At 44.0% G+C, this 482,158-nt stretch overlaps 3 protein-coding genes, 3 long non-coding RNA genes and 1 pseudogene across 40 annotated transcripts; 3 read left to right on the top strand and 4 right to left on the bottom strand.

Annotated features, from left to right (window-relative positions):
* Positions 1–2,473: 2,473 nt before the first annotated feature.
* ZMYND8 (zinc finger MYND-type containing 8) lies at positions 2,474–105,707 on the bottom strand. Of its 25 annotated transcripts, none has more exons than XM_073236496.1 (23): positions 105,577–105,705; positions 104,689–104,922; positions 95,955–96,025; positions 72,127–72,275; positions 65,572–65,790; positions 62,485–62,598; positions 60,370–60,462; positions 59,152–59,239; positions 56,460–56,515; positions 54,525–54,602; positions 53,373–53,488; positions 48,152–48,633; positions 41,377–41,517; positions 33,411–33,563; positions 30,344–30,853; positions 24,552–24,917; positions 22,421–22,611; positions 17,716–17,796; positions 15,878–15,956; positions 14,198–14,437; positions 11,951–12,111; positions 10,844–10,910; positions 2,474–4,016 (listed from the first exon to the last, which is right to left on the bottom strand). In XM_073236496.1, the coding sequence occupies exons 2-23, from the start codon at positions 104,700–104,702 to the stop codon at positions 3,880–3,882; spliced, it is 3,606 nt and encodes a 1,201-aa protein (XP_073092597.1). In that variant the 5' UTR covers positions 104,703–104,922; positions 105,577–105,705; the 3' UTR covers positions 2,474–3,879. The 25 variants fall into 25 exon arrangements, with proteins under 25 accessions (XP_073092597.1, XP_073092604.1, XP_073092592.1 ...); XM_073236503.1 differs by having other exon boundaries at positions 65,572–65,715; positions 105,577–105,704; XM_073236491.1 differs by lacking the exon at positions 10,844–10,910 and adding an exon at positions 23,216–23,257 and having other exon boundaries at positions 105,577–105,703.
* Positions 105,708–203,911: 98,204 nt separating this feature from the next.
* Positions 203,912–336,849, top strand: NCOA3 (nuclear receptor coactivator 3). Of its 4 annotated transcripts, none has more exons than XM_073236477.1 (23): positions 203,912–204,115; positions 278,518–278,599; positions 305,861–305,965; positions 306,822–306,994; positions 307,491–307,591; positions 308,858–309,032; positions 309,406–309,594; positions 309,764–309,865; positions 312,808–312,948; positions 313,238–313,385; positions 314,147–314,535; positions 314,722–315,590; positions 316,360–316,492; positions 317,482–317,676; positions 318,072–318,326; positions 318,447–318,573; positions 319,771–319,942; positions 328,845–329,138; positions 330,010–330,114; positions 331,394–331,625; positions 332,471–332,645; positions 332,986–333,127; positions 333,427–336,849. In XM_073236477.1, exons 3-23 carry the CDS (start codon positions 305,877–305,879, stop codon positions 333,436–333,438), a joined length of 4,218 nt encoding a protein of 1,405 aa, XP_073092578.1. In that variant the 5' UTR covers positions 203,912–204,115; positions 278,518–278,599; positions 305,861–305,876; the 3' UTR covers positions 333,439–336,849. The 4 variants fall into 4 exon arrangements, with proteins under 4 accessions (XP_073092578.1, XP_073092574.1, XP_073092576.1 ...); XM_073236473.1 differs by having other exon boundaries at positions 331,391–331,625; XM_073236475.1 differs by lacking the exon at positions 278,518–278,599 and having other exon boundaries at positions 203,955–204,115; positions 331,391–331,625.
* Positions 309,872–312,626, bottom strand: LOC140849424 (small ribosomal subunit protein eS1-like; annotated as a pseudogene).
* Positions 336,850–337,283: 434 nt separating the features above from the next.
* SULF2 (sulfatase 2) lies at positions 337,284–448,523 on the bottom strand. 8 transcript variants are annotated; one of them, XM_073236479.1, is made up of 22 exons: positions 448,385–448,523; positions 448,168–448,233; positions 420,354–420,627; positions 402,651–402,890; positions 374,148–374,299; positions 365,242–365,411; positions 360,136–360,286; positions 358,881–359,056; positions 355,329–355,457; positions 353,831–353,887; positions 353,194–353,323; positions 351,262–351,454; positions 344,212–344,440; positions 343,992–344,091; positions 343,378–343,472; positions 342,422–342,463; positions 341,738–341,907; positions 341,415–341,557; positions 340,172–340,295; positions 339,450–339,483; positions 339,162–339,215; positions 337,284–338,208 (listed from the first exon to the last, which is right to left on the bottom strand). In XM_073236479.1, exons 3-22 carry the CDS (start codon positions 420,526–420,528, stop codon positions 338,178–338,180), a joined length of 2,595 nt encoding a protein of 864 aa, XP_073092580.1. In that variant the 5' UTR covers positions 420,529–420,627; positions 448,168–448,233; positions 448,385–448,523; the 3' UTR covers positions 337,284–338,177. The 8 variants fall into 8 exon arrangements, with proteins under 8 accessions (XP_073092580.1, XP_073092581.1, XP_073092582.1 ...); XM_073236480.1 differs by lacking the exons at positions 448,168–448,233; positions 448,385–448,523 and adding an exon at positions 447,976–448,128; XM_073236481.1 differs by lacking the exons at positions 448,168–448,233; positions 448,385–448,523 and adding an exon at positions 447,789–447,806.
* Positions 361,856–364,645, top strand: LOC140849451 (uncharacterized). The gene is made up of 3 exons (XR_012131297.1): positions 361,856–362,510; positions 363,535–363,714; positions 364,507–364,645. It is a non-coding gene; the product is annotated as an uncharacterized lncRNA (long non-coding RNA).
* LOC140849452 (uncharacterized) lies at positions 420,644–449,772 on the top strand. The gene is made up of 5 exons (XR_012131298.1): positions 420,644–423,283; positions 434,035–434,196; positions 444,592–444,674; positions 445,953–446,124; positions 448,522–449,772. It is a non-coding gene; the product is annotated as an uncharacterized lncRNA (long non-coding RNA).
* Positions 449,773–459,650: 9,878 nt separating this feature from the next.
* Positions 459,651–463,838, bottom strand: LOC118970329 (uncharacterized). Its single transcript, XR_005058261.2, has 3 exons — positions 463,185–463,838; positions 460,269–460,363; positions 459,651–459,831 (listed from the first exon to the last, which is right to left on the bottom strand). It is a non-coding gene; the product is annotated as an uncharacterized lncRNA (long non-coding RNA).
* Between the last annotated feature and the right edge of the window lie 18,320 nt (positions 463,839–482,158).

Genomic DNA, 482,158 nt, shown 5'->3' with positions numbered 1-482,158 from the left:
TTATACAGATTTTAAACTGCTTCCCGATGGGAATTTCAGATGACAGAGGCCGCACCTCTCTGTTAGTGTTGTGTCCCAGTGCGTGGCCCACACACAGTGCTCTGTAAGCAGCAGCCGCCTGAACAGACTTTGGCCCACCTTCTCTCCGGCCGCCTGGTCCTGCTCCAGCTCCGGGGGCTGCAGTTCTGCAAGGGGGCCACCAGGTGGCGAGAGTGCCCGATTCCCTTACAGGCCACCCCAGACCAGACCCACACCGACTGTGAAGGAGCTACGGCGTGGCGGACCCCGTGGTGTCCTCTCCCTTCTCATCCACAGATTCAAAGTCACTGGGCATCTGAAAACACTCGACCCTGGCTAAAGTCAGGGGGAGAAGGCCCTGCAGCCCTGTTTGGAGCCTCAAGTCCTCTTTGGCCATTTGGGGACCCCACACACAGCTCCTGACTTGCACATGAGCACACCGCTGGTCTGTTTTGCGAGGCCTCAGTTGGGAGACAATTTGAGGATCCATCCACTGGGGGGTGACGTGTCTTCTTCCAGGTAACAGGATCTCACACCTCCAAACGGGAAGGCAGCGGGTGACTTGTACCGGTATGCGGTACGCAACAACGCCGCAGACTTCAGGTCACGTGGAAAGGGGGACAGGGCAGAGGGGTGGGTATCCGACGCAGAAGGGGGTAAGCCAACTCCCTCTGCAGGTTCATAACTGCACAGGCTCTGACACTTAGCAGTCTGACCTGAGGGGACCAGGTGGCTGGGAGGGGCTTCACACTGGGGCCCTCTCCTTCCCTTTTCAAATCTGAGGCACGTGACTGGATTACTTAGTCAAAGAGAGAGAGTAAAATCCAGCATTTTTTTAAGAGCATCTATTTCTCTACTGCTGAGAAAGCCTCTTCTCTTCAGTGACCTTGTCTGGGAGACCACAGCTCAGACCAGCAAGGCCGGGGGTCGGGCGGGGTGCCAGGGACACCTCGCAGGGGGACGGCTGAGGCCGCCCCTGCTGGCACGTTGCCCCACCACTTAGGAGCTGTGTGACCTTCACCGTCAACTCTTCCAAGCCTGTCCCCTCACACAGCTCACATTCGAGTGGGACACACACACAGGATAAAGTCATAAATATGTATGACTTTTGCTCAAGGACATGAAAACTAGAGGGAGGCTGAGAAAGAGGATGGGGGAAGGGTGGCTACTGCAGAGGTGACATCTGAAGGGGAGCCTGAAGTGCCAGCCACAGCAGGGCGTGCCAGCACCGTCAGGGGCCGGGATGAGGAGGCTGGCACATGGGGGCTGCCAGCCAGCCACCAGGCAGACGGTGCTTTCCCTGCAGAGTTGGCCTCTCCCCCTAGAACAGCGCTGGATCCAAGGAGAAGACAGGGAAGGGGCACACGCATGCCCAACATAAGGAAGCTAAAAAAATTTTAACAAAAAAATGACAATGCCCCATCAATTGGAAAAAGTACGTCAATACAACAGAAGTCTAATTAGAATCTTTCACTAGCTCCGTGGCCTTGAGCTTGTCACTTCTTTAGGGCCCATTTCTACAGCAGCCACTGGGAGGTCACACTGGGGTGGTCAATAGCCCTTTCTGGGTCGGCTCATACCTGAGGATCGAGGGGACTATCACATCCCACCCTGTGAACGCCAAAGACCATGGGCCCTGGAACACCCTGTGCCCTCTCCACCTCACTCCCTCCTCTTAGCTAAGTGAAGCATGTCAAACTCAGTCGCCCAGGGCCTTTGCACCTGCTGGCCCCTCTGTATGGGACACCCACCCACTTACCTTCCCACAACCAGCTCTTCACTCAGGTCTCAGGTCAAATGTCCCCTACTGAGAGAAGCCCCTGCATGGGCCCCGTTAGAACTGCCACCTTCACCCCTTGGTCCTGCTCTCAACCATCCCTGTTTTGTTCCTTTCACAACACTGGTCAGCATGGCCGGCAGCCATTCCCTGCCTTTTGTATTAACTCGCGAACTGAGACAATGTTTGTTTTTAAGTGGCTAAAAAATTATTTTGTGATACATGAAAATTAAGTGACGAGGTGTGCCTGGGCAGGGCTGATGTCACGTGCTGCCCATGCCAGTCCTGTTAGCTCAGGCTTCCATCCTGGCCGCAGAGACACAACTCCCTCCCTCCCACTGACCCAGGATCTCCCTCCTGTTCTCTTCTCTGTCATAAAGTTCCAAGGAACTGCACCTCCCAGGAAAGTGCCTACCGGGGCCCTTATTTACACAGTGCCCACCACCGTGGGATGTTCTAAGCTTTTCCGGGCCAGTCTCCTGGGTTTGGTCGTGCCCACCTGACAGAGCCACCCTGACCAAATGGAAAACTCCACATTCGAGGACGACCAAGCCATTTTGCCAAAACAGTTTAATTAAAAAAAAGATGAAGGATCTGAAAAAATGGGGGGGTGGAGAGGGAGGGAACCCAAAGAGCATACTGTGAGTCTACTGGCTCAGTCACAAAGAAACACCATCATCAAAAAAGATATTTAAGTTTAATACAAATTTTATACAAAGAAAATGTGAAAAAATACTTCCATATGCTAAAAGCAATTATGCTTCACAAATAAGGCCAGCTAGGCTATTTTTTTTTTTGACAACTGCAATTTTCACAAATGTTCTTCCTCTCCTGTTTTCTTCTAATACCCTCTCTATTTCTTCTCTAATATGGGTAACTAGCTGGAAACTGTACAGTTCGCATTCTCTTATCAACAATGAAGAGAAAGTAAACAAGACTAAAATGTACAACAGAATGTACTGGAATGGTATCGTACAGTTAATTTTCTCATATACATACATCACCTTTTGCTTCATTCAATGCTTTTTGTTTTACACAACATACAAAGTGGTACTACAGCATACGTAGTGTGACAGACAGCACGGCGGCTGTCTTTTCTCTCATACTGCCTTTGTTTCATGCTTACATAAAAACGTAAAATTCCATCATATAAATAATACATACATGCTTCATCCCAGACTCCAGTGTCCTCTGCGTGCATCCTGCCTCCACGAAGCACAGTATCGTTTACCAAGTATGTGTGAGTGTGTTTAAAGGAACCACAAAGCAAAGCAAAGGCTTCTCTCTCTGTTGCAGAGCTTCTGACCGACGCTCTCTGGGTTCTTCTCTTCTGCAACTCAGCTGAGCGGAGCTTCAGTTTATCTTCTGTAAACAAGGACCTTATTTTTTTTCCCTTTTAGGAGTAGAGTCATCTTTGAAATCCCACAAAATAAACTAGCTTCTCCATGTGTCCTTCTGATCCAGAGAACTTACATTTATTAACAGAGTAACGTAGCATTTGAAAGGGGCCACTGACTTGACGTGATGTGCCCACGACAGCACAGGCTCTGTGCCGAAACTCCTGAACCTAATGTACGGAGTACAGACATATGAATGCAAACGGCTCACTCTCCCCTGGGCATTCAAGGACGAGGGCCTGGGTGCAACAGCATCGCTGGGCCCAGTCCCCACGCCACGGTGTGACATGTGGGCTGCCTGACCGTCCCTCCTCCAACACCAAAATGTTTCTGGTTGGGTTTTGTTTTTCTTTTTCTTTTTCTTTTTTTTTTTATAAGTTAAAGTCAATACAAATATAAAAAGGGGAAGGTACTCTAGGTTCAATGACATCCACAAATTGTACATTATTTACATCTGAAGCATAGATTTCATGTAGGTGGAAGAATCCTCAGTCAAAGCTAATGCTGGACACTATGTAGTGTGGGCTGCTCCTGGCGCCAGGGGCAAAGGCCAAGTCCGAAGGTGTGGAGTTCTCAAGTCTGCAGGTGGTGGTTCTCCCATCTCATGTTTCTTTGCTGTTTCCTGTTTTCTTGGTGTCTGGTTTTTTTTTCCTCCATGGGGTGGGAGGCTTATGTCGCCATTTGTCCCTAGTCCCAGAAGGTGTCCAGCCGAGACTCTTTCGGGATGAGACTCTTCGAGCTGGTGCTGCCGTTGTGCTCAGAACGTGCAGATCCTCGCTTCTCGTCGCTACTCCAGCTGCTGGATTTACTGCTCCGGGAATGGTCTGGGGAGGAAAACCAACAGAAAGGGATGATGAGAATTCCTGCCAGCCTCCCCTGCAGCAGAACCATCCTCACTTGATCCGCACCTTCTACCTGGGAAGCCACCTTCCCCTCCCCGCTCCAGACCACTGCTGGGCAACATACTGCCCCCGCTGACTTCCCCAAATGCGTGCGACTTGTCGAATACAAAGGGCAGAACAATTTACTTTTTTAGGGTAACAACAGCTGGATGGAAAAACAGTGGGGTGTCATGCTCACAGAGAATACAGACGCGTGAGAAAGGTACTTAACGGCCAGGGCAAGCATTTCTTACGAGGTACCTGGAACTGTGTACCCTCACTACATGACCAAACGACACCGAGCACCCACACACTTCCACGTCCAACCTTGGCCACTGGACAAAGGCACCAAAATTTGGCATTCAATCTACTTCCTTATATTAACAGAGTTTCTTTAATCCATTTACAGACAACTTGAAAAACAGACCTATCACAAAACCATCTGAGAGCGAATCACCAAGGAGAAGTAAGGGCAGGAATAGTTAAGTCCATCTGAGAACACAGCCCCCGGGGTCCCTGGTAAGGAGGGGGGTCACTGAAGGATGCAGGGCCAGAGTAAGACCTGAGATGGCTTCAAAGATGCGTGAACCACAAGGAGCTGGAGAGTGGCCGAGCAGGAATGACAAGTGGAAGGGAGAGCCAGAGATGTCTGCAGACCTGTCAGAGAGCTTGGGCCTGCGGGCTCAGCCGGACCCTTGTCTGCAAGAGACCCAGCAGCTCACCACCAAGACCCCGCCGCACCTTAGAGCACTTACTGAGTGGGACAGATGGGACAAAGCTTTCTCATTTCTACTTGATTAAAAGAAACTGACTGTTAAGCTTAGAGACAGAATCCGAGTGAGGAAGGACCGTGTCACTGTCTAAGGGATGACACTTCTTATCGGCACGCGCACGTGTTTAGTCCTGGATTCTGTTTTCAGAAGGTAAAAGAGAAGAGGACCATGAAGATGTCCAAGGTAATGTGTTCCCTCAGGAGAAAACTCTTCTTCGGGCTGCACCAGTGACCCAAGGGAGGTAGTGTTCTGGTAGGCAGAGCTGGCTGGGGTGTAGACAAAAGTCTTCTTAGCAATCCTGAAAGCACCTCTTACGCATTCTTCCCTATTTGTGATGCCTACACGGTTGGTTTTTCCGAAGGTCTCTGGTGAGAGGTGTATGAAGCTATCTTTTTCACATTGAGAAAATCCTCCAACAATGTAGTCAACCACATTAAGCCCCCCAACTCTGGAATAGCAACCAGCTGGGTACATTGGGAGGCATGGGAAGAGAGCTGAGCTGGGGCACAGAATCTGCAGCAGAGCCAGGCTGGCCGACCAAGTGGATCTGCAGGACCTACCTCCCCTCACACGGATGGGACATGGGGCACTGGCTGCTACAGCCAATCACAGCAGGGGAGGGTCAGGGTCCACCTAGGGCCCTCTGCTATGCGGGAGGAAGAGCCCCTCCCCTCAAGGAGTCAAACCCACCCCCTCTCGTGCCCTCACTTCCCACTGCAGCTTTTGATGGCCACCAGAGGCACAGCTAAGAAATGCTACAAGGCAAAGCAAGAGCCACTATTCAGAAGATTAGGAGACATGCCCACAGGGAAATACACACACGCACACAAGAACAGGCCTTCTGCAGGCCTGGAATAATATGCTGGCAGCTTCCGCGGGACAGGGTCATACTAACACTTCTGGGCTGGGTGGCTGGGGTGTGGCCGGTGGCCTGTGGCAGGTGTTGCTAACTGAAGAGACAGCACAGGCACCTCAGAGTCTGTCGGCTCCAATCTGAACAAATCCATGCCCCTGTGTTTGCTCGTCAATAGGCTACCCTTCTCAGACCTGCTGGGGGCTTCGTTTATGTCACCATCCTGCAACTTAATGCATCCCCAGGAGAGTAAGGCTTTTATAAAAAGGGATCCCTGGACACAGCATGGCATTAAGGGTGGGAAATGATGTATATGATGACATAAAGCTTTTGTGTAAGCCACAAATTCTCAGCATTTGAAAGCACAATTCTCAGAACCAGGAAGACAGAGGCTATTCAACCACACAAGGCACTGCGCAAGGAATCCAGATTATTTAGAGCAAATAATAACTAATCTACGGCCACGGTGAGAGTAATTTGGTGGAGAGTATAATTAAGGTGCATGAGGTGAGGACTGGGGAAGGGGCCACAGACAAGACACCAAGTGGGCGTCCCCCTCAGCTACAATGGTTGGACAGCAACACATCGTATCTGAAACAGAAGAGCTAAAAACTAGTGGTATGGAAGGAGTCTCCACATAATAACTGATGCACGGAAGAGTTTGGTAGGGGAAGGACTGAAGATAAGATAAAGGGGAAAAAAATCGAAACTCCAGGAAAAAGTAAAGCTATACAAGAACAGGAACGTAATCACAGTACACCGTTGGACTCATAACAAATGGCACAGTGTCCTAAGGATAGAGAGACAGATGACGGCATGTCAAGATTTCTTGGACTCGGCTGACAGCCGAAAGCGAGATGGCCCAGCTGCATTTACAGAGCAGTGTGCACAAATGACCTCAAGCCTGATGACGGGGTGGGCCTCATGGAGGAGGTGGGAAGGTGGGAAGGGCCAGAGGTCGGAGAGAAGCCGAGGGCATGGGCTGCCAAGAGGGGTCAAGAGACTGCCTCTAGGTGACAGAACAAGAACTAGAGAGTGCGCGATTTATCTGGCCATGGAAAGCCACACAGGCCCGTGAAATCGTGACATAAGCAGTTTGGGGGAGTGGGAGAAGAGAGGTCACCCATCACCCCAATTCAGATGCGCCAACCAGCAATGTCTAAAGATGAAGTCCAGAAACAGAAGCCGAGGGAAGTACACTACTTGTTGGTACAGAGCAAAGAACCAGACACATGGAAGGCAGCAGTGGAGGCTGCGACTGTTTTTCCAGGTACAACTTCACTTTCTCTAACTATATGCAGGTATTGCTTTAAAATTTTTAAATGAAAACACAGCAAGCAGGAGAGGCCCAGGCCACACCCAGGAAGCCCATGACCCCTACTCCTTCCTCCTTACAATTAGACTCTGCGTCTTACCACTCCGTGCCTGCTGTATACTGGCACCCCAGAAACCCCACTGTTTTTTAAAAACCCACCTTCCTCCACAAGATTTCATCAGTACTGTGACCAACAGCAAGAGCTGGCGGAAGTCAGGTTAGAAAGACAGTTCCACACGGGATTGAACGCGTGTCAGTCTTTCTGCTTTGACAAGACCATGGGCACAAATGGCTTTGGTGAGAAAATGGGGGCAAATCAGAGACTGGAGATGGCCTTCCGCCCAGGCCTCAAGGGACCTCCCACTCATCTCCCCCTCCCGCTCTCTGGGGTGTCCCTGCCACACTGCCCAAAACACTCTTTTCCAGCGGTTTCTGACAGGGAGCTCCATGGTGCCCCTACTTTGCTCATGCACCTCCATCAGGCCTCTTCCCAAGTCCTAAATGTGGACACCTCCTTTCACGTGGTCCCTGGTCCCCTTCTTTTTCTACCCAAGACCTTCGAGAAGGCCCCTTCAGATGTGGAAATTCCATGATTCTACCAATGAAGGCGGTCTTCTTCGCGAGACAAGTTTCCAAAACAGCCTTCAAGAATTTTAAATGTCCATGATCCTTCGTGACTGACGGCTCCACGCTGACTGTGCTGAGGCGTCAAGGTTGCGGTGAAGAAATTGGAAACCACTGCGTGAGCAGAGGAGCATATGAGAAGTGGAAAACCAGGGCCGGCCTGGAATGAATGGTCACTCTTAAAGACACCCACCTGGCTTGAGGAAGGTTTCAGGTTGTGCTGTTCAGTACAGTAGGCACTAGCCCTGTGTCGCTATTTAAATATAAATAAAGCTAAAACAAAATGTTAGCTTCGATTCCTCAGCCACACCAGCCTCAGTTCAGGGTCCACAACCACGTGTGCCAGTGGCTCCCACAGTGGACAGTGCGGATATAGAATGCTGCATCGCGCAGAATGTTCTAGGGGGAGATGCAGGGTGTCAAGGAAGGAGTGTGGAGATAGAGGAGGATGTTTACATGCCAAGGGAGGGAAGCGGCTGAGAGCACAAAGGCTTGCATGCCTAGGGGAGGCGAGGGGGACAGGACCCGGCCAATGCGCCTCTGACAGCACAGGCGATGCTGTGAGCTCACAGGGGCGATGGAGGGAGAGCTGGGAGGTCAGCCACCGAGCAGGGAGCTTGGAAATCACCCTATGGCGAGTGGAAACAGAGGCTGCCGAAAGCCATCTGGTACGATGACCGGGCTGGTGAGGGCCTCTGCTTCTGAGGTTAGTGATTAAGACTTTTGTGCACTGGTGAAACGAGTGTAACCTCTTGTGTCATTTTCTCCAGCTGAGCTGATGCTTGACTGCAGGTGAGTAAAAAGTGGGGTTCATCCAAGGTCTTGCCAAATCGACATGTTGAAAAAAAAGGCATGGGAGACTGAGTTATGTCAGCAAGGGTGCTGATGGCACGAGCCACAGGAACTAGGCTGGGGAAGGAGGGAGGGGAGTGGAAACAGGCGAGCTTGCAGGTCTGGAGGGAAGAAAAGGTCCACACTGGCAGCCCTGACTTTCTGCGGTGACCGGGGCCTTAGCTGGGCCACACAAAGCGGCCAGCACTCAACCAGTTCTGACTTACGGTTTCATGCAGTGAACCTAAGTATTCGGCACAGTGGCTGAGGGCATGGGCCTGCAGTCAGAGACCTGGACTGAGGCCCTGGCTCCGACAACTCCTCTCTGAGTTAACTGGGCCTCAACTACTCATCTGTATAATGGAAAGAGTAACTCTTCTCTCAGAGGTGCTGGGAATAAACGCAGTAAAGGCAAGTGAGTACCGCACACTCCTTAGTCAGCCCTAGTAAGTGCCCTTCTGACTCCCCTGGAGGCTCCATGAAGACAGGATCTTGAGCCTTGTTCACCTCTAAACCCCCAGGTCCTGGCACTCAGCAAACTCTTGTGCACCTCCAGCCCTCTGCAAAAAGCCCAGGGCCGTGCACCCTCTGAGAATCTAAAGCAGAACTGAGGATCTTGCCCCCCACACCCATCCGGTCACCAGACTCCTCCGGACCATTTACCCCTCCCCCACTCGCCTCGCACCAAGTCACTGGCCTGCTCTCTGCAATTTGATTCTTTCCAACCCCCTTGGGCACCCGTGTTTTTCAGGTCAGGGGGCAGCCAAAGAAGGCCTCCTGGCCAAATCCAGCCCAATGCCTGTTTCCTCAAATACATTTCACTGGAGCACAGGCAGACTTGTTTATTTATATATGACCTGTGTTTGCTTTCATCCTTTACCAGCAGAGTTACGCAGTTGCAACAGAGACCGTGTGGCCCACAAAGCTTAAGAGATTTACCATCTGGCCCTTTACAGAAGGTTTGCTGATCCCTGAGCTAAGTGATACCTCATTCACCTCAGAACTGGAATACGACGCCATCTCCCAGCCACCTTCCCGCACGCAGTCCATACAGCATCCCACACCCTGCAACTGCCCACCTTCCCGGGGCCGTGCTGACCCCACCCCACCACTCTGCGGCTCCCAAACCTTAACGGCACCTCCATCCGAAGCAGCATTTCCCCCACTTGGGCTCTTCTTAAACCTTTGCGATTCTGACCCATTCACAATCTCCCTAATGTATTTCTGATGTTTTTATTTAAGCTCACTTTAAGCGTAAACAGAACAGAAACTTTTATATCACCCCCAAAAGCACAAGGTAACCCTTTCCCTACACACAGGGAGACTCTACCACCAGACAGAATGGACACCAGACCAGACTGCAGGGTTAAGTTCCAGGCAGGTGCCATGCTGCTGAAAGCCTCAAATCTGCTCTGCCTTTGTTAAAAAGAGAAACTGGGGAATACCAAACGGCTGCAGAAGGCACCTAAGTACCAAACCGAACTTGTTCTCGGGAGGTGGAAGCAGAGGGCTGAAGGGAAGTAAGAAAGGAGCGACCTTTTCAGTAAGTGGTTCACCTTCTCTCTACAGTCAGTAAATGCCACTCCCTCTTACCTACGTCTCAGTCTGAATCTCTCTCCAGCCACCCTAAGGACACCCCATTTTCCTCTATGCACTTCATTCGCAGAAACGAAATAAAATTTTCGGTTTTCAGCTAAAGAACCATCCGGCACAGAGAAAAGATCCGGGAGCTCAGGGACCCTAATTAAGCAGAATGGTCCTCAAATAAGGACACCTTCTTTGAACCCTTCAGGAATGACCCAAAACTGGCTTAGGAGGGTACCGGAAAAAGACCCTTTGGACTAGAAAGGAGGACAGCTCACACCCCACAAGAGAAAAACTGAAGGTGACTCTCTGAAAATCCCCCAAAACAGCCTACCAGGTTATTCCCTGAGAGCAAAGATTCTTACAGAAAGATCACCTGCCTAGAAATTTTCTTCTTTTCTTTCAAGGCTCAAATGCGGGCTGGGACCCAACAAATAGAGTTTCCTGGGTTTCGTGTGCCGTGGTCATTTCTCTGAGGGCACAAGAACTGCCCGTGCATATCTGGCCCACCCCAGGTCACCTACAGGACCCTTGGTCCAAATCAAGGTTTATGTGGAACCCTAATAAACAAAGCAAACATAGGTAAATGCGGACTTGGAGAGGTGCCTGTAGGCTGCCTTACCCAGCCACTCCCTCTCACCCCGCAGTGACCCGCCCAGGGTACCCCCAAGGATCCCTAAGGATCCACAGAAGTTTGAAAACCATAAACCCTTAAGGTTCCTGAGAAAATGGCTTCCCGCTGCCCACATGGACTGTGATAGCACCATTCAACCACCAGGGGGCAACATACCCGAGCCTTGGTTGGAGCCTAAGAGAATGGAGGAGGGCGTCTCCCTGGAGCCAGAAAGGTCGAGGGTCTAGAAATACAAAAAGAGAGAGATGGATGCAAGGCACTGGGGCCAATGTAGCCCCCCAGAGAAGCCCAGAGATCCATGGGGATGCTCATCACTGCCCTCAAGGCGCCTCCGTGCCCTCTGTCTCGTGCACTCAGCCAGGGAAGGCCAGGTCGGCCGGGGTGACCCTACACCTGTCCTCTCCTGCGCTCTGGCTCCCAGAAGGAACAGGCTCGAACACAGCACTGGGGTGGTCCCGTACTGAACGCTACAGCCTCAGCTTCTAGAATATTCACTGCTTCCTCAACTTACAGCACTGACCTACCTTCCCCTCCAGATTTTGCCACATCCAAAAAGGAAGTATATTACATCAAAATTAGATCATTTCACTTTTATTCCACATTAACCTTTCTCTAGGCAATAGCATCAATAAAATCAAAGGGTTTTGACTGATGGGACAATGACTTTATTTTTTCCCTACTACACACTGAAATAAATACATATTAACAAAAATGTAAAAAATTATCAACACTGCCACCTAAAATAAGTTTTGCACACAATCCTTGTTACACAGACCAAGACACTGGGCAACCAGGAGACCCAGCCTTCCCTGTACAATACGGCAGCCACAAGCCACATGTGACTACTTGAGTTTAAATTAATTAACATTAAATAAAAGTAGAACTGCAGGTCCCTCTGGTCACATTAGCCACAGTTTAAGTGCTCAACAGCCATATATGGCCAGTGGCTACCATCATAGGTAGAGCAGATACAGAACCAGATACAGAACATTTCCATCACCACAGAAGCTTCTACCAGACAACACTCTTTTAAGCCTCAAGAGTTCCCAAGGAGCAGCTGCCGAGCCACACACATGCCACGCCCGCTGGTGATCAGGAGCCCTAAGAGTCTGTCACCCTCACTGCAGTCCACCTGCCCCATCCTGAAGACACGCAAACCTCCTACAACATGAGACTTACAGGGGTGGCAGGAATGGCTGGGGAAGGTCCTGAGACTCTGCTCAGCCCAAAGGCAACACTGGCCAAAGGCGAACGGATACTCACGGAGCCACTGTCCTTGCTTTTCTCGGCTGTCGTCTCCTTCTCTTTCGAGGCGCTGGCTGTTTCCGAAGAGGCTGGCTGTGTGCTGGAGGAGCTCCCCTGGGATGACTTGTTTAGTGTTTCCGAGCTCACCTCGCTGTCTGCTTCCTGCTGAGGCGCAGTAGCTGGGGGCAGGCAATGGGGGAAAGCAGCCTTGTAGAGTACAAGCCGAGTGCAACGGCTTCGGGACCTGCAGGGGAGCCCCACTCCGCACGAGGCGGTGTGCCGGCTCAGGACACCTCTGACCCAGCCACCATCTGTAACAGGCAGCTGCTGCTCAGGTACACCCAGGGCACAGGTACAGGCCCAAAGTGGCCAGTACTCCGAAGTTTTCCAGAAGCTGGAATTCCAGAGTGTGGGTGAAAATACGTTCACTTTTAATGATTAGCAGTTCCAGTTTTAATAAATCATTCTGGAGACAAAAGCATGTTCACGGAACAAGAAGCCCATCAGCAGAGCCAGCATATAACTGCCGACCTAGAATTACTCATTTTATCATTTTTCATTTTAGAACCATTTCAGCCCCACGGACTTGCTTCCTTCTGAAGAAGAGCAGGGAAATCCATGTGAAAAGCAAGCACCACAGACAACGAGCATCTGGAGATGACAGAAACTTGGATAAATTCAGAAACAAGGCTTTTGAGAGAAATTTCAGAAGGACGGACAATTTGGTGCCACAAAGACAGGAAAGCAGAGGGACATTTTGGCCACCTTGCAGTAACAGCAAAAGGGTCATCAGACACATTTCAAAACTTAGGGGAATTTAACTCTACCGCAGGAAGGGATTTAAAGGAGCTTTTAAGAAGATAACCTCCCTCAAGAAGGTTGAAGGACCCAGTCATGCGTGTTCACTATTGCCTTTTTAAAACTAAAATAACAAAAAGAGCTCCTAAAGCAGAAGTTGGCAAACTAGTGCTGCCCTTTTTTTTGACACTTCCCTGTGCCTTTATTGTCTTGTAAATGAATGTCCAAGTATACCACAGGTTCATCTGAGTAACACAGCAAGGGTTGGTTATAATAAATAGATGACCATCAAATGGCATGTAAAGAAATGTGAATATTCCTAGACTCCCAGACCTGCTTGGCCAAGGGAGAGACAGTCAGAGGCATGGCTAATAGGAATGGTTTTGTCAGGGGCTCTATTTAGAAGTATGTCTGCAACGTAAAGCCCGAGGGCTCCTCCCTTTCCCTTGACCATTTCTGTGCTGCTGCCCGTGCGTGGCTACTGCTTCCATCTGTTGCTGCCAGTGCTCTTGTAGTGCCGCCTATTTTTGTAAATGAAGTTTTATTGAACAGAGCCATTTACATATTGTACGGCTACTGTCAGCCTCCCAGGAGTCTAGCAGTTTTGACAGACCACATGGCCCAAAATCCTCTGGACCTTCACAGAGGAAGTCTTAGTCACTCATACATTGTCTTCGGAAATTCTGCCGATCCACAGACACACTACCTCATCCTAGTATTTATGTAGTTTCTATTCAAGTAAGTTCTTTAAGATGAGGACTCTCAATTTTAACCATCTAAAGTTAATATTATTTGTGATAAATGAAAGTGAATTATAAAAGTGAACTTTGAAAGTATTAATAATAATTCTAAATTAGACAGTGTGTCCTGAGGGAAGCTTCCAGTGTGAGGCGTACTTGCTCTGTGTTAGAGGGTACAAAGATTAGTCCCAAACCAGTATTTTTTCTTTCACGTAAGGATTGAGAATCCATTTAAGTAAGCCATGAGTTCAGTATTACCTAAAAAGCAGGATTTCTCAGCTTCAGTACTGTCGACATTTGGGGCCAGATCATTCTCTCTGTGGGGCCATCCTGCACACTGCAGGGTGCTTGGCAGCAGCACCCCCTCTGCCCTCTGGTGCCAGAGCTCCCCTCCTCCAGATGTGACAATCGCAAATGTCTGCAGTCACCACCAATGTCTTGGGGTGGCAGGGGGATCGCCCCCTAGAGGGGAACCACAGCAACTCCCAGGAAGCTGAGATCTCCTGGGCTGTCGTGACAAGCCATGCTCTGGCAGAGAACGCAAAGGAGACCAGAGGTTTGAAACGCCCATGCCAAGTCGCAGCCATGTGGCTACATGCTGCTCTCTGATGTGCAAGAGACACAGCTGTTTGTGCGTGAGATGGGCAATGGCCTGGCTGGGCAGGCCACCCTTGGGGAGCCCCCTCTGCGGCCCACGCCCACCCACGGCAGCCTGGGCCCGCGGTACCTGACTGAGTGCAGGACTTCATGTGCTCAGGCCAGTGGGCCTGCTGGCAGGGGTAGTCACAATAGCTGGTGTTCCAGCAGCAGTAGAAAATGGCCTCCTTCTTGCAGTTGGCGCACCACTGTTTCTTCTTAGTCTCATCCACCGCCTGCTGCTTCTCCAGCTCCAGCTGCTTCTTCACCTCGGCGATGAGCCGGTCCCGCTCCTGCTCCAGGCTCTGCCGCATCTCGGCCATGGTCAGCTCTGGTGGAGGAGGGAAGAGACACCGGCCTCTTCACCTGCCCCCCTTCCGGGGCATGGAGTTCTTCACACCGATCAGATCAGCGGGATGGGGATTCCGACAGACCCAGCTGTGTGACCCCGAGTGAGTAACCTCACCTCCCTAGGCCCCAGTGTCATCTGTGAAAATGGGCATGTTCATCAGACTGACCTGAGGGGGCTGCTTGTGACAGTGAACACAGGTCCCTGGCAGGGAGAGAACCACAGCCCCCGGGGATTCTGTGCAGAGACCTCAAACCCTCAAAACAATTTCCACTGAACTCTGAGTTTTATCCATCAAATACTTACATAACACCTACTATACGCAGGTGCTCTCCTAAGCACCTTGTATTAACTCACCTCATCCTTACAGCAATCCTATGAAATTAAATTACAGCAATCATGAAATTAAAAAACAAGAACAACAGGACACCTCCAAAAACCACCATGGAAGAAAAATAACCCCTCATGAACAAGACCAGCCTTCCTGCCAGTCATATCTGCCTAGGAGACTACAAGCCATGGCAAGTTATGGACAGTCTACATGTATTTTTCAAATGTACGGCCAATTATTTAAAAATGGAGAGATTTGCATAATAGATTCTTCGACTTTACTAGAGACACAAGAAGCAACAATATCCTCATCAACTTCCTGCACAGCAACAGCTGAAGAGAGGAGGGCCCCTCTCCGTCAGCTAAAGGGCTGGAGTCTGCAATGCGTGATTAAACACACATCACCTGTGAGCAGGTGGGCACACCTGGGCATGCCTCCCTCACAAAAGACCTGACAGTTTCCAGCACTCTTGCTTCTGGAGCTGATACTGCAGGTTCAAGTTTCTGCAGAAACCACTCTAGCTTCGGGAAGAAAGCTTTTAACAGCACCTACACAGAATGGTGGACCTAAACAGCAGTCAATCCAATCCAGGGACTAAGAAAGCAGCTGTGTCCACAGTGTGAGCCACGCAGGAAGTCTGCAGGAATTTGTTAAAATGCCTGATACTCGATGGTTAGGAGGGAAAGTCTGAACCTGTGTGACTTTGAGAAACTTCCTTAACATGTCTGTGCATCAGTTTCTTCACCTGAAAACTGGGATAATGGAGCCCTTTCTCAGAAGGGCTTCTGTGAGAATTAAATCAGTGAGTGCATGAGAAAGTACTAAAAACGGTTCCTGGCACCATGTGGGAGTTCCGCAAGTAGGAGCTGGTACTCCCACCATCACCCTGTTGCTGAAGTTCGAATTTCAAAGAGAGGAAAGGAGGGTTCCAGCTAACCCCTGCTTCTACACCAGTTTCTCCAGCTCAGAGTCTCCAGGACTCTGGGGTCTCCCCAGGAGTGGTCCATGCCCCTAGCCTACTTCTGACTCCAGAGGTGCAAGAAGTTCACATCCCAAACCTTCCTCCATGCAAACCAATCCACCAGCCTTACCCAAGTTGTGTTTCATCTCAGAGAGCTCTTGCTGGTGCAGCCACTGAAGCTTCTCTATCTCGATCCTCAGCCTTCGAATCTGTAACAAGGGATAGTAAGATTCTGAGAAAGAGTGTCTAGGGGGTGCTGCTGCTCACCAGTGGGGCTCACCAGTCTGAGCTCTGCCTGGCTGTGAGGGTCAATGCCACGTGGTGAACTGAGGAGCACGCAGGTGACCTGGGCCCCTCTTCCACAGCTGCTGTCCAGAGAGGTGTGCACCAGTGTCTTAAACCAAATCCAGGAGAAATTCTGCTTCAGAAAACAAAATACAAGCAGCCCGTCTTTTCCAAGAAATACTGGCTCCGGGAAAAGCCACTGAAAAGTGCAAACAAGGGCCAGGTTTTCAAAAACAAAAAAGTTGGGATTAGGACTTTGACCCCCAAAAATGAAACTAAAACAAACAAAAGTAACTTTATTCTATCTCTTACCTACCAGTTTAGGTAGGGTCCATAGGCAGTCACCTGAAATTCCAAAGCCTAACATAGGTATTTTTTGGCAGAGGGTGGTAAATTCATTTGGAGGGGGAAACAAATAAACTCAGCCTGAACCAGTATGAGGCCATTTGCAGTGTTTAATAATCGCAGTGGTTCTCAGCTGGGGTGATTTTGCCCTCCCCTCTCTATGACTCTCAATGTCTGGAGACATCTGGGGTAGTCACATCTGGAGGGGGTGCTACAGGCCTCTAGTATTCAAAGGCCATATTGCTGAACACATTACTATGGACAGGAGAGCCCCCATGACAAAATATTATCTGGCATCAATGTTAGTTGAGAAACCCTGACTTACCCCAGGTAGTATCAACAACTGTACATTTCACTGCAGAAATGCTGCATGTAGTGGGGGCAGTAGGGAGGGCTGCATATCACTTCTTTAAAATGTGAAAAATCCCAGCATGCAACTGGATTCAAAGTTTCAAGTGAGACCCTATGGATCCCCACTTTCAACCCTATGCCAGTTCTTCAACTGAACAAAGAGAAATGAAGTATGGTAGCAGGGAGGGAGGTTTTCCAAAGTCCACATTTCCCCTTCTCATCTGACATGCCCAGCATAACTGTACAAGGGTCACATGAGCAAAAATATGTGAGGGGATTTATTGATTTCTCTCTGGGCCCCTCTCAAACCTTTATAGTCATATTGTTCTCTGCTGATAGCCCACGAGGACTGCTTCCTGAAGATTTTCTCTTGTTTATCTGAGTGGCAGCTTAGCCCTGCCAGGCCCCCTCACAGGTCAATGGCTTTATGTGCATGAAATTCCCACAATTTTCCAACATCATTTCCAAAGACCTCAAGAAATCCTGCCACATGTCATTTTACCTGGCGACCTGTTTGCATATGGCTGCCAGTGAATATGCCGAAGAGCAAAGTTCAGGGAGGTCTATTTCCATAAATGGTCGCTTCATATGGACATTTTAATGTTTAAATGTTTAAGCACTCCACTCCCCAGGCAATCCCGTAACTGTGGAGGGCCAGTATACAAACTCTAAAGATAACAAATACACCTTACACAGAAAGGCCCAGGCTTAAGGAGATCAAGCAGCAATTTTACATGGAGCCGAAGAAATGGTTTCTGGTTTCACCAGAGGGGTAACTCAGGCTCTGGTTTGGCTCTTTTATTAGAAGTGAACCGAACACACAAGCCTGAGAGTCAGCCTTCAACTAAGGGCAGAAATCCCCTCACCAGCACCACCATCAGCAGAGCATGTGTGGCCTAGTTCCAGAGAAGCTTCTCCACGGCACCATTTTACAGCAGCCCATAAAACACCCTTAAGCAGGGAAGGAATTCACGTGTCACCTCTGACCTCAGCTATTGTGCTTCCAGTAGTGTTTTTAGAAAGATCATTGTATATTTCTGTCATGGTTCCTTTTATTGCATCCATCATCTGAAAGATAAAAAAAACAGAAGAAACAGTTCGGGTGATCACCTCCCTGAAAGCTTTTCTAAGCGAAACACATATAAAACCCATCTATATAAAGCAGTGGTTCTCAACTGGGGCAATCTGGTCCTTCACACGCCATGTGACATTTTTGGTTGTCAGACTGGTCAGGGAGGAAAGGGGGCGCTAGTGACATCTAGTAAGGTGGAGGCCAGGGACATGCTAAATATCCCACAGGCCCAAAACAGGCCCCACAACAGAGAATTATCCAGCCAGTGCTGAGGCAGAAACACCCTGGAATGAGCCAGGGTAGGCATCACCTATCCATTCCCTGTCTCTCACGGCAGGAGTAGTTCACAAGCACAAAGCTCACTTCCATGGCCACAGGCTAACTAGGGAGGCCAAATCTGGCCCCCAGATATGTTTACTTTGTTTTGGCCAGCACAATGGGTTCAAGGGAGGGACTGTTTTATAAATCTTTCCCCTTAAAAAAACAACTGTTTTTATTGTGATGTTATTCATATGCCACACCATTCCCGCATTTACAGTGTACAGGTCAATGGCTTTTCGCATATTCAGAGTTGTACATCCACCCCCATAATCAATTTCAGAAGCTCTCCCTGGCCCCAAAAAGATCCCTCATCCCCCAAGACTCCCTTGGTCCCCCTACCAAATCCTGGCAACCAATGATCAGCTTTCTATCTCAATGGATTTGCTTCCTCCAGGTATTCCATACACGGAATCCCACTATCTGGTCCTTGTGACGGCCTTCTTGGATTTAGCACAACGTTCAACACTCATCTGTGCTGCAGGGTATATCCGGACGTCACTCCTTTTTATGGATGACACTACAGTCCACTGCGTGGATACAGTTGGCACGTTACTGGAAGGCCTTTTCTCATTCACTGCCCTGCCAGTTAGTCTCCCATCTTCTCTTCCTTTAACTCTCTGACCACTGGAGGCATCAGCCAGTTCATGCTTAGGTCCTTGCAGCAAGCATCCGGATGTCTGCTGCCCCGATGGGTCTGAGCATGACTTTCTCTTCTACCAGCTGACCCTCCCCCACCACAGGAGAGAGGAGGGGACAGGAAACCAAACCAGATCTCAGGCCTGGCCTGGCTGCTACGTCTCCCCTGTGCCTTGGAGTTTGTTACAATTGACTAACTAAGAAGGCAAGACAAAGCGCATGTTACATCTGAGCCCAAAATTTGTTCCCCCCATTACCTTACCACCCAATACTCTCTGAGCCTCAGTTTCCCCATGTAGAAAACAAGGCTAATATCGGGGTGCCTACCCTCTTAGGATGTGCTAGCCACAGGAAAACTGTGGCTCAGTACCTTCCAGAGTAGATGTTCAGAAAGAAATCCCCATTCATCTTAGTTTTACAGAAACTGAAATTCACATGAGCATATAATTGCAAAACTGCAAACCTCCAAAATAGTAACCTAAATGCACCCTAAATGGGAGGAAAATGAGTAAGAGATCTGTTCAGATTTCCACCCCCAGGTTGTCTCAGGGGCTGCACAGGGACCTGCCAGGAAAAACACTTTGTGCTTTATGCAGCTTTCCAGTCAGCCATGCTGTATGGGCCTCCTTACCCGACTACACCACTGCATCAATTTAAAATATTAGAACTAAATTGCTTTACAAGAAAATTTTAGAAAGTGGGTGAAATTCAATATGTTACTAATGCAACGGTTATATTCTATTTTAAAGAAATCACGAATTTGTGGACTGACATTCCCTCTTATTTCCAAAAATAGCAAGGAACTCAATACTAATAAAGAGCCCTCTTCTGCCAAAACACACAAATCATGAGTCTTCAACTCCAGGTCACCTTGGAGACAGCGAAGTTCATCAGCTCCAAAAATATGTCACTGTGTTCATTTTCTTAAACTGCAAAGAAAATGTCCATCAAACAAAGTTCATTCCACTATTTGCCTCAAAGAGTAAAGGGGGCTGCAGAGGTAATGCAATAAAAATGGCTGCAGGGGTTGAGAAAACTAGCTCCGCACAAACCACTAGCCACAACTACGCAGCTGGCCTCAGTTTTCCCACCTGTAAATAGACAGCTTGGAGCAAATCAATGGAAAACTGATACAGGGGTCATTTGCAAGCAGAACAAGAGACCATTCAGACAAGATATCTCCTATCAATAATGAAAAAAGTATCCCCTCCCTTTCAATTCTCTTGTAAACCCACAGATCACGTTAGGAAGAAAGTCTCAAATGTTTGATACTATCCTGTAACAATTTTCATGACAATCTCTCTTCAACAAAAGGAGTGTGGTCTTGGGCTTTGAGCCTTGACAGTAACAGGATCTGGCAAGGTTAAACTTAATTCTTCTTTGCATCCATTTAAGTAAAATTTAATTTAAATAAAAATATTAAATCAATACTAGTTCAGGTGGTGAGCAGGTAAAGGCAAAAAGTCTTGGGAATGGCATTATTTTTATATAACTTTTAATATATAACATATACTGTGTATAGCAAATCTATATAATATATAGATTATAGATAGTCTATTATATAGATTATATTATATAAAAAATAATTCTAAGTTGATGGTTATAATATATATTTTAAAATATATTATGTATTTATTTATATTTTTTAATATATAAAATAACTGACACCTGACTCCTACCTGTTCTGAAACTCGGTAACTCTGTAACAAGTCATGCATTTTATTCAAAAGGGAAACAGACCCAGTAAATAAGGGACAAAGTTATCCCCAAAACCAGTTCTGATTCTCTCATAGGCCACACTTAATCCTAAGTGGGGTTGCTTTAAAAAGCCACAAGTAAGAACATTCGGTTTGTGGACACTGCACATCTACGATCAGCAGGCTTTGTGTAGATCCACAAATCAGCTCAAAGCCACACTCTCTAGATCCTGGCTGCTGCCAATTCCAATCCCCGTTCACCCATTCGCTGACTGTGGCCCCAGTGCACAACCCCCTGGAGCCTCAGTTTTCTCATCTCTAAAATGAGGATGATACTAGTATCCACCTCATCAGGTTGTCAGGAAGACTGAGAAATTACCAAAGTGCTTAGAGCAGTGCCTGGCCCAGAGTAAACGCCATGCACACTTTAGTTATTGCTGGCATCATCTACCCAGTGTGACAGGCAGACCGTCTGATGGCCTCCCATGATCCCAGTGCTCTGGTGCTTGTGGCCTTGTGTCATCCCCCACCTGTGGCGTGGGCGGGCTTAGCAACCTTCTTCTAACCAACAGAATACGGCAAAGGATTCGTCACTTCTACGATCAGGCTGCATGACATCCTGACTTCCATCTTCCTATCAGACTCTTGCTGGCTCTGATGAAGGCAGCTGCCATGCTGGGAGGGCTCATACAGCCAGGAACGGAGGGCAGCCTCCACCCAGCTGGGAACTGAGGCCCTCATCCCAGCAGCCCTGCTCATAATCACCTAAGTGAGTCAGGAAGTGGACCCTTTCTCAGTCCAGCCTTTAGATGAGACCCCAGCCCCACAGACACCTGACTGCAGCCTGCAGAGGCCCTAAAGCAGGGAACCCAGCTGAGCCAACCCAGACTCCCAACCCACAGAAACTGTGAGGTAAGAAACGCATGTTGTTTAAAGTTACTACACTTTGTGGTAATTTGTTATGCAGCAATAGATACCTAACACACCTAGATAAAAGGAATAAAAAGAAACTGGTAAAAAAAAAATTATATGTGTATGTCTCTCACCCTCCAGAACTAAAAAAAGAGTGTACCTTTAACACAATAAAGCAACTCTTAATCATGAGACTTTAAGGGATTCTAAAAACAACTATTCTCAACTACTATCACCCATTCTCTTTATAAAATTGAATTGTTTATTCATTAGTAAACAATTAGTAATCCACTCATTAGTAGAGAGGAAGTTACTATTATTCTCTACTTAGTAATTTACTAAACACTTTTAGATTGTTACTCATTAGCTATTAATAGTTACAGACAGTAATAAGCCCAATGGAGATAAGTTAGGGAGCACCATGCATTCACTTGGCAACTCTGTCTCCAGTACCTACTGTGTGCCAGGCACTTTTCTAGGCCCTCGAGGTGAACAAAACAGATGGAATCCTGCCCTCACGGGGCTGACATTCTGGGGATCCTTACTAGCGAGTGTTCTCTTTAGAGCGCCCTCACGGGACTCGAAGGATAGCGGCAGGATTCACTCCCCCCATATTCAGCAACAAGCACTGCCTTCAGTCCATCTTGGTTCCTGGAAATAACTAGCTACCGGCATCATACCTTGCAAGTTGTTTCTGTCCCATGTGGCTTTTAACTAACCATGTGGCTGCAAACTAACCTCTCGGTCTACTGTTCACCAATGGAGTGGTATTTGTGCTAGCACTTAAGGAAAATCTGTCCTTGATTGAGTGACTTGCGTTCTGAAGGGTGATTTTCACTCTTATGTCATGTTCCTGTTACATACTGACTTTAGAATCTAAGGCCTCTCAGACAAAGATTCAGCCCATTCTATGTTTCACTCCTTAGCTCTGACTTCAGACCCTAGTGGAAGGATTTGGTCATGGGAGATCCTCCAGAAACACAAGGTAGGCCCTCCTCAACACCCCCTAAAACTGCGAGGCCCTGCTCCCAACCAGGCCGCCACCAGCACTCACTTTGCTAGTGTACTTGGCAATGTCCGCAGCAACATCTGCCGAGGCGGTGGCGATGGGCAGGTCGGCGCTGACTGAGGATGCGAGGCTGCTCGTGGTCCCTGAGCTGGTGACCAGGGGTGACGACTGAGTGCTGGTCACCAGGGTGATGGTGGAGGTGGATGGGCTCTGTGTGATCTCCTTCTGCTGGACAGCTAGGAAAGCAAAGGGTCCTGGTCACTCACTGCCATGGGAAGGGCCCACCCAGCCCTAAGCCGTGGGGAGGGAGTAGAGCCCGACACATGTCCTTCAAACTTTTCTACTCTCCAGGGATGAGGATGCCCCCGTTGACCGAACTCCAGCCAGGCCCCTCTAAGCGCTTCCTCGAGGAGGCCTCAACCTTGGCTGGCAAAGACTTGAACAAACACTACCGTGACCTCCAACAGCTCAAGGCCACACCCCTGGGATGACCCCAGTCCCCCTATTAAATTTCCTGAGAAAACTCAAGACTGCACAGGGGTTTACTGTCCAGCGAACACCTGAGGATGCACCCCTGACTCCCAGCCTCTGGGAGGGGAGGAGCCTAACTTGTACAGTTACCAGTTAGCAAACGCAGCTGGGTTTCAGTGGACCAACTCCAACTTCTCATTTTGGATAATTTTTCATTTCCCTGACTCAATACTGAGTCCCCACTCACGTCCCTACTCACTATCTCTTTAAAGTGCCCAGGCCCCTGTACACAAATCAGAATGGACTTCAGTTCATGCTGGACTTTTTCCCTATTGCAACAGTAAATTACTGGTTAAAATTTGTCCTTACCACTTGAACTAGAGTCGAGCTTTATCTCTGACGAAAGACAGTCTGGAAATTGAGAACCATTCCGTCAATGAGCATCCTCTTACCCGCACCGACATCCCCCTGGGGAAGCTCATAATGCTTTCGGGCTATGAAGAAGACTGGGACGGGTCACCCCTATCTCAGGTACCCTGGGTTCAGTTCTGCTCCACCAACTCTAAACAGCAAAACCAATCTAGCTGTTGGTCCCCCAGCCAATCTCTGAAGGGTTTCATTGGAGGCCAATTCAAGATCTGGTTGCCTTTCAACCTCGTTATTCTGCTGCTACTTTTTAAGAGTTCCACTCTCACTGGAGTGCACTCACCATATGAGTTTCAACCAAGGAGCCCAACCTTCAAGGACCTAAAGGCAGATCTCCCCATGGAACAAGATCTACATCAGCATCACAGAAGTTGTGCACACCGGCACCCATCAGGTGGGCTACCTGTCTGGCCTTACGTCAGCTCCAGATGGAACCTCCCCTCCCATGAGGCTGGTGGGAGTTTTGATCTGCAACTTCAGCAACTGGGTTTCGATGCTGATTCTTCTTGTGCATATGGGTAATCCCAAGTTATTAAGGTAACCTTTCTACCAACTTCTCACACTGTATTCTTTCCAAAATAATACCAAGAGGTTCGCAGATATACACAGGATATTTTTGATACAAAGGTATTCATTGCAGCACTGCTTACAAGAAGAAAACATTGGAAGCAACCTAAATGTTCATTAGTAGGGGAATACTTTAAAATAAACTATGGAATACTATGCAGCAGTCCAAAAGAACAAGGTAGAACTCTATGTATTGACACAGACAGACCTCCAAAACATGCTGATGGGTTAAAAACAGAAAAAAAAAAAAAAAAGGAAGGCAAGTATGGTACCATTTTTATGTTTTAAAAAAGAAAAAAGAAAAAGTAATATTTTTATGGAATGTTATATATACATCAAATATATATGCACACATGCATAAAAAGATTTTACAGTTAACAGCAGTCCCTGCGAAAGGGTGCAGAATGAAATGGACGGTCAATCAAGACAATAGATTTCTGTGTAAGTATTTCACCCCCTTTCTCAGAAGAACATATGCATGTAGTTTATAAAACGAAAAATAAAAAGATAAAAGTAAAAAAGCAGGTCCTAGAACAGTTTTTAAAAATAACGTCAAATGGAATGTGTAAGGCCTTCAGGTGACCCACGGCCAAGAAACAAAGGGGAACCAAAAAATAAAAATAAAAAAATAAAAAAAAACACTCGTTTTTCTCCTGTGGATGTGGCCACAAGGGAGTGGGCACCACGGAGAGCAGAGGGGGAGGCTCGGTACCTTTCACAGCCTGTCTGGTCTGATATCTTGTCCCCTGGGAAGACAGCGGCTGCTGCTGGTTTTGCTGCTGCTGATGCTGGCGCTGCATCTTCTGCATGTGCCACTTTTGGGAGGACGTTTGAAACTTACTTGCTGAGTTCCACACGACCCGCTGCACGGCCGGGGCAGTCTCCTTCGGTAAAAGTGGCCTCTGCTTTTTCACCGGGCTTCCCGTGGCGGCGGCGGCTGGGGCCGTGACCGTGGACGTGGTGCTGGTGGCGGCCGTGACACCAGCCGTGGGAGTTTGGGAGGAAGAACGGGTGAGGACCGGCGTTTCGGTGGGAGACTGGCTGCCCGCCGTAGTGGCTGGTGGAGCTTTACCTACAACTAAAGCCAATGCATGAAAAAAAAATAAACAGAAAGAGGCTCGGACTGGGGGTTGCCTGCAGGGTCTCTAAGCCAGCAAGTTCTGGTTGCTGGGAACTCCAAATAAATTCAACTGGGTATCAACAACCAAAAAACAAATAACCTGATTAAAAAATGGGCGGAGGATATGAAGAGACAATTCTCCGAAGAAGAAATTCAGATGGTCAACAGACACATGAAAAGATGCTCCACATCACTAATTATCAGGGAAATGCAAATTAAAACCACAATGAGATATCACCTCACACCAGTAAGGATGGCCAGGATCAAAAAGATTAAGAACAACAAATGCTGGCGAGGATGTGGAGAAAGGGGAACCCTCCTACACTGCTGGTGGGAATGTAAGCTAGTTCAACCATTGTGGAAAGCAATATGGAGGTTTCTCAAAAAACTAAAAACAGAAATACCATTTGATCCAGGAATTTACCCAAATACAAGTTCTCAGATTCAAAGACACATGCACCCCTATGTTTATCGCAGCACTATTTAAATAGCCAAGATATGGAGGCAACCTAAGTGTCCATCAGTAGATGAATGGGTAAAGAAGATGTGGTACATATATACAATGGGAATACTATTCAGCCATAAGAAAAAAACAACTCCTACCACTTGCAACAACATGGGTGGAGCTGGAGTATATTATGCTCTGTGAAATAAGCCAGGTGGAGAAAGACAAGTGCCAAATGATTCCCCTCATTTGTGGTGTATAACAATGAAGCAAAACTGAAGGAACAAAATAGCAGCAGACTCACAGACTCCAAGAAGGAACTAGTGGTTACCAAAGGGGAAGGGTATGGGAGGGTGGGTGGGGAGGGAGGGAGAAGGGGATTGAGGAGTATTATGTTTAGTATACATGGTGTGAGGGGTCACGGGGAAGACAGTATAGCACAGAGAAGGCAAATAGTGACTCTGTGGCATCTTACTACACTGATGGACAGTGAACTGCATTGGGGTATGGGTGGGGACTTGATAATATGGATAAATGTAGTAACCACATTGCTTTTTCATGTGAAACCTTCATAAGAGTATATATCGATAATCTTAATTAAAAAAAATCATCTGGGCAAGTACGCATCAGGGGAGGAGCCCACACTCGCCTTACACACTCAGGCCACGTCTGCAGCACCTACCTCCTGGTATCGGCATCCCTGAGCAAGCACCCTCTTGCCTCTGAGACCAGTACCAAGGCCTCAGGGGGGAATGAGGCCGCCGCCCCCGACCCCTGCCCTCAAGCTGCCCACCAACTACTGGATGAACATGATCACTGCAGGCATCTTGGTTTACCGTTACAACTGGGTAATAAACACTTTGAGGAAGGCTCAGTCAAAATCAATCCAGAGATTAAGAGAAACCCTTTGTCAAGGGAACCTAGAAAGCATGCACTCCAAACAACTAGATGGCTTCCTAAGGGCCAAAGCATCAGGTAACATTAAGTGACCCACAAAGAAAAGAGTCCCTTTAATCTCTTCTGATTCCCTGCAAGACAGAGTCTCAGCGTGATGCCGATAACCTGGACACCTAACACTAAAGGGAATTCCGACCCAAGGCAGTACGTTCCCGACACAATGCTATTTATCTAGCATTTAGGGGCTTTGCTTTTGTTCTGACTGTATTTAGTCCTGCCACCACCTTTTATGTACAGTAGGCAATCTGGTTTACCTATTGTGTGGTGGTCAAATTTAAGTCTAAAATAAATGAGTTTTGTTTTTTTCAAGAGTGAGTTGCTTTAAATAAAAATATTCAGTGAACCATTAAACAAGCAAGACTTGGGAACGGCAAAAATAATGAATGTGAATGACACCAGTTTGGTAAAAGCTGCCTTAGGGAGAATATCTTGTGGGAGGACCCTGGCTACTGGGGTGAGGGGTGGGATTTCAACAGGCAGAAGTGGGAATGTGGAGGGCAACAGCATCAGCCAAGACCCATCTAAGAAAGGCAGCGTTCGGGTAAGTGAGGGTAGGCAGTACGGAGGAGGGGCCCGAAGGCAGATGAGTCAGAAGCAGCAGCGTGGAGGGGTTGACCGCGTGACTGCTCGCTTGTAAGAGGCGGGTGGGTTTTACTGCAGAGGTCCCAGCCACCAGGGAGGTGAGCTTGCCCCAGAGAGGATCACACACGAAACACGGGTGCAGGTCAGCACCCCAATCTTAGGCGACATGCCTTGATGTCTAGCTCCTTTTAATAAGAATTGCGCCTATCTTTTCAGGTTTATATAAGCCAGAAGGACATGCGAGCTTGATTGTTCCAGTGAGGATTTTTCAGTAAGCTGTGGGTTTTGGGAAGTCAAGGCAAGTGAGAGCAAAAGACAGGCCGACTTCTGCCGCAGGGGCTTTCCTGATGCTTATCACATCTGGCTGGCCTCCTGCTCTGCTGGAAAGGAGAATTCAGCCAAGTTCATGGGCAAGAGCACGGGGTGCGGCTGGAAGGAGGGCTCTTCCTGCAGTGAAGAGCCCTGATACTTCCCTGGGATGACCTGCCAGACACTGGATAGCGCCCACCCATCCCAGTGCAGAGGCAGCCTTAAACCCAGCTGCCACCCTGGCAGGGTTTCCAACCTGCAGAAGCACCATGGATGCCTCCCTTTTCTGTCATGGGACCAAAAGTACAGCATTATTTTCAGTGAGCTGGCCCAGCCACCCCCCCACACACACACCCCGCACCCCCCACCCCTGCAAAGGGCAACCACACCAAGGTCATTTTCACTCGCCTAATTTGCAAAACCAAACAGCTGGTTTGCGGAGGGGTTACTGCTGCACAGTAGTCAGGGCTGGCCCTCTTTTCCAAATAAAACACCGGAGGGTGCATCTGAAACAATTCTAGGTTCAAAGCACTCCTTGGGGTTATCATTTAGACACGAAAATATCTTGATTTCTAGGGAATTATGATGGTTTATGGAGGGAAAAAAGGCTCTAAGAAATTCCATTTGTCCTAGAAATTCAGGAGTGTATCATCAATCACCTACAGCCAAAAAGAAAGGGTGAATGCCTTAAAGGCCAACAATCCAGAAAGTACCCCATCTAATAACCCTTCTTATTCCAAAGTTTGCTCACTGTCTAGAAACCTAAAGGGAGGACTTTAGAGGAGGACAGAAGTTATTCATGCTACAGGGCAGGCATAGCAAAGGTCTCTAAGCACACTCCCTTCGCTCCTGGTCTGAGATCACTAAGCTGCTCTGCTGAGGAGCAGGACATATTCATAATCTACACGTAAGCTACATTCCGAGCTGCAAAAGGTAAGTTGGAGGTCACAACAGCAACACTCCAAAATGCCCTTTACTTAGTAAACCCCTAAGTGAAAGCACATCATTGGAAAGATGCTCTACTGCCTCTGATACAAAGCCCATTCCTCAAGACCAATCCTCCATCAGGGGGTTCTGGATTTAAGGAGAGTCAGTCTTGCCCAATCCCTGGGATGCTGCTCTAACTGAAGTATATTTTAGAATCATCTGCAGCTTAATTGCCCACCGTACACTTACGATCTCCTGGAGAAATTTCCTTCAGACATCAGTGTGAGGAACAGTTCTGTCTCATTTAATCTATCAACTGGAATGCTTTTATTTTTTGGAAAATATGAGACCTTTTAAGAGGCTGTTTTCCTTTTGCTTTGACTGCTAGGAAGCCCAAAGCCAAAATGGAAACCCAACTTCACTAACTCTGAAGACTGGAACAGTATGTATTTCCTGAGATATCTCACTATTCTACCTTCATCTTTTACCCTGATTTACTTGCATTTTATGGTTATATATTGTGAACGTGTCACAAATCCTTTCTGGAAGAGCAAGGGACCTAAAACCAATCAATCAAAAGATCCGCTCCAGAAAAAACGAGCCATGTATCATTCACAGGAGCACTACCATCTACACCCAATGTTCCCTTAAACCTCATGGAATAAACACTATTACTCCTATAGTTTTCTGCAACATCAGACGCAATCCCTCATACTCCAATCCACAACATAATCAGGTTTCTCGGAGATCACCATAAATCTAAGCGATGATTCAGGGATGGTACGGTTCTATCCTTCCTATACACTCAATTGCTTCTCTTCTCCATTGCACCTTTCAGATACATTCCATCCTCTTTTGAAGAATCGTAGGAATTCTCTCTCCCTAACAAATGAGACTCCAGGGCATCCCAGGTTGACACAACACAGAGGGACATTCCCAAGGCCCATCACTAACTTGATTTAAGCAGCCAGACTAAAAAAAAATCCCCAGGAGCACATAGGATCGCACTTTACTTTTAAAGGTTTGGTTGAGAAATTGGCTCCTATCAAAAGTTAGGCACAGTCAAAAGTTAAACCTGGGCATCCCTAAGTTGCTCACCAAGTACATAAGGTTTTATGGCTGCAACCTCTAATCTGTCCTTAGGCAATGTTTCTCCTGAGCCCCTCAGTTCATTATCTCTCCTGGGCATGTGAAAATCCTCTTATACCCACTTGCCAAACCAACTGAAAAATGTGCTGACCGCTTTGACAATGGGAAGGACACCCTTCCTATCGTTCACACACGTTCCTTCCGGCGGGCCTGCCAACATGCCTGGGCTGACAGGCTGGAGGGCAGCCACTGCTAGTTCCAGCCGACAGAAGCGACAGAGGCACCGCTGAGGTCAGGCGGCAGCTCTCTACACCAGGGGAGATGTCTGCCTCCCAGGGGGACCTCTGGCAATGTCAAGACATTTTTGATTGCCACAACCAGGCAGATGCTACTAGCACCCAGTGGGCAGAGGTCAGGGATGCTGCTGAACCACCTCTAATGCACAGGGCAAAGAAGTATATCCAGCACAAAATGTTGGTAGTGCCAGGGCTGAGAAACCCTGGACTCAGGTCCATGAAATGCAAATACACGGAATGCCAGTTCGGGTACCCACCTGATCAGTACCTTCGATTTCCAGTGCCCCAGGAAGCACTCAGCATTCTGGTATCACCTGACCCAAGGGCTCTCGTGCTCTAGTGATAAAATTACACTTTGAGATGCCTGGAGAGCACGAAGGGAGGAAGGGGGTGCTGAATTCATCAACATCTTTGAACTAAACACTTCTTGACAATTTCAGCCTTGTCGCATGTCTAAATGTTGACAAACACATTAGAAAAATGAGTGACATATTGGGAAGGAAGTTGCTCAGGCACTGACCGCTAGAAACACCTACTATTTTCTATGAGACTTCTTTTTCTGTGCTCAAAATCAACCACACTGGCTACTAAGCAGGTGAAAAGGCAGGTAAGCCCAGGTCCTAGTCCTGTTCAGTAAGTAGAAAGGTGACTGTGACGTAACGGAAGCTTTGCTAGGCCTCCCTTCGTGATGTCAGAGGGTCACAGAATTTTGGATGACACCAGTGCAAGGAGGCATTCAAAACTAAATCAAGAAACTGGAAGCTGGTACAGTCACTTACCATCCTGCTTGGGAGATGGCTCTTTGGGCTCCTTCTTATTTTTTCGACCCTCCCGCCCAGAATGGTCTTCTCCTAAATCTATGACAAGTTCGCTCTCTGAATCGGAGTCCAGGCCCAAATGTACTGTTGGGGAATCCATCTCATCTTTTCCCTTCAGTTTATCCTTTGTGGGATGAGGTGAGGGTTTTGCTTTTTCCGCAAAGTCCTTCTCAGGCTGGGGACTTGCCTTTTCTTTGACTGAGCCTGGATCCGCTTTCTCACCGGTTGGAGATGTGCTTTTCAGCTCCTCTTTAGTCTCCACTGGGTTTGCCAGTTTGGGCTTTTTTTTGACAGCAGATGGCTCTTTGTCCATCCGACCACCCTCTTTGTCTTCCGCATCCTCTGGCTCATTCTTGGACTTCTGCTCGTCATCACTGATATACTCGCTATCGCTACTGTCTGACTTCTCGGAATCCTCCGAATCGCTGTGCTCTACGGCCGTATAAACATCTTCTGAGATTTCATTTATGCCTAAATTCAAAAAGAAAACCCAGCATGTGGTGCAGTCACAAAATAAAAAGCAGGACCCAAACCACAAACATTTCCAAACCAAATGCTGGAGTAAAAAAACATTTCAAATCGCATCACGGTGGCCTGGTGGGGTGAGCCATGAACTAAGGTTGCAACTGACTACAGCAGAGAAATGGGACTTGTGTTTGGAGAGGGTTTCAGTTACTAACAAAGACAACCTGGGGCCCAGCAACATAAATTTAGAATTTATCTGGAGCTAAGTTCTTTGCAACACTGACAACTAATTGGGATACAGAGAATGGGAGAGGGACAGGAGAGAACACCAGAGATGGGCTGTTAAAATGGATCCATTTTACAGATTGCAAAATAGAGGCCCAGAGAATGACCCAAAGGAAACCAGACGGAGGCAAAGCCAGAACCCTGGGCTCCTGACTCACTCACCACTGGCACCCTTCCCACAAACTCCCAAAGCATGAAAGGCCATTACCATTTGTGTCCAGGGCTCAAAGCAATAATCCAAACTCTTAAAGCAGGAGTTGCAAATTCACAAACCACAAGCCATATCTGGCCAGCAGACATGTTTTATTTAGGAAGCCGTGGTTTGGCCCACAGGGCGTTTCATCATTCGCTTTTTGTTTTTTAACTTAGAAGCTGCTGCCCAATTCACAAGTCAGGAGATTTCACACAGAAATTAAGATGGCAGCCCTGATCTGCCCACTCTGGTCACAGGCCCACAAGGCAGAAGCCACCAGGCCCCTTCGGCAAGGAGGCCCCACCTCCAGTGAGCCAAGCGTTTCACCCCACTCCTGCTTTCTGCACTGATGCAGAGTCATCTGCCACTGCATCTGCAATGCTCTTCCACGTACAATGGAGTCAAGAGGAAAGGGGCACGTTTCCACGTTGCTGTCAAAAAGGGAAGAGAACAGCAGATGTTTTGCACACAAACAAAAATGGGCAGAAGCTTATTTCTAACAATAGGTCCATTTAGCTCATTTACGATTCCTGCTCCCAGTAATGAGCACCATCGGCTGTAAGTGAATAACAGTGCACCCTAAAATTCTGAAATAAGGAAAACCCGATCTGGACCATCTTTATTCTAGAGAAATGGCCACCATGAGTGTGAGGTCACTGCCCTGACCCAGACATACTGAAGGCACACTCACAAAAAAGATTAAGAGCCATGAAGAACCCAAGCACTGGATACCAGCAGAATCATTAGTGAATTATATCCACCTCCACCAGGGCTCAATCAGAAACAGAGGTCAAAATACAAAAACCCAGATCTGGTATAATGTCTGGGTCCTAGGGCTTGTGCTACTCGTCAGACTCAAGATGGACAAGTAGGACCACACATGTGTTAGGAAAAGCCTGGGTAGTAGAGCCCAGAGAAATCTAATTCAAATCTTGCTCCTCTGTTTTTATTAGCTGTGTGACCCCAAAGGAGTGTTCTACCTCTCTGAGCCTCAGTTTCTTCATCTGCAAAATGGGACTGATCATAGCATCAACCTCTCAGGACAATCTGCACAGTGTTTAGCACAGCGCAAGGTGCCCAGCAAGTACCTGGTAAATGGAAATAACTAAAATTCTCATTAACAATAATACTGAACCAAGGAGTTAGGCTAGCTGTGTAGAGGGACCCAAGGGGGATATTTAAATGGCCTGAACAATTTCACCCATGCCACTCAATGTCCTAACCAAACAGGAAACCCAGTAAGGAATACATTCTGGATGACTCCCAACTAAGCTCCTTTCTCACCCACTGAGAATGTAACCCTATGTCACCTGAGACTCAGCCATCTCCTACTCTTTGGTAAATCCTCTCCTGGCTTTGTTTACTTATTCCACAAATATTCCAGAGCATCTATTACATGCAAAAGACCATGTACCTTGGTGAAGGCAAATGCTTATAAAGCAACCTCCCTGCCCTCAAGGAACTCTCAGTCTAGAGGGCTACTACCCCCACACAAAGGGACCACTGAGGCTTCTGAGCATTTAAGTGCCACAGGAAGGCAGGCAGAAGGGGAGGGCAGTCAGAGGAGACTTCCTGGAGGAGGTAACACTCATCTCAGCCTTAGGGGCAGGGTTCAAGTAGGCAGTGTGCAGGCAGGCAGCATGGGGAAGAGGAAGGGAGGCAGCAGGTACAGAAACAGGATGGGTTTGCCAGGTGGGGAGCAGCCCAGGCTGGCGGGAAAGAGTCTGTGTCGCACACTTGTGGGACACACTTGATCCTCATGTGGAAACACTGCCAGGTACTTGGAGGGAGCACAGAGGCAAATTCTGGAGGGTCTCTTTCAAACCTCCTACAACCTGCACCTCACGTCTGCAGGCTGCCCCAGCCAACAAATAAACCCTGAGACATTCAAAGAGCCCCTCTGGACAATGAACTAAGAATCTGAAATACTTTGCCCTGAGTGGAATTATATTTTAATTGAACAACACAATTCAAGGTTAAAGCAGCTGCTAAAAGCAACCAGGGTCCAACTCCGATTTCATCCAGCTGGTCTTCCTGTACCTAATGATGCCGATGACGATGGTGCCAACAAACCAAAAGACATACCTAATTGTGCTTTGCAACTCTCTATCGTCTTGTCGAGATTGAGCTGGAACCTGCTGCGGATCTGCCGCTTGGGAGAGATGAGAGGAACGGGGGCAGACTGCTGCTGGACCGACTCGCTCAGCTCCTTCAGGTCCATCTCGGCCTTGCTCCGGTCTGGAAGACATCATACCCTCGTAAGACGAGGAGCTGGAGGGATGCACCAACAATGCTCATCACTTAGATTCCTTCTCAAAAATACACATTTGAGAACACGGGGCAGAAAAAAAACCTGAAAACGTTTCCGTTGTCTGTCCCAACAATGTCATCTGCTCCACACAACAGTCTGACTTGGAGATAATAGCCTGAGAAAACATTTGGCAGATTTTACTCAGTCTACTGACAGCCTGGGCTGCTGTCAATATTTTAAATGCACAGTCCCAGCCAGATGATTGTCTGTGGAACTCAGTATCATTAGGGGATCTCAAAAGCCAAAGGTTATAGTAATATGCTCAATCTCAATCTCAGCAGATAAAGGGATGCCAAGGCTGCCCAGAGAATGCTTTTAACATCAAGCCCACATCAGAGAGGGCTTGTAACCAAGACAGAGGCTGAGCCCCTCAGAGACCACACCGAGCACACAGCTCCTCATTTACCATGGAGGCTGCATTTTTCATTCTTCACTCACCTAGTCTGGAGCTGAAATGAGAAAAGGAGGAAAAATACAAGACAGGCAGACCCTCATGCCAGTCTGCTATACCTCCCTTTGCTTCACAGCTTCTATCCAAAGAAAGGTGAGTGGATTAGCCCTGAACATTAAAACCTGCATCTTCCTGCTCAGATACAAGTCCAAAACCCTCACCTGAATCCCGGGCAAAGGCCTCTGACAAATGACCCACCAGGGGTCCTGCCCCCAGCTTCTGCCACAGGCTCTTTATACAACCAACTGGACCAGATTCCAAGGGTCTGCTAGCTTACATTTCTGCAATTCCTTTCCCACCTCCTCCAGTGCCCCCAAAACCTAAGAATGGGACAAAATGAAGGCAGCTTCAAAGGCCCTGGTAACAATGAGAGACTTTGCAGGCACGGAGCACATCTTTCACCCCACCTGCCACCCTCTGGTACCTGCTCCGCTGACCTCAAGTGGAAACTATGGGGTGTCTTCTTTACCCTGGCCAACCCCAGAAAACCAGTCAGAAAGCATGTGGCATCTATCAAAGACAAAGATGAAGCCACCTTGAGCCTGTTCCTAACAGCCGTGAGCTCACTCCCTGCCATCCCAGGCCCCCACGCCAAAAGCCACCTCCATCCACCAGGCTGTTAGAGGCCCCGGATACAGACCAGGAGCAGGACTGCGAAAGCTATTCCAAGCCAACTTCACTATCTTCCCTCGTTTTTGTTTTGCTCTCCGACACGAGCCACACACCTTCTCCTTTACCCAGGAGGGGACATTGTCTTACACTGCGCACCTAGAGATTCATTCCTTTAAAGTGACCAGAGGTGGCCTCCCAAAAAGTCACACCCAATGCAGTCATAGGTGACCATTGCCAACAAATTACTCCAATTTGATTTTATCACCGTAACAAGGTCCCCACCAAGGTAAGATTAGGAAGGGCCTTTGACCAAACACACACTTGGGGCAGCCGCCAGGGGAGATTCCAGAAATGAGTACTCAAAGCAAACACAGACACCATCTTATACAAGAAGAGCCTCTAAAAACATATCCACGTGTGAGCATGTGCATGCACATGCATGCGTCTGTGCCTGTGGTGTGCGCATGCATGTGCCGATTCGGGGCTCCCCAGGGAGCCTATCAGAGCCAGGTTACCAGGTGCCCACCAAGAGGCTGGTACAAATGCACAGCCCCTTCAGAGGGGGAAGAATGTTTGCTCAAATTTACTGGAGAAGCACTTTCCAAAAAAGTGAAACAGTGATAAAACCAAAAAGAAAAGGAGGAGGAGGACCAAGGCCACAGAGAAAAAAAGAAAGTTCTGATTTAAGAGCAGTACAAGTAGCATTTAGGGACTTCAACAGCTGAGCTTTATTTGAGTGTGGCAGCAAAAGGGGAAGAATATGAAGCCTGTCTCCTAATTTCCACTTTCAAAACTGAAGCAGCATACTGGATGGATTTCCAGAGGGAAAAGAAGTATCTCACAAAAATACTCCCCAGTATGTGGGGCAGGAGGGGGAATGTTACCCAGTGATGTGCTCATACTACCCTCAATAACATTCCCGTATGTTAATAGATTCCACACCGCAGTTACGGAAAAACACCCTCTACTCTACACCAGGAATCAACGAACTTTCTCTATAAAGGGCCAAGAACAAATTGGGCTCTTCGGGCCCTGTAGGCACTGCTGCAAAAACAGCTGTAAACATTGTGTAAATAAATGGGGGTGGGTGGGTGCCAATAAAACTTTATTTACAAAAATGGGGAGGGACACCCCAGTGACTGCTAACCTTAGCTACATACTGATACAGCCTATAGAGCTTTAAAACAATCCTACTGCCTTAGCCCCACCCCCAGAGATTCTGAACTAACTGACAAGGGGAAGGCCTGGACACTAGCTTTTTACAAGGTCCCCAGGTGATATGATTGGCAGCTCAGGTTGAGAACCCCTGTATTAGATCAATCTTCTGTGTGGGTAAGGACAGCCCCTCATGGTTTGCCTTAACCCTTGTATATCTGTGTTAATAGTATCACTCCTGTATACTTAGGGTTCACAAAGGACATCTGAACTTCACCAGAATAATCTTCACCAGAAAAACCATGTGTGCGTGCATGTATACCTGTGTGTGCCTACAGCAAATTCAATCTCTTAACTTTGGCCTAAAAAGACTGAACTCAGGATTATTCATCATCGAGTGGAAGGAAAAGAAGGTAAAGCACCTCATTTTAAAAACTAAGGTTTGTCTGGCCAATAACCTACCACAATGTTTATTCTAACAAGAAACCACCAAAAGCCAGGGGCTGGGATCAGGTCCCTCTGGAAGCGGACCTTCAGGAGTTCAGCCAAATGTAATTATCTTTCTGGAACTTTCAGTTGTGTTTGACTTTCCTCTTCTCTGCAGAGAGAAAAAAGGAGCTTCTCTTTCTCATTTATTAGCTCACAGCTTATCACCACCCCTGCCCTTCTATATCAAGAATATCTTCAGAATCTACCCTTGCTGCCAACATTTTGAACTTTTCAGGTGATAGGAAGACAGCTTAGGCTATAAATGGAAACCAGGGATAAAAAAATATACCCAAGCTTAGAGGAAGAGGCACAGACCTACATTTCTGGAGGGAGCATAAATCAGAACCACCCCTTTAGAGGGCAGTTGGGCAGTATCTCTCAAAACGTCAATCACACATGGCCTCTGACCCAAGATTCCACTTCTAGGAATTTATCCTATGGATATACTCCCACGTGAGCAGAAGGGTCTTCAACTGCAGCTGTTTTTAACAGCAAAAGTAGAAAACAATCTACACTCAATAAATAAGGTGCCTGGATAAGTAAGTTCTTGAAATGGAATAAAATACAACTGCTAAAATAAAAGTGTAGCAGATCTTTATGGCTGATAGGGAGAGCCAATACAAAAGAAGGTGGCATTCAATAAAGTGTGGTAGCCTTGATATGGGGAAGGAAAGAAGGAAATGGATGAATATGTGTGGTCTTGGGGTTTTTCAACACTGGCCTACTGACATTTGGGGCTGGGTAAGTCTTTGTTAGGGGATGGGGGGCTAGTCCATGCACCACGGAATTTAGCAGCATCCCTGACCTCCACCCACTAGATGACAGGGGCACCCACATCCCTGCTGTGCCAATAAAAATGTCTCCAGATATGGCCAAATGCCCCTGGGGGATGAAATCACCCGGGCCAAGAACCCCTGGTGTACCTGGAAGAGCTCTCCAAATACAAAAAGAGGCACATGGTCACCACCGGAGAGGAGGCGCAGGGACTGGGGATCAGAGGCTGGAGACAGGCTGGCTTCTCATTAAATGTCTTTGCACCTGTTTACTAAATTTCTCTTACCATGCGTCCTCACTACTTATAAAAACAAAAACGTTTTAGAGAAAAAATGTTAAGTACTTCTTTCTCAGTTAAAAAAAATATAGATCTTTGTTCAAAAGCTGCAGACTTCCAGGAGCCACAAAAAGGGGGTTCCTTCAAAGGAACAACGTTCAGACAAGAAACCCTGGCAGATGCTCTCTTATCAATCAAAGGTAAGCAGAGATCTTCCTCACCTCATACACTGTAAAAAAAAAAAATCAAGACATCAGGGAAACCCAGGGCCCCCAGGTCTGCATCCACGTTCTCAAAGAATGCCTCGCTTCCAAGCTACCACTTGATGTGGAGAAAGAAAGGAGGCTTCCCATCAGTGACTGCAGAGGGCTAAACAAGCAGAAATGCGCCAGGTCTGACAGCTTCCCATTGCTCCATCGGCATCTTCGACAGGCACGTTTTTGCACTAACAGGACTCTGAACCGCTGCGTTTGTTCAGCCTAAAGCAAACTGTGTGAGATAAGAGGGATTCCCAGAGAAAGCACACACGAGTCTGGAAGCAAAAGGCAACTGGGCCTTCCTCCTCTCTCCTAGTGTCACAAACTCATTTTTACTTATGACGTCTTTTCTCTATAGTCACAGAAGAGGATGTTGAACGCATTTAGAGAGACAAGGCCCAAGACAGCAAATGAGGGGCCCATGCTTCAGCTAACAGAGCAAGAAGGGTCGCTGCAGAAGCCTTCCCTTCTGCCATGCACCGAATTATAATATAAGATTGAGTGTCCAACTGATGACCCATGAGCTGGTTTCTGCATTTTTGGTTGTTAAGTGTGTGGCCCCAACAGTTTTTGTTTTTAATGCAACTGATTGGCAACTTTTAAAAACTAGTGGAGTTCACATGAAAAATCTGGGTTTCTCTTTTTCTGGAAAAATCAGTCTGACAATACGGTCTTCAACTGGTGGAGCTGCTTTCTTTAGGAAAGCACTTTTTCCTCCATGTGACAGCCCATTCCAGATCGTCACCTTACCCCCTGATCTCTGTAGCCAGGCCAACTTATCAACAGCGTGGGAGGCCTAGAGTGGGGGGCCTGCTAAAGTTACAGCAAGGCCCCGTCTGGTAGCATATCAGCTCATGTCTCTCCGGTAAGAGCCAGAGCCACTGGCACATAGGCCTGAGTCTAAAGGTCAACCTCCAACACCAACTGTGTGTGTGTGCAAGCCTGAGCAGGTGACTTTGCTTCTCTGCGCCTCCCATTTCCACTTCTTTGAAATGGAGCTATTACCTACTTTAAAGATTGTTGTATTTAATAATTTTAATGTCCAGAGGGTAAAATTCACATTTGGGGGAAGACAGTTCTGTGAGTTTGAACACCTACACAGATTCATGTAACCAGCACAAAGAGAATGCACAACTCCATCAGCCAAAGAATTCCTTCGCGATATGTCAAACTCTCCCCCATCCCCCGACAATCATTCATCTGTTTCCTACCTCTGTAATTTTGCCTTTTCGAGTTTGGGTTTTTTTTAAGTGAAATATTGTATTAGCTATGTCATCACTATCCCTAGCACTGCCTCATTTCTGTCTGCTTAGTTACGTGGGCACCAGGCATACTCAAGCCCTATAAAGCATTTGCCCCGTCACTGGGCAAGCACTTGAGAATTATTTGGCATTTCCCTCCACTCCCCGATTTTTCTACCAGGGAAGGAGCTATTCTTGCCATACATGACTGGCAGAGAGGAACCGGGCCATGAGAACACCCCCACATGGCGTTTCTTTTCAGGGTGTGGAGGTGGGAGGAGGGCGTGAAAAAGCAAGCCACTGTGTTGAGAACAATGAGTGTTCCCCAGGGTAGCCAACGGGTCCCTTTTTGTTTAAGTGAAGAATTCCCACCAGCCAACCTGGACAGAAGTCCCTACAGCTACGCACTGGCCATCCCACCACATCTGGCTGCACTACCAGGTGACCCGGGGTGAACAGGGTACTGGCCTCTTGGAGACACAGGGCTTCTCCAGCCCTGCTACCTTTCATCCTGCGACCGGAACACATGGAGCCTCCTCTCCAGGCCTCAGTATCTCCACCTGAAAGTGGCCCTGCAGGACAGGATGAACCCAGAGGGCACTGAACAGCAGAGGCTCTGAATCTCGGTCAAGCATCACTCTGCAGGTGGCGGCCCCTCCCTCTGAAGAACCTGCACATGCCAGGCTCTGGACAACACATTCCCTGAGCCTTCTCCTTGTCCACCTCTCCTTTTAGCCTCCTCTGCCTGGCCTCTCCATGCTCAAAGGTCCCAGGCCCCTTGCCCTTTCTCCATTCTATAGACCAGGGTCTCTCATCCCCAGCACTCACCTACCAGGGCCACATCATCCTCTGTTGAGAGAGGCTGTCCCTGCACTGAGATGGTCAGCAGCATCCGTGGCCTGTCCCCACTAAATGCAAGCAGCACTCCTGCTCCCCGCCCCACCCAACTGTGAGAACTACTATTCTAACCTAATCCTATGTAGAAATCAAGATTCCCAGAATTACACCTCCTGACCTGGCCTCAGGGCACCCTGACAGGTGCCTCCAACTGCCCTCTTAACCTCCCACCTAGGAGCGCAGCAGGTATTCTAAATTTACAGAATCAAAAACTGAACTCCTGGCCCCTCTTTCTCCTGGCACAGCCAAATCTCCCAGCACAGTTACTGGCCCACCCCAACAACTGTTGTGGGTGCCTCATCTCTGTGCTGTTCCCACTAGACTCCAGAAGCAACACCCCCTTCCCAAGCTGTGACAACCAAAACTGTCTCCAGACATTTGCAAAACATTCCCTGGGGTCAGGGAGGAACTGGCCCCCGTTAAGAATGGCCGTTATGGGCTGTTTTCAACACAGCATCCCGAGAGGTCTTCCAAAGCACGAAGTCATTTTCCATCCCCCCCTTAACCACTCCACCCAGGGTCCACAGGCCCCTGTGCTCTGTGACCTCATCTGCTAACCTTCTGCTCCTTACCCAGTGGGACACACCTGGGCCTCCATGCCATTCCTGTAACACACCAAGTTCACCCTTATCATCAGGACTAAACATTTTTGTTCCTTCTAGATTGTTCTTCCACTTGATACTGGCACAGCTGGTTTCTCCTGTCATGCAAACCTATGGTTAAGTATCGCCTCCTCAGAGCCCTCCCTAACCACTGCTTCCTGCCCACAGACCACACCCTGCCAATCTCTCTCCTTATCACATTAACACATTTTACCTTCTATGATGGCATCACCAGTCTCATTTATTTACCTTGATCATTATTTCTCCCTCTCTAAAAACAAGCTCTTTAAGAGCAGGGCCCTTGTTCACCACTCTTCACCCCATGCCTAAAGCAGCATATAGCATGTAATAGAAGCTCAATAAAAATCAGGGACCACAATGGAATGAACTGATAAAATAACTCAACAGTTGTATCTATAGTATTTCTGGTGCCAAATTTTGCTATAGACTTTGGTCTAAGGTAGTGCTTTTCAAACAGCCAACTGAAACCCAACAGGTCAGAAAAAAGCTACCGAGTCAGGGACAAAGACTGGCATTTTAAGTAAGAATTAGGAGAGAATTAAGGAAACAATACATCGGAATATACTGCACACAGGAAAGGTAAATACTGATTCCTAAAACCAATTTCTATCAATTGTATATCAACGATACTTCAAGGAAAAAAAAAACCTGATACATATCAAGTGTGTATGTATAAAACTTTATAAATAGATGTATATTTACATATACAAGAGGTAGGTTACTACAGTTAAGGGCAAGTAAGATCGTTAACACTGGCCTAAGATACTTCAAGATAAACAGCTTTGCATGTTAACAATTCCCAGAAAAATCCCTTATGTTCCTTATCTTCGGCCCACTGCACGTTGTAAATATTTTGCACAGAGAAAAGAGTTCAGAATTCAAGAACCACACAAAAAGAGAACATCGCAACTTGCAGAAATAGTCACAGGGGCCACAGCAAGAAACTTCAAACATTCCAACTGACCCAGGTTAAGATTGAGGATGCTCCCGGTGGTGGGCGTCTTGTCCGCCTTCGTGGGGGCTGGCGCTGGCGCCTGCGGAGAGAATGGTTTCGGGCTGCCGGATAGACTCCCTGCTTGTCCCATCTTTGTGGAAGTCGGTGAAGCTGAAAAAGTATGTTAACTGTTAAAAGGCAGATGTACAAATAAACAAAGCAAACTTCTATGTGTGGTGCAGGGGAGAGTAGAGAAATACTTGATTTCCACAAGGCCTCCAGAACCCCACAGATGGGACAGGGCGGGAAGAGCTGGCCATTTATTTCAAGCAAAGGGCTTGAACCCAATGTTAAACTGTTAAAAGGGACGAAGAAGGAAGGCCTCCCGATCATTCTGTTCAACACAAAGCTCTAAGACAAATCGGCTAAGCTGCCACTGAAATTGGTTTGGCCCATTCACGGGTGTAAATCTCAAAATAAATAGCGATTCAACTGGCCCCCACAACGGTCCAGATGCGAAGACCAGAGCCAGGCTTACAAATGGCATGTCATCCGTTTGTGGGAGACGCAGGAGCCGGCTCACACAGTTACTGCACCTGCCAGAGGCCAATGTGACCCCTTGGGAGCTCTCCGGCTTCCCGTTTCAAAGGTCTGTAATGCTGAATGGGGTCAAACTCAGCACCAGATGGAGGGAGGGAGTCGTTGGTAAAATATCTCCTTCCTAACTGGGCTTCAAACTTTTACAGGAGGATGGAGAGTAGCCACTATGCCCGAGTCTTTTAAAAATACCTTAAAACTACCTCCTCCCCTAGGCCTCATCCAATGGGGGGGGAGGGAACAAGGACGGAAACCAAACCATTTAACGAAGTCTTCAGATGGGCCAACTAGAGCCTCCCAGAGATCCTTCAGATCCTACCACTTTGCCTGAACTACAGCTCAGGATGTGGGGGCAAAAACTTTACTTTTTATTTTTCATCCTTCTATACTGCCTAAATATTGCTGGGTTTTTGTTCTGTTGTCGTTTTAACCATGTGGATATAGTACTTCCACCATTGAAAAAAAAAGGCCCATTTGAGGCATTTAGATCAAGGGCTGTTTTGCCCTTTTCAAAATACTTTCACTGTTGTTTTGTTGTGGGGAGGAAGGGAGAGGTCTTTAAAACAGGTGCGAAAATATATTTGTTAACAGGAAATGTAAATGAAGGGAGAGGAATTCGTTAATTGTATGATTCCAGTCAAGTTTAATGAACATACTCTTAGAAACTTCTCTCACAGTGCATGTGGCCACCTGGAGGAACGCATGAAATTATAGGCTGGCCACCGTGTGTTCAGCACTGGGGCTTAGCAAGTCGGCAAAGATGGATACATAGAGTTTACACTAAAAAAACAAATCAATGTATCCGTTTAAAACATTTGCATTTATATCACTTCATCTAACCAGGTTTCTTCCCCAAGAAATGTTTCCCAGACTGCAGTCATTCACATGCCTCCACCATCTTCATCTTCAGGTACCATTTCTCTACTCCTGAAAATTAGCACTATGTGGACTAGCACAGAAAGCTGTCAAAGAAACAATGCAAAGTTTAAAGGAGAGGAAATCTTATTCCGATCCCATTCTAACACAAAAAAATTAGGATGATGACTATCAATGTGATTACACACATTTAAAAAACCTGAAGGAACATGGGTGTCTCAATTGCTGTCACCTCCTAGGGTTGAATTCTGTGCAAACTTTGTCCACAATATTAAATCGGAAGGAATATTTTCTATTCATTGGAAAAATGACACAAAATGAAATGTAAATACTAAATAACTTCAAACATGAATGTTACACAATCAGAATTTTGTTGTCTGTGCTCAAATTCAAAAGCATGGTACAGCAAATCAGGGGTTCTCAACGGGGACTGGAGGGGTGACTATGCTTCCAGGAGACACGTGACAAAGCATGCAGACACCTTTGGCTGTCATAATTGTGGGCAAGAGTATGCTACCGGCAGCTAGCAAGGTAGAGACCAGGGATGCAGCTAAACGTCCCACGGTTCACAGGACAGCCCCCCACAACGGAGAATCACCAAGCGCAAAATGTCAATAGTGCCGAGATGGAGAAACCCTGTTTTAAATCATGCTAGACATTTTCAAAAGCAGAAAGGCATTTGGAAATGCTCATTTCAATTAAGCTTTGAAATGAATGCCGATCCTTTTATAAAGCCATATATCTTGCCCAAAGGAAGAACTAATTGCCTTTGAAGTCACAAATAATTTAATCAGATTTTATACTTCAATGTACCGCTCACAAGTAGGCTAAAACAGATCATTTATTATCTATATTTACAAAATCCAAGCCTGTGTTAAGTACCATTCTGACGGCAGGAAACATGAGTCCTAGAATTAAATTAGGAAAAATGCCCCTTCCCTCCCACACACCCTAGCACTCTGGGTGGGGTGGGAGTGGAGTTAATGATTCCTATTAAATTTCCTCTAATTATAAAACCTTGGAAACAACCTCTATGTTCAAAGGGCTGTGTCTTTCATAACTCCTGGAGGCATGCATAGATGACTCCTCAGCACAGCAGCAATGCACGGTCTCTGACAAGACAGAAATGCTGCTTTAAAAGGTTATTGACTAACATGGAAAGCATTTGAACACAAGTTAAAAAATAAATACTCTGAACAGTCCACAACAGACATTGCAAACAAGTGATCCACGAACCAAGTAGTTCACAGATGCATCTGATGCAGCATTCGGATATAATTTGAGCCAATACGTAAACACTGGGGCAGTTCACATTTTCAAAAACATTTGAGGCTTCTTTTGAATAATCAGAAGAAATCTGGCACCAGAGCCTACATTTCCTCTCAGCTAGACCCCGCAAAAGGAAAAGGCTCCCCCAGGGCCCTTCAGAAAAAGCGTGCCAGCTCAGCATTTTGACAGGTCCAAGGTATGACCTCCTAGTGGGTTAGAAGCAGCTTTTTTGTAAGAAATACAAGAGTGGAAATGCTATAACGCATCCTGTATTGGAAGAGTGGGCAGTTTTGGGAAGGAAGTGTTACATACTGAAGCACATGAGTATACATACTTGGTCATGAGAAGAATGTGTTTCCGATTTAGCTCACCCTGGTCCCTGCACCACTTCCCAGCCTTGCTCGTTTCCAGACCTGCCTGTTCCCTGGAAGTATCTGAGTTTTCAATTTACTAATGTGACTTATAAACCAACATAGAAAAAGTCCTGGAAACAGTATCTAAGGGCTGACTGTGAGAAACAGGAGGATCTGTGACTTCAGTTTTTATCAACAATTATTTCATGACAAATATATATTTGATTTCACAATACGTAAGGAATATATGAAAACGATTTTACTTCTCCCTATACAATAAGCCACAGTAGAGCGGTAAGGCCCAAAGGAGGTCAGAGTGTGGGAAAAGCCAGGACCTAGGACTCTTTCCCTAATACATATTAATGACTTAGATCAGGATCCCACAAGCAAATATTGGCAAAGGCATTGTTTCTGGCCAGGAGCTCTAGATAAAGGGGGAAGCAGAAAAATCACTGAGAACACAATCTACTCCGACCATTAAGATGACAGCAATCCAGGCCACCCCGAGTGAAAGGCTTCTGGCTGAGCAAAGTCATTCTTAGAAAGCTAAATCTAGGTCTAAGGATTAGAGGCGCATGATTCTGAGCTCCTCAATGCCCCCCACCCCCAAACAAAAGGAAAGCTTCTAAACTCTCGTAGAACTTTTATTTAATAACTTATTATGTTACAGGCTACAAAATTATTGCTGAAACTAATATGGCTTTTCTATCCTACGACAGTCTTTTTTTCACACAATTCTGTATAATCACAGTCTGATCTCAATTATACACTTGCTGTTTGTGGGAAATTTCAGTATTCCACTTTTTCTATTAAATGCTATTATCACTGCTAACAGCAGAGGGCACTAGGGTGCAGTGAAAAGAAAAAGGGTCTAGATTCAGGCTCTGGCGGTGAAAACGTCCATACACGCTCCACAGGGACCTCAACTTGCCTTCTGCAAAATGGGGAGACTTAACTCAGAGTTTCTTCTGACTCTCTTGGTCTATAGAGGCTGGCAAACTGACCCACGGGTCAAATCTAGTACACCACCTGTTTTTATATTGGCCTGAAAGCTCAGAAGGTATTATATTTACCATGTTTTAATGGTTGGGAAAAGAAAAAAAATCAAAGATTCATAGTTCATGAAATATACAATTATAATGAAATTGCCATTTCACTATCACAGGCACATACTGCCTATGGCTGTTTAGTAACGCCAGTGTTAAAAATTGCATAATTGTTAACAGAGAGCCAAAAAGCCTGAGATATTTACTATCTGGCTCTTGAAAGGGGGCAATTTGTAAAATTAAAGTAATATTGAATAGCATCTTCTCTTACTGTACTACTCATTAGCAAGGTAACTCATAATTAGCAAGATGACCCAAGCACATACCGGCAAGGGGATTATGCGTCTTGGGAAAGGGACTTTAAAGTCTACTGAAATGGGGGATCTACTAACTTACTGCTTAATTTTTTTAAAAGCAAATGATGAGGAGTGTTGCTAGGAATTCTAACGTCATTCAAATGTCATTTTGACCTCTGTCTGTCCCAGGGAAGAGAGCTGCTTAATTAAACACATTATACATGTTCTCACATTTCTATAAACTATGTTTCCTGAAATATGGTACCGGAAGGATTGCACCGTATTTGGTGCACAGGCAAACATGTTTTATTTTAAAATTATGTATTAATTTCATGTATATTAGGAAAAAATACAAGTAATTTACAAACACAAATTTATATAGAATTTTATTTAGCTTATGATGAAGCTAAGTTGCAGATTCAATGTTTAAGAATATAATAAAATAGGTGCTTCGAGAACACAGCAAAGATCATGGCGATCAAAGTTCAGTCAACAGTGATTCACAGGATCGCTGCTGGTTAAAACTTTATCTGAAGTGTGTTCTCTATGGGAACTAACAGGCTGTGATTATATGCTAGCTTTGTTAACTTGGCTTAAATGGACTCATACCATGGAATATAAATTCACTTTCAAGGAGTGGTCTGAAACTAAGGGGCAAAAGGGAAGTTCTCCCTGAAACCTGGTCAACACAAGTTACATGTGAACAGAGCTCTAAACTCTTTAACTGTACCTAAGCCCACTGGTTCTGGTAGAACTGGAGACAAACTGCATGCAGCCTTTATTCTGAAGAAATGAAAGCCCCTGGTACTTAACTCTCTCTACACCACCCATCGCCGTATTTGGAAGAGCTAGTAACAAACCAGAAACTAGAAACAGTAAGAGTCAAAATGGGTGGAATTCTTTTGAGTTCAAAATTGACCCAAGACCCCATCATTTTATCTTCTGGCAACGTCTGGGGTCTCCTGAAGAATTGGTACCTGCTCTTTAAAGAGTTCTTTTGTAAAGGAAGCGAAGGAGGAGGGAGAAGGAAGGAGAGGGGATGGAGGAAGGGGTCCATCTGAAAGGCTATTCAAGGTGAACGCTTTGAACAGAAGTCTAAAAGTGATGGTCCAACCTTTAGATGTGTTGTATTCATTCTGGAAAACATTCTAAGACATTCTGAGTTGACATTTAATAACTGGGAGATTTTACATAAAAACGTAGATTTCCCATTTCTCTGAAAGAATATTATGATCTGAAAACCATTGAGTCCACATTCCTGCATGACAACCATGGGCTGCAGCCCGTGGGCTGGGGCCCGTGCCCCGAGGTTTACCAGTCCCTGCCCCTCAACAGTCTCCCCAGCCCAGAGTCTGCCAACTGGCTGCCTCTGACTCATCACAGAAGCTTTATCACCAAGTGGGCGCTTCTCTGTGCCCACGTCTCTCAAAGGCAGAACAACGAAGAGCAAACAGGGACGGGCCATGTTTCAAGAAAAATGAGAGTAAACCCATTTTCCTGTGGAAGTAATAACCTTCTTAAGCATTTCAAATGCAAGCCAATTATGTTTGGGCAGAAAGAATTCAATTTAAGTCAGTATCCCCTTTCTTACACTCAGCCGGCACCCCTCATTTACATCACCTCTCAGAATCCCTGCAGGCATTTCGACTAGCAACCATCCTAAGTAGTACCAGAGAAGCCACCACCTTCACCACAGTATTTCAGACCCTGCCCTACACCCTTTGTGTGTGGAATAAGTCACTTAATCCTTACAAGAACCTCTGAGGCAGGTCCCATTGTGCTGTCCTGGCCCAGGTGAGGAAACTCCAGCACAGGCGAGGTTAAGCATCTTGCTAAAGCCCCAAAACTGGTGAGCAGCAGCATCCTCTCCTCATCCTCAACCACGTCTCTTACGTGCAATACAACTAGCTGTTGAACGAGCGGGACCTCCAAGGAGTGGGACTATTCTGGGGAGCATATTACTGTTTACCTAATATTTGAGCATTAATATGGATGTATGGTTTTAACAGAAAAATGTTTCAATGAAAATAAAATTCTTGGAAGAGAAAAAAAAAACTATTGCACGAAGTTGTGAATAATCTAAGAGGCATTTAAACTGAACTCTGAAAGATTTCTGGCCATCTCTGCCCAGTTCTAGGAATGACCTCCCAGCTGGCCTCTGGGGACCAATTTTCTCATCCTTTGGTCCCTCACACCAAGGATCTGTTGGGTTATTCATTTAAAATGTCAAATTTTCCCCACTGGAGGGAAACCCCCACAGCTCTCTTTGACTCTGTGACACTGGCCGGGTGAGGCCCGACAGGTATGGCATGATGGAAACCCCGTGGTGTCCCGGGGCCTCCTCCCTCCTCTCCCACACGGGGCTGACCTGTGCTCTTGTCCAGGAAGTCCATGGACTCCTCACTGGCACTGAAGTGGCTCGACGTGGCCTTCTTCTCGGCATCCTGCTCCACGTCGGAGCCCGTGTGCACCGAAGAGTTTGTACTCATGGGGGAGCGCGGCATATCCGACAAGGAGATCCTGCGGCCCGAGCCCCCGCTCAGCATGGGCTTGCTCATCAGAATCTTGGGGGATGCCGTCATGTCGAAGTTGAGCTTGACCTTCTCCTGTTTGTCTACCTTGGCGGCGCCAGCACTGGGGTTGGCGGGATCGAGCAGCATCTGGTACTGGCTATTGGGCGTGTAGGGTGTCCTGAACGGAGAGTAATTAAAAACCCCGAACTTCCGCCGGATGTTCTCCACGTAAACCTCCATCTCTTGCATTGCACTGTTGAAGATGCTCTTCGTCTTTTTCACAGAAAAAGGAATTTCTTTAGACATGAGGTAGCAATTATTTATTGGAACCCAGGCCCTACAAGTGCAAAAGAGGGAGTTTAAGTCAATTTGAGTCTTTTCCAAGATTTTTTCTTTTGTAAGTTTTCTAAAAATTTATTTTATTGGGCTAAGTAAGCTTAACACAAACTCTACCCTTGAAACCTACGTTTCAGTGTGTAATACAGTATTGCTGACCACAGGTACAGGGTTGTACAGCCAATCTCTAGAGCACACCTTGTTTATAATTGAACCTTCGTGCCTATTGATTAGTCACTCCCCATTTTCCCCTCACCCCAGCCAGCACCCCTAGCAATCACCATTCCACTCTTTGATTCAATGAATTTGACTATTTTAGGTAGCTCATACAAGTGGAACCATGCATGCAGTATTTGTCTTTCTGCAACTGGCTTATTTCACTTAGCATAATGTCCTCAAGGTTCAACGATGCTGTCACATACATTTTAAGACTGGATTGTATTTCATTGTATGTACATACCACATATTCTTTATCCATTCATCTGTCAGAGGACATTTGAGATTTCCAGAATTGTCTTATTCTTAATGCAAACCAAATTAGCACAGTATGTTTGCCAAGATTCTTAAATAGGTATTCCTTTTCTAGTTTTTTTAATGACTTGGTTTGAATGGCTAGTAAATGGCTAGTAACACTCAACAGACACGTTCTGTCCTAAGGACAGGACACAAACAACAAATTTAGCTAAAATAGTAAAAGGCTTAATAGACTTAGTCATTTTTATGCCATTAAAAAATAATAAATCCCTTTTGGCTTTGCGATGATAGAAAGTGAAAGTCAGAGCGTCCTCAGCTACCCCTTGGAAAGGATAATTGCTCCACATCTTTCTCTTCTGCACTGAGACATAAAGAACTTGCTTTTCTCTTTCAAAATTAGGATTCTACATGGGAGTAGAAGGAAACAATGGAAAACTATAACCCTAAAAGGAGATACATGGTTTTGAATGTGAAGATAATTCATGTGGGAAATAACCCAAGAACAGCAACAGCCCTTTAGCCTTTGGGTATGTGTCCTTCCCATGCCATTCCAGGCCGGTTCTCTTCCGACCTTCAATATCCCACATCTCAGTGCGCTCTGCAGAAATTTCATGAGAACAGAGCTGCTTTTCTGGAATTATCGAGGCAAGTGACTGCAGGCAGGAGACAGGAACACAACTGCCCTACTCCAGGTGGAGGCCGAGGCCGTAGGGGAACAGGAGGAGGTAACTTTGTGGCACCTGATTCCCTAGCCTCGATCCAGATTACAGCTGAAAACCTGGTGGGAATCAAGGAGGCTGCGCGGATTTCAGACCATAAACTGAAGCCAGGTACAAAGCCACACGGAGCCAAGTAGACCGTGGGGAGACAGACACCCCACAGCCAGTCTGACGCAGGCACCACCTACCCGGGGGCTATCGGAAGGGCCCACGTAGGAATTTGACCCAAATCTTCCAACATTTTAAAGAGAAGCAGAAGATATGGACTTCCTGTATCACATCTTACCCAAAAGTTAACAGCATTCTATGTTTAACATTCCTAATTTTTAAGAGAAAGCGGCCCAGGAGAAATAAAGCATGTGCAGGGGGCACAATTCAGGGCACAGGCTGGCTGGCTGCAACTCGTGGTGCTCCTAGCTTATGACACGAACTAAAGCTGAACACCCCCAAAACACCCCACTCAGTGCTCTCTCAGAGTACTGGGACTTACCAGCTTCTCAGCCATTCCAACTCCCGGCTGTCATTCTGCAGACATCTGAGGAACCACACCTGCAGCCAGGTGAGCCAGAGCAGAGCGGGGGCCAAACACCCTCAGGGTGAGAGTCTGCACGTGTTACAACTGGGCGGGCAGGAGTCCAGACCAGACAGGACAGCAAAGAGGAGCAGTCAGGATCCCCAGGCTGTCCTTGGACAAAGGACTCCCCGTCCCTAAGCCAGTGTCAGCTCGTCACTGGTAAAGTGGAGGATGACCCCCTAACCCGGAGGGCTGCCCCAGAAATCAAATGAACGTACCTATGCCAATCCAGGCACCACCAGGAGCTGACCTGTTGGTCTCTGTGACTGCATTTCCCCAACACTTCTGCCCACTACCAGGGCCTCGAGTGTTCCCTCCCAGGTTCTCAAGTGCTTTCAATTAAGTTGCTTGGCAAGTAATTTCGAGAAAGTGTTTCTTTTCCTTGCTTAAAGCAAGCCCAGGAAACATTTAGAGGGAAATTAGGTTTGCTACACAATATAAAATCTCTGGGGGGTAATGTAATGAGAGGTCACATAGTCATTCAGCTGAACTACTTCCTAGCTCTGGTCCTCAGTTTTCTTATCAGTAAAATGGGGATAAAAGCAGCCTTTGCAAAAAGCACTTAAAACAATGCCTGCTGCGTGGTAGGCAATTAATGCCAGCTATTTCTTTTTTTTAACTCTGTGGGCATTTAATAAAATATTTTCTGTATTTTTATGTAATATTGTGTGTGTCTATAAAACAAAGCCAAAAAAAAGCAAAATCTTCTGAAGGACTAAAAGCACATGGTGAGACTCTTCAGAACATGCCTTGATTTGTGCAAGAGCCTCTCCAAGCTCTCTCTGGTTTATAAGCTTGACAATAAACATATGACGATCTGTGATATTTCTCATACACTCTCTGGCCTGTTTTGCTTACAAGTGTCCAGGCTTACGTGTTGGCTCCACGACTGCAAAGTGAGCTTCCCTGAGAAAGGGACAGTGTGTCATACCTCATCAGTCCCCCTTTACTCTCTGTGGCACGTTCCTGGGTCTGGCCCAAGAGAGGCTGCTGGCAAACCAGTCCCACCCTTAAGAACACCCTGGGAGGAAGGGGCTCTCTGGCATCACAGCACAGCCAAGAGTGACTACTTGTCCACAGCTGACTGAAACATTCCAAGAACCCTGCATGGTTCCCACACCACTGTGGAGGCCCTTACCAACTCCCCAATACCCTCCCTCACCCCAAATGAGCCCAACAGCTTGGTGGGGGTTAGGAAAACCTCACGGGCCTCAGACAGGTGCTGCTGTCTTCCACAAACAATGGGGCCCAGCTTTCACGAGAGCCAACCTACATCAGCAAGTTGGGGGCAAACAGCCTCCGGAAACAGGGCTCACAAAGTTCATGCCCCTCAGCCACCTTCTGTGACTGTCTGACAGCAGCTAAGAGGCTGTGCAGGGTGGGCCCCGCTGAGAAAACAACATCAGAGACTGTTTTAGAGTCTGGGAAAGTTCGGTGCATGGGCGCAAGCAGTTTCTCCCCCACCCACGTGTATCCTAAGGACAGCCACACTGTGTCACAATACAGAATAAGAATCCCAAATCATCACGACGGCCAACACCTGCCAGGCTCTAATGAAGGGGCAGAAAGATGTACAACCTGCCACTAATTCCTCTACTTTTCAAATAAAAGCTGAACTTCTGACCACAGCCAGTGTGAGCCGGGCCCAGCCACCCCCTTGAACCCATCTCTTACCACCTTCACCCTGTTATTTCCTTCATCTTGTTCAAAGCACGTTGTGCTCTTGGCTTCTCCTGAACATACGAGGCCTGCTCTCTCTACACTCTCTGGTTCCTCTGCCCGGATCTTTACTTGGCCCCTGCCATTACCTCCTGGTCTGAGATTGCCCCGCCTGTTTGTTTATTTGTGTATTATCTGTCTTCCCCACCAGGATGTCGGCCTTCAGACGGGGATAGACAGTGTCTGCCTCCTCACTCTTGTATCCCCAGCAATCCAGGACTCAGTCTGGCCCACGGCAAGCACCAGACACATTTCTTTGAATGAATGAATAAATGGATTTCTGAGAGATTTCCAGCAAAACACAACAGAACCAAACAAACCATACTTCCTATCAAACCCAGGCTCATCTCAGCTAATTTCCATTTTACCTCCTGACAATGGACTACTGGGATTACTAGTATATGATTTTACAGATTACTTTAGAATTCACTTTTTTTTTTTGCAAGATGACAAGCAAAACTTAACAGAGAGAACACTAGCTCAGATTCTGGTGTTTAAAATTATAAACTATTTCCTGTATATCCTGTGGGTGATGTCTAATTTTTAAAATTTGTATTTTAAATATTCTCCCCCCTACACACTCACACTTTTTCAAACTGCTTGGTAGGGCTTCAAAAGGATTTTTGCCTCGTTTAATCATAACAAATTGCTAAAAGATATCAACCACCGCTCATCTTCATTTACCTGTTGTTCTCAAGCACACGGGGCTGTACTCTAAAGGCGACCGCTAATAGCTGGAATAATTCACTTCCATGTGGGCGAGGGAAAGGGGAGGGCCGAGAGGCTGGGAGGGAGGGCTCACACCTGTCAGAACACCACCCCCTTATAATTTCCCATGTTAGCTTCAGAAAAAAAGGGAACTACCCAGCATAATGACAGGAGATTCATTTACTGGTGATCTAGGGATATACTTCTGATCCTTGAAAGCATTCTTCTGAAAAGCCATTTATTTGCACAGCAGTTTAATTTACTCCAGAAAAGTCAAAGAAAGAACAGCAGCCCTTAAAATAAACATGGAGCCTATTTCAGTGCTGGTTTCATCAACAAAACCATGAAAGCAAGAGTCTTTTCTAACCTACCTGTAAAAACCGAAGACCACATACGAAGGCTTAACACAGCACAGAACAATACTCTTGAACTGCAAAGTCACTGGTTGGCATCACAACCACAAACAAAATGACAGCCATACCTCCGCCCCTTCTTGTAATTAATCAATGACAGCATCGAAGATTCAGTTAAAGCTTTAACGCCCACCTGTCATGTTGTCCAAAGAAACGGGCATCAACCTGCCCATCTTTATCCCTCAGGGCTTTTGCAGGCCAGAATGGAAACCCCTTCAGTTTTGCCCAGACCAAAGGATGTGGATTGCTCTAGGAAAAGAAAAACAAAATCCAAGAGTTTGTACCTATCGGACAGCGAGATATGCACATAAAGCGTAGCAGGAAGATAAAGCAACGCAGAGGTGATACAGGCCGCAACGGTTAAATGGTTAAAAGAACAGGTTCAAGCAGTCTCCCCAAGTGGTGTTCCCTAGAAGGGGTGGCATGACCGGTAAGTCTGGGTGAAGGTGGAATGCGGTTAAGTAGTAAAGCTTAAAAGAATGAGTGCTGACGAAACTCGGTTGGAATCCTGGCTATGCCCCTATCGCTGTGATCAAGAGCTCCCGCCTTTCTGTGCAACACAGGGACGGTGATCCTTACACCCTCGGTCAAGCTGGAAGATTAAATGTGCATTGCATCTACCATGTAATAGGAGGCAGTATTAACCACCCTTACTCTTTCCTGAAGGCTACGCAGAGCCTTATCTATTCAGGTATTAATCTCCAAAGGCAGACAGAGGTAAAACTACATTTTGGTTCTCAACTTGACTTACCCATTCTTGCCTCCAAGTACTTGACCACCCCTCAGCCCACCCCAAAAATGTACTTCTCCCTGCAGAACACAACTGAGAAAAAAGGCATATTCATGGGAAAATCAAGGGGGATTTTTCTCCTCCAATCTCCACCATGTGGAGAGCCCATGATGTTAGTATTTCCAAACTTCATTTCCAAACCTCTTAAATACATTTGTAAGTAATACACTCATTTAACAGTCACCCCATTAGCTGCAATACTTTTGGTGTGGCCCCTCCTTCTCTAATGGGCTCCTTGAATTCTGCATCCTACAGTCTGCCCAGGACAATAAATCCACCAACTCATGACAGTACCTCTCTCTGGTGAATTTCCAGTCAAAGAGGTTTATCCGACCTGGATTACTTTCACTCTGCAGTGATTTCATCACTAAAGACTTATTTTACAACTTCATCCAAAGTTTTGTTGAGTGAGCCACCTGGACACAGCTGTCTTAGGTGGTCACCGAAGGCACACAGAGTTCAGAAAACAAAGTAAGGAAAGGAAACCCAACTTACACAAGGCTCACAAAACCAGTTATCTCGTTTTTGGCAAGCAGCTAGATAACATTCTGGACATACTTCGATTTCATTCATCTGAAAAGCAAAAATATATTAGATTGTGTCACCCCAGGGGCCCTACATCTAGAGGCCTCAAGCACTTCATTATGATACTGGCAGACAATGCTCAGCTGAGTCCTACAGTGGGGAGCACCTCAGAGGTGGATTCAACCAAGGCTCCCCAACCCAGAGCTTCCACCTATTCCGAGCCCCATCCTCTATCTGAACCATGTCTCCCAGCTTCTATGGTTTACTCTCCACACAGACATCTATAACCTTAAATCTCATCTTGTCCCTCCTTCCACCTGTGGTCCCCTATCCGGACAGTTTAACCCCTCCGGGAACACTTGGCAATGTCTGGAGACACTGTTGGTCATCACAAGAGGGAGCAGGGAGGCGTGACAGATGCCACTGGAATCTCGGAATGCAGGACAGTCCCTCAACAAAGAACTATCCAGCTTCAAATGGCAGTAGTGCCAAGGGTGAGAAACTAACAATGAAGTCTAACCCCCTAATCGGTTCCTTCAAGGCCAGGTGTGACCTGGCCACAAGCTCCCCCAATCCCTGCCAGCCACTCTGGCCTCCACTTGCTATGCTCAGTTTCTATGCATCTCTAACCACACCATCCAGAGCAGTCAGTCAATGTCACATTGCCTTATTTTATTTCCACGGACAACAATCCGAAAATTCTGTAACTCGCTGTCCTTCTCCCCCTTAAGAAAGCGTATTCATTCCCCTACAGTGACATCACGCCACAGAACCAAGGGCCCCAGGAGCTCCCTTCCTGGATCTCAACTCAGACTCCATTCATTTACTGGCTCTGTAACGCTAGGAGAAATTGCTTATCTTATCTGAGCCTCCGTTCCTCATCTACAGAATGGGGAGGAGAGCAGTACCTACCAAATAGGACTATTATAAAAGTCACATGAGATAAATGTAAGTATTTCAATCAGAACATGAGCTCACATTTATCAGAGATTCAGAGTATGCCGGTATCACTGTGAAGTGCTCTGTAGATAGTAATTCAATTATTCCTCACAGCCCCTCTGAAGTAGCACTGTTGTTATTCCCACATTAACAGAGGGTGGAAATGAGGCTCCAAGATGTCAAGTAACCTGCCCAAGGAAAGGTCTCACTGCAGCGAAGTGGCAGGCCCAGGGTTGGACACACATACTTCTAAAGCCCACATTTCACCACTAGCGTTAGTTGCTATTATCTTCCCGTTAACATGATACAGTCCGCTTTATATCCTCTATCATGCACGACTCCAGATAAGCAGCAGGTGCTCAATTAATACTAATTTTATAATTGTAACTTATAATTATTATCATTGACTAGCTTAACAGGTTAATGGATAAATTAATGAATGAATGGATGGTGGAATATACATCCCCCTTCTACCCACCCTACTTCTGGGCTATTATTCTAGACACAAGGGCAGAACAAAGTGGTAACATCAGGTCTAGGGCAGCCCTGGCAGCAGTGTGTTACCAAAAGGTATATTCAGATGTCCCAGAATATCTGGCTTCAATAAATTTCACCTCAGGCAATCCCCCAATTAAAAGCCTAGTGTTTTGCCCCCAAATTCAGGAAAACAAATGTATCTCCAAGGGGGAACTATCTGGACAGCTCACCCATACAATAAACTCCAATTGCTAATGAACGTATCAAAAACAGTCCATCACCACTTGTCATCACAGAAACACAAACCAAAATCACAGTGAGGTGCCACTGTTTTTACCGATCGCACTGGGGGATCTGAGTCTGTGCCTCAACCCATGTCCCAGTCACCAGTCACCACAGCTGGCCTGGTGGGAGATTCTGCATGGAACCTTCCACCGCACCAGCCCTCAGTGTGGGCACATTCACAACAGGACAGTGGGGGACACATACCTCATGCTCACAGATTTTGATGACTACTTTCGCTATTTGTGTCAATTTGTGATTTCCTAAGGGAATAAGAAAATAGGATTAGTTCAAATGGAAATGTTTAACACCTGGCTTTAGGATTAGTCTTTTACTAGTAACCTTCTAACTTGCCTTCCCCTAGGATTAAGCTTTTAAAGGCTAAAAACCCAAAGGTTTTCTGGTTTCTCATAACCGTTCGAATTATGTGATTTCTCCCATGAACATTGACAATGATATCATTGTCTCCGAGCCTGAGCAATCTGTATGAGTTTCTTACAGCTCATAGATTAATATTTGTGTGAGTTTCTTACAGCTCATAGATTAATATTTGAAAGATGCTTGTATATTCAAAAGGCTTAAATTAGTTGGAAGGAGCCTTATTCTGCCCATTGTTCCAAACACCAACTCATGAAGGGCGCAGGGCAAAGAAGCCAGGTAACTGAGTACCTTTAGTGCACCTGGTGCTTTGAAATACATTTTCTCACTAACACCTCAAGAAGCCATGTTAGGAAGCACGTATGAATGTTCCCTTTTCGTTAACAGGTAAGCTAAGGCTCAGGAGTCAGTGCTCATATGAAACCACTCGGCCAATGAATTGAGGATCTGGCCCCAGATCTTGCTCTAAATTCCTCACCTTTGCAATAAACCAGAAGACAAGATGGTCAAAAATCCAGTTTCTTTGAACATTATAGTGTTTTCAGAAATCGTCAATGTGCTGGCAAAAGGATCTCACATACACACACACACAATACCTAAATTTGTGCCTTGGCTTGAAAACTCTGAAGATCTTCTAACACTGTACCCAGAAAACCTGTAGAGTGTCCAGGGGTGACCCCTCCAGACCAGGTAGGAGCTCCCATTCTTGTCCCTAATTCTCTCCATGGCCAACAGCCATCCTGGCTCATGCTGCTTTTTTCTGCCCCCTAACATCAGTCACTTGTTTATATGATCTTATTGGCCTTTCTATATATTTCTGTTTATAATCTTCCCACAAATTTTCAATACCTAATGCCTCTCTTCGGCCCCTCCTTGTGCTTCTGGTTCTGCTACGGAGTTAATGAATGCAAACCATGTGCTTTAAACAGACATCCATCCATTTATACACCTTCCCTTAAACATTAGCCAACAGACTATGCTAGGTCCAGGGATTCACAGGAGTAAGATGTAGCATCTGTTCTTAAAGAGCTTACAGCCCGGTAAGGAACTCAAATAAATAAAGACAGCACCATCCAGAAAGTGTGATAAATGCTACCAGGGGGAAGCACAGGTACTGGGAGAGCCCCTAACAAGAGCACCTTGTATGGTCTGGGTAATGAGGAAGGCTCCCCAGAGGACAGAGTGGCTGGCACTGAAAGACAAGGAGATGGCATCAAAGCAAAGAGGAGACGAATATTCCAGCAGGAGAAGAGGAATAGGACAGGACAGGACAGGACAGGACAGGACAGGACAGGACAGGACAGGACACTGAAAGATCTACCTGGCCAGAAGGCAGACAGAGGATTGTGAGAAAGGTAGGGCAAAGAGAAAGGTTCCATATTTAATGGAAATTCTCCTCCATTCTGAAAACACAGCTGACAACTCTCTATCCAGAAAATCAAAAACTCCTAAAACTCGGTAATTAAAAAACAAACAACCCAGTTTTTGAAATGAGCAAAAGATGTTATTATTTTACCAAAAAGAATATACAAATGACTAATAAGCACATGAAGACACCCAATACTGTAAGTTATTAAATAAAGGCAAATTAAAACCACCATGACATAGTATTACATACTTTCAAGAACAGCTAAAATTGAAAAGGCAGATTAACACCCAGTGTTAGTCAAGGAGGTAGAGCAACTAAGACTGTCTCATACCCTCTACTAGAAGGAATGCAAAATATACAACCACTCTGCACAAGTTTGACAAAATACAATTATAAACCTACTCGACAATCCACCGATAACCACTCCTAGGTATTTACCCAGGAGAAATGAAAACATGTGTTCACAGTGGCTTTACTCCTAACAGCCAAAAGCTGTAAACAACCCAAATACCCATCAACATCAACAAAGGGCATAGATAAATTGTACATTGCTACAATGAAAAACACTCAACAATAAAAAGAAAGGAACCACTGATACACACAACATGGATGAATCCCAAAAATGCTACACCTTGTGAAAGTAGCCAGACACACAAGAGTACGATCTGACTCCATTTATATGAAATTCTAGAATACATTAAACTGATCAATAGTGATAGAAAGGTGACAGTAGTTCCTTTAAAAGGATGAATTTACTGAGAAGGGGCAAGTGAGAATTTGATAGGGTGATATAATGTTCTAGATCTTATTTGGGTTTATAGTTACACAGATGCTTACACTTTTGTCAAATTCATGGAATGTATGTGTAAAATGCAAGCTATTGTACATAATTATTCCTCCATTAAAATAGGGCTTCTAAAAAAGACAGGTAAGCAGCATCATATACCCATGAGCCACTTTAGATGTCAGCTCATATCTTAAAATGTACATAGTCACTACTCTCGTTCACACATATTAGCAATCATATACAAGGATTATCCGTCAGCTACTGGACCTGATGCATGAAAAGAGAGCTTGATTTTTTATGAAAGGTGGAGAATGCACAACACACATAGCATACTCTCTTTTATAGGAGTCGTCTAAGCCACTCACCCCCATTATAAATGATGCAGTTGTGCAAAATCCATTTTGCATCAGCCAAGAAGGCTTCTGTGCAGCCATACATTTTCTTTTTAGCATTCTGGGGAGGAAAGCCACAGAGCATAATCACTAGTGAGTCTATATGAGCCACAGCCAGTAACACCTGCGTCCCCACATAATTTTCTTAGCAGTCATTTGCCAAATTAATTAATGCTTTTACTCATTTCCCAAGATGCTATTATATTTGAGATCTATAACTCTATAAAAATGCATTCACTGAATTCATCACACTAACCTGAATTTTCTCACCTTATAGCAGCTGTCATTAATCAAACAGCCCCTTCCAATGAACCAGGATATTTTATATATTTATGCATTTATTATTAGCTGTAAGTCTCACATAAGCCTTATGATTGAAAACTCAATAATAATATTTATATGACTATAAATATTATCATCATTTTACAGACAGGGAAACCAAGGTATGGTAATGTTAAGGAACTTATCTGAAGTTTCAATGCTATTAAGTTATGAAGCTAGGATTCCAACCCTATCTTTTTTGAATGCCTTCTTTTTTTAATACCCTGAGTGTGTGTACAATTTTCCAAAGCAGGTTTGATATATTGTTTGAGAGTCACCAGTGCAGACAGTATGAAGTAGTGTTTTCCCCTTATCCATTCTTTTCTTTACCCATATTTTGATGCCAACAATTTAAAACTCAGCACTAGTCTGACATGCACAATCTCAAGTGTTACAAGTATAATTTTCAGCAAGGATATTTAGCCTAAAACTTTTAAAAACACCCTCAGGCATTAAAGAAATAGCTTTATTACTAGAATAAGTCAAGTTCTAAGAAGCTACACATTTACTGCTAATCTGGAGGCTTCCCACACTTAATTTTCTCTTCCTGCTGCTCTCATTAGCACCTCCAAAAAGAAAGTGAAAAGGACGTGAGGCTCAAATCAATCAAATCACTAATTCTTAGAAGCTATGATTATTGTGGACACCAGCAGAATTAATATCTAATTTGTGGATTTTAAGACTCCACTGCAGTCCTTGGAAGAATGTTACAGAAGTTAATGGATCAAGAGCCTTTCATCCAAATAAAAATGGTTGGAAGACAGAGAAACCATTTAACTTGAGCTGGGGCACAGGAAGTGAGGGAGGGAGGGCTTCAGTCATCTTGACAAATGCAGGCTACAACAGCGAGGTTATCTCACTTAAGCCAACCTTTTCCAATGTACAAAGGTCCATAGGATGGAAGATGTATTCCGCGTAGTCAGGATGCTGTTCCAATGGAACAGGCTTCTGGAATGCATCTGTCTATAAAAGAAAGAAAAGATGCACATACACAGGCCAAACCCATCACTACTATGGAGGACACAGCATTAATACCAACAAAGTACTTTAAAGATGGAGAGAACTCATCATCAGACAATAGTTCTAAAGGTTCCCACAAAGAATGACCTTAGTGAGCTCCAAATTTGGGTTCACCTGCTAATTCTGCCTGGTTATCAATAATCGTGGGGAGTGTTCTGGTTTTTGTTTGTTTTATTTTCAATACATACAGGTCCTGCCCTCTTCCATTAAGACTGACAAGAACAACACATGATGGGTTACCTTAGACCATATCTCTGAATAAGGCTTATCTATTGACAGCAAATGCCCAGAGTCAAAACTGACAGAGGCTTAAAGTTAGCTACACCTAGAGAACACACATGAAGTCTACTTCCCCTAAATGCCAACAGATACTGTGTACATAGGGGGAAAATTTAGAGAGTGAGATTTTGCTCCTCTGAGAAGCCAAATTACCCTCAACACAGGTACTGCATAAAAGCTTTCGTCCTGATCCATTTTCTTAAGCTCTACTTAAAGCTGCTCAAAATGCCAGGCCCAAGTTTGCTGATGGACGGTGTTACCAAAAAAAAAAATCTCAAATATTTCATTAAACGAAGTATACCCAAACAGAGCATCTACAAAGGTTACTGTATGCAGTCATGGGTAACGTTTTATCCACAATGAAAATGCAGCAATTTGAAGTTAAAAAGATGCTTCAACAAAAATCAGCAACTTTCTGCCTTGATTTTCTATCATACAATTTATGTGACAAATGAACACCGTCTCCAATTTTTCTTTTTGGGTTATAATTCTACAGTGTTGGCCAGTCCACATAAATCTATTCTTTCTATAAATAGTCCTCAGCAGATACAATTTAGCCTATGAAAAGCAGGAAGTTAATTCCTTGTCACTCAACATAAAAATGGCTCTACAGTTTAAAACAAAGTTTGTGTTTTACCAAACTGAGGCTATCTTATAGACTTTTGCTTCCATCAATGGAGATTTTGTTAAAGAGACAAGTAGCTTTCTGATTTAGCAACACCCAAGTGGCATGCTCATGCCCTGAATTTTCATGGTCTCATATTTCAGACTATAATTTCAAAACTAGAGCTTGTTTTTTTTTTCCAAGAAATTAAACCACACTAGCTACTAAATGCCCTGAGAGTCTGCATTTCTATGTATTTATTTGACTTAGAAAAGTAAACTCTGCAGTTTCACAAAGTATCACCACTGGTTCATATGGATGCCTCTGTGCAAATCCAAAAAGGAGAACTGCATCCTCAAATTTCCTTAAATTGATCTGTAGAAAAATGGCATACCAAGTTGATTATGTTGGCATAACACATTATTTTTTAAAACAAGATATCTTACTGCCATCCACCTGAATGCTGTCACAAAAAAACTAAAAGCACCATGGCTCTGATAAGGCTGAGACTTTGGGGAGGGAAACACTGTTTAGTAGAGTTGAATGTGGTGGGCCTGCTTTTATGTGCAGATTTTCCTTAAGGGGCACAGGTTAAATCCCATTTCAAAATGGGAAGCAACTAACCAAATTCTCACCTTCTATGGGACTCTCATTGGTTGAGTTTTACTTACGGTTCCGTCATCAGACCTTGATCATAAATAAACTGGGTTGTACTCAGCTCTCCCTATGAAATGGATTTTACTAACTCCCATGGAAGGGAAGCACAAAACTCCCTCCTACCCAATGGGCTATGAGATTTCACTTTACAGCCAACTAGAATCTTAATTCCCTCCTTCACTTTCTACTCTGTATCATTTCCCAGTTAATCTCCCTGGGGACACAAAATGCTCACTATCGAGAATTGACTGAATATCATCATACCACATGTTTAACTTACAGATATTTGAATTCAGGCACATAAGCAGGCCCAAAGGCCACAGGTGTCCACCAAGCTAAGGCCACACAGAACAAGAATGTTAACCGAACAAACCCAAGCTCACTGTTTCCATTTACGCACACACCAAGAGGAACTTGCTTCTTACCCCTGGCTGCTTCATTTTCTGAATGGCAAACTTGAGCAGGTAGGATAACTGTTCGATGGTGAGCATTGTCATGGCTTTACTCTGGGTCTCGATGCATTCTGCTACTGTAATCTTCTACAAGTCAAAATTACACAAACGCCCAGTTAGAAAAAAAAATTACTATCTGTGTACTTATTCTTATTTCCCTTTCCTCCTGGTTTTCCAGTAAGCTCACATATAAAAAATGATTTCCATCCAAAGGACACTAGTTATTTCACTTGAGAAGGACTCCAATCTACTTGACCGTAGATTGTATTGGCCTCAACCATTCTGTGGGTTCAGCAGATAAAAATTAGGACACATACCAATCCACTTGATCACCTTATTAGGAAGTGGTTTTAGCTCATGAAGATAATGACATCTCAGAAATGTACAGGTAGGCAGGCCCCTGAAAAATTGTTGTTTTTACCACATTGTTGTTTTTACCACGTGGGGCTTCAAGAGTGGAATATGAAAGGAAAGGCACTTGTGGTTTCAAGGTGGTCTCTTCACACAATTCATCAGCCACCTCACTCAATTCTCCTAAGATTCTGGGCTATCGTTCAGGAAACTGACCAGGCATTAACTCAATGATATCAGTGATGGAAAGGGACAGTCTTAGTCTTAGTCTTCCCTGCAGAAAGAATCCTAGGGATGGCAGTGAACTAATAACAAGTATGACTTCACTCTCCATCACCCCTGATGTGAACCGACGCAGGACACTGTGGCAAACTGCACCAGAAGCACAGGCTGGCTGGCTGTCTCCATGCACAATCAGTATCATTTTGTAAGGGAAATTCCCATCAAAGACAAATGTCTGAAACCGGATTCTGCTATGCAAATCTGGTACTGCATCTCAGAGTTTCAGAATCCTTATGCAGCAGCTACAAAAATAGCAAGTTCTGATGATGTCAGGAAATACTCTTTAACCATCTGTGTAGGGAGAGCTGAGAAAAGTTTTCTCCAGTTAATCTGGATTTCATTTCCATTCTTCGTATCTCTAGGGCCTCCAAAACAAACTTTCCGATGTGCCTGGTTGGTTGTCAAGGAAAAGGGCAACACAGGAGCCATGCAGAAGCTGAGGAACAGCACGTGACACATGTATCAAATTGCTCAATGACTACAGCCTGAAACAGCTAGCCCTCCCAATTGACTGTCTTACCAATTCACCCCTGGAAGAAATTCGGGGCTCTGATTCTTAGACATTGAACACCTGTTTGTTTGAATTCTGCGTCATGTGCAGGTTTGGATCCATGGCGAACGCTTGGGTTGTTTGCTCAACGATCAGTCATTTCCTCTTTCCCCATCCTCAACCCTTTCCTCCTCGCTGCCAGCACTGGTTTCCACAATATGAATGAAGAGTGCCAAGACAAGCATTTTCAAGCCTTTTTGTATGGAGACTGGTGATCCTATTCTAGCCAATGAGGCCAAGAGGCAAGGTTGCAGGAAGCTTGGTAAACAGCCTTCTGCTTGATAAAAAGGGATGTGAGGAGAGCCACTCCCCCACTGAAGGGAATTTTTGTCTAGCCACAAAAATCTTATGGCCTTGGGGACACATCACCTCAACAAGGAAATGGGCATCAGTCCGGCTCTGAACAAAGTCTGGCCTGGCCTGGCCCAGTCTCTGGGTTCTTTCTATGCATGATAATAAATTCCTATTGTTTCAGCCACCTTTCATCAAGATCTATTATGTATAACAAGAGCATCCTATCAGAGCTCTTTTGCAAATCAATTACACAATTGGGCAGGACTGCTCAAGGCAAAAGGAAACAGATGAAGGTTACAGTACTGACCGTAACTACAAACAGAACCAGGTGGGGCTCTGAACAAGAGGGCACGTGGAGCAAAGCCCATCCTACAGTCTCTCCATCTTGAGTAACCCCAAGAGAACTGGCGGCCATATTTTGCAATTTTAGGGGCAGAGCACCTTTAAGATGTCATCCCCATTTCGATTTGATGTCTAATTTCTTTTCATATGTTTCTTATTTTCCTCCTTTCCCTACACAAAAAAGCAAGCGTCCTATAGCTTGCTTTTTCCCACTAGAGCTGTCCATTTCATACACAGAAAGCTTCCTCATTTGAGATCTAATTCCAAGAAACCTCTGAATCCATGTGATATTCTCTATTAAACAATTTTCAGTGTTTTGAAAAAAAGCACCACAGTTGGAACTTGCCAAGAAGAGAAGACACCGCAGGATAGTAGAAACTAATGTGTTGCAATGAAGAAGGTTTAAGCTTTGCTCTCAATGAACTACACATGTTCCCTTCACGATGCCAGCATGCTTCTGCCTCCTCCATACCTGCAGCCCCCCTCTGCCTGGTAAGTCTTCCCCGTGGCTGCCTGGCTCCCTCCTCCCCTTAAAGTCTTTCTCAGCTCTCCTCGGAAACCTTCCCAGTTCTTCATTTAAAATGGAAATACCCTGCGCCTGCCATCACTTCCTATTTCTTGTCTTCAATTCCTTTTCTCTAGAACACTATCTTTCAGTATATTGTAAGTAACTCCATTTTTTCCTGGGGGAAAAAAGAGAAAAGAACATGACTCATGCTTCTTTTTTCGTTCACACCAAATCCCTAGCCATCGAATCAGCGCTGGAGAAGTAGTTGTTGCATGAGTGAAGCATCAGATGGCAACCACATGGAATATATGACCAAAATTGCTCTTTCCAGCTTGGCCATTCCCGATGATTTGGTGATGGAACAGAAGACAACGTCCAGGAAGGGGGAAAACAGCATGCGATCTTTTCAAAATATGCGAACTATTTAAGGTCTGTAAGTTAACTTCTGAAACGTTCATTACAGGAGAAGCAGAGAAGCCTGCAGATCTCAAAGTGATCCAAACACCCAGGAAGAATCGAAACCCAGATTAAATGCAACGGTCTTTCTAAGAGCTGCAGTGCTGAGGCCACAGCCAATGCTGGTCCAAAAGAGGGGTGACCAGGATAGAGTAGGGGCAAGGCAGGAGATTTCTTTTTTCCCTGGATTATTTGAAAAATTAAAAATAAAAGGAAGAAAGAGAAAGGAGAGGAAGAAATGAGGCAGATAATGTGCATTCATTCATCAGGAACTAACCTCACATTCAGGACAAAACCAGTCCCCCTCTGGTTCCGATGTCAGTCTCAGACACTTAGCGTGATAAACCCGGGGACAGAGCTCACAGCAAAGGACTTGGCCTTCCCGGTGACAAACCCAGCAGTAGAAATCATTTCGTCCGTCCTGCGGTACAACATCAACAGGGTCTGTGGTGAGTGGCTGCTTCATATAGTAAAACGGACCATGTCTTAGTTCTGACTGAAATGTAGGCAAGAAAGACAGGTTTGGTTTCAAAACAAATGTGCATTCTCAAAAGGAATTTGAACAAATACATCAATAACAGCAAAAGAAAATTACAGCATTTCACACATTCATTACAAAGCCATCTGGGGTTATGCTACTAAATACAGAGTTTGCAGGTCTTTAGATACTAAGATTCTTTTCTTCTATTTTAAGAGGGCACGGATTAAAAAGCTGGTGTCTAAGAATTAATATGCAGCCCCAGCAGAGCAGCCTAATGGCTATAACCCAGGGAACACCAGGTTCGAATTTTTGCTCTACTGTCTGTATGACCCTGGGCGAGTCAATTAACCTCTCAGCTTCAGTTTTCTCATCTGTAAAATGGGAGTGAAAATATTTAACCTCATGACATAGTGGTTGGGATTAAATGGGATGATACAACATATGCATTTAACACAGTACTGCCATGACTGATATTGCTAATACGGTTAAGAGCCCAACATAGGAAAATCTAAATGTATTAAGTCAACAAAAGTATGGCACTTTGCCCTGGGATTCCTTCAACAACAGATTTTTGGAAAACAGATCAACTGGGTTTGAGCCACCAAAAAATGATCATCTGTTTTTTAAGTCTATCCCTGATGCATCATGTGCCTTAAATAAAAGGCTTCCTAAAGCCATGATTCTTGAACACACTAGGTCCTCATATTCGCAGGAGCCACATTTCCTATTTAGTACCAACAATGGCAGAAAGAAAAGAAGAGTGGCCAATTCAAGGGAAACAGACCCCTTCTCATCCCAAAATTCAAGAGAAATGCTTCTCTCGTGACATATGATAGAATCCAAGGAAGCCACACTCCGAACACATAAAATCACTCAGAAGAAAGTCATTAGGACAATGTCTAAGTAACCAGTAAGAAATCCTGTTTAGAAGTACCATGAAAAAGGCTGCTAAATGTCAAAATGGCCTAGTAACCAGCTGTGTGACCTTGAAAAAGTCACTCAACCCACTCTGAGCCCCACTTCCATGGATGAAGACTTAGCTATAACCTGCACATACCACTGAATAAACCTCCTTGTATAATCAGCATATTTTTTCCTTTCCGTCAGCAAACAATACAGTTCCCTCCATAAAAATCTCATGTTGTTGGTCAGAGACCGCCTAACTTTTGTTGATACTGGGAATGGGATCATTTTGTTCTATTTTCTAGTTATTGTTGGTACATAGAAATGCTGTTAGAGTTTTAATACTGACCTCCTATATTAACAGTTCTAAGAGTTTACTGATTAGAAATATCATCTCTAAGGAACATCGGTTTTTGTATGTTCACGTCTAATATTGTTACACTACTCTTCTTTTCCCTTATTTTAATGGTTAGGACCCCCAGTATAATGGGAAAGAGTGGCCAAGATGGCATGTCTTGTTCCTGGTTTGAATTATGAGGTTTTGATGCTCTCAAAACACCTGCTATTTCCACACTCCTTGACAGAGAGCCTTACGAGTGTTTATTGAGCAGATGTTTGTTAACCAGTCCTTAAAACCTCCCTATTCTCATTTTCTACTATGAAAACAACTAAGACTTTTAAGGGTGATTGCATAATTCCTGAGCCCAGTTATTTTCCTGCTTCGGATCAGTGTTTAAGATAGAGGGCTCTGTGCTGGGTTTCCAGAAAATAACATCTTTGTTTAAGATAGTCTTTCCAATACTGTCAACGCACACACCATATTCATTTTATCCTCACAATCACCCAGAGACACTAACCTCACTTGACAGATGAGAAACTAGGCTTAAAAGACTTTTCTGACCCCTGAGCCAAGAGCAGAGACTCAAATACGGGTCTCCCGGCACTTTCTCTTGTCCTATCTATGCCCCGTGTGAGACGTTGACAGATGCAGAGATCCTGATGATTAAGTGACCCCCTCAGAGAACATTCTCTGTAGTTCAAATTAACTTCTGCTTAATGCAAAAAGCTGGAGGGGAAAAAAATATGAATATTGGGAAGACAACTGGAAACAGACTAGAAGGGGACATGAAAAGATGACAGCATCTAGAGAAGGGTTCTCAACCTTGGCACCACCGCCATTTCTGGCCAGAAACTTCTTTGTTGTGGGGCACTGTCTTGTGCACTGAAGGATGTATAGCAGTGCCCTTGGCTAGGCAGCCCCCCCACCCCACCCCCACAAACTGTGACAACCAAAAATAGGTCTCTGGATATTGCCAAACGTCCCTTGGGGGGCAAACGTGCCCTCAGTAAGAAGCACTAATGTAGAGGGTCTGCTGTCTGCCTAGGGAGATGGTTGGTGTTTGTTGGGGGTGGATTTTAAGGGGGGCTTGGAGGAAAGGGGAGGAGACGGAGGAGAAACTCCTACTGAAAGATAAACGGTACATATCAAGCAAGCAGAACTATTTCTAACCTGAGTGGGGTCTTCCAGGATGCTTTTGCGGCTTTTACAAGATACCAGTAAGCCGTAGTTCAGTTCCAACTTCCTTCCAGAAAGTTAATAATAGGACAGGAAGAGTTCATCTCAATGAAACTGGAGGAATTGAATATGCCAGCTCATCTCCTTAACTGGCAACCCAAGTCCTCTGCATCTAACAGAAGTCAGGGTAGTGCCACGTCAGAAGTCAAGTCACGCCGCCACCCACACCTGGTGCAGGAGGGCGTTTGGGGGAGGACCACACAGAGGGAGTGCCCGCCTGCTCCCTGCTCTTTTTAGGTTTCATCCTTTCCTGCAACAGCAGTTGTTGCCAAAGACTAGGCTCCTGGTAATCTTGGCAATCAGATACCTGCCTTACCTGCTGCTTCTAAGTGTTTCCTGCTCCATAAAAATAACCAGATTACAAATATGCAACATTTATGAAAGGGAAAGCGAATCATTTCAGGTAAAATGAGTTATGTTTTTCACTCCCACATGAATAAGGTGCATTACCAGCCTGCTGGCAAAGCGAACAAGTTGTAACCTGTGTTATTACAGGATCATTGCAGGCTGCGGGAGCAAATATTCTCATTTCCCTGCTTCTTCCACAGGCTGACTTAACAAGCAAACAGACAGGCTTGCTTATTCACTTCTGGAATACCTGTCTGTACGGGGAGCCAGACACCTTTTTCTGTAAAGGGTGCTATAAAGATAGTAAATGGTTGAGGCTTTACAGGTCATGTGGTCTCTATTGCAACTACCCAACCCCGCCATTGCAGCAAAAAAGCAACCACAGACAATATGTAAATGAATGAATGTGGCTGTGTGCCAAGAAAACTTCATTTGCAAAAACAGGCTCCGGGCTGCTGTCTGGCCCATAGGCTGTAGTTTGCTGGTCTGTGCAAACCAGGGCATGGGGGTGGGGAGGATGCTTTGGCTTGTGTGTGAGCACAGGGTATGTGTGCGGAGGGGTGGAGGGGCCACAAACTCAAATTCCAAAGAACCTGAACACCCAAGAGACTCATAGACAGAAGGGATGAACAAAGCAGGCAGAGTGTGGTACTATAAGGAGGAGTGGGGAGCACAAAAAACTAGAGCACACAGGCCCTGCATCTAACGAGACAGGTTCTACTCAGCTCCAACTGTTCCTGGGTTCGTCCGAGTTTTTCTAAGAAATCAGAAATCCAATTGTTATTTGAAATCTCATGATCTTCAAATATTGATGACTAATAGTTACATTACATTGGTAAAACTCAGAATTTGCAGACCTACAATTTGCTTTTAATTCCACCATTTTTCATTCCACAAGTCTAAAAGAAAGGAAAGGACAGGAAAAGTGTTCAAAATAATTTTTTTAAGGGGATTTATATTCCCCTTAGGAAAACACATTGTAGGTAAGGGAAGTTGCCCCTACGATGCAAAAACATCATATACCAAAATGAATATGGGGTCAAGGAATTTCTTTTCTTTATAGTTAAGGCTATTTTTCCTTTGCCAACTCTTGGCTTTCAGCCCCAGGGAGTTTCAGATCTGAAAAACAGACCTGCAATCAATGTTGTAATGTTCCCAGTCCGAAGCCCTATTTTCCAACCTAACTGAAGCTCAGAGATGGAAAAGCAACAAGGTCACACAGCTCGTCTCCCAGATGCAGCTGGGCTAGAAAGAGCCAGGGCTGCAGGTCTGGAACATATTTCTTCCAGTGTCACAGTCCTGAAAACACTTCTCTCAATACTGAAGATGGCTGATTATTCAGGAACACAATCATGCCCTGTGTCCAGTCACTGACGCGCTGCTATTTTCCTCATCCAGAGAGTCCTCTGCATCCTGAGCTCCCCACCCTGTGTCAAATTCTGGAGCAACAGCAGCCACTGAACGCTGGCCACATTCTGAAGCTGCTTGTCCAAGGGGGACACAGACTTAACAGAACGTCATCGTGGTCATGAGGCTTACGTGTTACAGAAATGGTATTAACCCGTGGATGGAGGAGGGAGAGAACAAAATGGGTGGACTGCCCAAGCTGATCAGCCTCCAGAAAGAGATGGGAGCCAATTTTTAAAGGACAGGTAGGAACTCACAAAATGTGTGTGCATCTGTGCACACACAGGGAACAGGCATACAAAGACAACTTTCTGCAAAGAGAAGGCAGTATCTGTTTAATGACTTAGTGCTGATGAGGAGAGGGTTTGCCCAGGAAGTTGAATTACTGAATCAGTGAAGGTTTGGGGATTATCTGTGGCCTTCTTGTTTCTTTGTCTTTAATCCCAACAGCTATAGGACAGCTACTGGGTGACAGGGGTGGGTCATCACCAACTTTAAGCCAGAGAGGCAGATCTAAACTCAAATGCAGCTTCTTACTAGCTGTGAGGCCTTGAGGAGGCAATTTAACCTCTCGGAATCTCTGTGCTTTTCATCTGTAAGATGGAGACAATTAGAGCCCTTCCTCACAGGGTTATTATAAACATTAATATCAATCCAGGAAAATGCTTCCAACAGGACGTGGCACACTGCAAGCACTGCTTTTAATATTTATTATCTCCAAAACAATTATGTATGCTTTTCAAATTGCAATCCCTCCAGAAATTTATTTGCGACCCACCAATTTCTTCTCCTGTACTAAGATTCCCAATTCATTACTGTCCAAAATAGTAGCTACAAGCCACAGGTAGTCACATAAATTTAAATGAAAATGTCCTTTCTTCCATCACATTTGCCACTTGCAAGTGATCAACGGCCACACGTGGTTTGTGGCTATCATACTGGGGAGCTCAAGTCTAGAACATTCTTACAGCTGTTGCTTAATTATTTCAAGTACAGACTGTGGTTAGAGTAGAGCCTGGCTTCATCCGTATTATTATTATTTAAGTCATTTAGCTCAATTCATCTTACATCAGCCCTATGAAATTAGTAGTAGCTGTATCTTTATTTCCACTCCAGGAGATAAGAAACCTAGGCACAAAAAGGTTAACTTGCCCACAGCCACGTAGCACAAGCAGAGCTGGCATTCAGCTATGTCATTTTGAGAATGAAAATAGGTTAGCATGCAAAAAGGTACCCATCTCACAGTGCTGGGCATTTAACCGTTGCTAGGTTTCTTCCCAAGAAAGCAACAATCTCGTTTTATTCAACCTCCCATCCCCGGGGCCCACTTCAATGCTCCATAATGCGCAAAATGGATGATTACATCCCGAGGAATCCCTGAAGTGGTATCAGAACCACAGGGGCATCCTGTTTCCTCCGATGCTAGATTTGACCTCACGGTGCACTACAGGACCTCTCATTTTTTTGTTTAAAGCAGAGGAATTTCTAGCCTGCTTCACAGAATTTTAAAGCAAGAAGTCTCCTTAAACAAGATCCAAGATGGTGAATAGGTTTTTGAGTGTAATTGAATTGGTCCAAGATGCCGAGGGAGGGTGGGACCTGGAATGCCCAGAATGCCCAGGGTCTACGCACAATGAGACGGAATGACGACAAATGACCAGAACAGCTGTCTCTCTTCCCGGACCTAAACCCACCATTTTACAGATGAGAAAACTGAGACCAGAAGGAGCCTCCCTTGGCCATGCAACCACCTCCAGGCACAGCCCAGAACCATACCACTGGTATGGCCTATGAGGAAAAAATCCTCAGGCCACATGGGGAAACAGTCCTAAAGCCTAAAAGACAAAATCCAAGGAAAATCTCGAAATCCTAAAGCACAGTATCTTCACCCTATCTGAGTCATTGCCCTGTCCCCAAAACAGATCTGCAAACCCTCTGGAAATTTCTTCACAGGCCCCTATTGAGCTGCCCTTTTTGTCCTATGCAAATAACAACCAGAGCAAGGCAGCTTGTTAAATGCCCAGAATACCAGCTATGAGAAAAATCCAGAAAGCTGCCTGCTTCTCACTAAGCACTTGTCCTGCTGGTGAAGACACCATTCCCAAGGGCCCTTTTACCTGTTCCTTATTGTTATTGTTCAGTAAGCCAGGTTTCTTTTTCTTTTTAATGGGGCTTGTTGATGTGTCCTGTGGCGAGTGGCCATTGGAAGAATGTGGAGGACTGGGGAACTTTCTTTTCTGGGCTGTTCTCTCTGTGGAGCCAGGATCTGAAAGAGACACACAGGATCACATATTTTAACGCCATCAGGGAGGCCTAGGCCCTGCAGGGAGTGCGGGTGTGGCACACAACACATTTTGTCCCTAAATCCAATGCCATTTTAGTGTTTCTCCTCCTATAATATATTTACCCCCCTCTCTTCGTTGACTGCCTCAGAAGTTAAACAATCTTTCTTCAGTCTATATAACATTTTTCTAAAAATTTATTTCACTGCCAAGATATAAAAATCAGGAGACTTCACATAATAACCCAGATTTTTGGCTTCTCTTAAAAAAACAGATCAGGGCCTGTAGGGCCTTACGGCATCAAACAGATCTGCATACCAGCCAGCCACTTTTAGATGGAAATGTACCCTTCATTTTACCACAATCCCCACCCATCCTTACTGTGTCCCTGTTGACAGGGTCATGACCCAGCTGCCATGCACTGTCACACTGACACTGGTATTATCCTCATCTCAAAGAAGTATTTCTTCTCCATATCCATGCCAATGACAAAAGCAGGAAACCATGTAGACCAAAAGGCCACACACTTCAAGAAATCAAGAAAACATACCTCTTTGTGGAAAACAACAACATTTATTCGTGTTTTTCAGGCTAACAAAGTGTTAACTATGTAAAAAGAATATACCCCCTGACTCGAAAGTTCTCATTCCCAGTCACTGGTACGCATCATTTGTGCCTCTCCTGCATAGAGACTGACACAAATTCCATTCTCACTGATTTTCACCTGACAGATGCCAAACCCCCCTTATCAATTTATTCCTTTATGTTTATTTCCCCAGCATCTCATTGAAACACAGATACTGCCACCACCATCCAAGCTTCACCTGCAGGGACGTGGCTCCATTCCATGCCCGATGGCCGTCTTGTCAGCTTAAGGACGACACAGTGGCACGGCTCAGTGCACATTACACCCTGAGAAACGGAACTTACAGGCACCAGGAGGGGAGAGAGCTGTGCCAGGAGCACAGATGACAGGCTGGGATGTGGAATGTGGGATCCGGGAAGATGACTACCCCCAAAGATAACCTGACGATGTTCCTCCTCCAGTCTGAGTTCTCAGGCAAGTTCCAGCATGCAGGCTGTGTGTGTGTCTCCGTCCTCTGTGTCTGGACAGGAGCCGCTCGGGCAGATGAACAGGATCCAATACGGCCTATGCAAGGCCGCCTGGTGCTGTACCCTGACCAAAAGGCAGAGATCTTCCTGCAGCTCATAAAGGCAGGCATGAGCTGCTTTCGCGAACTCCAGTGCACATGATGGACCTCTCCAGTCTCACTGGGCAGGCTTCAGAAAAATCCCAAACAAATGTTCAGGGTGCTGCATGGGGACACAGCCCTGAGAGGAAATTAAATGCTAACCACAGGCACCCTGAGGGGGAACAAACCCCAGAGTTCTGGGGATCATCCCACAGACATCCAAACCAAGGCACCCAGAGCCCCACGGTGGGCCCAGAGGCACACAACAGCTTGTTAGTGAGAAAACGCACTTAAAAGGTGCAGCACTGGGTTGGTGCATCCCCCCGGAGAAAAACTCCTCCCGTTCCCTTGGGGATCCTCACCCCACTCCACCATCATCTGTGAAAACGCTCACTTTGTCCACATGGTCTTTGACGACAATCTCCTCCTAGAAACATTCTACAGATGCAGTCAGTCGGGGGCAGAGCACGCACAAGATGATTCACTGTAGCACATGTATCACGCCTGAGACTGGAAATGACTTAAATGTCCACAAACTGAGGACGGGGCTAGTAACACCCTAGAGCCACACAGCAGGTCTCTCTGCAGCCAGTACAAATACAGGCCACCTCCACCCCAACTGAGGAAGAGCACCCAGGCTTCTGCACCAGGGTAAAAAAGCTGTACCTCTAACACCATTAACAGACCAACACACACACCCCAAAAGATGTCACATATCCAAGTCAGCATGCGCCTAGAATATTCTTGGATGAACACATAAGTATGGTGGCTCTAAACTGGGACTAGTGGTTACCTCTCGGGAGGAAAATTTGCAGGAGGTCAGGGAGAAATTATTTTTCACAGTGTGCCTTTTGTGCGTGTTACCATGTGCCTGGACTACGTTACCAAAATAAAATAAAAATGAAGTATCCAGGAGGCTCTGTTCCACACCAAGCAGCAAGCATAAAGCAAAGCCAATAACAAGGCAATGACAGAAGCCTGTTTCAGGATAAAAAGTGTCACCAGATGGACGAAGTTGGGGCTGATCGCCACAGGCTTGTGGGCCATAGGAAGGAGTTTGGGATTTATTCTCCATGGAACCGATAAGCCCAAATTGCTCTGCTGATGTGTTGGGAGTATGGATGTTCAAGAAAGGTGTTTTGGGGTCTCCAAGGAGGTACATCCTGAACAAAATGCCATCCTGGCCAAGCAAAAATTGAGAGCAACTGGGTAAAGGTTCTGAGTTCATATGCTTTGTTTAGTTTGCAGGTCAATTTTGGAAGAAGAAAGTACATGAGCAAAAATGCACCAAAGGAAAAGTTAGGGGAAGATTCAGGGGAAAAGCAAGCATTGTTTTTTTCCACGTTTCTCAATGGAGCAACCAGATTTTGGAAGGGACAGCTCTTGCCCATTGCAGGGACAACCTAAGGACCCTCCCACTCAAGGCCATCAGTACTTCCACAAAGTGTGAAGAACACACACCCCTACATACTTCCCAAATACTCCCAGACCACTGGTAGCAGCACCTCAAAGACCTGCTAGGCTGGGATATGGGGCAGGGTGGCTAAGCACACAGCCAGTCCAATGCCTACTCGACCTGCACAGCCAGGAAGGGCCCCAGCTCTCAAGTTCCCACCTGTGGCTCAGATCCCTGGGATGAAGGTTCCCAAAGTGGGGTCCCCCATACGAGCAGCCGTGGCACCACCATCTGGGAATTTGCTAGAAAGGCACAGTCTCAGGCCCCATGCCAGGTCTACAGAATCCAAGCTCTGGAGTAGGGCCTGGAGATCTGTGGTGTAACAAGACCTCAGGATTTGGATACAGGCTAAGTTTGAGACCCTTTAGGGCATGTGACTGGGGGATGGAGTCTGAGGTCTCCAGCCCAGAGAATCTGGTTTTGTGCTGGGAGGCCCATCTCCTCTCCTTCTCCACTACTTCCTGCAGGGCTGGTTGGAGACTGAGAAAACAGAAGCCAAGAAGGCAAGGAGAGAGAATAAAGACTGCTAAACAGAAGATGACCCCACACAAAGTCTCCTACTTCTCAGGGCCTCATCTGTAAAATGGGACAAGAGAGAAAGAAGCCAGACCTGAACTTTAACCTGGAGTCCATCACCGTGCCTTGGGGACCCACAGTCCACATGCCACGGTTCTGTACATGTCGGCAATTTCCTGGAACGAGGGGCCGTGCCCACTGCACCCTCTCAAAGGTGCCATCAATGCTCAAGATGAACAACTAGAGGACGAGAGGTTCTACGGTCCCTTTTGAACTTCCAAATTTTTTTAATTCCATGGGAAAGGAGGGGGGTGGAAATCACTAGAAATAAACACTCTCAAAACCAATTTAAGCTGGGGAGGGAGTCCTGCCCAAGCTGACTGGAAAACAAAAGGGGAACTGAGGGCCCTGCTCCGCGACAAGAAGGGTTGGCCCAGGGCTGCCACCACCTAGGAGGATGCCAACCTGCCCCTCTCGGCCAGACATCAAAAGCCAATTCTGTCCCTGGTTACAAACACACCGACTCCCTCCAGAGTTCCCGAGAGCTCGGCAGCTGTACCCAAGGGGTAGGAGCTTAATAGGTTCCAAACAACAGATGTATCTGTCAACAGCAAAGGTTCAATGAAGACTCTTAGGGAGAAAAGTTGGGAAATGCAGGCTGGATTCAATGTCTTTTGGAGGTATGAGACGGCAGGTCAGTATTTTGACTTAGAAACCTACCCACTCCAGTGGGGGCCAGGCCTCTGCTGGGGATAGAATGGTGGGTGTGGACCCGCTGTTGTCATGGTCATGACGCTGCCTTACAGGGCTTTTCCAGAAAGCTGAGTCAAGGGTTTTTTTTTCCTTCTTTAATCATTTAATTCTAGTGAGGACATATTGCTAAACGCCATTTCTTCTATAAATGCAAAAGATGACAACAGGCCCTACAGACTGTATCACCAGGGAATTGATCTGGAAGACCTTTCTGTGAGAAGGACGTGCCAATTCTACTGCCCTGTCCTGCCAGGACCCTCTGCTTCCTACCCCCACCCCCCAGCACTAAATCTGGTTCTGAAGGAGTTAACGTGGGTGACAGGAGAGCTGGCTAGAGGAAAGGACAGAGCAATGACTCAGGAAAACAGCTTGCGTGGAGCAGGAAGCAGCAGAATCTTCCCCTCCTGACATTTCACTGAGATCTTTAATATGAGAAAGTCTACTGGGTATTAGGAATCAAGCATGTGATGCGACCCTGCCTGAACCTGTCTTGTGAGCCACCAGAAGCGATCCCACTCAGCCCTTCCTAGATGTCTCTTGACTTAAGGGACACCTTCCTTCAAGATAACCCGGCCTCTAAGCCTTCCTGAGCCACGGGTGTTAACAGCTAAGACTTTCTTTTATTGCATACAATGTACCAGGCACTATTCAAATTGCCTTTGGTGTCCTTCCCTCTAGGTCACCTGCCCAAAATCACACAAGCAGCAGGGCTGGGATTTGAACCGCAGCAGTGCGACCCCTAGGCCCAAGCATGGTCTCAGCCCAGGGAGGCCTGTCCTGAGCCGTGCGGCAAGACAACATCCTAACTCAGGGGTTATGTCTTAAGCATTAGGTGTACACTCTAATTTTGCCTTTATCTTTCTCAACTGCAGGTGATGGTATGGAGGGGTTAGGGGAAGGGCATTTTGGAAGATCCCCAGGAACTGGGCAGAAGGCAGAGAATTTGTGTGCATGTGTGTATGGGACTTAGTGATGATACACCCCATTTTTTCAAAATCAATCCACAACAAGCACAATTATTACCTCCCAATCTTCTGATGGTAGCACCTGAATCTGGCGTGCGCCACAGAACAGGCTGGGGAGTTGTCCGTAGCCATCTCCCTCCCTCTGCCCAGTCTCCATCCAGGCCTCCCCCACACCAGGCTCCCCACCTCCCACCCACATCCGGCGCCTGAGTCACACCACCGCTGGTCTCCGGAGTCTAGGAAATGACACACCATTCCAGGGAATTGTCTTCTCCAGAGAGGGAGAGGGTCGCAGCTGAAAGGCTGGGTGAATCCCCGCAAGGACCAGCCCTGTGGTGTTTTTGTGGGTGTTAAATTTCCTTAACGATATTGACAGCAAGCCTACTGGGGCCTGAATGAAGAGAGAAACTCAGTCAACAGGTCCAGACAAGCATCACAGGCCACAGGCGCAGGTGACCAACTGCTGCCTGGCTAGAGATAGTTGCACACAAACTGGGACAAGCTGGTCGCCTGACACTTGGGGTCACAGATACAGGCATGGTACCTAGTTCTGTTGCTTCCAGCAATGTGGCCTTAAGGAAGCTACTTAACCTCTCTCTGTGCCCCCAAGATGGAGCTCATAGCAACCTACCGAAGGTCCGCACAAGTTAAGTCATCTGAAGTTCTTTGTATAATGCCTGGCAGAGAGTAAGCATTCAACTAACGGTAGCTATTTCTTTAAACCAAATCACTCCTCCTCTTTTTCCTCCTGGCCTTCAACTACCACTCTGCTCTGCTCCAAAAACAGAGCTTGCTTTCCCAGAGGAGCATGTTAAGTCAATGCCACAAGTTCAAAGTGACAGGAACGCCAGCCTTTATAAAGTGGAGACCGAACTCGGCCCAGGACAGGATTTCTCCATTGCAATCACACTGTGCTAAGTCCAGGTTTCCTCCAGTAACTGCGAAGTCAGGGTCAGAAACAGAGGCCTGTGCTGGCCCGGGGCTCCCAAAGCAATCACAGGCAGCCCTCGGGGTAATTCCAGCCTCTCCACTGCCTACTTCAAACATGACCACACGCTGCTCTCCAGAAAACAGCAAAGCAGAGTGCAGTTAATCATTTCAAAGCCTTACCCAAAAACACAGAGCAGGTACCCAAATACGCCTCCTTCGCCAGGATTTAGGCCCCTCTCCAGCCAGTAATCACATCATAATGAAACAAAAGCCTGGAATTTCCTCCAAGCCCAAAGCAGAAATGAGAAATCAGGAGCAAAGGATGGGGGCTGGGGAGAGGGCAAAATGTTCCTTACAGCACAGCGCCCAAGCCACGAGGAGCACGCCCGAGCGAATCATCTGCTCACACACTGAACGGCCCCTCGACCCGGAGGATCCTGAAGACGAGGCCGCGGGCCCTGCCTCCTGGGGCCTGCCACGGTCTCCCCCACGGAGGCTGCACTAGCTTAGGCCCGGCTTCTAAAAGGTCTCTGGCGTGTCAATGTGAACTCCTCATCCAGGCCAGGAAAAGCAGAACTGGAATGGAAATGAGGCAGTGGAAGGAGAGGGTCATTTGCAACTTGGGGAAAATGTCACCAGGAGCCTCAGAGGCAAACCAAGTGAGGGGCAGGTCATCCTGGGAAGGGGTTGCTTACCTGCCATTGAGAAAGCTCTGCTGCTCAGAGGGCCCAGCCTCTCTTTTAAAGAGAACAGAGGCTCACACACGGCAGACATTCCTGCTTCCGGATCCTCAGCGGCCTCTCCCAGAGGGAGGAGGAAGAAGCAAAGAGGACAGGCTAAGAGTCACCACTTAGCAGGTCAGCCCCGGTCTCGTACACACTAGGCCATCCAGCGGGGCAAGGACACCCTCACCTCCCAGAACTCAGGCAGTCGGAGGCAGAGACGTGCCTTCGTGTCCCGGGGCTATCGGCTCTAATTTAATTTATCACCGTCGACAGACAGCAGTTCGGCTAAGCTTTAAGACTCCAGCGCACAGCACCCAAGAGCCATTTATTTCACCGGGTGTGAACAGACGCAGCAAACTGCAGTTGTTCTGCCGGCTGGAGTGGGATCCTCAGAGGGGGGTTCTGGCGTTTTGCACTTTGTAGGTGTTTTTAAGGTTTTTAGTAATTGTTTCAAATTATCTTTAGTTCTAATGTGCCTCCTAGAAACAAGAGAGCCATCTTCCCACCATACACTCACCGTCAGTGTCTGTCCATCTGTCAGTCTGTCTCTGTCTCTGTGTCTCTCCCTCCCTCCCGCACACAAGGGGTGAAAACTCAAGTGGTCATTAGCTGGCACATTCATATGTAAAAGCTGGACTTCCACACTCTGCAGGCAGGACAGAAATCACTTCAATCTCAGGAAAAGAGGCTCATTTACAAATGAATCCACTATTTAGCCCTCAACAACTAGAGGCAATTGGAGCCACACAGCCCTTTCTCCCCCTCAGCTGGGATGGGGCCTTCTGGAAAAAACGACAACATCTCAACAGGAATTTCCTGGTTCAAGAATGCCAAGCTCTTTCAAATTTCACGGGGAGGAGAGTAAGGGCCCAATTCCCCGTAAGAAACCACAGCACCTCACCCACCCCCTCAGCAGGTCCAAGCCCAGAAGTCTGCGTCTGACTTCTGTGCATATTTGAGGCCTTAAAACTCCACCTAATCACCACAAAGTATAGAGTAACTGGTTGCCTTTGGCCTTTACCTCATAGCAGGCTGAGGAGAGGGTTCGCAGGGGGAGCTGAAATCCGTTTGCATTATTGACCCAGGCTTCAGGGGCTCTGTGTGGTGGGTCCCACCCGTACCCGGCCCAGTCAGGTTCTGGTGGGTGGCTTTGAAACTGGAATGGAGAATTGCAGCATCAGAGAGCCATTTCCGAAACAAAAAGGGGACTCGGCCAGCAGCAGCTGGAGCAAAGAAGTGGGCTAGGAGAAGAAAAAGGAAATGAAGAGGCTTCAAGGAGGAGGTAGATGAAGGAAGGGGCACCACTGGTAATCAGGCAACACCCCCCATATGCCCCAGGCCGGGGGTTTGGCCTCTCTAGAAGTCACCTTAATGGAGACAAAATTCTCTAAGACACCAGGGAGGAAGGGTCCAGCCTTCTCATTTTCCTTTGGGGAAGCAAAGATCTCAGACCCAGAGTGTCAGCTGAATTATCCTGGCCAAAAGGATGCTTAACTTCACTCCAATATCAGTGGGGGGATTCTAAGCATGTGTCCTGTGGCCCACGGCTCAGAAGTGCACAGAAGGTTGGACTAGCAGAGAGCCACTGCAGTAGGCCTGTGGAAGCCAGAGACGGCAAGCAACTTCCCAAGGCCATCAGCAGGGGGGTGAGATGCAAAAGATCATGGTGCACGTCATGAGGTGGAATAAAGAAAAGAGCCACATTTTCACATACAGGCATGGAAGAAAATCTAAGTGAAAAAAGGCCAGAAATAGACCTGGGTGAAAGATACATGGGCTATGGGGGCTCTGGGTTTGCAAAGCCTGAAGGAACACCCAGGAAATGAGTAAATGCACAAATGCACAACTCCTCTCCACTTTCTCATCACATTCATGTATTTAACTGAGATCTTTTTAATGACTATGGAGAAAATGGACGGTAACAACGCTATGTATGGAACTCCCACTACATTCTGGGTACTGCTCCAGCCAGGGGCCGCACCACTGCACCCCTGCACCTGCCACAAAGGTGAGCTCAGAACATGCCTCCAGCACCAACATTAAAGAGGCTCACTTGTTCAGAACAATATAAAGTAGGTCTCAGCCAAGGTCCCCCCAGAGATATCTGGCGATGTCTGGGGACATTTTTGGTCATCACAGCTAGGCAAAGAGGGGGTGCTACTAGCATCTCGAGGGTGAAGGCCAGGGGATGCTGCTGCCCACCCTACAAGGTGAGGATGGCCTACGACAGAGAACAGGGAGGCCCAAAATGTCAGCAGTGCTGAGGTTGAGAAATCCTGGTGTAAAGAAATGTCCAATAAGCGGCCAGTCAGGTCTAACTTTGTGTAAATACACCACCCACAGAGGCATCTGTCCCCAGTAAAAAAGAAAATGATGCCCGATGTTTCACCTGGCAGCTCTGGCTGCAAATTTCAAAGAGAAGAAAACCAGTCAGTCAGCAAAGAGTCACCAAGGAACTACTGACTTTCTCGGCTACCACAGAAACTATCAGGGGAAGGTCCCTGCCCCGGGGGAAGCCAGCCAGCAAAGACTAATAGGAATAATAGCTGCCTTCTGTTGACCACTTATCTGCGAGGCACTGTTCTAAATACAAACAACAATTTATTTATTCCTCTCCACACTTCTACAAGGAGGTAGGTACTGAGTATCTCCATTTTAGTAATGATGAAGCTGAGACCCTGAGAAAAACAGGCCCAGGATGAAGCAGCTAGAGAGCATAGAATGAACGCGGAATAGGAAACTGATTACAGCAGAGAGACAAAAAGCAGAGCAGGAGAAATACCAATAGTGTGCGAAGACATATTAGGGAGGAGGATGCAGCCAGGAAAATATGTGTCTTTCCTTCTCAAACTGAGCCCATGTGACTCACAGTTACTGTTTCCTGAGAAGCTACTTTGTGAATCCTCCCAAGAATTCTGTGAGATAGGGATAGTGGGGGTGCACCCATTTCATAGGTGAGCCTCAGATAAACAAAGTCGTTTATGCGCACAAAGGCACGCAGGTCAACGAAGCAGACTGGGCCCCACTCCAAAGCCCCTAACTGCCCCTTAGGAAAGTTGTGGGTGCCGCCCTGTAAATCTCTATCACTAAGGGCATGTTTGGCCTGGGCCCGAGTCAGTACAGCACTGTTGTTCGCTGCGCGTGCGCTCTAGAGCCATACCACCAAGTCTGATTGCAAGCGCTGCCTACTAGCTGTGTGTCCTTCAGCAAGTTAATTAGCCTCTCTGTCTCAGTCGATTCAGCTGTAACTGTTCGTCTCTTCCTAAAAGCCTTGTTAGGATTAGATGAGAATGCATGACAAGTGTCTGACCGGTCAAAGCACCACCAGTTGCTATTATTATTATTCCAATGTGGGGAGAGGAGAAGCCAAGGCAGGGGGGAAGACATTAACCCGGAAGTCTCCTCTGCCCAAATCCTTTTGTATCTTCACCTTGATTTACACCAGACTAGCTCTTCTCAGCCTGTGTCTGAAAAAGGTTCAATGACAAAAACACAAATTTTCACAGTGAGGGCTCTTAGGCTGGCAGAGGTTCAAGCGAACCCGGTTCAAAATCCCTTTAGGGCTCAGGATTTCCTCCCAGATCAAAGCAGGCCACTCCAGGTGGCCCCCGGTCCCAACGCCACCAGTCCAGATTGAACTTGTCCGTAAGATGCCTCCAAATACATGCTCCTCCCTCTTCAAATGAAGTTCACGAAGCCCAGGAAAGGGCTGGCCTCAGAATCCTAGGCATTCGCGACATGCATCAAGAATGCCAAGCCTTGCAGGTAAGGGGAGAAACGCCCACATGGTATGTGGCTCATGATGAGTTGCCACCTTGATCAGCCTCCTTTACACTTAAAACAAGCAGTCCCCTGCTTAGAACCTGCCAACGGGCTTACTGTAGACACCCAACATCTTATCAAGTCCTACAATGCCACCAAGGATCTGGGCCCGCTCACCTTTTCTCCATTCCCTCAACCCTAACACAATGGCCTCAAACAAGCCAATCTCGTTTGCACTTGCTGACCCTTCCATCTAGAAAGTTCTATGACTAATCTTCCCATGGCTCAACAACTTCATCTTTTGGCTCAAATGTCACCTCCCCAGAGAAGCCTTCCCTGACCACCCCAGCCTCCTGCCCCCTTAGTGCATCATCCATTAGTGTTGTAGGGCTTTTTGTCCCCCTTCATGGCAGTCATCTCTACCTGAAATTACCAGAAACTATTTTCTTCTTTCGCAGGTCCACTTGTTTATTGTGTCTCCCCCAGAATGTGAGCTCAGTCTCAGTTTATCTGTCCTTCTTTGCTGTAGCCTAAAACCTAGCACACAGCCTGACTGAAATGCTCCCAAAACGTACATCTGATCAGCTAAATGAGCAACAGAAAAGCTTTGAGGTGTGCCAGACCTGATTCACAGGAAACTCCAGTTTTTCTTCCCCAGTCTAAGAATTTCTCCCAGCAAACCAAGAAGGCAGGAGGGTTGTGACGTGAACAGGGAAGATTACCCAAAGGGAGCTTGGCCATTTGAGGGCCTGAGAGAAACTAGGGCAAGAAAATTCTTTTCAACAGGTACTCAGCCATTCTTGCTTCTTGCCTAAAGAGCCCATTTCCCCAAAAGTAGGAGATTAAGTATGGTTTTATATCCTGAATGTGATGGGGCCATGCAGCTAAAACCTATTACTGAAAAGCCAAAGAGGGGAAATTCATGAGGTTTTCTCCAGCCACCTATTTCCTAGCTCTCTCCATTCTTCTGGGAAACAGCTACTGTTTCAGAACCATTCAGCCTTAAAAAAGAGGAATGACTTTCTCCAGGGAAAACACACGCCCCACTGGGAGACACGCCCCCCCCACTGTGGTGACTACTTAACCAAATTTTTTAGTCCTTATTTTCTGCCCTTTTTCTTATCAGACTCGTTAAGTCTGAGGATCTCTTTTAAACACCTCCTTTAACCTGCACCCAGATTCAATTCTGTCCCTGCGCTGTGATACAAGGGCCCATCTATGTGAAGGCCTCAATATGGGCTCAGCCTCAAAAAGGGAAAGTAGAACAATTATTTTCCAAGTGCATTTTCCCTCCATCCCACTCAGTGGGCATGAGTCAAGAGAAATTAAATCTGCTCTTTCCTGTCTCCATCTTCCTAGTCTTGGGCCTCTCAGATTGCCAGCGTTTCTCCAGGCTGGAGATGAGTCTAGATTTTAAAGATACGTATTTGTCAAGAAACTCTCACCAACTTCTAGCATATCTGGGCCCAAACCAAGAAACAGCAACCCGGTTTGAAAGACAGTCCCCAAACTGCTGCTGGGGATAGGGAGTTACTGAGGTTGGTTCTGAAAGAGGACAAATCCAGGTCAGCCTTATTAGGAAGAGGGCCCTAGTGACAGCTGATGGGATGACCCAGTGATCTAGAGGGGAAGCGATCCCCAGGAAGACAGTCGAGGGGAACCTACAGCAACGCCCTGGGCCAGAAGCGACCCACTGAAGGACTGCAGCCCACAACTAGGTGGTACTTTTCAAATTTTAAGTTAGTTGTCAATATTTCCAAATTCCGAAAAATCTCCGTTTAGAAATCCAGATTATTAGCTTCTCTTAAAGAAAAAAAAATCAGAAGATCCATCCACACAGTCCCCGTTTCCACGTGGAACAGTCCTCCAGGCTTCCTCTCCGAAGGATGGAATGCAAAATTCCCCCAACGCCAAGGTCTCCATTCTTCTCAACTGTCAATGTAATTAAATCTAACCTTGAAAATTCCTTAAAAGCAGAGGAAAGCCAAGAAGGGCAAGAAGGTAAATAGATGAGATAAGGAATGCTTTGCTAGGAATGCCCCATTCTAGACAGTTCAACCCCATCACGGTATGGTAGGGGAACAGAATATGCCACCCCAAAAATACGTATCTGGCATAAGGATTATTTTGGCTAGTTTTTAAAACTGCAAACACAGAAGCTCAGAAAACCAAATAAGAGTTAGCCTTTTGCAAGACATATTTACATGTGTAAGAGGAATCTCCATTTGTACGGTTGTCCCTCTTTGTACCAGGAAAAGGCAGCTGACTCTAAATCTCTAAAATCTCTTATCAATGGAGAAGAAAGCAACAAATCTGCATTAACAACCTCACCCTTGTTAACTGTGCTTTTCCTGGTCTCTACGACTGAGACCCCGTAACTTAACCCTATAACGGCCGGACTACTCCCATCATCTTTTGTTGTTGAAGATGCTGCTATTTAAGGTGCTGGCTTTGGTCACTGGGGGGATTACCCACTTTTCCAGGGTCTCTCCCGTGGATACAGGAGGTATTCGTGTTATTAAACTTGTTTGTTATTCTTGCTGATCTGTCTTGTGTCAATTTAATTATTAGACCAGCCAAAGAACCTAGAAGGCAGGAAGGGAAAACTTCCTCCCCTACAGTGTAAGTTTGTTTATATTTTTATAAGAGAAGGGAAACGTACAAATGAGAACATACCAACTGTTAACCCTGGTGACCTGCCCAGAAAGGGTTTTTAGGTGTTTCTTTGCACACTTTAGCTTGTAGCAAGAGCAAGAAGATGCACTGATTTTATCATTTGAAAGGGAAATCCAATAAACCATTTTCTTCCCTTAACGTTAATTATTTTGTTAAATTCAACAAAGTAAATGTGAAGCTCTAACTGGCTTTATTAAGCGATTCATGAGCCGGGAAGCACCACCCACTAGCCAAGCAGAGATGCTCCAAAGGGCTACAGAAAGGGAGAGGTTTTTATGACTTCCCTGTCCTGCCTTAAAAGAAAAAAGGTGGAACCACCTTCATTTGGGGACAGTGGGTCTCATTAGGTGGATGACCTCATTTTGGGGATGGAGAGGGTACCTGTGACATTACCTTATCAATGCTGACCAGAAAATTCCTGACTGACGACATTTCTGGAGGAGGTTGAAACTGCAATTAGGTGAGGTATTATAAGCCCTGGCGTGGTGACTTAACCCAGCAGAAGTGACCCTACGGTGGGCCTGTGTCTTTCTTTTTGACAATTTATATTTCTTGAAAGAGATTCTTCACTCAAAAACACTTACCAAGCAGCTACCTATAAATCACTATCTCTGTGTTGGTTAAAGGTGAGAGAGACTTAGTCCCCTATCAGTCTAGGGGAAGACACACAGGTAAATGAATTATACGACAGAACATTTTGTGAGGCTGGAGAGAGGGGGACCAGCATATCCTGTGCTTTTTTCCCCGCAGCCAGTGCACCAAGATACCAATGGCAGAAAGGCAGTTCAGTGGGGCTTGGGTTCGAAATGCCGAGCTGGGAAGATGGCAAGATAGCTGTGTTCCCTCCTTGCAGAATTTTTCAGAAAAGAGCAGACCCAGGACACCTGAGAATCCCCCACCCATTCCTATTCGAGGAATCGGGCAGTTGCCTCATGGGGTAGAAGGCATGATGATTTGATGCCCAGAAATGGGCATATGGACTAACCATTAGCCTAGCTTGGAAAGTCTCAAACTTTTAGTATGCATAAGAATATCTGATCAGAGCTGATTATGTACATTTGAGGACAATTTAAGGGACTTTCCAGGGTGATTTTGCCTTTGGAAGCTAAGACTCCACTGTCGATGTAAATGAAGGCTCAGAAAGAGGGAGGCCTGAGTCCCCAGAGACGTGCAGAAAGTGGTCCTCAAGGACAGCGGTCTGGAAGGATCTGCAAAGGTGTGGCTCAGTGAGGAGCAGAGGGAACTGGCATTATCACAAGACCAACACGCAGGCCTGGCAGGCTGGACGGGAGGGACACGTCCTGCAGGGACCATGTTGAGAGCCTGGAAAGGTCAGGCAGCAGGGCCCTGAGTTTCTGCTCAAGACTGGTCTTCAGGAGCCAATGGAAACATAAAGCAGGAGAACAGGACAATCGGACTTAGGCTTTGAAAAGGGCCTGCTAGAAGTGGTATTAATACATCAGGAAAGAAAGAATCAGAAGGAAGGGGGCCATTTCAAGGAGCACTTTGTCCCTGGTGGGAGAGAAAGAGACAGGCCACCAGTCGTTTTAGAGAAAGCAGACATCTGAGCTTGGGTAATTATTTCCAGGCACAGATTATTCTGGAAACAAAGCCATCCTTTCTGGCTGAAAGGATGCTTTCACTTCATTCTCCAATATGAAAGTTCCATCTATCTGATAAAAAAAAAGTCAAGTCATTCACTCATTTGAAATAAATATTTATTGCGCACCAATAGAACAGGCACCATGGTAGCTAAATGGGCACCAGGTGAAAAAGGACCCAAAAACCAAAGGCAGGCCTGACCCTCACTGGGAGCCTCAGGCCCAAGGGGGGTGGAGAGTTACAATAAAGAGAAGGGAGGATCTCCCAGGTATTAGCCGAGGCCCACAGGCCAGAGATGGCTCTTCTAGGGCCTGCAAGATCGGGGTGGCTGAAAGGTAGGCAGGGGCCAGCACGTGAGGATTTTAGGGTTTGGACCTTCATCCTAAAACCAAGGAGAAAGCACTTAAGAGTTTCAAGTGGGAAGTGACAGCCAGGAGAGATAGTCCTTTCATCTGGAAAGGGAGGGTGGGGCAGACAGACGGTGAGACTAGCTAGACTAGAGCAGTTCAAGAGTGATAATCTGAAGCACAGTGATATCGGGACATAATACCAAGAAAATGGTATGAAAAGGCAAAGGGCAGAAACATCAAGAATAAAGGCCCATACCCCTGGCCTAGCCAGCTAGCACAGTACTGCCTTGTTCATCCTGGAGGAGAAGCAGGTGCTGTTAGGGGGCAGGGGCAGCAGGAGAGAAGGTTGAGCTGTGAAACTGATTTTGGACACCTGAGGTTTGAGACACCCATGAACAACAGGTAGGCCGCTGGCCTTCTGCATCATGACTCAGGAAATATCTAGGTTGGAAGTCAAAAATGTGAGTCATAAAGCTACAGATGTGGGTGAGATCAACCAGGGAAAGAACATGCTGGGAGAAATGAGAGAGCAAAGCTTCCAGGGACTCCAACATTTAGTGGCTGGAGAGAAGAGAAGGCGCCAGGGAACGAGGTGGGAAACCAAGACCGCAGTGGCAAAAAATCCAAAGGAAGAGATGGTTTCCAGGAAAAGAATGATCATTAACATCCAATGCCTGTTGGTGGAGCGAGGTGCGCACGGCAAACCTCCACCAGAAAGAGCAGCATGGAGTCTGCAGGAAGCTCGGGGAGAGCAGTTCACACGGAGAGGCTGGGCGGAGGCTGCAGTGGCGCTAGCACGACAAAGCAGGGGGTGAGGAGACCAAGACATGAGCACAGACACGTTTCCGAAGAAGTGTGGCTTTGAAGACAAGGCCAGAAATGGGAAGAGTGGCTAGTAGGAAAGACGCAGGGGTCAAGAGGGTAGCTGTGGGACAGACTTGGGTGTTATTCAGAAGTCCATGAATTCATCAAAAGGTTCGAGTTACGCTAGGACAACCCCAGAGTTCCACTCCGTCTACACCCTGAGAAGTGAAAACATACATTCACATAAAAATTCATACACCCATGTTCACATCAGCAATATTTGGAAGAGCCAAAAAAGTGCAAACAACTCAAATGTCTATCCACAGATGGATACACACAACATGAATATCCACAATAGAGCACTATTCAGCCATAAAAAGGAATGAAATACTGACACATGCTACAACGTGGATGGGCCTTGAAAACATCATTCTAAGGGAAAGAAGTCAGACACTACAGGTCACATACTACATGAAACGTCCAAAATAAGCAAATCCACAGAGACAGAAAGTAGATCAGTGGTTATCTGGGGTTAGGGTAAGGGGACAATGGGGAGTGATTATTGACAGGTATGGATGGGGTTTCTTACTGGGATGATGAATATGTTCTAAAATTGATCACGGTGATGGCTGCACAATTCTGGGAACATACTAAAAACCACTGAAGTGTATACTTCAAAATGGAGAATTGTGCAATTATGTGAATTACATCTCAGTAAAGCTGTTTTGTTTTGTTTTTAAAAGGGTCTGTGAAATGCTGGATCTCAAGGTTCCCAAGAAAGTGGGGCAAGGACATGACAACACAGGGTAGGGGTGGAGGGCTGTCTTGATGGCCTTATAACAGCATCACACTCATCCCACAATGAGGTGTGCGCTTTCCAGCCCTGCTCCCTTCAAGTCAACTGTAAGGGATCCACCACCGATAGAGAACAATGCACTTTACTCCTGTTTGAAACTTTCAGGCAAAAAAAGTGCCAGGATCTCGAAGAGGCCTCTGACCTAGTATGTTAATTCTACAAACATTTAGAGGAAAAATAGTTCTTTTTAAAACTAAGGTTGAGGATGGTCCATTTTAGATCACAGTTTTCTAGAATGATAGACATATAACGCAAGTCAGGCTTCAAAAAAAGGGGCAAACAGGTTTTCCCAAAGGGAACTACAAAGCTAAATTGCGTGGATGGTGCCGACAGGATTCCGTGAACAGATGTACAGTGGATGCTACAATGGCCAAGAGAAGGTAGAAAGTTTCTCCTTTAGAAAGTCGTTACCCGACATCCTCTGAGTTCCGGGACATTTTAAACCTTGTTGGGAGAGGAACAATCTGGTAGCTATCTAACTTGCCAATAAATTCTTTCCATTGCACAGTACACGGATGGCACTTCTTAGTCTGCAGAAGAGCCAAAATGGAGTTAAAAATACTGATGCTCATTTTTTTTTTAAAGAAAATTTCTCAGTATTTCTGCATCACTCTGTGATTTAAGAGTGTTTATGGCTATATTTTCTTAAAGAGTTTCCTTGAAAAATATGACAGAAGGTCTCTCTCTCAAAGCCATCCTCATAAACAATCCCTTTGTGAAACAGTCTTAATTTACATACAACAGTGAGAATGAGGATCCTGTACTAATTAAGGTCTGGGGCTGGTTAGCAAATTGCTGTAATTGTATATTCTCCAGCATCCTGTCTCAGAAAGCATTTCCTACCCAGGCAATTCTCAGCAAGAATGATACTGTTCAAGATTTTAATATCTTGGGCTTCCGCTGCATCTGTGCATGGTTTCCAAGTGGCTCGTTCCCTTGTGCGGGTGACATTACACAGACATTTTTAAAAATGGTTTCAGCTTTGGCAGCCTGGCATCCGCACACCACAATCATTACTGCAAAATGCACACATGGCAGAATCAAGACGAGAACAGCCCAAACAGGGGAGCCTTTGTACGGAGACGTGAACTCAGAGTACATCATTTTTCAGACTTCAAGTTCCTGGCCTTGGAGGGGTTTGTTCTGACTCATGCATAGTATAGCCACGATCCTCCATGGAACTGAGCTGTGACCCGTCTCATGCAGAGAACACAAACTGACAACGCTCGCCCACTTCTGACCTGGAGATGTGTTTTGCTGGGTTCGTGCAAAGTCTTTGAGAAAACAGGTCTGCACAGCTCACATTTCAAAACCAGGAGTTTTTGTAAGGGAAAAAATCCCAGTTGGCAACACCGCCTAACCCAAACTCCTGCTAGCTGGCAATCAGATGGGAGGCAGCCTCCCCTTTTGGTGCAGGCACTCTCCGTTCACCAAAGGCCTCAGCACACCTGGCCTATCTGCTGGCCCTGCAGACAACTGACTTGGAACCCTTAGGGTGGTGATTATGGCTAAGTGCAGAGATTTAAAATCAAAGATAAAACCTGACCCCAGTTCTCCACTTTGTCACTTCATTAATCCCTCTGAACCTCAGTGTCCTTGACTGTAAAATGGGAGTAATGACACACCTACATCACTGTATTATTATGAGAAACAAATAAAGTAATTTGCATATAATACCTGGCACCTAATAAGTACTCAGAAAATATTAGGCAAACACAACGGTACTTCCGATTTATGTTTGAGCATCTTTCAGCAGATCATTACCCTCAAATACAAATGTCAACCTGACATCTTGAAAGCCCAAAAGCTTTGCCTCCAGAGAACTAAAACGCCCCGATAAATGCCAAAGCTGGTGTAATGGCAATGACTGGCTTGGGAATTACTCAGTGAATAAGTAAGCACGTGTCAGGGAAGGGGACATATAAATTGAAATTTAGTTAGAGAACCTGAAGGGTCACATGGACTAGATGGAGGAATAGGATTAAAGAATTCTGATCCAATTATTGTCAGAGTTTCTAAGTTTCCCAAGTATATAGTACAAATAGGACCTGTTCTCTGCCTGCAAGTATGAAAGCTTCCCAGTTTCCCAAATGCCTGAGTGGTCACTTCATCTTTTAAGGACTTCTCTCTTCCCTGATAAGAGCAAGGTTGGTGGGTCCAGGTGTCCAGACACCAGCCCTTCCCCTGGGCAAAGGGCAGACACACGACACAGGTGAGGGACTCTCCCTGGAGACTTTGCCCTGTTGATCTTGAGTAGGCTGTGCACTAGCTCTGCTCTCCAAGCAGCCACGAACTTCCAGCCCCCCCATTGACCCCATCAACCAACTGACCACCTTCCAGCTCATCCCCTTCCTACTCCAATTAACCAGAACTAGCTTCTGTGGCTCACAACCAAAGAACCCTGACTGGAATGGTGCCATCTTGGGACTGAAGCACTGAATTTCCCAAACCACAAGAAAAGCAGGCTGGAGGAATAAATACATGTTTGCTGAGTACAGATCCTCACACTTGAGATGAGTAGGACTGAAGGGCGAAATGAGCCTTCATCCCTGTCAGCCTCTGCAAACATGCCTTTGGATCATGCAGACTTCAGCTCCCAGAGCCTCAGCAGCCCAGTATCACAGCTCCAGGCCTTTGCCAGCACTCCCAACCTGAGCAGCTCTCTCAGAAAGGACCCCAAGACACAGAAGCAGGCAAGTCACCTGGCCACCTGACCCTGGAAGAAGAGCTCAGATACACACAAAGAAAGCCACCCGAGGCAGGCCCTGGGGAGAGAAAGGTCTCCCTCAAAACCAGGTGACCCCTTCTGCTGGCAGATTCCCCACCACAGCAGGCACTCCAATGCTCTGGGAAAATCAATGCAAACAGCTGCTGAGAGGCTTTCTGCACATGTCGTAGAGGTCAAAGAGGCCAAGAGGGCGGGAAGCAGGGCCCAAGCCTGCCTGTCAGGTTGTCCTACACAGTTTCTCAAGATCTGGCCATGGTTTCCGTATCCATCTCCCTGTCCTCTTCTTAGAGGTCCTAGAAGTAGCAGAAGTATGGGTAGAGCTTCCATCTGACAGGTTTATCAATACAAGCTCATCCTCTTCACGTCAGTTCTACTCATGGTTCACATTTCTGAACACTCACCGTGCTCCAGTTCTACACACTCTGTCTGTGTGAGCAAATTCTATCTTCATCATAATCCTCTATCCTTATCCCATGTTTAAGGGGAAACTCAGCCACAAAGAATAACCCACAAGGTGGGGAGCAAGCCAGAATGCAAACTCGGGGAATCTGGCTCCAGAAGCCTAGTGTTTTCAAACCTCTACGCCGTCCTGCTTCCTGAATGGAAGGGAGGAGTTAAGCACGGGGTCTAGGGCCTGGAGAGAGAAGGAGCCTGCATTCTGGCAGAGGAGACCACCAACAAACAAATAACAAGTACAAGGTTATGAAGAAAATCTGGAGTGAGCATAAAGGAACCTTCTGGAATGCCTCAAACATTCAATTTTCTTGATCTGGATTGTGGTCCCACAAGTCATGTATTAAAGTTCATCAGGCTATATACACTGAAGTGAAGATTTAAAATGTACCAGAAAATAGTAAACAAATGGCAGATGGGAGGAGCCAGCTTTCTCACCATGGAGTTTACAGATAAGTGAGGGCAGAAGGGTGCAATGATCCATGTGGTACTGGATCATAACTGCCAACAAATGCATGAATGCATGTTTAGTCTAATATAGACACAGACAGCAATGTGTACACATATTTGTATACATGTGGTTGGAATATACATGTATAGTTTCCTTGCTCTTCAGCCAAAAAGACCTAGAAGCATCTCAGCAGCAATGAGCACACTGTGCATCAGATTTGGTTTCTAATGCCATTCGCCAATAAAAGGAACCAGGACTCCTTGGGGAAATCACTAATTCTAGGGCTGAGGCAGAAAATATACAAGACGAGCCTAGAGCATCTTATCGTGGCAGAAAATAAGAAAGTGTTCAATTAATCAGTCCATCAACCAACTCCACAATGATGTCAGGGACACAGGAGACAACTGAAAGAGCCCCCGGTGGCCAAAGCTACAATTTGAGCAATAAAATAAATAAGTAGTATTAGACTATAATTCAAAGTTTCAAATAACTGGGTCCATGCTGATATAAATGATTAGATAAATAAATACGGGAAGGAAAAGAGACAAATCTCCCACCAAAAGAATTCGAAACAATTTATGTAGACGCTCTGGTCTCAAGAAGGGGGACTGAGACTTCCTTCCAAAGAGGACAGTGCGGGAGGGGAGACGCCGGACAGACACTGCCTGCCAGGGAATGACAGTCCCCTCCCCGTTACCAGTGATAAAGCACCTTGATAATATGTATCCTCGTTCTGATGTGATGGATAGGGCACTTCGCTCTCTGCTCTTCCTCCCAAAACCCATCATCTCCATCTACCCTCCACCCGTCCAATCATGAGAAAAACAACGGATGAACCCCAGTTGAGGGACTTCCTACAAAATACCTGACCAGTATTGGTGCTCCTCACAACTACCAAGGTCATCAAAAACAAGGGAAGTCTGAGAAACTGTAACAGCCACGGGGATTCAAAGGAGACATGATAACAACTACATGTGATGAGGTCCGAACATACCAGTATCGGTTCCTTATCTGGGACAAACGTACCACAGTCTGGGATGTTAATAATAGCGGGGAAAACTGTGGGGAGGGGCAGGGCAGTGGAAAGGGGAGATAGGGGAACACTGCACGACCTTCACAACTTACCTGGAAATCAAAACTGCTCTAAAATTGGAAGTTTATTTTTAAAAATGTAACAGAAAATGATGGAATGGCTCCTATGGACTGGGTGGCCACCAAAGGCCTCGCTGAGATGACGTCTGAGATTAATCCGAGAGATGAGAAACAGGCAGCAGGGCCCGGGACAGCATGTCCCCAGCAAAGGGCACAGGACACATGGGGCCCTAAGAGGGGAAGGAGGAGGAGGAGGAGGCGGCGGCAGAGGCAGGCGGAGTCAGGGAGAGCTGTGGCTAGGTGACTACAATGTCACAGGTGAACAAAGGTGAGTGAAGCAAGGGTCAGCTCAGGTGGGTAGGTCACAGTGACTTCAGACTTGAGCCTCAGGACACTAGAAGGTCCTGAGTGGAGGGAGACAGATAAGCCAGATCTGATCTACATTTTTCAAGACCGCACTGCTCAAGGGAGAGGACTGGAGTAGGACAGATGAAAAAGAGGAACGCCAGTCACCCCAGAGTGGCCCCACGTCAGGTGGCATTCAGAGGGAGATGCCACCTGGTAAAGAGCTGGGAGCATCCGGTGGGTCGCGTGAAGTAGGCAGCCTTGCACAGGAGTTGGGGGTGCTGAGCAAAGCAGGCCTCCCGCTCCGTGTGACTCCCTGAGTTCAGTCCTTTTGGAAGAGTCTCCCCAAGGAAGCTACTGGGCACTCCAGGCGCAGGAAGGAAGCGGCTCCTTAGAGACAAAGCCCCCATCTGATCCGATTCTACACTTACCACCTGTGAGACAGTACCCTTTGGAGTCTCAAGTTTCCTCATCTGTAAAGTGGGAACACCTCCAAAAGGGGATCAAAGAAATTCACTAAGAAAAGGCTCCTGGTGTAAGCACAGCCTTCACAAATACTGTCAGGGTGTGTCATATTTTACAAGAGAATCTTAAGACTCTAATCCAACAATTGCCTTATAGATAAGCATCAGAGGGACAGAGACAAAGCTTTCAGGTGAGTGACAGTCAGGACAAAGACCTGTCTCCCATTCTTTGGGCATTCTCTCTATACTTAGTTCTGAGCACAAGTAGGCTAGGACACACTCCCTCATCAGCAGGTGTCTCAGAACACCTCTTAGGGACGGTTCTTCCCGTGCTCAAATCTCCGTGTGGCTCTCCTTAGCATTCCACGTGCTGATGGCCCCACGAGGGCTCCAGGCGCTATGATGAGGGGCCCCAACAGCCTCTCACTGCCACCCCAGGCACAAACCACTCACCCAGGTGGCCTGGCCTTCCCACCCAAGGTGCCTCGCCCTCCTCTGAACCATGCTGGACCCCATCTGTGCCAGCTCCCATTTCCCAGGTCACCCTCACTGTCTGCCCTGCATCTTTGCCCAAAATGACACGTTATCATATAAAAGCCTCAAAAAGCTTCACTGCTTCCCACACCTTTAGGGAGCCAATTTGTGTGAAGCCCTCTTACCAGATGGGACTCTTCCTGGTGGAGTCGGAGTAACCCTTCCTGGCCCTTCTTCCCACCTCCCCCATGACCCCGGCACGGGCCGTGGGCTCGGAGTGGCACTCGGTGACTTGTGGAAGAAATACCACCACATAGGTACAAACATTATGTATGGAGAGAAGCATTTTCATCAACCAAAGGTATGAAAAATGCCCCAGTAGCTCATTTTGAAAAGCACCCTGAAGGCAAAAATGAGTAATTGCTTCCTCTGGGAAGCCTCATAAAATCTGAGACCCAACAAAAGGTACTGATCCCACAATTCCAAGGTTTTGAGGAGTCTAATACATGATTCTGAATACAAATATAAACCACGTTTGCTCTGATTTGCTAACTTTTGTCCTAAATGCAAATGCTGTCCCCAGCATTCCAGAAAGCCCTACATTTCCTTTTGATCTCCAACCAAGACACCATTTTCTAATGAGGTGGGCCAACTTCATATCACTTCTATAAATCATTCCAAAGAGGCCTCTTACTAAAATCAGAAATCCAGCAGTGGCTGGAGACTCTGGTTGCTTCTAGAACATGCTTTCTTTAAATTTTGATTACTGAAAGTTACCCGGCAGAGAGGTAGCCAGCTGCCTTCAGCCCTCAGTCATGATACTCATATAAATACTGTGGAGAAAATCCCCAACAGGTCAGTACATCTACACAAACACAAAAGGGAAAGAAAATCAAAGGGAGATTTCTCCATAAATTAGACTCATCCATCACAGGTTCCACATCTCACAACGAGAGGAGTGTGGCAACCTCAGCTCACAGAGCCACACTTCGCTGCACTGCAGCAACTCCAAAGAAATTCCAATTTCCTCCTCTGCTCTGGAATAGATAATAAAAGATTTTTACTCACCTTTGGAGCGAGTAGAGATATCCATGCCCTCTACCACCTCCTGTTCTGTTTTTATTTCCTCTTCAGCCAAGCTGAAACAGAGCATATTATGTTCAAGTTTAGGTAGTCTGGGAGAACTTGCCCCATGGGGGCAGCTATTTAGAAGTTCTAACAACAAACCCACATTTAAGACAATTCTCCATCCTTATGCAGGGGTGGGAGGAGAGAAACCCACACTTGATTTCAAAGTGTTAAGACTCCTAAAGGAGTTTTTTAAAACACTAGGTTGTTCTTTTTTTAAGTCAAATTACTATTCCAGTTGTCATGCTATTATTGGGGGATGAAAAAAGCATTTTAGACACACAGTTACAATCTGCCCCTGTGGGCCAATGAGAACCCAGCCATTAAGTAAACAAGTTTCTCATTGTTAACACCCAATTCAGGTTGGAGGTGGATCACTGGGTACCCACAATTCTGATCTCTGAATTCTGCAAGGCAAAGAGTCATTTCTCAGACCTCTCCACTAAATCTTACAATTTCCCCATGAGGCAAGGACATGGAAACATATTTAGGTTGAATTACAAAGTAGAAAAATATGCCCAGGCTAAAAGCAAAAGGCCTGGTCTCAAACCATTCACATCTTGAGCACCAGCATTCATTCCAGGAATTAGGATTGGGGTCTCCATACTTCCCACCCCCTGGACATTTCCTCTGTACAGCAGGCACTGCTTAGAGAAAGCGTTCAGCACTCTTTTGAACTGTGACTGATTATCCCCCACCACAAAAATGGAATGAGGAAGGATTATTTAAAAGACAGACAGAGTTGGGGGATGGAGAGACAAGCGGGGACAGCAAGGCCCCCTTTGCTGGGAAGGTCCCCGAGAATCCTCCCTCTCTCTGCTAAAACTCCCATCGAGTAAGTGCAGGCCATTTCATATTTTCCCCACACACACCTCCCAAGCCAAGCCAGTTGAAGTTCTATTTTTGTAGGTGCAAAATGTTTGAGGTTCCAGAACTTTCCAAACATTCTAACTGACAATGAAGTGGTAAAATCTGAGCAATTACTCTAGATGCAATTCCATCAGATTGTGGTTCAATAAAAAGAAATGGGTGCATCACCAATTGATATGGCTGGAATTTTCCATTGGATAGAATGAAAGCCCGGGCAGGAGGGAGGCTGGGCAAGAGCGGATGGATGAGAATGTCTCTTCTGTGTTCCGTGATCTGGGACTGTGACAAGATAAAAGATGAGTCAAAAAAGGCCTGGAATGTCAGGGTCAGATGGAGATGTGTGTTTAGGAGAATTCCATGTTTGCTAGGGGAAGAGGATTCAGGATGGGAACGGGATCAAAGGAAGCAATTATAGCTCAGAATTAAATCAGAACTTGGATGCCTCAAACTTAACTAGTCCCAGCAAAAAGAAAGGTAGTTTGGTTTAAAATCAGGATATTAACACATTTAGCTCTCCGATACTGAACCCCATTAACAGTTCCATTTACACTACATCTGTCGAGAAAGCTGGTGACACAAATCACCGAACAAACAACAGACAGGTTGTCACAAACGGTTTTCATCAGAAGAAAGCAGCCTCTTCAATCTAAGCACATCCTGAGCACACAATAATACAATGGTGATTTGTGGAAGGTGGTTTTAGCACCAGTACTTTTTTCTCAAACTTGAGGCAAACATTCTCAACTCAAAAACACAACTGCCTACAACACACACAGGTTGTCCAAATGACTGCTGCAAATGGTTACTTACTTAGAGTGATGGGAAATAATAAATTTTAACAAAAAGCCTCATGCGGTCCTCAGAGATGGTCAACTTTATAAGTACAAACAGCAACCTTGATCCTTCCTACAACTAGAATCGTTTCCCTCTCTAGCATAAAGTATGTGAAATTCTGAAGTTCTTGAAACCGATCCTGTATTTTGAGATGTGATGGAGAAAAAAACTCATTTGTGATCCAACCAAAACATACGGTGGTGAAAGGAACAATTATGCGTATCAGAGCCCCAAAAACCCACTTGAAGGATTCTGCAGCAATGAAAACATTCAAAGGTGTATTGATCACGGAGGAGGGCTGCATTCCAGAGAACAATTATTTGGCTTGTAACAGCCCAGAGGAGCTGAATACTTCAGGCAGGGATGCTGCTGAGAGGCTAAGAAAATGCAAACTAGTTATGTGGTGGCTATTTGCTGCTGAGTTTAAGATAATCAATTCTGGAGCAGAAAGGAAGGGGAAAAAAAGTTAAGCTGTTTTATCTTTCCAAGTATTACAAGTGGGCACCATAATCACCTAACTTTAGCAATAGCACCACCAAGGATTTCAAGCACAATTTCAGAAAACCATCTTTTTCAGAGATCAGCAAGCCATCATTTCAAAGGGAATCCATTCATGCACATGCATACATACACACACACAACTTGTATTTGACTAAAGGAAATTGCAGTGGCTATGCATTAAAAGGGGGAAAAATTTCATTTACAAGACCAGAATGCAGAATTAGTCATTTTGAATAGCCACATCTAAAGGGACTTCCTCTTTTCTACACCACTGATCTCGGCTGGTTTTTGTTGTTGTTGTTTGTTTAGTGTTAAGTACAGGTATGTTATTAGGGAGAAAACTATGAATGCTACATCAAAAGTAGTGGTAAGAAAAGACTTGTACAATCTGAATGCCCTATGGATCATGGTCAATTTAGATAAAGAACTGTTCAGTCATTTGGAGGAAAAAAAACAAGTAAATAACCATAATTGTTACAAAGAAAAGGCTGCTGCATCTGGAAAAGACTTTGAACTCTTGTCATTAACACATTAAAGTCTTAGAAAATATACAGCATCTTTCCTTCCCTATCTGCTAGCTTCCAGCCGATTATTTAAATCAAAAACAATGGAACAACAAGCCCTTGTTTCAAAATGACATTACCTTTTTTTTTTTTTTTAGGTCTACTGAGGAGGCTGGGGGACAGCTAAAGGAAAAGGGTAAAATTAGCTGAAAACAAAAAACAACAGCCTCTCACCCCAACAGGAAAATATACCATCAACTAGTTGTATACATTGTATGTTCCCATCACCACCTCTTGCACTCACATTTACCCTACCTCACTTGCCTCTGGATTTCACACGCTGATACATTTCAGGCAATTAAAGAAGAAAAAACAGCGCCTGCAAATACAACCAAGACCATCCCATCCCTTCCCAGAAAGAATAAAAGATTTCTCCCCCCCAATGCCTGAACAAGAAAACCTATGCTTACTTCTTAACCTGCATGCACTGAAAAAGAGCAATTAAAAGTTACAGATGAACTGCAGCACCTCCAGGATGTTTTAAGCCTTCTGATTATTAATTCTGAGGATCCAAGGCTGGTCCGTAATTCCCAGGAATGCCATCTCCTCAACACTTCCAAAAGAGAGAGGAGGAGAAAAGAGAAAACATCTAGTTTTGAGAGAAAAATGCCTAGATACACAATGCCCAGCTATTTCCTTTCCCCAAGTGCTCCTACTATTTGACTTTTAACCAAGAATATCTAACCCATCCAGCATATATAACCAGCATGCACAAGACTCTGGTTCTACAGAGGATCATCGCACAGCAATTCAAGATTCATGCATCATTCGAAAGCACTTTTCCTTCAGAGTTTTTTTACTTTCATTCAAAATACCAAACTGGTCCAGGCTGTAAGAAATACTTAATCCCCAAGACACAACATCTTCCTCTTCTAGATCACAAAATAGTGAACATCAAAACAAAAAAAAAAACATGCTTCCCTATATCTGCAATTAAATTTTTCTTAAAAATTGGGGGGGAGGGAATGGTTAGCAGAGCAGCTTTATATAAGCACTCACCTAAAACAGGCAGAGTCATCGGTAGCTAAGCTATTTATGCAGGATTCTTAAAATGGCGTCTGGCAACACTGCCTCATTCCTGTATTGAAGCTAAAATGGTAGCAGTTTGTTCAATAGCTGTAGCTCTTGTTTAAGCAGCCCTGCTAGTTTCAAAGCCACCTTCCTAAGTATGAGAACTAGGAAATGCTCAAGCAAAGGACACGGACAACCTAACGTTTAGAAGCTTAAAAAAAAAATCTGCAATGACAGGGGGAGTTTGTGAAGTCACAGGTTCCTAAGGAAAACCCTTCCTTTTTAGATCCTGAGCCTTCAACATGAAGCTCTGAGATGAGGCCCCCTTGCCCTCAGATTAGGTGGGTGAAAGGGTAGGAATCACGCAACCCTGTGGCATAGACTACAGACAGACAGGTGTCTGTGCAAAGAAAATGTTAAAAGGAGCTGGCTGAGGAAGAGGGCAGCCCATTCCCCCTTCTTGGTGTATTAGAAACCAGCTTTGCATCCATACCAAAAACGAGCTAGGTAAAATGAAAGTACTTCAAGGAGAGCAGGCATTTGGAAAGCCAAGCTAGAGGGCTGCACCCCAGTCTGAGGCCAAGGTAAAATAAAAAGGCTGTTTGTATGCCTGCAAACGGCCACCACATACCCAGCCAGTCCTAAGGCAGTTCACATCAAGGAAAGACAATCCCAGTCAGCAAAGGAGAAACAACAGTAAAACAGTCCCTTAGCCAATGCACGGGATACTCACAAATTAGATTTTTGTCCACCCCCAACAGGGCCCTGAAAATTAACAATGGGTTTTGCAAAACCCGCTTTCAGAGGCCGAACTAATAGCCACATGGTGGCTCATGTAATTTACTGTTACAGGTCTGAGAATTGGCCTCAGAACTGTTGTGGTGCTGTGAATGGGGGAGCTGCAAGGTGACTGCTTTTTAGCTCCAGGGGAGAAAGGAGGGCATGGTGCCCAAGGCTGTGCCAGAGCCAGGAAGGGTGGCTGGCTCCTCGCCGGCTGGTAGGTAGGTAATCTTGATGAGGAGGGAGAGCCTGGCAGCAGAGCTAGCTAGCTGCGTGCTGAAATGGCTCCCGCTTGCTTGTTTATCTGGAAGGAGAGTGGGGTGGAGGGGGAAGGGCAGCCATAGCCTTAGCAACCTGAAGCCAAGGGTGAATCCTTACTTGTTTCTGCATTTAGGAGCAAGGAGAGGGCTTCTCAACATATTCCCTTACTAATCTCTGCTGCGGGTGGGGAAGGCACTTTCGCATGTATCTTTCTTTTCAGGGTCAACCAGAGGCAAAGCCAGATCTAGGGCTTCTCAGCTGACAAATGGTTGCTGCCTCTGCCACAGGAGAGAAAAGGGGAAAGAAGGCAAAAGAAACAAAGAGATCACACATTTGAAGTGGTTGGACTTTTAAAAAACCTACCTTTGCCTTCAGGGTTTTCTGGGTTACTGTCACCCTGCCTTTTTACCGAGTGACTCATTTCCCCCTCTCTCCTATTTAAGACCTGAAGCAGTTTCCCCACTGCTCTCTCAGGAAAAGGGGGGGAATGTTTTGTTTAAAGAAAAAGGGGTTACAAGAAAGAAAGGAGAAGAAAAAAAAAAGCTATTGTTTTCATCCCTAATTTATAATCCAAGATGCCTCATTGTTTCGTTCTTTCTGACTCAAATCTTTTGAGCTGTTAATTATAAAAGTAACTGGACTCTGCTCCAACAGGCTAGTTCATATGCGGCAATTAGAAAAACTCTGTAGAAAGTTTACTGAGTGATTATATATAATTAATTTCTAGTTACAGACAGAACACTGACCATTTTCTGGAGCTAATAAAGGCAGCTACTCCCCCTCCCCCATGTGAATGCCACTTAATTTCCCAAAGCAGAAAGTGAATCCATCCTGGAGGGTCCTGAAGGGAAGGGAAAAAAAAGAGAGAGAGAGAGAGAGAGAGAGGAATCAAAAGCTTCAGTGTGTCTGTTTGCTCCGTGCAGCTGTGCATCCTCTTTGGGGACTGAGGAGGCAGAAGGAAAAAGGAAAACAGCCCCACATTCTGTTCCTCCCTCTGCAATTTATAAATGTGGCAGAGAGACCTTTCTACCTTTAAGCAAAAAAGCCAGGGGGGAGGGGGAAGACGCCCTAGGAATGGAATGCAGGAGCCTCTTCAGCTTGGCAGATCTGCTTTTCCTAAAAGAAACAAAGATGGTAGAAATTTCCAGAAGGCCCATTCTCACTCCAGCCACTGCAATTGTCAATCTGTAACCTTTCCTCCAAGTCTATTGGTTCAAAAGCTGGAGAGAAGAACCCCATTGGGCTGCTCTGTGGGCCGGTACTGCTGTCTCTGCTTAGTCCTGCTGCAATGCAGAGATTTATTTTTTACCCCTTTAGTGAAACTGGAAAATAATGCTTCTTTGAAAGCAAATTAACTTTTTACAGACTCATGATTAGTGGTGGTCACAGTACCAGAGAAGAAAGTAGCTACCTTGGTCCAGGGCTGGGAACTTGCTGGGGCCAGACGTTTGAAAACAGACCTTGGCTTTGCAAACCTGTGGGAGCCATTTTAATGCAAGCTGTTCAGAGGACAAATGCCTTGCTTGCCCTTAAGGTTTCCTACCAGCCTAACAAACACACCATTATGCAAACGTTGAAGGCAACAAACCAGTTGTCTTGTGATTAGATATTGCTTCTAGGGAGGCCACAAGAACCTCAATATGTAATTTCCATTTACAGTCAAGGGATAAGAACAAAGAAAACAGCTAAGTGTCTGAACTTACTTGTATGGGATAGTGGCACTGTTCAATTTTAAGTATACAACCTCATTAACTGACTATACTTTTACTCTAAGACGCTGGCATTAGACGTCTTTTTCTTAAGAGTTTAGTACATTTCTTAGTATTAAATGAGCCTTTTGCCAACTGGTGCTGAAAGGTGGGCAGGTGGACACTAATTTAAAAGAAAAAAAAAGATTATTGATTTCAGAAAGTTTACCTAACACAGCAACTGAATATATTTCCAGCATTTACAGTCATGCTGACTGGGTCTCCAGGCTAGAAATGCATGTAATGAACTTCTAGGTAAATTATGAAGCTAATGCTAACCATGAGTCTACTTTTTTCCCTCTTAAGTTCTAGCCTACAGCATTAAGAAATCAGGGGAAACATAAAATGTGAGAAGTAAATCATAAGTAAAGCAAGCGTGCATACAGATGTGTGGCTCAGGCTTGGAAAAAGGCCGGATCTCTGGTGCAGTGAGTCCTGAATCAAACCAAGTTTGGTGGTGGGTGGGATTTTGCACTAACATGTAAGTGTACTAAAACATAAGTACTGACACCCCCATCCTCACATACCACCTCCACCACCAGGCTTCTGCCTCACCAGTGTTTAAGACTGTGACTGTTAAGAAGCAGCACTTTCGTTGTATTTCACAAGCAGATCACCTACCCAGAGTTCTAATATCCAAACAAACCCAATTCAAGGTCCCCAGTCAAGCCACAATGAACTGAACATTTCTCCCCTGTCCCAGGGTAAACAGGAAGTGCAATCTTCAATCCTAGCTGCAGGTTATCAGGAAAAACAGTGGATTCAAACAGCCACCTAAAATCAAAATACTATTAAAAAGCCCTTATATGGTTCCTGCTAATGAAAGCACCCCCTCCCACAACTGCTGCAGCCACGACCCCGTGTTACAAACAGACCCCAAAATGTTCACCAAAGTCTTTATACATGGTCACAGAGGAAATGGATTGCTTTACTTACCCAACAAATGCTCAAGCAACCGTCTCATTTTTCCACAGTTAAGAAGAGAGAACAGGCTGGCAGATTTGGGACTTGATCAAAAAGGAAATTTTTTTAAACAGTTACATGGGATTATTAAAAACACACACACACACACAACAACACAACATAACAACTGAATATGGAATGCTGTCATGAGCCACAGACATGATTTTATTTCCTCTGCACTCTATCACACAGGACAGAGGATGATACAATGTAAAAAAGGGAAAGGAGAATGAAAACCAGGATAAAAGGTACATTAGTTCATTGAAAACCATGCAAGAGTAGAAAGCTAAGGGATTCAAAGAGTCCTCACAGATTTATTGCAGGATGTTGGCCAGCGTCTCTCCCCCCACTGCACCCCCCTCCCCCAAATCCCCATCCCTACTCCAAAAACTTCCTCCAAAGCCTAGAAAACACTTTCAGAAACATTTGCTGGCTGTAGGCTGCTTGCAGAAGAACACTGTATCAACAGAAGTCAGGAAAAAAGGCTGAACAATGTAGTTGCAAGTGAAGAAACCCTGTAGGGAGAGAAAAGACTATGTAGAGACACCACCACCCACCTAGGCCCCAGGAGCTAGGATCCCTCCTTAGCACTGCTCTGCTGAGGGCTTGGTTCTTTTTAAAACACACGTCCTCTCTTGTCAGAACTTAGTCCAGCCTTCCCAGAACCTCTTTGGAGAGGTAAACTTGCCTGCTTTGCTGTCTGCCATGAGCTCTCCTTGGAAAGGAGCCTGCTTCCTTACCTTCCATTTTCTTCCCCCAGCAAGCATGTGACACAAGAGAAGACAATAGTGCAGGGGGGGAAACTGCTGAGAGAGAGAGAGAGAAAGAAGAGAGGAAAAAAAAAAAAAAGCTTCTTTTTTGGCATACCAGGATCTAGCTTCAAACTATTCCAGAAATACCATGTCCTGGTGGAAGAAAAGGTGTGCCAGGCCCTTGCCAGTTTGCAAAATCAAGCTATGGCTAATGGCTACTTAGCCATGTGACCCAAGAAAGCAAAAAAATTCTCTCTAAACAGTTTCAAGTTAACCTAAGTGCTGTGGGGTGAGTGTGGCACGGCCAGCCACAGAGAAATCACACTGCTCGCCCACAATTCGGATGTCTCAGAGGGAGGGGGAGAAAAGATGGTTAAAAAGTCGAGCTTACCTCTGTGGATGCATTGTTAACACTGTGTAATGTCAATACTTATAAAACATGGAGGACAGGCTCCTAGTTCTCACAGAAAAAGGGTTTGGCACTTCGGCTTGATGATCTGGCCGCCTAATAAAAGCTCATCCCCGATTGGCTGCGCCGGCAAATCGGAGTGTAAGGCCGCCCGGGATTGGCTGAAACACTTCCTGAGCGATTATCTTTGTGAGGCTCTGGTGAGCAAGAGCCATCCTGTGCATAGAAAAAGACAGGCTAAGCTAGGCCTTTTGCAGCAAGAAAAACTTGGGAAAGGGGCCCCCAGACGCACTTCTCCCACACCCTGGCTAGATTTCCCAGCACAGGCGAGCCAGTGCAGCCAGCCTGACCTGCTCCAACACAGCCTGAGGCCCGGATGCCACTGGGAAGAGAGTTTTTGGGGCGAGCTGAGAGGCTCACCCTCACCTGCCCCCACAGAAACGGCTCTTTGCTAGGCGGCAAGCTGGCCCTTTGCTAGAACAGTCCAGCTGAATGGTTCTCCGGGAAGGGTTGGGAAGAGAAACTGAGAAATGGGGAGTCCCAGGAAAACAGCCAAGGGGCCAGAGAAAGGGGCTTGAGGCAGGCCTCTGAGGAGCTGAGGAAAGAGACAGCACAGGCAAGCCCCAAGAAGTCGCTAAAGGGCAGCCGTGGCTTCTCAGAGGAAAGAGGATTTGGGCTGCTGAGTGGAGGAGGGGAACAGAATGGTCAAGTTTGCATAGTCATTGTCAAAATGCCTCCTGGAACAGCAGGCCAGACAGCCATTTGCCCAGCCTAATATCTAGCCCCCCTCTGCCAGTACTCAAAAGAAAACTAAAATGGGTTCCTGCCTCCCTGCCAGGGTGCCAAGGTGGGGCCCCAGTCCGTCCTTACCCTAAGAAAAGCCAAATGCGCTCCTAGCAGGCCACATGCCTAGATCTACAAACTTCCCTTCCCCTCCAGGTACCCTCCCCCACCACTGAGGCCTGCTAAACCTGTCAGTTAAACAAAAATCTGACTTCCGTATTAGTCTGCAATGCCTTCAGCTTCCTGCCTATTAACCCTCTCTAGGACTCTGGGCCTGCCTGGGAAAAACTAGGCCCTGAGATCGCAGAAAAGGCCTGTGGAAAAATACCAGCTGCAGCTCTGCCGGCAGATGCAGGGAGAGAGAGAGAGAGAGAGGGAGCCGCTGTCTCTCCCCTTTGCTTCCCAAGGAGGCGTGTACCTTCTGAATCCAGGGCACAGGCAGTGCCTCTCCGTCTGAGAAGCCATTTAAATCCAGAGGGAGAAAGAAAGATGTCAAACTCAGCGAGGGAACAAGAACCCCCATTATTAGGCCTACATCCACTACTTAGCCCTTCCTACTACAATCATCCCTGTATGCATGTTCTTGGGGAACTGGGCCCTCGGTGGGCAGACAAATCCCATGAGCTTTATAAGGATTCTTGCTTACATTTATTTCCACAGAGAACTGCTTCTTTTCGTCCCCTAAGGCAGATGGAAGAGTTATTTTACACACAGCCCTACACTTGGCAGCCCCCCACACACACCCATCTCTGGCACTGCTCCCCAGTAAAATATTAACTCGTTTTTCAAAGCTGCTTATAATTCCATCCACTTCACTAGTATTAGGAGGTCTTTGCTACTTCCTCCCTGAAGATGCTTTTGTAGTTAGTCTATGTCCTGAGAAAGAAAAGGCAAATCCAAATGCATCCTAAAATGTCCATGCTTGCTTGCTTGCTTCTTTTTGTTTTCAAGACAAGGTGCTTCATTAACAAGATTTTTTTTTAAACAGCAAGCTGGAACAACAGAGGCTGAACAAACACCATTCTTTAGAGGCTGGATAAAGCTTCAAGAGGTGAGGCAGCCATATGCCAGGAGCTAAAACTATGGCCCAATAAAGGCACTCCACTCCTCCTAAAATTAGGGCTTGTGGGTTTTCTTGTCCCACAGGGTTCCCACAAAGAAAACGTAGAGCTGATGGCCTGCTCTGCCAGCCCCCGCACACCCACCCCCACGGACAACAGATGCCCACTGCATCTACATAAAATTCTTCCTGGCTGGGAAGCTTACATCAAAACAGGAATAAGCCAGGAATCCAAACAGACTCTACTGCAGGGGCAGGGCCCAGGCTTTAAGAAAAGGGAGGTCTTTTGTTGCTGTCCTCATTGTACAGGAGGCTGAAGAGGCCAAGATGCAGGAGGGACACCCCCACTAGCACCTGGTCTGACAGAGAGATCCAGCACTCAGGACAACAGGCCTAGGCCTCACCAGGAAGGAGGGGCTTCCGCTTCCTGGGGGTAGGACCCTGTACAGGGAAACCTAACGCAGGTCAAGAGGCGGAGGCCAGAGCTAATCACACTATGCGCTCTCTCTCCCAGCTCTGCGGGCTGCAGCCCTCCACCAGCATCCCGCGGGGAATACTGTTTGTCTCTGTGGCTGTCGTGTTTGGAAGGACAAACACGACTGGGTCAGTGGTGGATCTCATGTGCGACTAACTTCACGACCCCGAGGAGGAAACGAAGTATGTCGCCGGTGTGCACAGTGGATTTTAACCCGGGATTAAAGTTTGTTGCATAAGCAGCTGCAGCATCCTCCCCCTCCCCCCCGCCTCTCTGATCACTTGATCACTTGAAATGTTTTCTGGGGCAAAGAGCAGGAAGCTGCTGGCTTATTCTGGCAGCTCTGCTCTGCTTGAGGAATGCTATTGGCATTCGGGTAGGTCTGAGGTTATCTGGTGGGGTGGCAATTCGGCTGGGGACAGAGACAAAGGTATGGTGGCATATGGAATCCTGAGAGAGACACAGATTGGAAAGGGAGCCTGGGGCAGGCCTACTAAGGGCCAATCCTGGGCTTTGGTGGAATGTGGCCGATAAGTAGGAAATAAAGACACCAAATGTCGGTGGCCTCGATCTAGAAATCATTCCCTAGCCCTTTTCAAATCCCTCTGCAGGGTGGGTCCAGGCAGCTACTGCCTGCTTGCTGTGGGCCAGGCACTGTGCTAAATCAGCACTTTTGCACAGACTGACTCCATGAGATAGGGAAGATTGTTAGTGACCTGGAACCGAGCCCAGAGAGGTCAAGTGAGCTGCCCAAGGCCCCACAGCTCACTAGTGCCAGACACCAGACTTCCAACCTAGTTATGACTCCATATCCCTAAACCCTTTACCTTCACCTGCCTCTAAAGAAAGAAACAACAGAAAAGCCAAACCAATCAGAGTAGATACAAGGCTAAAATCTACCAAAAGCAACCACATGATCTGTGTTTTCTTTTAGAAGGTTAACTTCTTTGAGAATGTTTGAAGTACTGAATGATGGAGCTGGGAGACCCTTAGAACAGATTTATTTGATGGCCGAGAAAGCTCCTCTCTCCCTACAAACCTCCAGCAAGATGTCAAGGGGAACTTTGCCATCTCTAAAGTTGGGCTTTTGTATTCCTGAAGATCAGCGGTTCTCAACCTAGGGCAACTTTGCCCCCAGAGGACATTTTCAATGTCTGGAGACACCTTTGGTTGTCCTAACTGGGGAGGCTGCCCTAGGCATCTAGTGGGTGCAGACCAGGGATGCTGCTAAACACCCCACAGTGCACAGGACAGCCCCACAATAAGGAATTATGCAATCCAGAGTGTCCACAGTAGGGAAATCTTGGCTTAAATAAAAAGGAAGAAAAAAATCTAACCACTGTGGCACTGGAGAGAAAAGCCAGCACAGGCCTAAACAAGCAGGTTCCATGGTGATATTAATAAACAGTGAGCTAATAAAAATAGATTAAAACATGTCTTCTCTTAATATTCCCAGAGGACAGAGAGAATTGGCGGACAGGATCAGGCTTAGGGAAGCCAGGCCGTGTCTCAGTGACAAAGCTGGCCTCAAAGGGGAGGAAGGGCTGACCCCTTCCTCAGGCACCTGACTAGCTGGGGACTGGCCTCACTGAAATGGCTCTCGGCTCCCGCTGGCCTGCAGCCAGGCAAGCAGCGGGAGGAGCAGCCTCGGCAAGCTGCATCCCCAGATAGCCCGTTCAGCTGACTATGAAAATAAGCACACTTGGAGTTATCTGCCTCAAGCTAGCAGCAGGCCTTTCTGTCCGTTATGTGAAACGGATGGGATTGAGGCAGGGAAGTGTTTTAAATATCTTACTTTGTTTTGTTTTGTTCCTTTTTGGCCAACTGGAACCGAGGCCAACTTTGGGTATGGCGACAGAAGGGCTCACCTTCAGAGCACGGAGCTGCCTGGGTCATATTACAGCCACAAAGAGGCATTAGGAAGAGGTATGCCCTGGAAGGCCTTTTTTTCCCTCCTTCTTTCTAGGAGGGATTGGCAGGATTAGGCAAATGGAGGAGGGAAGGGCAGGTGGAAAGGAGGGGGCAGGATGGTACATGACCGTCAGACAGATGGCTGCAGCGTGGGTAGGGAGAGACGTAAGGGAGGCAGGGACAAAATGAGCATCGAAAGGAAGAAGATTCAGGGCTTCCCCCCCTTACCTTCGTTACTTCCTAGCAATGCTCACTTATGAAAGGAAGAGCACATATTTATTTGCCGTATCAGTTTGTTTCTCCCTCCCACCAGACTGGTGGCAATGTCTGGAGACATTTTGGTTTGTCACATCTGCAGGAAGGGGGTACTCTTTCTATCTAGAGGTTAGAGACCAGAGATGCTGCAAAGCACCCTGCAGTGCACAGGAGAGCTCCCCGCAAGGGAGAATTAGCCAGCCCCAAACGTCACTTTTGGGTGGAGAAACCCTGCACTGGACAGAAAGCTTCAACAGACCTTGGCTGGATCTTCCCCATTGACCCCAGAGACCAACACTATGCCCGATATACACGAGGCCTCGGGGAACATCACCCCCCACCTGGGGGGTGTTTGCAGTCTCCTACCTGAGCCCCCTTCAACGCCCTTGGAAACACTTGGGGGTGGGGAGGAGGTGACTAGAATAGGGAGAAACTCACCCACATGCATGCACACACCCACGGGCAGCCTGCTCCTCCTCCGCTCAGGACCCCTTTATCTGACTCCATGCTGGACGGCCCCATCTCCCTCTATCAGAAAAGCTGAGGACTATGTCCCAGGAGGAGCCACCATGGCTTGTCCTCCCTGTATCCCTTCCAATCCCAGCTGCCACCTCATGGCCAGGGTGTCCCTCCTGATTTCTCAGCTGGGGGGTTTCCTGGCTCCTGAACTTCTACACCACCAGAGAACATCACCCCTGCCTGTGACTACTCAGTGTGGGGGTTACTGGAACCTCTCTCTCAGTGAGCAAGGCAAACTCAACTCCCTCACACCAGCTCCTCCGCAGGGCGCCCCCATCTCGGGCAACAGAATTGTCCTTCAGCTGGTTACTTCCCACCACAGTCCCTGACTCCCCACTCTCACTCACGGCCCTCATCCGAACCACCAGCAAGCCTGGGCGCTCTGCCCTCCCGCTTCCAGTGTGTTCTTCTGCCTGTCACCTAGTCCCTTCAATGGGTGCCCACAGCCCCTGCTCACCCATAGCACGTAGGTTACCGCCTTCTCCCCAGTGGCTCCCAATCCTCTCTTCTCCTCCACTTTAGAATCACCTGGGCCTGGGAATTCTGCTCCAGTCCTGCTGCATTGCTTAGTCTTACCTCGGAGGGAATCACACTGTGCAGTCAAGGCTAAGAATCCTGTTCCAACTGGTCTCCCACCTCCCTTCCTGCCCTCTCTGGGCTCTTCCCCACACACAGCCAGAGGGACTCTGTAACAGGTGTCACCAGCCTGCTCAAAACTTTCTAAGAGCAACACTATTCAAAACAGCCAAAAGGCGAAACAACACAATTGTCCATCCATGGGTGCGTGAATAAATGAACGTGGTCTATCTACACAATTGACTATGATTCAGCCATAAAAAGGAGTGAAGTACTGGTGCAAGCCACGATGTGGATGCACCTTGAAAACTTGTGCTAAGAACATGGTGTGGGGGATCACGGGGAGAGCAGTGTATCACAGAGAAGGGACATAGTGGATCTCTGGTAACTTGCTGCACTGATGGACAGTGACTGCATTGGGGTATGGGTGGGGACTTGATAATATGGGGAAATATAGTAACCACATTTTTTTTTCATGTGAAACCTTCATAAGAGTGTATGTCAATCATACCTTAATAAAATATTTAATAAAAAAAAAGAAAGAAAGAAAACTTATGCTAAGAAGCCAGACACAAAAAGCACATTTTTTGTGTGATTCCATTTCTATGAAATATCCAGAAAAGGCAAACCCATAGACACAGAAATTAGGACCGATGGTTGCCGGGGACTGGGGAGAGGGAATGATAAGTAACTGCTTAATGGGTACAGGGATTTTCCTTTTAGGGTGATGAGAAAGTTCTGGATCTAGATAGGGGTGATTATACAATATTTTGAATGCACTTAATGCCAGTGGATGTATGTTCTGGTTAAAATAGTAAATTTTACAATATATGTATTTTCTGTCAGTTAAAAAAAAAAAACCTTCCACAGCCTTCTCATCTCACTTAGGATAAAATTCCAATTCCTCCACATGCCATCCCCTTAACTTCTACCAGTTTCCTCCAGCTCACTCAACACCAACCACCTGTGTCTGTCACCTTGCTCATTTTCAATGCAACTTTTGCTTTTTTATATCTCTGTTTTAACCTTGAGGTTTATAGATATCTTTATCTTCCTCTCGAATCTCTCCTGCTATGTCATAAACTCCAAGAGCACCAAACTGTGCATTACAGACTATAGGTCCCCTCTAGCAGTACTATGACTGCTATGGGAACTCAGTGTTTGTTGAATGACTAAACAATTGTTCAATTCCACAGGGCTACATCCACTTTCTGGCATCATGCCATGTAGTCATATCTTCCCATCTTAAATCACATCCCTTCATTCCCCTGCTCAAAACCCTCTGATGGCTTCCCATGCCTAGCACACTAGTCTACAAACTGCAGCTTGGCAGCCAAATCCAGCCCACCACCAATTTTTGTCTGGCCTTCTAGTTAAAAATGGCTTTTTACATGTCAAAATGGTTGGTAAAAATTAAAAATACAAGTAATTTGTAACATGCCTGAATTACATGAAATTCAAATTTCAGTGCCCTGAAGTAAAGTTTTATTGGAACACAGCCACAGACATTCACTTAACTGTTGTCTCTGTCTGCTTTTGTGCTATAATGACAGGGTAGAGTAGTTGCAACAGAGCCCACATGTGGCCCTCAAAGCCTAAAATATTTGCTATCTGTCCTTTACAGAAAACCTTTGCAACCACCCCCCAATTCAGATGAAAATCCTGTCTCTGAGCAAGGCCTGCAGAGCCCTGTCATTTGTTGCTTACTCCCTGATCCCATCTCAAATGACCCCCCCCCCCCCCCCCCCCCCGCCCTCCAGGTGTTCTGGAAGCACAGGCCTCCTTCCTCTGCTCCTCCTCAGCCTCTCCAGGCTGTCTCACCTTAGGTCCTCTGCACCCACAGTCTCCCCCTGGAATACCTACATTCACATCATGACTCAGGTCCTACTGAGACAGGGACCGGGGGTGTAGTCAGAGCAGGGTGAGGGCCTGGGGGGTGGGGGGAAGCAAGGCAGGATATTTGCAGTCAGAGCAATGTAACTGCATGCAAGGAAACCCCCTACTAAAACTCTGTGTTAAACAGTCAGCTCTAGAGTCACTCTTCAGCGAGATCAGTTGGTGTATCCCAGATAAAGAAGAGTAGCACATGTTTATTTTATGCTAATCACTTATAATCATGTGTAAGATTCACTTTAACATGTTAAAAGGCCCAGGCCTATGTGCTGTCTTTCCTCCTTCAGATCTGATGAAGTGATTTTGCAAACTGGGCAAACTAATTTAGCTGCAGGCCCAGCCAGAACACAGTAAAAGGGTAAAAGGCTAGATAGATTCCACCTTAACAGATAAGATTGCACTTAACTTACTCTTTAGGAAACAATGCCTCAGCCCACCTTGAGGGCTGAGCAGGTGGCCTTGTTTCATATACCCCTAGACCAAGATGCTGGTATCTCAGGGAGAAATCAACAGAGCAGGAGGTTACTTGTATCAAGTTAATTGTAAATATCCTGGGACCACTTAATAAGTCCACACCCCTAAGCTTTTTTTCATGTTCCGGAAAAATCCTCATCTGCCTATAAAACCCCTAGATAATGCACCACCCCTGACTCTCTTGTCATGCCAGGAGCTCTGTCCTTTCACTTTATCTCTAAATAAAAGCCTGTACCTTGCTCTCCTACCTTGAGTGTTTGTGAAGCTCATTCTCAGCTTCGTGAACAAGAACCCTGGTATCACTACCACAATGTCACTTCTGAGAGTACTTTCCTGACCACCCATGACGCCAATTCCCATACATTTTCTGGGACATCACCCTGCTATTTTTTTCCTAAGCACGACATACACTCACCTTATTTCTTCGTTACTTAATTTTTGTCTGTGTACAAAGGCAGGGACTTAGTTGTCCCCCAGGCTACCACGGACCTGGGGCATAGTAGTTGTTCAACAAATAATTGTCCAGTGATGGCATTTTCTTCTTACCTAAAGTAGATTCTATACAAGATCTCCAGTAGATCAGCCATGGCTAATCTAGATTTTCACCTTTTCACACAATTTGTTAGGTTGAGCCATATGAAGGTACAATGCACATATGGATTTAAAAAGTTGAATACCAGTAATTTCATCTATGGCACTAAGTAAAACTATAGATCAAATAATTCTCCCCTTCAACTGTTTAATGTACTCCAGTCACCTTGACCTGCTTTGGGTCCATGGAAGCATTCCAGTCATCCCCTGTCAAACTAGATCTCACCCCCATGGACTTTGCACTTAACTCCTTCTGCTCCAGGACCAAATGCCACCTCCTCTAGGAGGCCCCCTGGAATGACATCATGTCTTGAAAGCAGTTTCATTTTCTTCCCAGCACTTACTCCAAAGTAAAATCAGGTGTTGTATTTGATTTTTAAGGCAGGAAACTTGTTGTTTTCATACATACTGTTGTAACCCCCAGAGTCTAGAGCGGTAGGTCCAGCACCAGGGGGTCCCTCAATGTTTGTTCGTTTGAGTGCCTCTAATACCTTGAGCATAAGTACATGCTCTTTAAGTAGTCTGCTTATTATTACCAGATACAAAAAGATACTTAGTATGTACTTGCTAAGTAATGGGCTTCAGCCTCCTTTTGCAGCCACCCCTGCCCCAGCCCCCTCTCCATTGTCATGACAACATTAACAGCATTACCTTCTTTAATTGAGGCTTACCACGCACCAGGCACTGTTCTGATCACATTTTATACATTAACTAACTTAATCCTTCCAATAACTCTCTGAGCCGGGTCCTATTATTGCCCTCATTTTACAGATGAGAAAACTGAGGCACAGAGCGATTAAGTTATTCATCCATCTGAAAACAAGACATTCATAAGAAAAATTAAGTGTAATCCGTCTTGGCTTCTTAATTTCCAAGAAACTAATACCATGGAGAAAGGGAAACAAAATAGCCAGGAAAAACTCAAACAATCAGGAACCAATTTAGCAACAAAAGACACACCAGAGATGAAAAGAACCCCCAGATAGAGGGCGATTTGATCAAAACTTCAACTCCCAGGTGCTCTCAGGTCACCAGACTCCATCCTAGTATTTCCCATACAGTTCTGCAAACCTCAAACCTGGACATTACCCCTGACCTCTCCCTCTCCCACCTCCCATTCCAGAGCCCTGTGGGATTTACCTTCTGAGCGTCTTCCACTGTCGATTCCGGCCACGTAGCTCCATTCTGCAGAGCTGGTGGCCTGCTCCGGAGCCACCATTATCTGTTATCTGGGAAGGAAGGGAACAGCCTCCCACCAGCCCCCAAGCCCCAGTCTGCTCCCATCCCCCACCCTCAGCAGCCAGAAGGATCTTTTGAAATTTCAATTTAGGCCAGGACAAACCCCCCTACCCACCCCCCACCTCTAAAACCCTTCAAAGGTTTCCCATTGTTCTCAGGCCAAAGTCTCAAATTCTTAAGGGAGACTTCTGGGGGCCTGCAGGATGCCCTTCTCCAACTTCAGCTCAGGTCTCTGAGCACCAGCCAGACCCCCAAGCCAGCTTAGAAGGTCCTGAAGCCAGGCTAGCTGGCTTCAAATCCTAAGGCTGCCATTCATTCACTGTGTGATGATGTGCAAGTAATTTATTCTCTCTGGGCTGTAAAATGTGGATAACAACACTTTCCAGGGAGTCATCAGGATTAAATTAGTCCTATAGTAAAAGTGGTTATTTAGCAGCGTCTGGCACCACTTAGGTAACTCCTATTCATCCTTCAAAACCCAACACAAAAGTAATTTCTTCAAGGGACCCCTTCCTAGAACCCCATTCCAATAAATCAGACTTCCCTGCTCTATGTTGCCCACATGATGCTTATGGTAATCATAATTTATTACTTAATACATGTGTAACAACTAGGTATAAATTTCTTTGATCGAGGTCTTTTTAGTGTCTATTTTCTTCAATTCTTTATCTCCCTGGTACATTGTAGGTGCTCAAAAATAATGTGACCATTGAACAATGGCTGAATTCATCAGCTGCAAGGAGGCCCAAATCCCCATTTTCAAAGAATTAGGAAAGTCAACTTTTAATGAGGATACAGGAAAACTGAAGCCTGCTGGGGTTGGCCAGGTCGCAAAAGGAAGCTACAATGATTTCTATGTAAATGAAGCAGAGAGACCCAGAGGAGCTGCAGAGCAGGGGCTGGGTCAGCCAAATCACCCATGGTGCTTGCAAGGAGCAGCTCCGACTGGAGCAGCTGAGGAGCTGAAGGCAGAAAATGCCTGAAGCTGAAGGCTCCTGGGCAAAAGTGGTGGGTTGCCCTGGGGCAGGGGGCCACAGAGGGCACCTGGGTTCTGGGCCTTCCCCTTTCTGCCTCTTCTCACTGCTTTTTCCCAGTCCCCTGGCTCACCAGCACCCCAATCCACTATCCCACCCCTATACCCAGGACTCCCCAGCCTATCATCAGGACCTCTGTAGGTTGGGCAGGTTTAGCGAATAAAACTACAACATGCGCAGTTAGATTTGAATTTCAGGTAAATTATGAACAATTTCTTAGTCTAAATACTCGGGTACCCCTAACTCTCTGTCCCCATCAAACTCTCACCAGCCAGTATCTTTTCTTGGTACTTTTCCATTCTGTAATCCTTGGAAGAGTGACTCAGGGTAAGGGAGACCTTACCTGGATAAGGTAAGGTTGCTGCCTTTGGGTTAAGGGAGATGACGACACCAGCCACTTAGGGTAGGGTGAGACTCCAAGAAAATGCCCAGTTCTTAGCAGCCAATACAGATGCCATACAGAGCACCCAGTATGACCCTTTTCAATTCTCCAGTTTCCTGGATGCCATCTCCTAGGGGCCTCTCTACAAACCCCTCTGAACCATGGATGTGGGTGGATGAACCCATTTTACAGAGGAGGAAGACAGAGGACTGCTATTCAGTGGCAGAGCCAAGAGGCAAAGTCCCTGGTCTTTGGGTCTCTCCTGCTAAAACTGCTCTTGATTCTGTGTCAGATGTGAATATGCAGTAAATTGCAAGCTACAGGGGGGTAGGGATGTCTTAGTTTCCCTGATGGACTCCTAGAGGCCCCTCAGAGTGGCCCTTAGTAGGCACTCCCCAAATATTTGTGAAATCAGTGAACACAAATCCACCCGTTTTCACGCCATGATAAGAATGTGCACATCCTGTAGGGGTTTTGAACCCAGATCTACACCTCTGTGCTTCCTCCATGGCCGCAATCACATAGTGTGGGGGGATTAGACTTAAGGCAGATTTCTGGCTCGCCCCCACCCCCACTGCCCAAAAAAAAGCCAAGTAACAAAATGTAGCCTTGAAAGGAAAAAACATGGCCATGGGAATGTCAAAACAGTCACATTGGTTGTTTTTTAGCTGGGAAGAAGGGACTTCCAAGAACTTGATTGAACATAGCTGCAGTCAGCATTCCTTAAACATCTACCAGACCTTCCCATTTGCTGGCAAGTAGCCCTGAAACAATTAAGGGATAAATGAATTCCTAGGAGAAAAAGATTTTCTAGGGTATTTGAGGAGATGTGTTGAACCCAACTAGGAGAACCCTCTGAGAATATAGAGCCACTGATGGACATGCTGATTAACTCTTTGAGAGTCACCCAACAGGTAAACAGGGGCATCCAAAGTACCTGTTCCTAATTGCTCCCACCTGGACCTGAGTCGGAAATGAGCACTGGGGTCTGATTTAGAGAATTATTTTCTACTGCTCACTGATGTTTTCTTTATTTGGTGGTAGTAAAGGAAGTTTGGGATTTGAGAGCAACTTGATCAGGACACGTATTCTTTGTAATTAACTCTTTGTAAGAAGTGATTTGCCAAGGTTATCGGGTTTATTAGGTTCTCATTTTTGGGGCACCTCCCCATGGCCAATGCCAGTGACCCAAGGACCTTTCTCTACAGACTTCCCCTAACAACCTGCTCATCTGGAAAGGTCCCTCAGCTCAAAGGTCACCTCCTCAGAGAGGCCTTCCTTGGTTGCCTTACTGGAGGAAATCCCAGCCCGAGCCTGCAGCTGTCAGCAATCACACCACATGCTGTTCTTCGCTGACTTGGTGGCCTCTTGGTCTCCCCCAGTTAGGCCAACAGCACCATGAAGACAGGACGCTGTCTGGCTTAGTTCTTTCGGGACCCTCAGCTCCAGAAGCTGCCGGCCCACAGTAGGCACTCAGTCAGAGCCTGTTTAAAAGATGAAGAATAATAATAATGACTCATATTAACTGCCGGCTATATTGCCAGGCAGGAAGCCACTTAGCTTTTTTCATATATGAAGGCACTGAATCCTCACACCGTTGATCACACCTCTTGTATGGCTGTTCCCTCTGCCTAGAAGGCTGTTCCCCCAGATATCCACAAGGACTCACCCCTCTCTTCATTCAAATATCTCCAACTCAGAGGCCTTCCCTGACCCCCTCCCTAAGGCGGCACCCTTTAATCCCATACCCTGCTGTTAAGGGCTCCTGTGCCCCCACCCTGCCCCCACGCAAAAAATAAATAATGTTAAACCTCAGTAGCTCAGCCTTTTGGAAATAAGATATTTATAGAGGTAATCTAATTAAAAAGAGGGTGGGCCCTAATCCAATATAAGTAGTGTCCTCCTTATATAAAGGGGAAATTTGGACACAGAGACAGAGGCACAGACACCGAGAGAAGACAATGCGAAGAGACGTACAGGAAGAGAGAAAACAATGTGAAGAGACGTACAGGAAGAAGGCCTCGTGGAGATGGAGGATCGACACGAGGCATCCAAAGCCGGGGAGCGCCAAGGATTGCATGCAAACCACTGGAAGCCAGGAAGCGGCAAGGAAGGGTCCCCCTCAGGTCTCAGAAAGAGCACGTCCCTGCCCACACCTTGCTTTCAGACTCCTGCCCTCCAGAACTACGGGACAATGAATCTCTGTTGCTTTAAATTCCCCGGTTCAGACCCAGGAAAACCACACGTCTGCTTTATTTTATTCTTTGCCCTGATCACCACCTGCCATTGCATGTATTTATTCATCTGTTTCCTCCCGGCACCCACACTGGAATGCAATTCTCTCAAGGCCAAGGTCTCCTGTTCATTTTTACATGGCATGGCATTCATTTGTTCCCTCAAGGATTTTTATTGAACGCCTGCTATGTGCCAGGTCCTGCAGCAAGTGCTGGGGGTATAGCAGTGAATGCAACAGACAAAAATGCTTGGCTTCTGAAGCTTACAGTCTAGGAAGATGAGACATAATAAACAAAAAATGGTGATGAGGCTATGGAGAAAATTTAGCAGAAGGGAGATGGGGAGTTTGGGGAGTGGAGTGGGCGGCAGTGATAATTGGGGTGGACAGGGAGGGAAGTGGCTCACAACTTGGGCAGTTTCCCCCCCACCCCGGAGGACATTTGGCAATTTCCAGAGATCTGGAAATGCTACTGACACCTAGCAGAGACAGGGCAGGAATGCTGCTGGCCATCTGCAATGCATGGGACCCCCTTATCACAAATAATTACCCACCCCGAAGGTCCATAGCCTGAGGCTGAGAAGCCTGAAGGCAGAGGGAAGAGGCCACCCCACCCGAGGTTTCCTGCTTGCTCCAGGGTGGGGTGTTGGAGGAATAGCAGGGAGCTCAGGGTGCTGGGAGGTTTTGCGCCATGGAAGGAAATAGTGGTGCATGAGGTCAGAGGGCACCAAGGAAGGGAGGAACCGGAAGGCCTTTTAGGCCATTTTGGAGAGATCAGTTTTTACTCTAAATGAGACGGGAAACCACTGGCAGCTTCTCAGCAGAGAAGGGACACAGCCTGGCATGTTCTAAGTGGAGAATTCTGCCTGTGGGGTTAAAAATAGACTGACTGAGGGGGCGAAGGATGATTTGGGGAGACTGGCAGGGAGGCTGTGGAAACGTTCCAGGCCTGAGGTGAAGGTGGCTCAGATCAGGGTGGAGAGAAGGGGATGAGTCCGGAACTACTTGGAAAGTCCAGCTGACAGGGTTTGTGTGGGGGGAGAGGCATGGATGACTTCAAGGTTTCTTTGGCCCGAGCAGCTGGGAGGATAGAACTGGTGCCAGCTCAGGTGGGGATGGACACAGGAGGGCAGGTGGGGGGGTTCCTTGGGGGTGAGGGATGTCCAGGAGGCCCTGGATGATCCAGTGCAGGGGGGAGTTTGGGCTGGGGAGGCATCAGCACTCACATGGTACTTAAAGCCACACAACACAGGATGTGTCCCCTAGAACCAGGGGTTCGAGGGACAAGAGGCAGATCCAAGGGTCCCTCTCCGGTGCTCTCCACAGCGAGAAAGTTTGGCTATGACAGTGAACCAACTAAGATGCAAGAAGTGTCCAGTGCGGTGGTAGCAGAACCAGGACAGGGGTGTCCTGGAACCCTAGGGGAGAAAGCGTTTGGAGGAGGAAGGGGGGACCACCTCGTCAAGTGCTCCTGACCCGTCAGGTTGGGTGAGGCCTGAGACTGGACCACGGGACATAGCAAGGTGGTGGTCACAAGGGAGTGACACGCAGACAAAATCTGTGTTGATGAAATGTCTCCAATGACCTCAAAAGATTGCCACTGCAAGCAAGTGAAAGGAGCAGAGACAGGGGTGTGGCTGCAGGGTGGCTCAGACATATTCTGATCGTGTGACCTTGGACAAGTTCCTGCCTGCCCTAATAACCCCCAGCGGTGTCCGGATGGATGAGATCATGAAAAGTAAAGTGCCTCTCAGCCCTGTAAACTGTCAAATGCCTTAAAGGGCCAGCCAGGAGCGATTGTTGCCAGCTGAGCATTTAGACACCACCACTGACATCAACTCTCAAGGTCTCTCCGCTTCTGCTGACATCATTCTGCAGGGAACAGAGTGAGAATTCTCAACCTTTCAAGAAGGGTGCATCCTGATAGTATGCACCCCAAAACCTTACTGCTTCCTGAAAAAGATAGAAGGCTTATATTATATTGATTTAAAATGTTTTGCATAGGAAGTGCATGCACTTGGTAAAGAATTAAAATAGGGAAATGTATCCAGGGAAAAACGAAGTCTCGCTCCCGTCCTTGACCCTCTCACGCCCGCCCTCCACGGAGGCAGGTACTGCTAAGCAGCCTGCAGAAGGAGCGCGCGCATGCGCATATACAAGCACACTTCCCCTCTTTCTCTTGACACAAATAGTGGCTCGCCTCGCCACCCACACTACTCTGCCCCCTGCTTTTTGCACTCATCAGGCCATGTCGGAGAATCCCTCCCTATCAACATCCGCAGACCTGTATTATTCTTTTTAAATGGTCACGGAGTTGTATCCGCTGTGTGGCCTTTTGTAATTTATTTCACCATCTCCTCCTGATGGACATTTGGGTTGTTTCCAGTCTTTGGCTATTACGAACAATGCAACAATAAACATGTCTTGGGCAAGGGTTATCCATAGGAAAAATTCCTAGAAGTGGAATTGCTGCTGGGTCAGTGGGTCTCAGGAATATTTAAGCTTTAGTGTAAATAGATGCAAGGGTGTGGGTCTATTTAAAATTTGGTGTTTCTGCCGCATTACCGACATGCATGCTTCTCGACTGTGTGTGAGAGAAGGTGCCCAAAGGCAGTTTGTTTTGTGTGCGTTGGGGTGGGTGCAGACTTGGGGTGACAGTCCCTGAGACTTGAGATTGCTGGGTACATGGGAAGGAAGTTTCCAGCGGGGACTGGCATTCTAAGGAACAGATGCTCCTCTGACAGAGCTGCGGCTGGCCTGCTGGGAAGATGGGAGGAGGGACAGGACTTAACCATTCATTAGCAGAATAGATATTTATCAGACCCATACTGTATTAGCTCAGTGTTTAGCCTTTAGGACATGCAAAGAGCTATTTCTCAAACAACCTAGAGTCTAGTGGAAAGAGATGAAATCAAATGTCAATATGAGAATTAAATTACAAAGCTAGAGAACAATTAGAATGCCAGTTCGCACCATCTGCTACCTAGCCAGTAGCAGATAGAATATTGTTTTTTGACACAATATTGCATGCGGTTGGATATCCAAGTTTATAGTAACAGGTAACATTTGCTCTTTTCTCCGTCCATGCCAGGTGCTGTCAAAGCAGTGTCATTGCGTGTAAATGTCAGAACAATTTGCTAAAATTGGAGCAGTCGTGGTCTCTGCCTAGAGACAGGGAAACTGAGGCTCTGACAGGCTCATCCAGTGCCACCCAGCGAGTAAATGGCAGAAACAGGATATGAAAGCTATTCTTCCTGATGCCAAAGCCCACTTGAATACAGTGCTCTGTACCCAAGGAGAATTTCCTGGAATGGGTCAAACTTTTGCTGGGGAGAACAGGTCAGACTTAGAAACTCAGAGAGTACCAGACGCCACTGCCAGGGAGGGGCCTCTCAAGGGGAATCCAGGAGGTGCAAACGATTCCCTTCCAGTGCCTGAGAGTCTGCACGCTACCTCAGGGATGACCCTCCAAGAAATTACAGTAGGGGAACTAAGGTAGACACAGAAGGATCATACAAACACAGAGGTACTGAATGATCCACTTACAGGAGGTACTGAGATGGGCAAATTCGTAGAGACAGAAAGGAGAAGAGGGTTCTACCAAGGCCTGGAGGAAGGGGCAAATGGGAGTTAATGTGTAAAGGTGTGGAGCTTCCCTTTGGGAAGATGGACAGGTTCTGGAGAAGGATGGTAATGGTTTGTCTTGCCAATACGTTTCAGCCCCAGGCAAGTTCACTATGGATTCAGTGTGACCAAAGAAATGACAGTAGAACATTCTTGATGTGAAAGGGTTATACCCAACTTTATTCCCACAGTGGCAGGTCAGTCACTAGAATTCCGTCCACTCAGAGCGAGTCTGCAGGCAGCAAGCCAGTCTCTGCCTCTGGGCCTCTCAGCCCATCTCGGTCTCTGTCCTCAGCACTGCCACCACTCCAGCCTCGTCTCTGCTCTCCTGCAACCTTGCAGCTGTGCCACCGTGTCGCCCAGAGCACTGGGCAGAGCTCTTTATATAAAGTCAATAACGATGTATAGCCCACATGTGTGTAGTGAGCTAGGCTACCAGGGCCAGGTGAGAATCCTGGCCACAGGAATCTTCACTTTATCCACCTGGTTGTACAACAGCATGAATGCACTTAATGCCACTGAATTACATACTTACAATCATTCAAATGGTTAATTCATGTATGTATATTTTACCACAACTTAAGAAAAAAAGCCTACACTACACTTACTGTGGTGAGGAGCCTTTAATAATGCACATAATTATCAAGCACTATGTTGCACATCTAAAACCAACATAACACTGTATGTCAACTTTATTCCAAAAAGCCTGGGTGGGGGGAATGGGCAAAATAGGTGAGGGGGATTAAGAGGTACAAACTTCCAGTTATAAAATAAACATGTCACATAGACGTGAAGTACAGCAAAGGAAATACAGAAAATAATATTGTAATAACCTTGTGTGGTGACAGATGGTAACTAGACTTACTGTGGTGAGCATTTTGAGCATTTTGTAACATATATAAGTGTCAAATCACTATGTTGCACACCTGAAATTAATATAATATTGTGTGTCAGCTGCACTTCAATTTAAAATAAAAAGCCTTGCATCCTCTTACACGTACACACACACACACACACACACACACACACACACACACACACACACACACACACACACACATAGATCCTAAGGCCTTCACTTCAAAGCAAAGCCGAGTCCAGCTTCTGCCTGCCTGGGTGACCCAGTCTCCTCAGGGGGACTGCTTCTGCCCGGTCAAGAAGCCCCAGTCCATCCTCCAGACCTCTGAGAGGGTGACAGTCAGACCACATCCTTCCTCTGCTGTGACCCAACTCACAGTGAAGTCAGAATCTTTGCCTTGACTTCGGAGCAATGGAAGTTTTAGAACTAGACAGAAGTGGTGGGGGTACAATATCGTGAACCGACTGTGTGCCCCTGAATTGTTCACTTTAAAATGGTTAATGTTATACTGAGTTTCATCTCAATATGTTATTTACAAAAAAATGTTGAAAGCTGGCTGCCTTCAGCTAAGATCCTTAGATTTTTGGAGTGTAATTGGGGAGCCACTGAACCTGTCACCGTAAAGAGAACCAGACAGTAACAAAGCCCCTCAAGAATGGAGTTTGTACCCATTAAGAAACAAAAACCCTCTAACGGTGACCCTGGGCCCTACACAGTCTGTGCCCCCAGGGCCTGCTCTCTGAGCTCCTCTCCTTCCCACCCTCCCCCGGCTCATCCCAAGGGATGCCCCTCCATGTGTTCTTCACATGACCTTCCTCCGGGCCTCAGGACCTCTGCACATATCAGTGGCTCTCTGTGGCATGCTCTTCCCCATGTGTTCCTTGGCACCCTAATCCTCATTTAATTCAACTCTCTGTCCAAGAGCCACCTCCTTGACAGAACGACCCTGGGGTGGTGTTTCTACTTACCTGAAAACCCCTCCATTCCTTCTCATTGCTCTTTGGATCTCTTTCTAAATTCTAATGCAGCCCACAAGGTGTGACCTGAGAGTGCCCGGACTGAAATGCTAAGGGGCCCTGCAGGTTAAGGCCAAGGAGGGAGCCGGGCTGCACTTCAGAAGTGAAAACGAAATCTACAGCCCTCCTTAGCTCCAACTGCTGCTAGTTGCTATTCAGAAATGTGGGCCCAGGGTGGCCAGATCTTATGATTTTTTTTTCAATAAAATCTGGAAATTCAGATTTTTATGGAAAAAAAATTTTTTTAACTGCAATTCAGTTTTTAAAAACATGGAGTAGGCAAAAGTTTGCATGGCTGTTCCATGGGCCACCTTGGCCATGAGCCCCTGGTTCTCAACCTCAGGCCAGCCGCTGTGAGCCCCGATGGCCTCTGCCAGTCTGTGTCTCAGTGGAGTTAGTTTCAGTTTTACTTTCAGTTCCTAAAACTGAGCGCATACATCTTTCTTCTCACGGCCTCTGGCTCTCTCCTCTCCTCTTCTCTGAACGTCGTCCCACTTCGCCTCCCTTTGAGCCTGGTCATGGATGACTCATCTACTCAACTTCAATATAATTGTCCTGGAAAAGCCTTCTCTGGCCACCCCCAACTAGGTTAGCAACCCCTCCCCACTTTTAATGTCCCTTTCCTCCTTTCCTTTGTCTTCTTAGCAGCGCTTACCACATTTGTAAGAATAGATTTATTGGGGAGATCATTAGTGGAAGGTCAGTCTCCCTGTCCCAGCCTGTCACTTCTAAAGTGCCCTGAACTTTTTGCACTTTTTGCCGGGCATCCCTGGCTTAACACTGGTCCCACACATGGCAGCTAAGTATGCTCATGTGACAAAGGTGTGGCCAACTGGCCTCAGGAAGGAAGTGATTTGCCTGGCAGAACTGTTTCTTTCCTGAGCAGGGTAGGAGAGAACTTCCTTGACTCCCTCCCTGGCATCAAGGTGCCTTCCAACTTGGGTGTATCCAGGCTGGCATGAGGACAGGGGGACGGCCTGGCACTGACAGCACGGATGAGCTCAACAGCCTGGTGCTGGCAGAGCAAGAAGGTGGAAGGGACTGCGGGCCCTGAGCTGCCTATCAGGCTGGATGGAAACCAGCCTACTTTCCTGCTCCTGTGCTATACGAGTCTGGGAGTGAGCTCTCTGTTCCAGGAAACACTAGCTCCTGGAATATAAGACTGTGACCCGGCTAAAATAGCTTACCTATCAAGGTGAAAAAGTTGCTTGTCAAGATTCATGTCAAGACTTTTGCTCTGCTGTACCCACCAGTCCAAAGTTACTATGCTAGAATCTGCCAATTCTAACCAGAGAATGTCTTAAAACTACTGCAAGAGCTGTCTTAAAACTACCCAGGTCAAGGCTCTAAATCCCTGTAGGTATCCTCCCCTGACCTCCCCCTTCTGAGATACTACTGACTCTGTCCGTATACTTCTGCTTGAACAACAGGTTTCTCCGGGGATTGTTTTGAGGAGTCAAAGTGGACAAGCCAATGTCTCTTAGGGCAATCTAGAGAAAACTTAGAAAGTTTCTTTAGAAGTTAAACTTTAGAAAGAAGATGGGCAAGTCGATTCTGATGTCAGCACATTAAACATAAACCATATACTCTAAAATTGCCTTAGATAACCCTTCCTGACACCGCAGTTGGGAGCACATTCTCTCAGTCGGTCCAACCTGGCCAGCCCCCTCTCTTCCATAAGGGCTAAAATAACTTTCATTGAGCTCTAGACAAAGCAGTTGTTTAGAGGTAAATATTTGCAAAATAAGCATCTTCAGTAGCTCGAATCACACCTACTTAAGGAGTGGATTGGGGTGACCAATTCCTTCTGGTTTGCCTAGGATTGTCCCAATTTTTTAAAACCGAAAATCCCACATCCCAAGAATTCCTTGGTCCTAGGCAAACAGGGACAATTGGTCACCCTAAAAGAGCTGCCCTGGGAGAGGAACACTGAGACCCAGGCTGACCCAGGGGGCAGTGGGGACAAGTGTCCATCTCTCCCTTCTTCAGGGCCACAAGCTTGAGTGGGTTGGTGGATAGACTCAGCTACAAAGTTTACATTAGTCTAGAACGGGCAGAATAGTTCCTGGAGGGATGCACAGGAAATTGGCAGGTGAGGTTGCTCCTGCGGGTGAGAGCTGGGTGGTGGGTTTCAGAGGAAGAAGGGAGACCACTATTTGCTCTTCTGACTTTTGATTTGGTGCTATGCAAATGTATTGCCTATTTAAGAAAAAAGCCTCATTTAGAAATAAAATGTTGCATAACACACAGGTTCCTTTGCAAAGGATGCAGATCTATGTGTTAACTTTAAATTAAGAAGACTTAGAATGAGATTCCACTACTTTGTCTCTTTAACTACACTCAACCTGCATGGGAGTTCTCCAAGTTAATCTGCTTTTTTCACTAGAGGTTCTACATTTCTTGAGTGTAGACATGGGCTATGGAGTTCCTTTGTTTTCTCCATAGTCCCCCTGAAGCTCACATATAGGTGCTTAGTAAACCGTTCCTTTATCTGTTCCTCTGTTCATTCATTCTAGGGGAGATGGGGGCAGACTTTGAAAAGTTTGCCTTGAAGGCTCAGAATTTGAACTTTTTCCAGTGACGACAATACAAGCCCACTGTAAATTGCTTAGTAATCACCAACTCACCTCCTTGGCATGCTTTTACATGTTTATATATTAATTTGTTTTCTGCTTAAGGGAAAGAAAATGTTGCTGAAACAAAATGTAGGCTTTTCAATGTTTGCCTGTGCCCAGCCCCCTCCTTCATGCTGAGTCAGATTTACCCCAGTGATTTAGAACACAGCCTCTGGAACAGGGCTGGGACTACGGGCAGGCCAGCAGCAGCCAAGGCCCCACATTTAAGGAGGCGCTTGCTCCTGGGCACCCACTGTGCACTCACATGCCCCTGAGTGTGAGTGCCACCTTAAATGCTGGTTCTTCCGGCCTCCCTGTCCCACCCTAGTTCTAGCCCTGCTTTCCAGTCCAGGACTTATGAGGCCTGACTCTGTGAGTGGCCGGAGGTGACCCATTGCAAATGCTTAACTGTTTGCTGCCCTTTTTACCAATTCCTCCTACATCTAAGCCCCAGGCCAGGTGCTTTCTGCACTGTATCTAGTTTCTTCCTCACAGACAAAAGAGAATCCTGTGTCACGATTATGATTCTACAGATGAGGAAAACCAGGCTTGAGAGTAAGAGAGGCAGGTTCCAACCCTAGTCTCTCTGACCCCAGATATTGGAGACATTGGAGGCCTGCCTTTCCTTGCCCAACTATTGGAGGCTATATTGTAAATAGCAGGATAATGCTTCCAGTCTGGTGGTTTTCAGTCCTCACTGAGCATCAGTGTCACCTGAGGAAATTTTAAAAGCATAGATGCTTCCAGAAATTCTGGATTAATTGGTCTGGGGACAGCACCAGGCACTGATACAGTTTTTAAAGAGCTCAGCTAATTCCAGTGTGCAGCCAGGGTTGAGAACTACTGTTCTAGAGAACTAAAAGCTTTAAACTCTAAAGAGAACTCAAAAGGGTGTTTTGAATTTCAACCACTAATGTGCACACACGCACAGGCAAACACACACCCACTGCTCCCAGCTCAGGGTTGTAGCTTTGCAGCTAGTAAAGCAATTTATTTCTCCAGCCTCAGCTCTATTCTCCAACAGCTATGACTTAGGGGAAATCTCTTTACTTCTCTAAACTGACCTGAGCACCATCAGAATCACCTAGAGGGTTTGTTAAACACTGAGGGACCCATCCAAGGGATTAATCAAAAGACTGAGAATTTCCATTTCTGGCAAGTTCCCAGGTACAGCTGTTACCAGTCCAGGGAACACACTTTGAGAACCACTGCTATGAGTTGATTATAATTAACAACCCCTGATCAGGTTCACCTTGTCCCACTTAAGATCAATTCTTGGTGCCTGCAAGGTGCATCTTCCTGGAAAATTCTTCCCCCAGATATCTGCCTCTATCTTTCTTCTTCCTCATAGCACTGGGGTCTCATCATTATCATTATTTTATGGAGGAGATAACCTAGGCTCCCAAATGTGAAGTGACTTGTCCAGGGTCACATTGCCAGAAAGCTGCCAAAGTCTGGGTTTGAACGTTGGTCTCTGGAACAAAGGCAGAAAGAGAAGCCGCGCGATCAACTTCGTTGCAGGCATCAAAGCAAGCTTTCCCGCCTGCCTGAGCTCACATCCAAAGCTGCAACAGGCAAAAGCCTCGTCGCCTCCCTCTCCATCTTCGGCTCTTTGCAGAGCAGCCTTGGTGAAACTCCGTGGAGGACTGGCTCCCCCTGGTGGCTATATGGAGAGTGGCAGTCCTCTCCCTTGGCTGGGCGCTCTGCTTCGTGTGAGTCATAGGCATGCTTATGCCCCGTTACTAACATGGAAAATATTATTCAAGCCGTTCCATCCTCAAAAAGGACTCAGGGTGTTGAAAGGGGGTGGGGACTTCAGAGCTGAGGAATGTAAAGGAAGGGCGGTGGACCGGGTCCCGGGGATCTCAGGAGGCTGAGGGGAAAGGGGAAAGATGGGGAGGGCGAAGCCGAGAACAATCCGGACTTTGACCTTTTGACCTTCCCTAAGACTCCTGCTGAGGCAGTTCCAGGACTAAGCCTTCTCGGGTTGTGACAGGCAGGCGTGTTCTCTGAATACCAGTGCCCGCCTGCTGACCTGGTTTGTTTATTCTTTCATTTATTCAATCAACGTATTTTTTTGAGAGCCTACTGTATTCTAGCTAGTGGGGATACAGAAATAACGGCACAGACAGAATCCCCTCCTTAGTAGAAGCCCTCCTGCCCTAGGATGATGAATGAATGAAGAGAATACATGGAGAAGAAGGAGGAAGGGCAATGGGGACCTCACTGAGAAGATTAGATTTAAGCAACACTGGAGGACGAAGACAGATAGAGGCAGATATCTGGGGGAAGAATTTTCGAGGAAGAGAGTATGGTGGGAGAAAAGACCCTGTGGCAGGGGCGAGTATGTATGTTTGAAGGCTGGGACTAGGTTCTTGGTAACAGAGTGGGATGTATTTTTTATTATCCACAATCCACTTGTCCTAAATTGACTCACTTTCAAAAACGTAAATACTTGTATCAGCCTGTTCAGAGTGGAACAGGAGAGAACAGGAGGTGAGAAAGAGCAGATAGCAGCTTTAAACAAGAGAAATTTTACTTAAAGGGGAAGCAGAGAAACTGCACGGCCCCTGGAAATGACATTCAGGAAGGGGGTCAGGTAAATAAAAAATTGTAAGACTCGTATGCACGTTGACCTTGGATGGCCCCAGGATTTGGGCCCTGGATATTGCCCTCTTTGTAGACAGTCTTGCTCAGTGCCAAGGTTTTAAATGGTGTCTTGTTGCTGATGACTTCCCCATTATGTCTCCTGCCCTTTATGCATGTCCAAAGCTACAGTCTGGTCTCCAGCTATTATCAGTTGTCCAAAGCAGACTTATTGATTGCCTCTTGCCCCACCAAAATCTGCCCCAACTCACACGGCTTTAATAAGCATAAAAGTGAGGAGTGGTCCTTGTTCTTTTCCCCTCCCACTCCACATCCAGGAGTAGCAACCTCCGTCCCCTTGGGCTCTAGACACCATCCCCTTCTCCACCCTTGCCCCACTGCGTTTTCCACCCAGCAGTCAGGTGGACCTGAGAAAGTTATATCAAATCATGCCAGACCCCTACTTAAAATTCTCCACTGGTTTCCCATAACAACCATAATAAAACCTGAACTCTTTTTCATGGCGTCTAAGGTCCTCCACCATGTCGCCTGGCCTCTGATTTCATCTCGTCTTACACATTCTCTGCCTTGTTCATTGTACTCCAGCCAGTCTAGCCACAACCTCCCAGCAGCAGCAGCACCCCCACGCCCCCACCTTGGGTTGCCTAGCTGCAAGGAGTTAAAATAATCTTTAATTGGGCAGCCGTGTGCAAGGTTACCTATCCTAATTACTAACAGTGTAGGCATACATTTTACATTTATGCACATTTTCTTGTGTTATAGAGGTTCATTCGGTTTCTTTTTGCACTGTTTTTAAGATCCACTCATGTCTCTGTGAACACCTAGTCTATTACTTGGAACTGCTTCCCCGTACTCTGTACATCTGCTGCAATTTACCAGGGTGCTCTCCTCCCTGCCTCCACATGTGTCATTTCTGCATGTCTCTTCAGCACCGTCCTGTGGAATCTACACCCAGGAGAAGAGAAGATGGGCTATAGGTATAGGTATGTGGAGAGCAAGTTCAGCCAGGTTGCTGTCTGGCATAGCTGCTCCTAGTCCTCAGTCCCACTAGCAACCATGGGGGTTTCTATAGTCACCAAAAGGTATTTTATTAATCTCTGTTACTCCTGGATTTGGACATCTGTTGTTTTGGCGTGGCCTGCATTCATTCTTCCTTTTCTTGGTCAGTTCACCTGTCTTGTGTGAGGGTTTCAGCCCTGGGCGAGTTCACTACAGATTCAGTGAGACCGAGAAATGAAAATGGAACATACTTATGGTAAAAGGATTTATACCTGGTTTTCTTCTCATGGTGGTAGGTTGAGCACTAGAATCACATCTGCCTCCAGCAATCTGCAGGTCCATAATCCACCTCGATCTCTGCCTCTGCCCAGAGCACTGGGCAGAGCTCTTTATATAGTGACTCAGTCAATAATAGCTTATTGCCTAAGGATGTGGAAGCATTGGCCTGACAGCAGTCCAGTTACATCATCAAGTACTTTAGGGTCAGGTGAGGTTCCTGGCCATAGGAACTTTCATTGTTCCCACAGCACTCCAGTGTTCTGGGAAACTCCCTCCGGTCTTCGTCCATGTCACTCAGAAGCAGCTGACCTTGCTCTCTCACTTCCTAGTTTGATCCTGGGATTGAGCACTGGCCAGTCAGCATCTTGCATCTCCCAAACAATCAAGTGAGGGCACATAATTCACGTGGGGTCAAATTAGAGCTGGAATAATTGGGGGAAAAGTCTCTTTCTTTCCCTGGAGATGGCTGAGCCATCAACCTGGAGCTACTGGAGGCCATCATTACTACCATCTCAGGGGAGAGGCTGCTTGGGGGTGAAGCCTTCGCAGAAGGAAGCATAGCTGGAAGATGAAGACTAAATCCTGATGTTGTTGCTTATGCCTCTGGAAGCATCTGTGCCTGAAACCGCTTTACACCGAAGCATACAGTTATATAAGCCAATAAATTCCTTCTCTGCTAAAGTTGATTTGAGGTGGGCTTTGGATACTCACCACTAGAAGAATTCAGACTAACTCTTGGCTCTTACCCCACCCATCCTGTGGCCAAGCACATAGTAGGTCACAGAACAAATGTTTGCTGAATGAATGAATCCATATATAGGAAAAAATGAGACATGAGAAACAGTCACTCAGTGATGTCTGAGCTTTCAACCTCTCCAAGAGTTCAAATGAAGTAGCACTTCTGGTAAGGCCCATAAATAAGAACATGAGCTTTAAAAACACTTCTTTGGCTAAATTCAAATTCTAAAGCCAAACAAGTCATATGTAAATCCATTCATTGCAGTTCAGTTTTGTTTTCAGACAGGCAGGTAATCCTCATCAAACTAGGAAGGTAATCCAACACCCGGCCGCAGTCCCCCAGAGCTGGAGAGCGCAGACAAGTAGGCACAAGATTTTCTCTTCGGCAGCTTTCCAGGGATGTTTCCCTTTGTGCTTATTTTTATGAAAAGTGTGTTGACCTAATACTGAGAAACCCTAAGAGTGAGCGCATCGTTCAGTGCCATCCACCTGACAATGATAGGAACAAAAAAACGAAAAGACAAAGATTTTTGTCTTTGAAATTTTTATTAATAAAAAAGGAATACATGTATTTGATTTTTAAATCACCAAAGGTCAAGCAGAACAGAAGGGCAGTGGTCTCTCCCCTTTGGCCCCATGCCCCAGCTGCCTTCTCCAGAGATAGCCACATCGTCAGTTTCTCTTAGCACTTTCTCGAACATTCTCTGCCTATACAAGCTCTATCAGTCAAGGCCCTGGACTCTCAGCATCAGGAAGTTATGCTGGCTAACCTCGACTGCTAAGAGGTTTATTGGAAGGCTATGGGCAGCTTATAGAATCAGTAGGAGGGATAGAAAACTGGCAGGAAATAAGGGAGGATAAGCATGTAAAATTCTGTCCAGGTGAATGTTGCGGCTACCACTGGGCGCGTCTAGAGCTGGATGCTGTGCCTGCGTGAGAACGCAGCTGCTGATTCCTGACCACCACACCCAGGGTACCTCCAAACTCTGCACTGATCTTGGCCTCACTGGCTCAAGAACTGAAACTCCTGGGCAGAAACATCTGATTGCCCAGGTCATGTGCCTACAGGGCCAGGTGGTGGGGAGAAGTTCCCTTTATTTGTAATTTTGAGAAATCTTGCTACATTTCCTTCCAAGAGATTGTTTCCGTCTATGCTTCTAAAAACAGTCCAGAAGAATTTACATTGCCCCAAAGGTGTCAAAAGAGCATAAAGAATAAGATTTTGAATCAGTAGTGGATGACACTTTGCATACTCCGCAGCACTCGGGAAGAGATTAAAAGCAGCTGACAGTTATTAGTGGGAATCCCTACAGGATTCCAGGATCCTTTATAGTCCTGGATAAGAGGAGAAAAAAGCTGCCTGGATAATACAGATGTAATTGGCCCCCCATGGCACTTAGGTAATCCCTTTGAAGATCAGTCTCTGTGATGGGGGTTCTTGATTTGTTTTTATCTCTATTTTTTAAGTCTTGAATTTCCAATTCATTAAACAAGAAATCCTGGGGGTACCAGTTCTCAAGGAGACCATTAAGATTTGACTTTGGGGAATTGGCTTTTGAACTGCCAAGCAAAATGAAATCATAAACATAATTATGGCATCATGCTGTTGTGTCTAAGTAGCATAAGAAAAATGAATTAGGAAGGTTTTGGGCTATAAACATCAGAAAACCTGTTTAAGAGTGGCTTACACTTTCTCCCAAAATAAGTAATCTGGAAGTAGGTAGCTGCTGTCACTGGGTGAATGATGCCAGAGCCAGCTACTCTGCGATCATCTTAGCTTTTCTTTTGTGCTGCAAGGTGGCTGCTTCAGCTCCAGGCATCACATCGGTGTTCAACACAGGAAGAGGTAGCGGAAGGGCTGGAGCCAGTTGTGTCTGTCCCTTTTATCAGGAAAGTGAACATATTCCTGGAAATCTAACAGCATAGTTGGCAACCACAGCTGCAAAGGAGATTTCCACTTCTAAAATAGGAGGAAGAAGAGAGTCAGAGGTTGGGGACAGTAGCCGGCTCAGCCATTTGGCTCTATCTGCCAAAAGAAACATCAGAAAAGTCATAGTGTTTGGAATATTGAAATTGCTTGTCCTTCCTTCAGTTCTTGCACCTAAATGATGGACACTGCCATTTTTCATGTCTATACATCCACAGGGGACTTAATAGTAATTCACTCCATGAGTTATTAAGGGTTATTAAAATGCAGTATTCATGAACTGAAATTAGCCGACTTATCCACGTGGTCTTCTGCCAAGTCCATCTGGCTGCCACTCAATCCTTGATGGCCTTGCCTTTGCACAAATAGCTGAAATTCCTACAATTTAAGGAAAAGACACTTCGTTATCCATGTTATCTTGAATTAGTTATGGTTCTCAATAGCTGCTTTCTATTTCCTGTGTACAAAAAGATATTATACCCTATTGTGGGCTGAAATGTCTCTCAATAAGTCCTCACCCTCTTACCTCTAAATGCGACCTTATGTAAAAATAGCATTATTACAGATGTAATCAAATTAAAATGAGGTCATGCTGGATTAGGATGGTTCCTAATCCAATGACTGGAATCCTTATAAGGAGAGAAAACAAACCCTGTGCATTATTTGTAGGAATGTAAAGTGGTTCAGCCACTGTGGAAAACAGCTTGACACTTCTTCAGAAAGCTAGATGTAAAACTACCTTATGACGGAGTGATTCCACTTCTAGGTATTTACCCGAAATAACTGAAAACAGGTATTTAAATACTTCTACATGAATGTTCAAGTATAGCAGCACAATCCATAAAAGCCAAAAAAAGTAGAAACAATGCAAATGTCCATCAGCTGAAGAGTGGATAAACAAAAAGTGATATATTCATAGGATGGAATATTATTCAGTCACAAAAATGAATGAAGTATCAATACATGCTCCAACATGGATGAACTTTGAAAAACTATGCTAAGTGAAAGAACTCACACACAAAAGGCCACATATTGTATGATTCCATTTCTCTGCAATGTCCACAACAGGTAACTCCAGTGACACAGAGAGCAGATTAATGACTGCCAGGGGCTGAGGGGAGGGGGAATGGGTGTTTCCTAATGTGTATGGAGTTTCCTTTTAGGGAGGTGAAAATGTTTTTTACAACCAGGTAGAGGTGGTGGTCACACAGCATTGTGGTTGGGCTAAGCACCACTGATGGTTAATTTTATGTTATGTGAATTTCACATCCATTTAGGAGAGGAGATAGTGGAGGGGGAAAGAGGGAAAGAAAGAGAAAGAAAGAGTCATAACAGTTATTGCTGGCGGCTGTATGCGAAAATCCTTTTACATTTGTATATTGTTAGGTCTTTGGGCAGTATCTTTTAACATTTTAATATTTCTATGGGATAAGTTCCACTCTTAGGAACCAATGTGTAAGGATATACATGAAAGAAGATTTATGCATTATTGTTCATAATTGTAAAAATGACAAAGTAAATATTCATTCATAGGGAGTGGTTGAGTACACCATGGTATAGCTACACCACAGACTACCACACAACCGTTAAAATGCTCTCTGCCACATTAAAATGTGACCTGGAGGGTTCTCTGTGTGATACTGTTAAATGAGAAAAGCAGGTTGCAGAAAAATGAGGGTAACTTTATATCAACTCTTGTGTATCCAGTATATATGTATTTGTGTATTTATATGTTATGTTGTATATGTACATATGTATATAGGTTTACACATTATCTGTATAGGTGATCTATATATTACATAGGCATGAAGAAAAAGTGGGAGTATATAAACTAGAGGTGAGGAAAGAACTGGAAAAGGAGAAAAGAGAAGGGAGAAGCAAACCAGGAAAAGGAAGAGAAAAACAAGATTTCACTAGAAAAGGAAAACATCTCAATATATGCAGTATGGTTACCTTTATGATTTTACATAAAATTACATACATGTTGTCTTGCCAATGGGTTTCAGCCCCCAGCAAGTTTGCTTTGGATTCAGTGTGACCAAAGAAATCGACAGCAAAACGTTCTTGGGGTCAAAGAGTTATACCCAACTTTATTTCCAGGTGGCAGGTCAGTCACTAAAATCCCATTCACTCAGAGTGAGTCTGCAGGCAGCAAGCCAGTCCCTGCCTCTGGGCCCCTCTGTCCACACAGTCGTACCGCACAGCCGTCCTCCAGGCCTCTCTGCACAGTCGTCCTGCACAGCCGTCCTCTGGGCCTCTGCCTTCGGTGCTGCCACCACTCCAGCCTCTGCTCTGCTCTCCTGCAGCCTTGCAGCCCTGCCACCGTGTCACACGCAGAGCATTGGGCGGAGCTCTTTATATAGAGTCAACAGCCATGTATTGCCCACAGGTGTGCAGTGAGCTAGTCAACCAGGGCCAGGGGAGAATCCTGGCCACAGGAACTCTCATGTTATCCACACATGTACATCAGCATGTATAAAAACTTTACATTATAACAGGGCATAAATCTGCAAAGAAGTAAAAACAATATGGCTTCTCTCTCACTCACCAACTTTACATTTCCCTGTATGGCCCCGGAAGATGACTGGTTAGCCAGAGACGGGTAAGATTCCTCAAGGGAGGAACAACCTAAGACAGGCACAGTCACAGGGGGGCCATCAGGTGAGAAATCGGGGAACAACAGTGGTGAAGCTTAGAACCTCACACCTCCCCCCCCCCCGTTTTGAGAGAAAGCTTCTGCATCCGTGGATGTTTTATTGCCCTTGTCTAGCTCGGATTAGCACATAGTCTACAGGCACACACATGATCATCTACAATTGCTCTCTTACAACACTAAACTATGTTCTCTACCTTTATCTTGCATCTACCTACCACTTCAGCATTTTATTTAAATAATACTAATAATAATAATAAAGGGAGAAATGTGGGATTCACATATAAATCAAGTATAAAAATCAAATGAATATTCATATTTGACCTGATTGTTTATAGTTCATAATGCGTGATCAAAACCGAAAGTTTCTGTGATGAATGCCCTTGTACTGTTCACCATGTAAGAATTTATTCACTATGTAAGAATTCGTTCATCATGTAAAAACTTGTTTGTTATGCTTCAGAAGATTGGAGACTGACGAGAATTAGGCTTGAGATGGATTAATGATTGTGCATTGAGCATTGACCCCCCCATACAGAATTTTATTGTTGTTAACAACCATTTGATCAATAAATATGAGATGCCCTCTCAAAAAAAAACAAAAAAACTTTATATTATAGACTTACTTTTAATTCCTTATTATCAATTAAATGGAACTTAGAACAGAATTAAATTTCTGTTACTTGGGCTTCATTGATTCATATTAATCCATGATGCTTTCTTCCTGCCGCATGTAAAGGTACATATTTTCACCAACAGTATTTCTGGTGTATAATTTTCCACCTCTTTGGCATTACAAATGTATGCATTATGATTTAAATATTAATTATTCAGAATCTTCTCCAAAATATATCTAGAATGCACCATATTAACTTATGTGGTTAAATAATTAATGTAAGTGTTTACAGCACCCCTGGCCCGAAAGAAGAGAGCATTCAGTCTCTGCTGCCCAGCAACTAAGGCTCTCAAAGGAAGACTGTCTTTGCCCGAGTTTCCCTTAACTTTTATAACGTGGAGAAAAACTAACAGACAGAGGGCGCTGTGGAACAGATGTCTGTATTTTCACCGGAGGAGATCGCACCCTCACTGCCACCCACGTCTGCTTCCTCTAAATCCATGCCTGAGTCCCTCAAATCCCGCAGTGAACAGGTGCCACAGGCCTAGCCAATTATGGGATGCTGTTCATCTCGCCACTGTGATTGGCTCAGGACTGAACACATGCTCTGAGGTGGACCAATCAGAGGATTCACCTCCTACGGGAGACTGCTGAAACTGTCAGAGACGTTTCTTTCTTCTTGGAACTGAGAGAAGCTATTTCCTTCACCAGAGGAGACAGAGAAACCCATGCAGAGAGAAGCCGAGATCACGAGGGAGGAAAAGATTCTGATGGCATCTTGCAGCACCCGGATCTGCCAGGAGTGGAAGGAGGAACTACTTTAACATTTTATTTCGTTTTACACATCATAAATTTTCTCAACTTTTTTTCTTTAGCCAGTTTGAGTTTGAGTCATTACAGTTCTGGGAAAAAGTCTCAAAACAAGGGCAGAAAAGACAAAGGACGAAGAGCTAGACTAGTAGTTTTCAAAGCTGGCTGCATAATACCGAAGCCTTGGTGCCTCAACCACAGGTTCTGACTTCATTGGCCTGTTGTGTGGCCTCAGCATCTAGATTTTTCTAAATTCCCAAGATGGGCAGCCAAAGTCTAGAATCACTGACCCAAGTTAGGTGCTTCCTAAACTTGAGCTGCTGTGTGGGATTACCTGGCCTCCACTTCAGAGATTCTCGTTGACTAGATCTGGGTGGAGCCCAAGAATTTACATTTCAAACGATTTCTCAGATTATGCTAATCCTGCTGATCCAGGGACCACAGTTTGAGAACCTCTCATCTAAAGGACTGAGGCGAGGGAGGAGGAGCAGAGCACAGGCTAGGTGGTGATTGAGGAGCTTGGCAAACCAGGCATTAGAGCAGCTGAGGGGTGTGGGGGTGGGGTTGGCTAAGAAAGGACAGGGACTTTTAATTAATATTGCCGTGACATTCTTTCAGCGTTCTTGAGAAATATGTGTGTGTGTGTGTGGGGGGGGAGTGCCATTCCTTTTTAATTATTTTCGGCTGTTGAACTGTTTCTTGAATGTGCCATCTCCAAGGCTAAACCCACATGGATCTCAGCTGCAACTGGCCAGTTACTCCCCATTGTTTGTCACTTATTCTTTAATCCATTCGAAAATGGGTGCCAGTGAAGGGGTGGGCCATAGGCCCTCAAAGGGTGGGTCACAGTCTAGAGAGTTAGCTTCTGTGGAAATAAGGAGTTTGGGGGGGTCTTGTGGAGCCAGACAAAATGATTTACCCCACAGAGACAACATTAATTAATTTGGCACCCCACCAAGTGTCATGTGAGGTGGTACATCAGCGCTTCATCTGGGTTCCCTTTGTTTTTCCAGATTAACAGTATATCCATCCTGGGCAGGGATCTTGTATTTTGTTTTTTTTGGCTCTTTTTGTTCTTTCTTCCCTGAAACATTTCCTCAACTCTTATGCCAAGCCCTGTTTGAGGCTCTGAGGATACAAATGCAAATCAAATCAAGTATTGTGATAGAGATAGCTGACTGGTCACGAATATCCTCTTTTCCATTCTTTCTTTAATAATGGAACTCATGAGTTTTAACTGGCACATTGTTGTCCAGTGGATGACTGCATTTCTGATTTTGAGACTCCTTTGAAGTGTTTATGTGACTAAATTCTGAGATGTTCATGTGAGTTTATGTGAGATGTGAGTAAAAATAACATATTTCTTCCAGGTCACGTCATTAAAAGGAATGGGTATGTTCTCTCCTTGCCCTTTCTCCTGCCCTTCACCAGTGGCTGGGATGCAGATATGATGGCAGGAGCTAGAGCAGCTATTTTGCACCCAGAGATTTGGAGCTGTGTGTTGAGTTTGCCAATGTTACTGCCCGAGAACCACCTAAGTCTGGATTGGTAAGGGACAGGGAAATAGGTCTGATTTTGTTTGAGCTAATAAACCTACGGTCTCTACAGTTATAGCAGCCTAGATTGTGCCCAAACTAGTAAGTCTCTGACCTCCACCTCTAGGGAAGGAAACACAAAAGGCAATTACCAAAAAAAAAGTAACAAGTGTCACACTAGAGAATCCCATGGTATTATGGGTCTATAAATTAGGGCATGCTGAGTGTAGGCTGGGATGTCAGTTGATGGAAGGCTTATTGAGGAAGATCTCTGTAAAGGATCCCCACAGACAGAAATTGGGCACTTGAATCAATTAGGATTCTTTGGCTATAAATGACAAATCCAATAAGGGCTATCTTTAAGGAAGCATTCATTTATTCAACAAATATTTACCTATCACCTACTATGCTCCTGGCTCTGTTCTAGGTGCTGGTGATATGGCAGTGATTAAAACAAAGAAACAGAAATCAAAACAAAACTGTGCCATTATGGATCTTTTGACCTAGTGGAGAGAGCTGTGCCTCACAAAACGAGAAACCCAGAGATAGGTGGTGTCGGGCTGGTGAATACAGAGGTTCAGCGCTGTCTTCAAGGACCCATATTCTTTCCATCTCTTCACTCTGCCATCCTCAGTGTGCAGACATTGTCCTCAGCCTTGCGACCTCCCAGTTGCAAGATGGCTGCCACTGCTTAAGACAAGAACACATTGCATGCATATTAACCAAGTGGAGTAGAAGAAGAGGGACGGTTCTTTTTTTTCCTAGAAGGAAAACTTTCAGAAGTCCTCAGCCGATTTCAAGTCATATTTTCTAGAATTACATCACACTCCTGATAAAATTACTGGCAAAGGAAACAACCAGGAGTGGCTTAAGTTGGTGGCTCTCAGACTCTTAAAAATTATTAATGACCCCAAGGAGCTTTGGTTTATGTGGTTATATTGATTGATACTTGCAGGATTAGAAGTTAAAATTGAAAATTTTTAGTGTATGTATTCATTAATTCGTTTAAAATGACCTTTTAGATGTTTACATAAATAACAATTTTTTAATGAAAGACAGCAATATTTTCTAAAACAAAAAAAATTTAGTGAAAAAAGTGGCATTGTTTTACACTTTTCTTTATCTCTTTAATGGCTGGTTTCACAGAAGAAGCTGGATTCTAATTTCTGCTTCTGCATTTAATCCATTCTGACATGTTGTTTTGCTGGAAATATATGAAGAAATCCTGGCTCCAGAGACAGGTTATTGCAAAAAGAATGGCCTCCTGGACCCCCTGGAAGGGTCTTTGGGACCCTCAGGGGTTCTTGGACCACGCTTTGAAAACTACTAGTCTAGGCCAATGAAAACAACCCCTGGGCTATGAAGGGGCTTGGCTCTGCCCCTCACTCCACACGGCTCAATCTCCCTATAAACACAACTGCTTCTGTTCCTAAAGAAAATCACGATTCTGTAGGCAAGGACAAATAAGGGGAGTGGCTATTGGATAGGCAACCCACAGTCTTTGCTACAAACTGCTCTACAGTGATGGTTGTCAAACTTATTTAACTATCCCGCAGGAAGAAATGCATCTTACATTCACTCCACACATACGTGCCTACAACAGAAAGAAAAGTTTTACAAAGCAGTACTTAGCCTTATAATATGCAATGTACTCTGATACTTTCTAGTCCTTCTATTCTTTCTCATTAAAAAAATGCTGGCCCTAACTCAATACATTCATTTCATGACTCACTAGTGGGTCTTAATTCTCAGTGTGAAAAATATTACTCTCTAGGGACTTGTTGATTGATTGGATAGAGGGGCTGGGCCAAGGAATCCAAGAAAAGGGAATTAAATAAAAATCGTCTCAGAAGTTGACCAGGGAAATTCCCTGAGACGTCCATGTTGATCCTGCCTTTTCCCTTGTTGTCTGTATGAATTCCTTTATGTTTAGCAGAGGGAAGTAGGCTCAACTCAGTCTTAAATCAAAAAAAAAAAAAGGAATTTATTGACACACAATTGGAAAAACTAGGAGTTTTATAAACTTCAGGCACAGCAGGAACTAAATGCTCAGATTATGGGTATTTGTTAGTCTCTACCTATAAACTCTGATGCCCTCCATATTGGCGCCAATCTCAGGGAAACTATCCAACCTCGAAAACCCCAGCAGTTCTCGAAAAATGTCCCAGGCCTGATGCTCATTGACAAGCCTGGGCTGTGTCTACCTTAGGAAGGGCACATTGCGGTCAGCCTCACCTGCATCACATGGGATGCCAGTGGATGGGGAGTAGCTCCCAGTGGAGAACTGAGAAGCTGTTACTTTAAAGAAGGAGAGAGGATTTATGCAGGCAAATCCAGTAATGTTCACTACTCCAAGCTCCCTGATGTAAGGGAAGGGATTGGGTCTTGAGCACCATTTGTTCCCAGCGACTGGCACAGGCTAGGCTCTGAAAATACTTGTTGTATGAACAAGGCCTATTTTGTCTGTATGACAGAGTAGCCTGGGCCAATTTGCATCTTTCAAAGGGTGAAAGAAACAAAGATAGACAAATAGATCACTGGAAGAGAACAGAGACGCCGGTTTAGACTGACACATACATGGCCAACTTATTTAACAAAGGCACCAAGGTAACTCATGGGGAAAAAAAGTTGTTTTTTTTTTTCAAAAAACATTGCTGGAACAATTGGATATTCATATTGAAAAATATGAACTCAACTCCTACCTCATCAATGCACAAAAAGTATTCAAGATAGATTATAGACCTAAATATAAGAACTAAAATTACAAGCTCCTAGAAGAAAATATAGGATCCGCTTAGGTGGGTGAAGATTTCTTAGACAGGACACCGTAAGAACTAACCATAAAATGAAAAGTGCATAAATTTGTAAAATATAAAAATTTATAAATCTTAAATTTTATTGAGGTTAAGAAATTCTGCTCTTCAAAATTCACTGTTAAGAAAATGAAAAGGCCATTGAATTGTATACTTTACAACGGTTAAAATAGTGAATTTTATGTTATGTGAATTTTATGCCAATAAAAGATTTTTTAAGCATCATATTACTTGATTACAAAACCTTAGGATTCTCAAATATATAGAATATTGTAAGTTACACTCTTGTCAAGACAACTAGGAAACAAAGTAAAACTGAATCACTGAAAAAAAAGAAAGAAATGAAAAGACAAGCCACAGACTTACAGAAAATATTCATAATACAAATATCTGACAAAGGAATTGTGTCTAGAATATATGAAGAATGCTTACAATTCAATAACATGAAGGTAACACAACAAAAAATTGGATGAAAGGTTTGAACAGACATGATAAAGATACATGAATGTTCAATGAGCACATGAAAAGGTGCTCAGCATTAGCCACCAGAGAGATGCAAACTAAAACTGTAAGTAAGTACCATTGCACACCTATTAAAATTGCTTTTTAAAAATATGGGTAATACTAAGTGGTGTCAAGGATGTGGAGCACCCGGAACTCTCCTTCATTGCTGGGGGGAGTGCAAAATGATACAGCCACTTTGGAAAAGGGTTTGGCATTTTCTTATAAAGTTATACAGTCATCACATGACTCAGCAATCCTCCTTAGATATTCAGTATCCTGACTGAGATGGCGGTGTAACATGGCTATCCACATTTGCCAAGACTCATAGAACTAAAAAGGATGAGTTATACTATATGTAAATGAGACTTCAATAAATTTGATGAATTTAAAACAAACAAACAGGCAATCACAAGTAATGGTGAGAGTGCAGAGCAACTAGAATCCTCCTATATTACTGGTGGGGGAATTATAAAATGGTACAACCACTTTGGAAAACTCTTCAGTGATTTCTTATAAAGTTAAACATATATCTAATATATAACAACAATTCCTTTCCTAAATGTGTTCCTAAGATAAATGAGTGCTTATGCCTACATTGTAAAACAATGTCCACAGAAATTCTTTTCATTATAGCCGAAAACTGGAAGCAACTCAAATGTCCATCAGTTGGTGAATGGATAAATAAGTTGTGGTATGTTAATATAGGGATTTCATATTACTCACTTCTGTCTCCCAGTATCTAGAATAGTTGCCTGCCTGGCATACAGTAGGGAGCTTAATAAGGTTATGTTGTGATAGTCATCAGTTCTAAAATTTGAATAAACATCATCTATAATAACATAAATTACTTGAATATTTTCCACTGCAGAACAGGGTTACTGGGCCAACAAAAAGAGAAATGGGACTTCCTCTATGGTTCCATTTTCCACTAAGTGACCCTGGTCCCAGAGCCAGTAACATCTCCCATTGTCCCTAAGTGCGGTGGCATCTTTTTACCAATGGCGTGCTGGAGCTGGCATGTTCCAGCTCACAGAAGCTGACTGAACACATCTCTTTCCAAGTCCACGCTCGGCGACCTCATGTCTGCAGCTTGACATTGGCTATGATAGAAGTATTTACATCTCTAAGTTGGAAAGCACAACAAATTGGGGCTTTGTTCCAAGAGTCAGTCTTGCTCATGTACCAGCTCTGCTTAGTGCTGTCCGTGATCCCTGGCTGCCTGTTGGTCCCCTGCTGACTTTTCCTATCACCTGTGTAGCCAATTCCTTGCACCAAATTCCTTTACTAATAAGACACTGAACTAGTTGATAGAAAATATGCGTTTCTTTACCTTTTGCTTTTAGGACATCTAGGTCCATACTCTGAAGGATTTCCTTGCCCTGATATTCCCAAATGCTAATGTGGCCACTGACCGTGTTTATTCCATTTCCAGCATATTCACAGATACAAAATCTTTTTGAGTACCATATTTTGAGTTTCCAGGAACCATTTCTTGTCTGAGTGCTTCTCTTTCATTGTAGCTGGTTCTTGTTCTAAGGTGCCTCCTTTAAGAAAAGTCCAAGTTGACTCTGCTTGTATCTATAGACCAGATATGGCAAAAAAAAAAAAAAAGTTCTTGCCCAAACAACATTGTAACAATAATAACCAAGATAATAACCATCTTTCAGAAGCCCTATGTTGGTAAGGCTATAATATAGGAAAACACATACTGGTATACATTGCTAGTGCAAAATGATACAACCTCTGCAGGGATAATTTATCATTATGTATCAAAAGCACACTGACATCTTCCCTTTGACCCAGCAATTTCACTTTCAGATATTTAAATTACAGATAAACCTGCACGCATCCAGAAGAAAGTGAGTACAAAGGTTTTCACTGCAGCATTACTGCTCATTGCTAGAGTGGAAACGACCGAAGCTTCCGTCTATGGTGAAGAGCATAGCCACACATGAAATAGTAGGTGGTGAGCCATAAAGAATGAGGAAGCTGTCCTTTTACTGATGTGAAATGATCTCCGGAATATATAGTTAAATGAAAAAAGCAGGGACAGGAAAATTTTATTTTATTTTTTATTAAGGTACTCCTGATATACACACTTATGAAGGTTTCACACAAACGACAATGTGGTTTCTACACTCACCCTATTATCGAGTCCCCATCCCTACCCCTTGCAGTCACTGTCCATCAGTGTAGTAAAATAGGGCAGGAAAAATTTACGCAGGATGGTACCTTTTAGATAAGGAAGCTAAATATTTATATTTGTTCAAAGAAATATGAGAAGTATTTGTAAGAAACTAATAAAGTGTTTACCAATAGTGATGGGGAGATGGAGGAACTATGTGGACAGATTGATGGGGGGTGGGGGAGTGGAAGTCAGTTTTTTCAAGAAGTTAGTTTTTTCCATGTATTTCTTTTTATGTCATTTTGCTTTTGGAACCTTATCAACGTATTTTTCTATTAAAACATTACATAAGAAAAATTAAAAAGCCAAAATATATGGATCACTTATTAGGTGCCAGGTTCTATGCTAGGAGCTTATCGTATAAGTTCTCATTTAAACTTCACGCTCAGAGGCAGGAGTAAAAAATCCCAATTTACAAAGGGGGAGACTGATGCTCAGAGAAGTTGTTACACCAGTGACGTGGTGACTGTGTAATTTGAACATGGGTGTGTCTGACTTGAGAACTTTGCTCTCATCACAGCAATTAACTCATGTAACAGCATCCACATGCCACCTCCCTATTGTATATTTTATTTCCAGAGTCCTGTGTCCCCACCCTGTCCTGGCCTAAAGTAATACATAGTTCTGAAAATTGTCATTGTAGGGTAGATTCAATGATTTATTTTATAAATAACATTTCTAATCATAGCAAAGAGAGCAGAGAAGGGGATGGTGTCTGCATTCAGAATTGTCATGGGCAGGGAAAGAGGACTCTGGTGACAGTGGCTGATTAAGATAAGACAGACATTTAAAAAAATGTGATGGATCTTGACTCAGCTTCAATTTGCATTGATATTAAAAAAGCCAATTCAATAAAGCTTTTGGAAGAAAATATATTTTCATGAACTCAAAAAACAAAAAAAAGGTGAATTCATGGCACCCTCCTTTAAAGGCTGTTAGCAAGTGGGCATCACCTTCCTACGGCTGCCTTAAAAAGTACCCACCACAAACTTGGTGACTTAAAATGACGGAAATGGACTCTCTCACACTCCTGAAGGCTAGCCGTCCAAAACTAAGGTGTCTGCATATGTGGTTCCTCCCGGCATCTCTGAAGGGGAATCCGTTCTGTGCTCTGTCCTGGCTCTTAGCGGTTGTCAGCAGTCCTTGTGTTCCTTGGCTCACTCGAATCTCTGGCTCCATCTTCACATGGCCGTCTTCTCTGTGTGTCTGTGTCTGTCCCCTTCAAAGGACACCAGTCAACACCAGTCATTGGATCGGGGTCCTCTTTAATCAAATATGACCTCATGTTAATGATACGCTACCCCAAACATGGCATCTTGGCATATTGGGCATTGTAAGCTGCAGGCATTTGAGAAATAGTGTGTGCAGGAAGTTCCTCTGACTTTCCCCTGCAGCAGATTGTAAGACCCTCATGCAGGGGCCGTCCCTACTCCTGGGGCAAAGGAGCATCCTATCTCTGAAGATGGAGGAATGCTGAGAGGCTGTGAATGAAGAGCAGGCCGTGCTAACTTCCTCCCAGTTTCTACATACTCTTACCTCATACCCTTTCATGTCCTCTCACATTTTCTCACAAGTCTCCATTCATAATCAAATCTAGAACCCAACACTCAAGTTTAACTGTTGCTTTGGATCTGCATTTCCTTATGAAGGCTTCCGTGATCCATAAAAATTATATTAAATAAATTTGTATGCTTTTCTTTTGTTAATCTGTTTTTTGTTCCAGGGGATTCAGCTGAAAACTTAGAGAGGTAGAAAGACAAGCTATCTTTCCTCGCCTTCATTAACTTGATTATGTCAACAAAGACTCTGTTTCCAAATAAGGAAATATTTGGAGGGGGAGCCATGAATTCAGTCCCTTTTTTTTTAGTTTATAAATAAGGAAATATTTGAGGTTCTGGGTGGACATTCATTTGAGGGGACACTATTCAGTGTCAGGGTGTGACAATACTCATGTGCATTTCATTTTCCTAAAACTCCTGCTTCTGCTCCATGTTGTGTGTGTGTGTGTGTGTGTGTGTGTGTGTGTGTCTATGTTAGTGAACTCTAGAAGGTCCAATTCTTTTCCCCAGCACCAAAAATAGTTGCCTGTCTGGCACCTAGCAGGGTGCTTGATAAGATTACATTGTGACGGCTGTTGATTCTAAAATTTGAGTGAAAGGCATCTACAATATGACGTCAAATTGCAGCACCCTGATTTTCCCCTGGGAAACTCTCCCTTTTCATTCTCAATCCATGCAGTTAGGAGGAGCTGAGCCCACTCTTTGGCTCTAGGAGTGGGTATGTGACCAAGCCTGGTCAATCAGAATGTTCTGTCATTCTGACCACAGTGATTGATTCAGGAGATGAGCTGCTAAAATCAAGCCCATCAAAGGCATTGAGATTTCTGTCCTGGGCTTTTGCTGGGGCCACTGGCACTCAGTCCTCCTTTACAGGGGTTACCAAACTGAATAGAAAGCTGGACCTTCAGGACCCCCTAAGGGGAGTGAGTCTCCCTGCATATGAAGTCAAAACAAAGGAAATTAGGGTGAAGAGATGGGGAAGACAGATTCCTAATGACATTGTCTGAGCTCCTGGATCCAGCTATACCTGAACTCGGTGGTTTATCTGGACTATCCAAGGATAACCAAAGAACTCGCCTCAAAGAGTAAGCTACTTTGAACTGGGGTTCTGTTATTTGCAATTACCTGACGAACAGAACATTCCATCAATTTCCTTGGATTGGATTTTCCTAAACTGGTAGGTTTATTTCTTGAAGGTGGATGAGAAGAGAAGATACACTAGTGAAGTAAGGAAAAGGGAATTCCTTCCTCTTAACAAAGAGCCGGGCACAGATCGGTGAAGTGGAAGAAAGTTTGCATGGACTATAAAGAGACCTGGTTTTCAAGGCACTTGTTATTTGAACTAGTATTTACTTATAATTTTACTATTATTACTATTATTATGCTATCAATAATTTATCAGGTGCTGTTCTAGGTACTGGTATACAGTGGTGAACCAGTGAGACAAAATCTCTCCCTTCATGAAGCTCATATTCTAGACACTAAACTAACAAATCTATAAAATAATATTAGTAGTGTCAGGGAAAATTATAAAAGACTTTCTTTGAATTAGGCAAAAAAAAGAAAATACTGGATATTCTTTGGAATGCTGAATGTTGTTTAAGGGACATCAGATTTTATGGGGATCTGTGTCTTTCTTTGTCTTTGAGCTATTTTGCAATTATGTAATTTGTACCAAACTGTAAATAATACAAATGATTCTGGCCCAGAGAGATACAAATGAATTTGCTCTGTGGACACTGGCCTGCTTTGCATCTATCTGCAATTTCACTTCAGCATTCCTTACTGCCTAAATATAAGCTGCCTTTGGATTCTCCTCTGATTCAGTATTAACATCTTTCTGGCTCCTTTCTTAATTCATGAGTTCAGTAGAATCTTTGACAGGTTTTTGCTTTGTGTTTGAATGAATGTCATGATTTTACCTTTTCAAAAGTTATCTTGTAACAGTGGCACGTGCAAAAAAGCAGATGTGAAGCAGACAGGGCTGGCCTGGGGTGTGGGAACTATTTTAGATAAGGGAGTAGAAAAAGCCTCTTTGAGAAGGTGACATTTAAGCAGGGATGTTGGGGCTCAGGTTTTTAATCCATAAAATCTCACTTTTTTCATTTAGGCTCTCTCCAGGAGTTATTTTCAAAGAGTCTACTATTCTTCTTTCAATTGAAAGATTAGCTCTGCACTGATATCATTGACAGTTTCTTCTTCAAACCATTTTTGTGACCAATAATAATTCAGAAGCCAGCTGACACAGAGCTGAAACCTTGTTTCTTTATTTTGTCCAGCATCTCTCTCGTCCTCCTCTGGTAATAGCACCCAGGTTTCTGTTGGGAAGCCAGCCCTTCTCCACACTTAGTCCGTGTGGTTTGGGAAGACTACCCCCAGCATTTGGAAGTGGGTGTGACCCAGAGCTGATCGGTAGGGCCTGATCGGTAGGGCCTGATCTATAATAGCACCCCGTCTTAATGGCCGAAGTGATTGGCTTGGAATGATTCGGGCTGAACCAGTGAGAGCCCGCCTCAATTTTTCTTGGGACTTTTGTCAAAGGGATTTTTCTCTTCCATTGGGGTTGCTGTCCTGTTGGGAAGGAGCCCTAGAACCAGCATGTAGAGAAAGCTTCAGGAGAGAGAGACCAACAGGGAGCAAAAGACCTACGAGCTGGTAGAGAAACTTAATACTGACAACTTTGAGCCGCTGGATTCATCTACATCTGATATCCCCCCAACTTTTGTCTAAGCTTGTTTACATTGAGCTTATATTTCTTATACATGAGAATCCTGATGAATGCAAACCCCAAGTCATTATAGCAAAATGTTCTGACCAACTGCCTTTCTGAGATATGATCACTTTACCTAGATTATCTCCTTAATCATTTTCTTCTGGCTTAATGATTAACAGCCTGGCATCCGTCTTAGGAATCAGAGAGAACTGGATTCAAATTGTGTCCCTACAACTTACTAGTTGGATGATCTTGGGGAACTGTTTGTGGAGTACCTCCAGGTTCAGGGCATAGAGTCATGAGCAAGCAAAATAGTGCCATGCCTGTACACCAGTGGGGGAACTAACTTCTTAATCTCAGTTTCCTCATCTGTAAAGTGGGTAGAAACTTAGTACCTGATTCTCAATGTTGTTGTATTAAATTACTATCTTGCTATTATTACCTGGGTTATATGTGGGAGTTGAGGATTCCATGTGGTCCAGAATCCTCGTAGATTCAGACTCCCTTTCTGTAAGTTGGCACTTTCTTCATTTATTTATACACGCTCCTTGTTGATCACCCACGAGGTGCTTGTTGAGCTGGAGGAAAGGGGGCTCAAGTTCAGTTCCCCAACTCTGCTACTTCTTTGTCTTGGTTAAGTGGCGTAAGCCTCTGAAGCTTAGTTTCAGCAAAGGGGAAAGATAAAATGTACTTCAATGTGAAAATGAAAGGAGAGAAAGATAAGCAAAAGGAAATGAAACACAAGGAAAGGGATAACGAAGAGAATGATATACAGAATACAAGCGTACAGGAGGTAATGTCATGTTGATTGTCCCACCCACCCTCTCTTTGGAGCACAGACCAGAATCACACTTGGTGTTTGAGATGTTCTTCCTCTATTCCTTGGCTGACTTGAACTTGTGTTTGCTTCCTTTATCCTTAAATATCCTTTCCTCTGGACAGGATGTTCCTGAAGGAGGCCACGAGGCAGAACATCTCGGCTAACTTTAGTTTGCTATTTTCAGACTGAATTTGTTCCTGAGCAAATCAACCACAGACAGAGTATCCTCCCCAGGTTGGATGTTTCTTGCATGATGCACCAGGGTTTTGTAGGACACAGAAGAGGAGTTTCACTAGGATCTGAGCTGTAAATAAAACCTGGTATGTATTTGGGTTAGAGGGCTTCGTCCAGTCTAAAAACACTGAACTGCCGAAGGTTGGGCACAATGGATATACTTTCTGCATTCCTTTTTTTGATGCAGGTAGGAAAAAAAAGCTTCAGTAGAATTGTCCCTCCAGGGGACTGAGAAGTTGGGCACTGATCTACTGACTCCCATAACCCATCAGTTGAGAATGACCCCTGGTGGCATCACGTCCCTGGCACTTTTTCTGGGCTGCCCTGCAGCCAGTGCTTGAGACAGCCCTCAGGCTAAGACACTCAGGGGTGTGAGATGGGAGGCTGAGAGCATGCTGGCACTGTCCACCAGAGTTGTAGCTGAATTCACAGGTGAGCTAAGGGGATTTAGGATGGGGCACCAAGAGCATCAGCTACAAAGAGAATGCATATGTTGGCTTGTAGAAAGGGGAATACAGGGGAAATTCTGCATTCAAGCAGTGCTGGATCAAGGACCTCAACTAATACCAGCAAGACTTGGTTTCCCACCAGCTTTTTGTTCTCACACTGTGTTGGCTTTATTCTCCACAGGTTGGTGGCTGAGTCTGCTCCATATGACCAGTGGCTTCTTGAGACATGTTCACAAGGCACTACAGGAGCTCCAGAGGCCATGTCAAACTGTATAAATACACGGAAGGCTCTGCTCCCAGGACCTTTGCTAACATCCATTGGCCAAAACAAGTCACGTGGCCAAGCTCAGCCGAAGGACAGGGAAGTGCGTTCTACCCACACTAGGAGGCCCTGCAAAATTATTTGGCACCCACAGATTAATGAAAAGCTACTGTACATATTGTTTGTGTTTTTCTGCAAATCTCTTTGCTCACTTAAAGTCTTATGGATGTTCATCCAGGACACTAGGTACAGATCTAATTTTTAAAAAAATATCTGCATAAAATTCCATAGAATAAGCATACCACACTTTATTGACCATTCCACTAATGAACTGATGATGGATGCTTATGTTTTCTAGGGTATTTTGCCTTTAAAAGAAAAAAAATTCTGCAATAAACATCCTGGTACACATACCTATGTAAATTCTTTTTTCTGTATCAGGAGTTGGCAAACCAAGTTTACAGAACAGATTCAGTCCAGCACCTGTTTTTGTAAATAAAGTTTTTTTTGGAACACAGCCAAACTCATTAATTTACATAATATCTATAGCTGCTTTTCCACTACCCAGGCAGAGCTGAGTTTTTTTTTTTTGAATGCTAGTTTTTTATTTTTCTATTATTTTATTTTTATTTTGGTATCATTAATATACAATTACATGAGCAACATTGTGGTTACTAGATTCCCCCCATTATCAAGTCCCCACCACATACCCCATTATAGTCACTGTCCATCAGCGTAGTAAGATGCTATAGAGTCACTACTTGTCTTCTCTGGGCTATACTGCCTTCCCTGTGCACCCCCCTGCATTATGTGTGCTAATCATAATGCCCCTTTCCCCCCTTCTCCCTCCCTTCTCACCCATCCACCCCAGTCCCTTTCCCTTTGGTAACTGTTAGTCCATTCGTGGGTTCTGTGAGTCTGCTGCTGTTTTGTTCCTTCCGTTTTTGCTTTGTTCTTATACTCCACAGATGAGTGAAATCATTTGGCACTTGTCTTTCTCCACCTGGCTTATTTCACTGAGCAGAATACCCTCCAGCTCCATCCATGTTGTTGCAAATGGTAGGATTTGCTTTCTTCTTATGGCTGAATAATATTCCATTGTGTATATGTACCACATCTTCTTTATCCATTCATCTACTGATGGACACTTAGGTTGCTTCCATTTCTTGGCTACTGCAGAGCTGAGTTTTGAGACAGAGATTGGATGGCCCACAAAACCTAAACTATTTACTACCTAGCCCGTTACAGAGAAAATCTGCCAACCCCTTTTAAATAAGGTAGAATTCCCTACTATGGAAATGTTGATTGAAAGGAAAGGGGTTTGCATTAAAATATTTTAATAGATAGTGACATAATTATTTCCCAGCAGTTAGAATTTTCATTCAATATTCATTTTTAAAGTTGTAAATGCTTGCTGTAAAAATAAAATTAAATACAGAAATGCAAGAAGAAGAAAGCCCACCCCTCCGTGGCCACAGTTACCAGTTTTGTGGTGTAGGTCCAATCAGTACAACCAATGCAGACACACACCATTGTCCCTTCCTTCTTCTTGTAAAACAAGAGTGGGATCCACTTATTTCTGTAGCTATTATCCCTGAAATACTTTTGTATTTTTCTGTTCTCATTCCGATGGCTCATATCCAAAGAGATCACTGCAGGTGTTTGGACACAAAAATCCTAGCAGTTCGTTGTGCCCTTAAAAATAGAATTTCAACTTACCACACTGAAACAGAATATTTGTTGGCTCTGAGAAGCTAATAACCACATATTTCGTGTCCTCTCACCCCCTGAAGAGCATTTGCATGTGACTCTTGTGCTTCAGACCATCCAGTGGCTTCCTAGTTCACTGAGTTAAAGACTGTGACCTCCGGGGACCTGTATAACCTGGCCCTTAGCTACTCTCCTGGTGCCCACTCTCCCCATGGTCTCTGTGCCTTTTTTCACTTCCTCAAAAGTTGTACCAAGCCCTTTCCGGTCTTGTCCTGGGTTAGTCAGAACTCTCAGTTATAAAGGACAGGAACTCAATCTAAATTGGCTAGTGCCTAAAAGAGTGTATTGGCTTGTACAACTGCAACGTCTCAGGGAAGGCTGGAATAAGGCTGTGGTCTCCATCGGTGGCCTCTAGTCTCTGCTGTATTATCTTCATTTGCAATCTCTCCCAAAGGGATGTGAAGATGATGTCTCTAAGCTTGCATCCTAATTAGCTACCCTCACTGAATGAGTACTCTCACTTCCTCCCAACTGTTCTAGAAAAGGTTCTGTGGATAACACACATTGAATCAGCTGGGGTCAAGTGACCATCTCTGAACCAATTGCTGTGACCAGTCATGTAAGACATGCTGATTAAGCAACCCAGGGTCTCATGTCCCCACCCCACCCCACCCCCGCCCACCTCCTCACCAGCACCGCAGGAGGAATCTGCCCCATGTGAAACTCAGGCCTGGTAGTCAGCGAGTTCCCCCAGTGGAAACCAAGTGCTGTTACCCAAAGAAGGAAAATGGCTGCTGGCAAGCAGAAGCGACAGTTGTCTATGGGAGGCCCTTTTTACATACTGTTCCCTCTGCCTGTAACACCCTTCCCCACTTTTCACCATGACAGCATCATTCTTCACAGCTTTGGTAGAAGAGACCAAAGACTGAAAATGGCACAGATGTCTATTAAGATAAGGGATTGGCAGACACAGTGGTTTTCAACATGTGGTTCTAAGATGAGCGGCAGCACCTGGGAATTTGTTAGAAATGCAAATTCTCAGGCCCCAATCTAGACCTACTGGGTGGTCTCAGTAGCCTGTTTTTTAATGAGGTGATGCAGCTGGACATGTAAGTTTGAGAACTACCAGGTTAGAATATTAATATTTAATCATACAATAGAGAGCAATTGGGTATTTCAGTTTTGAAAGCCATTTCCTTAGAGGCTTGGAATTTGAATAGAGCAAGTTGCTCATTTGTTACAAAAGCAGCCATCATTTTTCTAGTGCTCTGGTGCTGAACTTACTCATTCAGGTTGTTTGGTGCCACTGTTTTCGTAGCTTCTGTGGCAGTCACTATAGGTGGGCTCTCTCAACCTCCATTCTTAAACCTCTTCTCCCTTGCCTAGAGGCCAGAGCTAAAGATGAAATTTTCTAGCCTCTTCCCTTGAGGCTAGGAGTGGTTACATAAGAGGAAGCCTGCTGAGTGGGTCCTGGAGGGGGTCTTGTTCCCCTTCCCCAACATAAACAGGGACAAATACAACAAAAAGCAAGGTATTTTTCCTTCCCCACTGTTCTTGTCTGGAACCTGGATGCCTGTAGGTGCATGGCAGCCATCTTGCAGCCAGGAGTGAAAATCAACATGCTAAAGATGGAGCAACAGGAGAGGAGAAGGAGCCTGAGACATTGTTGGCCTCATTGAGTCACTATAGTGGCCTTGGACTGCTGCTTCCTAATTTCTTGTTTTGGGATAAAAACAACCTTGTTCTGTTTAGACTACTGTAGGTTCGACTGCCCGTTACTTGCAACCAAATGCATTCTAATACATGTACACAGTGCTCAGGGCCTGTAAGCTTTTCAGGCCCTGTTTGAGATCTTAGGTTAAAGAAAGGCAAATGTATTGACCCTCAAATACACAAAGAACAACACACCATAAAAATTAATATGATACTAATACATAATTTTAGAGCAGCATTATTAGTTGTGAAATTTAGTCTTCATAAAGATACCACTATATACGGAAGGTAATTTGTCAGCTAGATTACCTCACATTGCAAGAAAAGTGATGTGTGGTGATAGCCAAGAAGCCATGGCTCATGGCAAAGTCATCAAATAATAATCTAATAAGTTAAATTACAACAATGTCAAAATTTTCTACAAGAAAACAAAATTATATTAATGCAGAATGTGAGTACATTTGAAAATCTCTAATAAGACCCAAGGTAGGACATTTCAAAGGGTCCTTAAAGTAGCTGTGTTTATTGTCACACATGTGCTTTCCAGGATCAGTGTTGGACATCTTCACAGTTTGATGAAATTTATTATGCTTTAAGCCAATTCAATACCCAAGCTCCTAAGATGAGAAAACTTTGCCAAAATGAGCTTTCAGAGCAGTTGACTGAGTGATTACTTTTTTGGGTCTGAGACATCAACCCTGCAGGGTAGACACTGAATTGTCCCCAATATCAGTTCATTTCTTCATCTATGCCCTTTATCCCTGTGTTATTTCACATTACCTGTCACTTATAGCAAACATAAATCCAAACGGATACATAGGTCTGTTTGATTTTTAGGTATATGGATGCAAAAAATATTTTATTGAAAGTGGCGGTGGTTATGCATGTGGGTACAGTTTCCCAAAGTGGTTCGAACCATATACTTTGAATGGATGGATTTTGTTATAGGTAAATTACATCTCAAATAAATCCGGGGAGAAAAAGTAAAAAAATACAAAATAATACTGGGAAAATGCAAAGAAAAGAATATCTCTGTATATTAGTCAGGCTTCTCTGAAGAAACAGAACCCAAAGGAAATATATATGCATGTGTGGATGTATATATATATCTTACATATATTAAGAGAGAGCAAGAGAGAGATCTATTATGAGTAATTGGTCACATGATTATGGAGGCTGGCAAACCCAGCGTAGCTCAAGTCTGAAGGTCAGCAGGCTGTTGTAGAACCAGGAAAAGCTGATGTCCCATTTCAAAGGCCATCAGGCAGGCAGATCCTCTCTTATGCAGGAGAGAGGCAACCTTTTATTCTATTCAGACCTTCACGATTGGCTGATACCCCTACCACAAAATGTTACTCTTATTCCAAAACACTCCCACAGAAACACCCAGAATAATATTTAACCAACCATCTAGGCACTCCATGGCCCAGTCAAGAAGCCACGTAAAATTAACTATCACACTGTGTATGCATTATGTTAATACAAGGGCAAAACAGAAAAGGAAGCTCGTATTTTCTGTGCATAATACATCTATAAGCTTGCTTTTCTTTTACCACTGAAACAGTTATCCACATATATGGAAAATATTCAAACTGCAACAAAAAGTTATGTAATTAAAAATGAAAGCCCTAGACGCTTTGACTAGTCATTCACTATTTCTGCTTTCTCGTCTGTCCTTTGGAAATATGCATGTACAAGTATAACTCTGTGTGTGTGTGTGTGTGTGTGTGTGTGTGTGTGTGTGTTTTGGAGCAACCAAACAATGCGTAAAATCCACGGGTCCTAGAACAAGACACTCCACAGATCCCAGATCCCGAGCCCTGCCTGGAGGGCATAGATAATAGGGTCCTTTGCAGAGTGTAGAAAGCCTTCTTCTCTTCATCCTTTGATAGCATGGTCATGCATGAGGCTCAGAGCCCTTGTGGGAAAGGAAGACGTGACTTAGGACAGCAGGCAAGCTCCACGCTGGAGCCACAAAGAGAGTTTACGGAATCAGTTTATAGCTCCTCTGACTTCCTTTCATACCTTCCCCGCCACGGGCTCTTCCCTACCGCCCATGGCATAGTAGCCCTTCCCCCCTTTACAAAGGAAAGCCACCCTGCTCCCCATTCCTGACTTTTCTGTGGTGCATTATCCCAAGGTGTAAAAACTTCCAGGGCACCCCATAAAGGGCCAATTTGAGATACTGGTGACCATTAGTCTCCTTTAACCAATCCAGAAGAAAAATTTTAAAACACCGAAATGTTAACAATTTATGGTCACAGGAAATTAAAAAAAAAAATTCCATTCTTAAGCCCATTATTAATTCCAAGTACAAAAAAGGATCAAAAAAAGACATAAAAATATAGACATATAATACATTAGGATCACATTTTGTTGGGGGAGTGGAGAATAAATTAAAGAACCGAAGACAGCAAAGTAAAGTTTCCATTCTGTTGTCAATGGCTTCTTTTCAATGGATGATGGTGGCAATAAAATTATTACGGTGTTACGATTCCTTGGGGGTAACTTCGTGTGATTAACTGTTTTAAGATGTCAGCATTTATAGTACGCAAACATTATATCCTGTTTGGCTATTTAGGATTTTTTATTTTTTACAAAATGTGCAAGTCTCTGTACATTTTGAAAATGCCTTGAGAAAATCAGTGCTCAAAAACTTGAAGGCAATGGAGAGAGGGGACAAGGCAGCCTGCAGGCCCAGCGTTCTGGCCTAGTGGACTTCTGGCTTAGACAGACAAACAGAGGGCCAATGCCTGGGGAGGAGACAGTGTGCAGTGGAGGGGAACACAGGGAGGAGGGCCCTGGCCCGTGCCCGCTTCAGCCAGAGTGGAAGGGGGCTCCGTAGAAGCCCAGAGGCAGAGAGTGAACAAGGCAGGGCCCGGTGAGCCCTCCTGAGGGATTCCTGCGTGCTACCCACCACGGGAAAGGTCATGGCTAGACGTAGGGTGACCCTGCAGTGAGGCAGTGGGGATGGACACCCTCAGAGAGGCCTGGGTGGGGATTGTAGAAGCTTACGGAGGTCCCCAGCCCTGGGCCAAGGTGGGGCACAGGCCACAGCATAGTCCTGCACATAGATGCCAGGAGAGAGCCCTGGGATGCTATCCAAGCAGATACTCCTTGGAAGATACCCGCCAAGCCCCAGCTAAAGACCAGCAGAGGCCCCATGGTCTCTGATGTCTTAACCCAGAAGCCAGAATTTTTCTGAATGTCTTAGAGGGGAGCTGTGCTAAGAACTGCATCCTGTCTCCCCTCCCCTGCATATTCATATGCTAAAGCCCTAAGCCCTAAGGTGGTGCTTGGGAGATGAGGCTTTGGGGGAAGTAATTAGGTTTAGCTGAGGTCAGAAGGGTGGGGCCCTCCTGATGAGATTGGTGTTTTTGTCAGAAGCACCAGCAGCTTGCTCTTCTCTGCTGTACCCCCCAACCCCTACCTACTGTGCCATATGAGGACACAGTGGAAAAAGTAGCCGTCTACAAGTCAAGAAGAGAACCAGAAACGGAATTGGCCAGCACCCTGAACCTGGACTTCTCAGCCGTCACAACTGTAAGAAACAAATGTCTTGTTTAAACCACCCAGCCTAGGACACTTCATTACAGCGATGGAGGAGACTAAGACGGCTTGGGAGGAGGCGGAGCTCTGAAGGGCTTGCCATTCACTGGAATTCTCCAAGCAAAGCCTGAATTGACCAAATAAACTGTTTAAAGCAGTGGTTCTCAATCAAGGCTGGAAAGTGGCAGCACCGGGGAGCTGAACAAAACGCCTCTGCTTGGGCCCATCTCTCAGAGAGGTTCTTATTTTATTGCTCTGGGGTGTAGTCGTGGCATCAAACCTTCACAACTCCCCAGTGGTTCTAGTATGCGGCCAGCAGGGAGAACGACGTGTTTAAAGACTCAGACTGGGCCAGCACTCCCTGTTTTCCTGCCTGCTTCCCACAGTTTTAGGGTAGTCTGCTAGCTACTCGCCTGAGTATAGTGTCAGTCCTTGGGTGACCAAGTCACAGAGCTTAGATGCAGGGTCGGAACAAACAGCTGTGTAGACTGTGCACTGCCCAAAAGCACCCAGCTGAAGGGGGTTAAAATCCAGCTTTTGCTCTGACCCAGGAGGAACTTTTTTCTAATTTTCTTTTCAGAGGGAAACTTAAAAAAAGACTTCCATTAAGACTTCCCTGCATAGGCTGGAGGAGATGGCCTACCAAAATGTATACAAACTCAGTATTCTTTATTTCTCTGTCACAGTAGTAGCTTACTGTGGTTTATAGTCCGTGAGCAAGGTCCGGTCTGTAGATGCATTTGGTCTGCATGTAGTATTTTGATGCATAGAAAAATGTGACATGAAAATCCAGGTTTCCTTTTCCTCTTAAAACGTAAGACCTGGAAATGATAGCTCTTCATTCCCATATGGCAACAAAAAGCTGCTGCCAGTGGATGGAGTCTACATGGTCTACATGGACTTACATTTCCACAGACCCCACCATTCCCTATTGTGTCCATCTAGCTGGGTTCACTCACCAGTTTTACCTTCTTGATTCCTATGTGAAGTGTTTGGTTTGAAGCTGTGCCATGCCACACCTTGCTTTCTTCAATCATACCTCTCAGAGATTATCCTATGTGTAGGTTACCTTATACTTTAAAAGGAGGCACAGTGTCCCTTTGTATGTCTCTCTGTATCCCTTAGAGCATTCCCTCTTAATGAGCATTTGGCTTGCATCCAGCTTTTTACTGCTACACAGCAGTGTGATAGTCAACGTAGTGAATATTCTTACGCATGCTTCAGACACAGGCCATAGCGTGCCAGTACAGGTTTATCCATGCTCCAGAGAACCAACTGTTCACACTGCAGGAATCCTAAGAGCCAGTTGTTAAACTGTAGATAGTTTTACATCAGCTATGGTGGAAGTATTTACACTCTAGAAATTGGTAAATGCTACATACAAATCAAGGTGTGTTTTTCCCCACTGGAAAGTGTGTTGACAGCATACCACTGAGTCTGAAGGGTCCAAAGGTAAGGGGTCAGAGAGCACAGCAATGAGCACCATGAAATCATAACAGGCTTTGACCAGAAGGGAGGAATTTGTGGGCCAGGGGAGGAATTGAGGTCTGACTTTTCTCCCAAATTATGAACCCTTTGAAGTAAAACCAGGGTGCAATGAGGGTAGGGATTCTTAGCCACGTAAGGTGCTCACACATCTTGGTTTCATACCCAGTGCCCCGGTCACGAGGATAGTGCTATTGCCAAGAGCTGAGGTCAAAGATTCCTTTGCAAGGTCAAAGACTCCGCCCGTTTGACGTAGGGATCAAATAGGAAAATGGATGCAAATATTTGGAAAAGCATAAGACAGCCCCCCAAAATATTAGGTGAATATTGGAAAATACTTGCATGATGATTTCTTTCCAAGGAAAAGTCAACTCCTTGACACAGACAGAGCCACATTGCAACGTACAGAGCTTCATCCTTGCTTTGTTGCAATAGTCATCTCTTCCTGCCCCCAGGAAAGGAAAGATGCAGGGTTAGGAAAAATGAAAAGGCCCCACTGTTATTGATGACAGTATTTGTGGAAGTTCAACAGGTTTGGCCTCATCTGACTGGAAACTCTGTGCTCTTAACAGCAGCAACAGTTATCCACATTTTTGTGTAATGCACCCTTGATATGCAAGTCCAGCAAGCAAAATGTTCCTGCTTCAAGAAGCTTTTTTCTCCCAAGATTTCAGTGACTCTTCATCCAATTCCCTCACCCTCCCTCCTTTTGCTGAAGACTTCCAGACAGAACAAAGAATCCCCCTTTCCATTCTTCCCAAGGGCCCCCAGCCCTTACTTGGTAAATGCTAGCAGCTCTTTCTTAATGTGTGAATTATCCCCACGTAGTAGGGGGTTCTTGGGGGAGGCAGTGCTGAGGGAGGAAGTAGGCATCAATTTGGGCAGCTCTGAAACTGGAGCCATAAAACTGAACTGGGGCTGTTGTCCCTGGGAGAGGGGGGCTGCTCAGGGCCAGCCAGATGCAGCTGGAAGCTGGTTTCCCAAGGTGAGTTCAAGATGGGTCAATCAGTCCCCACCCAGTATGAGAGGGAGGGAGGAGGCTTGCTTGTCAGGGAACCTGCACTGTGGCAGCTGCTCTGTGTCACAGTGGGACTTCCTGGCAGCTGCAGGGGGACATGCATGCTGGCAGCCCCGAGGCAGGACCAGAGGGACACCCTAACATCCCCCTGTGGAAGTCAGGTTGAAATGCTTCAGTAGGGGGTCGAGATACTGAGGGGAGGACTGGTGATTTCCAGGCAGCCCCAGCCAGCTCGTTGTCCCTGTTTGTCCTCCATCTCCATGGCGGAAGTTCTCACCACGCAGACCAAGTCCTCTGCAGACTAGAAATATGAACACCCAGTGCTTAGCCTGGCCCCCCAGGACTCCCGCTGGGACTCCGCCTCCCCTCCCACGGCCTGAGCCTTGGACAGCAGCCACAGTGCTGGCAACCCTGGGATGGCATTTCTTCTTTCTTTTTCTGTTTCATAATTTAAGAGCCTGAGAAAATGGAAGTGGCTTGGGCTTCTCTCAACCTCCAAGAGGCCCTGGGAGCCACAAGCATCATGTTTTTAGCTGGGAAGTTCTGGCTTACTTCCCATTCCCCGCTTGGCCGTAGCTCCAGTTGTCAGCCTCCCAGGGAGGGTGGAGGTGGGATCTTGGGAAAGATGGTGTCTTGGGTTTCTCCAGAAGCCCAGCAGAGGCAAAGATTGGTGCCAAAGTTCATTTGGGAGGTGGCCCCAGGAGGTCCCAGTGGAAGAATGAGGAAGTGAGGCAGGGAAGGGAAGAAAGCCTCCACAGATGTGTTAATGAACAGATGGCCTCCTTGAGTGAGTGCGCTGCAAACCATCTGGGGACTTCTGGGAGATTCCGGGGCATGTAGAACACATCTGAGATGTATCCTAGCTGACAGGTGGGCACTGTCACTGCTGCTGAGGGCTCTCCTGGGACAGGTCCCCAGCACTCCTGCCTGCCCTGGTGAGATCCACACATACCAGATCCTTCTCAGGCAGAGATCCACAGGTTCGTGCAGTAGAAATCCCCAAATCTTGGTTGCTCATGCTCTAGTCCATCTCCAGTTTTTAGGGGGCCTCTGGAGATTGCAGTTACTCACTGACCCCAAGTCATGAAGCAGCCACCATCTTGAACACTGCTGATAACCCTTCTAGGAAAAAAAACAAAATGCTTTTTGGAGAGTCCTGAATCGGCAATTAAATGCCCTGGCCAGAAGTGACTTGTCTCTTCCACTCACGACTCTGGCTAGAATTGAACGGCTGCAGGGGGAGAGAAGTCCTCCCTCCTACCTGAGTCTAGAGGGCAGAAAGCTGGCTGCACTAAATACCACAACTCCCTCCTGGCTCAGGGTTACAGGACATAGTGCAAGCTCATGAGCATACTATACATAAGGCTTTCTAAGACCCATCTCCTCCCAATATCTGTTTTTCAAAAAGTCAGATGAACTCACTCTACTGGACCCACTTGAAACTCTTGGTTGGGTTGAGAAGTGACTGCCTCCTTTCCATGGAATCATGCTGTCTCCCCAGTTCCCACTGGTCCGTCTAATTACTTTACATTTGTCTGGCTTCCCCGCAAGGACGATGGCTGTCTTATATCCCTAAAATTTCCTGAAACTTCCCACCACTGTCCTGCTCACCTCCACTCCTACGCCCACATCATCTCCCTGCTCCTCCAGCACACCAGACTTGCACATAGCCCAGGGCCTTTGCACTTGCACTCCCTTCTGTTCGCTGAGAACACTCTCTCTCCAGAACTCCCTGTGGCTCCATGCTTTCTGACTGGGTGCAGAAATGCATCCTTGGTAGCCAAGTGTTAAAGACAGTGGAGCCACAAAATGAGGATCAGGAACATGGATTCCTGAGTCTTCACTTGGAGGAGATGCTCTACTGATTAGGAATTTATAGGAGAAGATTAAGCTTCTATTTTGCCAAACCACCAAGATTTGGGGGCTTATCTATCACTGACCCTGGCAGTACTCCAACTAATAAATGAACTTACATTCAGAGGTGAAATGTTTGCAAGCCCACTTGTCCCCACTCAGAAGCCATGTGCACCAATCAGCATTATCAGGTACACAGGCGATCGTTTGTTCTCCCTCTGACACCAGCGTTTGTCTTTCAATGTATTCTGAATCTGGGTGAGGGAAGAGGATGTTGCTTATTAAGACCCCTAAAATCCCAACAGCTGAGGCCTGAATGCTGCCACTGGTGGTACTGACGAAGGGAAGGGAGGAATAGATTCCAAACCTTACCAATGGACATTGACGTGTTTGCACAATTGTTTTCCAGACAAAAGAGTAAATTGAACTATTTTTTAATGTCAAGAGCTCCATAGCCTGGAGAAAAATGTAACATAAGCAATAAACAACAGCCCTAGACAGACATAGGTTCCCGTCAACATTACAGCATGGTGAGTCCTGGCTTACCAGTCCCCACTTGCAAACCAGTCCCCTCATGGAGTGAACGCTGCCCTGTCATCTTGAGCAGAGCAAGGGTTATACATTCTTAGCCGGTAAGGCTTCTGACTTGAAAACCTTCCCTAAACTTGATTCAATTTGCCTTTGATTAAAAAATGCTCCTGTTACCTTTCCACAGCAGCTATGTTAATTAATGATGATGACCAGGCTTAATGACAGAGGGAATTAGTAAGCCATTCCCTGGCTACTTTCATAAAAAGTAAGAGTGCTAACAAGTGCTAATGGCCTGACACAGAGATCTCACTTCCTTGAGTGTTTTCAACCCGCAGTCACATCCTGAAACATTACCCCAGAGGCTGCTCTAAGCAACTGGATGTTTGATCTTTCTCTTCTAAGGAGGACCACATATACACAGATTTCTCAGCTGAATTCCTCCTAGAAAATAGAGCTTTCAAGATGCATGAAGCTTGGGCTCAGAAAAACATGATTGGTAAAAACCCCCCAGTTTGCCCATAGACTTCATAGTTGTGTTCTTATGCAGTATGTGTTGTTCTCATGCTATGTAACATTATATCATTTTATAATGTTATGTTTTGTGTGCAAGGAAGTATGGTGATCAGAATGAAAATTCAAGCATTTTCCAAAGACAACAGAACAAAAAATATGATTTGTTTTCTATGGTTCCATTTTTACATATGTGGAAAAAAAAACATTTGTATTCTATGGTTGAATATATTTTCTATGGATATATAATATACTACAGATATCTATGTAAATACATAAGAATTCTGGAAGGACCCACTGCAAACCTATAGTAGTAGTTACTTCTGGGAAGGACCCCCAGATTGGACACTGTAGTCAAGGGCTATTTTAAATTTACCTATGAGAGTTGTGCTCGATCAGAGGTGATTCTGCCCTCCAGGGGACATTAGGCAATGTATCCAGATATTTTTGGTTGTCACAACTTGGGGGAGGGGGAGAAGTGCTACTGGCGTTTAGTGAGTTGAGGCCAGGGAGGCTGGTAAACATTATACAGTTTACAGGACACCCCATAACAAAGAGTTATCTAGCCCAAAATGCCAGTAGTACTAAGGTTGAAAAACGCTGACCTAGAATATTTAAATTTTTGTAAGGAGATGAGATTCAAGTATGACTTGCACAGTTAAAAATGAATTTTTTTAAAAGGATGCTGAGGATGCTGTGATATGCTGTCCACATTGCCCCTTCAGGACGCAGTCACTTATGCGCCAGCTGTCGGGAGTGTTGGCTGCTGCTGACTCACATCTCTAATGAGTCCTTCTTCAGAAACTGCGCTTCGCTGAAGGGAGCCACTATGTTGAGGATTATGAATCCTCTCCAAGGACAGCCTTTATCCTTGAGAAACCCCGGCACTTTTGTACTTGTGGGATGGAAATACTTTGCTGCAGGATGTCCTGTGCTTTGCCGGAGGTGGAGCAGCGTCTCTGGTCTCCACGCACTAGATGCCAGTATCACCCCTCCTCCAGTTGCAACAACCAAAAATGTCTCCAGATATGGCCAAGTGTTCTTTGGGGGCTCCCTACCTGAGGAATCACTGCTGTATCTGGTGCGCAGCTGATGCAGGGATACAAAAGCTTGGACCCCCGCCTCAACTCAGCACATCACTGAGGGCCATCCCCTCCTCACGGGGCTGGCGGGGGCCTTCATCATGATGGCATCATAGTTCACTTTCTCCCTCAGCCCAGTGCTGCTTCCCTCACCCCTTCCTAGTGTTGTTTTCTACAGAAGTCCCCAGTGAACATCTAGGTGCAAATCTCCCTCCCTGAGTCTGTTCCCTGGGGAAGCCAATCCAAGACCAAGATCAAATCTCAGAGGAGGTAAGTGAATCATTGAAGGTCCCATAGCAAGTGAGATACGGAGATAAGACTGTAACCTGTCTCCCTCCGGAAACGGTGCTCATAAGCTTTAAACATCATGGCTTTCTTCTTAATATTGGGCTCTGCTGACACTACCACTCATGAGCTCCGACCTTCCCATCCCTATGCCTACCCGTGGATTTCTGTAAGTGAAGAGCAGAAGAAAAATGCATAGAGTGTGAAACTTAATGGCATTAACTCAATTCCTTTCCCTTTATTGCTCTGCTGCTGCATCCCTGGTAGATGTGCTTGTCTGTGAACTCGGTCAGCTAGTTGGCCGGCAGCAAGTGCAAACATGTAGACATTTCAACTACAAGTATTTAACACAACTGCTTGAAGGCCTTCTGGTCAGAAAGCTTTTTTCTTTCAATAAAAATATGGATGTGAGATAAAAGGCCCATAAGAAGATTGTGGTTGGGACAAGGGCATTCCTCAGTGTGATGGCTCATTTCCAATAACATGGGTAGTTGGGGCGGGAGGTGAGAGTGCCAAGATCTGGCAAGAGAGCTCTTACTATAGCAATAATTAACAACAATAATAATAATTATTGTATTATAATTATTATGTAATATATACTAATAATAATATTAAACATTAATTCAGTCATTGCTATATGCCAGGCACTACATGCTTTATGTAAAACATGTGTTTATGTAATATATAACATAAAACATTACATATAATGTATCTATGACAGTGGTATTATTATTTTGCCCACTTACTGATGAGGAACTGGAAGCACAGAGACATTAACTAATCTGCTCAAAGTCACACAGCTAGCAAGTGGCAGAGCCACTCCAGCCTGCATGAAGCTCTTAATTTCAGGAGCTGTGGTTCCAACTTGCAGCACATTTATTCAATTGAATACATTTATTAGGAAGGCTTAATAAAACTCTGTCTTTCTCCCTTCCACCTATCTTCTCTCCATCCTCAAAAAATAATTGAATGTAAAAAAGTTGGACTGGTCTTTGTCTTAAACTGGTCCAATTATGGAACATACATAAATGCTGAAATGTATTGCTGTCTATTTTATCTTAAAAGGAAAATAGAATCACGGATTTGTGGTATATTTTGAAGCATTGAAACCAGAAACTCTCCTGTAACACATAAGTACATTGTTTAACTTCTGATCCTTCCAGTGTCCCACTTTTTTTCCCCATTGGGGCATTAGATGGCAAAAAATGGGGGAGCTGATAGATTACTCAATGGTTTAAATACTCTCTTCTTAGGACCTCTGTTGAAGGCGTTTTATAAGACCTGGAACCGACCTCGTCACTCATCTTTGTGCTAAGAAACCCTGACGTGGGTTTTGTGTTGGCTTATTTTTGCTTTACCACTGACAAGCAGGATCTGATCAGGTTGAACTTCCTGTAGAATAATTCATAGAAAAGTTATTTATGGCTTCTTAATCTTCCTGATCTGAAATAGCAACTTAGGGTAGAGGAAGAGTGTTGAGGAAGTGGAGCATAGAACAAAAAGAAGAAAGAAAAAAAGAAATAAAAGGTCAGGGTGATAACCGGCCTAGATGTCCTGTATGGGAAGAAACTGTCCAAAATCATAGGCTGCATGGTATAGTGTATTCGATGTCCATATTTTAAAATCTAACAGAGGAAAGGGGAAAAACAACTCTCAGTTCTAAGATTGAAAACTTCCTTCCTCCCTTGTAGGTTTATTTAAGAAGCTGAGCAGAGTGGCCTAGAGTCAGACCTCCTGGGTCCGAATCCTGTTTCTGCAGCCTCCTGCTTGGATATTCTTGTACTTCAGTGCATCTATAAAGGATCCACTGAATTAATACATGGAAAGGGCTTAGAAAGTGTTTAGCTCTGTTTGTAAACACTCATAAGTATTATATAATAATACGGTTACAACAATAATAATAATTTTAGTTATTATTGTTTTAGAAGGAAAATTCTTTTCCTCACATTTCAATTCAATTCATGAAATACTGGTTTAGTCCTTTCTAGGTGCCCAAACTCGCTTTCCCCTGGAGGAATCAAAGCTGTGAAGAGGTCACACATTATGCTTTGGGATCAACTCTTTGGAGCTGCCATTTTTATTTGAATTGTGTGTCGGGCTAGAAAAGCAAGTAGATCTGGGGAATGAAGACTTCTAACTGTCAGAGGAGCCTGTGGTATTTAGTGATGGGTCTGATTAACATGGTTCATGCGCAACATAAAACATAAACAGATTCCAAATTCACTACCTTACTGGGTTGAATAGCGTCCCTCAAAAATTCACGTCTCTCAGTAACCTGCGAATGTGACCTTATTTGGAAATAGGGTCTTTGCAGATGTAATCATGTTAAAACGAGGTCATACTGCAGAGAAAGACAAATACCAAATGACTTGATACTCATTTGTGGAGTATAAAAACAAAACAAAACTGAAGGAACAAAATAGCAGCAGACCCACAGATTCTGAGAAGGGACTAGCGGTTATCAAAGGGGAGGGGTTGGGGAGGGAGGGTGGGGACGGAGAAGGGGATTAAGGGGCAGTATAATTTGCAATCACAATGTAGGCTGGTCACGGGGAAGGCAGTACAGCATAGAGAATACAATGAATGATTCTAGAACATCTTATTACACTGATAGACAATGACTGCAATGAAGGGGGTGTGGTGAGGACTTGATAATATGGGTGAATGTTGAAACCACAACGTTGTTCATGTGAAACCTTTGTAAGCTTGCATACTAATGATACTTTAATTTAAAAAAATGAGGCCATACTGGATTAGGGTGGCCCTAAATCCAGTGTGACTGATTGTGTTTGTAAATAGAAATTTGGATGTAGAGGGACAGACACACAGGGAAGAAGGCCATGTTTTCATGCAGACATTAGAGTGCTGCTTCTATGAGCCAAGGAACACAAGGATTGCCAGTACTAACCAGAAGCTAGAAGTGCCAAGGCCAACCTCTTCTGAAGAGCCTTTGAAATTCAGAGTGCAGTCCTGCCAGCACCTTGATTTTGATCTATTAACCTCTAGAACTGTGAAAGAATAAAGTTCTGTTGTTTAAAGCCACTGAGTTTGTGGTCATTTGTCATGGTAGTCCTAAGAAACTATACTCTCAATGACAGAAATGAAAATTAAAATTACACTGACATTGCTGTTTTTAACCTGTCAGTTTGATTAAAATCCAAAAGTCTGATAACACACTAAGTCAGCAAGTATATTGGGAAATTTATTGCTTTCATTTCTTGCTGGTAGGAACATACAGAAATTGATATAATCTCTTTAGAGATGATTTGGCAATTTCCATCAAAATTACAACTGCACATATCTTAAAAAAATTTTTTTATTAAAGTATCATTGATATACAATCTTATGATGATTTCACATACATAACGCAATGGTTCAACATTCACTCATATTATCAAGTCCTGTCTTTCATTGTTGGAGTTGCATTGCAGTCACTGTCTATCAACATAGTAAGATGTTACAGAGTCAATGTCTCCTCCGTGCTGTGCTACCATCCCTGTGACCAGCCTATGTTGTGATTGTGAATTGTAGTGCCCCTTAATCCCTTTCTCCCTCCCCATCCACCCTCCCTAACCCTTCCCTTTGGTAACCACTAGTCCCTTCTCAGTGTCTGTGAGTCTACTGTTCTGTTTTGCTTTGTTTTTATACTCCACAGATGAGTGAAATCATTTGGTATTTGTCTTTCTCTGCTTGGCTTATTTCACTGAGCATAATACTTCTAGGTCCATCCATGTTTTTGCAAATGGCAGGATTTCTTTTCTTTTTATGGCTGAATAATATTCCATTGTGTATATGTACCACAGCTTTTTTGTACATTCATCTATTGATGGACACTTAGGCTGTTTTCATATCTTGGCTATTGTAAATAGTGCTGTGATAAACATAGGAGTGCATGTGTCTTTTTGAATCAGTGATCTTGTTTTCTTTGGGTAAATTCCTAGGAATGGAATTACTGGGTCAAATTGTATTTCTATTTTTAGTTTTTTGAGGAATCTCCATATTGCTTTCCTCAATGGTTGAACCAATTTACATTCCCACCAACAGTGTAGGAGGGGTCTCCTTTCTCCATATCTTCACAAGCAACAAATGTACATACCTTTTGACCTAATAATTCTTCATCTAGGATTTATCTTATGTGTGAGAAATGTGCATGAAAATCTGTAATGTTCAGATAGATTGGCAATGCATTGCAATATTATTTTTAATCACAGAAATTTGGTAACACACAATTTGGAAACAAGTGATGGTTGAACAAACTATAGAACACCTACCTATACTAGCAAACTCTGTAAAGGGCTAGATTATAAATATCTTAGGCTTTGCAGTACAAGAAGTCTCTGGTGCAGCTATTCAACTCTGCAATTGTAGCTCAAAGCAGCACAGTAGTCATACACAGTATATAAAGAAATGGGAATGGCTGTGTTTCAGTAAAACTTTATTTACAAAAATAGGCAATGGCCAGATTTACCCCATGGCCTTAGTCTGCCAACCTCTGACCTATACAATGGAACACTTTGGTCTAAAAATTAATGAAACAGCTTTCTATGGCTAGCTATAAAATTATTTCCAAAATTAAGTGAAGAACGCAAAGTTCAGAACTGTGTAGATTTCTAAGAAAAAATATACATGTAGAAAAATAATTTCTTTGTATATTCTTGGACAATCTCTATAAGGATCCACAAGAAACTAGACCCCATTGCTTATTTCTGGGATAAGGAACTGTGTGGTTCAGGGATGGTTTAGGGAGATATTTTGCTCTGTAACTTTTTAATTCTAAAATATGATAAATTACCTATTTAGAAAACTAAATAAAAATTTAAAATTAAAAAAAATGGACGAATTTTCTTCTTCATTACCACAAATATATTCTTTGCACAACCAGTGTGCTAAGAATGGTTTGAACATAATCAAAAGAAGAACAATTTTTTTACTATAAAAATTATATAAAATTCAAGTTTCAGTGTTGCAAATAAAGTGAATTGAAAAATCAACCATGCTCCTTCACTTATGTTTTGTCTGTGGCTGCTTGGGCCTACAGTGGCCGAGTTGAGTCTTTGAGAAAGAGAGCCCACAAAGCCTAAAATATTTATATTCTGGCCCTTTGTATAAACATTTTGTAGATCCCTGTTCTAGATTAAAGAGCAAAACAGTCTTTTGCATGCTTCTAGAAATAGAATATTCTTATTTAATATGAAATGACCATCCCATGAGGACTTTTTCAAAATTAAGTGGCTTGTGAAGAACTCAAAAGTATATAGGAAATTTTTTTGCTTTTTAGAGAATGTTAGAAAAGTCAGGGCCTCTGTAAACTTAAATAAGACCTTTCCCTACCTGTCTGGGGCTTCCTGTTCTCTAAACTGGTGAGGCATCAGAATAAAAGGAACCCACCCCCTTTCCCCTACCTTACCGAAAATTCAAAGTTCTTGATTTTAACAAAACCAAGATAACCTAGGATTTTTTTTTTTTTACTTTTACTGAGACTGAATCCAAGCTTTCTGTTTTTGTTGTTTTGATGGTAGGAAGAACGTGTTATCACCAATAAAACAAATATACAAGATACCTGATCCCCTGAAAGTTTAGTTCTTAGTTTATGAAAGAAAATAAACCCATATGAAAAGTTAGGTAGTACTTGGATTGGATGGTGGAGCTAGAAAGAGCAGTCCCGGGACAGCAGGGGACATTTGAACGGAGCCTGCGGATTAGGCAGTGGTTTTGTTTGACATTAGTTCCTGGTTCTGATGATTATGTATGTGATGCAGGAGAATGTCTCTGTGGAAAATACATATAGAGTGTTAAAGAGTAGCAGGATACTATATTGCTGCTTATTCTATGAAGTTCAGAAAATAAATTATATATATTTGAGAGGAAGAAAGAATGATAAAGTAAATGTGGCCAAATGTCCAAAATCTGCAAATCTGTGTGAGGAATAAACAGGAGTCCATTGTGCTATTCTTGAAAAAAAAAAAAATTAGGTAGTAATAGACAGTCAATAATTGTATTTTTCAATTGTTTGGACAATGATACACCGTAAAATACAAAATTTTATGCTTTGACCCCATATACATGTGTGTATACATCTGCTGAAATACAAGTATTGGTTTCAATATATGTCATTTAGTGTATTCTGATATTTTCTATTTTGTTCCAATATTTTCTACCCCATTTTGGTCTAGTCCATTTATAAATAAAATATTGGCCATAACCCAGAAAATTAATTTCACAACCTAACAGATTGAGACCTGAGGCTTGAAAAACAGTGGTCTATACTCTTTAGGGTCATGTTCAAGGAGAATGGAATAAGGAAATTGTTTAAATGAAATATGATACAAATGTACAGTACAGCAATGTAATCATTAAAATAAATGTGGTTAAGGCCTGCAAACAGATGCAGGAAGTTGCCCCAAATATATTTTCAAATTTAAAAAGCAGGTTATAAATGGCACAGTATTAGGTAGGATTCTTTTGGTTGCAAATGACAACCCCTTTACCCCGACCTTTCCAACCCCTCCCCACCCCTTTCCCACCTTCCCATGGCTTCAGTGCAATGAGTGGCCATTCATGAGCAACAGGTCCTTCTCCTGGACCCAGTCTGTAAGGATTGAAGGTGGATGGGAGACACTTTACCCAGGAAAAATATGGGCAGTGCTACCCGGAGAAGGAGAAACCAGTGCTACCTAAAGTATAATTGAAACATGCACAATATGATCTAACTGATGTCTCAAATAACATATGCAAAAATATTGGGAGGCATTAATAATAATGGCTCTTTGAGGGGCAGGATTGCCAGGAGAACTGGTTTTTACTTTATTCACTTCTACATCATTTGTAATTTTTACCATGAATGTCTTGCTTTTAGAAGCAATAGAAACAATAAAGCATGAAAGAAATGGCTAGAAAAAGAAAATCTGTAAAGATAGCAAGTAGATTGTGGTGGCCTAGTGTTGGGGGTGGAAACCAGGATTAAAAGTAAGTAGGTGAGGGGTCCTACTAGGACTGAAAAAACTGTATTGTATCAACAATCATCAGAAATCACCCACTTAGAAGGGGTGAATTTTATGGCACGTAGATTATACTGTGATAAAACTGAAAGAAAAAGTTAAAAAGGAGACAAAGCAGGAGGAAAGGGGAGGCTGAAGAATCAGTCCAACGAGTTTATAGAATGTGAGAGTCAGCTTTTCAACGACACATTTGCCCAACTCCAATCTTCCAGCCGTTCCCGATCTCCATGAGTCCTCAAAGATTACTGATGGCATTTCCTCGATCACATCTGCAAATTATTTCAGTCCTTTGGAATGTAATTCATCAGGTTTAGAAACTTTCTGACAAGGTGAATACGGTAACAACGTTGGGAAGTTGACTGTTTTCCCCGGGCCTTTCTGAGCCTCTCCCCTCCATGTATGAGTCTCCTCTGATTACTTCTCCTTTAGTCTGTGTTTACATTCTGTGATTTCTTAAAAGTGAGTTTCTAGGCAACAGGAAGAGCTGGGGTAGCTGTGGTGCACGGTGGGCTGGGACTTGGGAATCAGGCTCCCAGTGTGGCTCTGCCCAGATTCACCGCATGACCGAAGGGGGAGTTCGTAGGTCAGTCCACCCACCTAGCGACTCTGCCTCCTTTTTCTGGAAGCTGGACTCTGGACTTCCTTGGGGGGATTTTCCCTCCCTCACTTGTTCTCTGTGGTTCTGGTGGGGCTGACCCTGACCCTTGGGCTCCAGGAATAAGCAAGTGACTCAGGCTTATCCGGGCACCAGCATTTAGCATTGCTCATCTCAGTGTTTGGCTTCGAGATGGGCATGTGACCCAAGGCAGTTCGGGGAGATTCAGTTCTGGGATGTTTCCTAGAAACACTGAAAAAGAAGTACTTTTTTCTCCCATGGTGTGTTGAGATGTTGGGTTGGTGCTATTGTGGGCCACCGTATAAGGAAACCTTAACTAAGCATGAAGCCATATAATGTTGGTGGTACAGGGGTGAGCATAGCTGAACGAAGCCAACACAAAGAAATGGACCAAGAGGTGAGGAGAGAGTCCGGATCTCACTGTCTGAGCCTCTGGATCCATCCATCCCTGAAGCTGCTTCTACCTGTGACCTCTGCATTCAAGTGAGGCTGTGAATTCCCTCTTCATAAACCAATTTAACTTGGGTTTCTGTTACTTGCTGTCAGTAGTCTTGATTAATACTGTGTCCATGAGTGAGTTATTTCATCTGTTGGTGCCTCATTTTCCTCATCTGAAAAAAAAAAAAAAAGACTGATGATGTGGCAAGGATCAAATGAAGTAATTTACTGAAAAGCAACTGGGAAGAATATAAAGATTATATCAATTTATACTACTGCCAATAGTTTATGAGAATATCTCCTTACTTCCTACCATCCTTTTTTTTCTCTTTCTCCATTTCTATTCTTGTATACTGCCACTTAGAATAAAAGTTAAATTATCCAGCATCCCTTGCAGTTAGTGATGGTCACATGACTAAGTTCCATCCAAGAAGATTGTAAGTGAAGTAAATGGGGGCTTCCAGAAAGGAAAGGGTGGACCCTTCTCCTTCTCTCCCTGCTTTCTGGGAACTGCCTGGGATGCAGCTATGATAGATGGCATTCCGGCCATTATTGTGAGTCATGAGACTTTAAAAATGCAGTGCTAGATGGAGCAGGAAAACAGACAGAAGCAGGTTCCTGAGGAAAGTGGATCTAGCACACCCTGGACAGCTGCGCTAAAGACTCCTTTTATATTATAAGAGATAAACTTCTCTCTCTCACTTAAGCCACCACCTTGTCACGCGTCTGTTACTTGTATCCAAACCCGAGTCCAGACAACAGCGCTGTTTTCCCCACACCCTCAGCAACACACTGTAATATCAATTTTCTCATTGTGTCAGTCTGGTAGGTGGGAAAAAAAACAATGCCACTTCATAGCTTTAAATTCATTTCTCATAAGCGGTGATCTTATTTTTATGTGTTTATGAACCACTTGTCCCTTTTTGGCCTGGGAGCTGTCTGTTCTCATTTCTTTCTTGACTCCAATCTCAGGCTGCCTCTTCCCTATGGTTGTAAGATGGCTGCCAGCAGCTCCTGGCTCCTAGCCCATCTTCTCAGCAACCACAGCAGAGAGATGAGCCAACAAAGGTTTAGGGAGTGTCAGGGGAATGAGAAGACAAACCACAGACTAGCAGAAAACATTTGCAAAAAAGAATACAGTAGTCTCCCCTTATCCACAGGGGATCTGTTTCAAGACCCTTGGAGGATGCCTGAAATTGCAGATAGTATCAAAGCCTATATATACTATGTCTTTTTCTATACATACAAAGCTATGATAAAGCTTAGTTTATAAATTAGACACAGCAAGAGATTAGCCATAACTAATAATAAAATAAAACAATTATAATAACAATATACTGTAAGAAAAGTTAAGGGAATGTGGTCTCTCTCCCACAATATCTTATTGTGCTGTACTCAACTTGATTCTTCTTGTGATGATGTGAGATTATAAAATGTCTATGTGACGAGATAAAGTGAAGTGAGTGGCACAGGCATTGTGATGTAGCGTCAGGCTGCTCTTGACCTTCTGACCATGGGGCAGAAGCAGAATCATCTGCTTCTGGACTGTGGTTGACCACAGGTAACTGAAACTATACCCAAAACCACAGAGAAGAGGGCAACTATTGTCCCTGATAAAAGACTGTTATCCAAAATGTATACAAAGAACTCAAGTCAATAGTAAGAAAACTAACAACCTAATTTAAAAATGGGCAAAAGATTTAAACAGACACCTCACCAAAGATAGACAGATGGCAAATAAGGGTAATAAGGGTACAAGAGGATGCTTCAAATCATATGCCATGAGGGAAATGCAAACTAAAACCATAAGTAAATACCACTATATACCAGTTAGAATGACTGAAATCCAAAACACCTGACAACACCAAGTGCTAGCAAGGAAGCAGAGCAACAGAACTTTCATTCATTGCTGGTAAGAGTACAAAAATGGCACAGCCACTTTGGAAGAGAGTTTGGTAATTTCTTAGAACACTAAACATACTCTTACCACATGACCCAGCAACTGTATTCCTTGATTAAACCCAAATGAGCTGAAAATTTATATCTACAGAAAACCCTGCACACAAATATTTACAGTGGCTTTATTCATAATTTCCCAAACTTGGAAGCAACCACGATGTCCTTCAGTAGCTGACTGGATAAATAACCTGTGTTATATCCACACAGCGGATACGTTTTAGCTATTCAGCACCAAAATGAAATGCGTTATCAAATCATGAAGAGACATGGAGAAACTTAAAAATGCTTATTATGTAGTGAAAGAAGCCCATCGAAAAGGCTACATACTGTATGATTCCAATTATACCACATTCTGGAAAAGGGAAAATTGTGGGAACAGTAAAAAGATCAGTGGTTGCTAGGGCTGGAGGGGAAGGAGGGATGAATAGGTGGAGTACAGGGGTGTTTTAGGGCAATGAAACTATTCTGTGTGATACTGTAATAGCGAGTAGATATTCATTGTGCATTTGTCCAAATCTATAGAATGTACAATAACAAAAGTTAGTAGTAATGTAAACTATGGACTTTGGTTAATAACAATGTGTCAGTGTGGGTTCACTGATTATAACACATGTACCACTCTGGTGGGGGGTGTTGATGGTGAGGGAAGTGTGTGTATGTGTGTTGGGGGGAGTTAATATGGGAACTCTCTCTTCCTGTCCTTTCCGCTCAATATGGCTGTGAATCTAAAACTACTAAAAAATATAAAGAGTATTTTTATTTTTAGAAAAAGGATTGGCCCAGAGAAGATCATCTTGGGTCACATGTCTCTCTCTGGTCCAAGGAGTGTAGTTTGGGAAACTGATCAGGCCCAGGTACACACCCGTCTCTGAAGTCCAGAGTGGAATCTGCCCTCCAAAAGCACATATAATGGGGGTGGGGAGAGAGAAAACTCTAGAAAGAGAAGAAAAGCTTGTTTCCCAAGAAGAAGAGAATGGATATTGGGAGATTAAATCAATAGACATTGACTATCCGAGGCAAAGAAGATCCTGTAATCAGGCGGCCCAGCAGCCAGTCCAGAGGCCTGGAGGCAATAAAGGAGATGGAGACAGAATGAGTGACACATCTCTTTTGGGTGTCTAATTAACTCCCATTCAAGTCAACAACTTTATTAATTTATTGAGCACTGAATATGGTCCAGATCCTGTGCTCAGAGCTGAAGAGGCTTTTGTGAATAATAATTCAGTGGACAAATCCATTGATTTTCAAAGGCTTAATGTTTACTCAATTAACATTTAGAAGACTGTGCCAGTTTCGCCACTCCAAAATTAAATTACATGTGGCCTAATTAGAATGTCCATGATCCTTTGAAATCCTTGCAATTTCTGAGAATTTGAAGATTCAGATGAAGCCAAAGCAGTCACATGACTACCATGTCCTCCAGGTTCCCAAGGCAAATGCCTAATTTTTGACCTTGACTATCTATAGCGACCACTTAAAGTGAAGAAAGCGCTCCCCAAGAGTTGCCCATGGTTAGTCTTGAGTAGCTGGACCTCAAACTATGTGCATTAATATGGAGATTTTGTAATTGTTCAAAAGAGTAGGGCATGAACCATTAATTAATTATTTTTACATTAACTTCAAAAAATGGTTTTTTTTTTAAATGGTTCTTATATAGCCTTTTAAAGACAACAAAACCAGCTTCTTAATACAATGCATGAAATGAAATGCAAATCCTTTTTATCCTAAATTGTAGTCTCTGCACACTTTTGAAGTGGTTTTGTTAGGTTTTTAGATTTTTCTTCACTAAGTACTGCATTGCTCCTTACTATTTGTGATAAAAAGAAAAGCAACATTAATTTCTCTGCCCTCCCCACCCCCAATTGTTCCTATATTAAAGAGACATTTACCTGAATTAGAGATGTCCTACATCATTAAGTCTTTCAGTCAATGGGCATTTATTAAGCACTTAGTAGGTATGTGGTACTGTGGAAAACATCAAATAAATGGAGACTACAGGCTGCTCATTTAGGAATCAAGACTTAGTCTATAACTGTGTGATCTGAAGATAGTCACTTAACATCTCTGTGCTTCTATTTCCTGAAATAAAATAAGGATGAAATATCACTCTTGCAAATATCTTATAAATGAATTTATTCAAAAAATATGGTTTGAGTTTCTGCTCTGTGCCCCATACTTCTCTAGGAAGTAAGGACACACATGGAGCTGGTTGGTTCAGAGGGTTTTTGATGGGGCTGGAAGGCAGGCTCAAGTAGGAAGCATGTATATGTGAGCATTTCTGGTATATCATGAAGAGAGAACGGGAAAGTAAAGAACATGAATCTCCTAAGGCCACTGTATCAATTGTCTATTGCTATGTAACAAATTGCCTCAAAATTTAGCAACTTACAAACAAAAAATATGTATCTCAGTTTCTGGGGGGTTGGGAATCCAGGAGGGCTTGGCTGGGTGGGTGTGGCTCAGCGTCTCACCTGCCTGCAGCCGGGCTGTCTCTGGACGACCGCACCTGGAGGCTCCGTTATGGCTGGAGGCTGGTGTCTCAGCTTACTCACGTGGTTGCTGGCTGGAAGTTTCAGTCCCTCCCTGGGAGCCTCTCCATTGGGCTGCTCAGGACATGGCAGCTGGCTTCTCCTCTAAGCAAGTAATTTAAAAGAGAGAAAGAGAACAATCAAGACGGACGACTCAGTGTCTTTGATAACCGAATCTCCAAAGTAACGATATATCATCACTTTTCTGCTGACTTCTCTTGGTCCTACCATCCTGGTGAGCGTGATGGCCAGAGACGAAGGATCGTCGGCCGTTTTGGAGTCTGGCTACCAAAACCCCCACAATTTTTTGTGATTTCTTTTTTAAATTTCAAACCAATGTTAGCCTGTATACTTAATTTTGTACTACTGCTAATATATATATATATATTTAAAGAAGGCTCCCCCAGATTGCATAAACTTCAGGTCCCATTAAACCCGGATCCATCCTCTGAATCTTAAAACATGAGGCTGGGAGTGTTAGAGATTTTGCACACAGGATCTGGAGCAGAACTAAGCCAGGAAAATTGTTTGCTGAGGACCTGCCCTGCCTGGGGGAAGGTGTAGATTTCTGCTCTTCCCTCCCTGCCTTCATTCAACATTCCTTTGGAAAGCTAAGGCTGCTGGAATTAAACCAGAGGTTTTGATGAGTGGCAGAGAGATAAAGTCCTGTTTGCACATTGTAATGGTGTATTTAAACATTTTGACAACGATCAGGTGAAATCCTTAGCTGGTATTGACTCCACTCTTCTGTAAGTGGTTGTGCCCATGGGAGAGGTGTGTGTGGGGGTGGGGGGGGACCCTGGGCCACGTGACTGGGGCACACACAAGTTAATTGACTTGTTTGGTCTCTTTCTGCTTAAGCCACACGAGTGATGAAATGAAATTTTTTCTTTTTGGTTTTCTTTCTTAATGCACCAAAGAGAAACAAAGTCGGCTTTTAAGAGATTAACTTTCAAGGCTCCAGCTATGAATTAGCAAAAACAAAACCAAACTAAACAAATAAACAAAAAACCCCACCCCAACTCTTTCGGTCTGTGTTTGAATCTCTGTGATCTGACATTAATCAAGTCCCCCCCCCCCCCCCCCGCCGACCCACAAGGTAGATACTGAATGATGTGTTGGAATTTGTTTAAGAAAAGAAATGGCAGGATGGTGACCATGGAAGTTGAAATCTGCTAAAGGATGTGTAGTAAGTTACCTGCTGAAAAATTACTAAATAAAAGAAATAGCCACTGTTAATTGAATGCCGATGTTGTGTCATGATATCTGCATATACTACCTCATTAGCACTCATTTAACAAGGTAAGAAAGTTTGCATATTCCCATTTTGAAGATGAAGCTCAGTGAGGCTGTAAGACTTGACAAAGGTCACACAGCACATAAATGATATATTAAGCTTGAATGGAAGTCTGCCTGGTTTAGGAACTCATTCTTTCTATTATGTGGCCCTCCTCCATATCCAGATTACGTCACATTCTTCTGTTATATGATTTTATAGCATTTGTAGAATACTAAATTTCATGATTATGTTGTATTGTAATAGTTACCTGTTGCTGTGTAACAAACTACCCTAAAACATAGCTGCTTGAAACAATCATCTGTAATTTTTTAAGAGTTTTGGGCTGGCACATGGTCCTTCTGTTACCCGGTTGGTTCATGCAGCTGCATTCAGGTGGAGGGGTAGCTAGGACAGCCAGGTGGCTGGGTCTCTCTCACTCTGTGGTCTTTCATTCAGGGCTTTTTCTGGCAATAGTAGCCTCAGGGCACAGCTCCAGAAAGTGAAAATGGAAGCTATGAGGCCTTTCAAGCTTTAGCTAGAACTTATGCAATGTCTCTCCCATCCTGTCACAGTGGTCAAAGCCAGTTCCAACAATCATCTTACAGATTAAACCATGTCAGACTTTTCACAGCTGTATCCCCAGTGCCTAGAACAGCGCCTGGTACATGGAATATTTGTTGACATAAAAGGAGATAATCAAGTATATTTTTCTCCTACTACATGGCTTATATATAGTAGAAGTTTCCTAAATGCTAGTTATTAGAGTATAGCTTTCCCCAGGGAGATAAATAATATAGACGATGTGTTACTTCTAAATACACCTCAGATTTCCACAGACTGATTTTCATTGTTCTCCCTAACTTCCCCCCAGTTTCCTGTTATCAAATACTCAGTAAATTGCCAGATATGCATTCCAAATTAATAGGGAGGCAGTAGAAAATAAGGATGAAGAGTGGGGTCATGGAGTTCAAATCCCAGCCCCACCTCCTACTAGCATGAGACCTTGGAAGAGTCATTTAAACTCTCTGTGCTTTTGTTTCCTCTCCTGTAACATAGGTACAATAACGGTACCCATTTCTTGAGACTGATGAAAGAATTGAATGGATTAATAGTTGTATAAAGAATTAACAAGAGGGGTTGGCATCCAGGTCCTGTTATGTAAGGGTTTATTATTTTATGTAGTACAGGACCTGACTGAGTTTCCAATGAGCCGCTTTCCTAAGACACCACATGGACTTCTGAAAGCTGTTGTTCTCTGCCTCATCTGACAGTCTTCAGAGAATCAGGAGGCTGTCCATCGGAACGAGCTCTGAACAAGAACAAAAGCAATCTTGCCCAGTTCATGGTTGGATAGCTTTAACTCACCAGTTTCCAGTTTCATATATAGTGTTTAGATTTTTAACTGTAGTTTTCCATCAGTATGAATGAGGATGCCTTTGACAGCATGGAGCTTTCCTTTACTGTTTTGTTATTATTTTATTATGGAAAATTTCTAACATATTCAAAAAAAGAGAAAATAGTACAATCAACCCCAGAATCGATTGTCTGGTGGTTTGAGAAACACCTAGTCAGATATATTGTGTTCTGTCTACAAAATAGCATAACTCAGGCTTTAGAAAGAAAAAGGTCTGCTGTGGAAGAGATATCCAAGACTATTAAGTGAAAAAGATAAGATGCAAAACAGTCTACACATTATATTTCCATTGGCTATAAAAACTATCTATTTTTTCAGCACAGATTTGTAATAACATTGCCATTTATTCTTTTTTTTTCTTCTAATTTTCCCAGAGATGAGACCATGTCATAGGATATTTTTTTATTAAATCATTATTGATATACAATCTTATGTCGGTTTCAAATATACAACATAGTGGTTCAACAGTTATTAAATCCTCACCCCTTTTAGGGTGGTTACTATCACCGTAGTAAGATGTTACAGAATCATTGACTATAGTCTCCTGCTGTATTATCGTCCCTGGGACCAACTTCCATTGTGGTTGTGAATTATTGTGTCCCTTTATCCCCTTCCCTCTCCTCCCCACACACCCCAACCTCTCCCCCTTGGTAACCACTATACCCTTCTCTGTGTCTATGAGTCTACTGCTTTTTTATTCCTTCTGTCTTGCTTTGATTTTATACTCCACAAATAAGTGAAATCATGTGGTATTTGTCTTTCTCTGCCTACATTGTCATTTATCCTTGCAGAGCCTGGAACAGGAGACAGGGACAGCCTCTTACCAGCAATCAGGCAAGCTTACTGCCACACAAGTCAGCCTGAGGTGGAAGAAAACATGGTTTTTTTCACTGATTCATTTTGGAGTCTCTGCAAGGGTCTGCAGGGGATGGGATCAGGGAGGTGTGTCCCTCTTCTTGCTGTCTCTCCAACCCCAGCTCAGGCCTGGGGGGGCCTTGAAATCTTGGGGCTCCCCAGTTTCGTGGTTTGAACTAACAATAGTTTTGACTGCCAGTTTTTGGAACTGTCTTAGCAGGAGGCTCCAGACTCCAGTCTTCAGAAGTTCTCAGAGTGGAATGTTTGTAAGATCCACACCTCTTTGTCTTGCCAATGTTGAGTGCTCCCTGGGCCCCACTTTCATGCATTATCATTCCAGACAGAGGTGGGGTAAGGAAGTTGGTGTGACAAAGAGAGAGAAATCCCTTTTTGCCTCCTAAGGGCTTGGAGACACCAAAAGTTAACATCTTTATAGTGTTTACCTTGAGCCAGACACTCTGCCGAGTGCTTTATACTTTAAAAACCCCTTTGGTGTTTGCGGTCATCCTGGGGGATGGGAACTATGACACCCCTTTTAGGGATGAGGAAGATACAGAGAGTTCAGAGATGTGCCCAAGATCACAGTGCTAAATGTGGGTTGCGTCTGAACCTCAGTCTCTTAACTATAAGCCAGTTGCTGAAACCCAAAGAATGTTCTAGAAAGACAGCAGCAGAAAAAGGGCTCGAAGTGGTTACCTCCAGGGATTGAGCCTCGACTGGGCAGAAGGGTGAGGGAAGGATATGAGGAGGCTTTTATTTTCCACCTAATACTTATCAGATAGCTGATGTAGCTAAGTTGTGACAAAGTTCAGAGCACACTCAGGAACCAGAAGTGACTGCGACACTCTGCAGCTGAGTTTTCCCACTGTTCAGGTGGAGACGTTAGTGATCCTAATACCCACTTCATAGGCTTGAGAACTGAGTTAATACATTGATAGAACATTTAGAACAGTGCCCTGTCACATAGTAAATACCACACAAATTTTAACTATTATTATTCTGGGCATCATTGACATTTTTCCATGAATTTGAATTACTTTAAAATAATAAAAATAATAAGTTATTCTTTTAAAAGGCCAACTACAGTGTCTAATAAAGTTAGACATATGCTTACCTGATGGCCCAGCAACTCTGTTCTTGGGGTAAGAGAAATGAGTGCACATGACTGCAAAAAGTCTTATTCAAGAATGTTTATAACAGCTTTTTTTAATATAATAGTTCAAACTAGAAAGAACCAAATGTTCCTCAATAAAAGGATAGGTAAATAAATGGTGATATAGTCAAAAAATAGAATATTCAACAATAAAAAGAAATGAACTACTGATGTATCCGACAACCAACATGGTTGAATCTGAAAAACAGTGTTGGGATGTGGGGGAAAATGGACGTTCCTATGGCCAGGATCCTCACCTGACCCTAAACTATGTGATGATGTGACTGGCCTACGGCCAGGCTAATGCTTCCACACCCGTAGGCAACAAACTATTACTGACTGAGTCATCATATGAAGAGCTTTGCCCGGTGCTCTGGACAGAGGCAGAGCCGGAGGTGGATTATGGACCTGCAGACTGCTGGATGCAGATGGACTCTAGTGCCTGGAGAATAAAGCGGGGCATAAATCCATTTACCCCAAGAACTCTATGTTGTCATTTCTCAGTCTCACTGAATCCTCCATAGTGAACTTGCTTGGGGCTGAAACCCCCCGGCAAGACATGGGGTTAAAGAAGTCAGATAAAAAAAAGTGTGCATTCTGTAGGATTCCATTATATGAGGTCCAAGAACAGTTAAACTAAGGGTGATAGAGGTCATAGAGAGGCCAGAATAGCAGTTAACTGGATTGGGGAAGGGGCTGGAGGGAGCTTTCTGGGTGATAGACATGTTCTGTGTCCCAGGGGGACATATGGCAATGTCTGGAGACATTTCTGGTTGTCCCAGCTGGCAGAGAGGGTTTGTGCTACAGAGGCCAGGGGTGCTAACCATCCTACAGTACTCAGGACAGCCCCCAAGCAAAGTTCTCTGGCCCAACATGTCAGTAGTGCTGAGATCGAGAAACTTTGGTATATGGTTTAAATTGCTGAAACACAATTGAGGAATTTCTGGCATTCTTGTGGATATTTGCCATTATTACAGGCAAAACCTGAGTGGCAGAGATGGCTAGCTACCTTTAGGATGGAATTGTCACTGAAAAATAGCTGCCCAGCTAGGGCAATATTTCCCAACCCTCTTACATCCAGGTACAGCTATGTGATTCCTTCTTGCAAATAGTATGTGTGCAAAATCAATGCATTGTTAACTCAGGGCAGTCAAGTAACACCTGAGCTTCACTGTCAAGCACCTGGCAACATAGCATGGACAGCAAAGTTAATAGGAGATAAACTTCTCTTATGTAAACCCTAAAATGTTGGGGTTTATTTGTTACAGTGGCTGGTGTTACTCTAATAGAGTGTTACAAAAATTAGTCTCTGAAGTTCATCTAGTAAGGGGCAGTTAGTCTCACCTGTAAATATTCTGAGAACAGGGGTCTTATGGTACACATTTTTTAAATTCTGTAATACTGAACACCATGTTTAATTTTTTCCCAAAGTCATATGGGTGGGAAGAGAACTTAAATATTCTTCTGTAATTTTTCCAAGGCACTATTTATCAGACCACAAAACACCAATTCCCATACACTTATCCCATTCATTTGGGGGTAGGATTTACTTTACCCAATGCTCCAGAATTGGGTTCCAGTTGGCTTAAATCAATTAATGTATTTTCTCTTCCATGGCATCAGTGTTTGGTTCACAGATGGGTAACATCACCAAGTCAGAGTCAATGCGATATAAGATATTAACTGGGGGTCCTGAAGGGAAACAATTTCTTTTCTTTCAAGCCCTAAATATACTCTTTCCTTCTGGGTGGCAGTATAGGTTTGCAAGGCTTCCAGCTATGGCAGTCACTTTGTTACCAAGAGGGCAATGCTTGAAGCTGTCAAGGAGCCACAGGTGGAGATGGTTCCCAGGGGCTCAAGCAGCATCAAGACCTAAGATCGTTCTATCGTTCTCTTCCTTTCTCAACATGTTAGCTTTGCTCACTTGTGGTAGCAATATAATACCCACAATTCTAGACATTCCAGTGACAATGTCATATATTTGTGTTAGAAAAACCTTTCCCAGAGGTGCTTAGATTTTTCCTCTTGTCTTTTCCTTCCAGAGGGCATCATATAACAATGCCCATGCCAGTCAATGAAAAGTAGATCACCATGATTGACTTATATCCATCATGATGCTTTTCCTCACACTGAGGCTGCAACAGGGACCTGTCTGCTTGGGAGTTACATGGCCACCAGGAGGGAAAATGAAAACCTGGTCACAACCAGTATCTGATTTAAAAAGGGAGAATTTTTTTGAGTAAGCCAATAATAGTGTCTGGCATTTATTATAGATATTTGTATATATGTTACATCAGTCAATTGCAAGTGATAGAAAGTAAACAAACAACATTTTCAGTGAGAAATTTATTGGCTTGTACATCTTGGAAGTTTTGGGGTCTAGCTTCAGGCATAGCTGGATCCAGGCAACAATGTAATTAATGCTTGGTTTCTCTTTTTATCTTTTGTCTCTGCTTTCCTGACTGCTGGCTTTATTCTCAAGCAGAATCTCACCAAGTGGTGACCCCGGAAGCCATAGCCTTACTCCCTACTTAGCAACTTTCAAGGAGTAAGTATCTCTTAGGCAACTGTCCCAGCAAAAGTTTAAGAATTGCCCCTCAGTGACTTGGCTTGGATCACAACTCTGTTCTTGAACCAAGCACTGTGACCAGGAAGAATGGGAAGCTCTTGATTGCTGAGCCTGAATCTTGTGCACACCTCTTGATCCAGAAAATGAGGTCATTACCATATCCAAACAGATTGAGAATATGGGAGAAGACACCAGAATGGTACCAAATGAGACTCAGAGTGACCGGATGACCCTGAGGTCACTTCCTAGTCCCTGCATGCTTTGCACCAAGGCAAATTCTTTGGTTCCTTCATTGATTCCTACCTGTGGTTGAGACTTGTCTTCTGTACTTAGTCCCTTAGGCCAGTACTTCTCAAAGACTAACTTGCCTTAGAGTCATCTGGGGGGATCTTTTTTAATTCCAATTGATTGAGTAGGTCTGGGTTGGAGCCTGAGTCTATGTTTCCATGGGCCACACTTTGAGTAGTAAGGGGTCAGACTGCTTCCTGGATATTATCCCAGCCTTCCAGAGGAAACCACAATTGAATTAGGAAGAAAAACAGACCATTTAAACTTTCCTTTCTAAGGAAATTTAAATTAAAAGGTGAGCCAATTTAAAGGAAAAATACTATGCAAATAATAATAAGGTGGTTTGTGGCTGTGGCAAAATCCCAAAAAGTCATTATGTGAGTGACTGAAATTTGGGGAACTGTGGAAGAGCCAGGTTCTCTGCTAGACTATTTGGCTGAACTAAGCTGGACAAAAATTCCTTGCATGGAACCTTGTGCTAGTGAAAGAAATCTTTCAAAGGACAGACGGCTGCTGCCACCTCCAAATGGACCTCCAAAGTCCACACAGCCTTTATTCATGGTCTCTTTAAACCTGAAGGGCTATTTTTTCAAAATGAGGCCTTCATTTTTGGGAGAGGAGACATTGTGTATACTAATTGCCAGTTGCAAGAACCAAGTGGCCAGGGTGTCTGGCTTTTGAAGTCTTGCGAAACAGACTTATGAAAGTTGGCTGCTCAGGCAAAACCCGGGGGTGGCATCCAGAATCCAAGGCCTTGAAAGATCCTGGCTTGTTTATTTACAGAAAGCTTGCCTTTGCTGACCAGGCAGATTTAAACCCCACTCAGTGGTGGAAAGATTGTGTCTGTCCTCGTTTCCTCTCCTGTTATTTCATCCAATTAACACCTCATTCCAAAAAACTGAGGCTCCTGTCACCTTGAACTTACTTTTCATTTATCCCCAAGCATCAGGTATTAATTTCAGAGGAATGACAACACACAGAGTGCTGACTAACCCCAGAAGGGAAGTTATTTGCCACCCTATCAGCCCCAGTAGCCTCCCCCAAATAATCTTTACTTGTGTTAATTCAATGAAAAGTAAAAACTGATAAAGAAAACAATTCATATTTTGATTAATTAATAACATTTTTATTCCACAACATGGCTGCTAAATCTGGTTGTTACATACTGCTAAATTTGGATTGGGGTCATTTTTTCTAGAAAATGGCCTGTTCTATCTTCTGTGTCTGGAGATGAAGGCTAAAGAAATCAATACCGATCTTTTGCTTGGTAACCAAAGAAAATCTTTGGTATGCTAACTTCCTCAATTTCTCTCTCAGTCTTTCCATCTCTCTCCTCCTTACCCCATCTTTTCCCCTTTCTCTCTCTCCCTTCCTAAACTGTATTTTCCTATTGTACTGCTATCTGCTTGGGATATAATAAAAACTAAAACAGAAATAATTTCAGCTCAGATGGAGTTCAGTTTCTGGGCAGGAGTGAAAAGTCAAATGCACAACAGGAGCCAGGGATGCAATGAGTAGAGCCGGCTTATTTAAGACAATAGGTGATAACCTTCCCTTAGCCTGTGTGTCCGGGAGACATCACAGAATGGTGGGGACTCTGGTAAACTGGGGAGCCCATGTTCATCTCCTGGTCCTTATATTGGCCATGCAGGAAAGTAAACTCTGTTTTTCTACACCTTCATATCCATAGTTCTGAAGAAGCCAGAAATTGACAGAAATTCAGGGCATTATATGAAATCTACCAATATTCAAATACCGCAACTTCAAAAAACATTATAGGGGCCAAATAGAACATATCTGTGTTCTAGATTTGACCAAGCCTAAAAGGGCAGCTTTCAAACATTTTTTATCTTAATTCACAGCAGGAAATACATTTATATAATGATGGCGCACACACACACACACACACACACTCCTGAAATATGTTGCCAAAATACTTCCTTTTACTTTGTGTGAGGCAGTATTTTCTCCTCTTTTCTACTCTACCCTAACCTACTCTTTAAAAGACTGGATTGGAGGATTAAATTGTTTTTAAGACCTATTGATGGATCAGTGCATGAAGTATGGGAAACTGAGTCAGAACGTGGGCAGCAATGGTTCTCAGCAGGGGCTACACACGAAACCAATTAACTGGGGAGCTTACAAAAAATACTGATGCCTGGACCCTACCCCAACCAATTAAATCACCTGATGTGGGCATGTGGTCTGGACATTGGAAGGTTTCCAACGTTCCAGGTGATTTCTAAAGCACAGAAGGTACTGAGACTCCCTGCTCCGTAATCCATGGTCAGGAGCTATTAGAGTTGAATTCTAATCAAGGTCTGGTATTTTCTAGCTGTGTGTCCTTAGGCAATTCACTTAGTCAGAGGCTCTCTTTCCCCAGATGCAAAATGGGGATACTAAATAGGATTTAGCTTGTTGAGTTGCTCAAGGATTAAATGAGATAAGATATGTAAATAAGGTTGTACTGGAGCCTGGTACTGTACTATAGATGTGGCAGGTGCTCTGTAATAAGGGTTATTGTTATTCATGGGAAAGACAAACTTGAAAATGAGTTATTCAGGGTTCCAGTCATACCTTTTATTTAAGGACCAGAGCTCCTGCTTGCTGTTTCTACCTGCTGCCTTTGATGGTATGGGGAAGTGTTAGGGCTTTGTTGGTACTGTGGAGTTAGTACAAAGATGCTGGCAGAGCTCTGAGTTCATTTACACATTGCAGACACATGATTCTTGTTAAAATAATAACAGTAGCAATGACAGTAACACTTAAATGTAGGGCGCTCAACTGTCCCGGTTTTCCCAGGATGGAAGGGTTTCCCAGAACGTGAGCCTTATGTAAATAGGTGTCTGACTCATCCTGGTTTGCCCAAGCCTTTCCTCATTTTAGCATTGCAACCCACAGGCCAATTCTAGCCCATCAGCAGCTTTTTTTTAATTGACATTTTTATTGCATCAATTGTAAATTCACATGCACTTGTAAGAAATAACACAGAGAGATCTCTTACACACATTGCCTATTTTATCCAATGACAACATTATGTAATACTGTAGTATAATACCACGGTCAGGTTGGTAACAGTAATACAATCCACTGATCTGATTCAGATTTCCCTGAAGTACTTATTTGCATGTGTGTATGTGTTCATGCTATATAATTTGATCACTTGCAGTTTGTGAATCTACTACCACTTAAGATACTGAACAGTATCTTTCAATACCACTCATTTTGCCCTTTCATAACCATGTCCACCTCTCTGCCTGGTGACAATCCCCAGTCTTCCTGGCAAACACTGATCTGTCTTCCATTTCTAAAATGTTCTCATTTCAAAATGTACAATCTGAACCATGCAGTTTGGAACTCTTGGGGATTTTTTTTTTTTTTGCTCCACGTAATTCCCTGGAGGGTCATCCAAATGTTTTGCACATCAGTAGTTCATGCCTTTTTACCGATGGGCAGTATTCCATGGTGAGGATGTACTACAGTTTAACTACTCACCTGTTGAAGCACATCTGGTCTTCGGCTCCTCATCCTGTTTTTGTATAAAGTTTTATTAGCACACAGCTGTGCCCATTTCTTTACATATTGTCTATAGCTGCTTTCCAGATTTGAATAGTTGTACCACAGCCTAACATATTTACTATCTGGCCCTTTATAGAAAAGTTTGCCAACCTCTGTTCTACACACTTAACATACATTAACCTACTTAACCGCTCTACAATATCCCTATGCTGTTGTTGTGATCATTATCCTTATTTTGCAAAGAAATTGAGGCACAGAGAAATTAGTAATTTGCTCCAGGTCACGCAGTTGAGCCAGGTTTTGAATCCAGGCAGTCTGGCTTTAGGCTGCTTCTTAATCAATCCTGTTCTCAATTAACTCAAGATGGGGGGACTCAAATCAGGAAAGGCACCAAAAAGAGACACCACTTGAGCTACAGGGATTCTCTTTGAGGGCTGAAGGGATAATAGTATTTAGCCTGTGGTCATTTGCTTTCTTCAGAGAATAATGCTTGGAAAAAAGAAAAAAGCTAGAAGTCCTCACTAATTTGAATTGAACATTCCACATAGGCCTTCTTACATTTTTTCAGGATTTAACTGAGGCTCAAGCTCCAGATCCTAGTCACCTGGTTTCCCCACAGCTACACTGGCAACTGGAAAATTAGCATAGCAATTGTCTTTTACTTATCTCCCAGCTATTTTCAGGTAAGTAGGGAGGGATGTTAACTGATGGCTTTTAAACAAAATACACTCCTTTCCTCATTTTAGATGGGAAGACTTATGACCCACTGAGATTTGGGTCTCCCTTTAGGTGATCAACTGTCCTGATTTCCCCAGGACTGAGGATTGTTTCTGGGATGCAGAACTTCAGTGCTAAAACCAGGAAAGTCCCGGGCAAACTGGGATAAACTGGTCACCCTAGTCCCAGCTCATGGAGGGTAGGGGTGGATTTGAAAAGACAAAGATTAAAAGAAGCAGTATTTCTATTCTTTGAGATGCTATTGGTTTGTTCTTTTTTCCTAAACAATCTGGGAGCTCTGTGCAGACAGAGCTGCTCTCCATCTGTAAGTAACCCAGCATATCTGCCTCCTGAAAACACCGGTCGGACACAGTCATCACCATGTTCAGGAAATCTATCATGACCATAAAACTATTTTCTTCTATACCCCCTCATGCTTGAACAACCCCAACCATCTCAATTAAGTTCTTGGTAGCTGCTGCTTTTTAAAAAATGTCAGGATTCAAGGATTGAATATTGCATTTAATTGTCATGTCTCCTCTGTGTCTCTTTTCACCTAGATGTAGAACAACTTGCTAGCCTCTGTCTTTCAAGACAATGATTTTTTTTTTCGAGCCAGGCCAGTTTTACAGAACATCCCTTAATTCGAATTTGTCTGATTGTTCCCATAGGTTTTGATTCAGGTTTGACATTTTTTGCAGGATATGACAAAGGTGATGGTGTGTGTGTGGCCTTCTTGGTTAATAACTTGCATTTGTAACAGCTGACAGTCCAGCCCCACAGAGGGGAAATATTGGGGTCACAGAAAGGAGAAATACCTTGGCCCAGGTCATATCCACTTCTTAGCTGGTGAACCCAGACTCTAACCCTGGTCTACATGGCCCTCTGTACCTAATAAGTTTGTCTGTCTTCTGTGTTCTTAGAAATGAACTTTTCTTTTCTCTGTAGTATGCTTTTTCTTTTGGTCAGAACTCTACTTAAAAAAAAAAAAACCACAGGAAAAAAAAAAAGCACCATTTTTTTCCCTCATTGGTTTTGCACACCACTCGTTTCTCTCCAACAAGGCCTGAACTGCTATTGTTTGCTGCAAACTTCTTTGCATCCAATCCTTCCTCTTTTCAAGATAAGGCCTGTTTTTTCCCAGGGCTCAAGGAACCACACCTACCAGCCCGGTTCCAGGGCGTCCAGCATTGTTTCCTTTCTCTGATAAAGTTCCTTTGCTAAGAGCACTCCTTTGTCTCTTACCTGTCTCCAAGGGCGCTCTGAGATTCAGTTCTCTTTTAGTTTGCTCTATGGCCCTTTCTGTTAGGATGCTAGTTAATTATTCCTGTGTCATGCATTCTTGGTAGCCAGTTAGCTGACTTTCCCCAGAACCGTGGCTGAAACAGTGGGTTCTGAAATTTGAACTTGCATGAGAACCACCTGAGGGCTGCGTAAATTCCCAGTCGCCAGGCCCACCCCCCCAGAGCTTCGGACTCAGTTGCTCTGGGGAGGGATCGAGGATCTGCATTTCTGACCTGTTGTCGGCAATGTTGATGCCCCTGGTCCACGGTGTACACTTTGAGAATCACTGGCTTAAGCTGGCATTTATCCAGTATCACACTTGATTATACTCAAGTATTTTAGAATAAATTGCAGACATTATAATACCCACAAAACCTGACAAACCTCTCTTCCGAGTTTGCTCAAGTAGCTCAAACTGCTATTGCCTTTTTTGCCCACATCTAATCTAGAAGTTTTCTCTGTTCCGGCTTCACTATGTACCCACCCCTATCTGTCTTTTTCTGCTGCGCCGTCCCACTCCAAGCTCACATCCCCTCGCGTGAAGACTGCAGCCGCTTCCTATCTGGTGTTCTCACCCCTACAGTCCCCCAGCCCGTCACCTGAGTGGTCTTTGAAACATGCACGTCAGATCGTGTCACTGTGGAAAACACAACCAGTGGCTATTGCTATTAGAAGTTGTAACCTTCTTTTATGACCGACAAGAGCCTGCATGCCCCAGCCTCTGCCTCCCTGTCTGGCGCTCTCTTACTCCTCCGCTTTGCTCAGCTCACTCCAGGGCCTGCGCGCACCAAGCTATTCTGAAGAACAGGGAAGCCTGGCTGCCCCTAGAAAGGGAAACCGGCCGTCTGGGGGCGAACAGAAGGAAGATTTTCACCCTAAGCTTTTGGTAACTTTGGAATTTTGAACCACATTCACTGTATTACCTATTCAAAGTAAATTAGCCAATAAATACAATACAAAATAAGTTGTTCTGTGGTTGCTGTCTAGCCTATCACAATAGGCTATTTCTTTTATAGCACTGATACAATCTGTAATTTCCTTGCTTCTGTATTTTACTTTTATTTTCTGCTCTCCCCTGTATCATTAGATTACAAACTCCCTGAGACCAGGATGTTGCTCTCTCTGTGGCTCTCAGTTGTCTTCCCAGGGGCTTAGGAGAGTGCCTGGTAAGTGGCAGTCACTTGATAAATATTCCTGGAATGAATGAATCATGTACAGTGGGGATAACGTGGAGAGGAATGTTCAGTAAAGTCACTTGGGGATTCAGAACCTGCATACGTGAGCCCCAGACCTGAAACAGAACCTCTGGGGGTTCATCTTTATGGTTTTTGCCATAATCTTGTGCCACCTAGATTATTTATTTGATTAGAGTTTTTCTTGAATTCAGTTCATTTATTTTTAGTTATGTAAATTTTATTTCAAAAGGAAACACTCTATCAATATGTGAGCAGAAAACCTGTAACCTTTGGCATAAATGGAAGGCAGAGCAAAAATACAGTGAAACAACTCGATGTGATTACATTTTGGTAGATACTGTTGCCTGCCAGAAGCTGTAGGATTTCAGATGGCTTGTCTTTTGTCCAAAAAGGAAATTGCCCCACACTGATACTTCCTATTAAAGGTACAAGAATTAGAAGATGAATGAAAAAGGGCTGATTTTCCAACAGTGCCATTTAGTGTTGTCTGAGTATTAAAAAAAAAAAAAAAAAATCTCCCCTGCCTATGAGGAAACATTGAGTTTAAATAGCTCTTTTCATAAATGGGGAAACCGAGGCCCAGAATGAGGAATGATATTTCTCTAGGACACTCATTTGGGAATTTATCAAGTCCTTTGGACTATAAGCTTTGATAATAAGAGCTGCATCCATGACTCTCCTGGACAGGATCTGGCACATAGTGTCACTCAAGAAATGTGTTCTGACATGATTGCCAATATTTCTCTTGTGTAGTCATCATCTATTTTATGTAACTTATTTATTTTTTTACTTGAAGTATCATTGACATACAATCTTATTTGGTTTCAAATATACCTCTGTAACTTATTTTTATGGGGAATTGACCTTTGATCGTTTTGTCTTTAACTGAACTTTCAGTTTCTTGAGAGCAGGCTGTGTCTCATGTTTTAAATGACAGCTTTTATTTAGACATGGTTCACATACCACACAATTCACCCACTTACAGTGTACGATTCAAATAAAAATATATTTAAAACAGTGACCACTGATAATTCAGTGGTTTTTTGTATAGTCACAGAGTTGTGCAGCCATCACCACAATCAATGTTACAACATTTTCCTGGTCCCCTAAAAGAAATCTTGTACCCATTACACGCATTTCCCACCCCTCCCACCCCTACACCTTGGTAACCACTAACCAACTTCCTCTCTATGGTTTTGTCTGTGTGGACATTTCACATAAGTAGAATCATACAATACCTGGCCTTTTGTGACTGGCTTCTTTGATTAATGTTTCAAGGTTTACCCATGAAGTGTGAATCAGTACTTCATCCCTTTTTGTGACTGGATAATATTCCATTGATGGCTACACCACATCCAGTCATCAGTTGATGAACATCAGGGTTGGTTCTACTTTTCGGTCCTGATGCAGAGCGTTTGCTGCAAATGTTCATGTACCAGCTTTTGTGTAGATACATGTTTTCAGTTCTGTTGGGTGTCTGCCTAGGTATGGAATTGCTGAGGCATGTGGTGAATGTAGGTTTAATCTTTTCAGGAGCTAGACTATTTTCCAAAGCAGCGGCACCATTTTCCATGGTATCTCATAATATTTTGGGTCCTATATTAGTTTAGACTTTTTGGTTGCAAGATATGACTCACTCCATCTACTTTAGGAAAGGGTGGGCTTGTGGTGAAGATATTCAGAGGAATCTTACTTGTGGCATCATCCTTATAAAAAGCCAGCAAGAGCCAAATAAAGAGGCCTTGCAGGAGAGACAGAATTAGAATCATCTGGTCTCCCCCGCTTGGCCATCCTGCCTTCTTGCTGCTTCTGGAATGCCCCAGGTGAATCCCCACCCTTGCTCCTTCTGCCAGCACTGCCTTTTCCTCAGATATTTTGAGGGCTGCTGTCTTGTCATCATTTATGTGTCACCTCAAATGTCATCTCCTTTCAGGAGCCTGGCCTGACATCCTAAAGGAGCCTCATCAGCCTCCAGTCTCTGTTCTATCACCGCATATTATTTCCTTCAGAGCATCAATCACTTTCTGATATAATTTCGTTTATCTACATGTTTGCCTCCTAGTCTCTCTAACCCCCAGGACTTGAGCTTCATGGGAACAATCTGTCTTGCTCGCCTTTCCATCTCCTATCCTAGAATAAGTGCCTGGGAGTATCTTAACTTCACGTGGTCAAAGAGACTTTTCAGATGTGATTAAGTAAAGGATTTTGAGATGGAGAGATTATCCAGAATTATCTGAAGGGAATGTAACCCCAAGGGTCCTCATAAGAGGAAAGCAGGAGCGTCAGAGTCAGAAAAGATCAGAAAAGATGTGACAAGGGAAGCAGACGGGGGAATGACAGGACCGCTGGCTATAAAGATAGAAAGGGGCCATGAGCCAAGGAATGTGGGCACCTCTAGAAACTGCAGCGACAAGGAAACAATTCTGGCCTAGAGCCCCAGAAGGAACGCAGTCTTTGATTTTAGCCCCATAAGATCCATTCCAGACATTGACATCCAAAACTGTTAGATAACAAATTTGCATAGTTTTAAGCCACTAAATTTGGGGTAGTTACATAGCAATAAGAAATAAATACACTCAATAAGTACTTCACAGACAGATGAGGGAATGAAGACATCCCCACAGGCATTCCTCTACAGAAGTCCTCTGCAGAGCTCTGCTGGCCTCAAACATTGCAGCACATCACTGCCTCTAGCAAAGCCGGAGCTCTGCCCTTCGCTGAGCTCAGCCACTTTCTCTATTTTCCGTCTCTATGGGTTGTCTTGTTGTCCTTCCTGCCACCTACCAGCTTCCCTCACCTTCTGCTCTGCTTGGTTCTTGGCTAGACTTACTTGGTCTTTATACATATGAAATAATATGGTTCTTTTCTCATATTTTGGTCCCTTCCTCTGTGCCTTTATATCCCATTATATTATATCCCATGGTTTTTATTCCTAACATTCTATATGTGGAAGTTCTGGGGGTCTAATCCCACTTCTGCTTGGTCTGCTCATTACTAGGTCAAGGAGGAGGATTTCTGTAGGTTGTAATTCCAGATTGTATGAGCCCAGGGTCTCATTTCCTGTCCTTGCATTTGCATTTTCACCCAAGAACCTTGCTTTCAGAGACCCACGCTCTCTCTCTTCTGGTAGAGGTATCAGTTCACACTTACTGGTTTGGTTTTTGGTTCCATTTTTGGTTTTTGGCGTCTGGGGATTTCCCTTACTTTCTTGTGAACTCAGTTATTCATTTGAAAGAATATTTGGTGTCTCTTACTCAGAATTTTCAAATGTTTTTGTGCGGGGTTATCTTAATCTGCTATATTGCTGGGAATGACCAGCCCTCACTTTACCTTTTAAGTATCTTTTCTTTACCTACTAGCTCTGAATATTCAGAGTTTCTGTTTTTTATGTCCCATCCTAGTCCTTCCGATTCCATATATCCTTTTCCCCTTCAGCTTCGAATCCTTTTGTTAACTAGCTGATTTAGTCTCTAGTTTCTAACTTAAATTCTCCCCAAATAGAAATATGACAAGTCAACTTGTTTCCTGTTTGGCCAAGTATTTCTGTGCTCAGCTTCCTCAGAAACCACTAACCCATGCATTGGCTGCTCTTAGGGCTGATGCCCAAATCAGATCCAATCAGCCGTGGTGTGAGCAGAAGTGGCCCATCACGTGGGACCAAAGATAGTGACTTCTGCCCTCCCTTCAGAAGGGCTTGTGGGTGGGGAAGGCATTATTGATGTGTATCATGGCTTATCCTTAATAGACTCTGTAATCCAGTTGGTTAATAATAGCTAGAGCGTTTTGTTTTGTTTTTTAACTAGAATCTTCTCTTGGCTTAGATATTCACCCCTGGCATAGATATTGTTTTCATGCCCCAACACATCCATTCCTACGATGTTCCTGCTCTATAATTACTAAATAATTAGAAGAGGGTTTATCCTTTTAAATAAGCTCACTGTCATCACTTTAAAACCTAACTTGATTTAAAAAAAAGAAACTAATTCCAGGGCTGGTGTCAGCCAACCTTTAAAAGCCCTGAGACTCCATAGGATGGGATGCCATGCAGCCAATAAGGCATAATGAAGCTGCTCAACATGTACTTGTATGAAAAGATCTCCTGGATACACTAAGTGAAAGTCAGGGGCAAAACAGAGCATATGGTATGGTATTATTTGTGTTACAGAAATCTGTGTGTGTGTGTGTGTGTGTGTGTGTGTGTGTGTGTGTATGTATGTATGTATGTATGTATATATATATATGTATATAGGCATATATGTGTGTTTATTTGTAAATGCATCTATTAAATACACCTAAGAAATTAATAGTACTGGTTGTCTTTGGGAGAGGAACTGGGGAGATGAGGGACTTTGCATCTCGTTTATAGGACTTAGAAAGAAAAAAGGGGGGAATGGAGAATGTTTGGGTCTCAGTTCTATATGCTAAGCAAAAGGTTTGAGGTTATGAAAATGAATGTAGAGGCCAAAAAGTCACGTTCCTTGCTGTGTCTTTAAGCATTTGAGTGTGAATCACAGTGACAAATATATTTCACATGGTGATTCAGTATTCACACTTCTATATATACCTGAGGTAAAAATTTTAAGAAACAATACATACTGTGTGAGACCCACTCATATATTTGGTAAAATTCCACTACAGTTTTTAAAAATGGTGGGCAAACTTCATGATGCTGATTTCCAAACCCATTCATGGGTTTTGGACTCACCATCTGGAAAACATCGACATCATCTCATGCAGCCAGCTTCAGTATTGCCTTATGAGACACTGATTTTGCCTATCTTCAAGGATGTCCTTTCACATCTGAACCAAAGAGCTCCAGCCTTGGGGGTTCTTCTGTTTCAAGATTCTGAGCTGCCTTGACCCAAAACACTGCCATTGCATCCCCGTCTCCTCGCCATAGTTCCCTTCTGTTCCCATTCCTCTGCTAGTGCAGGGAAGATCCTGAACTTGAAATCACTGAGCTCATTTAGAAAGAGTTCATTAATAAGATGTCCATTTTATCCTTTATATTTTGTGATTACTAGTACCTGTTAAAATGTTGCTTTTAAGACACAGGTACAAGGAAATTCATTGTAATAGTAAAAGAAAGGAAATAACCTGAATGTTAATAACATCCATATACTTATAATTGTGGTTTGAAAAAACAGTACAGCCCTCTACGGACTTATCATAAGGTCCTTGCGGGGCAATTTCCATGATACATTATTAAGTGTTAAAATAAGGGCAAAACTCTGTGGACGGTATGCTCTTGTCTGCATGAGAAGCAGCACACATACAGGGTTGTGTAGGTGAACCATATCCCCAGAAGGACATGTAAGGAAATGATGACAGTAGTGTCCCCGGAAACAGGAGGGCAGGGGAATTGGGGTGGGGACAGACTTCCTTTCACTCGTTATCTTTTTATACCTTTTGAGTTTCTACCAGTATTTAAAATGTTTCCCTTTTCATATGTCTGAACAAGATACGAAAATCACTTACTTCACAAATGCATGAAGCACAGTAGCTGCAAAAGAACCCAGCTTCGTTGAGAGATGATTCACATGCTATGAAATGCACCCTTTTAAAGTGAACAGTCTTTTTAAGCACATCCATAGTGTCACACAACCGCTATCTAACTTCAGAACATTTTCATTCCCCCCAAAAGAAACCTTGCACACCCCACCCCTGCCATGGTCTCCCAGCTCTTCATCCTCCCAGCCCCTGGCAACCACTTCTCTATTTTTTGATCCTATAGATGTGCCTATTCTGGAATTCCATGTAAATGGAATCATACATATATGACTGGCTTCTTTCACTTTACACGATGTTTTCAAGGGTTAACCATGTTATATCAAGTATCAGTACTTCTCTCCTTTTTATTGCCTACTAACCTTCCACTGTATGGATATACCACTTTGGTTTAACCATTCATCAGTTGGTGGTCATTTGGGTTGTTTCCACTTTCGACCACTATAAATAATATTGTTATGATCATTTATGTACTGGTTTTGTGTGGACATATGTTTTAAATTCCCTTGGTTATATATATAGGAGTGGAATTGCTGGGTCACACGGCAACTCTATGTTTGACATTTTGAAGAACTGCCAAATTGTTTTCCAAAATGGCTGTACCATCTTACAGTTCTACCAGCAATGTATGAAAGTTCCAATTTCTCCTTTTCCTCGCCAACACATTTTTTTCTTTTTAATTTTAGCCCTCATACAAGGGGTACTTCATTTTTTTAATTAAGGTATCATTGATATACAATTTTATGAAGGTTTCACATGAGCAACATTGTGGTTACTACGTTCACCCATATTATCAAGTCTCCCCCCCTACTGCCCCATTGCAATCACTGTCTGTCAGAGTGGTAAGATGCTATAGAGTCACTACTACAAGGGATACTTTTAAGGCATTTGGTAGCACCAAATTTTTTTTTATTAAGGTATCATTGATATACACTCCTATGAAGGTTTCCCATGAAAAAACAACGTGGTTACTACTTTTACCCATATTATCAAGTCCCCACCCATACCCCAATGCAGTCACTGTCCATCAGTGTAGTAAGATGCCACAGATTCACTATTTGCCTTCTCTGTGCTACACTGTCTTCCCTGTGACCCCTCACACCATGTGTACTAAACATAATACCCCTCAATCCCCTTCTCCCTCCTTCCCACCCACCCTCCCACACCCCTCCCCTTTGGTAACCGCCAGTCCCTTCTAGGAGTCTGTGAGTCTGCTGCTGTTTTATTCCTTCAGTTTTGCTTCGCTGTTACACTCCACAAATGAGGGAAATCATTTGGCACTTGTCTTTCTCCACCTGGCTTATTTCACTGAGCATAATATCCTCCAGCTCCATTCATGTTTTTGCAAATGGTAGGATTTATTTCTTTCTTATGGCTGAATAATATTCCATTGTGTATATGTACCACATCTTCTTTATCCATTCATCTACTAATGGACGCTTAGGTTGTTTCCATATCTTGGCTATTGTAAATAGTGCTGTGATAAACATAGGGGTGCATGTGTCTTTTTGAATCTGAGAACTTGTATTCTTTGGGTAAGTTCCAAGGAGTGGGATTCCTGGGTCAAATGGTATTTCTATCTCTAGTTTTTTGAGGAGCCTCCATATTGCTTTCCACAATGGTTGAACTAGCTTACATTCCCACCAGCAGTGTAGGAGGGTTCCCCTTTCGCTCTATCCAAACCAGCATTTGTTGTTCTTAGTCTTTTTGATGCTGGCTGTCCTAACTGATGTGAGGTGATATCTCATTGTGGTTTTAATTTGCATTTCTTTGATGATTAGCGATATGGAGCATCTTTTCATGTGTCTGTTGGCCATCTGAATTTCTTCTTTGGAGAATTGTCTGTTCATATCCTCTGCCCATTTTTTAATCGGGTTATTTGCTTTTTGGGTGTTGAAGCATGTGAGTCCTTTATATATTTTGGATGTTAACCCCTTGTCAGATATGTTGTTTACAAATATATTCTCCCATACTGTAGGAAGTCTTTTTGTTCTGTTGATGGTGTCCTTTGCCGTACAGAGGCTTTTTAGTTTGATGTAGTCCCATGTGTTCATTTTTGCTTTTGTTTCCCTAGCTAGAGGAGATGCTTTCAGGAAGAGGTTGCTCATGTTTATATTCAGGAGATTTTTGCCTATGTTGTCTTCTAAGAGTTTTATGGTTTCATGGCTTACATTCATGATAGCACCTAATTTTTTCCTAAAGCAAATACATTTAATAGGTATCAGAAAAAAACAAAAACAAAAATTGAGCTGGGCTTAAAAGTCTCCCAGCTTTGGGAATCATTGGCAGGTTGTGGCGAGACCCAAGTGTGTCGCAGCCAGCCCTGGGGCCAGTTTCAGTAGGCCCACGGTGCTGCATCTGGACCAAAAATCATGAGTCACCAACTCCTGACATTGGTTTGAGTTACTCCAAAGGTCCTCTGGAAGACTCAGGTGCTCTTACTACCAAAAATTTGCCTTAAATGTTATTCTCTGCAGAGTTGCTCCCTCCCTTTTAAGCAAAACGACCACCAATAAAGCATTCTTCTGTTCTAAATCTGTCTGTCTGCTGGACTTTCTGCAGCTGTGTGTCCTACCAGGGGAGTGTAGTGGTTCAGAGTATAGCTTGGTGTGGAGTCTGGACCAGTGCGAGCTCATTTTCAGATTAGGTGTTTCAAAACAGTTTTAGGCATGTGCAGGGTTTAGGGATCCAGCCAAGCAATCTATTTTCACTTGCAGGGGAATTTCAGACTGTAATAACTATAATGAGGCAAAATGGGGTGGGGGTGGGGGAAAGGAGCAAATGATTAGTAACATTTGGATATTCGTCCCCACAAACCCCAAGTTTGGAACTGCCACATGTAATCATTATTAATGTTTATTGAGAGTGTACTTTCTGCTTGACACCCTTCTTAGGGCTTTAACTGGATTGTTTTATTTAACCCTCATAATAACCCTATGAAATAGGTATTATTATTATTGTGGTTACCATTTTAAGACATGGAGGCACAGAAAGTTCAAGTAACAGCCATTAGCATACAGTTTTATAAGTAGCAGAACCAGCTGAGCAAGTCAGGCAGTGAGTACCAAAGCCCACACTCTTAACCGCTAGGCTATATTGTCACACAATGAAAGAGGGAATAATGTGGGGGACTGAGAAAGGGGGGCAGGGACAGAGGCAGAGTCTCTGGACTGGACCAGGCAACTGAGAAGCACTCACTCATCCACTCACTTACACCCCATGGCTGAAGTACTAAATGCTTGGGCTCCCAGACCCCAGGTCACTGAGGGGTGACCATGTGGTCCAGGTCACCACTATAATGAGATATAAGGGGACATTTGCTTTGGGGGTAGGGGTAAGGGATGATCAGGGAGAGGGGGAAATTTTGGGGGTTTTATATCTGGAAAAAATGGAGAGATACACATCTCTCTGGACACCTATTCACTCTTTTTCTTCCTGCATTTGGACTTGATTGTGAGTTGATGTGATGTTTCAGCTGCGGCAGCCACCTTGTGTCCATGAAGCTATAAACTAACGATAAGATGATGGAGCAGGAGGAGTGTAACATCCTGGTCTTGATGAACATACTCTGGAACTGTCTACCTCTAGAGATGTTATGTGGGACAATCAAATATTTTTATTGTTTATGTGTGTGTGGGGAGGCAATACAGTATAAGAGTTAAAAACATGAGCTGGTGAGCCTAGGTTTATATCCTGACTCTAGCACTTGGTAGCTCATACCCTTGGGCAAGCTGCTTACTCATTCAATACCTTCTTCTACTCATCTGTAAAATGGAGATAATAAAAGCCCACTGCTTAAAGTCATTTTGAGGGTAACGTAAACTAATATACATAAAGGACTTTGAGCAATGCCTGATGAGCACAGGTTTCTATAAGTGCTGGCTCATATTATCTTTTTTTCTGCCATAACTTTTTTCTCTGAACCTTTTTATTTGGTAAATTTCAAGTGTACAGAACACTTGCAAGAATAATACAATAAACACCTGTCTACCCTGAGCCTAGATTTACTACTTGAAAAAAGCTTGCCACATTTTCTGCATGCACTCTGTGTGTATTTCTTTTTTTCCCCCACCTGTATCATTTGAGAGTAAGTTGTAATTAGCATGATTACTAATTAGCATAATTACTGGTCTGGTAGCCTATTACTTGCATATACTATATATGACCCAAGCTAGACCAACTGACAAATTCCTCTTGAATTTGAATCTTGGAATTGGGTGATGATAAGATAGGAAAAAATGACTGATCTTCTCTGGATTTACTGCTGGTCTCAGACAAGAGCTTCTTGCCCCTGGTTCCTGATATTTCTGGGCCTGGGTCCTCTTTGATTTTGTGAATTCTTACATATTATTTAATTACATTCCTGAGTCAATTATGTTGCTTGCCACTCAATTACCCTGACTGGCACAGCTACCCCTGAGGAAGGGAGCAACCCTACTGGGAACATGGAAGTAGAGGCTTCCTGTAGTCAGAAATGTTGCAAGCAGAATCTCTTCATTATTGGAGGGCCTAAGCTAGGTGACCTTCTATGCCATCCTCAAAGAGTTTATGTTTCTGTGTCCTCTAGGTCAAGGCAATTTTATCGGAGTAATTCCAGACTTTAAGACCATTCTTCTTTCCTATTCAAAATTCTCAACCACAGGTCAACCAAAGCCCACACGTGTAGTGTTGCAGTTATCATTTGCTGCGTAACAAACCACTGCAAAACTTGGTGGTCTAAAGAACAACCATTTTATTATTTGTCATGATATTGTAGGTTGATTGGCCTTAATGTGTGATTCTTCTGTTCCAGATCTTATTGGTAGGGGCTATAGTCATCTGAGGTCTCTTGGGACTGGAATATATAAGAAGGCTGACTCACTACTGGGTCCTGCCTGGGCTTTTAGCTGGAGCTGTAGACTGGAATGCCTCAATTTTCTTCCATGTGGCCTCTCCAGGTGGCCTGGGATTCTTATAGTATAGCAGCTGGGTGACAAGAGGAAGGTGATGGAAGCTGCCAGAGATGTTTTAGGGGTAGGCTTGAAAGTCTCACCCTATAACTTCACACATGTCCATTGGCCAAACCAGTCAGAGAGCAACCCCAACTCACGGAAGGGGAAATAAAGTTTACCTCTTGATGGGAGAGTGCCTTATGTAAACAGGGAGAAAGGAATGATGGCAGGCATCTTCACAGACTATTTATAAGAACATTTACTACTTACTCATATTTACTACTACTACCAGATATTTATGAAGTGCATACTATATAGGCCAGGCACTAATCTAGGTGCTGGAGACACTACAGTGAACTAAACAGACAAATTCTCTGCCCTTTTGGAGGTTACAGAAAAAATTCTGGTAGTATTAACCATTATGAAGACTGTGGGTGTATAGGGCTTTAGAAGATCTCCGGAAAGAGAATACATTTCAGTAGAGATCTGAATGACAATAGGAAGCAAGCCAGGAGGAAAGAAAATTCCAGGCAGCAAAGGGAACAGCAAGTGAAAGGCCCTGTGGCATTCTTGGTATGTTCAGGAAACATCAGGAATGCCAGTGTCTGGCATGGGGTAGGAAGCGAGAAGAGACATTAGTTGAGATCAGAGAAGGAAGCAGAGACTAAATCAGTCAGGGTCTGGGTTTTATCCCACGGGCAATGGGATGCCACTGGAACATGTTCAGGTTGGAAATGACATAATTTCATGTATGATTTTTTGAAGATCCCTCTGGCTACTGTGTGGGGAGTGGCTTACAGGATGACGAATGGGAGAAGCAAGGAGAGCAGCTGGGGGACAGCCGCAGTTTTCAGGTGAAAGGTCATGCAGTGCCTTAGTATTTCATCTCTGGATTCTCAACATCTAACATAATATTTATTATCTGTTTTTTGATATTGGGGAGAATTCATCCATACACCAAATGCTGACTGAGCACATACTATTGCTAAGCTCTGAAGGTATGGACAATACGTAAGAACAAAAGAGATAAAAGTCTTACCTTCATGAAGCTTTCATTCTAGTGAGGAACAGACATATTGAATACTGTAGGTATGCAAAAAATGTGGTGTTTTCAATGGTAAAAAGTATTGTGAAGAGAAATGAAGCAGGGAAGAGGGGTAGGGAACTCCAGGATTGGAGTGGGTGGGAATTAAAAATAGAGAAGTTAGGGAAGGTTTCACTGAGAAAGTGACATTTGGACAATGACCATGGGGGAGATAAGGGAATGAGTGGTTTAGGTTTTCTAGAAAAAAGTGAACTAGGCAGAGGAAATAGCAAAAGCAAGGTCTCTGAGGCCAGAGCGTGCTAGGCACGTTGGAGGGATCCCATGGAGTCTAATGTACAGGGAATACAGTGAATGGATGAGATGTGAGTGATGATGAGCTTGCAAGGGAAGGAAAAGAGAGACAATATAAAAGAAAACAGGATTCCCACCACATTTTCCCCTTCTTATGTTCATTTTATTTCCCTGTTTTTCGTATCCAACAGGGATGTGTTTCAAATGAAAATCTTAACATAATTATTCCAAAGACCAAGGATTGTCTAGAAACCAGTAACAGTCGCTGCCTCCTAGGAAGGGGGAATCGGAGGGTTTAGAGTAAAAGAGACTCATTTTTCAATGTTTTTGTACCTTTCCAGTTGGGAATCATATTCGACAGAGCCTATTCTCAATAAACAAAGCAATTCATTCACATTTTTTACAAGAACAAACATTTCATGAACTTACAGACGTCCATTTCCATTTTGGAGTATGTGGCATTGGCAAGAGCTATGATTTTTTCCCCCCATCATTCTCTGAACAACCTGCTGCAGCAAACATGGAAGTTGCCTTGCAGCCAGTGGATCCGAGGGCAGGCATTTAAACCAAGGAGATGTAGCAATCTCACTTGATTTAATCTCACTTGTGTGGGGTGACTGCAAAGATCTTGGACAACAGGACAGGCATGAAGGGACTTGGTTTTTCGACTGGAGGGGGAAGGGTTGGCGTGGGAGCAGGGAGAACCGTGAGGAAGAGACTGCAATAGTCCAGGTGGGAAGTGATGGTGATGGAGCTGGTAAGTGATTATTTTTTTCATCTATTCACACTCGACATTTAATACTGATTCAATGCTATCCAACGTATAGTTCACATTAATATTTCCCCCAAAGTCCCTTTTACATGCAAAATAAACAAATACAAGCCCAGTATCCAATTAAGACTCATCTATTGCATTTGGTTTTCACCTCTTTCAGGCTTTGGTATTTTTAAGAGCATAGGCTAGGTGTTTTGTAGCACACCCCCACATTCTGGATTTGCCTGATTGTTATTTCATAGTTAGATTGAGTTTAGCAATTTTTTTGGCAGGAATACTAGGGAGGCGGTGTTATGCCTTCCGCATCATTATCAGGAGACACATAAAGTCAGTTTGATCAATTCTAGGTGATGCTAAGTGATGGTGACTGGTGATTAGATCAGTTGATTAAGGTGGTGTCTGCCAGATCTCTCCACCATAAAGTAAGCTGTTCCCAGTTCTAAGTACTCCGTGGGATGATACTTGGGACTGAACATAGTGAATATACTATTGCTCAACAACCTTTTGCCCAGTGACTTTAGCACAGAATGAACAGCCCCGTGTCTTCTGACCTTGTGCCTCAGTTTGCGCTTCTGAACAATGAGGGTAATAGAGGTCCCCAAGGACGCTTCTTTCGAGAATCAGTGGCTGGCATACAAAAAACACTCCACAAATGTTAGATACTACTGACGAAGGCAAATATGAAAAAACTAAGGGCAGGGCTGGGTTGCATTCCAGTACTGCGGACCGATCGCAGCTCCCAGGTGGTAGTGAGCGAGAGCAGCCGGAGGGGCGACACAGCCCCGCCCTTTCGCCGCGCCTGCTGGGCGGGGTGGGAGCTCCCAGCGCCCAGACCGCGCAAGGCCCCCTGGGACCGGTAGTGCTGGGCGTGGCCGTGGGACTACATATCCCGGCGGCCCCGGCGCCCACGCTCCTGCCGCTGTAGCCTCAGCCTCTCCACAGCGACGGCGGCGGCCGCGGCGGCTGAGTCGGTGGCGGCGGCGGCGGCGGCGGCAGCGGTGGCGGCTGAGGGCTGAGCGGCGAGTTTCCTATTTAAAGCTGGGCTGCGAGGAAAATGGCGGCCGGCGGTGAGTGGAGATAAAGGAGGAGCGGCGGAGGGCGAGGGGGTGGCGTGCGAGGCGGAGGGAAGAGGGTGAGTCGGCTCGGCTGCCGCGAGCCGGCAGCTTGGGCTCAGCGGACACGCTGAGGGGCGCGCCGCGCTGGGGGCGCGCTGAGAGTTTTGGGGTGTCGGGGCCGCGCCACTTCCTTGCAGCTTGTGGGCAGCCCGCGGCCGGAGGACCGGAGTCGAGACTGGGCGGTAGCCGGCTTGGGAGTCCGAGGGGGTCCCCGCGCTGAGGGGTCACCTCGCGGAGTTTGGGGGGATCACGGGGGCCCACTTTTCCCTCCTGTCCTTAAAGTTTTATCTTTCCCCAGCCTTTGGGGCTGCTTTTGAAAGCTCCTCGCGTCCCCTTCCTCTCTCTGCCTTGGCTCCTTCGCAGTTACTCGGAAGAATTAGGGTGGGGGGAAGACCCCCTACAGACCCCCACGCCATCCTCCAAGTGGTACTCAGAATCGGATTGGATTTTTGTTGCTGTTTCCTCCTGCACTCGGGTATTTTACAAATTTTCACACAAATTATCAGCAGAATTTCCATTTTGGGCACGGGTAGGTTCTCAGCAGTTTTCTCCGTAAAAAGGCATTTTACTACCTCTGGTGTGAAGGCTGGGAAATGGCAAGTGGGACGTTGGATTAAATTTGGGGTTTGGCTGTCTTTATTATTACTAGTTTTGACCTTCCCCGTCTCTAATTTTCTTACGTACATTGATTCAGTTTGAAATGATTTAAATACACTGTCTTACACGTCTTACAAAAGCAATCTATGAGCCGTTGGAAGGCTGAGTTGCTTCCTAGGCAGTTTGAGGGCACTCGGTGGAAAAGTTAACCGAAAGAGCGGTGGTAGTGAGAGGGAGAGAGCATCTTCTCTAAATCTCACTATCCGAGGGAGTTCGGGACTCCCAAATGGAATGACACGAAAGCCATATGACATTCTTCCAAAGTCGAAACTTTTTTTCCCCTCCCGAATGTGAAGACTTCCTTTTTGCAGTTTTTGAGCACACTTCAAAGCCAAACTGTTTTTGCTACTAAGCCTGTACTGTAAAGAAACAGGAAGGCGAGTACCAGCTGTCTTGGTGCAGTGGTTTTAAAAGGAGTTCAGTGAGGTGAGTGAGAGTTGGTAGCATTGAGTGAGATTGCTGCATCTCCTTGGTTTAAATGCCTGCCTTCGGATCCACTGGCTGCGAGACAGCTTCCGTGTTTGTTGCAGCAGGTTGTTCAGAAGATGATGGAAAAAAAAATCATAGCTCTTGCGAATGCCGCATGAACTAAATGGAAAAACGGACGTCTGTAAGTTCATGAAATGTTTATTCTTGAGAAAAATGTAAATTAGTTTCTCTGTTTATTAAGAGTAGGTTCTGTCAAATACGATTCCCAACTGGAAAGGTACAGAAACATTGAAAAATGAGTCTTCACTCTAAACCCTCCGATTCCCCCTTCCTAGGAGGCAGCGACTGTTACTGGTTTCTAGACAATCCTTGGTTTTTGGAATAATTATGTTAAGATTTTCATTTGAAACACATCCCTGTTGGATACCAAAAGCAGGGAAATAAAATGAACATAAGAAGGGGAAAATGTGGTGGGAATCCTGTTTTCTTCTTAACTGTCTTAGAAAAATGTTGATAGCAATTAGGTAAGCTCTTCTGAAATGATAGTTTGTTACCTTATCTGCTAACACCTTTAAAAGAAATAATCTGTGGGGCTTTAGGATGAAGAACCCTGCCCAGGTTCATTGTTCGTAAGATGAAGCCTCTGTTTGTAACATGTAAAATGATATTGAACATATAGCTCCGGTCACTAGAGGTTGCTTCAGGATCTGCATTTAAATGAGGAGTAATCTAGGTTGCCTTTGATCCTAAATTGTAGGGGTATTTTGTGTATTGATAAAGATGACTTAATTGTCTTATCAGTCCTGCTCCCCTCCCCAAAAAAGGGCATATGTCAGCTTTTGACATATATAGAAGCACCTTTTAGATGTGAGGATTGTGGAGTAAGTGGGAAGCTGTAATATTTCTAGAGCAATTAAAGGAAATGTTTCTAGCATAAAAGATTATCTACAGAGGTTTTTAAAATGCAAAACAACCACAGCATGATTATCAGGACTCCTGCTTTTTAAAATATTAGAATCCTGGTTTTAAATATGCCAGTACTAAGCAATTCTTTTAAAAAATTCAATGATTAGAGTTTAAGGTATTAGGGATTATACTAAACAATTTCACTGTATTTTGAAAGTGAGGATAGTGTGCCGTTTTTCTTCCTGCATGAGAATTATTTCTACAAATTGCCTCCCACCCCCTGAGCAAATAGGAGAAAATTCATTTAGTAAGGAGTGAGCCTTGACTGGTTTTTGTAAATAAACTTTCTTACTATGTTAGGGACATATTAAAGATAAAAGTTAAAAAATTCAGTCTTTTGCGAATTAGAAGTAGGATCCTTGAATAGTCCTTTGACTTGAAGAGTATTGTGTTTTTGGGAAGTCTTTTAAAAGAATAATAAAAAAAAAAGTCTTGTAAAAATCTTACCCTGTTGTCCAAACTAAACTTCTCTTATTCTGTTCCTAATTGGTGTTAAAATAATGTCTTTAGGATTTCTTCCTCCATTTTTTTAGACTATATAATTTTTAAGTGATGTCTAGAGAATGCAGACTACTTCTGAAAACTTTTGATTTGTTGCACGTGTAGAAATGGTGTGGCATCCAATGGCTGTTTATCTTCAGAGTAAAGCTAACACAATTAAACATTACTGTCAGTCTTTTAATGCTATCTAGGATTAGAAAATAAGTTGTTAGTCATGACTGAAGAGATACTGTAGTTTCTTGTAGGTTAAATCAGAGAGCATCGTCTCAGTGTGGTCTAAATTTACTATTTGTAGTGTAGAGTATTCCTTTTTTGCTTTACTGAGTGGTTAAAGCTCTGGGAACAGAAAATTAGTATTAGGAATATAAATTAACTTTTCTTTTTTCTTATAGTGCAACAGATTAAAGAAATTGGCGACAGTTTATATCCTCAGGGTAGCACTGAGATTGAATGCAGTAAAATGTAGGCATTTTCTTGCATTTTGTAAGTACGTTTTAGGGTGGGGGAGGAGATTACAAAATGAACATTTCACAGCTAAAGTGGAGGAGGGTCTCTATTGTAATGAGGCTTATTCCTTTGTTAATGTTTGCTAGGTAAATTCATTTGGTCCATTGGTTTTCTGACAGGGTTTCTTGGAGATTATTTTGAGTTAAGGATGCAATTTATCCAGAGTCTAAATTTACTTTCAGCCCCCTAACAAATGTTGGAATTGACTTGAATTTAATCACCTTTCCCTTCCCTGCCTTCTTGTGGAGAGTTGTTAAATGAACAGGAAAATGGCCAGAAGATACACAGCAGGATTTGAAAGGAAGACCTGATTTATCCACAACTGGATGATCTTCTTAGACTACATATTGCCAGTTCCCAACTTTGTCAACATTAACTCAATTTGGTAGGTTCTTTCTGCTGGCCTAGGTCAATTTACAGGGTAACAGTAATAAAGGTTTATTTAACTGTGTATTAAATTTGTGGCCTAGAGGGAAGTTTGACCTAACTGGCAAACAGGCTTTAGCTATTTCAAAGAATATTCTAAAAGCAAGTGGACTAGTCTTTTCTGTTTATTCTTTGCCCTATTTTTTTCTTTAGGAACATTTGGGTCCTAGTTTTTACTTTTCTATTGACATGTTCTAGGAATGAGTGTGGTTTTTTAAATCTGTTCACCTATGAAGGTATTCTTCTGAAATGCTTTATTTCCTTAGTTAGAGACTGAATGATTGAGGGTTATGAAGCTTCACTTTTTGGAAACTAGGCTGACTAGATTATTAAATTCAACTCTTCATCATTCACATAATGATCAAAAGAGGATATTGGCTTGGATATCACACAGTAATGGATAATCTACTCCCTGGGGCTTTGCTTTTGGTAGTGATGGCAGCTGAGTAGGAGTGGTGATGGCTAGATGGGAGCAGACTGCAGAAGTCAGCCTAATCCTCTATTAGGATAAGCCTCATGGTTAATTGAATGTTGAGTGTACAGGTTAAATCCCATTATAACAAACTCCAGGGGACTAGCCAAATTATTTTGTTGTACTGGGATTGAGCTTCATTGAATGTTGTTTGAAATAAATTAGTCTTTTTGTTTTTGTAAGAGGTGTTGGAAAAATACGTCAATGAGGCAAGTTGTTACCTATGAACCAGTGTGTTTCACCTTAATTTTTAATGCTTTTGCCTTCTGTAAAAAGGAAAAAATCTATGTTGAGCTGGGCAGATGGCTTCCCCTCTCCCCACCACCACACATCTTGTCTCTGTCTATAGAGTAGCTCCATTGGTTTATTTCAACAACCAGATAAATTGATTAATCAAGTACTACTACCACCATCAAAGCATGGTCAGAGGAAATGGGAAATTCCCTAGGTTTCCAGGTGACTGCTGCTGGTAATTTTTTTGACAACTTTTTTAAATAAACGAATATATTTCATTTTAGTGTGAACTTTTGTCATTAACAATTAAGGTAGCCCTTTACTGTTCGCCCCAATGTAGTTTTGAGACCTTTAGATCTCTATATGGTATTGTTAAGAAAGTGATGGCAATATTGTAGTCTTTAACATACTTCCATATAAATATGAAAATTTTCAGAAACAGGATTAATATACATATGAGAAAAATACTGTTCTCATGTTTGGCTGGAAATACTTTTTCCTTTCTGTTCTGTACTTTTAGATTGGTGTTCACCAAACTTTACGTATTTACTTTCCACCTTCATATCTAAGGCTCACATTTTTAGTTTGCTTAGTTTTGATTGGGTGCAGCAAGACATTTTTGAAGTCATTCTCTTAAATAGATGTTCCATGAAGGAGGGAAAATCTGAAAGGGGGAATTTCAAAGCAACCTAAACAGTGTTTTGAAAGTTCTCAAGTCTAAAGAATAATGACTGACTAGTAGGCAGGAAGCCTGAGTTGCATTGTGGTATTGTTCCTCCATCTTATGCATTTGAGAACTTGAGTACAAAGGAGGAGAAAGCGTGTGTGTGTGTGTGTGTGTGTGTGTGTGTGTGTGTGTGTGTGTGTGTGTGTGTGTGTGTGTGTGTGTGTGTGTGGTGTGTGTTGGGGGGTGGTGAGGGGAAGAAAGGGTTTTAACAAAAAAAGGTTGGGGGGAAGCTTTTAGAATAAATATTCTTTGCTCTTGTGTTTAAGTGAAATCTAAAACCAAATTATTTCTACTTTGAGAGGAAATGTTTGTATATCATAATCTAAATGTCCTAAACTGACATTTTTATGAGATCTAATTGTTACTGGCTGAAAGAGCAGCAGGATCATATGTTCTGTTTTAAAACAACTTTAATCAGAAAAAATCTACACTTGAAAACCTTTTAAGTATTTTCCTCCAGTGTTGCTGATCAGTATCATTTGTTAGCTTGTTACTTCGAAAAGAGTACTTAACTGTGAAGAGTCGAACATAATTTGCAAGCATCTACAATAAGCTTTGTGTAAATCAGTCCCTGTAGGGTAGGTCTATTTTTAAATATGTAAAACGAAGGGGTGGAGTGTATGATCTCCCAAGGTTCCTTATATTAGAATCTATAAACTTAAGGTATCATGTAGGTATGTAGAATGGCTTTTTATTTAAATTTCATTGGTCAAACATTAAATGGATAAAACTCTTTATGCTAGATAATGGTATAGAGATTAAGGCTTCTGTGCTGACTCATGCATTTGGGGACAGGATGACTTTGAGGCCCTGCCTATTGAGTGTTTTCTACCAGCAGCAAAATGTGTGTGTGTGAGGATGAGATGGGGAGAGGAGAGGGCAGGGGAGAGAGGGGGTGGAGGGACAGAGAGGGGAAGAATTTTCAACCCCTTCCTTCTGGTCTAAGAAAATGAAGTCATATTTTCTTTACTCTCAGTAAAACTGTCATCAGTGAAATGGATTATTGAATTTAAGTCACTCTGTAGAGTAGCTCTATCAGCTTGATTTTGTTTCCAGATCGGAATTTGGCAATTTTATTTGGAAGTATTTTAAGAATTACCCAGTGCTCTCTTCACCAAACTGTGTCTTTAGTCTATACATCTCTGTTCCATCTAAGCTTATCTCTCCTCTTCTACCTGCGTGGTGTTGGTTCTATTTTATAATACTTTATCCCAGCCAAGGTAGTTGGCTTCACTGCTGTCAAAGGGAGTATTTCGCTGCACATAGGAAATTTAACTTCACCAGTGAGAAAAGTTATTCTGCATACAAGTTCTGTCCATTTGTTGTCAGTGGTATATTCATATAATAAGACAAGACTATTACTATATTAACTTTTAAAAATAATTTAATCAGGAATCAAAATGAATTCAGGACACTTCTTTCAAAGTGCACAACTACCTCTAGAATATTGAAGCCTTAGGTGTATGAATCCTACATTAGTGAACCTGAAGTCATAAACTTGTCGAGTAATTGCTAGTCTTTCTTTTTTTTCCCCCACAGTACAAAAAAGCCCCCACATGTATTTTTAAAACAGACCTTGTATCACTGTTCTCTAATCCTAGAGGCCTTAAGCTTCAGTCATCTTTAATTTGCTACTGCTTGGCTGCTGCCCACACCCCCATACACATACTTAGTTAGTGTTTATTAAGCTTGTACTATTTAAGGCACTGTGAGAATTAAAAGAGGTTTTGACCTCAAGGTGCACACAATCTCAGGTACTCACATTGCTTCAGTACAAGGCAATCTATTTTAGCTGTAAATATAGGGGAGATTCAGAGGAGGAAAGGGACTCGTTCTCACCAAGTGATCACGGTGCAGGACTTTGAAGAATGAGCACAATTTTAATATGGAGAGACCATAGTTTCTGTTTGTGGGAAACCATTAGCCAAGAGCACAGAGGTAAAGACATTTCAAGACTTGATCATTTATTCAATTGAGTGATGGTATTGAATAAACTGGTTTTGTTTTTGCAGAACCCTATTGGTACATTTTTCTTAAATAAATATATTTTCATTACAATTCCTAAAAATAGTTCAGGTCCTTTCTTTCTAGATTGTTGTAATAACTTTCAAATTTGTCCCTACTCTTTAGTCTTCTCTATACTTCTACCAGTTTAATCTTATTAAACATTTTGATCACATTTTTTTGCTTAAAAATCTAGAGTACAATCCATATTCCTTAACCTAATATTTTGTTCTTACAGTCTTTTTTATTAATCTTTCACACTTTTGTTGTCCCTTGTTGCAGTCATGATTAATTTTTTCTGTCTTCTTCTTCCTTACTATCTAATGTGCTCATTAAGGTCCATCCAGCTCAGATCCACTCTGATTTGAGTAAACATCCTGGACCACAACAACTGAAAATACGATTCTTATTTCCTGTTATGAATCTTATAAATTATCTCTTTACAAGCATAGGAGTATTTATTGATCAGTAGGGCAGATTCAGTTAAATGGTCTGTTCTTTGAGGTAACGGACCAATCCTTATATAAGCTTTTAAAATCCTGTTATTTTTTTAAAAAATTATGCTAATTTTAGGTTCCCCAAAATGATTGATGGTTCAGATGTGAATGTTTCTCGAGTTCAACTCTTAAGTCACTTTTTCTGGAAATTGAGATAAAATTATAGTTGTAAGGATTTGCTTGGGACCTATGTCTCCTTCATAGTTGTCCCAGATTAATCATGTCTGGGCTCTAGAATACTTTGCTATTTCCCAATTGCCATAGGACCAGACAGTTCTGTAAATTGTTCAAATGTTTTTATTCAGTACCACTGTTCTTCAAAGAACTGTGCTAAACATTATGGGCATTAAAATCCCTTTCTGATCTAGAAGCTTATAATGTAGTTAAAAATAAGTATAATTGAAAAAACATAGTTGCAGCAACATAAATAAGTGGTTCAGAAGTTCAAAGGAAAAAAAGGCTGTTTTCAGCTGGGATTGTTAGGAAGACTTCATGGAGGAGTTAGTAGATCTAAAGGGAATTAATTGCTGTTTCTAATCTCCCCATTCTCCCCATCTTTTATTCTGTAGTGCTTAGATATAATTAAAAAATTATGTATATATAGTAAAAAAAGGTAATTTTTAATCAAAGAAGGCATAAATGTGGTAAGTACAGTTAAAGCAGTACAAAAAGCTATATGGAAAAACTAAGATTCCTGGTACCCCCAGGTCATTGGTCTTTATAGCTAACCCCTTCCCCAAAGGCTACTACTGTTAGAGGATTTTCTATGCATGTGATTATGAATGGCTCTTTTCAGTTTTTTTCCTATTCACACCCCTTTCCTCATTTATTTATTTATTTATTTTAATTTCTGCTATCATTAATCTACAATTACATGAAGAACACCATGTTTACCAGGCTCCCCCTCCTCTTTATTTTTAATTGACAAATGGGAGCACAGTGGGCTTCCACTATTTTCACTTAACAAAGAACTTGGAAAGTCTTCTATACCTCATGTTTTAAAAGGCTATGTAATATTCCAGTGTACAAATGGATGTGATATAACTTATTTAACCAGTCTTCATTGCTATTTTCAATCTTCTATTTTGAATGATGCTGCAGTTGAATGATCTGTAGATCTGTGTGTGGGCATGAATATGTTTTAGTACACAAATCTTGAAAGTGGAATTTCTGAATCAAAGGAAATGTACATTTAAAATTTCAATAGATCTTTCCCAGTTAACTCCAAAAAGGTTATGTTAAACTTATGCTCTCACCTTTTGTTTGTGGAGTGCCTGTTTCTCTTTTGTTATTAATCTTTTTAAAAATTTATCCTTTATGGTTGCTTGACTGCTTGAAGGCATGAAATCTTCTGTTGTTCATTGTTTGAGTTGGAAACTAAACTGCTTCCCATGGTGTCCCCAAAGCCTTTCATATAATGTGACCCTAATCTACATTTCCAGCATCATCTCCTTAATTCTATCTACTGTCTTATACTTTAGTTCCTTTTAAGTCGCTGTTGCTCTACCTTCCCTCTCTTTCCCCAGTAAAATTCCCTTTTCTGTGTTCTGATTCATATTCTTGGGTATAAAAGATAAAATCTACCATTTATCAAGTGTCTGCTAAACATACATCTCATTTTAATAGTCTGTGTTTTTTTTCTTTAAATAAAGTCTTATGTAAACCCTGCTCAAAATAGAAAAGGTGATTCTATTAAAGTCTACTTTCTGAGTTGAAATTTAAACTGTTTACTGGTTATAAAGGCAGTGAAAATGAAAATGTGATGGATGTAAAATTTGAAATTGGGTTACGAAGAACAGTTAACAGGCCTAAATCAATTTTTGCCTCATTTATTTCTATATTAAAATCCCACTCATACAGATATAGTTTGCAAATGTCTCAGTTCAAAAATGTTTTTTGAACTACGTAACAGGTGGACATGGGGCAAATTCAAAAGGTGCTAAAGGGCTAGAGCGCTCTCAGCTCTTTCCCGCCCATCTCCCTGTTCTATTGAAGTATAACATATTCAGAAAAATGTACAAATACAGCTCAGTAAGTTTTTATAAAACAAACACACCTAAGTAACTGGCACTAAGCAGCCCTATTTTGGACTGTATACTTTTGAAATAACTTCAGAGAGGCTTCGTATGTATATTTATAGCTACTAAGTTCTTTCTAATGTTTATACAGTATTCCATTCTATGGATATATCACTATTTGTACAGTTTGTATTACTATAAAATTGTAAATGAATATCTTCATACATATTTCTTTGTTCCTGTGTTTTTTTATAAAGATAGAAAAATTTCTGGAGGTAGGATTTTAGTCTATTAAAAAGAATGAATTTAAAATTTTTATAGATACTGTACTTGCTCCCTATAGAGGTTGATTCAGTTTACAAATCTACCCAGCAGTGCATGGAAGTGCCTGTGTCCCTCATTTCTGAGTGATACATTACATCAAAATTTTTGATTTGATAAATTTAAGAGATCTTTCATATGTTTCTTCTAGTACTTTCATGGTTTCTTTTTTGTTTTTAACATAACCTATATAATAAACTAAAAAATGTAAAAAAAAAAAAGCCAGTTAGAATATCAATCTGGTAGCATAGATTAATGAGGTGGTAGACTACACTATATTGTAACTATATATATGTTTCTTTTGGTGTGTTTAAAGATGTTTAAAATTGCCTGTATAACATTCAGGTATGCTTTTTTTATTTTTACAAATCTGCTTTATTGAGGTATAACATAATAAAATTCAGTCTTTTTAAGTGTGCAGTTTGAGTTTTGACAAATTTAAACAGTTGTGTTACCACCACCAGTCAGGACACAAAACATATCCATCACTCCAGAAAGTTCCTTCTTGTCCATTTACATTTAGTTCCTTTTTGGTTTTTTTGTTCATTCAGCCAACCACTGTTCTTTCTATCACTATAAGTTGGTTTTTTCCTTACTTTTTTTTCAACTTTAGTGAGGTATAATTGACATTCAATTAATTGCACATATTTAAATTGTAAAATAAGAGTTGTACAATTAATTTTGATTTGATGTATAGATCTACCCATGAATCCATAACCACAGTTACAATAATAAGTATCTATTACCTTGAAAAGTTTACTCGTATCCCTTTGTAATCCATCCTTCCCCCATCTTTAGGGAATTACTGATCTGTCTTGGGTTGCTAAATATTAGTTTGTATTTTTGAGGATTTTATATAAATGGAATTACACAATATATGTACTTTTCTTGAGGGGGATTGGCTTATTTCACTTAGTATAGTTATTTCGAGATTCATCCATGTTGGCATGTATCAATAGTTTTACTACTTTTTATTGCTGAGTACTATTGCCTTGTATAGGTATACCACAATTTATCCATTCACTTGTTGGTGAACATTTGAATTTGTGTCCAGTGTTTGGTTCTCAAACATAGACTTCTCTGACATTTGTGTACAGAACTTTGGATATATGCTTTTATTTTGCTTAAGTAAATTCCCAGGAATGGAATGGCTGGGTTAAAATTCAAAAATTATAAGAAATGACCACCTGTTCCTCAAAGTTGTACCATTTTACATTTCTCCGAGAAATGTATGATAGTTCCACTTGTTCCATGTCCTTACCAACACTTGGTATGGTCAGTTTTTTTTTTTTATGTAGCCATTCTAGTGGGTGCATAGTGGTATTTCATTGTGGCTTTAATTTGAGTTTCCCTAATGACTTATGATGTTGAGCACATTTCATGTGCTTATTTGCCATTGACATATCCTTTTTGGTGAAGTATCCATGTCTTTTACCCATTTTTAAGTTGGGTTGCTTAGCTTACTGAGATACTAGAGTTCTTTGTGTATTCTAGATATAAAACTTTCTTCTTTGGATAAATGTTTTAGAAATTTTTGAGTCTGTGTCCTGCATTTTCATTTTCATAACTGTTTTGGGAAGAGCAAAAGTTTTTAGTGTTACTGAAATTCAATTTATTGATTTTTGTGTTTCATAGTTCATGCTTTCTGTGTCCATTTAAGAAATCTTTGCCAAACTCAAGGTTATTAAGATTTTCTCATGTTTTCTTCCAGAAGTTTTATAGTTTTAGCTTTTAAATTTTGGGTCCATGATCCCTTGGATTAATTTTTGTATGGTACAAGATAAGGGTTGAGGTTCATATTTTGGTGTATGGCTATTGAATTTTTCCAGTACCATTTTTTGAGAAGATTATATATTCCCCATTTAATTGAATTGGCACCTTTGTTGAAAATCAAATAACCAAATATGTGTAGGTCAGATTTTCTCCTATATATATCCTAAATATGTCTGTCTTTACCCCATTCTTGAAATCAGGGCAAGTTCTCAAATTTTGTTGTTTTTTTCCAAATTGTTTTGGCTATTCTAATTTCTTTGTGTTTCTATATAATTGTTAGAATCATATGGTTGATTTCTGCAAAATTTCTGTGATAATTTTGATTGTGATTGTATTAATCAGTTGATCAATCTGGGAAGAATTGTTTTTTTAAAAATAACCATCTTCTGTTCCATGACCATGTTATATATCTTCCTATTTATTTAGGTCTTTAATTTCTCTTAGCAGTGTTATGAAGTTACCAGTGTAGATCTCACAAAGCTTATCAAATTTATAAGTTCTATATTTTAAAATGATTATAAATTTAAAATTTTGATTTCTAATAATTGTTGTTAGTACATATGAGTATGGTTGATTTTTGTATATTCACCTAGTATCCTGTATCCTTGCAAAACTCATTTATTAGTAGTTTTTACATAGTTTATGTAGATCATCATGTTTGTGAATAAAGGCAGTTTTATTCTTTCCTTTCCAATTAGTATGCCTTTTCTTTCTTTTTTTCTTTTTTTTTGCTTTATTGTAATGTCTGCTGCTTCCATTACCATGTTGGGATTTTGATCGTGATTGCATTGAGTCAGATGATTACTTTGATCAGTTTGGGACAATATCTTGGACATGTTCTTAGTGTTGGGGGTAAGCATTCAGTTTTTCACCATTAAGATGTTTAGGTATGCTCATCTGTCTCTGTGTCACTATTACTACCTCTCTGCTCCTTCCCCTTGTACTGATAAAGATTTTAGTGCTCTTTTCATGGTTTTTGTGCTTAACTGTTCTCCTGATTGTATTACCTTTTGAATGCTTCCACTAAAAAGTAATGAGAGATCAGCTTTCACAATGTTATTTTTCACATACAGTATTTTTATTTAATTATTGTGACTTTAAATTGCGTAATTATTTCCCTGGACACTTTTTCTTTCTTATTTGAAAGGAGTGACTCTTCAATTTACTTACCAGTTTACTTGACTTAGTGTAATTTGAAGGTATATATTTTAATTCTTTTCTGTCTGAATTATTCTTTCTGTTATGTTGGAATTCTGGGATATTTTGCAATTTACATCTCTGAAGTCTAGTTTAAAAAAACAGTGGAAATTTCCAGCTTAAAAAAAATTCTACTACTGGTATAATAACTGCTTTGCAGGAAGAAAGAAATATGAAAAAGAACCGCAGACGTTCTGGATGTCAGCCTGTGAAATTTTCCACGATTTTCCATAATAACATGCAGGCATGCTTATACTGCTGGATTCAGTGCAACTGCAGTGGAATTTGAAGCTACTCTATCAATGATAAAATGGCATCTGGCCAGCTTTTAGTGAGCAGTGCATAAATTCTCAGATCTAAGGTACTGTTATGTTTGTTTCATCTCTGAATAGTGTGGCCATAGCACTGAACTTGCAGAATTATTTAAAAATCTGATTCCAAAATTCCTAAGTGAATTTTGATTTCTTTATTGAGTATATTTTATTACACATCTGAGAATATGGATATATAATGTTATTCTTGTAGTTACAATGCTGTTAATACTTACAAGATTTTATACTACATTGAAGAAAGGCCAGAAAATTAAAACAGAGTTTGTAAAAGATCTGCATAAGCTCAATATTAATTTGGCGTGATTCAAAAAATATTTTAATGTCTACTTCACATTTCTGTTAATCTTTCAGAGGGTCAATAGACTTTATATTAAAACTGATGATGGTGTTTGGCTGAAATTTAAAGTCAAATGGTATTACACTGTGGTCCCAATGAGAGAAGTCTGGGGTGCCCAGTCGTGTAAACTGCAGAGCAGAGTGATGGTGAGAAGATTACAGATACATTGTAATCGCACACTTGCACCTTGTTTTTCACCTCTTTCATGGCAGACTCCTAAGAGTGACGTTAAGGAATGAAACTGAAAAAATTAGATTTTATGAATTGACCTTTTAAGCTCTTAAACATTTCTGCAATGAAGAATTTGAGTGTTCAAAGTGACACAGATCTACATTCATATCTTTGTGTATTTTAACACTGATAAGTCACAGTTTGGGGAAAAAAGGCATATAATGTGTATCTTCTTCAGGATTATTAGGTCTTAGATTTGAGCAAGAACAGCATTGTGACATAACAGTGGCCTCCGCGCCTTCTCTGTGACCTCCTCCCTGTACAGTCTCTTTCCTCCTGTGATCTTTCCTGTATCTATAACTCTTCTCTTACCCTCTTCATGCCCTTCCTCTTCTCAGCCATCATTCTATCTCCAGCTGTTTTAACCCTTTCCTCTCTGCCTAAATTTTCTTTTGGCTTATAGCCTTTGTGTGTGTGTGTGTGTGTGTGTGTGTGTGTGTGTGTGTGTGTGTGTGTGTGTGTGTGTGTGTGTGTGTGTGTGTGTGTGTTTGTGTGTGTGTGTGTGTGTGTGTGTGTGTGTGTGTGTGTGTGTGAGAATTTTCCATCCTTCAAGCCTTTCACTTTTTCTAGTTGCTCACGTTAACCAGGTCTCTCTACCTTTGGAAGGTTTCTTTGCTTCAAGTGTTGTCTGCTCCTCTTGGATTGATTTCTTTTAGTCGTCGACCCCTCAGACACATACATCCTCACTCCCTCCCAAGTCCTTTAACTATCATTTCTGTCTCCATGTTTTAATTTATTCTTCAGAGATTTGAGTGCTAGTCATGTGTCAGACTATTCTCTAGGTGTTAAAGATATACCAGTGACCAGAATGGCTATGAAAAAAAACATCATAAGGTGACTGGAAATTGGTATGTGTAGGTATAGTGGGGTTTACACTTTAGGTGGGGAGTCATGGTAACCTCTGAGAAAGTAACATTTAAGTGGGTCCAGGAAGTAAGCCTTGTGAATGTTGGGGGATGGGGAGTATTCTGTGCAGAGGGAACTCCAGTGAAAAGGCCCATTCTTTTGTGTGTTTGAGGAACAACGAGGTGGCCAGTGTGCTGGAGCACAGGGAACAAAGGAATAGGTAGTAAGAAAAGAAATCTGAGAGGTAACAATGTGGCCTTGTAGGTAGGTAGAATGTCTTCAGCTTTTATTTGAGCAAAGTGGGGAACCACTGCAGTTTTTTTTTTAATTTCAAAAAAATCTAATAATCATTTCACCACCCTCCAATTAAAGCATTTCATTTTTTATTACAAAAGTAGTTGTCTGTTCATGTGTAAAAAACAAAAAAGGACAAAGGAGAAAATAAAGAGTACCAGTAATCCTTTTAGTGGCCAAAGATTTTGTGTGTCCATCTTCTTACAACTTTTTCTTTGTTCTTGTACTCATATAAGTATACCCATACACTCCTGCCCCCTACATTGTAGGGTGGCTTTAAAGAGGTCCCTCCATCTGTTTTGTGAAAAGTGGCCTTTAAGAGGGCAAGTAGCAGGGAGACCTGTTCAAAGGTTATTACTGTAATGCAGATACAGATAATTTTGACTTAGACCTTGGTGGCAGTGAAGGTGATAAAAGGTGGTCATAATCTGTATGTATTTTGAAGGTAGAGCCAACAGAATCTTGTGATTTGGTGGGGGAGGGGGAGAGGATGGCTTGTGGAATGGGGTGGGGTGGGGCGGGGCAAGAGAAGGAGGGAGAAATCAAGGGTGACTCAAGTTTTTGGCTTGAGCAACTAGAAACCTTTGGTTTCATTTTTCTTTCTTAAACTACCCATCGAAGGTTCAGTTCTGGTTCTGTCTTATATTGTGTGTTTTTCCTGTTCATTTGAACATACGATGATTTCTTCACTAAGCTTCTAGTCTGCTCTGCCCAGCTTGGCACTTGGTACACCCCCCCACTAAGTGCTATATATAACAAATTGTTGCACTAGCGTTAGTAACCCTAACTAGGTAGTGAGCCCTCTTACTGGATCATCCTGAATTTATTAATCTGATCAGGGACTAATACTCTTTTGAGTATGGGTGGGCATTCAGTAAATGTTGATTAATTGTACACTTCTCAGGCTTGAGAATGCATATGAGAAAACCTTAAAGTAAATAAATGCCTACTTCAGCTTTGCTCTGGTATACTGGCATCTTTGGGGATGAATTGTTTTGGTAGTTTTTTTCTCAGTTATTCTTAATTTAAAAAACCCATTAAATATTTTTTATTTCTGTAAAATGTTATGCATTGTCTTGAATTCTGCAGCAGTATGAAGACTTTTTTAAAAAAATAATTAATATTTATTGTTTACTTGGTATGTGTAAAGCATCCAAGGAGGTACAGAGGAATGAGAAAATGTCCTTGCCCAGAGAGGAGTTTATGCTTTGGAGCAGACAACATAACACATGTACAAATATGTCTGCTTTATGAACACAACATTGTGTTACATTGCATTGTGATTTAATGGAAAACAACTTGTTCTAATGTCTTTACCATTCTAAATGTTGTAGAGGTTCTTTGCTCCTTTATTAAATAGCTGGACTTCTGTGCTTTGGATTTTTTTTTTTATTAAAGTATCACTGATACACAATTTTATGTTCTTACATTGGTTTTAAATATACAACACAGTGGTTCAACAGTTACCCATATTATTAAATCCTCACACTCTCTAGTGCTATCAGTATCTACCAACATAGTAAGATGTTACAGAACCATCAACTGTATTATCGGTGCTGTACTACCGTCCCTGTGACCAACCGATATTGTGATTGTGAATTATTGAGCCCCTTAATTCCCTCCCCGCTTCTCCCAGCCCTCCCAGGCCCCTCCCCCTTGGTAACTACTAGTACCTTCTCAGTGTCTGTGAGTCTACTGCTGTTTTGTTCCTTCTGTTGTGCTTTGTTTTTATACTCCACAAATAAGTAAAATCATTTGGTATTTGTCCTTTTCCACCTGGCTTATTTCACTGAGCATAATTGGGTTCTTATTTTTTGAAATAGTTTTTCACTTATTCCTAGCTGTTATTACTTGCTAACATCAAGTGTGTTTACAAGGAGATCTTCAACTACAGTTCACCCCAAATCTTTAACTAAAAGTTTGGGAAAGATGTGCTTGTACATATCATAAGGTGATACTTAAAAATATAATTTGCTGTTTCCTAAATTGTGTTTGACAAATAACCAAAATTATTATTCCTCTTTCAAATGAATTTGCTTTATTTTCAGTAACTAGAGATGATGTTATGTCCCTCCCTACACTCCTTTTCTTTTTCTTCTTTTTTTTTTAACTTTTTAAAGCCTCTGTTCTGGCTGTTTTGCTTTTACCCAAACCTTTACTTACACTAAAAAAGCTTGGATGTCCTGCTTTGCTTCCAAGACTTCACTTTGTGTCTTCTTGTTAAGATTGAAAATTTTGTCCAAAGAAAATCTAGGTATTGTTGCCTAGGTAGTGTTGTGTTTTAGTATCTTTCTTGGGTTGATTAACTTTTTCAACTTTTGGGACAATCTGTTGACTGAATTATGATTTTTGACTTTTCCATTCTTGTGCCATAGAAAGTATGTACTAATAGAATGTAAATTCTTTGAGGGCTGGGAGTTAGCTTATTTTGTTTACTGCTGTATAACTACTGCCCAGAATGGTGACATGCACATATAGTAGGTACTAAAATATTTGTTGAATGAATGAGTAGCAGTAGCACCAATTCCTATTTATTGAGCATATACTATATGCCGAAGTGCTAAGCACTTTGAATGGATTTGGTGGTATTTCCATTTTACTGCTCAATGAGTTGTTTCTGGTCCATATAGTAGTGTATGAGTGGGTGGAAAGGAAGAGGGAGATGAAGCTAGAATCTATTGAGGATGGTGACAGTCAATCAGTGCCAATCTAGTCAAATTTAAGATGCTATTGGTTATACAACACATTTTATGTACCACTAGGTAAGACAGTGTAAAACTGCCAATTAAACTAGTGGATACTTGTCATTAGCATGACCCATTCTGATTTCAAAGATGTAAAAACATGAAAAAAATTTAAGAATCTCTAGGGAATACTAGAAATTTTACATAAACTCCCATTTAACAATCATAAATAAAACCTTCTATAGGTAGTGTTATTACCTTCATTTTAGAGATGAAATGGAAGTTTATGGGTTAAGTTCACAGTTCTAAAGCTAAAGGACCCAAATTGTAGTCTCCTATTTTTCGGAGGCCATGCCCTTTTTTACCACCCCATGTTACTTCAGGAGTCTTGGAAACAAAATAGTACATTGACCTATCAACTGGCTTGAAGATTCTTAGTTGGCATGGCTTTACATGTTTTAATGGAACTGGTGTTTTCTTTTAAAATCAACAAATATTTTTCTCTTTACTGTGTGGCAGCTACTCTGTTTTTATGTGTATACAAAGTACAAGGCCTTATCTCTTCCTTTCAAGGAATTTACAGTTTATTTGGGAGATGAGAAATAAACATGAAAGTTAGATAAGTAGAGAAGATTTAAATAACATTTCAGAGAATAATGAAAGAGGTTTAACAAGGCAGTGCAGGATTAATTGCCAAATAAATTGTACAAATAATTGCTTTTGGAGTTCAGAGGAAGGAGAGATCGCTTGAGGCTGGAGTAATCCAGGGAAGGATTTAAATGAGTTCCTGGGAGATAGTTTCAGTTAGTGACATTATTTACTTACTTTAAAATCGTATTAGTGTTGGTTACAAATGGAACTGCAAACTGTTGAGCATGAAGACTTCAGTATATTCTTTTTTTCCCCTGTATGAGAGCAGAGGAACCAGCTGCCATAGAAAAATTGAAGAAATTACGTGTTATCAGGTAGATGAGGAAAGTACTCACTTTAGAAGAAAGACCTTTGGGCGAAAAAGAATAGGGAACTCCCCTTCCCTAAATGCCTGAAGTACCATCCTTGCCACATTTAAAATCACTTGTACTTTCTGAAGCATTGCCAAGGTTACTGTTGTCGTTCATAAAGTTCATGGATGAACTTCTAAAGGTTTGAAGTAAGCATTATGTCCCTTTATGTTACTAATGTTTTCTGTATTTTGAAATAGGGTCTCAGAGATGTATAGGAAACAAGAATAGTCAGCTATGTTTCGGGAGGATATGATTGGCAGTGTTTCAGACTATCTCCCTGAATCAGACACTCAACATTATTGTAAAGTGTATTGCTTGTTTATTAAAAAAATTATAATAATTTATTAGTACCATCAAAAGCAAAACTGTAAAGGCATGGCAAGCAAGAGAATTGCATTTTGGACCTTGTTGGATAATCTTGGGCATTTTACTTATCCTGGAGAGATCTGAATTACCTCATGCCTAAGGTTTTTAACCTATTTTTTAAAAAACATTTTTTAAACATTGGTAACAAAAAATTCAAACTCTACAAAAACTGTTCACAAACATATCTGTCTCTTTATAATCTATTATGTCTACTCCCTTTTTTATCAGCACAAACTGTAGCATATTAAAAACATTTTGTACCTTGTTACATCAAATAGTATATATTATATATTTTATTTTGGTATCATTAATATACAATTACATGAGCAACATTGTGGTTACTGAATTTCCCCATCTAACAGTATATTTTGAAAATGGTTTTGGTATCAGTACATACAAATCTAAATTCTTCTTTTTCAAAAATACATTGTTATTTTATTAAGGTATTGTAACTTATTTAAGCAGTTTATCATTGATGGACACCGTTTCCAGTGTTGCCATGTGACAACAGAATCCTGTAGTGAATTTTCTCCTATATATTTTCTTTTAATTTTCACTTTATTAATATTTATTTATTTATTTATTTATTTATAATTTTTTTATTTTTGAGAGGGCATCTCATATTTATTGATCAAATGGTTGTTAACAACAATAAAATTCTGTATAGGGGGGTCAATGCTCAATGTACAATCATTAATCCATCTCAAGCCTAATTCTCGTTGGTCTCCAATCTTCTGAAGCATAATGAATAAATTCTTACATGGTGAACAGTACAAAGGCATTCATCACAAAAACTTTCGGTTTTGATCACGCATTATGAACTATAAACAATCAGGTCAAATATGACTATTCGTTTGATTTTTATACTTGATTTATATGTTGATCCCACATTTCTCCCGTTATTATTATTATTATTATTTTTCATTCATTTATTTTTTTTTTGAGAGGGCATCTCTCATATTTATTGATCAAGTGGTTGTTAACAACAATAAAATTCTGTATAGGGGAGTCAATGCTCAATGCACAATCATCAATCCACCCCAAGTCTAATTCTCATCAGTCTCGGATCTTCTGAAGCACAACATACAAGTTCTTACATGGTGAACAAATTCTTACATAGTGAATAAGTTCTTACATGGTGAACAGTGCAAGGGCAGTCATCACAGAAACTTTCGGTTTTGATCATGCATTATGAACTATAAACAATCAGGTCAAATATGAATATTCGTTTGATTTTTATACTTGATTTGTATGTGAATCCCACATTTCTCCCTTATTATTATTGTTATTATTATTATTTTTAATAAAATTCTAAAGTGGTAGGTAGATGCAAGATAAAGGTAGAAAACATAGTTTAGTGCTGTAAGAGGGCAAATGTAGATGATCAGGTGTGTGCCTATAGACTAAGTATTAATCCAAGCTAGACAAGGGCAACAAAACATCCACTGATGCAGAAGATTTCTCTCAAAACAGGGTGGGTGAGGTTCTGAGCCTCACCTCTATTGATCCCCAATTTCTCACCTGATGGTCCCCCTGCGACTGTGCCTGTCTTAGGTTGTTCCTCCCTTGAGGAATCTTACCCATCTCTGGCTAACCAGTCATCTTCCGGGGCCATACAGGGAAATGTAAAGTTGGTAAGTGAGAGAGAAGCCATATTGTTTGAAAAGGTTAGCTTTTTACTTCTTTGCAGATTTATGCCCTGTGGCTTCTATGCCCAGCATTTGTCTTGAGGTATCTTTACCACTTGGAAGAATTATGATACTCGGTAATTTCGATATGAGGCACGAATTCTACTTAAGGGTTGTAATTAGGAAGGAAGAAGAAAAGCTATAGAAGTAGCAGACGCAAGAAAACATGGGAAGATTGATTATTTCTTTGACATAACTTCTTGTAGAGTAACATAAGCATGTATAGGTTTTAAACTACTAATTAACTTACTTTCAAGTCTTTTTTTTTTGAGAGGGCATCTCTCATATTTATTGATCAAATGGTTGTTAACAACAATAAAATTCAGTATAGGGGGGTCAACGCTCAATGTACAATCATTAATCCATCTCAAGCCTAATTGTCGTCAGTCTCCAATCTTCTGAAGCGTAACGAACAAGTTCTTACATGGTGAACGAATTCTTACATAGTGAATAAATTCTTACATGGTGAACAGTCCAAGGGCATTCATCACAGAAACTTTCGGTTTTGATCATGCATTATGACCTATAAACAATCAGGTCAAATATGAATATTCATTTGATTTTTGTACTTGATTTATATGTTGATCCCACATTTCTCCTATTATTATTATTTTTATTTTTAATAAAATGCTGAAGTGGTAGGTAGATGCAAGATAAAGGTAGAAAACATAGTTTAGTGTGCTGTAAGAGGGCAAATGTAGATGATCAGATGATCAGGTGTGTGCCTATGGACTAAGTATTAATCCAAGCTAGACAAGGGCAGCAAAACATCCACGGATGCAGAAGATTTCTCTGAAAACAGGGGGGGTGAGGTTCTGAGCCTCACCTCTGTTGATCCCCAATTTCTCAACTGATGGCCCCCCTGCGACTGTGCCTGTCTTAGGTTGCTCCTCCCTTGAGGAATCTTACCCGTCTCTGGCTAACCAGTCATCTTCTGGGGCTATACAGGGAAATGTAAAGTTGGTAAGTGAGAGAGAAGCCATATTGTTTGAAAAGGTTAGCTTTTTACTTCTTTGCAGATTTATGCCCTGTGGCTTCTATGCCCAGCACTTGTCTCGAGGTATCTTTACCACCTGGAGGAATTACGATACTCGGTAAATTCGATATGAGGCACGAATTCTATTTAAGGGTTGTAATTAGGAAGGAAGAAGGAAAGCTATAGAGGTAGCAGATGGAAGAAAACATGGGAGGATTGATTATTTCTTTGACATATCTTCTTGTAGAGTACCTTAAGCATGTATAGGTTTTAAACTACCAACTAATTTGCGCTCACATATTAACATAATAGGAATACAGTGACATAAACAAAGCAAATCTATAATCACCATCCATCTCCAGTGGAGCCAAGAAAACCATTTAGGCACCCTAGGCATTTGTGAAAATTTGTCTATGATATGATGGATATTGTCCAACTGTACTTGAACAGTCTGAGAGAAATCAGACAAAGCAGCCCATTTCTGGGATCTGTTCACATCCCATATGTTCTTTTAACTGTAGATAGTCTATAGTCATACGATTTTGGAGTGCTACAACTTGCACCCCTCCCAACTCCTGGTTGAGTTCCAACAGTACAGATCCGGTCAAATTCGTTGTCTCACTGTATGCACATGCCAGCCTAGACATCTCCCTCCTCATTCCTATGGCAAGTCCAGGAAACGGTGGGGTGGATGCAGCCACAACTGCAGCATCATCTGGATCCCTGTGGAGGCTTTTTGATGATCATCCCCCGGCACAAGTCCTCCAGAGAGTGCTGATGCCAGAAGCTCCTCCTCATATCGTATCTTAGTTAATTTTCTGGGTAGCCAAGCTAGGCCTTGATCTTCTGCATAGAAACAAACAGACCCTTTGCCCACACTTTGACATGCCCTCTATACCACTGTGTAAAACTCATTGGAGGTCAGCACACAGGAACTGCTCTTTTTTTTTTTTTTTATTGAGAAAGGAATATTATCAGAAAAGAGTACCTCCATAGCTGATCATCTGACACCCTTTAAGTGATCAACATTAAGGATATTTAAAGCATGCATTGATCTTTGATTTACCAATAGTTTTATGCTATCAAGGAGTAATCCCCCTTTTCTTTCTTTCTTTTTTTTTTTAATCTTTAATCTACACTTACATGAAGAATACTATGTTTACTATGCTCTCCCCTATATCAGGTCCCCCCTAAAAACCACATTACGGTTACTGTCCATCAGCTTAGCAAAATATTGTAGAATCACTATTTGTCCTCTCTGTGTTGTACAGCCCACCCTCCCCCTTCTCCCTCCCCCCAATGCATGCTAATCTTAATACCCCACTTCTTCCCCCCCCTTATCCCTCCCTGCCCACCCATCCTCCCCAGTTCCTTTCCCTTTGGTACCTGTTAGTCCATTTTTGGGTTCTGTAATTCCGCTGCTGTTTTGTTCCCTCAGTTTTTCCTTTGTTCTTATACTCCTCAGATGAGTGAAATCATTTGGTATTTCTCTTTCTCCGCTTGGCTTATTTCACTGAGCATAATATTCTCCAGCTCCATCCATGTTGCTGCAAATGGTTGGATTTTTCCACTTCTTATGGCTGAGTAGTATTCCATTGTGTATATGTACCACATCTTCTTTATCCATTCATCTACCGATGGACATTTAGGTTGCTTCCAAATCTTGGCTATTGTAAATAGTGCTGTGATAAACATAGGGGTGCATCTGTCCTTCTCAAACTCGATTGCTGCGTTCTTAGGGTAAATTCCTAGGAGTGGAATTCCTGGGTCAAATGGTAGGTCTGTTTTGAGCATTTTGATGAACCTCCATACTGCTTTCCACAATGGTTGGACTAATTTACATTCCCACCAGCAGTGTAGGAGGGTTCCCTTTTCTCCACAGCCTCGCCAACATTTGTTGTTGTTTGTCTTTTGGATGGCAGCTATCCTTACTGGTGTGAGGTGATACCTCATTGTAGTTTTAATTTGCATTTCTCTGATAATTAGCGATGTGGAGCATGTTTTCATGTGTCTGTTGGCCATCTGTATTTCTTTTTTAGAGAACTGTTCAGTTCCTCTGCCCATCTTTTAATTGGGTTATTTCTTTTTTGTTTGTTGAGGCGTGTGAGCTCTTTATATATTCTGGACGTCAAGCCTTTATCGGATCTGTCATTTTCAAATATATTCTCCCATACTGTAGGGTTCCTTTTTGTTCTATTGATGGTGTCTTTCGCTGTACAGAAGCTTTTCAGCTTAATGTAGTCCCACTTGCTCATTTTTGCTGTTGTTTTCCTTGCCCGTGGAGATATGTTCAAGAAGAGGTCACTCATGTTTATGTCTAAGAGGTTTTTGCCTATGTTTTTTCCCAAGAGTTTAATGGTTTCATGACTTACATTCAATTCAGGTCTTTGATCCATTTTGAGTTTACCTTTGTATATGGGGTTAGACAATGGTCCAGTTTCATTCTCCTACATGTAGCTGTCCAGTTTTGCCAGCACCATCTGTTGAAGAGACTGTCATTTTGCCATTGTATGTCCATGGCTCCTTTATCAAATATTGATTGACCATATATGTTTGGGTTAATTTCTGGAGTCTCTAATCTGTTCCACTGGTCTGTGGCTCTGTTCTTGTGCCAGTACCAAATTGTCTTGATTACTATGGCTTTGTAGTAGAACTTGAAGTTGAGGAGTGAGATCCCCCCTACTTTATTCTTCTTTTTCAGGATTGCTTTGGCTATTCGGGGTCTTTTGTGTTTCCATATGAATTTTTGAATTATTTGTTCCAATTCATTGAAGAATGTTGCTGGTAATTTGAGAGGGATTGCATCAAATCTGTATATTGCTTTGGGCAGGATGGCCATTTTGACGATATTAATTCTTCCTAGCCATGAGCATGGGATGAGTTTCCATTTATTAGTGTCCCCTTAAATTTTTCTTAAGAGTGACTTGTTTTCGGAGTATAAGTCTTTCACTTCTTTGGTTAGGTTTATTCCTAGGTATTTTATTCTTTTTGATGCAATGGTGAATGGATTTGTTTTCCTGATTTCTCTTTCTATTGGTTCATTGTTAGTGTATAGGAAAGCTACAGATTTCTGTGTGTTAATTTTGTATCCTGCAACTTTGCTGTATTCCGATATCAGTTCTAGTAGTTTTGGAGTGGAGTCTTTAGGGTTTTTTATGTACAGTATCATATCATCTGCAAATAGTGACAGTTTAACTTCTTCTTTACCAATCTGGATTCCTTGTATTTCTTTGTTTTGTCTGATTGCTGTGGCTAGGACCTCCAGTACTATGTTAAATAACAGTGGGGAGAGTGGGTATCCCTGTCTGGTTCCCGATCTCAGAGAAAATGCTTTCAGCTTCTTGCTGTTCAGTATAATGCTGGCTGTGGGTTTATCATATATGGCCTTTATTATGTTGAGGTACTTGCCCTCTATTCCCATTTTGCTGAGAGTTTTTATCATGAATGGATGTTGAATTTTGTCAAATGCTTTTTCAGCATCTATGGAGATGATCATGTGGTTTTTGTCTTTCTTTTTGTTGATGTGGTGGATGATGTTGATGGATTTTCGAATGTTGTACCATCCTTGCATCCCTGGGATGAACCCCACTTGGTCATGGTGTATGATCCTTTTGATATACTGTTGAATTCTGTTTGCTAATATTTTATTGAGTATTTTTGCATCTACATTCATCAGGGATATTGGTCTGTAATTTTCTTTTTTGGTGGGGTCTTTGCCTGGTTTTGGTATTAAGGTGATGTTGGCCTCATAGAATGAGTTTGGGAGTATTCCCTCTTCTTCTATTTTGTGGAACACTTTAAGGAGAATGGGTATTATGTGTTCTCTGTGTGTCTGATAAAATTCCGAGGTAAATCCGTCTGGCCCCGGGGTTTTGTTCTTGGGTAGTTTTTTGATTACCGTTTCAATTTCTTTGCTCGTAATTGGTTTGTTTAACTTTTGTGTTTCTTCCTTGGTCAGTCTTGGAAGGTTGTATTTTTCTAGGAAGTTGTCCATTTCTTCTAGGTTTTCCAGCTTGTTGGCATATAGGTTTTCATAGTAGTCTTTAATAATTCTTTGTATTTCTGTGGAGTCTGTCGTGATTTTTCCATTCTCATTTCTGATTATGTTGATTTGTGTTGACTCTCTTTTTCTCTTAATAAGTTGGGCTAGAGGTTTATCTATTTTGTTTATTTTCTCGAAAAACCAGCTCTTGGTTTCGTTGATTTTTGCTATTGTTTTATTCTTCTCAATTTTGTTTATTTCTTCTCTGATCTTTATTATGTCCCTCCTTCTGCTGACTTTAGGCCTCATTTGTTCTTCTTTTTCCAGTTTTAATAATTGTGATGTTAGACTATTCATTTGGGATTGTTCTTCCTTCTTCAAGTGTGCCTGGATTGCTATATACTTTCCTCTTAAGACTGCTTTCGCTGCATCCCACAGAACTTGGGGCTTAGTGTTGTTGTTGTCATTTGTTTCTGTATATTCCTTGATCTCTATTTTGATTTGTTCATTGATCCATTGATTATTTAGTAGCATGTTGTTAAGCCTCCATGTGTTTGTGAGCCTTTTTGTTTTCTTTGTAGAATTTATTTCTACTTTTATACCTCTGTGGTCTGAAAAATCAGTTGGTAGTATTTCAATATTTTGGAATTTACTGAGGCTCTTTTTGTGAGCTAGTATGTGGTCTATTTTGGAGAATGTTCCATGTGCACTTGAGAAGAATGTATATCCTGTTGCTTTTGGATGTAGAGTTCTATAGATGTCTGTTAGGTCCATCTGTTCTAGTGTGTTGTTCAGTGCCTGTGTGTCCTTACTTATTTTCTGCCCGGTGGATCTATCCTTTGGAGTGAGTGGTGTGTTGAAGTCTCCTAAAATGAATGCATTGCAGTCTGTTTCCCTCTTTAGTTCTGTTAGTATTTGTTTCACATATGCTGGTGCTCCTGTATTGGGTGCATATATATTTAGAATGGTTATATCCTCTTGTTGGGCTCAGCCCTTTATCATTATGTAGTGTGCTTCTTTATCTCTTGTTACTTTGCTTTGAAGTCTATTTTGTCTGATATTAGTACTGCAACCCCTGCTTTCTTCTCACTGTTGTTTGCCTGAAATATGTTTTTCCATCCCTTGACTTTTAGTCTGTGCTTGTCTTTGGGTTTAAGGTGAGTTTTTTGTAAGCAGCATATAGATGGGTCTTGCTTTTTTATCCATTCTATTACTCTGTGTCTTTTGATTGGTGCATTAAGTCCATTTACATTTAGGGTGACTATTGGGAGATATGTACTTATTGCCATTGCAGGCTTTAGATTCGTGGTTACCAAAGGTTTAAGGTTAGCTTCTTTAGTATCTTACTGCCTAACTTAGGTCGCTTATTGAGCTGTTATATACACTGTCTGGAGATTCTTTTCTTCTCTCCCTTCTTATTCCTCCTCCTCCATTCTTCATATGTTGTGTGTTTTGTTCTTTGCTCTTTTTAGGAGTGCTCCCATCTAGAGCAGTCCCTGTAGGATGCCCTGTAGAGGTGGTTTGTGGGAAACAAATTCCCTCAGCTTTTGCTTGTCTGGGAATTGTTTAATCCTGCCATCATATTTAAATGATAGTCGTGCTGGATACAGTATCCTTGGTTCAAGGCCCTTCTGTTTCATTGCATTAAGTATATCATGCCATTCTCTTCTGGCCTGTAGGGTTTCTGTCGAGAAGTCTGATGTTAGCCTGATGGGTTTTCCTTTATAGGTGACCTTTTTCTCTCTAGCTGCCTTTAAAACTCTTTCCTTGTCCTTGATCCTTGCCATTTTAATTATTATGTGTCTTGGTGTTGTCCTCCTTGGATCCTTTCTGTTGGGGGTTCTGTGTATTTCCGTGGTCTGTTTGATTATTTCCTCCCCCAGTTTGGGTTAATTTTCAGCAGTTATTTCTTCAAGGAGACTTTCTATCCCTTTTCCTCTTTCTTCTTCTTCTTCTGGTACCCCTATAATACAAATACTATTCCTTTTGGATTGGTCACATGGTTCTCTTAGTGTTGTTTCATTCCTGGAGATCCTTTTATCTCTTTCTATGTCAGCTTCTATATGTTCCTGTTCTCTGGTTTCTATTCCTTCAATGGCCTCTTGCATCTTATCCATTCTGCTTATAAATCCTTCCAGGGATTGTTTCACTTCTGTGATCTCCTTTCTGATATCTGTGATCTCCCTCCATACTTCATCCCCATTGCGCTTGCATTTTTCTCTGCATCTCATCCCATTGCTCTTGCATTTTTCTCTGCATCTCTGTCAGCATGTTCATGATTTTTATTTTGAATTCTTTTTCAGGAGGACTGGTTAGGTCTGTCTCCTTCTCAGGTGTTGTCTCTGTGATCTTTGTGTGCCTGTAGTTTTGCCTTTTCATGGTGATAGAGATAGTTTGCAGAGCTGGTACGAGTGATCGCTGGAAGAGCTTCCCTTCTTGTTGGTTTGTGGCCTTCCTCTCCTGGGAGAATAGCGACCTCTAGTGGCTTATGCTTGTCCGCTGTGCACAGGGCTTCTGCTACCTGCCTGTTTGCTATGGAGTTTATCTCCGCTGTTGCTGTGCGCATGGCCTGGCTGGGGCTGCTCCTCCAAAATGGTGGAGCCCTGTTGGAGGGGGTGCGGCCGGGAGGCTATTTATCTCCGTAAGGGGCCTCTGTGCTCCCTGTTGCCCAGGGGGTTAGAGTGCCCAGAGATCCCCAGATTCCCTGCCTCTGGTCTAAGTGTCCTGTCCTGCCCCTTTAAGACTTCCAAAAAGCACTCTCCAAACCAAAACAACAACAGCAACAACGAAAGAAGTAAAAAGAAAAAAAAAAAAAAGAAAAAATGCGCGATTTTCTTTGTCCTCAGTCGCCGGTCCCAGGCACCCACCCACCGGTCTTGCTGCCCTGCCTCCCTGGTATTGGGGTCCCCGTCCTCCAAGGCTTCCAAAAAGCACTCGCCAAAAAAAAAAAAAAGGGAAAAACATGCAATTTTCTTTGTCCTCAGGCGCTGGCCCCAGGCACCTGCCCACCGGTCCTGCTGCCCTGCCTCCCTAGTATTGGGAAAAATGTGCGATTTTCTTTGTCCCCAGGTGCCGGTCTGAGGCACCCGCTCACCAGTCTTGCAGCCCTGTTTCGCTGGTATTGGAGTTCCTGTCCCTTTAAGGCTTCCGAAAAGCTCTCGCCAAAAAGAAAAAAAAAGGGGGGGGAGAGATACGCGCGATTTTCTCCGTCCTCAGGCGCGGGTCTCAGGCACCCGCCCACCGGTCCTGCTGCCTTGCCTCCCTAGCACCCGGGTCCCTGTCCCTTTAAGGCTTCCAAAAAGCACTCGCCAAAAAAAAATAAAAAACCACTCTGGGAACCGGGGGGAGGGGCGCTCAGGTCCCACAAGGGCCGGGGCTTGTATCTTACCCCCTTCGCAAGGTGCTGGGTTCTTGCACGTGTGGATGTGGTCTGGCTGTTGTCCTGTGTCCTCTGGTCTCTATTTTAGGAAGAGTTTTCTTTGTTATATTTTCATAGATCTGTGTTTTTGGGAGGAGATTTCCACTGCTCTACTCACGCTGCCATCTTGGCTCTGCCTCCTAATTTTCACTCTTATTAGGAGTGAGATTAAACATTCTTTCCCCCCAGAAAGATTTAAAGGACATTTATATTTGTATTCAGTATACTCTATTTTCCTTGTCCACTTTTCTTTTGGGTTATTGGTCTTTTTCTTACTGATTGTTTTCATATAATAAAATCAGTTTCATATATTTAAACAAGTATTTACTTTTGACAAATATCTGTTCCAGACAACATCTATGCCTTTTTTTAATAGTTCAATTATGGTTTTTTGGTATATAAATATTGCTTAATTCTACATTAAAATGCCTACTTCTCCAGTGTTCTTCATTAAGTTCTTTGTAGCTCATCTTGTACATTTTTATACAAGATGAAGTTGTGCTTTTTATTAAGCATTTTGTATGTTAATACACCTAATATGTTAAACACTTTTGTTTACTGTGGTAAAATGCACTTAACATTTACAATTTTTATCATTTTTAAGTGTACAGTTCAGTGACATTAAGTATATTCACAATGTTTTGTAGCCATCATCACTATGCATTTCTATGACCTCATCATCCTAACTGGACTTAATATGATTTTAGGTAGCAATTGCAATTTATGACTTAACTATCTTTCATATATAAAAGGTACATGTGAGCTCTTCTCAACCCAGAGACACAGAGCTCTCTATCCTTGCTTGAAGGTTTTGAGAAAGATACACAGGTATAATTGGGTAAAAGTCTCTTGTACTGTGAGGATTCTCTTTTGATGCTTATCTCCGATTTAGTGTATAGATCTTCTTTTAGCAGTGTCACTCTTTTTCTTTTATATTTTGGAAAACTTCAAACATAAGTAAAAACTTCAAACATGAACTCATTACTCAGCTTCCCCACTTACCAATTTATGGCCAGTCTTGTTTTTATCTATATCTCCATTTACTCCTTCCCCTCATATTATTTTGTAGTAAATATCAGGCATATGATTTCCTTAAGATAAGGACTGGCTTTCAAAAAACATAACCACAGTATCATTATTACATGTAGAAAAATTATAATAATTTATTAGTAGTACCAAATACATGATCACTTTTCAATTTTCTAGTTCTCTCTTGCTTCTCTCTTTTTTGAAAATTAAAAAAAAAATTTTAGATTTGAATCAGACCCAGAAAAGATCCACACATTGTAATTTGGTTGGTATCTTAAGTTGCTTTAAATATAAGTTGCTCCTCCATCTCTCTTTTTTCCTTTGAATTTTGTCTTTTTTCCTTTAGTTTCTTATTGTCTATATATTTTGCTGAGTATATCTTTGTTGTTTAAATTTGCCTTCTGTATTTTTTAAATAAATTGGTAGTTGGCTCTCAAGGATCTTATTAAGGTTCAGTGATCATTTATGGTAAATGCTTTAGTTATCTATTGCTGTGTAACAAATTGTCCCTAAACGTAGCAGTTTAAAACTTAAAAAAAAAAAAAATCTTCCACAGTTGCTGAATGTTCAGAATCTGGGAGAGGCTTAGCTGGGTGGTGGGTCTCTAGCTGGCTCAGGGTCTCTGATGGGTTTCAGTGAAGGGGGCTACCTGGGCTGTAGTTACCTTAAGGTTTGATAGGGGCTGGAAGATAGGTTTTCAAGGTGCCTCACTCACACGACTCTATTTCTTGCCTGTGTATCGTCAAAGTACTGCCAGAACAAGTTATCAGAGAGAGGGAAACAGGGAGGAGGAAAATAGCAAAGCCTTTCATGACCACAGAAGTGACATATATATCACTTCTGCTCTATTGTTTCAGTCATACAGACCAACTCTGATACTTTGTGGAAGGAGACTTCTTAAAAAGTCATGATTTCTAGGAGATGTGGATCACTAGGGTCTGTCTTGGAGTCTGGCTCACAGTGGAACTACTTCCTATGTTGTGTGTTTTATCAGGAAATACCTGATGTTTGCTGCTTTCTCTTTCTGATAATAGAAACTATTGATAATCATTGACCTTCATCTTTTAATTTATTTGGGGTAGCAAATGCTAATGCTCTAATTCTGTCATTCTGTTTTCATTTAATAGCTGTTGTATTTCTATAAAGAGAAACTTTTGACCAACTGTTTGGTCATCCAGGGTGGGTTACAGTCCACATAAGAAAGGCAGAATAAATGTTTGGCTCTTTATCTTTATTTACTAGTTTTTAAAATAACAAATGGGTTTGCTAGCATTCTTCAATGGTAAAAATCATTGTTTCTCAAACTCAGATTTTTTTTTTTACTTTTAAATAATTTTTGACTTACAGAAATGTTGCAAAAATACTATACAGTGTTCTTGTTTACTCTTCATTCAGGTTCCTCTAATGTTAACAACTCTATAACCATGATATAATGGTCAAAACTAAGAAATTAACATTGGTATGGTACTGCTAACTGTATAACAGATATTACCACATTTTCTTCTATAATCTTTTTTTTACTGTTCCAGGGTCTAGCCCTATTCTTCACAAAAATTTCTTCCTTTTTTTTTTCTGAGTTGAATTTGGGTTGTGTGTATAAGAATACATCTTTGTCTTTTACATACTTTGTCTTCTCTGTTTTAGGCTTAAAAAAATTGAGATTTGTACTTTTGTCTAGCTGTTGCCTTAATATTAAAACTTTTATGTGATACACTTAGTCCCTCCTCACCCCTCACTTTTTTTGATTATTGTCTTTTGGTTTCTTACTTTGAGTATTCTTTCTCTTCACCAGCATTTGACTTAAACTAATATTCTGTATTTCCAATTAATATCTGTAAGACAACCAGCAGGTTTTTTAAATTCATTTTATTATCATTAATCTACAATTACATGAAGAACATTATGGTCACTAGACTCCCCCCTTCACCAAGTCCCTCCCCACAAACCCCATTACAGTCACTGTCCATCAGCGTAGTAAGATGCTGTAGACTCATTACTTGTCTTCTTTGTGTTGCACATCCCTCCCTATGCCCCTCCCACATTATACATGCTAATTGTAAGGCCCCCTTTCTTTTTCCCTGCCCTTATCCCTCCCTTCCCACTCCCCCTGCCCAGTCCCTTTCCCTTTGGTAACCGTTAGTCCATTCTTGGGTTCTGTGATTCTGCTGCTGTTTTGTTCCTTCAGTTTTTCTTTGTTCTTATACCCTACATATGAGTGAAATCATTTGGTGCTTGTCTTTCTCCACCTGGCTTATTTCACTGAGCATAATACCCTCTAGCTCCATCCATGTTGTTGCAAATGGTAGGATTTGTTTTCTTCTTATGGCTGAATAATGTGGTACATACAATGGATGTGTATGTACCACATCTTCTTTATCCATTCATCCATTGATGGACACTTAGGTTGCTTCCATTCCTTGGCTATTGTAAATAATGCTGCGATAAACACAGTGTGCATCTGTGTTTTTCAAACTGGAGTGCTGCATTCTTAGGGTGAATTCCTAGAAGTGGAATTCCTGGGTCAAATGTATTTCTATTTTGAGTTTTTTGAGGAACCTCCATACTGCTTTCCACAATGGTTGAACCAATTTGCATTCCGACCAACAGTGTAGGAGGGTTCCCCTTTCTCCACAACCTCGCCAACATTTGTTGTTGTTTGTCTTTTGGATGGTGGCGATCCTTACTGGTGTGAGGTGATCTCTCCTTGTGGTTTTAATTTGCATTTCTCTGATGACAAGAACCAGGAAGTTTATTCTAATTTTTATCTCTTCTTACTTTCCCCTCATTTTGTGATAGTTATGTTGTATCTACTTTGTCAAAGCATATAGCCATTACATATGATGTGCCCCTTACAGCCATCATAGTTTTGTATAGATAGATATACATTTAATTCCACCACTTATTTTTATGTTGATATGGACTTACCAGTTATCTAGGTTGTCTGAAATTCATTCTCTAATAAATTCCTCAGAAACAGCTTGTGGGAACAATATTCCTTGAAAAGGTTGCAGCCTTAATACTTGATAGCTGGTTTGGATAATAAAAAAATTCTTTTCTAGAGTGTCTCTCATTCCGTTGTCTTCTGGTCTAAGAATATTGCTGTTACAGACTGATACCAAACTGACTTTCTTTGTAAGTGGCTTAACTTTTTTTTTTCTTTGCCTGAATGTTCAAAAGGTTTTTTTCATAGTTGTCTTACATATTACTGTTGATTATTCTGACTCATTTTTTTCCTTAGGCATGTAGTAAGCCCTTTCAGTATGTAGTATCAGTCTGTCCATCTGTCCCCACCTCAAATCCCTGTTTCCCTAATCAGGTTTTCTTGACTTGTAGGTTTGCTTGCTTCCTTTTTGTTTTTGAAACCATTGCTGTGGTTTTCTTCTCTGTGACTATTCATAGGACTATACATATTCTTCTGTGGGACATATGTATCTTACATGTATGTTGGCTCTCTGTATATTGTTTATGTAAGATAAACCTCTCTACTATTTCCAGACTTGTATACCTATCCATTTAGATTTCTAATACACATCTCAAATTCAGTATGTCTAAAACTGAACTCCCAATCTTCCCTGCAGAATCATTTCCAAGAAGCCTTCTGTGTCTCATTTGCTGGTACCTTGATTATTCTAGTTGTGCAAGCCAAAAACCTGGACTCCTCTTGCCTCCATATCTTTAATGTATCTGGAATCTGGCCACATCTTAGTGCTTCCACTGAGCTAATGTCTTTGGTTGCTTGAGTTACTGTAATATTTAAACATGTCTCCCTGTTTTTTACCCTTGCCTCCTTACAGTCTGTTAATCATGTAACAGCTGGAGGGATCTTTTAAAATCCTAAGCCAGTTTGTCATTCTTTCCTCAAGAATCTGCAGAGGTTTCTGCTTTTCATTCAGAGTGAAAAATGAAAGTCTTTGTCTTGGTTTATGTATGGTCCTGTGTGATTTGCCTCTGATACAACCCTGAATTCACCTTTTATTCCTTTCCTCCCTTTCTCACTTTTGATCCAGTGCTGCTATTCCTCATCTAATAGGGGCACACTCCTGCCTTTGGGTGTGCTTTCTATGTGGAATGCTTTTTTTCTTAAATCAGTTACTTGTTTGACCAACTTCCCCATCTCTCTCTCTCTTTTTTTCCCTATTTTTTAATTGGGTTTTTCTTTTCATTATTGTTGTGTGAGTTCTTTATATATTTTAGATATTAACCTCTTATCAGATATGATTTGCAAATACCTCCTCCCATTCAGTAGGCTGCCTTTTCATTTTGATGATGGTTTCCTTTGCTGTGAAGATGATTTTTAGTTAATGGAGTCCCATGTGTTTATTTTTGCTTTTGTTTTCCTTGCCTCTGGAGTCAGATCCACAAACACATCATTAAGATTTATGTCAATGAGCTTATTGGCTAAGTTTTCTAGGAATTTTATGGTTTCAGATTTTACATTCAAGTCCTTAATACATTTCAAGTTCATTTTTGTGTATGGTGGAAGATAGTGGTCCAGTTTCATTCTTTTTCATGTGGCTGTCCCAATTTTCCCAGTATCATTTATTGAAGAGATTTTCATTTCTGCAGTGTATATTCTTGGACTCCTTTGTCATAAACAAATTGTCCACATTTGTGTGGGTTTATCTCTGGGCTCAATCTGTTCTGCTGATCTGTGTGTCTGTTTTTATGCCAAATATATTGTTTTGGTTATTATAGCTTTGTAGTATAGTTTGAAATTATGACGCATGGTACTTTCAGCTTCGTTCTTTCTCAAATTGCTTTGGCTATTCAGGATCTTTTGAGTTCCATACAGATTTTAGAATTATTTTTTTCTGGATCTATGAGAAATGTCATTGGTATTTTAATACGGATTGCATTGATCCTATAAACTGCTTTAGGTGGTATGGACATTTCAACAGTATTACTCCAATCCATGAGTATGGAATATCTTTTCATTTATTCATATCTTCAGTTTCTTTCACCAGTATCTTACAGTTTTCAGTATACAGGTCTTACACCTCCTTGGTTATTACTCCTAGGTGTTTTATTCTTTTAGATGCAGTTGTAAATGGGATTGTTTTCTTAATTTCTTTTTTTGATGTTTCATTAATAGTGTATAGAAATGCAACAGATTTCTGTATGTTGATTCAATATCTTGCAAATTTATTCATTGTTTTTTTTGTTTTTGTTTTTTTTTTTTTTTAGGAGAGCAAGTTGGAGGCTTTTATTTAGAGATAAAGCGAAAGGACGGAGCTCCTGGCTCATGCCAGAAGGGGACATGAGAGTCCTTTCCCCATCTCTTTTTAATGTCTCCAGTCTCACCCTTTTAGGCCCATTCTCACTGCTCTATTTAATACTGGAATCTCTCCCCTCATAGCACTACTCTTCTAACATACCATATAATTTACTAATTTATTGTGTTCAATGGTTGTATGTTTTTTCCTGATAAAATATAAGCTCTGTAAGGGCAGGGATCTTAGTCCTTCTTGCTCACCAGTATCTCAATACTTAGATATGTGCCAGGCATATGGTAGATGTTCATTATTCATTTGTTGAGTGAATAAATATGCCTTATATTTCCTTGAAAGGAGGATATCCTTCTCAAACTCTTTCCCCACGCCTGTCTGTGGCATTAAGATGTTTTCTTGGAGCACAGTAAATTTTTCATCTTCAAACTCTGTGGTACTGCTTTAGGGAGGTCTGTGGTCTCTGTTGACTTTATTTTAGTTCCTGGTCTGTTTAGGCTGGATCTATTTCTTGAAATCTCAAAGATGAAAGTTGACTCTGAAACTGGTTACAGATAGGGTGGTCTTTAAGGAATAGTTAACCATTTATAATGTATACAAGGAATTCCTTTTTAATTTTCTTATTCTGGCAGCCTAATAATAAAAAAAAGGGTCTGTCTTGCCAATGGGTTTCAGCCCCGGGCAAGTTCACTGTGGATTCAATGTGACCAAAGAAATGACAGTAGAATGTTCTTGGGGTGAAAGGGTTATACCCAACTTTATTTCCATGGTCAATCACTAAAATCCCGTCCACTCAGAGCAAGTCTGCATGCAGCAAGCCAGTCTCTGCCTCTGGGTCTCTCTGCCTGCACAGCCATCCCAGTCTCTGTCCTCAGCACTACCACTACTCCAGCCTCTGCTCTGCTCTCCTGCAGTCTTGCCTGTGCCACTGTGTTGCCCAGAGCACTGGGCAGAACTCTTTATATGGGTCAATAACAATGTATTGCCCACACATGTGTAGTGAGCTAGCTAACCAGAGCCAGGTGAGAATCCTGGCCACAGGAACCTTCATTTTATCCAGTTTTCTTTTCATTTACTGAGTATCCAATGGCAGTCTGAAGAGGGGGATTGTAGGTATAGGCATCAATTAACATGCAATTGAAAATTGCTTTAAAAATGGTATATGTGCATACTATTTCTTACCAATATTGTTGTAATTGTTTTGGCAAATTAGAGTTAACAGTCATCTCAAAAGGATTGTATCATGGCAGTTTATTGAGTAGCCTCCCCAAGAAAGGCTACTCTGTACTGCACACTGCTGTCAGGTATAAGATGTGAGGTACAGCAGTGAGGCCTTCAACTGGAAAACATTTTACAATCAATGAGTGTCATAAAAGGTCTCAAAAAAACCAGCTGGGTCTTAAAAAATTGTTAGTGAGTTACTATTGAGAATATTTGTTGAACAAGTATGACTTTTCTCTGGATTGGTTATAAACTTCAAAGATGTAGAAACTTTTCTTATTACAAATGCATGTTCTTGATAGGTGATAGAAAATTAAAAAGTTAAAAAAAATCACTGAGAGATAATTTTGCTGCATACCATTTCAGTTTTTAAGTATAAGTACACATGGATAGTACATAAGAAATGGAAATTATATATTACATATTATACATTACAATATGTTTGGTGCATTTTTGGAGGCTGTATAGTATTTCATTATATGAATCTATAGTAATTCAGTTTTTTGATGTTCATTAGGTTCCCCCCAACCCCTTTTTTTTTTGCTGCTGCTATAAAATAACCATTGCAGTGAAAGTCTCTCATTACTTGATGTCTTACTCAGTTGAAGTGAAACCTATTTTTCATTAATGCCTAAGTCATTATCCTCAATAAATTTGTGTTTTTTCCAAATTATTTTAAAATTGTACATATAATTAAATTTTTTTCTGGCAACTAATGAAAAGTGGAATTAGTTCTAGGAGTCATTTAAACTATACACACTAGTTAAGATAAAAATCTTCAGATATTTAATTTACCATTTGCAGTTATGAGTCTTAACTATGGTTTCTTTTTTGGTAAGTAAAACATTGGAATGTAGGTTGTTTTAAGTGAATAACCAACATGCCTTCAGCCAACTTACAGGAATGCTGTTTTGTTTTGTTTTTGTTTTTAAAGTTACTTGGGATTGCTTGAATAGCTATTTTATTAGGAAGTGTAATAGGAGAAGCTTACCATAACTTCCCCCTAATTCATTGTTAAATCAGGCAAGAATTGGTGCCATGTGCCCCTGTTTCCTGTACATAAATGTTTAAAAATTCTTGTGTGGTGCCATAGATTAATATTTTTGTTTTAAAATAATTTTAATAATATAATTGTTTTTTAATTAATGTATTATTGATATACACTTATGAATTTTTCATATGAAAAACAATATGGTTACTACATTCACCCCTATTATCAAGTCCCCACCCATACCCCATTGCAGTCACTGTCCATCAGTGTAGTAAGATGCCACAGATTCACTATTTGCCTTCTCTGTGCTACACTGTCTTCCCTGTGACCCCTCACACCATGTGTACTAAACATAATACCCCTCAATCCCTTTCTCCCTCCTTCCCACCCGCCCTCCCACACCCCTCCCCTTTGGTAACCGCCAGTCCCTTCTAGGAGTCTGTGAGTCTGCTGCTGTTTTATTCCTTCAGTTTTGCTTCGCTGTTACACTCCACAAATGAGGGAAATCATTTGGCACTTGTCTTTCTCCACCTGGCTTATTTCACTGGACATAATACCCTCCAGCTCCATCCATGTTGGTGCAAATGGTAGGACTTGTTTTCTTTTATGGCTGAATAATATTCCATTGTGTGTATGTACCACATCTTTATCCATTTATCTACTAATGGACACTTAGGTTGCTTCCGTATCTTGGCTATTGTAAATAGTGCTGTGATAAACATAGGGGTGCATCTGTCTTTTTGAATCTGAGAACTTGTTTTCTTTGGGTAAATTCCTAGGAGTGGAATTCCTGGGTCAAATGTGATATTTCTATTTTTAGTTTTTTGAGGAACCTCCATATTGCTTTCCACAATGGTTGAAGTAGCTTACATTTTCACCAGCAGTGTAGGAGGGTTCCCCTTTCTCTGCATCCTTGCCAGCATTTGTTGTTCTTAGTCTTTTTGATGCTGGCTGTCCTAACTGATGTGAGGTGATATCTCATTGTGGTTTTAATTTGCATTTCCTTGATAATTAGCAATTTGGAGCATCTTTTCATGTGCCTGTTGTGGCCAATCTTGTTTTTATTCATGGTCTGCTTTCCCTGTATTATGTTGAAGCAAGTCTCAGGTGACATATTCCTTCTTATATCTGTAAAAGTTTAGTATCTTTAAATAATAAGCACTATTAAAAATCCCCCCCAAAACATACCCCATATCTCACCTTAAAAATTCCGATATCACATAGCCAGATATGTTCAATTTTTCAATTGCTTGAAATATGACTTAAGTTTTATAGTTCGAGTCAGATAGACATGTTGCAGTTTGTTTATATACATCTTCTATGTCTCTTTTAATTTAGGCTTCTACTGCTTCTCTTATTTTCCTTTGCAATTTATTTGTTTGAAAAATGGGTTTATGTCCTGCGAAATTTTTCTGTAGTCTGGATTTTGCATCTGAGTGGTGTCATTTAGCACATTCTGCTGTTCTTTCTATTTTCTGTAAATTGGTGGTTGGATCTAGTGGATGGATCTAAAAATAGATAATTCTAAAAATATCTAAAATAGATCTAAAAATAGATAATTCTAAAAATATCTAAAAATAGGTCTATCTAAAAATAGATAATTTAAAGAGAATTTCTAGATTTGTAAACTAAGTTCTTAAGTTGGTCTGCCTGATAAAGTTGTGCAGAGTCTTCTTATTCTCCAGATGTCTTCTAACTGCTAAAAGAAAGGAATAACTCTTTTCTGTGTTGCTTGATACTGGGTGTTTAAAAAAAAAAGGTGGTGTGTGAAATGCATGGACAGTTAAAATTTTGGTGTCAGGTCTGGCTTTAAAGAGTGAATGATTGTAATGGATGGGGAAAATTCAGTCAGGTGCTTCTGAGTATGTTTCCATCAAAATCAAAATTGAAGGGAGAGTTAGCCAAATTGCTCTGTGAGAGATAATGAAAAAATAATTGCTGATGATAGGTCACTTTTTGTCATGTAACAGATTGCAAGTGACATTGCTTTCACATAGCTGTCTCACTTATCTATTTACATAAGCACATTTTATTTACAGTTTTAAAAACAAAAAATGTTTAAGTTGATGAATACTGTTGCATTTTGGCAATAGTATATTCATTGTAGTTGGATTACCTGAATGTCCAGGGATGGGGGAGCAGAGGAGAGTAACCCCTGCTTGTGTATCTTAACAGATTCACTTATAATGAAGAATGTAATTTTAACATTTATTAAAAAAAAACCTGTAATAGCCTTTTATATTGAACAATTATATTCTAGTAATGATTGTAGTGATAATTCAGAATAAAATGTGTTTTGACACTTAAAGCCTATGATCAAATGGAATTACTTCAGTTTATATACCCCTTTTTTGCAGAGATGGGATGATCAATAAAATATTTTCAAGCATAAAATGATATTCCATTATGATCAAATACTGTGTAAGAAGAGGGATGGAAATTTGTATTCCAGGAGAAAGGAACAATTAACGTAATTTCTGATTGGTAGTGAGGGATGATGATAACCTGGGTTCCTTTCAGTGCTTAAGAGCGATGTACAGTTTATTAAAAATCCTAATACTTTTAACATACTGGACATTACTGCTTTGTAACTAGTTAAATTGAAAAATTTAAATGTCAACGAATGTTCTGGGGTTCTAGTTTTTCAGGATTCTTTTAGTAGATGAGCTGAAAGTTTGAAATACTTCAGTACTCACTCAATGTCAGGCTCTGTGTTATGTCATGAAGTGACTAGTGTGTTACATTCGTGGCTTTTCAAGGAGTAGATTCTTTAGAAAAGACTACTACTATGTCTGAAGCAAAGACATAACTTGCTGAAAACATGAAATGTAAAGAAGCTGTGTACCCACCACTCCCTTTCTTGGCAGACAAGCAGCTGGCTTTTTAGTGTGTATGTGTATAAGCAGGATTACAAATCCATATTTTATATTTGGAATTTTAAGTCAACCCTCCATTATGCTTTTTTATCAAAGTACAGGCAGGAAAATAAATGTTCTTATTAAAATGAAGAATTGTTTGACAAGTGATTAAGATTAGAATAGTGGTGATTTTGCTGAAAAATTTTAAACATTCATTCTTTAAAATTAAAAATCATTTTTTTATCTTAGCAACTAATTTTGCCCATGTAAGAAACAAAAAAGGAAAGGAAGAAATTTTGCACGGCTTAATATTTCATCGTTAAGATAACTTAACTGCTTGTGTACCCCCTTCCATGAAGAATAAATAGAAAGACTAAAATAGAAAGGATCATGTAAATATTTTTTAGAGCTAATTTTTTCATTTTTTGGCTTCAGGGAACCTCCCATTTCCCTAGGTTTTTAAATCCTCATGCACCAGGTTGGTCTTTTTGCTGAGGATGAGGCACTTTTGTGGCAATGTTGCCATGGTGACTGCCTTCCAAGTGCTGCCTCAAGGTCACTCATCACTCATATCCCTGAATACTTGGATTTTGTTAAAGAAAAATACCCACACTCTGCAGATAAAATGAAGTTAATTATCACATTGCATTACTCAATCAAATCTAGCAAAATATTACTTACAGTATTTTGTGTTGACAGTATTGATAAAACTATTTTCTTTGAATATTGAATTGTAACCTGTAACAGAAGGCTAATGGTGTATATAAATTATCTATGATTGCATATCATAATTTATTCCTTTTGTGACCTTGTTTTTAAATGTAGTGACTTTATTTTATTTTATTTTATTTTATTTTTTCGTTTGATTTTTTTTTTAAATTATTTTTTATTGAAGGGTAGTTGACACACAGTATTACATTAGTTTCAGGTGTACAACACAGTGATTCAACATTTATATACATGATAATTCTAGCTACCAGCTATGTAGTGACTTTATTTTATTCTACTTATGTTTGACTATGTCTAAGCATACCTGTCTCAGTATTTTTTTTTTTTTTGGTTCCTTAACATTCCTTTTCTTTTTGGTAAACTTAGCTTGAAGTTGCTAGTTGCATTAGTCTTGGTTCATATATGGATGATCATTTTATTTTTCCCAAACTAGATTTCAGAGCTCTATTGTCTGTTTAGCTTCTATTTCATGTACTCTTTGTCTCACAGTGCTATTAGTTTTCCTATCTTCTGGATTTCTGTCCTTCTGTATTTCTGTCTTTTAGTTAAATATGGGTGTTACACCATCAGATATTTTCATATATTGTTAGCAAATTGTTTTTCAGTGAAGGGCAATATGAAAAGAAATGCCTTCTTGGTGTTATTTTTATTTTCTTAATGAATCTTGTTCTAAGGGGAGAGGAGTCAGAGCTATATGCTTCCATTAATTAGGCTGGAAGGTGACTTTGAAATCAGAGATGAGAAATCATACTGTAAGAAGGAAAGTGCCAGTGAAACAAACAAAAAATTGCTACTCAAACATACATGGCTAGAAAATTTGGTTTTTTAACTAAGTAGAATCTAAGTAGTTGCTCTACCTTCAGGGGAATTGGATGAATTGGCTCTCACAAAGCGTTTTCATCTCTGCTTCTGCAGAGCAGACACCTTTGCAATATCTGATCAAGATACTTTACATGCTTGAAATTTCAATGAATGCAGAGCTCTATAGAGAGTATTGCAAATATGCCAGGTAATATATGCCAACTAACGTTTGTTTCATTTATGCATATTTATGAAACCAAGTATGTTATCTGATGCTATTTTTGCTAATTTATTTGGAAAAAGGAATTGATTTTAAACTGTGTAAGCTATGATGTTAGGCAGTAAGATACAGAAAAACCGTATCAGACTGGGAGTTCAGGACCCTGCACTGATCTGCCATCTGTCTTACTATATGCACTTGGCCAAGTAACTTTTTGTGCTTCATTTTCCTCACCTATAAAAAAAGGTGCCTCTGTTTTTCATTGTGACCTTCCATGATTCCAGACTCAGTGTTAATCTGTGTATTAAATTTGGATTATCTTCAGAAATGAGAATTACATATATAGTTCATACTAATATAAAATGCTGAATCTTTTCAACTAATTTATCTGATTTTTGGATGTAGGTCTATTTTGTTGCCTTAGGTGACATTAAAGTGATTTTGTGTTCTAGATGCACATTCAAATTATCTTGAATGGAAGGGAAGAAGAGTTTGAGTGACTGGTTAGGTGGCAGATAATTAGCAGTTTTTATAATATTGTGACTAACTCCACAAAGTTAGACTTGACCATTGAAATAGAAACTGAAAAAAGTCAAATAGAAATTGATTTTGAACATCTTTTTTCTTTTTTTTTACTGAAGGATTGTTGATATACAATTTCATATGGGTTTTAAATATACAGAAACACAGTGGTTCAACAGTTACCCGTATTATTAAATTCTCACCCCCCACTAGTACAGTTACTATCTGTCGACATAGGAAGATGTTAACAGAATCATTGGCTGTATTCTCCATGCTGTACTACTATCCTTGTGACTGACTTACTGTGATTGAGAATTTTTGTACCCCTTTATCTCCCTCCCCCTCCCCACCTCAACCCCTCCCCACAACCACCACTAGTTACTTCTCAAGTGTCTATGAGTCTACTGCTGTTTTGTTCATTCTGTTTTGCTTTGTTTTTAGGTTCCACAAAGAAATGAAATCATATGGTATTGGTATTTGTCTTTCTCCACCTGGATTATTTCACTTAGCATAATAACCCTCTAGTTCCATCCATGTTGTTGCAAATGGCAGAATTTCTTTTCTTTTTAATGGCTAATATTCCATTGTGTATATGTACCACATCTTCTTTATCCATCTGTTGATTTGAATATCTTGACTAGACTTTTTCAGTGAGGCAGGAGAGTTAATGTGAAATATATTTTTCTTTGAAATTTTCCTTAACATTGCTCATTCCATACCACAAGATAGCATTAATCTCAAAAGATAGTGTACATTCATGTTTATTGTTTATTAGGAAAAATATAATGAGTTTTAAAATTATTTACAATATGTAGAACATATGAGCAAAACGTGAAAGCTATTCATTGTTTGTATTGGATCTTTTTAAATATACTTCCATGTATATATAAACACGTTTTTACTTTATTAGACCATATTGTGCTTATTCTGCCATTTTGTCTTATTCTGTCTTTTGTCAATATGTGGGAATTTACTTCATTTAAAAAATAAGGATCTAGTATATTCTAATATTAAACCAGATTTTTATTGATTAGCTGGCTGCCACAAAGAACATCCTTTTTCTTCCATTTTTACACACTTGCGCAGACATTTCCATAGAACAGATTATGTCAAATTTCTGGGTCAGAGTGAAATCCTTAATTTTTGGATAGCTATTTCAAAATTATCTTCTAGAAAGGCTTAAAAGTTTACAGTCCTGTGAACAGTGGCACCTACTTTTCATGTGTGTTTTCTTCTAATGATGCTTTTTTAAAAAAATTTGTTTATTGAGGTATAGTTGGTACACAATATTATATTGGTTTCAAGTATACAACACAGTGATTGTACAGTTACAGACATTATTAAATCCTCACCCCAACTAGTGAAGTTACTGTCTTTCAACATAGGAAGATGTTACAGAACCACCAACTAGTTTCCATGTTCTACTTCCTTCCCTGTGAGCAACTTATGATTGAGATCTTTGTGCCGCTTTATCCCCTTCACCTGTTTCACTAATCCACTCCAACCCCTCCTCCATGGAAACCACCAATCACTTCTCAGTGTCTATGTGTGCACTGCTGTTTTGTTCATTTTTTTTAAGATTCCACTTATAAGTGAAACCGTATGGCATTTGCTTTCTCTGCCTGGCTTATTTCACCTCGTATAATACCCTCTAGGTCCATCCATGCTGTCACAAATGGCAGGATTTCTATCTTTTTATGGCTGAATAATATTCCATTGTGTATATGTACCACATCTTCTTTGTCCATTCATCCGCTGATGGACACTTTGGTTGCTTCCCAAATGATGCTTTTATAGCTTCCATTTATTGAGTACCCACCTTGTGTTAGGAATTGTGCCAGGTGCTTAATTTAACCTTCTCTATAATCCTGATAATCTGGTAAAATACTGTTTTCATCCCCATTTTACAGTTGAGGAATTTGAGGGTCAGAGAGGTAAAACAACTTCCTTGAGGGCACATAAGTAGTAAATGGCAACCCTGGGGTTTAATCCCCATCTCTCTGAATCCAAAGTCCTTGTTTCTATCTAAAAACAGTGTCTCTAATATTGCTAAGGTTGAGAGAACTGTCTTTAGGTACACAGAAAAAATTTAGAATATGCATATTTTCCTTTAAAAACAAGTCATAGCCACACAATACATTACATGTATAGTGCTTTAGATCATCCATAGCCAAAATAACATAGATAATGAACCTTATTAAAATAAAGTATATATTCCTGATTCTGGCCTTTAGGTGTTTCATTTTTTGACTTTGGATATGTGTCTCAGTCTAAGTGGTGGTGAGGTTAGTCAGAGGAACCAATGACCATAAACTGGAAATATGCTGCCAGTTCATAAACCTACTCTAGTTTTGGGAAGATTTGACTATTAGTTTGCTAAGGCTGCCAAGAGAGTACCGCAGACCAGGAGTTTAAATAACAGAAATTTGGTTTCATGCAATGCTGGAGGCTGGAAGTCCAAGATCAAGATACCTGCAGGGTTGCTTTCTTTGGAGCCTCCCTCCTTGTTGGGTTGTGCCTTCTCTCTGTCTTTACATTGTCTTCCCTCTGTCTACATTCCCTCCTGTTAAAGGACATTAGTCGAATTGTACTAGGGCATGCCCTAATGATCTCATTTTAACCTTAATTACCATCATAAAGGTCCTATCTCCAAATACAGCCATATTCTGAGGTGCTGGCATTTAGGACTTCAGCACAGGAATTTTGGTGTTTGTGGGGGGAGGGGACACACAATTCAGTCCCTAACAGGCCATATTATATTTGTCTACCAAATTTAAGGAGTTTGGAGTCTGTATGTTTGTAATGCTTAAGCATGATTTTAAGTGCTTTTTATAAATTTGAAGTGACTGATTTTTTAGTGTCTTGAAAATATGAAATACTTTAACTGTTTTCCTGCTTTACTGAAAACATGGTTAGCTAGTAATTATAATAGCTCACTTTTATAACAAGAAAATTACTTCTTTAGGTGGGTAGAAGAAGTATTCATTGTTAGAAAAGAAGCTAAGGGAATGAGAAACAGTACGAGGAAAAGCCTTAACTCTCAGAATGTAACTTTTGCTCTAAAATTCTTCTATCATAAAGTAGTACTATTGAGCACTTGATGTATCAGAATCTGAATATTTGCATGTTTTCTGTAATTCTCTTATATAATGTTGTGATGCTCAAAACTGTAAGATATTTTTTGTCTGTTTTAGGATGAGGCCCTCAACTTCACAGATTAGTCTGTCTGTGTCCAAAGTTTGTAATCTTTATTGCCTTTTTTTCTACTTACTTGAGATTTGTCATTTTATGGCAAGATTTTTCTACCATATTATACATGATTTCATCTTTTTTGGGACAGGTTAGTTTCCTCACACACCATAAAGAATGGAGGAACCAGAGGTTTTCTCTGTGGCGGAATTCAAGACATTCCTGTAATAGAAAACTGAAGGAAGGCATTTGGTGTTTTATAGCATGACATTAAGTCATAAGTGTGTGTGTGTTTTAAATTCCAGAAAACTGTAGTAGCTGTGTTGGCATCCTTTAATTGTATTTTAACCTCTTGAGTCCAAGAGACTTCTGTCAGTATTGCAGATTATTTGATGGCAGACTAATTCTTGTGTTTAGTGTTTTTACTTTCTTTTCCTTTGTATTTGTAACCAAAAAAAAAGATAGTCCTTTGTGTAGTAGAATACCTTCTTCTGAGAGAATTTCTCAAATGTAATGAGATTTTATGTAAAATTTTCTTAAATACTGGCAAGCAGCTTCCATCTTGACCTTTTTGTGGGGAATGATTCTTTCCTTCAAAATATCTGAACATCCTTTATAGATCATCTATATGGATTTTTCTTTCCTTCATTTAATCAAAATGCTTTGTCAAGTATTGTGGCTAAAACAATACAGACCTGGGCTCTGCTTTGAGGAGGGTGAAGAGCAAGAGGAGAGGCAGTTACTAGGTGATAAGCACAATGGGGATTTTCAAAGGTGTTAATTATAGATAGAGCACAGTGGAGGAACATATCGTGCCTAATTTGGAATTGGGAGGGTGGACTGAAAGAGACAAAAATCGAAGCATCTGGGTAACTTTTCAGGAGTGTTATAAGGCATAAATTGGAGATGGGTGGTGGGGTAGGTAGAATAACATTCTGACCAAGAGCTCCTTGTGCAAAGACTGGGGAGTAGTTGGAGTGTTCTCTGGGAAATGGTCAGTTACTTAGTGTGGCTGGACCGTTAGGTACAAGCTCTTTAAAAGTGAGCTGAAAAAGCAATTTGAATTTTATAGGCATGAAAGAGTTTAAATAGGGGCATGGAAAGATTGCCTTGATTCATCTAAGGATTAAGTAGAGAATAAGGTAGACTTTTTGGAGAAATCAGGGAATATGTGCTATCTGAATTACTAAAGGGTGGTAGTAATAGATAGGAGAAATGGATAGGTTTGAGGGAGACTTAAAGCTGATGATACCACGGGATGACAGATGTGCAGGACAGGAATCTTAACATCTTGTGTCTCAGAGTTCCTAGTTTGCTTGTGGTAGTCGTTTAGTAACTATTTGTTGAATGAATAAATGAATAAAATAGGTAATTTTGGTGAACAGTTTATAAGTCCTTTTCTCAGTTGTCCATGTTTTTAGACATCTGGATATTGCTGTTATGGGAATGTAGTGGTGGAATTTCACATAAGTCTGTGTAAAAGCTGCTGAAAAACAAATTGTCAAATTATTTCCTCATATTTCCCCCTGAAGTCACGTAAGTGGCAGACTTCCTGATAGGATTTGGATCTTCTCAATTCAGGTGTTCTTCCTGGGTATATTACAGGATACTTTTTTCTTTTGGCAATATAAGAAATATTTAATTGAACCATATTAAAGTTTCATATAAGCCCCTTGGAAGGCTTTATTTGGTATTATTTTGTTTTTAAGATAATAAATAAAATCTTAACTCTAACTTAACCTCATTGGTTTATTTTGAGAAATGGTATTTGTTGGGGAAGAATAATTTTCCTCTACCCTTCAAGGTTCTTTTGGGTGGTCTAAGAAGTACGTTGATAGACAGACTAGCAGGAGAAAATCAAATTTAATTACATAGTAAGGGGCTCCAGAAGAATATGAGGCCCACAGGCAGGCAGGTGATTGAGGTTTATATGCCATTCAGAGTTAAGGAGCTGGATTATGGGATCTGGGACTTCAAAGGGAAGGAAGGCAATTCACAGGAAGGTGAAAAAGGGTAAGGGTAAGTATTTGGTAAACAAGTGTTTGCTGGGCCATATAGAAACAATGGGATTTAGAGAGTGAGTAATTTTAGCAGAAAAGACTGCTAAATTCTTCCCTGTCCACCACACCTACTTCATATTATATAGTGATGTTATCTATGGTGATAGCTATTTTCTGGAGCAGGTCCTCTATCTAAATTCTTTTAGGAGGTAAGGGGGAAGGTCGAAGGTTCTTCCTGAGCCTCCTGTTTCTTAAAAATAATCAGCTTAAAATAACCCACATGCCAAAGAAACACATTTTGGGGTGGCACGTTTTGCTACCCTACAGATTGAATTGGTAAAATTTGTTGTCACTTTAAAAAAATCATGCAACAGATTGACTCAGTGGGTAAGCAGGAAGGATGAGATAGGAAGGATGGAAGTGTTCTTCAAATTGGGATGTGTGAGATGGATTTGCTCTAGTCCACTGCTAGTCACAAGTGTAGTCTGCCATCCTGCAGTATTTATATTATGTGGAGACATTATAAGTGCAAATTCTTTTTTTTTTATTATTAAGGTATTATTGATGTACACTCTTATGAAGGATTCACATGAAAAAACAATGTGGTTACTACATTCACCCATATTATCGTGTCCCCACCCCATGCCCCATTGCAGTCACTGCCCATCAGTGTAGTAAGATGCCACAGAGTCACTATTTGCCTAGAAGTGCAAATTCATTAGCTCCACCCCAGGCCTACTGAGTTGCAGTCTCTGGGGGGTGGGGCCCAGGAATTTAACAACCCCTCTCCCCTGCCAGGGGAATCTGTTCTCAAGACTTCGAGAAGCACTGTTCTAGACTACATAGGAAGGGAGGATCAACTCAATCAATTTCCTCTTTTTTCTTTAAAAGTATGATTAACTCCTATGTTTAGGAGCCATATGTTCCAGGACAGTCCTAAAAAAGGTTTCCTCTCTCTATAGTAGTGATTCTGAAACTTGAGAGCACACCCAAATCACCTGGATGCATACAGCATAGATTGCTTGGCCTCATCTTCAGTGAGTCTAAGATTCTGGCATAAAGTTTAAGAATTTGCATTTCTAAGTTCCTTGGTGTTGGTCATGAGCTGCTGGTTTGGGGCCCACAATGGAGTAACCACCGCTTTGGGACAAATGTAGTAATAAGGGAAGTACAGCGAACATGGAGTAGAGAGATGGTGGTGGGAGGTTCTGTTTCTGGCTGGATCTTGTCTCCAGGTAATGTTTTTGAAGACCCAAAGTTCTTTTTTTTTTTTTTAAATTTTGCTATCATTAATATACAATCACATGAGCAACATTGTGGTTACTAGATTCCCCCCATTATCAAGTCCCCACCACATTCCCCATTACAGTCACTGTCCATCAGTGGAGTATGATGCTATAGAGTCACTAGTCTTCTCTGTGCCATACTTCCTCCCCCTGTTCCCCCTACCCCCCCAAGTTATGTGTGCTAATCATAATGCCCCTTATTCCCCTTATCCCTCCCTTTGCACCCACCCTCTCCAGTCCCTTTCCCTTTGGTAACTGTTTGTCCATTCTTGGATTCTGTGAGTAAGACCCAAAATTCTTTATTATGAAAAATAGGGGATGAAACCATACTTGTAATATCCTTTGGTTGCATAATGGAAAAGCTTAGTTTTAGGTAGTTGTTGGGTACCTATTTTCTACCTGTGTGTCCTTCCTGGTCCCAAATTGCAAAATAGTTGTTACTTGGTAATTTTAGAATAGAAATTCATTACAGTGATTAGTACAATTGAAATTTTGGGAAAGGATAGTACAAAAAACATGAACTCAGAATTCAGGCTATTTTGAGTTCTGATTAAATCCCTCTTCCATCAGTTGTGAGACCTTGAGCAAGTTATTCCTAACCTACCCAAACTTTCGATTTCTTATCCATAGACAGTGAAATGCTGTGCACCCTAGAATCCTAGTAGATGTTTGTTTCTTTCCTTCTTTTTATTGTAGGACCTAGTTTAAAAGAATTTAAACATTTTGTTTCTCTAGGTTCAAAATGGTGAATGAAAATACTTGGAGGGACAAAAAGGGTAAAAGTGGTTGGGGATTAATTGTATATAAAACAGAATCTTTCCTCTAATAAAGTCAGTTAATCTCTATGGTGCTACCTAAATTTTCATAATCTAGATTCCAATCTAAGGCATTTATGGAAACACTAAATAAATCCTTTTAGTCAAGTAATGTGTCCTATATTTTGTATGAATATAAACTGTAGGATATAATAAAATAGTTATAGTTTTAAAAAAAAGTTCATACTTCATGGTAAATGATGTGGTAGCTGAAAAGATTTCAGGCAGATTACACAAAGTATCAAAACCTATTTTTAATATAATAAAAAATGAATGTTAGGTGGTTTATGGGAATGCAAGTTTGATTTGGGTTACTCTGTTAGGGGAATATGTTGGATGGTAAGTAATTGTACCTGTTCAATATCATTGAATTGAGGTTGTCATTTTTTAATATTATTAGTTTGCTGGTGCTTTTCATTGATTATCTTTGATAAGAAAGAAGGTTCTGATTAGAAAATTGGTTATAAGTGGTTTTTAATAACTCCTTTTTTTATTTAAAATATTGGCTTAGGACTTAGAGAATTGAGTTATTTGGTGGGCTTTCACCTGAATGAATCTAATTAATAGCTCTAATGTAGCTAAATATCAACAGATTGGCTTAAATCTGCTTAGAATATTTTTGTTATATTAGAAATTCCCACTTTATCACAGATGGAATCTTAGCATACTTGCAGTTGTGCTTCATCAGAGTGGACATATCACAGCTTTTAGAATCTTTCCTTTTCTGTGAAAAGAGACACTTTCCTGATGTGTTTATATTATTGTAATTCATAATACTGTAAAAAGACAAGTGTCATTGCTTTATTTGCTACTTATGCTCTGTACAAGTCTCTTGGTGATGTAAATTTTAAGTTCTGAAATGAGATTTATTAGTGTCTTTTGAAAGCCTGAATATACTTCCCTACTGTAGTGCTTGAAAGAACTGTCTATTTGCAAACTTATGTATTTCCTAAGACTTGTGCTAAAAGTGGTGTTTCCTGTTTATGCATGTGTCTGAAAAGATATCCATGTAATAAACAGTGCCTTAAAGTACTCACTTGGTAGTTACAGCCTTTGTCATTATTATGAATTGTCAAGGTCATTATTTTTTTCCTTCTGTGTAAATCAACCCAGCTATTGTCAGGTTATGGATAGGAGTAAGTAGCCCTCTGGGAAACTGGCTTAAAATATTTTCTTCCCTTATTGATTTTAGCTACATGTTGATATTTTTGGATCACACACAGAAAATACAAAATTGCTTCATAATTTCACAAATTAAATTTCTTTTTGGTAGGATAGCTCTGAGGTTTTTGTGTGAATCACTAACAATCTTTAATTCTGTTTTGGTAACATTTGAAATTTTTATTTTCCCACTGCATAACAGTCCTGAAAACAAGTTTATTGGAAGAGATTTCCATTGGAAAATTAATTTCTTTGACAAGTCAAAAACTCATTACAGTATATTCAGGTTGGTACACAGTAGACAGTTGATAAATGTTTTCAAGTTGGTGAATAAAAAAATCTTCAATTTTTAATGCAGATGATACTACAAAGACTTAGGATAGTTGTATGAGAACTTTAAAGAAAAATCTTCCATATTGAACTAAGTTTAAATTTATCATTGAAGCAGGTTTAAATTTATAATTGAGAACCAACATGTTTAATTAATGACCCAGAGATTGCATTAAGTCTGTGATGAAGGATTTTTATGTTACTTTTCCTTTTGAGAGCGCATTGGGTGGCATAGAAGTGAGCATATGGTTTAGAAACTCTGCAGCTTAATTTTTGAAAGTTTTATATAACTCAGATATAACAATATTACAAAACTTGATTACTTAATTTGTATTAGATATCTACTTGGTAAAATAGTATATATCTTTGCAATTCTCATGGTTTAAAAAAATTAATACACTTTAGTTTTTGAAAGTCTTAAATTTACAGGAAAGTTGAGTAGATACTACACAGAGTTCCCACATACACATACTCCTCACCCTACCTCCCCTGTCTTTCCCCTGTTAACATTTTGCATTAGTGTGGTACATGATACATTTGTTATAATTGATGAACCAGTGTTAATTCCATAGATCACATTAGGATTCACTCTCATTGTGTTGATAGTTCCATAGTTTTTGACAAATGCATAATGTCACATATCCACCATTATAGCATCATACAAGATAGTTTCACCTCTCCTAAAAGTTACCTCTGCTCTATCTATTCATCCTCTTTCCCTCCCTCTGAACCCCTGACATCCACTGGCTTTTTTACTGTTTCTGTAGTTCTGACTTTTTCAGAATGTCATATAGTTGAAATGGTATAGTATGTAGCCTTTACATAAATGGCTTTGCTTAGTAATTTGCATGTAAGATTCCTCCATGTCTTTTTGGCTTGACCACTCATTTCCTTTTATTGCTGAATAATATTACATTCTATGGATGAACCATAGTTTATCATTCACCTATTGAAGGACATCTTGGTTGCTTCCAGTTTTGTGAAATTATAAATAAAGCTGCTGTAAACACTTCTATGTAGGTTTTGCATGGACATGTTTCAACTCAATTGGATAAACACCTAGGAATGTGATTGTTGGATCAAATGGTTAAAATATGTTTAGCTTTGTAAGAAACTGCCAGACTGCTTCTAAAGTGACTACACCATTTTACGTTTGCCCCAGTAATGAAGGAGTTCCTGTTGCTCAGTATTCTCACCAGCATTTGTTATGGTGGGTTTTCAGATTTTAGTCATTCTAATAGATGTGTGGTGATGCCTCATTTTAGTTTAAATTTCTAATTCCCTACAGACATGTGATATTGAGCATCTTTTCATATACTTAGTTGCCATCTGTATATCTTGGTGAGCTGGTTTGGTTAGATTTTTTGCTATTTTAAAAACTGGGTTTTCTTATGTTACTGTTGCATATTTTTGTTGTTGTTTAAGAGCTGTTTGTGTATTTTGGATACAAATCCTTTACCAGGTACATGTTTTGCAAATACTTTTTCCCAGTGTGATTTCTCCTTGTCTTGATGTTTTTGGGGGTTCTGTGGTTTAATTTTTTGTTTTAAATTGAAGTATCATTGATCTACAATCTTTTGTTGGTTTCAAATGTACAACACAGTGGTTCAACAGTTACCTATACATATTAAATCCTCAATCCCTCTAGTGCTGTTACTATCTGTCAACATATAAAGATGTTACAGAGTCATTGACTATGATCTCCATGCTGTACTACTGTCCCCATGATCCCCATGACCAATTTATATTGTGATTGTGAAGTATTGTGCCCCTTTATCTTCCTCACCATCCCTACCCACCCACCCGAAAGCCTTCCCCTTGGTAACCACTAATTGCTTCTCAGTGGTGGTGTCTACTGCTGTTTCATTCATTCCGTTTTGATTTCTTTTTATATTCCACAAATAAGTGAAATAATTTGGTATTTGTCTTTTTCTACCTGGCTTATTTTTCTTAGCATAATACCCTCTAGATCCATTCATGTTGTTGCAATGGCAGGATTTCTTTTCTTTTTATGGCTGAAAAATATTCCGTTCTGTATAGGTACCACATCTTCTTTAGCCATTTATCTATTGGTAGACACCTAGGTTGCTCCATATCTTGGCTAGTGTAAATAATGCGGCAATAAACAACAGGGGTGCATATATCTCTTCGAATCAGGGATTTTGTTTTCTTTGGATAAATTCCTAGAAGTGGAATTACTGGATTGAATGGTATTTCTTTTTTTGGTTTTTTGAGGAACTTCCAAATTGCACCAATTTACATTCCCACCAACAGTATAGGAGGGCTCCCATTTCTACATCCTTGCCAACATTTGTTATTTCTTGTCTTTTGGACAGTGGCCATTCTAGCTGAGCTGGTGTGAGGTGATATCCCATTGTGGTTTTATTTTGCATTTGCCTGATGATTAGCAATGTGGAGCATCTTTTCATGTGCTGTTGGTCATTTGTATTTCTTCTTTGGAGAAATGTCTGTTCAGGTCCTCTGCCCATTTTTTAATCAAGTTATTTGTTTTTTTGGGTGTTGAGGAGTATGAGTTCTTTACATACTTTGGATGTTAACCCCTTATCAGATGAGTTGTTCATGAATATAGTCTCCCATACTGTAGTGTGCTGTGCCCTTTTGTTCTGCTGATGGTGTCCTTTGCTTTCCAAAGTTTTCTAGTTTGATATAGTCCCACTTGTTCATTTTTTATTTTGTTTCCTTGCTCGAGGAGATGTGTCCAGGAAAAAATTGCTCATACTTAGGTTCAAGAGATTTTTGCCTGTGTTTTCTTATAAGAGGTTTTGGGTTTTGTGAAGTAAATCCAGGTCTTTGATCCATTTCGAGTTTGCTTTTGTATGTGGAGTTAGACAATAATCCAGTTTAATTCACTTACATGTTATGTAGCTGTCCAGTTTTCCCCACAGCAGTTATTGAAGATGCTGTCATTTCCCCATTGTATATTCATGGCTCCTTTATTGTATATTAATTGACCATATATGTGGGGGTTTATATCTGGGCTCTCTGTTTCATTGATCTGTGGGTCTGTTCTTGTGCCAGTACCATACTGTTTTGGTTACTATAGTTTTGTAGTAGAGCTTGGAAGTCAGGGAGTGTAATCCCCCCAACTTTGTTCTTCTTTCTTAGGATTTCTTTGGCTATTTGGGGTCTTTTGTGGTTCCATATAAATTTTGGAAGTATTTGTTCTAGTTTGTTGAAGAATGATGTTGATATTTTGATAGAGATTGCATTGAATCTGTAGATTGCTTTAGGCAGGATGGCCATTTTGACAATATTTCTTCCTATCCATGAGCACAGGATGTATTTCCATTTACTGGTGTCATCTTTAATTTCTCTCATGAGTGTCTTATGGTTTTCAGACTATAGGTCTTTCACCTCCTCGTTAGGTTTATTCCTAGGTATTTTATTCGTTGATGCAATTGTAAGTGGAGTTGTTTTCCTGATTTCTCTTTCTGCTCATTTGTTGTCAGTATATAGGAATGGAACAAGTTTTTGTATATTAGTTTTGTATCCTACAACTTTGCTGAATCCAGTTATTCTAATAGTTTTTTGGTGGAGTCTTTAGGGTTTTCTATGTGTAATGTCATGTCATATGCAAAGAGTGCCTTGTCTTGATTTGTGGTGGTGTTTAAATTGGTAAATGAGGGTAAGGGATTGTGTTTGGGATCTTCTTTAGGTAAAAAGTAGGATTTTATATTTCAAATGTAAAACAAGGTTTAAGAATGCTTTATAGATAAACAAACTATAACCTTGTCACATCCCTTTCATTTTGTGATTATAAAAGCAAAAACTTAGATTCAGTACCTGCACTTTGTGGGGAGGAATACTATAGAAGTGATGTGGTTTCAGTCCATTTGATCAGGGGACACATACTGATTAGCTCCATTATTGACAATACTAACTTTGATCATTTGGTTGAGTGGTCTGCTATTTTTTCCATTGTAAGATTATTTGTGGGAAGATACTGTAAAGTTTCCTGTGGGATTTAGAAGTTTTGAGGCCGTGATTATGGAACTATTCTTTTACGGCTTAAATTAATACCTGTTGGTTTTAGCTTCCATTGGTGATGCTTGCCTCCTTAATGAATTAAGGTGATTTTGCCAAATGGCAATTTTCTAGTTCCATCATCCCATCTGTATGTACTAGTTGGCTTTTTTACTATAAGGAGGAGCTTTCCCTTTTGTAGTATTTTCATATTGTGGATTATGAATTTTTAGTTTATTCAGTAGGCTATAATCCTTTGTCGTTGTTATCTTGGTGCTCAAATTGTACCATATTCGTCCAGTTGATGACTAACTTTTTATGTTTTTTTTTTATATAGAATCTACAAAAACATGCTAACTTTTAATGTATTTAAATGTATAGATTTCTTTAGGCTTCTGGATTTTGTGTTATAGTTAGTGGAAACCCCTTCTTGCCTTAACTTGGACTCCCCACTGTTGATCATCTGAATTCTATGGTGTTGTAACCTTTGCTTCTCGTCTTTTGACCATTCCATTGCTTCTAAGCACCACTCTGCAGAGTAGCTGGGAATAGAGAAAAAGGGTACAGAGAAGCCTATTGTGAAATACTTACTGTACATAGCCAAAAACACAACATTAAGGCACAACGCATGTAAAAATTTAACCTTCAGAAATGGAAATCCCTAAGTGTATTTACACTTATCCTCTTCAAGTAGTGTGCTAAGTGTGTTTAATATTAATGATTCAGGACATTAGAAGCATTATTATTTTTTGCTGTGGGTGAAACCTCTTGTATCTTCCAAATTAACCAGAGTTATTTCTCTTTTGGCTAAATAGACTCTGGAGTCTAGATCATTTTAAGAGTTTTTGTGTTTGCTTTTTGTTTTTTTCCTATTTTCCTTCATTATTGTTTGCCAGCCATGTACTTTCTTGCTGTTGTCAATACTCAATACTTTATTGCTTCTAATAGTCTCTTTTAATTTGCGGTTGGGAAATGAGATACATACAACTCTGATAAGCTGGGTGTAAATAAGAACAAATAAACTCAAGTGTGATGCCCTGGGAGTGTCTCTTAATGACTGGGTAGGGTTTTTATTTTTTTGCACCTGGAGACATGTTTTTTTCTGACCATGTTGGTGAAGATCTCAGTCATTCAGTCTTCGTAACTGCCATATGAGATAGGTAGGGCAAGAGATAGAGGAAGAGACAGGTACTGGTAGTAATATACTTAGTAATTAGGAGAGCTGGAATTTCAATCTTCTTCCTCCAGAGCCATTGAATAAGATTGGTTTTTAGTCGTATTTCCTTGCCCCCTCCATTACTAATACTCCCTAGAAAGCTGTTTTATGCTGGCTTTAAGTATGATTTTTTAAAATGACTTTGTTAAGCTTAAGTCTTAAAATGAAGCATGTTACTTTTTAGGCAGATTATCTTTTTAGCACATATATTCAAATTCCCATTGTTCTACACTGGGTCCTGGGCTGGAAGTGGGAAGATTGAGACTGTTGGACTTAATGATAATAAATAGATAATTGACTAATAATAATTAGTTAATTTCATTGTCTATTAGTGCCATCATACACAATACCATCTGTCTGAAATCCTCTTTGCATAGTTGGTTCCTTTCAGCTCTCAGATTAATTTTCTGGTTAAATGTTGATCTTCAGAGAGCCCTTCCCTGATCTGAAATTACTTCCTTCTTCCTCTCTTTCTCTCTTTTCTGTATCATATCACCCTTTTTATTTCCTTTGCGGCACTTACCACTTTCTGGAAATACTTGTTTACCTATTTGTTGTTAATATCCAATAAAATGTAATCTCTGTGATTTTATCCTTTGACCATCTTTAGAATTTATTCCATCTCAAAAACATGTGGTTAGGTCTTTTGGAACTCCTCTGAGCACCTTACCTTCCTGGGATTAGGCTTATTGAATTTAAGGACTTCTATGAGGACCTCATGACTTGTTTTAGCTTTTTATCTACAGAACATAGAATAGCATTACTGTAGAGTATGGTATAATTTCAGCAAACATTTGTGAAATGAATGGATGATTTATACTTATTGTTGCTGTGTGTTAGGCACTATAATAATCAGGTATTAGCTTTTTCACTTGAGAGATATGGCTGAGGCTTATAGTCTAATGTGCTTTTAAAAGAGTAAGCATATGGCATAGTTACATTATTACTGAGTAATAATACATTTTACATATAGTATAGTACTTTGTATTTTTTTAGTAGAATTTTAAAATTATGGGATAGCCAATCTCTCCAGTTTGATGCTATAGAAAATACTTGAATCTTTCTCTTTCTCTTTTTTAAACACTTACTCTGAATTTTAGAGGGTGATTCTCAAACTTGTGTCTGTGAACCATTCTGGCAGAACAAGAAGATGTGAAGGCGAGTATTCTGTGTTTATTTTATAGTCAATATTTCCTTTCAGGTTCTGTTTTTGGCATCGAAGCTGCAGTGGTATAAGAAGAGCAGGCACTGGCTGCTGTGGCCCCAGTTCATTTTGTTTTGCTTGCCAAGTGAAGAACACACTGGGTATTTGGATAAAACCAGGGGAGAAGAATGATTTGTTGGAGATGGAGAATGATTAGTCTATGGCAAGAAGCTAGCTAGCTACTGTTTAACTATGTGCTTTGTTTTGAGTTTGCTTTGGAGTAATTCATGTGGTGGAAAAAAAGTATACAAAGAGGCTTGGAGAAACTGAAGAAAAACTTATCCCTCCTTCAGTACTCATAAGGGAGTCCTGGGGAGGAGATATATGAATAATTAATTAAATCTTACCTTTTGTTCATGTTTAGATTAGTCCCATTTCAAGGGCATATGATTAAATCCTGTTGAATTCTTTTGAATGATTTCCTTTGCCTTGCCCAGCCCTTAGATTTTCTGAATTCAGGGACTTCTCATAGTATTTTTTACTTGGTTGCCTTCCTTTTCCTTACATGACTTAGAGAGCCCTTTACATACACAGAAAACTCTGTGCCCATTGAATTATAGCCTTTCCCTGCCAGTCATTGAAAGGTAAAAGACTTAAAAAAAAAATTTAGTGGTATTTGTTTGAACTTGAACATCCTAACATCTGTACATTTTTTGTTGTTGTTGAATTCTTTTGAGCCAAACGTCAGTCAAAAGGTTGAGGAACATAGGGAGGGAGAAAATTATATTCTCCCCTCCCTTTTTATGTAGACTGGAAATACAATGCCTTTGATCATGCAGACGATTAAGAAAAAAAGGTTTTGTGTTTTAGATAACCATTAAAAACATAAAGGTGCTTTTACTGGTTATATGTCTTTGTAGAATGTCATGGTTCAAGCATGTAACTCCCACTTGGTAGGGAGGAAAAACGAGGCACACAAAATCAATCTAATTTATTCAAGATTACATAGAAAATAAGAAAGAAAATTACAAGGAACATACAGAGTTCCTGACTCTACCTTATATTTTTCTCAGTTGAAATGTATACAGAACCTCAAAGAAGGCAGTTAAAGAAAGTACTTAGTATGATTTCCTAGCTTTACATAGTAACTGCTCAATTAAATCTTGCTTTTAAGGGAGAGGGTGTGTCTTAGTTGCTGATAATGTATATTTTGATGATGTTTGTGGACAGAGACAATAATACTTGTATTAATGTTGGTAAGAGGAAAATTAAATTGGATTTCAGCTCAAAACTTCAAGTATTTTGCAACATAGGCTTTTGTTTTGGATTTCTACTTTAATGACTTAGCACATGTATTTACATAGGAGAAATTTGAATTTTTGGCTTTTTTCTTGAAGGGCCTGTATTTTCCTTTGTAGGCGTTATGTATCGCAAGTACAGGTCTATTGTGTTGAATACTAAGTTTACTTCAGTATCTGGTATTAGATAATTTGCTTGGTATTATGAAATGTTTTAACATACTGTAGCAGTGAGACTATCTTTGATAACATTTTGACACGATCATTATACATACTGAATAAAATTTGTTTTTAAATAGTAAGGATTAGAAATATTTTAATCTTTATGTGCTAGGAATCCTGGGATCTTCCCGTTTCCCCTTCTGTGTATAGGTGCTGGTGGAGATGGAATCCTGTCTCAGTGTTAATGAATGCCACCCATTCCCTTCCCCCAGCCTTGAGCTGCTGGAGTGTAGTTTGCCTGCAGCTGCAGTGGTAGGCATCTTTCAGGAAGTGACCTTGGCTTGTATTAATCAAATTCAGAACACAAAAAAGCTTCTTGCCAACATGCTGACTTGATGTAAAATTTTATAGCAACCATTTTCTTTCAAAATGAGGCCATCTTGTAAAAAGAAGATACACAGAAGACTCCTCTAATTTAATATACTATATAAAAAGAGCTTCTGTAAGCCATGTTAAAAAAACTAGACTTTAAATGTATATTTTTTATGGCAAATATGAATAAACTTAAATCATGAAGGTGTGGGAATTGTTACTAGAAAATCATTTTTTAAATACTGAATTAAAAATATATCAGCATCAAGCTTCTTTAGTTACTGTGATAACTGACATAAAACTGTTATGGAAACTTTATATACTAAATTTATTTTGAGGCCTTTTAGCAGTTATACATTAAGTAAGACACTTTTGTATATTGGTTGTATACTTGGAGTGGTCTTACTTTGCCGGTTTGGATAAGAAAACAAATATCCTACATGAAATAATTTTCCCAGGCAGTGGTAGTGCCTACAGGGGTTTCTAAATATAAGTTTAAATTAAGGTCAATAAAACTGCCAAAATTTGACTACTTTATATTAATGAGAAATATTGCTAACTGCAGATTCACACATATGATTATTTAGAGCAGTTAATATAGCTGTTTCACTTTTATCATGTAATGTTATTATAAAGGTCTAATTTTTAAATGCAGGATAGTTAAGGTGTAGGTAGTACAGATACTCATTTTAACCTTGCTCAATGTTAAATATAGAATGTCAAAATAGTATTTAATGGATTACTTTATTGGTGTTTTTTGCATTTGTAGGACATTTATATTAAGAGATGAATTAAGAAATAGTTGTGCCTATTGCCAAAGGGTTCACTCTTGAGTTTATTGTATAGAGGCTTACTTCTGGGTACTGAAGTGTTCGGAGAAGAGAAATACAGGAAAAGAAAGCTTAAACCTTAGGAGCTGTACCTGCATTTTGGTATGTACAGTGTGAAAAGGGACAGGCATGTTGAATATTTATATTAATAATTAGAGAAGAGGTGGGGAATATGTGCAAATAAAAATTGGGGTGTAGATACTTTAATTAAATGTCTTCATTATGACTTATTTTTAAAGCATTTACTGGAAATACAATCAGCATGATTTTTTGTCATATTGGGAATTGTTCTTAGAATTGCGACGTCATGGATATAAATCTGTCTCCTTAACCTGCCGAAGTTAGCTCTTTGTTTTGATAGCATTAATTATTGGTCTGTTAGCTACTACAGGATAAGGAAACTCTGATTTCAAGGAGAAAGATAATTAATTACTTGATCATTTCTCCTCTTAAACACCTGTTTAAAATACATGGTTTTAAGCAAAACTATCACCTTGAACTTAAAATGTTCTTTGCCTCCATCCCCCAAATAAAAAAGAAAAAAAGAAAAAAGGAAAACCTTTCAAGGAAAGGAATATATGCAATCCTGGTAGTCAATGGGTTAATGTTCATTTGCAGCCTGAGGGGTCAGCAAGCAATTTCTGTTTCCTGATTGGTTGCTAAAAGGTGAAATTGAAACCACTGTAAACTTTTGACCCTGTAGCAATTCTTGTGGAACGCCTTCCACTGGTAGAGCCCAAGCTTCGCTTACCTCCCCACCCAACTCTCCCACCCCCTTTCCTGTATTTATTTTGTGTGATCGTGCAGCACTGCATGCAGTTTTTCCAAGAGAGGCGGGAGAAGGAGGCAGAACAAGCACTGGCAAGCGGCTGGCTTGCCTTGTATGCCTGTTTTAGTAACCGTGTCATTACTAACTACGACTCAGCCAAAGATTCGGGGCCTGTTAATAAACTGGTCTGCCAACAGGATTTTTAAATTTTCCCCTTAACCTCAAGGTAATTAAAAGAATGCAAATGGCTAAGTTTACCACCATTGTTTATCAGTGGGTAGTACTGTGTGTAAGCAAAACGTGTGGCATAATTTCCTGGATATGTTGAGTCAAAAATAGCTTTAATTTTCAGCAACCTTTATATACCCCTTTGATACTTCCTATGTTTTCATGTAATTTCCACATAAATGGCTAACATTTTACAAAAGTTTTTTTTTTGTCTTCTTTATAAAGAAACTCAAATGGCATTTTCGTAATGGTAACTATGGAAAATGCAGAAATTATCTACAAATTTTATTAGTAATGTTTTTTCTTTTGGCTGAGGCAAATGGTTTTGGATTTGTTGTGCATTCACATTTAAATAGTGCTTTACAATTACCACAGCAATGCTATGAAAAAGGCAGGACAGTTCTTCTATCCTGACTGCTTCCTTGTATGTTTGGTGTCTGGTTCAGTGTAAGCAGGTTGATGCTCAACAAATGCTTAATGAATGTAGTTTTCATTCAGGGACTATAGTGGCTATTTACACCTGCTTTTCCTTTCCTAATTAATGACAGGAACAATCTTTTTGCTTATGCTGAGTGCCATTGCAGTGCCTGATATCTAAAAGATACACAGCAAGCATTTGCTTCAATTAAATGTCTCATACAAAATCACTGGTACTGGTCATTTAAAAATTTCAGATTGACTCCATATAGAACTAAACATTTATTATAATTTATTGAATGATTGCATAGAATAATTTACTATAAATTAACTCGGTCATTTCTAGTATATATCAAATTTTTTTTTCCCATCCTTATTTTACCAGACATGCATATACTGTAACTTGACATAATTCCTGCCTCCACCCTTGTCTAAGATTGTGGTATCTAAAAGTTTTTCATCAGTGTATTACCAATGTAGTCTTGGTAACCAAATACATTTCTACGTACTTACTTAACATGCAATAATGGACTAAGTAAAAAATTCTTTTTACTAAGTTAAGTTTATACAGCTTCAAAACAACTGGCACCTTTCTATATAATTTTAAGTTTCAAATGATTCTTAACTTACATCTGTTTTTTTCCTTTCAGTATAGGTACAGATTGGTTGCAGTTGATTGTTACAAGTAAAATCTGTTACAGTTTTGACAAAGGATAAGTTTATGACTTGATAAATAATCTTACCTGCAAAAAAATGTTAAATTTAATTTACTACAATGTTATGTAACCGTTAACCTGCAATTTAATTGACACACAATCTTCTGTAGTGCTTTGAAGATGAGTGGGCAACAGCTGTCTTTTCCCAAAGAAGGTGATTCCCCATTTCTACAGTCTTAGGGAACTGAGGGAGGGAGTCCTGGTAGCACTGCCTGCTGCAGCATGGAAAGAACAATGAGTTTAATGTAATAGTAGAGTCCTTGCCCTCTTCCGTGTTTAACAACAAAAGAAAAACATAATATTCAGTGCCTTCTTTCTGTCTGATTGATGTTTCCAAGCATTAGCATTTTATAGTTTGGATTTTACTCTCTGTCAACTCTCCTCCCCCAGATTCTTTGTTCTGGCCTTGGGGCGCATCTCAGACTAGCTATTATTAACAAAGCTTGGTTTGACACTCCCCCCCCCCCCATTAGCTTTCTAGTGGTAGGGTTTTGATAATGTGGATCTCATCAGTCACCTTTTTGTTAATTCTAGTAGAATATATAATGTATCCATGTGTCATGTGCCCTCCCACCCCTCTTAGCCTTTTCTCAGATATGTAGTATTTTGGGGATGTGTCGTTTTTTTTTTTTTTGGTCAGTGTGATTTGATTTTTGCATGTGTGATTGCCTAAAGTCTAAATTATGAAAAGGGGTAAGAATAAACTTGTTTTTGATAGAGATAAAAAATATACAGTTCCAAAGAAATCTGCTAGGACTTTTCTTCCTCGTTCCATACTTTACATGATCCTGCTGTATAGTACTGCTTAGACCATCTGCCCCTGTTAGGTTCCTGGTAGGCAAGCCAATCGAAGATCTGTGACTGTTTGGGTACTTCTCTAGTACAACCCCACATTTCCTGGGAGGGGAGATTTTGCAGGTGGTGTTTCTTTGGATCCTGGGGATATATGGGGTACACACTGGCTGGATCAGCATTCTTCCAGATTGTTCTCACCAAGAGGACAGTAATACTTGAGTGTAAATGTGGGCTCTCCTGCTAGCTTGTTACACTGGGCAGCAGTGCTTGTTTCCTGGGTCAGTCTTTATGGTACTAGGTACATTCTGACTGAAATTCTTTCCTACCCACCCCTCTGGTTCTGTAGGAATTAACCCCACCATGTGACCGCCCCCTGTCGCCCATAAAAAGCAACAACAAAAGAACCATTTCTGAAGTGAAACATAATTTAAAGCCAAGGCCAGACAACCTTGGATTTTTTTCTTTTTACAGACGTTCTGCTGACCATTCCCCCTTTGTCTTCCTTTAATTAGACAGCATAAAAATTAAAGTTATAAAACATCGGATTCATTTAAAACGTAAAACTAATGATGTTTTCTCCTGTTTTTTTAAAAATTTAATTTTTATTTATTTTTATTAAGGTATCATTGATACACAATCATAAGAATGTTTCATATGAGCAACACTGTGGTTATTACATTCATTCATGTTATCAAGTCCTCCCCACACACCCCACTGCAGTCATTTTCCATCAGCATGGTAAGATGCTGTAGAGTCACTACTTGTCTTCTCTGTGCTATACGGCCTTCCCTGTGACCCCACTACATTATGTGTGCTAATCATAATACCCCTTAATCCCCTTTTCTCTCCTTCCACACTCCGTTCCCTTTGGTAATTGCTAGTCCCTTTTTGGAGTCTGTGAGTCTGCTGCTATTTTGTTCCTTCAGTTTTGCTATGTTGTTATACTCCACAAATGAGTGAAATCATTTGATACTTGTCTTTCTCCGCCTGGCTTATTTCACTGAGCATAATACCCTCTAGCTCCATCCATATTGCTGCAAATGGTAGGATTTGTTTTCTTCTTATGGCTGAATACTATTCCACTGTGTATATATGTACCCCATCTTCTTTATCCATTCATCTACTGATGGACACTTGGGTTGCTTCCATATCTTGGCTGTTGTAAATAGTGCTGCAGTAAACAGGGGTGCATATGTCTTTTTGAATCTGAGATCTTGTTTTCTTTGGGTAAATTCCTAGGAGTAGAATTCCCGGGTCAAATGGTATTTCAAGTTTTTTGAGGAACCACCATATTGCTTTCCACAATGGTTGAACTAATTTACATTCCCATGAACAGTGTAGGAGGGTTCCCCTTTCTCTGCATCCTCGCCAACATTTGTTGTTCCTTGTCTTTTGAATGTTGGCCATCCTAAGTGGTGTGAGGTAATACTCATTGTGGTTTTATTTTGCATTTCCCTGATGATTAATGATGTGGAGCATCTTTTCATGTGGCTGTTAGTCATCTGAATTTCTTCTTTGGAGAATTCTCTATTTCATATCCTCCGTCCATTTTTTGAATCAGGTTTTTGCTTTTTGAGTGTTGAGGCATGTAAGTTATATATTTTGGATGTTAACCCCTTATTGGATGTGTTGTTTATGAATGTATTATCCCATATTGTAGGATGCCTTTTTGTTGTACTGATGGTGTCCTTTGCTGTACAGAAGCTTTTTAGTTTGATGCATCCCATTTGTTCATTTTTGCTTTTGTTTTCCTTGCCTGAGGAGATGTGTTGAGGAAAAAATTGTTCATATTTATATTCAAGAGTTTTTTTGCCTATGTTTTCTCCTAAGAGTTTTATGGTTTCATGACTTACATTCAGGTATTTGATCCATTTTGAGTTTACTTTTGTGTATGGGATTAGACAATAATCCAGTTTCATTCTCTTACATGTAGTTGTCCAGTTTTGCCAACACCAATTGTTGAAGAGGCTGTCATTTCCCCATTGTATATCCATGACTCCCTTATCATATATTAATTGACCATATATGGTTGAGTTTATCATCTGGGTTCTCTATTCTGTTCCATTGATCTATGGGTCTGTTCTTTTGCCAGTTTCAAGTTGTCTTGATTACTGTGGCTTTGTAGTAGAGCTTGAACTTGGGGAGCGTAATCCCCTCTGCTTTATTCTTCCTTCTCAGGATTGCTTTGGGTATTCGGGGTCTTTTGCGGTTCCATATGAATTATGGAAGTATTTGTTCTAGTTCATTGAAAAATGCTATGGTATTTTGATAGGGATTGCATTGAGTCTGTAGATTGTTTTAGGCCATTTTGACAATATTTCTTCCTATCCATGAGCAAGGGATGTATTTCTACTTATTAGTGTCTACATTTCTCTCATGAGTGTCTTGTAGTTTTCAGTGTATAGGTCTTTCACCTCTTGGTTAGGTTTATTCCTAAGTATTTTCTTTTCTTTTCTTTTTATTTTGATATCATTAATCTACAATTACATGGGAAACATGGTTACTAGACTTCCCCCATCAAGTCCCTACCACATACCCATTTACAGTCACTGTTCATCAGCATAGTAAGATGCTATAGAATCACTACTTGTCTTCTCTTGTGTTATACAGCCCTCCCTGTGCCATCGCCCTTCATTATGTCTGCTAATCGTAATGCCCCTTTCCCCGCCTTGTCCCTCCCTTCCCACCCATCCTCCCCAGTCCCTTTCCCTTTGGTAATAACTATTGGTCCATTCTTGGGTTCTGTGAGTCTGCTGCTGTTTTTTGTTCCTTCAGTTTTTTCTTTGTTCTTACACTCCACAGTGGTTGAACTTATTTACATTCCCACCAGCAGTGTAGGAGGGCTCCCCTTTCTCCACATCCTTGCCAACATTTGAGTTGTTTGTCTTTTGGATGTGGCCATCCTGACTGATGTCAGATGATACCTCATTGTGGTTTTAATTTGCATTTCTCTAATGGTTAGCGATGTGGATCATCTTTTCATGTGCCTGTTGGCCATCTGAATTTCTTCTTTGGAGAAGTGTCTGTTCATCTCCTCTGTCCATTTTTTAAATTGGATTATTTGCTTTTTGTTTGTTGAGGTGCATGAGCTCTTTATCTATTTTGGATGGCAACCCTTTATCAGATATGTCATTTATGAATATATTCTCCCACAGTGTAGGATGCCTTTCTGTTCTATTGATGGTGTCCTTTGCTGTGCAGAAGCTTTTCAGCTTGATATAGTCCCACTTGTTCATTTCTGCTTTTGTTTTCCTTGTCCGGGGAGATAAGTTCATGAAGAAGTTACTCATGTTTATTATGTCCAAGAGATTTTTGCCTATGTTTTTTTCTAAGATGGTTTCATGACTTAAATTGAGGTATTTGATCCATTTTGAATTTACTTTTGTGTATGGGGTTAGAAAGTGATCCAGTTTCATTCTCTTACATGTAGCTGTCCAGTTTTGCCAACACCAGTTGTTGAAGAGGCTGTCATTTCTCCACTGTATATCCATGGCTCCTTTATGGTATATTTATTGACCATACAAGTTTGGGTTAATGTTTGGAGTCTCTATTCTGTTCCACTGGTCTGTGGGTCTGTTCTTGTGCCAGTTCCAAATTGTCTTGATTACTGTGGCTTTGTAGTAGAGCTTGAAGTTGGGAAGCGAGATCCCCCTGCTTTATTCTTCCTTCTCAGGATTGCTTTGGCTATTCAGGGTCTTTCGTGGTTCCATATGAATTTTAGAAGTGTCTGTTCCAGTTTGTTGAAGAATGCTGTTGGTATTTTGATAGGGATTGCATTGAATCTGTAGATTGCTTTAGGCCGGATGGCCATTTTGACAGTATTAATTCTTCCTATCCATTAGCACGGGATGTGTTTTCATTTATTGGTTTCTTCTTAAATTTCTCTCATGAGTCTTTTGTAGTTTTCAGAGTATAGGTCTTTCACTTCCTTGGTTGGGTTTATTCCTAGGTATTTTATTCTTTTTGATGCAACTGTGAATGGAATTGTTTTCCTGATTTCTGTTTTTGCTAGTTCATTGTTTAGTGTATAGGAATACCACAGATTTCTGTGTATTAATTTTGTATCCCACAACTTTGCTGAATTCAGATATTAGATCTAGTAGTTTTGGAGTGGGTTCTTTAGGGTTTTTAATGTACAATATCATGTCAGCTGCAAACAGGGGCAGTTTAACTTCTTCCTTGCCAATCTGGATGCCTTTTATTTCTTTGTTGGCTAGGACCTCCAGTACTATGTTGAATACAAGTGGGGAGAGTGGGCATCCTTGTCTTGTTCTCGATCTTAAAGGAAGAGCTTTCAGCTTCTCGCTGTTAAGTATAATGTTTCTTGTGGGTTTGTCATATATGGCCTTTATTATGTTGAGGTACTTGCCCTCTGTACCCACTTTGTTGAGAGTTTTTATCATGAATGGATGTTGAATTTTGTCAAATGCCTTTTCAGCATCTATGGAGATGATCGTGTGGTTTCTGTCCTTTTTGTTGATGTGGTGGATGATGTTGATGGATTTTCAAATGTTGTACCATCCTTGCATCCCTGGAATAAATCCAACTTGATCATGATGGACGATCTTTTTGATGTGTATTTTTGAATTCAGTTTGCTAATATTTTGTTGAGTATTCTTGCATCTGTGTTCATCAGGGATATTGGTCTGTAATTTTCTTTTTTTGTGGTGTCTTTGCCTGATTTTGGTATTACAGTGATGCTGGCCTCGTAGAATGAGTTTGGAGGTATTCCCTCCTCTTCTGCTTTTTGGAAAACTTTAAGGAGGTTGGGAGGTTGGGTATCAGGTCTTCACTAAATGTTTGATAAAATTCAGCAGTGAAGCCATCTGGTATGGAGGTTTTGTTCTTAAGTAGTTTTTTGATTACCAAATCAATTTCGTTGCTGATAATTGGTGTGTTCAGATTTTCTGTTTCTTTCTGGGTCAGCCTTGGAAGGTTGTGTATTTCTAGAAAGTTGTCCACTCCTTCTAGGTTGTCCAGTTTGTTAGAATATAATTTTTCATAGTATTCCCTAATAATTCTTTGTATTTCTGTGGTGTGTGTAGTGATTTTTCCTTTCTCATTTCTGTTTCTGTTTATGTGAGTAGACTCTTTTACTTGATAAGTCTGGCTAGGGGTTTATCTATTTTGTTTATTTTCTTGAAGAACCAGCTCTTGCTTTCATTGCTTCTTTCTATTGTTTTATTCTTCTGGATTTTATTTATTTCTGCTCTAATCTTTATTATATCCCTCCTTCTACTGATGTTGGGCCTCATATGTTCTTCTTTTTCTAGTTTCTTTAATTGTGAGTTTAGACTGCTCATATGGGGTTGTTCTTCTTTCCTGAGGTAGGCCTGTATTGCAATATATTTTCCTCTAAGCACGGCCTTTGCTGTGTCCCACAGATTTTGCATCGTTGAATTATTGTTGTCATTTGTCTCCATATACTGGTTGATCTCTGTTTTTATTTGGTCATTGATCCATTGGTTATTTAGGAGCATGTTGTGAAGCCTCCATGTGTTTGTGGGATTTTTCATTTTCTTTGTGTAATTTACTTCTAGTTTCATACCTTTGTGGTCTGAGAAACTGGTTGGTACAATTTCAATCTTTTTGAATTTACTAAGGCTCTTTTTGTGGCCTAGTATATGATCTATTCTTGAAAATGTTCCGTGTGCCCTTGAGAAGAATGTGTATTCTGCTGCTCTTCGGTGTAGAGTTCTGTAGATGTCTGTTAGGTCCATCTGTTCTAATGTGTTGTTGAGTGCCTCTGTCTCCTTATTTTCTGTCTGGTTGACTTGTCCTTCAGAGTTAGTGGCGTGCTGAAGTCTCCTAGAATGAATGCACTGCATTCTATTTCCTCTTTTAATTCTGTTAATATTTGTTTCACATATGTAAGTGCTCCTGTGTTGGGCGCATAGATATTTATAATGGTCATATCTTGTTGGATTGACCCTTTTATCATTATGTAATGTCCTTCTTTGTTTCTTGTGACTTTCTTTGTTTTGAAGTCTGTTTTGTCTGATACAAGTACTATAACTCCTGCTTTTTTCTTCCTATTAGTTGCATGAAATATCTTTTTCCATCCCATCACTTTTAGTCTGTGTATGTCTTTGGGTTTGAAGAGAGTCTCTGTGGGCAGCATATAGCTGGGTCTTGTTTTTTATCCATTCAGTGACTCTGTGTCTTTTGATTGGTGCATTCAGTCCATTTACATTTAGGGTGATTATTGATAGGTATGTACTTAATTGCCATTGCAGACTTTAGATTTGTGTTTACCAAAGGTTCAGGGTTAACTTCCTTACTGTCTAAGAGTCTAACTTAACTCACTTAATGTGCTATTACAAACACAATCTACAGGTTCTTTTTTTTTTTCTCCTCCTTTTTCTTCCTCCTCCATTCTTAATATATTAGATATCATATTCTATACTCTTTGTCTATCTCTTGACTGACTTTGGGGATAGTTCATTTAATTTTGCTTTTGCTTAGTAATTAGCTGTTCTACTTTATTTACTGTGGGTTTATTACCTCTGGTGACAGCTATTAAACCTTAGGAGCACTTGATCTATAGCAGTCCCTCCAAATTACACTGTAGAGAAGGTTTGTGGGAGGTAAATTCTCTCAGCTTTTGCTTATCTGGAAATTGTTTAATCCCTCCTTCAAATTTAAATGATAATCTTGCCAGATAAAGTAATCTTGGTTTGAGCCCCTTCTGCTTCATTGCATTAAATACATCATGCCACTCCCTTCTGGCCTTTAAGGTTTCTGCTGAGAAGTCTGATGATAGCCTGATGGGCTTCCCTTTGTATGTGATCTTATTTCTCTCTCTGGGTGGTTTTAATAGTCTGTCCTTATCATTGATCTTTGGCATTTTAATTACTATGTGTCTTGGTGTTGTCCTCCTTGGGTCCCTTGTGTTGGGAGATCTGTGCCCCTCCATGGCCTGAGAGACTATCTCCTTCCACAGATTGGGCAAGTTTTCAGCAATTACCTCCTCAAAGACACTTTCTACCCTTTTTTTCTCTCTCTTCTTCTGGTACCCTTATAATGCAAATATTGTTTCATTTGGATTGGTCACACAGTCCTCTCAATATTCTTTCATTCTTAGCCTTTTTTCTCTCTGTGCCTCAGCTTCTTTTTATTCCTCTTCTCTAGTTTGTATTTCATTTATCGTCTCCTCCACCATATCTAATCTGCTTTTAATACCCTCCACTGTGCCCTTCAACGATTGCATCTCCGACTGGAATTCATTCCTGAGTTCGTGAATATTTTTCTGTACCTCCATGAGCATGTTAATGATTTTTATTTTGAAATTCCTCTCAGGAAGATTCATGAGGCCGATGTCATTTAAATCTTTCTCAGGAGTTGTATTCATAATTTTACTTTGAACAAGGTTTCTTTGGCATTTCATATTTGTATATGGTGCCCTCTAGTACCCAGAAGCTCTACTCTCTGGAGCTGCTTAGCTCCTGAAGCAATGTCGGGGGTTGCAGGGGAGCGGTATTGGTGCCTGGGGGGAGGAAAGAGTTATTTCTTGCTTCCCTGCTGCTATGCCCGTCTCCCCTGCCTGAACCAGTGGGCTGAGCATATAGGTATAAGCCTCTATGCTTTGTGTTTGTAGTTGCTGTAGACAGGTCTTCCCTTTGGCTGGCCTAATACCAGGGTAGGGTTTGCCAGTTTGTGAGCAGGTGGGGCGGCCGGGAGAAAGGCACAGTAGGCTGCCTATCATGGAGGGGGTCCTTGGAGCTGTGCAGCCAGCCAAGGAGCTGGAGCACCTGGAAATCGTGAAAGCTCCCAACCTACTGGGCAGAGTGCACCTGGAAAATTTTGTCTACCTGTCTTTTCTCCTGAACAGTAAGCTCTGTGAAATCCTTCCCTCTTTAGTGGCTCTCTTGCTAAGGGCTTTCTTGTTAGGAAGTCTCTCAGACTGCCCACCTTTCTTTTATCCCAGAGCAGCCAGATACTGATCCCTGCTGCTTTCCACAAAAGGCTGTAATCTCAGTCTCTCCAGAATTCTGCCTGTCTTAGCTTTCTAATCCCCAATCACGAGAGTATCATGAAAGCACCATGAAATGTAGGTTTGTGCTCCCAGAGCAGATCTCCGGAGTTAGGTATTCATCAGTCCCAGGCCTTCACTCCCTCCTGCTCAGTTTTTCTTCCTCCCACCAGTGAGCTGGGGTCGGGGAAGGGCTTGGGCACCGCTGGGCCATGGCTTTGGTATGTTACCATGTTCTGTGAGGTTTATTCTTTTCTCCAGGTGTATGCAGTTTGATGTAGTCATCTTTCCCATTGCTCTTTCAGGATTAGTTGTATTAATTATATTTTCGTATTATGCGGTTTTAGGAGGAAGCCTCTGTCTCACCTCTCACCCCGCCATCTTTAATCCTCTTATTCCTAGGTATTTTATTCTTTTTGATGCAATTGTGAAAGGAATTGTTTTCCTGATTTCTCTTTCTGTTAGTTCATCGTTAGTGTATAGGAAAACAACAGATTTTTGTGTATTAATTTTGTATCCTGAAACTTTGCTAAATTCAGATATTAGTTCTAGTATTTTTGGAGTCTTTAGGTTTTTTTATGTACAATATCATGTCATCTGCAAATAGTGACAGTTTGACTTCTTATTACCAATCTGGGTGCCCTAAGTACTTCATTCTTTATGATGCAATTGTAAATGGAATTGTTTTACTGATTCCTCTTTCTGTTAGCTCATCATCTTTTCCTATTTTTTACTGGAATGTGCTTGGAAACTCTTATGTGTCAGGTAGTCTTTTGTTTGGCTAATGGTTTTTATTTATTGGGCTTTTGTGTTTTTGGTACTAATAAGTAAGCATTTTCACTAGAACCTTACGAGGTATGATCTTAAGATGAAAAATCTAAATCTCAAAGAAGTCTTGAGTTGACCTAAGGTTACCTGACGACTAGTAAGTGAGACCTGGGAGCTGAGCCTAGATCTGGTGGACTCCAAAACTTCTGCTCTTTAACCATTATGCTACCAACCTAGTTATACCATTGTGGATTAGAAGATGTATTCCAAGAACCAGTTTACTTTTGGCATATATCTCAGTTATAAGCTGTAGACTATACTGTGATAATAGATAATGTTAGTAAATATATCGGCTCATTTTATAAAACTTTAATTGCATGGCACTGATAAACTACCTGGATTTTTCTGTGTATGTGTATGCCAGTTTATCCCCCTTCCCTTAACTCCTCCCCTGTGGTAACCACCAGTCACTGGATTTTCCTCTTTTCTCTTTTTCCCATGTGGAGGCCCTCCACCCCAATTTTCTCATCTTCATAATTTGAGTTTCAAAAGTGCAACAGACCTTTCATATCATGCAGCTCGATTGTGGTTGGTTGTCCCATATCTACTCCATGTGGATTGGTCATGGCTGTGACATGTTCCATTATGTGGAAATTGTGAAAGTATCATCTTTTCCAACAGACCTGACAATTCCAGCGTGAATGTAACTTTAAGGCATAATTATCGTGGTTGTCTTGATATACCTACCATTAGAATTAGTGGTAGTCAGCCTATTGCTTTATTTTGTTACATTTTGAAATTTACAAGATGAAGGTGAATGTTTTATTGGCTTACTTTTTTCTTGCGGGAGAACATGCTCCACATATCCTCAAGTGTAAAAGTCTGCTGTTTAGATATTTCATGTATTTTAGTGCAGATTATTTTTGAAGAACTGCCCCTCATAACCCATTTCCCATTACAAAATATTACTTCCCAGTGACCTAAATGCAGCCTTCCCGAGAGGGGGAGAAGACAGCTAAAGTCTTATCCTCCCACCCTCCTTCTATCGCCCCCATCTTTACTTGCTTGCTTTATCCATCCATCCTGTGGGTATTTAAGTACTGGTTTGTACTAGGACATTAATATTGTTTTTAATTTTTGTTTGGTTGAGTATTCCTTTTGGATAGGTGGGGACATGCCATGTTCAGATTACTCATCTGGTTTGATCACTTTTTCCATCTGTACTTTGCCTTTTCCATGTTTATAAACTTACATAATATATTGTGTATGCCATGCCTGACATTTTATTTTTGAAGGAATCATTGGTTCTCTTATGAAGGTTTCACAAGAAAAACAATGTAATTATTATATTCATCCTTATTACGGAGTCCCCCCCATAACCCATTGCAGCCACTGTCCATGAGTGCAGTAAGATGCCACAGAGTCCCTATATGTCTTCTCTGAGCTGCACTGTCTTCCCCATGACCCCCATACACCATGTGCACCAATCATGATACCCCACAATCCCTTCCTCCCTCCCTCCCCACCCGTCCTCCCCCACCCCTCCACTTTTATAACCACTAGCCCCTTCTTGGAGTCTGTGTGAGTCTCCTGCTATTTAGTTCCTTCAGTTTTGCTTCGTTGTTATACTCCACAAATGAGGGAAATCATTTGTTACTTGTCTTTCTCCGCCTGGCTTATTTCACTGAGCATAATACCCTCCAGCTCCATCCATGTTGTTGCAAATGGCAGGATTTGTTTATTTCTTATGGCTGAGTAGTATTCCATTGTGTTATGTACCACATCTTCTTTATCTATTCATCTACCAATGGACACTTAGGTCGCTTGCATATCTTGGCTATTGTAAATAGTGCTGCAATAAACATAGGGGTGCATATGTCTTTTTGAATCAGAGAAGTTGTTTTCTTTGGGTAAATTCCAAGGAGTGGGGTTCCTGGGTCAGATGGTATTTCTATTTTAGTTTTTTGAGGAACCTCCATGTTGCTTTCCACAGTGGTTGAACTAGCTTACATTCCCAACAGCAGTGTAGGAGGGTTCCCCTTTCTCTGCATCCTTGCCAGCATTTGTTGTTCCTAGTCTTCTTTTCTATGTTGGCCATCCTAACTGGTGTGAGGTGATATCTCATTATGGCTTTAATTTGCATTTCCCTGATAATTAGTGATGTGGAGCATCTTTTCACGTGCCTGTTGCCATACCTGACATTTTAAGCAGAAGTAGTAATATAGGGAAATTATGGCATCAGCTCAAATTCCTATAAAGAGGCCTTGTACTTGATAGCTTTTTTTTGGTTTATTTCCTATGTCCATGGAAGGGAAAGATGGGAAGAGTTAATTTGTATGTGACTAATGCAAATACATATATTAAGAAAGGGCAATAAATACAATTCAATCCCTCCTCCCCTTCTTTTTTTTATCTTCAGGATCAGAATACTTGCTGAACAGTGGAGTCAGAGACCAATAAAAATAAACTCCTACTTGAACATCATTTGACTGGTTAGCCAGGTAATTCAGTTTTACTTCACTCAGTCCTTCATAATTTTCTGACTACCTTCTAAAGATACTGCTTTCTTTGTGATTTAATCTTAAACTTGTATTATACTTCATGTACTCTTTTTTTCTCTTTAATGATATTGGTTGTGTGAATAGTCTTGAATGAGTATATATGTATACATACACAGACACACACCCACAACATTTTTGGAGAATAGGGCAACTGTGTGTTACAGTTTAATATGAGACACTACCCTCTTGTCCACTTTTTTCTTATGTTTGAATATTTTAATGGCATTTAGTAAAAATCAGTTTTTACTATTTCACTTTGTGAAGACTAATTTTTCCCCAGATTGTTTGTGCTGGCATATAGCATTTCATGTAACCCCTCTCCTCCCTTTATTATGTCAGAATAGGAGAAATGAGAATAGAGAAATTGTGTGATAGCTGAGAAAGGAATTATGCTTTGCTTAGCTAGTTAAATTTCTTTCTCTTAGTAATACGTCATTCTGGTTAGCTAGGCTTGAAACCCAATTCATCTTTGTATCCTACCCCACTTTGATAAATTCAGTAAACAGGCCTTATCTGGTTTTCAATTTTCATGTCTCTTATATTTGTTCTACTTTCTGTTACTAATTTTTGTTTCCTAGGCAAAACCCATAATTATATGTTCATATTTGTTAAAATGTCCCTTTACTACACCTTATCTTCTGTTTCTATCCATTTGAAATTTGCTAGAAAATTTTATCCTTTTAATCAAGCCTTTGTTCTGATCCAAGCTTTGTGCTACCATTCCCTGGGTTACAGAAAAAAATACGAACTCCCTTTTCTGACATTTGAAACAGTCCTTTATTTGATAATCTAATCCTCCAGCCTTATTTTTGCTGTTTCCCTATAAAATCGTTCAGTTAATTATGGTATATACCCCTTATATTCTGAATATAATAGCAAACTATCTTTGTACTATTTAATTTGAAAGTAACTTTTTACTTGGAATTAATTTCCAATGTACAAAAATTATGAGTGTAGAGAACATCTGGATATCCTTTAGCCTGATTCACCCACTTGTTTTATTATTTTTATTTGTGTGTGCTCTTCTGTACTCTCTTTACACACAGATACTCATATACACGCGCACTCTCTGTTTTTTTTTGAATTACTTGAGGTTAAGTTACATAGAGTGTGCTTCTTTCCCTTAATACTTCTGCTATATTTCCTGAGAATAGGGTCATTCTCTTACATGGTCATTGTACAGTTATCAACTTCATAAATGGACACCATCACACATCTATTGTCCATCTTCCAGTTTTGTTAGTTGCACTACTCATTTCAGATTTTTATGTCTCTTTTTATACCCTGGTCTTTATCACTGTCAGTACATTTACTCATTTGCTCTATCCTGTAATACATCTAAAATAACTTCAGATTGCTCTGCCCATTTCACTACAATAAAGGAACTTAGAGTGAAAGATTTGGATGTAGCCCTCCATTTCCCCACAACCATCCTGCCCAAAACTGACAGGAAATAATATTATATTCTTAAATTACTTGAGTTAGCCCTCCCTCTTCTTTCCTTCTTTTCTTTCCCTTTCCTCTCTACTTTTACTCCTTCATGATGTAGTCATGCTATTCATTTTAAATGAAATCAGGTCCATTTATTTGTTTATATTTAAAGTTTTAATTTTAATGGACTTTCCCATTCTGATTGGTTTTATTTTTGAATATGTAGAAAGTGAACATGTTTCCAAAAGTCAGAATTATACAAAAGATATATGTTCTCTTTGATATCAATTCTAATCCCACTTCTCCCATTTTTTATAGGTAACCAATTTCCATGTTTTCTGGTCCATCTTCTCTGTGTTTCTTTTTCTTTTTCTTTTTTTATTAAGGTATCATTGATATATACTCTTATGGAAGTTTCACAAGAAAAACAATGTGTTTATTATATTCACCCTTATTATTCAGTCCCCCCCATACGCCATTGCAGTCACTGTCCATCAGTTGTAGTAACATGCCACAGAGTATCCCTATTTGTCTCTCTGAGCTACACTGTCTTCCCCGTGACCCCACACACACCCTGTGCACCAATCATGATGCCCCTCAATCCCCTTCTCCCTCCCTCCCCACCCACCCTCGCACACCCCTCCCCTTTGGTAACCACTAGTCCCTTCTTGGGAGTCTGTGAGTCTGTTGCTATTTTGTTCCTTCAGTTTTGCTTCCTTGTTACACTCCACAAAATCAGGGAAATCATTTGGTATTTGTCTTTCTCTGCCTGACTTATTTCACTGAGCATAATACCCTCTAGCTCCATCCATGTTGTTGTAAATGGTAGGATTTGTTTTCTTTCTTATGGCTGAGTAGTATTCTATTGTGTATAACATCTTTATCCATTCATCTACTGATGGACACTTAGGTTGCTTGCATATCTTGGCTATTGTAAATAGTGCTGTGATAAACATAGGGGTGCATGTGTCTTTTTGAATCTGAGAAGTTATTTTCTTTGGGTAAATTCCTAGGAGTGGAATTCCCATTCCCGGGTCCAATGGTATCTCTGTTTTTAGTTTTTTGAGGAACCTCTTTGTTTGTTTTTGTAATGACTAACATATATGTATGTTCTTATTTTCTTTTGTTTATGCAAAAGGTAGCATATTATATATTCTCTTGTACTTTGCTCCTTCACTTTAATGTTTTCTGGAAATAGTGCCCTATCATGCCAAAGTGATCTTTCCCATTAACTTTAAAAATTGTGGTAAAATTTACATAAAACTTACCATTCCAACCATTTTCAAGTGTATAGTTCAGTGTTGAATATCTCATATAATTTATCAAATACTGTACTGGAAGTACAGTATGGTCATAAGGAAACAATTGTTGTAAGAATATCAGTTGTTTACCCTTGTGATTGCATGGCTGACTGGAAGCTGCAGCTTGCTGCCCAGCATACAAGAGAAGTATAGTACCACATACACTGCTAGCCTGGGAAAATATCAAAATTCAAATTTCAGAATTACTGAATTACTTTCACACCATCAAAGCTGAAAAATCTCTAAGTTGAACCATTCTAAATTTGAAACCGTCTGTAGTCTTTTCCATGAGAATCTTAGACTTCAAGACAGTTATCAGAAGGAAGCAGAGCCACTGATCTGGCAATAAGAGATTTCCGATGCTCTTCATTCATCCTCATAGATAGGAGTTTTCATCTGATGTCCTTTCTCCTTGGTTTGCAGGATAGATACCCTTTTATTTTTCATGTGTTTGTGACTAATTGTCTCAACTTTTTTTAATCTAAAAATGTCTTTAGTTCACATTAACTTTTGAAGGACTGTTTCACTGGATATAAAATTCTGGATCAACAGTTCTTTATTTCAGCCTTTTACAGATGTTCTATTTTGTAGTAGTTTCTGAAACGGTAATATTTATCCTCATTCCCTGTGTGTATGCTCTTTTTTTCCTGTGACAACTCTCAAGATTTTGTTTGATTTTTAAAAGTTTGACTGTTGACTAAAATGTACTTAGGTCTGTTTTTCTTTGTATTGGGATTCTCTGAGCTTCTTCAGTGCATAAATTGGTGTTTTCATCAAGTTTGGGGAAGTTTGGCCATTTATTTCTTCAAGTATTTTTTTCCCACTTCAGTCTTACTTCTGGGACTCCAATTACATGTTTGCTAGATCCTTTGATATTTCACATGCATCCTTAAGGCTTTGTCATCTTTCTTTAATATCATTTCTTTCTGTTCTTTAAATTGACTAATTTTGGTATCCCTTCAAGTTCAGTTGCTTTTTTTCCTTTCACCTCCAATCTGAATGACACTCAATAGTAAAATACTTTTATGTCTTATCTTTTTTTAAATGTATTTCTTCTGTTTTTATTGAAATATAGCTTATATACAATCTTAGATTATATATAATCTTATGTTGTTTCAAATATTAACAACACAGTGGTTCAGCAGTTACCCATATTATTAAATCTTCAACCTCCTCTAGTGAGCTTGCTATCTGTCAGTGTAGAAGGGTGTTACAGAATCATTTACTATATTTTCCATGATGTACTGCTATCCCTGCAACCATTGTCTCATCTTGTTCTTAACTAAGACCCGTGGTTGGAAAAGGCTTAAGGAAAGCTAATGGATTTGTTAAAGTTGTATAACTTGTTTGTGGTATAACTGAAATTAGAACCTAAAGCTTGAATCTTTGCAAACACCAGATCATTTTCTTTCTATAATTTGTGAACTTTATCTTATATAAGTTGCTGTCTTTTTAAAATATTCATGAGGAATTTAAGTATCAGTGAAGTCAGTAATATACCTTAAGAACTAATCTTTTAGGTGACATTTCTCTAGCAGTGAAAATATGTCTGGTTATTCAACAGAAAATTCAACCTTACCCACCAAAGTTTTAAAATCATGACGTTTTGGAATCTTAGGCTATGATTTCAATCATGGTTTTGGAAATTAACTCTGTGAGGTACAGACTCTTACCAGTTGATTGATTTACTTCATGAAAATTTCTTGAACCAATTTTTATGTCATCTTAGTTAAAATCAGAGCATTATATAGTTGGATAAAGGAATGAAAACATTGTTAAGAGAAGGATCATTATCAAGTGCCTTTATAACACATTTTACTAACACTCATTTCTAAAGTTCCATCATAGCCTTCTAGAGAATCTTGATATTAAAGTATTAAAAAACTTTTATTAAAGAATTAAAGACTCTTGATACTAAAAAAATTACTAGCATATGAATGCCATTTTAACTTGTAAGAACTGTATCTCTGTCCTTCAGTTTAATTTGAAATTGAATTACTAAAGTTTAAAGAAACATTTAATTATAAATTCAGCTTTTATGCCTTATAATTAATTGAATAAAACTCGTGGAAATCTTGTAAAGTAACTGTTACTTAAGAACCAAGCAACTTAAGTGAATTGCTTTTAGGTTAAATTTTTTATCTTTAATTTTAGAAAAATTGAAGTTAATTCCATCAATTGTGTACCTAAAAATAACAACCCTTAAATATGAAGTGAGAAACACAGGATGTCAGTTTTCTAGCATGGAAACTAAGAGTAGTATTGGTCTCACCTTAGCATCAGTTTCCTCATAATAATTTGCTTGTTTTATAGAAGGTGTCAGGTTCTTTCCAGCTTTAAGTTTCTGTGATTGAGGAAGGATCTTGTTCTTTAGTACAGAGGCTTTAAATTACCCAGCTAACTGGTTCATCTCTTACTCACTATAAATGCATGATGATTAGTTAGATTAGGAGATAAAAGTATAGGTATGATGAAGATGTTTAAGATTATCTTAAAGGAGATGTTTATAGGGATGGTTAAAAAATCTACAGTCCTGCATGATAACCTGATAAGGGCCATACTTCTTAACTGTTTTCTTAAAAAGTGGTAGGAATTTCTAGTGAATATGCCAGGAAAACAATAACTTCTCACTGGAAACTTCAGCTAGGCCAGTTCTGTTGAAAGGCAGTTGTTAGAACAGTTAGTTGTAAATGGTGCAGTTATACTCAGAGATTCCATGAAGAAAGGAGTGAAATATTTGATGTCATGATATAAGCTTTAAGTTTACTTTTTGGTGGAAATGGTTAAGAGCTTGGGCTCTGATATTGGGAAGACTTAGATTTAATTTCTAGCTCCATCACTTACTTAAGGTGTATGATCTTGGGTGAGCTTCGTGACCTCCCTATGTCTGTTTCCTCATCTAAAAGAGGGGTAATGTTGAGCTCTACTTTCATCTGTTCTGCATATCAGAGGGCTGTAATGGGGATTATGAGAGTAATAAATAGACTCAATACGGTATCTACCTCAATGTTGGGTTAAGCATTTGTCCACATAGTGTTTTCTGACTTTAAGTTAAAATTATGCAATATTTTATGTTAAAAATGTATATTATATGTGACTTACGAAGTGTACTTTGAAAAACAGCTGTGAACCGAGTACGTGAACTTCAGAATGGGAAGGTTTTTAGGTGTGTTTGCTTCCTGTTGTGTTTCTCCATGAAATTATTGTCCTGTTTCTGTCCTAGAAGTAACAGCTATCTATAATTGAAGTAATAATTCACTTGCTTTTTAAAAACTTTTTAAAATTCATACTTCTGTGTTCCTAAAGTTCTATTGTGCCTCTAGTGACCCCCTCCACTGGTAGCTGGCAGCCATTGGTCTGCTTTAAGTCACTTAGTTTAGCTTTTTTGTGGATTTCATGTAAGTGGTATTCTCCCTATGTGTATATTATACTTTTTGTAATTGTCCCACCTTTCTTGGATATTCTTTTCTTTTTTTTCTTTGCATTTCAGTTTTGAAAGTTTGTATTGATATATCTTCAAGGTCACTGTTTTCTTTCTCAGCTGTGCCCAGTCAACTGAGCAACTGAGCCCATCAAAGGCATTCTTCATTTCTTAGTGTTTTTGATTTCCTATATTCCTGTTGGCTTCTTTCTTAGAGTTTCTATTACTGTTTACACTATCCATCTGTTCTTGAATGTTGTGTACTTTTTCCATTAGACCACTTAGCATATTACTCATAGTTAAAATTGCACAATTTGTTTCCATTAAAAAATTTTTATAAATAATCTTTTTACTACCACAAAGCCACAGTAATCAAGACAATTTGGTACTGGCATAAGAACAGACCCATAGACCAGTGGAATAGGATAGAGAGTCCACATATTAACCCAAGCATATATGGTCAGTTAATATATGATAAAGGAGCCATGGATATGCAATGGGGAAATGACAGCCTTCTCAACAGCTGGTGTTGGCAAAACTGGACAGCTACATGTAAGAGAATGAAACTGGGTTATTGTCTAACTCCATACACAAAAGTAAACTCAAAATGGATCAAATACCTGAATGTAAGTCATGAAACTGTAATACTCTTAGAAAAAAAACATAGGCAAAAATCTCTTGGACATAAACATGAGCAAATTCTTTGTGAACATATCTCCCTGGACAAGGGAAACAAAGCAAAAATAAACAAGTGGGACTATATCAAACTAAAAAGTTTCTGTACAACAAAGGACACTATCAATAGAACAAAAAGACATCCTACAGTATGGGAGAATGTATTCATAAATGACATATCCGATAAGGGGTTGACATCCAAAATATATAAAGAGCTCACTCACCTCAACACACAAAAGGCAAATAATCCAATTAAAAAATGGGCAGAGGAGATGAACAGACACTTCTCCAAAGAAGAAATTCAGGTGGCCAACAGGCACATGAAAAGATGGTCCACATCGCTAATCATCAGAGAAATGCAAATTAAAACCACAATGAGATACCACTTGACACAAGTCAGGATGGCCACCATCCAAAAGACCAAACAACAACAAATGCTGTTGAGGATGTGGAGAAAGGGGAACCGTCCTGCACTGCTGGTGGGAATGTAAATTAGTTCACTGAAAGCAGTGTGGAGGTTCCTCAAAAAACTCAAAATAGAAATACCATTTGACCCAGGAATTCCACTCCTTGGAATTTACCCTAAGAATGCAGGAGCCCAGTTTGAAAAAGACATCTGCTGCACCCCTATGTTCATTGCAGCACTATTTACAATAGCCAAGAAATGGAAGCAACCTAAGCGTCTATCAGTAAATGAGTGGATAAGAAGATGTGGTACATATACACAATGGAGTATTATTCAGCCACAAGAAGAAAACAAATCCTACCTCTTGCAACAACATGGATGGAGCTAGAGGGTATTATGCTCAGTGAAATAAGCCAGGTGGAGAAAGACAAGTACCAAATGATTTCACTCATCTGTGGAATGTAACAACAAAGCAAAAACTGAAGGAACAAAACAGCAGCAGACTCACAAAACCCAAGAATGGACTAACAGTTATTACCAAAGGGAAAGGGACTGGGGAGGATGGGTGGGAAGGGAGGGATAGGGGGGGAAAAGGGTCATTATGATTAGCGCACATAATGTGGTGACGTTATGTAACACAGAGAAGACAAGTAGTGATTCTATAGCATCTTGCTATGTTGATGGACAGTGACTATAATGGGGTATGTGGTGGGCACTTGATAATGGGGAGAGTCTAGTATAACCATAATGTTGCTCATGTAATTGTACATGAATGATACCAAAAAAAAAAAAAGAATCTTTTTTCTATTTACTAGGAAACTGGAGGCTTTTTGCATATATCATCAAATCTGTTTTCATTTATTAGTGTATATTTCTCATTTAAGAATATAGATGTTAACATAAACTTGTACATAAATGTTCAAAGTGACATTATTCATAACAGGCAAAGAATGGAAACAGTCTAAATGTCCACCAGCTGATGAATGGATAAATAAAATTTGGTATATCCATACATTGAAGTGTTCAGAAACAGAAATGAAGTACTGATTCATGCTACATGGATGAAGTTGATAGGATTATTCTAAGTGAAAGAAGCTAGTCACAAAGAACTAGGTATTGTGTGATTCCATTTGTATGAACTTTCTAGAATATGTAAATCCATAGAGACAAAAAAGTAGGTCAGTGGGTGCCTAGGGTGGGTGGGGCAAGGACAAATGGAGGGGGGAATAGAGGATCAGGGAAGTGACAGCTAAGGGTTATTGGGTTTCTGTTTGGAATAATGAAGATGTTCTAAAGTTGATTGTGCTGACAGTTGTACAACTCTGAATCTACTAAAAGTCATTGAATTGTATACTTTAAGTGTGTGGTGTGGGAATTGTATCTCAATAAAGTTGTTAAAGAATATAGCTGATGTATTGAGGAGTATTAAGAGCTCTAAGATACCACGAAGGAATTTTATGCAAAAATATTGTTACTCTTTTCTCATGGCACTCACCTCAAAAGGTTTCTATCAAACACTCCTAGGTTTCAAAAATAACATGTTGAACTCATCTCAGTTTTTCTAAAACCTTATTCAGTCTTTGGTGTATAGTAGTCAGCCTCTAATTATAAGGTTAATTCCAACACCGTATCTTTTTCAAGATTCAGGAAAGTTTACATAAAAAAGACTTCTGTGGGTAAAATCGTAACATTTCCAGAGTATCTCGCCTGGCTTTAGTGCATTTGCATACCCTCAGGGGTGGAGAGTTCATCTCCATGTCAGTGGGTAATTACCTGGGCAACCAAGGGTGTGTCTGATCCTGAGAAGTTAAGGGGAGGGGCTTGCTGGCTGGCTGGCTGGCTTCTTCAGGAGCAGAGGAGAGAGACGACCCTGGACTGCAGTTTGTAAGCAGTAAATGGATTTTAAACTTTATTTCTCCCTTTGACTGATTTCTGTTTTTAGAGGTGTTTTGCCTCAGGGTTTCCTCTCCCCAGAATTACAACTTCCTTGAAAAAATTAATTCAAAGTCATACCCAGACTTACCTGTACTTTTTTATTTGTCCCTGAGACATTTGTCAGATACTTATGGATATCTTGGAACATTACATCCAGAAATCAACCTTTGTTCTTAGGCAATTAAAACAATTACCAGGAAAGCTGAAATTTTGGTGGATATGCTCTTGGGGCTAATGGAGTGCTGTGGTTACAAATGGAAAAGCCAGAGTTACTTTATTTGACATATTCTGACCACATTTTAGTCCTCACCCTTTTTAAAATTTCCTTTTTAGGTTTTAAACTTCTAAGAGTTTCCTTCTATGGAAGGAGGACTGATGACGAGTGATATTGAAAATTGGAGATAACTGGTTCTGTGATGTTATTTATGAGAATATTAATGCATTTATAATTTTTTAAAAGCAGTTGGTATTTTCATTTTTTAACATGAAACATAGATAATATACAGTATTGGTTTTTGTTATACAGTATAGTACTTTGACAATTATATATATATATATATTACTAAATGCACTTGTTATTTAAAAATCTTCAATATTTCAAATTTAATGTTGATCAAATAGTTTACTTTAAAATGTAATTGTTTTTTTGAGCATAGGTCATGTACTATACAGAAATGCTTTAAAAATTCTGTTGGTTTATTAAAATCAAAGACTGAAGGTTAAGTTGGTTTGCTTTAATGATGAAGCTTTCATAATATGTGGAGAAAACTTTAAGTTGTAAGATCCATTTTTGACATGAACAACGAAGTAAACTGTTGTACTAATCCAATCACCATCTTTCTGTTCTTGGTGAAAATGGATGGAGATAAGGTTTTAGTAATTATAGTCAGGGTTCAGAAAAAGGACCATTTTATTGGGCTTAGAAAATACAGATATAAAAAATTGTCAGATTAGTAATAATATAGCTCTGGTAGTACTTAATTAAGACATATAATGGGCCTAAGTATCAGCTCAATGATCTAAAAAGTGAACTGCTGTCCAAATAGTCCAGTTTATATCATTGTGATAAATGGCCCTATCTTTCATGTGCCAAACTCTTGGTAGTATAATTACTTCCTTCTGATTCTTTGTTTCCAAAAACTGTTTTAATAAGAATGCTTTTGAATCTGTGTAATATTTAACATATAAAGCCTGCATTATTTTGAAGTTGATATTGAAAACCTCTAAACTTCTGACCTTGCATAGAATTTGCTGTGTATAGCCATTACATGCAGCTGGTGGATTCAAAATTGCCTTTTCTGGGACTCTGCTTTGTGAAAAATAGTATGTATTGAACACAAGTACATGACAGCTGACATTTATCAAGGATAACAGGAATCTTACTCATTGTCATATTTTAAAGTAACTTTGAAAGCTCTGCATGTGCACACATGTACAACATATGTGCCTAAGATTTAAATATTTTTCATCACTTATCAGTGAAACTAAGCATCAATCTTAAAACTTCATATATTAAACACACTATTTGAATAGACAAGCGTCTAAAGGTCAACGGTGTGTAGGGTATTTAATTTACTTTCATAGAATTTTATCTTAGATTTTAAGTTATTACAAGTAAAAATACACCTAATATATTCCAGGTAGCACTTTTGTTACCTAATGTGTGATTTGGCATTTTCATTCCCCTACTATAAGTTTGGCTCTAATGTTAGAAAACTGAATTACAGAAATTATTTTTTTCCAAATCAACTACTCATAATTGCTCTTCTTTTTGAAAAGGTGTTTATAGCGCTAGTTATTTTACTGGAGGGTGACATAAATAGAACTGGAATTAACATGATTTGTTCTAATCTTGGTTCTTAGCCTTTAAGTTTAAAATTTAGTTAGATTGTGATAATTAAAAAATATTAGAATAAAACTGCAGAGTTCATAATGTGTTGGCGAACTTGTTAATTAAAATAACGCCTTTTATGGTTGGTATGGGTTTCAGATACTGCAACCCTTCAATAGATTGATATGCAGATCTCATTGACTTGCTGCAAGGTAACAAGAAACATGCTTTGACTTCAGAAGATAAATTGGCCTTGTACAGCTGTAATCCTACTGTCTTTTTATTTCTAGACAGGATTCAGTAGTAAAAATCCTTTGATTCCTAGGTCCTGGGTAATGAGTTGAAATTTAATTTTTTGTGTTGGAGAATTTTTACTTGGGCTTTTGATAAGCCTGTTTTGTGGTGTGAAAATACCTTCTGAATTGTGGGTGTTTACTTAAATAACTCTACCAATTCCATTTGAAATATAAGAAACCTGAGTTCGTTCCATTCCTTCCCATTTTTTTTTTTTTGGCAGTTGAGAAGGAAGCCGTTTTGTTGAGAATGATGAATTATGAAAGGAATTTTAAATTTAGGCCAAATTTCCAGTGTCTTTATATTTAAAAAAATGCAGAACAGTGATTAATTTCAACATGATTTTTTCAAAGAAGACATTGTTTATAATCACTTGGACCCAAGTGGCCTTTCTAATAAGAGGTACAGATTTTCTACAAATTCTTTTGACAGAGAAATGTAAAATACCAGAGGTTTAAAGAAAATACTTGAAATGTTTATGTAAGAGTTTAAGGCAACTACCAAAATAAATCATAGTATCTTTGAGAATTTAGTACTTCCCAAAAGATATCTCTTTAATCTCCTTTTAGGTACCAAAGTTCATACAACAAATCACAAACCCAGAAGTAAAAAGAGATAATAAAAAGGAACTAGGAATTCTACTTCTGGGTATTTATCTGAAGAACAGAAAAATACCAATCTGAAAAGAAATATGCACCCCTGTGTTCATTGTAGCTATTATTTATAATAGCTAACCTATGGAGGCAACCTAAGTGTCTATTGAGAGATGAGTGGATTAAGAATACAGGGTGTGTGTGTGTGTGTGCAATGGAATATTACTGAGCCACAAAAAAGAATGTAATGTTACCATTTGTGACACCATGAATGGACTTACAGAATATTATGCCAAGTGAATAAGCCAAAGACAAATACCATGTGATTTGACTTATATGTAGAATCTAAAACAAAAACAAACAAAAAACAATTACAAATGAAAAAACAAAACAAATAGACTCATAGATATAGGAAGCAAATTATTGGTTACCAGACAGGGGAGCAACTGGTGGGAAGGAAGAATAGGTGGAGAAGATTAAGAGGTATAAATTGCTGGTTATAAAGCAAGTCAGGGGTAATGTACAGCATAGGGAGTACAGTCAATAATATTTTAATAACTTTGTGACAGATGGTAGCTAGACTTATTATGGGGATAATTTTATCAAGTATAAAAATACTGAATCGCTGTGCTATACACATGAAACTAATGGGATATTGTCAATTATACTTCAATTAAAAAAACATCTGAGTGCTTACCCACTACCTTCGAAGGTACTTGGATGTCCTTTTCAGAATCTTCTAAAGCTACCTACTTATTCCTTAATTATACCTGTTTATCTTAAGAACACAGATGTCTGTGACAATAGTTTTATTCTTTTTTCATGGTTTTATGTTAAGTACTAGCTGCCACTTACCACACTTACCCACATTTCAGTGGGAAAACGTTTTGAATTTCAGTCAGCTATTATGTAAGGTGAGGATAGCCTGAATAGTTCTGGCTAATTTGTTATTAAATCTTTTAAATTTGTTGTGAGATGGGATATTCCTACCTATTTGTTTTTCAAATGAAAGCAAAATTAGTATTGCTGAACATACATCTTTGGTCTTGTTGCTGTGTATCTCTGCAGGATCACCATTGTTCCCTATGCCAGTTGCTTGCTTTGCATTGTTTTTCATCCTCACAATAAACATCAGGATGCATGAAGTATGAGGTGTGATTATCTCATTTTTGCAGGTGGTAAGCTTTTTACAGGTGACAAAAGTTTACCTCTCAGTGAAACTAAGATTCAGTTCCCAACTTTGACTCCCAACAAAGCCCCATCATCTTTTTGTTGTATTGTAGTAAATCATCTGAAGGATTCCAACCTATTGGTTTTGATAGGCAGCTTGAATCCTCTGTATTTTTTAGAGTGGGAATACCCAAGTGAAAAGTGACATGTCAGAAAGAAGAAAAAATGTTCTAAAGATTATTTATTCTCTCCTCCCCACCAAAGTGAGTCTTTTTCATATTTTAGGAAGGGTGTAGAGTTGGTTAAAAGTATAGCTAATGGGATGGGAAGGAAAAAGAAAACTGGAGTTGGGAAAAGGAGCAAGAATGGTGGTTGTAGTAGTAAAGAGAAGTTTTTAAAAAAATGTTTTTTATATTGGAGGTACATACAGTAAAATGCATACATATTACTGTATAGCAAACTATATGTGCTATTAATTTTGGTATGTGCACACAACTCATGTAAATGCCATGCAGATCAAGGTATCAAATATTTTCACTAATTTTTTCCTCCACCTTTTTCATTGATCCCTCCACCACCTTTCCCTCTAGCAACTATGTCTCTTCTCTTAGTCTATGAAAGGAGTTTGTAATAAAATAGTCTCATGCAAGTTTTTAAAAAAATTAAGGTATCATTGATACTCTCATGAAGGTTTCACATGAAAAATTGCAGTTACTAAATTCACCCATATTATCAAGTCCCCTTGCATGCCCCATTGAGTCACTGTCCATCAGTGTAGTAAGATGCCACAGAGTCACTACTTGTCTTCTCTGTGCTACACTGTCTTTCCCTTGAGTGCCCCCCTCAACATCATGTGTACTAAACATCATACCCCTCAATCCACTTCTCCCTCCCACCCTCCTCCACCTACCCTCCGCCACCCCTCCCCTTTGGTAACCGCTAGTCCCTTCTTGGAGTCTGTGAGTCTGCTGCTCTTTTGTTCCTTCAGTTTTGCTTCATTGTTATACTCCACAAATGAGGGAAATCATTTGGTACTTGTCTTTCTCTGCCTGGCTTATTTCACTGAGCATAATACCCTCTAGTTCCATCCATGTTGCAAATGGTAGGATTTGTTTTCTTCTTATGCTGAATAATATTCCATTGTGTATATTACCACATCTTATTTATCCATTCACCTACTGATGGATACTTAGGTTGCTTCCATATCTTGGCTGTTGTAAATAGAGCTGCAATAAACATAGGGGTGTATATGTCTTTCTGAGTCTGATATCTTTCTTGTATTCTTTGAGTAAATTCCTAGGAGTGGAATTTCTGGGTCAAATGATATTTCTATTTCTAGTTTTTTTAGGAACCCCCGTATTGCTTTCCACAATGGTTGAACTTATTTATATTCCCACGAACAGTGTAGGAGGGTTCCCCTTTCTCTGCATCCTTGCCAGCATTTGTTGTTGTTAGTCTTTTCCATGTTGGCCATCCAACATGTGTGAAGTGATATCTCATTGTGGTTTTAATTTGCATTTCTCTGATAATCAGTGATGTGGAGCATCTTTTCATATGACTGTTCATATCCTCCACCCATTTTTTAATTGGGTTATTTGCTTTTTGGTGTTGAGGTATGTTGAGTTCTTTATATGTTTTGGGTGTTAACCTCTTGTCGGATACGTTGCTTACAAATATATTCTTCAATACTGTAGGATGCCTTTTTGTCCTTTGCCGTACAGCAGCTTTTTAGTTTGATGTCCCATTTGTTCATGTTTGCTTTTGTTTCCCTTGCCCGAGGAGATGCGTTCAGGAAAAAGTTGCTCATGTTTATACTCAAGAATTTTGGCCTAGTTTTCTTCTAAGAGTTTTATGGTTTCATGACTTATATTCAGGTATTTGATGCATTTTTAGTTTACTTTTGTGTATGAAGTTAGACAATAATCCAGTTTCATTCTCTTACATGTTGCTGTCTAGTTGTGCCAACACCAGTTGTTGAAGAGGCTGTCATTTCCCAGCTGTATATCCATGGCTCCTTTATCATATATTAATTGACTATATATACTTGGTTTTTTTCTGGGCTCTCTATTCTGTTCCATTGATCTATGGGTCTGTTCTTCTGCCAGTACCAAATTGTCTTGATTACTGTGGCTTTGTAGTAGAGCTTGAAGTTGGGGGGCATAATTACCCCAGCTTTATTTTTCCTTTTCAGGATTGCTTTGGCTATTCAGGGTTTTTTGTGGTTCCATATGAATTTTAAAACTATTTGCTTTAGTTTGTTGAAGAATGTTGTTGGTATTTTGATAAGGATTGTATTGAATCTGTAGATTGCTTTAGGTAGGATGGCCATTTTGACAATATTTTTCTTACCCAAGAGCATGGGATGAATTTATATTTATTAGTGTCCTCTTTGATTTCTCTCAAGAGTGTCTTGTAGTTTTCAGGGTATAGGTCTTTCACTTCCTTGGTTAGGTTTATTCCTAGGTATTTTATTCTTTTTGATGCAATTGTAATAAATTGAATTGTTTTCCTGATATCTTTCTGCTAGTTCATTGTTAGTATATTGGAATGCAACAGATTTCTGTGTATTGATTTTGTATCCTGCAACTTTGTTGAATTCAGTTATTAGTTCTGGTAGTTTTGGAGTAGATTCTTTAGAGTTTTTTTATATACAGTATCATGTCATCTACAAGCAGTGACAGTTTAATTTCTTACTCACAATCTGGATGCCTTTTATTTCTTTGTGTTGTCTGATTGCCAAGGCTAGGACCTCCAGAATTATGTTGAATAGAAGTGGGGAGAGTGGGCATCCTTGTCTTGTTTCTGGTCTTAAAGGAAAAGCTTTCAGCTTCTTCCTGTTAAGTATGATGTTGACTGTGGGTTTGTCATATATGGCCTTTATTTGAGGTACTTGCCCTCTATACCCATTTCGTTGAGAATTTTATCATGAATGGATGTTAAATTTTGTGGAATGCTCTTTCAGAATCTATGGAGTTGATCCATGTGGTTTATGTCCCTTATTTTTGTTGATGTGGTGTTAGTATATGATGTTGATGGATTTTCTAATATTGTACCCTCCTTGCATCCCTGGAATAAATCCTGCTTGATCATGATGGGTGATCTTTTTGATGTGTATTTTTGAATTTTGTTTGCTAATATTTTGTTGAGTATTTTTGCATCTATGTTCATCAGGGTTATTGGTTTGTCATTTTCTTTTTTTGTGGTGTCTTTGCCTGCTTTTGGTATTAGAGTGATGCTGGCCTCACAGAATGAGTTTGGAAGTATTCCCTCCTCTTCTACTTTTTGGAAAACTTTAAGGAGGATGGGTATTAGGTCTTCTCTAAATGTTTGATAAAATTCAGCAGTGAAACCATCTGGTGAAGGTGTTTTGTTCTTAGGTAGTTTTTGATTACCAGTTCAAGTTTGTCGCTGGTAATTGGTCTGTTCAGATTTTTGTTTCTTCATGGGTCAGCCTTGGAAGTTTATATTTTTTTAGAAAGTTGTCCATTTCTTCTAGGTTATCCAGTTTGTTTGTATATAATTTTTCATAGTATTCTGTAATAATTCTTTGTATTTCTGTGGTGTCCATAGTGATTTTTCCTTTCTCATTTCTGATTCTATTTATGTGTGTAGACTCTCTTTTTTTCTTGTTACGTCTGGCTAGGGTTTTATCTATTTTGTCTGTTTTCTTGAATAACCAGCTCCTGCTTTAATCAATTCTTTCTATTTTATTCTTCTGGATTTTATTTATTTCAGCTCTAATCTTTATTGTGTCCCTCTTTCTACTGACTTTGGGCCTCATTTGTTCTTCTTTTTCTAGTTGTTAATTGTGAGTTTAGACTGTACATGTGGGATTGTTCTTCTATCCTGAGGTAAGCCTGTATTGCAGTATACTTCCTGTCTTAGCACAGCCTTTGCTGCGTCCAACAGATTTTACAATGTTGTTATTGTTGTCATTTGTCTCCATATATTGCTTGATCTCTGTTTTTATTTGGTGATTGATCCATTGATTATTTAGGAGCATGTTATTAAGCCTCCATGTGTTTGTGGGCTTTTTGTTTTCTTCGCATAATTTATTTCTAGTTTCATACCTTTGTGGTTTGAGAAGCTGGTTGGTACAATCTCAATCCTTTTGAATTAATGAGGCTCTTTTTGTGGCCTAGTATATGATTGATTCTTGAAAATGTTCCATGCGCACTTGAGAAGAATATGAATCCTGCTGCTTTTGGTTGGAGTGTTCTGTAGATGTCTGTTAGGTCCATCTATTCTAATGTGTTGTTCAGTGCCTGTGTCCTTAATTATTTTCTGTCAGGTTGATCTCTCCTTTGGAGTGGTGTGTTGAAGTCTCCTAAAATGAATACTATTTCTCCTTTTAATTCTGTTAGTATTTGTTTCAGATATGTAGGTGCTCTTGTGTTGCGTGCAATTATTTATAATGGTTATATCCTCTTGTTGGACTGACCCCTTTATCATTATGCAATGTCCTTCTTTGCCTTTTGTTATTTTTTTTTTTTTGAAGTCTGAAACAAGAACTGTAACTCCTGCTTTTTTCTACCTATTAGTTGCATGAAATATCTTTTTCCATCCCTTCACTTTTAGTCTTCGTATGATTTTGGGTTTGAAGTGAGACTCTTGTAGGCAGCATATAGACAGGTCTTGTTTTTTAATCCAGTTAGTGAGTGTCTTTGGTACATTACATTTATGGTGATTATTGATAGGTAAGTCCTTATTGCCATTGCAGGCTTTAGATTCGTGGTTACCAAAGGTTCAAGGGTAACTTATTTACTGCCTAACAGGTAACTTAACTCACTTAGTATGCTATTACAAACACAACCTAAAGGTTTTTCTTTTTCCCTCCTTTTTCTTCTTCCTCCATTTTTTATGTAGTAGGTGTCATATTCTGTACTCTTTGTCTATCCCCTGACTGACTTTGAGGGTAGTTGATTTGATTTTGCATTTGCTTCGTAATTAATTGGTCTGCTTTCTTTACTGTGGTTTTATTTCCTCTGGTGATAGCTATTTAGCCACAGGAATACTTCTGTCTATAGTAGTCCATCCAAAATACACTGTATAGGCAGTTTATGGGAGGTAAATTCCCTCATCTTTTGCTTATCTGAAAATTGTTTAATCCCTCCTTCAAATTTAAATGGTAATCTTGCAGGATAGAGTATTCTTAGGAGAGTATTCTTGGTTTGAGGCCCTTCTGTGTCATTGCATTAAATATATCATGCCACTCCCTTCTGGCTTGTAAGGTTTCTGTTGAGAAATCTGATGATAGCTGTGTGGGTTTTCCTTTGTATGTGATCTTTTCTCTCTCTCTGGCTGCTTTTAATAATGTTTTTATCCTTGATGGTTGCCATTTTAATTACTATATGTCTTGATGTTGTCGTCCTTGGGTCCCTTGTGTTGGGAGATGTGTGCACCTCCATGGCTGGAGAGTCTATCTCCTTCCACAGATCAGGGAAGATTTCAGCAATTACTTCCTCAAAGATACTTCCTATCCCTTTTCTCTCCTTCTGGTACCCCTATAATGTGAATATTGTTTCGTTTGGATTGGTCACACAGTTCTCTCAATATTCTTTCATTTCTAGAGATCCTTTTTTCTTTCTTTATGTCAGTTTCTTTGTATTCCTGTTTTCTGATTTGTATTTCATTTCCCATCTCCTCTGCTTCATCTAATCTGCTTTTAAATCCCTCCAGTGTATGTTTCATTTTGGACACTGTATTTTTCAAAGTTTGTATCTCATTCCTCAGTTCATCCCTGAGTTCTTGAATATTTTTCTATAGCTCCATGAGCATGTTTATGATACTTATTTTGGGATTTCTTTCAGGAAAATTGATGAGTTCAGTTTCACTTGGTCCTCTTTCTGGTGTTTGCAGGATTTTGGTTTGAACCAGGTTCCTTTGACATTTCATATTTGTAGGTGGCGCCTTCTAGTGCTCAGAAGCTCTACTTTCTGGAGCTGTTGAGCCCCTGGAGCGATGGTGGGGGTTGCAGGCGAGCAGCACTGGTGCCTGTTGGGAGGAAAGAGCTCTTTTCTGCTTCCCTGCTGTGGTGCCTGCCTCAACTGTCAGGGCCAGTGGGCCAAGCACACAGGGAGGAGCCTCTATGCTTTGCACTAGTAGCTGCCGTAGGTGGGGCTGCCCTCTGGCTGGCGTGGCGCAATTGTGGGGCAGCTGGTTTGTGAGCTGGTGCTGGCAGTGAGGAAGGAGCAGGAGGCTGCGTATTGTGGTGGGGCACCTCGTAGCTCTGTAACCAGATAGGGGGAGGGTGCGCCCAAAGCCCCTGAATGTTCCCAACCTGCTTGGCAGAGTGCCCAATTTTGTCCACCTGTTCTTTCTACTGAGCAGCAAGCTCTGTGCAGTCCTTGTCCCTTTAGCAGCCTTCTCTCTGTTAGGAAGTCTCTCAGACTGCCCGCCTTTCTTTTGTCCTAGAGGAGCCCCTTGTGGATACCTGTTTTCAACAAGTGGCTGTAATCTCAGTCTCTCCAAGTATTCCACCTGTGTTAGTTTTCCAACCCCAGTAACTCCAGAGCACCATGTAATGTAGGTTCATGCTCCTAGAGCAGATCTCTGGGACTGGTGTTCAGCAGTCTTAGGCCTGCACCCCCTCTGTTTGTCTTCCTTCTGCCAGGGGAAGGGCTTGGATTCGTCCAGATCACGGCTTTGGTACTTTATCCTTTTCCTTGAGGTCGGCTGTTTTCCCCAGGTGTAGGCAGTCTGCTGCAGCCTTGTTTCCTGTTGCTCTTTCAGGATTTGATTTATTTGCTATATTTTCATATTATATGTGGTTTTGGGTGGATGTTTCTGTCTCACTTCTCACGCTACCATCTTTAAGCCTCTGGGACTTCATACAAGTTTTTATAATGGTTTTGGAACTTATAATGTAGAAAGTAGAGACAGAAAAGTAAATAGGGGTACAATATAGTCTGTAAAATGATGTAATAAGTATTAAAGTGTGTTAGTATAAAGAAGAGAAAACCATTTCTCTTTGGGAGAATTGGGAATGGTCTTCCCAGAGGTGACAGGTGAGCTTGGTCTTGAAGGATGAGTAGGAATATTCTAATATCTGAGATAGAGAAGGGATGAAAAGGGATATTTAAAAATTAATTATTTAAAGTTAAAAACAAAGTACAAAATAACTCAGTGGTCCTCCATTTTCAAAATCTCCTTTAGTCTAAGGTCATTTGGGTGGCTGCTGCTTGTGGTAGTTGTGTTAAAGAAGTATAACTGGTAGTATGTTTAGAAGGAAGCCAAAATCAAGTTTATGAAGCTTAAGTTTTCTGTTTTGTGTATGAGATAGAGTATTAAACTGTAGGAGTCAATGTACCCTTTAAAACAACTGAAGAACCTCCAGCTAGTTAGTATGTGGTCAGAAGGGGATAATTTGATTTATATGGACGTGGCTTATTCAACTCCAACTGCACAGTGTATGTTTGTGAACTTCTAACTCTGTTCCTCCTATAGAGGTGAGAAGTCTCTTGGCAACAAGCTTCCAGTTGAAACTAACACCTTCCTTGGTTAATTGGTATGCCCACTTCTGGTACTAGCACCTCTGGGGAGTTTGTGTTTGAATTTAGTTTCAACAGGTTTAAACTGGAACATAAATGTGAATGGGCTTTAGGGTCAGCCTGTTAATTGACAATGAAAAGGCAAGACACGAAGTGGGGAGAGGAGAGAGAAGAAACCTTGTGGATAAAATAACTGTTAATTCACATTCTGGTGCTTTTCAGCTCAATTTATATGCTAAAAGTAGAGTGTTGTACTTCATTGCTCACTGCTAGCACCTTTTCAGATTTGTTGACATTAGAAATTGTAGAGAGAACAAGAGAGTGACCAGGACCTGAGATGATACCATTGTCTTGGAAATGTTTGCAAAGGCAGTTTATTGTAGACATATTTATATATTTTTTCTGCTTTTTAAAGAAATGGTAGGCTGTTAGGTTTCCTATCAGCTGTGTTCCTGTGGCACTTTATGCAGTGCCTTCATTTAACACTTGCCAGAGTATGTTGTTACAATTGTTTATGTTTTCTTTTTCTGCTCGCCTGAGAGTTCTAGTAGTGTGTGGTGTCATTCGTCTCTATTTCCTGGACCTAAAATAGTTCTGGGCCTGCAAGTGTTTGAATTGAAATGGAATTAAATTGAAAAAATGGATTCCATTAGGTAGTTTATACTTTATCCTACCAAACATAGCAGGTTATCGGCAACAAATCCAAAGGATATTGCCAGTTAGTTTTTATTTTTTTTTAATATGGAACACTTCACAATCCATGTGCTAATCTTCTCTGTATCATTCCAATTTTTAGTATATGTGCTGCCGAAGCGAGCACTGCCAGTTAGTTTTTATTTCAAACTTCCCCTCTTTTCCCTCTTCCTTACCTCCTTTCAGCTACTATCTGAATTAAAAAGTAACGGTCAGTGATTGTCACTGGAAGTCATCTGATTGATGAGGAAGCTTTCACAGTGGTTTCATGTTTGTGGATATATCTCCTTCCCTGCCTCTCCCTGTCCCTTGAACAACACAGGTTATGTTTTGTTCAGGTCTTTTCTTCCATGGTGCTTGTTCTCTTGGAGCTGTATAGCACATGGAAATTAAAGGTTTTATTTGGTATTTTAGAAAACACAGTCTTGTAGGATTAAGCCTTTAACTAGTATGACTATATACTAAATTGTCTTTGAGTTAGAGTGTCAATTGGAACTTGAGTTTTGGGTAGTGCCTTCATGTTTGAATATCTTACATTTTTCCCAAGGACAAATTTGTTTTTTCCAACTGGCTTGAGCAGCCTCTGCTTTTACATAGTGCTTCAAACAGTTTTCAGTAAATCAGTTTAAATCCACAATTGTTTGAAAAATTTTCTTAAGATACTGTGAGTCTCAGGAGTGACCCATGAACACTCCCTAATTAGTATATTTAATCATACCTTTTAAAAGTCAGGCAAACAATCTGGAAGAATAAACTAAATTATTGGTGGGATAGTCAAAAGTTCTTGGCCCCATGTTTAATCTTAGAAAATCCAAGAATAAAAATACCTGACAGATTATTTTGGGGTATATAGTCTGTGCTTTGCTGATCTCAGGTATTCTTGCTGTGTGAGCCACTATGTGACTGTGCAAGTGGAAATAAGGATAATAATTAACATAAGACCACCTCAGAGGGTAATTTATCTAGTGAGTTGTGGAGTAATGGGTAGTTTTAGGGGCTTGAGGGGGGATAGCATTAGACCTTGCTGATGGTAACTTCTTGCCTCTGCCTTTAATACTACATTCTTCTAAACATTGGAGGTAACAACCTCTCAATGTTCTTATTGATAGCTGAGAAATATTCTGACAAACTGGTGGGTGATGAGTGTGATTCAACAGTAAAAATGGTCTATTTGTTTATTTTTTTTGGGAGGATGTAATGCTCAGGAAACATTTGATACATTTTGTTGGTTATAAAGTCTGAAAATATTGTAGGCCCAAGTTCTGCCATCCAGGATATTTGTGCAATCTAGTGGGAAGTTACTTAACTATTTCCTTATCCGTAAAATGGAAATAATAGTACATACCTGGAGAGTCATTGAAGGAGATTACACAGAATATGCAGTTATGCCCAGCACAAAAGTCATCTTCTTCCTTCTCCCTTTATTAGTTTAGGAAACATAAAATATTTTAATTGGTCTTTATGCCTAATAAGATGTACTGGATAGCTTGTCTTCTCTCCATTTTGGCATGGCATGGCTTTTCTTAGGAACTTCCAAATAACTTCTTGCTCCCCTAATGGGCACTAACATTATGATTGGTGTTTCTTCCTCTGGACAGGGAGTACTTCCTGTATCCTTGTTCATCTGGCTAATTTGTTATATGTAATCAAGGTTTCTCTTCCTATCTTAACTGCATAAACAAAAAGGAAAGCTAGTTCATGCTGCTAAACCAAATACCAACATTTTCATGGTTTTTGAGCTGGCAAATATAATTCTTTGCTGCTTTTTAGCCTGAATTAGTTTAGGAATAGTCATTTTCTAGCAATTTATTGTAGTCTACATATGCCTAAGCTTAAACATGTGTCATAGTTCTATTGTTATGTATAGAAGGGCCTATAGAATTTATGTGAGAAATTCTGTCCAATTGATAAGATTCTTGCTCATTTTAAATTGATTTACCATAGATCTACTTCTGATTTTTCAAAGTAATAATAGAAATAGGTACTGTTAGATTTTGATAGCAAAGTTGTTTCAAATAGCTGCTATTCTGTATTTGAAGCAATTGCATAGAACTCTTGATTAAACATAGTAAAGTGTGTATTGTCATACTTACATAGTATAGCGCAGAACTCCTAAGTAGAAACATTTCAGATGGGAAATAATTGTAAAAATGGCTCAGGTATCTAGACCGTTGGGTCCACTTTGAAAGATTGGGCCTTTGGATTCTGATTCTAGGAAAAGTTCTCTTACTCTTATCCTTTTCCGTACTGTGTGTTGTATCAGGGGCTTGAAAATAGTGACTGGCTTATATTCTACCTGGAAGTGCAGTTGAAGTGTATCCCTAGTTTAACAATCAGTTGGGGGACATCTTTTTATTAGCAACTTCAAAATATTATCTGTGTACCCCACTACTGGCTTTATGACATGATTTCAAGATCACACATTACTGTGTTCCTAATTTCTTCTCTACTCAGCTGTGTAGATGATGATCTTAAATTGGAGGGAGTTAGAATTTGCAATGGGCTTAATATTAATAGACTTATTATAATCAAAGATACAGATTCTTGTGTTATGTTATTTCCCCTTTAAATGTGAATTTTATCAGCTCTATATATCCTTCAACCTAGATGGATTGTAATACAAGACACAAAAATATAAGCTGTATAGTTATCAATATGTGTTTCTTAACCTTTAGAACTTCTGGGGGAAAAATGATGTACTCATGGGCCTGGTACATGTTCCATTCTCTCTTCCCACTCTGGTTCTTGACTACTGATTGAAAATAGTCTGGGTTTAGTGTATATGTACTAGGCATCTACCTTATACCTTACAAAGAATCATTTGTCAGATTAGATAATATATCCCCCATGTGTTTATAGTTTTTGAGTCCATCTCTGTCAGAGTAATAAGTGCACAACAGGCCTAGCAAATAAAATACATGTTGTTTACCATTTTTTATGTTCATAACTAAGATTAATACCAAATACATAGAAAACTGTACATAAGTGTTTTTCATAGTCATTTGTGCTAAAAAAATTATTATATTGTATATGCTGAAACTTTTTTGAGGCAGAAATACTTATTTTTAAAATTTCTCATGTTGACCGTTTTCTTTAGCCTAATGAAATTTAACAGGATATATATTTGCTATACTTTTTTTTTTTTTGGTAGTTGTACAGCATCATCCACTCTTGCACATCATGTGGCTTTTTAGGTATATTGTACAGTAAATTCAGTACCAAGGTTTGGCCCTACCTAAGTGAGAACTAGAAATCTATCAAACCTATCTTAAAAAATTGAAATATAAAAAATGTTATGTTAAATAATTATGCCTTAATGTTTAGGTAAACATCATTACCATGGTTTAAATTAGGAAATTAGGATTTTGCATTAGCACATGTCTGATTAATTACCTCTCTTACTAGAGATCAGTAGACTCTGTAAAATAGTGAATTGAGTAGCATGTAGACTATACAGTCATGCACACTAGAGCTTGTTCTGTTGATCAGGAAAAAGAGCCACATGTGTATATGCACACAGACATATTTAGTTTTTTCTAAAGATACATAAACATATACTTAATATAAATGATGTGTGTATTTCTGGTTTAGACTGATAATTGTGATTATTAATTTCCACACTAAGAAAATGTCATGGTTTTGGTTCTATATTATTATAAATTATGCCTCTAAAATTCATTTTGGTGACATCCTATATGAACCATAGAAGTAAAAGTTTAAAGTAAACTTTGAGCTTTTATATAAGAATGAAGAGAATTCTAAAATACAATTTAATAAGTTTATTCAGGACATACTTATTGACCACCTGTTATATGTTAGGCAGCTTAAACTGGACTGGAGATTGAATTTACACTTAACAGCAAAGTAAGGAAATAAATACTGAGAGAGAGAATAAATTATGCCTTTCAAGTTAATGCTATTAGTAACTGATGGTTTTGCTACCCAGTTTGGGAGATTCAGCTTATGTTGACCGTCAAAATAAGGAAATAATACCTAGAATGTGGAATAAATATATTTTTAAAATAAAGAAATGTTACTGACTGGATAGTTTGCCACTCAATTTAAAAATAACCTGCAAATGAAACAAATATAAAACCAATTGTATTGAGATGTAATTAGGATTATTCTACTTTTACTTAAGGAATCACTGTTTTTAAATATGAAGATCGGAAATCAATACTGAACATACTTTTCAAACTTTATTTGGAAGTAATTTTAAACTTAAAGCAAACTCAGAGGAAAAATAATAGTACAAAATTTTTTAAAAAAATCTCTCCCCCACCAAAATTCATCCAGTGGCAACATTTTGCCTTTCTTTATCTTCTCTTCTCTTCTTCCCTTTCTCTGACTTCTGTTCCCTTCTCACTGTCTCACTTATAATGTATATAATTTTCTCTTCAGAACCATCTGACGGTCATCTGCATAGGTAATGGCCCTTTTGCCCTAAATACTAAGAATAGGGATAATCTCTTAGCAGCAATCAACTTCATTAAATTCTAATTTTGTCAATTGATCCAATAATGTCCCTTATAGCACTTCCCCCCTGTAGTACAGAATTCAGTATAGGATTGAATATTGTATTTAATTGTTATTTCTCTTCAACATCCTTTAATCTAGAATATTTACAGACTTGGTCTTTTATGACATTGTGATTTTTGAAGAATGTGGTATTCTGGCATTAAGGGATCTGAGCATGCTTTAAAGTCATAATATTGAGTCACTATCAAAGTTATTTTAAGTTCTTCTTTTTCCTTTGTTTTAACTTGGGTTGTGAGGAAAAATCAAGCTTTTCAGCCTTAACATTTTATTGCCAACATTATAGGTAGAATGAATTTTGTTGATTTTTAATTAACACCTTAGATTATCTGTAATGACAATGTCATATTCTAGAAGTCCTAATGATCATGTGATTTGATTTTTTTAAAGCTATATGTGTTTTAAGGGTTTAATAAGTATTCTCTGTACAATTTTGGATTTTTATGTGTCTCCCTTCCTGGTAGTATTGTGCCACCTAGTGGACATTTTTGTCCTTTAGTATATTCGTAGAATCTAGGTGGAATACAATACGCATTTTAGTGTATTAAGAAAAAATAGATTGGAATGTTTGAACTTCTCCGTTGACCTGAAATTGTTTAGAAAATGATCGTCTTCCTAAACATGAGTTCAGGAGAGATAAAATTCTTAGCAGGTGAAGGCTTAGTCGATGTCTTAAAATTAGGAACTACGGAGTGTTAAAATTTGCTCCTTTTTTTCCAACAAGAAAAACCATACATTTATTGTCTTCATCAGTGACACTTTAACCAAAGCATATTATGTTTCCATCAGTCAATATTAAAATAATTGTTGCTATGTGGATCTTGGCAAAAGCCCTGCCTTTTCCCTGCAGTTTTATTGTTGTACATTTACACCCTAAGCAGCATGTAGTGAGGGTTACATTATTTATACAATCTAGGTTTATTTTAAAGTAACAAGAAAAATATTGGGTGTTAAATATTGATGAAATGGTCTAAAGGAAAAAAATGTGCTATTTTGAAATAACCTGAAAACAATTTAGACTTTTGTCATTTGAAGACTCCTTACCAATGATAAGATAAGCTCTTATTTGGGCTTACTTGGGTATAAATAAAATTTATATCAGTTGGAGAATTGTATCAATTGGAGAGTTGAAGATCTACCTTGTTATTAAATATGAAGAAGATGCCCTATTTGTGAGGTATTTAATATACACATTCTTAGTAGGACTTGAGAAATGTTTGTCTTGGGGTTGGACATCCTGCGTAATTAAAGTGGAATATGAACTCTTGAGGTTGTCTTCAGAATATTCATTTATGATAATATTAAGAATTAGTTAACCATTTAGGGAAAATGGTTCTTAATTAAGGGTGCAGTCATTCAAGCTTATAACACCTTTATAAAGTTGCAGGTATTTTAGAATGTTTTTATTTAATTATTCTTTCTTAGTTGCTGATGTGTAGTCATGATGAACGGATTAGGAGACAACTCCTTGGATCCACTGGCCCCAGATTCACGAAAACGCAAATTGCCATGTGATACCCCAGGACAAGGGTAGGCAATTTATTTCCTGTTGCTTCACCAAGGTCTCTTCCCCTGCCTTTATATTTTTGGTTTAAGGAGAACTGTTCATTTTTCAGTTATTTACATTTTCTGGTTAGAATTTTCTTTTTCTCTTTGCTTAATAGTATGATTTTGCTTTGTAGTAAGTAGGGTGGTACAGTGATGAGATGGACATCCGTATGATGTAAGAGTAGCTTTGTCAATGATTCAGATAGAATTGAGACTATCATACTAACAGTCCATGATACTGGTAAGAAGCATTTATCAGTGGAAAAGGTAAGAGTTAGGAATAGATAACCAAGATTAGTACAAGTAAGAGTCTTTATTATCCTTTAAGAACGTGTTGTAAGTTGATATTTTGTCAACGTGTGAGGCATTATTCTTTTCCTGAATGAAGTTATGAGTTAAGAAATAGAAAGAAAATAACTATTTTATTCAGTGATACTCTGGCTTTTTAAAAAGCGTCTGTCAAGGTCAATATGACTTGAATTTTAACATGATAGTTGTAGAATAAAAGCCTACAATTCATAAGACTTCATCATCAATAAGTAGCTACGACTATTTTGTTAGTTGTTTTACTGTCTGTATGAGGTAAAGACTATCCCCGTTTTCTAGATGATGAAACTGAGGCCAGCTCTGTCCAAGGCCACTGGGCAAACAAAAAAGTGGAATTTGAATTCAGGTTTGCACGCATTGTACATTATCTACTTTCTCAAGACAGTGTTTTGATAGTTTCTACTGGCTAAATTTAGTGTATTTAGACATGTAGGTAATGGTGTTATGTAGGGACTGATTCTGCTCACGGCTGTTTTGATAGGCATAGTCATGCCTTTTTTTCCCCCCTCAGTCTTACCTGCAGTGGTGAAAAGTGGAGACGGGAGCAAGAGAGTAAATATATTGAAGAATTGGCTGAACTGATATCTGCTAATCTTAGTGATATTGACAATTTCAATGTCAAGCCAGATAAATGTGCAATTCTAAAGGAAACAGTAAGACAGATCCGACAAATAAAAGAGCAAGGTAATACAAAGTAAGAAAAACATCTTTTAGAAGGAACTTGTTAACTGTGTTTACATTTGCCTATTTGCTACCTTGTTGCTTAGGTGGGGACTATTAATTGGGGCTAACCTATGTGGGAATGGACAGAGATGAGTTGACTACCTTTGTTTTTTAGGAAAAGTTAGCAGAGAATTGGAAGAAGGCCAGTGTAGCTCACCCTGTGACATGTTAGTTCCCTTTCAGAAAGCCCTGGGCTAGTACCTTTAGTAGTGAAAGAAAACTTAGGGTATCATCTGCACTCCTGGGTAACCCTGAAGTTTAATTTTAACATTGAAAAATTGTAGCATAATGAAAAATGAAAAATCATTTTCTTACCAGAACTATTGTGTATGTGCAATTGCATGCATGTGTGTGTTTGTATGTGTCTCTTTGTGTCTATTCTAGGGACTGTTCAAAGGTGGATGTGATCTATAACTGATATATGTATTATTTGTAGTACTGCCTTCTGTCTTTTCAGGAAAAGCTATTTCCAATGATGATGATGTTCAGAAAGCTGATGTATCTTCTACAGGACAGGGGGTTATTGATAAAGACTCCTTAGGACCACTTTTGCTTCAGGCAAGTACAAGGTTTTAGTTATCCAGTAAGCTGTGTTGATTCAAAAAAAAAAAGTTGATGAAATTTTGATTAGGAAGTAGTAGAAAAATTTTTTTATGAGACAGAACTCAGTATTGTCAGTATGATGGTAAAATGCTCTTATGTTTACAATATACATAACTCAGGAGGCCCTGTGGCATCTCCCCCCAACCCCAATAAAAATGGTTGCAAACCTGAGAAAGAAAAGAAAAAATACAAAGAAGCTGGAGAAGAAAGGTGACCCATAATTTTGCAAAGCTAATATTTAGGTATATTTTAGCTCAGACTTTTTTGTGCATTTTTAGCATGATTTATTATATGATACACTGTAGTTTTATATTCTTGAGGAGTTTTTAAGAATGAAAAATGCACATTGTTTTCTAAGAGTAGTTGTTTTAAGTAGACTAACCTATAGCACTTATAGAATGTCTCTCTACAGCAGGGCCTGAAGCTCTTCATAAAATTTACTTGTCAACATCTTTTTTGTTTGAGCTAGTTTGCTCCAATACATCTTAGCTGATCATTTCAGTTCTTTGTAAAGTTTCATTAAGGAGTGGTATAGTTCCAGTAGCTTTACTTGGTTTCAAACGGAAAAATGGGAAGTCCTAAGGCTGATTTCCTTATTTTTAAAATCTGCTTTCAAGATGTAATTTTTCAAAAATTAGACATTAATTCAGATTTCATGTCAACCATATACATTTTTTTCAAATTGTCTTTTTATTTCCCATAAAACCCTATAGTAATGGTGCTAATGTTAATAGAAATGGTAGCTGATGGTTGCAGTAATTCTTAAATCAGCAATGGGCATTTTAAATTCTACTTAGTACTAAAGCTGGTGTCTTAGTCTGCTAAGGCTGCCATAACAAAATATTACAAACTGTTTGGCTTAAAACCAGAGAAGTTTATTTCTTACTGTTCTGGAGACTGGAAGGCCAAGATTAAGGTATTGGCAGGCTTGGTTTCCCTAATACGTCTCTCTTTGGCTTGTTATGGTTGCCTTCTGTGTCTTCACATGGCCTTTTCTCTGTGTATGTTCATCCCTGGTGTGTCTCTCTCTCTTCTTATAATACCACCAGTCCTGCTGGATTAGAGCCCTACCCTTATGACCTCATTTAACTCTAATTACCTCCTGGAAGGCCCTATCTCCAAATACAGTCACATTGTGAATTAGGGCCTCAACATAATGAATTTTGGTGGGGATATAGTTCGCTCCATAATTGGCAATAATATTAACATATTTTACTTTAGGCATTGGATGGTTTCCTGTTTGTGGTGAATCGTGATGGAAACATTGTATTTGTGTCAGAAAATGTCACACAATACCTGCAGTATAAACAAGAAGACCTGGTTAACACAAGTGTTTATAGTATCTTGCATGAAGAAGACAGAAAAGATTTTCTCAAAAACTTACCAAAATCTACAGGTAGGTCTTTAGTTTGTATTTTCTAAATAAGTCAAAAAATTTTTTTTCTTGACCATTTCTTAGAAAATTGAGTGTACTTTGGAAGCCAAGTGATCAAACTTGTATAGAGAGGCACACAGTTAATAGCAAAATTTTCAAATATGACTTTGGTGAATATAGAATTTGGCATACATTTCATAGGACCAAAATATACAGTGAGTTATGAAATATATAGTGAGATTTTTGTTGAAATTCCAATGATTGCCACTTTGAAATGTTAGTGCAGAAATTACTATGGAAAACATATGTAATGAGAAAATACAGCTTAAATTCTTGATGGTTATGGACTGATTTGCCAGCTTTTTAAAAACTCCTTTGAATTTGTTTTCCAAAGTTAATGGAGTTGCATGGACAAATGAGACCCAGAGACAAAAAAGCCATACATTTAATTGCCGTATGTTGATGAAAACACCACATGACATTCTGGAAGACATTAACACCAGTCCTGAAATGCTCCAGAGATATGAAACAATGCAGTGCTTTGCCCTGTCTCAGCCACGAGCTATGATGGAGGAAGGGGAAGGTAGGAGCAATCACGTTTGTGATGTATATCAGTCAAATGGCAGACACACTTGTGGTTTTATAATTTTTATTGTAATTCTTGTACTGAATTCCATGTCTTCACTCGCCTATTGAACAGACATATCCAAAGTTTAAATATAATCCTTATCTGGTTAAATTTTTTCTTGTAGATTTGCAGTCCTGTATGATCTGTGTGGCCCGCCGCATTACTTCAGGAGAAAGAACATTTGCATCAAACCCTGAGAGCTTTATTACTAGACATGATCTTTCAGGTAAAAACTTCGTGAATGTGTATGTTCACATACACATTTTGTTCATTTTGAAAATTTTACAAAATTAACTATTTCTTTAGCCCACACTGTCATTTAAGTGCTTACACCCACTGTAATGGATGTTTTGCATGGACTGTTTCCCATGTTCCTTATGCAGCTCTAATAGAGATGCACTAAAACTCTTGGCATTTTGAATTGGGTATATTTGACTGTTAAAATCTCCTCACATAAACAATTAAAAAATAAATGTAGGGGCACCTGGTTTTCTCTCCAAATAACATTTCAAATCAGAAGTTAACTCCCTAACTTCAAACCCATTTTTCACAAAGAAACAAGTTTTCAAAATACAGGTAATTTAATGAGAATTCCTGGGAGTAATTCTTGACATCAACACCTATCCTCCTTTTTTGACCATGGGATAAAGAATTAAAGCCAGTGTAAGTGATAAGGCACAGTGATAAAATTAAACATGACAGTATTTTCTGTGTTCAACTTCAGGGTCACTCTTGTGATCATCTAACCGTGAATGGTGATGTCAGGGGTTTGTCATATCCAGAAATGAGAAAACAGAGGTCTGGTGTCAGAGAGGTTGGGTTGCTTGTCCAAGGTCATGGCTATACGAAATAGAATTTATATCTGCATCTGCCTGACATGAAAGCCTATTCTGTTTGCTTTATGTCTACCATGTGGACCTTCAATAAGTAATTTGATAAAATGGAGTAGCTTTAGATAAACATGTAATACAGCTATAGTATGTGAGTATATACACACGTGTTTTTATGTATATTATATACACATACATGCATAGTAATATTTTACTGTAAAACATGGCTCTTTTCACTCAGCCATTTTATGCCAGGCTCAGTTACTTGTCTTGAGGCTGCTTGAGATAAATTTTTGCAGATAAAAAAAAAGTAGCAAAAACACTACTTTGTATTAGTAAGTTTTCTCTTTACTCCCTTGATTGAGAAAATCAGATGTGGTGACAGGAATTTTTATGTGTTGTATTTACTCTCCTTGTAGAGTAGTTCTTTCTCTGCATCTGTTACTATTTGGCAGTATAAATTTTCTCCCTAAATAATAATACTTTACATTTTGTAAATGAAAATACTAAATAAAACGTCTTTACTTAAACAAATCAGTGAGTATAATTTTTAAGAATCATCTCATCAATATTTTCCCTTACTATAAAAGTCATATGTATTTATTATAAAAGTTAGAAATTACCAAGAAAAGTCAAGTACTCATTTAGCTAACATCTGTAGGTCATCTTACCATAGTTACAGTTGGTACCTTCCAATTGCGACCTGTTCTTTCATAGGAGATTTTTTGCACATTCATTTCTTTGGCATCTGGAGGGCTTTTTACCCTTTTCCATGATGTGTTTCATTTAATAAACTTTATCTGAGCATCTAGTTTGCATTTGTCATGTCATTTCAGAGCTAAGCTCAGGGGAGGTGGTTGAGGACAGATCATCCTTATTCTGGGCACAGTACACAGTGTTCACTCTTTCCAGGAATTATCTACCTTTTTCCTAGTCATTTTTTCCCCCCACTAACAAGATTTTTTGTCATTAAAGATCTGAATTTTAAACAGATTCCTGGGCTGGTGGCTCTTTCCATCAAGCTTATCCAACATTAGTGCCTTTCTCATCTTCAGTAGCTTTTCCAGAACTATCTTTCATCTTGAAACTCCATGAGTTTACCCAGTCCAAACTTGATATTCTTCAGCATTTTTACTTTTCTGTCAAACACATTGTGGAGAGGATAAGTTGATTGATAAATCTTTTCTTTATCTTTCCCAGTCTGTCTGGAGTCAAGGTATAGCCCATTTCTTTCAGATCATTTGTCATCTTCCAGATTTGGCAGACCTGTTGCTGCTAAGCATCAGAGGTTGTCTGGATGCCCTCTGCAGAATAGATAATAAAAAAATAACTGTTGGTAGTCTTGACAACAACATGAGCTTCAGTCATAGTCTGACATTTTTTGACCGTGGAGCATATTTTGTCATGGATATCTGTGTGATAGATGTTGATTGCAGCTTTGGTCCTGGGCATAATCAGTATTATTTTGAATTTTCTAAATGCAACTTAAGCATTCTGCATAAGTGTCAGCAAGGCTTGCTTTAAAACACAACTCTTGAGGCCATCATAGGCAGTTTTGGTCCTTGAGTCCTTGTGACTGTTTGCCCAGTGTTTCTTACATTGAACACAGCTGGTGTTTTCTTGTCATACCAGTCTTTCTTTGTAAATGTGTCAACTGTTTTCCCCTTATCTCCCCTTTTGCCACTTTTTGTAAGGTGTTGATTCTTGCCAGCTGCCCTGGTACTACTCAGAAAGTGAAAAGGCTTAGCCAGTTTTTAAAAGGACCATTGTCATGAAACCTTCATTTCATAACATTTTCAAATTGTATATATTTTGTCTCTCAAGCTAGTGTATTTGATGTTAAGCAAAAGTTGTTAGAAATTTCTGGACTGTGGAAATGAGTTTGATTAACCCTCCTAGTTTCAGATTTTAAGTGTCCAAAAATGCAGTTGCCTCTTAGGTGGAAAGAATTCTCCCCACCCTTGCTTACGCAGGTGCTTTCTCTTATTTCACAGTTGCAGGGACAGTATACTTCATTTGAACAATTTTATTGGTAGGTGTTGTTTTTTCCCTTTAAATGAAAATGAACATGAAGTTATGTGGACATGTTACATTCTGTGCATTCAGAAAGTAAAAGGAATTGTGTGATGTACTCTGGTAGTCTTTATAGCAGAACATTTAATGTAAGAGTATCCTGCAGGACTGTATCCTTAAACAGAAAAGCTATACATAGAACAGAAATTTGAATCAGAAAAGGTAAAGATTTAGTGTCTTTTAAAAAATTTTTAGTGCTAGGCCATAGAGTATGCAGCTCATAAATACATGTGGGTTGGATTTAAACCTTTATATTCTTTAATAGGAAAAGTTGTTAATATTGATACAAATTCACTGAGATCCTCCATGAGGCCTGGCTTTGAAGATATAATCCGAAGATGTATCCAGAGATTTTTTAGTCTTAATGATGGACAGTCATGGTCCCAGAAACGTCACTATCAAGAAGGTAAAGAATTTTGAGGTTGACCTTGATCTTGTTTGTCATTGTGTTTGGTATGCTATAAAGCACTGAGTATATATACCTGACCATAGTTGTTTTGTGCACAACTATGGGGTATGAGAATGATTCTTCAGCATTCTTATTTTAGCCTGTTCATAATTTTGGTGTAGGTTCAGTCTTTCACTGGATTTTGAAAATATTACACTAAAAATATACTTCCTCTCTCTCCTCTCTTATATGTATGTGTATGTTTTGCCATTTGTAGTTACTAATAATGGGATATTTTCCCCAATAGCTTATATCCATGGCCATGCAGAAACCCCACTGTATCGATTCTCCTTGGCTGATGGAACTCTCGTGACTGCACAGACAAAAAGCAAACTCTTCCGAAATCCTGTAACGAATGATCGTCATGGCTTTGTCTCAACCCACTTTCTTCAGAGGTAGTGATAGATGACTGTGTCACACTGACTATAGCAGTGTTCTCAAGATGCTTTATTATTAATGTAAAAAAGGGAGAAAATTTCACAACAGAAAAAGGAAGGTTGTTGGGTTTTCTGAAGTAAGTTTAAATTCCTGGATTATGATATGTTTTCTTCAGGGTTATATATTTTTATGTGAAAATGAGGATTTGTTCACTAAAAAATTATTTCCTGGGAAATCTGGGAAATGGGAAGGTTAATGGATAAAAGAGCTGATAAAATCTGACTACCTCTGTTACCTTTCATTTCTAATAATATATTAACCTTGTTTTTAGGGACTGAATTTAAAATTTGAAGGTAGATGTTTAAAGTATAATCACTATTGCTGTTGCTAAAGGCAATTAAGCAACATATGAAGGAGCAAAATATTCATCCATTAATTATGTTCAGTAGGTTGCAGGCACCTCTAGGTTAACCCCTAGGTAGACATCTATATGGCAACTCTGGTAAAGCCCTGCTGAGCTTCCAGTTAACATAGCTTTTTGACCCTCTACAATACTGTGGAGAAGTCATCTAGATTCTGTTGCTTACTATAAAATATGTTACTAGGTCAATAATTGATCAGTATTTAGATTGGAATTGTCATCAGGTATTGGAATGGCACCTAGGAAATCAAGTTCCCAGGCACTTATTTCATCCTTTTAAAAAAATGTCTGATTCAGGGCTTTAATGCATGCCTATAATATTTCAGTAACAATTTTGTTCTCCTCCTTTATTTGCAGGGAACAGAATGGGTATAGACCAAACACGAATCCTGTTGGACAAGGCATTAGACCTCCAGCAACTGGATGCAACAGTTCGGTAGGTGTAATGAGCATGTCGCCAAGCCAAGGTTTACAGATGCTGAGTGGCAGAACTTATGGCTTGGCTGACCCCAGCACCACAGGGCTGAGTGGAGCAAGGTATGGGGCTTCCAGTAACATGGCTTCAGTGAACCCTGGACCAGGCATGCAGTCACCGTCTTCCTACCAGAACAACAACTATAGTCTCAACATGAATAGCCCTCCACATGGAAGTCCTGGTCTTGGTTCCAACCAACAGAATATCATGATTTCTCCTCGTAATCGTGGGAGTCCAAAGATGGCCTCACATCAGTTTTCTCCTGTTGCAGGTATTTGTTGGCATTTCCTTTTCTTCTCTTTCCCCTACCCCCACAGCAATTCTTTTCTTCCATTACCACTGTAATTCTTGATTGTTAAGTTAATTCATTTGATAACAGAAACTTTGAAGAGTTAAGTGGTGTTTTGTTACAGCATCTGAGTCTTAATTCTTTTCCCTAATTGTTATCCAAATCCAGGTGTGCATTCTCCCATGGGTTCCTCAGGCAATACTGGGAGCCACAGCTTCTCCAGCAGCTCACTCAGTGCCCTTCAAGCCATCAGTGAGGGTGTGGGGACTTCTCTTCTGTCTACTCTGTCTTCACCAGGCCCCAAATTGGATAACTCTCCCAATATAAATATAACTCAACCAAGTAAGGTGAACAATCAGGATTCCAAAAGTCCCCTTGACTTGTATTGTGACCAGAATTCAGTGGAGACTTCAATGTGTCAGTCAAATAGCAGGGATCACCTCAGTGACAAAGAAAATAAGGAGAGCAGTGTTGAAGGGTCAGAGAATCAAAGGGGTCCCCTGGAAAGCAAAGGTCATAAAAAATTACTGCAGTTACTTACCTGTTCTTCTGATGACCGGGGTCATTCCTCCTTGACCAACTCCCCTCTGGATTCAAGTTGTAAAGACTCTTCCATTAGTGTCACCAGTCCCTCCGGTGTCTCTTCTTCCACATCTGGAGGAGTGTCCTCCACGTCTAATGTGCATGGGTCACTGCTGCAAGAGAAGCACCGGATTTTGCACAAGTTGCTACAGAATGGCAACTCCCCAGCTGAAGTAGCCAAGATTACCGCAGAGGCCACAGGGAAGGACACCAGTAGTACTTCATCTTGTGCAGAGGGAAATGTCAAGCAGGAGCAACTGAGCCCTAAGAAGAAGGAAAACAATGCACTTCTTAGGTATCTGCTGGACAGGGATGATCCTAGTGATGCCCTCTCTAAAGAATTGCAGCCCAAAGTGGAGGGCGTGGACAGTAAAGTGAGTCAGTGCAGCAGCTCCAACGTTCCCAGCTCCAGTCAAGAGAAAGACTCTAAAATTAAGACAGAAACCAATGAAGAGGTAATTTGTTTCTTTGGACTTCACCATTGCATTTCTGTGTTAGAAAGAACATATTATACACATGTTCATATCTTCTGTTTATTTAATGGAAATTAATCTTTGGGGCTGCAGTAAAGTATATTATGATGCAGTTTAGAACTATCAGATGTGTATGTTCTAAAATGTGACTATAACTGGTTAATAGCCAATAATTTTTCATGGAGGTGTTTATTATTGAAATGAGTGGATTGCATCATTAAGGGTGTGGTGGAAAGAAACAGGAGAGAATAGTAGTCTTGGAGAACTCTGTTAGGATGTCTGTTTAATTTTAACTTAGTGTTCTCCAAATTTACTAACCAAAAGCCCTTTTTAAAGCTTGTCTATGAATATCTGTTGAACGTCAGCTTGTTGTTTTTATTGTTAATCAGACTGTTGTCATCAGGTATGTGTAGAGGCAGATGTCTCTGTGAGCAAGTGAACCTGACTAATATTAGCTGGCAAATATCTTGTAGTTTGAAAATTAACCTTGAAGTGTAAAGTTTAAAAGTGCCCCTTTAAAAGCACCTCCAAACCCAGGGATTTATCTCAGTAGTTTAAACTGTTCTTACTTTTAAGAAAGAGGATTAGGGGTAGGGGTCATAATGAACCAGCCTTTAAGTTGGACATTATCATTTCAGATAACTATTGTATTTTAGGTGTTCCTATGTCATCTATTTTCTTCTGATCAATATGTTTATACCTTTGTATCTAGTATAACTACACAGGTGAATTAAAAAATTTTTATTTTCAGAGATCTGGAGACTTAGATAATCTAGATGCTATTCTTGGTGATCTAACTGGTTCTGACTTCTACAATAATTCCATATCCACAAATGGTAGTATGGGAACCAAGCAACATATGTTTCAAGGACCTAATTCTCTGGGTAAGAAAGAACTATATTTTATTCTTGCTGCCTTTTACACTTCTCTGCACACTTGTATGTACTCTTATTACACTAAGACTAGAATCTAATTATCAGTTATAACTTAAAATGTATACTCTGCCTCTCAGTTTCTTACACTAATTTATAATGTATGTGCTTAAAAAACTCTTTGGACATTTTACTGGCCTTTAAATTTCCCATTTCTAACTAATACTAAGCTAGTAGTCATGGCATTCATAGGAAAATGCTCATCTTTGGTTGTTCCGGACAAGTAGTAGGAACTAGGGCATTATATCTTTCTTAGGTACTGAGAGTTGGATTAAAAAGCAGCTACAGCACAGATCACAACTGTTCTGGGAGACTTTTCCTCTGTGGTGTTTGCCTTTAGGCAGCCTCTTTCCTGTAGCTGTGTGTTCCTCATTCATCAATTCAACAGGAATATATTATATGTAGCAACTGAAAAAGAATACTTCCCACAATTATCTGAAATAGCGGTCATTCATTTTCAGTGGCAGTATTTCCTAAACTGAAATGGACAGTCAGGTCAATCAAAATAGATTGGAAAAAGAAAAAGGTTAGGAGGCAATTCTGCATTTTATTCCTTGTTTGATTAGGAGGCATCTTATCTGGCTACATTTAAATATAAAATTTTAGAAAGAGAAGCCACTTGGTAAGTACACATATGGAAGAACCTCCAGGAGTTTGAAACATTGGTTACATTTTCAGTATTAAGTGCAGCAGAATATGAATGACCTTATCAGGCTAAAGAACAGTGTGCCCAATACTTAAGCCAACATTGAGACTCTTATTTCTACTTTGTTTGGAATGTAAGGTTTTTTTCTTTTGTGCTTAATGTTTATTTTGTAAAAGAAGACACTGTTTTAGTTAGAAAGACATTCTTGGGTGAGTGGTATTTAGGCTCTGTGGGTGATTATTTATGTATTAAATCATCAAAGGAAATTTTATTCTGTGTATCTATGTTTTAACAGGTTTGAGGAGTCCGCAGTCTGTGCAGTCTATTCGTCCTCCATATAACCGAGCGGTGTCTCTAGATAGCCCTGTTTCTCTTGGCTCCAGTCCTCCAGTAAAGAATATCAGTGCTTTCCCGATGTTACCAAAGCAACCCATGTTGGGTGGGAATTCAAGAATGATGGATAGTCAGGAAAACTATGGCTCAAATATGGGTATGTCATTTCTAATTAGTATTTATGATTAAAAATTTCTTTTGGGCAAAGCAAATTTAAAATACTTAAATCTCTTTTAAATCATTGAAGTTTAAGTAATAGGTTTTTGAATAATAGCATAATGTTTCTTTCATGAGTATTCATTTATTCTGTGTCTTGGTTATTTAAACTCTTATGGAGGCTTTTGGTCTAAGACATTTTCTAACCTGTAATGAATACATGGCAGTAGTTGCCTATCAAAAATATCTTAATAGTTAGTTGGCCAGCCCTAATCTTAGGATGACAAAGCATTTTTTTGTCATGGCTGATGTTGTGTATAATGACTGTATCTGTATGACATAAGAAGGATTTCATTATAATATGGAAAAGACCTAAGTAATTTCTCCCTGTTTTAGGTGGACCAAACAGAAATGTGACCGTGAATCAGACTCCTTCCTCGGGAGACTGGTGCTTACCCAACTCAAAGGCCAGCAGAATGGAACCTCTGAGCTCAAACTCCATGGGAAGAGCAGGGGCGGAGTATAGTTCTCCCTTAGCCAGACCTGCAGTGGGTTGCCCGGTGCCCGCCATGCCTCTGCGGTCCAGTAGCATCCCAGGTGCACGGCCAGTGTTGCAGCACCAGCACACACAGCAGCAGATGCTTCAAATGAGTGAGTGTCCCTCCTTCATAAAAAAAGAAAATTAGATGGTTAGGGTAATTTTTGCTACTGGCTTATTTGAAAACTTGACTTGTTTTTTTCTCTCTCTCTTTTTTTTTTTCCCTCTTCCAGGGCCTGGTGAAATTCCCATGGGGATGGGGGTTAGTCCTTATGGCCAAGCAGCACCATCTAACCAATCAGGTTCCTGGCCAGATGGCATGTTGTCCATGGAACAAGGCCCTCATGGGACTCAAAATAGGTGGGGCTGTATTATGTGACTGTAGAAAATGTTAGCAGCAGATGATCTAGGAAAGGGTCAAATCAGAGGGACATACCTGAAAGAGAATGAGAAAAACTCCATGTAACTGAGGTACTTGGTTGCCATCTGCCATCTGGACGTTTCTTGGATAATTGTGTGTAAAAATGAGGCTAAGACAGCAAGCAGTGGCATTCACATGAGGGGGAGGAGATAGACAGAGCTATATTGTTCAACTATCAGGGCCATTAAGTGGTCACATGTGAGATAAATTAGCACCAGTTTGACAGGATAAATGGTGTTCAGAGGGGAAGCCTCAGTTTTCTGAAAAATTAACTTTTAAGGATCAGATAATTGTTTTCTAAAATTATTATTTAAAACATCTCAGGGATGATGGTAAAAATAAACTATAGCACTCTTCAGGTTATGTAAAAGAAAGATTGTGGATTATTTCATTTTTGTTTATCTTGGTCAATAACACATTTGCATAGAAGAGGCCACCTGTCAATGTGAACTCTAATGGAATTCTGTAATAAATTAAAGAAAAAAAATGAATTAATCTGTTGAGCAGACAGCAGTGTAACTACTTAACTTGAATGCTTCTATACCCAGAAGAGACAAATAATTTCTTCACAGAATTTTTCTGAGACAGGATAATAAATGTCTAGCTTCATGCCTCTTTAATATGTTGGAGAACTATGGCACCTTGCTGTGGGTGTATAGAGGGTTTGTATTATATTTGTAAATATGTGAGCTCTGTGGGCCGAGTATAATAAAAAGTTACATTTGACAGGTCCCCAGGCTCAGTTCATTGATAGTTCAACATTTCTATCCTTATTTTCTATTCTTTTATTGAGTTCCCTAACTTACAAGTGTCATAACTACTACCATTTTTATTCTTGTAAGGTCTTGAAGCAGCACCCTTTGCTAACAACTCCTCCCCACCGTGCCCCCCGTCCTAAATGCCTAGAAGCCTAGTAATTACATTTGGGTGGTCAAAGATTGCCTGGTGAGGTTTAAAATTATGCGCCTTAATTCTAAGTTGATGTCATTTGCACTTCTCTGCTACGCAGTTTATTACTTAATGCTTGTAGTATTTATTATTGCACAATAAAAATATTGTGCATAGTTACTATGGCTTTTTTTTTTTTTTTCCAAGAGGGAAAGCACTGTTGAAATTGATTGCAAATTTCTTTTTAGGCCAGTTCTTAGGAATTCCCTCGATGATCTCCTTGGGCCACCTTCTAACCTGGAAGGCCAGAGTGATGAAAGAGCTTTGCTGGACCAGCTGCATACTCTCTTGAGCAACACAGATGCCACAGGCTTGGAGGAAATTGACAGAGCTCTGGGCATCCCTGAACTTGTAAATCAAGTGGGTAACATTAACATGGGAATAGAAGTTTGTGTATGCATATTTACATATGCTTTGTGTGTGTGTGTGTGTGTACATGCTTGCATGTGCACCCATGAAGCTATGCACAAGAATGCCTGTATGTGCATCTTTCCTATTACTAGTGCTACATCATTATATTAGTGGATCCCAGCATTAAATTTAGAAAATACACTTTATAATTGTGATACTACTTCCAGAAAACTACTTTACAAAGATGTCAAATTTTAGGCAGTCTTAGGAATGATCCAATAACATCACTATATGGTTTTAAAATGCTGCTTTTTAGTTGTGTTAGAGTTCTCATTTTTGTAATTACCTTTCTACTACCTAGCCAACTAGGGTATACTCTGAGGAGGTAAGCTTGCTTGCTTTATTTATTTATTTATTTATTTATTTATTGAGAGGGCATCTCTCATATTTATTGATCAAATGGTTGTTAACAACAATGAAATTCTGTATAGGGGACTCAATGCACAATCATTAATCAACCCTAAGCCTAATTCTCAACAGTCTCCAATCTTCTGAAGCATAACGAACAAGTTCGGTAAGCTTTTTTTCATATTAAACAAAACCTGTTTACAGTGGTACATCTGTGAACATCCCAACAATAGTATCCCCTCTTCTGTACAGCCTTATGAAAATACGCTGTTCACAAATCAGTATTTTTGAAACAGATGCATTTTGTAGTGGCTGTTTTCATTTAAAGAAACTGTATGTGGGGTGTGTGTGTATACAGTGATGAGTAGGAGAGATCATCTGAGGTTCTCTGTTTTTGTTGAGACAAATGTATACACAGAGAATTGTACTCTCATGTGGCAAACACTGTCACAGGACTTTTTAAAGGGTGGGTGGAAAACGCAGAGTAGTGTTGATATACACATCTAGGGGTACCAGTTACACGACTCTGGCACTGAGAAGTGGCATCTAACCTGGGTGGGGGGGATGGGTGTGAGGGTTACACAGAGACTGAGAAGATTCACCTGCCCCTTAACATTTCATTTAAGCTGGAAATAGCTTTCTTTGTCCTATTGATAGAATAGTTAATGTCATTAATATAAATACTTGACAATCACGTTACAAAAAAAAAAAGTTAAGAATCCTCTGTAATCCTGGCTCAAAGAATTATTAGTATGATTTTTTTATTTTTTAATTTATCAAATGTACATCACAGTGGTTCAACAGTCCCCCTCCCCTCCCCTCCCCTCTGCCCCCACCCATTCTGGTCCCCCTTGGTAACCACTAGTCACTTCTCAGTGTCTTTGAGTCTTATGTTTTTTTTAATTTTTTAATTTAATTTTATTTTAGTATCATTAATCTACAGTTACATGAAGAACATTATGTTTACTAGGCTCCCCCTTTCACCAAGTCCCCCCCACATACCCCTTCACAGTCACTGTCCATCTGCCTAGTAAGATGCTGTAAAATAACTACTTGTCTTCTCTGTGTTGCACAGCCCTCGCCATGCCCCCCACGCACTATACATGCTAACCGTAATGCCCTCTTTATTTTTCCCCACCCTAATCCCTCCCTTCCCACCCATCCTCCCCAGTCCCTTTCCCTTTGGTAACTGTTAGTCCATTCTTGGGTTCTGTGATTCTGCTGCTGTTTTGTTCCTTCAGTTTTCTTTTGTTCTTATACTCCCCATATGAGTGAAATCATTTGGTACTTGTCTTTCTCCGCCTGGCTTATTTCACTGAGCATAATACGCTCTAGCTCCATCCATGTAGTTGCGAATGCTGGATCTGTTTTTTTCTTATGGCTGAGTAATATTCCACTGTGTATATATACCACATCTTCTTTATCCATTCATCTACTGATGGACGTTTAGGTTGCTTCCGTATCTTGGCTATTGTAAATAGTGCAGTGATAAACATAGGGGTGCATCTGTGTTTTTCAAACTGGAGTGCTGCATTCTTAGGGTAAATTCCTAGAAGTGGAATTCCTGGGTCAAATGGTATTTCTGTTTTAGCATTCTGAGGAACCTCCATACTGCTTTACACAATGGTTGAACTAATTTACATTCCCACCAGCAGTGTAGGAGGGTTCCCCTTTCTCCACAACCTCGCCAACATTTGTTGTTTGTCTTTTCAATGATGGCGATCCTTACTGGTGTGAGGTGATATCTCATTGTGGTCTTAATTTGCATTTCTCTGATGATTAGTGATGTGGAGCATCTTTTCATATGCCTGTTGGCCATCTGGATTTCTTCTTTAGAGAACTGTCTATTCAGCTCCTCTGCCCATTTTTTAATTGGATTATTTGCTTTTTGTTTGTTGAGGTGTGTGAGCTCTTTATATATTCTGAATGTCAATCCTTTATTGGATCTGTCATTTATGAATATATTTTCCCATACTGTAGGATACCTTTTTGTTCTATTGATGATGTCCTTTGCTGTACAGAAGCTTTTCAGCTTGATATAGTCCCACTTGTTCATTTTTGTTTTGTTTCCCTTGCCCGGGGAGATATGTTCAAGAAGAGGTCACTCATGTTTATGTCTAAGAGATTTTTGCCTGCTTTATTCTAAGAGTTTTAGGGTTTCATGACTTACGTTCAAGTCTTTGATCCATTTCGAATTCACTTTTGTGTATGGGGTTAGACAGTGATCCAGTTTCATCCTCTTACATGTAGCTGTCCAGTTTTGCCAGCACCATCTGTTGAAGAGACTGTCATTTCCCCATTGTATGTCCATGGCTCCTTTTTCGAATATTAGTTGACCATATATGTTTGGGTTAATGTTTGGAGTCTCTATTCTGTTCCATTGGTCTGTGGCTCTGTTCTTGTGCCAGTACCAAATTGTCTTGATTACTGTGGCTTTGTAGTAGAGCTTGAAGTTGGGGAGCAAGATCCCCCCCTCCCCCCACTTTATTCTTCCTTCTCAGGATTGCTTTTGCTATTCGGGGTCTTTGGTGTTTCCATATGAATTTTTGAACTATTTGTTCCAGTTCATTGAAGAATGCTGTTGGTAATTTGATAGGGATTGCATCAAATTTATATATTGTTTTGGGCAGGATGGCCATTTTGACAATATTAATTCTTCCTAGCCAAGGAGCATGGGATGAGTTTCCATTTGTTAGTGACCTCTTTAATTTCTCTTAAGAGTGTCTTACACTTTTCAGGGTGTAGGTCTTTCACTTCCTTGGTTAGGTTTATTCCTAGGTATTTTATTCTTTTTGATGCTATTGTGAATGGAATTGTTTTCCTGATTTCTCTTTCTATTAGTGTTCATTGTTAGTGTATAGGAAAGCCACAGATTTCTGTGTGTTAATTTTGTATCCTGAAACTTTGCTGAATTCTGATATTAGTTCTAGTAATTTTGGAGTAGAGTCTTTAGGTTTTTTTATGTACAATATCATGTCATGTGCAAATAGTGACAATTTAACTTCTTCTTTACCAATCTGGGTTCCTTGTATTTCTTTGTTTTGTCTGATTGCCATGGCTAGGACCTCCAGACTATGTTGAATAACAGTGGGGAGAGTGGGCATCCCTGTCTTGTTCCCGATCTCAGAGGAAAAGCTTTCAGCTTCTCACTGTTCAGTATGATGTTGGCTGTGGGTTTATCATATATGGCCTTTATTATGTTGAGGTACTTGCCCTCTATGCCCATTTTGTTGAGAGTTTTTATCATGAATGGATGTTGAATTTTGTTGAATGCTTTCTCAGCATCTATGGAGATGATCATGTGGTTTTTGTCTTTCTTTTTGTTGATGTGGTGGATGATGTTGATGGATTTTTGAATGTTGTACCATCCTTGCATCCCTGGGATGAATCCCACTTGGTCATGGTGTATGATCCTTTTGATGTATTTTTGAATTCAGTTTGCTAATATTTTGTTGAGTATTTTTGCATCTATGTTCATCGGGGATATTGGTCTGTAGTTTTCTATTTTGGTGGGGTCTTTGCCTGGTTTTGGTATTAGGGTGATGTTGGCTTCATAGAATGAGTTTGGGAGTATTTCCTCCTGTTCTGTTTTTTGGAAAACTTTAAGGAGAATGGGTATTATGTCTTCTCTGTATGTCTGATAAAATTCCAAGATAAATCCATCTGGCCCGGTGGTTTTGTTCTTGGGTAGTTTTTTGATTACTGATTCAATTTTGTTGCTGGTAATTGGTCTGTTTAGATTTTCTGCTTCTTTCTGGGTAAGTCTTGGAAGGTTTTATTTTTCTAGGAAGTTGTCCATTTCTCCTGGGTTTTCCAGCTTGTTAGCATATAGGTATTCTCTAATAATTCTTTATTTCTGTGGGGTCCATTGTGATCTTTCCTTTCTCATTTCTGATTCTGTTGATGTGTGTTGACTCTTTTTTTCTCTTTATAAGTTTGGCTAGAGGCTTATCTATTTTGTTTATTCTCTCGAAGAACCAGCTCTTGTTTCATTGACTTTTTCTGTTGTTTTATTCTTCTCAATTTAATTTATTTCTTCTCTGATCTTTATTATGTCCCTCCGTCTGCTGACCTTAGGCCTCATTTGTTCTTTTTCCAATTTTGATGATTGTGACATTAGACTATTCATTTGGAATTGTTCTTCCTTCTTTAAATATGCCTGGATTGCTATATACTTTCCTCTTAAGACTGCTTTTGCTGCGTCCCACAGTAGTTGGGGTTTTGTGTTGTTGTCATTTGTTTCCATATATTGCTGGATCTCCATTTTAATTTGGTCATTGATCCATGGATTATTTAGGAGCATGTTGTTAAGCCTCCATGTGTTTGTGAGCCTTTTTGCTTTCTTTGTACAATTTATTTCTAGTTTCATGCCTTTGTGGTCTGAAAAGTTGGTTGGTAGTATTTCAATCTTTTGGAATTTACTGAGGCTCTTTTTGTGGCCTAGTATGTGGTCTATTCTGGAGAATGTTCCATGTGCACTTGAGAAGAATGTGTATCCTGTTGCTTTTGGATGTAGAGTTCTACAGATGTCTATTAGGTCCGTCTGTTGTAGTGTGTTGTTCAGTGCCTCTGTGTCCTTACTTATTTTCTGTCTGGTGGATCTGTCCTTTGGAGTGAGTGGTGTGTTGAAGTCTCCCAAAATGAATGCATTGCATTCTATTTCCTCCTTTAATTCTGTTAGTATTTGTTTCACATATGTTGGTGCTCCTGTATTGGGTGCATATATATTTATAATGGTTATATCCTCTTGTTGGACTGAGCACTTTATCATTATGTACTGTCCTTCTTTATCTCTTGTTACTTTCTTTGTTTTGAAGTCTATTTTGTCTGATACTGGTATTGCAACACCTGCTTTTTTCTTGCTGTTGTTTGCATGAAATATCTTTTTCCATCCCTTGACTTTTAATCTGTGCATGTCTTTGGGTTTGAGGTGAGTCCCTTGTAAGCAGCATATAGATGGGTCTTGCTTTTTTATCCATTCTGTTACTTTGTGTCTTTTGATTGGTGCATTCAGTCCATTTACATTTAGGGTCATTATTGAAAGATATGTACTTATTGCCATGGCAGGCTTTAAGTTTGTGGTTACCAAAGGTTCAAGGTTAGCTTCTTTGCTATCTTACTGTCTGATGATTCTTTATTTCTCCCCCTTCTTATTCCTCCTCCTCCACTCTTCATATGTTGGGTGTTTTGTTCTGTGCTCTTTTTAGGAGTGTTCCCATCTGGAGCAGTCCCTCTAAGATACCCTGTTGAGGTGGTTTATGGGAGGGAAATTCCCTCAACTTTTGCTTGTCTGGGAATTGTTTAATCCCTCCTTCATATTTAAATGATAATTGTGCTGGATACAGTATTCTTAGTTCGAGGCCCTTCTGTTTCATGGCATTAAATATATCATGCCATTCTCTTCTGGCCTGTAAGGTTTCTGTTGAGAAGTCTGATGATAGCCTGATTGGTTTTTTTTTTCTCTGGCTGCCTTTAATACTCTGTCCTTGTCTTTGATCTTTGCCATTTTAATTATTATGTGTCTTGGTGTTGCCCTCCTTGGGTCCCTTGTCATGGGAGTTCTGTGTGTTTCTGTGGTCTGAGAGGCCGTTTCCTCCTCTAGTTTGGGGAAGTTTTCAGCGATTATTTCTTCAAAGACACTTTCTATCCCTTTTTCTCTCTTTTCTTCTTCTGGTACTCCTATGATGTGAATATTGTTCCTTTTGGATTGGTCACACAGTTCTCTTAATATTCTTTCATTCCTGGAGATCCTTTTATCTCTCTCTGCATCAGCTTCTCTGTGTTCCTGTTCTCTGTTTTCTAGTCCATTAATGGTCTCTTGCATCTGGTCCATTCTGCTTTGAAGTCCTTCCAGAGATTGTTTTATTTCTGTATTCTCCCTCCTTAGTTCTTGCATATTTCTGTACAAGTCCATCAGCATGGGTATGACTTTTGTTTTTAATTCTTTTTCAGGAAGATTGGTTAAATCTACCTCCCCAGATTCCTTCTCAGGAGAGGATGTCGAAGGTGTCTGTGTTAGCCTGGTCTGGATCAAATTTTTTTGCCTTTTCATGTTGATAGATGCAGTGGTATGCTATTGACTCGTCTGTCAGCTGGGAGAGCCAAGACCTTTTCCACTTGCTCCTGGGCTTTCTTTTCTGGGACAGCGGCGACCCCTAGTGGCTTGTGTTGGGCAGTTGTGCTTAGACTGGGTCTGTTTCTTGCCCTGCCGCTATGGAGGAAGCTCCCTTGCTGTGGGCGTGGCCAGCCTCAGGCTGCTACTCTGCTATGGTGGGACGCCGGAGTGGGAACAGATGGCGGGGAGGCTGTTTATCGCCACGAGGGGTCTCAGAGCTGCTGCCCAGGGGGTTAGTGCGCCCGGAGTTCCCCAGGATTCCCAGCTGCTGGGCTAAGTGACCCCAGATGCTTCTGTCTAGCTGTGGGGTCCCTGTCCCTTTAAGACTTTCAAAAAGCACTCGCTTTTCTGTGTCCCAGGGGGCGCCGACTACAGGGACCCGCTCACAGGTCTTACTGTCCTGTTTCCCTAGTATCTAGCACCCCACGCCTGGGTGCGGGTGGCTAGGGCTGGCTATTTAGCAGTCCTGGGCTCCCTCTCCCTCCCCGCTCCGACTCCTCTCCTCCCGCTGGGAGCTGGGGTGAGGGACGCTCAGGTCCAGCCTGGCCGGGGCTTGTATCTTACCCCCTTTGCCAGGCGCTGGGTTCTCACGGGTGTGGATGTAGTCTGGCTGTTGTCCTGTATCTTCTGGTCTCTCTTTTAGGGATAGTTGTATTTGTTGTATTTTCAAAAATCTATATGTTTTTGGGAGGAGATTCCCACTGTCCTACTCATGCCGCCATCTTGACTCTGCCCTCTCCAGTCCTCCATTTCTTGTCTGGGAATTTGCATTTTGGGAGCTGGGCTGGTGAGGTGAGTTGATGGTCATACCATAGCATTAAGATGGAAATTTTATGAGAAATTATATTTTATGAGAAAATGTAAGATCCATTTTCATCCTCTGCATTGCTTCTGCCCTCTGGTGTGCTTGGTGTCTCCTGAGCCAAGGCCCTTGAAGGAGTAGATAGAAGGTACAGCTTCTTGGTGTGGAGTTTGTGAGCAGGCTGAGGGCAGGTAGTTGCCTCTTTGCTCTCTACTCAGACTCCTAACCTACCATGACAGTCCAAGCGGTGTCTTGGAAAGGGTCATAGCAATAGAATGGAAAGGACGGAAGAAAAACTACAGGACTTGACGCTGTGTGTGCGCATGCATACCCACATGTTTGGAAGGAGGGGATGAAGATTGCTGGCTTTTTAGTTCCGGGTGAATGGTGTCGCTGTGTGTGTGTGTGTGTGTGTGTATATATATATATATATATATATATATAGCAAAATATATATATATAGCAAAATATATATATATATATATATAGCAAAATAGGAAAGATAGGAGGAAAATCAGGCTTTTTGGGAGATAAGTTTTTGGGAGTCACAAATTCTGTTTTCTACATGTTAACTTGAGATGCCTGAGACTGCCAAGTAAAGATGATAGGTAGTGATTTATTTTCATAAGCAAAATTAGAGTTCAAAGACGTAGTTGCTAGTGGATGAGAACACCAAAGTAGAAAATATAGCGAGAGAAAAGAAGTCCTAGGACTTGAGCTTTGATGAACTCTCAATATTGTTCCAAGAAGAGGTCGGAGAACTGGGAAGAAACCGAGTGTGGGGTCAGTCACAGTGGAGTCAAGTATGCTTTAAGGTAAGACTCAGTGAGGGTGTTGACTACATCCTTGGCATTCTGAGCCTGTGGATAAGAAGATAAGGGTGGATGCACTACCTGACAGGCTCTTTTCGTCTTAGCATGGTAGGGCCTTCCCTCCTCCAGAGTATTTATTTTTACTACTTTTTCTGTTGCCTGCTGGACATTATTTTGCACCTGTCCTTAACATCCTTAGTAGAAAAGTGACACCTGGCATAAAACAGGCATTTAATAAATACTTGTTGTTGAATGAATGGTTTTCTCACACATACAACCCATGTACAAATAGTAGTGGATGACTACCTTTAGGTTTTGTTCAACTAGCAAGTACACATCAGGGTATACAAGTTTTGTTGATTTATTCTCTCTGGCGACCTTCAGAAACATTCTTTTATAAATTACATGAGAGTTCATTGATCACAGTGCTTTTAATAGATTTATTTTATACTTGGGAGGTCTATTTTGGTACAGAAATCTGGTTTGGAACAGATAGTATTTTCTCCAGGTACTTAATACATCGTAGATATTTGGCTTATAAAATATCTGAATGTCTGTGTGAGACCTTGTGCTAGGTGCATTAGGACAGAGCAGTGAAAAGATGAGGGTCTGTGTTCTCATGGAACTTTAGACAATAAACTTGATTTTGCTTTTGGAATTCTGCAACATAATTGTTCACATATTTTGACTAATTTTTCACTTTCTTTAGAGCATTTGATTTCTATTGCTTTCTCAGATGTACTTTGATGTTCATTTATGTGTTTTATGTTTAAGGGACAGGCTTTGGAGCCCAAACAGGACACTTACCAAGGTCAAGAAGCAGCTGCAATGATGGATCAGAAGGCAGCATTATATGGGCAGACATACCCGGCACAGGGGCCTTCAATGCAAGCCAGCTTTAATCTTCCGGGACAATCACCATCTTTTAACTCTATGGTGAATCAGATGAGCCAGCAAGGCAGTTTTCCTCTCCAAGGAATGCACCCTAGGGCCAACATCATGAGGCCCCGGACAAACACCCCCAAGCAACTTAGAATGCAGCTCCAGCAGCGGCTGCAGGGCCAGCAGGTAACAACCAGTCAAGTCACATGCTCTGCTGTGGCCTGAACCGGCTTTCACTGTGGCCTCCTCTTTAATTTGTTTTCAAACTGTGTTCTTCAGAGCTCTTGCGCCACTGGCTCTCTATCCTGTATCAGCTAAAGAAATTCCCTGTATCAAGTCCTTAGTGTTAATAATCAAATATTTAAACCTTATTGATTTGAGCATTCTTTTTATGGAACCTGTGCTTTCTCTTGTGCTCTCTTAATATTCTGAGACTTGTATTTTTTTTCCTTCATGCCCAGCAAATTTTAAAATTTAATTACTTAGATTGTTAGTGTCTTGGGTGTGTTGAATTAAATGTGGCAGAACTGAACCATTCAAGCAGATGAGTGAGTTTAGAATCCAGCAAACCAGAGATTCTTCTAGTATATTAATATTCCCAAAAGTCAGTTTGGATACTCAGGAAAGCTGTGTTAATGTGTTCATGGTAGCATTTTACTTCTTTCCACTAAGTTACCTAGGAAAACGTAACAGAAGAGTTGTTTATTCATTGTTGTTATGACCAAGTTAAAGCTATTTTTCTAAGGACATACGTTATCCCAGAAAAAATTTGACTTTATAAATCCTTTGAGTTCCTGTTGAAGATACTCTTTTCACTGCAGAATTATACTTTCAGATTTTCTGTTGATACCAAACAATAAAGCTTTATATGCTAGCTAAAGACTTTGAGCATGAACTTTTTTGAAGTGTGAAATTGTACTGGCTCGGCTTACATGTGACTTAGCCAGGTTAATGGGTTTGGAGATGCTGTCATGACCTACTTGGGTGGTGCTGAGGATTTGGAAAGCTATTTTGGGCTCCTTACCATACTCTATTTCATCACCCTGTCTTTCCCCAGTTTTTGAATCAGAGCCGCCAGGCACTTGAAATGAAAATGGAAAACACCACTGCTGGTGGTGCTGCAGTGCTAAGGCCCATGATGCAGCCCCAGATAAATTCCCAGGTGAGAATGACAGGCCTCTCTGTGCTCACTGCTGTGTGTCCAGCCCAGGGCTGGTGCATGGTGTGCTCTCAGGAAGTGTTCATTAAATGAATATAGTAATTCCAACTTCCTTGTGTAAGAAACCATCTCATGGTCCTATGACACTTTTTCTCTTCCATTCTTCTCTCTTGCTGGAAGAATCAGAAGAGGAGAGGTTCTTTTATTAAAACCACTGATGTGTGTTTTTTACATTAATTGCCCTTGTGATCAATAGCTGTGTTGTGAGAACCACTGTCAAAAATTTTAGGACTTTAAAATAAACTAAACTTTTCTCTGTTCTTGGATTATGAAACCATATGCTCACTGGTAACTATAAGAAGTATGAAGAAGAAAATAAATAATACATAATCCTGCTCTCGGTGGCAACTTCTGAGATGATCTGTTTCCAATAGTGGGAGGGATTATATTAAAGTTCTCACTACCTCCAGCCCAAGGTGAGACTATATAAGGTATTTTCTTAATGTGCATGAGGCAGATGACTACATGAAAATCCTTTATTGTGGCTGGAAATATTGTTCATAATTATTGTTTTAAAAAAACTGCAAATTGCCCATCTTTCACCTGCTTGGAAATACTGATACCTACATTTTCTTGGTAATCAGACATCTTGTATAAGCTGAGCTATGATGCCTTCCAAAAAGATGGTAAAAGTTTGCTTTTTGGAGCTGATCTCTCCCAGCTGGTAGGGCCCAGATTAGCATCCTTGTTCAGTGATTTGATCAGGTCACCTCCTTAATCTCCAAAGAGCTTCTCCTTTCAGAAGGTTTAAATAGACTACATGACCTTCTGGGATGGATTCCTGCCTGAATATAAGCACATCCTTTTTTCGGGGGGGGGGTTGCCTTTTTGTCCCTCCCCTCCCATTCCTGGCCTTTTCCTACTTAAAATTGCGTTTCATATATTCTGGAAAGTTTGTCTTCAAATTTTGCCCCTGCATGTTCTCTCACTTTGAGGAATGTTTTTGAACTGTGTTAAAGCTTGACAACTCGATTGCTTTCACCCACATAATTTCCAGGCCCTTCTTATGCAGCAGCCCCCCTCCTCCATCCTCCCCACAAATAGACAGAAAACTTTTACTATAATGTGAGTTTTACATTTTTCCTTTTTCATAACTATAAAGACAGTGGTTGTTTTTTTCCTCTCTGATTACCTGATATATCGTGGGGTACTATATATACTATATATATGAAATTGTCTGGTTCTATGTGTGCATAACTGCATTCTTCTTGGACATTAGCAGGGTTTTCTTAATGCCCAGATGGTTGCCCAGCGCAGCAGAGAGCTGCTGAGCCATCACTTCCGACAGCAGAGGGTGGCGATGATGATGCAGCAGCAGCAGCCGCCACCACAGCAAACGCAGGCCTTCAGCCCGCCCCCTAATGTGACCGCCACCCCCAGCATGGATGGGGTTCTGGCAGGGCCGGCAATGCCACAGGCACCAACCCAGCAGTTCCCGTATCCACCAAATTATGGTAAATTTAACAGTGAAATTCTCTTTTCCAAAGTAACCTGAGTTAGGACATAAGGCTCATGAGATCTGCTGCATATTAAAAACAGAAATACTATTTACTCCCTCTTGTTATTTCACAAGGACAACAAAATTAAAAAATAATGTGATAACAAAGTGTACTGCAGTTTGCATGGAACTGTAATTGAGGAAGATGGTCTGTCAGAGTTGAGTCTTTTTTTTTTTCTTTCTTTCAGGTCTTATTCTTAATTTCTATTTTTTAAAGTTCCCTACATCTCAATTTGAAGGAAAAACTACCAGGTCCTTTTCTCCAAACATGTCCCAGTGTAGTAGAATTCTGCAGTTGCTGGATGGCTGGTCAAGTCAGTAAGAGAAATGCTCTGATGCATGTGGGCTGCTGAGGTCCTTTTCTTGGTGACTTGGGCATAGTAATTATAGTAATGCCTATAGCTCTCCACGTCAGCCTTCAGGAGGTCTCAGGAACATGGTGAAGCTGGGTAGAGATATCTGTTGGGGAGATGGCATGTTAGCATGCATCTCTGTCATCAGGGGCAGTAACTCCTCTGCCCTCCAAAGAAGGATAGAGTGATAGAGTAGCATGATATGGAGCCCCTTTTCTACTCTGAAGCAACTACTTTTCAAGTGATCTAGACAGTGTGCTTTCCTTTAGTAAGCCTGTTACTCTAGCTGTCACCATGGTGACAAGCAAGGTTTCACTGGCAGGCAGCATCTTGTAGCTCTTTGTCTCATACTACCATCTTCCCCATCTTAAAATTACTATGGAAAGCTGATATTCTAAGGAGATAGCATTTGAACATTGTAATTTCTTTTTCTTCTTTCTTTTTTAAGGAATGGGACAACAGCCAGATCCAACTTTCGGTCGAGTGTCTAGTCCTCCCAGTGCAATGATGTCATCAAGAATGGGTCCCTCTCAGAATCCCATGATGCAGCACCCTCAGACTGCACCCATGTATCAATCTTCGGAAATAAAGGGCTGGCCGTCAGGAAATCTGGCTAGGAACAGGTGAAGAACGGACTTTAAAAGTCATTCACATTCTAGTGCCCAAAGTTTAGGATTAATCTGCATTTTTTTCAAGCCTCATTGGGTAGAGAGATCAAAAGGCCCGGTTTCACTTCATAAAATGTCTTATTTGACTCATTCATTTTGAGAATGCTTTCTACATATGGATGAGGGTATTGAGTACAGACAGGTGTGACATAGAAGGCAGGCTGTCAGGGAGTTCTCTCTCTCATCTTGTTCTCTGCTTAAGTACAGCAACATTTGACAAAATTGTGATAGTCTCTGTGTGCATGTCCTGTGTTTCTAAAATGACCCAGGAGATAATTTGACACTTTCTTTACAGCTCCTTTTCCCAGCAGCAGTTTGCCCACCAGGGGACTCCTGCAGCATACAGTATGGTGCACATGAATGGCAGCAGTGGTCCCATGGGACAGATGAACATGAACTCCATGCCCATGTCTGGCATGCCCATGGGTCCTGATCAGGTACAGAGGTCTATCCCTTACCTTTCTCAAAGTTATTCCTGTTCGCTGGAGAGAACCAAAGCCTCAACTGTACTATCTAAAGATCCTAGGTAGATTTTTAACTTGGATGCATAACTTAATATAGTCATTGAGAAAGCTGGTTTGAAGGCATTGGGCCATTAGATACTTGGGGTAATGTGGGATCTAAGGAATCTGAGTCAGCTAGCAAGAGCCATGTTGCAATCCATCAGTATAGACAAAGGGATGCTTTTCTTTTGTGCAAAGCATGTTTTACTCACGTTACTTCTGGTTGCTAACAGAAATACTGCTGACATCTCTATACCAGGACCTCCAAGGAAATCACTGTACAAATGACACTGTACTAGGATTATCAGGAGTAAAGAGTCACTGTTCTAGGAACCCAGCTTTGAAGGATGGACCAGCTTTGATTGCCTTCCAGGGTATTCCAAGTGATGACATTTGAACAGGACTGTATTCTAAGCTGAAGTGTGATATCTTCCTGTTTTTTTCCCCCTCTTTCTGTGTATCATGGAGTTCAAAACATATTTTTGGTGTTCTGCGTCTTAGGGATGTGATTCTGGAGGTATGGAGTGTTACTGATCACAAAAGTCCTGTGTCACTTCTTTCTGCCTGGCTATCCAGTCTTTCAAATAAATGTAGGTGGGCCAGAGAACATTGGAGAAACAGAGGACATCTGGTTTCTGTACTTAGAGTATTGGACCAAGACTAGTAGTCCCAGTCTACATGGTTTTTTCCCTACCAGGTAGCTCTGTGTTGACCCTCTGTCCCGTGGAATTGGCATTTCCAAGTTCTTGTCCTTTAATGATAGTGTTGAATTGCTCTGATCCTAGGATCCTGTTGTTCTAGGCTTTTTCTTAACTAGGATTCATATTCGTCCTGATGTTTTGTAATGCTTCACTTACAGGAATCATCCTTGATGTCAAATGGCTTTTGCATAAGGCAAAACGAGATGACAGTATTTAATTGCAGCAGTAGCAATTTTTCACATGCTAATGTGCAGCCAAGTGCACTTTATTTAAGAAATGATGGATAAATGCAATATTCTGAGGTCTTGAGGAATGATGAACCACATTCCTGGTTTTTGTCTAAACTAATATGTTGGGCAAGAACTGTGATTTTTGTTGTTCTTGTTGAAAGTATTGGTGTCACCCTTAGCCTATATGGTAAAGCAATAATGCTTTTTGAAAATAAACTGCAGAAAATCCAAGGCCAGGTACTGCATTCTGAATCAGAATCTCGCAGTGTTTCTGTGAATAGATTTTCTTTTGTAAATACAGCCTTTAAGATACTGTATTATGTAAAATATGTACATACCTTTTTTGTAGGTCAGAACAACTCATTTTTACAGAGTTTGTGAAGCTAAATATTTAACATTGTTGATTTCCGTAAGCTCAGTGTGGTGAGGTTACAAACTGAAGAGATAAACCCTGAATTTTGTGGCTGGGGCAGGGACAGCAGTTCACCGCTTATCCTTCCCCAGCCTTAGAGGCCTCGCTCTTTTCAATCTCTCAATCCAAACACTTTTTAAAGAGATCATTTGTTTAGATGTAGGCATTAAAAAAAAAAATTTTTTTTTAAATTCCTCTACCAGAACTAAGCACTTTGTTAATTTTGGGGTAAAGAGTAGATATAGGGGGAAAAAATGTATCAAGAATTTAAATAGATCAAACAATTTGATTTAAAAAGAATCTTGGATTTTAAGTGGTCTATAAACAATAGCAATTTATGTTTTTTTAAAAAAATTGAATGGTGTCTTTTCATCCATTTTAAGAGTGCTCTAAGGTTTTGGTTGCTAGAACCTGAATCCCACATTGAGATCTCAGAAGTGGAATCCTTGATGTGTGGCTTCTGGTGTATGCTCTGCTGTCTTGTCATTTTACTGTGTGATGTCTTCATTGCCCCTGAGAATTAGAATAGTGTCATGGTTATTTAAGGAGCTCAGTCTCCAAAACAGCCAGTTTTGCATAATTCAAAGCTGTGGTCTGACTGAGTGCCTTTGCACTCCTTCCCTCTCCTGCCGCTGCCCCTTTCTGCTGTTGCCACTCCTTGTTACTTGTTCTGGTTAGTTGGGAATAAGGAAAAAAAAAATCAAGTCTAATTCTCTTTATCTGCTCTTTTAGGTCTAAGTAGTTGAATAAAATTGGGTTTTTTGAGTATCTGAATTTCAAATGTCTCTGCTAGCCTTGGTGTAATTTCCTAGCAATAATTGAAAGCCAGTTAATTTTTTTCTATTTCACACATCTAGCCAGTCTCTCTAGGTGTCTCTGAAGGTAAGATCATTTAATTTCTTTGATTTATGAGTAAGTGAAACCTGTATTTCTAGAATCATCACTAGAGTGGAGTTGAGTTTGGCACCCCCTAATCCCTGCCCACCACCCAGTTAAAAATAAATGTAAGATTGTAAGTCCATCAACTTCCATCATAGTGGCCTGTACTTTTTCAGATAACATATTTTGCTGTCTGGAGGCAGAGGCATAGCTGAGTATGAGTCTCTGTCTTTTTAGACACAGTTGTGGCAGGTGTGCCTGAACTCTCATTTAAGTCATGTCTGCGTGGGAGAAATAGAATGGTGCTTACCTTTCTTGACTTTTAAAAATTAAAAACAAGAAAAAATATAACATTTTGTGATTCTTTTCCTCAATCCTGATGCCAGGCTAACTGGAAAGCAGGGCCCCTTTTTATATGGAAAAAAAATGTTTTTATATCTTCTACTTGTTCCTTTTATTGGTGCAAACTTAAGATTTTGGTTTTCTTTTAATGGAGGCAGTCTTTAAGAAATTGGTTGTTTTTACTTTTATTGTCCTTTTCTCTTTTTTGGATAATTCTTTGTACTCCTGCTGCTTACCTCTTTTACCCCGTCTCTTTTTTTAAACCTTGGTATTTTTTGGGTGGATAGTACTATAAGTGATCTTTTCATCTGCTTTTAGAATGTGAGATATTTCCAGTACCTACTTTTTTGCTGAATCCAAAGATATATAAATATATATATTTTATAAAGATCAAAAATGATATGAGACACGTTTCTTCCTTTAAAAAAACAAGTAGAAATTCATTGTAATGTTATACCATATTCCTAAATTGTGCATCGTGATGGAAGGTGTAAATATCAATCAATAGGACTGCTTAATCAGTATTTAATATCTAAGGTGAGTTGGGGGGTGTCCAGGGGTGGGTACTGCGGGAACACAATTGGCTCTTCTGTGATCCAGAGGTAGATGCAGCTGGACAGCAAACAGAATGGATTGCCAGTTACCCATATGCCTGTCCAGTTACCTTTTTATTTGCAGAAGCCATGTGTTTTGTGCACAAGTGGGGAAGTCACAGGAGTAAAACCTCTCGGATAGATGGCATTTTCCCCCTGCTACAGAGGAGCAAGAACTGTTCTGCTCCAAAGTGAACTATTTAATAATGAGCATGGTGTTTTTCTTTCCTTCTTTCTCTTTCCAATATATGGAATCTTGAAGAAGATGGAAATGTCATTCTGAGAGCAATATTTACATTCTCAGGAATTGACTTTATAGTATTGAGAATGAATTCATTTCAATCAAGTTTACATTAAATGTTGCTTTAAAACATCTGTCATTCTTACACTGCAGAGAACTCAAACCATGTGGGATAACTTCTGAGATGGGTGGGAAGCTATGACTGCTTTGCTGATCATTTTAGATGTCACTGTAAATAAAGTTTCTATTTAAAATTGAGGTATGAGCCTTTTTTTAAGTCCCTATCGGGTTAATGGTAAAAAAAAATCTTGTGTCAAATAATGGTAGTAGTTTTGTGAGGTTAAATCTTGAAAAGCGTGAAACTGTTCTTATATAAAAGTTGTAGTGGCTGAGGTTCCTCCTGCATTGCTACCTAAACCAGGATAAACTACCAGGTACACAAAGGTAAATAGCTTTGCTATTGATTAGGATGTCACTTTTAATAAGTATTAAAGCTGATGTAATTTGAAACTTACCTGTGAAGTCCCTGAAGTATGCAATTTTAGTCATTAATTTATAATCATTTATAATTAGTTTATAATCATTTCCCCTTTAAAAACCCTCTAAACCCAAGGCATCTCCTTCTAGAAAGGTGTTGATGGGTAGTATCTTGAATGCTTGCTTTTTAAAAAAAACCAGACATACCAAACTACTCCCAAGAATGGACTTTTACAAAATGTCAAAGGTTACCTCATACCAACTGCTGGTCATTGGCTGGGGTTTTGAACATTGTATGACAATACTTAGACTATAAAATTGCTTTACAAATACAGTTTCATTAAAACTTGGGACATACATCAACATTTCTTTTTAGTGCTTTAAAAAATATCAGCTTGGACATGAAGAGTGGGAGAAATGGCATCTGGTCAGGAGTATGAATGTCCACAACAGCAAGGGGTTTTCTTTACACTGGCCACAGCGCATTTATTGACACCACCACTCTTGAAAATTGGGTTTTCTTATTAGATTCCCCTAAAAGTTTCCACGCTGGTTACATGTAAATAGTCACATATATGTATATACAGTGAAGTCAATTTCTTCAGAGGCAGGCAGGGTTATAGTGCTAGATAAATGCCACTTCTTTTGTGCTACTGACTCACTGTCAAACTCTGTACCATTTCCAGCACTTGTAAGTTGCCTCTATCCTGCTTCTTAGTTCCTTCTTTGTGATGACCCAAAAGAGTAAGAGGATTTAAAACAGGGTTGTTTTTCCCGTGGTTTAAAAAAGAATTCCAGTGACCCTTGGGGGAAATTTCTAAGCAAAGCTCACTCTGTTTCTTGTGAGCTTTTCAAGGAGGGTTAGTGGTGACACTTTGATAAGACAGTGCATTTTGTGTGGCTGGTGAAGTATAATCCAAAGCAAAAGCAGGGGCAAAAACGGACTTCCCAAAGCATTGCTCCTCCTGCTGGTTCCATGGACAGAGGAAGTGCTGTGTGTCTCAGGTCTCCTCGCTAACAGCAGAGGTGCTGAACAACTCCATGGTTTTCATTGTCTGTACAGTGTGATGATGCCTTTGTTTTTGGGGGGGGGGTCCACCTTGTGCCTCTTAGCCTTCCCAGCCTTCCCACAGTTGTCCCCTGTAGGACAAAGCAAACATCTTAGTATTCGATTATCGTGCCACTTACGAAATTTCCTTAATCAGTCCTGAGTAAGCTCTGCGTCAAGGATATAGCTCCGAGAAGGAATATTTCTTGGTCCCTTAGAAGGGCTTGCTACTATCAAATCATCCAGTTTTCATTGTTGTCTGACACACTCAGCGGCTGGCTAAGAGAGCATTAAAAGATCTGGATAGGAATAGTGGCAGAAAAGAATGTGAAACATAATTAGGTGCTTTAATTTTCGGGGCACCAAAGAAATGCTTAGCTGGCCCATTATTACTGGCCTAGTAAAGCCACATAGGCTTAAATGCATATAAAGAAAAACAAGTAGACCAGAAGTTGCAAGCAGCTCATTAAGGGAGTTGGTTTGCCTAACTTCATGTCAAAGCAGTTGTTCGGGTCAACAAAAAATTCTCCTACATAATTGGGATTTTCCTGATGATTTTGGGGATTCAAACTGCATTCCCTTTGTACTGTACCTTTTAGGCTAGAGGTAACCCTTCCAGGTTGCTGTAGTCTCTTAGCCCTGTCATCAGCCTCTTGGCATTGGAAAGGGAGTTTGTAACACGGACATACTGGAAACTAATGAGGCTACACTACTGCTGACGTTATGGACCAGGCAGCCCTTCTGCAGCCATAGCCTTCAAAATGTTTGGTATTTATACTTAAATGTTTTTCAGCCTTTAAGGAATACCTTAAGTTTACCAAGCTGAAATTATTACATAGATAATAAGAGTGTATTACACAAGGTATTACTCTAAAACACGAAGTGTATTCAAGTATGTTATTTTACAGGAAAGATATTACTGCTTCTCATTATGGGAACAAAGGAGGGTATGAAATAAGAAATGGCATGCACACAGAATAATAGCCTTGGCAAAATGAGGCAAGTCAGACCAGATCTCTATTTGTAAACGGGTTCCTCAACTCACAGCGATTTGGAAGAAGGTCTCTTCATTTCTGGCCACTTCCGACGCTGAAACTGCCTAAGTTTTCATGTGTCAAAAGGAGAGAATAAGTGTTAACCATCACCAAGAAAGAAAAAGTCACCCTGAAAGAACTATACAAAGATGGTCTCTTAGGTGACACCTGTCACTGGTGGGTGACCAGGCCCCCAGCAGACCAGACAAGGGCAGTGTCTCAACCTAACGTGCAACCTCACAGAGTTTAATAGGCCTAGATCATGGGAATGTTTTTCTGTTAAAAACAAAACCAAATACCTGAATTGCTCATAGCTTCCTCCATCCTTAAGTCCTAAATGGGAGAGAAACAAACAAAAAGAAGTGTTATCTTGGGTAAAAATAGCACAAGGAATAATAAACTTTACAACTGCCTTTTTTCCTTTTTAAAAACACCTGAAGCTTTTTGTCACAAACCCATAGCATTGTTAGTGGTCCCTAGGCAGATGAAGTGGGCTGGATTACAAGTTGTGCTTCCCCTTGGACTCCTGGGCAGCCTTGGGGATTGCCTACACTCTAGTGTCACCTTATTAGTTTTAGGCTCCCGATTGCATTGATTCAGCACTGACCATTGGCCAAGGTGGGGAGGCAGACATGGGCATGAATTCCTGTGCTACCTAATGAGGCCAGAAAGCCAAGGGCCCACAGCAAAGTGCTGTGGGGAGATTGGGGTCTCTGGTCCAGCAAGTGTCCTAAAGGATGTGGCAGTGTGATCACATGCATAGGCTTTGGAGTCAGTTGACCCGGCTACTCTACTCATCCATAAGGCAAGGACAAGCAGATTGACCTTGAAGGGTTGTCATAAGGATTATCAGTTAATAACAGCATGGTGACTGGCAGATGACACGGAGGTGATATTTCAGCACTGGTAAGAATTCACCAACTTTAGGGGATTCCAGGTTCACTCTTTACATATGACCTCCTAAATTCCTTCCAATGGTAACCTCGCTCTCAACAGGCCTCATGTTGGGGCATCTACTTACCCAGGTCCATGTTTCGAGTCCGGGGGTTACACTGTTTATAACCCTTGCAACTCCTTAGCTCCATGAGCTGTACGTGTAGTTGATTGAGGATATCCCTGTCCAGTGTATTCACTGCATTCATCAGCTAGTTGGAATAAGGTAGGTAGGTTATCAACATGGTGGGTGCAGGGACCTCTATCCTCTTCCACAAATCAAGGTGCTTAGGAGAAGAGGTGTTAGGGGATGGAGACCTCTACTTCTGCTGGAGTTTGGAACACTGAGGACTACTTTGTGCCTCTAGCCCCATCAGGTTCTCTCTTGAGAGAATGAAAACTCAGGAGAAATAAAAACCATCTCTGTGTACTTTGAACTGGAGCCACTGCTCAGGAAATGTACCAAGCTTGGCAAGAGCCCTTACAAACCGTGTGGTTTCAAGCAGCCTCCACTTACCATCCCTAGTTCCTTTGGAAAGCAGCCATTGGTTGAAGGGATGGGTAAATGACCGGGGTCCTTGCCGCTTCTGGGAGCTACCAGTGACTGACCTACATGCTCTGTCAGCCATTTTTGTAAAATAGGAGGATGACCTACCTAAGGAGAAAGACTGGCAACTTGTACGATAAGCAAAACAATGGAACTGCTGGCATTTAAAAATCAGACTTCATGTGGAATGGTTGTCAGGCTTTTCTTGAAACACTGGGGATCCAGCAGTACAAAGGCCCCACTGCTGAGATTCTCTGGTGCGGCTCAGCAGCGACTTCTAGAAGGGACAGGCGCACCTCACCCACCAGAGACCTCTGCACTCCTTTTTGTCTCAGATGTCCTGGGCCACTTGAGTCACAAACGTGCTTAGACTTAATATATGGGAACACTTAGGAAAGTGTGTGGCACCTAGTAAGTGCTGTGTGTTAGCGACTCTCCCCCCACATGCATGGTCCCTGAAGGTACCAGAGTGTGCAGGACTGGCCTGACCCAGACGACCCCCGAAGCTCTACAGTTGTAGGAGTCTTGGTAAGTTTCCCAGAAGCCTGTTCTGTCACTCCCAGATGCCTCAGGTAGAGGAAAGGAACTGAACAGGGTCTAGATTACAGATGCGGGAAGATGGAGGCAGACAAGGGCGAACTGCACAGTGAGTCCCCAAACTCTTAACAACTCGCTTCCACCATCTTAAGGACTCCGTGGGACTTGGGAGATGTATCCCTACTTGGGAGGGCCTGCCAGCACCCGGGTACCCCATGTCCCCACCTCTCCAGTTTGTGCTGTCTACCTGGTAAGGGTCTGTGTTGAGATCAAAGTACTCCAGGAAGCCGGTCGCAAATTCACAGAAGAGGAAGTTGTGGGTCTCGTTGATGGTCCTCATGCACCAGTATGTGTTATTGTTGGCGCTGGTGCAGGCGCAGAAGGGGCCCACTGCCAAGGGAAGAAACCGAACTGCCAACGGGAACCAGACCCCCAGCCAGTTCCTGCCAGGACACTTGACCCCAGATGTTGGGGAAGCTGGGCTGGTAAAGAGGCACTCAAGCTGGGGGCAAGGTGGGCCACTGAGGCCCAGGGAAACCCCTACCACCCAGTGCCTGTTGGCTCGCTCACACGTCCAGAGAGGCGCCGTCTGCCAGTGCTGGTTGTCATGGGTAAAGCACGTCAGGCCCGGCATGCTGCATGTGTCATTGTTCTGCAGTCGCTTGAGCAGCTTGCGAAGTTTCTTCTTGCGCTTCTGCTCCCGCAGCAGCCACACTTTGTCCTTCTCCTGTAGACCCTTCCTGTGGGCACACAGGGCCGCACCTCTCACACCTCCCTCGGGCCCTCACCTTGGACCTCCTAGGAATCAGGTCCCTGAACCTCTGCCCTTCTTAGAGCTGTGGGCACAGCAACAGCAGGCCCTCGAAGGAAGGACCTTTGCCCAAGTACCACTGCTGGTAATGGCAGGGCTGGCGCCAGACCGCGTCTATCAATCATCCTGTAGCCCACCTTATTTCCTGAGGCAGCACAGAGGCGCAGAGAATTAGGAGGCTACCTGGGCTCTGCTCACACCTGTGCCCTTTGGCCTGCGTCCTGCCCTGCTTGGTGGGGTTGCAGCAGCCCCTTCAGCCACAGGGGAGCGCCCGGAGACTGACTCAGGGCAATGGGGAGTCAGACCTTTTCAATAACTGCCCCGCTCCCACCGCCACCGCCACCGGGAAAGCAGGACTTTTCTTCCTTGCGTGTTTTAGGTTCAGGGAAGGCACCTCCTCACTGGTGCCTCCTTGTGTTCCCTGGGCCTTAAGCTGCCCTTACCTGAAAGGATGCAGACTGGAGCCTTCATGGTCGGTGTGGGAACTGTAACAAACCCGACCTGGGCTTCAGAAACTGCTTCCAAGAGCAACTCCTGTGGGTAGGTGCAGACTGGGGCTCCCTGGGGCCCCTGCCCCTCTTTCTGGAGTGGTGGTGGGGAGGTCCTAACCCTAGAGTGGCAGCTCCCGGCTGGCTGGCACCCTCCGAAGTGAGCAGGGAGACCCTGGCTGAAGGCCTCAGGCCAGACTTCGAAGCTATGGCAGCCATAGGCTAGCTGAGAGCAAGCCGGGCCTGGCTCTGCATGGCTTCAGCCTTAGCCTCTGAGGTGGGCTGCCCCAGATGCCTGCCCCCATCATGGTCAGGGCCAGCCTGGGGGAACTCATGCTGCACAAGCCCTTTCAGGGAAGGTAGCAGAGCCTCTACAGGTGTGGTCTGGTCAGCCGCCACTAGCCACATGTGGCCATTTCAATTCAACTAAATAAAATGACACATTCAGCTCCTCAGTTACTCTGGCCACATCTCACTGGTCAGTAGCCACACGTGGCTGGTGGTGCCATACGGACAGCACAGGCACAGCCCATTCCTACCGCTGTAGTCCTAGCCCAGGGCAGGGCGACTCGATGTAGACCCTCGGGCCAGGGGCTCCCTGAGCTGGTAACATGGAGCACAGGCCACATGGGCTGCCCCCAAAGGGCAGTGAGCAGAGGCACTTCCCCTCCTGGGATCCAGCCCCATGGGCTCTTGTCAGCAGTGCATGAATCTGGGTGCCCGGCCAGCTGCCTGACTGGGGCTGACAAGTGCCCAGTGGCTGACAATAGGGATACAAATCATTACAGATTTTTTCTTCTATCCCCGAGAGAGGAGTCATATAAACAAAGGAGTCACAGGGGTGCTGTGCCCCTAGGAGGGTCCGGCAGGAGCACTGGGGCCTTCCTGGGGTCCATTCACTACCTCTTCACCTGATTTTGTGACAATCACATTCTTCTGGCCGCTTTTTCTTCAGGTGACCTCGGACTTCCCTCAGGTTCTTAATTTTGTTCTGCAGAGTTTCAATCTGAGGGCAGAGGAGAGATGGCCGTGAAACTTGGGGAGCTGCGTGAGAAGGGATGGCCTGATGGTTGCCCCTGGCCCTGCCTTGTCTGTGCTCAGCTGCAGAGCCTGCTCCCCAGGGACCCCTCCCACTGCCCCTTGTGTGCTGAGGGGGTCCTTGGCTCCACCTGCCAAAGTAACTAGGCTCCAGTGGAGAAATGCAGTCGTCCGCCTGTCCTGTCCAGGAACCAGCTGAGCCCACTGAGGACTTAAATATCCTCAGCCCACAGGCTGGTTGAAGGGACTAAATATGGTGTGAACATCTTGTAAACCAAAGAGGGGTATGACGTGACGATGCCGCCCTCCCTTGGCAGCCAGCTGCAGGGAAGCTGTCGATCTGATGGGAGGCCTGGAGATCCTGTCCCTGAGGCTTCTGTGGGGGCCTCCATCCCCTGGGCCTGGCCTCACTGCCCTCCTGGTATGGCCGGTAGCCTGCCGAGCTCGTGGTGGTGAGAAAACAGCTCTCCGCCCAGACTCGCCTCACCTCGTGGTCAATGTGCAGCTTGTGGTCTTTCCAGGCCTGCAGGGACTTGTACAGGTCCAGGTCACACTGCACTGTGTCATTCTCTAGGATGTAGCACCTGCTTGAGAGAGGGGATCACGTGTGGCTCTGAGAGGGACCAGCCAGGTGCCCAGGAAGTGCTGGCACCCTTGCCAAGGCCTAACCTACCCCTTTTACCCCAGACCTCTGGCTGGACTCTCACCGATGTGTCACTTTAATGGGGTTGGGGGCTGAGTAGTCCGGAAGGCCTCCAGTGCCACTGAAATCCCCGCCATCCTTGTCGTCTCGGTCCTCAGGGGCCCCCGGCCAGTGTCGCTTGGTAAGGTTGTGAGGCTGGGATGTGTCATCCAGGCTTATGTGGTGTACCTCGCCATCCACCTCGATGGCCACTGAGCGGATGGCACGATTACGGGCAAAGCTGGCCTTGTACTCTATGGGCATTAGAGAGGGGCTGGGTTAGTGGGGTTGGAAAGGCTGGCCTGGCTCCCTGGGCAGTGGACTCTTGATCCAGATAGGGCCATGCTCCTAAGCAAGAGACTCAGTGTTGCCCAAGGCTGGGTGGCCCATGAAACCTGCCCACCAAGGAAGCAGGACCTGGACCCCAGCAGAAAGGACCTCAAGGTGACTCAGCCAGGGAAAGTGAAGTCCTAGAGCTAAGGAGGAATTGACTTGAGATGATCTCAAGAAGGAGTGATGCATGGATAAAAATATGTCTATACAACAAAATAGCCATAAAGGAATGAAGCAGTAATTACCACATGCTACAATGTGTTTGAATGTTGAAAATGCTATGCTCTGGGAAAGAAGACACAAAGGCCACATGGTGTATGATTCTATTCATGTGAAACATCCAAAATAGGTAAAAACAGACAGAAAGCAAATAAGTGGTTGCCAAGTGGTGGTGGGGGGAGAGTAACGGGATTTCCTTTGGGATGATGGACTGTTTTAGAACTAGACAGCTAGGTGGTGGTTGCATTACACTGCGAATGCATCAGATGCTCCTGAGCTGTATTGTTTAAAATTATAAAAATGGTATATTTTGTTATGTGAACTTCACCTCAGTTTTGAAAAAAAGCAATGTGAATTAAAAAACATTAAGGGGATTGAATCAGTAGTCAGAAAGCTCCTAGCAAAGAAAAGTCAAGTCCAGGACAAGTTGCCTTCGCTGGTGAATTTTACCAAACATTTAAAGAAGAATCAATGCCAATATTTCTCAAGCTCTTCCCAAAAATAAAAGAGGAGGGAACACTTGCAAACTGATTTTACAACACCAGCATTACTCTAATACCAAAGCCAGGTAAGGGTGCTACAAAAAAGAAAAACTACAACCAATATCCTGATGAACACAGAAGCACAATCTTAAAATATGAAGAAGCCAAATTTAACAATACATTAAAAGGATCATACACTATGACCAAGGGGAATATTTTTTTCCAGGGATGTAAGGACAGTTCAGCACCTCTAAGTCAATGAACACTACATACCACATTAACAAAGTGAAGGATAAAAACCATATGATCATCTCAAAGATGCAGAACAAGCATCTGGCAAAATTCAACATCCATTTATGACGAAAGCTATCTCATAAGGGGCTGATATCCAAAACACATAGACTCACAACTCAACAGCAAAAAAACCCCAAACAATCCAATTAAAAAACGGGCAGAGGATCTTTTTCCAGAGACAAACAACTGGCAACAGGTACATGAATATTTGCTCAACATCACTAATCATCAGGGAAATGCAAATCAAAACCACAGTGAGGTATCACCTCACCTGCTGGAATGGCCATCATAAAAAAAGACAAGAAATAGGAAGTGCTGGCGGAAATGTAGTGAAAAGGGAACCCTTGTACACTGTTGGTGAAAATGTAACTTGCAGCCACTATGGAAAGGGAGGTTCCTCAAGAAATTAAAAATAGAATACCAGATGACCCAGAAATTCCACTTTTGGGTAATTATCTAAAGAAAATGAAAACACTAACTTGAAATACTTGCATTCTCATGTTCATTGTAGCACTAATTACAATCATCAGGACCTGGAAACAACCTAAGTGTCCATTGATCGAAGAGTGGATAGAGAAGATGTGGTATGTGTCACACACACACACACACACACACACACACACTGAGGACCTGAAAACAACCTAAGTGTCCATTGATCGAAGAATGGATAGAGAAGATGTGGTATGTGTCACACACACACACCCCCCCGAGTACAAATGCCAGATTGGTGGCTGGGGCGGTCAAAGGCACAAACTTCCAGAAAGTTACAGAATGAGTTAAGTCATGGGGATGTGACGTACATATGGTGACTTTAGTTATTATTATTATTATCTATAGTTAATAATGCTATACTGCATATTTGAGAGTTGATAAGAGATCTTAAAAGTTATCACTTAAAATCCTCTTAAATTTTTGTGACTGTACAGTGACAGTGGTACTGTGACCATTTCACAATATGTACAAATATTGAGTCATGTACACCCAAGACTGTGTCAGTTATACCTCAGTAAAAATTAAACTCCTTCCCCCATTAATTGGAATTGAGGGGGAAAAAAGAGACAGCACACACTTCCGGAAAAGGGAGTGACTGGGGAGGCCACTTAGCTTTCCCGAGTCTTTCCCCACCATGAGAGCGACTCCAGAGGTGCTGCTTCCAGGCGCCAACTTAGCTAATGAAAACTGAGGGCATGTAGGTTAAAGTCAGAGCCCAGGTTTCTTCTATCTTCTATGGATTCAAAGGCCTATTTGATGAGGTTGCTAAAGTTAAAGGGGTGGTGGTGTAGTAGGAGTATAGATTTCCAGCTTATGAAGAGAAAAACGGCAGATGTGTCTGCTTGCCCTGGCTCCACGGGGGGCCCGCACAGTAGTCTGTGCAGGAGCTGATGCCCTGTAGACGCGGCGGAGTGTCCCCCAGTTGGCCGCAGTCTCTACTTCTTCCTATCCCAAAACTCTGCACCCACACTCAGCTCTTGCCCTGCCGTGACTCGAGCCTAACCCTGCTAGGCTCCTGTACTTTTTTAGAGAAGGGCCCGAGTCAGTCACCACCCAGCTTTCTGTTGGCTCCAAATGGCCACCAGGTGGCAGCCAAGGCTCGAGGACTGTTCGGAGGTTGGAGGTGGTGGTGCCTAAAAATGGAGGAGGGGGCTTTCTCTTGCGGCCAGGCCCAGGGCTCCCGGATCCTGTCTTGCTGCCCCAACTCTTGAAGCAGATGTCTGTATCTTTCAGTTCTGACTCCCTTGTCTGAGTCACATGGGCCAAAGGCTCTGGGGGTCCAGGTCCGGATCAGGCATCTCTTCAGCCAAACCTTGGGCCTTTTCTGGCCCTGGGCAGCTTTCTTGTGGTCTTTTTCCTCCCATAGTTCAGTCTCTCTGAAGCATGGTGCCTGGGACCTCGATGCACACGGCACTGAGCTGATCTCACTGGGAGAGCAGGTCATAGCCGCCCCAGAGGGCCATGCATTAGCCCCACCACGTTACTTCTGTGCCTGTTTGTCTTGCTTCCTCAGAAGTCAGCTTTGCATCTTCCCTCCTCTATCCACGGCCATAAACCCACAGGTCCCCAAACCGTGTCCTCTGCCTGACTGTAAAAAACCTACTCTCACCTATTTAGATCCATGGCTGTTTTCTCACTACAGTGACTGAGTTTAGGGCAGGCAGAAACTTTAGCCCACAAAGCCTCTAATATTTACTCTGGCCCTTTACAGAAAATGTCTGCTAGGCTCTGCATCAACCTTTTCTGAAACCACACTGCTTGCTCTCCTGACCACTCGAGTTTTCTTTGCTTCTAGGGTCCAGAGGTTCCCTTCCCACCACTCACAGTGGAAAGAGGGGGACTTCATAACCCACTGGCCGGGAGCCTTGGCGGTCTGCCTGCTTGGTGCAGATCCCGAGCAGTGTGTGTCCACAGGCAGTTCAGCTAACTTCTGAGCAGCTGCCTGCTCATGATGGTACTTGCCTTAGAGGACGACTTGAAACAGAACTGGTGTATTTTTCTGCCCCTGGAAGCTACTCTGTGGTTAGGGACTCAGCAGCTGTGACATCCTTGCCCGAGGTCAAAACCTGGGCCTACCCACCTCCCCAGGCTTGGAGCGTCTGTCTGATGCAGTACAGCCTGCCTGCTCTCTGGGGCTGGCACCGCCAGGGCCTTTGTGCGTCCTCTTCCCCCAGCTGAGAACACTGGTTCTCTGGCTAGTCACAGGCTGCTTCCTACCCCACACTTGGCTTTCAAATGTCAACCAAGCTCCCATTCTAGGGCTGCCACCTCTCTCCACTTGGTCACACCGTTTCATTTTCTCCATGCATTTTTCACCGAGGAAAGTGATCTTCTCATTTTGTTAACTTGCTTACACCTCATCTCATCCATGAGATGTGACCAGTGTCTCCTATTCAACTCTGTGACAGCCTCTGGCACGTGCCACGGCCTGCAGATTTGTTCGGAGAGTAAGTGAGCACACACTGGCCTCCTCCGAGCCGTCCTCTCCCCGCAGTCCTGGGTCTCCCCTCTGCCCGGGGCTGGCTGGCCCCACCCGGCTTCCTCACGCCGCAGCGGCATGCCAGTGGACCCCAGCACGCCAGGGTTGGAGCTGCTCCAAAGCAGGCTTCCTGAAACTGGCACCTTGGGGCCCGGTCCATGTTTGCTGTGGGACCGCCTGGGGATCACATGATGTCCAGCAGCGTCTCTGCCCACCAGACACCAGGAGCACCCCTCCATCAACACTGTCATGACAGCCAGAAATGTCTCCACATTGCCAGCCTTCTCCTGGGGTGGGGAGAACTGCCCCCAGCTGCAAACCCCTGCCCTAGGCTGGCTGCTCAGAAACAGCATCCTGTTGGCAGGCACTCCCAGGAGGAAGAATGCTGGGCCAGGAGATGGGGCTCAGGTCCCCACGTCGCCTGTACGACCCTGTCTTTCCTGTCTAGCCTAAGGAGTGACCCCCTGCTCTGCTCCCGGGGTTGCACGGAGGAGCACATATGACAGGGCTGTCACGTTACACCGAGGCTCCTTACCTGAGGCTCGGGTTGAGCTGAGTCTCAGCTGTTAGGTGCACTTTTCTTTTCCTTTAAGCATTAGTGGGGGGAAAAAGCTTAATTGAATCACAAGTTCTCATTATTTAAAGATTACCCACTGTATCACGTGTAGGAGATGTTAGCTGTGTAATTCAACTGGAAACCAATCATTTTATTTGGCTAAAATGATGAGCTTAGTAGTTACTAATTGGCTTGTGAGGAACTATAACGGGACGCTTCACTTGGGAAGTGCTGTTTGAGGCAGGGGCTGGGCTGTCTCAGAGACACCCACCTGCTCTGTAACAGGCCATATGTGCCGCGGCCTGACAGGGCAGCATGGGGGGCACCAACCTGGCCACGGGACGCCCCGGCTCTCATGAAGCTATGATGGCGTTTAAGTCTGTCTTAAAAAGGCAGGACGTTCTGTCACAGGCTACAACGTGGATGAACTTAAGGACATCATGCCAAGTAAGCGAAACAAGCCAGTCACAAGAGGGCAGATGCTGTGTGGTTCTATTTCTGTGAGGTACCTAGTCAAACTCAGAGACAGAAAGTGGAAGGGTGGCTACCAGGGCCTGGGGGGCAGGGAAGTGGGGAGTTATTGCTTAATAGGCACAGAATTCCAGTTCTGCAAGAAGAAGAGGTTTCTGAGGATGGATGGTGGGTGATGGTCGCACAACAATGTGAATGTATTTAATACCACTGACCCGTGTGCCTAAAAATAGTTAGGATGGTAAGCTCTGTGTTGTATTTTACCACCGTTAAAAAGTCCAAAAAACCAGAACTAAAATCTTGCATTAGGCTTCAGTTCTCTGGGTCTGGGGGCCAGAGAAGTAGGCAACATGGGAAATTGCCCAGCTCCTGGGGGACACTTCTAGCCAGCTGACCAGTGCTCACGGAGACCAAGTCTCGGCACCCAGCAGCCCTCTGAGCATCTTCGTAACACAGGTGTGCTTGTCCCAGGGGCTGCAGAGCCTTGGGCTGGGCATGACCAGCTGGGTCTTCCAGCCGCGTCTGTACCCTCCGCTGTCTGCCTGCATTCTTTCTAACTGTCCGTCCTCAGCCCTGCCAGAAGTGAGGGGTGAAGACTCAGGCAGCAGCTCAGCTGGGAGGGTGGTTCCCCCTCTCATCCGAAGTGTAGTGGATTCCTGTTATTTGAGGTATTTATGTTCTGTAAAGTTGCCCTGAACACTGAATTAGTTTTGCCTCAGGGAAATATGGGGTCGGTTTCCTGTGAGCCCCTGGTCACATGTTTGTTAACTGATCAATTCCGAATCTTATTCTATGTGTGTTTGTTTAAAGACACCTCATTTAACATATTGTTGGTTCACAGACACTGAACTCACAGACGACAGCACGGTGACTTGTGCCTGGATGAAGGTTATCTAGTCCACGCAGCACACCGCATGCAGCCTTCCTGTGCTTAGGAGCACGGCACTTGAGTACCATGCCTGGGATCATTTTAATAGCAAAAAAAAAAAGGTACAAAAATGCAAAAATGTGACACTAAATAGCTATGAGGAGCACGCCTGTGTGCAGGAGAGCTGATCAAGAAGCAGAGAGTCGCCCTGCTCAGCAGCTGGGAACGTGCACGCTGGGTCACTCAAAACTGTTTGCTGCTCTGCACCTGCCCGTGAATGACCAAGGGAGTACCTTGAGTACTGACTAGAGGGCTACAAACCGGTCTGAGCTAGAAGGGAATTTGCAAGTTAGTCCCCAATACTGAGGATCGTCTGACCAGCCTATCCTGGTGGCTGGCCCTTCAAGTCACACGGAGCCCAACCGTCCAAGGCACCAGGGTTTCCCGCTAGGTCCCAGGGCATCTCCCAGCAGGCTTCCTGCTCCTGTCCCTTCCAGCCCAATGCAGTGGCAGCTGGAGGGTCCTTTAAAACACAACTCTAATCTTGGCTCTTCTGCTCAGAACCTTCTGGTAGCTTCTTGTCTCAGAGAAAGGGCCCTTCAGCGCCCCGTGAGGCTGGTGTGATGGCCCCAGCCCCGTGTGCACGCTCTCCCCTCTTCCTCTTCACACCACTCAGGACGTCACCAAAGCACCTTCCCTCTGTTGCTGCCCCTCCCCACCAGAATGGGTAGGTCGTGAGGGGGCTTTGCTGTGTCCCCAGCTCCTAGAATGCTGCCTGACACTAGGGATGCATGTCTGTGGAGTTGTTGGAATGAAGGAATGGGATCACCCAGGCGCCATCCTGCCCTCCTGTCCCATTCCGCCCAGCCCGCCACACTTACTCTTCCTGAAGAACTTCTTCTGGCGCCCGGCCAGGCTGAGCTTGGAGTCCCCAACGCCACAGGGGCAGGCCTCGCTGCCCTGCCCGAAGTACCTGGGCACCAGGTTGGACAGGGCTCCGCCCCTGAGCTGCATCGGGGCTTTGCACTTGCGCAGCTGCAGCTTCCCTGTGGCATCCTCCACGCACTGCCACTTCTGCAAGACAGCCGGGACCCCAGGCGCCCAGGCCAGCCCTCTTGTCTGCGTCCCCAAACTGGCCTCTCCCCACCATTCCCTCCCGCTGCCCTCGCTGGGGCATGGCTCACAGCAGTCCATTCTGGAACAGTGTGTTCAGTGACAGACGGACACATATCTAGTGAGAGAGGAGCACAGAGGAACCATGGTGACACCTAATGGGTGAGTGGGAGCCGCAGTCATGGACAGGCCCCTCTGAGAGAATCATGGGGGACAGGCGATAGTAATGGGCAGGGAAGGGCATTCCTGGAAGGCACAGCATGAGCAAGGTCACGGCAGCAGCACTGAGGGGGCCTGGGTCAGCAGGGCTGTGACTGCATCCTGCCAGCTGGGGGGGTATTTGGGACTGGGATCCTGGGGGCCCTAGAGCCATATTCTGGGGACTATGAATTGATACTGCCCAGCAGCTCCCAAACCCCCGCTCCAGTGTTCTTTGCCTTTGGGTTAAGCAGTGCACTCTGCTAATTGGTTCTGAAGTTGCTGGTATCCCAGGAGCGTCTGACCCCCACCTGAGAAGTGTGCTTGTAGTCCCCAGCGCCACAGGAGTGGCGGGGACTTGGGGGGACTGACAACCATCCCGGGGGGACAAAAGCTTCCTGGCCTCTTAACTTATTCATTCCTTATAGATCAGAACTGAAATTGGAGTCACTTCCGGCATCTTCCCTGGATGTCAGCTCCAGGGTGGCAGGGGTTTCCATGATGGGCATTCAAGGCTGTCACCCCAGTGCCTGGCAGCAGAGGAGCACGTGGAGTGCTGCTGCAACGGAGTGGCGGAGCCCAGAGCTCTTGCTGCCTGGTGGCAAAGAACGGTTTCTTCCCCCACAAGACATCCTCCCTGGCAGGGGCAGGGGCCAGGGATGGGGGGCACACAGCCATGAGGGTGGGCAGTAATGATTCTGGATATGCTGGAGCTGCCCAGATGCAGGTAAGAGAAACCCACCCACCTTGTGCCCTGGCCCTCCCTGCCATGAGCCTATGAAAAGCGGAATAGGAAGGCCCTGCTCTTCCTTATTCTTGGTGAAATGGGCACACGTCTCCAGGCCACAGCTCATAGACAGAGGCCAGGAGGCACTGCCTATGCTCCTTGGACTGGGCCAGGCCACCCCGCCCCTTGCTCCTCGGCCCCCTTGCTTGGGGCCGTCTTTATGGGGTCGTGGCCTCTCTCCTCTCAAGTCCACCTTGGCCTTCCAGGCCTCACAAATCAGTCAGTTTCTGCTATCTCTAAATATTACTCAGGTTATAATTTCCTTAATATTTCTCTTGAAATTAATTCACTTTTTAAAAACTTCCTTTATTCAAAAAGGCAACTTCCTATTACACCTGTATATGGAAAGCCAGCCACAAAGAGTGTCTTGTAAAAGTCACCAGCATGAACACAAAGCCACTTAACCTCACAGATGCTATGCGGAGGCCTGCTGTGTGCTTGGCGAAGGAGGATTGGACAAGGGCTACAAGGCGCTCAAGGAGAGCTGTCCTCTGATAGGAGCAGGACTGGAGGGGAGCTGAGAAAGGAATCTCTTTCTGAGAGTCGAGTGGCATGCATCAGCAAAATACCACAGCTCAGGGCCTGGCCTCACCGGCTGCACTGGCCTGAGGGCTGAGGGGCAGGCCTGGGTTGCAGCTTAGGGGCACAGCCCCTGGGAGGGGCGGAAGGGGAAGGTGGGTCGCCCAGCCCCTGGGCACTGGCCCTTCCTGCTCACCTGTCCCAGCTGCTCACAGGCCGTCTGGTATTCCGCGCGCTGACACAGGTCTTTCACGCGCTGGAACTTGGGCAGGAAATTCTCCTCCTGGGCTTCCACCTTGTCACTGTCCCTCTTGTGAAGCAGTTTGCTGTGGGGCAGAGAGTGGGACATGGGGCTGGCCTCTCAGCTCTGGAGGGGCATGTGGCCTGCCCAAGGGGTGGCCCACCCTCGGCCCCAGAACAGTGCTGCCGGGGAGGGTTCAGGTCCAGCTGGCTATGTCATCTGATTGTTAAGAGACTTAAGAAATCGGGATTTTATTAAGAAACCTCCCAAACTGAAGGAGTTGGCAATAAGTTAAAAGCACTGTAAACATGTGCAGGGAGGACATATCATTTCTGAGGGTACATGCAGCCTCCGGGTTGTTAACCACAGAACAACAGCGAATGGGCTTCCCCTCAGCTCACAGAGACTGGATACAAATTCTGTCAGTGCTGGAAGGCCTGATAACAGTATCTTCCCTCCTGCCCTCAACAGTGAGATCTTTACTGGTGCAAGGGGGGCTGCCAGGAGCTTCCTGGATGGGCAGCTGGGGGCGCTTCTGGGCGGGCTGCTTGGCCCGATGACCTGGGGCGGCTCCTCCAGGACCAGCACTCACCCTCTCTCTACCAGGAAGGAGTCGCGCCAGACCCTCATCTTCTTTTTCAAGTGAAACCTGCTTGGAAAAAGCACACTTTCATCTTCTCATCAAGGTGGGGGTGGGGGTGGTCCCCTCATTCTCAGAGAGGCACGCATGGGTCCCAGAGCCAGCTTTGGCTCCCCATCAGCATGGGGTCTGGGGACTCGGGTCGTTGGGGTGAGTGGGTCTGGCTGGGTACTAGAAAGGCTCTCACACCCGTACCCCTGGGCAGAGTGGCTCTCTCCCAGAGATTCAGGCCTGAAGGAACCCGGGCCAGAATGACCGAGGTCAACGTGCTGTCACATGCAGGCGTGTGTGCTGTCTTAGTGCCTCCAGGAAGTCCAGCAGGTCCCAGCGGGGGAGATCACTTCCTCTCTGTTTCAGCACCAGAACAGTGGCTGTCCTGACTTCAGGTTTATTATATTGGGTTTTGGGGGGATTTTCTTCCTTTGATCCTTTATAGTTGGATCTGGGTAATCTCAGTGTGTATTTCATGCAGTTTCACTCTATTATTTCCACTTCCCAGGTAGGGACTCAGGCTGAGAGAGGAAGCTCCATTCCTATACCCGACTCCCAGGCATCCTGGTTCCCAATCCAGTGCCCCCGCCCCCCAAAACATGTCCATTTTATACCTTTACAGCTCATAAAACCTCACAATCGGAGGGAGGCAGCTCAACAGAGATGGTCCCCCTGCAGCGCAGCCAGATGTGGGCTGACAGTGCCCACCAGGGCTGGACTAGCTGCAGCAGGTGCAAGCACCTGGGGCTGTTAACCAGGTGCGCAGTTACAGAGCTGGCCACCAGATGTCGCTGCTGCCACACCTGTGGCTGCAACCCTCTCCTTTCCGGTGCCCACCAGACTTCAGCTGCAGGGCTTAGCTCACCTTCCCACCTGTCTATTTTTGCTCACCATCACTGTTGCCTTTTCTGCCTCCAGGACACCTGGCAATATTTTCCCATCACACCATCTGGCATTAAAGCCACAGAGCCTGGCGACACAAGAGTGTAGCCCCCTCTAGCTGAATCCAGACTTGCAGAGCGACCCCCCCAAGTCACTTGACCTCTTTCACATCAATGTCCAAATTGGCAAAGTGGGATAATAATGCCTACCTCAGCGGGTTATTGTGAAGATCAAAATAATAAAGTCCTCTGCAAAGTAATCAGAACAAGGCCGGGTGCTCAGTCAAATGCTTAACTGGTGTTGACTCCTTATTATTTCAAGTTTTACAGAGTTTTAACTCTGAGAGGGTCTTCTCCTGGTCACCTTAGCCATGTTCTAGATGGGAAGATGGAATCTTAGGGAGGGAACATTTCCTCCATGGCAGGTAAGTGGTTGGGACAGGGGATGCTAGAGCTCCAGCTCCTGACTTTTGGAGACCTCCCTTCTCCGCAGACCCACATGGCTTGGCCATGAGTTCATGCAGTTCGGGGAGCTTGGTGCCCCTCACCCCCAGCATCCCCCCTGCTCCCCTGCTCACCGATTCGCCGGCCGCTCTGTGTCCAGCAGCTTGAGGATGGATTTCCCATCCATGTCTGAGGGGATGTCCAGACCCGCGATGTCCAGGATGGTAGGGGCCAGGTCAATATTGAGGACGATATGGGGATTCCTGAGGGAGGCAGGGAGACTAGGACTTGGCCACTGGGTCAGTGGGGCCCAAACTCCCTCAGGAGACGGGGGGAATGGAGGCCAGCGGGGGCTGATGCCCCGACTCTCCTTCATCTCAGACCTCGACACGCCCCCGGTGGCCCCCCAACCCCTCACCTTCCGTGCCTCCTTCATACCACAGGATGCTGGGATTAACAGGCCCTGTGGCCTCTACTCAGCTGTTTCTTCTTCCAGGAATGCCCTCGTTGCCCCCCACTCCCTGAACAAAGACATTCACCTTTAAGAGCCCAAATCCTGGACCTTCCTGGGCCCCTCTGCACCTGAGGCAAACACCGACCCGTGTCCTTAGGCCAGGTGTGGCCTCCCTGCATGGCTTTCCCCCTTGCTGCCCCTCTGCCGGGATGCTCCTCCAGACACCAGAGTGACAGTCTCCCTCGCCTGCTATGGCCTTTGCCTAGTGATCACCAAGGAGGCCCATGGCAGCCTCCAGGCGGCTCAGTGACACCCCGTGTGTAATCCTCTCCCCTCCGGGGTGGGCCATCCCAGCGGAGCACGGCCAAGGGGATGGGATGTCACTCCACAGTCATGTTACATGATTTATGACTCTGTCTTGCTAGCCACTCTTCCTCGTCGGCTCTGAAGAAGCTGTAGGTCCCCCTCCAGAAAGGACGCATGGGGAACGCCCTGGGACGCAGGCTGTGTGAGCTCGAGTCCTCTGCGTGTACCTGAAACAACCCCATGGGTGAGGCAGCAGGTCCTTCCCAGAGGAGCCTCCAGATGAGGCAGCAGCGCGGGCTGACATCTTCACTCCAGCCTAAGGGAAGGACCAAGCTAAGCCAGGCCCAGACTTCTGACCCACGGAAACTGTGAGATGATACATGCGTTGTTTTCAGTTGCTGGGTTTGTAATAATTCGTTATGCAGCATGGAGACTGATACAAGGCCATTCCTAGGACCCCACCTAGAGCCACACCCCTGCCTGCCTGGGTTCCTATACCACCTACATTATCTCGCTCCTGAGTCCTTATTGCCTTCCATTCGCTATATATTTTACTCATTTATCTGGTTGATGGTCTGTTGCTTAATTAGAATCAAATTGGAAGGAAGACTCTGTCTGTCTTGCTCACTTCTGTATTGCTAGCACCTTTACACTTAGAACACCGTAAGTGCTCAGTAAGTATTAGCTAAGTGAATTTTGTTGCTTAGCTCCACCATACATTTATCACTTCTCCTGTCTCTGCTTTCCATCCAGGGGTGTTCCTCACACAGTGACCTTAGGGATGTGCCCAGTACAGGGCCTGGCACCTGTCTAATGAATGATGGCTGCACGAATACACTCACCCCAAGGTGGATTAGTGCCCTGGAGCTGGAGCTGAGGGGCAGGGCCTGTGTCCTAGGGTTTCAGTTGTCTCTGACCCCCTCCCTCTCTCCAGCCCAGTACCTTGTGAGCACTGGACAGGTAGCCTTGCACGATGGGATGGCCGTGCAGGGGGTGAGGCTGGAGAGGGCGGGGGAAGCTGTACTGTGGAGTCACTTGGAGGTCAGCATAAACTGGGATAACTTAATCTGGCAGGTGCAGGGAGCTAGCGAAGACTGCTGGGTGAGTAGGCGCTATGCTGAATGTCGGCAACCAGCACCTAGGTTGACCTGAGGTGACTCAGCAGTCCTGCTCCCCTAGGCAGGGTGGGCTGGACAGGACTGTATTCCCAGCCCGCGTCCACGCCTTGCTCAGTAGCAACAGTCCCCAGCCCCATTCAGATTCCAGCACCTGATGGGCTCAGCCTGATCACTCCAGGTTTTCCATCACCCTGGCTACAGTGATTGGTTTAGGGATAGACATACGACCCAAGTCAGGCCAGTGAGTCAGCCTTAGGGCCTCTGTTCACACCACTGCTTGATTTTTTAAGCCGGCAGGGTGGAAGTGAGGGTGACTCTGCCATTATGAGAGAAAAGCCTGCCTGAGAATGAAGCTGATTCAGAGCAAGCAGGGCTGCGAGATGGAAAATGAGAACTTCCTGATGTCATGATGTGACTGCTGGATCCCGCCATGCCTGAAGCACTAGTTTTGGACTTTCCAGTTACTTTAGTTACTGCATTCCTTTTGTCTTCTTTTGTCTTATCTGGTCTGAAGGTGATTTCTGCTTTCAATCAAAGGACTCATGGCTGACAGATACTCTGTGTGGCTTTAGCACCAAGCCTGATGTTAGCATTTTCTTTCTCTTGTCCCCATGGGGTATGGTTCTGGGTCCAATGAATCAGGTCACAGACTCAGAGTCCTGAGTCGGGTAAATGCTTTCTATTCGTAGGGGTGGTTCAAGGGTTGAGAGAGGCAGCGCGGATGGTGGACAGGAACAGATTGCCTGGCTTCTAGTTCTGGCTTACATGCCATGTGACCTCAGACAGCCTCTCTGTGCCTAGGTTTCTGTAGGTATGCGACAAGGATAAGAGCGGTGTCTACCTGCAGGGTCGTTGTGACGCTTCCATGAACTACATGGTGTAAAGGGCTCAGACCTGGGCGGGCAGAGGGAGCTGGGCAGCCACGTTACAGCTCTCAGCTCAAGGGGGCCCCCAGATCCAAAGATGGGGCCATCTGATGAGCTTGGCACACAGTGATGATACCACGCTTGGACTCACACAACCTGCCTCCAGAACTGCCACCTAGGGCCTGAGGTGGTGGGACAGCTCAGTCCTCCCACAGTGCCACCAGCGCCCTTTCAGGAGGAACTGGGCAGCAGACCGAGCCCGTGCCAGTGGGCCCTGCAGCTGTCTGGGCTCCGGGCTGGGTGGAGTCAGACCAAGCAAGCGCCTCACCAGGAATTTATCTGGACTTCAAGAAACCACTGGAGTCGGTCTCTGTAACATCACAGCTGCTCTGGGGAAGCCACTGCTGCTACGATGCCCAGCCTTCCTACCTGCTCCCGGCCCAGACTCAGCGTTTTTGCAGCCAGATTGTCATTGGAGAGGCCAGCCCGTCGAATATGCTGTCTGAGGGCCCACATGGAGCTCAGGGAAGGATGGGAGGGGAGGCTGTTCCCCTTTGTGCTATGGCTGAGCAGCTGATCTCAGCCGACAGCCCGGGCCGAGGTAACAGGTTCCTCCCTGAATCCACCAGGCCCAACGGCTGCCACATGCAGCCCAACTCCCTGATTCCCTGGCACTCTGCCCCACCACAGACAATCTGATTTCACAGGTGCTAACAGCTCCTGGTCCCCCTTCCCCAACAGAGGGGTGTACCCTGCATCACAACCCACCCTCCGAGACAGTGACTGCTCCACTTGGCACGGAGGTTCACCTGCCCAAACCATGTGCCGCCCAGAGAATGGCTCGGGGCTGCATGATTGAGCCACCTGCTTCTTTCCATCCAGGTGCTAGCAGAGCCTGGAAGCCTCCCTAGGAACATGGGGCCCCAGGGGTGACGCACTTACAGCGAGCCAGCCTCCACGTTGGGGCCCCTCACGTAGAATGGGACCCTGATGTCGAACTCGTATGGCATGGACTTCCCCTTCACCAGGCCGAACTGGCCGATATGGTAGCCATGGTCGGCTGTGTACACGATGTAGGTGTTGTCCAACTCACCCGTCTCCACCAGCATGTTGTAAATCTGAAACGCAGGCAGGGTGGTGAGGGGACTAGCTCCATGCAGCCCGGCTCTCCCCAGGGTGACGGGGCATGTGAGGTCTCTGGCCCCGTCCTCCTGGGCGGGCCCCAGGCAGCCTCCCCCGTCATGGCAGCCTCCCCGCCTCCCGTTACTCCTGTCCTCTTCACTGTCTGCCTCCCTGTTAGAAGTTCCCTTGGGGCAGGGGCTTTTGTCATGTTGTTCTCTGCTGTCCCCCATGGGCACTCTGCACGGGCACTCAAGATGCTGTTGCATGAAGGAAGGAAGCTGCAGCACAGCCTGTGGCAGGGTTTGTGACCCACCGCAGCGCTGCCCAACGGGACATTTTGGGCTGCCCAATCTGCTGGCCACCAGTCCCGGGCGGCCACGGAACACTGAATGTGGCTGGTGCCACGGAGGAAGTGAACTTTAAAGTGTGTTGTATTGTAATTACATTTACTAGCTGTGGATAAGATGTGTGTATATCGCCCTCAGTGGGGTGTTACTCGAGGAGTGCAGCTCTGACTCGTGCTGCCACGTGGGTGACCTGAGAGCTGGATGCTGAGGGGAGGGGGGTGGGCGCAGACCACGCCACGTGTGATCCCGTTTATGTGAAGCCTCCAGAGGAGGTGCATCCATAGAGACGCTCAGCAGATCAGGGGCTGCCTGGGGATGAAGGGCGGGGGCTTTGGGGTGATGGAAATGTTTTCAAGGCAACTGGGGTGATGACTGTACAACTCTGCAAATGTATTGAAACCACTGCACTGTCTGTGTCGGCTGGGGAAATGAATGGTATGTGAATTCTCTCTCAATAAAGCTGCTAAAGAAATGTCAGTAGCCACATGCAGCTACCAGGTTGGACAGAACAGACCCAGAATGTTAATGTTCACGAAGGCACTGGGTTGTGGGTTGCTCCAAGCCTTGTAACCCAAGTCAGGACTGTGCTTTTCAGCCTGTTGCCATTCCTGTCTGGTGGATGACACTTGGGACACTGGAGGGCCAGGTGGCTTCAGGCCGGGCCTGCTGCAGGGCGCGGGAGGGCACCCGGGACGAGAGCAGGCACAGAGGGGCAGAAGGTGGCCTACCTTCTGCATGGAGTCGTCCACGGACATGAGGGTTTGCAGGCGTTTCCTCTGCAGCATGTTGGTGAATTCCATGTGGATGGGCTTCATGGGCCCTGTGTAGCGCATGATCCAGTGCTTGTCGGGGTTGGGTGCGTAGTTATAGCTCGGCGTGCTGGCGGGCAAACACAGCCAGAGGTCAGGCTGGCGGTGCCTGGGCCCAGGCCCCAGCCTGCCCGCACCCTGGACAAGCAGCTGCCTGGCACTGGGTTTGTGGCCTGGGTGAAACCTCCCCCACCTGGGTAAGGTGGGCATGGGGCTCTGCAAACCCTCAGGCCAGCATTTCTCCAGGTGTGGGGCATGGCCACGGCACAACTGTGGGAGGGACAATGCCAAACAACCCGGAGCCACAGAGTGGAGCAGGCCAGCCCCTCCCATTTCAGCTGTCAGCCCGCCCACTCCAGCGCAGCCCAGCCTCAGTCTGGTGGAGTCTTTTAACACCTCACTTGACTTTGCTCATCTCCCTTTTAAAAGGAGGGGAGAGGCTCACGTTTAGAGCCTGCAGCAGGCATAGTACCTGACTGATTTAATAGCCCGGCATTCATTTTCCAGTTACCCTGGGTGGATGGCAAGTGACAGTTGTTGTGATTAAGGCACGACTACAGAATTTCCTCTCGCAATAGATTTTGGTTAGGGAAAAAAAAAAGAAAATTGATGAGAAAAACTAGGTAAATAATCGTCACGCACATATGGTCAAAATTGTGAGGATGGCACCTGAGTACATTTGGGACACGCCACATTCTTTGATTTGTCACAGTTATTCTTCCTGTTTGCTTTAGTCTCCCATTTACTAAAGAGGACACAGGGTCAGAGAGGCTCAGGGCCCTGTACGCAGTCTCCCTGAGAGGGTGCGGGAGCCTTGGGCCTCTGTGACTTCTGGTGTGGGGTCAGTGATGATGCCTGATGATGACCAAACGCATCAGTGATGACCTCTGACTTCTGCTGAGCACCGACCGTGTGCAGGCACAGCTCAAGGGCTTCGCCTTCTACCGTCTCATTTAACACAGCCGCCCGAGGAGCCGGCGCTACTTTTATTCTCCTTTGAAGAAATGAAATGAGAAAACTGAGGCCAACGAGGGGACTGACTGGCCCAAGGCAGAACCGGGGTTTGAACTCCGGGGCAGATATGGTTGCCCCCTGCCCTATTTTCATAAATGCCTGTCACGACCCTCCCATCCATAAACGCTCCAGCAAAACTTGGGTCAGGACACTCTTGCCGGAGAATTAAGCAGCAAAAACACATGTTAAGTCAGTTCAAGGCCTCAGAAGCTTCCAGATAATTCCAGTAATACATCACTCTGCCCCAAACCAAGAGCACCTCCGGTCACCTCGGCTCAGGCCGGCCCCAGGGTCTGAGCTACAGCAAACCCCTGCGGTGTGGGAGCACTGGGGTGGGACACGGCGCTGATCAGTGCCATCTGAACCCCCACAAAACGTGGGTATGCTCCCACCGGGGCTGGTTTCCTCAGATCTTACCCCTCCCCAGTCAGAGCTGGAAATAAAGGTTTCCTCGGCCTGAAGACAAAAGGCCTTTCCAAAATGGCTGAGGGGTGACGGGCGCAGGGTGCAAGGGGAGGGAGAACGGGCCTTGCAGAGAACCCCGTTCCTTTGCCGGCCATGTCGGGGACCTTCACAGCCTCCCGAGCGTGAGAATGTGGGAGGGGTGGGAGTGATGGCACGGGGGCTTTGCAGCCTGCGGGGGCCGGGTATGGAGACCGCTGCCATGGAGATGGCAGGTGAGTCACAAACCCGGGGATTTCTTCTGTACTTTGCTCCTGGCAGGTCTCCTGCTGCTAAATCCAACCGGGCCCATGTCCTCCTTTGATTACAGGGAACGAGCATCCCTGGGGCTGGCTTAGGGCCTGACCTGTGTGTATAACACTCCCAGGAACAAGCCTGACTCCCCTCCCGACCTCCCCTGCCCGGGATCTGGAAGATGCTCGCAAAGGGACGTCCTCTGCACCGCTTGGGGGTGTGGGAAAATTGGGCCCTCCCACAGGCCCAAGGGCCTGGGTTCCAGGATGCAATTTTGAGCAATCATCCCTGAATCTATTAGACTCCAATAGGCTGGTGTCTGCCCTTGAGGACAGCAAGGGGTGGGTCTGTCCGGAGTCTGTGGGATGATTTTGGAAGCCCTTTCTCTGAGAGACCTCTTCTGCTGGCCAGAGGCTCTGGAGGCCAGGGCCTGCCTGGGGCCAAAGTCCGTTTGCTGGTCGCCTGTGTGAGGCCAGCCTCCTCCGGTGGGCATGGGGGGGGCGGTTACATTTTCACATGAACCCAGCTGCCTGCGGAACAAAGAGCTGAAACTGTCACCTCCTCAAGAATCCCAGGAATGTCTGGTGTGTTCACGACAGGGCCTGGAAGAGAACACCCCCGCCCTTGTGCTGGGGGGCGGTGGGAGGAGGGCAGCCCTCCCCAGCCCCTCATGCTGTGCGTCTGCGGGGGATGGGGGTGGGGGCTGGCAGGAGCCCTGACACCTCCTGCCCCGAGGCTGCCACCACAGGCCAGGCCCCTGTGGGTCAGAAAGGGGGAGGCCGTGAGCCCACAGGAAGATGCCACACCTCAGAGGAAGCTCTGGGGGCTGGTGGGCGGGTTTGTGTCTTTGTGGGTCTGTGTGTGCGTATCTCTGTGTATATTTGTGTATCTGTATGTGTCTGTGTACGTCTGTGTCGTTGTGTCTATTTGTATGTCTGCATGTTTGTTTCTGTGTATGTCTGTATATATGTGTGGTGGGTATGTATGTGTGTGTGTCTATATCTTAAGTGTGTCTGTGTATGTGGTACATGTGTGTGCATTTGTGTATCTGTGCACACGTATCTGTATATATGTTTAGGCTTGTATCTGTGTGTCTATGTATCTATTTATATCTTTGTGTGTTTGAGTACCTGTATGTGTGTGTGGGTGTTTGTGTATGTGTGTGGCTGCGCATCTGTGGCTGTATTTCCTTGTGTCTGTACCTATGTGTCTGGGTGTGTGAGTATGGAGTGGGGTTGGGTGGATGGGCCCTGGGTGGTGGAATGGGACCACACAGCATCACGCAGCGTGTGTCAGAAGCCAGAAGGCCCACCCCGAGAACAGGGTACAAGGTGTGACAGAGTGAGCGTCTCTGACAGAAGCCTCCTTATAGAAAGATCTGGAACTCCGACCCAACAGGCAAGGCTCTGTCTCCTCCTCACTCCCCCCTCGACTGTCATAATTAAACATCCCAGCTGCAGAACTTTCTGGCTTTTAGTTTTGTTTTGGAAATGATTATACCCCAGAGATAAGAGAGCCTTCCAAACACATCCCTAATAAGGCAGGGGGTTCTCAGTAAGTAATAGCAGGCGTTGCTCATGTTCAATTTCTGTAATTTTCATTTCAAAGGGAAAATAAACGAGCAGGCAATGTCAGACGGTCTCATCTGATGGGGCTGCCGAGGGTGGGGGCTGCGGACACCAGCACCTCTTTCACCGGAGAAGCCACAGAAGCGAATCGCGCCTTCCCCCACCCCATGGCTTCTCCCTTGGGTGGGACTGAGCTGGCCGTGCGGCTCCTCCTGCGAAGGTGAACTGTCAGTGGGGTTGGGGGCCGGGGGAGCGGGGACCCCAGGCAGGAGGGCGCTGGGGTGAGGGGCAGGCAAGCCTGATGAGCAGAGAGGAATGCTGGGGTGGGGGTTGAGCCCCTGGAATGCGGCCCATCCTCTCCAGTCATATCCTCTTCCCTAGACTGGGGAGCAGGAGGTTACCACAGGGCACTGAGCCACTTTGGGCACCGCAGAACATAATTACCACCAGGGGGCTGGGAGGGCAAGGTTTCTGATTGCAATGAAAATAAACACCCGGAATATTCAGGTGGATTCCAAATGGCCCTGTCCTTGTCCAATGTCACAGTAAAGGCCTCTGAGTGTCACTGCTAAGTGGGAGATGGTGTGAGGCAGAGGAAAGCAGGGAACTTTCCAGAAAGATTTACCAGCCGGCCGGAGGGAGGAGCAGGGGAGGGCTGGGCTGGGCAGAGAGATGATGGAGGTGAGTCAGGGTGGGATTTGAGTCCTGGCTCTGCCATTTCCCAGCTGGGCACTCTTAGGGAAGTAACCTCACCTCCCTGTGCCTCAGTTTCTTCATCTGTAAAATGGGAATACCAAGTGCGACAGGCAGCCTTCAAGGTAGCCCTGGATGGCCCCCACTTCCTGGTATTACCACACGTTGTCGCCTCTCCCACGCTCCAGCAGTGCTGGTCTCTGTGACCAGTAAAGCATGGCAGTGACGGTGCTTCACTTCGGGGTAAGGCTATAAAAGACTCCGGCTTCTTTCTCAGCTTCTCTCTGTTTCCCCCTTTCCCAATCTCTCTCTGCCTCAGATCATTTGCTCTGGAGGAAGCCAGCTACCACGTGGTGAGGATGCTCAAACAGCCCTCCAGAGAGCTGGCTGGTGGAGGGGCAGCCTGTGACTGGGCCTCACGCAAGCCTCAAGTGGCCGCGGCCCCAGCTGATGCCTCGAATATAACCTCAGGAGACAGAGCTAGAACCTCCCAGACAGGCCACTCCCAGATTCCTGACACACAGACACTATGAGATGATACATGTTCATGTTGTAAGGTGCAAAATTTTGGGGTAATTTGTTATGCAGCAATAGATAACTAATACTTCAAGGGTCATCGTGAATATTCAGGGATTGAGTGCAACGTAAAGGGCTCAGCATAGAGCCTGCCACATAGTCAATAGCTCAATAAAGGCTGGCAAATGTATTAGTAGCCTGATGAAGCTATCGACCCCTTTTCAAAAGAATGTTTTAAAATGTATGAAGTAAAATGTGTAGGATGACCAAGGAAATTTCTTATACTAAAATGAAGTTCTAGCCACAGACCTCTTGGTGGGAGGCTGTGGGTCCCAAGTTAGTAACTCGTGCTGTCTGCTTTGGTCTGGCAGCCAGGCTGGCTGGATTTGGGCCCCGGTTAATTCACAAGTGAGCAGTGGGTTCCTGGGTTCTTGAAACCAGGAGGTTTCAAGCGTCACTGTCACATTATTGTACCAATGCCTGACGCTCCCACCTTCACGCCAACCATTGGCTCTGCAGGCAGGGTACTGAAGCTTACATGTGCTGGGATGCATTGGGGAAGAGGCGTGAGTACTGGGGGGCTGAGTCCTCAGGACCATGGGGGGCTGCATGGCTGATGACCATCAGGACGGGCCTGTGCGGGTACATCTTCTTGGATGTGCGAAAGAAGCTCACGCTGTCATTGGTGATGAGGTCTGTCAGGTAGTCCTGGGGAGTGGGGGGAGAGAGAGAACTGGTGAGGACCTGAGCGTCTGCACTGAGCACCTGCTTTGTGCCAGACACGGGCATCAGGGACACAACAGGGACCAAAGCAGACAATCCCTGGCCTCATGGAGCTGATGGTCTATGGGCAGATGGACAATAAATAAGGAAGATATATGGAATGCAAATGATGCTACCCATGATATGGAGAAAAATAAGCAAATAAGCACAGAAGGGGTTAGGGAGGATGAGGAAGAATTGCAATTTGTCATCATTCATGATGGACGTAGTCAATAGCTCAATAAAGGCTGGCAAATGTATTAGTAGCCTGATGAAGCTATCGACCCCTTTTCAAAAGAATGTTTTAAAATGTATGAAGTAAAATGTGTAGGATGACCAAGGAAATTTCTTATACTAAAATGAAGTTCTAGCCACAGACCTCTTGGTGGGAGGCTGTGGGTCCCAAGTTAGTAACTCTTACTATCTACTTTGGTCTTATACTTTTGAGTGCTTACGGGATGCCAGGAACTATTATGTGTTTCCTTACATTAGGTCATTTAATTCTTACACAGCCATACAGAAAGTAGTGTGATAATAAAGGCTCAGACAAGTTAAGTGGATTGAATACTTTTGACCATTAAGTTTTAGGAACAATATCACATAGCTGTTAAGTGTTACAGTCAGGCCTCCTGAGTCTTGTTGGTTCCTAGGCCTGAAGTTATTTCAAGGCTCCAGGGAATACCAATGAGTAGGGTGGGTACATCCCTCCATTTCTGGGGTGCCTCTGTTGGGGGCAGGAGCAGACAAACATGTAAACAAAGAACCAAGATACTGACAAGGTGTGACAGATGAAAGAAATACGATATGACAAAAAGTAACTGGGAACTGGGGTGGGGAGTGTACTTTAGTTGGGGCAGTCAAGGAGGGCCTCTCTAAGGAGGTGACATTTGTACTAGACCTGGGTGATGAGAAGGAGCTGGGCATGGGAAGATCTGTATCACTGGGGTTCACCCTCAGCTGCCTGCTGGGATCCTCAGGGTAACTTTACTGCTGTGTGGGCCCACTTCCAGACATCCAGGTTTAAGTGGTCTCTGGTTCACCCGGGCACCAGACTTTTCGAAAGTTCCTTAGGGGGTTCCAATGTGCTGCTGGGATTGAGAAGCACAGATCTAGAAGAAGAGTTTCAGGCCAAGGAAGAGCAAATGGGGGGACTCTGGGGCAGGAATGAGTGTGCCATGTGTCTGAAGAATGTCAGCAGGTACAATGCCTGAGGGAGTGGCACAAGCAAAGGCACACATAGTGTCTCCAGTTAAGTGAGAACCATGTGGATATTGAGCAGGAGGATAGAAGAGCTGGAGGAAAAATAAAGGGCAGAAATTGAGGGCTTTAAAAGCTCAGCATAGAGGTTGAACTCAGCCTAAACATCTTGAACTTGGTAAATCTTTTGTCTCTTCTGAAGGTAATGAATTCTTGAAATTTACTCTCTGCTTCCTTGGAAGCAGCTCTGTCTAAAATGATTGCTTTCAAAAAGAGATAACCATTTTAGAGAAAAAAAAAATGGGTGAGGAAGTGGCTACTGCTTCCACCCTGATGTGAACTGTGTGGCATTATGCATACTACTGGTGTACCTATGCATGTACATACACACCTTCAGGGATACCCATACATTGTGCCTATGCACAAGGATGGTTGTCTCAGGAGTGCTGATAAAGCAAAAACACATCAGAGTGATTAGCAATTGGAAGATGACTAATGAACTTACATTGCTTTTATACTATGCAGACACTACAAGGGCAGATCTGTAGTTAACTGGGGTGGAAAGTTGTTCAACATACATTTCCTTGGGTACTTTTTACCACTAAGTTTTAGGAATAAGGGAAGATTTTTATAATATAAAAGTATTATGTATTACATAAATTGAAGAGCTGCTGCTATACTTGGGGAACATGACCTGAGGATGTTAGGAAAGTTCTGTGACTAGCAGTGGATCTAAAAATGGTGCAAAGCTCCCCTGAGTACAAAGGAGGGGTTGGGACCCTGACAGGAAATCAAGTCAGTGCCTTCAGGGGATGGCGCAAGAAGAGGCCGTGAGACCGTCGGGGGGACGAGCAGCTGACTTGCTGTCTCCAGCCCGTGGGGCGAGCTGGGAAGAGGGTTACTGCTCTTCACAATAGACCCAGCTTCACCATTTAATTTTAGAACTATATATATGTCCATTTGGCTGTGATTAAATGTGTTTTGTTTTTAAAGCCACTATTAACATTCATTCCCAGGACATACAGTATGACGATACAGCAATGACCAAGAATAAACTACGTGGATCAATGTGGATCAATCTTACAGGCCTGAAACTGGGTGAGAAAACCAGGTGTACAAGGCTATGTAGGATCCAGTACCAGCTATATCAAGTCTAAAAGCACACAAGACAATGGTATATATTATTTGAGATATCAGCAAAGGGAATAAAATAAAGGCATGTGCGGGCATAATAAGCACCAAACTCAGGACACTGGTTACTTGTCTGGGAGGGGTCAGGCTGGGGCAGGGCGGGACCAGGGGAGGGCACATGTGCACTGCAGGGGCTCCTAAAGTCTCTGTGCTGGGGCGTGTTTGGAAGCGTGTGGGGGGTGGTTACCGTGTCTGCCTCTCAAGGGGTTTCCAGCGCCAGAAGACGTAAGGCTCTTGACAGCACGCTGAGGGCAGCTAGCTCTGACAAGTCAGCTGCTACTATGTCTAGCTCGGTGGCACGGCAGATTTCCTGCATGACTGAGAGCCACCCACCATTCCAAGTCCTCCTCAAAGCCACTCCTAGGCTACTGGCTGCACCGGGCCCCCGGCACTGATGTCTGACACTTGCACCTGCACCCCACCCCCATCTATCCACGTGGATTGGAGGACGCAACACCATCCTTCAGCAGTGGGCCCGCGGCTAGCCAATAAGAACACGCCATCCCTCTCTCTGGCCACTTGAATACTTTGGTCAAGTCCAGGTGTCAGAGTGAAGGACAAGGGGCCTGGGCGAGGGTGGCGGTGGCACTATCCAGTGATGGCTGGGGGCAGACTCAATAGATGATCTATGTGCACTGGCTAGATATGGTATATGTAAGAGGGGACAGTTAGGCCCCCTACCATGATTTTTGGTTTGGGAGGAGGGCAGAGAGATGGGGGTCCAGGAGGAAGAGAATGTCAGGCGAGGGTGCAAACCTGAGCTCAGCTCTGCACAAACTGAGCTGGGTGCCTGGTGCCATGAGGAAGGAGTTAGATTCAGAGTTGTTAATGGGAGCAGTGAGACAGGTGGGAGGAGCATGAGGAGCGCCCTTCTCTGTCCCCTTCATCCCCAGGCCAGGCCCCCTGGCCTCTCCTAGGTGACACGGGCACCCCTAGGAACTCGGGAGCCAGGGCTCCCCTGGCGTGCCCCCGGCCACGACTGCAGTGCCTGGCGATACCGGGGCTCTGGGGATGGCCCAGAGCTTAGCAGCCAGAGCTGGGAGAGACCCGGATCCTGACCTCCACTGACTGACTCTGACCAGTGAGCCAGCAGGAACCGCAGGGCATCAGAGGAGTCCACCGGCCTGTGGCTCTGGGCAGAAGCATCTGGTTCCCTCAGCTAGGCTTTCAGCAGGGGGCTTTCTCAGGATGGAGGTGGGGGGCAGGGTATGCTCTGGGGGCTGGGGGCTCAGCGACTGGCTGGCACTTGTCTTCCTGCCCCACTTCTCAGGCATGTGGCCACCGTTTCCTCCTGGGTGCCTGTTCGTAGGGTGCTGGGCTCCCTGAGGGTTGGGGCTGCAGGTCCCTGTCCCCGTGGCACTCCCAGTCCTGTGGAGGGCCCCGAAGAGCAGTCCTATTAGAGAGGTGAGGAGGAGGGGTGGGCAGGTGTTCCCTCACCGAGGACCCCTCTGGGTGCTGGGGGCGTGGACAGAGACTGTCAGGACAGGCATCGGCGCACAGTGAGGCTGACGTGGCGGGAAGCTTTTCTTCCTGCTCAGAGCCATGTTGTGGGAAAAACCTGTGCACAGGTGTCTCCTGGGAGCTGCTCACACTTTTGCCCCATGGAAGCCTGTGTTTCTGCCTTGTGTTTGAACGTGGGCGAGACAAGCCAGTTCACTCCGCATGTCCAGGGCCTCTCCCCAGACTGGAGCCTAGTGGCTCCCTGGACCTGGTAAATTTTTGGTGTGGAAAGCCCGGCGTGAGCACCACAGGGCTGCTGGCTTTGCTCCCTGACACCTGGTGTGAAGGGTGGGGGGCAGGGAAGGAAACTCCTCTGCCCCAGGGGTAGCCACCAAGATAACCTTATGGTTTTTTCTTCAGTTGGCAAGCCTACTATCAGCAACAGAGGGTCTCCTTTCCTGAGCCACTGGCCCCCTCCCAGAGATCTGTGTAGCTTTCACTCCAAGTCAGGATGCTGACGTCTTGCCCACAGGGCTTCCACAGCAGTTTGTGTTCCAGAAAGTCACATCCCTTTAAAGGGCAATCATATTTCATGAAGCGGAGGGCTTTGGAGTCAGACATCCCTGGGTCCACATCCCAGCTCTGTCACCTGTTAGCTGAGGGTGAACCACTCATCTTTCTGCAGCTTGGCTGATGCATCTAAAAAAATGGGCATGTAACAGTCCCTTCTTCAGATGGCGATGTGAGCATTTGGCAAAGAATTGCTACGTGCAGAAAGCACTTATTAGCAAATAGCCTGGCACCAGTGAACACTGGCTCTTATGGTGCTCATACATTGGTTCAGTTGACCTTCACAGCAACTTTGGGAGGTGGGCTTCATGCCCATTTTACAAATGGGTAAACTGGGGTCACAAAGCTAAAAGCAATGCAACCCACAGCTAGTGCTCAGGCCTTCATCTTTTCTGTCTGCTCCGTTTTTTTCATACAAACAGAATTATTAATGAGAGGAGTACACGGTGGTTTGCAGCAGGCGTGCACAAACCTTTCTTCCTCCCACACCTGGAGTTCTGCACTGGCTCCTCCACTCAGCCTGAGCCTTTCTGATGACTTTACCCACAGATTCCCTTGGCTTTTTCCAGAATCCTCCAGGGTAGGGATGCTTCATGGTCATTTAGTCATTTCCTGTATCAGTGGCATTTTCTTTGTTGACTTTTTTCAAGAAAAACAGATAGCTGCGACCTCCAGTCCAGCGCTGCCCGCTTCTGCCCACGAGGGGGGGCTTCTCCAGGACAGAGAGCGCAAAGGCTGCGCTGAAGGGCGCGCGCGCGCGCGCGGGTTCCCAGAGTGCCATTTCCTCAGAGCTCCCCCAGGACCTGGGCTGCCCTGCTCCCCCACCAGAACTCCTGTCAGCCTTCTGCTACCTGTCTTGCCTTCTCCAACCTTCTTCGGCCATTAGCGCTTGCCAGCAACACCCTTTTCTCTTCACTGCTGCCTCTTCCCACCCTGCCATCAGGACCCCTCTCATGCTGTCTGCCCACCTTAGGGGTCTGTGACACAGGACAGGGTCCTCACAGGGCCTTCGGAGGGGAGCTTGCGAAGAGCAACAGCCTCCTCCCCACCTGGGCTCCCCGCCAAGGCCAGAGGCCAGCAATGGCGCTCTGCCCTGGCGGGGGCATCTCATCTCCCAGACTGTGGGGCCCAGGCACGGGCTCCCGGCTCTGCCTGGGCTGGAAGCTCTGAGCTCCTTCCTGCCCCTTTCCAGCGCTCCAGCTCCCACCACCTGCTGTTACCCTCAGGATTTGAACCTTGGGCCTGAGCCAGCTCTGACCCCAAACAGATGGTCCCACCCTATTCCGAGGCCTCTGCTTTCCATCTCTGTCACCAAAGCCCTCTCACTCACAGGGGGAGATGTGTGTGCGGCAGGAAATGGGGCAAAATAGCAGCCATTGCGTGTCCCCATCCTCAGCCCCGAGGGCTCTGAGCGACCCTGGATAACTTGATCACAGCGCTGCTTGGTGACCAGGCGTGGACATGTGAGGAATTTTAACAAGGAGGGAGTGAATTTTTCTAGGTATTGGAGAATCTGCCTGCGCTCAGGCTGGGAGGAGAGAAATGGAATGTTCAGCCCCAAGAAACTTTATAATTCCAAGGAGTCCAGCAGGGTCACTAAGTTCCCACACCAGGACTATGGAACTAATTCACCTGGGAGGTAATGGCGGCCAACCCGGTGCGGAGTGAGACATGGGCTGGGAGCAGAGGGTGCTTCCGAGGTGTCGTCATGTGGTTTCTGCCACCTGGGCCCTGAACTGATCAGATCCAGTAAGGGGACACATCAGTGTGGTTTACCTGTCAAAGGTAGGAGGGATTCCCAAATGTGCTGGTGTTTCCAGAGGGGGAGTGGGAAAGGGCCTGAAAGCTATTGAGCTTTCTTAGGCTAGTCAGCTTTCTTCAAGCAGAAACTGTCCATTTTTATCTGGGCCTGTATTCTTAGCACATACTGACCGGTCTGGCTCTAGGGTAAGGCTCCAACTTTCCCCACCTCCGGCTCAGGAGTGGTGGGCAGGTGGCTGAGAGGATGGAGGATGCCATATTGCTGGGTGGTGGGGAGGACAGGGAGGGAGGGATCTGAGAGAGAGAGAGAGAGACAGACAGACAGACAGACAGACAGACAGACAGACAGACAATCTGTGAATGGGGCCAAGAAGAAAACAGAAGAAAGAAAAATCATTGCCTGAAGATTTTATTTGAGCCCCTGGATCCACCCATGTCTGATGCCATTAATGCTGGGTCATTTAAATAAACCACTAAGGTTCCTCTTCAACAAACAACTGAAAAGTTGAGTTTTACAAAGAATGAAAGAGGCTAGTCTGATTCAAGAAATGATAAATCCTGGGGTACTTGGGAAGCCTTCATGGAAGAAAAAATGGATATGACTTGGGTAAATTCAGGGCAGGCAAGTGCTAGGAAACATTTTGAGATGGTTGTAATAATGGACAAAGCTAGTCTGGCTGAAATGGCTCATACTGGGGATGACATAATAGGAGACAGGGCTGATGTGTGTACATGTGCACACCCACACACCCACAGGGCTGGTGGCAGTGGTAGTAGGGAAGAGAGAGGGATGGATTTGACAGTCTGGATAAAGAATGTATCAGCTGTGGGGGTGGGGGTGGGGGTGGGAATGTTAGAGCTGACTTTGAAGATTTAGTTGGGTCTGGAATATTTGCTAATCTCCAGATAATACATCTTTTTAATGGAAAGTTTGGATGAAACATCACTTTCAGTCTTTTATTCTTATCGTCATCACCATCAACATCATTACCTAAGCCAGGAGTCAGCAAACTATAGCCTGTGGGCCAAATGAGGCCCACTGCCTGTTTCTGTAAATAAAATTTTATTGGAACACGGCCATGTTTATTCATTTACATATTATCTATGGCTGCTCTGCACTACAATGGCAGACTTGAGTAGTTGTAACAGAAACTGTATGGCTTATAATGCCTAAAATATTATACAGCTCTTTACAGAGAATTGTGCTGTCCTGATCTGAACTAATATGTACCGAGTATTTACTATGCGCCAGGGGCTCTTCTAATGCTCCATATACTCATGTCACCTCAAAAACCTTTGTGGTAAAACCACAATAAAATACCACTACACCCCAGCAAAATGGCTATAATGAAAAAGATAATACCAGTGTTGATGAGGAATTTGGAGCCACTGGAACCCTTATACATTTCTTCTGCTGGCCCTGTCAACTAGCTCAACCATGTTCCATATCATAGGTCCCAGCAACTCTGCTCCAGGTGTAAAACCAAAAGAAATGGGTACATGTGTCTACCCACAACCATGTGTAAGGATGTTCACCGTTTTAATTCGTAATAGACCCAAACTAGAGACAACTAAAAAATCTGTCAGCCATTGAATGGATAAGTACCCTTTGTCTATACAATAAAATAGTAGTCAGCAATAAAAACACTGCTGATACATGCAAGCACGTGGATGAATCTCACAGACATTAAGCTAAGTGGAAAAAGCCAGACACAAAAGAGCACATACTGTATGGTTCCGTTTATGTGAAGTTCTAGAATAGGAAAAACCCATCTACAGTGAGAGAAGTCAGAATGGAGGGGACCTCTGGGGTGGGAGCTTTGACTGGAAAGGTGTACGAGGGAGGCTTCAGGGGGCTGGAAATGCTCCTATCTTTATCTGGGCGGCCGTTAAACAGATGCAAACACATGAGAAAGTTCCCTGAGTTATCCTCTTAAGAACTATGCAGTTCACCTTCAGTGAAAAAAATCAGGACCAGAAAAGCTACGACACTGGAAAAAACTGTGATCCAGTCACACCTGGGAGCTACACAAGGAGGAAGATCTATACACGGGACGACATGGGCGAATCTCAACACACTGTGAAGCAAAAGCAGCCAGATACAGAATGAATCAATGATGCTGTTGGTCTGAGCAGCGGGTACCCCTGCGGGTGGCCGGGGGGGGTTGGGCGGAAGGAGTTACGTGAGGGGACTTCTGGGGCTCGTGGTGACGTTCTGCTTCTTGACCTACCTGCGCGCTGGTTACATGCCTGATCAGTTTGTGAAAATGCACTGAACGGTGCACTCTGTATGCACACTTTCTGTGAGAATATTCTGCGTCAGCAAAATGTCAGCAATACTCTCAGAAACAGAGACTATTATTTGGGAGATGTAACAGCTGAGAAGCAGAGGACGTAAGCAAGCTGCACAAGGCCCACGCTTAAGGCAGTGCCACGATCGGCACCAGGTCACTGGCCCCCATGTGGCCCTCCGAACGGCTGAGCCCCCCGCCCCCCGCCAAGCCAGGGAAGGGGGGTACTTGCCTTGGAGTAGTCAGAGCCGTGCTTCTCCTTCACCCCGTTCCGGCACAGCGTGTAGTTATAAAACCGGGAGTTTTTAAGGAGGCCGACCCACTCCTTCCAGCCAGGTGGCACATAGGAGCCGTTGTACTCATTAAGGTACTTCCCGAAGAAAGCTGGGGGGTGGGGAAGAGGGGTTGAAGGCCACGTGAGAAAGCAGAGAGCAAAACTCTCCTCTGTCACCTGACTAGCACGTGCCCAAGGACTGCACACAGCGTCCCCTCTGAGCGGTGGGGCCCTTTGGCGAGCAAGTGAGGCCGATGACCCTCTTCTCAAATGTTTTTGTAGGGAGTAAAATAACACATAGGAGCACAGAGAAAATCCATTATTTTGAAATAAAGTTCTCAAAATATTAAGAATCTGCCATATAGTATGTGCCCATTTTTAAAGTTAAGATATTAAAAGCAAGACTTTGCAGAGAGCGATAATTTCAAAGACAGGATAAGTGAAAATATTTCACTTTGCAATATCTGCAAGCATTGCAGTGGGATATTAAAATATTAGTGATTTTTTATATTCAAAGTGAGAGACTGAAGAGACTGCCCTAACTTCATCCTAACAACGTTAGTGACTGTGGTTTGTGGTCTCTGTTCTTAATTGAGGCCAATGCTATGTGTCAGTTGGAGGTTAGTGAAAATAATGTCGTTTTTCCCCATTCAACTTTATGGAACCCTTGGATTCTATCTACTACACGGTGGCCAGAATGGCTAACATTCAACACCAACTGTTGGTGGGGACGTGGAGCAACTGGAATTCTTATCCACTGCAGGTGGACCTGCAAACCGGTCCAACCACTGTGGAAAAATGATTGGCAGGTCTGCTAACCTTCAACCTATTCATACCTTCCTACTTGGTGATTTGAATCCTGGGTATTTAGTCAACAGTAAAGCATTCATACATTCACCAAAAGTCATGTGCAGGACATGCTCAGGGCAGCCCTATTCACAATAGGAAACATCTAGAAACAAATCAGATGTCCACCAAAAGGATGCCTGACTACATTGCTGTGTATTTATGTAATGGAATACAGCAAAGAAGGGGATGGAAGAACCAGTGCCAACTTCAATCACATGGATGCGTCTCAACAACCTAGGAATGCTCAGAGAAATACACCAGGTATGAGAGCGCCCACTGTATGATCTCACTTATATGAAATTCAAAACCAGCCATAACACATCTGTGGCGTTGGAAAGGAAAGCAGTGGTTATCACTGGACATGGGAAGGAGGGTGGGAAGAGGCCCTGGGGCTTCCTGGGTGATGGCCTTGTTCCGCTTCCTGCTGGAACACGGGCGGTTCAGTTGGTGAAACTCCACTGAGCTGGGTGGGCATTCAGCACCAGCACACTTCCCGCATGCATGCTGCCACCACCAGGGGCGCCGCCTTTAAAAATCGAGAGCACCCTTGATTCATCTGGAAGGGGATAAACCAAAAAACTCTGTGGGTGATGAGGGAACACACAAGATTTCCCCTGTGATATGTTTTTTTCTTTACAGTGAGCATGTATGGTTTTTAATAATTAACCTCTAAAGCCATTTTTAAGTGGAAAAATCTGTGAGAGCTCTCCCGAGGGAGAGAGGCACCCTTTGCCAGCCCTCTCTGTCAGATGAGGATACTAGGGTCCTGAGACATTCCAGAACTATCACTGAGAGCTTGAGGACACATGAGATTTAAGGAGACCTCACAAGCAGAGTGCTTAGCGCCGCACTGACAAATGGTGAGCGTTCAGTGGGTGTCAGTTCAGAGCATGAGGTGAGAAGAGGCAGCCAGGGGAGGTGGGCATCCATTGGAGGGGCTGAGGCCGGCCCTTGATGTCCCTAGAGGGTAAGACGGATCCCTCCACTCAGAACCTCGAGACAGCATGGAGAGCTGTGGCCGTTCTCCTAGAGACGTGGGGGTGGCTGGCACTGCCCAGGAGTAGGAAGTCCTCCTTGGGACCCAAGCAGCGGATTCCAGTCCAGCCAAGGGGAGCAAGCCATGAAATCCCCCCACCCACCCACCCATGCAGGGCCAGCAGGCGAGTGCTCCAGGGAAGGGGTGATGGGACACCTGGAAGGATCTGGGCACCAGGAGAGGTGAAAGCAGGAAGGGAGGGTCCTGAGCAACCTTGGGACAAGGCCCAGGATGGAGCCTCCTGTGCATGGAGAGCAGAGCAAAAATAAACAGCAAGAGCCCTGGCACCCCCGCAGAGGAGGGCACGGGAAACAGTCTGCCCAGCTCTGGGTCCTGAGCAACGGCCAGTGTTTAGAGAGTGACATGTAATTAAGTGGTGGGTGTCCAATTAAACAGTGACCGTGTGTCCCTGGCTGGGGGTTGGGGTGTAAAGGATTGAGATGCTGGCTGGAATAAGAGGCTGCATCAGAGTACCAGGCAAGCTGAAGGCCTGACTTTCTCCAGAACACGGCATGTTCAGACACTGCTGATGCATCCCTCAGAGCAACGGCTGTCAGCCTGGGGTGGTTTTGCTCCTCCGGAGACACTTGGCGAGGTCTGCAGACATTTTTGGTTTTGTCCCAACTGGGGGGCGCTACTGGCACTAGTGGGTGGAGGCCAGCAATGCTGCTAAACACCTACAATGCACAAGACACCCCCAGCAGAGAATTATCCAGCACAAAGTGCCAACGGTTTGGAGTTGAGAAACCCTGATCTAAAGAAGTCCACACGTCCTGCTCCTCAGTAAAATACCACACTGGGAGTGCTAAGAAGGCTCCTAGAGAATAAGTATGGTCCAGGAGACAAGATCTTCTAAGCCTCAAGGACTTCACTCCTCATGTCTGAGGCGTTGCTGCGTATGCAGGGAGTTCTACTCTGGTAACATCCCAGCCTCTCTCCACTCTCTCCAGCTCCTCCTCCTGGGGGAAGAATGACACACAGCAGGAGGCAGCAAACATTCCCGTAAAGGCCTAGGTAGTAAATATTCTAGGCTTTGTGGGTCAGTCTGCACCGATTCAACAGTTACAGAAATCAGTCACAGATAATGCATAAACAAATGGGTGTGGCGTTGTCCCAATAAAATTTATTTACAAAAACATGTGAAGGGCCAGATTTCACCCATGGGCTGTAGCCGCTGACTGCTAGCATATATGACCTGTGGGTTTGGGGGACAAGCTGGGCATATGTAACCCCATCATTCCTTTGCCTTTCCTTTAGGGAGTGAACTGCCCTCAAGGAATGCTTATTTTCAGGGGACTTGCTCTTGGGGGGTGAGGAGGAAAGAGGTGTGGGCCTGGCTCAGAAGGGAAGCCTGCTCAGCTCTGCAGGTTAGCATCTGGAAGCCCACATGCCCTCAAACCCAGCTTTTATCAGACTCATCAAAGTGCTATTTCAGCTCTCCATCTGCTGACTGACTCTTTTAGTTCTCAATTGGTTCAGAACTTCAACAGGAAAAAGGTGAAATTTCATAGGCGTCCCCCTGCCCCCCGAGAGCTCCAACACCTTCTATTCATATAGGCAAATAATACTGGTGGTGATGTACAAGTTTCCTTTGAAACAACTGAGAGAAAAATATTAATAATGGAATCACTGTTGCCAGGCATGGTAAAAATCATGATGGTGGCACTCCGAAATTGCTGAATTTGGGGTAACACTGCCCTGGGCATGTATGGGTTCATGTAGCCATTCAACAGCTACTTATTAAGCCCCTATGGTATGCCAGGAGCTGGAAACACAGCAGTGAATGAGACCAGCAGGCTCCCTGCCTCACGGGGCTATTCTGATTGGGGGCTGTGACAGATAAAGATGGTGTTGGTGAAAACAGTGATGAAGAAAATAAAGGATGATGATGAGACAAAGTGGCCAGAGATGGACCAATAGAGGCACTGTGGGATGGGTGGTCAGGGAAGGCTTCTGAGGAATGAGGAGAATGAGCCAGAGGGAATAAGGGAATACTAGGAAAACAGCTCCAGGCAGAAGGACTAGCACGTGCAAAAGTCCTGAGGCAGGGACAACGGGGCATTTAAGGAACACAAGGAAGCTAGTGAGCGGGGGAGATGACGTTACAGGGCAGAGGGGCCAGATCACGTGGGGTCTCGAGGCTATAATGAGAAGCAGCAACAGAAAGCATGACGGCAGAAAGGGTCTGCAGTCCCTTGAAATTGGACATAACAGATTTTGCATTTTGTGTGCATTTTTCCTAGAAACATGCACACAGCTTTTCACACATTCTGAAAGGAACCCGGGACCACAGGTAATTCAAGCAGCACAGGACGTCCCTCAGTATGCCGGAGAGTGGGCGTAAGCCCGGAGGAAAAGGCTCACTGAACTCCCACAGGGGAACTGGGTTCTCCTCCAGGTCTCCCAAGTCCCAGACCTGTGAGGCCGCGGTCTGTCGTTGAAGATCCGGGCCAAGGTCTTTCTGATGAACATGCAATTTAGAATGCTAAAGACCTTAAATTCTTGGCCAGGATGGTGGGATAAGAATTTCTTGGGTGTGAGAGGTGGGGTGCCTTTGGCAGTCCACCCCGGCTCATTATTGTCCAACACCATGGGTGTCAAAGTGTCCGGAGCTATTTCCTCTGCTGGAATCTCCTTTCACATCCCTCTCCTCTCTCCAACCCCCGAGCCCTTAAAAAAAACCCAGAAAGAGTTTATTATTCAGGCTCCACAAGGCCCTAGAAAACAGGGCTTCAGTCAAAGGCTTTTAGTACCAAATTAGATTTTGCTCTCATTTGATTAGATTTCCCCAAGGCAGTTTTAAAATGGTTATTCAGGCACCAGTTGAGGTGGGAGAAGCAAATTAGCAGGGGCCCTGGGGCTCCAGGGCTGGGAGATACGACCAGCAGAATGGGCTGGAATTAAAATCAAGATTAAAAATACAGCCCAAGTCGGGGGCTGGAGCTTGGAGTCGCTGAGCTTTCGTGGCAGGCATGGTGCAAAAGGCAGAGTAAATGGGGGGCGGGTGCGGGGGAGTAATAACTTGGCAGGCAGATTAAGAGGAATTAAATGCCAGGCCAGGAAAGGCCACTGACAACGTGCTGGCTGGCAGCTGCCCCTATGAAGCAGGGCTGCCACCACCTGAGAGGACAGAGCACCTACTGCCTCTGTGTGCCAGGCACTGGGTGGAATTTACACTTGGCACTGTACACTTTTGTTATCCCCACCTGGTCCTGACTGTGGTCCTTTGGACACCACTACTTCCTTACTTAAATACAGGTAGGCTGATCTTAATTTCTGATTCCAGGGCTGTATGCATAATCTTAGTCTGGCCAACCCTAGCACTACACTCCTTTGGCTACTGTTGGGCCAATGGGAAAGGGAGGTATTGGAAAAGAGACGTTCTTCCATAGGACCTGGAGCTGTGGGATAGAAGCTTGAAGCTGCTGGCAGCCATCTTGCCACCAAGAGGCAAGAGTCTGAGTGTGAAGCAACACGGAAGAACAGCAGACGTGGGAGCAAGATGAATAGAGGAGAGAGAGAGAGAGGGAGGGAGGGAGGGAGAGAGGGAGGGAGGGAGGGAGAGAGAGAGAGAGAGAGAGGGAGGGAGGGAGGGGGAGAGGGGGAGAGAGAGAGAGAGAGAGAGAGAGAGAGAGAGAGAGAGGGAGGGAGGGAGGGAGAGAGAGAGAGAGAGAGGGAGAGATGCTGGTTTGAGTCCCTGGGTCCACCCACCTCTAATGCTAGCATTTTTAGTCATATTAGTGGTTCCCAACCACAAGACACTGGGCAGTGGGACATTATTTTTTTCACAACTGGGTGTGTGTGTTGCTACTGGCGTCTAGAGGCCAGAGACGCTAGTAAACACCCTATAATACAGGAGGGCCCTCCAGGACAAAGAGTTGCCTGGCCCAAAATGTCAGGGGCGCTAAGGTTGAGAAATCCCGAGTTCTGTAAACCAGTGAATCCCACCCCCCGCCTCCCGCTTTTGTTGTTTTATTCGCTTAACTCAGTTTGAGCTGAGTTCTTTCATCTGAAAGTAAAAGACCCAAGGAAAAGATGATGAGATGCTCAGTGCAGAGCAGGGCCTGGCAACCCAAATCCAGCCTGCCACCTGCTTTTGTAAATAGTTTTATTGGAACACAGCCACACCCATTTGTTTATATATAGTTAGGGGCTGCCTGCACACTACAACGGCAGAGTATGATGTTGCAACACAGACCCTGTGGCTGCAAGTCCCAAATATTTACTATCTGGCCCTTTGCAGGCAAAGTTTTCCAACCCTTGGTGTAGAGCAAAATCCCCTGTGTGGGGTGAAGGGCTCCTCTGGGACTTAAGAAAAGGGCTGTGGTAACCTCGAGTGAAGAAGAAGAGACTGCAAACTGGGCCAGGGCAGCGAGGGTTCCACAGCATGAGGAATGGTACAAAAACAATGCAGCAAAGAGGTGGCAATGACAAGAATGGGAGAAGCCAGTTTCAGGCACTCCTTGCTTTGCATGGTCCTGATATGTACAAATGTCAGTTTCCAGCTTAGGAAATTAACACACCAGCCACCTACAATATGGTTCAAATCCAGCCACCACAGTATATTAACCGTAACTGCACCAAGTTCCAACTTCACCACTAGCTTGTAAGTCCACACATCGCTGCGCAAACCACAGATGCATGTTGGGATCGGTGGCCGGTCACAGCACTTCTTCCCCAGTGTGTCTGTGACCAGTCACAGCACATCTGTTATTCAGGCCACACGCTGACAGCAACGCATGTGGTTGTGTTGCGTCCTCGCCTCCCAGTGATAAATTGACAAGACATTTTACAAAAGTGGATTATCCAAGGAGAGAACGGGCCATCGGAGACCAAAGGGCAGCCAAGAAACAAGAAGTTTGCTGGAACTGAAACTTGAGTCAAAGGTAAAAGGAGTCACGGAAGAGCCGGAGCTGACCGCGGGAGTGTCGATGCTCACCGTGCAGGGAAACTTCAGACATGCAGGCAGGCAGAGTCCGTCACGGACATAAATGAGGAGAGGTGGTTGTGATGAAAAAGATGGCTCTGGAAGAACATTTCGCATTTAAAGGGGCTCCTGGAGATACTTCACAACATGGAAAGCTATGTGTCCTTGGGCAAGTCGTTTGATCTCTTGCTACCTCAGTTTCTCCACTTATAAAATGGGGAGAATCACAGCACGTACCCAGGAAGTGTTGTGAGAACATACATACACATATTACTTGGAGTTTCATAATCACCAGTGGGTCCCCTTTCTCGCCAAGTTCCTGCTCTGTTAATACCTTGTTTACTGGAGTCCCTGCAGGGGCAGATGTCAGAATCCACCCCCCACCCCCACTCACTTTGAGGGGATTATTAACCTCCAAGGCCCCCCCCCCAACTCTCTCTCCTGGCCCACAAGGCCTGTGCAGGCAGCTCTTTGTTGGGAAGCACGGCTCCTGCTTCTCCTCCTGGCTGCTGCTCTCTCCATCTGTCTGCATTAAGTGCTGCTGGGGAACCATTCGGAGTCTGAGGGGAGAACCAGGCCCCTCTGTTACCCCTCCCAGCCCCGAATCTAACTCAACTGGCCTCGTGATCACCGCATGTGTGGTCTGTGAAGGCTGTCTTGCAGCCGCCTGAGCCTGAGATTTCACTGGCTGTAAGCCTGGCACAGGAGGGTAGGTGGAGGCATCATTTTGGGTACCGGGGAGACAGAAGGTTCTGGCAACTGGACACTCACAGCAACCGCAGGGTCATCTCTTTGCACTGGACAGTGGGTTGGGCTGGAGTCAGGGGCCATGGTGGTTTGGCACTTCCCAGCAGCCATCCCCCTTTCTCTGGGAGATCTGGGAGAGCAGCCAAGATGTCTCTGCAGCCAGACTGTCCGGGTCTGAACCCTGACCTGCCACCTCCCAATGGTGGAACTCCAGGCAGGTGACTCTGTACCTCTGTAGGCAAAGATGACAGTAAGCCATGGCCTACCATCATGTGTAAGGAACATGAAATAGGACCTGGCACATCCTAAGTGCCTAGCAAGTGGCAGCCAGTGGGACCAACAGCATCTGCCACCTCTGGGGAACTTCCTCTTTGTCATCACGGACCATCTGGGGTGGAACTGGGAACAGGGCTCTTTTAAGGACACTGACGTCTCAGCACACATCATCCCGCACCACTCCCGCCCACATCCTACATTAGAGATAATGGATAAATAACTAAGAGTCAAAATATGCCAGAGCTGGCTGGTTGAATGATGCTACATTTCATCATTTATATTCAAATATAAATTATTTCACTAAAGACTTATTCATTTTGATTTGGCAGTTTGCCCCACGTTTTGGAGCCAATATATGTATGCGTGCATGAACACACATGCACACACACACTCTTTCAAAAGACCGCAGCACCCCCGGCTCCTTCCCAATACAGAGGTCGCACCTGTCAGGGAGGGTGCCCTTTCCCACCCAGGGGGCGGTGCGTGCCTGAGCTTAGCCAATCAGACTCTACCCCAGGACTCTGTGAATGTCAAGCTAGCAGACAAGAAGGCAGAAAACAGGGGTGGGGCTCTGTAAGACCCTCTGATGAGACCCAGAAGCTGCAACCTGAATCCTCAGACCCAGCGTCTGGAATCCAAATGCGAGAGGCACGCCATCAGGGTGATGGAGTCCCAAGAGACAGAAACGTGCCCTGCCCCCTTCACTCTCCTTTCCTTGCTCAGGGTGGAGATGGCCCCACCTGGACCTGCTGCCTCCTCCTTTCCCTTCCCATACCCAGGCACCCCCAGGTGGCTAGAGTGACCCTGTGCCCCCCAGACCTTTCTCACCATTTCTCTTGGTGACCCGGCCACGTGTCCTGCCCCTCTGCCCATGGCTGCCCCCACCTTGGCTCTGCTCACTCCCTCCCGGCTACTCCAGGCCTCCCGTTCCTTGAAACACACCAAAGCCACCGGGGCTCAGGGACTTTGTACCTGTTCCTCCTGCTGCCTTCTCCCTGTGAGAAGGGCTGTCCCCGATCACCCAGCCTGAAGCCACCTGCCCCTCTGCTCACCAGGCCACTTGCCTTCCCCAGAGTACTCAGCGCTCTCTGAGAGAACCCCTTGAGTTTTTCCTTGTTTACCACCCTCTCCCCACCTAGCATGCTGGGTTCAGGAGGCAGGGGCCATCTCTGGATGCTGCAGCCCCAGGCTGGTGCCTGGCCAAGCGTGGGCACACAGTAGGAGCTGCTGACACAACAACGGGGTCGTGGACTTGGTTAGACCCACAGGCCACACAGCACCCAGCTGCCCCTCTCCAGCGCCTTGAGCCTCGCACCCTCCCTGGAAGGCAGGAGGGCTGGAGAAGTGGCACATAAGTGTTTTATTAGGAGGCAGAATCTGCTTATTGGACAGGAGTAAACAGAGGCGGGGGGAGGTGTAAACGTGAAGTCTGAGTGTGTGCAGAGCACACCAAACGTCTATCAGGCCAACTGGGGCCATCTGCCCCCAGGGGACATTGGGCAATATCTGGAGACACTTTTGGTTGTCACAACTAGGGATGGGGGTGCCACTGGCATCTGGTAGGTGGGGCGGCGAAGGATGCCGAACATCCCTCAGTGCCCAGGATGGCCCCCAGTAGAGAATATCTGACTCCAAAGTGTCAGTGGTGCTAAGGTTGAGAAACCCCGAGTGGGATGGTTTCGAGTTGTGAGGGTCTCGGGGTGCAGTGTGGCTCTGCAGAGCTCGGTTCCCAGAGTCAGGGGCCAGGCAGCATGCCTCTCCAAGCCTCAGTGACTTCACCTGGCAAGTGGGAGCAGCAACACGAGGCCACGTCTGGCATCAAGAACTCCAAAAACAGGAACTGTGAGTTCCCAAAATACAGCCGGCTTCCTTTCAGGGAGGGGGATGAAAACTCGGGTCTCTGGAGACATGAAAATGGTTGTTAGAAACCAGATGGGATGCCGCCTTGGAATCCGCCAAGGCCCCTCTGAGACTCCAGTAATGAGCTCAGGCAAGGATGTTTATGCTGCACAAAGACATCGGCTGAGCATGACACACATCTATTAGCAAAGATGGGCCGGAGCGTGGAGCCGGGCCAATGACAATAAACAATGTTTGCCAAGGCAATTCAGAAAGGTCAGTGAAAAATGAACTAGAACGCTTCAGAAAATCTATCTTTCCCAGAATGAGCCACTCCATTTCACATGTAAGGAGTTCGGGAAAATGACAAGGGGTCTTTGCCCCTCATGACATCTCACTTCTAGTGGTCTGCACGCCTCTTTCACACATTTTGACATTTTAATGTATCTTTTGGACTGTTACAAACTTCCGATTTTCCTTCCATCCATTCATTTGGTGCCAAACAGGCATTTCTAACTAGACTCTTGATGGCTCCCCACTAAACCTGCTTCTCTCCCAGGATTCCAGTAAATGCCAGTTGCTCAGACCACGAACCTTGGAGGGTCTCAGCTCACCACCCGCCCCCCACCCTTCATATACATGGATGATACATCGCCATAGCTCTACCCTCAGAACAGACTCAGCGTGGCACTTCCCATGTCTGTGACCTGATGGTCCCAGCCACCACCTTCTTTGGCTGAAGCCTCCCCCGTGACCCTCCCTACCACCCCCTCTCCCCATCCCCATGGTAAGCAGAAGGAGTCTGTCCCATCACAAATCTGACAAACACAGTTCTGCTCAAAACCCTTCAGGGATTCCACATCTTGAACTCAATCCAGAGTCCTTGTCGTGGCCTACAAGGTCCCGTATGACCTGTCTTGTTCCCTCCCTGACCTTGTCTCCCCTGCTTTGTTGTGACCAGTTCTGCTCCAGCCACAGTGGCCTCCAGTCCTCTCAGCCCCCAAAGTTCATTTCTGCCTCAGGCCCTTTGCCCTTGCTGTCCCTTGGAAAGAAGCGTCTTTCTCAGATACTTCCTCACCTTTCCCAGGTATTTGCTCAAATGTTACCTCATTGGGTCATTCCGGTTATGTCTAGAGATTGTTGCTATTAGTAATAACCCTATTTGTTAGTGTTTATTTTTTAAAATAAGTATGTTTTCCCAAAACAAAATGAGTGAGAAGAGCTATACTGTTGGACTTGCCTGCAAATCTCTCTAACATCTGGCACAGTAGAAGATATCTGGGTTCTCATATCTATTTCTACATCCAATCTGTTGAGATATGTTGTTTTGCTCATGTTTCATGAAAAATCCAACCTCACACATAGGTACACATGTGGAAAGGGGAGGAGTTTCTTAATACCCTTTTTAGATAACTTGCCAGTATGTTATATACCCTGTAGAAAATACCATAGACCTGAAGAAATCAAGGTGAAAGGCAAGTGGTGTCTTGGTATTGTCTTGACAATCATTGAGGGTCTGGGGCCCTGGGCCACACTTTGAGAACCACTGGGTTAGATGACAATGAGGTTCTACAAAAACCCAATAGGGTTAAAAAAAACCCCAAACCTATGCTGCCCCCATTTTACAGTTGGAGAAACGGAGGCACAGAGTGGTGAAATCCCTCTTTGCCCAACTTTCCACAGCTGGTCAGCGGCAGGGCTCAGACTCAAGCCCAGGCGGTCTGCCTCTAGTCTGGCTTCTGGTTCCTACCCTGTCCCGCCTCTCAGCAAGATGACACCCCTGTCACCGAAGGCCAGAGCATTTCCCACCTGCTGGGGCGGGAGAGGCAGGGGAACTCTTGAGGGCAAAAGGGAACAGCAAGTGGACCGCGAATGGCTGAGGCAGGAACAAGGCCAAACAGACCTTCCTCCCTGAGAGATGGGCCCCCAGTGCTCCTGGGGGTGCTTCCTGCCAGCATTCCAGGCAAGGGAGATTCCACACCGAGGTCATCTCCCCACGCTCCGCCCTTCAGGGTTCACCTGGCCGTGGGCTCCTCAGGGAAGGCCGTTCCCGGAGGCTGAGCCCTTCGCCTTTCTTGAAGCATCAACATGGGGACACAGGAAGACGCCCCTGTCATCATCTCGACCAGTTTTTCCAGAAGTGGGAGGCAGAGGGATGATTTCATCCTGGGAGGCAGTGGAGGTGGAGGTTGAGCTTGGGCTCTGGAGCTGAATCCAGCTGTTTCTACCCACCAGCTCAGTCTTCCCAACTGTAAAATGGGGATAATATGACTGACAAAGTTGTTGGGAAGGATTCAATGAGAAAAACGTAGGGAAAACTGCCTCCAAAATGCTGACTACTGCTTTTACTATTTCCATAATGTTATCTATTCATTCATTCATTAAACATTAGAAGAGCATGGCTTACCTACCATGGTCTGGGTAGTAGGGATTCCAGTGAACAAAACAGAATAAATTGACCCAAACCTGCACCTTCACAGAGCTTATATTCTCGAGTTGAGAACGGTCCTCAGCAGGGAAGTGGGACTCCAGGAGGCGGTCACAGTAGTCCAGGGGAGAGAAAGGGATGGTTCCGACCAGTGGGGGCGCACTGCTTGCTTGGTTTCAGGCTATATTTTTGCATGGGGAACCAACAGGCTTTGCTGATGGATTAGATGTGCGGGGAAGAGGTGAGAGGAGCCAAGGATAATTTCAAGGTCTTTGGCCTGAGTCCCAAGGGCAGATCTGCCATCACTGAGGAAGTGGGCACCGTGGGCGGGGGGGCAGGGTCTGTGCGGGGAGCTGAGGATAAAGAGCTTGGGGTCAGACATGTCAGCCTTGAGATGCTGGTCTAGGTGCAGATAGGGCAGGCAGCTGGAGATGAGTCCAGACTCAGGGGGGAGGTCTGGGCTGAGAGGAGACATGTGGGCATCGTCAGCCTTTGAGATGGCCTTTAGTGCAGTGGGACTGGATGAGACCACCCAAGGAAAGGGCTCTTAATCGGCAGTCCATGAACCTGGAAGGGAAAACTACACCTTCATTTATCTTCATTATCCTCTACCCAGTATCTCCGTCAAGAATGAAGGCCGACACACCACAGCCACGTGTGTCCACCTGATGTCCCTGATACCACAGATACTTTCATATCTTATCACAGCAACAGACATCACAAGATACCATTCAGGCCAGCATTACTTCAAACCGTGAAAGTTATCAAACCTGTCGGTTATCACCTGAATAACCACCACCTTGTGCTATTTAATGCGTGAAGAAGCGTACACGTTAGAGTTGATAAAGTATTTTGATGACTGTATTTTGATATGATGCCCTTCCTTTGTAATTCTCTGTATTTTCTTCTATGTATTGAATCGGAAAATATTCTGAAAAGGATCCACAGCTTTTACCAGATGCCCGGGGGACCCCATGGCACTCAAAAGGGGCAAAATTCCTCGGGCAGGGGATGAGTATAGCTACAGAAGAGGGCCCTGGCCCTGGGCTCCAGAGTAAGGGGCCAGGATGATGAGACACTGGCCTACAGAGTAGAAAACAGCTGCCGTCTGGAATAAGGGAAGAACCTGGAATAAGGGGAGAACCAAGCAAGAAGTGTGGCAAAATGTAGCCCTGACTGGTGGGAACTTCACCATCCATCCCTTGGCATTTGGGGCTCCTGGTCTGGGCAGAAGAGAACAATCCCTCCAACTTCCTGGGGGCGGAGCTGGGGTCTCCTGAGGAGCAAGTGATAAATGAGAAGGAAGCAAGTTTGCAAGCTCTAGAACACTATAAATATTCGATGCAAAATGCCACAGGACTGAAGTCTTTGTTTTCCTGGCAGACAAACTGGCCGAGGAAGCAGGGCTGGAAAGAAATGCATTAAATAAACCCAGCACCCCAAAGCTCTTAGGGTGGGGGCATTTCTGATATTCTGTAACTGGATCCTTTTAACTTTGGGCTGCTTGCAAGGTTACAGCCTGAATCTCTCTTTTCTGCTTTTGAAAAGCTACCAACCACAAACTGGTGCATGAAGTGATAAATCGATGTTGTAAAAGTTCTGGATGCCAGAGACGGGATCTTGGAGAGCAGGAACTGTGGGAAGGTGGGGCCATGATTATGCACGAATGAAGCATCTTGCACTGCAAGCAGAGCGGGCTTGGGGCTGGGAGACTGCCCTCTTCCCACTTGCCCCTGGAGGGGTAAGATGGATTTGGGTTTCTGTAGTACACATTTAATTTTTCTAGTCAGCATCCATTCTCTTGTCTTTTGGTAAGGGAGCCAACTCCTCCCACCGCCTCATCATACCTGTTCAGGGGAGGCTCTTTCTAGCTCCCAGCTCCCAGACTAGGCACGTGATCTTGGCCTGGCCAATCAGAGTATGGTGTCTCCTCTGGCCTCTGTGATTGGGTAAGAGAGGGACATATGACCCTAGCTGAGCCAGGGAAAGCCTCCCCGGGACTTTTGCTGGAGCCCTGGAAAAAGGCTCTCTTTCAGCTGGGATCCAGGGGCCCCTCTTAACATCACAAAGGAGAACCTTCTAAGAATAAAGGCAACCCAAACGAAAGAAAATCCAAGCAGGAAGACAGGGTTCTGATGACAACACTTGGGCACGAGGACTCAGCTAACTTCGCCTCAACTAATTTCTGTTACATTTCTAATGCTGGAAAAGTGAGATAGTAAGCCAAATTCTATTTTGTCCTCATTTTTTGCTTATTTCAAAGCCTATGGCCTAAGAGTCATCCATTCCTTCAAATCTTATTGGGTTCCCACTCCTGCTGGGCACTGTTCTCAGATCTGAGGATACAGCAGTGAACAAAACAGGCATGGAATACATCCAAAACACCTGCGATAATCTCAAGGGGGTGATAAATTTTACAAAGAACATAAAGCAGAGCACCATAGTAGAGAGTGACGGGGTGGAGAGGGACAGGAAGCAGGAGGGATGTTAGAGATGGAAGGTGAATGATGACAAGGGAAAGCTGTGTGAGCAGTGCTCTAGGCAGAGGCAGCTGCCAAGTGCAAAGGCCCCGGGGCAGCCATGACCATGGAATAGGAACAGCAAAGAGGCCAGGTGGTCCCAGTGTTGTTAGAAAGGGAGGGGGAGAGGTGGAAGAGGACAGAGAGACGAGCAGGCTGAGGCTGTGAGAGGCCTTGACTGCCTGGCAATGAGCTGTGAGTTTATTCAAAGAGCTGCAGGCAGCCAGTGGAGGGTTGTAAGCAGGGAGGGACATGATTAGATTTCCATTTTACAAAGCTTCCTCTGGCTGCTGGAAGAGGGGGGAGGGGGGAAGGAATATTAGCTAATTGTTTGGGGAGAAGTAGGGACAAGCAAATAACCAGGGGGAAGGCTGAGGGCTGCTGCTGGCCATGTCCCTTCACAAAGATCTGTGTTCTGTCTGCCTGTTTTTGGCGAGGTCACTGCTAGCAAGGAAGGCTAGTTGCAGATCACCCCAGGCCCCAGCTGAGCTGTTGGTGTCAGAGACCTGGAGGGTGGGCTGTTTGGGCCTCTAATTAGAGGTTAGTCCCTGCCACCCACTCCCTGGGAAGTCATGCAGCTCCAGCAAATGAAGATGGGGCCCATCCATTTCCCAGAAACTCGATTAGTAGGGTATGGAGGGCTCCCCCAGCACTGGTGACAGATGTTATCGCCTCCTGAATCAACACCAGGATCCTCTGTATCTGAAAATCTTACCGCCCCTTTTAAAGTGTGTTTTTGTCCAGAGGATGGGACGGAGGAAGGGCAGAAAACCCACAACAGTCCCTTGGAACAAGGCCTAGGGAGACTGTGAATCTATAGATACTTAATTATCACCTCAGAAGAATCTGACACTACTAAGCTTATCCTTCAAAGAGTGGTTCTCGATGCCATTAATTGACATCCCAGTTCTGTGACAAATATCTTGTAATGCTCCCTTATTTTCCCGAAAGGAAATTTATAGGTAACAAAAGCTACCTATGCATATTTCTAAAAAAATCAATACAATCCTCTAACTGTAATTTACACAAAAGTAAAAGGAAGGCAATTTATAACACGGAAAAATTTCAATACGAACTTTTGAGCGCATCCCTCAAGGAAGCACAATGAGTAGTCAGACGCCTGCACCCGGACACACACTCACCAGGAGTGTGAAAGCTACAAATGCAGATTGAATGGGCCTGTAATTCAAATGCCTCAGGTGACATTGCTATCAGTGACCCTGAGATTTTCCGCAATAAGGAATAACTCCTGGAAGTTCTACATTCAAGTATAATATTCCTTCCATTTACTTATCATATACATTCTTGGAAAATGCGGAATGTATTAAAATCACAAAAAACCTTGAGTGTTTATATATAGTATGTACTTAGGGTCAAGGCTTAGATAGCAATAAAAATAATCCACTCTTATAATGATCTGGTAGAACACTTGGAAGCTATGGGGAACGGAAGGCAATTTCGTCTATGTGGGGCTCTCCTGTGCAGAGGACATCAAAGGTCCCCGGTCCCTGCCCCCATGAGGCCCGCAGCACCTTGCAACTTCGATAACCACTAAAACGCCTTCAGAGATTTTTCACCACTAGGGGGCGGTGTGTTCCCTTAAGAACCTCCAAGTGAGAAACAAGTTTGCAAATACTGCAAATATTATTCCTTCCATTATTCCTATGGGCCGAATCCATCCTACAGGTGTGTTTCCTTTGCGCCTGCCTGGTGTTTTTATTTATTTAAAAAAAGTAGAGTACATAGGCCACATTTGAAACCCAGGCAATGTCATATAAAAATCTGGATATTGCACTTCTGAGAAATCAGCCAATACCCGGCCCATTCCTTTCCTGCCTGGCCCACTATGTGGTAGAGCTTGGCATCCCTGGGTGGACAGGGTGCACACAGGCATGGCGGACAGCAGACCCCTCCCTGGCCTTGGGCTGACGCATAGGCTGCGCAAGGACTGGGAAAGGTCACACTGACTCTGAAAACCCCCTCAAAGCCTCATGGTAGGTAGGTTTTATACTGCCCCCGACACAGCTCTCACATTAATTTTGACTTCCACTGTCACTTTAATGCCTGCCAGAGTCAGAGATGCCCTGAGAGAAACCAAAGGTAGAGACAATGTTAGCAGAAGCCATTGGGCTGGACGGCCACATGGCTCTGCATTTAGGACTACAGCCCTGGGGGCGAAGGGAGGCAGCCGGCTAAGAGCTCTTGCTCACCTGCAGGGCCCGCTCCAGCTAAACGTCAAGACTCTGCAGCTTCAATGGACGTTACCACATCACTGTGAGGATGAAATGAGCAGGTGTGCATGAAAGAACCCAGCTGCTGGGGGTCGAATTGTGTCTCTGAAAATACATGTTCAAGTTCTAACCCCAGGTGCTTGTGAATGTGACTGTATTTGGAAATAGGGTCTTTGGAGATGTAATCATGTTAAGATGAGGCCATACACACCAGTCAGGGTAGGCTCTCATCCAGGGACTGGTGTCCTTATGAGAAGAGGGGAATTTGGACACAGACACGAGCCAGGAGGGGGCCAGGTGACCTGGGGGACACAGAGAGAAGGCCATGTGAAGATGGAGGCGGGGACCGCCATGGTGCAGCGCTGAGCAGAGGACCGCCAGCCAGTAAGCACTGGAAGCTGGGCAAGGGAGGACCCTCCCACGAGCCTCTAAGCCCCAGGGAGCCCCGGGGAGCCTGGGGGAGCACGGCCCTGCTGACACTTGATTTTGGGCTTCTGGCCTCGGGAATGGTGAGAGAACACATCTGTGCTCTTTTCAGCCACCCAGTTTGTGGTACTTGTTTACAGCAGCGCTAGGACACGGATATTCCAGCTGACGGGCTGGGCAGAGTGTGTTAAAAAATGTTGGCTGGTATGAATAGAACTCTTGCCCCACCAGCCTAACTCGGGTTTTGAAATGTTGAGGAGTGTGACCTTGCTTCCTCTTCCCAAGTGGCTCTTTCCTCTTAAGGCCCCAGGGAACCTCTCCCCCAGGTCTGTGGGCACTGCCGAGTCATATCAAAGCCTCTGGGCAACTTGCATATATATGTTGCAACTCTGTTGCACAGACAGGGAAACTGAAGCCCGGACAGAGTGGCTGGGTCTTAGCTCAAGGCCAGAAGGGAGTTTTCAGAAGCAGAGCCTAATTCTCTGGATTCCTGGGTATGTTTTACTTGTTTGGAAACTTGGGGGTCTTGGAGAAAGGGAGCGACTACTGAATTGGAGTTTAAAGCAATTCAGCTGGAAGATGTATGTGGAAGTGACAAATGTGACAAGTCCCCTTAAGGGTGTCCTGGCCAGCCTGGGCCCAGCTGGGGGCTACCTGACTCTCACCACTGTCCAGACTTTTCTGGCAGGAAGGCAGGGCCCTGGGTGCTAGAAGAGGCCCAGGAAGCCCCCTGCTTCTTGGGATGGGCCTACCTCCCGGGCAAATGGAGGTGTCCTGCTGTTACACCCCTGGGCTGGAGAGGGGGCAGCTGGCGGGGTGGGGGTGGGGCAGGAGGAAGGGGGCTGCGTGTGTGTGCGTGCACACTTGAGGGGGGAGGAAGAAAGTGGGCAGCAAACACAGGAGAAAGGCCAAGCAGAGAGAAGGCTGCCATTGTGAAGGCCGGCCAGCTGCACCAGGCCCTCAGGGGGCGTCCAGGGCGAATCTGAGTCCTTTCTCCTCTGTGTGCACAGAAGGGCCAAGAACAAAAATGAAGAGGGGCTGAGATGGGGGTGGGGGAGGAGAAGAGAAACTGGAGAGAAGAGGGGATAGAGGGGAGGGGCTGCTGGCTCTGCACAGAATACGCAGATTTAGCCCCTTGTTCTGCAAAGATTCTCTGAGCACCTACTGTGGGCTGTCCTCTTCCAGGCAGGGGATGCTGGGGGGGATGGACCACACAGCCCTGTTTCCAACCCATAGGATAAATGGCAGAATATATAGTCAGTGGTGGGAAGGGCCAGGGAGGTGATAAAGCAGGAACCAGGGAAGGGAGTACTGGAAAGTGCCTGGTGACATGATTTAACTTGGGAGATTGGATAACAAATAACACAAATACATGCTAAATGGCAATAAGTGCTCTGAAGAAAAAGCAAGCAGGGTGAGGGAACAAAGAGGGGAAGGGAACCTCTTAGATGGGCTAGTCAAGGAAGGCTTCTCTGAGAAGGTGATATTTGAACAAAGATCTGGAGGAAATGAGTGAGGAGGCCATGCAGATGTGTAAGAGAGGAAGTTTCCAGAAAGGGAAAGAATAAGTGCAAAGTCCTCTAGGTGGGACTGTGCCAGGTGTTACTGGTTGAGAAATGGAGGAGGAGGGACTAAGGGGGACAGGAGGTGAGACGGTGGAGAGGTGAGGGACAAAGGGGCAGGTGGTGTGGGGCCTCTACCACGAGTGGGGAGCCACCTGAGGGCTGTAGGCTGAGGAGAAGTGGGCTCTGAGGTGGGCTCTGCAGGGTCTGTGCTGAGAACAGACCACAGTGGGCGGAGGGCAGAAGAGCGAGCAGGAGGAGGCGAGGGCCGGCACAGTCCCGGCAAGGGCGGCGGCAGCAGAGCGGATGCCGGTACGTTCTGGAGAGAGCGCTAGGGGGCTTGCCTGTGGATTGAATGTGGAATGTGAAAGGCAGGGAAAGAAACAAAGAATGATGCTGAGGTTTGGGCCTGAGTGACTGCAACCCTGGAGCTGCCCAGGGAGAGACTGAGAGCCTGGGGAGGTGCGGGGGGACGTCCTTCTGGGCGCATCAGGGGTGATGGGGAGCGGGGGTGGGGGGATGCTGAGTAGGCGGACGGATGCCAGGGCTCAGGTTCAGTTGGGGCTCAGGTAAGAGGCTAAAGGCAGATCAAAACAGTGGTGGGAAGAGGGAGGCACGAGGGTTACTGCACAGAAACACAGAGAGGGCCCCTGAGCACTAGCCCTCCCATCCCTGTGGTCCTGAAACCGCTTCAGGGAAAGAACAAGTCATACACACACACACACACACACACAAACACAGGGATCTCTGCCTTCACACAGGGATCCCCAAATGCCCAGACACCTTTCTGCCCTCCTGTGTGAGGGGGCGGCAGGACACCCCACACGTGCAGCACGGCACAGAGCCCCCCCCCACCTCAGGTCAGGGTGGGCGCCCAGGGCTGACAGCCAACTAGTGCAGGTCCGCAGTTCACCTCCCTCCTCAGCTTTGTGTGCTTTGTGTGAGGAGAGTGAAAATAACTGGGGTGCTCAGGGCCAAATTTCAAATCAGCTTCAGCTGGGAGACCTGGCACGGCCTGGGCTGGGAATGAGGGGCGTGCTCCCCTGCACCCATGGTGCATGCTGGAACATGAGGAGGGCAGAAGGCTCATCACCGTGCTCACATCCCTACAGAAGTCTGTACCACATGGCAGAAGCTAGGCGGGACGCACCCCCAGAACCGCCAAACTCAGATGGCACTGGGGACCAAGAAAGCATGACCCCAATGAGAAGAAAACGGGCACCTCTGTCTAATTCACCAGAAGGGGGCCAGAAAAAGTTTTCATTTTGTCTGTTTTTTATAACAACCCCCGGGGGAGTTTGTTCAGATCGCCAGCAGAGCCCCTTGATCTCAACTGCTTTGCAAAGATCTTGGAGGCGTCACATTCCAAGAAAACTCTGTAACGCTGACTCACGGGTATGTATGTGAGCAAGGTCAGGGCGCTGAAGTGTGCTGAAAGATGACTACATACATTTTGTAAACACTGAAGATATCATTTATCCTTTCAAAGGTATTTATCTCTGAGATCCAAGTCCCTGAAGTCAGAGGAAGCCGACCCATGAATATCCATGAACAAATTGATATTTATCCTGCTTCAATTTAGCGTCTCTCCCTTCATCCTCTGTCAGTGTCTACGACAAACATGGGGTAGCACAGAGCAATGAAACTGCAAAGCTTGTAAAAGATGCAAGGGTTTGTGAAATTAATTAAAGTGACGCCAGAGGACAGCTTGAAGTACATGCAAATCCATTGCCAAACAATAATCCGGCCTCTGAGATAACTAAGAGACCATTGAAAACAAAGATGAAATACTAAGCACTCCACAGGGGAAGATTCAGATGTCAAAGGATTACAAGAGGCCCTTGGAAAAGCTGATCAAGTCCTCAGACATTTTCACAGAAATGACCCTGTGTGATTTTGTTGTGAAAGGGAAGTCAAAGTAAGGGACATCACACTGTGCTACCATTTCGATTCGTTAGACAAATCATAACCCACCCCCCAAGTGACACTTCATCAATTCATCTGCTTAAAGAACCCACTAGTCACAGTTGTGACATAACTTTTAAGTGCCGAGAGATGTAACATAAAATAAGGTTATTTTCATTAACATCCAAAATATATAAAGAACTCATATGGTTCAACACCCAAAAAGCAAATAACCTGATTAAAAAATGCATGGAGGATCTGAACACTTTTCCAAAGAAATTCAGATGGCCAACAGGCACATGAAAAGATGCTCCACATCGCTAATCATCAGGGAAATGCAAATTAAAACCACAATGAGGTATCACCTCACACCGGTTAGGATGGCCAACATCCAAAAGACAAGGAACAACAAATGCTGGTGAGGATGCAGAGAAAGGGGAACCCCCCTACACTGCTGGTGGGAATGTAAATTAGTTCAACCATTGTGGAAAGCAATATAGAGGTTCCTCAAAAAACTAAAAACAGAAATACCATTTGACCCAGGAATTCCACTCCTAGGAATTTACCCAAAGAAAACAAGATAAAAAAAACATATGCACCCCACCCCTGTGTTTATCACAGCACTATTTACAATAGCCAAGAAATGGAAGCAACCTAAGTGTCCATCAGTAGATGAATGGATAAAGAAGATGTGGTACACACACACAATGGAATATTATTCAGCCATAAGAAGAAAACAAATCCTACCATTTGCAACAACATGGATGGAGCTGGAGGGTATTATGCTCAGTGAAATAAGCCAGGCAGAGAAAGACAAGTACCAAATCTGTGGAATATAACAACAAAGCAAAACTGAAGGAACAAAACAGCAGCAGACTCACAGACTCCACCAAGGGACTAGTGGTTACCAAAGGGGAGAGGTGGGGGGCAGAGGGAGAAGGGGATTGAGGGGCATTATGATGGGCATACATGGTGTGTGTATGGAAGACAGTGTAGCACAGAGAAGTAGTGACTTTGTGGCATCTTGCTACACTGATGGACAGTGACTGTGGTGGGGTGTGTCAGGGGACTGGATAATATGGGTGACTGTAGTAACCACAATGTTCCTCATGTGAAACCTTCATAAGATTGTATATCAATGATACCTTAATAAAAAACTAGTGAAAGAAAAAAAGAGATGCTAATACTAGAGGGTGAAAGTTTGATAAGAAATAAAATCTCTGTATAGTCTCAAAGTATTCCCCCACAAATTATTAATTATAAAAAGAACATAGTGATTGAACAATAGATAAAACTGGCAGACACCACCTTAACCAAGGGATCAAAGTAACCACCACCAACAGACAACCTGACATCAAGGACTTCTAAATCTGATGCAGAGAGAGACACAGCATCATTTCTGCAGTGTCCCTGCCCAGAATGCACAGCCTGGATTTAATCATGAGGAAATATTTGACAAATGAAAGTGGAGGCATATTCTACAAATTAAATGACCTGTATTCTTCAAAAAATGGCAATGTCAAGAAAGACAAAGAAGGCTGTTCAGGAGGTGAGGATACTAAAGTGACACGACAGTTAGATGTGATACTGCATTCTGGATTGCATCCTGAACTAGAAAAAATTGCTGTAAAGGGCATTATTGGGAAGGTTAGCCAAATTTGTACAAGACCTATAGAGTAGCTGTAATGTCATGTCAATGTTAAATTTCCCGATTTTGCTAATTCTCCTGTGGCTGTGTGAATTTCCAGGTTCTTAGGGAATATACACTGAAGTATCTATGGGAAAGAGGCATCATTTCCACAATTTACCCTCAAATGGTACAGAGAAAAAAGATACATAGAGAATGCTAAAGCCAGTTTCACAGATGTGAATAATCCTGAATCTGGGAGAAGAGTATATGGGAATTTTCTGTGCAACTCTTATAATGCTTTTCTAACTTTGACATTGTTTCAAACTAAAATGTTAAACAGAAGAAAGAAAAAAAATAAGGTCATTTAAAAATTTTTGTAGCTTCATGTTTTTCAAGATAAAATGCCCAACTAAAATACATTAAAACCACTATTTACATGAAATGTCAATCCACAGTTGGTTCACTTAAGGAATGTTTTTCTGGTTCCACTCTTCCACAGTTCAGGCTGACCTCCTGTATCCAAAAGGGTATCACATATACAAACAGTTGTGAACCATCACTGTGGCTGTGACTTTAATCTCCCCTCAGCATTCATTTTCTTCTTCTCACACAGTAAAAGAATTTTTAGCTGGAAAAAATGGCCACCCAGAGCGAAGACTACACTTTCCAGGCTCCTTTGCAGTCACGTGTGCTCATGTGACTGCTTCTCATCAATGGGACATAAGGAGAAACAGAAAGCAGCTGAGTCTCTGATCAACTTAGGCGCACCTAAATATATAAAGCAAATACTAAAAGACCTAAAGGGAGAAATAGCAGTAAGTTAACAGTAGAGGGCATTTATATCCTACTTTCATCAATGGATAGATCATCTAGACAGATAATAAGACAACACCAGGCTTAAAAGACATATTAGACCAGATGGACTTACCAGACATTTATAGAACATTCCATCCAAAAGCAACACATTCTTCTGCAGTGCACACAGAACATTCTCCAGGATAGACCATATAGTAGGCCACAAAACAAGTCTTAACAAATTTAAGAAAACTGCATCGTGTTAAGCATCTTTTTTAACCACAGTGGTATGAAACTAGAAATCAATTACAAGAAGAAAACTAGAAGAATTCACAAATATGTAGAAACTAAACAACATGCTACTGAGCAATCAATGGGTCAAAGAAGAAACCAAAAGAGAAATATAAATATACCTTGAGACAAATGAAGTGGAAATAAAACATACCAAAATTTATGGGATGCAACACAAGCTGTTCTAGGAGGGAAGTTCATAGCGATTAATGCCTACCTCAGGAAACAAGAAAAATCTCAAAAACAACCTACTTTATACCTCAAGGAACTAGATAAAGAACAAATGAAGCCCAAAGTTAGCAGAAAGAAGAAAATAACAAAGATCATAGCAGATATAAATGGAATGGAGACTAAAAAGATAACAGAAAAGATCAATGAAACTAAGAGCTGGTTCCTAGAGAAGATACAAAATTGACAGGCCTTTAGCTAGACTCACCAAGAAAAAAAATGACTCAAATAAAATCAGAAATGAAAGAAGACATGTTACAACTGATGCCACAGAAACACAAAGGATCAAAAGAGATTATTATGCACAATTACATGCCAACAAATTGGACAGTCTAGAAGAAATGGATAAATTCCCAGAAACATATAACCTACCAAGGCTGAATCATGAAAAAATAGAAAATCTGAACAGATGTATTACTAGTAAGGAAATTGGACTGGTAATCAAAAACCATCCAACCAATAAAAATACAGGACCAGATGACTTCACTGGTGAATTAAACATTTAAAGAAGAAATCAATACCAATCCTTCTCAAACTCTTCCAAAAAATAGAAGAGAAGGGAACATACCCAGACTCACTTTGCGAGGCCAGCATTATTACTCTGACACAAATTGATACCAAAAGAAAACTAGAGGCCAATGCCCTTGATGATTATAAATATAAAAATCCTCAACAAAATATCAGCAAACTGAATTCAACAATTTACTGTATTTCAACAATACAGTAAAAGGATCATGATCAAGTGGGATTTATCCCAGAGATGCAAGGATGGCTCACCATCTGAAAATCACCATGATATACACCCTATTAATAAAATGAAGGATAAAAATCATATGATTATCTCAGCAGGTGCAGAAGAAAAAAACTTGACAAAATTCAACATCCATTTAGGACAAAAACTCAACAAAGTGGGTACAGAGGGAATGTATCTCAACAAAATAAAACCCATACATGACAAGCCCATGCTAACATCATATTCCATGGTGAAAAGCTGAAAACTTTTCCTCTAAGAATAGGAATAAGACAAGGATGTCTACTCTTGCCACTTTTATACAATTTATTATTAGAAGTCCTAGCCAGAGGAGTTTGGCACAAAAAAGAAAAGGCATCCAAATTGGAAAAGAAGAAGTAAAACTACCACTATTTTCAGATGAAATGTTAAAAATAATAAGAAACCCCTGAAGTTTAGTTAGTTAATAGCCATCAGTTCAAATGGCTATTAGAACTAATAAATGAATCAGTGAACTTGCAGGATTCAAAATCAATACGCAAAAATCTGTCGCATCTCTATACAGTAACAATGAACTATTAGAAAAATTAAGAAAAACAGTCCCATTTGCAATGATATCAAAAAGAATAAAATACCTAGGAATAAATTTAACCAAGTAGGTGCAAAATCTGTACACTGAAAACTAAGACATTGATGAAAGAAATTGAAGAGACAAATTAATGGAAAGATATTCCATGCTCATGGTTTGGAAGAAGTAATATTGTTAAAATATCCATACTACACAAAGCAATATATAGATTTCATGCAATCCCTATCAAAATTCCAATGGCATTTTCCACAGAAATAGAACCACCCTAAAATTTGTATGGAACCACAAAAGACCCTGAATAGTGAAGAACATCTTGAGAAAGAAGAACGAATCTCTCTGATTTCAAGCTATATTACAAAGATATTGTAGTCAAAACTATATGGTGTTGGCATAAAAACAGACACATTGGTCAATGGTACAGAATAGAGTGCCCAGAAATAACTCCCCACACATAAGGTCAATTGATTGACACCAAAGAACAGTCTCTTCAATAAACAATGTTGGGAACACTGGTCAGCCACATGCAAAAGAATGAAACTAGATCACTATCTCACACCACCCAAAAAATTAGCTCAAAATGGATTAAAACAACTTGAATGTAAGATGTGAAACCATAACCTGACATCAGTCTTGGTAGTGGTTTTTTGGATTTATACCAAAAGCAAAGAGAATACAGGCAAAAATAAATAAGTGTAGTCAAACTAAAAGTTCTGCACAGTAAAGGAAATCAACAAAATGAAAGTCAACCTGCTGAACTGGAGAAAATATTTTCAATTCATCTATATTGATAAAAAGTTAATATCCAAAATATATAAAGAACTCATATAGCTCAAGAGCAAAGCAAAAACAGTTGATTAAAAAATTGGCAGAGGATCTGAATAGACACGCTTCCAAAGAAGACATGTAGCTGGCCAACAGGTACATGAAAAAGTGCTCAACACCACGAAGGGAAATGCAAATCAAAACCACAATGAGATATCGCCTCACATCGGTTAGAATGGCTATGTGATGCCTAGAAAAGGAACCCTTGCGCCTTGTTGGTGGGGATGTAAATCTGTGCAGCCACTATGGGAAACAGTATGGAGGTTCCTCAAAAATTTAAAAATAGAGTTACCATATGACCCTGCAATTCCACTTCTGGATATTAATCTGAAGAAAATGAAAAGACTAACTTAAAAAGATATATGTACCCCCCATGCTCACTGCAGCATTATTTATAAGAGCCAGGAGATAGAAACAATGTCAGTGCCCACTGATGGATGTAAGGATAAAGAAAATGCGGTATATGGAATATTATTCAGCCAGAAAAAATAATGAAATCTTGCCAGTTGCAATAACACGGATGGATCTTGAGGGCATTATGTTATGCAAAGTCAGAAAAAGACAAATATTTTATGATCTCATTACATGTGGAATCTAAAAAAAATAATAATTGAGCCCATAGATACAGAGAATAGGTTGATGGTTGCCACTGGCAGAGGGTGAAGGGTGGGCAAAATGGGTTAAGGGAGTCAAAAGGCACAGACTTCAGTGAATGAAATAAGTAAGTCATGGGGATGTAATGTATGGCATGGCGACTAAAGTAATACTGCAGTGCATATTTGAAAGTTGCTAAGTCTTAAAAGTTCTCATCATAAGAAAAAAATTACAACTATGTATGATGACAGATGTTAAGTAGACTTATTGTGGTAACCATTTCACAATATATGCAGATGTTGAATCATTATGTTGCACACCCGAAGCGAATACAATGTTGTATGTCAACTATACATCAATTAAAAAAAAATAGCATGCAACTGAGTCTGATCATTTCATGGGGCAGACCCACGAAAATAGCATGGATTTTTAATTGAGAGAATAAATGACTGCTATCTTGGGTCTCTCACACACAGCTAAGCTTAAATCCAACTCACCCAACTGCCCTACATACCCACAAGAATGCAGGGTTTACTTCGTCTAAAGGCCTAGCAAGAACAGTTGGCCACTGGTGTTTGGGAGACTAAAAAGTTATTACATATTCTAGTGTGAGCCATACAAATCAAATTAATTCCAGAGGGATTTCAAATTCATTACAGTTTTCTGTCATTTTTCCCTATCAACCTGCAATGCCCAGCATAACTAACATGTAATGATATCTTTAAAATGTTTTCACGTTAAACAGCAACTTAATGTAAAACTCAAATCTGAGCTTCCTAGTTGCCTGGGCAAAGAAAGAAAGTATACAGGGTACACAGCCCTTGTTATTTAATGACCACGAGTAAGTAGTCGTGTTCACCAGAGTAAACAGACATTTTCAGGGTCCTGAGTTCTAAAAGTCCGGTTAGAATGAGATTTCCTGGATGGAGGGGCATTCTAAATATAATAAATAACACCCAACAGGATTATGGACATTGGATCAATGCCTTCTGAGTTCTAGTAAGAGGACCCACTTTCTGGCTGATTCTGGCAGAATGAGTCTGCAGGAAGACACCTCACCAGCTTGCTGCCCATCCCAGTGTGCCCTCGCCAGCCCCACCGTGTATCTAAAGGGAAGCTCCCCAGCCTGGAGGGCTGCCTAAGTGCTGCGAAAACTGAGCAGAGGGAGGCGTTAATCCTCATGCTACTCCCACCCGAACAAGCCCCTTGTCACTTAGATGCAACTTCCCAGGGCTGCAACATCCCAGGTCCAGTATCTAACTTCATTATTGCCTCAGCTCCTTACCCAAGGTGGGGGTGGGAGGGCGGTGGCATTTACTTTTAAATTTAAGGTAAACTAATTGAGTTTGGGGATTTTATAATGGTGCTAGAGGTAAGTGACTGGTTGTAACTGTGCCTCTGTCTCAGGCAACCAGCCTGGCAGGCGGTTGGAGCCCACCAAAGTCCTCCCGCAACAGAAACATTCAGGAAGCGCTACTTGCTTTCCACCCAGCACACAAAACTGACGCGGACCGAAGCAGAGCGGTGCATGCCGGGTAGCAGTCAAGTGTAGAGGAGCCGAGCACCGCAACCTCTGGGCCATTCTGTAGAGTGGCCACACAATCCCCACACATGCTCCTTTCCATTTTCCACACACTCCACTCTAAACGTTCTTCTGGAACCTTCTTTCATGTTGATGGTCTGAAGTAGTCAGTTCCCAACAGCTTTGATGACATAATTCACAGAGATGTAATATACAGGCACGGCTCCTCCCGGCCTCTGTACTAGATTTCATATTTCAAACGGACTCAGTTTTTTTACAAACTCAAATTCCTTTGCAAAGGTCACTTTCTATCACTACTATTGGCAAATTGTTCTGTATTTTTTGAATGCACATAGAAACAAATGCACTTTTAAATAGAAATAAAGTTGTCCATGTGTACTACCCAGAGTCACCCAGGGCATCCCTGAAATGCAGGTGAGGCAGTGGTCTGGGGCCAAGACACTGGGCACCACGTCCGGAGGCTCCCTGCGGGCCCACCACCTGGCGCTCCTCACCTGTCCGGTAGCCTGTGCTGTTGAGGTACACGGCAAAGGTGCGGCTCTCATGCTGGGCCTGCCAGGAGGGCGAGGAGCAGTTCTCGTTGTTGGTGTAGGTGTTGTGGTTGTGCACGTACTTCCCGGTGAGGATGGAGGAGCGGGAGGGGCAGCACATGGGCGTGGTCACGAAGGCGTTGATGAAGTGCGCCCCGCCCTGCTCCATGATGCGCCGGGTCTTGTTCATCACCTGCATGGAACCTGCAAGCAGGAGCAGAGGTGAGGCGTGGGCGGGTGGAATCCTAACTACCGTGCCCCAGGAGACTATGAAACCATCAGTGGCAGCCGCTGAGGGGCTCTCACAGGTGGCGCCCCCATCCTCGGGGGGAGAGGGTGCATTTTGGAAATCTCTGGGACACATGGGTGACACAACTGGTATTTGTGGGCAGGGACCAGCTAGGCACTGTGGGATGGACCTGCGCATTGAGGAAGTAGCCTAGGTCCCCAGACTCACTGGATATTCATGGTGTGGGGGTGGGGGTGGGGGGCAGGCAGGTAAAAAGCTCTTCATAAGTTATTTAAGCCTAGAATGGAACTTTGTTATACAAACAGAACATCATTTTTGCAGGGTATTAATGCACAGTGATTTTTTTTTAAGCAACCATTAGGTAAACTGAGGGAATATTACATTTTTGTTTGGAACTTCCCCAAGAATTGTTCACTCTTATTGAAATCTGGTCTTGCCAACCCCTGACCCTGTCTCCCTGAATATTTCCCAGCTGAAACGCTCTGCATCAACCCTGAACCATGCATGCCACCTCTGTCCATGTAGTCCTTCTAGCTTGGAACCCACTTCCCACCTCCCCAAATCCCACCTACCAGTCAAGCCACACCTCCTCCAGTGAGCCCTCTGGGGTCACTCTGGCTTTCCATTCCTTACCACGTGGGTAGCATGTGTTATTAGGACTTAATTACATACCACCAGGTATCACGGTTTCATTCCTGCCTATTCTTGTTTCTCAAGGAAGCTGCGGGCAGAGGAGGGCACTCAGGAAGGGAAAGAAATGAGCACGGGTGGAATCTCCACCGTGTGCAGGGGCTCCGCCCAGGGTCCCACCGGCAACAACTGTGTGCCCTGCTCAGGGCTGAATCCTCAGGGCTCTCACGGTGTGAGACACACAGGAAATACTCAGCAAGTGCATGCAGTGGGTGTGTAATTGTACAGTGTGGCTGGTATCCAAGCATTTCATAGTTTAGTGGAAATATTCCATGGACCTCTTCTCTCTTCCTTTTATGGCCATCCTCAGCTGCTTTCCTTCTTGCAGTTCTTAGGGTCTGTAGTGGGGTGAATGATATCCCCCCAACTACCAAAAAAAAAATGATGTCCGTGATCTAAACCCCCGGAACCTGTGAATAAGATCTGATTTGGAAAATCAGTCTTTGAAGATGTAGTTAAGAATCTTGAGGTGGGCCTAAATCCAATGACAAGGGTCTTATAAGAGACGGAAGGGAGAAGACCCACAGACACCGAGGAGAAGACCGTGTGAAGGTGGAGCCGGAGATGGGAGGGGCTGCCAGGAGCTGGAAGAGCCAGGAAGTGTCCTCCTCAGGTCCTCTGGAGGGGGCACAGCCCTGCCAGCACCTTCATCTTGGACTTGTGGCCTCCAGAATTACGAGAGAGGAAATACCCATTGTTTTAAGTCACCCAGTTTGTGGCAGTTTGTTAGGACAGTAATAGGGATACAGGGTCTACCATGCAGTTAAGGTTCTTGCTGGAGCACAGCCGATCTCAACCACAGGCCCCTCAGAGATGTGAAATCGACTCACCAGACTCACCCCGGCACTCTGTCCCTGGAGGCTAAGAATGAAAAGGAGATTTATATGCTCTTGTATCCCACCCTTCTGCCAAATAGGGAAGGAAACAGAGCTAGAGTTTCCTGAGGCAAATATAGATCATATCTCTTCACTGTTTAAAACCATCCAACAGCTTCCCATTGCATGCGGAAGAAAACCCCAATTCCTTGCTGTGGCCTGACTCATCCAGACCTGTCCCCCCGCCAGGCCACCTCCCGTTTCTTTGATCTCATCTCTTCCCTTCCTCTTGTTCACACCTGGCCTCCTTCTTGTTTCCCAAATGCCCCAATCTCATCCCTGTCCCAGGACCTTTGCACTTGCTACAGCCTCTGATAAGAACTCTGAGACTTCCCTTTGCTGGCTTGTCCCATTATTCGTATGTCAACCTAGAGGTCATTTTCTCAGCAAGACCTGGCTGACTCCCTGTCTGAAGGAGCCCCACTCAGCATTTGTCTCCTTCAGAAATGGTCTCCGTTACTGGTTGCTTATGCTGTTCCTCCCTTTCTGGACTGAGAGTTCTGGGTGATCCTGGGCACTGCCTACCACCTACTCCCAGGAATGTATAACTGGGGCTCTGTGAAAACTCCTGGATGGCTGAAGGAAACAGAGCGAAGCCTGCTCTTTTGAGCCCAGCACTGGGGGACACCCTCCTGGAATCAGGTGTGTTTCCTGAGCCTCTTGGCCAAGGCTGCCCACAGTGGGCGGAGGAAAGAACTGGCTTCATCTTATGAACTGAGCAGGCATCATGAGGCTCTGCAGCTGCATGAATATCTGTCATGAAGGCCACACACCCTCCTGAGGAGTCCCCCGGGGTTCCAGCCATAACCACTGGGCAATTACAAGGTTCCCACCAAGTGTGAAGTCCCCTTCTGGAGGGGATGGAGAGGGTGGGCTTTTCGAGGCCTCCCTCTACCAGCTGGTGCTAATTCTCCAGAGCCTGCAAAGTGAGTGTGGCACAGTCTCAGGGTCCAGCAGGGCCTCACTACCCTCAGGCTGCTCCTGGGGTCAGTCCTCAGGATCCCACGCAGGCCTTCTGCTCACGAATCCATTCTTTCCACCTTGAATTTGCACCACAAATTGAGATATCTAGGTCATGCCCTTGAGGCCTCAAGCTTGAACACTGGCCACTTCCCACTTCACAACCTCAGCCCTAACCATGCCCTCTGCTTGGGGAGCTCCCTCCTGCCTCCTTCAGGTTCCTGATCAAATGTCCAATAATTCAGAGAGGCCTTTCCTGGCCCCGCACTGAAACTGCCACCCCTGCTCCTGCACTCCCCACGCCGCTGCCCTGCTTCGTTACTGCCCTTGGACACCAGAGTCACTGCTAGTTCACTTACTGATGAGCTGCCTGCTGCTCCTGCTGGAAGAGCCAGACAGGGGCAGGGATTTAGGCCTGCCTGGTTCACTCTTTAGCTCCAAGCCTAGAACAGTGCCCAGCACATAGTGGGTGCTCAATGAATATCTGCTTAATTAACAAATTACCTTACTCTTGGGGTTTCTGTATAACTCAAGAGCCAAAGCTGGTTTGCATCCATAGGCATGTGTATGTTTTGTGTACTGGATTTTTAAAAATTGGACTTTAAATAGCATTAAGCAGATTATGTGTTCTTTAGTTTGCCACACTCCCCAGCACTCCCTATAGTATTACACCAATGATACCCATTTATGTTACTTGCCTGGTCTCTGAAGGCTTCAGTTTGGCAACCTAATATATAACTTAGTTGATGAGACAGCTCCAACTTATCCCGGGGGTAGGAGGCAGTGTCATATGTCAGGACTCACTGCAGTTATTAATAGTGGTGACTATCATCGGCTGAATGGTTGCTGTGTACACTTCTGGGCATACATCATTCATCATTTTACTTAATCCTCCCAACAGCCTTTTGGAGGTCAGGGAGTTCAGTGACTGGTCAAGGCCACACAGCTCAGGGAGTGGGATGTGAGGACTCAAACCCGGGCTTCTTGATAAGAATGGTGGGTGCTGGGTATTCTGTTCAGGCTACACCATGCAGAAGGTGGTGATAATGGATCTAGGAAGTACACAGAGATCCCTATGCACTTGCCCAACTCTAGGCTTCAGTGAGGCTTGGAACAGTCCTGGACTGTATGTTGGTTCTCCTAGGAGTTCACCCAGAGGTGACTCCTCAGTAGCGGGGAGCAGCAGAATTCCATCATCTAATACCAGGGACGCTGGTGGTGGGAAAGCAGTTACCATGCGTACGGAAACCTCCAGGGCAGAGCCCCTGGTTGGTGCTGTCTTGTCCTTAACACCTACACACCTACTTCAGCAGGGAGGGAACTGCCCAGCTGCTCAGCGCTCTAGGCAGGTGGAGGTACAGGCTTGTCCTTGATCCTACAGTTTCGTTTCCCTTACTTAGGGCGAGTGATCGTAGCTTCTCTCCTCCAGGAGAGTAGACTCCTGTTGTTTCAACATACAAAACAATTACAGCTGATTAAAGAGAACTAAACAGTAGTACCAGGGGCACGGAGGGGTGGTGAAATCACGGAAAGGTGAGGGGGGGCTGGCATTTGGCACACACTGCCTCAGTACAGGGCAGCGCTGTCTACCCGGGGATGTTACTTGGCTAACAGACACCTCAACACCCAGAGTACCACTGCCCCCCCACCCCAGACTGAGCTCCTGATGCCACCCAGCCCCTCATGGCTCCTCCAGCAGCACCTCTCCTCCCCTCCGGTTATTCAGGCAATAATCTTGCTACTCTTTGGTCCTGTCTCTCCATTCCCACATCCAATCCATCAGCAAAGCCTTTTGTTCTTTCTCCAAAGTGCATCTCCAATCGGAACCCTGCTGCCTCCTCCTGGGCAGGTCATCCTCTGTCCTCTGAGTTAGCTCAGTAGCTCCCCAACTGGGCTCTGGCAGTTTATCCCCCATGGAGCGGCTCGAGTTACTCCTCTCCTAGCATCCTCCATGGCTCCCACTCACTTGGAGAATCAAGTCCTTATGGTGCACAGCCCCGCAGGCTCCAATCCCTCCACTCCCACCCACCCTCTGCAGCCACAGGGCCTCGGGCCTTGTCCTTAGACTTGCCTGACTCATTCCCACCTCACAGCCTAGCGCATGCTGCTCCTCCAACCCCCTCACTGATGGCCTGCACCCCCACCCCATTATCTCATACCTCTTCTTTGTTTTGTTTCCAACTCTATGTGTCATCTCTAAGGCACTATGTACTCGTACATATTTACATATCTGCCTTGCTTGCTGCCCCCCGGAGGCCCAGAGCAGTGCCTGGCCCTTAGTAGGTGCTCAGCAATTATTTCTCAAAGGAATGAATCCAGGAATCCAGGGTGCTCCAGGCAGATCAGCCCTCTGCCCGCTCTTCACAAGCTATGAGGAGAGTGGACAAAGCAGCTGGGAATGAGAACTCGGCCTCTTGGTCTCCGGAAACTGCAGAAAGGACAAAGCTGGCTGCCCACCCGACCTGTCAGACCCTCTCCTGGGAACAGGAGGCTGCCACCTGGGGAATGAGTCCCCTGTAGTCAGCAGCCCCGAATGCTGCATCGGCTAACAGCAAACCGCCTGCTGAACTTTTTTAGTTTTAATCTGCTCAAAACCGGGTCTCAACTGCTTACATCTCCACCCTACTAATTCCAGAGGAGACGAGGGATTGGTTGCCCTTGACCAGGAGTCCCCCACACGTGTGTGCCCGCTGCACTCATGCCTGCCCTGGTAGGCTGGCTCGGGAGAGTCATGTCAACCCACTGGTAGAGTTTCACAACGTGCTGCAGTGACGGCAGCATTCGGTGTATAAGTAGCACTACACTGCATGTCAACCTCCCCTTGGGGACAGTCACCTGCTGTCTGCAAACTGCCACAGCAATGTGTCTGGGATGCAAAATCCTATGATCTAATCCTGCCCAGGCCAGCCCTCATGCAGACAGACAGCTCTGAAGGGAGGGAAGAACCCGGAAGATGTGGCCACACAGAAATAAGGCCAGTTTTCAATATTTAAATGAAGCCAGGCCAGCCAACTAAAACTTATTTAGTCCAACATAAACTTGGGGATATGCAGACAAAAACAGACCCAGTTTCTTTCCGTGATCCAACCTTTCTTCCTGGCTGGAACAGGCACGAGGTCACCGTGACACCTCTCTGTGGCTCTAATGAGCTGGGGAGGTGGCCCCACTCCCACCCTGATGGGACTTAAATTCTGGTGCCCACATCATGCCACCCCTGCCAGGAACCTGGGGTCTCCCCATGATAATCATCTCTACCCACTTTGATTCCTTTTTGGGGCCTCTCAGTACACCACCTGTGCTATTCTTTGTTTTTATTTAACTTTAAAAAATAAACTTTAATCACAACCCAAGTTAACAATGTGAATTGGTGCATTTGACATGCTAATTACATGTTTTTTGGATGCACAACATAATCAGTCTGTAAGTAGTAGAATCAGTTGTTTGCTGACCCGCCACATGAGATGATGTGTGTACTACCTGTCACAGAAAGGCATTTTGGGAAATGCTGAATTAATTTGCTCTTCTAAAGGTCTGGGTCAGAGCAACTGCTACCTACAGGGAGCAAGCAGGCACTTGAGGACTTTTAAGATTCAAAACATGACCCAATCTTTGCCATCCCTAGAGCTTAGGAGCTTGGACCCACTTTCTGCCATAGAGGCTCACGTCAGCTGCAAGCAGATGCACTCTCTGGCCCTCTGAGACAAACTCCTGTAGCCACCACCCCGGGTGGCACAGGAGGTGCTGATTTTGATAGATAACTAATGAGGTGGTATCTTCTGACGTTTGTTTTCTTAAAACTATAGGTAAATAATTTGAGTCTGTGATGTTAGAGCCTGGCCTTGAGGCACTGAGTTTGCAAACCTGCAGAGTACCACTTCTGTGGCTCCCAGACCCCCAGAGAGCAGGCTTGAAGAGGGGGAAGGGATGCTGCGGGTCTGGGTCCAGGCTGGGGCAATGCGGGCAGGGCCATAAACTGGGCCACAGGTGGGAAAGTACCTGTGCCCTGCACTGTCCTGCATCCACTGGTGCCCGTCTGCCAGGCTGGAATTCCTGTGGCGGCCCTCGAGTGTCCCATTTTGGAACGCCAATAGTGTCACTGGATCAGATTGCGAGCTGCCCTCCCCTTCTCTCCACCAACGGCAACACCTGTTTAAGGGCTACAGGAAGCTGGGCCCCATCAGACCAACCGCCCCAAAATAGCTCTGTCCCCAGCAGTGGTGGGGAAAAGAGAGACCTAGGGGCTGAGCAGCAGCAATCAGAGGCCACTTCTGGGCAGAGGGACTCCATTGTTTCCTATGCAATTACATTTGATTTCCCTCCTCCTGCAGGAATGTGCTCATTGCTGTCAGTTGGCAACTCAATCCAGAATAATTATACTGGATGCCTGGGACCTGCTCCGCAGAAGAGTTTTCTCCCGGTGGTGGCATAAGGGGATCCAGTTCTGACTCCTGGATATTACAAAAATGAAGTAAAATGTTAAGGCTGGTTTTACCTCCAAAAAGCCAAGGCATGAAATTGGTTCTTAAACCCAAAATCAATTAAGCAGATGTTAAAGGGGCAGTATTGGAATGTCATTAATGACTACTGGACTGTCAGAGAGATCACGAGGTTCATTTTTTTCTCTGCCTTCTGCTGGCTCTGGTTGCAAAACGTCTGGGAGAAAATTCTGATATGGGATATTGGTAGTTCTCAATGGAGGGGAGGTGACAGACAGGCCCTGGGAAAGGGCAGGTCACCCACATAATCAATGGCTCTGAGCAGTCATCCCTCATTTCCTCTCTGAGCAGCTCCTTTCCCTTGTAATTCTCAAGTGTTGCCCTGCCAGAGGCTGTTCATGCAACAAGGCAGGCCCTCCAAGGTGTTTTGCCTACTTTTCAGGGTGGGCCACACAGAGCTGGTCACCTAGCCACTGGCCTGGGGTGTGACGCTTGCAAAGCAGCCTGATGTCTGTCTAAACCTGCATCCCTCCCCCTCCTTCTTTGTAAACAGCACCACCATCTGCCCAACCGCTCAGCCAAAATCCTTGGAGACATCCTTGATCCTCCTTCCCTCCCCTCCCACTTGCAATCCAACAAGCCTTGCCTCCCGGACCTTCAGACAGAATCTGCTCCAGCCAATCTCTGCATCTGCAGGTGGCCCAGCATCGCCCACCGGCCACTGGCCTCCCTGATTCCGATCTTGGCCCCAGGCTACCCCCTTGCCACCTGCAGCCGGAGTGAGCCATTGAAACCGTGAACCAGGCATACTTGACCTGCTCAGAACATTTCAATGACTTTCCACCGGCCTTGGAATAGAATCCAGACCTTCCCCCATCTTCCACCTTCACCCCCTGCCCCTGCCCCTCTCTCCCCAAAGTTGCCGGCAGGCCTGTTCTTGCCACTCAGCTCTCGCATGTGTCTGTCTGCCTGGAGTGCTCCCCCTAAACCCTACGTTTCCATGCGAACGGTTTCTTCTCAAGATGCAGGCCTCACCGGTGCCTGTTACACAGATACACCACCCCTTGCTAGAGGTGCTTCCCCTTGCTCCTGGCCTCTGGCGTGGCTGCGGCCCTAGGCTGCCCACCAGTGTTTCCCCTTCTTAATAGGTTTGCATTTTAGCCTTCAATGTACCTGGCTAGGAAACTACGTTTCCAGGCTCTCCTCTGGCTCAGTGTGGGAGTGGTCCTCCTCCTGGCCTTCCAGAGCTCCTCTCTGCCCAGTGCTCCCCCCGGGGGTCCAACCTGCATGGGCCACATCTGCAAGGGTTTCTACCTTCTGCCTTTGGGCTAGGTTTAGCCAATGAGGGTCCTGGTAGGAGATCAGCAAAAAAAAGAAACTAATGTTGGGGTATAGACCCCCCCCATGTCCCTCCCTGTGGTGTCAACAGGTGGTGACAGCTCCTGTAGGGGGGCCCTCTGCATCTCCAGGTCCTAGTAACCATTTGCTCTTCTCATCCCCTTGGCTTTGGGGTGAGGATGGCCCCACTATTACTAACTAGCTTTGGGTTCTGTGCTGTCACTAGTGGTTTTCCCACATGTGCTTACACCTTAGCCCCAAACAGTTAAACCCTCCTTGAATAATCCAAATTTTTTGTATATGCCACATTTCTTGCTGAGATTGAGGCTAAGTAAATAAGTTCTGTCCATGCTATACGTGGTATCTGGCGTGGAGGTCCTTAAAGGGAGGTGACTTAATTCAAGGTCCATCTATTTTATCTTTCTGCTTCCTTCTCCTTGCATGGAATGTGGCTGTGATAGTTGGAGCTTCAGCAGCCATTCTGAACCCTGAGGGGACTCTGCAGATAGAAGCATGGATGAACAGAAAGGTAGAGAAGGATCTTGGGTCCTTGATTTCCTTGAAGTCATCATGCCAGCCCTACACTGCCAACTTCTAGTTATTTTATATGAGAAGCAAAATTTTGTCTTGTTTAAGCCACTATTATTTTACATTTTCTTCTGCATGCAGCCAAACCTAATCCCGATTCACTTAGCTTCCAGAATTTAAGTGATTTTCCAAGGGTTGCTGAACTGAACAAAAATTCTTGCAGGAATGTGCTTGGCAAGTTGAACACCAGGGTGGGTCCAAATGAACCTCTCTTCTTCCTGAGATAACCTGCATCCACATGTTTTTCTAACTCTGGTGAGTAGCAGCTGGAATGTCAGGAGCTTCTATCTCAGGGAGGCTGAGCTGGAAGCTACACTGATCTGGTGTCCAGAATCTGGGCACACTGTCCTGGGCTTCCAGCCATTTGGCCCCTATAGAGAACCCAAGCCTGCAATTTATAATTGATTTCTGGATATCAGTTCATAACACAGGGTGTGGTTTCCTTATGTTCATGGATGGAAAGTGGAAAACAAATGCCTGGCCAGAAATCCTCCCAGGCCTTTCTCTCAAAAGCCTGCATCTCCCACAAGGCAGCCCTCTTGTAACTTTCAGGATCGCAGACCCCTCTGAGTATCTGGTTGAGGGTCAGTAAAACAAAAACAGGCACCCGATCTGCACACAGTACTCACCCTCCCTTACTCCGGGCCCACCCAGGCCTAGGTGTGGAATTTCTGACTCTGAAAGCCAACTGCCTGGGACAGCTTCACCTGACTTTTCACAGGCCTCTGCAGTTTCCCAGGTCCAGAGCTGAGCTCCCAACCACAGCTCTCCCCATCTCTGTGAACAGAACATGGCTCCTGGCAGTTGTTCAGGCCCAAACTTTGAAACTGTTCTTGACTCCTCCCCTTGCCACTCTGCAGGAGAGCCATCAGCTTATCTTATCAGCTCCACCCTCTGACCACGTGTGACATCTGACTACTTCCCCCACTTGGGTCTCTGCCTCCCATCACCTTGTGCCTTGACCACTGCAACAGGCAGGTGCCCACCAGGCCCACCTCCTGCCTGGACCACTGCAGCAGACTCCTCACAGGCTCCCTGCTCTTATTACACCCCTTCAGTCTGTTCCCATGTAACAGCCAGAGGGGTCAAATGAACACATAAGTCAGGTGATGTTCCTCCTCTGCTTGGTGTTCCTCACTGGTTCCATCTTACTCAGAAAGCTCAAGTCCTCCCGCTGGCTCAAAGACCCTGCATGATCTGCCCTCCCCCATCACCTCTCAGACCTCACCTCTTCCTGTCTCCTTGCTCACCCTGCTCTGCCACTCTCACCTCTTTGCTGCTGAGTCTGGTGGGACTGCTTCTGCCTCAGGGCCTTTGCACCCACTATTTGCTCTGCCTGGAATGCTCTCCCCAGGGGAATCCCCTTGACTGGCTCTCTTACCTTCTTTGCCCAAACATCCCCTTCTCAGAGGCCACCCTACATAAAATCACAACTCTCCCTTTTCCCACCCTCCCTTGCTTTATTCTCACCACTTTTCACTATCATATGTTCTACATATACCTCATGTGTGTTTTTAAATGAGCTCTTACACTAGTATGTATGTAAGCTCTGTAACAGCAAAGATTTTGCCTAGTTGCTCCTGGGTCCCCTTTGGCACATTGTAGGTGCTCAGTAAACGCATGATAAATGAATGAGCTTGGTCTACTCTCCTAGCACCCTGCTGGGAATCCTGTGAGGGAGCCATGAAGATCCATCTCCTGGACTTAACTGCACCCCAGCCATTCTGCCTTTTTCTGGTACCAGCTCTCGAAATTCTCCTTCAGGGAATTGCCCCCACTTCCTCAGTCCTCATGCGGGCTCGGCTCCATCCCTGGCTCCAGGGGTGTGCGTGTGACTAAGGCTGGCCAAGCTGCATGTGCCATCCCCCTGAATGGTTCATGATGGGCCAGGTTTCCCAGAGTGCCAGATCCAAGAGCCTTAATTTGGGGACTTCTGTTGGTACTCTTGGGAGATAGTCTCTTTCTATAAGGATGGCTCACTGCAGCATTAATTCAGGTCTGGTGATGCTACTGGGGCCAGATGGAGAGCTGGGCTGAGGATGAAGCCAACGTGGAGGAAAGCTGAGATTAGGGAGATGCAGAGACAGATGACATCCGGGGATAAAGTTCCTAGATCCAACTGCACCTGAAGCTCAAAATACACTTTGACTTTTTATTTACGAGTCAAGTAAACTTTTGTTTGTTCAGTCCAGTTTGAAGTGGGTTTCTGACTTTTGTCACTGAGTGGTTGTAATTACGTGTTTTTATATCCAACAGACAGAACGTTTCCATGGCATTTTTCAGCCCCTCCAACACCACCAGTCAGCCATGGTGGCATAATCCTCTTCTCCAGAAAACACAGCAATGATAGAAGAACCTGTGGCAGACTTGACAAGTGCCCCTTTAACTTGGCAGGTATCAGCACGCCTGGCTCACAAGCCTGGCAGGGCATGTACCTGTACCGGGCCAGCCTGCCCTGCATGAGCACAGCCACCAGGCCCACTCTGCAGTGCTGGCCAGGAGGTGGCTGGACACTAACCCCACTTTCAGTGCCATGAGAGATTTACATTCCAAAAATTATTTTTAAATATAAAATCTGTTGCAGACAAGCAGCACTCTGGGGCACTGGCTGCACTAAATGAGTGGCCTTATTCATCAGAGTGGGGGGCAAACCTTCGCGTACACATCCTACGTGCCTGGTACTGACGAGATGTTTATGTAGATCGATAAGGTTAAGATATACAGCTCCATTATATAGATGAGTAAACTGAGGCACAGAGAGGTCAAGTAACTTTCCCAAGGCCAGTCGGTGGCTGAGTTGGGATGAAAATACTCCTCTTCACATCTTTGTTGAGAGCATTTTCATTTAAAGATGTCCTGAAAGGCAAAGAGTTCTTCTGAAATGTGAACACTGGCTCCACAGTACTTGCAGTTTTGAGGGGCATACTTGAAATCTAGCAATCCAGTTCTACCTGGCATGGATCCTCAGCAAAATGAGCAGTGGAGAATCAGTGCCCAGTATTCTGGGGTTTGGGGTCTGTCTCCTTAACCCTCAGACACAAGAGCTGCCCTTGTATTGCTCCCATGTCAGCACGGCATGAGACTCACATGTGAGCAAGTCGCTCCCCCTTCCAGTCTCTGTCCTGATTAGGTCAAGAAGAAAGTCTCAGGAAGGTGCTACTTCACCTTTAATGCTTCTCTCAAGATTACCCATTACCCTTCACAACAAAGACAGACCAGCCTCGTGGGGGGGCAGCATCCGGCTGGGATCAAAAACACTGGTGTTTTCAGTATACTTGGTTTCGCTGTGACCTTTTACCCGAGGCAAAGATACTGGTTTTTCATTTACAGCCATGATTTACACCTTCCTTTTAAAATAATACTTATGCTTCTAAAAGTAAGTCCAGTTAAAGAAAAGCTCAAATAATAGAACAAACGGCCCTAGGATTCTGCAAATATTCTCTTGCTCCAGGCAAAGACTGTGTCTAATTCATCTTGGTGTCTCAGAGCCCGTCTGAGCTGCTGAGGCTCACCGAAGGTTTGTCTGCACTGAACTAAACCAGTAAACCCTGGCAGAGCCCACTGGTTTCATGGCTTATCTGACCGAAGGACACATGCAAATTAGACCTCAGCTTCCGTGTGCTTCTCCCCGCTACCCTCCTGGTTAAGCAGGCCAGCCGAGACCCTGCTGGTTGCCAAGGGTCATCTAAACACAGGGATTTTCCCAATCGCTTTGAAAATGTATTGATAACTGAAGCCACTTACAGAACCAATAGGCCCTGGAGCCAGTTCCCCTGGGCATTTATACTTCTGAGTGACAACTTAGGGAGGAGTGTCAGGTGCATATAGGGAAGAAAAAATGAATACACAGCCCCCTCCCCCTGCCCCAACCATGCAATTAGGAAGCAGGACACATGCCTCTTCGGTGCTGTGACCTGTACCAGTTCTCTCAACCCAGGCCCTAATTAGGATCGACAGCTGTTCTCCACCCAGAGACTGGAAGAAAGCCTGGAATGATCTTAGTTGAGAAGTCTCCAGCCTCGAGAACCATCAGAACTGCCGCACGGATGAGCAGAAAATAGCAGATGATAAATTTTTTAGGACCCCCCTCTGTGTGCCAGTTGTAGCAGACTGTGAGATAATGTGCTGGCCTTTTTTGGAACATGCATTATTGATCTGGGTCTGTCTAGTGGTTTATAAAAAGCCCACAATCCCTCTCTGCCCCCTACTACTACCTTCCCATCTCTCACCTCCTGAAAAAAGGCTATGCCTCCTTCAAAAGCCAGTTTGCTGTTAGAGGGGCTTGCAGAAGGGGAGGCTTGCAGACAAGACCCCTGCAAGCCAGTGCAGTGGGGCAAGCTGACAGCTATCATAGAACAGGAGCACTCTAAACCCATCGCATCTACTTCCTGGAATTTATCTCTTAGAAACTTGCTCACATGTGCAAAGATACATGTATAATGACATTCCCGGCAGCAGCGCTTTACAGCAAAAGCTAACACAAGTGGTAGCAATCTAGAAACACTCAACAGCCATCCCAGGAGACTGGTTAAGTGGAGCGGTGATGAAGCCCGTGGGCTTTGGGTTTAAATCTTGTTCAGCCGCATCCTAGCTGTGTGACTTTGCACAAGTAACTTTACTTCCCTGTGCCTCAGCTCTGCATCTGTAAAATGAGATGAATGAATCTTTGTCCTTTAAGGTAGCCATGGTTTGCTCTGCTTTCCTCTCTCCTGTGTCCTTATCACACCCATAGCTCCTTTCTTTCTATCTGCATGGTCTATTGGTTTTATTCGAGTTTCACGGATGCAAACATACAATCAGATTCTGACATGATGCTTAGTGGGATCACGCTGCAGCAAAAACGTGTTGTTCCTAACGTAGGTGCTTAATCGTTCACCTTGGTTCCTGATACCCTCAGTCCTCCTCTTTTCCTTAACCCCCATGCCCAATCCATGTGCACCTCCCGCCCTGGCCCAAGCTTCCATCATTACCTGCCCAGTTACTGCACTGGCCTCCTGGGTCTCCCTGTCTCTGCTCCTACTCTCTGCAATCTAGTTTTCACAGAGCAGCCAGAAGGATCCTGTTGGAACCTAAGTCAGATCACGGCCCTCCCCCGCTGAAGGCCCCTGGACCCATGTCCCTTTCACTAAGAATAAAACTCAAAACCATCACTGTGGTCACAGGTCATAAGGCCACATGACCTGGCACCAGCTGACCCCTGGCCTCATCTCTCTGCACTTACACGCTGGCTCCCTCCAGCCCAGCTCACAGGCCTTCTCTCTGTCCTGACTCACCAAGCTCATTTCTAACTCAGTGTCTTTGTGTCTCCTGTTCTCTCCACCTGAAATGATACTTCCACGGGCCTTGAGCTCCCAGCACAGTGCGCTGCACGGAATAGATGCCTAGTAAATATCTGAATTGCACGAAAGAAAATGCGCAGGGAGACTTGAATTCCTAGGCACAACTATAAACAAGGCTTGAGGGGGAGCCCCACAAGGTAACACCACGGCACTCTGAGATCCAGGTGCTGCAAATGCGCTCTGCAAAATGCAGAAACAAAACTCCCGCCCCTATGGCCATGGTTTGTAGCCTCCCCATGGTTATCGAATGCAGCTCATGCTAAATGCTGCTGGGGAGATAGGTATCATGTATGTCAGATTGTCAATAAAAGCTCTGGGCTTTGATTGCTTCCTGGCTGCAAATTCTTTTTGCACCAATAAGCTCCTGGAGAAAAATCTATTCCTGTGATCATTAATACAAATACCAGTGACTTGGACATATATAAATCATCTTTCCTTGGCAGTTAAGACTGATTCATGTTTTTAATAATGGATCCAAAAAGAGTGTAGATTTATAGCTGGACCTTCACCACAATCTTACATTTGGTTGCAAAGGCTTACCCAGGAAACCTGTACATTTGTTGCCACCAACAATATTCAGTTGTCCTTTGACAATGGATACAGGCTAAAGGCCCACCCTGACTCGATCAATTAGTGGCACTCCCACCTGCTGCCCATGAGAGCCTCCAAGATCTGGCTCCACCCTCTCTCTCACCAGTCTTAGGTTCTATGCTCCTTCGCAGGCTCCAGCCGAATCTCTCTCCTGGGTCCTGCCTCAGGGCCCTGCACATGCTGTTCCCTCTGCTTGAAAGGCTTTTCCCAGCTCTTCAGAAAACACAGTAGTACTGATAAGGGAAATCTAATCTATAGAAGGAAAATGCACAATGCTTGTGTTGTGTCCAAAACAGAAGCCAGATGTGACTACTGAGTACTTGAAAGGTGGCTAGTCCTGTTCACAATGTGCTCTAAGTGTAAAGTACTTGCCAACTTTCAAAATCAATATAAAAAATGTAAACTATCTCACTAATGATTTTTTTTTTTTGAGAGGGCATCTCTCATATTTATCGATCAAATGGTTGTTAACAACAATAAAATTCAGTATAGGGGGGTCAATGCTCAATGTACAATCATTAATCCATCTCAAGCCTAATTCTCGTCAGTCTCCAATCTTCTGAAGCATAACGAACAAGTTCTTACATGGTGAACGAATTCTTACATAGTGAATAAATTCTTACATGGTGAACAGTACAAGGGCAGTCATCACAGAAACTTTCGGTTTTGATCACACATTATGACCTATAAACAATCAGGTCAAATATGAATATTCGTTTGATTTTTGTACTTGATTTATATGTTGATCCCACATTTCTCCCTTTGTTATTATTATTATTTTTATTTTTAATAAAATGCTGAAGTGGTAGGTAGATGCAAGATAAAGGTAGAAAACATAGTTTAGTGCTGTAAGAGGGCAAATGTAGATGATCAGATGATCAGGTCTGTGCCTATGGACTGAGTATTAATCCAGGCTAGACAAGGGCAGCAAGACATCCACGGATGCAGAAGATTTCTCTCAAAACAGGGGGGGTGAGGTTCTGAGCCTCACCTCTGTTGATCCCCAAATTCTCACCTGATGGCCCCCCTGCGACTGTGCCTGTCTTAGGTTGTTCCTCCCTTGAGGAATCTTACCCGTCTCTGGCTAACCAGTCATCTTCCCGGGCCATACAGGGAAATGTAAAGTTGGTAAGTGAGAGAGAAGCCATATTGTTTGAAAAGGTTAGCTTTTTACTTCTTTGCAGATTTATGCCCTGTGGCTTCTATGCCCAGCACTTGTCTTGAGGCATCTCACTAATGATTTTTATATTGATTATATGTTGAGATAATAATTTAGATATACTGGGTTAAACAAAATACATTAATAAAATTTACCTCACCAGTTTAAGTTTAAAAAAAAAACAAAACGTAGTATTGGAAAATTTAAAATACTGATGTGCATTTGTGGCTCACCTTATATTTCTATAGGGCATTGCTAGGTAGGGTTTAAGGTGGAGAAACTCAAGGGGAGAAGACACAAGATAAAGAGAGAGATCCCCCAACGTGAGCTGTATTTATAAGAGGAGTTTGACCCAGGGTAGCAGAAGGTCCAGTTGAGATGGACTTTGGAGGTCTCCCTCTTGGGGCCTCATTTATGGCGTCTCCTTAGGCAAATGAAGAAACCCAAAGCTTAGGCGGCGGAGCCCATGGTAGTGATAGGAGGGCAGGGGAGCAGTCAGGATGGTTTACACAGCGATCCACGGATGTGGCCAGGGGCGGCTTGTGTGCAGAATAAAGGGAAGGTGCTGAGGCCATGAGCTGGTGAAGCCTTTGGACACAGCACCATGAGCCCTTGTCACGCCTGCCATTGGTGTAAATGAACTGAACCTTGGTGAGGACCCCTGCCCTCATCTGCTCGGCCTGGAGCCCAGGCACTGTGAGGGGAGGAGCTCGGGACAAGAGGCGGCCGGGCTCCTCCTGCTGAGGCCCCATCCCTGGGAATTGAATCAGGTCACCAGCAACAGTGTTCACCCTCCCTCGTCCTAGATGTCACGCGAGAGTGGCCGAGCCCACTTGTTGCTGGTAAGATTTGGTGGAGCCGGTGTGCAGACACACATACCCCAGCTGGCTCCTTCTTTTTGTTCAACATCAGCTCAATATCACCCCCTCTGAGAGCCCCTCCCTGATTGCCAGGCCAGCATGGCTCTGACCATCCCCCCACCCCCCAACCCAGATGGCATCTCCTTCAGTTTCACCAGAGCATCTCTCCCTTCCTGACATGAGCTGACCTGTGAACTTGCAGTCATGCTGATTATCCACCTCCTTGACTCTGCAAGAATAGGGACTGTGACTGTCCTGCGTATTACTAAAGTTCCAGGGCCCAGAGTACTGCCTGGCACGCTGCAGCTATTCATTGGGAATTGTATGAAAATAATACATTGCTGTAAACATCTCTTCTCAAGACTTTGGAGAAATCCTGGAAGAGTCCCGTGTTAGGGAAGGATTGCGGGCCCCTGCTCTTGAGGACCAAGTTGTGAATGCACACACGTGGGGCGACTCCGGCGAGTTGGTTTAGATCCAACAGATGTGAACTTCACAGGTCTACACAACCCCCCTGCTCCAGGAGCCTTGGACCCAGCTCAGCGACCCTGGGTAGATGCCGCCCGCTAAGGGGTGCTTACCGAGCTCCACGTCCTGGTCGTCCGTGAGCACCAGGATGATGTTGGGCCGGATGTTCCTGCGGTCCCTCTGAAACCTGCCTTTCAGGCGGTGGTGCGACAGGAGTGCCGGACTTCCATCCAGCAGAGAGAAAACAGCTGCGGAGAGCAAGCACAGCAGGAGACCAGGGGGTCCCATCGTACGTTTCGCTGGTCCCTGCGTCTTTCAGGATGCAGGAGTCTGGAGTTGTGTTCTATGGATTTGCTTCTTCTCTCTCTTCCCTCTCTACTCACAGATCTAAAGGAGGAGGAGAAGAGGTCAATCTTTATGTAAAGGCTGCCCCACTGCTTGGACTCGCATGACCTCTACGATGGCTTCTGGCGCGGGCAAGGGAAGTTTCTTTGATTAGGGGAGCTATAATGGAGCAAAAACCTAACTCGGCCAAGTGAGAGGAAAAGTATTTGCAACTTGCTGGGTCAATAGGCTGGCAGGAGAGCCTTCCAGGACCGCTTCTGCAGGCAGAGTATCTCCCTGGGGCCCGGCAGTGTGCTGGGGGGCAGTTCCAGTCACAAGTCAGATGTCAGCCTGTCTCTGAACCATCCAATGATTCCACAATCTCTCCCACAGAGAGGAAAGGCAGAAGGCCAACTTGGGGAGAGCTGGTTCTGGTTCTGGGACCCGGTGTGGCTCCCAGGCAGCGCGAGACTCAGGGACGGGCCTGGACGAACGGGCAGACACCTTGGGCTGCACGGCTCCTCAAGGGTTCCAACCCCAGCTCCGTCCCTCACCAGCTCGGTCTCCCCAGCAGTAAGCCAGGCAGGGACCTCAGCATCCCCAGGAATGCAGCAGGGAGACGTGGCTGTTGTAAGAACTCAGTCCAATGGGGGGTGTGTGCAGGCCCCCTACCAACAAACCCCAAAGCTGGGCAAGTTTCTCAGATTAGCTCTAAGTTGCAGAATAAACAAATGACAAAAGAGAAAAATGAGGCTGAGAAGCGGAGGGAGAAGAACTGTCACATTCCACTGGACCTCAGTCACCACCCCCACCCAGTACCCCAGGCCAGGTGGGTCACATGCAGAGGTGGGGGAGGGGAGGCGAAGTGGGAACCTCGGCTCAGGCAGCTCCCAGACCTCTGCTCTCGGCTTTGCGGTCATTTCTCTGCTTCCTAGGGAAATGAGCCTTCAGGTCCTTCCAGATATAGACTTCTGGTCTCATTTATTTAAAAGGAGCGAGAGAAAGAGAGAGAGAAAGCAAGCACGCCTGGTGGGAGGAAACCAAGCTTGCTGGTGGGGCTGAGTCACCATCCCTGGGACCCTGAAGGACTATGGGGAACCCCCACTGAAGTCACAGCTCAGGGGACTCACCAAGGGCCCCAGGTCCCCCAAAGGGGTATGTGCTGGCTGCATCATCTCGCCTGGGGACTCCCCACTCCCCCAAATCCCCACCTTCCATTCTCCCCCGGGCAGCTGGAGGGGATTTTCCCAAAATTCCAGTCTGATCAGATGACTCAGCAGGGCCTGGACCAAGGTGAGTCCAGCGAGGTGCTCAGGGAACAAAATTGAAGGGCTGCTCACTCCAGGTGTACAAGTGAGGGTACAAGCCTCGCCTTAGCCCTGTCCTGTCACTCGCCTGCTCAGACCCTCTCCTGGCTTCTCCCAGATCAGGGTATAAAATTCGAACTCCCTGACAAGGCTTGCCTACAACCCTGTGTGGTCCAGCCCCTGCCCACCTCTCTCCTCCTTCCCTTTACTGCTCCCCTCAACTGCTTCTTTCTGTTGCTTAGACAAGCTTGTTCCTGCCCCAGGGCTTTTGCACTTGCTCTCCCTTAAACCCGGAAGAAGTCTTTCCCCAGATTTTGTACAATGGGCCAATGTTTTGGCACAAAGGTCATCTCCTCAGAGATATTTGTCCTGACTGCCCTAAGGTGGTGCCCCCACCTGAAGCACCTTCTACATTTTATAATCAGTTTTATTTCCCTCATAATCCCTTCTATAACCTGCAGTTATCTTATTATTGCCCAGTTCTTCCCACTAGAGGGTCAGTTCCACGTTGTCAGGAAGTGGGTCTGTGTTATTTGTAGCTCGATTCTAGAACCTTGTGCAGTGCCTGGCACATAGTAGGTGTTGAAGACATATTCAGATAGTTAAAGGAGTGGAGATTTTGCTAAGGTCCTCTGCATTCTACAGAATGAGGGCCTGGAGTTTGGCAGGGGTGTACCATAACCTGGGTCTGGAGGCTCAGGGGCCTCTGACCCCAACGCCCTCCCCCGTCATCCTCTGGTCACCAAGGAGGAGTTTTCTGGGTATGGTGTGGTTGGAAAGAGCCCAGGGAAGGGTCCCCTGTCTCCCCTCCTGATCCATTCTCCACCCTGCTCCTCTGTGGCCCAGGAAGCCAACCTGTGTGGGCATGATCTACCCCAATCTTTGACTTCCTGCTGGTTGTGCCTGTGGAGGCCCAGCCAGGAGGGCTGCAGGGCAGAAGGAGGTATAGAACTGGCACATTTACTCTCTGCTCCCTCCCTGGCATACTGAAGCTCCTGGGGCCTTTTTCTCTACATCTGGCCACAGCTCCAGTTGGTAGCCCCTAATTTTCCCCCAGTTCCAGGGGCTCCCCTCCCTCTTCTTACCCCTTCAAGCCCAGGGGTGCTGCTGGCCTCTCTGGCTTGCTAGGTCCTGGGTGCATCATTCCTTATTTGCTCCCTTGACCACACCCTGCCTCTGAAACTAGTGTCTTCAATCAGAGCAGGCTCCATGCAGTGCCTCCCTCCCCAGACACAAACGTCTCCAACAGGATTTCTGTGCAGAGAGTCACATTACCAGGGAAGCTGACGTGGGAGCAAGTTCACAGGACCAGCCTCCTCCCCAATCCGCTCGCCTGCTGGAACACACATCTATCTCTTGAGAGCCAGATCTGCTGTGGCAACTGTGTACTGGGCACCGCTTTGCCCTGGCAGGTGATCGTTAAGACATGGGTTTTGGAGTTTTTGGGTGACCATGGGCAAGTAACTTAACACCTCTGTGCCTCAGTTTCTTCATCTATACAATGGGTGTGAAGGATTCAACAAATTAATACATTGTGCTGAGACTCAAGCCCGGCATGTGGAATTAACCAGAACGTATTATTCACAGTGTAAACCATGATCAGGTTACATCTGGGTCCTGCAAATTCCCACAGCAACCTTCTCACACAGGTACTGGGATCCCCACTACAGAGTTGAGAACAACTGAGGCTACACTGCCGCCCTCAGACCACTGAGAGAGGAGACAGCAGAGCCAGAATTTGCCCCCTGCCTGCTCTGACTGCTCGGCACAGGCCCCTCACTCTGAGCACACGTTTCCCTGCTTCTCCCATTCCAGTGCCACAGTCCCCATTTCTGCTATCGGCACACCCCTTCCAGTACCATTTGTTTTACACACTTCTTGAAATGGCTTCGTTTTAAAATAAAAACACACACATGAGTTTCTTAAAAGGGAAACACTCTATCCAAGGATAAATAAGAAATCGGCACCCCTTCCTGTAGAGCCAACCACCCAGAGAGCAGCACAAGGTCAGCCTAACAGCTTCTAGTTCATGGAAAAGCCTCTAAGCGGAGCCCGCGCTCACCTGCTCTCCCACTTGCATGCTCTTTTTCACAGTAAATTAGCAGGTGTTGCAAGGAGTCAAAGCACATTAGCACCATCTTGAGACCTTCTGCTGGAGGTGATGGGAGGCTGGGAGAGGGCTGGAAAGGAGACACATTCTAGCCATGTCACTGGTCCCTGAGTTACCCCCAAATCATGAGGTGGTCCTCAAATCACATTACTTATCAATCCGCGTCCCCCCTTGGGGGACCCTGGCATGCACTTGAACTGACATGCCAACCAGTCCACTAAATGCACATTACTGTTCCTTCGCACAGACATCAAGTGATAACACATTGAATTTTCAAGGGATGCCCTACGAACAGCAACTCACGCACAGCAGCAACAGTAGCAAGTCCTTCTTGAGAGCTCCAGCCCCAGCTCCAAGCATTGACACACATCAACTTGTTTAATCTGCATAGCCACCTGCATATGCCCATTTTATGGATGAGGAAGCAGAGGCACGGAGAGTTAAAAGCACCTTCCCTTGATCATATGGGTAAATAAGTGGCAGAGACAGAGGTCAAACCCAGCCCGGCTCATGACAGCCTGCTCAACCAGAAGCAGAAACTGCTGGGCAAGTTCCTAAGAGTTTCCCAGCCTCAGCTTCCGCATTTACCAAAGGGAGCAGCAGGTGGCAAGGTGCCGCCTGAGGACCTTTTTGGCTCTGAGCCTGTGAGGCAGAGGTATGGGGGGGCTAGGAGCTGCAGCCTGTACTGGGGGCCCTGGGCAGACGGTAGCTGGAGCAGGAGGGCATGGTCTGCTGGACTCTCCCGGGCTCCCCACCCGACTCCCAGGCAGCTAGAACCTACCATCCACGATGCTTCTTCTCTGGATGGAAGTCAAAGCTCCTCAACCAGAGACTGGAGAAATACAGGGGCTAATGATTTCATCAGATCAAGTCATCAGTAGGTTGATTTTTGATGAATTCCCCCTGGCTCCAATTTCCCTTTCCCCTGGCCTTGTGCCAGCCTCTCCCCTGATGCCAAAGAAATCAATTAAAAATGGCACAAGGGATTTTGCCTCCATTATTCTCCTTCTTGGAAAAGATTCAAAGTGGCTGAACTGAGAGATTATCTGGTGAATCCATGCAGCACCAGCTGACTGGCGTTCCATCCATCCCGTGGACACGGCCTCTTGTTGCCACCAGCTCATTACAAGGCCCCTCCTTCTCCTCCTCCCATCTGTGTCTTCTCACAGACCTTGGCAAAGGCATTCCAGCCCAGGAAGACATCTGTGCAAACGCCTAATGTCCCAAGTGTTCAGAAACACCGCTCCTACCTCTGGATTCATCTGTCAATCTGCAGAGGAGCAGGTCTCACAGTGACTGGAGACCCCGAACCTTGCACACCACAGCTTTGGGGGAACTCTGAGGACCTCAGCCAGGCCGATCTGGAAAGACTCAGATGGCAGTTTTCCTCTGAGGATCCCCAAATCCAACAACAGTAGCCAAGAGGAGTTTGGGGTCCATCTGGTAGCTGAGGGGGTGGGAAAAAAGATGAGGCCAGAGGCAGAACAAGGCACTGATCAGACATCAACCAGACAAAGAGAAAACTCCCAGGGAGGTGGGCAGAAAGGAAATGGTGAGGCCTGCTGGGCTCAGAGCCCATGCAACAGACTGGGGTACCCCCTTAGGTGATCCAGAGAGCACGACCACTATACCTTCCTTCGCTGACTTTACAGATATTTCTGCAGGGCCTGTTGTGTGTGAGGCCCAGTGTTCCGTTAGGTGGTAGGATAATCCTGCCTGGATTGTAACGGCTTCCTAACTGCTTTCTGATTTCTACCCACAAACCCCTTCCAGCCAGGAGCCAGGAAAAAGTAAGAGGCTGTCTTCCTTTAATGAAAGGCCTTCAAGGGCTCCCATCTTATGCTGAATAAAACCCCCAAGCCCTGCAAAAGGGCCTTAAGATCCTATGGTTTGCCTACCCCTCTGACCCCATCACCTTCCCCACCCACCTTAGACCCACTCAGCTCCAGCCCTGTGGCCTCTGTGCTGTCCCTCACACATGCCAGGCATATCCCGACCTTTGCACTTGCTGTGGCCTCTGGAGCCTTCATCCAGAGAGCTCCAGGGCCCCTTCCCCACCTCCTTGGGGCCTTTGCTCAAATTTCGCCTTTGCAGATGACAATCAGAATCTCTTCCCTCCCTAGTAGCATGTCCACTTCTGACTAGAGGTTTTCTTTCTTTGTCGGTCTCACCCAGTAGGATGTCAGCAACCTGAGGGCAACTTTGTTCACATCTGTATCCCAACACCTAAGACTGTGTGCTTGGGACATAGCAGGCATTCCAGATATTTACTGACTTAACAAAGACCTCTCTCTCTCTCTCTCTCCTGGAGACAGTACTCGTGTTGGGATGGGGGTACTGCCACTCCATTATTTTGATTGAATGCTGTTTGAATGTAAGGTGGAACATGTGACCCACGCGGACCCAGTGAGCACATTCCATCTCCCTGACTCTAGTGATTGGCCCAGAGACAGACATGTGACCCAGGCTTGGCCAATGAGAGGGAGAGAGGAATTTGTAGGGTGGGGCGCTCAGTGCTGTGACGGTATGAGCCGAACCCTGCCACCAACTGGAGCCAGAGAGATTCTGGTGACAGCAGGCTGAACGAAGTTGCACCTTGTAGACAGTTACAGGTGCAAACAAGTGCTTTCTGTGGCTTAAGCTAATCTGAATTGGGGCTGCCATTTTCAACAGGAAGCACCCAGACTACCACAATAAACACCCTAAAAGAAGTGATAAGGAATAACTAAAATTTATAGTGTGCTTATCACAGGCCCTGGCCAATTCTAAACACTTGTCCTGTGTTAAAGCATTTCATCATTATCTCATCATTCTGAGTTATGACGATCTGTTTGCGGATGACAAAGCTGAGGCATTAAGAGTTTCAAGGACTTGCCCAGGTCACGCTGCTTGGGTGCTGAATATTGTCTCCTGACCTACCCCTCTCCATCTTCTCTTTGTACTTTCCTGTGTCCCGGAGGTTCACTTGGACAGACCGCATCAATGAGGTCTCTGCTCTCTGGCCCCTGGTAAGGTTTGGCCAAGTGGGCCACCACCAGGGGGCACAGAAGGCAGGAGGAGAAAGAGGCCTGAGAACTTTCCAGACACCCTTCATGTCCAGTTACTGGGAACTGACCGCATTCCTCTACTGCTTTATTAATGGCGACAGCTCCTGTGGGTAGTTCTAGCAAATGCTTCTAGAGATCTGTATTATTCATTTTCTTACACTTTTCTCATACCTTTGTTAGAGGGCACCATCTGTTTCCTGCAGGGCCCTGGACTAATGAAGCAAGCAGACCACATGGCTGAGATTTGCACTCAGACATTCTGACCCCAGAGCCCTCTCCTGACTCGTAGGTTCACTCGGAAACTGTCAAATGATAGAAGAGGCTCTGGTTAAGGGCACTGTACAACCAGGAAGGAGGAGGAAGTTGCTGGCCTGGGGGCAGTCAGGAAGGGCTGCCTGGAGAAGTCCTTACAGAACAAAGTTTGTAAGAAACCACAAGATTTGGGTAGACCACGAAGAAGAGGGTAGAGGACAGGTGCGTCAGGCAGGGGAAACAGCTTGATCAAACAGCACAGTGGGAGAGGTAGAAACGTGTGGTCCCAAACCTCATAGGCCCAGAATTTGTCTAGACAGGATGACACAAGCACATCTGTTTAAACTTACACTCCCCTGGTGGCTCTCCTTTTTCTTGGCTGCAGGCTTTTTCCAGCCTTCTTTCCCCGTCTCCAGGGCTGTCAAAGACAAGACAGGAGCTCCCGTCACGTATGGGCCACAAACTGTCTACCCTGCCCAGATACAGGCATCTGGTGACTCTCCGTGCCTGTTCTTGGAATTCCAGCTGGAGGCAGAGATCCAAGCTAGCTCTCAAGAGCAGACTGGGACAACAGAAGGGTCCTTCAGAGGGAGGAGGGAAAGGTCAGGTTTCAGGACAAGGGCTCAGGATCTGGAAAGGAAATGAGGCCATAAGAGAGGGCTTAAGAACCCAGTTGCCTGCTTAACTATTCAAGCAACAAGAAATTCTTGAAGGTTCTGTGTGCCAGGCACAGTTCTTGGCACTGTAGAGAAAGCAGTGGGAAAAAAAGCCCTTGTCTTCAGGGAGCTGACATTATGAGACAACATATCAAAAGTTGGGAGTTAAAGAACTCCAGTTCAAGGTGAAAAGGGTCAGGAAACAGGATTGGAAGTAATGGCAAACCACAGGCGAACTCTCAAAATGGGGCCATGGATTGATTACAGTTAGAGCTCAAAGAAAGTTTAGAAACAATATATTCGAATCTTGGGAAACTGAGCATCATCATGTTTTGAATGTCGAGTGAGTCGGTCTTTGAGAGGACATATAATTCACACGCTCAAATATCTGAGCACCTATGTGCCCCGTACTATTTCATGATCAGTGGGGAAAAAAAAAAGCAGACAGACATAAATCTTCACTTTGGTGGAGCTGACACAAAGAGTGGAGAAAGGCAAGCAGACAGACGGATAAGGGCTGGGGGAAATGTAGTAGCCAACAGGCTAGAGAAGGGGTGCACATGGGATCTGGGGCCAGACTGCCTGCGTCTGAATCTTGGCTCCACTACTTACAAGCTGTTGGGCAAGTAACTTGACCTCTTGCGGCCTCAGTGTCTTTACCTGTAAAGTGGAGGCAATAGCACTTAAGGAGCTATGAGGATGAAATGGCTTAATGCCCATGGAGCCCTTTAAGCAGAGCTGTATGTATACAGTAAGTGCCCAAGAAACGTTGGCTAGTGTTATTTGCCGGGTTTGAGCCACCCAACCTTCTGTACCAGTGCCCGGTTCTCATTTGGGGATCCTCTTCTTCCTGCTCTTTGGCCCATAAGGTTCAAATTAGGCCCCAGCTTCAGAGCTAAGGCTAGGCCACAGGATCCAGACCTGAGCCAATCAGAGCCTTCCGATACTGCCGCAGTGATTGGCCAATCAGAGTACTCCAGGCGCTTTGGCCTGGTTGGGAAGAAGTGCCGACTCTTCCCAGGCGGCCAAGTCATTCCATGTCCTTCCACCATGAGGATAAGAGAAGATGCTGACGCTTTCTTGTCTCCCATGCAGTTGGAGTGAAAAAAGCAGAGCTGAGAAATAGAACCTTCTTGGGTTTTGACATTTGAGACCTAGATCCAGCTAAGCCTGAGAAGGAAGATTTATCTTGGGGTTCTTTGTTTTAGGCACCAAGAGAGTCTTCCATGCCCTTCTACTACTTTGAGATATTTTCTTTTTCCTGTTTGGTCAGTTTTCTCATACTTAGACTCTTCAGGAACATGAATCAAATTCTCTTTTTTCCTGAGGTCACTATGAGTTGCTCTCTCTGCCACCTGCAATCAAATGAGCCCAAATGACAGAGCAATCTGAAGGCAGTGTTGACTCAGGTGGCTTCCCAGCCACCTCCTGCCTCCATGTATAAAGACCTGACGGCACCGCTTGCTGGCCCACGGCCTGGGTCTGTGCCCAACTCCCTGCTTTATCGCAGGCAAACTTTCCTCATCCTTATTTGTCCACTGATAAGAAAAAGGTGGTTCAGAAAAGCAGAAGGAACGTGGGTGTGGGAGTCATGAATTCTGGTCCTGATTTGGCCTCTGTTTCCTAGTCTGCCAGGAAAAACAGACTGTTCCCAGGGCACAGCCTTGAAGTTTGGGATGGGCAGGTCTGGCCAGTGGGGAGAGCGCCTTTTCCGGGCCTCCCTCTCTGCAGCCGACCTCCCTCTGCTACTCCCTTCCTCAGTCTGAGGTTTGCCTCTTCAGGGCGCTCATCACACCTGTGATTCCTTTTTGCACTCTTCTGTTCAGGATTTTGCGGGGGGTCGCTTTTCCCACTGGAGGCTCACGTGGGTAGGGCTGTCTCTTTCTAATGCCATAGCCTCAGCCACTGGCACAGCCTGGGTGTTAATCTTTCCGGTTAGTCAACAAATATTTACTGAGCACCTAATATGCACCTGGCCTTATTCTAAGTGCTGGGGATCCAGAAATTAACAATCTTTCATGGATCAGACTCCAAAATAAATTATAGGCACATGAGGTAGTGTGGCTAAAATGAAAGTTCCCATGGCCAGGATTCTCACCTGGTCCTGGTTGGCTAGCTCACTACACACGTGTGGGCTATATGTTGCTATTGACTCAAGAGCTCCACCCAGTGCTCTGGGCCACACGGTGGCATAGCTGCAAGGCTGCAGGAGAGCAGAGGCTGGAGTGGTGACAGCACTGACGGCAGAGGCCCAGAGGACGGCTGTGCGGGCAGAGAAGCCCAGAGACAGAGACCAGCTTGCTGCATGCAGGCTTGCTCTAAGTGGATGGGATTGTAGTGATCTGTCACAGTGGGAATAAAGTTGGGTATAACCCTTTCACCCCAAAAACATTTTACCATAATTTCTTTGGTCACACTGAATCCACAGTGAACTTGCCCAGGGCTAAAACCCATTAGCAAGACAGGTGGTAAGTTCTAAGATGAAGCCAGATTGGGAGTTTGGAAGTGATGGTGGGGGGGAAGGCTGCATCTTTAAATAGGAGGGGTCAGCAAAGGCCCCTCTGAGAGATGACACTCAGGCAGAGTCCTCAAGGAGGTGGAGGAAGGCCTTGTGGATATTTAGAGGAACAGTGTTCCAGGTGTAGGGAAAAGGCATGTGTAAATGTCCTGAGGTAGGAATGTGCTGGGGGTGTTTGAGGAACATAAACTGGGCAAATATGGCTGGAGTGGAGATGAGGGAGAGGAAGACTCATGTTTGAAGTGAGAAGGGAACCTGGAGAGTTCTCACCCAGGAATGCAGAGATCAGATATAGGTTTTAACAGCATCTTTTCTGGCTGCGTGTGGATGACAGACTGTAGGCCAGGAGGGGAATGCAGGGAAGCCAGTGAGACAACTGCCATGGACAGCACTTGGCCCAGGGTGGGGCAGTGAAGAGGTAGGAAGTGACATTCTGGATACTGTTGAATGAATGAATGAATGAACAAATGGATGAAGACTGGCACCTGTCAGGTGCTCCAATTTTTATTTCCACGTAACAATTTACACCCAGACTTTGTAGTGGAAGAAAATCTTTTTATGCGCAGGGGCTCACGAGCAGGAATTCAGACAGGAGAGCAGGAATAGCTGGTCTCTGTTTTACAATGTCTGAGGCCACAACGGAAAGACTCAAGAGCCGGGGACTCCAATCATCTGGTGGCTGCTGCTGGCAGTCGGCCAGGACCTCAGGGGGCCTCTCCCAGCAGCCTGGGTGTCCTTACAGCCTGGTGGCCTCAGGGTGTGGGGTCTGAATTCTTATGTGGCACTCCAAAAGCGAGTGTCCAGGCAGTGGGCAGCACTGCCTCACTTTTTCTGACTGAACCTCATCTTCCCTGCTGTCCCCTAGGGTCACTTCCACCATATTCTATTGGTTACCAGCGATTCATAAGCCTGGCCAGATTCAAGCAGAGGGGACATGTAGCCCCACCTCTTAATGGAGGGGTGTCAAGCTCACACTGGAGATGAGCATGTGGGGTACCTTGTGGCCATCTGGGAAAACATGGTGGGCCCTGAGAAGTCATGGAGGCCTGGGCTTGGCAGGGGGTGAGCATGCGAGGGCCTCTCCCCAGCACACATCACCGCTTTAGGAAGTGGAACTTGATCTGAGTCAGACTCAGCCTGTCTGGCTTGCTGAGCTTTGGAGTTTGTGCCCACGCCCATTTCAAAGATCCCTGAGCTGCAGGAAGCCCTGAGGCGACCTGCAGGCTCCTGACCTCACTCCTCCTTCCCATATGACCCAAAGGGGTTAAATCAGTGGTGTCGGGTCCAGAGGGTTCTGAAGGGCAAAGAGGCAAAGAAAAGTCTGCCCAGAAAATCTGCAGCAGTCACCTCTCCTCTTTGCTCGGAGGACAGAGCTTCCCCAGTTGTATCTGCATTGAAAACATTTCTTTATTACGGCTTAAAAAAGCCTTCCCCCTACTTGTTACACAAAAAGGAAGCCACCAAGTAAACGCAGAAACCTAGAGACGTTTGGGATCTGATTTGGGGGACTGGCCTGACTTCCCCCAGTCCTTCTCTGCTGCTACTGTGAGAAGTGACATCCTCAGGCTCTGCCCTTGGGCCCTATGAGCTGAGCTTGGGGGTGTGGAAGCTGCCCGGGAGGGGAGGCTGCTGTCCGGTCAGGTGGTGGCTTGTCTGTCTGGGAGGTGGGAGGAGGCTTGAATTGGGGGTGCCAGGCCAGGGCTGCAGGGCCAGGTTGCTAACAATGCCTGGCTGGGCAGGAGAGCTGCAGACAGCTCCCAACCTGCCAGAACTCAGTCTGAGACAACGCAGCTTTTCTGCCTGGCCCAGAGTCAACCACTGGAGTTCTACAGACAGCTGGCAAGATGGCAGCTTCCAGGACAGGGGCTCCAAAAGGGGTGACATGACCAACCTTCACTTGGACACTCCTGAATGTCAGGGCCTCGTTAGTACTGCCTGTCACCTGCACTCTTGTTTGTACCTCATTTATCTCTTGGTTCAGTCCCTTTCTTATTTCAGTAAATTTATTTACAAAGGAAGGTTTCACCTTCCATAAGGAACTAGCACCACTGGCGCTAAACCAGAGTTTCTCAGCCTGGGTACTACTGATATCTGGAGCCGGGTCATTCTCTGGGGGCCGGGGGGTAGGCCGGGGGCTGTCCTGGGCACTGTAGGAAGTTTACCAGCATCCCTGGCCTCTACCTGTTGGATGCAAGTAGCAATCTCCCCCCATTGTGACAATGAAAATTGTCTTCAGACATTGCCAAACATCCCCTGGGGTGAAAAACTGCCCTACGTGAGACTCCCTGTCATACATGGAGAGCAACACAAAGAGGCAAATGCAGTGCCCTTGCCGTTAAATTTTGTGGGCCTAGGGCACTCAACTTTTTCTTATAGGGGAGCAGGCCTCCTGAAAAACCACAGAGGAGGGGTTAATGGGTCTCTCTCCCTAATGACTCAGAAAGCTCAAAGAGAGCACAGTGAGATTTAATGTCATTTATAGCCTGTGCATGGACCCCTAAAATGAGGGTCACTGGGTCCTGTCCACCAGGAACCATACCTCAATCCAGTCAGTGGGGCTGGCCCAAGGCCTGGGCTCACCAAAAGTTGGGATGTTGCCATCTTTGGAGAGAGACACCTGTCTGCAATGGCCATTGTCCAAAGTGCGGACAAACTCAAATGCCTCTAGTGGCCAGGCAGGGGCCAGGAGAACTAAGTGATGTGGCCTGGATTTAGAGGAGACCAGGAAGCATGGGGACGAGACCACCATGGAGATGCCATTTCCAAAGTGAAAACATTCGATACATTTTCAATATTGAACAGGCCAAAACAAAGCCCCTCTGGAGCTTAGCTGGGGGCCTATTTGCAAGCCTTCAAAGCTGTCTGATCTATTCTGAGCACCTATTATGTGCCAGTGCCATGTGGGATGCTGGGAAACAGCAGTGGACAGGAGGCAGGCCAGGTCTCTATTCTCAAGGAGCTAACATTCTGGTAGAGAAGAAATAATTAATGAAAACGAATTTCAGATTGTCCTAACAGCTTTGAAGGAAAACTGTTAGGGTGACAGGATAGAGAATAAATCAGGGGAGGCCTCTAGGAGGAAGTGATGCTTGCGTTGAGACCAGAAGGTGATAAAAAGCCAGTCATGGACAAAAACGCTTTCTAAGCAAAGGAAAAAGCAAGTGCAAAAGTCCTGTGGTGGGAATGAACTTGATCAGTTTGAAGATATGAATAAACACCAGGGAGCAGGAGAGGCAGCCTGGCCCAGAGGAGGCTGGAAATCACCTTTCCCCAGCCCACACCTTCCAGGCAGGCCACACCTGCTGTCATTCCCAGTGTTCAGGGGAAACAGGAATCAGATACAGAAATTCCCACCTCTGTTCTTTGTTCTTTTGTCTTAGTTGTGGACAAAAGCTCCCCTGGCAGCAAGTTACAAAGTTATTTCTGCAAAAGGCCTTTGGCCAAAAGCAATAAAGTTGGACCTGAACAAAGTCATTATTTACACCTAATTGTGGGCTGGTTCTCAGTTGTAGACTGCCTGGGCCAGGACCTTGCCCCCCATTTTTTAACCTAGTTTTCTTTGCACTGTTTACCCCCACAGAACATGAATTTATGTTTCCAGAGATTGTTTCCTTCAACAACACAGAGAGGATAAAGGGCTATTCTGACTGCCCAGTATTAATAATCCGATCATTTCTTCCGTCTCCACCCGATCCACAGCCATGCCCACCATCCTCACCCATCATGCCCCTGCTATTAGCAGGTAAGCATCTCATTAGATGACCTTGGAAAGAGCCTGATGCTTACAATTACTTGGGAAGCTTGTACTCTCAGCAGAGGAGGGAGTCTGAAGCAACTTTTACCAAATAACCCCCTAAATTTAGAGATGAGAGAATTTGAAATGGCAGGTCCATTCCGAACCCTGGCATGCTGTGCAACCTAATTAGCAGCTGGAAACAGATTGTCAAGAGGAGGAGAGTCGTGGGTCAGGGGTGCTCTGTGAGCCTGAATCAGTTTCTCTGCCTGGCAGTATCACCATCTCTGGGGACTCACTGGGTGTCACCAGGTGTACTGTGTTTGTACAGAGGCTGGAAGGGAGAGCTGGCTGCCAGTGTCTGAGGTAGGGTGGTGTCTAGGGAAGCGATGGCACATTCCCTGTGCCGGCTGTTCCTTCACTACCATGCATGCTCTCTCTTCCAGGAGCCAGCTCAAATCACCCCCAGCTTCAGAGTGGGGATGATGAAGCATGGCAGGGATTCTGGGAGATGGCTTTGCCCCATAAAGGGAAGAGGGCTCCAGACCTCCCACAGTGCCTGACTCTGGGACCCCTGACCTGGAAATGCTGCCACACAGATTTGGGTATTCTGCTTATATCAGACTTTAAAAAAATGTACTCATTCATCTATCCTCTATTCATTCATTCATTCATTCATTCATTCATTCATTCATTCATTCATTCAAAACTGGTCATCCTGGCAGAGCCACTTACTCAGGAGCTATGTAGAGGTTTCTAACATTTTTTCCTGTCCAGCATCTGGCTCCCTTCTTTTGACAACAGCTCCCCAATTTCCTTTTGAGGATTCTCTCCCCCTGCCAAGATGCCCCACCTTCTCTTGCCATGTGACCAAAGGTGGCCAATCAGACTCACCTGGACTCAGAGTGGTAAGGGCAGGACGACAAGGCAGGGGTGCATTTGTCCCACTGGACCCCTCCTGTAAGAGGCTGCCAGCAACTCCGGCTCTAAGGTCCCTAGAACTTTCAAAGCTAAAGCCTTAAGAAGGCCTGGCAGCTTTCATTTTTACACTCTTAGAAGTCAGGCAACCCTGAGGCCACCATACTGTGAGGCATCACAGGCAGCAGTGGGAAGAGGCCTCGTGGAGAAAGGATTCAGTCGATGGTCCCAGATGAATTTCCATCTGGTGACCAGCACCAGCTGCCAGTCATTTGTGGGGAGCCAGTTGGGCCCTTCCAGCCGATATCACCTGGCTACCCACCATTAGAAATAAGCTCTGTTGCTTTAAGCCACTGAGTTGTGGGTGATCTGTTAAATAGCAGACACACTACCAAAGAACCTGAATGACACTGATTAGAGTCCACTCCTCCAACTGGAATATCACAAATGATCTCTGATGAGTCAATTTTTGGTCTCTTGGGGCCAACGGTTTTCAGCAGATGAACACTTAGAGGAGAGCCTCATTCATTCTTCCAATCACTGTTTCAAACAGCCAGTAAGCTGAGCATTGATGTTGCAAAGATGCACAGGATGAAGGAGCTCCTACAGTGTGGGCATCACACGGTGTCTTGGTTTCTCAATTATAAAATGAAGATAATGGGTCCTGTTTAAAAGGGTTATTGTGATCACTAAATGTTTGGCAACAAGTACCCAATTGATACTAGACTTTATTTATTTTTATGTGTTTTTTTAAAATTTTGGCATTATTAATATACAATCACATGAACAACATTGTGGTTACTAGATTCCCCTCATTATCAAGTCCCCACCACATATGGCATTAGACTTTATTTTTATTTTAAACAAAGTTATAATGCATTGTCCCCAGAAGTGTGGCTATATGATATGAACAAACTGTTGTAGGAAGGGACAAACTCAGATGCCCCCGTGGGTCAGGCAGTTGACATAAATGAGTGAAGTGAGCCCAGGATAAGAAAACCCACACATTCCTTTCTCTCCAGCTCTCGTTTTACCACTTCTGATGGAGGTGTAAGAACAGAAAAATATTGCTTCGCTGTGAGAAGAGCAGCAGGGCAAGGGCAATGATAAATGGCAAATGAACTTGGTAGCGCCCTCAGGCATTAGGGAATGGGAGGGACTGTGGCAAAGTGGAGAGCACATGATCAGCGTCAATGGGAACCCAGAGTGGCCAGATACGGCCTGCGGCTTCCTATTTTTCAGAAGCTGGAGACTTTAATTTTAAAGTCTCACAATTAAAAAAAATCCATCAACTTTTAAAAATGTTCAAAACAGTGTGTAGGTCAAACAAAACATTTCTGTGAGCTGAATACAGTACCCAGTTAGCCAGCCGGTGATGTCCTGTTCTAATAGGACGACAAAGCATGCAGAGACCTCTTTGGGCCTCACTTTCCTGGCTCTAAAATGGGGATTCGGATATCCTTGTGCTATAGAGTGAATGCTTGGGTTCCCCCCAAATTCATATGTTGAAACCTAGTCCTCATTGTGATGTATGTGGAGGTGGGGCCTGAGGAGGTGAGTAGGTCATGGGGATGAAGCCCCAATAAATGGGATTAGTGCCCTTATAAAAGAGGCCCCAGAGAATTCCTCTGCTCCTCTGCCATGGGAAGACACAAGAAGATGTCGTCTATAAATCAGAAAGTGGGCTCTCAAACCAGACACTCTGTCACAACTTGATCTTGGACTTCTCAGTGCCCAGAGAAATAAATGCCTGCTGTTTATGACATTCCAGACTATGACATCCTGTTACGGCAGCCCGACATCCAGCATCAGAGCTACAGCATGTTCACTGAGCAAGCACTTGAGTCCTGCCTGGCGTGCAGACAGTGCTCAGTAAACGTGAGCTTTCAGGATGTGGGTTGGGGAGAGAAGGCGAGCAGCAGGTCTCCCAAGCTGTGACAGCTCCTTTCAAAAGGGGATAACCGGGAGTCGGGGGAGAGTTGTCTTTCTAAGGGCATGCAGATCTGTGACCCGAGAGCCCTCATTAGGATGTCATGCCACTGATCTTACAGATTAACTTTCACATCTCAAGTGCCCTGAGACTAGAGAAGCATTCTGGCAGCCCTGCAGCAGGGCCTCACATCCCTGCTGCAGCCTGAGGGGGAGGACCACTCCTCTGCGAGTGACGTTAGCAGAAAACCCAGCTCCAGCGCCCAGCTGGGGGCCAGGAGGGCCCAGGGACCAGTGAGTGTGTGAAAGCAACCCTCTCCACTCCCACCTCTGTTTTCTGCAAATGCCAAACTGGTTTTGACCCCTGTGCCTGGAGCAGTCACCTTTAAGCAGGGACCCCAAACACTAGATTCGGAGCCACCACAGTAGATCTCCACGCCTCTTTCCTAAATTCTTTCATGCAAAAAAAAGTGTCCTGGGTACTCAGAGTGTCAGGCCTTGTTCTGGGGGCTGGGATACAGTGAACAAGACAGACCGAGTCCCTGCAGCCATGGGGCTTACTTTCTAGCCAGAGGAGAGAGGCCAGAGGCCAGAAAGAAAGTAAACTGAAATAATTCCAGAGAGAGGTAAGTGTTACAAACATAAAACAGGTGTCATTCTAGGCATTCTGGCCTTCTAAGGATGTAACATTTGAGCTAGACCTGCAGGATCAGAAGGAGCCAGACTTAATGATGCAATGAAGAAAGAGCAGTCCTGGCAGAGGAAGAGGCCAGTGCAAAGGCCCCGACATTGGAACAAGATTTGATGCAGCCGAGGAATAGAGAACAGGCCAGTGTGACTGAGTATAATAAGCTTAGTGGAATGTGGAGTCACGTGGAGGCAGGGGCCATGTGGTGCAGGGCAAGGTAGCATATGCAAGGAGTCTGGACTTGGCTAAAGGTGCAATGGGCTGAAGGCAGGCTTTTCTTAGAGGAGCTGCATGACTTAGGAGCCTTTTTAAGACTTTGCAGAAATGCCCAGCAGAAGGCATCCCATCCAGCACCTTCTCTCCCTGCTCCAGTAGTCTTAAACTTCAGCGGTACACTGGAATCACCTGGCAGCTGTGAAATATCCTGATGCTAGGTCCCCACCGCTTGGGCACTTATTTCATTGGTCTGGGTATGGCTTGAGCACTGGGATTTTTAAGAGTTCTTCTGGGGATTGTTGGAAACTCTTGCTCGAATCTCCCCAGGCATATAGGAAGCTCAGGGCAGGCTCGGGGCTCTGCCCTACAGCTGGTCCCTGAGCTTTGCTCTTTTCCTGAGTTGGCCTTACTAAGGCCTAGAAGAGGAAGTGGGTGTGGTAGGGTGGGGAGTGGGGCCTGTTGTAGCTCATCAGTTCAGGAAACCTCAGAATTGAGCTCTAAGTCTAGTTGTGCTTCCACTTGCTGCCATCTCTCTGGGATGGACTTTGCTCATCAGTAGGGTAGACACAGCAGCCTTTCTTATGGGTAGAGTGGCTGAAAAGCCCAACAGGATGCCAGGTGCAAAAGCACACTGAAAAACTAAAAATAACTGCCACAGCCACCATGGAAAACAGTATGGAGGTTCCTTAAAACTTAAAAATAGAACTACCATATGATCCAGCAATTCCACTTCTGAGTGATTATCTGAAGAAAATAAAATCACCATCTCTAAGACATCCCGCACCCCTATGCTCACTGTATTTACGGTAGCTGAGACATGGAAACCGTCTAAGCGCCCACTGATGAATGAACGGATAAAGAAATGTATGTAATACAAGGGAATATCAGTCAGCCATAAAAAGAAGGAAATCCTGCCCTTTTGTGACAACATGGGTGGACTTTTAGGGCATCATACTAAGTGAAAATGATTTAGGAAGACAAATACTATATGGTCTCACTTGGATGTTGAATCTAAAAAATCCCCCAAAACCATGAACCCACATATACAGAGAACAGACTGGTGGTTGTCAAAGGAGGAGGGTGAGGCGGGTGAGCCAGATGGATGAAGGGGGTCAAAAGGTACAAACTTCCAGTTTTAAGATACCTGGGAATGTAATGTGCAGCATGATGACTATAGTTAATAAAATATTGCATATTTTAAAGTTGCTATGAGACTAGGTCTTAAAACTTATCAGAAGAAAAAAATTTGTAAATATGTGTGGTGATGGATATTAACTGAGATGATTTTGCAATATGTACATGTATTAAATCATTCTACTGCATACCTAAAACTAATACAATGTTATATGTCAATTAGATCTCGATTTAAAAGAACTAAAAAGGATCTAGAGGTATGAGCAACAAATGATGGCAATACTAAGGATACCTGCCTTTTGGAAGCAATTTCTGTGTGCCCACATATTATTCTAATGTTTCACAATAACTCTAGGAGGAAGCTACTATGATTGTTCCCATTTTACGGAAGAAGGATCCGAGGCTCAGAGAGGTTATGTGACTTGACCAGCTCTGTCTAGCTACTGAGTGACTGGGCTGGGATTCGAATCAGAAGTCTGGTTCTAGAGCGCACACTCTTAATCATTGCGACATACTGATTCTCAGAGATGTCTCTCATGTCTAGTCTCCTATACCTTCTTCATCTCCTGCCACTGATACCTAGATTCACCCAAGAACTCATAATCCCACTCACTGGAGACACTGGTCCACGCTGACCACATGGGTTTGTCTCATTAGCTGGTGCAGGACATTTTAGGAACATGTCAACAAGGAGGTTGACGAGCAGGAAGAGGTGCCTGGAGACAGCTCTGAGGCAGAAACGGCAGGCGGCCAGCCCGGTGGGTGAGTGTTTACGGGACTGCAACTCTGTTTAGTAGGTGGACCTCTGCCACCCTAGCAATAAACCAACATTAGTCCAAGCCTGTGAGTCCCAAAAGGGTACAGTCATTCCCTCCCCGCCTCTGCCAAGGGGTGTTCTCAGGCATTTGTGAGGATTTTTTGGTTATCAACGACTGGGGGATGCATCTGATGGGGGTGCAGGGATGTTGAATAATTTGCAGCACCCCATACAGTGAAGAGTCACTCCATTTCCAGCCTGAACTTTATGAAGTTCCATCAGATATTCACATAGGTGGAAAAGCTTTCCCAGTTACTTCAGAAATGAACTCCTTTTAACATCTAAACACAAAAGATGTTTTGCCTGGTTCTACTCTACACTGAATTTTCCGGGAATGCGACCACTAAGGAAACTGAAGGAAAACTGTAGTTTCATTTGGAAAATTTGGTAAGTTGTTCACTGCTTGGGAAAATCACATAGTTTGTGGCCATGCTACTTGTCGTATTTGAGCTGCCAAAACCTCACATCATATTGCACTGCATTTGTAGCTGTCAGATTTATGTGATTCTACAACAGTGTGAACATCTTCATTATGTCTTCTAAGGTAGTTGTGCCTAGGCACTTATATGTTTAATTGTAAATCACTAGTATTTTAGTTTTCCCTTAAATGACAGGCAGGGTATTTTACTGATTAAAAAATATGTGTACATAGGCTATATTAGTTATGAATTTATTACATGTAAACCTCACAAAAATATTTGTATAAGAGGAGGGTGTTTGATCTGCTAAGTTTGGGAACCACTGAACTAATTCAAACATGAAAAGTTCATTTCCCTTTGCCAGTGTTCAGTTTAGACGTGAATACAAAACCCAACCCTGGGCCAGTGAAGCATAAAGAAAAGTTGGCGGCAGTGAGGGTATTTTTGAAAGGATCTTGCTCTCCGATTAAAAGTGAGACAGCAAGAGTCCTGCTCCTTATTCCCACTTTGTATGGGGATGTGATGTCTGGAGCTGTGGCAGCTATTTTGAGATCATGAAGCAACAAGGCCAAAACATGAGGACAGAGGATAAGAAGATTTTGGGTCATTGATGACATTATTGTGTTGACAAACTGGCCCCAGAGGTCCTGTAATGTGAGAATTAAACATTTCTGTGGCATAAGCTACTCTCAGCCTGAAATTCTATTATTTGCAGTGAATACTATTGATCATATTCAAATGATTAGGACTCCAAGTCACTAAGAATTCTAGTAGGCTTTCCTGTTCTATGAAATACCCAGAGAAATGGCTTGAATTCACAAGTCTGTGGACAGTGTCTGTCTCTAGAGCAGGCCCCAAAATGCAGCTTTTGGATAATCTGATTTTCACTGGAGCATGAACATCTCCTCAACTTCTGTGGTCTAGTAGTTTTTCAATCTCCTTTCAAAAAGTACTACTCTGCTGGCCACTGAGGTGGGTCAAGTCACCCACTGGGGCCCTGACCATGAGCCAGTAAGAAAGGATACTGGCAACATTCTTCCCCTAACACATCTGGCTTCCACCTGACCAAATATCTTGGGTACGGCTCATGGTCCCTGGGGATGGCTCTGCCCATCAACTCGCATTCAAAAGACCCGTTCATAACAACACTAAGTGTATCTAAGTTTCAAGCAGGGCCCAGGTGTGCAAAGCAATGAGCCAGAACTTTTATAAGAGGAAGCTACATGTCAGAGGCCAGAGCCACTGTGTACCATGTTTTGGAATGATATAAGCGACTGTGGAGAATTCAAAAGCAGTGGTGGTCTCTAGTTAGAGAGAATTCCATAAAGTCTCGGCCTGGGATGGAGAAGCTCCACAGACCACGCCAACTGCTGCTCTACCAGGAAGTCATCATGCTGCCGACAAGCCCACGATCCTGCCTGACCTTAAGGCATCTGTTGCGGAGTGATGACTAGTTGGTTCTGTCTGCTAATCACTGAGCAATGAAGAGATGGACAAGGGGAGGCTCAGCCTGGGCTTTTGGGAACTTCTCAGGAGCGACATAAAGAGGTGATCATGTGGGACATGCTAGAAGTATTTATCAAGTTGACAGGCACAGAGGGGAGGAGGGAGAAAAACCACACCAGAGAACAAACTATAGCCTTCCTAGATGATAGTGTCCAGTCCTACGGCTTAAACTGACACCAATGTGCTGATGTTTCCCAAACTGAGGTTGCCAGCCCCAACCAGCTCCAGGCTTGTACATCCAAAAGCCACTTTCAGGGGCCTGAGCTTCCAGACCCCCAGGTCAAGTGTCACATCAAACCACAACACAACTAACCTCTGGCTCATTGCCCCTCCCCCACAAACCCTTTCTCCTAGTCTTCCCACACACCAGGCATCTTTGTTCCTTGGCACTATGGATATTTGCTGTGGGATGGCCTGTGCCCTGTGGGATGTTTAGCAGCACCCCTGGCTTCTGCCCACTAGATGCCTGCAGCAGCCCCTCCCCAGTTGTGATAACCCCAAAAATCTCTCCAGACTTTGCCAAACATGCTCTGGTGGATGGGGGGTGGGCAATATTGCCCTTGGTTGAGAACCGAGCTCTTTCTCTCATTCTGAACATCCAATCCACCAGAAAGTTCTCTAAATATATTCCCAATCTACCCATTTCATTGACACCACCACAATCCAGGCTGAAAATAGCTCCCCCGTCCTCATGTCCCAGCTCTACCTGCCAAGCCTCCCTCTCAGGGAAGCCACTGAGATGGTTTCAAGACACAAGTCATGTCATTCCTGACTTAAAACCCTCCAGTGGTTTTCTACTTTATTTGAAATAAAAACTAAATTTCTCACCATAGGCCATACTTCTCACCACTGACTTTATCTCCAGCCTCCTCAGCTTGCTTATGACCTTCCACCCCACTGGGTTTCTATTTGTGTTTTGTCAGGCCACTCTTCTCAGCCCCCAGACCTTTGCACTGGCTGTTCCCTCTACCTGGAATGCTCTCTCAGATCTTCCCAAGGCTGGTTCATTTTCAAAATTTGTATTGCAGCTCCAAGATCACATCCTCCGAGAGGCCTCCCCTGACCATCTGCCATAAGTTCTCCCCCATCTCTACCCACCATACAGTCATTTTCAATCTATCACTATTTTGTTTCCATTGTGGAACTTGTTACTTTCTGAGAGTGCCTCTTTCATAGACTTGCTTGTGCATTATCCACTTCTCACCCTCTGGAATGTAAGTTCTCTCTAGTTCATCCCAATGCCTGACACAGTGCCTGGCATACAGCAGCTGCCAATGAACTTATGCGCACTGACAAATAATTCTGTACAGTAGTTTCTCCCGTACCTTTATATCCCTGATCTTATTAGAGCATCTCTCCCTGCCTCCTGGCAGCCTCTGCATCAGGCAGGAAGATATGCACACTCCCCCAAACCTCCCTGCTAATGCAGAACACACAAGTGGCACTCTGGTTCACTCCCCAGCAGCGAGGGCCCTCCTCAGGAGTCTAATTTAGCGGGGCCTGGATTTTGCATTTTTAAAACAAACACCTCCAGATGATTCTCATGGTGGAAGGTTGGGCAAACACTGCACTTGGCCACGGAAAAGCATAGAATCAAGGCCAGGCTGTATATTTCAGGCAGCAAAGTCAGACCTCCAATGCCTGCTGACTTCAGTGGAGAGGGAAGGGAAGCTACCCACCCAGTAGCTGTTACCATGGTCCCCATCTTGACCAAAATGGAGACAGGTCCTTGTGACCACGCTGGTCTCCCCCATCATCATAGGCATTGGTTATTTGCTGCCCTAGCAACCAGGCTTCCACAACCGAGATCACCCACTTGTGTTCTTTTGGGGTCTCAGTGGATCTGCCCGCAGCAACATCGTGGGGCCTGGGAGCCTGGCCTAAGCCCATTGCCTGTGACTCGTGTTCCTTGGCCAGTGATTGGTTTGGAGTAAGCACGTGACTTGAGTGTCCAATCAGAGGGATGCTTGGGTGGGCATTACTATAGAAGGGGCTTCCTCTTTCCCCTTGGGCTAAACCAGATGGGATGATGGGACAACTCAACACCCACTTGACACCTCAGTTATGAGAGGCACCAGTGTTTACGGAGGACCTGGCTGGGTCAGACACCGTCTTAAACACCTGACCTGGATGACCTCATTTCATCCTCTACCACAAACCAGAAGACAGGTGCTATGGTCATTATTTGCCAGATGAGAACACCCAGGCACGGGAAGGTTAAGTGACACTCCCCAGGCACACAGCTGGGCCAGCAGCCAGGCCCTCCCAACCCTGGTGCCAGAGCCCGCCCGCACCTCAGAGCGGGAGAAACCAGCCCTGTGAGGGCACAGCAGAGATGGAAAGGAATGGATCTGACAAAATTTGTACCCTGACACTAGCTGTGGCTGAAGCTAGAGTTACCTTAGCATTTTGGGGTTATAAAAGCCAAGACCCCTTTTCTCTTTATGTTGGTTTGAAATTTTTTTCCCTCTTTCTGTTGCTTACTAGAGATCCTGATTACCTCACAGAGGAAAATACCCCTAACTGATACTCCATTTGCAACTTGCACACAGCAGCTGCTCGGTAAACATCAGCAGATGTGTGTGAAGACTGCTCTCCCTTCCCGCCCATTAACTGCTAGGTCTGTAACCCTAATGCCCAACTGCGACCAGGCCCACGCCACTTACCCCTTGTGCTCCAAGTGAGGCCTTGTTCCCTAGCAACCACCCCAATTAGGCAATCATGCCATTTATCAGGATGCCAATTAATTATAATGATCTTAATGATCTTCCAATTAGGTAGGACCTTGAATCTGGATTGTGGCGTTGCAGATTTCCCAACCAGGACCCATCACAAGGAGGCCCCCGGAAGGCAGGCCCAGGTAAGACCTCCCTTGCTTGCAGGTCAGCATTAAGCAGCCCCACCTTCCACACCCATCAGGTAGACAGGGCCCAAGCCCAGTACAAAATGCCCTGGACCAGTGCGACTCCACCACTAACCACAAGAGGGCCTCACCTCTAGAATTTTAACCTTGCCATTGTGCTTTTAGGGGGCGCAAACCTTCCCCTTGGGGCTCAAGGCCTTTTTTCAGTCAACCATATTTGATATTTCCCTTTGCATTTTGACTAAGGGACAGTGTGTGTATTCTTTCGGTCAGAAATAAATATTGCCAGGAAGTCACATATTTTCTTCAGAGTAAAACCCCCAAACCAAAATACAAACCTGAGTGAGACTCCCCAAACAGTGAAGGTTTTTGTGGAGAGAAGTGGGAATCCTGATGGGCTTCTGCCTTTCAAAGTTTTATTGTCTAAATGTGTTTTCTTCTGCTGTGCATGAGTTTATTCCACATTTGGAAGAAAAGGCCAAGGTCATGGTGGGAAGAGAGTACAGTGGGTCAGAATGGACCCTGCAGCCTCAGGGCCTCTTGAATCCTGGCTGTCAGCATGTTACATCCTCTTGGTGCCTCAGTGTCCTGGTCTTTAACATAAGGACAATCACCAGATCTTCCTCACAGGGTTGTCATGCGGATTAAATGAGTTTTTATGTAGAAGGGCTTAGAATAGTGCTTGTCTATAAAACATTAAGTTTTACCTATCACTTTAAGTTTAGACTAAGCCCTTTCTTTTAACTACAAGCTGGTCAGAAATGCTGACATTTCTCTGCAGGACAGAGGTTTTGGTCTCTTTCTGATGGGATGAAGTCTAAGGACAGACTTGATGAGTTGAGTGATACTCCCCATCTGCCTAATTCAGGAGACCAGAAACTGCCCCCTGGAGGCAGGTACAAACAGAAAAATACAACACATCAGGGGAAGAAAGAGGGAGATGTTATCCCTGAATCAAAAGGTGGACTTCAAATGTCGGGGTATGCAACCACACATCGACTAGGTCCTCGGGATGGCGATGGAATGGAGCCGTTAGGTGGGGGACATGTACATGTATATACACACTGCACACAGCCTCCTCCAAGCCCAGGCTTTTTACAAGCAACTCATCGTTCAACCCCTAAGTTTTAAAACTTAACATGTTATTAGGGTTTCAGAAAAAGCCATAAATTCAAATAAAAAAAACCAATAAATATGCACCAAGCCCAAACTCACACTCTCAACCGCGGCAGTTATGTCGACATCACACATTGAAGTCCATAAACTTGACCCAAGGAAGGAAGATGCCGCACGCGCAAATGTCCAGCATGCCAGCAGCCAAGCCCGCCACTATCACCCTTGGAGCTGCTTATTAGAACACCAATCACACACCCGGACAGGCTCTTTGGATGAGTGCTCTCTCCTGCATGATGGGGGACCGGCAAAGCTGGGGAACCTCCCTTACAAGGTGAGCGGTCTTCAGTCTGTCCTCCCCACTCCTTTGTCATGTGATGAACAGCTTTAACTGAAACCCTCCCAGGGCTCTGCAATGGGCAGCAGAGACACAGTAAGAAATCTCCTTCGCTATTAACTATGGGATGAGGGTAACTCTCTGCCCTGGGAAGACACTGGGTGTTTGTCCTCCAGGGAACGCCCATCTTACCTGCTTTTCTGCCCCCAGAGAACCTGCTCAGGGCAGCCTCCCTCCTCTGCTCCAAAGGGAGGGAGGGGGCACTGTGGGAAAGGGGCAGGGGACAGATGGAGGGACACGAGAGGGCGGGTGTCCCGACATGCACAGATGTGCAAATACCCAGATTCAAACGTAAGCTGAATGTAATTACTTGGTTAATTAAATATTGACTTTTAACTCAAAAAGTGATTAAAACATGCTGCAGGAAAGACTGTGCAGAGAGGAGTGGGGGCAGGGAGTAATCAGAACTTTCAGGAGGGAGATGAAGATGGGGATTATCAAAGTGAAGGTCTGCACTTGTCCTAATGTGTGCAGGGGGCGTGGTCTTCAGTCTCTAAGCGGGTGGAGGATTTCAGAGACCCCTGTGCAAAACTAGGATCTTCGGGTGTCTCCTTACATTTTTCCATCCTAAGACCCCATCTCTTTACCAGGCTGCCCTCGAAGTGAACCAGAGAGCTTCTGGCACTCAGGAACTAGGTATTACTGTTCACTGCCTTTTCCCTGGAACATAACGCAGTGCCTGGCACATGGGTGCTCCGTAAGTGCTTATAGAACGAATGAACTAGTATAAAGAATGTTAAAAAAAAAAAAAGTGCACCGCTAGAAAACGCCGCAGCTTCACCTTAAAAGTTCCGACACCTTTGGGAGTACTTCTCTACAAGGTCACGAGAACTGGTTCTGACCCAGCCAGGGAGGAAGTTTCTTCTCAATCCTATTTGCCCTTTCAGTATCTGTGAGTTCCCAATGACTCTGAAGATCCGGTCCACCGCTTTCCCGTGTCCTGCCCGGACAAGCCCACGTGGTCTGGCTTCTAGCCGGTCCGTTGGGTCTAAACTCAGAGGGGTCAAGGAGGCCATCCCCCTGCGGTCTGCGGGCCCACGCGCGCTCCCCCGGGCCCTCCAGGACTCCCCGTGGCTCCTTCGCGGGTCGGGGGCGCCATGGGAAGTCCTCTCCCGCTAGCCTCGCCGTCCAGTGGGGTCAAACGGGTCATTCCCCTGCGACCCGCCGGCGCCTCCCTCCAGCCAGCCGGGTGCCACCGACGCACGCTGCGCGGGGGCCGGAGCGGGGCGGTCGGGGCCGGCTCGGCTCACCTGGGCGGCGCTCGCGGCCGCGCTCACCGGAGGGCTCCGGCCGCGGGGAGCACCCGCCCCGCCCACCTGGCCTCCGCGCCCCACTCACCCGCCGCACGGCCCGGCGGCCTCACCCGGCGCGCGGCGCCGTCGCCCTTGCCGCAGCCCGGCCGAGCCGCGGGGCGCAGGGGACTCCGCGCCGCTGCCGCCGCTGCATCCCCGGCGAGCGCTGCCGCCGCTCCGCCTCCCCGCCCTTCGCCTCCTCCCGCCTCTCCGCCCCGCGGCCACGCCGCCGCGGCCGCCCCCGGCTCCCACCCCGGCGCCCCGCCCTCGCCAAAGTCCGGGTCCGCGCCCCGCCTGGGCCGCCCTTACCTCGCCCCAGCCCGGCGGCGGCGCTGCGCGAGCCAGCCCCTTGGCCCGGCGCGGCCCGGCTCTGCGCCCGCCCGCCGGCCTCCGCGCGGGCGGAGGCGAGCGCGCGCCGGGGCGGGGAGCGCCGGGCCGGGGGCCGCGGGCGGCGGGGGCCCCGCTGCTGCGCCCCCACCGCGCGCGGGCGCTTTACCTCTGCTGGAAGGACGCGCGGGCGGGCCGGCCCTGCAGCCCCAGCGCACCTCCCTGGCCCCGAAGTCCGGCCCCGGACGGGGGAGCGGCGGAGAGCGGGTCCGGGCGGCTCTCTTCCCGATACCCCGGGGCCCGGCCGGCCGCGTTCCCGGCTCTGAGCGCGCACCCTCCCGGGCCACAGCCGCACACTTACCCACACACACTGGCTCCCGCTCGCCCTCGGCGGAGAGTTGAAACAGCTGTGGGATTCGCCCAGGAGCTGGAAATGAGGGAGGGACGTGAGGCAGAGCCGTGCGCGCGCGTGTGTAACACACAAACGAGGGGGGCATGTCTAATAAATCAAACATCGCAATCAAGTCAGGAGGGCCATCGATCAGGCCCACTTGGCTGGAAACGAAGAGAATCCTTGCCTCTTTTCCGCTTTCTTTTTCCCCTCCCTTGGAGCTGGAAGGAGCCCAGTGTTCCCCCGGGCGTGTGACAGCTCCGGCCGGGCGCTCCCCTCGTAATGACACGTTAATAAATGTTTTCTTTTATCTGCTTTCACAAGGGCTCGCCCGGGTCTGCAAACACTCCACAGCCTTTGCTGAGAGTCCTGCGCTCGCCTCTAACTATGCACATCTGCCTTTGGAGACGCTGGCTCGAGCCTGCGCGCCGCTAGATCGCAGTGAACTGCCCACGCACCCGGGACCTTCCCACGCGCCCGGGAAGCTTCCCGAGGTGTTAACTTGAGCTCAAGTGAAAATAGCTGCTGTTGCCTACAAACGGTCCGGGAATAGGGAAGAAAGGAGAAACGGGTTTCCTCCGAAGGGAGAGGAATCCGACTGAAGGTGGTGCTGTCTACCGCGGTTTTCCATTGTCCCCAGTGCCACAGAAGAAGCCGGAGGCGGACGGGTTGACCGCGGTGGGCCAAGAGCCAGAGAACCAACTAGCAGCTGCAGAAAATACAGCTGAGCTGCTCAGGGGAAACTGACCCTGTGGCATATAAGTGTACTTGGAGGCAATAGTAACTCTCTGGAACCTAATAATAATCGTACAGGGTATTATACCCGTTAAACAGACGTGGAGACCAAGTCACAGGGAGGTTGAGTAACGGGCCTGGGGGGCGGGGGTCAGACCATTGTAAGTAGTGGACCCAGGATTTGATCCCGAAAAGCTTGGCTCCAGAGTTATACTCTGAAATCCCAGGCCATTGTTACTTTCTAGCCCAGCTTCTCCTTTCTCTGATGTAATCTTTTATGCCAGTTAGGGTTGCCATATTTAGTAAATAAGAATGTAGGAGGTCCATGAGGATATACTCCTACTAAAAAATTCTTAATTGTTCACCTGAAGTTCAAATTGGGTGTCCTGAGCCCCTTGGAAACTCTAGACTCTCTCCGCCATAATCTCCCTTAGCCACCCCAGATCAATTACAATCCAAAGTAATGAGAGAAACCTGGAACTTTTTCCAAAGGGCCCCACCGTCGGCACCAGTGAGGTTGCTGATTGTCTACCTTCCTTTGCTTTGGAACCAAACACCAGGCTTAGTTCTTCAGCATCACCGACCAAAAAATAATGTGGACCTTCTCCCTCTTTGCCTCACCTCTGTGGAAGGAAGGTTACATTTATTCCCGACCCTCTACTACAGTGCTGTTTGGTAAAACTGTACAGCAGACCACGTACATAATTTAAAATTTTCTAGTAGCTGCATGAAAAAGTAAAAAGAAACAGGTGATACTAATTTTAATGTAATTTATTTAACCTAGTGTATCCAAAATATGATCACTTCAGCATGTAATCAATATATAAATTATTAACGAGATATTTTACATTCTTTTTGCTTATTAAGTGTTTAGAACCTGGAGTGTATTTTACACTTACAACACTTCCCAATTCAGACCAGAGCCACATGGGGCTGGGGGGGCCCATACTGGACAGTGTAGCTCTAGTGGGCTTCATGCTGCAGTGCTGAGTGTTCCCCTCAGGTTATCTCATGTAATCCTCTTAATCTTTCAAGAAAACTGGTGCTGAGAAAGGTAAATAGTCTTGACCAAAGTCACAAAGTTGGCAAGTGGGATTTTACCCCATTTGAGGCTGGGCCAGGCTTTGGACATGTATGTCTGCAGCAGCAATTTTCTAACTGGGTCCAGGAGCCTCAGGGGCCTGGGGTGGAGGTGGGGGGGAGAGCTGTCTTTTGTGTGCCTTTTATGTTGGGTTCTGGAGAATATTTCAGCGGCGGCAGGATTTCCACCACAAAAAGTTCACAAACACTCTGCCTTCCCTCAGGCCTTAAGTTCATAAATACAGATCCACTTTCCCTAAAAGGCTCTACCCACCATTTTTCCTGGCATCCTTGTCTTCTCAACAGGGAACTGTAGAAATGGAGGGGCAGCTCATAATCCCCTACATGGGGCTATAGACGGGGCTGAGATGGTGTCATTTGTTTGTCTTTTTGGATATTTATTCTTTCCACTTTTGCTGTTCAAAGACCAAACATGGTGATGTCTGTGTTTTGCCCCTTATCCTGCATTAGGAAAAAGGAGGCATATCTTGTGTCAGCACCTCTTTGCATGTGTGTGTGTGTGTGTGTGTGTGTGTGTGTGTTCACTGTAGGCAGGTGCTGTGGGTCAGGTTTCAGGTCAGGATGTAACTCAGCAGCTCAGACACCCACGGGGTCGGAGGGTCTGCAAAGCCACCCTCTGGCCACGTTCCTTTTCTGTAATTCACAGCAAACTTCACAGTTCTCTGGATCTGAGGCCTCAGCCTAAGTTTTCCAGGTTCCTTCCAGGCAGGTGAGGACCCCTGGCCCCACTCAGGAGCTCAGTGTCTGCCTGGGAGATGGGAGGGGCCTCAGGGGCTCAGGTGTCCCCCAGCCTGGGAAGTCACTCAGCCACAACCGAGCGCAGGTCTGGTGGGGCCTCAGCAGACTCTCAGGACCTCCTGACCTCCTGATTCTCCAGCCCCACCCGTCTCCAACCCCATGGTCTGGGACAGCCTTTCCCTTCTCGTGTCCCTCATCACCCGCCAGCGTATTTTACCGCGATCATCTGGTTAAATACCTGGATTTTGCAGGCTCCTCAACCCACGCGGGGCCCCCCACCCACCTTGGTGGTTTAGCTGTGAGGGGCCCTCTCGCTTGACATCCACATGCCTCCTTTCCTCTTGCGAGTTTCTTGGCGGCCCTTCTGTGCGGAACGCCCATCTGGTTTTATCTACCTTGTAAAGCCAGAATGTTGTTTTATTTCCTGAACTCCTATGCAATAATTTTTAAAAAAGAACTCACTTCTGCTGTGTGTTTCTTTATCTCCTCTGCTGTGTGTTTCTTTATCTCCTTCAAGAGGCTGAAACTCAATCTGATTGTCCGAGGACTTTTGGCTGCATTTGGTTTGGAGTAGATGAGATTTTATGAGGATTGTAAAAGTCAAGCTTTTAACGTGTCTCAAACAAATTGGCATGTGAAGGAGAAATGTTAAAAGTGGAAACATGGCTGCAGATGGGAGGCTTGGGAATGTGAGCTGCACAACTGGAGCACAGGTGGCTTAAATAATCCACACAAGTTTGGCTGTAACTTGCTTCTACAAAGCAGAAGAGGCTGGAGAGTCACTCCGGGGGTTGGGGTCCAACTTCTCAGCTCCTGAATAGGGACAGTTTTGCAAGTGTTTTACAATATAAATCTCAGCAGCATCCATAACATTATAAATTTGTGGTAAATTCTGAGTTTGCATTTAGACACAAGCTGTCTTGTCGGTAGAAATGCAATTGCATTTGAGAAAAACCGTTTATATTTCTTGAGATATTGTGATAATCAAAAACAGCACCGTAAACACCTATTAAGTCAAAAGAACATTGATTGTATTTCATGCTGCCTCCCTGGGCTGGCACACTTGACACAGACATGCTTTATTTCAGCAAAACAGGTTCTATCTTTGCAGCATGGTACCTGTTGCCCCGCTTAGTTACACATAATTGTATAGTCTAGTTTATTCTAATGCCTGATGCCTAAATGTGCACATTCATGAATCAAGGGATAGATTGGGAGGTAGAAGAATTATGCAGGGGCATAACTGCAGTTTCTTGGGGACTGCTTATGAGTGATCTCAAAAAGTGAAGGTGTTTATTCTGAATACTCACTGTTGGGCTGTCTCCAGTTAAGAATGCAGATAACAGACAATTTGTCTAGCTGCTTAACAATACACCAATAGTTTTCTTTTGAATAAGCAGGGAAGAAAGATGAAATATGTGAATTTCATGTAATTTGTGATGTGATGAAACAGACACACAAGTGGCACAAGTCCACGTGTAACTGAATATTAAAACAAGTGATGTGGCCTCTCACAGCACCGCGGCAAATCTCTGTGGACAAGGCAGAGCTTGTAGATCTCTGATGGACGAAGGTTTTCTAAAGGAGAAAAGCAGGGTCCCTTTGACCCTACTTGTAACTCAATTTAGTCTCTCTCTGTGATAGCACACTTCATTTTACAATCGCCTTCCAGAAAAATCACTTTTGAGTTTTGATGGTAGTGAATCATTTGCCAATTTTAATCAATGTTGGTGGTGACTTGGTAAAAGTGGAATGCTATTCCATGGCCAAAGTTCTACTTAACCTGGACTTGCCCCCACTGAAAGGTGACTTCTTAGCTGATCTCTCCTGAATCTCGGTTTCTTCATATTGAGTGATGATATTGAGGATATAGTAGGTTGTCCTGTGGATTAGTGAAGACACAATACACACATGAGGCCTGGCTGGAAGGTACACGAGTGTTCACTGAGTCAGAATTGGAAAGGAGCTATCATGGGCCCCTAGAGAGTCTCCCTCACTGTCTGCAAACTTGAATGTGGAAATCCAGTGCAGTTGTTGCGATGATGCTGAAGTTCCCCAGATCATGCCACTCCAGGCTTAAAAGTCCTTCCTTCTAGGTGAAAATCTAAATTTTTAAGCAGGACTGCAAGATCTACATGGTCCTGACCCTGCCTGCCTCTCCCAATATCTTACTCTGCTCTCTCACTTCTATTTTTATTATGAAAATTTCAAATGAAGAAAAAAGAATAGTGGAAATACTCTACTCTCCACCTGGACTCAACAGTTGTTAATATTTTTGCCACTTTGCCACATGTGCTTTATATGTTGCTGATTCATTTAAAAGAAGTTGCAGACATTATGCCCCATGACCTGTTAGGATTGAACAGGCATCTCCTAAGAATAAGCTGTTCTTGCAGAGGACCTACCCTTCATTCTCATGCCTAAGGAAATGGAGAATAATTTTAACCACTCCTCTATTTGCTCACATTAACAGAGTCCCAAGGGTGTCTTTCTTTTTGTTCCTTAGCCCTTTCCTGCCTCAGGGTCTTTGCACTTGCAGGTTTCTCTCCCTAATTTTGCTCCTTGTCATCAGTCAGAGCTCAGCTCTAAAGTCACTTCCCTGAGAGTTCACCCCTGTCTGTTTTACCTAAAGGTGTTTCCTGATTTCCCTCACTCGCATCCTTCTTCCTCATTTTATTGTCTTCCTATAACAGGCCACTATATTAATAAATTCTGTTTTTATTCTGCATTTGGGGCCACAGTCTATTTCCCTACCCCTACCTTCTGCAGGAGAGCAGGGCAGTGTCTGGTTGTTTCGCTTTTAGCTGGCATTCAATAGATATTTGTTAGAGGAATGAGTAGATGTCCCTGTGTGTGATGTTTTTAAACAGAAGAGGTGATAAAATGGAATGCTTGGGACCCAGTGTTTAGAATCAGATCTACACGTTCAATCTGAGGGCAAACCACTTGGCAGCTGTGTGTTACCATGGATCTCTGCCTAATGAGATGATGACAAGAGTCACTACCCCCTAGTTATTAATGAGTTTATGTGCAAAGTGCTTTGAACAGTGCCTGGTACATAACAACCAACCTTCCTTGTGCACGTGTAATTAATGATAAGTCGGCTGGCTGGAGGCCCGTGATTTTAAGCACCCATGGCCACTCACAGGCTCACACAGAAATGGTCTCCAAGCATCATGCCCCAGGGAAAACTTCTTGGACGTGCTGATGCAGCCCCACTATTGGCTACATGCTGTCCTGTGAGAGGCTGGTCAGGTCAACATTTTGGTCTGGAAAAGACTCTGGTTGTTTACAGTGGGCATCTGGGCTGATGTGGCAGGGCCCATAGTTAAATATTTGGATTCTTACCCTGAGACCAGCCCTTGGAGGCTCATATGGGCTGGGGCTTGGGAACCTGGAGAGGAGGAGATGAAAAGGCCCCCAAGATCCCCACCCTTGACCCCCTGCATGGCCTAGAGCCAGGCACACAGACTAGGGGCTGAAGCACCATCCCTATGGACACACTGTGGGGCAAAAACAGGGGAGAGCTAAGGATCCAGGGCTTCTGCTCCTTCTAGCTTGGTGCAGCTCCCTGAGCTGCGAGGACTCTGCAAAGCCAGCTCCTTCTGGCTCAGTGTCCAGGCCCGGCTCCCGCCACGTCCCCCAGTGTGTTGCCTTACTTTCCTCCATGCGGGACCTCATCTTACCCCAAGGCTCTGCGCTGAGAGGTGCCTCTCTCTGTCACTGTGCAGTCCCCCAAGTGGCTTGTCAGGATCTCCGCCACTTGGCCCTCAGCCTTACTGTGTATGTGATTGCCCTGGTGACTCATCCCTTTGTGCTTATATCCAGTTGTCTGTGGCTCTGGCAGGTGCTGGTGCCCATGAGGGCTGGGCTGCCAACCAAGACAGCAGTAGAGGCCTGTGGGGGGAGCTGGGCTTATTTTGCTCTGTCTCATTCACCCAGGCGATAGTGCTGTAGGAGAAGACCTACCATTTAGTGAACACTTACTGCCCGTGTCTGGAAATTGGTTGCAAACAATAGGGCCCACTTTGGCTAAAGCAAGAAATGGATTTTATAAGATATTAAGTGTCCCCCAAATCTGTGGGAGGGTCACAAGTCGGGCCCTGAAGCTACATAGCAGGAAAGACTTCAACCACACCACGGGCCCACTTTGACAACATATCATGGCTGCCGTATCTGTCCTGATGAAATTGGGCCCAGACTCTGGAGTTTCAGTCATTGCTGATGCCCTGGAAGAACCAAAAGCTTTGCCACAGTGTTTTCTAGAAGCTCAGATCCCTTGGGCACAGCCACCACCCCACAAAACCCCATTCTGAATCTCAGTCTCACATGGGCATCTGCTGGGCTGCATGGATGTGTGGGAATTTGAGTTTCTGGAACTGGTCTGGGAAGGCAGGACTCATCATGTGGGAGGTTGACAAAATGGAGAGAGAGAATTGGGTGGCCACAATAGACAAACACATGCTCCCCCTGCAGTGTGCCACAGGGTGGGCTGAGCACCCAGTATGTCTCATGTAACCCTCATCATTACTGACTAGGGAACCAAGGGAGGGGAAGTGACTTGCCCAAGGTTGCAGGGAGCTCAGACTCCAGAACCTTCACCAAACTTCCAAAGGCAGAACTAGATGGAAAATGGCACAGATCTCCCCAGACCCCAGATGTCGTGATGCCCTAATGCTGCCCTGTGGCCCTAACCACAAATTAACCCATTTTGTGTGGCAAATGCAGTCACGAGATGGGCTCTGTGCCTTGCTCATTCAACCCTGTGACTCAATCAGGAAACCACTCACAGTCCGTCCATTCATGAACAGCCAGATCATGTCAAATTCATCTGTGCGCCCAGAGTCAGAGGACCTGGGCTGTAGGTCCAGTTTCCTGTTGTGTGACCTTGGGCCTCATTCACTCCCTGATCCTCATCTGGAAAAGGGGCACCCAAATCTCCCACACTTCAATTTCTGCAGGACTATTATTTGAATCAAATGTAAGTGTAGATGTAAGTACAGAGTAAGAGGATAAACTTTGTGCAGGACAATTGTCTTCTTCATTGATCGCATGCCCCACCAGCACTCTGTGGACCAAGGCATCCACAGGCCTGGTCGCAGCTGATTTGCTCGGGTTCATCAGGAACCACAAGCTGGGCTCCAGGAGCTCTTGGTGTTGCCTGTTGAGACAGTCAGTGGATTGGGGGCTGATGGTGATCTAAGTGCCGATGCTAATATACCCCTGCAATTATAAAGTTGCTCAAGTCCTTTTCTTCCTCTGTACCTTTTCCACATCTGTAATTTAAAAACTCTCAACCTTTTTAAACCCATTAGAATGGCGACTATAAAAAAATAACCAAAAATAACATGTGTCGGTGAAGTTGTGGAGAAATCAGAACCCTGGTGTCTTGTTGGTGGGAATGTAAAATGGTGCAGCTGCCGTGGAAAACAGCATGGCTGTTCCTCAAAAAACTAAAAATGGAATTACCATAGGATCCTGCAGTTCCAGTTCTGGGTATTTGCCCCGAAGCACTGAAGACAGCATCTCAAAGAGAGATTTATACACCCATATTCATAGCAGAATTATTCATAATAGCCAAAAGGTAGAAGCTATCCAAGTGTTTACTGATGGATGGTTAAGATGGTAAATTTTATGTTATGTGTGTTTAGCCACAATTAAAAAAACAACAAGAAACACCCATGCACACACACCTCTTACAACCCACACCCCTTTTCTCATTTCCTTCTGCTGGCACATGGTCTCCATTGCTCTGTCCTCTCCTCTGAGCTCCAGTCCTGTATGCCCAACAGGCTTCTTGACATCTTCTCCTGGACCTTTCAAAGGCAGCTCAAGTTCAAGTGCCTGAGTCTGAACTCATGACCTCCCTTCCCAAACTTGGTCCTCGTGCCCTGTTGGTCTTTGGGGTGACTGACACTTCCTTTCATTAAAAATCAGAAATCACCCTCTTCCTCAATCCCCACCCAGCCTAATCCATTGTGAATTCTTGGGGAGCGCCCTTCTTAAATACTTGCCAAGGGTGGCCACGCCTGCCGATCTCCTCCAGTATTGCCTCTGATGACAGCCGTGGGGCCTGGCTTGGCTTGGCACCACCCAATCCATGCTTCAGGGCACAGCCAGAGTGAGTTTTTCCAGTTGCAGATCTGACTGACTCCATTTTAGTTTCATTCTCAGTAATCAATGCCGTATGAAAATATTTCACCAAAAAATTCAGCTCCTCCCCGAGTAAATGGCCATACAGGCTTCTCCTGAGTTGATTTCACATCCAGTTATAAAAGCAGGCTGTCTTCTGGGTCTCTTTGGACTGAGATGCTCAGATTTGGAGTCTGACATCAAGGGGGCAGGGGTGGGACAAATGTCACTGAGATGGGTGCCTTAGATTGTGTTGGCCCAGGTGCAGACTCTTCTGAGAACAAGTAGCATATTTGGAAGGTGATTCCAGGAACTGCTCGCTGGAAGCAGGAAGGGGTGGATGTGAAACTGCTGGTACAGGACAACTGGAGGTTAGCCCCACAGAGAAAGTCTGGGAGATGGAGCCACTCACACATGGATGAGTCAGCTCAGGAGCGAGGGAGCCCCAACTCATACAGCTGCGAGTCATTCTTTGGGTTCTGCAGGAGGAAGTGTTAGTTGTCTGGCACTTTCTGCCTGCCCTAGGTGGGCAGAGTGGTCTGCTGAGGTTGCAGACAAAAGCCTTCACTCAAGAAGCAGATATGGGCAGTTGGAAGTGGGTCTGGGCTCCCTGGAAGGTTCCAGGGCTGTGTGCAGGGCACAGGAGAGAATGACAAATGATGCCCCTCGGTCAGTAAGCGACTCAGTCCCTCACGGAGACACATGGTTAGCAAGTCCGATCTTTCAAATTCTTCTTCCCCTCTGGGAGAAAAGTTCCAGTTTGTGAGAATCTGTCTTATCCTCCTTTCTAACACTTGATCATCTTCCTGTTGAACCAAGAGAGAGCTGGCCTTTGAGCTCTTCCTGGGCAGCTGTACCTAGCTGCAATTTCTAACATAGCTTTGGTGGCTAATAAATTTTTCCAATTAAGTCATGTGGGTAAGGTTTGCTGTTAGAATAGATTTCTGCAATTAAGACATCTGATTCAGAAGAATGTTCAGTACTTCACAGGCTGTGCTGCAGCGGTGAGAGGTGGTGCTGGAGTTCACGGATGCTGGCCTGAGGGATGAAGTCTACACTCTGCACAGGGCATCTCAGGCCACTGCCTTCTGGTTTCCAGCCACCTCTCTGGATTCGATTCTCATTTCTCACCCACCTCTCTGCCCTCCGGAACCCCCTCTCCCTCCCACCAAGTATGTTCTTGTCTCTGTTGCTGTCCAAGCTGTTCCCACCACCTACAGCATCCTCCTCCTCCTTTCAGTATCCCACATGTCCCTCCCCTTAGGCTCCTCCCCTTGCAGCCCCAAACTTCTCCCAGTTGGAGCTGAATGCTTCCTGCTCCAAGGGCTTCCTTCCCTCAGGATTATTTCATCCTGCTGTGCATGTGGCTGTTCATGGGCCAGTCCCCCGCTAGCCCAGATGCTTTGTGAGAACAGGGTCCTGCCCCTCTCTGGAGCCCATGGTCTGCTGGTGACTGAAAGGGACCACGGCTCCCTCTTGTGCCCCTCCTGTGTGTCCTCTGAACCTCCTCTGGTGAGTCTGTACAATCAGGGGGCTCAGCCAAGGAAAGGATAATCGTGGGGTGTGGCCATGGCCCAGCTCAGCACTGACCTGCCTCCTCAGATCCGCACACTTGTCCCGAGCTGTTCTGTTTGTTGCCAAGTGGAACCTGAAGCATTCTCATTCCCCAGGTCTAAGCAACACCACAGACCAGAGAGCAGCCTGCACCGGCGGCTGTGGGTGCCAAGTGCCTGTCACAAGGTGGACGGCATTGCCCGGGTTGGGGAAGGACCAGAGGCCTAGGTGTGAGCTGGAGCCTCAGGAAGGTTGTGTTGCTGCGCAGGAAGAGATTCAGGTGCTGGTGGGAGGAATATGTGGGGACCTCACAGCCCCTTTTGTCCTCCCTGCAGAGGAGCAAGTCCCAGCAGGGTGCCCTTGAGGCCAAGTCCTGGCAGGTGCAGGCCGCTGCGGAGCTGGGCAGGTGGGCAGGTGGGAGCCCTCAGGGACGCGGGGTAGAGTTTGCAGTCAGCTGGGATTCAGACCCTCACAGTGAGAGCCAAGGTCTGCAGGCCCCTCAGGGCCATGCGTGTGAACAAGAGTGAGTGTGTACACGTAGGAGCACATGAGTGTGCAACATACAAGTGTGTGAGAATGAGAGGTGAATGTGTACATGTGAAAGCATATAATATGAGAGTGTGTATATGTGAGCATATGTGTGTATGTGTGTGAACACAATGTGAGCATTGAGTGTAATATCTGAGCATGTGTGACTGTGAGAATGAGAGTGAATGCGAACACATGTGAACATGTGTGTGTGTGTAAAGTGAGTGTGTGAGTGGGAGCGTGTACATGTGGGAGCATGTGTGCGAGTGTGCAACGTGTGAGAATGAGAGTGAGTGTATATTGTGTGAGCCAGTGTGTGAGTGTGAGAGAGTATGTGGGGAGACAGGACGGAAGGTAAGGGGTGTTTTCGGAGGAGAGAAGGTGTCTAGGTGGACAAAGGCGCCTGGGAACATGGGCCTGGGGGTGGGACGTGAATGGGACGTGAGCAGATGGGGTAGGACAGCTGTGGGGTTCTGGTCTTACCTCGTCAATAGATTAGAACAGCGAAAATTCACGGAGTCAGTACAGGCATCAGACACTCATCTGAGCACTTTACATGCATTTTATGTATTTTTACTTAGCAAATATTTATGTGTGCTTGCTACGTGGAGGCCCTGTTCTAGTTGTTTACAAAAAAACCCTCAAAACACAAACATTTTAAGCCATTTAATCATTAAGCTTTTCAGTCCTTATAAGAACCCTGTGTGGAAGTGCTGCCCTCGTTCCTGCTTGCAGAGCGGCGGTTGGTGATTCCCCCAGGGTCTCAGAGGGAGCTGGCGAGGGGCGGGTTGACCAGCCGTCTGGTTCCAGAGGCGGGCTCCTCCCCATGGTGATGGCTGGGTTTCACTGTGCTCGTAAAAAGCCACGGGTCAATTATGCTTATTATCCACTTTACAGATGGAAAAATCAAGGCACACAGGGGTTAACAATTTCTAGCTTGAAAGTGGCTGAGCCAGGACCCCGCCCAGGCTGCTGGCTCAGGCCGACGCCACAACCATCTGGCTATGGGCTGCCTGGTAATGAGCCCTTTGAAGAAGGGTGAGTCACTTACCTGGGCTGTGCCTCAGTTTCCTCATTTGCCAAGTTGGGCTCTTAGTAATTCCAGCCCACTGACTCAAGGAGTGGTGAGAGAAGGGATCAGGGCCACAGCTCCCAGAAACTTCCATTAGGAATGTGCCCTGGACTGGAAGTAGGTCTTGGGCTGTGGGTCTTGGGCGGCTCTGCTCTAGAGACCTGAGCACCTGTGGGCAGTTCCTGTCCCCTAATTGGCCCAGTTTCCTCACCTGTAGAATGAATTACTGAGATGCCATCTCAGGTTCATCGGGCTCTTCCCATGTCTTTGGTTGTCTGACTCTGTCCTGGGAGACAGTAGAGGTGCCTGTGGAGAGGGTTCAGGAACTGGATCGCTGAAACTGCCAGACTCAGCACACTCAGATTCGTTTTAGGGAAGTGCATTCAGGGGGCCACGCTCAGCCCTGGGCTCTGCAGAGATCCCTGCTGCCAGATCATCGCGAGAGATCTTTCACCAGAGGACAAACACAGGCGGAGTCAGGCTTAGAGACTCCTGGACGGACCTGGATGCAGGCCAGCCCCTAGGTTCAGACCAGCTTCCCGGGTCTGCTGAGTTCTCCGCCTCAGAGGAGTACCTCGTTCACTCGCTGCATCCATTCACTCAACAACTCTTCACAGAGCACTAGGCGCTGCTCTAGGCACTGGGGGTCCAGCTGTGGATGAGACAGACCTAGTTCTCACGGAGCTGACAGTCAGATCAGGGTGGGAAGGGTAATGAGTATTAAGGCACAACCCCAACACACACAAGTACAGTCATATAGTGCATGTAAATGTGTGCTTGTGCACATACATACACACATATGCATATACGTGTACAAGTGTGTGTTATTCTAGGTAGTATTAGAGGCTATAATAACCAGCAAGCATTGGAATAGAGAGTTCTGGGGGACTACTTTAGGTTGGGGGCCTGGAAGTCCTCTGTGAGGTGTACCATTTGGGCAAAGTCCTGAAGGAATTAAAGGAATCTTGCATGTGCATATCTGGAGGAAGAATGTTCCAGATAGAGGGAATAGCATGTGCAAAGGCCCTGTGGTGAAAGCACATCCAACATGTCCTGGGAAGGCCAGAGTGGAGCAAGTGGGAGAATAGCCAGTGTTGAGATTATGTAGGGCCTTCTAGGCTGTGGCAAAGAAATTTGGGTCATGTTTTGAGAGATGGGATGGACTTTGAGAGTTTTGCACAGAAGACCTTTTAAATTTTGACTAGGTATTTGAAAAGACTTCTCTGGCTGCCAGGGGAGGATTAACTGTATGGTGGGCAACAGTCTGTGCAGGGAGACCAGTGAGGAGGCAACTGCATTATGCCAGTGAGAGAGGATGGATGTTGGGACTATTCGTGGTGGAGGTGGAGAAGCCATCTAATTCTGGCCATAGTTTAAAGGTAAAGCTTACAGGATTGGTTGATGGATTGGATATGGGGGAACAAGGGGAAAAGAATCACCAGGATGGATGGAGGTGCTTCTACTGTGACAATGATCAGCTTGGGTGAAAGATGGGAGTATCTGAACCCTTCAGGAGTGTACTATGCCTCTCACAGTGCCCCAGTATGGGGGTGTCCTCACCCTTAGTCCCTGGGGCATCAGACTGTCTGCAGGAGGGCCCTGGAACACTAACCTTTGATTTAACCCGGAATCAATACTTTCCTCCTGAAATCCCATCTCTAAAGTTTCCAGAGCAGTTTTGAGTTTCTCTTTTAAAGACCCAAGCTGCATTTTATTCTAATGGCTGGGCTTCTTACCCCCTAAGGATGGACAGCCCCGCAGTTAAAGAATGCATGGATGAACATTTCATCAACACCCACAGTGCTCCAGGCCCATGGAGGAGATTTAGCGTGGCTGCCACCTGTCCAGACGGGTTTGTCAGAAAGTGCTACATCTGTTAAAGGGAGTTTGAATATTAAAGAGGGATATCAATTGCGGGAAGGAAATTACTGAGTCTTCAAATACCATCAACTGGGAAAAAGATGGATGGGGCTTTTATGGACGTGTAGTTTGTCCCAATAAAATAAAACATCTTAAAACCTGTCTTTACTGGCATCAAAGTACTGCTGTGTCTAACAGAGCAGTTTACATCTCAATGACGAGTTTCTTAAAAACAAAACAAAACAAAAAAACAGTGCTTTCACCCATCTACCCAGCTTTCTAAAGCAACTACAATAAAAATCTACATTTATTTGTGTGATGAAATTTACAAAGTGCAGGGCCCTGGGCTAAGGAGGAGAGGAATGAATCAGATCTTGTTCTCAGTGGATCCATAGCTGGTGGGGAATGTGAACAGGGACATAAACAGCACGCAGGGAGCAGTGGGTTAGTGCAGTGAGAAAGGTCCTGAGGGTCAGAGAAGGGAGGGCTTGCTGGCTGCTGGGGGTCAGAGCAGGTTTTTCGGAAGGGATGGTGTGTCAGTTAGCTTGCTTTTGTTGATATATAATGGAAACCCCTAACAAATCTGGTTTATATCCCAAGAGAATTTGTTATGTCCCATAACAGAGTCCACCTGATAGGTGGACCCAGGGTGGGTTCATCTGGTGGCTGTACACCACCACCAGCCTCTCTGTGTGGTTTCATCTTCAGGCCGGTTGGTTGGTCACAAGATACCTTCTTGGTTGCAAGACAGCTGCCAGCAGCAACTGAGACCGGGTGTCTCCTTGTCCAGGTCTGCGGGCACTGAGAAAGAAACCTCCCCTTCAAGTGTGGGATATACATTCTTCTCTCCAGTACAATTGGCCATCTTAGGCTGTGTGCCCACCCTGGACCACAAACAAACCCCAGGGGATTGCTGTGCGCTAATAACTGTCAACTCATCAGGATGACCCTGCAGCTGAGGATGGGCTCCGTGTTCCATGAACCAAGGAACTGCATGGGGCACCGGAGCAAAGCTGGGCTTCTGTCTGGAAACAGGAATAAGGGAAAGGACAGGGGTTAGGCAGCTATCTGACCCGGGGTATTGGTGGATTTGGGCTTTTACACTAGCAGAGATAACAATTGTAATTTAATAATAACAACAACAAAAACAGTAATAATAAAAGTGGGCAGTAGTTTTGAGCACTTTTTATAATCCATTCATTGCACTTGGGGCTTTAAATGATAGTAGGATTTCCCCTATCCAAACCCCCTTAACTGACTCACTCACCTGATTATCTGAAGCTCTCCATTCCTCAGCAAACATAAGTAGATAAGCCGCCAGCTTGGGGCCATCAGCTCCTCTCTGAAATGCACATGAAAAAAGCCTGTTTACCGAAAGTCAGTGGTTTTGTTCCCAAAGCTCTGTTTACTCTAGATGTCCTTGATACTGGAATGGCATGACTTAAATAAATGTAGCAAATGGGTAACTAGGAGTGCAAGAACAGGGGGAGCTGCTGCTCTTATGGAAGCCCAGTTGAATTGCTTAGGAAGATTTGATAAGGTGCAAAAGCTTAAAAAGAGACTGGAAAAATATCTAGAAGTGTGCTGCCCAATACAACAGTCCCTTGCCACACGTGGCTGAAAAACTGAAATTTTGATTTTGTTTAATTTTAAGTAATTTAAGTTATTAAAGATACGCAATGCAGTTATTGAAAAACTTTAAATATATTTGGGGCAAGTAGTTTGGGGCAAGTTAGGTGAATCTACTTTTTCAACTGCACATTTCCTGAAATCTAAATGAAGTTCAAGTGCTTCTGGTAAACGTAGAGATGCATTGTGAATGTAAAGTGCACACCAGATTTTGAAGATTTATATGGAAAAAATGTAAAATATCTTAATTTTTGTGTTTATATATGTTGAAGTGATATTTCAGATAAAATGTTTGGTGAAATATATCATTTAAATTTTAATGCAATTTTTTTTCGTTTTTTTTCTAACGTGAATGTGCTACTAAAAACTTTAAAATGACATGTGGTTCACATTGCATTTCTTTTTTTTTTAATTAAAGTATCATTGATATACAATCTTATCGAGGTTTCACATGAACAACATTGTGGTTTCAACATTCACCCATGTTATCAAATCCTCAGCCCCCCATTGCAGTCACTATTTATCAGTGCAGTAAGATGCTATAGAGTCATTACTTGTCTTCTCCGTGCTATACTGCCTTCTCTGTGACCTACCTGTATTGTGTGTGCTAATTATAGTGCCCCTTAATCCCCTTCTCCCTCCCCATCCACCCACCCTCTCCCACCCCTCCCCTTTGGTAACCGCTAGTCCCTTCTTGGAGTCTCTGAGTCTGCTGCTGTTTTGTTCCTTCAATTTTGCTTTGTTGTTAAACTTCACAAACGAGTGAAATCATTTGGTACTTGGCTTTCTCCGCCTGGCTTATTTCACTGAGCATAATATTCTCTAGCTCCACTCATGTTATTGCAAATGGTAGGATTTGCTTTCTTCTTATGGCTGACTAATATTCATTGTGTATATGTACCACATCTTCTTTATCCATTCATTTACTGATGGACACTTCAATTGCTTCCATATCTTGGCTATTGTAAATAGTACAGCAATAAACATAGGGGTGCATATGTCTTTTTGAATCAGGAATCTTGTTTTCTTCAGGTAAATTCCCAGGAGTGGAATTCCTGGGTCAAAAGGTATTTCTATTTTTAGTTTTTCTAGTTTTTTTGAGGAGCCTCCATATTGCTTTCCACAACCTGAAGACTTTAAGGAGATCAAAGACAATCATCTGGGACTCCCAGGTGGTCACCTGAGGCAGCAATAATCAGTGAACTGAGTGCACGCTTACCTCAGTGGCTTTTGCCAGGAGCCGTGCTACGGGCTCCCCAGGTTCATCTGCTGAAGCACTAATCCCAGTGTGATGGTGTTTGGAGGCAAGACCTTTGGGAGGCCATTAGGTCATGAAGTGGAGCCCTCGCAATGGGATTAGTGCCCTTACAAGAAGAGACCCCCTGTAAGAAGAGAGCTTGCTTCCTCTCTCTGCTCTGCCCTGTGGGGACACAGCAAGAAGGTAGCTGTCTGCAAGCCAGAAAGCAGGTCCTCCCAGGAGCTGAACTGGCCAGCACCTTGATCTTGGACTTCCCAGCCTCTAGCACCATGAGAAATAAATGTTTGTTGTCTAAGCCACCCAGTCTGCGGTCATTTGTTACAGCAGCCGGAGCTGAGATTCCATGCCATCTCCCTCCCTCCCTGGCTGACATCTCCAGTAGATCCTCAAGCCTCTTAGACTTGCTCAGCTCCATCCATGGGTGCAACTTTCAGGAACTAAAGAGTCTAGTTCAGGATATATCCACTTTCAATCTCACAGCCAACCTGAGCACCTTCTGTTGTGAATTTCTTCTGGAAATCTCCTTCCAAATATCCCTCTTCTCTCATGTGGGGTGGTGGTTGTTGGCTTGCAAAGGTGTTTCCAGAACTCTCTTTAGAATGAGTAGGTTCTAACACCTCTAGCTTCGGGACTTCAGCCAAACTTCTAGGTATCCCAGAAAGGTCTTGGTCAATGTCCCATTGCACTGGATTCACTGTCTCAGGAGAGAAGGATTTTTTCCTGGAAAGAGGCATCTGGAGTAATACTGGTATCTGGGGCTGTGGCCAAGGCCCCTGTTCCCCCAGCGAGGGCACAGTCGGTGCTCAGCCGAGGGTCAGCTTTCTCTGTCAGAGCCTGGACTCCGGCTCAGAGACCTTACAGCCATGGGCTCCAGGGAGTGTCCACCCTGCCCAGCCTGAATCCGCTCCTCTGTGGCACATGGCTCTCGAGAGGGCTGTGTGACAGCGCCCAGGTGGGGATTAGGCCAGATAGTGCCACGGGGTCTCAGAACCCCAGCCTCAGCACCGGCCAGTGCCCATGGTTGTCAGCAGGTCACCCATCAGGGTCTCACAGGTGAATCAGGTCAAGAGGCCACCCTGGACTCTGGGTTTTGGGTTTAGGAAGAGAGATTTCTGTAGAAACGCTTTGAGATTTAGCCTGTAGCTGGCAGCTTTGCTTCCAGTCACTCTTGACGGACAAACCATAAAAGGTTGATTATCCATAAACCAAGAGGAGAAAGGGCGGTGGGAGGAGTGGTGGCCTCACTGCCCGAGGTGCTGCCACTGTGTCAGCTGCTGGCAGGTGGCTGGACGCCAACGGCTGTTCCACAGCTCCGGCCTCAGGGCCTGCTGCTTTTTCTTTTTCTGCTTCTTAATTAAAAAAGAAATTATATCCCAAAGCCTTTATTACTACAGATTCCCTGCCACTCTGCTGTGGGCTCATCTTTAGGAAAAAGCATAATCTTTTTGAGTGTTTTTCTCCTCTGATAACCTCTCTGATCTTGAGACCATGAAGAAACATATGATCTCACTCAACACTGGAGAAGGCATCCCTTGCTTATTCTTAATGCTCTCCTTCCTCTTTCTTCCCTATCTTTCTTGATAAGTGCTTATCTTTCTCTTTCGGGAGCAATAGGTGCTTAATTCCCTGGTGGCTGTAAAGCAGGTTTTAAATGAGGGTGACATCACTATGAATGCCTACAGTGATAAAGGCGTGCTTCTTTCCTACGGTAATCCTGGGCCACTGTGATGCATCCCCTCCAAGATGAGCAGCTCCAGCCACTTTGGACAGTTGCAGAGGACAGTACAGACTCAACCTGGCCAAATGAAGGTCTTCCATGGGTAAGCAGGGAAGAAAGCTCTAGAAAGAAACAAGCATCACCAGGAGCCTGGGAGTCTACATCTGCTGGTGCCTCAATCTCATCTTTGACCAATTCAGTCTTTAAACACTTATCAAGGAATTTCTGTGTATCAGACTCCATGCCAGGCACTGGGTGCAAGAAGGATAAGGTGCCCTTATACACAGGGAGCTCTTATATATCAGAGGCAGGAAATGGACAACTAAACCAATAGATAATGTGATTTCAGCTCATCCCAAGTGGTGTAAACTAAAGTATATTCATGTGATGGTGAGGGATTAGGGGCTAGCTCTCATTAGGGATGGCTCTCTGAAAGGAGATACGTGAGTTGAGAACTGAATGAAAAAAAATAATTTTACCAAGGGAAAACCAGTGGAAGATGAATGAATAGATATTTTTAAATGTGGTATATGCATACAATGGAATATTATTCAGCCTTAAAAAGGCAGGAATTTCTGATACAGGCTACAATATGGATGAATCTTGAAAACATTATGCCAAATGAAATAGGCCAGTCACAAAAGAACAAATACAGTATCATTGCATTTACGCAAGGTGCTTAGAGCAGTCACTTCACAGACACAGAAAGTAAAAGCGTGGTGGCAAGGGCTGTGGGGGATGGGGAGCTATTATTTAGTGGGTGCAGAGGTTTGGTTCTGCAAGATGACAGGTGACATGGATGGTGCTGATGGGAGCCCTGGAGGGTTGTCTGCAGAGATGCTGTGATCTGACTCAGGCCTTGAAAGGGTCCCTCGAATGGCCTCCTTGTGGGGTAGGGGTGGCTTGTGAGCAGGAGGGGAGGCAGGAAGGCCAGCATCCAGGGTCAGCTGGTGCTGGGGAGGTGAAATGAGGAGGCCCGTGCCCTATAAACAGTAGAGTGCTGCCCATCCGAGGGACGACGGCTAGCACCTGCGGGGCTCTGTGACATCCGAGGCTGTTGGTGGTGATGACGATGAGGGGGACGACCTCAGAGCATCCTGCTCAGCCTCATTTCTGCAGGGAAGGTCTGATCTCAGCATAGAAAACACAGGGAACTGATGAGGCCTTGGAGGAGGGTCACCAGAGTGCCGTCAGGTGAAATCGTGGTGACGATGGTGATGGTGGTGGTGGTAACATCTCAAACCCTTGCTCCCATGGGCAAAGCTGCTGAGGGCTTTACCGACACTTTCTGCTCTAATCTGCCTACTGGTTCTGTGCAACAGGGACTGTCACTCCTTGTTTTCAGATGAGGAAAACAGGCACAGAGAAGGCAAATAACTTGCCCAGTAAGTGGTGGGCTGGGATTTGAATGCAGAGACTCTGCAGAATCCGGCCTCTCAGCATGCTGATGGCTGTGGTGTTCTGTCTACAGCATAGATACCCTGGCACATGAACCTCATGAGCAGGTTCACTCTGACCTTCTCAGGTGAAATTTCTTGGCTTTCCAACATCTGGCTTCCAAAAAGGCAAAATGAAAATACCCAGGTGCTTGCTCTTGTCTGGACTCCACCCTCCCCTCTGTGACGTCCCACCGTCTGCTCTGACTTTAACGCACAGCTGCTGCTGAGAACAGACAAGGACTGATTCCCCAGGTGCTTGGAAGAAGGGCTGGGGAACTGGCGGGTGGGGGTCTGGGCCCCCCTGGAGAGAATGGGGATCTGTGGCTTCACAACCTGAGATGGGTTGTGCTCAGGTGCATATTCCTCACTGGGGTCCACCCGCAGCAGGGAAAATGAGGGGCTTTGTGCTGTAACTCCTGGACTGAGAGATTTCTCCTCTTTATGAGACCATAAAGCCAGGGTTATAGCAAAGATGGCTCTTCCCAGGGAGCCAGATAGTAACTGAACATGCGCCAGACATTCTGTGCTGTGGAGAAGGACCTGCCCCCAGCGGGGCTGGAACTGGCTCTGAGGCTTGTCCCTGACCCGCTTACCAGAACCGCATGCCTGTGACCCGAGGAGCTGGGCAGTGATTCAGTCTGTGAGTAATTAGGGTGGAAACACAATTTCCAGGGATCAGGCGATTAAATACTCACGCCAGGCGAACCCTGAGTCGTGGTGCTTTTTGCTGATCAGAATCCTGCTGCTTGGACTTTGCAGTCTGTGGGGCAGTGTCTACACTGCGGGTCTACACAGGAGGAGAAACCCTGCTGGCCGCATAGAGCCCTGCAGCAGTGCCCAGAGACTGAGCTTGCAGGAGAGCTGGGTCCTCCTTGACATTCTGAGGAACTTTTAACTGTGGCCCCTGCTGCTCCATCATGACATCATACGTCAGAGGTCAGACCCTCAGAAGCCCAAGTGTGGTGCCGAGATTTACCTGCCTTTGGGGCTTATTCCATGTGATGGATGAAGGGGTGCTTGCACACATGGGTAGGGGGGCTGGGGTGCGTCTCTTTGCCTGGAGCATCTCTGCAGGTGCTGGGAGGGGCTTGTCTGAAGGCCTGCAGGTGACATCTCATTCTGACATCCTGTTTCCTGGCCCTGTTGGGTGGACTTGGGGCCCACTGTGCACTCTCCCCAGGCCCTGCTTTGACAGCCTCCCTGCTACCTGGGTGACAAATGCCTCTCAGCCTTGGGAGCTGAGGCTTCCTGCTCTGGGCTGCCAAGTGCTGGCGCTCCCAGCTCTGCAGGCCGCCTCCAAGTGCGAGGCTGATCCAGGCAGACTCTCTCCTGCCCTTGGCTCACTCTCCCAGACCCGTGGAGCTGCAGAACCTCTTCTGATTGGCCCTCTGCCCATGGGTCACCCCTGCAGACAGACCTGGTTCCTGAGAATCTAGGAGTCAGTCATCTCCTACCCGTGTCAGTGCTAAAAATGGTGTTATTTCCCCCAACTTAGCTGCACCTGTGGAGACCACATAGCAGTCTGTTTTTAGCAGGTGGCAGACAGCACACAAGGGGACTGTTATAATTAACATCTTGTTCAAAGGGTGGAGTTTCCAGCCCAATGCAGAGGGTGATGCCTGGGGGTCCCCTTGCTTCAGCACCTGTCCCTGGTGGCTAATGTGGGAAGGAGCCAGCCGCACGAGGAAGACCCTGAGGTCCCTGGGGTGCCAGGGAGGTGGGGAGGCCGTTGTGGGTGTTGATCCCCACCATCGCCCTCTGCCCTGAAACCTGTCTGTTTGCAGAGGGCTTGATCCTGCCCAGATGTAAGTGCTGGCCTCCTATGGGGACATGGCTGGGCCAGTGTGATCAAGGTGCCCTGTCGCATTGGTGTAGGGCTTTCCGATCATCTGTCCCCACCCACGGCTGCCCTGTTGGGGGATGGGGTGAGGAGGTGGGGGGTTGCAGAGCTGCGGCAGAGACTGGGAGCCCTGGTATCCCTCCCCATTTCTCTTTAGTGGAAGGGAAGCTGGTGCCTAAAATACAGACTGCATTTCCCAGGTGCCCTTGTGGCCAAAAAGTGGCCAGTGGGATTTGAGCACCATCTCTCTCTCTCTCTCCATTGGGTGGGAGAGAAAAGGGGAAGAATGCCTGGGATACAGATGAAGGACACAGTTTTAAAAATAAGAGTAACATGATAAAAGGAGGTGCAGCCTGTTTCTTCATCTGTAAAATGGGAGAGTAATTGTACCTATGTTTCCTGGTTTCTGTAAATTAGGTTTTTGTCATCTGCTTAATGACAGAAATTTTAACCCCAACTTTTCAAAGGCAAAGCAGGGTGTATTAGTTTAGGTAACTAGAAAAAAATGTTTTAAAGAGGCTGACTCAGTCATGTCTGTTTACTCTGGGCCTGGGGGACTGGACTGTCTTACCTGCACTTGTTTTCACAGTAAGTTTGTTAGGGACACAAACAATTCTGACTTGAAAGAACCACAGAATCTCCCTATAGGGTGACGGATGTCAGCTGTTAGATGTGGTCCAGTCCTGAGACTGTGGACGTCCAAGGCCACCCTCAGGATGTCCCCCATCACGGAGCTGGTGTTTCCCAGCTCCTCCCACCCTCCCTTCGGCCGCTGTTGAGCCCCAGGTCTGTACCCTGCCTGCCGTCCATGCTCCCCTCACTTCTGCAGGAGTCCTTCATCCACGCAGCCAGAGGCTCCTCCCTCTCCTCACTCCTCTAAATTCCACACCCCGGAGGCAGCTGCCATGTGTACGCATTAATGGTGACTCTGGAGCAACACAGGGAGTTGCTTTTATTGTTGTTCTGATCTCTTTGGCCATTTCTGCCAACTCCAGCTTCCAGAGGTGTTGCTTAGCGACACCACAGTCCCTTCTACCAACTTCCTCTGGACCCTGTCTCCTCCCTTCACAGTGCCACTTATGTCCCTTGTGTAGTTTTTCAACTATTGCTTTGTGGCCTTCCTCCAACCTGGGGACCGCACAGTCCACACCTAAGTGGTTTTCCAGATCATTTACCCAAACTATGCAAGTTCCTCTCCTCCGAGCAAGACTCATCCCCACTGGCAGAAGGTGGGCCTTCTCCCATCTACACGGCCACTTCCTCACTCCCTGTCTGTCTGAGGTGCACCAGGCATGTACCTGTGCCTAACATCATCTTGTTACTCTGCATCAGGGCCCCAGGGGGGGGGGGGTCTGCTTTCCCATTTTAGGGATGAGAAAGCTGAGGCTGGACAAGGGATGTGATGGTAAGTGGGGGAGATGGGGTTCATGCACTCACTCTGGGGTCCAGGCTCCTCCCTGTGGCTGTTTTCCCAATTTTCTTTAATTTTTATTGAGATACAATTGAAATATAACATTGTATTAGTTTTAGGTGCATAATGATTTGATATATGTGTATACTGCAAAATGATGGTCGCAGTAAGTCTAGTGAACATCCATCACCATGCAGTCACAAAATTTTTCTTTTTTTGTGATAAGGACTTTTAAGATCTACTCTCTAAGTAATTTTCAAATATCCAATACAGTATTATTAACTATAGTCACCATGCTCTACATTATGTCCCTGTGACTTATATATCTTACAAGTGGAAGTTTGTATCTTTTGACCACCTTCAAAAACGGTTTGTACCATTTGTACTTATAACTAGAAGTTTGTACCCATTTCACTCCCACCCTCTCCAAACAGTTTACCCAATTTTATTCCTTTTCAGGCCATTGTCTCCATTTTGCCCACATCCACATAGTAATAGTTTTCTTTAAACAGATATATTTTTGTTTTCACTAAGAAACTTGTATTTGAAAGGACAGCTGTATCGGCAAAGTAAATGGAAAACCAGCATGTCTTGCTGCACAAGGATGGTCACCATAGACATAAAGACAATAAACCTAAATAAAGGTGTTGCTTTCCGCACTAAGCCAGGGGCCTGTTCTTTCTGTGTTGCACAGGATAATAAGCAAGGTTTAGGGTGCTAAAGGCATATCAGCACCGAATCAAGATGTGGTCCTTGAGGTAACTGGAAGAAATGAAGAAGGGTCACTGTAGGATTCAGCATTATTGGATGGCACATCGGTGCTCTGTCAGATCATCTGGCATTTGCTTGGGGGAGGCCGTGCACGGCGAAGTCGGGGCTGGGAAGGGTGGGAAGAGCCTCCCAGGGGTGGGGGGGTGGAACACCATAGCCTGGACCTAGAGGAGAGGGTCCGGATGAGTGGCAGGGAGAAGGCAGTGCAGAAAAAGGGCAGCGGAGGCTGGAGAGGTGGGCAGGGAGGGGCCTGGAGGCCATGGTCCAGAGTTCCAAGGCTGCCAACAGGAAGCCATGCGAGGGCTGCAAAGCCAGGGCATGACAGGGTCAGATGAGTGCTGTTGAAGTCCAGGTGGTGCTGGGAGAGCAAGAGGAGTGGGAGACATTCAGTCAGAGGGGACAGTACCTGACCCATCACAGTACCCAGGTTGCCAGCTGCCCCTCCTTCCCAGCTCCCAGACACCCCTCCCCAGCAGGTGGCTGCTGCATCCCTCAGAGGTTGAGCTGGAGGGATGAGTGGAGACCCTGAGTCCCCATTTGCAGAATCCATTCAGTCTCTCGGCAGGGAACCCCAGGCCAGCTGAGGGAGAGGGCAGCAATGCCAGGCAATAGCAGCCCCCGCGATCTCCCAGGAAGTGCCCTGGCCTGGATGTCTGAGGCCTTGCCAGCCCTGATGACCACACTGCTGCCCGGCCAGGGCCCTTTGCCACCTGCCAACCACCCAGATTGAATCCAATGACTCCTGGTCTATCAACACCTTCCCTGAAACATGCAAGACATGATGGTTACAATGATTTACTTATTTCAACCCACTGGTCAGGGCAGAGAAGTCAATAGTTGAGTGTCAGAATGATTTCCCTTAAATATTCAGGCTCTCTAAAACACAATGGAACTATCTTAACAAGGACTGAGCCACTGTAGAGATGAGGCCTGATGCAGAGGACAGGGTCTCTAGACCGCCTGCCCACCCACGTAGGTTCTCCAGGGCACAAGCAAGGTATACTTGATTCAGCTCTCCAAGGTGAATATCGATGGAACATCTTTACCACACTGAGTCCTTTTGTAGCACAAGGCTATGGTCTTGACCTTCAAGGAGCTCATGGTCTGGTGAAGTGCATGGAAAGGCCTATCAACACTGCAGCCCGATTACCGCTTAATATAAGGATGCCTGGACTCTATTAGGAGCCAGGTGAGGCGAGCTGGGGAATGTGAGGCAGAGAGAGAATACTTGACATTTAAATAGCTTTTACAAATCACTCCTTTTATTGTAGTTTCTTTGGGTATAAGGAAAACCTTGACACAATTTAAAAAACAAAGAATTTATAGGCTATACTCTGATCACAATCAAATGACATTAAAACCAATAATAAAAAGATATCCATGTCTGTCTTGATTGTGGTGATTGTTTACCCTGGTGGACACATTCATCAAAACTCAGTGAACTGGACACTTAAAATTAGGGTGCATTTTATTGGAAGGAATTCTCTCCCACGTAACTCCCGTATCAAAGCAGAAATCAAAATGAAAACCTTTCTAAAAAACAATTAAAGGGAGAAGAGTTCACAGCCAAACCTAGGACACAACTAAGCTGGGCCTGGAAGAGAATTTATGGTCTTAAATGCCTGCATTATTCCAGAGGAAAGAGCAACAGCAAAGGGCACTTAGTTCTTAAAAAATACAAGAAAGGAAAAAGAAGAGAACAAAATAAACCAAAATAAACTGGGAAAGGGTATTAATAAAGATAAGAGCCAAAATCAAATACGTACATGCTCAACATCTAGGAGATGAGATTTTTTGAGGAGCTAGTGATGTAAGCATGCAGCTTAGGAAATGTATTTTTCCACTCCAGGAGCCGGCAGGAATCGTGCAGGATTGCGATGTCCCTGGAGCAGCGCTGGGGAGGATGGCTTCGAGTGAACGGTGGACGGCAGCCTGAGGCATCTGGTCTGAAACCAGATCTTCATCTTCAACGCAGATGTGGAGTTTCTGTTTGGAAACTGAAAAACCTGGAGCTTCATCCTCATCTTCAGTGTAGGGGGGATTAGATCCCAGACAGCCTTGGTCTCCCCTTGCTGTTTCACTTGGGTATCCTATGTGCAAAGTTTTACACACTGGACTTTCTGAAATAGGACTCATTTGTGGTTTTTAGGTTTTAATTTCATCTTGATTTTACCCCCGTGGGCAACAAATACTGCAAATGAGAGAATGTGATGCCAGAAATCTGGAAAAGACTGATATACTTGTTTCAACCACCAGTAGAAAAGCCACCCAGGGAGTTGGCCAACTGAGGCAGGAGCTCAGCTCTCAAGACTTACACGACCAGTTGTCCAACAGCAGGAATGAAGGACCCAGAGGTCCCAGGACAGCACCTGTACCTGGGAGCTGCTTCCTAGAAGCCCCGAACAGGCTGGGACCTAGTGGGGTGGAGGTGGTATGAGGGCTCAAGGGACAGGTCTGAGCTAGTTTTAAAGTTCATTGTGCCAGAGAAGCTCTCATCGTGACATCAGAAACAAATAAGCTCCATGTCCCATCATCTCAGTTTCTTCTCGACCCCCCACTCCTTTCTTCTTTCTGTCTCTATTTTGCCTGAGTAAGAACATGTATTATAGTTTCTGGAGGCAACTGCCTTCTTGTCCATCCCTTTGACCAGCCAAGTCAAGAATTAATTTGGAGGTTTGCCAGGATGGGGCCTCTCTCATTAGATTACTCACACTATCTCTTAGAAGCCCTGGTAACTTAGTTTGATGATCTCTCATTCCCTAAGAATCTTTGAATTCTTGAAGGATGCTTTGACAATCTCCCAGCTCAGGCGATCTTAAACCTGTTGACGGCTTTCCATTTCCTTGTCACTGGTCCCACTCCAAGACCTCATCCCCACCCCGTCCCCATCTTAGCTCCACTCTCGGCCTCCCATCTTCCTGCCTCCCTTACGTTATCTTCCATTTCTGTCTGCCCATCTTTGCTCACAGGATTCCCATGTTTTCTTCTCCTACTAAAAACTCAACTGTGCTTAAAAAAAAAAAACAGAAATAATAGTGGTCATTATGTTCTTATAAAAGTCTTGCCTGATGGTTTACATTTGTGAGTAGGGGGTGGGCAAGGAGCAAGGAGCGGTAGGCATTCCCCTGCTTGCGCAGTTTGAAAGATGATACTCAAGCACTTTATTCACAGAAACAAATGTGTAAGAAAGGGACTTTTCACTTCCAGTACAGGCCCCCGATTAAGTTTCTTCCTGACCCCACCACTCCCTTCTTCTTTCTGTCTGGAAAATTCAAATGAAGAAAAAAGTTTGTTCACATTAAAGTGAAAAAAAATTCTCTATGAAAAACTCCATATGATGGATCATATTGCATCTCAGACCTCTGCAGACTCTGTCTTATGTAAATGTCTGTTTTGTTTCCCTGAGTCTTTGGCCCCCACATATCAAGTCTACAGGAAACTAAACCAGCAGCAGCCTTGGGCCTGGGGAAGAGCAAAGCTCAAGGTGACCTTGGGATCAAGCTTTGCAGACCCCTCACCTGAGTCAGGCCCCTGGGGCAAAGTCCTGGAAAGAAGATGTAGACTGTCTTGAAAATCTCCTCAGGGAGGGAGATCGGACACTTCCAGATCATTGTGGAAAGGTGGTTAAGCGCTTGATCACAGGCTCAGCTTGTTGAGTGCAAGGGCCGCAATTCTGAGATACGAGTGTTAACTAAGTTAGGGCCATGTATCAGTTACTTATTGCTGTGTAAATGATACTACCCCCTCCCCCAAATTTAGTGGCTTAAAGTAATGCATATTTATTGTTTCACAGAGTTTTGAGGGTTCTGGGGTAGCTTAGCCCGGATCTCTCGTGAGGTTGCAGTGAAACCGTCCCTGGGTACTCATGTCTTTGAAGGCTTACAAAGGCAGGGGCGCCGCTTCCGAGCTCACTTGCATGGCTGTTGGCAGAGGCTTCGGTGCCTCACTCCCTGGGCCTTTCCCAAGGAAAGAGAAAGAGAGAGAGAGAGAAGCTGCAGCCTTTTTGAACTTATCATTGGGGGTGACGTGCCATCTCTTCCACCATGTGCTGTTGGTCATACACACCGACTACGGGAGTGAACAGCAGAGTTGACAGCCGAGTGCCCGGAGGGGGTATCACTGGAGTCCAGCCACCGCAGCCTTGATGTCTCTCTTTTATCCAGAAAGCATTTAATGAGCCCCTGCCAGGAGTCAAGCAGCATTGTGGTCTCCGGGAATTTAACAGGAAACAGAACAAAGTCGCTGTTTCAGAGAGTTTGCATTTTAGGGGAGAGACAGATGAGATACAAATAGACCATTGCCTGTTGAACAACACAGGCTTGAACTGCGTTGGTCTGCTTATAAGCAGATATTTTTCAATAAATAGATTGGAAAATTTTTTAGCAATTTGTGACAGTTTGAAAAAACATTTTCCTGTCTCTAGCTTACTTTATTGTAAGAATACAGTATATAATACATAGAACATACAAAATATGCATTAATCAACTGTTCATATTATTGGTAAGTCTTTCTAGAATGGTAGGCTCTTAGTAGTTAAGTTTGGGGGGAGTCAAACTTATATGCAGTTTTTTGACTGTGAGGTGTCTGTGCCCCTAACCCCTTGTATTGTTCAAGGGTCAACTGCATAGTTCATTGACTCTAAGATGTGGGTTTTTCACATCTTTAATATTTCTAAGATTGACACATATCTTCTACGTTGATGCTACGTCATAGTGTATTTGATGACGTTTGTATTTTCTTCTCTTCAGGGAAGGGCACAGATGCCTCTTTATACAGATGATTGGAAGGGAGTTTAATAAAGAGACCATTAAATGACCATTAACAGAGGGCCTGGGTTATGGGAACAAGGGAGGGTCATGCTGTCCTCAGAGACTAGCCCCAGCTGTCCCAGGCCAGAAGGGACAAGAGGAGGGGCAGTGTATCTGGAACCTGGTTGAACTTCAGCCAGGGGAGCGGGGCCCCTGGCAGGAGCTGTGACTGCTGAGAGTTGCGGCCATGTCAGCACCACAGCCCAGCATGGAGGAGGCGGGAGAAACCATCTCCTAATTCTCTCATCTGTCTTCAGTCACCTGCCAGTGCTCCATGGGCTGAACCCAGGGGAGCAGGGGGCAGGAGGCCTGGGTAGAAGCCAGTCTCTTGGGGCAGAGAGCCAGCAGAGAAGGGTGGCAGGTATGGAGTAGCAGGAACAAAGTAACCAGTGTGGGACAAGGGGGATAGCGAATGAGAGACAGGGACATCCTAGGGAGTCAGTTAGGACAGGCCACTCTGCAGAGTCACAGCTGAGCTGAGATGCAGGTCATGGGGACGTCTGGGGAGAGTGTCCCAGCAAGGACAGCCTGTGGGTGTGAGCATGGGGAGGGGAGAGTCACAAAGAGCCGATGTGCCTGCCCAGCAGAGGGAGCAGTGAGAAGTGAGGCCAGGGATACAGTCAGAAAGTTAGGAAAATTCCAGACAGGTGCAGGACCTGGGGGCCATGGTGAGGAGCTTGGGTTTGACGCAAGTGTGGCTGGAGCCTTTGGACAGAGGAGGGACATGAAACAGGGAAGGTTGTAACAGGATCCCTGTGATTGCTGTGTGCGAAACGGCCTGTAGGGGGCGAGATGGAGACAGGGGACCAGTGAGGAGAGGTGGCCCAAGAATCCTGGTGGAAGAAGAATGTGCCTGGTTCAGGCTGGGATTGGGAAGCGGGAGAAGGGGTTGCGTTCAGGGTATATTTTGAAAATAGAGTGAGCAAGATTTGCTGATCAATTGGAAATGATGTGAGAGGGACAGAGGAGTCAAGAACAAATCCAAGGTCATTCTCCATAGTTCCTATGGGCATATGCTCAAAACATTAGGATTTATTAACTATGATCAATTTGCAATTAAGAGTATATTGGGAGATACTTTAAGCTTCCAGGTTGTTCTTTAGAATGTTCTAATGGTGGAATAGAAAGCTTAGAGTGTGGTTTACACCTATTGACCCATGAAGCGTGAGCTTTAATATCCAACATGTATCATTAAAGTTGTCCTGTGACTATTTTATCTTCTGGGAAATGCCCAAACTATCTGCTACAAACCCAAAGACTGTTCATATCAACAGGAAAATAGTATGTTAGTAACAGGAAGATGGAGCATATGGGGCTGAGTGAGCCTCAGCGCGTTGTCTCGCCTGCTCCCCTGTCCCCGTCAGTAGAGGGCATCATCTTGTGTCCCACCAGCCCCGAACTGGGTGCAATGACTGCATCCAGAGCACTGATGCGGCCGGTCAGCTCTGAGGGGAGGCAGGTCCGAGCTGGACAGAGTTGCTCAGGTGTGCCTACCCAGGTGAGCGGCTGCCCAGAATATGGAGCTCAGGGAGGTCTCCGGAGAGGAGCCCACAGGTGAGCTGGGCTGGGCAGGGAAAGTGAGGGAGGAGACCCCAGTTGGAGGAGGAAGAGGACATACACAGGTACAGCCAGCAGGGCCAGGGGAACTTGATGTGGACAAGGACCCAGGAGGATGTTCCAGAGCCATTTATATCCCTTAAGGCTTTTGAAGTGACAGATGTCCAACTCAACACAAACAGGGATTTGGGGGACAGCACTACAGGGTGCTCTCAGGCACAGGGAGGGCGGGGGCCAGGTGTGGAAAGGACACTTTCAGGGCCACACCAGGAGGTCTGGGCAGCAGGAACTATGGAGCAGCCTGGTCCAGGCACTGCCTCTGGAATACATGACCCAACCACCCTGTGTTTGGACGTGAGGGAGAAGGAACCACAGAGCCACTGCAGCCTCCAATGTTACCATGAGGAGCTGGGGGCCCAGAGGCCCTTCAGTGTGCCCAAGTCACGTGGCCAGTGAGTGGTAGCGGGAGGGTGTGCATCCCAGCCCCTGGGCTCCCAGGCATAGGATTTTTCTTTGCCAACAGAGCCTCCCAAAGTTCAGGCATCCTGAGCTAACTGCATGGTTATTATCGTTTGCATACACTACTATTAATTTTTTCTTTAAATCTATTCACTTACACTCTTTATTCCTAAGTGTCATGGCTAGTTTTATTTTGGTCTCACACACACTAAATAACCCTTTTATGCTATTAAAATAAGGAACATTGCTCTGAGAAGGTGCAAAATAATCTCTGCAGGAAGGTGCAGTGTTTTGAGAAACCCTGTACCATAACCAGGGTACTTTTCTCTCAGGAGGATGATGCCGATTAAATGTTCCTTCCATTGAACAAGGAAATCACAGACGTGGGGCTACTGCATGGAGAGGGTTTCTCCTCCCCGGAGCTGGGAGCCCCAGGAGGGTCTGCTGAAGGGGGCCGTGATCTGACTAGGATCTGGCGGGGTCCCCCCGCCGCGGTGGGAGCATGGGAGGCAGGGGAGCAGAGGCGGGAGCGGGGAGCCGGGGCAGGCTGTAGACGCAGCGCAGGGTTGGTGGTGGCCTGAAGCACGGAGGTGGAGGCAGCAGGTGGGTCTGGGTTGAGATTTTTGCCCTGTACTGCGTAGTCGCTAGTGCAGATTCTGGGAGCCCCGGGGACAGACAGAGCGCTCCTGCCCGAGGTGGCTTTGCCCCTTCCCCGTCAGAGGACCCCAAGACCCTCTTTCTCTTCCATAAATGAGCAGTGAGTTTCGTGGTCAGGAGCCACCGACCCGCGGCAGGCGGGTTAGCTGGGCAGGGGGCGCGGGTGCATCCCAGGGCAGGACCAGGCGGCGCTTTCCTCCCGCCGGGTCGCACCTGCCGCAGCGGGTCCCTGTTTTAGGGCCGGGGAAGCTGGGGGGCCCGGGCGCCGCGCTGCAGCGAGCACTCGCCCCCTCGGGCCCCGCTCATGGCCCTGCGCCACGGTCACAGCTGGCCGTCGGCCTCCTCGGATGCGCCCGCGGGAGGAGCGGGTCGGGTGACCCGCAGGCTTCGCGCTGGGGCTGCGGCGGGCGGGCGTCGGGCCGGAGCCCCCGGGGCCCCCACGAGGGCAGGGCAAGGACCGAGAGGGGCGGTTCCGGGGAGAGCCTGGGGCCTCAGGCCGGGCCCACTGCCAGGGAGGCCTCCCACGGCCGAGGGGACGACGCCGACCAGGGCAGAAACAGGCGAAGCTCTCTGCCGAGGGAGCGTTGAGGAATTTAATTCAAGATTTTAATTCAAGATGAAATGTGTTCTTGTTTGTGTACAATTAATTTAATTTTCCTCCCAAATGAAGGGTTTTGTCTGTCACTCGAGTGTTTCAATAGCAACCGATTCTCCCCCACCGTAATTAAGGTAGCATGTGCCTCTTTAGTTTGCAGGCAGGCTGTTTAACATGTTGGGGAAGCAAATGTGGCTTGGATTGGTTCCTGGGTCTAAGAAGGAGAAAAACAACAAAGAAAGGAAGAAAACACCTCCAAACAGCGAGCTGGCTCCTGCAGGGATGATGTCATTTGGAAAATGTGAGCGGGACCATTCCCCATGAATGAAGGGTCTCATTATGGGAGCTGTGAAGAGAACTTAGTATCCAAGGAGTCTGGTAACTGAAATAGAAAATTCACATGCCTCCAGGAGCCAGGTGGGAGGTGTCTGGGAGGGCAGTGGGTGGGCGGTATTTTTCACACAAGTGCATTTTGTTTGCATATAGATACATGGAGAATACTTCAATTTCACACACACACAAATATGCACACACATTTTTATTGAAACATATGGATCTCCTAATTTAACTTGCGGGTTTTCTTTTTTTGTTGTTTGAATAAAGAGATGGTATATTACTTTTCTAATGCTGTTTAACAAATTACCACTGATTTAATGGCTTCAAATAATACCTATATACTATCTTACAGTTTTGTAAGTCAAGGTGTGGGAAGGTCTTCTGCGAAGGGTCTAGCCAGCTAAAATCTAGGTATCAATGGGGGCTGTGGTTCACATCTGAAATTCCTCTTCTATTGGGTTTTGGCAGAATTCATTTCCTTCTCATACTTTCCATGGGGTCTTTTCCATCTTCAAGTCAGCAATGGTGGGTTTTACCCCTCGTCATGCTTTGAGTCTCTATGCCTTCTTCTTCTGTTTTTAAGGGCTTATGTGATTATGTTGGGCTCACCTGGATAATTCAGGACAATCTCCTTAGTATGAGGTCAGCTGATTAGTAATCTTAATTATATCCATAAAGTCCCTTTTGTCATGCAATGTGACATAATAATGAAAGTCACATCAGGTGGTGGAGGTTATGGGGGCCAGCTAAATATTGAGATGATAAACAACCTGATGAGAAATGGCAAAAGATCTGAACAGACATTTCACCAAAGATAAATGAATGGCCACTAAACACACAAAAAGATGCTTCATATCTTTGTTGATGCAAAACAAAATCACCATGTGATACCACTACACACCCAACAGTATTGCTAACATGAGAAAGATTGACAAGACCAAGAACTGGTAAATATTTGGAGCATGCAGAATGCTCCTATGTTACTCGTGGTAAATCCAATTGTACTGCCACTTTGGAAAAATAGTTTCCCAGTTTCTTATGAAGCTAACCACACACTTATTATTTGACCTAATGATTTCACTGCTCAGGATTTATCCAGAAGAAATGAAAAGATATGTTCACATAATGACGGGCACTCAAATGTTCATGGCAGCTTTATTCCTAATGGTCCCAAATGGAAACCAGACAACTCCCTTCAACAGCTGCTAAGTGAAGAAGTCAGACACCAAAACTGATGTACTGTGTGATTCCATTTATGTACAATTCTATAAAATTAAAAACTGAGGTGACAAAGAGTAACGGTTGCCAGGGACTGGCAGTCGGGGGAAGGGATTGACAGTGAAAGGGCAGGATGGAACTTTTTGGTGGTGATAGAATGTCCTATACCATGATAGTTGTGGTGCTTACATGACTACATTTGCTTGTCAAAACTCATCAAACGGTTCACTTAAAATTTGTGGCTTTTATTGTATGCAAATTCTACCCTAGTAAAGCTAATTTTTAAAAGCAACTTTATATCATTACCATTAATGGAAAATCAGTGCTCCCTGCCGTAATAGCAGGCAACCGTTAAAAGTAATACATACATTTTTAAAGTATATGAAAAGAAAACAGACATCCCAAATTTGAGACGTCTACTCAGGTCCCAAAGGCTGCAATGTGTTAGGTGGGATTGGGATCTCATTTAAAGCACAGGGTCCTCCTCTCAGCTCAAGTAGTTGTAGGTAGAATTAATTTCCTTGTAGTTGTGGAACTCATAGCAAC

The sequence above is a fragment of the Manis javanica genome, chromosome 5 (assembly GCF_040802235.1).
Source record: "Manis javanica isolate MJ-LG chromosome 5, MJ_LKY, whole genome shotgun sequence".
NCBI classification, from domain to species: domain Eukaryota; kingdom Metazoa; phylum Chordata; class Mammalia; order Pholidota; family Manidae; genus Manis; species Manis javanica.
This window is presented reverse-complemented; position numbering and strand designations above follow the sequence as displayed.

Coding starts and splice junctions, on each gene's coding strand:
- ZMYND8 (XM_073236489.1), bottom strand. CDS start 100,992: ATGTTGAGAAGCCCTCTCCTTGCTCCTAAATGCAGAAACAA. Junction 96,026..100,951: donor GCTCCTAAATGCAGAAACAA/GTAAGGATTCAC, acceptor GCTCTGTTTCAG/CTTGGCTGAAGAGGAAATAA. Junction 23,258..24,551: donor GACCAGACAGGCTGTGAAAG/GTACCGAGCCTC, acceptor CTCAATTTCCAG/ACTGTCTTTCGTCAGAGATA.
- NCOA3 (XM_073236473.1), top strand. CDS start 305,877: ATGATGAACGGATTAGGAGACAACTCCTTGGATCCACTGGCCCCAGAT. Junction 317,677..318,071: donor AAACTATGGCTCAAATATGG/GTATGTCATTTC, acceptor TCCCTGTTTTAG/GTGGACCAAACAGAAATGTG. Junction 331,626..332,470: donor CCCGTATCCACCAAATTATG/GTAAATTTAACA, acceptor TTCTTTTTTAAG/GAATGGGACAACAGCCAGAT.
- SULF2 (XM_073236479.1), bottom strand. CDS start 420,528: ATGGGACCCCCTGGTCTCCTGCTGTGCTTGCTCTCCGCAGCTGTTTTC. Junction 402,891..420,353: donor CGACCAGGACGTGGAGCTCG/GTAAGCACCCCT, acceptor TCCTGCTTGCAG/GTTCCATGCAGGTGATGAAC. Junction 365,412..374,147: donor ACGGCTCTGACTACTCCAAG/GCAAGTACCCCC, acceptor CCCACTCCCCAG/GACTACCTGACAGACCTCAT.